Source organism: Prionailurus bengalensis, chromosome A2, assembly GCF_016509475.1.
Source record: "Prionailurus bengalensis isolate Pbe53 chromosome A2, Fcat_Pben_1.1_paternal_pri, whole genome shotgun sequence".
Classification (NCBI taxonomy): Eukaryota; Metazoa; Chordata; class Mammalia; order Carnivora; family Felidae; genus Prionailurus; species Prionailurus bengalensis.
In genome coordinates this window covers 147,480,648-148,057,363 of record NC_057348.1, presented here as the reverse complement: position 1 = coordinate 148,057,363, position 576,716 = coordinate 147,480,648, and the positions used below count along the sequence as shown (strand labels likewise).

At 48.4% G+C, this 576,716-nt stretch overlaps 1 protein-coding gene across 1 annotated transcript; it reads left to right on the top strand.

Moving 5' to 3' along the window:
• Window positions 1–110,174: 110,174 nt before the first annotated feature.
• On the top strand, window positions 110,175–551,173 carry PLXNA4 (plexin A4). The gene is made up of 32 exons (XM_043589543.1): window positions 110,175–110,688; window positions 181,891–183,156; window positions 199,723–199,905; window positions 389,307–389,438; window positions 440,824–440,924; window positions 453,605–453,728; window positions 454,433–454,586; window positions 455,816–455,915; window positions 458,400–458,514; window positions 469,201–469,401; window positions 476,622–476,718; window positions 477,135–477,325; window positions 481,436–481,587; window positions 485,967–486,084; window positions 490,925–491,061; window positions 492,238–492,402; window positions 495,200–495,293; window positions 495,745–495,984; window positions 496,657–496,803; window positions 497,464–497,698; window positions 500,519–500,661; window positions 507,940–508,208; window positions 510,893–510,959; window positions 511,677–511,823; window positions 515,590–515,749; window positions 527,588–527,691; window positions 528,253–528,352; window positions 529,487–529,677; window positions 530,791–530,960; window positions 534,797–535,009; window positions 541,869–542,019; window positions 544,053–551,173. The coding sequence occupies exons 2-32, from the start codon at window positions 181,972–181,974 to the stop codon at window positions 544,146–544,148; spliced, it is 5,682 nt and encodes a 1,893-aa protein (XP_043445478.1). The 5' UTR covers window positions 110,175–110,688; window positions 181,891–181,971; the 3' UTR covers window positions 544,149–551,173.
• Window positions 551,174–576,716: the final 25,543 nt, after the last annotated feature.

Below are 576,716 nucleotides of genomic sequence, written 5' to 3'. Positions count from 1 at the left end.
AAGGTAGATGAGAGATTGCTGGGCATAGTCAATCTACATGTGCGCTTGGTGGTTCATGTTCCTTCTTGGCCTCAACACTCCATCTGCCCAGACTCCTTGGTCTGTCCCTCTGAACCCTTTTCCCTTCATTTCTGTTTTCCTACTATTCACAGACCTGCTACCAACAAGCTAGGAACCAAAACGGCCCCCAAGCCTGAGACCAGCACCTTCTTCAAAGGGAGTCAGGGTCACTGAAGTCTCTTTTCTTTAGAGGAGCCCTTGTCAGGGAGGACTATAAGCCAAGCTGGAGCCCGTCATGAACCCAGGGCCAGTTAACAGGTATTCCCCAAAGACTTTGGCTGAGGATGCCATTTCCCCATGCAAAGCCAGTATGACTGTTGAAAGGCCATCAGTGCTCACTGAGCTACCTATCTAGTCGAGAGGCTGGCAACAGGGATGGGTCTGCACGCTTGCCCAACCCCGCCTGTCAAGAAGGCAGGGAGCCATGGACAGGAGTCAATCTAATGTGCTAGGTGGGGGGTGGGGTGTCAGACCCAGTGTCAAGAGCTGCCTTGATGATACAGTCACAGACTTCAGAGCAGGAAGGAGGGCTCCTTTGATGGCGCACCCCTATGTGCAACGATGACGTCAGGTGTGGTCACAGATGCAGTCTCACTTACTCCTCACAACAGTCCTGTGCAGCAGGTCTGGTCAGCTGTCATGTTTACAGAGGAGGTAAACAAGGCACAAGAATCACTCAGGGGAGCCTTAAAATGTTCACTGCACAAGACAATGTTAAATTTTATTTTTATTTTATTTTATTTTATTTTGTTTTATTTTATTTTATTAATGTGTATTTATTCTTAGAGACAGAGCATGAACCGGGGAGGGGCAGAGAGAGAGGGAGACACAGAATCTGAAACAGGCTCCAGGCTCCGAGCTGTCAGCATAGAGCCCGACCCGGGGCTCGAACCCACGAACTGTGAGATCATGACCTGAGCCTAAGTTGGACGCTTAACCAACTGAGCCACCCATGCACCCCAACAATGTTAAACTTTAAACAACAACAACAACAACAACAACAACAACACTATTTTGGGAATCACCATAACAGAGAATTTCTCCTGAAACAAACTCTAATCAGGCTTCTCTGAGCTCTCTTTTCAACTAGACCCTGACTTTTAAGCTTCCGTGTCTGTCCCTGCATTGTCCAAATTTTAGAAAGAATCCAGCTAAGTCAGTTTAGCCAGAACCACCACCCCAATGTCTGATCACCCTAAAATCTGAACAGATTTCTCATCTCCCACCATCTCCCCCACGTTTTCAACAACATCCTATGTTCACTTTGGCCAGAAGCACTCCTTAGCCTCTGATGTTTCCTCTCAGTAATTTTCCATCCACTGACCCCACTCTGTTCCTGGCTATGAATTCCCACTTTTCCGTATTGTATTTGGAGTTGAACCCAACCTTTCTCCTCCACTGCAACACCCCCCCTCCCCAACTTTCAGTGGTCCCTATGCATATCATATTGTGATAGTTGACCTTACTATTTGTTAAGTAGTGTCATAAACAATTCTTTCTTGAACAACCCCAAGGGAATTACATACCAGTACCTTTAAGGATAGGAGAGGGGAAGGCACCTATAGTCCGGGAAGCCAATTCCAGCATTTATGATCTCCTTGGCCAGTAGGACCTTCCATAAATCTTCAGCCAGCAGGCCCATCACTGCCATTAGGACCACAGAGAGAAGGGAGGCATTTTCTGACCAATTCAAAGCAGCAGTAGCTTTTGTGGACAAATGAAAGGGTAGGTATAAAGCCACAAGGAGACTCCTGGGTGTTTTTTGTGAGGGTGACCTAGGGCCACAAAGAGAGGAAGAAGGAAACAGAGCAATTAGATGACACACTGCTCACCTCTCTTCTTCTACACATCCTTGAATACCCAGTTGGAAAAAGAGATCTAATATTATTTAGACAAGCAAAGAAAAGCAATCTGGGCTTTCGTTACTATTTTTCTCCTTTCCTGAGAGCTTGTGGAGTGGCTGCTGTTAATGGTGGGGGAAAAAAATCACCCAAAGCTCTAAAAAAAAAAAAAAAAACCAAAAACCAAAAACAAAGCACCAAAAAAACCAATGACCCAATGATTGCTCTGGTACCTGCTCCAAGTCTGTCAGGCCAGGGTCTCTTGTAATAAGTCACCTCCGTGGCAACACCAATAGCCAAGGGTGTGTACCAAAGCTCTGGTGAAATGTGGTAGTGGTGACCCCTGTTTCCTGGTCCTCTTGGATCTGGGTACCAAGGTGCAGGAGTCAAAGAGCAGAATGGAAAGGCATAAGCCAAAGAAGCGTGAGGCAAGCAGAGGGCAAGGAGGAGCACATACATTAAAACCTCCATATGCTTAGAATCCAAAATGTTTACAAGGCTGGCTAACAGCAGGAATTGGCAAACTATAGCCCCATGGGCTAAGCATGGTTTTTATATTTTTAAATAGTTGAGAAAAAAAGAGTATTTTGTGACAAGTGAAAATGATATGAAATTCTAATTTTAGTGTCCATAAATAAAGTTTTATTGGAACGCAGCTGGTTGGTCTACATACTGGCTATGGATGCTTTTGCACTGTAGTAGCAGAGTTGAGTGGTGGAAACAGACTGTATGACCCACAAACCCTAAAATATTTATTATCTGGCCCTTCACAGAAAGGTTTTGTTGGCTCCTGGCTAAGCAGGGTTTAAATCCCAGCTATAACACTTACAGATTGTTTCACCTCGGGCTGGTTCTCTAGCCTTTGTAAGCCACAGGTTTCTCATCTATAAAATGGAAATACTAGTAACACCTGCACCTTGGGATTCCTAGGAGGATTTCCCAAGACAGCAGATGTAAAGAAAGCACTTAGCAAAAGACCTGGTGCAGAATGAATGCTTAGTAAAGGTTTGCTATTGTTATTCTGTTTGTTAACCTTCTCAATGAAAAGGGTTTGGACCCTGTGATGGAGATTGCTGGTTTGCCAACCCTATGGATCCTCCCAATATGCTTCTTCAGGAGCTACAGAGGCTAAATGTTTGCTTTTTCAGGCTCCTTTCCATCCAGGAATGGCCACATGATACAATTTGGCCAAAAAGACATAAATGGAAATTTGTTCTGAGTATTCCGGGAAAGCTTTTGTTTTCCTAATAAAAGGGAAGACATGGTTGAACACTGCCACGTCTCCATCTTCTTGCTTTCACTATAGATGTGATATCTGGAGCTGCGGCAGTCATTTTGGGCCCATGAAAGCAATAGTCAATAGAATTACAGAGACCACTTGTCCTGGATCTTAAGCTGCTGAGTCAACTTTCTGTTGTTTGAGAAGCATAGACCCTGATTTGTTTAAACCATTGTGGGTCAGGTTTTCCATGACATGTAATTGAAGATATCTCTAATTGTTCTATCCTTTTGAAAGTTGAGTGGAATGCAGAAGAACCATTTGTCAGAAGGGAGAGCTTCTGAGTAAGGAAATCTGAAGTAACCAGTAGATACAGGGATATAAGCATGTACCTTTCGAGAAATCCGGTTTAGAGACAAAAGACCCACAAAAGAGAGACAGGATTTCAGATCTCTGATCAAGTTCAGCTTTGGTAAAGAGAAATGTCATTGCCAAGGGATAGCAAGGATGTTAAGGAAGATTGTTGCTTTTTTTCAGTAGAGCTGATATGGAAGAACAGGGCCTGTGAGCATTCTTGAAACTGTTAAGAGGGCAAGGAAACTAATTAAAATACATGCAATACATTTAATTAAAATTTATAAACTTCTAGAAAACACAAATATATTATATTCCTCCTTAGAGTAAGTTATCAGTCTGAAGAAAGTCTACACATTGTATCTAAGGAACTCAAAATCAAGACAGCCCCTGGAGGCACGTGGGTTAGAGGTATAGACTAGTGCAGGGAAGGGCAGTCCTTCTCTGAGCTGGCCTTCACCCCCTTAGATTTCTTTCTTTCTTTTTTTTGGGTGGTATATATGCATATATTCATTCTTTTAATTTAAATTTTAACTAGTTAGTAGACAGTGCAATACTGGTTTCAGAAGTAGAATTCAGTGATTCATCATTTACATATAACACCCATTGCTCATCACAAGTGGCCTCCTTAAATACCCATCACCCATCCACCAAAAACAATAAGATACCTAGGAATAAACCCAACTAAAGAGGTAAAAGATTTGTGCTCTGACAACTATAGAAGACTTAAGAAAGAAATTGAAGAAGACACAAAGAAATGGAAAGACATTCCATGCTCAAATGTATATACTACCCACAGCAATCTACACATTTAATGCAATCCCTATCAAAATACCACCGGAATTCTTCACAGAGCTAGATCAAATAATCCTAAACTTTGTGTGGAACCAGGAAAGACCCATAATTGCCAAAGCAATCCTGAAAAAGAAAAATGAAACTGGAGGCATCATGATTCTGGACTTCAAGCTGTGTCACGAAGCTGTAACCACCAAGGCAGTGTGGTACTGGCACAAAAACAGACACATAGATCAATGGAACAGAATAGAAAACCCAGAAATGGACCCACATCTATATGGTCAACTCATCTTTGACAAAGCAGGAAAGAACATCCAATGGGAAAATGACAGTCTCTTCGACAAATGGTGCTGGGAAAATTGGACGTCGACATGCAGAAGAATGAAACTGGACCGCTCTCTAACACCACACACAGAAATAAATTCAAAACGGATGAAACACCCTCTTAGATTTCTAAGAGTGTAAATTGTTTGTGGGAGGGGAGTGTAAGAGAAATGCCTTGATGGAAAGGGAAATAACAAATTCCAGCAATCTTTGCAAGTTGTTGGTTCTCCCTGGGCCAGTCTAGGAAGGCTTTGCCAAGGAGAGGTAATGTGTGTTTGTTATAGAACATTCAAATGATACAGAGAAGTATAAAAAAAGGAAAATCACTCTGAAATCCCCACCTCCATCCCAGGCTGCCACAGTTTCCACGCCTCCCTCTGGGCACATATAGACTTGTAATTACAAGTGTTACGTAAATGAAGTCCCATTATGCTGAACATGCTTTCTTTGTGTTTTCTCCTCTCCCTCCCCACCCCCTCTCTTTTGCATTCTGTTTTTTATGTGTTGAATTTTTCTTGTTGTCGACTGCAGACATGCATCATCCTTTGTGTTGTCCACATCATATTTATTTGAATGGCTCCCTTGGGGATGGAATTATTTGAATAGTGGGAAGGAGTGATCTGGAAGTTGCATGGCTGGAGTTGAAGCATCAGGATGGTGTAGATTAAGTTCTCAATGGGGTTTCCAGTGAAGATGGAGGTTAAGTTGGAGACAAAGAGGCAGGTAAGAAAAAGGTAGAAGTAGTTGATCTGGAAAGAACTGTATAATGTCCCCATCCCCTGTCCCCTCCTTCCCTAGCATAGTGGGAAGCCATCTCATTTCTCTCCTCTGTGAGCTATTAAGGTACCCACTGGCTGGCTGCGTGCCCACCTGCACCTTGGGACAGTCTGGTTCCTGTTCTGTTGGTCCGGTGCCCTGATGGTTATCTGGTTCTATCTGGTCAGAAGTGGGGCACATGCTTCAGTCCCCTGAAAGCCCCAGGAGGCTGCACTGCCAACCAGGAAATGAAGTGGATAAATGATCCTGGCTGGAGAACCAGCTAAGGGGTTTGCTCCAGGAATACCTCCCCAAGTAAGTAGGTCCTTTCAGAAAACCAAATGGTAGCTTAGAAGCTTATTTTATGGACACAGAACCAGAGCCAAAGGTATTATAAAATAATTTCTAGATTCTGTGCTGATTTGACACTTGGATATTCCACCTGACTGGTCTTTGAATTTGTTTTAATTGTTCTTTCTCACTTGTCCTTCAGTCACCTTTTACTCCTTACTGTAATGGTCATCAGAATGGCAGAATGTATTACTCTGCAAGAGTACGGGGTCCGGAGTCTGCCTGGCTACACATCCTGGCTCCATTACCTACCAGCTGTGTGACCTTGGAACAGTTATTTGACTTCTCTGAGCATCTGCTTCTTTATCTGTAAAATGAGACTATCGGTGTTAGTGTACCACACAGGTGCTTTGAGCATGCCTTTATTTTCATGGCCCCCATTCATACTCAAAGGGAGTGTGCATCAGCCTGGTTTCCTACCATCCTCCCCATCAGCATCACTTTTCAGACTCAGGCAATGTGCAGATCATGGCTCGGCCTTCCTCTGTGTAACTGTGCTTCTGGTACTTCTGGTTTAAGGAGCTCAACACAGTGCTTTGGTTTAAATGCTGCCTACAGGCATCATAGGGGGCAGAAGCGAACACAATGTAGTGATTCAGGTCACTTCAGGACTTCATCCCTAGCTCTGCTTAAATATGTTAATGAGAACCAGGAATAAAATTTCAAAACTGGAAGGAGGAGATAGCAAGCAATAGTTAGGGCCAATGAGAGATGGGACCGCAAGCAGATGTGGGTGGGAAAAGAGAGAGACGTCTCTGGAGCACCAGGGGTGGGGGGACGGGGAAGGCGCCGTCCTCCGTCTCTCCAGGTGCCCCACAGAGGCCATGCCAAGCATGAGTCCAGCTGAAAAAGTGAATTCCCAGCCTCGCTGGGTGGGTGATTGAGCTGCTTCCTCCTTTCAAAACTGAATGCTGGGGCGCCTGGGTGGCGCAGTCGGTTAAGCGTCCGACTTCAGCCAGGTCACGATCTCGCGGTCCGTGAGTTCGAGCCCCGCGTCGGGCTCTGGGCTGATGGCTCGGAGCCTGGAGCCTGTTTCCGATTCTGTGTCTCCCTCTCTCTCTGCCCCTCCCCCGTTCATGCTCTGTCTCTCTCTGTCCCAAAAATAAATAAACGTTGAAAAAATATATATATAAAACTGAATGCTGCAGGAAAATGCCCCAGCACCACAGCTCAGGTCCCAGGACCCCGGGGCTGGCTGAGGCCTTGGGTTCGGTAGCTCTTTCTCTTCCCCTCGCATGTTCTGGTGGCCTGACCCAGAGAGCCAAAGGGACTCCGTGTGCACATGCAGAAAGAACAGGCAGAGAATCAAAGCTGGCAGACCCTCTGCCACTCAGCAGCCAGATTTTGACCAAGCGTGGCTTCCTGCCACCCCAGGATGCTTGTTGTGCTCCTAGCTGCCTTCCTTCACTGACTTCCTCTCTCTCTCCTCTTTCCTAAACTGTTTCCTACCCTTGGAGGGAAAAAGGAAAAGCTTCACTTGGAAAAAGAAAAAAAAAAAGCCCCAGTGAATAGGAGTTTTAAGGGACAGATTCAACTCCTGTAAACTTTGAGAAGGACTCTACCAAATTCGGAGGCTGAGAGAAGATCCCCCTGCCCCTCCACTCTGTGGCTTCAGCTCATGCTTTGCCTGGTGGCTTGGGGGAGGGGGAGCACGGAGGTGCCCTTCTTTCCCCTCTTGCTCCCCACTTCTCCATGCCACCCACAGCCAGACCTCAGGTGAGGCCTGGGCTGGGCCGGAGAGCTGGGCAATCTGAACCTCCGGCAGAGCTCACAAAACAGTCTGGCAAAAAGGAACACGAGAGATGCTTCTGCCGAGACTCCTCTCCCATGATCTCATGAGAAACACACTCAGCCGATTTCTGTGCCAAGAATACCATTCAGACATCATGGATGCTGCAAAGATCTGGCATGTTTTAGGGACAGGGTCCCAAGCACGGTGATGGGGGATGAATGGGGCCGAGCCACTGTTTTCCCAGGTGACAGGAACAGCCTGGCCATTCACCACCAGTAGCTTGTCTTGTTTTACACAATGAACTTAATCCACCTCAGAATAGAAAACAAGCATTAAACACAACACTTTATATCCCTCCACACTCTTGTCCATGATTTGTCAATAATTGTATACTTTCTTATACAGTTGTAATCAGTGTGTACACAGTATTTTATGATGCTTTTCCACTTAACATGATTCAGAATGCGCGTTTTCCATGCATCGACGGCCATTTAGGTAGCTGTATGACATCCCATTAAACGGATACCCTTTCGTTTATTTAGCCAAGCTATGTTGCTGGACATTTGGGTTGTTTCCAGTTTGCCACCATTGTAAGTAGAACCCGCAGCAATGTTTTGCGTTGGAACAACGATGATAGAGAGCTGAAACGTTGCTGACTTTATTTTCACTGGCAACCAAATTTAGAGAGAGCCTCAATATTGCTCCTCTCAAATGTGGGAGTAATTAAACAGCTGCCTTGAAGGATGGCTGGATGATTTATAGGCAGCTAGATGTGTTCAGTGGGTTTGTCAGTATCCTGCGGCATTAAGGATACGCTTGTTAATTATCTGTGGTTAATATGATAATTTAGGAAAAACAACACCTATTAAGAGTTCTTCATTAGGCAAAGGCTTCTCATTTTTGAACAAACAAAGCCTCCAAAATTAATGATCTTCACCTCTGATCTGTCACCGGGCAGGGACAGCAAAGAGTCCCATTTCTTTTTAACATTCCCACAGTGCCCTCGGTAAATGAGGCTCCCTCTTGGAAAATCCTTCTAGGCCCTGCCCGTCTTTATGGTTACCTCTTCTTAGAAGCACCAAATTAACCATCTTGGGACTAATTAGTTTTTTCCAGGTGTCTCAATAAACTTTTGCTCTTATCAGCTCAATTGAGAAACTTTTGCCTGCTAATTCCCTGGGACTTAAATGGAGTAAGAAGTAATACTCTTATTTTGTAGATGAGGACACTGAGGTCCGGGGATGGTGAGTGGCTTGCCTGGCGTCCCAGAGCCAGGTAGAAGATGGGCAAGGGGACCCGGGGCTCCCGCCTCCCCACCGAAGTCCTACCCCAGCCTCTACCCTTTCCCTGTGGTGTGCTCTCACTCAGCTGGTTCCATCAGATCAGGACTAAGGAGCTTCTTATTTGTAGGGAAGCATCAAACTTGCTTCAGTCCCCGAGGGTGGGGGCAGTGAGCAGAGAAAAAGGGCATCACATAATGTGATGCCGGAGATAATATCTGGAAGACCCGAGGAGAAATAACCCATCGGCGCGTAACCTCATCTTTATACTTCAATAAGTATTGAATGTAACTCATGGGCGGTATTCAATCACCGCTCCCTGGTGTTACCCAGTCACCCTCCGCTGCCCCATCTTCATATTTCATTTTGGCCCGGACAGGGCAAACTCCATTGTAGCCATCAAGAATAATTTTTATATATGGGGCCTCTGCTGAGCCAGCATCTTGCTGCATACACATTCCCCGTTATCCTATTTGGTGGTGGTGGCAGGGGGGTCAGAAGCCATGGGGTGAATGGGGAGAAAACTTTTCTGAGCAAGAGGCCCCTGTGCAAATCAGCATGGTCCAGCATAGAGGCTCCCTGGCTCTTTCCTTCAGGGTAACACCAGCCCCGGTTTTAGGCAAACACCAAGACAGCTCCCATTGTGTTCCTCTGGAAGAGTCAGGAGGGAAAGGGCATACCACTAATCTCTAGGTATGGGATTTTCATTCATTAGCACATTCACTCTTCAGGATAAACTCAAGAGGCCTATGTTCTAATACTTGTCTAACGGATGGAGTAAGTGATCCTGGAAGAAGTTCAATCCTTGGTTGAGGTCACACCGGGATTAAGTTGCAGACTGGTGGATTTATACTTAGATGCCACTTTCCCGTGGGAGTCTTCCCTCACCCCACACCCTTGCTGACCCTGACATTGTTTGGGATCTCAAGCAGGGGGCGGCGGACAGGACAGGGCAGGTGTCACAGCAGAAGCCACCATGCAGTTAGGCAACTCAGGGTGTATGGAGAGGCGTCGGTACCCCACCAGCACTCGGGGGCTGAGCTCACGGGCTGTCAGGGACAGTGCTAGTTGTGGCCTCTGAGGACAAACAGGATACTCTTTATAAAATTGCCTCCATCTGTGTGTGAGTGCCCACTTCGCCACCTGGGGAGGTCCCTGGGGAAGTCAGAAGAGGGACAGACTGGTTCTGGGTTCAAGTCCCCATTGCTATTTAGCTAAACACGTGGCCCCAGGCAACTACTTAACTTCTTCCAGAGCCTGCTTCCTCTTTGCAGGACTGAGATGATGAACATGTTTGGGCTACCGTCTTTGGGTGGCTGGCAAGATCAAGTCAGATGAGCCAGAAAGTGACTTGGAAACAGAAGCATCATCATTATTACAATCAAATAATGCGAGTGCTGAGACAAATGATTAAATATTGTCTTGCACTCCCTTTTTCTTCCTGACAAGTTTGCCTTCTGCGATTGCAGTAAATAATACTCTTGCCAGGGTTTTCCAAAGTGCAGCCCAGAGATGACCACAGGGAGAGTTGGCCGGAAATGCAGATGGCTGGAGCTACCCCCACACCTGCTGACCCGAAACCTGGGGAGTCAGGAGCCTGGGGAACCTGTGTTTCCAGCTTGCTCCCTGGATGGGATGGTTCTTACACCCAGGTTTTTGCCGTTCTTTTGACTGTACTTGCAGAGCTTTGTTCCTCTTCTTTGGAACTTGGGGAAGAAAGAGGGAAAGGAGCATGTGGGCGTTTGTTTTCATTTGTCTAGTTGTGCAGGTGGCTAGCCAATGTCGAAGGCTTAATTCCGGCCTGGCTCCCTGTTCTACGGAGGTAACAATCCCTTGACCTCTGACTTTTCAGTTTGACAAATCAAAAATGTCAGCCCCAGCTTGGTTCCCCTTTTTAAGTCTGCTAAGCCTCTTCCTGGGGGGTTGGAACGCTGACTTGGGAAAGGCTGATGGGGCCCAGAGGCTTGCTGTGTGATGTTGCCCAGTCCCCTGAGCTCTCTGTTCCTTGGGGCCTCGCCTGCCCCCAGTCAGGAGAGGGATGTGATCCATCAAGTGAGGCTTGGCTGGTTTTGTCTTTAGGGCCTCCTCTCCTGGGCTGCAATGTTAGTTTTCATCACATTTGTACCTTTCTCCTAAAGGTAAAGCTGTATAGCTTGAGGGAGCCCTGTCGTGGGTCAGAAGGCCCTCTCCCAGAATGTGGGAATGGATGAGACTTGCCACTTTCTGAATAGTGTCTGCCCCAAAGTGGACAGTTTGCTGCATCTGGCTTCCTTGCAGTAGGATTCTGCATGACAGAGGGCCTGTTCTCAGATGCGGGCAGTGAGGGTGCAGGGGAGGGCAGGAGGGGCGAGGGTGGAGGTTTGCATTACTAAAGAATGAGCAGGACCTCATTCCAAGGCCAGAGTGATGTGTGTATGTGTATACTTCTGTGTGGGCATAGACCACAGGGAAGCGGCTGGTTGTGCACTGAGTTTTTGATCTAGTGCTTGAACCCAGGACTCAAGGAGGCAAGTACTATGTCAGAGGAAGGAAACAGTGTGGCTGAGAGAGGCCTAGCAGAGGATGAAGGCTGACCCTGCCCCATCCTGGCTGGTGGAGAAAAGACTGGCTCATCCACCCAGCTAAGTTTAAGCCCTTAGTCTCCAGGCGCCCCCCCACTCCTTCCAGAAAGTCCTCATCCCCTGCAGACCGTACTCTGTGTGCTGGCTGCACACAGGCAGCCGTCCCCACTGCCACCCACCCCTCTGCCACGCATCCTCCCCTCCATCTGCAGGCGTTGGGCATGTTTCAAGGCTGCCCTGCAAACTGTGGTCAAAGGAGGGTTGATTTCAGACCTTGCTTCTTTCATCTTCCTCCATGGTTCCATGCCTGTTTCGTCACTCACAATTCTCTTTTCACCCTTGACTGATCAGGCCCTCTCTCTTAATTCTAAAATCTATTTTTTCCTCTCTCCATCCCCCCAGTCTGCCACTGAACTGCATCAGCGTTACTGTCTATTTCTAGATTTCTTTTGCAATTGAGCCTTTTCTTCCTGTCACAGCCTTTCAGGCCTGGTGCCTGGGCCTGTGAATGGTGGCGATTGTCTGTGCCATTCCTTCTCTTGCTTAGACACACCCAGATGGAAGTCCACCTCTAAGAGGCAATGTGGCCTGAGACCCTTGATTTCTTGAGTCTTGGGTTCATCATATGTGAAATTAGATGACCTGATCATCTCTAAGCTCCCCTGTTGCTTTAATATTGGTCAGTTCAGTGGTTCAGGGGACCAGGCTGATGATCAGGCTGATGGTGAATATTCACTCTATCTTGACACATAGGAAGATGTATGTTGTGGTGGCTCCCTCAGGCATTTAACCACCATCCAGTCAATGTGGGCTTAGGAGGTATAAAATATTGGTCTAAACCTGAGAGAAGGCCAAGACAGCAATGACCAAAGACCCAACTGCTGAGGGCGTTAAGTGATTCTTTGATTTATGATCCAAGTGTGTGCTCCCCTACCCTTTGGGGCACTCTTGAATCTCAGAAGTAGACCAGCTTGCCCAAGGTGATGTAGCTTGTTCACTGCAGAGTGGGGACTGGAACTCAGGCCTCAGGTCTGCGAGAATGCTAGTGAGGCACAGCTGGGCCCTGTGCTGTTGGCAGGCTGGACCCACTCGGGGGTTCTTGCTGGCCAATTTGATGGTTTTGAGCAAATTAGAAGAAGCTGTCCCCTTTGAATTGCCCTACCCCTTGTTCACGGCTTGACAAGTCTACATGATGGCCTTGTACAGGATGTCTGCCCAGACCCAGGGCCATCTGCCATTTTATCACTGCCTGAGACAGTCGAGTTCTCTTAATTCCCAGACACCCAGTAGGCCTGAGCTTGCCGTTACCCATGGGATTGTCAGATGGCCCTGTGTATCGTAGAAAGTCTCCCTTCCATGAAGACTTCCAGTTGCTCTTTTTCTGGAGCTCAGCCTTTTATATTCCTTTTTGGAAATTGGTGGGGGTATAAAAACGTACATTTGTCAAATGTGCTCTGGATTCCACCAGTGCTCACATGCAGAACCCATACCAGCCGTTATGCTAGTTGACACATGACTTAGGGTTGCAGGCTTGTTTCTTCCTTGAGTCTTAACTCTCCTGTTAGTGAAGTGCCTCGAGGGACAATAGTTCCCACTTAAAAAAAAACCAACTTCTCAAAATGGTTAGCCCAGAGCTCAACTTCCCAAATGTATTTAACAAATGCTGTTGAATTTGGTTGAGTTCAAGATGATCATCCTCAGAGGAAAGGAGGAAGGATGGCCCATACTTGGCTCTAACTCAAACATCCAAGACCCCACCATTGCCAGGAGAAGATATCTTCCTTCTCCTGCGGGTAATCCTGTGTCTCCCCCTCCTCCTCCCCCCACCCTGGCTCCAACAGTGGTTCTGAATGTCTTCTGGGGAAACAGTTCTTGGTCTTACTGTCAGTGAAAGCAGATAATGTGCTAAAAATTAACGTCTCCAATGTCTGGCCGACTGCTTTCAGGTTTGAAGACATTTTCCTGACAGAAAAGAAGGGAGGTGAACAATGAGGTGGTTTTTCCCTGAAAGTGCTTCAGACAGCAATTGGAAACCACTGGGACTTTCTTTCCTCCTTTGTCCTTTATCTCTACAAACCACTGCAGAATGCTTTTGGTGGGGAGAAGGGGATGAGTGGATGGCCTCCAGGGCTAGTGGAGAAAGGTGGGGTGGGTCGAGGTGTCTCTGTGTGAGTTATGACCAGACCCTTCCTCCTCACGCCTGCTCCGAGGATGTGGGGCACCCTGGTCCCAGGCGGCTCATGGGCTGGCTATAGCGGTACTCCACTTTAGCTGCAGCTTGGAATCCCTGGGAGACGGTGGTGGGCTGGAGCCAGTCCTTAGACGCTATTGTTTGCCTGATCTAGGCCCCAGCGAGCGTATTTACACCATGGAAATTGGCAGATGCTACAAATGAGAACTTCTCCATTTGGAGAGCTGGTTTACTGGCACACCACTGGGTAGAGAAATGGAAATAATTGCGTGTCCAGACTGCACACCCAGAACAATTCAACTACAGTCTTTGTGTACAGAGCTGAGAAATGGAGCTTTCTAAAGCCTCCCAGGTGATTCCAATGTGCAGCCAAAGTTGGAACCACTATCCCAATCTAACATTCCTCTTTTACACAGGACTCGGGATCAAAGAGGTAGCAACTCCTTGCTCTATCCCAACAGCTTACAGGACTCAGTAGCAATTCCTGGACTTTAGAAAAAGCAACCGTTCCTGTGGCGAGAAAAAGGAACTCCAGGTGGCAGAGACTCACGTCTGTGTCATTTTCCCTCTCTTTTGCTGTTCTTTCTTTCACATTGCCCTTTTTCTGCCCCTTCCTGCCAGGGACTGAGATATGCTCCCGAGAAACTGACACTTAAGGTTGTCCTCAGAGTTAGGTCTCTCTGAGGAGACAAGGCCCCTAGAACAGGTAGGAGATGGTAGAGAGAGTCTATGATTGTGTCCCCCCCATGTGAGAGGTGCAGAATTTCCCATAGGAGCAGAGTGGCCCAGGACTGAGCAGAGCTGTCACTAGAGAAAGACCGGATCTTCACTGCAGAGGATCTCAGTATCATTTCCATTCTGCAAAGTCAGAAAAAACACTGGCCTGGGATTTCTCAAGGTTAGGCCTGGGGCCTGCCCTTGAAGACTTGCTGTTCCCTCTGTTGCTGGGCAGCCCCCTTACCACTGGAGAAGACATGGGGGTCCCGCCCCCAAGAGGGAATGAGTAATAAAAATAGTTTGGGAAGTGCTTTCACATGCATGATCTCATTTGAGTTGATGACCTGGGGCTCTTGAATGGAGAGGGAAGTGGGAGACTTGGGAATTCAAATTGCAGCCCCATTGTCTTGGGAAACCCTTTCCGGCAAATAGGAGCCAGCAAATCCCCACCTTGCCGTCCCTCCTTCTCAGGCCAGGAGCATTTAGAACTAATTGAATCACTAGATTAGCTAATGCAGCCTCCATTAAGGCAGGAAGATCCCAGAGGAGAGGCCATTGAAGAGAAGCAGAAAGATCCACACCCAGCCTGACCATTCTCCCAGCCCCCAACACCACCGCCTTAGTCTCAGTAGTCTGAGGAGAGCCCCGTGGACTCCATGGCTGACCCCTTTAGACTTCCTGCGGCTCTAGGATTTATGCCCTCCGCTGATGCCAGTTGTTTATCCTAAGGAGCAAAAAGTTTGTAATAGATGATGATGTGTTATTTCATCCCTGGGTTTTCCTTTAGGGTAAACTCTTCTGGTTTGGGGAAATTGAATCCCAAGGTAAATAGCTGGCCTCCCAAAGTCATGAGGTGGATTGCGGGATGCTCAGGGCCAAACACTCAGGTCTACTAAGTTTCTTTCCACCCAGCGCAGCAACCTGTTCTGGTACAAGGTGGGATGGTGGTGGGATTTGCTCAGTGATTCATCGCATTTACCGGATGTCTACCAGTCCCTGTGCTAACAGCTGGTGGGGAGAAAAGAGTAAGAGAGGCCTTCCTTCAAGGTCCCCGAAGTTGAGGGTTTACTGCGCGCTGACTGCAAAAGGGATACTCGATTCAAACTTGTGGAATTAACGAACAAAGACAAATAGTTCTTTTCTCAATGCTCAAAGTGAACGGCAATCTCCCCAAAACGGGATGGCGATGGATGTTGTTTAATGCTGTGTGTGAACACTAAGATCTTGCCTATTCCCTCTAGAGCCCTTCAGCCGCTTCTTATTCAAACCTGCAGCCTTTCTGCCCTCAAGGCCTCATGTCACACAGCTGGTGCACACGCCCCTGCCACATACAATAAGTAGGCCCCCATCTCTTCTCCCAGCCCCTCCCCCGCTCCAGTGCATCTGTGTGTCCAAGCACTCGGTCTGGGTTTTCAGTCTTCTCTTCCTCCGTTTTCACCTTTCCTGTCTCCTCTGCCCTGGCTCCCCTGCGCTGCTGGGTTTCCAGGAAGAGACAAGCTTGCGGGCAGGAATGGAGTTTTTCCGGGTTTCAGCTCACGATGAATTCCTCTAAAGAGGCCTGATCTTTCTTTTTAAAAGAATAATGCTTTTGTCTCTTTCCACAATAACATTCCGTTATGGAAAAAAATTGTAAAACACGGAAAGTGCACACAAAATGGAAATATTATCTGCTGTTGTCCAAGAATGCTGTTAACATTTGGTGAATTTCTCTCCAAACTTCTCAACACACACACACACACACGCACACACATGCACACACACACAACACGTGTTTGTTAATATATATCTATATACATACATCTATGTATGTGTTTGTGTATACGTTGTATATATTAACAAAAGCAAAACAAAAAGGAGGTCGAACACTGAGAGGTTTTGCTTTCGAAGAAAAGGGTTCAAGAGACAACCACTGCCCAGCGGGTGTTCTCTGTGGTCAAGGTGCCTCTTCCTGAGCCAGATGATATTCCAGCTCCCAGGCATGGGGCAGGTCTGTCCCGGCCAACTCAGTGAAGGCCTGCAGCACCAAGGACCATCGTCCTGATGGGCAGCCTGGGTGGGTGACCCGTCTAGCCCAAGTTAGGCAGACGTAGCCTCAGTTTCCTCATCTGTAAAATGGGGGCATTAATAGCACCCACCTCAAAAGGTTTGTGTTTATATCTGAAAACAGTGCCTGAGACAAACAGCTGGGTGCTGGTAGTTTCTTTGGGATCCCAGGAAGAAGGAGGAGGCAGCAGAGAGAAGGCAGGCCATGGGGTTGGTTCTATGCTGCTGGGGCCTCCTGAGCAGCTTAGTGAAGACTCCCAGAATTGGGAGATTGGGGCCTTTCCTGCCAGCTCCTGTCCCACTGTTTGAGACTTGCCCCCGGGGTGCATAAGCTGCCCTGGGCTCTAGGCTGCTTCCCCTTATTTGCAGATCAAACCCTGTGTGTTCCTGATAGGATGCTGTCAGTAGTGGGGTGGGAGAGTCGGAGCTGAATCTGATTGTTGTTCCACGGCAGCTGAGGCTGAAGTCAGGGGGCCAAGGGTGTGACACGGGCATCCCTTCAGGGCCTAGCATGAGGGGAGGAGAGAAGAGACACAGGCTCTGAGAGACTCACACAAAGCCTCAGGAGACAGGTTTGAAGGCAGTGATTTTCTGAGGTCTCTGACTAGAAGAGAGAAAAGAGCCAGGTGGGGAGGAAAAGGAGAAAGTCTTCACAGGCCGTTCAGCCTCCAGAACTAAAATCAGATTGCACTGGAAAGAAGAGCTCTCCTTCCCTGCTGCCTCCAGAAGCAGCTGGCCCGCCCCCACCCCACACCTCTCTCCCCAGCCTCTCCAAGGAGAAGGCTCACATCAAACATGGCGTGTGGGCCATGGGTGGAGAAGAGGCCCCAGCTCTGGCCTGTGCTGGACTCCTGGCTTTCAGGCAGCAGGTCTTTCCACATAAGGGAGACCCGGCATTCTTGGCATTCCATGGCTTATTGTTGGGGGCAAAGGCATGATTAGTCTCAGACCTATTCAGGGCCTCCGTTTGTTCAGTTCTAAAATGGGCACAAATTCAGAACAAGACCATGACTTGCTAGCCCCGGTGTGGTTGAGCCTGCTCACAGCCTCAGAGCATCTGCGTTTGGTGACATCTTGAACTTGGCACAGTGGGAGTATTCATACCAGGTAAACGGGCAAATGCTACAAATCAGGGCTGTTTTATTTGGAGCACCAGAGGTCCCGGAGTCCCCAGCACGTCACTGTGCTCCGGGTACTTTGTCCATCCCTCGAGGAACTGGTGGCACTTGACCTCCGCATCCAGCCCCTGAGGAAGGAAATGGGTAAAGCCCCCACCCCCCCAACCTTTGTGTTAAGGGGCAGAGGTGAAGCTTGGTGAGCCACTGAGGAATCAGGAAATGGAGTCAAGCTGGGGCCCACTCTTACGCTTTTATGGTAATTTTCACTGTATCTTGAGCCCTGCACTCTCTCAGCCACCAGGACCTCTGTACCCATTTCAGGCATCCACACGGGAGACTCAGTTTTGCGTCTGTGAGACAGGGTAATGACATCCTCAGTTGTCAGTCTGACAGTTTGTTGGGGCTCAACATAAAAGCGAGACAACGTAGGAAAGCATGTTGTGAATGGTGACATCCATTCATGGGTGTGGGGCGATGAGTATTTTGACTGCCGAGCGCTGCCCATCACGGACACAGAAGACACCACGGGGAAATCTCTCTGGATGGAGCCCCTCAGACACTCCGGCGGTTCTGTCTGTTCTCTCTGCACTTTAAATGTATGATTCCCAAACACTTAGCTGCCTTTTACAGACACACGCTGAAATGCCCCCTTGGTCCTTCCCCATCCCTGCAGCCCCCCACCCTCCCTGCCAGGAGCCTGCCTGCCACCAAACTGCCATGCCAGCAATTTTCTCAGCCGCTTAAAAGGCCATCAAGACGGCATCAAACTGCCTGTACATGCTAAACCCAAATGCTTATGGAGCAGAGCCCAGAGTGGGATGCTAAATTGGATTCTATCAAATCAACATCAGCTGCGTGCGAGCCGCTGCTAATGAAAGGCTTCTAATGATGGCGTTCATCGCTGTAAGGAGATGACTAAGCTGGGCATGGGTGGCTGCTGGCCCGGGCCTGGGTGGGAGAGGCCATGGTGTGGGACTGCCCCTGGGTGGATGCTGGCTGGAGGAAGGAGGCAAGGAGCCATGTCCTCCATTCCTAGAATGGGGATGGATGTAGATAAGGCATTCATAGTCTCCTGCCTATTGTACACACAAAAACCTCAGAAACACTGGACCTATCGTGAAGGTAGGTCCAGCCTAGAAATGGAAATAAATTGTACATTCTGATCTGGGAACTACTTTCCCATTGCTCCCTGCCCCCACACTTTTTTGAGCTCCTCAAGCCTGGTGGGGATTACTTAAAGAAGAGAGGAGGGGAGAAGAGCTAGTCTAGGAAGTTGGGGCCTATGGTTTTCTATTCATGCCTCTACCTTCACTGCAGGTCACACGAGCTGCTTCTTCCATATTCTTCTTGGCATGAGTACGAGATCCCTAGTGCTGCTCTAACAGATCACTGCACACTTAGCGGCTTCCAATGACACAAATGTGTTGCCTTATGTTTTTTAAGTGACAAGTCTGACATGGGTCTTGCCAGGCTGAGATCACGGTGTAGGCAGGGCTGCATTCATAACTGGAGACTCTAGAGGAAGATCTGCTCCTTTGCCTTTTCCTACTTCTAGAGGCAGCTTTCCTGCTTTGCTCGGCTCTCGGCCCTTCTTCCATCTTCCAAGCCAACATTCTCGCTTTCTCTGACTATAGCCAGGAGTGGTTCTCTACCTTTAAGGCCTCAATGGTTAGATCAGGTCCACCTGGGTGATCTAGGATAATCTCCTCATCTCAAGGACTTTTAACCTGAATCACATCTACAAAGTCTCTTTCTCCATGTAAGGTGATATATTCACAGGCTCTGGTGGCTAGCACATGGGCATCATTGGGAGAAGGGCATCATTTTTGCCTACCCTGGCAGGCGTAAATTGAAGCCTTGTTCCCCAAATTCCTTTCATTTGGCTGGAATGCCTGTTGACCAGGATGGAGCCAGATGCAATCTGCATTCACAGCCTTAGGCGCTGTGGCCATGAGCAGACAACGCTGTAGAACCCCCGTCTGTGAGCATCACTGCCAAGGTCTGTACCAGATGGGATGGGGGAGAGAGAGGCCTGTGCAATGGGGGCTGCCTTGAGTCTCTGTCCTCAAAATAGTAAGCCAGCGATAGTGCTGCACATTTGTATAGTACTCAGTGGTTTTCAAAATTCTCTCAAAGATATGTCGAAACTGGGTGGTGTGCAGCTGGTTGGACTGGTGGAAATTAGACCCATGTTGCAGAATGAAACACTGGGATTCAAGATGAGTCAGTGATTCCCCCAACATCATTGATGACTTCATGACCAGGATCCAGGACTTTCCATTTGTAGTTCAGGGCTCTGTTCTGCTGGAGGGAGCACCAAGAGATGGTGATGATGACTCAGCTTGGACAAGAGCTTAGTAGGACAGCCAAAGGGCTGCATGAAAGAGCAGGGAATAGGGAACAACATTAGCCTCAAGCTTCCATTACACTTCTCTGTGTTCTGTGCTTCTGGGCACTACCCCAAGATGGGTTTCCATTGCTCCCTTATAGAGAAGGTTCACATACCCCAGTCACATTGTCTTGCTGGGTCCTGTATACTGAAATGACCCACATGTGTTTTCAGGCCACTGGGTAGCTGAGTTTCTAAGGGCTTGTGTTGTGACTGGCCTGGGAGCTGAATCTGGGATCTCAGGCTCATCTTCACTCTCCCCTAAGCAGCTGACTCTTGACCAGCGCTCAAAGGACAGCGTCCTGCACATGGCAGAGGGGACCTTTGTGAACAGGCCCAACCTTGCCACTGAGAACCTTCCTGGTTGGGTCACACTGACCCAGACTGCTTCTGGTAATCATGGAAGTGTGCATGATCACCGGGAAGAAAAGCGTTACTCTTGGCATCTCCTCCAGTGAGGAACCAGCTCCAGCTCTGGTATCACATCTGCAGGATTTTTTTCACAGGTGCACTTGTATTTTAGTTTGTAAGTGTGTACGAGCGCACGTGACTTGCTCACATTTTGGGCACCCTGCCTGCATATATCCCAGCTTCTAGCTATCTTGTACCCCAGACTTACCCTCTATCCTCACCTCTGCCCAGAGAGTGCAGCTGCTCATAACTAAGTGGTCCCAAGGAGCTGTCGGGAGAAGCGGAGAGGAAATTGGCTCTGGAGTCTGGCTGCAGTGGTCTTGAACAAGTTACTTTACTTGTTTGAGTCCTCATTATTTCAACTGTAAAATGGGGCAATAATAGTTGCAACTATTTACTGAGTGCTTATTATATATCATGAACTGGTTTAACTGAAGTTGTATGTAGCTTTTAGACATGGCTTATTTAACTCTTACAATGTCATTGTGATGGTCAATTTTATGTGTCAACTTGGCTAGGCTATGGTGCCCAGTTGTTTGTGAAGGCCAGTCCTACTATTGTCAGTGAAGGTATTTTTAGATGAGATTAACATGTAAATCAGTAGACTGTGAGAAAAGCAGATTATCCTCCATAATATGGGTGGGCCTTATCCATTCAGTTGAAGGCTTAACCTTAGACAAAAGACAGAGATCCACAAAGAGGAGGGTATTCTGCCCCTAGAAAGCCCTGGGACTCAAGTCTGTGATGTCAGTTCCTGACAGAATTTCCAGCCTGCCAGCCTGCCCAGCAGATTTCAGATTTGCCAATCCCGTAGTCACATGAGCAGTTCTTTAAAGTATCTCTGTCTACATATCTGTATCTGTATCTGTATCTGAGAACTTTGACTAATACGGACATAATGAAGCAGGAAATATTGTCATGTCAATGACATAGATGAGTAAATAGGTCAGACTCTTTGCTACCTGTAACATGCTCCTTGACATTTCCCAGCCTCCTGTACATTGAGATTGGTCATGTGACTAGTTATGGCCAATAGTATGTGGGCAGAAGGAAGAATGTCAGAACTGTAACTGCTTTGGAATTCCCCACCCTGTCTTTGCACTTTGGTTGGCCAAATGGAGAAGATCCATTAGATCTTAGAGCCCTCTGAAGAAGAACCACAAGATGTCAGGAGCCTGGTCAGGAGCCTCCAAACCATCCTGTGGAAGACTACCCATGAGACCGGATGGGGCATGAGCAAAAAATAAACTTTTGGTATTAAACCACTGAGATTTTGGAGGAATTCATTGTAACAGATGGCCCCATGCTGACTAATCCACTGTCCAAGATCGCCTGGCCAGCAGGGGCAAAGTCAGGACTCAAAGCCAGGCAGCCTGGCTCGCTTAGCCACTACCCTGCCCTGCACAGAAGGTACCTTGTGGCATTGTTGTGAGGGTAAAACGAGGTGGTGTGCTGTAGGCTCAGAACTGGGTAGGCCCTGCATGCGATGGTTCTAAATATAGCAGGAGTTTTATTTGAGTTAGGGATTTGACGGTGCCTCTTGTAGTTTCATTGTGAACAAAACGGAGTAAGGTGGTAAATGGTGGTTTTCTTACTGGTTGAACAATTGTCCACAAGACGTGTCGACTAATGAACCGATGTCAACCGGAAAGTCCTCAGTGCTGAGTCATGGTAGGCTCATCTGCTTCCTTAAAGAACCATACAACATGTCTGTCTTCTTTGACATGTTATCCTCAGATACATGAAGACATAGGAGGCATGTTTAACAAATTGATAGATGGAGCACAGCTAGATGGGAGAGCTAATATGTTAGATGACAGAGTGAAGATTCAGGAAAAGATGTGGGCAGGCCAGAACAATGGACTGAATCTAACAAGCCAAAAAACGTAGGAGGGATAATCAAGTCTTGCCTTTAGTTCCAAAAGGAACTGAAAGGGGCACCTGGGTGACGCAGTCAGTTAAGCATCCGACTTCTGCTCAGGTCATGATCTCATGGTCCGTGAGTTTGAGCCCCATGTTGGGCTCTGTGCTGATGGCTTAGAGTCTGGAGCCTGCTTTGGATTCTGTGTCTTCCTCTTTCTCGGCCCCTCCCCCGCTCATGCACTTTCTCTCTCTCTCTCTTTCTCTCTCTCTCTCTCTCTCTCTCTCTCATAAGTAAATAAACATTAACAAGAATAAAAAATGAACAGATGGGAGACAGGATGAAGGAGGCTTGACCAATAAGTGGCTCATGTGGTCCTGGGGTTCGCATTGTCTGTTAGCCTGACATGAGTCAAAGGAATGATACAGACTCTTTAAAATGGAGAACACTTTAGGCTGCATTACTAGATGCATCCTGCCCAGACTTCAGTCACTCATGCAACCAGCATATATAGAGTGCTTACTGTATGCTGGGCGTTGTGCTGGGTGCTGGAGATTGAGGGGTGAACCAGACAGATGGATGCTGCCCTCCTGCAGCGGACATTTAGGGATGTAGTTATCCTGAGCTCTCTGCTAATTGCCTTTGACACCTTCCTTCACTTCCTGTATGCAACCACATGGCATAGGGCTTAGAAACCATGCCATGTGAGGAATGGTCCCAAGGAAGTAGGCATGATGAGATTGAGGGAAGCTTAAATAGTATTAAGGGTTGTCCTTGCGAATGAATGCTACGCGTTTCAGAGGGAGAGAGGACCAATGGCTGAGAAAAGATGTGTGGTGTTTGTTGAGCTCTGGGCAAGGCACTGCATGCTCCTTTCATTTCATCCTCCCAGCAGCTCTGTAAGGTAAATAGTATCTCCTCATTTCACAGATGAGGAAACAAAGGCTCAGAGGGGTTCATGTGACCTGGATGTGCTCGTAATGCTGGCAAGTGGTTAAGATAGGATCTGAACCCCTCTGAATTCAAAACCCTGCGCTCTTTCCCGTTCAGCACCCAGATGCAGATTGCACCTTAATTTAAGGTGGATAATTTTGGCAATTATTTTGAAGCCCTGGGAATAGCCCACACCCATTGGGTTTTCCATCATGCCACTGTTTCAGCATGAAGCCGGGCCTGGGACTGGGCTGGGTGTGTTCAGCACAGGTGGTACTGTGTGGCAACAGGGCAGAAGGGAGCACAAGTGGCCACTGGCCCCAGCCCTGCAGCCTTCCCTACGGCAAGCTGATGGCCATGGAACTAGACCTGGCTGAGCAGAGCTGGTGAGAGGCCCAGGGATCTCACAAGTATCTGGGCCCCTTTGTAGGTTCTGGGCTATCCAGCACGTTTCCCTTTTCTCACAGCATCCCCCAGGCCCTGGCCCTTTGGATGTGAGGGTGCAGCTCATTCCTCTGTATGTCCTTGGCTTGACTTTCTGCGCAGCGGGCAGCAGGGAGAGAAGGGGGTTAACCATGGGGCTGGGATGCTGGGGAACGGAGAGTGATGTCAGCCAAGCTGCCCAGCAGAGACAAAAGCCTCTAATTGCTCTTTTCCTTCTTGTGAGAAGGCTGACTCCATAGTTACTGTAATAAAGGCTTGTGGACGGGGAGGAGGCCAACTAATAAGGGAGCCATTGTCCAGTGATGAGGAGAAGTGGGAGATGAGGAACAGCCCAGGGGCCGGGAGAAAGTCCACCAGGTCACCTGACCTGGGCTGGTAAGGAACGGTCAGCAGGGCACCTGTGGTCAAATTGCATGTGAAATGCCTTCAGTGTGGGAGCGGCTGGTCCCCCCACCCTGCCAGTGAGGTGACACTTTCACAGAGGATGCTCTGAGGAACGAAACTGGGCATTGATGGTTTTGTTAATAAGCCAGGATGACTTCCTTCAGGAGACAGATTTTGAGAAGCAATTTGGTTTGCAGGGAATTGCTCTGGATGCTCGGTCACTGTCTTCTCTTTGAATGTGTCATAATTGCTTTTAATTCAGCAGTTCTTCCTGAAACTGCCTTAGAATCAGAGACTCCCAAGAGCAGGAAGATTTGTTCCTCTATCCATAAGAGTTGGGTGTTTTTGTTTTGGTATAATTCACAGAAATGGTTGTCTTTGCCAGGCTACCGTTCCCGAGGCAAGGGTACTCCACCACCCCCTCACTCCCCAGTGGGCCCAAGATCTTGTGGACACAATTACACACCTGTGCACAAGCAACCCTCTCAACCAGCTCACCTGCACACACTCCACATGGAACCCCCACTGAGCCATCTGGCTTCCCCACCCTCACCTTTACCTCCACATCCATTGTTACACCCTCTCTTCTGCCCCTTTAAACCTCACCTCTCGCCCTCTGCAAGAAGGCTTCTTCACCATTCTCTCTGCCCTGAGCCCCCCTCTTCTGGCCCCCGATTTTAGTGCCTACTCAAACACTGCCTTGACATCAGAGCTACCAGTTTTGGTTTGGAGCCTGGTCCTGTTTCCCCTGGATTACAGTCAAGCCAGTGACTCTGCTTCTGTGATTGTCTTATATCTACCACAGTGTTATGGAACTGGACTTCAGAAAGGACTTGCTACCTTGAAGGAAATTGGGTTCTGGTTGGAATCCTCACCAGAAAACTACACTTTTCACTTGGAGTCCTTGAGTGTGTGACAAAACAGGTCGAAACGACTTTATTAAGGCCCCTGGCACTCCAGGACTCAGAGCCATCATAGCAGAGGCAAATGGGGTGTCGGTTCAGGAGGGGAAGCCACCTGAAGACAGAGGAGAGGAGTGTCAGGACATGGGTTCCAGCTGTGTCTCCCAGGGTGAGGTCTGTGAGACAGGGTTCTGTGGCCAGGTGGCTTTGGGCAACAGTGTAAGCCCAGGTCAACAGGTTTGTCCACAATGGGGCTTCTCAGATCCTTTAAAATATGAGTGTGCCTATGGATCTGCAAGAGGCCCATGTAGCACATGCTGCTTTCCACCCTTATGTCACCCTGCAGTCTCTTTTGGGGGAATCATCTCCTGGGAGCTGGCTCACTGTTGGGGAACCCCTTATGTGGCTCCACTTAGGGGAAGGAAGGGTCCACACTCTCACATTAGGTCCAGGCCCTGGAAGACTGAGTGTCTTGGGTACACCCTGTCCCTCCACTGGCCTCCCTGGGTCTCCTCTGGTCATCCTGTCCTGGCTCACACTGGGGTGGACTGTGGGCTCTGCTCCCTTTTGGGTCTGCCTTGTATTCCTGCTCCCCCAGCCTGAAGCCCCTTCCACCTGAAATGTCTTTATCATGTCTCTGGGCTTCTCCAGGCCCATTTTCCCCCACTCTGGCCTGGGTGCTTTAATTTATTCAAACCTCCACATCTCCACATGCTCCTCTCTATTGCTGGCTCCATCCATGTCAGTCTTGCATTATATAAATGTACAAAATGTCTTGGGCTTGAAACAAAGAGGGAGACACCCATTACTCCCTCTGAGTGCACACATTACTATAGGCCTTATGTATTTTTTTCTAACTCTTTGGAACTACAGAGAGCTTTGCAACCATTATCCCAATGGCTCTTTCTTCATTTGGAAGAAGAGAGACCCACAGAAGGCCCAATGGGCTGAGGTAGGGAGGCCTTGGCTGTGATGTTACCAAAGATACCGCCCATGCTGTCATTTCAGAAGATGCCAGCGAAGGTCAGATGATCTGGGTGCTGATCCTAGCTTTGCTGCCAACTACCTGTGTTCTTCCAGTAAGTCCCTTTCTCTCTCTGGCTGTGGCCTCCTCATCTGTGAAGTGAAGGCATTAGACCATGTGGCTCTGAGGTCCCTCTCAGTGCACATGTGCTGTGATATGCCTCCTTATCCCTCCATGACACCAAAAGGGAAAAGAGTTAAAGGCAAGCCAACACACTTGTCAATTTGCATAGCTTTCAAACATATTTTAAAGGTCATGAGGAGCAGATCTATTATACAATGAGTTCATTGTTTGAAATTGTTTTGCCATAATAGGAAACCTTAGGATGCCCAATGCAGAGACTGTTTAAATTCCTTACATTTATATAACAGCTTTATTTCTAATGTGCTGGGGGTACCTTTTCATGTTTGGTCTTCACAGTCTATTTCCAGAAGGTGAGTTGAGGAAAGGGAGAATTCCAGTTTACAAAAAGGGAAATGGAGGCACAGAGAGGCTAACTTCTTTCCCCTAAGTGACCAGTCTGCAAGGTGACGGAGAACGGGAACTTAGACATTATGTTTGCTGAGAATTTCTCTACTAGGATACCCCCCGCCCCTGCCAAGCCATTAGGCCTCACATGGTCAAATGGAACCCATCCTGTTCTCTCCCCAGTCTTTTCTTCCTGTTGGCCACTCCCCCAACTCCAGTGTCATCCAGGCCAGAAGTCTGATAACCATCCTTGTTTCTGTACTGCATCATGACCTGCATCCAGACAAACACCAGCTTACTCCTCTGGGAATTTTCCAAATCTTTCTCCTCTCCCCCTTAAAGGCTGCTGCCCTGGGTCAGACCTCTACCATGTCTCATCCAGACTGGACTTTCCCCATAGCTTCCTAACTGGTGTCTTTGCCCCTGGTCTTCCTCAAATTAATTCTGCAAAAGTTTAAACCTGGCTACATCCCACCTTCCTCCCCCCACCCCCATACAGAGTTTGAAACCCTTTAGTGGCACTGATTATTTATTAGGTAAAATCTATGTTTTCTAGCATACTGTCTGAGAGCTGCTGACTTCACCTTGGACATTTATCTGCACCATACCTTATGTTTTAATAATACTGGGTCAATGGTAATTCTCCAATTGAGCCACACAATTTTTTACCTCAATGATTTTGCTCATGCTGTTTTCTCTGCCTAGAGCAATGAATGCAGTCCTGTTCTTTTCTTGGCTATTTCCTGCCCCTTGTCTTTCAAGACTTAGTTGACATGACACAATGACACCGTTACACACCCCATGGCTGGATTAGGTGCCACTCTTCTTTGTTCACATAATATCCCCTACCTTCCTCCAACATGATGTTTGCGCACCTATCTCCATTAGAAGATTTTAAATTTTTTGAGAGCAGGGACCATGTCTTTTATAGCTTCAGTCCTGCTACTACAAAGCAGAAAAGAGTGTGTGTGGTGGGGGTTTTAGAGAAAACACGATGTTTGCTTTTATTCTCAGAAATTGATGGGAAGCAAAATGCTTAAAGAGGTAGGGTAACCTCATGAAGATGGAATGCTTCTTTGTGCTGATCCCAGGGGTCTTTCCCTAAATGCTTTAGTGACATGCAGATGCTCTGTCAAGGTCAACCAGGTCTGCTCAAGAGTTTCTCTGGTTCTGAGTTCAAGGTTGTGGACTCCACTCCCCAAAGGAGATGTTTACTTGGCTTAGTAAAAATGTCTTTCCCAAAGCCACAAATATTTCCATGACACTGGACAGCCATCTTGGAAATCTGTGTCCTTGACCATGAGAAAAAGCTGGTGAAAGATGATGGAGACATCAAACCCATCCTTTCTACAGTGGAGGACACATATAAAATTCAGTGTCACTGTCTGTTTCCCAGTAATGGTGATGGAGGAAGGGAGACAGAGAGTAAGTACCATTTCAGGGAAGTGTGTGTGTGTGTGTGTGTGTGTGTGTGTGACACACTTGTTTTCCCTGCTGCTCAGGGAGAATGAATCAGTGTTGGGACAGAGTCCAACAGCAGACAAGGTCTACCAGGAGCAGCAATTGGCTTTCCCTCCCACGAGGATACTTCATCTCTGTATATCCATGGGCCTAACAAAGCAATCACTGCCTCCCACTGTTTCAATCTTTTACTCAATCACTTAATTATTTCTCAGGTCTGGGTGGCATGGCCACCACCCCAGTATTAACCCAGAGTATAATTACCCATCGTATTCCTCACCACTGCACCTCCTGTTTAGAGCTCTTAACTGGGCCCAATTTCACCCGTCGTCTTGCTGTGGGCATAAAAAGGACCATGGGCCTCTAATCACTGCCTGGGGCCTTGGAGCAGCCAGCCATAAACTGCAATATCTGCTCATTTCTTCCTCTTCATTCAATTGGCTCCAAATTGCTCTGAATGAATTCTTGGGCTGTAGAAGAAGCTGTGCAGGCTTATTTTCATTAGTGTGGACACTGAGCAGGGAGCGAGGGAGAGAAGAGGAAAAAAGGAGAGAAGACTCTTGCTAGAGTTTTCTACACCCCTGCTCCCATCTCCACCCCCCCCCCCCCCGCCCGCCAGCTCCTCCGCACACAAATCCTCCCTTCTGTGTAGGAAACAGGCCGCTCTGCAGTGCCTGACCTTCTGCTGAGGCCCTGGATCTTATTGGCATAGACCCCTCACTCCCATTACATTTGTGACTTAAGTCTGTGATGGGAAGGATATCCTATACCTGTGCTCCTTTCCAGCAAAGTCATGCGTGAAGGAGGAGATGCTTTATCTGTGTTTTTATCTCTCTCAGAGAAGAGATAGAGGACTTGGTCAGGGGAGACATGGCCCCAGTGTGGTCATCTGAGCAGGACTGCAGGGTCAACTGCATGATGAGCCTAAAACAGTAATCATTTACTTCCCTCCTACCATCGACACTGTCCCCATAGGACCAACTCATCTCGGTACCCTTGGGCTGAAAGAAAGTCTCTGAGGCCAAGGCAACTGGTATCTCTGTCCTGTGTTCTTTCTTGACTTCCTGACTTAACTCTTTTTACAGTCTGGAAGTTCTCAGCGATGTCTGATCAGGATCTTCCTTATATAAGAGAACCCTGTTTCTCTTTTGTTCATCCTTGCCTGGTTGTCTCTGTCTGTAATTCTTTAAACTTGAAGGCAGTTGTGAAAGTCTTATTTCACTTTCCTTGGTCTTCTGTTATCTAGGCCAAATTGTCCTAATCCCAAGAGTCATAGCATCATGTAACTGAAGAGCCAGACAGATTTCCTTTACTCAGTTCTCCTCAGCTTGACTTTACTGCCCTTTATTTATGCATTTGAGGGACTTCCTTTAGATGCTGTCCAATTTCTGTGTAAGACTTTTAAAATGTGGATTGTCAACCTTCTATTTATAATAGCCCACGCAGTTCTGGGGGCTGGGCTGAATACTTAAAGAATGGTTCTTGTTCTCTAAAGCTTTACTTCTAGAGTTGGAGGATGGGCAAACATTCTTTATGGTTTATTTATTTTTTTCTTTTCTTAAGGGCAGGGCAGAGGGATATAGCCTTGGTGGCTCTACAGATTTTCAGAAGCCAGTTCTCCCATCTTAGCTTCATGAAAGAGGGCTTTCCAGAGGAGGTGGGGCTGTGGAAAAGAATACTGGGTTTGTATTCAGGATGCTTGGGTTCTAGGTCCAGTTCTCTTAGGTCTAGCTGGGACAAGTCACTCTACCCTCTAGATCACATGTTTCTGTCTAAGGACTTGGCTCATCTTGCAGATAATAAAAACTAGCCAACTCCAAGCCAGCCTTCCCTAACCAAACTATCCAACAACCGATATTTTCTACTGCCTTTTCTCTCCTAATGTTATGTAGATGATGCATGTAGATACAGGAGCTGGAGTGATTTGAAAAAGGACCAAGACCCTATTTTCTGTGTCTGTAAAAACACTTTCCCATCACCTTCTTTGACATGGTTGGTTGGATGCTTTAATATCTTGGACCTTGATGAGCAGAGTGTCCACTGTGGTAGGCTTATCTCTCTGCCTCCTATCTCTCCTGGGCTCAGCCCAAAGCCTTCAACTCACAGAGAAAATGCAGCTTTTTTTTTTTCCTAGTGATGGAGGCTGAAGTAGGCTTGGAGCCCTGCAGCTTGCCAGATAGCACCAGACAGTGCTGCAAATCTGAAACCTACTCTAGGGGCAAAGGCAGAAGAGACAACACGTTGACTCATGGCTGTTTCCCAGAGCTGTAGATTTCCTAGCAGCTGAGCCAAATCTGTGGTAAGTCAGGAGAAAGGGCTGGCCAGAGAGCTGAGGGTGACATTCCTGTTCTTCACTCCAGTGGAATGTTCTGGGCATAATGGTTCAGGATTCTTAGGGCAAACTTCTTTGTCTGTGTCACCAATTTGATTTGCCTCCCTTTTCCTTTTCCCTTGGAACTTGCTGCCATCTGCCAGCTCCCCACCTCATGGTTGATATTACTAGTGCCAACTTACTTATTGCTTTATGTACCTGATTGCTTCTCTATTAAATGGTCATTATTATTATCCCATCTAACCGAAGAGGATACTGAAGATCAGGAAATGTTAAGTCATTTGACCCAGGTTTCAAAGAGAGCAAATAGCAGAGATAGGACTCAAACTCTAGTTGGTCTGATGCCAACACCACACCTTTGCCACCACAGTGTAGCAAAGATGGGAACCTACATTGCAAGAGACCAAGGATAAATATCCATCCGTCTGTAGGTTCCTGGTATCTAGACTTTGGGCACTCATTGCCTAGCTCAGCCACATACTCAGACTCTCAAAGATGGCTTTCCTTTTAAAGATGTATCCCCATCCTTTCTAGCAAAGCCAAGTGGTCACCGGGAAAGAATTGGAACCACAGATTCTAGAGACCTTGTGTCTAGTTCTGGTTTCAGTGCAACTCACACAATTTGTGACCTTTGACAAGTCAGTTGATCCTTGTCTTTCTACAAAATGGGAATAACATCTCTCCTCTAGCTATAGACTGCATCCCCTTTCTGCATGGCATAGCATAAAGGATCATGGACCTGGAATCAGGCAGGGGGGTTCCAGTTTCAGCTCTGCCACATAACCACCTTGTGACCCTGGGCATCATTTTTAACATTGATAAGATTCAATGTATTCATCTGTAAGATGGGTTTAATAATATTTGCCATGACAATAGGGTTTTGTTTGAATCAAATGAGATAATAGTGCTTTGGAAGAGGAAAAGTCCCACACAAAGGCAAAGTAGGGCTAATGGCCTAGACATGCATAGGAAATTTCATGTGAAAGGCTTTGGGTTCTTTATCATAAAGGATGTATATAAGGTTGTCATCAGAAGCTCCGTGTTTAGCAAGGAAGTGAACATTTTAGGCCTTCCATGGTGCTCAGGGCTCTGTGCTATCATTGTCATCCCCTTCAATGTCTACTGGGATCTGGGAATCAGTGAATCATTAGGACTACCCAAACCCTTATCTAGTTCTTCACCAAGCCATCGTGATAGAGGACTTTTGGGGCAGGACAGAAGAGAGGAGAATAAAGTGAAGAGGATAGGAGCCCTCCAAGTTACTCGTTCTTGGAGATCATGTCCCCACCCTGGTGATCTTCTGAATTCACCAGAAGCAGGCCAAAAACTACAGTGGGAGGACATACTTTATAAAAGGCTTGTTTCAGGGCTGGGTCCTGAACACTGGCTCATGGGTCCTAACTGAGTCATGGGAATCATGGAGACTTTGCACTAGGGTTGACCAACTCTGAGTTAATTCACTGAAGAAAATTTACATGTTGTGGATATTTTATATGGACAAAGAACCAGGCTGAGGACCTGTGCATGGACAGAGTTGCTTTTTAGGCCATTACTAGCATTATGAAGGCCGTGTTGGTACTTGCCTCTGCCTTTGCATTCAGGTGTGTCTAGGCCTGACATATGTCACATGGAGAGATATCTAGGCTATCCTTTAAAATCTTCTGGGAGAAGAGAGTCCAAAATTGCCATAGGCAAGACATACAAGTATTAGCAAATCTAAATCCTGGATTCTTTCTCATATTTAAGAGATATTCTTGGGTGTGCCTGGGTGGCTCAGTTGGTTAAGCATCTGACTCTTGATTTAAACTCAGGTCATGATCTCACAGTTCCTGAGATCAAACCCTGTGTTAGGCTCTGTGCTGATAGCATAGAGCCTGCTTGGGATTCTCTTTCTCCCTCTCTCTGTGCCCCTCTCCCACTCACATGCATGTGCATGCTCTCTCTCTCGCTCTCTCTCTCGCTCTGTCTCTCTCAATAAATAAATAAACATTTTTTTAAAAGATATTCTTGGATTCTCAAGAAGGGGAAAATAGTTTGTTGACCTCTCCTTGAAGATACACTATGCTGATAGCATAGAGCCTGCTTGGGATTCTCTTTCTCCCTCTCTCTGTGCCCCTCTCCCACTCACATGCATGTGCATGCTCTCTCTCTCGCTCTCTCTCTCGCTCTGTCTCTCTCAATAAATAAATAAACATTTTTTTAAAAGATATTCTTGGATTCTCAAGAAGGGGAAAATAGTTTGTTGACCTCTCCTTGAAGATACACTATTCTTGGATTGAAACTTGTTCTCAAGCCTATTAATGTGGAATTTGAGAAACACAACAGATAACATAGGGGAAGGGAAGGAACAATAAAGATAAAATCAGAAAGGGAGACAAACCATAAGAGACTCTTAAATACAGAGAACAAACTGAGGGTTGCTGGAGGAGAGGTGGGGGAGATGGGGTAAATGGGTAATAGGCATTAAGGAGGGCACTTTTGGGGATGAGCACTGGTTGTCATATGTAAGAGATGAATCACTGGGTTTTACTCCTGAAGCCAAAACTACACTGTATGTTAACTGATTTGAATAAAAAAACAGAAACAAAGCAAAAATGGTGGAGAGACTGTAGAGATTTTACCCTACTTGCAACCTAGTAAATTAACCTGTTATTGTTTCAAGTTAGCAGAAGACATGAGATTCCTAGATGAAAGATGAAAGATGTTATTACAGCAAAAGCAGTAGCTGCTTTGTCAACATATTTTTGTTGGCCCTGAGCCCCATTTCCCACAGGGTGGGAATGAAGGTGTCCAGATGACACCTGTACACACAGGAAGTTCCATGGTAGGGGAGGAACCATGAGTTTAGAGAACCCAAATCATTTATAACAGATAGTAAACATGCCTGCCCTTTGCTCTGGAGTGAGACCCTATCTCCATCTTCTAGGGCTGTTTGCTATGTAAATATTCTTGAAAAGGTGGTCTGGAACAAAGGGCACTCTTCACTCTGCTTTTAAGACATGCAAAAATATGAGAGTCCAATGGAGAATTGTCTTCCCAAATTTATCAGTTTTATTTTGTTTAGGTGAGCAAATTCCAGTTTCTTTAACCTTTTGGCTTGGGTTCTGTCTCCCAACCCCTTCATTTGTCACACATTCATTCCTACTCAGGCTCTTACTATCTTTGAATTCTGTGGTTTTCTACCCTCCCGGACAGCCCCGTCTAGACAGACCTGTTACTCTGCTGTAGGGGACTCCCTGGGGACTTCCATGAAGGAAATGTACCTCCTTGTTTAGGGGGGCCCAAGGAAACTGCACCTGGAAGACACATTGCCATCATCTCTTTAGTTCTTCAGTTCCAGAAAGATGAAGACAAATTGCAGGCAATTTAGAGACAAGTAACTTAGGTGATTAGGGGTGATGTCAGGGCAAAAGATGAAAAGAAGTGCATATGCAAGCGTCTGCTCAGAGTGTGCTGAAGAAATTAGAGGAAAATGTGGGAGAAACATCCAGTGCCCCGCTCTGCAAGGCTAACCATGTCTTTCTAGATACAGACCTCTAAGTCTGTTCCTCCCTAGCCTGACCTCTCTATGCACCAGTCTCCTCTTTTTATAAGGCTAGAATGAAAATGGTATATTCTTGTTGGGGATTAAGGGACACAGTTCATGTTAATCACCTAGAGAAGTGCCTGTCACATGGAAGGAGTTTGAGCAGTATATACCATTAAAAGAAAGTTATTTATTTACTTTGAGAGATAGAGCATGTGTGAGTGAGTGGGGGAGGGGAAGATAGAGAGGGAGAGAGAGAATCCCCAGCAGGCTCCATGCTTTCATTGTGGGGCTTCATCCACAAACTGTGAGATCATGACCTGAGCCAAAATCAAGAGTTGGACGCTTAACTGACTGAGCCACCCAGGCGGCCCTGTGTGCCATTTTAATAACAGAAAACTTGAGCAGGAATCTTAGAGAACCTCATACTGAGCATCACAGTCTACAGAGGAGGAAGCTGAAGCTCAGAGGGAAAGGTGACTGATCCATGGGTACAAATCTAGTCACCAGAAGAATAGGGCTAACTATAAGCCAGGTCTCCTGACATCCAACTTGGTGCTATGGGGAGATCAGCTAGTTTTTTGTTGTTTAGTTTCTCAAGCAAAGGTGTGATTTTCTAGACAAAAATTCACCAGAATATTTAAGGTTACTTGTTACATTAGGGTTACTTGCTATTTTAATGTGTTTTAATTGTTAATGTCCACACACTGAGAAAAAGTAATCCCAAGTCTATTTGGTTTCAAGTTTTCCTCTGGAGTTCCTTAAAAGAAGGTAAATGCTTTTATGACAGCTTTTCTGAGACACCACATGACGTCTTCTTTCAAAGGCCTCCTGGTGAGTGTGTCTTTTTTCTCACTTTGGATGTTGACATCGATAGCTAAGTGTATATGGGCTTTTCTTGTGTCGGCCAACTAGGGGCAGCCACAAGTTCCTTATTTTACAAAGTTCTCTTTTAGGGATGGGTGAGAAAATTTATCCCAACTTCCCCAAAATAAATTAAGCTTCCTCTGACAACATAGGTTAAGAGTGCCCATGCTGTTGGTTTCTAAGGAATCACATAGTTTTTTTCTTTTTTTCAACCAAGTTACATTGATGAAGGAATGATCATTTACCTGTCTTACAGTTATCAGTATTAACTGCCAACCAGAGCTTCTGACCTATATAAGACCATGGCTGTCCCACTGTGTTAAAATAATTCTAGGTCATAAGTTGAAACATGTTTTTTTTTGGTTTTGTTTTTTTTTTTAGTGTGTCTGGCGAGGCTTATCTTCAAAAAAAATTTCTGTTGCATACTTGCAAACACTGAAAATAGTCTAAAGATGTCTAATACAAGCAACACGAAGGCCCACCACCACTAACTATAGGATAAAGAAGCAGAAGAGCTTTTAGGAATAATAGAGTCCAACTTCTAACTTTATAGAAGGAACTGAGGCCCAAAGGTTTGATCACTTGTCCAAAGACCCTGGCAGAGACCTGTGGTGGTGGCTCCCAGCCTCATTGATGTCCCTCTTTTCTGGGAATGGCTGAAGTCTAGAGGGAAGCCCCAGGGCCATGTCTGAGCTGTTGTTCTATTCTGGTGGATCCCTGGTTAGACCTCAGAGACAGGTGGCTCTCGATCCTGGCCTAACACTGGGCTTATCTGTCTCTTTTTAAGAGTATGGCTTTCAAAACAGGGTCTAAAAGGTTTTTGAGGTCAAGTCCATGAAGGGAAGCATGGGTGGAAGGAATTCCGTATTCTCCTGATGCTGCATGACTGTAGCCACTCTTGTGCCTTCTCTTTATGTGTCTTGTTCAGCTTTTTCTTCTGTTTCATGAGATACCCCAATGCCCTTCCAGTGACTTCTTCCTAAAAAAAAAAAAAAAGATTATTTAAATTGATTTCTGTTGCTGGCAACCAAAAGAACCTTAATTACAAGAGACACAAGATTAGTAGATAGCAACATTGGTGTTAGAACCCAGATCTCAGGGCTTTTATTCTAATGCTCTTTCTTGTATAGCATGTTGCCACTCAATAGTCTATAAATCCTTGGTATAACTCCTGCTTTGTCCAATAATACTTATTGGACAGTGGAAGTTCTAGGAAAAAAAGAGACTTTTCTGGGAATCCTTACTGAAAGCTCGTTTGGGAAAAGAAATTATGAGTTAGAGAAAATCAAAATCACACATATACCTAAATACTCTATTGCATTAAACTAGAATAATGGATTCAGTTTACTTTAAAATGAGATATAATTATAACACAATCTCTAGATTTACCAAAGCATTAATATACAAAATAGAGAGACATTCTCTGAATTTTGAAATATCTTTCACTGGCATGTTTAATAATACCACTTTGTTTTCTGAGTTCCTGGAGGGATGCAAATCAATGCTCTATAGACAAATGAAGATGCTTCTCTTCAAGGTTGCAAGGAAAAAAAAATAAAATTTCTATTTTACTACTGTCCCTGTTTTATCAATAGAGAAACCAAAGCACTGAGCACAGTTAATTGCTCGAGATCTGCTGAGGGGAGGCAGAGGCGGGGTCAAGGGATGCAGCAGAATGGAAAGTCATGTGTTTTCTGGTCTCAAAGCTTGGGCTTAGCTTGTGAAATGTATTTTGAATGAGAGGAGAAAGGAGGTTTAGTTTGTGTATTATTTATCTTTATTCTCCCAGGGCCTAGCACATAAACAGGTGCCTAATAAGTATCAAAGGGAAGGAAAGAAGAATGGAGGGAGTGAAGGAGGGGAAGATAGGGGGAGGGAGGAAGGAAGAAAGTCTGCATGCCGCCTCATTGGGGGCCATGAAAGGAGTGCTCTGTTGCAAACTGTCCTATGAAGTCCTTCGGATACGTGCGCAGGTGTATTGATGAGCACAAGTTGACAACCCTGTCACCACTGTGGCTGAAATGGGGTCTAATCTGCAGGGAGTGGAGAAGAGATACAGGGCGGGACACACAAAGAGGGTAAAGAGAAATCAAACTAAACCCAAAGAAAAGTAAAGAGATTGATCTTTACTCTGGAGAAATAGTGGTGCAGCATGGGGAGCAAGTGTTGTGGCGCTGCTGAGCTCCTTCCATCCGACTTGCCTTTCAGCCTCCCTCCTGTCCAGGGCGCCGAGTACTCTCCTGTTCTAGATCAAAACCAGCCTCCTGGTGGAGACACTTCCAAAACCGAATAAAACACCAATGCCTTTTTAAAGGGTTACCAAACCCTTTGTGCCTTAACAGTTTTAAACCTTGGCCTACAGGACTGACTTCGTAGTGATGGAATTAAGATCGTCAGCCAGAGGATTGGCAAGGTTTTGTTTGGCGCCTTGAAATGAATCTCACAGAATGACTCTCACTGGCTTCTTCCTGCTTTTCCCCCAGACATCCGTCCCCTTCCTACTTCTTGACTCAGCCCTCCTCCAGACACCTGGGCGTGCCTTGTCATCCATCTGTCCAGTTTCCTGCTGCTTACCACCTGACTGCTGAGCCAGGCTTGAAGGAGTTTTAGAAGCAAACACACACACACACACACACACACACACACACACACACACAGGGGATTGTTTGCTCCATTCAAAGGGGGTGTGTACTGTTCATGCAGCATATAAGGGGCTCCTCTCAGAGTCAGCTGGGCCTGCTCTTGGGATAAGTGGATGGTGCTTAGGGCCCAGTGGGGCATGGCCTCCTTTCTTGAGACATGACTAGTATTTATCAGTGTCAGAGACTCACGGCACAATAGAAAACTTTAGGGAAAAAGAGTTAAGAAGAGCAGCTTGGGGATGGACTGAGGTGGACAGAAGAAGAAGAAAGAGAGGAAAGTGAACAGGATCAGGATGGGGCCATCTGGCCAAAGTGGTTAGATGTCAACAGACACTTGCAGGTGTCCACGAGGGGCGAGGCCACCTAGAAAGGTTCCTATTTTGGTGTTCCAGGAGCAGGCAATTGGGACCCAATGGGAAAACTTGGAATTCCACCGAATATGATGATGGTTGAGGGCAAGCAGTGTAGTTTAAGAGTATGAATAAACCGTGTGTGTGTGTGTGTGTGTGTGTGTGTTTTCCAAACTGATGGGAGGCTAGCCATTGAGACTTTGTTAAAGAGCCCACTATATCAAGAAACTATTATGTTTTTAATAAATCCGTATCAACTTCTGTTCCAGCCATGCCAAATGCTCCTGTAGGACTCTGAAATCAGACACTTTAAAGGCATGTCAGACCAATACTTTCATCTCTTAGTACCTTAGTTTCTCTTCCAGATGAGTATTTTATGGTGGCACCCTCAAGTTTGCTTAGCCATATCATCTATATAGCACAAACAATTCAAACTCCTGCCTCAATAAAATTGTACATCACATTGGATAATGGACTTCCTGGGTCAAAATAGTGAAGGTTAAACCTGTAAATGCCAAGGTTCTGTCTACAGTATGGAAGTAGGCTCCCCTGTGAAGCGCTTTGGTGGTGGTAGTGTGGGGGGTGGTGGTTCCCACTAGACTCGGATCCATTTAAAGCTCTGAGCTAATCTGTTCTGAGATGAAGCGAAGGAGGTTCTTCACAGAGTCGTGAATCTATCTGAAAATTCTCCTTTCTTTAGGCTCTGGGGTGCACGATCCAGGCTGGCGAGCCAGCTGCTGTGTAGTTCCCTGTCCTTCTGGGACAGGGTAGTTTGGCTGCAGCGTGAGTCTCTCTGGCTCTGAGAGGGATCCTGGCATGGGGACCTGAGCAGGGGGGAAGCAGCAGACAGGGGGAGCCCAGCAGGCGAGCCAAGCCCGGAAAAGGCAGTAGCATCTGCCAAGTTGATAAAGAGCACTGTCACTGATCTTGAAATCTAGTGTGGAAGGAGGGAGGGAGCAGAGGGGGAGGGGAGGGCTGGGGTCCCAACAGGGGAGTCAGAGCACTTCTTTTCTGCTGTGATTCCAGGTCTGCCTAGCAGACAGAATCATTCAGAGAAAGGAATTGGGGAGGGGGGAAGAAAATCAATTGTTTTTCATTTGTATTGATTGCCTTCAATGAATCTCTGTGGTAATGTAGTGGGAGGGGAACGGAGGAGGAAGGGTCAGCCTCCAAGGGTGAATGTGTGGCCATCCAGTGTGGCAGCGGGAGGGCCATGAGGCCACAGAGGTCCCTAGGACTGCAACCTGCCCACAGTGTCGCCCAGAGGATGCAGAGGGGACTTCACTGAAGTCTATATATCAGGGGTTAGGAGAAAAACCAGAAGATGCTTGTCTCAATGTTTGGGGTTGGAGTCCTTTCCAGGTGGATTAGATTTTTACCCCCTATTGTAGAAAATGATACACATTAAAACAAAAACAAAAACGGCTACAGGAATGAGTAATATGGTAGAAAAATGCCTAATTGCACCAGAGTATTGTAACCATTTCAGTCCTATCTCTATACATGGTTTATACAGTTGTGGTAGAACTACATGTACTTTAATGTATTTTGCTTTTTTTTCTTCTTTGCTTCTCTGTAAAGTGCATTTTCCACATTATTAAAAGCTCTTTTTTTTAATTAAGTCTACTAATTTATTTTGAGAGGGACAGTGCTCAGGGGGGAGATGCAGAGAGAGGGAAAAGAGAGAATCCCAAGAAGGGTTGGTGCTGTCAGTGCAGAGCAGGATGACATAGGGCTTGATCCCACAAATCGTGAGATCATGACCTGAGCTGAATTCAAGAGTCTGGTGCTTAACCTACTGAGCCACCCAGGTGCCCCTAAAAGCTCCTTCTTTTTAAAATGTTTATTTTTGAGAGAGAGGATGCACATGTGTGCACAGGCATGGGTGTACGTGTGGGGGGGCAGAGACAGAGGGGGACGGAAGATCCCAAGTGGGCTCTACGCTGATAGTGACAAGGGGCTCAAACTCATGAACTGTGAGATCATGACTTGAGCCGAAGTCAGCCACTTAATTGACCGAGCCACCCAGGTGCCCCTTAAAAGCTCTTTCAAGGATGCTTTGAGAAAGACTTTTTTGAGCATAAAATAACAAATGGCCATTATAAAAATTTGGAAACATTTTTAAAAATATGAAAAAGAAAGTAATGACACTCATAATTTCACTGCCCAGAAATGATTCCTCTTGATATTTTAGTATATTTCATTTTAAGCTTTTTTTCCATGCATATAAAGTGTATTTTCCTCCACGATCTTTTGATCATGAAGTATGTGCAGTTTTTTATGTTCTGCTTTTTCATTTATGTTATTACAATTTTTTGAATCATGATTTTTAATGTTTGCATAATATTCCATGGTATATGTGTGCACCAGTCTTTGTTCAACAGATCTGCTACTATTTCCAACGTTTTGAACATGGTGATCGCTATCTTTACATCTGTCCTTAATCTGTCTCTTGGTACCTAGAAAAGAAGATTATTTCTTCTTAGGTGGGCCTGGATTTTTCCCTCAGCTTCAGGTAGGAGCTCCCATTCTCAACCCAGTGAGGCTCTGCCTGTACAAAGCTCCTGACCTGGGTTCAGAACCTGGTGGAAACCTCCTATGGCAGTGGTGGGTCTCCTTCCAACAATCCTCATCTTTTTAAATTAAAACAATTTTTTTTAATGTTATTTATTCTTGACACAGAGAGAGAGAGAAACAGAGAGCATGAGGGTGGGAGGGGCAGAGAGAGAGGGAGACACAGAATCCGAAGCAGGCTCCAGGCTCTGAGCTGTCAGCACAGAGCCCGACACGGGGCTTGAACTCACGAACCATGAGATCCTGACCTGAACCGAAGTTAATTGGCTGACACTTAATCGACTAAGCCACCCAGCCCCTCCCCCCCCAATTTTTTTAATTTAAGTGTTTTTCTAGAGCTTTGCTGTCTAATGTATTAATACGTAGCCACTAGCTATATGTGGCTCTTCAAATTTAAATTAATTAAAATCAAATAAAACTATAAATTCTGTTTCTTGGTCACATCAGCTATATTTCAAGTGCTCAAGAGACACATGGGATGCATGGCTACCATATTGAATAGTAAAGATATAGAACACTACCATGGAAAGTTCTATAGGACAGCACCAGGGAAACCATTATCCTGAGACTCCGGCAGCAAGTGGCAAAGCAGGGGCTACAAGGCTGATGCATCCAGGGAGATCAGGTATTTAGGGGTGAGCAGCTTAAACACACCAGGTAATTGGGAAGGAAAGGGCTTGGAACACAAGATACACACCAACACTCGTGGAAAAAAAAAAAAAAAAAAAGCTACAGCTCCAAGCCATTTACACTCACATTTCAACTGCAGTGCCAGCATCCACATTCAAACTGCTGCCTTCCCAGCCCATGGCGTCAGTCAGCTTTATAGAAAGGCCTCCAGGCTTTCATTACTTTGGAGACAGGCTGGTGGCCACAGAAAATCTTGTTTCAAGCTATGAGTTGTTTGGGAGGCAGATGCTGGACCCCACAGGAGATAGTGTTTAAAGATCCTTCCCAAGTCAGGTCCTTATTTCTTGTCCACTGTAAGACATTAGCTCTGTGGGGAAGACAATGGAGGCATCTCCACACTCTAGGCCGCAGACTGGCCACCAGACTGTAAGTTCCAGAAGGGCAAGAGCAAGGAACAAGCTTGTCTTGTTCAGTGTAGGCGCTCTCTAACGTTTGTTGAAGGAGTGAACAAGCAGCGATTTGACAGCTCCAATTCATCTGATCTTGATCGGTCTCAACATGTTCCCAAAGGACAAATGAATGTATTTTAGGGGAGATTATGAGATTTGGGACTGTTGATGTTTTTCCTCATATTCTTTCCTAATATTAATTTTTTTATTATATAGTATTGAATACATACAGAAATATATGTGGTGTCCATATAATAAAGTAATACATATAGCATGGTAATAAAACACATAATGGTGAATTTACCACCCAAATTATGAAGCAGAGTTTTACTGACACCCTGGATAGTACCTGCATTCTCTCCCCATCCCCACCCCCGGATTGCTCAGCCCTGGGGCCCCACAAAAGTAACACTGTTTTCAATTTTATGTTTACCATTCCCTGGACATTTCTTTTCTTTCTTTTTTAAAATTTATTTATTTGGGGGGCAAAAAGGGGCAGAGAGAGAGGGAGAGAGGGAATCCCAAGCAGTGGGGCATGGGGCTCAGTCCCACAAACTGTGAGATTGTGACCTGAGCTGAAACCCGGAGTCAGACACTTAACCAGCTGAGCCTCCCGGTTGCCCCTGGACTTTTCAAACATAGTCACACCTCCTCATTTGTGTGAATCATTGGACAATATGTTTCATTTTGCTTGCTTTTGAATTTAAAAGACATATTGATTATAGTCCTTGGAGACTTGCTTTGTATGCTACATTTTGTTTTTAAGATTAACCTTGTGGCCATGGGTAGATGTATGACCTTCATTTTTCACTGCTACTTAATATTCCATGTATTCACTCTCTTGCTAATGGACATTTAGGCTATTTCAGGCTTTTGATTTTAACATCATACTTCCAAACATGTTGTCCTTTCCCGACACGTGTATGAAAGAATTTCTCTAGGTTGTATACAATCCCCTGCTGATGGGAAGTGCACTTTTAACTTTCAAGATGTTTTCATATTGTGTCCCCAAAATGAATGCTTTGACTTTTCCTCCCCCAAACAAAATTCCCCTTGCTTCACAGCCTCACCATCACTTGCTGTTCTCAGGTTTTTTATTTTTTGCCAGTCTGGTTTTGTATGGTATTTATCATGCGCCTAATTTGTATTCTCCTGATGACTAATGAGGTTGATCATCTTTTCATACGTGCTTGTTTTTTTGTGTTTCCTCTTTGGTGACATTTTTATTCCTTTCTTTCTCTGTTGGGTTATTGTCTTTTCCTAAATTGACTTGTAAGTATTATATCTGTGTTCTGAATACTAATCCTTTGCTGATTAAATATATTTCAAATGTTTTCTCCCACTTGCCATTTACTTATTTAATGGTATCTTTTGATAACTAAAACTTCTTTTGTATTTATGAACTGAAGTCCTTGATTTTAGAGTAGTCAGTATTTATCAATCCCTTCTTTTTGTTTAAGAAACTTTTTTATCTTGACTTTATAAAAAGACTCACCTATATTACCTTCTTTTTTTAAGCTTATTTATTTGTTTTTGAGAGAGAGAGGAAAGAAGGAGGAGGAGGAGGAGGAGGAGCAGAGAGAGAGGGAGAGAGAGAGGATCCCAAGTAAGATCTGTACTGTCAGCACAGAGCCCGATGTGGGGCTTGAACTCATGAACTATGAGATGATGACCTGAGCCGAAATCAAGAGTCAGGTACTTAACTGACTGAGCCACCCGGAGGCCCCTCTACCTATATTATCTTCTAAATGTTTTAATGTTTGCCCTTTGTATGTAAATTTTCAGCCCACCCAGAATTGATTTTTATATGAGATAAGACTAGGAATTTATATATTTACCTTCTTTGCTTCCTTCCCTTGGATATCCACTTGTCTTGGTACCTTTTATTGTACGTCCCTCCTCTCCCCAGTGACCTGAAATGCCAGTTCTATATCAAGGGCATGGATCTGTATGAGAAATCTTGAAAGCTGGTGAGGTGAGTCCCTCTACTTCACTAGTCCTCCCAGGGAGTGCCTTTCTCTCATTCTCAATGATCTGAGGAAAGGTGGTGCCTGTGCCCTAGGTCATAAACACCAGGGACTTGGAATGCAGACAATTTGCGTGTGAAACTTGCTTGTGAGGGCTGCACCAAGTAGACGAAACCAAAAACCTGTGTCTGTGAGGTCCTCTTTTCAAGGTAGGACATTTTGAAAGTCTTTTAGCCTTGGGCTGTACTTTCAAGATCCTTCTAAGTCTTGAATTCCTAAGACAGATGAGCCATCTGAGTGTTAGAGTTTACTCAAGGACAGGAAAAATATCATCGTTTGGCTTGTAAACCAGATGCACTGGATGTGAATGTCTCAGGAGGGGAGCAGCATGGTCTTAGGATGGCTTGTAGATCGTGATGCTGTGCTGTCATGCATTGGGAGGAGAAAATGAAGCAGAAATACTGTGCCTGAGATACTGAGCAAAGCCTTTTCCTCCATGCCTCTGTTTCTTGGCAAACAGATTCTAAGATGTATCTCCGGACTGTCCCTGATGTAGAAAAATCCAAGGTCAGAGACACATCAAGGGAGGGAAGAATCTATTCACTTATCCATGCAATAACTATTTCTTGAGATTGATAACTATTGAGAACCTACTGTGTTCCAGGCACTATTCTAGGCACTGGAGATAGGGGCCTGAACAAGACAGCCAAGGTGGGGGGAGGCAGGCAGTAAATGAAAAACAAATAAGATAGATGTGGATAACATGTATTTAGAAATGAAAATTGCATGACGCTCAGGGAATTTTTCTTTGAGAAAATATGAATGGTGGGAAGGGGCAGCCATGGGAAGGTCAGGGGGCCCATGCTCTAGTCCTGGACCAGCTGGTGATGCGGTGCTGTTTGGGGGACGTGGAGAGAGACTGGAGAGTGAATAGAAGGAGGACGTGGTATAAGATGAAGGCAAAAGACAGAGAGTGGCCAGATCCTATGAGGACTTGCTTGCCATGGTCAGGAGTTTGGATTTTATTTTAACTGAATGGGAAGCCACTGGAGGGTTTTAAACAGAGAGTGTATGGTTAAGGCTATGGCTTAGAATCACTTAGAAAGTGATTACCTGCCTCAAAAGATGAGGAAACAGATTTGGGGGGCCTCAGGAGACTAAACGGAGACCACTCAGCTAAAAAGCAGCAGAAGCTGTGGAGTGGGGGTCCTAGGCGACGCCATCTTGAAACATGGCACTGCCTCCAGCATCATTCCCTGCCTGTAGGTCCGTCTCCCTGTGAGGCTGGATGCTCATAGCAGGAAGCCCTGAGGGGTTGCTGACCTGTCTGCCAGGAGGGGCTCAAGGCCACAGGAACAGAGCGATTCAAGCTTCAGTGGGTATGGGTTTTGAATGCCTGTGTATATTACACCATTCCTGTCTTTGAGGGTCTGTTTGGATCAGTTGGAATATTTATCAGGAAATTACTCAGTTTTCTGTAGAATTTGGAGTGTGGTTCTCCCAGGTCTGCCGTCTCTAATGCTCCTATTAGAGCATGCGGGTTGTCCTCCCACAGCCTCTGATTTTCCCTGAAAATCCAGCCATCGATGTTTTCCCTTTTCTCTTTGCTAAGATAATACCATAGCCAATAACTTGGTGCCTTAACAGAAGCCTATCAGTGCAGCAGTTGGGCTGAACTGCCAGCACCTCTGCTCCCTTGTCCTGGGGAGGCTAGCATGGGCTCCCATGCTCACAGGCGGGCCTTCACTCACCAGGGGCCTCGCCGTCAGATACCCTGCTGCTGACTATGAGGACCTCCTCAGGAAGCCGTCTGCCCAACTTTCCCTCTTCAGAGCTGTCCATTCTGTTCTTCCGGATGCCCCATCTGTATGAGCCATGGAACCATATGCTTTTGGCTACCTCACTCAGCTTGGCCTTCCCTGTTTTGCTGTCATGCTCTGGGCTCTCTGTGGATTCAGGGTTCTGTCACTGGGCCTATTAACCTCGTCCAGGACAGGAAGCCAGGAGACCTGGGTTCTCATTCCAACTTGCTGTGTGACCCTGCGAAAGCCTGTCGGGATGCGCATCCATAAAATCCAAGGGTTGTCCCAGTGATTCTCAAACTCTTCTTTGGGAGGGAGGAGCGTCTCCCTGTCTGTAGAAGCAATTTGAATTTCATTAAAAAACTATTTTTATAGCTGTAATAGAAAAACACAATGCCAAAATGCATTATATGCCAAATATAACATGTTAATTCGACCAACCAACATGTTAATTCATTTTTGCACATGAATTAACATGTAAGTCTCACAGATTTGTTTAAAATGCAGGCCTGGGCATGGCCACACTCAGGAAACAGGACCAGTGGGTACACTACTGCAGCACATACCCTCCATCCGTCCAGGAGGAGCTCACCAGGCAAGGCTCAGACACGTGTGTTCTAGAAATGCCCCTTATCATACGTAACCTTGTCAGTTATGTGTGGCCGAGTGAACACGTAACACAATGCTTTGTGGTAATGTAGGCTGGGACCGTGTTTTCCTTACTAAACATTTTGTTTTAGAATGATTTTAGATTTGCAGAGAAGTTGCCAAGATAGCACAGAGAGTTCCCGTGTACCTCTCACCCAGCTTCTTGTCATGTTACCCTCCTACATACCCATAGTGCATTGCCAGAACGGGGAAATGAACATTGCTACAAGACTGTTAACCAAATTAGCCTTTATGCAGATTGCACTGGTTCTTCCTCTATAGTCCTTTTTTGTTCTCGGAGCTGGTCCAGGATTCCACATTACATTTGGTTGTCGTGTCTCCTTAGTCTCCAATCTGTGGTAAATTTTCAGTCTTATTTTTCATGCTCTTGACACTTTAGAAGAGTATTATAAGTCTTTTTTTTTCTTTTAAAGAATCTTCCTCAGTTTGGGTCTGTCTGATGTTTTCTCATGATTAGACCGAGGATTTGGGAAGCAAAACCATTTTAATGCACAGGAGTCTTATCCACTAGTAGCCAGATTATTATTTCCTCTTCTTGAGCAGGATTGAGGAAGGACAGACATAGAGGCTGAGAGCGTGAGTGATTCTGCTTCAATTCCCCAAAAGATAGGAAAAGGATTGTGTGGAGGAGGCCCCTCATTAGGAATCTGTGGGAGTATTGTGCAATGTCACTGTGGAGAGTGTGAAGGCAGAGGCAAGCCTGAGAAACAGCTCTTGGTAATGTCCCTGGGACCTTGGCCGTGGCCCCATGGGAAACTGCCAAATTCTATGTTTTATGTCACTGAAAACTTGGTGATAGTTGGATACGGGGAAGGATCTCTGTATCACTCATCTCAATAATTAGGAATTATTTGATATTGTTGGAAATAGAAAGCAAGTCTGATCAGAAGGACGGTCATGATATGTGTGTGTGAAAGTACGTGAGAGCATGTGTATGTGTGTGTGTCGGCAGGTTTATGTGTGAGACAGTGAGAGTGTGAGAGAGTGTGTGTACCTGTGAGTGTGTGTACATGAGTGTAAATGTGTATGTATGATTGTAGGGCTGGCAGTGGGTTGGAAATTGGGGTTGGGAATTGGATTCTTGTCCTATTCTCATTTTATTCGGTAACTACGTCTCACTGTCCTCTATCCGTAAGATGAGGGTAGAAATACCTGCCCCCAGCAACCATTCAGAGTTACTACAAGGAGGAAGTAAATGCGAACCATGGGGAAATAAGTAGTTGGGGCTGGGGAATGTAGCATACTGTGCACCTGTAGGGATGCTATTATCATCAGGAGAGTAAAGGAGTAGGACCTGCCATTATTAGTCAGAGAGGTGAGAACAGGAAGTGAAAGGAGAGTGAGTCTCTAGAAACACAGGCTTGGTTAGACAGTCAAGTCTTAGGTTTTGTACTTGAGTCAGTGTGGTGAATTCCGAGGTCAGGAAAGCATTCTGTGTAGACCCGAGGGGCCACGGACTTTTGCATTCTTGCTCCTTGTATTCCCAATTGCTGGCCAGATTTCCATTTCTAACTGGCACTTGCTGCTGAGGTACAGTATATTATAGACTAATTAAGGCTGTTAATGATAATGGCAATCCAGTAAGTAATCTGTGGTATTACTCTGATCTATCTCTGTCACCCTCCTTTCATCAGGCCATTAAGGTGACAAGCTTCATAGAACACAGTAATCGCCCCTCTGTCAGTCCCGTCTGTACTTTTCTCCGTGGAAGAGCCATGGACTGACTCTCTGGGGCTGGAGCATATGAAGATATCACTAATGGGCCAGACTAACCAGGCTCCTTCTCCATCCAGTGTGTTCCATTCATGAGACTTGGGCACAAGGGAAATCTCTTTTTTATGTTCCCCTCTCCTCCCCTAGTAGTCTTGCAGAGACTGGGACAATGAAATGAGTGCAAAGGAAGCAGATAGCTAAGATCTAGTGCCTGCTCATGGTGTGGACCCTTCATGGCATCCTTGGCAACAGGCAGGTGACACTCAGCTCTGCAAGCTAAGAAACACATAACCGAGAGGGCATCCCAGTCCTCACTGGCCCACAGGCATCAGGGGTGGCCCTAACTCAACAGACTACTGGCTTTCCTGCATCCTCAGGCTCTTAGCTGCTCTGCCCACCTGTTCTTACTTGTGACTCAGGTGAGCACACTCGGTTGGAAGCTGGTTTGGGAAGTGTGAGAGAGGGAAGCAGGCTCTGGGATTTTACCAGAGGAGGTGACTCAGAACAAACCCTCCCCATTGTTCAAAGGCTGAAACTGGGAGCCACAGAAAGGAAGCCTTATCATTAAAAGCCCTAGTATAAAGCACTTCCTTTCATTTTTGGACATTGATTCACTGACAGCTAATTTTGGATGGGGACATGTGTATCATATATTCTTTCAAACCACAAATCACTGCTATCTTTTTCTTCATCATCTTCCTCTTTAAATCTCCCATGAAGGAATCACAGTGACTGGGGACCATCTATTTCCCTGGCACTGAGGCTGAAAGGGGGCCAGGATAACAAATGACCTCTTGGAGCCAAGTAACGTTCTCAGCTGAATTGAGACGCGCTTTTCCAGTGACCCAACCCTTTGATGGTTCAGAGGCAGGAAGCTGCCTGGGTGGCTGAGGGTGGAAGCTGAGGAGGAGCTGCTAGTCTGGAGCATTTTCAGGTGACCAGGAAGGTGGTGCTTCCTCAGAACACAGGCCACCTCACACTCCCATCTCAGCCCAGATCACAGCCAAGTCTGTGGTCTGCTGGTGGGCCAGGAAGGCTCGACAAGATGAAAAGAGTATATCTTGGTGGCAATAATAACATTCTTAAATGATAGTAATTTCTGAATTTTGACCATTGCACTAAGAATCTTATAGTAATCTCACGATACTAATGGATTGTGTATCCTTAGTTTGTAGACCCTCTCGGTGCCCGTGAGAGTATTTAAAAAAAAATTTTTTTAATGTTTATTTTTGAGAGAGAGAGAGCGTGAGTTGGAGACGGGCAGAGAGAGAGGGAGACACAGAATCCAAAGCAGGCTCCAGGCTCTGAGCTGTCAGCACAGAGCCCGATGCGGGGCTGGAACTTGTGAACTGTGAGATCATGACCTGAGCTGAAGTTGGACGCTTAACCAACTGAAGCCCCCCCGGGCGCCCCACCCATGAGAGCATTTTTAACCACAAAAGAATAATTCCAATAAGGGCACGTTTTTTCCCTGACCCTGAGACCAGGCAGCCGTGAGGAGAAGAGAAACTTCTCAGCTTGTTTACACTGCATTTGGGTCGGGGTAGACTCTTAGCTAAGGCCATTTTGTGGGGTGAGAGAGGAGCCAGCAAATCCAGCAACTGGAGTCGAAACACCCTTGGCTGTGTCTAGCATGGTGTTAGGCACTGTGGGGATGCTAAATCTGCACATTAGAGTTCCTGCCTTTGAGGAGTTTTTACTCTTTTCTCAGAGAACATTGCCATGTGAAATGACTGCAAAACAATACCAGACTGATAGAATCCTGGAGAAACCTGAAGGAAGCTGAAGGACTTTCGTCATTGTTTGTTCATGCAAAAGCCTTCCCAAAACAGAGTCCCTAATGAACTGCCCTGATACTTAGAACATCTTTCTTCTTCCTCATCGTCTTCCTCTTCTAGTCTCCTCCTCTTCATCCCTAATAGCTGCTACATTTGTGAGATTCAAGACTTAAAGGATCCCAAGGGGTAGACCACTATAATTCTACGTCCCATCTCTATCCTCGGACACCTAATGCCCTTCTCTGGAGGTAACCAACATTTCTAGCTTCTTGTGTATCTTCCCCAGAATAGTCTAGCCCCTATAAGCAAGTGTAAATTACTTTTTCTTTTTTAAAACACAAATTATACTCACTGTTTTGCATCTAGCACCTAATATGTCTTGGAGATCATGGCATATCGATGGATAAAGAGTTACATCTTTTTTTTTTTTTTTTTTTTTTGTAACTCTAGCAATTTTTGTTTGGGTGGACCATAATTTATTTCACCCCTCGTTGATGAAACATTGAGATTATTTCTAATTATTGCCATGATAAAAATTGAAGCAACAAATGACTGGTGTATACTCGGTTATGTGTCCACGAGACCCAGTGGGCGTCTGCCTACATCTCCATCCTGTAGTCCCGCGTGCCGTCCCTTCCCTGGGCTCTCAGCTCCGAGTCTGTCAGCCAGCTTCGCAGTCCCTCTCTCCAGCCCTGAGGCTGCTGTATGTGCTGCTCCTCCTCCTTGGAATACACCCTTCTCTCCTGCGGACACCGGCTCACCTGCCAGGGCTCAACTTAGGAAGTATTTTCTCAGGGAAGCTCTGTTTATCATCAGAACACTCTGTAATCAATCACTTGATACTGTACAAGGTAGCTCTAAAGTCCTTACATAGTTTGGGAATTTTAATAAATTTACTCCTGTATGTGATATAAACAATCTCTGTACGATGAACCAAGGAGGGAATTTAATCATAATTTACTATATTTAATTACAAAAATGTTGGCTTTCAACATATCTAACATCATTTTAGATACGTTTGGATGTAACCATTCCATATAGCGTAGGCTTTATTACCTAGAAAATTAAAGAAGGAAATTAGAACAAATGACTCATTAAAAATTTTATTGAAATCTGAAGTAAATTCCTTCTTGGTTGCATTTTGCAGCTTATTTATATAGTATATAGAAGTTACTTTATTAAAAACTCAAGCTGCACAAGAACTTTATGGATATCCTAATTAAATTTCTTTTACCATATTTCATCTAACATATACACACTTTTGTCCATATTTAACATTTCTGAAATTGGGATATGTCTTATGATGAATACTGTCTTGCAGTGACGTGGGTCAGGCAACAGTCCTGATGCTGTTATTGTCTGAGCAAGCACAGGCTAGGTCATGGTTGTTTATAACATCATCACTTCAATTGAGCTAGGAGCATTATTGACATTACATTGTTTGAGTTTAATTTACATTTAAAATATCTTCAAAAAGATCACACTCAGATTTGGCTCCGAAACAAACCATGTATGTATAAAGGCAAGGAAACAGAACTGCAGGTTGTCAATTTGATATTAGCAAAGCAAATTTTTATCAATGGGAAGGTCGTATTCATTTAATATATGTTTGCGATGTAACAATCAAATGCTTTACAAGACCGTTATGGGCTTAATTGTGTCCCTCCAATATTCGTATGTTGAAGCTTTACTCCAATAAGACTGCTGTCCTTATGAGAAAAGGAAGAGATACCAGCAGTGTGTACATAGAGGAAAGGCCGTGTGAGGACACAGCAAGAAGATGGTTATCTGCAAGCCAAGGAGAGAGGGCTCAGTAGAAGCCCACTTTGCTATACCTTGATCTTGGACCCGTAGTCTCCAGAATTGTGAGGAAAATAAATTTCTGTTGCTTAAGCCCTTGCATCCATGGTATTTTGTTAAGGCAGCCCTAACAAACTAATACAAAGCCCTAAGAAAGACTCTCATTAGTAGATGAAACTATGTTACATTGTTACTGACGTTAGTGTTGAAGAATTGTCTATCACGGGGCAAGCACGAAAGCTCAACATCCATCTTGCATAATGGGTGTCAATGGCTTGGAAAAGTCTTGGAGACATTAGTGGAGCCTACTTTTAAGAAATGCTGCCTCATCCATCATCTATCCATGGTGCCGTTTTCTACTCTGAGATGAAAAGTGATTCAGGGGAGTTACTCAGAATAATAAGTTTTAGGAATTCTGTAACCACTTTCTTTTGCTTGTATTTCCCTTTTTGGCTGCCTTAAGCACCAAAAAAATGTGTCTAAATGATTCTAAGAGAGTCTTATGTTAAGTATAAATGTTTCAAGTGATAATAAAGTATTATGCTTAATTGGCAGGGTTTCTTTTTCTTTTCTTTCTTTTTTTATAGTTCATTAAATAATGGCGTGTCACAAAGTCAGTGATACCCTGGATTTGATGTGATATGTTGTATGTCTCTATGGGCCGCCATAACAAAATATCACAGACTGGGTGGCTTCAACAACAGAGATTTGTTTTTTCACAGCTCTGGAGGCTAGAAGTTCATGATCTAGGTTTTAGAAAATTCATTTTCTGGTGAGGCCCCTTTTCCAGGCTTGCAGATGGCTACCTTCTTGCTGTGTCCTCATGTGCCCTTTCCTCTATGCATGAGCAGAGAGAGAAAGCTCTATCTCTCTTCCTCTTCTTTTTTTTTTTTTTTTTAATTTTTTTTTTCAACATTTATTTATTTTTGGGACAGAGAGAGACAGAGCATGAACGGGGGAGGGGCAGAGAGAGAGGGAGACACAGAATCGGAGACAGGCTCCAGGCTCTGAGCCATCAGCCCAGAGCCTGACGCGGGGCTCGAACTCACGGGCCGCGAGATCGTGACCTGGCTGAAGTCGGACGCTTAACCGACTGTGCCACCCAGGCGCCCCTCTCTTCCTCTTCTTTAAGGCTTCAACATATGAATTTGTGGGGAGGTGGGCACAATTTATCTACTACATATGGTGATATATATTTATTTTTGTGTAAGTCTTCCCTATCAATTGAAAGATCTCTGAGGCCCAAAGCTTCTTTGACTCGTTAGTTCTATAGTGACCACGTCTTCTTTGATCATCATTGTTCTCCAACACCTAGCATGTCGTCTGGCCCTCAGCAAACGCTCCACAGAAGTTTGTTATCTCACTGACAACTTTTTACGATTCTCTCTAAGAACTGAGCATGTTTCCACTTTGGGAAAGAATGCCAGAGATCTGCCATAGGTGCTTCAGACACTGCATCGAGACCCCTGTCGGTCGTAATCACTGATCATGAAAGAAAGACAGTGAAGTGCTGGCTCATCAGAGCTTGGCAATCCTTAGAAATTCAGCCAAATCCTTTTAAATCACAGATGAGGAAACTGAGCAAAATCCTTACCCAAAGCTAATTAGAGGTAGAGTGGGGGCTGGAGCCATGTCTCCTCCGTAGTACCCTTTTCACTCCACGACTCCGGTCATCAGTCTGGAAATTCACAAATGTCATACAAAACTGGGTACCCTGGCCCTAAGGCTTTTGCAATGTGATGCACGGAAATTTGTCATTTGAAAAATTGCATGCAGTTTTTGTTTTTGTTTTTTTCTAGCTGGAGATGAAAACTTTAATAGTGTTTTTGAGAAGATTAGTCCTTTGTTCTGCAAGACCTCCTGAATGATTCCTCCCCTAGTGTGGTGTAGCCTATCCGTGCTGGGAAACTAGCAGGGGTGGGGGAGCATTGACTCAGTGTCAATGTAAAGCCTGAAAAGATAAACATTCATTTAAGGAACATTTTACTGTTGGTGATTGGGGTAGGGGATTTGGGGAACAGTAGGGATTAAGGAAGAGGCTGAAGGGTGAGCCTTTTATTTTGTTTTCCCTAAGTCTTGCTTTTTCTTATACAAGTAAATGAAGTTATTGTACACACGTGGTCATGATGAGGAGGAGGTGGGGGAGGCTGGGAGTTGTTTTCAAGAAAATGGGACTGGAGAGGCAAAGACCCAAGAGCATGAGGCTTGATCTTCACTTGGGGGTGGAAATGGAAACTGAGGCACAGGCTACCCTGCCACAGGAAGCAAGCACAAAAGGCCTAAGAATAGGAGGAAGCATCACTGCCCTTTCAGAAGCGGAGTCCTGCTCTGGGTGCCCAGCATTGGAGGTTGGATCTCAGCACAGAGGTGCGTTGCTGGTTTCACCATTCCTGGGATAATGTGCAGGGTCCCTAGGACTGGGTTGTGTGCTGCATTCAGTTCTGACCTCATCATCCCCAGAGTGAACTTTGATAAGGACCATGTGCAGCAAAGTTGCTGCCTGGGGACGCCAACCTCGTAGAACACAGAGGAGGGGTGCCTACCAGAACTGGAAAGTGCAGGACACATAGACTCCATTCCGGAGACCTTAGGAATACTTGGCGACTTGGTAAAGATGAGATGTCTTGCTAGTCAAGCAGGCAGATGAAGAGCTATTGCTATTTGCGGGCTGAATGTCAATGAGCATTAGTCCCCGGGGCTGAGACATTCCAGGAACACACACACCAGAGCATCCCTTGTTCCCTTTTAGCTCACAATGCTTCCCTAACATCATTCCTTTATTTATTTCCCTTTCACATTCTCGGGGCAAAAGAGAGAGGAGCCGTGATTGCTCAGTAACCATGGGTACTAATGCCCAGTGTAATCTTTTGTATGAGCTTTATCCAGATAGTCTTATTTAGTCCTAGGCCTAGGCTTGCCATGACAAATGTGATCTGCTCATGACACCTTGGGGCAGGCAGGGAGGTGGACTGGGCTGTGCCTGGCCTGATGCAAGGGCCTGAAAGGGGGGGACTCAGATGCAGTCTAGGTCCAGGTTAGGCCCTGGCCACTCAGGAAGTGTTGCTGTGGATGACAGTTGAGTCCAGCTGACTATGGGGCTCCTGGCAGATTTCAGGACTGAAGAAGGCCAAGGGAACCCCTGCTCTGTATCCTTTTTTGGATTTAGGAGTAGAGATCAAAGTGGAAAACATTATGGGTGGGGCGCAAAGAGACTGAGCCACCTGTCGGCTTCCCATCCCCATTGGGATTGGTTCAGGATCTGAGCAGAGGCTGGGGCAGGGTCAGCAGGTGGGAAGCCCCAGTACTCAGTTTATAGCAGAGGGGAAAGCAGGGGCAGAGGATATGCAGGAAGGTCTGGAACTCATGGTTTTGGGAAGTCCTTTCACTATTTCTATTTATTTGCTTGTTTATGTATTTGCTGCCAGAGTAACTACAATAGAGTGGGGGTGAGGAAACGGAGGTACAAGACAAACCAATGGCCATCCTGCCAACGGTTTCTTACAGATTGGGAAGACAAGCCGGGCTTCTGTCAGCCTTCCAGAATCTTGGGCAGAAGCAGGGGCAGAGGATGAGGGGAAGCTGAAAATAAATCTGGGGGCATCTGTACTAATTTTTTACTCCCGGTTAAAGGGCCCTTCCAGTGTCTTAGAACTTGGTACAGCCTTCCCCTTGTGCAGAGGGTGGAAAATTGCTTCTTGTGCGCCCAAGGCAGCCGAGGAGAGCCTGGTTTGCGTGCAGGGGCCCTGTTCGTGTCCCTTTGTCAATTCCTCCGTGACAGCTGCAGACTCAGAGACCACACTTCAATTATGTACCCAGCAGGTGAGGGGTGCTTGGACAGGGGCCATCACGTTGAGATCAAGGAGGTAATTCATCCGTTTTACACTCAAGGGACCAGAGGAAGGATTGTGCATACAGATTGTAGCCTTGGCCTGAGAGCAGGGGAGAGGAGAGGGAAACAGGGGAGGGAGAGAGAGGAATGGAGAGAGAGGAGGAAGGGAGGGGGAGGGAGATGAGGGCAAGGGGAGCTACGAGCTGAGAGACTGAAGAATGATCAGAAGGCTCTCTGGGAATGAACTTGTAGAACCATCTATCTCTGCATTCTCTCTCACCCATCCCTGTCACTCTGGGCATTTCTGCAAAGGACTGTTTCTGTGTCACACAATACCAAGAAGACTTGAGGCAGAGGCTGCCTGGGAGGGAGTTGGTGTGTGCCTGCGGGCTGCTGGATGGGGCAGAATTTTTCTCACCTCACCACCTCCTGTACCCTTTGGGTTCAGCCAGCCGTGCTTCTGGCAACCTTATTCAAATACGAAAGGTGAGGGCAGGCCTGAATGATTGGGTGCTGGAGGTCGGTTGCTTTTGGGAACGGAATGCATCCAAAGCCGCTGCTTAGCAGAGAAGACTCTGCTCTGTTCAAAGAAGGCCGCCTTCCTGGGGTGCAGGAGAGGGAGGATAGGGTGGCCTTCACATAGAGCCTGACCCACTCAGGCTTTAAGTGAGCCCAGGAGCGCAGCAGCCAGAGCAGGATTTTTGGCAGGTGAGCTGCTGCCCCTGAGCCTGGAATGGCCTTGCTTGAAGCCCAGGTGCACCAGGGGCTTGGTCACTTGCACAGTGACCGTGGGTTGGAGGTGAGGGTGTGGGACAAAAGCCACTGGCTGCAAATTTCTATCTCCCTGAGTGACCCCTTGGGAGGATCTCTAAAGTGCACACATTCCTGGAAAACCCATTCCCCAGAAGCCCCATGCCTAGAACATTGGACTGTAAGGGGATCTTTTCCACCCCATGGACCTGGGATTCCTGGTTGCCCAGCTCCTCAGCTCCCCTCCTGGACTTTGAGAGACCCTGTTCTCCTCTGCAGTGGCCCTGTTTCTCCTGGTCCCCCAACTCCTTGGCCCCTGCACTCACAGAACCCTCTTGGCTCCCAATTTTAGGAGAATGTTTCTGAAGGGCTGTCCCAGCTTTATGGCTGTGAAGCCCCAGTTTGCTTGGGGTTCTCGTGCAAAGTTGAGCCAACCTGGGTCTTAGATCTGAGGCTTTGCACGGTAGAGGTTTGCAGCTCCCATTCTCTGTCCTTATTGCAAGAGATGGTGGCTGCCCTTCCTCACACCCCAGTGCACATCAGGGCTCTTTAAAGGGGATGCCTACTCCCCAAGCTCAGTACTCTGAGTTCCGGTGAAGGACTGCTCCTAACAGAACCTTGGAGACCTCTCCTTTATCCCCCAGCCTCCTGGCGGAGTTGCATCCCATCCTTGATGCCTGCAGATAAATACATGCCATTCTTCTCTTTAAAAGTTGCCAGAAACAGTCATTCAAAGATACTCATTTTCCTATCTCAAGTTCAATAACCTGGCACTCAGAACATTCTTGTGCTGTCAGATGGAAATGCTGGAGGCTTCTAATGCTGCTGCTGTTCGGAATTCTCCTGAGCTGGTGGAGTATTTGGGGCCAGCCTGGCAGAGACCTGGGACAAGGTGCAGCACAGTGGGTACAAAGAGCCAGTCCAGGGGGCTGAGGAATTGTCTAGGTAGTCCTTCTCTGTTGTCCGTGGAAGCTTTCTTAGCAATGACAGCTCACACTGTTTTCTTCTTTTTCCATTGCTGGGAACACATTGTGCCATGTGTTCTAGCTCTTAGTTATCTTGAATCCAGCACTCTGTCTTGTCTTCATACCTGAGGGCATATCATCTCTCCAGCTAACTTACCAGCTCCTGGGACAGGGACCATCTGGCTCTCTGCACACAAATGTACGGTTCAAAGAGCCTATTTGAAGTTCCTCTTCCTCATCATGCACTGTGTTGGCATTGAAAATGCAAAGACCAGTGTGATATGACCTTAGCCCCTAAGGGACAAGCAATGGAAAACATAATTTCAGTGTAGTGCAGTGACCACCATGATCAATGCACGAACGCATATCCATGCGACCCAGCCTGGGTGTGAGGGCAGTGGCCAGGGGAGGATCCCAGCGTGGCTCCCTGAGAAGCTGAGACCTCCATGAGCCCTTAAATGGTAAAGAGGATTACATGGAAAAGCGGGAGGACCATGTAGAAAGAACAGCCTGTGCAAAGTCGCAGAGTTACTTGTCCTGTGATGTAGAGAGAAGTCTACATTTCTGGAGGATTGAGTATAAGGTAGGTTATGCTGTGGGATGGCATGGATGAGTGGGTTCTGTGTGTGTGTGTGTGTGTGTGTGTGTGTGTGTGTGTGTGTCTGTGCCTCTCTGTGTCTGTCTGTTGCCATGGTCAACTAAAGAGATGACAAGGCTTGAGCCAGGGCAGAAGCTGGGGAAACATGAAAAATATCTAGGAGGTAAAATTCTCAGGACCCGAAGTTCCCCTTTACCAGTTCAGTTGCTGAACAAATACTTGATGGCAGTCTCAAATGGAGGAAGAAATAATAAGTACAAGACTGAGAATACCAAGCTCTACTGTTTCTGAATCATCTTGAGCAAATCGTGCTTGTTCCCCTCTGTCCTAGGCAATTAACTGCCTCTTTCATTTTTATACTTTTCATGTCCACAGGCCCCTCAGAACACCAGCCTCACTGACTTGGTTTCTTGCCATCTCCTCACCCGCCTGCCCCACATACTGGCTGCTTTTGGCCCAGGAGTACTTTGGGTTGAAGGGAGCATGGCAGGTCTGGTTAGGATGGAGGGACCCTTGAATAGGACCAGACACAGGCCTTCCTTCCTTGTAATGTCCCCAGGATTGAAGCTGAGAGTCTGTGTCTGTCTGCAATCTACCACACCAAGACGACTAGAGACCCTGCTCTGAGTCCCAAGAAAATGCACCAGGTGAGCTGATCCCTGGCTCCAAATGCTGTAATAGGGACACTGAGGTCCCCATCAGTTTTGACTTGTCTTCAGCAAAATGGAGAAAACAGGGCAGATGTACTGTTTTGCACAAATCTAAATTTATTTAGTTTACATGTCTGCTTTTATCCTGAGATTATCTACTTCCCATTTTGTGGTGCTAACAAGTCATTTTAAAAATGATCTGATAGTGATCATAGGAGTTATTTTTAATGTGCTTATTTGGCAAAACATAAAGTTGGCAACCCTGTGTCGATCTCCCCTTCCCCATATTATCTTGAAATTTTCTTGGCACGTGAAAAGTCAGAGCCTGGGAGCTCTTGACATAGATGTACATTTCTACTTTAGGAGGTAGTGTAATGGGTAAGAGCCTTATGGGGTTTAGGACACACCACCCCGAAATGTGGTGCCTTGGCATCCTGAATACTCATTTCAAACTAAAGAAATTTGAGGAATGGCAGGAAGGACTCTGGCCTTCCCCTGAAGCAGGTCATGGACCTTCATGTGAGAAATGCCCTCCTTATATCTGGAGGAAAAGGAGCATCTTTATCTCCAAAGACCAAGGGACACTGAGAAGAATTTGAAGGGACAGGCCTTGTTAACTTCTCTCCAGTTTACTACCCATAGCTCTTAGCCCTTTTGTCCTATCACGTTTTCCTACGACTTCCCACTCTTCATTGAACCTAGTGTAAAAGCCCTCAGCTATGATGCTTCTTTGGGTCTCCACTTCCTTATGAAGGCCGCTGTGTCACATAAAATTTATATAAAGTAAACTCGTATGCTTTTCTCTTGTTAATCTGTCTTGTTACAGAGACAGCTGTGGTCCTAAGACGGGTAGAGGCACAAAAGATATATTTTTTTCCCGCCCACCAGCCTAACTGTGGAACCAGACAGTCTAGGTTCACACGTGGCTCCAGCATTTACTAGCTGCGTGACTTCTGAGTTTCAGCTTCCTGATCTGTGAAATGGGAAAAATGGAGCACCAACCTTCCAGGGTTGTAAGGATGGAATGAGCTAATATGTGTTCTCTATTATTATTATTACTTCTAAAGATTTCCATTAAATGTGACTTCCTTCACTACCAAGGGCTTTCATTCCAGAAATTCTACCCAAGAAACTTGGGATGTTTTCCCCCAGCAGATTAGTCTTATTCCTTTGCCAGTTAGGGCTTTGATGAGAGGCAGGAGTAGAAAGGAGAAGGTGAGAAGATGCTCTGGAGCTTTTTGCATTTAAAATTACAAGGCCAAAATAGAAGGCTCAGAGAAGAGAACCGAAAGGACTGCAAATAGCTGCCTTATCTTCCTAGAAGCTGGTTAACTTTTTTTGTTTTCTTTTTTTTGTACCACTAGACCTGCCTTTGGCCTTTGGCTACATTGGAAAGTTGAAAAGGTCTGTACTTACCTCAGTAGGAATTTCTCTCTCCTTGTGGTCCTCTTACTCCTAAGAGATAGGCAACTGCTTTTCTACCTATTCACTCTGGGATATTAAAGACTTTCCATGGCACCCCTCCAGGGCCCTTTGCACAGTGAGAGGACAGTGATTCGAGGGAAGAATTTCTGACTTCAGGGAGATTCGCTTAGATGAGGGGATTGTCCCTGCAGTGCTCAAAGTTGAAGCCTCTGTGTTTCTCAATGTAAGGCCAGCCTTGCTTCCGAGATGGCGCTTCTGGGATTGGCTTGGACATGTAACACAGATTTGATCTTGTCAGGAGCTCTAATGAGGGGTGAGTGAGAAGCAGGTCAGAGCATGGCCAGGGGGAGGTTCAACGGTTAAATGCAGAGTAAAGAAACCTCAGTAACAATGCTTATCCAGGGACACAGATACCCTTGGATCTCAGGGAAAATATCAAACATAAGAACATTTGGAAAAGCTCCCAGCCTGTGGTACCACCCAGAACATATTCAGTATGTTCATTCCTCCCTCTAGAACTTGGCTTAGCTAAATGGTCTACTTGATCTGCCATATGCCCCCCTCCCCACTCCCCATCCAAACAAGACCCACCCTTCAAGATCATCCAGTTCAGTTCATTCATCAAACACATGTTAAGTATCTTCTAAGAGCCAAATACTGTGCTCAGTATTGGGGGCACAATAAGAATAAGGGCCGGACCTCTTAAATTGAGGTATATGTCTTATGGAAACTCAAAGCAGTGAGATAAGCATGAAGTCTTTCCCAAAGCATCAGTTTTACTTGAAGATTGGGAAAGGAAAGTAAAGGAAAGCAATTTAAGTGCCAATAATTAAAAATAATACTCATATATTAAAATAAACAGATCTATTATGGAAGAGAGATAAAATTTGAATATATTTAAAAAATAAAACATGAGATTTGAAAGAAATTGCATGCAAGTGGTTGACTTCTTTGGACTGTAGCCCAGAAGTTTGGTAGTACACATGTTAATTCTCTTCTGCTATGAGAAAATCCTGACTGCATGTCATGAGGAGAAATTGAAGGGGTTTAGTTAGGGAAGAGTCATAATAAAGGTTGCAGTTCAGATATATCACTCTCAAGGAATACCTGGTAAGCTTCCAGACCAAACACTTGCATTTCCTTCTACTCCCTCTCTAAAACCCACTACAATAACTATGAAGAGTTAGGAAAAAAAAGGACAAAGTACAGGAGAGGGGGTGACAAAAGGCAGAAGTCTACAAAGTTGTGGAAGCTGAAAAGCAGTGGCAAATGACTTACCAGCATGGAGAAAGCAAAGTGCTATGGGAAGAAACCAAGAAGAAGCAAACTGGTTTGCAGAAAGAACCAGGAATCTGACATAATGGTTTCCTTTGAGGTCCTCTGGTATCGACTGGGACTGCGTGCTATCGAATTGTGTCCCCACCCCTCACCCCCAGATTCACAGGTTGAAGCCCAACCCCCGGTGTGAATGTATTTGGACACAGGGCCTTTAGCAGGTAATTAAACTTAAGTGAGGTCAGAAGGGTGAGGCCCTACTCTGATAAGACTAGAATCCTTATAAGAAGAGACACTGAAGAGAGCTCAGACTCTCCCCACCACCCCTAACCTCACAGCTCTCATGCACACAGAAGGAAGGACATGTGAGGACACAGTAAGAAGGTGGCCGTCCACAAGCCAGGAAGAAAGGTCTCACCAGGAACCTTGATCATGGACTTCCAGCCTTCAGAACTATAAGAAGATATTTTTATTGTGAGAAAATATTTTTGTTGTTTTTTAAAATGTTTATTTTTGAGAGAGAGAGAGAGAGAGAGAGAGAGAGAGAGCAAGCTGGGGAGGGTCAGAGAAAGAAGGAGACACAGAATCTGAAGTAGGCTCCAGGCTTCAAGCTTTCAGCACAGAGCCCAACAGGGGGCTCGAACTCATGAATCATGAGATTGTGACCTGAGCTAAAGTTGGATGCTTAACCAACTGAGCCACCCAGGTGCCCCACATTTTTAGTGTTTAAGCCACCAAGTCTATGGTACTTTTTATGGCAAGTTGAACTAAGATACCCTGTGGTACATCATGAATTTTCAAAATGCTATAGACAAAGAGCTTAAAAGCTGAGAGACACAGAGGGAGAGAAAGGAGGGATGAGGGAGGATGGTATATAAAACAGCAGGAGTCAACATGGTATGGGTCTTCTCATCAACATTAGAAGTTAGAGGACTACAGAGCCATGACTTCAGAATTTTAAGGGAAATTGTTTTTGAACCTAGAATTCCATACCCTGCCAAACTACCTCTATGTATGAGGTATAAAGTATGAAGATACATGATGGTTCATTTTATGTGTCAACTTGAGTGGGCTAAGGGATGCCCAGATAGCTGGCAAGGCATTGTTTCTGGGTGTGTCTGTGAAGGTGTTTCAGATGAGATTAACATTTGAATCCATAGACTGAGTATAGAAGATCTCCCTCACTAATGCTGGTGGGCATTATTCAATCTATTGAGGGCCTGAACAGAACAAAAAGTGGAAGAAGGCTGAATTGTCTCTCTTGAGCTGAGACATCCATATTATGCACCAGGACATCTGCACTCTTAGTTCTTGGGCCTTCTGGTCTGGACTGGAATTATGTTACCAGCTTTGCTGGACTTCCTGCTTGCTGATGGCAGATCATGGGATTTCTCAACCTTCCTTGTATGAGCCAATCTCGCATAATTAACAACCAAACAAACTCCTATTGACTCTATTTTCATAGGGGACACTCACATAAGATAGAATAAATTTTCAGAAATACAAGACTTAAAAAAATCATCTCCTATATACACTTTATTGGGAAGCTACTAGAAAATGTATTCCATAAGGATGAGGATAATTGAGCAGGATTAGAGAGCTTCAGTCCATGTTGGAAAAAGGAGGAGGAGTTTCATTAGGGAAGTCTCCAAGAAGAAAAATATTGAGTGGATTGATTACCAGATGTGTTTAAACATATTGAAAAGAGATATTCTGGAGGAAAGTTTGGAGAGGAAATAGTGTGGGGTACATAAAAAACAAGCAAATAAGAAAACATGGCAATTATTTATTCCAGGGAAAACAAAAACCTGTACAGGGAAAGAAATGTAATCAGTACACTGCATGGATCATCTGTGAAAGATACTATAAAGTCAAAACAACAAAAACAATGAAAATTGTGATATTACAATCTTGGGAAAATGAGGAGGGGGAAGTGTGTGTGTGTGTGTGTGTGTGTGTGTGTGTGTGTGCATGTGTGTAAAAGACCTAACCCTTATCTTCCATGGTAGGATGTCAATACATATCTAACAATCAAAAGCATCAACAAATAGAAACATAAGTAGGTTATTCAGAAATATAAAAGTAAATGCCAGAAGATGATCTGTGATGGGTGGGGAAGGGAATGCCATTCTTCACTGTAAGTCTTAAGTAACATTTGATTTCATAAACTTTGTAGGACTTTGATAAAAGTACAAGTTAAATTTTAAAAAATCATAAATGTCACTTTTGTAGATATTCAGAGATGGAATTGGTGAAGCAATAAATGAAAGCAGAGAAGGAAGTAGAAGCCACTGCAATTATCTGGGTATCACAGGTTGGGTTCCAGCATGCAGGCTGTTTATCAAAGAGGGTCCTTGGTATTGACACCTGTGGAAGGGAAGGGACAGAAGTGGGAGTGGGCAGAGAAATATGCCATGCTGCAACAACAGCCTCTGTGGTTCCATGGGGAGCTCTGGGACTAGAACAGCCCTTCAGAGTTATTCTGGGTTAGGCTGAGATAGATGAGCCTTAGATAAGACAGCTCTCTGCAGCTGAAGCAACTCCTGAGGGGGTTAATAGCTGAAGCCTGGGCACCCGCAGTATTCCGAGGCAACAAGGCCTTCCTGGAAGGGGAATCTGGACTTTGCATGACAGTGTCCACTACTTACCTTCCTACCGAAGGTAAGACATAATGAAGTCTCGAACTAGGTTGTACCAGTGGGAATATGAAGGAGGGAACAGATTTTTGAGGCAATTAGATAATATCTCTCTGACATGCTGATTGATTGCCTACAGTGAGTGAAAGGAAGAAGTGCATTAGGAACATCTGGTATGTCTCCAGGTTTCTTGCTCGTAAGCCTGGGTGGATAGGGATGGTGACTGGGTTCACAGAAAGAGAGTCACTGATATTGGAAAAGGGGTGATGAATTCAGTTTGGGGTAAGCTGAATAGAGTCCTGTGGGGAAGGAGGCCTACAAGAAGCTTCTACCTCAGATCTCTTAATTACAGATGACTTTTATTTTCTGACCTCCACAGTCAAACCCGGAACTATATTTCCTACTATAAGGTAAACTCCATGAGAGCGGGGATTTTTGTCTATATCCCAATACCTAGAGCAAACCCTGGTGGTACTGAGTATATAACACATGTATATATTTTCTATTGATGCAATGTACTGTTCCTATTATTTTGGTACCTGGCCTCTTCATTGAGAGTGCAAGCTTTTTGCTGCCTGATATGACAAATCATTTTACATTCCACAGCACCTAGCATAGTGCTAAGCATAAAGCACACACATACCGATTGCAACTGATTTATGAGTAGCCAGGGGATCTCAGGTCTCTAACTGACAAGACTTCGCACACCCCACTCTGCCTCCAACCTGTTTCTACCTTCCGTGATGTTCTTTCTGGTGCTTGGATGCAGTAGATGCTTTTCCAGATCCATGAAAATAGAATGAAAAGATGGTGCCCAGAGAAAGGGGAAAAACACTGAAATATTGCAGAATTAGCCAGTTTTATTGGAGATCAGCTCAGATTATGTGCATTCGCAGGGATATGGTTTGATTTAAGGCCACAAAAGCCAGAAAAGAAGAATTAGGTATCCCCTGACCACCACACTCTGCTCCTTCAAGCATTGTGCTGGGATAGGGGGTGTTTCTTATTATGTGGTTGTGTAATCCTCAATCTAGGGAGGCTTAATTCAGCACACCCCCTCCACCTGTCCTGGGCTTAAATCATTGGTCTTTACCCCATCAGGGTGTTTAGGTTCTTGCAAATTACCTAGCAGTCATTTCTGAGATGGAAAAGCAAGTAGAGGAGGAATTTGAAGAAGGAAAGAAAAGGAAAGACCTTGAAGACGAAATATACTGCTTTATTGTTAGGGTTCAGTTTTCTGCATTTGAAAATGCACTCATAGCATTGGCTATTCATGGAAAGGAGTTATTTTACCTATATTATACAAGGAGAATAAATTGGGCAACATAGAAGTAGAGTCCCCTGACTTGGGTTCTTTGTTTTCTTTTACAATGGCTTCTATATACACATGCTCATTTCTTATGGTTGCTCATGGACTGACTTAGAGGTAGGTGAATTTCTAAGGGTTTATGGTGAAGGTGACTCTAAGAGAAGGTGGTAGGTTATGGTGAACCTAAATAGGGTAGCCCTTGACAATTTGCTAAAGGGGACTGGTGTTTAACTTTTAGGTCACTATACACCGAACAAGCCACCTGTGAGTTGTGGACCAAATGCATGACCTATACCAGGACCGAGGAATTTTAGTTTCCAGACTCATGCTTCCTTACCAAGGCTGAATAATTCCTGGATGTAACTTCCCATGTGAAATAGGACTTGGAGTTTGAGTTGGTTTCCAGATCATGAAACTAACTTTTCATCCCATACTTTTCATGCCCCTGGAGTTCCCTGGCATGAATATTTAGGACGACTGTTTGATGTGGAGTATAATCTGTCCTCATAGAGCAACGATTGTCCTCCTCAGTGTAAAGAGATAGAATCTGCAGCCATGAGAGCTAATCAGAAGGGTTGTGCTTATGGTCAGAGACTGTAGTCTTTATATGCTTTGCATATTGCTGTGATCCTGCTAAATATTATACTACCATCCCCACCAATGGTTACGGCCATTAAGGTAGGAGAATCTAAGAATGTCAGTGGTGAGGACAGTAGAAGCATCATGGGCACTTGGAGCCAAAGATATGGTTCCAGTCCTGCAACTTCCCTTGACTAATTGTGTGGCATTAAACATGTTACCTAACCTCTCTGAAATTGTTTCCATCAAAAGCATGATAATCACTGTCTTGACTATATCACAGTGGGTTCTGAAAGTGCTTTGTAAATTGTAAAATGCTATGTGGCTAATATGCTGTAACTGCTGCTGATTGCAATGTGAAGACCAAACTTCCTTTCTTCTCTCATTTCTTGGATAGTAAATGCCTACTATGTGCTCCATGCTAAGCCAGGTACTGGGAATACACCAGGCAAAATGCAACCAAGTCTCTGCCCTCATGTCTTTATGGACCATTAAGATTCCTACCTCCAAGAAATGCCATCACCTTTGGAGGGCTGCTGCATGCTTTGGGGGTTGCTTCCCATTAGACCTTTGGATGGTCCACCTGGAGGGGCCTGTAGAGAAGTGCTTTTCAAACTGTGCTCTGGGAGCCCAAGGGTCCCAGGGAGAAATTCACATGGCTGAGGGGCAGAGCAAGGAGGAAAGACTCTAGGTCTCCCTCCCTGCCTTCATCCAGTTTTGCTTCTCTTTTCCTGCTTTGTTTGATTGTGTGAACACTGCTGCTTTGGTGGAAGGAGATGGACAGTCCAGTTTCTTGACCTTTTCTAACTTTTACATTTGACTCATGAGTGAACCTCTTTCTGAGTCTCTTTCCTTCCCTCCCAGTACTGCCTTTATTAAATGTAACCAGGATATGAATACTTTAATCTCAGTTCTTATGTAGAATGGGGGAGGGGCTGGATGGGTGACAAGTTGCCTGGAGGGATGGGTCAATTTCCTTTCATAGCCTTAGGACAACAACCTGCTCAAATAGCTTTGACAGCCACCCTGTTGAGATGGCTTTGCTTCACAGGAAATGCCTAGTGGGACTCTATGTAAGGCAATTTCTCTTTTCTCAGTAGACTGTCAACCTCAACAGGGAACCTGGTAAGCCATGTGGTAGCCTCACCCCTGTCCCCAATCGCATGGATATCATTCTGATAGCAAATGGCATTCTGGGTAGTCTTTGACCACAGATGAAATTATTCTAGACTAGTGTCTAGTGTCTAGACTTTAGTAATTGACCCTGGTAGCTGACAGAGAATTTCCAAGTGAACAGAGTTCCCCAGGCCAAGTGCTGACCAACACCCAGAGTCTCTCCAGTAAGTGGTACTTCAGGCCACCGCGGGAACCAGAAAATGGATGAAATCCCTTTGCTAGCCAAATTGGGAAACATTTAGGATTTGCTGTCTTCAGCTAGCTCCTAATTATTTCGAGATTTTCCAAGATGGAGTATTCCACCCAGGGAGATATCCCTAAATATCTGCGAGGGAACTGTTCCCTGATTTTTTTTAACACCCGGCGGTCATTTTAATGAGTTAATCCTCACTGCATTGTATTAGCATACTTGATGGCTGTTGTAATAAACCCCAAAATGCTCAATCATACTAGAAGTTTATTTCTTTTTTTTTTTTAATTTTTTTTTCAACGTTTATTTATTTTTGGGACAGAGAGAGACAGAGCATGAACGGGGGAGGGGCAGAGAGAGAGGGAGACACAGAGTCGGAAACAGGCTCCAGGCTCCGAGCCATCAGCCCAGAGCCTGACGCGGGGCTCGAACTCACGGGCTGCGAGATCGTGACCTGGCTGAAGTCGGACGCTTAACCGACTGCGCCACCCAGGCGCCCCTAGAAGTTTATTTCTTGTTCACACTAAATCTGAACTAAGTCTTTGGATTGGTGGATATCTCTTTTCCAAGTAGTTATTAAGGACCCAGGCATCTTTCCTCTTGCAGTTCTGGCATCTTCAACGTGTAGCTTCTAGGCTCACCATGCTTATCTGCATCAAGCCTGTGTAGAGGAAAAGAGCATGGAAGGTAGCATGTGGAAAAGTTTTATAGGCCAGCTGGGAAGTGGGACACATCACCACAGTTAAGTTTTCATGTCTAGAACACGGTAACAAGACTGTATCTAACTGCAGAGAGGTCTGGAAATGTAGTCTGACTGTATGTCTTGGAGAAGAGAGTTGGTGGATAGCTAGCCATGTCCGCCACTGCCATCTGCTTAGGTTGTGTCTCCCTCGTTAGCAGGGGGCAAGACATAAAGCAAAGTGAAGACAACTGTAGCAGCCACGAAGCTGACCTCCTACATTCAAAACACGGTGGGGCAAAATAAGGCAACGGTGGGAAACTGTTTTCACTCATCCGGTAGGCCATCATCTTAAAGTTTGATGATGGTGGCAGGCATTTAGGGAGGGGGGTTCTCTCATATAGTGCTTATGGGCAAGTAATCCGATGCAGTCATTTTGGAGAGTTATTTGTGAGTGTTTATGCCCCGTGACCCAGCAATACCATTTCTCACTATCTTTCCGGAGTAACCCTCTCGTATGTATACAGTAAAGCCATAAATAAGATGCCAATTGCAGGCAATGTACATAAACTGAAAGATTACAGACCATCTAAATGTCCAGGAGTAAGGAACTAGATAAGTAAGCTATGGTACACTTGTATTGTGGAATATACCATGAATGGTGAAAAAAATAAGGTAGATTTATGTGGACAAACCTGGTAAAGACTTTTTAAGACCTATTCCAAAAGAAAAAAGCAAGTCACAGAGCAAAAGATCCCATAGTATACCATTTATAGAAATAAAAACAAGAACAAGATAAAACTACAAATGTCACTGTGTACATATACATTTATATGTTAAAGTATAAAGAAAAATCTGGAAGGATGCAAACCAGGGAAAAGTTACCTTGCAGGAGAGGACTGGGTGTGAGGCGATAATCAAGGGGACTTTAGTTTTTATTGTTTGGATTTTAATCTTCATAAAGCATTATTAATGTGCTACTTCTGTAATTAAAAATAAATTAATTAAAATAAAGAAAGTAAAATAAAATAAGAAAAATAAAAAAACCCAAGTATATTGGATTTTGCAAATACAAATAGCAATGTTATTTGTTATGTTTTATTGTTATCTCGGTGTTTTAAGATCATAAACAAAGAAACAAAAACTAAACAAAACAATAAGGACCCCCTGGAGGACCCAAATTCTACTCAGAAGCAGGCTACTTATTCAGGGTCACTTCCAAAATCACAGGAGTTCTTGGGATTAGGACCTCATGCATGCTGAGTGTGTCACTCAATCTTTCAGGAACCCCGCGAGCTAATGTGCCTTTGAGCATGTTTACCAAGAAAAAGAGAATCTCAAGAAAAACCACAAGGGGTGTTGCTGTTGTCCAATAATTTTCTTTTTTTTTTTTAATTTTTAAAATTAAGTTTATTTATTTATTTTGAGAGAGAGAGAGCACAAGCAGGGGAGGGGCAGAGAGGGAAAGACAGAATCCCAAGCAGCCTCCTCACCATCAGTGCAGAGCCCAGTGCGGGGCTTGAACTCATGAACTGTGAGATCATGACTTGGGCTGAGATCAAGAGTCGGACGCTTAACCAACTACGCCACCCAGGCACCCCTGTTGTCCAGTAATTTTCAAATTATGTGCCCATTGCAGCAACAGGTTCCATAGCTAAAATGCCAGAGTTGCTCACACATACCCCTAGAATGTCAGACGCTGGTGGTGCCTGGGTGGCTCAGTCGGTTAAGCATCAGACTTCGACTCAGGTCATGATCTCACAGTTTGTGGGTTCGAGCCCGGCGTCGGGCTCTGTGCTGATAGCTCAGAGCTTGGAGCCTGCTTCGGATTCTGTGTCTCCCTTTCTCTCTCTATCCCTCATCTGCTTACTCTCTGTCTCTCAAAAATGAATAAATGTTAAAAAAAAATGTCAGACACTGGATAAGAACTGAAACAGAGCAGTGAGTAAGACAGACAGTCATTGCCACTTTCTATGTGGAACTTACAGTCTAGAGATACTCTCCTCACTTACAGAAACTATGTAGTTAATGCATAGAATTTGCTCCATTTTCAGTTTTTTCCCATATGCTTTTCCTTTAATTTTTGATATTGCTTGTATATCAGCAAGCACAGACAATGGCCATAAAGATAAACCAGTGGCAAATGGGGATGAACAGAAAAATTCTGTGAATGTTTCATTTGTCAACTAATCTTTTAGGACATGTGTGCCTGGTTGTAATATCATATGACAGTATACATGGTATATTATACTGCATATACTGTCTACCAAAATTGTTGTTTTATGAAATGGAATTAAAAATAAAAACATAAATATCTCATGGAGCTCTACAGAGGACATCATGATTTCGAGGCTGGGAAAGTACCTGAAAACATTTGAAAACCACTGCCATATTCTGCAGGCTTTTGTAGGGCCGTTTATTTTTGCCAGGATTCAAAGCAGAATCCTTGTTAAGAAGGTGTTCTGGGACGTATGCTTCCCTGACATTTTCCCGGTGTTCTGAGTCATCCTCACGCTGAGCCACAGCTTGCCTAGTCACAAGGCAGAGTCCGGGTCACAGAAACATCGCCTAACAAATTTCATTTTCCAAATAATTTGTGTCCTCTTCCCTGCATTTCTTATCCTGCCATGATGTCTGCAGTGATGCTTCTAAAATCTACTTTTCTTTCCTCGCCGCTTCTCTCACGCATGCGGTTACTCCAACACTGTCCCTCCAACTTCAGCCTTCTGCTCCTTTTCTCTCCTCCTCCTCTTTTCCTCACCACTGTGCATCACAGAAAGCCCAAAGCAGCAAAGAGTGAGCCTAGCCTAGAGAGGACTGAAAGAGAGAGACCGGGAAGACCGCGGGGCAGGCAAAGGTAGGCAAAGCCAGAGGGCAGTAGGGAGGGACAGACAGAGGAGGGTTAATAATCACTGTCCTTTCGCATAATTGGCGGTTCGTCCACTTAGTCAACAAATATTTACTAAGTACCTACTAAGTGCCAGAGCGTGGGGGTACCAGTGTAAACAGAAGGAAGTCAACCTGTGTGTTTGTAAGCTTCAACTGGTGGGACACAGAGAAGAGAAAGTAGGCATTTACGGTGCCCTGGACGAGTGCTGTGACCAGCAGTGCAGGACCAATATGGGAGCCCATGGGCCAGGGTGGGGATAGGAGGAGAGGCTTCCAGAAGATGGCTGCATCACACACTAGGGAACCAGAGCTGCTGGTTGTCTGCTCATACCTTTCCTCCTTGTCTTTCTTTAATAATGGCATGTTCAAAATATAGCCGGCACCGTGGCTGCCCAGGTAGAGACTGTATTTTTCCAGCCTTCCTGGCAGCTAAGTTCAGCCATGTGTATGTCTGGTCATACAACTGGAGCACAAGTAATGTGTGTATCTTCTGGTAATGCCCCCGAGATGAAGGGTGTGCTCTCCTTCTCCTATTCCTATTGTGTGGAAAGTGGGCCTAACGGTGGTACCTGGAGCAGCCAGCTTAGACCATGGAGTAGAAGCCCAATGGGAACAGTAGCAGAGGAGAAAGGCAGAATGAATGGGAAACAGTACTGTGCGGCAGTTGCTGGCCAGCCCAAGGCCTGCAGAAAAAGAAAAATTCTGTCCAGTATAAGTTACTGTTACTTCGTCTCAGTTAGGGTAGCTGGACCAATCTATTAAGCCATATGTCCGGTTTAAAAAAGAATTCCGAGTTCCTAATCTCCTCTCCTTAACCACTTGAGATCCCATGCTGTAATTCAGTAGTGGTCCTTGCATCAGCCAATGTGGGAGGCATGGGGGAAATGGGCTGTAAATGTTTTAGATTCGATGGGGAGGTAGCTTCAGTGAAATAGGTACTCTTCCAATTCAATTCCCCTGAAAATTTCTTACAAGACTGAGATCCACTGCCTTAGGAGCCGAAAGAGTAGCCTAAAGGAGGAGGATTTATGTATTTGGTCTGAAATCGAAGTCTTTTCTATTAGGAAGATACAGGGCATGCAGAAACCAGGGCTACAGAGTCATTTTTTACTCTCCGGCTTGGAGGTCTTCAGCCCAGAGTTCAGGGATGGCTTTTGGATGAGGGTGGAAAGCGCCCGTCAACTCCTGCCCAAGGCTGCCCAGGTGGTGCCTACCTGGTCCCCCTTGTTCCCTGCTTTTCCCACCCGCCCTGCCCCACGGCACTCTGGCTGCTGTCAATGCCAAGGAGTGCCCTTTTGTCAGGGTGAGTTGGGAGAGACCAGCCCTCGAAGACAAACCCATGACCGTGATGGCATCTGGTTCTTCACAAAAGGTGTCAGTCAAGATAAATCAGTTTGTGCCGTAGTAAGAAACAATTGCCAGACCTCAAATCCAACATGGCTCGGCAGTGTCTCCTCATCGTAGCCACTTGAGGGACCCTGGATGACCGTCTTATGACACCACATTTGAACATGAGGCTTCAGGCTTGGTTGTGGAACAGAGGGGAGGACATGGAGAATCACGGTTCTTCGTGCTCCCAAGCGGAAGTGACCATTTATTGGACACGCAGGTCACATCGCCGCTCTTACCTTCAAGGACTGGGCCGTGCAATCCTCTTGTGCATCTGGAAGGGAAAGGGGCCTGGAACGTTGCCGAGCAGCAGCAATGCTGGCCACAGAGATCACACTGTGAGAACACTGATGGGTGAGCTCAGTGAGTCTTCAAAGCGGTGTGTGCCCAGGGGGAGCACAAGAGGAGCCACGGGGTGTGGGAAGGATATGGTGGAACTTCCAGCTATATTTACTCTTATCTTCCGCTTTGTAAATTTCTATTTTTTGAGTATGTCTATTATATCTATTATAATGAGTATGTCTATTTATAAGGTGCATAATGTATATGTAGTTTTACATGATTATAATTTATAAGTAAATAAATATGCATATGCTGGGGGTGGATGCTCAAAAAAATTTTATAAATGGGACGAGCAATCAAAAATGTTTGAGGACCACTGAACCAGAGAATAGGACCCAGAGATCCTTAGGTTGTGGGTGTTGAAGGCTCTTTGAAAATAGGGCCTAGAGCCCTTAAGCCTGAGGTGACTCAGTTTCCTTGGCTGTGAAATTTCTACCGTGATTCCCTTTTCAGAAGCTTCCAGGATTGATCCGCCAAAGATCCGTGGAGAGCAGAGGCCCAGACAGGGTAGGGTCAGGTCGAATGCTTTTTTTCCTCTCTTTCCAGTAGCCAGCAAACGCAAGAGCAGTCATGGCGCTTTGCAGGACTGCCAAGAGGCCATGTGCATTCATGACTTGGGTGCACGATGTGCAGTGTGGGTACCCTGGGTGTGCAGTGGCAGTCTGTGGCAGTCGAGAATGCTGCCTCAGTCTGGAGAACCAAGGGAACCTCTGTGTTATCTGCCATTGCTTTCACTCACTCACAAAGTTTCACTCCGGGGGAAGAATGTTCCCAAATCCACCTGGGGTAGAGAGAAAAAGAGTGAGAGAGAGAGAATAAATGCATGTGCATATGTGTATGTGCATGTGCGTGCATATCTGCACACATCGCTAGAAGCTGATATGGACGGAACGTGTCAGTTTTTCTTCCTGTGGCTAAAATAGGGTCTCCTATCTGTGGGACATGAAAAGAAGGGAAGAAAAACCACAGAGGGGGAGACTGGCCCAGGGAGTAAGGGCGCAGGTACCAGTGGGAGAGGTGTGGAGAGAAAGTGTCAGAAGACAGACCTGAAAGTCAACACCAGAAACGACTGTTGTATCCCAAACTATTAGCAGAAGAGGAGACGAAAGCCTGTGATCCGGAGTCCTTGTGGGACTGTCCAGACCAGAGAACTCTGAGGATGGGCAGGAGCAGCCCCAGCCACCGTGTTTCACACTCAGCCATGGGCACAGGCGGCCCCATGTCTCCACAGTCCCAGCTAGGGCAGAGAGGCCAGGAACTCATGTCTATACATAATGCAGCATCATTTTCCCTTAGAGACCTGCCCCACTTCCCCCTCCCTCCCATCTGTGTGAAGGACACCATCAGTTTCCCAGTCATCCAGGCTCAAACCCTCAGCCATCTCCCTAATACCCATTCAAACAGTTGTCAGATCATGGTAAGCTCACCTCTCACGTGGATCCCTTTCACTCCCTCCCTGTGCTTCTCCGCAGGTTAGGAGGAAAAACAAACAAAAACCCAACAACAACAACACCACACTGCATGTTATAAAGCTCTGTACTAATAATATTTCTTAGGACTTCTAAATCTTTAGTTGCATGGAACAGAAACCAGCATTCTAGAAGAGAAGAAAGGGAGGGAGGGAGGGAGGGAGGGAGAGAGAGAGAGAGAGAGAGAGAGAGAGAGAGAGAGAGAGAGAGATTTTAGTTTAAAAGTAAAGGATGTCCCAAGGGCAGTATTTCAGGGGAGGCTCAGAAGAGTCTGGAAAGCTGGAACTTGGAAGCCAGAGGGCCATAGGCACCTTCTCGTAGCCACTAGAACTTGGTCTCTCTCTGCACACCTGCTTCCTTTCTCTGCAGCTCCTCAGTGGGTGGGTGCAAGTCTCTCTCTAGTACCTTAGCACTGCATCTCCCTAGTATTGGTATCTCCTCCATCGAGGAGACTCGAATAAACTGAACTAGTCTCACGTCCCTCGGAATTTACTTCTTTAGCCAATTTGGTGTGGCCAGGCATACAGGTCATTATGTGCGGTCGTGGCTTCTGGAGACACATACCTGTGTCCTCCAGCCTTGCCTCGGTGCTGTCCTTGTGGGGCTCACAGTCATAATCTGTGCTTTTGACCATGCTCCTGCAGTCTTCTGCCTTTGAGCTTTGTTTCGGTAACTTACAGTATGAGAACAGTACTATGCGTGCCTCTTCGAACTTCACCCTCTGTCTACCACGTTCTGTTATTTTCCCAGGGTAAGCCTGCCAAGTCCACAGTGCCTAAGTGCACTGGGCCTGTGGCCACATGTGACGACTGAGCACTTGAAGTGTGACCAGTGCAAATTGAGATGAGCAGAGTCAAATACACACCTGATTCTTAACACCCAGGAAAAAAGAATGTAAATGGCTCCTTAATAATTGTTTATATTGATCATATGTCGGAATGGTAGTATTTGGATATATCAAATTAGATAATGTATATATTAAAGTTAATTTCACCTGCTTCTTTTCACTTTTTTAAATGTGGTTATCAGAAAATTTAACATTACCTGTGTGACCCACATTTCATTTCTGCTGGACAGTGCTGGACTGAACTACCTCTCAGGAAAAACCTGGAAGTTCTTACTCACTGCCTTTATTCAAGCTGTTTCTCCCTCCAGGAAGGTTTCTCCATCTCCCCCCCCCCCAACTCCTACCCATCCTGCAAAACCCCCCTTCAATGCTGTCCTATGAAGCTCCATGCCCACAGACAGAAGTCTGTCCACCTTCAGAACTGTTGAAATTTTTTTTTCTTTTGCTTTTTTACTTTTTTTTTTTTTTTGTATTTTAAAATATACTTTTGGCACATTGTATCTTTAATATAATTATTAGTATGTGTGTGTGTTCTGTATTATATTGTAGGTCCTGTGGCCATGCTTTATTTATTTGTCTCCTCCAGGTTTAGATACTTAATAAGTGCTGATAATGGGCTGGAAATACTAAGTATGTGAAAGAAAATCCTTCCTTGGCTGTGGCATGCTCCAGTGAGGCTTTTGTTCTGATCTGTGTTCCAGTTCTCTCCATTATTCCTTTACCCACTCCCTTACACCCCCTGCACATACACGCTCTCTCACCTCCATTACCATATTCATTCATTCATTCATTCATTCATTCATTCATACATCAAATATTTAATGGCACTTTATCGTGCCAGGTACTGGTGAATACAGGTGAATGAAGAGATATGGTCCCTGCCTCCATTTAGGTTACAGTGTAATGGGGAGAGTGATAACAAAAGTGAATAGATTAGTATATGCTTAAGGAACCGTGAGATGGAGAATTCAGAAGAGGAACCCGTCAGTAGGAGGGCAGGGTGACTTAGATTCTTGGTCAAGCTGAGGCAATGCCATTTAAGCAAAGCCTCAGCAGAGAGCTGAGGAGTCAGCTGTGTGCTGAGTGGGAGGAGGGCCCAGGCAGATGGAATCTGGTGTGGAAAGATCCCTGCGGGGGGAAGAGGAGAGATACCTGAGGCCAGAGGATATTATCTCTGGCCTCAAGAGATATTATCTCTGGCCTCCAAGCTCTGGATGGGCGAGAGGAATCTCTAGGAGGGCAATTTCCTCTCTGTGTTGTGAGTTTACTCTTTGGAACCTTGTGAGCATCAGAGGGTACACATTGGCTCTTCAAATCTCTCCAGATGCTTTTCAATAAAGCATAAATACTAATTCCATTTCTTATCATAATGTCACCCTTAGGTGAACATGTGTAAAATTCATACTCTTTCTGTATGAAAATCATGTGTATAATCTCATTGTAATGCCCTTTTGATATACATCAGTGGTTCTCAGCTGGGCGTGATTTCTGTCCCCCGGGGGACATTTGGCAATGTATGGAGATGTTTTTGGATGTCTCAACTTTAGGGGGCTGATGGTGGTGCTTTTGGCGTCTAGTCGAGAGAGGTCAGAGAGGCTGCAAAACACCTTATAATACACAGGGCAGCAACCCCCCCCCACCCCCCAAAAAAGAATTCTCTGGTTCAAAATATCAATAGTGCCAAGGCTGAGATATCTTGATATATAGTCAGGGTAGACATTCTTTTGATGGATGGAAAGCTGAATCTCTGTGACAGAGACTGCTAGTTGTCCCCTCATATCCAGTGTTTCCTCTGTCCTTAGTGGATGATTCCCAGGGTTTCTGAAGACCACAATGCGCCCAGCCAAAGGGCACTATTTCCCAGTGTCCCATGCAGTTGGGTTTGGCCATGTGACTAAATCCTGGCCACTAAGGTGTCAGCAGAAATGCCTTTGGGGAAAGTTGCTATGAAATGGGGCTGCCATTTCCGTGGCCTGCAATGGTGTCATGGGGACATTTTGCTCTTCTCTTCCTCCTTGCTACCTAGCATGCAGTGTGATGGCAGGAGCTCAAACAGCCATTTAGAATACCAATGATCTAGGGACGCCTGGGTGGCTCAGTCGGTTGAGTGTCCGACTTCGGCTCAGGTCATGATCTCACGGTCCATGAGTTCGAGCCCCGCGTCGGGCTCTGGTGTGGACAGCTCGGAGCCTGGAGCCTGCTTTGGATTCTGTGTCCCCCTTTCTCTCCGCCCCACCCTTGCTTGTGCTCTGTCTCTGTCTTTCAAAAATGAATAAACATAAAATTTTTAGAATACCAATGATCTTGAAGATAGAAGTCACGAAGTGACCTTGAGGTGACCTTGAAGATGATAGCGCACAAAGACAGGAGCCTTGGTCTTGGCTTCATGGAGCCCCTGACTGCCTTCCTGCAGACATCTTTTACATGAACAAGTGAACCTGTGTGTTAAAGTCTCTGCTAGTTTGGGTTACCCATAATATACCTCTGAATTTACTTCCAGCTGAGAGACCGTCACTGAGGAGCCTGAGGTCCACGGCTCTTTCGACCGGGTCTTGGGGACCTCTTTCTCACCCCAGGCACCTGCACTTCTCTCTTGGTACTGGTCTCCTCACATGCTACATTGTCAGCCAGCGTCAGATGCAATTTCACAATTTTTCAAGTTCTGGACCAGGCTCTGCATAAGGGGGGATGAGCGTGTGGCTCATGTTTCAGGATTGTGCCCTGAGATAATGAATTCCCCACCTTCGAGTGTATGTTACTGTGTGGATTTAGTACAGTAGCCTCCCTGCCCTGGGGTCGTTCAAGGAGCCCTTCAGAAGTTGCGAGCAAGTGGGTGCTTAGGCCTGTGCGTGTGCTGTCACTTTAGAAGCCTGAATTCAGTTCTGTGCCGGAGCTTGGATTTGGAAGCACGAAGACATGTTTGCCAAAGGCTGGAGTTTTGATGTGGAGTGGAGGAATAGCTGTTACTTTGTGGGGGAGAAAAACACCTTTCGTTTCTTTAGGGAAAGATAAGTACTGCAACTTTGTGGTTTCTCACTTCTGATCTTCTGGAGAGCAGATGTTCCTTGAGGAATGGCTGGTCCAGAGGCGACATATTTAAGTTCGCAAACACCACACATTTAGATGTTAGACATTTCAGTGTTGCTAAAGAAAACCACCAGATTAAACAGCCAACTTTCCCTCTTGGTTTTTGTCAAAGAGATTTTTTTAAAATTAACTTGGCTGCCGGCAGTGGGATTGGCTCATTTGCCAGTCTCAGGGATAGGGAACAGTGTAGATGTGTGATTGGGGTCGGGGGAGAGGAGTCACGGGAGGAGGTGGGCTGTGGGGTGCCTCGCCTGGAGGGAGAGGGACACTCCTGTGGGCCATGCATACTCAGTCTCCCCCGCCTCCCAAGAGGCAAACCTCTGCTCCTCCAGGAGGCCGTGTCATCATACTGAAGAGGAAAAACACCCCTTTGCCATAAGGGCAGTTACCTCCTGAGAGATGCGCCCTCCAGGGTGGGGGTGGGGAACCAGCAGGGGAAGACAGCCTTAGGTAAATGAGCGGAAAGTATTTCTTTGGATCAGAATGCAAGCTGCCCGGGGTTTAAATGGTGCTCTGTGGGCTGGGTAAATTGCTTCTCTTAGCCTCGTGACCCTCTTATCACTTGTGCAAGCTTTAGCTCTTACAACGTGGGAGGGGCTGGATGTTGGGGGAGGTTGTTGCAGAGAGCCAGGAAGTGGAACTTCATGCAGCTGTATCCTAGCTGTGGTATGGATACGATGAAATACAGCTTTTTATTTTTAGCAGGGGTGGGGAAGCAGGGAGAGTCTTCGGTGTGGGGTTTAAAGAGCTTCTTCTGGAGGATGAGGATGTCAAGGTTAGGGACATTCCCTCCAAACGCCCACGGAAAGCACCACAGGAATCACCAGCAGCGGGGGCGGGCCTGCCACGCGGATAGAAAAGTGCCATCTCCTCTTCTTGGGAGCTCCAAACATCAGTGCCCTGGTGGAGAAACTGAGGCCCTGAGAGTTGCAGTGATTTGTCTGTCATCTCCCAGCAATTCCCTGGGCGGAGCGAGGCCGGCCCGGGTCCTCTGGCACCTAGTTTAAGGGTTTTGTCTGTGTGATTGCTTTGGCTTCATAATATCACTTTCTACTCTGGTACTTGGACATGTTCCATAAGTGCCCTGCTATGTGAAGCTCTTTCTTAAAATAGGAAAAGGATAAACTCATCGGAAGGGCTGGAAGGACCTTGTGAAGAGAGCCGGGCATGATTACAATTCACCCTGGTTCCACTAGTTCAAGCAGACAGATGGTGGATAGAACTGAAGCCAGACAATTTGCACTTACCGAATTAGCACCCGTCTGTTAGTCTGCAGAAATGGGGGAAAAAATGGGCATCTTTCTTCTCGCCATATAAGGTAAATAACAACCAGTGCTCATGGAGCATTGCCCCTAGGATTGCAGAGGCAGTGTTATCCAAGCTGCCCCCCTGTTGGCCACTCACGGGAGGCAGCTCAGAGTGATAGAAAGAACCCAGACTGTGGACCCAGGGAGTCACAGGTTCAAATCCAAGCTGTGGTACTTACTTAGCACGGCTAGCGTGGCCTTGGGCAACTTAACCCCAGAGAGGCTGTTTGCTGACCTATCAAATAGGAATAATAGCTATTAATCTGATGAAGTAAATAAATAAAAGTAATAAGTAAATGAAGTAAATAAATAAAAGTAAATGGGCAGTACCCAGTAGGTCTGCTACAGTGAGAACTCATCAGTGGTGGCTGTCAGCCATACTCCGACCCTGTCTAGCCTTCACCTGCATGGGACAGTGGCCACTGTGGTAGAAGGGACCAAGGAGTGTGGCTGGCCTAGAGCAAATTCCCGCTTGCTCCAGGACATGCATCGCAAACCACGTGTTTGTATTCAGCCTCGAGTAAAGGAAGGATGGGGGTTTTATGCTGCAGGGCTTACAGTCGCATAATGGAATCTCACGTACATACTTTGAGGGGAGCCACTGGCTTTGGAACAGGCAGTTTGTCACTCACCGTGTCTTTTGCCAACCATCGCTGAGTCCATCCAAGCCATGTCAGTCCTGACCCGGTGCGGCGCTCGGGAGACTGGCCCTGCCCTCGAGGAAGTCAGTCTGGGAGGGAAGATAGTTATTCAAACAAACAATTACGACAAACTTTAACAACACTCTAATCATTGTGGTGAACCCTAGCTGGCATGAGAAGGAAGGTGTTGGGAGATCCCTCATGTGGACTCTGAGCTGGACCTTTCGGGAGGACAGGGATTTCTGCAGATTGCCAATGGGGCCCAAGGACAACGTGTGAGCAGGGCCTCCGGGTGTAGCAGGACCAGGCTTCCCCGGGAGCAATGAGCACCATGGGGGTGACGAGTGTCAGGCCCACCTGAGTGTCAGGTGTGGGCTGCTGAGCACGGCCGGGTCCCACCCTGACCCGGAGGGGCTTTAGTCAGGGGAGTGAGTGGCTCCTTCAGGTTTGCATTTTGGGAGGATCTGTTTGGCTGCACTGGGCATAAAGGATCATGAGAGGCAAGAGTGGGGGCAGGAAGACTGGTTTTGGCTATTATAGGAGGGCCTGGACCAAGGCAGTGGCCGAGGGACAGATTTGTGTCACCGTGAGAAGGGAGACGGGGCAGGCCTGGTGATGAACTGGACGTGAGGGATGGACGACAGAAGGCTGCGGATGATTACCTTATTGCTCTCTGGGGCAATTAGAATCTTAGGCCAACTTTCTCTCACGGCACTTTATGTTCTAATACTTACGGTTAGTTTCTCCTTTGCTGTTAGGCTGAGTGTTCCTTGAGTGTGGGGACTTAGGTTTTATTCATTCCACCTGTATCCTTCATGGTACTACAGAATAGGGACCAATTAATGCTATTAATATTAGCATTAATATTTTGATAAAAGAATGAATGAGTATTCTTTCTGCCTTGTACTGCACGTCTCTGGGACCAGAGCTGGGGAGAGGGTCTGTCCGACTTGTTACAGCTCCAGCATGAGGTGTCATAGATGCCTGTCAAACCCCATGGGATGATGATGGTGGTGGTGGTGGTGGTGGTGATAATAATGATGGATAGTGATGATGGTGATAAAGCCATACCGCTCACCTTCCCCTTTCCAGAACACAGTGCTTCTGAGCTTCCTCAGGGAGTGCAGGAGGCCACTTTCATTAACGGGAGCAAAGTCTCCTGATTGGAACTTCTTGGCCAGAAGAAGGCGTGGGCTCAGAGAACATTTCCATTCCAGTGATCGTTGCTCTCACAGCGTGTGAGGGGGCCCGTGAAGGCTCTTCTGTCAAAGGAAGATAAAACTGCAGTCCCCTTAGCCTGGTTACTACACTTCAGAACTATCCATCTCTCCATCTAGAAAATTTCCCCTTGATTCCTCATCTGCTCAGTGCAGATTTCCAGCTGCTATTCTGCTGTGCTTGCTGTTATTCCTGGGAAGGTGAGGGGAGCCCCCAGGGGAAGCAGGAGGAGGTCAAGAACTGCTGGAGGGGGGCAGAGAGGCAGTTTCACCCTAGACGATTTGAACCATCAGAGCAACTTCTCCAGAATTTTGAACTGTGATATATCTTACATGCTCAGAGGGCATGTATCCTGTGGGCATATGCGGGCAGCCTCTGGGAATTGGAAAGCTTGGGGCATAGGAGTTTTTGGCAAACTGAGAATTACCAAAATTCTTGTTTGGGTTAGCCTTGTTAAACTTCTTTTTCAAAGGCCTTGGTCCATTTCCCTTCCTTAAGCTATCTGAACACTAACTACCATTTATTCTTGATTTCCTGATTCAGAAAGCATTTAGGGTCATGATTCAGAATCCCATTCTGAAATGCCAATTTTTATTACACGTATGCACAGATGTGGAAGGCTAGGGGAACTGGGTGAATCTCTTTCCAGAACGCATTCTTGATTTTATTTGGCTAATTTCCACATATCAGCTTGTTTCTTGTGATTTGCTTCTTCTAAAAATTGAAGACAGATAATTCCAAATATATGAGGATTCAAGTTACTTACTGCTTAATGAAAGTTTTACTACCTATCAGATGCTCCCTCCTCCCTATCTTTTCTCAGGCTAAAAGTGAAAAGTGTCCGTGTGAAAAAGGAGTTGGTAGCATAAACTATGCCTAGCTGGGTTGCTAACTCCCTATGTGAATTTGGATATACAGTCAGTTCTGTTATTAACGTTTGTTTTGGAAATGCAAATTTTTTCCAGTGCAATTCAATTGATGCCTTAGGGAACAATTTAACCATAACACGAATTTCACATTTATTTATGTGCCATTTACCATGTGAGAAGCACTAGGTGAGTGCAGAAAGCTGCACACGGCTGAACCAGGAAACCTAACAATGTATAGAACACACATGCCTATGCCTTAGACATCTCCCGGCTCCCGCAGTTCACCAAGTGTGCTGGGAGCCATGCCCATCCACACCTGTGTTTCCAACTCTCTGTTGACTCCATGTCCCAAAAACACAGCTGTAACCTTTCCACTGCCCATTTCTACAAGCAAACACCAAGAGTTTTTCAGGGTAAAGTGCCATTTTTATTGTAGTATTTATTAACTATTTTACATGTATAAAATTGTGCTACTATTTTTATCAGATTCTTCTTTTTTAATTTTTTTTTTTCAACGTTTATTTATTTTTTTGGGGACAGAGAGAGACAGAGCATGAACGGGGGAGGGGCAGAGAGAGAGGGAGACACAGAGTCGGAAACAGGCTCCAGGCTCTGAGCCATCGGCCCAGAGCCCGACGCGGGGCTCAAACTCACGGACCGCGAGAACGTGACCTGGCTGAAGTCGGACGCTTAACCGACTGCGCCACCCAGGCGCCCCAGATTCTTCTTTTTTAAAAAAAATGTGTCATTGATGGAGTTTTTGAGTGTTGTGCTTCTAACCCCATTTTCCCCCATAAGCTCTGTGGGTTTTATCATGTGATTTTGCACATGATGGTGATTTTTAGGAACATATATGTTGTGTTACAGCAAAACTGGCCATAACTTGGGGGGCGGGGGTCTCTGAGCTTCACTGTAACCTTCTAGGAAAGGAAGATGGTATTTATGTTGAAGAGAAGGGACTTTACCAGTTATACAAGTAATATTTGATCTCTTTATTACTTTGATTACTCACCAAAGATACATAACTTATAAAGAACATTTTTAGAAGACTGAGTATATCTTCCAGTTAAAAGAAATGGAAAACCGAACAAAAGTTTAAAATAGATATGTAAGGTGGTATCACTTCAACTTTACTTATGGGGCACCCAAAGCATAGAACACATGTCCTCTCTGTTTTGCATGAGCTTTCTTTGTGAAATATAGGGAGTGTTCAGGGACATACAAGGGGCAGCTTTGGCACCTACTAAGTCCTTCCTATGGAGAATAAATGTATTATATTCACCATCTCACATAATCTTAATATCACATCGTTCCCATATTCTTCAAGTACTTGTTGAACCCCTGCCATGTATCAGGTGCTGATCTGCACGTGGGGTTATATCAGTGAAGAGAATACGTTGCTTATTCCAGGAGCTGAACTTCCAGTGGAGTGAGGTAGGCAGTAAGCCAACAAACCAACGTACTCTTGGCTATAATGTGATAAGTGGAGACTTACCATGTGTGGCTATGGAGAAAGATAGGACAGAGAAAGGAGTGTTTGGGACAGAAGGAACAGAAAGGACAACGGAGGGGGCACCGAGCAGGGAACAAACAGCACTGTCATCCTCATTTCTATGGATGAAGCAACTGAGGTAAAGAAGGAAGGGTCAAGTTGCTCAGAGCTTTCAGTGGGCCAATTGGGAGGAAGGGGGAGGGAAGGAAGAAAAGGTGGAATTTGTACCTTGGTCTGTAGGGAGAGATAGAAAGTAGAGTGAGGACTGTGCTAAATCTAATTTTACTTCAAAGTCTGTTTTCTTTCTATGCCTTTGAGCAGTTTCTACTTTTTGAGCTTGATCTTCCAAAAATATGGCTTCCCTCTCATTACCTCAGTCTTGCTCAAGGACCTGGGAGGTTTCTCTGATGATGACTATATTAGTTTTCTAGAGCTGTGTCTAGCAAACGCTCAATGTGCTTTCCTTTACTCTCACACTACCCTTTTCGTCTGACACTGGATGTGTGGATTTTCTACACATGTGTGTGCTTCTCTCTTGGCCTCCAGTGGTGGTCACCAATCCTTGGCGTTCCTTGGCTTGTAACTGTATCACTCCAATCTGCCTCCCTTTCTTTACATGGTGTTCTTTCTGTGTGTCTCTCTGTGCCAAATTTCCCTTTTCTTGTAAGGATACCAGTCATGTTGGAATAGGGCCCACCCTCATCTTAACTTGATTCCATCTGAAAACACCTTATTTCCAAATAAGGTCACGTTCACAAGTGAGCGCTAGGGTGTTAGGACTTCAACATATCTTTTGGGGTAGACACAATTCAACCTGTTGGCCAAACTAAGTCCCAACTCTCTGTCTGGCTTCCTCTGTCTCCAGAACGTGCTCGGATCTACCAATGTCACCTGCCTACTTCCCAAAAAGCCCTCCACACGTGGTCACACCTCTGGGCCTTTGGCCTTTCCACCATCTGTCATGTTCCCTATCTATTCTCCAGGGCCAAGGGCCAAGGGCCAGGGCCAAGGTCCTGTTCACAAATCCTCTCTGATGATACTGTCACTCCATACTGATACTTAGTCATCTAAGCATCATCTGTGTAGCACACACACACACACACACACACACACACACACACAAAATCAAAGCCTAGCTTGAAGGGTCCTCTTTTAGTGCAGTTAAGAGGTAAAGCACATGGACCTTGGCATGTCACAGCACAGATTTGGGTTTAGCTCTGCCACTTCCTGCGTGACCTTCAATAAATGTTATCCTCTCTGTGCCTCAGCTTTTTCATCAGTAAGATGTGGATAATAATGGTGCCAATCTCATAGATTGTTATGGGAATTAAATGAGATGATTCCTGTGGAGTGCTCAGTGTGGGGACCGCACATTAGCTATTTTTATTGTGAGTACCTGGGGAGCTTGCCTTTTAAAAGCACCCCTTGCTCGGTTGGTGCTGAGGCTGGGCTGCTCTACACCACCAGCTAATGAAGGATAGGCTATCAAGGGCTGGGATAGGAGGAAAGTCCAGGACCATGTAGGCCTGGTCCCAAGAAGTGGCTGCAGCCACTCTGGAAAACAGTGTGGAGGTTCCTCAGAAAATTAAAAATAGACCTATCCTATGACCCAGCAATAGCACTGCTAGGAATTTACCCAAGGGATACAGGAGTACTGATGCATAGGGGCACTTGTACCCCAATGTTTATAGCAGCACTCTCAACAATAGCCAAATTATGGAAAGAGCCTAAATGTCCATCAACTGATGAATGGATAAAGAAATTGTGGTTTATATACACAATGGAGTACTACATGGCAATGAGAAAGAACGAAATATGGCCCTTTGTAGCAATGTGGATGGAACTGGAGAGTGTGATGCTAAGTGAAATAAGCCATACAGAGAAAGACAGATACCATATGTTTTCACTCTTACGTGGATCCTGAGAAACTTAACAGAAATCCATGGGGGAGGGGAAGAAAAAAAAAGAGGTTAGAGTGGGAGAGAGCCAAAGCATAAGAGACTCTTAAAAACTGAGAACAAACTGAGGGTTGATGGGGGGTGGGAGGGCGGGGAGGGTGGGTGATGGGTATTGAGGAGGGCACCTTTTGGGATGAGCACTGGGTGTTGTATGGAAACCAATTTGACAATAAATTTCATATATTGAAAAAAAAAAAAAAGAAGTGGCTGCAGCCAGGCGCAGAGTCTGGTGTAAGCAAGTCATGTCCAGGGGACATGGATGAGAGATGTGGACATCTGCACATGGAAATAGAGGTCTATCATGGTCCCTGCCCTTTGTCCTTGCCATTTGTTCAAATGAACAAATTACTGAATAATGATAAGTTTGGATCAGAATTGTAGGAGGAGACATGTATATGGTGGGGCTCCCAGTAAATAAATATTTCACATAAGGGACTGGGAGAGTGGGGGCAGAATCTGACATCACTCGGCCAGTTCTGTCATTTTATATAACGGTGTAAACTTTTTAGTGTGTAATGATATAAACGGTTTGCTGTCTATTGAATAAGCAACTGTTTGCTAGATTATTAAGACTCTTCTCTATCATATGTGAGAACCAGCCTGAGCTAACTTTGACAAAAAGAAACCAACCGCCAAAAACCCCAAACACCTTATTTTGAAGCACAGGGGTGTGAGTTTCATGTAACCCAAGGGCAGAGATGATCTAGGGGATTGGAATGTCATCTGCATTGTCTCTTTCCTCCTCTTCTGTCTTTCCATTTGAACACTAGTCTCTCCAGCTGCTCTGCCTGGCAGAACACAGAGTCCCCATCAGCTCCTGGACTCATGGGAATGCAGGGTCCTCTATCCAGAGGGAGGCCCATCTCTCTCAGCACACATCCAATGCCAGGTACTCGGGGAAGGGACTCATATTGGCCTGCCTTGGGTTAGGGACCCACCCTGGACCACAGAGAGGTAGGGGAGTCTGTATGCTGGGACTGACCACTGGGATCATGCAGACTGGAGACAAAAGGGGGACTTCTCATAAGAGGGTGGTACACAGTGATGGGCACAGCTGGGCAGATGACTCAATCAGAGCCTAATAGAACCAGATAGTCCGCTATGTACTTTATATGTATAATCTTTTAAATCCTCATTACCACCTTGCAAAGTATGCATTAACCTTCCCAGTACTGGTGTAGAAACTGAGGCTCAGAGTGATCATGTAATTTGCTCAAGGTCATCATTAATATGTAGTGGATTCAGAGTTTTAATTTAGATCTGTGTGAAACCAAGCCTCACAGTTAAGTGATTTGCCCAAGGCCAGAATTAATTGATAGCCAGAGATGGACTAATCTGTGTGATACATTCTAAAAAACACAAAACCACACCCAAGGAAAATGTATCAACAGACAGCAGCCTCACAGCTGGTGGTCTAGTATATTTGATGCCAGTTAGAGATCCCATCTCCCAAGTCCTAATGTAGGCCCTGCCCTCCTACATGCTGGATGAGTTGGGCCCTGGGACACGGGGTCTCTCTCCCTAGCAGAGACTATACTTTCAGCAGTGCTTTCCCGAGCCAAGATGTTTACCTGCAAAGCTGAATCCTATCCTGAAGGTGGTCACAGAATTGGCACATACTGGGGCTGGGCTCCCCAGTTTCTTCCTGCAGCCAAAGCTGGTACCAGAATCCTCTTAGGGAAGGTCAGTGAAGCTTCTACTTGGAAACCCAGACACAATCACCGTCTGGATTATCTGCAACACAAGGCTGCAGAGTAGCTGGGCAGAAGTGTTTTATGGGGGAATAATTCCCAACAAGGGATTCTGGTGACCTTATAAACCAAGAGACTGAAGCAGCTTGGCTTCTGTCTTCCCAGGATGGGATTAATTCCACCTAACTCTCTATAATCCATTTGGTGTTTTTATTTTTCAAGAAAAAGAATACAGATCCCAGGGGTCTGTGCTGTTTCTTTGAGACATTTAAACTACCAATCACATCAGTGTGGGAGCTACTTGAAGGAAGATTGAAACCAGCAAATTCACTACGTGAAGAATAAAAACATGGCGTAGAAAGGAATGAAAAAAAAAATTAATACATTCATTTCAAGGCTAAGAGCTCTTTTCTGGGCCCTTGTGAGGTTTCTTTTATTTTTTATTGATTCATTATAAGTGGTTGATGGGATACACACTGGGAATTTTTGGTTATGGTGGGAGAGATTCTCTTGCTCCATGTTTCTTCTGGTTCATAGAATTGTACCAACACTTCTTGATAAGTTCCGGAAGAAGCTTCTTTCTACTTCTCACTGGCTCCTCCAAGGGTGGAGGGGGATTCCACTGACAGGGGAGATGGTGAGAGTCTGACATTCTTTGTCCATATGTCCCCATGAGGCAGGATCTGCATCAGAGAATGACTTTTTTTTTTTTTTTTTTTTTTTTTTTTTGGTCTCTGGTCTCTTTTGTACTTTCTTCCCTGGCTACGATGGGAGACAGGTCCTTGTTCTGTAGATCCAAACCTCCCCTATGTGTGAGCATGAGGATTGGGACTTGGGAAGAAAGAGTTGGAAGTTTGTCTTGGTCTTGCTTCTAAACCTTGTCCTCTGCTCTTACCAGTAAAAATAACTCTTAATATTTTTATTCCTGTTTAACTTTATATCTCAGCTGATTTTGTCATCAGAGAGGGGACGGCTATCATCAACGGTCCATTTTCATTGAGTGCCACAACCACTAGCCATATTAGTGACCCTGATATTAAGTACTTTTTGTTATAAGGAGTACTAAATTGTGTTTGGAACAATCATTCAGGGAAAGGTTGGCTTTCTGGAAAATGGCTGGAGCAAAGATCAAGGAGGCTGGAGTTAGATGAACTTGGGTTTGAATCCACCTTCCTCCACTTATTAGCAGTTGACCTTGGAAAGTTATTTTAAGTCTCTGACTCTTATATCCCATAGCTTCAAAAGGGGCATAATAAAACCCATTTCAAGGTGTCATTGTGATGATTAATGATAATAGCCAGCAAGCAGTTATTGAGATCTTATGATGTGACCTGCACTGTTCTAAATACCTTGATCATATCAACCTTATGAGGTAAGAACTACTTTACCTCTTTTTTACATGAATCTCAGAGAAATTAGTAATTCACCCAAGATCATATAGTTAGTAACTGTGCCTAACCTTTGCATTATAGTGCCTTTTAACCGAACAAGAGATTCAATAATGTATGTGAATATGCCTGCTACAGCTCATGGCACATATAAAGCTCCTAGTAAATATCATTTTTTTTCTTTTCTTCTCTACTGGTGAGATGACTGGGTCAGAGTCCACTCACTTTTAAGAGCACAAGGCCATTCATACTCCTTTGAACTCCCCTCTTCCATACCAATCCCCAAAGGCAGAGTTTAGCTTGGACTTTGGATTCTTTGCATTATATATCCTGGCCCTGGTATCCAGGAGACATAAACCCTTTTATTGGACCTAGAAGTGCCTATTTCTTTCCTGTAGGATTCTGGGGTCAATCCAGAGCTGATGTTGATGGTGCCCATTGATAATGATTCCACATAAGAAAAAACACTCCTAGAAGCCTTCAGTAATAGCAAAGAGACTGTAAGGACATAGAGAAGCTGATAGCAAGACAGAGGAAACATGGCCATTTGATTTTATAGATTATAGAGCATGTAGGTGTTATCTATGAAGCTTGCTCTAAAGTGTGGAAAGCCATGCTGAGTGTGGACCCTAAACCACAACTCATGTGGGAACAGGTGGAGCAGTACTTTGAGAGTCAAGGTCATCAGCTATGTAGTGGACAAAGTTTTCATCATTTAATTTAAAAAGTTTTTTTTAATGTTTATTTATCCTTGAGAGGCAGGAAGGGGCAGAGAGAGAGAGGGAGATAGAGGATCACTGACAGCAGCGAGCCTAGTGCGGGGCTCGAACCCATGAACCATGAGATCATGACCTGAGCGAGCCAAAGGCAGACACTCAACTAACTGAGCCACCCAGATACCCCTTTCATAGTTTAATGTAATTGTGTTTGATCTTCTTGAAAAGAACTGGGAACCTGATTACCTAGTTAGCCAGAGTCAAGCCTGAGAAAAATCATACCAGAGTCTAAAAATTTGAGGTTTACCTGGAATATTCCCAGACAATCACTGGGGCTGCATATTACTGGGAGTTCACATGGGAAAACTTAAGATTTTCCTGTGTTAAGAACCTTTGGGAGCAGCCTTTTTCTAAAGAGGTAAATTTGGTCAGCAAATTGGGATCTGAGTGAGAATGAGAGATGAGTCTTAGTCTCGGCTACCTCACTGATTTTCCCATGTGTGAAATGAGGACTTTATCATCACCTTCTTTCTTAGGTCTTTGTTGTGTGAGGAAGGACATACTTTAGAAAAGGATCAACATGTAACCAGTGAATCAGCTACTAATTTGATGATATTATCATCAGTTAATATGTTCAGCTACATATGATAGAAGTTCCATCCACCCCAAGAAAAGACCCCAAATAAATTATTGAACAAGATGAGAATTTGTTTTCTTGTCCAAAAGCATTCATCTGGGGCTGCCATAGAGGCTTCCTGGTGCAAGAAACCCAGACTTTTTATCTTATCCCTTTGTCATGTGGGTTCCATTTCCAAGGTCATTTCCTGATCTATTATAACTAACTGAAACTCCAACCATTGTATTCACATTCCAGAAAGCAAGATGAAAAAAGGGGAAGAAGAAAGGCACATCTCCTCCCTTGAAGTACACTTTCTCAAGTTGACCCCACCATTTTCACTTGTATCCCATTGGCTAGAACTTAATCACTTGGTCTTTATTCCAAATGGTTTTGTGCCTAGCTAAGTTTAGTAGTTCTATCACAGGAGAAGAAGAAAAGAATAAGGGATCACTAGGATTACCAATGGTTTCTACAACACTATCAGAAATGTCTTTTTTTTTTTTAATCACAAGTGTCAATTAGATGAGTTCTGGAAGTTCCTTTAGGACGGAGTATGTATATTTCTTTATATTAACTATTCCCTCAGTAAATATTCTCTCAGTCTTTACTGAGACCTCTTATTTATTAGGTAGTATAGTAAGTTCTTTAAGGACTATGAAGTTGGATAAGACATATTATCTGATCTCAAGGTGTTTATAGTTGATTCATTTATTCAATAGACATTTGAGAAAAAGCTTCTGTGTACTAAGCATGTGCTCAGCTCTGGAGATATAAAGTAAAAAAAGAAGTATGGATCTAACCCAAAGAAAGAAGAATGGATGAAATAATAAGTATAATAAAAAGTTTTTAAAAATTGAGTACAAAAAAACATAATAGAAAAGATTAACAAAACCACAAGCTGATTCTTTGATATCATTAGTAAAACAGCTATACCTCTGAAAACACTGATCAAAACAAGAGAGAAGACAAAATAAATAAAATGGAATGAAAAAAGAAGTAACTATTAAACAAAGCAGAGATGAGAATAATCATATTATGAATAGTACTAGATGTAATAATAGATGCAATGGATACATTTTTAGGAAATATAAAATTCCAAAATTAGTGTAAGAAAAAAATTTGAGAATAGAATTAGAGCAGTAAGTATTAAAGAAATTGGAATGGTAACCAATGACCCCTTACCCCCGCCCCCCCAAAATCCAAGCTCAGTTAGTTTTAAGGTTTCACTCTACTGCATTTATAAGGAACAGCATATTTCTACTTATATATATATACAATTCTAGAAACATATATATAATTCTAGAAATATATATACAATTATATATATGCTAGAAAACATCATGAACATGTGACATTATCTATTTATGTAAATAAAAATTCCATGTGCATAAAGATATATATATACACACACTTTATAAGAATACATATAGACAAAAGAGCCTCATTAACTTCATTATAATGGTAGCCAATGATCACGGTAACAAGATTGGGACAGGGGAACAAAGGGAATAAATGAATACAAGAATGAGTGAATGAATGGAGAGAGATCATGCAGGGATAAATGTGTCATGAACTAGGAGTGTGGCTGACTCAATTCTCTGACCTGCGGTCTAGTAGTATAGAAAAGAAGTGATCGAATTGCTGTCATTAGGGCTTACAATTTGGTAAAAGTAGATAGACCTATGTCATTTAAAAAGTGGAATAAAATGATGTAGGTATTTTGGAATAATTCTGGTCATGGTAGGGTGGGGACACAGATCATGGTATAGTGACTTCTCTCTGGATGAGCTTGTAGAGACCACACACCAGTAGAAGAGACCAATGTGGAATAAAGAATGTGATTCAAAGGGGGATAGAGAAAAAAAAATAAAAGTGAGTACTAAAAATAAGTCCAATGGGAATGCAAAGGCAAGGAATGATAACCCAGTCTAGGGCGTAGAAAATGGCCTCTTAATACCTCAGCTGAGCCCACAGAACTGGGCAAATGACCCAGCCAGCCAGCCCGCCAGGGCCGCGTCTAGGTGCAGAATTGGATGCTGATTTGGGCTCCAGACTATCCGCGGAGCCCATGTTAAAACTCTGCACAATCATGCACCGCACAGAATGTGGCCCGTGAGCCAATCAAATGATTAGTAATAAAACATAAACTTGTATCCTGTTGCTTCAACTAGGAGGTGAATTCCTTTAAACCACTTCCCAGTGCTGGTTGTTTGTTGTTGGTTTTTTTTCCCATGACCATGGCATTTAGATTTTGCCTTCAAATTGCAGATATAATGAGATGATTTATCATGGAAAATTATTGCATGATCATCAAAAAGTAATGAAAACTGTCACAGCCTCTCTTCTTAATGGTATTTCTCACTGACCTGCTTCCCCCTACCCTGAAAATGAGCTCTAGGAGTCTCACATGGAGCCAACCAAGGGCTCTGACACTGTTTAATTCACTCAGGCAGTCAACCATAAACACAGTTTTCCGAAGTAAAGACAACTTCTGTAACTTTCTAATTAAATCATAAAAGCCCGTAATTAAAGAGACATAAATCACTTTTACATCTTTGGAATCTTTTGCAGCATTGCACGCATGTTTCCAGCTGTGTTCACTCGGACCTCAGAGGCAATCTGTTCCAGAGAGGGAGGGGACAGCGCTGCTTTCCGGTGGTCCTGGAGCAGTGGCTCGCCAGGACCAAACATTTAGTGGCAGTGCCCTGGTGGAGATGCTGGCATGGAGCCTGCACTTGATGGAGGGGATATGAGAGGACCTCAAACAGGAGCATTCAGTACTGTTTCTCCCTTAACTAAGTCCACTTTCAGTGTTTGGTGGGTCAGGATGGCAGCTGCCTCCAGAGAATAGAGGGACAAGTCAACACCATGAGGGGAAACAATCACATGGTTTGAGACTATAAAACATTCTATGAAACCATCAGCCTGGTTCCTCAAAAAGTCAGTGTCATGGCAGAAAGGAGTTGGAGGACTAGAGTGGATTAAAGGAGTTCAAACAGACGCCAAAACCAAATGCAGCATGTGAACTGTGATTGCATCCTGATTAGAAATAAACACCCAAACTAGGAAAAACCTTCCTTCCTTGGGATGATGGATAAAACTGAGTGTAGACTTGACGTTAGATGATATTATGGAGTTATTAATTAATTTTAGGTTGTGTGATCATGGTACTGCAGTTAAGTAAGCTAATGTTTTATTCTCAGGTGTGCTGAAGGATCTAGAAGTGAAATTTCATGATGTCTACAAATGTGTTGGAATGACAAATATTGGGCATAGGTGGAGGGCATCCATTGGTTCGTGTTAGTAGTTTTAAAACTGTTTATGCATGTATGAAACAATTTTGTACAAAACTTGGGGAAAGAAAGAATGGGTCTCTTAGAGACCTCCCCCCACACGTGGGTCATACATCTGACATGGGAGCAGAACTAGGTTGGACAAGTATAACTGGACAGGTCTTCCTCTCTGCTGTCTGGATGTTGTGAATGCATTTCTTTACAGCTTTTAAAATAACATAGCCAAAACAAAAACTAAAGCAAACACATGAGCTTTGGGAAGGAAGTAGCTCTAGGAGGTAGGTAACAGAATCTTTCGACTGGCTGGATCCACTGGGGAACTCAAGGTGATGATGAAGGTCTGGAATGGGACTGAGTCTGCAGGACCCAAGCCCAGCAAAGATACAAGTATCTGAGTGGAAATGCCACTGGGCTAGACCAAGAAATCTGCAGACTTTCTAGCCACTGGTAAAGTGGCCTTATCCTCCTGGGGCTCAGTGGCTGATGAAGCATGGCAGATGTGTGTGGTATGGAGATGTGTATGGGGCCAGTTAAGGGACTGGCCTGTCCTCATAGCTAGACAAGTAAATGTCCCTGGAATGTCCTTTTCAAAAATCTCAAACATTCCTCTGTGAAAACTGAAAAGGGCTTTAATTTAGAGAGAGGTGGACCTTGGAGATCACCTGGCCTCATGGTTTTCACTTTGTGCTGCCAAGAACTTCTAGGACTCTGGGGACTTTCCAATTTAAGTCAAGACTCAGTCTGAAAGTCACAAACCTGGTCCAGAGCACTTCAGAAGCAGAAGCAATGTGTCAGCTCCCTCTGAAGGTGCTAGAGGAAGGTCTGCTCCAGGCCTCTTTCTTAGCTTTGGTAATTCCTTGACTTGTGGCAGCATGGCTCTGACTATGGGGCATTTTCCCTGTGTGTGTGTGTCTATGCCCAAATTTCTCCCGTAAGGTCACCAGTCATTCTGGAAGAGGGAACCACCCTATTCCAGTGTAACTTCGCCTTAACGAATGACATCTGCAATGGCCCTCTTTCCAATTAAGTTTACATTCAGAGGTATTGGTGGTCAGAACTTTAACATGAATTTTAGAGGAGCACAATTCGACCCATCGCAGTGAGCTATAGGCTCAATAGTCTTGCCTGGTGTGGGCACCCACATCTAGGTCTGGGACTCCTCATTCATTCCTCGAGAGCTCTTTTCATTATTGTAAGCCATCTCCTACGGGGTACCCAGACTAAACAAGGCATCCCCAGCATGCTTTGCTTAGCCCTATTGTGTGAGTCATTTGCCACTTTTGGGGTGCCCATCATTCAACCTCTTTTTATTAGCACCTGATCTTCCTCGTGGGAAGTTTCCTTTAGTGTGACACTTTCTGGACAGAGAGTGCTCGTTTTTCACTCCCAGAACTGAAAGGGCAGAGCCTCTTCCTATCTGCAGTGAGCCTGGATGGATGCACGCCTTGGGTTCAATCTGTCAGTCCCATTCTCCTGGGCCTCATCCCTGGAATGAGCAATACCATGAGGTGGGGGCAACACCCAGACTACCCTGTTCCAGTAGAGTGGCCTTACTGGGCTTCCTCCTGGTCATCTCCAGAACACCCTGGCATCCCATTCCTGTGAGTCCCTGATCTTTTCTAGGAAGTCCCATTTTTGTTTAAGAGAGGCAGAATCCATGTCTGTTATGTACAGACATAAGCTGACCAATACACGAGTCGTCACCGGTTACCTGGAGAGGTGTCACTAAATTCATTTTATTTAAAAAAAAATTTTTTTAACGTTTATTTATTTTTGAGACAGAGAGAGACAGAGCATGAACGGGGGAGGGTCAGAGAGAGAGGGAGACACAGAATCTGAAACAGGCTCTAGGCTCTGAGCCATCAGCACAGAGCCCGACGCAGGGCTTGAACTCACGAACCATGGGATCATGACCTGAGCCGAAGTCGGACACAACCGAATGAGCCACCCAGGCGCCCCAATTCATTTTAATTTAAAATGAATCGAAGCACATCCTGAGACCCAGAAGATGACAAAGTATCATTATGTGGATTTGGTTTGGGATCCAGGTCTGAGCTAGGACCTCCAGCATGTGCTCCGCGGGCCTCACTAACCCAACCTGGGTGGAGCCGGGGTGAGCAGGGCAAGGAGGCGACCGCCAGCCAGCCGCCACATGCTAATCCATATTCCGTGACAGCCCGCGTTGCATGTCAAGTGTGTGGAAAACAGCTTCGCCAGTAGCAGATCACAGGGCCTGACGATTTTATCTTGTTAAAATCGAGCCTACACAAAATAGATAAGCGCTCTATCATCTTCCGGGATTAATCCACATACAGTTTATCTTCTGAGAGGTTTGCCATGGTGGCCATGGTGCCACTGTAAACATAGGTTGGGTGGGTCACTTATTTATTTAATTTGCTTTCAGATGTGTGTGTGTGGGACCTCCCTACACCAAATAGTTTGGGATAATAGCAGCATAAAAGCGAGTGAAATAATATACGTGGTAAACCAAGATCTAAAGTTTTTTGTGTTTTTTTTTCTTTTTTCCTGAAGGAAAATAAAAAGGACATGTATGGCATATATATATATATATATATATATATATATATATATATATATATAAAATGCCTTAGCCTTGCTTTGGTATTTATCTTCCTGTGGCAGCCCCTGATCCGGTCACAATGTGTAATTCCATTAGCATTATCTCTCAATTCATTGGAGGGGGCTTCAGCCCGGACAAGAGCGGCAGAAAAGGCTGCACTGTTCAGGAGGCTTCTTTCTTGTTTCTTCAGCAAGTTTATGCCTTTATCGGCAGCTCGTTTAAAGGGAACTAAAGGGGAGCCGGTCAAATCATTAAGTGAGAATTTAACATGGTTTTTAAAGGCAAATGCAGAAGCTTTTTGAGGGGTGAAAAATGGTTAAAGTAAATAAATGAACGATGCCCGCACTGCTAGCGTAACTGTTGGCAAAGGATGCTATTGAAAGGCCTTGTATTTGTAAAGAAGGTTTTATCTTTGTACATTTGATGAGAAAAGTGATTTTGATCAGATGTCAGGGCTCCTGGGTGTATTCCAGCTGAGCCACTGAGTGACTCTGTGACTGTGTCCCCACTTGCACCCCACTCCCATCTTTGTCTCTTGCCCACCACAGAGGGAAAGCGGGGAAGAAGAAAGAGATGATCTTCTTCCCGAAGCTCCTCGAGCACCTGTAGAGAAGGATGAGGGCAGATGGGAAGGAGATACGGGTACTTCCTGTTTGTCCATGTGAACGGCAGGTGGGGTTCACAGGGAGAAATGAATTGCACAGAAAATCCCCACACCCCATTGGTGTTTTAACCCTCCCCTCTCAGGGGGACCTTTCACTTCGTGTGCCAGCCATGTCCCCTCCCTGGCTTTGCTTCCCCTCTTCCCCTTGTTTACCGTTCACAGAAGTGCCCACCAGCTCTATTCAAAAGATAGACAGCAGGTGGAAAGGGAAGAAGATGCCAGGGGTGGGGAAGCTACATAATAGCGACTCCTGGGAGCTGCTTGTACAGCATGGTGCTTGTAATCCTGTTTTCTGGGAGAGGGATTTGAGGTGCCAAAAAAGCACATGGTGTGCGGCATTTTGACAGTGGAGTTGGGAGCCCTTGGGACAGATGCCTGTCCTTGCCATTAAAAATTGCAAACCTAAAACATCTGAAAGGCAGCCCAGGAGTGAGCCTTTTTCGAGGGTTCAAAGTACATCCAATCTTGTGCTAAGGGCTTCATATACATTATGTTCTTTAAAAAGTGTTTCCAAGCTGGTTTTTTTCCTTAAAAATTGGAACCCTTATCTGTAAATGTTTTGAGCAATCCCAATATCTGTACATTTATTTATTTATAAGTTATATATATATATATACATACACATATATATACACACATATATGCAATTGTTGTGATGTATTATGCATATTATGATACATGAACAACTGTGTGTATTTCTGAAGAATGAGAAAAAGAAATAGAAATAAAAGTTACAATACTTTCTCCTTGAATCTCCACAGAGTCTTGGGGATACGCTGGGTACTCGCAACCCACTCTGACAATTTCTGCTCCTCACAGCCTGCCTGACACGTAGGTGTTGTCACTTCTGTTTTATAGATGAAGAAACCGCGGCTGAGACTGTTTTAGTAATTTGCTCAGGGCTGGGATTGTAACTCATGTCTTCTGATTCCAGATGCAAGATCTTTCCACGACACCGCATCCCTCCCTTCTCTCCTCCTGTCTTCTTGCGGGCCCTAATGAATAGCCCTGCATTCCTATCACCCACTATTCCCTCCTTTTTCTGTTCCAAGGCTCTCCATGTTGATTGAACCTGCAGGGGATGGCTCTGAATCTTGACCAGTCCAAATCAGTGCCAGTGATCCCATTCCCCTTTGCCAGACACTCATTTTCCCAGCTTCCCTTGCAGCTTGGAGTGGCCATGTGACCCAGTTCTGGCCAATCAGACATGCGCAAGTGTTCTGAGAGATTTCACCTGCTGTTAAAAGGGAGAGCCACTATAGAAGAGCGCCCTCCACCCCCCAGCACTTCTTTTCTTCTCTTGGGTCTTAAATATGCTTACGTGAAGGGATGCTTGGAGCTGATTTGGGCCATGGGGAAATGAGTCTCAGGGCAAAAAGCCAGCTTGCTAAGGATGAGACACAGACAAGACAGAAAGAGACTGGCTCCCTGATAACCTCACTGAGCCCCTGCACTATACCAGGAACCACTTACCTCCAGGCTGCTCATGTGAGATATTAAATGTCTTCACTGCTTAAACAGCTAGATGGATATTTTGTTACTTGCAGACAAAGCCTTGATAACTGATGTAGTCTCTGTTCTACAATTTTGGTTAGCATTTTCCATCCTCAATTCGCCATTTTGTCAGTTTCTTCTGCTCCTCAGTCTTCATGTTAACCTTTATGGAACCAGGCTTGATTCATATGGTCCAAGAAGTCACATGACCTAAAGATCTTCAAAGACTAAGCACTATTTTCCTGACTCTTCACTGTTTTGTTTTCCTAATTGTATTACTACGTGTGTGTTTGTGTGTTTATAATGGCTTATTCTAGTTCTTTGCCTGGGACAGTTCTGCCCACATTGGCCCTTTCATGGGTCCCAGAGCTTACCTTCTTTGGAAGTATTATTCTTTTGCTATGACCCACTCCAGGGCCCTGGTACTGGCTGCTTCCACTCCCCACATCTTCACTTACTTGGTTTCTTCTTGTCCTTCCATCCTCAGCTCAGATATTAACACCTCAGAGAAGTCTTTCCTAACCTGTGTGCCTTCACCCCTTACAATACTATGTTCCTTAATCTTCTTCATAAAACTAACCACTACGTTAGATTATCTTGTTCATTCATTCAACTGGTTCATTCTTGCCTCCGTCCTCAGTGCATACTGCCCAAGAGCAGAGACCTCATCTGTCTGGAGTTCCGCTTTATCCCTAGATCCTAGAAGTTGGCACATAGTAGGAGATCAGAATATATTCGTATAACAAATGAATAAAAGGAAGTATGAATGGGAAGCTCCTTTTTATCTATTAGATTGGATGCTGCTTAATTTATGAATCGCTGAACAAAGCCAGTAAGATCTTTAAAATTAAAAAAAAGAAAAGAAAAAAGGAAAGAATGAATGGGTATGAGGTACCTGCTCATCTCAATTCTTGGTTTTGTTCCCCAGGGGAATATTTCAGTATTTATGAAACAGGGGTATTTGAAGCGCTCAGTCACTCTATGCAAGTGCTATATAAATACTGTACCGTCGTGAACTTTCTACAGCTTAAAATCCTAACTTAGAAGACCATATACTAGTGTTGTTATTATTTCCCATTTAGATGAGCCTTATTTTAAAAATGTTGAACCAGCAGAGACACTTCCAATAAAAGAAGGAATAGTTGTAATTATAATGTGGTGCTATGATCAGAATTAAGAATAATTGCTTTCTGAATTGAGTGACGCTCTCTCCCTTACAATTCCACACTACCTGGTGAACACTTTTATCTTAGCATTAATAACATATTAGTGCACTTATTTGTTGATGGTGTTGTTCTCCATTCACCCGAAAACCCCTAAGGGTAGGGACTGTGCCTGAAACAGCTTTGATCCACAGCGCAGTGACATATGGTAGGCATAAATGCTTTTTGAATGGATAATTTTAAACATGATATGAGTTACACAAAGTATCCCCTTGGCACATTTCACTCTCCAATTACAGTGAAATTAAAAAAAAAAAAACCTTTATAGTTCCACAAAAATCTGTAATATCTGTTTTGATCTTTGGAAGATATCCTTATCATTGTTACCATTATCATTTCACCCTTTTTCTCTTAAGATGTATTCTCTCTTTCTGTAGTATTTATGCCTGAATAAGCGTGAAGAGTCAGGAAGGGACGTTATGACCACATGCAAAAGGTGTTGATGAAATCACTGCAGGGAAAAAGATAGGACGCTTTCATTTTCTTTGCGGAAGAAAATGATGTGAGTATCAATGATACTGATCATAATATGGGAGGAAGCATATTAGGAAAGGCAAAGGGACATTTAGGTTGGAAGTTTGGAAGTCCTGCAGAAGGAGCAAACACATTCCTTCACAGAGAGGTGCATTTGATGATGGAATAATTTCCCCCAAGAGAGAGAGAAGAATGCCGTTGTTCAGGTCATTTAAGACAAACAAGAGGATAAAAGAGCAGTCATTATTTATAGTTTGTCCAGTGTCCACAGTATAGGTGGATGTAGGACAAAAGCCTGTTTGGCCCCCAGGTGTACAGTCTATGGGACAAGATGCCATGAATTGACATGGAGCCTGTTACCTGCAGTGTCTCTGAGACACAGGGACCCCTGGCCTGGTTTTTAGGCCTGTAATGGCTGTAGGAAGTTCTTGAGGCTAGAGGTAGGGATAGAACAAAGGACAGAACCCCCCTCAGAGAAGTAGAGGCTGTCTAGTTGAGGAAGGACGGAAGCAATCCGAGCACACAAAAGGAATGACTGAGGACTCAGGGGAGTAAGGATTCGGGGGAAAAAGAGAAAGGGAAAGAATGAAAATTCAGAAAGGTCAATCATATGAGCCTCCACTGGACAGATGATATGGTTCCATATAGGCCTGCACTGGGCAAAGGACAGTATATCTGGTGAATGAGGTACGCAGTACAGAGCAGGGAAGAGGCAGTGTTTAATGTAGCTCTGCGTCTGCTCATTCCCTTCATCCCACTCACTGACTTGACCATATTCCTGACTCCATCCTTGACTTCTCTCCCTGGTGTTGGTCTTGAGTGGGACATAAGTTGGCTTCCCTAGATATTTCCCCCAAAGCATTGAAGTTCAATTCAGTAAACATTGACTGAGTCCATGCAAAGCACATGGTGTGGAGGATACAACAACAAACACGTGACAATTAAAATATCAGACCCTTGAAGACATCAGAGATCATTTCATCCAAACTCCTGTCTTCACCTAAGGATCACCTAGTTCTTCAAGTGACAGAGAACTTACTACCATCCAAGGAAATCTATTCTGTCTTTAGAGAGCTCTATTAGAAAGGTATTCTTTATATTGGACCAAAATATCTCTACATAAGATAAATTTTACTAATTGATCCCACTTTGCTATCTTGAAGTTATATAGAGCTAACGCAGCAACTCTTCCCCTTGACAACCCTTCAAATATTTGGAGGTATCCTATTTCTTTGAGTTTTACTTTCCTGAAGCTGAACATCACCAGTTTCTTTGAATGTTCCAAATATAATAGGGTTTTAAGTCCCTTTGGGGCTTGGTCACTCCGTCTTAAATGTGGTTCAATTTTTCTTAAAGCACAGGGCCTGGAACTGTGTACAAAAGTCTGGGTATGGTTGGCTATCGCAAAGCAGAGCAGGGCTATCACTGCGTTCTTTGGGACTCTGTTCTTTATTAATAAATACAGCTTGTAATTTCATTGACTTTGGCAGCATCTCACACTGGCAACTTATTGCCAACTTTAGCTCATACTTAAAAAAAATGTGGTCACATTTCCTTGATCCGGTATTTACAAAGTTATTTCTATACCCATATATAGGACCTTGTTTGTATTCATATTACATTTCATTTTGTTGAAATTTCCCCATAATTTTAGCACAAAAAATTACTTTTGAATACAGGCCATATATTCTATGTTGCTAAGCTTTGATCATATACTTGTAGCCTGAATAAAACAGGTTCTTCTTGATTCTGCATTAAGATCCATGGCACCTTGATAATAGATCCAAAATAAATGCAAAATCGACCCTTTCAAAGCATAGAAAAATTACAAAGTTCTATACTGATGGTCTTTTGAGGAGGCATCAAAAGAAGGAATTACGTCATACCCTCTGAAAGCCTTTCTAGAAACCCCTCTTTTTGTGACTGATGCTCACGTACCTCAGTCTTCACCATCATCATAGCCTTCCTCGTACCTGGCAGCTCTCGTCCTAACCCCCCACTTCCCTTCCAGGCTGCTGCTTTACTTTTCTCTCATTACCACATCCTTTTTCTTTCTGGAGTATTCCACACATTTTCTTTTTTTCTTTCTCCCTCTGTCCTTCCCTCTTTCCTTCCTTCCTTCCTTCCTTCCTTCCTTCCTTCCTTCCTCCCTCCCTCCCTCCCTCTTTCTTTCTTTCTTTCAATTTTATTTTATTTTATTTTAATTTTTTTTTCCAACGTTTATTTATTTTTTGGGGGGGACAGAGAGAGACAGAGCATGAACGGGGGAGGGGCAGAGAGAGAGGGAGACACAGAATCGGAAACAGGCTCCAGGCTCTGAGCCATCAGCCCAGAGCCTGACGCGGGGCTCGAACTCACGGACCGCGAGATCGTGACCTGGCTGAAGTCGGACGCTTAACCGACTGCGCCACCCAGGCGCCCCACTTTCAATCTTATTTTTAAGTAATCTCCACACTCAACGTAGGGCTTTAACTCACAACCCTGAGATCAAGAGTCGCATGCTCCACTGACTGAGCCAGGCAGGCACCCCTTGTTCCGTGTATTTTCAAATGTTAATCAGCTAAACTTTCCTCACCTCTTCCATTCCTCAGCGTAGTGCCCCAAGTCAACACCAAAATGCCTTACTAAAGCACCAAAACTGCCCAATATGAAGCAAAAGTATCTTTCTCCTTTAGAAAGGAGGAAGATTGTAAATGTATATTTATATTTAATATTCTTCTTTTATTGCAGTCATAGACAAATTTGATGGCCATGTCTCCTATGTCTTTACCCGAGTTGTTAGTAAATCTGTTAAACAGGTTAGTTTGAGGACAGAGCTCTGAGACAGATCCCAAAAAAATCTTCCTGCAGATTGTCTTGATGCATTAATGAGCATCTTTGGGGGTTAACCATTCAGTCAGCTAATCCATTCAGCCTGCATTGCCCCGTGTTATAAGGATTTTATTAAAGAGTCTACTGAGCTCCTTGGTATGATTCAGATATTTTCTTGTGTTTCCTCGATCTAAAAACCTTACTATCTGCTGATTTAGGGAGCAAGAATAGCCTGACAGAGTTTGTTCTTCGAGATCACAGACTGATCACATTCTAAATAATCACGTCTACCTTTTACTGAACGAGTGGTCAACATCTGGGCCAAGCTCATTTGTTTATATTTTTCAGAACTTAACATTATTTTCACCTTTCACAAAACTGGAATGTTATTTGCCTGTTAACCCTTCTTTGTCTCCCCCTGCATAGTTCCTGAGAAGATTAATCACTAGGGAACGTTTACCTGTTAATATCTAAATCACGGCATCGTGGTAACTTTAGCCTGGACCATCTCTGGGTATTAGCTTCCAGGAGTTTACTGATCCCACTGTAGAAGAATATGGCCTTTGACTTGACCTAAAGCTGCTTGTTTTATCCCAGAAAGGATGTTCTGGATCATTCCTGGAATCTCTCTGATCAATTAGGGCCAAATAGAAGTCCCTAGGCCAAGAAGGGCATTGGGTGGTCTTTAGAAGATGAGAGCGGAGGACTCAACCTGTGGGATGTTTACCCCATCGTGCCTGGCAGACAGGATGCCGTGTGACCTTCAAGGCGGCCCACAAAAGAGGAGCAAGATGGCACCGATAGTCGGAAACTGGAACAAAGGCAAGCTTGACTGTGATACAGATGGGGTGGAGGAGTGGCTGGCTGGATTCAAGAAGAGAGAGCGTAGAGGACTAGAGGCGTGATGAAGATGCTTTTAGCAGCAGTGTTTTTTGTTCCTTTTAAAGTCGCTTTTCTAAAAAATGGGGAATGAAATACTTGCACATGGTAAAATGTCAAAAAGAACAAAGGATGTACAGTAAAACAATGAAATATATATCGCTCTAGCTCCCGCTCTGAGGTTTCTGCTGGTAACTTACAAAATGTTCTATGTATATTTAAGCCTATATAGATATATGCATACTATTCTGTAGGTTAACAAATATGCAAATATGTATACAAATACTCTGCGCTTGTTTTTTCAGAGCATAGATAACATAGATTTACTTCATTTGTTTAAGGTTAACACTGGTTCTACTGCATGACTGTACCCTGATTTTAACAGCAGTGCTTTGAGGGGACGAAAATAGAATTGTTGCCAAACACAGAGTGTTAATCTTAAATTTGAAGCCGAGGCAGTAAATGACAGGTGTGAACAAGTTTACAGTTTGGATACCTAAGTAATCTGAGATATATCACTTCAATGACCCTTGCCTCAGTTTACCTAGCAGGGAAGGGAAATCACTTTCCTTCTTGATTCTGGTGTTAGAAAATATGAGTCAAATCCCCTTAAATATAGGACTTGGGAAAAACAGCTACTGGAAAGGGTATATATTAATTTTTTCTTATTATCGAGAGGTGGGGTATGGGCAGAAGGCAGCCCTTACTCTGATTACAGCTACACTAAATTGAGCTGACATTGGTGGTGCGTTTTCTGGGTGTCTGTGAATAGTCAGCTGAGTAATGAAGCAGGACTGATCTGGGCTGACCCACCTTATTCTTGGCGTATTGCTGTCCTGGGGTGCACTGGGAAATGTTTAACAACTGGCTGTCCACGAAAACAAAAGCCCCGGTGTGTGGTTTGATTCCCATGGTGTAAATGTTTCCAGCTGATTGCTGGCTATCGGTACACCGTCACTGAATGCACACTTGGGGAGAGAGGCACACAGTTGGCTCTCCCCCAGCTCTTCAGCACCTGTATACCACGGTGGCCTTGGGGCTCACAAGAACCTCACAAGGACCTCACAAGGGACACTCAGAATTTGTAAAGACTGCAGTCAGCGTAGGTGCACTGGGAGGAAGCCCTTTAAAAACAGGGGAAAGAGAATGGGGCCAGAGGGAGAAAGGAGTCAGGTTTCAGAATCGTGGAGGGAGATGTTAAAGAGGAAAGAGGTCATGACAGGCCCTTGCACCATCTCTGGAAACTCCCAGAGGACGTCCACAGCTCTCTTTCTACTCTGAGTTAGTATGGTCACCTCTGTCCTTCTTATTCTTCTCTATTGCTACTTTCTTCCTTCCCCCTTTCTTCCTCGTGCATGCCTTGGCCTCACTGCCAACCCATAGGCTCTGCTTAGTTTTCCAGAAGCTGCTCAGGGTTGAGGAGATCCTCTGAAGCCCGAGAGAAGATGATGTGACCCAGTCCTCATGGGGCCCTGTGTGGACGGAAAACTGCAGTGTCAGCTTCCAGCCACTTCTTATTTCCAGTCTCTTCTTGCTGTGACAAGAAGAGTCCCTGGACTTCCCTCCTCCCCTGCAGTACAGTAAAGGTCAGGGTCAGGGCTAGGGAACTCTCTTAGCACCATAGGGACTGGTGCTCACACTGAAGTCCCACACAGTCTGACCTCCGAGAGGATCCTGGGAAGGCAGGTGCCAGACAGCCGGTTCAAGAGAGCAGGATCCAGTACCACTTCACTGCTGTATGTCCCCGAGGCTGACTCTCTGGAAGTGACTCCCCCCTGGGACTTCAGGTGAGTGCTTGACTTGAGCGTTCCGTGGGCTGACGGTTTCCAGTGCCCTGGCTGGTTTTTCTCATTTTTACTTAACACGTTGGGATATTCTAAGATGCTTGATGCGAAGAGCTCTGAAGGGAGTCCCTGGCAGGGCACATTTTGGTGCCCAGTCCTGCCCAGTATGGTCACTACCATGCACCAAGCATGGCCTCCTCTGCCCTTCTTCTTCTAAAGCCAAGTGGGCTCAAATAATAAGAGTAAGAGGCTAATGAGGCCAAGGTCAGGGGAAGGATTCCCTCTCTGTAAGTCACTGTATTAGTTATCTATTGCTTCAAAACAGAGCACCTCCAATAACATCTAGTTGCTGCTCCACAATGTCCAGGACCTCAGTCGGAAGACTGAAAGCTGGGATCATCTGAAGACTTGAACAGGGCTAGAGAATCCTCTTCCAAGGGCTCACTCATGGGATGTCAAGTTTTGCCAGGAGTTGGCTGGGAACCTCAGTTCCTTTCTACAAGGCTGCTCAAGGGTCCTCACCACAGGGCAGCTCCCTTGCCCCAATGTGAGTGATGCAAAAGCCCAGGCTGGAAGCTGCCATGTCTCTTGTGACCTAGCTTGGAAATCACATGTGGTCACTCCTGCAGTAAAGTCTTCTTGGTCACCTAAGTCAGCTCCAATTCAGTGTGGGAGGGGACTGCGTGAGGGCATGAGTACCAGATGGCAAGGATCTTTAGGGCCATTTTGGAGGCTGGCTGTCACAGTTATTTAGGCGGTTGTACTCAGGCTACCTGGCAATCATCTTGGAAATGTATGTTACCAGACAAGACTGTTCAACCTATCAGCACAAACCCACCTTCATTGCAAAGGAAAGTGACTTCAGGACTTTCTGTTCTTTGTATCCTAGTCAGAGGGGCCAAGTGACTCACTTAAGCTACTTGGCAAGTGCTGGGAAGAGGCAAGATGGAGCCTTCATGTGGGAGCCATGAATTGCATTTGGTCCGTGAATTCAGGCACACTGTAGGACCTCGTGCCTTCTGGGACTGAAGTGTTTACCTTTTCTTGTTGAGCAAGATAAAGAACTGGCCAGAGCTGGGACTCTGCTATTTTCTGGCAAACGAGGTTAGGTCACATCCCCTCCCCCGCCACCTCACCCTCCATCCTGCTTCTGCGTCCTGTAATTTCTGGTTCCTGCAGTTGAAAATACAAGTTTGTGTGTTAGCCGAGAGAGAAGGAAGAATTGTGGAGAGGGTGTGGTGGATGAAGGGGTCTGGGGAGGTAGGGGAGGAAGAGTTGGACCACGGGAGCTGCTTCAGGGCCCGGATCACCAATACCTGCACAATGTGTGAGTGGGGGTAGGGGAGGCACCCTCCCTACCCTGGTACCAGCTCCCCCCCACCCGCCCCTGCCGTGTAGCCTGGGAAACCACAACAGAGCAGCATGGCCAGTTGTGTCCAGCAGTATAGGTGGGCAGGGGCGATGGGAGTGATGTCCTTCCATCAAATGGCTTATGTAGGCAGTAGACTTTTGTGATGGACCCTATGGAGAAAAACATGATCAGACTGGTTCCTAAGCACAACCACCACGGTTGTGCGTGGGGGGGGGGGGTGTCCTGTGACATAATGAGGGGAGACAGGGAGGGAGTTGTCAGCAGAGGCCAGGTCTGTGTGAGCAGGGGCAGGCTGGGAGCTGCGATTCAGGTGTTAACATCTCTGTATCTTTGCTAGCACCCACAGGCTAGAGAAGCCTGGGACAGTGTGGGTCTACTGACCGTACCCAGCTACCAAGTTCAAGCCACAATTCGGGACTCTGGTGACCCAGGGAGACTTCTCCCTCAGTTCCAAGGGCAGCCATTTCTCTGTCCTCTTTTACTGTTCTATGGCCTGGAGTGTCAAAAATAGAACCGTTGGGTTAGAAGCTTAACCCCTTAGGCATCAGAGGAAAGAATAAGTTTGTTTCAATGGACTGAGAATCTTGAGAACAGCTGTCCTACATCGAAGTGTCAGCTTTCAAGGACGCAGAATTGAAGGTCGCTGGAATGTACAGTGGACATCTGGTGACACATCCAGGAATCAGGGGGTAGTGGGGAGTTGGGGGCCCTTCCTACTGTCTGCATCGCATCCAGGGAGGTGTCACCTGGGAAGGCTCTCCCTTGCCTCCCAGTCTCTGCGCAGTTCGGATAATGTTGATATTTCTACTCTCCTGAAGGTGGCGCCACAATTTAGGTTTTTAAGCTGCTGCCTTCCTGTGGTTTTCATCTAGTGCACTGGGTGCTGTATAAAACCCAGCCATGGGGCCAGCTCTTGGGGGAAAAAATTTCTCTATAGCACCACCAGGCTCTGGTGATTTATTTAACAAGCAAATCTGGCTTTTATCAACTTAAATAGCGGTTCTGTTCCTAGGCTAATAAAATGGTGGTAGCTAAGTGAAGGAAAACTTAAGGATTTCTTCTCCTCTCTCCTATTAAATCTGGCCCTTTTACTCAGCTGTGAGTGATGGGCCAATACTTTTCTCCTCAAGCCCCTCAATAAACCACAACCAAATTGCCACAAAAAGTCTCCTCCTTGGAAGATAGGACGTTATGAAGCAATATGACATTTCACTTCTCCCTCTTGTGGCCATGGGGCCAGGCAATGACGACTGGGTTTCCTCACTGGCCTGGGGTAGAAGGGGTGACTTACAGATCCGATGTCAGTTGGAGAAAGTTTGGGTTCCTCTTTGCCCCTCACCAGCTGGCAGGGGCTGCAGGAGGTATGAGAGGGAGAAGGGTTTGTAACTCATGCAGAAACCCATTTTGAGCTGTTCTAGAACTTGCCCTTCCCAGTGTGTCTATTCATAGAGAAGGGTCAAGACAACAGAGGACTTTCCTGCCCCCCTGTACTGTGCCATTAAAAAAAGGGGGGATATGTCCTTCTGCAAAGCAGTGCTAATTCCTTGGATGTGTATTGCACGTATTCGAGAGTTTCCAAGTGCATGAATAGGTAGCATTTCCTTTGAATGTCACTATCTTTAAGGGGTAAGTGGGGCAGATGAGAACGTGAGATCTCCAAATCATAGCATTCGTGGGTGGCGGTGCCTAGGTCTAGGACCAAGTCTTCTTGCTTCCAGTGTAGAGTCCTACCCATCCTACCCCATCTCACTCTCCAGCTTTGAAAGAAGAAATCCAAGAGGCCATAATAATAATAATAATAATAATATCAAGCCCCACACTGCTGCTAATTTGACCCTTCCTGTTCTCCCTTACAATGGTATTATATAACCACCCATGCAACATAGCTTCCTCCGTGTTACTAACTAGAGGGGAAGGAGGGAGAACATGGTTGGCCATATGGCCCTGTTAATGATGAGAGACTCAGCTGGGGCCACTCACCGTCCCGTGGTTGGGCCAACTTTTTGCCTCCCTTCTTTTCTGTAATTTGGTGGTACTCTTCAGGCACCACATGACATCCGTTTTTCTGAATGAAAATAAGTGACATCATACACTAGGCAGAAGATAAAGAATAATAAATATATTTTATTTGCCACCTCTAAAAAAGGCGTTTGACTTACCATCCATCCATCCATCCATCCATCAGAAATTGACCCTGGGGCTCACCAGCAATATTCACACACACACACACACACACACACACACACAGTGCACAAAGAGGCTACAGGAGGGAAAATCAGTTATATTATAAATACATGTTAGGGGTGCCGGGGTGGCTCAGTCGGTTGAGTGTCTGACTTCGGATCAGGTCATGATCTCACGGTTTGTGGGTTCGAACCCCGCGTTGGGCTCCGTGCTTATAGCTCAGAGCCTGGAGCCTGCTTCAGATTCTGTGTCTCCCTCTCTCTCTGCCCCTCCCCTGCTCGCACTCTGTCTCTGTCTCTTTCTCAAAATAAATAAACATAATTAAAAAATACATGTTAGAATGGCTGAGAATGGAGGCAAAGATGTTTTCTTGCTTCCTCTCGCTTTCAGCATTTTTATGACATACCCTGAAAGCTGAGTGACAAACACATTTGAAAGGCTCGCCTCCTCCCCCACAACCCCACTCTGCCTTTATTGAGCTATATTCCTTAAGTAACCCATTATGGTTTTCCATGGGGTTATCTATCTGTGCTGTCACCTCTGGGAAAGGCTTGTGATGATCCTGTGCAGAAATTTTAGAGCAGAAACCTTAGAGTGGGACCAGGGCCGGTGCGAGGCCAGCCTTACAGGACCCTGAGCCTGAGCACCTCCTTAAATTTTGCATCCTGGGTGCCTCACCCTAGTCTCCGTCCTTCCCAGAGAGACATTTGGCCCTGGGCTTCCTCAGCCTGGATGGAGGTCCAAGGAACAGTGGCATTGAGTTATTTTGTTATGTGTTTCTCCGGACTTCCTAAACTAACCTGATATTGCGGGCTTTATCTAGAGTCTGGGATCCAGGGTTTCTGAGAGGACAGGAGCCAGATCAATGTATTAAGGCACGCTAATGAGATAACTCCTTGCTGCTTTCTGGGCCATGCAGTGCTCAGCAGAGAACCAGAGGCCACAAGGGCTCCACGCTGTCTCCTGGAACAACCTCTATGTCTGGTGTCCTCCTCGCCCCGGCTCTGGCTTGGCTTATCTTTTCATTGAGGCCCCCACCTTTGAGAGCAAAGCTTCAACAAGGTGCTGTCTGGACGGACCTGCCTGACCTGACTATGTTGCCTTGGGGCTGGTAGAGCTGGTCAGCTCCCAGCGCCTTTCAAAGACTCGCCAGTTTACAACTTGGATTTCTGTGAAAATATAACCCCTACAGGAAGGTGTCAGGATTTATGCTGTCGTCCATCACGTCCACCTAATGGGAAGATTCTCAAGAGATGTTTTGATGGGAGGGACAGTAAGGGGCAGGAAGTTGGGCGCTATAGGAAAAGGAAAGTTGAGGAGTCCTGAGAGAGGAGGCCAACAACTCTGGCTCCTTTGGATGGTCCTCAGCGACTGCTGCCCACGTGAGGAGGCACTTAGTGACACAACTGATGGTTCCCTGGGACTATGTTGGGGGTGGGGGGCAGGGCCTTATGCAGAGCTGGTACCTGAGTGTGGGAATCTTTTAGGCTTCTCTTGGTGGGAGGGGGGCACACTCCCCGGAGGATCTAGGCAGAGGTTTCAGAGGTGGTGCTACCCACTTCCTTTCCGCATATTTCCTCTCTGCCAGATGGCTGTCAAAACCACAGCAACGTGATTTCTTTCTTCGGACTTCCGAAACTGCCCTGATGTCGGCATTGTCTGTTCTGTGGTCGATGTTTCTGAGAACAGGAGCCAGGTCAGCCCCTCAATATAAACATGAATAGACGCGTCAGGTTACTGAGTAAGCTCCAGGGCACTCGGCCATTCATGCTGTCTCGCCCGGGCCTCCGTCCTTGGGTGCCGCGGAGGGGTGCTGGGGTTCTGATTAGGGATAGGTGCGTGCGCCTGTGTCAGCTCTGCGCACCTGAGGGTCCCTCCGACCTGCAGCGCCCGCATCCCGAGGAGGCTGAGCGTGTGCCTCCTTCCGAGTGGGCGCCCCGCGCCCGTGTCACCGCGTACCCGTCCCTCTCTGCCCCACATCGCCACCGGCAGGGTCGTTGGGCGCGGGCCGAGGGGACGAGGGGGGTGTCCGCCAACGTCCGTGCGGGGGGGAGCGCCGGCGGGGCGGGCGGCCGCGGGCGCGGAGTGGGGGAGGCGCCCCCTGCCCCCTCTGCCGGCCGCCCTCCGTCGGTCTAGATGTCAGCCGCGAGCTCCGAGCCAGCCGGAGCGAGCCAGAGAGGGAGCGGCGGCGGGCGGCGGGCGGCAGGGGAGGGGAGGAGGCGAGGCGAGGGAGGGAGGCAGGGAAGCAGGGAGGGCGGGAGGGAGGAGAGGAGGACCCAGAGAGCGCCAGGCAGCTGGAGTTTTTGCAGCGCTTGGCCGGGCTTCAATGCACAGCAGCAGCGAGCCGCGGCGGCAGCAGGCAGCCCGGGAGCTCCGGCGGCGGCCGAGCCAGCGGCGGCCCCGCTCCCTGCCCCCTGCAAACTTTGCGAGCAGCCCGCCCGGGGGGCCGGGGGCGCGCCCGGGAGGCCCGGCTCCGCCCGCGGCCGCGCTCTCCGCCGCCGCAGCGCCAGGCGCCGCCGCCGCCACCGCCGCAGCCCCGCGCCTCCCCGGGGAGCAGCCGGCGGCTCCCGCGGCCCCCCAGCCCCGGGCCCTCTGCACCGCCCGGCCGGTCCCCCGGCGGGGGCGGGGGCGGCAGCGGCGCGGCGGGTCGCGGACTGCCGGGGGGCGGCCGCCGCTGCCCAGGGAGGCGCGCAGAGGCGCCGAGAGCGCTCTCCGGCGGGTCCCCCGCGCACTCGCCGCGCCCGGGCAGCGGCCCGACCGGGCGAGCATGGGCGGCGCGGAGTGACGCCGCCGTGCCCGCTTGGCATCAAGGACATTCAGCCCGCGGGGGTGGGGACGAAGGGGGGCAGCCCCGCGTCGCCACCGCAGCCCCAGAGAGCCGCCGCCGCCGCCGCCGCCGCCGCTCCGGCTCCGGGCTAGGTGGAGGAAAGGGGTGCTTGGATTCGATCCACATTCTCCGACCTTTTTGTTGGACATTCCGCCCACCTCGGACGCCGCCGGAGGAGCTGTCAAGCCCCGCGGGCTGTGATTTCGCCCTCCGTTTCCCTTGCCTCCTCCCGGGTTCCCGGTGCCTCGGCGGAGTATTTGCGTTCGGGGCTGGGGCTGGAGGAGGCAGCCACACGCGCGCACACGCACACGTTCAGAGGAGGACGAGAGGCAGCGGCACAGGCACCATCTGCAGTGTCAATGCGGCGCTCCCGCTGAAGGAGGCAAGAGCGGCGCTTCCAGGTAAGGAGCCGGCGGGAGGGCGAGGACAGCGCGGGCGGAGGTACCCGGCTCGGTCCGGGAGTCCTCGGCTGCCCTGGAGCCAGCCCGCTGCACGCACGCACACACACACACATACACACACTCGCGCGCGCGCGCATACACACACACACACACACACACACACACACACACACACACTGGCACACGCCGCGCACACGCACCTGCCCACGTCCCACCTGGACACCCGCGTAGGTGCGGCGCGGCCAGAGCAGGTATTTCCCCCTGTTCTTTCTCCTCTGACGATCCGGACTCACACTTCTCTTACCTAGGACTTTCAGGGTGGGATTCTGCGTATGCCTGCCTCTCCCTCCCACCGGGGTAGGCTGAGGGAGCGATTTTTCAGTTCCCGGCCCCTGGTATTTCTAGCTGGTTTTCAAAACGGGAGAAGTAATGGGAGGTTTGGGGAGACCCGCCCAGCGTCATCTCCGCTCCGTGGCCTTTGGACACCCTGGGATTTTGAAGGGAGACAGACCGACAGATAGATATTCTGACAGATATTTGGAGAGCGTGGTGGCCCAGCGTGCAGGGAGGAGGCCACATAGGCAGATGGGGCTGCAGTTCTGTAGGGCGGTGCATATGGAACAGGCACTGCGTTTCCCCAGTAAGAGGCAGCACAAACGCCTTTCTGAAGCATTGCACTGCTTCCCCGGGAATGCGCCGGGATTCCAGGCAGGAAGGGGCTTCCGCATGGCATTGGGTGTGTGGCTGGTCTAGGGAGAGCATATGGGGGTCAGATCCTCCATAAGAGGTACGACCTATTCACATCTCCAATCTCTCGGCAACAGCAAGCCGCCAGGGCTTAGGGACACAGGTCTTGGGTATCCCTTTCACCTCTCTACTCTTTCCTCTACGCTGTGTGGGAAAGCATGGGGCTGTTTTGCTGTGCCTCTGGCTAACACCTGTCACATGCCTTTGGAGGTGTGTGTCTGAGAAATAGAACTGAAAGGGGGCGGAGGAGGGTGTTGTAGGGAAGGGAGGAAGGTCCCCTCTCTCACGACCACCTCAGTAGTGCCCCCCTGTCAGGAGGCCAGGCATTCTTGGGTTTGCCAGTGTTCCCCAAAGCCAGGTTGCTTTTGACTGTGCAGAACGACTATCCAGAAGCCTGTGGTTCAAGGTTCTATTTCCCTAAAGCCTTTCCTTTCCTTTTCTGCCCAGCTGGAGTTTCACAGGCTGCTCATTTTCAAACTTTTTCTGGAGGAGGTGGGAGGTGGTTGGGGCTCCAAAAGGGCTTTTTTGCAGTTTCCATCGGGGTCAAAGAGCAATTCATTCGGGCTCGGTTGTTGTAGGGAGAAGAATGTGAGGTCCAAGTAAAACATGATTTTGGAGTTGCACGTAAATATAGCAGGGCCCCGAGTTTCTCTAGCTGTCCCTTTTGGGGTAGCTTGTGGGGCAGCCTGGCAAGAAATGGGGTGAACTTGTACCCTTTATATAAGATCATGTGTTCAGAGTGTCCTACAAACTCACCAGTGGGAAAAATATGTTGGGAGTCTTCCAGAGTGCTAGGGGAAAGGAGTCAACATTCTTTGGAACAAGGGGCCTCAGTGTTGGGCACAGGATTCGGTTGATTCTGTAAATCCTGAAGATGGGTGCTGAAATAAAGGGCCCTCTGCGCACCCCCATCTCTGCTATGTTCAAACTTTTTTCGGCTCCTGCAAAGGTCTCTCAGCTAGGCTGGGGAGGAGAGGAGCAGACGCCCCTGGGGGGGAGATTGTATTCCTGCCGTGTGCTGTGTGTAACCGCCCTTTGACTGATTGGAAAGGGTAGATGGACTAAAGCAAAGCTCTCACAATGGGGAGAACCCAGTAGGGGGAAGAAACATTATTTTCTTTTTGAGTGCACACCCAGATACATGCGTGCTTTCTCAAAGGGTCAGTTCAACGCGATCCGCTCGTCCAGAGTGTGATGGCGGGACCCACCTCTGTCCTCCAGGCTGTGGACGAACTGGAACGTTTCCACACGCGTACCCTATGAGTGCGTGGACAGGGAGGTCCCACGTATGCGTAGAGGAACACATGGTTTTCAGAAGAAATAGCCCCAGCAACACTGGATGGCTCCCGGATAAACATTCTCTCACTGGACCTTGATGGGGCTGAAGCATGGTGTACCGAGCTTCCGGAAATGTCTGTGTGTCTTCCACACAGACTTCTGCTCCCTTCCCCGCTTCCCTCTCTATCTTTCCTTCCTCCTGTATTTGCAGCCTTAGGATCCGTCACGTTCATGCAAAGCCAGCAGTCATGCTAGTTATAAGCTAAACATTTTTAAACATGGGTTCAAAAAATCCCCACACTTTTTGCACTTAGAATTAGGTACCGATTTGGTTTCTAGGGCAAAGCAGGCATTAATTAACATCTGTGTAAAGCTGAGTGTACATCATCTAATTTTTTCCTGGCTCTCTCGCTGAGCCCTGGAGCATGGCACGTTGCCTCTCTCAATCTCTCTCTCTCTCTCTCTCTCTCTCTCTCTCTCTTTTTCTCTCTCTCTCTCCCACCCCTCTGTGGACTTCCTTCTAAGTTCTCTAGGGTCTTTGCACTCGCAAGGGAGTCATACTAGAAAAACCCCAATCACGAGTGCTTCTTTTCAGCGGACCCTGGCTGCTGCTAGGCTGTGCCCTAGGGGCTCCTCCGTGAGCGTGGGTTGCCCGCGAGTGCTGTTCCTTCTTGCCCAATCTGGGACTCCCTTGTGGGCTCGCCTCTGTCCTCCCAAGACTTCATCCTGGATGCCCACTGATGCCTGCAAACATTTCCAGAGGCATCTGAGGCCACCAACTTGTTTCCTTTCTCCTCTGCTCCTCTCCATGGCTTCTGCTGCTGCTGTGCCCTGCAGACAGGGAGATCTGCACGGCACAGTCTGCCTGCACTTGGCCTCCGCATCCTTTTAATCACAATGAGGGCTGCTGGGAATTGAGGGGGGGTGCCTTCTAGGGAGGCAGTGGTCCTGAGGTGGGGAAAGAGCTGAGGGGGCGGGGAGATTAACCGCTCTTAGCTCCTAGTTATCACTAGGCTTTGATGCAAAGAAACTGCAGCCAATCTCTCTCCTCCTAGCCAGCTAGGGGGCATTTCTTAGCCGCTTCTCCCCATCCTCACTAGGAGAAGGCACTACACAGACAATGCCACCTCAGAGACCTGTTGGAGTGGCTCCGTGATGGGCGGGGATGGGCGGCAGCCCTACGGAAAACTGGCTCGAGATCCACGCTGGGATTAGTCTGTGTGACAGATGTACCATTCTTTTTTAGGCTCTCCCCTCCTCTTCTCATTTGTGTCGATGTGAAGCTCGGTGGACCCTGGGGTAGTAGAACAGTGCTCATTTCCTTCCCCTGACACCCCGTTCCTCCTTCTGCATCACTCCCTTCCCCGCCCCCCCCCCAAAACTTGCTAATTCACCTCTTAGCTTTGTGCGCACATCCGACAGCCCATTCGCCCTCAAATTTGTGGCACTCCAAGAAATCAATATGACATGAATTTAACGACAGCTGGATGATTAAGTGTTATTTATATTTAAGAGCGGCATTTTAAAAAGACGTCGCGCTAATAAATCAAACGGCTGTTTGGGAGATGCACATGATTAGGGTAATTGCCCTACAGGCCCCATTGTGCAATGCCTGGCCCGTGCAGAGCCCTGCGGACAGTATCTCTTTGGAAGCTACCGGCCCTGCTGCTGCCTACCCTGACCTCCCACATGATCCCCTCCATCCAGACTTACTCTCTCTCGTGCCTCTCTCCTCACTGCGGGCCTGCAGCCTTCCTTGGCAGGAAGGTGGAGTCAGTGGGAACACCGAAGGGGGCTCTGCTGCTAAGTGGTAGGAGATGGGTCTTAAAAGCGAAGGCAGGCAGGAGGTCCTCAATGGCAGAGCAGAGGCCTTGTTCCGCAAGGAGGAGGCTGCTTCTCTGCTTCCTATGAAGCAGCTTGGGAGAAAGGCTGCCTGAGTCCCCGCGAGAGTCTGGGCCGGCTCCCAGACCCTTGTCCTGAGGATCACGCGGCATCAGCCTCCCCAGGGAAGAGGCTGTGTGGACATGAGTATTTGCCCTTGTGAAAGCTAGCAGAATGGAAAGGAATAATAATCAATGGTGATGGCGGTGGCTAATATCTATTCAGCGCGGACTTGGATGGGGCATCATTGTAGTGGTTTACGCAGGTTGGCCCTTATCCTCCATGTAACTACCCAGAGAGCCAGTTACTGTTATTATTCCCATTTCCTGCATGAGGAAGTTGAAAGGCCTGAGGCCAAAGACTTTGTCCAGGATCATACAGTTGGTGGGTGGTGGGGCCACATCTCAAGCCTGAGCAAACTGACCTCCTTCCTTATCACTGCGCTGTCTGCCTCCTTAGGTCTGTAAGGAGCATGTTGTCACCTGGGGAGGTTTGTGGGAGAGTGTGCAGAGGGAGCAGAGGGCATGTAGCTCCTCCCTCGGACATGTCTGTGACCCCAGGTGAATCTGTTTGTTCTTGGAGGCTCGAGTTCCCCATGCATCAAGTGGGGCTGCTTTGTCCTTGACTGTTGGTGGGCTGTGAAATTGCACGGGTCGTTGTAACAGAGTGCTCAGTTCCTGAGGGTGACTCTTGCCTCTTTTGGTAGCTCCCATCTCTCCCTGGGAGAAAGTAAGGAGGAGTGAATGAGTGCAGATCTCATCTCTTCTTTTGATTCTGTGAGGCCCTGAGTCTTGTGCTGGTCGCAATCTAGCTCTCTCCAGCAACGGCTTCAAATTTGCTGGCATTGTGGAAATACCACTCTCTCATTTAATCCTTCAAACCATCCAGCAAGGGAGGGGGGCACTGTTTATTCCCATCTTGATGCTGTAGGGACTGAGGCCCAATGCCCAAGGCTCTAGGACACTACATAGCGGATGGTCTTTTCACTCTTGGGGAAGGATGCTTACAATAGGGACTTGTTGGTTCATTCATTCATTAGCCCTCGGGTTCATTAGTCCCAAAGATTCCCCAGGGAATCTTTGAAAGCCAGGAAAGGAGTCTTTGCCTGTGGGTGTCATGCCACGCTGGACGCCTGGCACATGTAATTGTGGGAGCAGAGGTTCACTGGAGGTTGGTGCCAACGGCTGCGTGTGTGGAAGGTCATCCTGTGCACTCAGTGTGAGTGGAGCACTTGATTAGGAATGACATCCGGATCCTGAGCGGTGGACGCTTGGAAGTCCTGAAGGAACCTGTAGACCTGGCCGGGGGGTGCTGTCCCATCCCAGAGCCAGCCTCAGCTGCCTGACTTGGTGTCTCTGGCCTCAGCATTTTAGGGAATAGCCACAGGTGATACTCTTGTGGTTAGTGGTTTGTTCTTTTTTTCCCTCCAAAGACAAACTTTTATTCTGCACTTCTTTTGGCTTCTCTATGCTGTAAGGTGAGCAGAAGTTTCTGCCAAACCCGAGGTGGCTCCCAGGGGTGCATTTTATCACCTCCCCTCTGGCGCAACAGTGGGAGTGGCCGAAACTGGTGGATGCAGGGTCCTGCTCAGACGTGCAGCAACAGGTGCATGCGAGGTGTTTGGCACCCTCTCTTTGCCGGCCAAGCTTGGCTAGCCCCTCCCGCTCCACAGTGCCTTCTCCATGAACCAGGATTCGCAGCAGCAAATTGGATTTTGGAATGTTTTGTCACTCCAGCACAAAACAGATCACTAGCTAAGAGGATATCACCTCTGCAGTCGATGCACTGAACGTAGACTAGCGGAATCAATTCCGAGGTCTTACAGGGAAGAGTATTTTCATTAGGAAGCATGAGGAGAGGAGCAGTGGAGGAAGAGGGCCCTGGGACTCTAGGAAAGGAAAACCATAGCATTTCAAGGGCTTTCCTGGTCTTCACTCAAGATCAGCTTTACATCTGACATACTCGTTGAACTTGCCTTTTACGAGCACAGCTGGATTTCCCTCATGGTGAGTGGGGTCTAGAGCTAGAGGCTGAACAAACCATTCCTTGGCTTTGGCCCAGAGGGCGAGGAGAAGGAGAGTAAGCAAAGCAGACTTGGCTGATTGTTTCCTTCTCATGGCAGGAGTAGACAGTGAGAGGAGGGCATGTCAGGTCAGCAGCCATCAGGACGTATAATTGAACCAGCCTATGTAGAACGTCAGCTAACCTTGCAGACATAGTTAGGGTTTATTTCCTCCCTCTCCATCTCAGGCTTGCTTCCTGAAGGCAAATTTAAAATAGAGCAGAATTTCCCCAAGTTCATTCTGTGGGAGTGAATGGGTGTTACATACACAAAATGTTCTCATGGCCACAGTTGGAGAAACCCTTAGTGTAAAGAAAAGCTAGGGTTCCTTGTTGCAGAACTTCTCAGAGCCTTCAAACACAACTAACTTGGATTGTGAAACCACAATAAGGAGATGTACTGTGTGGTGGCCCTGGGAATCCACTGAGAAAGGCTGGCCTAAGACAAGCACTTCATTTTTCTATTCTTGACTGAATAAAGGATGGGTTCTACGAGGACAGTTTCAGCAGAGCATTCATTCTATATACACAAAGTACAGGGTTCTAGTGATTAAGTAGATATGAGGGTTTCAAGCAGAATTTTGCCAGATGGGCAGGCAGTCTGATTCCAGGCTCGGTGTTTGCCCCTTGTCCTTCCTAGGCAACAGGGAGGTTCTCAGGCAGGAGTGAGGTCCAGGCAGGTGTATATTTTCTCAGGTTCCTAGACAATTCTGGTGTGTTCCCCCTGGTTAAAAAGCAGTGGTGTTGTGGGGAAAGCTGTGTTTTGGGGAAAAATATGTGTAGACTGTCCCAGATCTGTCACTTACAGCCAAGGGGGCTTGGGAAAAATCCCCTTATGTTTCAGTATCACCACTGATAAAATGAAAGGGTTGGTCTAGCTCAGTGATTTTAAACATTTTAATTTTTTTTAATGTTTATTTATTTTTAAGAGAGAGAGAGAGCGTGCTCAAGTGCACAAGCGGGGGATGGGCAGAGAGAGAGGGGGACACATAATCTGAAGCAGGCTCCGTGCTGTAAGCTGTCAGCACACAGCCCAATGTGGGCCTCGAACTCATGAACCTCAAGACCATGATCTGAGCCGAAGTGGGATGCTTAACCGGCTGAGCCACCCGGGCACCCCAAAACACATTTTAATATGGATGGGGTGGAGCTCTTTATTCAAATGAAGTTCTATATGGGATTCTGACCCACAGCACAGATGGGAGAAGGACTGTTCTGGTCAGAGCTGTGGAGGAGCCCAAAGCCTTGTACTTTCTGTCTGTCTGCCCCTCACCCGCAGTTTTGGCCTGGGCTCTCTAGCAAGCAGAGCCTGAGGCAAAAGCTGACGTGAGAACACTTTCTTGAGAGGTGGAAGCCCAGAGCAGCAAGAATGAAGGAAAAAGGGGGAGAAGTAGGGAAGGAACAGAAACACCAAATGTACAAAGAATCCAAAGAATGTGTTGCCCAGCCAGCCAGAGCTTCCTGAGGAAGCACAGCTGGTGGTTCATTACCTAGACAAGCCTGATGGGAGCATAGCCTCAGAAGAGTCTGGAGGGCAGGCACAGCCAGCATCTGTGCTGGGACCTTGTTGTGAGCTGTGGTTCCTTGGGCACCATTCGCCCCAGGAGGCAGGAACTCCCCCTCACTTTGAGGTTGTGAAATTAGCTCAAACCAGAGCCTCTGTGGTCAGGCCCCTCGGCTGGGGCTTCAGTGGCTCCCCCCACAGTGGACCTGCTGGAGCTTGGCCTTTGCCCTGAAGGAAGAAAGTCTTCGAGAACTTTAAGAATAATGCGAGGCATTCCAGGGGCCAGTGGCAAGTGGCTGAAGGCCAGAATTGGGGGTGAGAGTGGGACTTCAGGAAAGATCTGAGCAGGTATAGAAATTGGGGGTCTGGGATAATGGGTTCTGCATAAGACGCATGGTTCTTCAGAATAGAATCAGATAGTGAGCCAGAGCAAGCTGCTCCAAGAAGGTATCATTCAGCCCCCAAAATTCTTGACTCCATGGCCACAATGGCCAACCACGCTGTGGGTTACCTAGTTAAGCCACATTAAGAATGGGTTCCAGTTAGGGAGTCTAGGTGGCTCAGTGGGTTAAGCGTCCAACTCTTGGTTTCCACTCACGTCATGATCACACGGCTTCGTGGGTTCAAGTTTCACATCAGGCTCTGTGCTGGGAACGAAGAGCCTGCTTGGGATTCTCTCCCTCCCTCTCTTGCTGCCCCTACCCCACTCGTGCTCTCTCTCTCTCTCTCTCTCTCTCTCTCTCTCTCTCTAAATAAGTACATAAATTGAAAAACATTAAAATAAAGAGAATGGGTTCCAGTTAGGCTTCAAGAGGGTTTTCCTAATTTTTAGGCTTTTTAAGCCAAAGGAGTGCCTGCCTTTGATGGTGTATGGATATCTCAGACACTTCTGTCTGCAACGGCTGAGGGGCATGGCTGCTTGGAAGCTGGGGTCAGAGGCAAATGCCCTCTGCCTTTCTCCTGGTTTTAAGAAATATTGTAAGCACTGAAATATAAAACAAAAGGGGGCATTTTTGCATAAAATACTTCCCATAAGTCATGCCTCCAGCCAGTGTCCCTTCCATTTTACATCTCTTGGGCATTGAAGCCCCTCCCCGGTCAGGCGGAGCAAAGGAGCGATGCTTGCCCTATGCTTGTGACCCCTTTCCCCGCTCTCTTCACCATTAGATACTGACCCCCGCCTTTCTTCCCGAAATGCACTTGCCTTTAACTGCTGATTGATGTGAGCAACTCGCTGACTTGGAGACATGTGTCTGCATTAGCATGTCTGCCTGAGATTTCCGGCTCCTGCGGGTCAGGACCAGCCGCTGGTTGAAGTGTGTCTTGTGTGATCAGAACGTAATTCATACTTTGTAATAAAGGTGAGGAAGCTGATGCTGGTGGTAGCGATGATGACCATAGCATTTTATTTTCTTATGTCGGTAGATGAGAGAGACCATTTCTTACTTCTCTTGTGTACTTCGTGCCCAGATTAGGGCCTATCATACTGGAAGCAGTCAATAAATATTTGCTGAGTAAATAGAATTAATAAATGGAGCAGGAGAAGGTGGAGATGAATGGCCTGTAAAGGACAGAAGTAGGGGCATGCGAATCAGCTGCTATGGCAAGTGCTTGCTCTCCGGCAGGGGCAGGGTTGGAGCCACATCAAGGAAGGTAGCTCTTTGAGAGGATAAGATGAACAAAGATGAGTGCAGGCTGAACCCAGCCGTCACCTTAGAGTGTCCTGGGTGATGGTGGTTTGGGGGCAGGTGGTCTGTTGACACTGACCCACATGGAGTTGAGCTCCTGCTTTCCATATAAAACTAAGTGTGGGTTTGGGTGCTGGGAGATCGGGTGGAATAACCAGATTGCATTTCCCAAAGCATTCCAAAGACAAGTCCCTTCATGGAAGAAGCATCCGTGGCCAAGTAAGCCTTGCAAACACCTTATGCTCTGTCTTCCTCTTGGAGATTCAAGACTTACGTTAAAGGCATAGGACGGGCACCTGGGTGGCTCAGTTGGTTAAGTATCCGACTCTTGATTTCGGCTCAGGTCGCGATCTCACAGTTGTGAGATGGAACCCGGCACCGGGCTCTGCACTGTCAATCTGGAACCTGCTTGGGATTCTCTCTCTCCCTCTCTCTATGCCCACCCCAGCTCGTGCACACCCTGTCTGTCTCTCTTACTCTCTCTCTCTCTCAAATAAATAAATAAACATTAAAAAAGGCATAGGAATCCCACTGTAGAGACACCTGTTTATTCTTAGCCAGCCATTTTTCAGCTTGCTTGGTGGTGTGTGTTTAAGCCAATCAACAACTCCTGGAACAAGTGTTGGACAGAAGACATTTTGGTGAAATCGTTTCAAGTGAAAGCTTTCAGGTTTGAGTTTGGTCCGGAGGAGAAGAAACAGGAGAATGAATGTACTGAACTGTTACACAGGGGAACATGTGGGCTCCAACTGCCTTCTTCTGGTCTTTGTCATTTGCCTTTGAGACTCTCAGAAATGGCTGTGAATTGTTATGAGATATTGACAACCATGGTGTCTTCCCATGTACCTTCTCTAAAGGGACCGTTTTAAGGAGTGTGATTGTGGCTCCAACAGGTTTGTGGAAATGTCTCCAACACGTAGCACCTTTTGGTTGCATGTAATAGATCAGGATGAATGTTTGTAAAGTATGTAATGACATTCACCTTCTCAATATTGTTTTTTTCAGCTACATTTATCCAATAAGAGGTTTCAATAGAACTGGCAAACATACACATTCTCATTAACAAAGAGGGCTTGAGTTATTAAGACATACCTTCCTAGATTTTGGGTAGTTGAAACAAAGGATTTTCTCTTGGGGAGGAAACTTTGCTACCCCAGAGAGGCTAAAGTTTTATAATTAGACAAGAAACCCATGGTTTTCATCATTGGGTACTGACCCGGAGAGTGGAGTTAGACATTTCCCATGGGCAGCATTTCAGTGCCCAGTACTCATCTTACATAGGTAATGATGTGTGTGTGTGTGTGTGTGTGTGTGTGTGTGTGTGTGTGTGAGAAAGAGAGAGAGAGAGAGAGAGAGTGAGTTGGGGTGGGAGTGGGCTAACACCCCAGTGGTATTTGGATTTGGTTCACGTGGGGACACAGGCTAGTGACCCACATGCCCAATTATAAGCCCTCGGCCATGCTTTGCCCAAGCACCATGCTCCTTTCCAAAGTGAATAACAGTTGCTAACACACACTTACTAACAAAATTCCCCTGATGCCCATTCATGAAGCATTGCACTGGTGATTCTATCAGCATTAAACTGTTTGGTGACGGAGTTTAGAATTATAGGAATCGGAGAAATGAATTAGCAGTAAATCAAGTCCCAGCTGAGTTCGAACCCAACTGCAGTGAGTTTTAAATTAAAAATATCTTGCTATGATGAAGCAGTTGTAAGTCAAGAACCGGAGCTCTGTCACTCTTGACTTTGGAGAACTGTAGCAGTCACCCTTTGAAAGAAAAACCCTGGCAATGGCTTGTATTGATTCCCAGCCATGCTGGGAAATTGCCACTTCATTTCTTCTTCATAAACTGTTGGCTTTCATTTTTTTTTTTTGAAAAGGAATCCTATTTGCAGGGACCTGGCAGAGCTCTGGGAACAGGGCAGGTGGGAGAGGGCTCCAGCCCAGGGGGCTCATTCATTGCATTCTCTTTGGTCCTTCTCAGGAGGAGCCATGCAGAAGGGGAATCTAGGTCTGCGGGTGTTGTGCGATTTGTTTTCCTGCTCGGACCATATTTGATTCTTCTTTCTGGGGGATCTGTACAGAAAAACAACAAAGAGAACACTTCAAGGAGGCTGCAAGACTGTCATGTTGCAGTGACAATTGCGGTGTAATAGGAAATCATTTATGTAAGTTACGGTGCCCTCTGAATGGAGCTTGTCAGAAATGTGGCTACAGCTTCTCAAGGCCTATTTTTTTTTTCTCCTGCAAAATAATCCCAAGATTTTCATTTTCAGAGCAATTGGAGAAGTATTATGTGCCGACCAGGGAATAGGGAGACCCAGCTTCTAATCCTAGGCCTGCTGAATGTCTTTCAGCAAGTTCCCTCTCTGGGATAGGCCTCAATTTCTCTTCCTTTAAAGCTGGAATAAGCCCTTGCTGTTCCTGACCTGAAGCCCAGGAGGTGAGGATGAACGTGGCCATGCATATTAAAGGACCAGGTGAGCAGCAGAAGATTCTATTTACATGCAAGGTCAGAGAAAATCAAGAAGGAGAGAATGAAGTCTAAGCTCAGGCCTCTCGCCGTTACACTTGTACAAGTTCCTGTGTGCTTGCGGATCTGGTGAAGAGCTGTAATGATGAAAGCAACCTGCAGGGTTCGAAAGGAGAGTGTATGTGGGGGAGCAGGAGACCAGGGGAGGGGATGGTGAGTACAGGAAGACGGAGGCCTAGGTAAGAGGGGAGACCTGATCCTGGCACTGGTAGGTTAGTTCAGGACTTCAGAGAAAGGAAAGGGGTCATGATTTCCCTGGGGTCCTACCTTTCACTTTGCTCCATACAGATATATTTACATATTATAGTTACAGTGCATTTAGTTCCCAGGTGTGCACTTAGTTTCCACGTGTGCACTTAGTTCCCACAGGTATAATATATAATATTATATAGTGCACATATAATATAGTTACATATTATAGTTACTATAATATTTACATATTATAGTTACAGAAGTAGAGGTGAGGTTAAAGAATATTTAACCAACAAATTGATTGGTCAGTTAGTCAATTCAGTCAATATTTATCGAGTGCTTACTATGTGCTAGGCACCAGGTAAGAGCTTGGTTGTACCGAGATGAGATGGTTCCTGCCATTAGGGAGCTCACAGCTTGGCGTGGTCACAGCACCCACATCTATAGATAATTTAAACCCAACGTGGTAAGAAGTGAGATCTGTGTGCACAAAGCCATCCTGAGAATACGTAAGAAGGGGCATCCGTCCACAAAGAAAGGCAGGACGTGGAGAAGGTCTTCTGGAGAAAGATGAGGGTGTTTTGAGGGGTGTGTGGGATTGGAACCTATGAGGAAGAGGTACCCGGTGGGGGAAGCAGCACAGACCAGGCAGGGAGGTGAGCTCACTAGCACCAGCTGCCTGCCGTAGTGCAAGTCAGGCTGGGAAATAGCACAAGATGGAAACACAGGTGGATGCCGGGTCAGGACCAGTGTGCTGCAGGCGGTGGCCAGGCCTTGGGGATTTCCAAGTAAGAGATCAAGATTTGCCTTGTAGAAAGATCACTATGTTGGCAGTGTGAGAAAGGGTTGGAAGTGGGGGGCTATGATAGAAATTCAGAAGGCATGAGAGAGGGCTAATCAAAGGTAGTGGCAGAGGAGGAAAGGACAGATCTGAGAGGCACATAAGAATTTGAGTTGACAGGTGGGCTTATGGCAGTGAAGAGGTAGGGAGCAAGCAGAGGGGGTGTTGGGAGGCCTCATAGGTGGAAGGTGACACATTCACTGAGCTAGAAATTTCTAGACTGAGACTTGGTTGAGGGGAAGTAGTGAGGAAGGGGGCTGTGTTTGTTCTGGACATGATGAATTGGGGTGCATATGGGATTTCAGGTTGAAGGGAGCAGGAGGCCAGCAGACATATGGCCCTGTGTCCCTGGCAGTTTCACCTAAGTGCTTACCATGCTGAGCCCTTCTCAGGTGTACACTTAGTTCACAGGTGTGCACTTAGTTCCCATGTGGGCACTTAATTCCCAGGTGTGCACTTAGTTTCCATGTGTGCACTTAGTTCCCATGTGTGCACTTAGTTCCCACGTGTGCACTTAGTTCTCACGTGTGCACTTAGTTCCCAGGTGTGCACTTAGATCCCACATGTGCGTGCAGTTCCATGGTGCGCACATAGTTCCCAGGTGTGCACATAGTTCCTAGGTGTGAACTTAGTTCCCAGGTGTGCACATAGTTCCCACGTGTGCACTCGGTTCCCAGGTGCACACTTAGTTCCTACGTGTGCATGTAATTCCATGGTGCGCACATAGTTCCCAGGTGTGCACATAGTGTCCAGGTGTGCATGTTGTTCCTAGGTGTACATTTAGTTCGCATGTATGCACTTGGTTCCCATGTGGGCACTTAATTCCCAGGTGTGCACTTAGTTTCCATGTATGCACTTAGTTTCCACATGTGCGTTTAGTTCCCAGGTGTGCACTTAGTTTCCACGTGTGCACTTAGTTCCCACATGTGCACTTAGTTCCCAGGTATGCACTTAGTTCCCACGTGTGCACTTAGTTCCCACATGTGCACATAGTTCCCAGGTGTGCACGTAGTTCCCAGGTGTGCACTTAGATCCCACGTGTGCACTTAGTTCCCATGTATGCACTTAGTTCCCACGTGTGCATGTAGTTCCATGGTGCACACGTACTTCCCAGGTGTGCACTTAGTTCCCAGGTGCGCACATAGTTCCCAGGTGTGCACATAGTTCCCAGGTGTGCACTTAGTTCCCACGTGTGCACTTAATTCCCAGGTGTGTGCTTAGTTCCCAGGTGTGCACTTAGGTCCCACATGTGCACTTAGTTCCTAGGTTTGCACATAGTTCCCAGGTGTGTACTTAGTTCCCAGGTGCGCACTTAGTTCCCATGTGTGCACATAGTTCCCAGATGTGCACTTAGGTCCCACGTGTGCACTTAGTTCCCACGTGTGCACTTAGTTCCTAGGGGCACTTAGTTCCCAGGTGTGCACTTAGGTCCCACATGTGCACTCAGTTCCCAGGTGCACACTTAGTTCTTACATGTGCACATAGTTCCCAGGTGTGCACATAGTTCCCAGGTGTGCATTTAGTTCCCAGGTGTGCACGTAGTTCCCACGTGTGCACATAGTTCCCAGGTGTACACTTAGTTCACACGTGTGCACTTAGTTCCCAGGTGTGCACGTAGTTCCCGGGTGTGCATGTAGTTCCATGGTGCACACGTACTTCCCAGGTGTGCACATAGTTCCTAGGTGTGCACTTAGTTCTCAGGTATGCACTTAGTTCCCACGTGTGCACTTAGTTCCCACGTGTGCACATAGTTCCCAGGTGTGCACGTAGTTCCCGGGTGTGCATGTAGTTCCATGGTGCACACGTACTTCCCAGGTGTGCACATAGTTCCTAGGTGTGCACTTAGTTCCCAGATGCGCACATAGTTCCCAGGTGTGCACTTAGTTCCCACGTGTGCACTTAATTCCCAGGTATGCACATAGTTCCCAGGTGTGCACTTAGGTCCCATATGTGCACTTAGTTCCTAGGTTTGCACATAGTTCCCAGGTGTGTACTTAGTTCCCAGGTGCACACTTAGTTCCCACGTGTGCACATAGCTCCCAGATGTGCACTTAGGTCCCACGTGTGCACTTAGTTCCCATGTGTGCACTTAGTTCCCACGTGTGCACTTAGTTCCCAGGTGTGCACTTAGGTCCCACATGTGCACTTAGTTCCCAGGTGTACACTTAATTCACTTTGGGATCTGGTAGAAGTTGGGTAAGGAAGCAAGAAGACCCACATAGATAGACAGTTTGGCATTCTTCAAGTGGTTTACTTTTCAAATTAAACATACTATCTTGAACCTTTTGTTTGAGAGTGTTCTGAAAACACCCAGATATCCACTTCTCCATGGGAGATCCCCACTATTTTCCAATGGGAAAACAGTGGTACCTGGAGGTTGAGTCCTACACAGAAGATGACTGAGCCAGCTCAGGATAAAGGTAGAGTTTCCATAATAGAGAAACATCAGGCCTTTGTCCTGGACATGAGCTGGTTCCCTTTTTTTGGCATGTGCACCCCATTTTCAATGTGCACACACTCAAAGCAGCATGGTCTGCCGAAATGCGCTCTACCAGGAGCAGAGAGGTAGTGATGAAAATCTTGACCCTGCCCTTTCAAAGTCATGTCTTGTTTTCTAGGTGTAGGAGCCAGTCTGCACATGTCTGGCCTGCAGGTGGGATCTGGCCACTACATAGGTTTTGCTTGGCTTAAAGAATGTTCAAGAAACATTTGTCTTATTTGAATGCTGTTAGGTGTGGCCATCCCTCTCTGGGGAGCCATGGTTTCTACTCCCTGTAGTCACACCTTTGCTTCACACATTTGTGGAGAAGGTAGTTGGATGAAAATACCAGCGGCCTAGTACCTGGTAGATACTCCAGCAGTGTCCCTTGCCCCTCCTTCCAATACGTGGGGGAGAAAGGAGTTAACATATTAGCGTGGAGCACTTTGCATTCTGCAGGGAAGCTTTGTAATTTAGTAACCCTTATTAATCCCAGCAGATGTAGAAGTGGCTGGTGGCAAATCTTGTAGTCTCCCCATGCTAGTGTGTTCATACTATGGAAACTTTAGAAAACGGGCCATTGAGTGTGAGCAGTGAGTGGAGAGAGAAGTATGGAACTCCTTCAAGTCTATGCAGACCTTTCAATCCCTGGTTCCTCTGTGCTGCTGTGGAAAGTCTCCAGGCTTGTGGCGAAGCGGGGGTAGAAGTCCTTAGACAGGGTGAGGTGTCCAACTAGCATGGGAACAGTTTCAATAGGTCCTCCAGAATGAGGAACTCTGAGCGTCCAGCCCCAAAGAGTGTCTTAAACTGCAAATTTGCAGTGCATTTTCAAGTGACGCAATGCGTCTACTCTCTTCTCTGGATTGCTCCTGGGTATCATGGAGCTAATAAAAATGGCTTGTGGGCTCTCTTATGGAGTGGGAGCAGGGACCCCGGGTTGGTATTTTGGAGTTCTAGCCTTTCAAGAGCCCCAAAGAGGTGGTAGGGTTTCTGTACTTCCCTCCGTCATGTCTGTGCACCCAGCTCTCGTGCATTTGGTCAGCTGCACTCAGTATATAATATTTTTACGTGGCTACACTTTCTGTCTCGGGGAACTCAGCAGTTTTTCCCAGTTTATCTGGTGGCAACTTGTTTCCCCAGGAGGGGGCAGAGAGCAGGGCCTGGGGTCCTAAGAAGGGAAGTGATCTAACCGCAGCGATCTGTGGTTAGGACCAAAATAGTGTTGTTGACACTACTCTGTGGCGCGCCCCGTGCATGACTCTGCTGGGGGTGATGTCCAGGACTGGGGAGCTGCCTCAGAGTCTGGCACAAAGGTAGGGAACCCATGCTGTTTTCTGATGCACTACCCTCTTGTATTTCATTGTAGAGACTTCCCACTGACCCACAGGTTATCAGATGTCCTCCAAGGGGCTTCTGGTTCTGTGCTCAGATGAGAAGATCTAAGACAGGTACAGATACTCAAGGTGCTGACCGTGTGCATAGTGTCTAATTGGCTGTTGATGGCCTGGGGCTGGGTGGTGGGGGTGGTAGGAGAGAGTAAGCTTTGCTAAACCCAGGACTGACTTCATGAAGAAGTAGCTGTGACTCATTCTCACCTCTGTTCCTTCTTCCAGGAGTTGATGCTAGCAAGATTCAATGCTTCTTGATGAATACTTAAAGATTAAATATTCTGTAAAAACCCGTCTTTGTATTTATGGTTGTTTTTATTGAGTAAAATGGTATGTTCTTTGCCTGTAGGATTTGAGATGTGGCAGAAGCCCTCTGGCTTTACTTTGGTGATGGCCATGCTTGGCTTGTTTATGAGAGCTCGCGTCAAAAGCTTGAGGGATACCGCATGCCAAATAGAGAAACGTAACTTCTAAAAGTGTCAAGCAACATCTCCTCAGCTCATATTGTTTTTAAAGAATGGCATTTTCATCCCCAGCTTTGTATTTGCAAGTTAAAAAAAAATCTTTAGGCCTGGAAGAGTTTTTACCAGCTGACACATTTTGCAAGCAGCCTTGTTCACCTTCCAGATGTTAGCTAGATCTGAGTATTTTTGTATCAAGACAGTGGCATACCTAGAGACTCTGCAAATTCAGGCTGCCAAGAATTTATTTGTAATATGCGGTTTATTGACTTCTATTTGAAGCATTTATATCTCATGTTCCCACTTAATTGCAAGCACCTTGAAAGCAGGCACCTGTCTTAGACACATATGCAGTTCCCTTTGGACCCAATATTAGGGTGGTTTGATTTTCTTCTCATGATCCCCACATTAAACTTGGTTTTCTAGGGGCATCTGGGTGGCTCAGTCGGTTGAGTGTCCGACTTCGGCTCAGGTCATGGTCTCGCGGTCTGTGAGTTCGAGCCCCGCGTCAGGCTCTGTGCTGAGAGCTCAGGGCCTGGAGCCTGCTTCAGATTCTGTGTTTCCCTCTCTCTCCGACCCTCCCCCATTCATGCTCTGTCTCTCTCTGTCTCAAAAACAAATAAACATTAAAAAAAAATTAAAAAAAACCTTGGTTTTCTAAGCTTAAAACAGAAGTGTTCTAGAATGGCCAGACAGTAGAGGGTATCACACATACTGAAACCACTGAAAATCCACAGGAAGCAGGAAGTAGCTTCATGGGAAAGTCTGGACGCAGTGATGGCTGCATGCAGGCAGATAGTCTTTTATTTAATTGTCATTGCCTATGATTGCAAATGAGCATCTACTAAGTTGGAGTCTTGACCACAGACTTACCATATCGCCTGGGAGACACATAGGAGCAGCTCTTACTTCCTTTCCAAAATGAAAACTTGTCTGACTTCTTGTTGTCTTTGGCCAGAAGGTTCTGAGGTTTTGTAAAGGTGAAAAAATAAAAGTGATAACATCAAAGTGCAATTCAAGGAAAGAAAGATTTTTATTGAGAAGCACAAATGGTTGTCCCTTGGTAGTTGATTGACTGCTTTTAAGTCTTCTGTCCCCCTGGGCCCCCACTCCTTTCATCTTCTATGAAGAAAACTTACCATTTCAGGCTTTTTATCAATTCTCCTTCCACCTCTTGTCTCTGAGCCACACATCTGGGCTTTCCTGGCAAGTTGGGCATCTTTAGAAGGCATGGGAACCACCTCATTTGGGGAGCAATGATGGAGGGCTTTCTCTCTTCATTATTTTCCACATCGATTGAAAGCTCATTGCTGCTCATGGCACATCTAGACCTGCCTCCACATCTGACTTTGGGGTGGTGTGTGGAGAAGGTCAGAGTCTGGAGGAGGTGGGGCAATGAAGCTCAGGGTCGGTTTGTGTGTGTGTCAAGGTTATTGGGCACAGGCTCCCTTAAGCACTCGGGCCAGCCCTGTCCCACGGCTGGTTCATCACTGTTGGGTTTCTACACTCCCAGGCTCACTTCATGTGTATTTTACATGAACTTCTGCCATCTGGAATTTTCTTCATTATTACCTTTCGAAACTTATATTTTGAACATGTTTACCACATTAAATTTCATTTTGGGGTCCAGTTTGGACCCTCTTCTAGCCTGCTCAGATAGTTTTGAACTATCGTCAATGGATAAAGACTTCTTACAATAATACAGCATGACTTCTCTCATACTATCTCATTTGCCCTTCACAAATCTTGGAATTTGTCATCTGCTAATTTGATAAGTGTGACTCTAATCTTTACTCCAATCACTGATAAAAATGTGAAACAACATAGCACCAAGGACAGAACCCTTTAGCATGGCATTTCCTGGAGCGCTTCCCTCATTGGTTTCACACACACACACACACACACACACACACACACACACACACACACAATTTGATTAATCTGCTTTGGGCCCAAGAAGCAGTGGGGCATCCAGGACCCAGCATAGACACTGGAGGCACACAGACCTGGCATCGTAACCTGGCCTACACCAACTTGGCCATTCCCAGTGATCAGATTATTTGGGGCTCAGTTTCTAATGATTACAGGTAGTGAGAGCTATAGGCCTCTCCTCCACAGGCTTCCAAACAAATCAGGTGTCAGACTCAGTTCTACCATATATCAACCTTTGCTCGTAAGCAGACACAGGAGCAGTCACACTACCTGTTCTTGAAGTTCAGTGAAGACCCCACCTTCTGTTTCGGCTAATGTGCCAGGGCTAGTGAGTGCCCTCACACCTGAGGGTAGAGCCCCTGGGCCAGCCCTCTCTGGCCCCAGGGTATAGTACAAATATCATCTTCTGCATGTTCCAGGGAGTAAGAAAGTTTGGGAAGCTCTGACATGACTGTCTTAGTCAGTTTAGGCTGCTGTAACAGAATACATTAGACAGGGCAGCTTAAACAACAAACATTATTTCTCCCAGTTATGGAGACTGGGAGTCCAAGATCAGGGTGCAGCATGGTTAGGTTCTTGGTAAAGACCCACTTCCTGGGGCGCCTGGGTGGCTTAGTCGGTTAAGCCTCTGATTCTCGATTTGGGCTCAGGTCATGGTCTCACGGTTGGTGAGTTAGAACCCCATGTCAGACTCCATGCTGCACGGAGCCTGCTTGGGATTCTGTCTCTCTCCCCCCACCCCTCTCGAAATGTAGAAATAAACTTAAAAAAAATAGACCCTCTTCCTTGTTTACAAACAACTGACTGTCTTCTCGTATCTGAGAGAGAGAGAGAGGAAGAGAGGGATACCTAGTCTCTGTCTCTTTATAAGGACACCAATCCCTTTTTCAAGAAGGCTCCACCTGCATGACCTGATTCCTTTCCAAGGGCCCCATCTCCTAATACCATTATACTGGGCGTGAATTCGGTTGGACACAAACCTTCAGTCCATTTCAATTACTCTGAAATCACTTGTGTTTATTTGCAAGAAGGTTTATTTGAAGCAGCTGCAACAATAATTTGGTTTTAGGTTTCAGTTCACCTTCTAGTGGTATTGGAGTTCAGAATCTTTGGAAAGATGAAACATAGACCCAATGGGAGCCCTAGACCAAGAACAGAGCCAAAAATGCTCTGGGCTTGCCAGATTTTTGTGCCCACAGGGCAGAGATTCCTGGACAGTATTTCTAGCCAATAATTCTATCTTTGACACCACTTAATTTCCCACTGAAAAATTATTTCTAACATCTCTTATGCTCTTTAATAAACCCAGGAGTGCTGGGGCGCCTGGGTGGCGCAGTCGGATAAGCGTCTGACTTCAGCCAGGTCACGATCTCACGGTCCGTGAGTTCGAGCCCCGCGTCAGGCTCTGGGCTGATGGCTCAGAGCCTGGAGCCTGTTTCCGATTCTGTGTCTCCCTCTCTCTCTGCCCCTCCCCCATTCATGCTCTGTCTCTCTCTGTCCCAAAAATAAATAAACGTTGAAAAAAAAATTAAAAAAAAATAAACCCAGGAGTGCTGATGAAGATAGTAGAGTTGAAACACTGGGGTGAACTCTAATGTGAGTCTATCAAAAGCCAGCTTACCAACCCTGGAGTATACCTTTTTGATGACAGCACTTCAGGTGTTGACTAACCATCCTTGGGTGCAAATTAAAACTAACTTACACGCATTCTACCACAAGTATTTTTGGTAAATTACAGACATCATCAAACCCTGGCTTCTTAGCTGTATGACCTTGGGCATGACCTACCTTCTCTGATGTTCCATTTCCTTATCATTAAAAAGGTAAGAGAATACATGACGGGGTTACTATCACAATTAAGTGACATAATGCACACTGCTTGGCACATACTAAATGCTCAATAAATGGAGGCATAATATCATTTAAAATTATGGTCTACTCTTCAGATACCTAAAACTTGGTAGTTATGCTTCTTACCACTGTGCATTAGATTAAAGCTCTTCAATTTTCTTGGTTTATAAATAGTCACATCTGCTTCTAACACTGGGCTTCTGTGGGACTATTGCTTTGAGGTTCTACAAGCAAATGGCAAGACAAGAAGGGAAGGGGCTGGCTTTTTCTCTAAGGATGACTTTTTAAAAAAGATTTAAAAATATATATGGCGGGTTCCTGGATGGCTCAGTTGGTTAAGCATCTGACTCTTGATTTCAGCTCAGGTCACGATCTCACGGTTCGTGAGATTGTGCCCCACATTGGGCTCTGCGCTCTGATAAGACAAGCTGAGCCTGCTTGGGATTCTCATCCTCCTTCTCTCTGCCCCTCCCCTGCTCACACTCTCTCTCACTCTCAAAATAAATAAACTTCGGGAAAAAAAAGAATTGCTTAACTTCTGCCACAAAACCACATACACACACCCACACACACATACACACACCCACACCCACACACCATTAAAATATAGACACAGATGTATTGGGATTCCTTCATTTCTGGAAGATCCAGCACTTGCCTGGAGTTTAGACTTAACAGCTGTATTTATATATCTAATCTGTGCATAATACAGCCATCCTTTTTACCAGTGCACACATGTAAACATACATTGTTTTTATAGGACCTCCACCTATAGCTTAGATAATGTCTTTTTCTTGCCAGGCAATGGTGCTAGTTGGGTTTTTTTTTTTTTTTTTTCTGGTTTACTACCCAGGACCCTGGATTTGTTTTAAGAGGGGAGCAAGTAGAAGGTTCTTGGCTTTAACTCAAGGCAATGACTAACCATTAGCTGGTAGTTATTGCCTGATACCTACTTGATTATCATGTCAAGCTTTGCCGGATGAAGCATTTGCTAATGTTTGCCAGTGACAAAGTCATAAAGCTGACATGGTGTCCACTGGACAACAGAAGAAGGGGTCATGTATGCGTGGCATCGACCACCTGGATATGCTCACCTGCTTCCAGTGGGATATTTATGAAGACAGCCCATCTCGCCTGTCTTCAGTCCCAGGCCTCTGTTTCCTGGCAAGATAGACTTAAATGAGATGGTAAGGGCCTCTGGGATTTTCTCGTAGTTTACACTGTGTGTGTCCCACAATCCAATCCGAGTCCTTTGCCCTGAGGCACTGTGGTTATCCGAACCGGCCCAATTCTTCGAGGCCCTGAACTCAGTAAAATCTCTGCATGCATGATGACCAACTGTTAAGCTTGAGACATTGCATTATTCCCAACAGCACTCTGGCTGAGAAAGGAAGGAACCAGTTGTTGGCTGTGGAGAAAGGTGATTAGCTACCATGGAGGGGACTGGACGCTTGGGGAGTCTGGGAACTTCCGGTGCGTCGGTGTATTTTGGTGACGATGGGGCCTCGGTGAACAGACTTCAGGCCAGCTCTGAATGAGATGGTCCTTCTGCTGCAGGCACAACCACGGAAAGACTTGCTGCTTCTCCCTTGTCTCCTGAAGGAAGGGAGGCTTCTCACTGGCACACTGTCACCCAAGATCCTTGTCACGGCCATCCTCTGTTCTTCAGCCCATCTGCAGTGACCGTAGGCTCTGGAGTTAGAATAGCCTTCACTTCAGATATTCCATGCCATTGACAGACCATGTGTCCTGATATTTTTGGTTGGAAAATGGTTGTTTTATATATATAATAACATGTAAATATGTAATATAATAATATAGTAATACATAATTTTATATATAATATAAATTTGTATTTATATATGTATACATAGATATACATATATACATCTATCTATCTACCTGATTTCCAAAGGGCATCCTTGGACAAAATTGGAAAGTAGTTGGTTTTTCCTAAACACTCCATTCAGAATGAAGGTACTTCCTTTCTGTCTTTCCTTTTCCTTCCTGAGGTAGGGTCTCCAGTTCTATCCACTGTGGTTTGTGTGCCCATGACCCAGGGGCGAGTGAGAACTGGCATTCAGCCCATGCTCTGTTGGCCAAGTCCTGCTGCATCTTTTGCTGGGGACAGGGTTGCCTTTTCTTCCACCAAGATACCTTCTGCCCACCAAGCTTGGCAGGCAAGAGATAACGGCTTCCCCTAATTTTCACCAAGTAGCCTTCTAGACCAGTGGGGACCCTGCTGTTTGTCCCCTCTCGCTTCTTCTGCTTACTACTGTCCTCAGCGTCCCCTTGGCCACAGGGAAGGGGAGGTGATGGAGCAGTTGCACTAAGAAGGGGGTTGTTGGAGGAGAGAGTGTAATGCTTGACCCAGAGAAACAAGATCCAGTGGTAGCGTTTCAGGCATTCGGCGGAGGTGGTGAGATGTTGATTGGCACAGGGAGACTTTTCTAGAACCTCTCAAAGCAGACAGAGAGGCCCCTGAATACCAGCTCTATGTGTCTGTGGTTTGGATTAGGACTGGGGACAGGTATCTCTGGCCCTGCCTTCTGCATTCCGTTTTGTGGATCTGTCAGGAAGCCCTCCCCAAGCCAATGGCTATCACCCTTTGGCTTCTCTGATGGGTCTGGGGAGGTCTGGGGGAACATGGAGATCCTTCCAGCAGTGTTATGGGTCCCCCGGGGCAAAACATCATCAGTATTAATGTGGAAAATAGCTCAAAGGTGGTGGGAGCCACTGTTCCCCCTGTCCCCACACTTCCTTTCATCTGCCTCCTCTCTGTCATTCCAGGAAACGCTGACCTCAGGGTGAACAGATCACAGGCCACACCTGGGGCTGGCAGAAACAGACCTCAGGATGCAAACTCTGCTTCTAGATCATCCGGGTGTGGATGTAGGTGCCAGAGATAGGTATTCAGAGTAGCAGGGTTTCTGTCTGTGAAGTCTACCCAGAGACACTTGCTTGTCCAGGAATTACAATTAAAGAGAACCTCGTTTCCATGGCGTGGGGGCCCTAACGTGCCCCAGAGCACAGGCAGAGCGCTCCATCCAGGGCTAACAAGCCAGTCCCCTCACTCCTGGCAAGACCACCCTCAGGCAGCTTATGGTAGGCTGTGCCAGACCCAGGGCAAGATTTCTGGCTTCTGCTGGTGTCTTAGCTGACATTGGGGAAGGCACTCAGGCTGTTACTCCAGATGTTAATCTCCAGGGAAATGAAGCCACAGGTTCCCTTAGTTCTGAGTTTCTGGGCCCAGGGCTGTGTGTCTCCAGGTGGGGGTATATTGGTATATGGGTGCTGACCTGAGCTCCTGCAGCTGGGGTGGTAGGGGGTGGGGGAGGGGTGGGGTGGGGGTTGCACGTAATCAGATCACCACTTCAGCTGGAAACCTCATACCTGCAAAAGAATTTCTTCTTCTCACCTTCCAGAGCCTTTCTGCTCTGAGATGTGCCACAGGAAATGGGGAGCTGATGGAGGGTGGGCCTGCCCCCTTCCCATCCCCACGGTGGTCTCTAGAGCATCCAGGCCCTTGGCTCCCCAGCGCCCCATCTCCTGGGGCAAAGGTGCTTGTAGCTACTCTTGATGGACCGGGATTTCTGAAGGGGAGTGAACCTCAAACAGACAACTCCCCTTGTGGCTTCTCTCTTAGAGCAAGTATTTGCTGAGAACTACAACAACCCCCCTGGCTTGTTCTTTTCCGGGATTTTAAATAAAGGTCTAGGAGTTAGATCTCCAGCACCAAGGTCCTGGGTAAGTTTGCCAGCTGTGATCTGGACACACGGTCTCTGAATGTTTTTTTCCAGCCCCAATATATATTGTCTCTGCTTGTCACATCAACCCTCACAGGGAGCTTTCCTGTCCAAGACTGGGAGGCGGGACCAGCACTCAGCTTTACCTGCTCTGTCAACGCATCTTGGTTGCATGTGGGGCATTGATTTTACATGTCCCTCGTCAGCAGACCCGCTAATAAGATTCTTTTCCCTCTCTCTCCTCCCCCCCACCCCCTTCAACCTGGCTCGACTCCTGGTCAGACCTTGATTACATGTCTCATTGATTCCATTCAGCTATTTATTAATACGCTAATTAGTATGTTCATTTAAAGGAGAGTGACACCGCTTTTTAAAAATAAACGTACAGAGGTGCAGGTTAATGGAAACTTCTGTTTATTTAACATTGATGTCTGGTGTGAGAGGATTAGTTTTGGATGTTAAAAGGACATAAGGGTTTTTCCAGGGTTTAAATCACTTTCACTGACAGTCACTAACACTCTTTGAAAGGTGACGCCTAGAATCGTATTGCACTTTCCTTCAGTGATCACAGGCACTCAGCTTTTTGGGAAGGGAAACTGTGGGGGAGGAGGGGTCGGCCGAGGGGGTGTGGGGCTGGCTGTACACAGTCTTTCACAGACAGCTTGGATCCATGCGAGGATAGCTGACTGTCATGGTTGAAACGAGTCAGGCACACTCACTATTCTGCCTGTAGGACTGTCTGGAGTTTTGTAATTAAAAGTCTATGATTGGATGAATGTTACTTTTCTATTATAGTCTCGTTCTGTTTGTTCTTGAGTTGCTTGGGAGTGGTGTTTTAATCAGAGTAGGCGAATTCTATCATGGACAACCCCTAAATGTCAGTGGGTTCACACATTGCAGAGTAATATCAGTTAGTATGTGGGGGGAGTTTTTTTCCATGCAGTCATCTAGGAAACTCAGTTTCCTACTGGCACTTCAGCATCTGGTCAGGAGAGGAAGAAAGAGAAAGTTATGTAGCTGGTGTGGGGATCAAGATGTACCCGGGCCCACTGCCTTCCAGCCCAGCAGTACTGGGACTGGTCACTGAGTCTCTCTTTATGTACAGGAGCCAAGGGCACCTGCAGACCAGCTCAGAGGCAAAACAGCCCTGAGAAAGCCCACAGGGCACTGCCAATCCAGGGGAGAGAGCATGTAATGCTACCTACCTTAGATCAAGGAAGACTTTCCTTAACAGGTAATTTCTAAACTTTGTGGACGACAAAAAAGATCTGTAAATTGAAAAGGAAAAAAAAAATAAAGCAAGTAGAAGAGAAATTCGTAAGATCCCAAAGGGAATAGATTTGTGTTTCAGAAGTCTCTAGGGGAACATTTTCCCTTTAGTTGGCTAGGTGCTGGGCTCCTTGCATAGGGACTGAATGGTATCTTTGTTACAGAGAGGAAGACAGTGTAATGTGTCTGGGATGCTGGGAGCTGCTGGGGAGTCATGTTATTATGGGATGCATTGGTTTGGAAAGAGGAGTTTTGAGGAGATTCAGCATTATCTATCTCTCATTGCCCCCAATGTTACAAGAGTGAGTCTTAGCCAAGGGCACCATTATGGTACCTTCTGCTTTTCTCCATTGACCTTGCCCTTCTACCTTTTCCCCAAAGCCCATGGCAGCTTAATGTATAGTTCTGGCATCCTTCATCTCACTTCTGGGTCAGACCACACACACACACTCTGGCATCCCAGTGATATCCTCTCTTAGTAAGAGGAGGTGCCTACGAGACTACCTTATGGGTTAAGTCCACTTGGAAGGTGGCACTGATTGTGAGTTAACTGGGCCCACATGAAGAAGGCAACAAAAATGCACATGGCAGTTTGGCAATGTCTAATAAAATAGTAATTCCTGTTCCCAAGGATATAGTTCAATGAAATAGCAGTACTAATATGCGAGGATGTATGTGCAAGGATGTTTATATGGAATCAATTTTTGCACCAAAAAGAGGAGGGGGCAGGCTAAAGAGAATGCCCATTGACAGGGGAATGGCTGAATAAATTAGGGTACATCCATGCCATGGATTATTATATAGCCATCCCCAAATAAAGTCATAGCTAAACCAGGTGATTTGGAGGGTTTCCATGAGGTATTGTTGAGGGAGAAAAGCATGTGTAATATGACTTTATGTGTGTGTTTGATTCTATGAGTGTGGAGAAACTTGTGGAAAATACTCAGATGTCAACAGTCTCCTGGAGAAGGGAGGTGAATGGGGGACGGATGGGAGAAAGGCAAAATAAAATATGAGTTTAGATTTCTTTTATGCTGTAGGATGTGGGTACCTATAGAAGGGGGTTGGCAAGTGAAGTAACCTAATTTCATTTACTTTTTAGAAAGATCCCAGTCTTGGGGGTGTGGTGGGTGGTGTGGCAGAGGATGACCCTGACTGAGTCGGAGTCCGTAAGGAGGCTAACACTGCAGTCTGCGAGGAGGTGAAGGCATTGGAGTGAAGGAAGGAGAGGAAGGGTCCAGAAGTGGGTCAGATGGTGATGAACAGGTCTTGATGGTAATTAGATGAGGGGCTTGAAGACCCTGTGGGTGATGCTACACCAACAAAAGGAGGGAGCACAGAAGGAGCAGGTATAGAAGCGGAGAGGCTGGGTTTTGATGAGTTGAGTTTGAAGTGCCTGTGGGATGTTGACCAGACACGTGCAGGATGTGGTGTGTGAGTGGCTGGAGGCCAGGGGAGAGGGGACTGAGGGCTAAACTAGAGATGGGATGAGGGGCTTTAGGCAGAGATGTGGTCATTGTAGCCTGATGGGAGTGTGTGATTTATCCGAGCCCTGGGCCAAGGTGGGTTTTGGGGGTTGTGGTGGGCAGAGGAACTGGATTGTCTCCCCCCTCTTCCCAGTAGGTCTCTCAGACAGAAACCTTGGGGGCAAAAGGAGGTGATTGTGTACAGCAGGCCTCAGTGCCTTGTGAATACAAAACAAAATCGTATTTTGGTTAAAATCTAAATTATGATGATTTTTTTAAACCAGCAAGCTGTACTCAGAACTGCTTTAAGTGTTCAGTAATTGCCTCCTGCAGCTCAAGAAGTGCTGACTGACTCCCTGATGTTGTGCTCCCCATGAATCTAAGCTCCCACATCCCTCTCAGCAAGAGGGCAGGCTGTAACTCTGAATTAACTTTACCAATGGGTCCAGGTTAAGGAAGGGAACAGGAGAGTGACATAGAGGGTTACTTACCCTGATTCACAATGCAAGGGCAAGCCCCTGACTTAAGAGGTGACTCATTCCTCATTTCTGGGCATCTGGAAAGGGGGGTGCTCATTCTCATGCTCTGGGCTGGGGGTACTGTAAACTCCAGTTGAACCCCCACATTCCAGCCCTGACTTTCATCTCAGGGAATGTCTGCTCCTTGAGGGGATGCCTCCCTATTGGATACAGGGGTGGAGTATGGCCTTAAGGCACTAACAGAGAAACAAGAGAAGAGCAAGATTGTCTAGCACTAGTGTGATTCCCCAAGTCTGGGTCATTGCCCCAAGCTACACCTGGATCTGGGTTCAGCCTCTCCTCCTGGTAACGGGAGGACCCACTCACCTGTTCTGTCTTCTCCTGCTCCTCCTTTTTCTACCTCATGCTCAAACTGTAACTCACATGTCCCTCCTCAAAAATGAGTGAAGCATTTGAAAATCATTTTAGGAAAAAAATAAATCCCAGCCCCCTCCCCCCACTGCTCAATAAACAATCAAACAAACCTCAAACCAGGGAATATTAAATATGTGGTGGTAACTTAACCCAAATAGTAGTTTGCATAACTGCTGAGGACATCTCTCTGCAGTCAATGTACTTTACCATTTTCTAGAACACCAAAGTGGGTAGTGGTTCAGGCAAATGGCTCTCCCAGAATCAAGAAATCTACCCGCTGGGGTATTTAGTGTCCACTCACTTTTAAAATTTTTCCAGCATCTGTGGTTCCAGGTTTCAAAAATCTTAGGAGAGACCAAGTATAATGAAGTCACTGGGGCTGGGGCCCAGGCATCACGTTTTATAAAGCTCCTCAGGTAATTCTCATGTCCAACCAAGTTCAGAGCCATTTCTAGTGGTTGAACTACACAGCTGTCTGTCTCTGCCTGAGACATCTAGGAGGGAGGGAGTCATTAATACATGGTTTGTGCATGGGGTGATTAGGTTGCATGGGATTCTCCTTTCCTTGGATGTGATGGAGATAGGAGTGAAATTTTATTCATATCAATTAGGAAAAACACATTATTGATTCGGGCCCCATTTCTAGCTTTGGAAAGAGCTAGGTTGGGTATTTATTGGAAAGCACGATAGAATGTTTGGTCTCCGTCTTTGGCGAGAACATGCCCAACTCTGAGTCAGAAGAGGTTTTTCTGGGATAAGAGGTGGGAACAGAACCCAGACTGCCTGGTGTCCATCCAGCTGCAGGCTCTCTCACTGTTCTCAGTATCTCCAGATCGGTGCCCCTTTTCCTGGACGCTCCCTGCCAAGAAAACCCCCAAAGGCATACAAAATGATGGGACATTAAATAAATAAATAAATAAATAAATAAATAAATAAATAAAACCTTACATGTGCTTGATATTGCCCTGGGCTCATCAGCTTATCATAAAAATCCTTTCTCAGTCATCTCGAAGTTAGAATTAAACCCTACTCTGAATTAATTTTGCATTAGGATTTAATTTGATTAAAGACAGGGCTGGGTGAGTCTAGAGCTCCACTTCCTACTATGACAACTAAGGGCTGTTCAATGTGCAGGGCTCTCCAAACCCCTCACAAACCCCACCGGATTTGGGACGTGGCATTCCTAGAAACTCCTTTGAGTCTTTCCAAAGCGAGGCTTTGTCTCTCTTCACTCTGTCCCCATCCGCGGCCCTGGAGTGAAGCCACCAATTCAAAGGGCTCTGTTTGGCTGTGTGTTTTCTTCGGTTTCACGTTTTGTTCGACAGCATTAGATGTGCTCACGCTCAGACTCCCCGGGGCCCGTGTGTGCGTCAATGATGTCTTTCCATCCTAATTTGGTCATGGTGATCTTGGGATCTGTAGTTGTGGCTACAAAGAGAGGTGCTCTCTGGTTTCTTGCCATCCCAGGGCTCATTTGCAAGCTGCTGCCTAAGCCTGAAATAGAGATCAGTCCAAAGAATAGAAATCCAGGCTACCAACAAACTCTCTTGTTATCTGCACCCCTGATCTGATACTCTTGGCAGGTGTCTGTGGGGTCCTGATGGCTTTTACTCCTTCCCTGTCTTCTCTGTGGATCTGGAATGCCTGCCCTTTGGCTCTTGTGCACGGTAGACAAATGAGTCAGAATCTCTGGAACAGCTCTGTCCTTACCAGCTGATTCCAGGAGGAGCCCTATGTAGCTCCCAGGCTCTTCTCTTGACTTCTATCCCCCGCTGCATCCTCAACCATTCATGGAAACCCTGGCAAAGGTACAGAAGGAACTACATCGGCATGGAGGAGATGTTTGTTAAGTGACCTTCAAAGACCTAGAAACTTAAACAGAGATGTAGACATCGGAAGGTTTAAGGAAGCAACATGCTGCAGGCTTAAAGGTAAAGGCTCTGGGATCAGATCTAGAGGCAATTCACATCCTAGGATGTCCTACTTAGGCAAGTTACTGAAGTCTCCCCGAGGCTACTTCTTTATCTATAGAATGGGATGATGATACTTTCCTTACAGGGTTAAGTGAGATGACATATGTCGAGTGCTCAGCACAAATTCCTGGCCCACGACAAACATTGTTAAAGAACGGGCCCTACTACGTCTTCCTTTTGGGAAGAATTTCAGCTTCAAATTATCTCTGCGAGCAGGAATCAGGGAAAATATCAGTGTGGAGCTAGCCTCTTATAATTCAGTTTAATATGTCAGGAGAGGAAGTATTTCAAACATAAATGTATTTTTCAGGCCACTTGTAACAGATTGGCATACTTTTGGCCTTCCTTTCCTTGAATAGTGAAACCAGATGGGCTAGTTTGGCATTTGACTTACATATTTTCATTTTGTGGATCTCATGGGTTGAACTCATGGTTCCCAAGCCCTGCTTATCCTAGGATTCAACGAAGGAGTTTCTGAGAAAGTACAGATTCTCTGGCCTGATCCCAGGCTGCTTGAATCAGAATCTCCAAGAGTGTTGGGAGTGGAGGTGGAGATGGAGAACCTTCTGGAAAAGGTTTCAAGGGGGATCTGGTGATCAGTCAGTTTAGGAAGTCCAAGGAAAGATCACTGTTACTGGTGTCGGTTCACAGGTGGGGGATGAGCTGCAGCCATTCGCACTGATGGTGTTTCTTACCCGCTCAGATCTCCAGTGTATCATTAAAAAATCTCAGTACTCGAGGGATTATCAACACCTGACCCCTTCTGTTCCTGAATCTAAATGACTGTGTCTGGTCCTGAATTAACGGTGGCCCTTTTTGGCCACAGTGACACTACATTGTGGAGATCTTCTCACAAATAGCTTTCGTTGAAATTCTCCTTTCATTTAGGCTTTTACATTTGATACATCCATTGGATTCCTTCTCTTTTACTTCCTCCACCCTGCAGTGCAACATGCTGAACCCACTAGGATGGGCAAAGGAGATTTTAAGGTCAAAACCACCTTATGCAAATCCATGTCAGTGTGGCACCCTCTCTCTCTTCCCTTCCCCTTTCTTGTCTTCGAACCTTCTTGTGAGGACTCTCCCCTGCTGTGACCCTGGGGAGGTGTGATGGAAGAGAAGGGAAGCATGAGACTGTGTGCTTATGGGTGTCCTTCCTTGACCCTTTCTTGCTGCTTGGGTGGAAAGTAGTAACACTCAGGACATGATGCTCAGTGGCTCCTGCTAAAGTTTGAGCAATGGCTCTCTGCTCATCCTATCAGCATGCTTCTATGCGTGTTCTATGCATGTTCCTATGCAGAACATGCTTCTGGAGGGTTTCACTGATGTCTGTTAGATCCACTGCAGGGAGAACAGACTTTAGGAGATACAGAGTTATTTCTTCCTCTTTTTTTTTTTCTTCTCAAGGACAAGTTTTAGATGTTGTGAATGATCATGTTTTAGAATCATCTCGGTTTTGTTTCTTCTATAGATTATGGGCAAGGGAGGCTCAAGTCTATGAGTTTCTAAGGATCTTCAAGGACTTTGACATATGAATTAGGACATCAGTGAGGCATATCCCCTTCTCAGCAGCAAATACCCTGAGCCAGCAGTGGGTGCTCTTGTGATAGGGGTTGTGGAGTCTGCCCCTGGCCTGACAGTGAGCTAGTGAGACTGGATCACCTTGAATGATGATCTTAAGAATGGGATCTCCCTCCCCTTCCCTTGGAGGAGCCAGAGGGCTACCTTAGAGCAGACGACGAGGCCACTGGCTCCTTTTGCATCAGAGGGTTGGCCAATGTTATCCGAGGAGAGGAAGGAGAGAGTCTTTCTAGGCATGGTTGAGAAGCATTCTCCCAAAATTTAGTGATTCTCAAATTGGCCCTAAACCAGTGGTTCTCAAGTATGACTATTAACTGGAAACCCACAGGCCAAAGCACAATTGTGTTTCATTTAGCCCATGGAATGTTTTGCTGTTTGACAGATGAAAATAGAGTGGATTCTGACTTCAGGGCTCAGAGATTGGAGGAGCAAGAGAATAAGCCCCACCAAGGGGATGTCTAATACTTGTCCCCTCCTGGATACTAGATTTCATGTGGTCCTGGAAACATCCATTTCCACATATCCACGTTCAAAACTTTTCTGTAAGTGCCACCATTGTTTTTCATTCCAAAAATTAGCTTTGGGAGTAGGCATGGTCCTGTTCCTGAAGCTGTCACTAGAGGACAAGGCCCCAGGTCTGAGGGTGCGGGGTGACCAGAACATCACAGAGGGAAACTAGACATATGTCTGGCTCAGACAGGTGCACCCTTCTGGAGCACCTTGTCCATTGGGGCAGTTGTTAAAGCAACTGTTGGACTAGCTAGTTAGCAAAGATGACTGACCATTCAGTACTATTCAGTTTCCAGGGTCAATGGGTTACTGGTGGTCCCCTCCCCTGCTCTGACCTCAGTTCTAAATATGTAACATTGTTTCATCAGTCAACAGGAATAGTCTGCGAGGTCCAGACCCACAGGTGTTGGGGAGCTTTGTGGCAGATGATGTCAGCCAATCAGCCAGACCTTTCTGTACCCTGTTATACTTCTTACACCTTCACCCCAATGGATCTTATCCTCATCTTCCTTCTTTGCTTACATAAAACACGGCAAAGTCATATAATATAGCCCTCCCTTTCTGAGGAGTCTGGAAAGGTACCCTCCTTGGGACTGTGTAATGAAAGAGTGAGAAAAACATCAGGTCAATCCATTGCCCTGCTCCCAGGTGGCAAAACGTTTAAGAATTATTTGAAGAGAGGTGATGCCTGGCTTGCTTTCCTCATCCCAGGATCTCAGTTCAACAGCTGCAGTATTGATGCTGGATGATGTCTTCTTTATGCCGGGGACAGTGCCAGGAGCTGGGGTTTGGTGGTGAACTGGCAAACACTGCCATACCCTCCGGGGGCTTGTGGACTATCCCTGGGCCATTGTTGTTTTGGTGGCCTCACTCTGCATCAGTACCCATACCTACTGTCTAGCTTTCATTGGGTTAAACTAAAGCCACCCACAGGAGCCTAAGAAGGGATGGCAGGAGGTGGAGTTCTTTTGGGAGAACTACTAGGAACTTTTTGACCCCAGAGGATACTGGGAGAGTGGCTGGCCCACTCTTGAATTCAGGTCTGAAGTGGGAGAGAGAGGAGTCCTAGGATAGGACAGGAGGAAGAAAGTGCATTTGTTTCCTGCAGATCTTATTGATTCCGTACAGACAATTAATAAAACAGGCAGGAGCAGACAGGTTATGCATGTGTGGTGAGCCTTGCTCGATGTGGCTTGCTGCTCTCCATCTGTAGCACACGTTCAGCTCAGATCAATGCCAAGGGCGGTAATTTATTTATGAAATTATATAGCCCTTCCTCAAGTAACATTTTACTTTTATTTTATTTCATCTCCCAGATCCCCACAGTGAGAGCAGAAGTTATTTCCTCACAGGTAGCTACCTTTTGACACTCATTCATATAAATGGAAGGGAGGATGGGGAAAAATATCTGTAGTACGTGGCAGACATCTGGGCTGAGAAAGACGTGATTATAGTTTAAAGGTTTACATTTCCATTGGATTCAGTCTTTACCTAGAAACCTGGGAAGTTAACCCTAGTGGGCACCTTCTCATCACTCTATGGAACCGATAATGACAGACCTAGGAGTCCCCCAGGATCATCTGTCACATAGTGATGGGATGTGCACCTCTCACCCTCTGCACACTTGAGTCTGTTTCTGTGAGCTGTTTATTTTCATGAAACCTCTTGGCTGTGTTCTGATGCTCCAGGATCTCTAGTTATTAACAAGGGGACCTGGGAGCTTTCCTCTTGCCCCAAGCAAGAATTGTGCTGTCAGCCAATGTCACTTATGGGATCTCTGATACCACAAAATGGGGTGACCTCCTTACCCCCCAAGAGGCTGTTCCACCTGCTTGTCCACGTGCCACTGAGAGTGGATGTATTCCAGGGGCAGGCTCTTCAGTCTCACATGCCGTTCTCTCTCCTCTGGGACGTTTCTGGGCTGCAGAGTGACCACTGTCACTAACTTCCAACTGAAATCTTGTCTTGGAGGTATTTCATGACTAAAAGGAGGATGGGTGTGGTGTGGTGTAGACTCCTTCTTCTCTTTCCCCAAGCCCAAACTTTAATTCCCATCTTTGAGTTTTTCCTGTTCAAAACCTCAGTGTCATCTTTGGCTCTTCCCTCTCCTTCCCTCCACCCCCCACTGTCACTCTCCATAACTGAGTAATCGAATCATTCTACTTTTCTCCTAATTCTGTTCATCGGGTTTTGTCCCCTGAGCCAATTCCTGTCGCTGGCCCCTGGTTTGTGTCCTCACTCACATGATGCCCCTGTGTTTCCCATCTGCCTCTCTTTTGGGTCTCACTGCTATACCCCAGTTCCTGTGTATTTACCTTTTCTCTAAAAGCTTGATAAAGCCTGATAGCTCTCCTTCCTGATTTTGATTTCATGCCCCTCCAATATATTAAGCATGTGCAGCCCAATTCATTTTCCTCAAGGCTAGCTCTCAGGTAACCCCTCCCTTGCTCAAGAATCTTCAATGGCTCCCAATAGATGATTGAACACCGTTCCTTTTTTAGCCTAGGTTATGAAGTTAGAAATATTTTAGAATCAGCCTATATTTGGCTTTATCTTTTACTTCCTCCCTAATATAAATCCAATGTTCGAGTCATGTCATGTATTATTTGTGGGACATTTGTTTCGGAGAATGGCAGACTCGCTAATCCAGACTGACCCACCTATTGAGAAACATTCAGCAAGTGGGAAAGATCTTTTCAGAAGTGTGCTTGAAAACATGTAAAAGCTAGCAAGGTGGTGGGGATTTACAGGGCCAGATTTTGGAAGAAGATGGAAATCAAGAAATAGGTTACCAGAGGAGTGAGACTTTTTTGCTGGTTTCTAAAGAGGCAGATGAAGGTCTAAGAATTGCATTTCACAGCGTTCTGGTGGGTAGGGGACAAAAAAGCTGCAATTCAGAGCCTATCAAGGTTATAGCATTTGGGGATGAAACTATAAGTAAATCAGTTCTTGCAAGTTTTGAAGTCCAACTTTGAGCCATCGGAGCAGCTGAGAGAAATCTCTGTCCCTGAAGTATAATTAATGTTATGCCATATTGTAAGTCAGTCACCTGGCAGAAGCATTAGAACACTTTCTGGAAGAATGTAGTAACATTATCTTAGTCATCAGATTATTCCCACAAACAGATCTTTGAATACAATGTCAAAGCACACGAGCAAACAACTAAACATGAGTAAGAACCAAAAATAGACCTGCAAGTTTTTTGGATACTGCAGGGATCAGGCACTGGCTTTAAAATAACTCACCATTTTCAAGTAGAAATAAGACAAGATTACAAAACCCGGCAGCAAACTAGAAACTATAAACATGACATAGCAGATTTGAAATGTGGACCGAAAAGAAATTCTAGAACTTAAAATATAGCAACTGAAATTAAGAACTCACTGGAGGTATTTTGCAAGAATTTATACACAGCTGAAGAGGTAATTAATGAAGTGGGGGACAGGGCAAAACAATCCATGTGAAATGAGGGATAAAAAATACAAAAAAGGGGCGGGGGTGAGAGACATAGAGGATATCATGAGAAGCTCTTTACCTATTTAATTGGATTTCTACAAAGAAGGAGAGAGAATGGGGAAGAAATATTATTTGAGGAAGTAATGGCCGTGAATTTTCTAAAACTGAAGAAAAATATCAATACACAGATTCAAGGAGGCCTACAAACTCTAAGCAGGATAGATAAAAAGAAATCTACATCCAGACATGTTGTAATACAAATGCAGAAAGTCAAGCAAGTCCCCAATTTCTTTGCATCTGTACGTTCGTGTATACACATTCCCTACTTCTTCAGCTTCACCTGAATAGATGTTACCTATCATCTATCACGCTTTATCCAATAATCTTCCTGTTTTTACCTTCAACCAGATTTATGATTAAAATTATCAATAATAAGTTAATGTCAACAATATTAATCTTACTTTTTGGACTCCTGCTACCATTATGGAACACGTATTTAGTTCTGGCCATTGTTCTTGGCATTCATCATACATGATTTCATTTCATCCTCATAAAACTCAGCAGGAGTTTTTACACAAGAAAAAAAAAAAACCGAGGCCACCCGCCTCTCCTATGAACTTAAATAGGAGCATTTTACCTATTTTGTGCCATTTATACCATTTTTTCTTGAACTACTGTATTTTGTATAGAAAGCCCATCTCATCTAGAAGATGAACTTCATTTTCCTTTTGTGTCTCCTGCTGTGCCTAGGACCTTAGCTTTGCAGGTGCATAGGAGGTGTCCCTTCATTTGTTGAGTAAGTCTTGCACGTGACATGTCCCTGAGATGCCTTAAATGCCTGTGGATCTGTTAAAAGTCTGAGCAGACGCACCAACGGAAGTTGTGAGCCTGTCCCCACACCTTATCATTTCTGCCTGCCTCAGCGGCTCCCATTCACACGTTAAATTGAAAGCAGCGACCGATGCTCTATTTAAAGTGTCCTCGAAAATGGTACTCAAGTGTGGAACACAGCTATTTCACTGACGTGGGCAAGGTATTTATGGAGAGGTTGTTTTTCCTTTGGATAGGGGGGTTTGGAACCAGGAGCCATTATATGACACCTGTGTGGATGTCAAAAGGAAAACAATGGGAAAAAAAACCCAAAAATCTCCTCTACCAGTTACCTCCATCTCTATCAAGACATAATCTCCCCGGTTATTTTCTACATCAAGCCATGTCTCTTCCATCAGCATCCAAAGATCACAGAGTATGACCTCGGGGCAGCAAAGTCGAAGCAGGAATTGTCCAGAGCAGAGAAAATAATCACAGTGGTCGCCATTAGCATTCCAGCAACAGCTCTCTCTGGATTTGTTCTCTACCTCAGCTTGACAGCTTAATGGTTTGCGGAGAAGGAATATTTTAGCACGGCCAGTCTCTCTCTACCTGTTGTGGGGAGGGGGTACCTGGTGAAAGTACTAGGTGAAATCTCTAGAGGAAGGGGGCTGCTATGGGAAAAGAGGTGTTAAGTTAGGGGAAATGGCCAATTTCATCATAGCTGCATGCCATCCCTGCCTCCAGCAAACCCATGATTTGAGTGTGCTTCCATGTCCCGTGGCTAATCTTTCCCTCCCCAGCTCTCTGTCTGGGCACCTTTTCACTTGGGCATCCTTCCAAATAAATCTTTATTGATTTTACTGATTAAACCCACTGCTTGCATTTTTGACAGCCAGGATTTTTTACTTTCTGAACAGCACCTCCCTCACCTGCCCTTAGCAACAAATAATGAATAGCACAAAGTTTTTAAGGCAAGTTCACACTTCTCCTTCTACTGTCTGGACCCAATGTCCATTTCCTGTAAGAGCTTTTGGAGAATATGGGGGGATCCCTAATACCAAAGTGCTGGAAAATGTTTGCCTGGGTCATGGAGGTGCAGACCTAGTGTAGGTTTGTTAGGGAGTGGTTGAAGCTACAGGCTTTAGGCAATTGCATTTGAAGGTGAGGACAGAATGCCTAGACTAATAACTAGCCCTCAAAATATCTAAAGTAGGAGTTCTGGGGACTCCGGCAACAAATATGCCCCATGAAACTTCCGGTACTGCAATGCAGTTGCTGTGATTTGCTTGATGGACTCTCCAGGCAGCCTCTGACATGGTATCCTACTGGATATCTCTGTGCCTCTGGGGCAGTGTTTTTCAATGACATTTTGGGCAGGACAGTTCTTCTGTATGAGGACCATCTTGCACAATGCAAGATGAGCATCCATGACCCTCTGGGTGTTGAACACCAGGAGCACTCAATCAAAAAAAAAAAAAAAAAAGGCTCTAGACAGTTCTAGATCCCCATGGGAAGAAACTGCCCAGATGAGAGCTTCTGCAGGTCTGAGAAGAAGTTTATGGTTGATACCTGTACTTTTTCCTGAGGAGGGGCACTGTTGAGATACCTTTGACAGCTGAGTGGCCTTGGACAAGTCACTTCACAAGCTCTCTCAGCCTTCAAGTTTCTTACGCATTGAATGGTGATAGTAGTAGAACCCATCCCTGAGGTTTGGTAGGAGGATTGATATTAGTGAAACTTTATGAGTGTATACAATGTCCTAGGCAATTTGCTAAGCACATTATATGTGCGATCTCATCCTTATCTTTGCAGCCAACCACCCAATGAAGTAGGATCCATTATTATTCCCATTTTACAGATGATGAAACTGTTTTTAGCCCCATCTCATGGATGCAAAGACTCAAGGTTATGCAGGTAGTTGAACTATAACTTTGGTTAGTTGTTCTCAAACTTCAGCATGTTTCAGAATCTCCTGGAGGGCTTGTTAGAAACCACACATTGCTGAGATCCACTTCCAGAGTTTCTGTTTCAGTAATTAGGGGACAGGCCTGAGGATTTGCATTTCTATAAGTTCCTGGGAGCTCTGGTGCTACAATTCTGGGGACCTCATGTTGAGAGCCACTGACCTAAGTCTTCCAATTTATAACTCCTAATAATCTGCAGTGTGTTATAAGTTGTAAGTAGGCAGGTGGAAAGTATGTCCCCTTCCTCCATGCACACACAGTGCACATCAAGGCATTTTTGTATGTCCTGTGTGGCCTTGGACAGTGCTCAGTCCCTGGGGCAGGGGACAGAGTATTACTTGGATTCTACCTTCGCTGTCAATCTGTGGAGGTTTCATGTGTCCCTTAGCCCTGGATGAAGAGGCAGGTCCTAAGTAGGCACTAATGATGTCCTTGAGCCTTGTAGAATGGAGAGAGAAGGGCAGAATGGGTGACAGGGTGGCAGCCGCCACAGGGAGACAGACAGGGGCAAGGAGCTTGGGAAGTGCTGTAAGATGTGAATTATAATAGGTTCAGAGACCTGTACACAGAAAATGTGAATTTTTTTTATTGTGCCTGTGTTTTCTGTGACTATCAGATTTTTATTCTCATCTGACAATGTCAACTTGTGCAAAGAGGAAATAAGGAAAGAGATTTTTCTTTCCTCCATACTTGGGCCAGGGTGTTGGGTGGGGGGAGCAATGGCTCGCTGTGGTTGGTCATGGTAGTAACAAAGTGTGAGAATCCCAAAGAGAGGTAGACATGGGGTGGGGCAGTCACCAACAGCATCCAGGCTTGCTTGGTCCAGCTGCCCTCCCCATCTGGAGAGCCTTCCAATAACAGTATTGTAACCACCACCCTGTTTATTGATTGATTACTTTGTGCCAGGGCTTATGCTGAGCACTTTAAAATAGTTGTGGGGATGAATCCTATTTCCAATGTGATTTTCTATATAAAGAAAGTAATTTTGGAGATTCAGAAATTTGCTCAGGTTCATGCTGTGAGCAAGTGACAGAGTAAGACCTGGAGCCCAGGGCTGCCTGGAGTAAAGCCCATCCCCTTAACCACTTTGCACCAATGCTCAGTTCCAATGTTGGCTCTTGGGTTGTCAGAATTTGGAAAGACTCTTCCCTCACTGCACAGAGACCATAGTTCCACTCTTCCTGCCTGGAAGGAGGTACCCCCTAAGACTTATGGAGCTGCTCATGTCCCAGGCGTCAGACCAGCCTCTGCCTACGACCCTGCCCATGAACGTGAGTTGGTCAGACGACCTCACAGAGTCTGAGTGTCGCCTCTTTGTGAGCACCAAGGCCCCTCTCCTCTCCTGCGGGATTGCCGTGTGGATGGCCAAGTCCAGGCTCCTGGGAGTAGGTGGTAGTGGTGTCCTCCACCACAGGGGCTGTCACAAGGAGCCTTGGCTCTAGCTGCCACCCCTGGTGTTTGTGAGCCTGTCCACGTGCCTCCTCTTCTGCGTAGGTGGCCGCACTGGGAGTGCTGAGGAAGGGGAAAGTAGGGGATGGGGCTGTCTTGATGTCTTTTCTAGGAGGAATTGAAATGCAAGCAGGTCCAGGGTCAGAGCAGGATCAGTGATGCTCAGCATGCTGTAGGGGAGTTGCTGTGTGCTGGGGATTTTCCCCTCTGCTGGTTTGAGAAATGATCCAGGGCTAGGTGTCCAGGCCCAGCATGTGGGTCATGGTGGCCCCCACTGCCCATGCACTTCCCTGTGAAATTGACAGCTGAAGCTCCTGGCTTGAAGGGCTTGATCCAGATAATGACCCCATTTTTAAACTTTTTAAATTTATTATTTATTATTACTTTTTTAAAATTTCATTTCTATTCTTACCAGAGGTTTCCTGCCATTGTGGATTTGACACCTCACTCTCAGAGGGATTTTGGCTTCTGTTTCTCTCTTCCTTTCTGTGCCCCCTCCTCCCCATCCCTCTTTCCCTGAAGTCCTGTCTCAGGATGTCTGTCCCAAGCTGGGAAATCCCAGCGAAAGCCCTTTAAACAGGTTTTAACTTTTTTTGGAATAGCACTTTGGATGCTGAAAATGATCTCATTCAGGCAGTGAGTAGACCTAGAAGATTAAGACCCCTTCCCAAAAGGCTGGCTTTATTACTTTTGGCTACAAAAGAACCACAAAAGTCTCATCACTAGATCAATAATGACCATAAAAGCGCTCAGGTGTTGAGTTGTCAGTAGGTGATTCATGCTGCTAAGTGCTTCTGTAGGCATCACCTGGTCCAACTTCCTGCCCCACATGGGACTCTATGCATAGCATCGCTGCCAGACGGATGCTTGACCTTGGACTGGGCAGCCTCTCCCACAGCTGGGCTGGCCCCATGGACTCAGGCAGGATGGGAATCTCTGCCCTATGATCTCCACTCACAGGCCCTATTTCTGCCCTTTGGAGTGCTCTAGAAAGGTCACTCTCTCCTCCAGGTGGCAGTCCCCAAGTTTAGTTTAGACATCTCGTCCCTTCAAGATGACCTGGCCCTCCATAGTTGTTTCTTTTCATCTTTTTAATCAGCTTGATGCCTCTGCAGGTAAGGCCAAGGTGGTAGCCTTCCTTTGCAGAAAGCAGAGTCTGAGACACAGAGTGGAGACTCAGTAGTTCATTCTCAAAAGATATGTTTTTCTTCTGAAATACCCCTCTCATGAATATCTCTTTTCCCCCTAACTTCTTGGAAGTAGGACTTTCGACTAGGCCAAGCCAGCCGTCTGTATAAGGCTGCTTCTCCACATTTCGGGTAATGGTCTAGGAGTCCTGGCTGGAAGAGGCAGCTCCTTGCGCTGGCTCTGAGATTACAGCCCCTAGCCTCTCTCAGCAGCTGCCTCCTGCTGGGGTCCTCTGGGCTGATTTGCCCAAGGACTGGATGCCTAATTAGTCTCCAGGCATCTGCAGCCTCAGTGGAGCAGGCTATATTGGGCAGGCCTACTTGGAGCCATAGGCTGCCTGTGCCAGGTGGGGGCCCCACAGGGGCTGTGGGAGGCCTTGTCCGGGAGCCTTCTCCATCTTTCTTCAGCTCTATTCATGTCCTGGGCCATTTGCTGAGCCCTGGACATGGCAGTGGGGTGTGTGCCGCAGCAAAGGTGGGGGCAGGGAGGGTAGTTTAGTCTCTCCCTTCTGAGATCTGCAGCTTCTCCCCAGGCCTGGAGCAAGAGTCAGGATTGGGATAAAACGATAAGGATTAGTCTCTCATAGGGAACAAAAGGAGGAGACACTGAGCTTACCGGAGAGAGCAATATAACATGAGAAGGACTGCGGCAATGATGGCTAACACTGATAGAACAGCTATTTGTGCCCAGCACTGTTGGAAGCATTTACACCTATTAACTCACTTAATCCTCACAAAATCCCCATGGGATATGTGCTATTTAACTCCATTTTATACACAGGGAGCCTGGGGTTCAGAGAGTAACTTGTCCAAGGTCATAATACAGATGCATGCTTTTCTCCAAGTTCGGCACTCCCAATCTCAATGAGGAGCAGAAGAGAGGTGGGGAGCAAAGGTTCTGACCCTGGGATAGAGTCTGGGCTCTGGCCCTGAAAATTGCCTACCCTCTGTGAACTCCAGTTTCCTCCTCTGTCAAAGGGTAGTAGTAAGAGCTCCCTTGTGGTGTTGTGGTGAGGGGTGGTGGTGTAGTAAGATGATGGGGTCAAGTGTACAACCCAGTGCTGGGCATGTGGCAAGGTCTCAGTAATGTGAGAAGGGGAGGAGCCTCGATTCTCAATCACAGAGAAAATATCCTGATGGTGGGGCCTGTGGAGAGGGTCTTGGTCAAGGAATAAAGTAGAGTCTGGGAATGAAGAGACCTGGGTGCTCATTCTCTATGGTATATTTTCCTCTTGACTCCCTTGGGTGAATTGGTGGGACAGTGGGTCATGGCCTACAGGGTGGCTGCCACGGAGGCAAATGAGATGAATAAAGTGCTTGGATAGGAAAGAACCCCTTCCCCTTCCCTCTGGGGCCCCAAGTCTGCAGCTGATGTGAGGTACGGGGTAGGAGGAATGGTGAGTCCCATTAGATGGGCTCAGCCACAAGCGCCTTTACTAGAAGCTGGGTCTTGAGATTCCTGAGAGTGTAATGCCACTTCTTATTCTCCTAGCCAGACCACCGTCCCTCCCCTGCACAGTGAGCCCAGCACAGCCCTTGAAAAAGAGAGGCAATGGGTATAGTCTGCCATGTTGTTGGTATGCATTGCCATCCATTGGGCAATATCTCAAAGTAAATCAGTGCTTAAGAGAAGGTTCTTTATTAATGATGGTAACAATAATAAATCAAGATATGAAAACAGTCTTCCTAATAATTTTGTTTTGGAGAAGAAAGTGATGAGTTGGTGTGGTTGGTTAGTTGGTCCTGTAGCTTCTAATGTAGATGATGAAGAGTTTGTGCTGGCAGGATCACCTCTTCATTTTCATATTGGCCACTGGTTCCTGCATTATCTGTATTATTTTCTATCCATACTCTCCTTATAGGTATCCTTTTTCAGTTTATTTATTTATTTATTTTTAAGACAGACAGCATGAGCAGGGGAGGGGCAGAGAGAGAGGAAGGGAGAGAAAGACCCAAGCAGGCTCCATGCTGCCAACTGTGGAGCCCAATGCGGAGCTCGAACCCATGAACCAAGAGACCATGACCTGAGCTGAAACCAAGAGTCAATTGCCCAACCAACTGAGCCACCTAGGAGCCCCTGTCCTTACAGGTATCTTTTAAGATCACTTACTAATTTTTAAACACACTGGATTATTAAAGTGAAATAATGCAATAAATAATAAATCCCCTTGGTTGGCACAGGTATGCAATAATAACTTGCAAATGCTGATGGGAAGCTAAGGTATGAGGGGACCACGTCAGCCTTTCAGCAACATGAGAACCCTTTGCTGCCCTCAGGACACCACTGTGCCCTGTCGGACATAGGCCTGTCAACAGAGCAACCTGTGGGCAGGCCAGTTCTATATACAGGATATTAGTAGAGCTGTTTTCTTTTTGATATATATATATATATATATATATATATATATATATATATACACATGTTTTTTCTATGTTTTTCTAGTATTTTCTTCCCATATCTCCTGAGATTGGAGACCACAAGGTAAAAGACCTTCTGTGCCAGCCAACCCAGTATCTGTCCACTTGCTCTAAGTCCTAGCTGTTCTTACTCTGGAGACTCTATCCTCCTCCCTTTGCTCTCTCCATGTCCCCTTCCCCCACTGCTGTATCTCCACACACTTGCACACTTGTGTGTGTCTCCATTAGTCCCTAGTAGCCAGGCTTTTGTCTGTGCACTAGGTGTAAACGTGTGGACACTAGGGTAGGGAAGTCTGAGACAGGAGGATCCCCAGGCCATGCTTCTTTCTCCTGGAAGATGAGATGCTCCTCCTTCACTGAGACTCCTACAGCAAGGAGTGAGTCCAATGATAGAAAGAGTTAGGAAGACAGGTGGCCCTATAGCAAGTTAGTTGGAGACCCTGGATTAGGATCAGGGAAGAACTGGAATTGCTGGGGGATCTTACTAGGTATCCCTGTTATAGCCAAGAAGCAGAGAGAAGAAGTATTATATCCTTTCTTCATCTATGCTGATCCATTTTCCATTTCTGTATGAGCTCCTTCTTCCCACTCCTCTTTACCCCTACACGCATGCATCAAGCTGTGGCTTCCTCTTTACTGGCTTTCTCTTGGGGAGCTTGGGTGGCTCAGTTGGTTGATGGCTGACTTCGGCTTAGGTCATGATCTCACGGTTCATGAGTTCAAGCCCTGTGTCAGGATCTGTGCTGACAGCTCGGAGCCTGGAACGTGCTTCAGATTCTGTGTCTCCCTCTCTGTCTGCCCCTCCCCTGCTTGTACTCTGTCTCTCTGTCTCTCAAGAATAAATAAACATTAAAAAAATTTATTGGCCTTTTCTTCTAAATAGTGTTAGCCCTGGGAGTCATCACAGAATGGCCATTTTGTTTCCCAGCCTCCCTTCAACCTTCTCCTCTCCTATCAAAGGAATGTCTCCAGTCTCAATGCATTGCCTGGTGAGTTGCCAAAACAACAAACAAACAAACAAACAAACAAACACTCTTCTCTTTGGAACAACTCCATAGGGGTCTAGTTCTGTAGGCCATGGGCTCAAACCAGACTTCTGGGCCCCCAAGATGAGGACGTGTCCAAGGAGATGGGTTGGTATGGGGTGATGGCACTGAGGCACACGGGAGCAGAGGAAAGGCGAGATGATGAGGGCAGGTGAGGAAGGGAGTGCAGAGCCTGCTGGGCCTGCACCCTGTGTGTGGGAGAAGCCCGAGGACTCCACTGAGTCAGAACTCCCCAACGTGGGTAGGCAGCTGCAGCCTCACAGACTAGCAGAGCAAAAGGAGAACAGAGGCCCACAAGCATCAAATGAGAGAAAAATGGTTTTCTTGTGGAGCCAAGGTTTTTTGTTTTAAGTATGCACAAGGGACTCCTGATGTGGAAGGGAATCTTTGAATTATTGGAAAATGCTTTGGGGATGGAAAACTGGGCTGAGGCTGGTCTCTGTGGATTTGGGGGAACTCTTTGAACAGGGGGTATCTGGAGACCCTTCTCCAAAGCTCAGCGGCTGGTTCACAGGACAACTTAAATCTTTTCATGTTGGAGGCCTTGCACCCATCCAATTCCTGAACTAATATCCTACTCAAGGATTTGGCTAACTTTGATGGGGACTTAGAGCAGTGTGAGGGATGCTGTAGGGTCTGTTTAGGGTCATATGAGACTGATCGTTTCTTCTTCCAAGTCCTATTGGGCACTTACGCTGTGCAGAGTACTGTGCACTGAACTATAAATAAGGAGCATATTTTCAAGTCAGGAGGGTTTATTTAGCAGCAAAGTGAATACAGATGTAAACATTATGGCAAATGCAAAGTAGAAAGTGATCCGCTCTGACATTTGCACACATTGTTTTGGAAAGTTAGGGAAGGAGAGAGATTCCTTTGGCTTGGAGGTTAGGAGGGGTTTGTGATGGTGGTTAAAATGGATTTCCTCATTTATTCCTCACCACCACCTAGAAGGCAGGTCCTATTGTCATTCCCATTTTATAGTTGAGCAAACTGAAGCCTAAAGGGAATAGGTCATTTGTCCAAGGGCAAATTTTCAAGTGTAGAGATAGGGAAGCAAGAAGGAGAAGGGAATCTCAAGCAAATGGAACAACTAGGTGAAGCCATGAAAGCAGGAAAGCACAGGACACGTATGGGCAGTGAAGAGTAGTTCTATTTGAGTGGAAATGATGAAAGCTAGGTGGAGGAGGTCTTTGAGTATAAGGCTAAGTCTGTCCTCCATTCTGTAGGCAATAGTGGGAGAGTGTCATGATCAGATCAGACAAGTGGTTTGGAAAGAGGAGAATCAGAGATGTATAAAGCATTAAGTGTTGACTGTAACAGAACATGTAGGAAGTAATGCACTGTGCCCAGAGGACATTATAAAGAACTATTATCTTGGACAATGCAGGGGAGAAAATTTCTCTTCATTTTGGTAAGAGGCAGCTGATTTCATAGGAATGATGAAAAGTAGTTCATATTCCAATTCCTTCCAACTCCATCTACCCATTTATACATATTCTCCTAACCACTAAACTAGAGCCTACTCATTACTGCTCCACCCTTTTTCTTTCTGCTTACTGGATTTCTTTACAGAAATGCAGTCACTCTAACACCAGTTCATTGGAATGAATTAAACATTCTTTTTAAAAAATGTTTATTTATTTTTTGAGAGAGAGACAGAGTGTGAGCGGGTGAGGGGCAGAGAGAGAGAGGGAGACACAGAATCTGAAATAGGCTCCAGGTACTGAACTGTCAGCACAGAGCCCAATGTGGGGCTCGAACTCACGCACCGCAAGATCATGACCTGAGCCCAGGCTGATGGGCTCTGCAAGATCATAGTTTAACCAACTGAGCCACCCAGGCACTCCTAAACATCTTTTTTTTTTAAGTTTGTTTGTTTGTTTGTTTATTGAGAGAGCAATCACGAGTGGGGGAGGGACAGAGAGAGAGAGGAGAGAAAGAATCCCAAGCAGGTTCCACATTGTCAGCATGGAGCCCGATGTGGGGCTCGATCCCATGAACCATGAGATCATGACCTGAGTAGAAACCAAGAGTCGAACACTTAACCAACTGAGTCACCCAGGTGCCTCTGAACTAAACATCTTTATGTCTTCAGACATGTATTGGCTTTGAGCCACCCAGGTACCCCTGAATTAAACATCTCTTATGGCTTTGGACATTTGTTGGCCTTGAAGGAGGTGGTATGTGAGTGCAAAGTTGGAATATGGAAGCATCTAGATCACTGGGGTACAGGTATTGTACTGTAGTGAAGAGCACTGAACTCAGGTTCTACATAGAGATGACAACTCCTTTGGTGGTGCTAGGATGTGTGATCTTGGATTTTGAGTTCTATACCTGCAAGATGGGGATAAGAATACCTATACTAGTGATGGACATTTGGGCTCTTTCCATACTTTGGCTATTGTTGATAGTGCTGCTATAAATATGGGGGTGCATGTGTCCCTTCGAAACAGCACAACTGTATCCCATGGATAAATGCCTAGTAGTGCAATTTCTGGGTCATAGGGTAGTTCTATTTTTAGTTTTTTGAGGAACGACATCTGTTGTCGCCTGAGTTGTTCATGTTAGCCATTCTGACAGGTGTAAGGTGATAATCTCATTGTGGTTTTGATTTGTATTTCCCGGATGATGAGTGATGTTGAGCATTTTTTCATGTGTCGGTTGGGCATCTGGATGTCTTCTTTGGAGAAGTGTCTATTCATGTCTTTTGCCCGTTTCTTCACTGGATTATGGATGAATGGATAAAAAAGATGTGGTATATATATACAATGGAGTATTACTCGGCAATCAAAAGAATGAAATCTTGCCATTTGCATCTACATGGATGGAACTGGAGGGTATTCTGCTAAGTGAAATTAGTCATAGAAAGACAAAAATCATATGACTTCACTCATATGAGGACTTTAAGAGACAAAACAGATGAACATAAGGGAAGGGAAACAAAAATAATATAAAAACAGGGAGGGGGACAAAACAGAAGAGACTCACAAATATGGAGAACAAACTGAGGATTGCTGGAGGGGGTATGGGAGGGGGGATGGGCTAAATGGGTAAGGGGCACTAAGGAATCTACTCCTGAAATCATTGTTGCACTATTTGCTAACTAATTTGGATGTAAATTTAAAAAAATAAAAAATAAGACAAGTTAAAAAAAATACCTATGCTAGTGAGAAGAATGAGATGGTGGTAAGATAAATGAATGTGTATGTCAGTAGTGCTCCCAAGTGTGGTCAGGCCAGCATCATCAGTGTCACCTGAGAACTTGTTAGAAATGAAAGTGACCAAGTCATGCTCCAGAACCACTGAGCCAGAAACTCAGGGTGGGCTTTCCAGGTGCTTCAGTGCTGCATGGTCAAGTTTGGGACCCAGCATTCAGGCTCATATGTGAACTCTACCTTGGTCTGTAACAGGAGTTCTCAAACCTGATTTTTCTCACAAGCACCTGGAGGCTTTGTTTAAACACAGGTCCCTTAGGTCTGGTGTGGGGCTTGAGAATTTGCATTCTAGAAGTTTCTTAGGTGAAAACCCCTGCTCTGTTACATGCTGACTTCTGTGGCTTTGAACATAAATCCGGCTGTAACTCAGTTTCCTCACCTGTAAAATAAGGATCATAATAGTTTCTACCTAATAGGCTGTTATGAAAAATAAATGAGGTAATTCATATAGAGTGCTTAGCCATTGTACCTCCCTAAACATTCTCCTCGTTATTAATGAATTTGTACATGCTTTACAGACAGAGAGGATCATTGTGAAAGCTGGATCAGAGGACTACAGTGGGTCTACTTAAACATTTCTTTGTTGTAGTAAAATATATAAAACATAAAATTTGCCATTTTAAGTGTACAGTTCAGTGGTATTAATTACATTCACAGTGTTGTGCAAGCATCACCATCATTCAACTCCAGAACTTTGTCATCTTCCCAAACTGAAACTCTACCCATTAAGCAATAACTGGCCCTTTCTCCCTCCTACCAGCCCCTGGTAACTGCCTAATCTACCTTCTGTTTCTCTGAATTTGCATATTCTAGATATTTCACAGGAGTGGAATCATAGAACATTTGTCCTTTGATGTCTGGCTTCCTTCACTTAGCCTAATATTTTGAGGTTCATCCATATTGTAGCATGTATCAAAACTTTCTTTTTTTAAATCAATAAGTCATATTCCACTGTATTGATACACCACATTTTGTTCATCCATTCATCTGTTAATGGATACTTGGGTTGTTTTCACCCATTGGCTCTTGACCACCGGCTAAATGAACATTGGTATACACATATGTGTTTAAGTCCCTGTTTTCAATTCTTTTGGGTATATACCTAGGAGTGTAATTTCCAGATTGTATGGGAATTCTATTTTTAGCTTTTTGAGGAACCACTGAACTGTTTTCCACAGCAACTGCACCATTTTACATTTTCACCAGCAATATTCAGGGGTTCCAATTTCTCCACATCCTTGAAATCATTTGTTATTTTTCATTTAACTATAGCCATCATGGTAAACATGAAGTGGTATCTCATTGTAGTTTTGATTTGCATTTCCATAATGACATCTTGTCGTGTGCTTATTGGTCATTTGTCATTGGTCATCTTCTTCAGAGAAATGTCATTGACCATTGGTCATTGGTCATCTCCTTTGGAGAAATGTCTCATCAAGTCATTTGCCCAATTTTATATTGGGTTCTTTGTTTTTTTGTTGTTGGATTGCAGGACTTCTTTCTGTATTCTAGATACTAGACCCGTACTAGATGTGTGATTTGCAAATATTTTATTCCATTCTATAGGTTGTGTTTTTTAGTCTGTTTTTTAAAATACAGGTTCATTGAGATATAATTGATATGCCATATATTACATCTTTAAAGTATATAATTTAATGAGGTTTGACATATGGAAACAGCTGTGAGATCATCGCCACAATCAAGATAATGAACAAACCTATCACCCCCCAAATTTCCTCATAACCCTTTGTAATTCCTCCTTCCTGCCCTTCCTCTATATGCCTGTTAATAATAATACTCTAAATACCCTGCAGTTGAAACTGAAGTATGATGGGAAGATACCTAATCTGGGACTCAGGAGACCAGACTCCTGGTGCTCTTGCTCTGTTGTTGGTGGATGCAGATTTTCAAACAGCCTGTCCACTTCCCTGGGCTTGCTGTCTGACCTGCACATGACAGGATCCTGCTATCAGTGGTTCTCATCCACCCTGGCTGCATATTAGAATAATCAATTGGGAGACAAATAACCATTGCTTTTTTTTTAAAGCAATGTTTTAATAATTATTTTATAGTTAATTTTTAAAAATTACTGATTTTTGAAAAATACTGATGTCTATCCCCCATCTTTTGAGGGAGAGTTTTTGGGGGTGGGATCTTGGTGTCTATGCTTTTTTCCCCCCAGTTTATTTATTTCTTTTGGGAGTGTGTGTGTGTGTGTGTGTGTGTGTATGTGTGTGCAAGCAGGGTGGGGCAGAGAGAGAGAGAGAGAGAGAGAGAGAGAGAGAGAGAGAGAGAGAGAGAGAGAATCCCAAGTAGGCTCCATGCTGTAAGCGGGAGCCCAGTGTGGGGCTCAGATCCCTCGACTGTGAGATCATGACCTGAGCACAAATCAAGAGTCATACATTTAACTGACTGAGCCACCCAGCTCCCCCTCTGTACTTTTTAAAAACCTCCCCCAGTGATTCTGATGTACAATAAGTTGAGATGATTTTCTTCTTATTCAAAATTCCATGGTTTGTATATCACTTTGTATTTTTCATATTGATTTCCTTTCATGCTCCCCAAAACACCATAAGGTAGGTAAGCAAGATATGGCATTTTTAGAGACAAGGACACATATCTAGACAGTGGGTAATGGACTCGAGTAGATAGATGTAAGGTAAAGACTGCAAGATAGCACGTGTTTTCTGTTATTCCCCTCGATTGCTATTAAATGAGATTATACCAGCATGCAAGTGTTTGACTTTGCCATTGTATCCAGAGATGACCAGATTCTCAGGACTAAATCTCTCTAATTCCTTAGGACATTGATATTTAAGGTAAAATGTCACCTTATTCTTTGCAATCGAGTCTGTTTTTATTTGGTTGATGAAAGAATGGTGATTGCTCTCCTAGACACCCTTCATGGCCTTCACAGTAGCAAGGTATCCAGAGAACACCTGTAACCTGAAGGTGTACTGGGTGAGTCAGTGATATGTGTTCAGATGCTTTCAGCTGTTGGTACTTTCTTCTCTGCTCAGCCATGGTGGACATATCGGCAATGTCTCCCCTCTTTGTCAGAAGTCTGCAACAGTTGACGTCACTGTGAGTGGTGGGCAAGTAAGGACAAGGGGTGCTCTCCTTAACATGAAGTCCCCAGCAGGCTTCTGGTCCAGTGGCCAGGTTTGAGTCTTGTGAATGGTCAAAAATGTATTACTGGCAGAAGGGAAGGAGACCATGACGACTGGTTTAATCCAGTCTCGATTAACCACTGGGGCTGGTAATCACTGCCTGATTCTAATCATGACTGACCCCCTTCTGAGGTAGGGCCCCAGGTGGAGGATGAAACCCTGAATAAATTGGGGAATATACCAGTAGGAAAGAATCAGTGGAGTCAGTTGCCTCACTGGGGGAGCATATAATGGGGACCAGGAGGCTGGTGTTTTTGAGAACCATGTCATCTGTTTCTTGGAGAATTTTGATGGCCAGCTGTCATCTCTTCTTGGAGTGCACTTCCTGTGTAGCCACATAGTCATGTCTGGAGGCTATAACAGCTCTCTCTCTCTCTCTCTCTCTCTCTCTCTCTCTCTCTCTGGTTGGTATGAGATTAAAACCAACAGTTCTTTGCTGTTTTGTTTTGTACTCCAGGCTGACCATCCCGAGTTGGTTAACACCTTCTTTATTCAGACTCTTTAGATTACAGCCTTCTTGAGTTACATTTTTGTCAGAGGAAGAAACTGTGTCACCTGAGTGGGCTTCAATTCCCTGTTCTTTCAGCAATGATTTAGGGACAACTTGCCCCTGTAAGGTGGCTTCTGCAGATATCTAGCGCTTTGTGCAGATGTCTTGTTACTAAATTAACTCTCAGAAGGTCACCTTATCTCCTTGTTCCAGGGACTTCTTTCTATAGCCTCTGTGTTCAGACTCCATCAGCTACCTCTCAGCTCTGTTTGAAGATGTTGATTAGGTCAGGTGGGCGCCTGGATGGAGGTTGACTCTGGCACCTGGGCAGTGTGCTGGCAGGTGGCATGGGGAGTCGGTTTGGGCATATACAAACATGACTGTGATGTGGTCGGGTGTCAATTCAGGTGGGAATGCGGGTCATTGGTTAGTTGCTGCATCGATCTTTCCAGGCTGAGCATTCTGCCTCATTGATTTTCACTGCCGACTGACTCTTGTTCATCTGTTCACTTGGAGATTACTTCATTTCTTTTCAGTTCATTTTTCTGTGCCCATTTGACATTCGGCCACATTGTATTGCCCTTACTTGCTGTAGGTGCTGATCACCCCTTTCCTAGGACAATCTCTGTGACCTTGGCAAAGGCCTCAGTTTCCTTATCTAGATAACTCCTGCCTAAAGAATCTAGAATCTAGGGAGGAAACTGGGTATCTGAGAGAGTAACCCCTGAGAGGTGGTGGTAAGACTCGTTTGTTAGGGAACTATGGCCTTGCTCAGACTTGGCATGGAGGGAGAACCCCCACTTGAGGAGGGTCACAGAGATCCCATGGCCCCAACTCTTAATTCTGTTGCCACTGCCTATAGTTCCAGCCATGCTGGCTCCCAAGAATGGGCTGTATCTTCCTTGTAACCTCAGCCCAAGTATGGATTTATAACTGTCCATTAATATCTAATAGCACAGCTGACATAAAGCTGGACATTTTAACAGGACTTTACTAAGGGTCTGGGGGTAATAAAAGGGAAATAAATAGAGTTACTATAACAAGTCAATAGAGTTACTATAACAATAACAAGTTATGGTTTATTTTGCTTCATCAGTGGATGAAACCCCAGTTTAACACCTATTGTGCCGCCATGGAGCACTGTCCATTTTTGACCCTTAGCTAGAGCCAATAGATCCCTTGATGTTTAGGCATAAAGACTGAGGCCCAAAGGATGGGCGTTCCCTCTCCTACCTGCAAAAAATGTGCCATCAGACCTAGTGACCATCTTACCTGGATGACTTACATCATGAATGTTCACTCTTCATGAGCCTAGCCTTACATGACAGATCAGGACAGAAGAGTCATTGTCCCTAAATAAAACAGCAGCCCCACACGGGCACCAGGAACACCGGCATTATAGGCAGTAAAGAAGTGAGGCATCCAGACAAGGTGCTTAGAATTGAACCAGCCCTTTGTGTGCAAGGGTGACAGGGCCTTTAGGTCTGGGAATAAGTTAGGAATGGATGAAGCAGAAAACCATACTTTGTTTGGATAGACTCATTTTATGCTTCTTCCTTTCTCTGTGTTTATTTTGTTTTCCCGTCGATTTCATGTAATCACAGAGAAAATTATGGCCGGCCTCTCTCAGCTGTACTAAGAGGAACCAGGGGGAGAGGGTTGTAACAGGTGTGCAGTGTTCTGCCAGGAGGTTAAAGGGAGGAGTGCAATGTACCCATGGGGCTCTGGTGATGGTGAACACAGTATGTTTGACAGTGGACCTTCAACAGAAAAGGGAAATCAGGGGACAGGGTCTCAATCACTTGTTCTAGCTGCTTCTCCTAACCTAGAGATTTTCTTAGCAGACCTACATCTTGAAAGCATTTTTTCCTTTTTCACTAAGTGAAGCAAATTAACTTAAATTTCTCAATCTACTTGACAGAAGTTTTATAAAGACTAAGTGAGAAAATAGATGTAAAAGTGTTTTCAGGCAGAGAAGCCAGCATACCAGCATTTCTCAAAGTATGTACCATGGAACAGTGTTCCTAGGGATAGTAATAGGGGTTAAGCAATAAAGGATTCCTTAGTCAAACACATTTGAGAAATCCTGGTTAACAATCCTACAACAGGTATCTTTATCAAAGGACTTCTTGGGATATTTATGTATGTATGTATGTATGTATGTATGTATGTATGTACGTATTTATTTATTTATTTATTTATTTATTTATAATTTTTATTTGTTTTTGAGACAGCAAGCATGGGGGAGGGCCAGAGAGAGATATTTGAAATCCAGAAAAGTATTTTTTGAAGGGGGAATCCTTTTTTTTTTTTTTAAGTTAAAAACTGTCTTACCGCACATGCTTGAGTGTGGGTGAAACTTGAAGACATTTTACTAAGTGAACTAAGCCAGACACACAAAGACAAGTACTGTATGACTCTACTTAGATGAGGTCCCTAAAGTAGTCCAATTCATAGAGAAAGAAAGCAGAAGGGTGGTTTTCAGGGGCTGCAGGGAAGGAGGTTTGGGAAGTTTGCAATTGATGGGGACAGGGTTTCAGCTGGGGAAGATGAAAAGTTCTGGAGATGGATGGTGGGGATGGTTGCACAATAATGTGAATGTAATTAATGCGACTGAAGTATACACTTAAAGTGGTTAAAATAGTAAATTTTATGTAGCATACATATTACCGAATTTTTTTTAAAGTTGATATTACAAAAAATCTTGTCCTCAGTCTGAGTTCTTTTTTTATTTTTTGTTTTTTAATTTATTTTTTTAAATTTACATCCAAGTTAGTTAACATATAGTGTCATAGTAATTTCAGGAATAGAATTTAGTGATTCATCACTTACGTATAACACCCAGTGCTCATCCCAACAGGTGTCCTCCTTAATGCCCCTTACCCATTTAGCCTATACCCCCACACAAAACCCCTCCAGCAATCCTTAGTTTATTCTCTGTATTTAAGAGTCTCTTATGGTTTGTCTCCCTCCCTGTTTTTATATTATTTTTTTCTTCCCTTCCTTTATGTTCATCTGTTTTGTGTCTTAAATTCCACATATGAGTGAAGTCAGATGATACTTGTCTTTCTCTTATTTCGGTTACATTAATATGCTCTAGTATTGATGCAACATCCATGTTGTTGCAAATGGCAAAATTTCATTCTTTTTGATCACTGAGTAATACATTGTTTATATATACCACATCTTCTTTATCCATTCATCAGTCGATGGACATTTGGGCTCTTTCCATGCTTTGACTATTGTTGATAGCGCTGCTATAAACATCCGGGTGCATGTGCCGCTTTAAAACAGCACACCTGTGTCCTTTGGATAAATACCTAGTAGCACAATTGCTGGGTCATAGGGTAGTTCTATTTATTTTTTTGAGGAATCTCCATACTGTTTTCCAGAGTGGCTTCACCAGTTTGCGTTCCCACCCGCAATGCAAAAAGATTCCTCTTTCTCTGCATCCTCGCCAACATCTGTTGTTGCTTGAGTTGTTAATTTTAGCCATTCTCACAGGTATGAGGTGGTATCTCGTTGTAGTTTTAATTTGTATTTCCCCAATGATGAGTGATGTTGAGCATTCTTTCATGTGTCTATTAGCCATCTGGATGTCTTTTCTTAGAAAAGTGTCTGTTCATATCTTTTGCCCATTTCTTCACTGGATTTTTTTTGGGGGGGGGGGTGTTGAGTTTGCTAAATTCTTGATAGATTTTGGATACTAACCCTTTATCTGATATGTCATTTGCAAATATATCCTCCCATTCCACTGGTTGCCTTTTAGTTTTGTTGATTGTTTCCTTTGCTATGCAGAAGCTTTTTATCTTGTTGAGATCCCAATAGTTCATTTTTGCTTTTGTTTCCCTTGCCTCTGGAGACAAGTCAAGTAAGAAGTTGCTGCAGCCGAGGTCAAAGAGGTTGTTGCCTGTTTTCTTCTTTCTGTCTTATGTTTAGGTCTTTCATCCATGTTGAATTTATTTTTATTTATTATTTTTGTTTTATTTTGTAAGAAGGTGGTCCAGATTCATTCTTCTGCATATCCCTGTCCAGTTTTGCCAACACCATTTGCTAAAGAGACTGTAGAATCTATAGATCTGTAATCTGTAGAATCTTCAGAATTTTCCATTGGATATTCTTTCCTGCTTTGTCAAAGATTAGTTGTCCATACATTTGTGGGTCCATTTCTGGGTTCTCTGTTCTGTTCCATTGATCTATATGTATGTTTTTGTGCCAGTACCATACTATCTTGATTACAGCTTTGTAATACAGCTTGAAGTCTGGAATTGTGATGCCTCTGGCTTTGGTTTTCTTTTTCAGGATTGCTTTGACTATTTAGGGTCTTTTCTGGTTCCATACAAATTTTAGGATTGTTTTTTCTAGCTCTGTGAAGAATGCCAGTCTGAGTCCTTTTGATTCAGACTCTGGCCTTTAGACCTTCGCTTGTTTGTGTAACTGAGTGCCCAGGATGCTCTTTATAACTTGAGTGAAGAGAGAGCTCTTTGCTAAGAAATATGTGACTGATGCCAATTATCCCTTGCGAGTTTTACTCTTTTCATATTATTAATTTTCATTGGAAATTTATGAAGTTTACAAATTAGCTTGTACTTCATAAACATTTGTAAGTTTCCTTCAGTAAAAGGGAAAGTTTGATGTGACAGTTCTATCACAAAAAGTAACTGTAAAATGCCAGCCCCTTAAGTGAAATATGTTTTATTTTTTATTGGCATCAACTTCTTCCAGTTGAGGTCATTGATACACCATCTGCATCACCAGGGAACTGTCAGAGCAGAGGGTCCTGATGACTAAGGGCCTTTCTGTAGGTCTAGGTTCAGGTCTTAGCCTCATTTTATATTTCATTATGAAGAATCAGTTTCTCATCTAGGAAATAAGGATACCATTACCATCTTTTTGGGAGTGTTTAAATAAGGTGCCTTGTGCAGACCACACAGCTGGGTTCTGTGTCAACCACTCCTCTCCATGATTCCCTTTCACATCAACCTGGGCAGGACTGGCTCTGCAGATGATCTTGCCCTTGGTGTCCCAAACAGAACTCTTGATTTCTTTGCTCCCCTGCAAAGTTTTCCCATAACAGTAACATGGCACTACTACCCACCCAGTTCAGTTGCTCAAGCCCAAATCAAGGAGGTGTTATGCATTTCCCTTCCTCCCTCCCCTCTCATTTCCATACTCACCAGCAATGCTGTTGGAGCAGGTTCTCTGTTTTCAACACTGGCACCTGATCCTGGCCACTATCACCTCTCAGTGAACTACAGGTCTTCTGTTCCACCCACAAACCATTATCCATCTAGCAGCCAGACTGAGTTTGTCAATGATAAACCTGACCTTGCTTAAAACCTTTTCATGTGGGGGCGCCTGGGTGGCGCAGTCGGTTAAGCGTCCAACTTCAGCCAGGTCACGATCTCGCGGTCTGTGAGTTTGAGCCCCGCGTCAGGCTCTGGGCTGATGGCTCAGAGCCTGGAGCCTGTTTCTGATTCTGTGTCTCCCTCTCTCTCTGCCCCTCCCCCGTTCATGCTCTGTCTCTCTCTGTCCCAAATATAAATAAACGTTGAAAAAAAGTTTAAAAAAACAAAAAACAAAAAACAAAACCTTTTCATGTGAAATTCACATTTCTTCCCATAGCTTTTATTTTTTTAATGTTTATTTATTTTGAGAGAGAGATTGAGTGCAAGCAAGGGAGGGACAGTGAGAGAGGAAGAGAGAGAATCCCAAGCAGGCTTCGCACTGTCAGCACAGGGCTCAACATGGGGCTGAAACTCACAAACCAGGAGATCATGACCTGAGCTGAAACCAAGAGTCAGTCACTTAACCGACTGAGTCACCCAGGTGCCCCTCCCAGAGTTTTAGATGTCCTCTGCCATTTACCCCCTGCCTTCCTCTCTGACCCCATTACTCACACTTCTCTGCTCATCAGTGCCTTCCAGACCCTCAGTCTTCTGCCTTTTTCTTGCTAAGCCTGCCCCTCCTCAGAATTTTTCCCTTCACTTTCCTTTGGCCTAGAATGCCCCTTCCCCAAATCTTGGCATAGCTGACTCCTCTTTGTTATTTATTTAGCTCCTTTGTAAGCATCACCTCAGAGAGACCTCCACTGGTCACTCCAGTTGGGGACTCTGCCCCCTACCCCACAGCTACTCTGTATCAAATGGCCATGCCTTCTATTTTTTAAAGTCTTAACACTATCTGAAAATAATTATGTTTTCTTATTCATTGTCTGTATTCTCCCTATTAAGTGTAAGCTCTGACATCAAAGACTTTTGTCTTACTCATTGTGTACTCTTAGTACCTGGGTTCCTGGTAGGAGCCAAGTAAGTTTTGTTGAACAAATGCATAAATGGACTTGGGTCATCTTCCCTGCTTGGCCATTTCATATCATCCTTTGGCCACCCAGGCTTTGTCCACTTGTGTCATTTCCCTGGGATGAAGGAAAGGGGTCTCGTCTCTCCTTCACATGCAAGATATCGAGGCCTATCAAGATGATGGCACTCCAAAACAGTTCAGTTTTTATATTCCAATAGGCTAGAAGGACTTCCTTCCCTCCCATTTAACAACCACACAGGGTCAGAGGCCTCCTAGACTCACCTGCCCTCCTACTTTTGATATAGAAATGTCAGTGATGACCTCTGATGGGTGACTTTGTGGTTTACAGAGAAGTATTGGATCTGTCAGAAGACTTGAGTTGTAGACATAGGAAGAGCATGGCTTTGGGCAAATTAATGATATTCTCTGAGTCTCTGTGTCCCCATCTGGACATTAACAATCATTGGATAGGGATGGATATATATTTTTGGAGTCATGAGTGTTTATTTCATATGAAGGAGCTTATGGAAGGCAAGGTTTACACACAAATGAGAGGTAGTGGGGGTGGAATCTCAGGCCATGTAAGAGGAGGAGGTGGGTGGAGATGGCAGGCATTTTCCTCTCTGTGGAGCACTTCATGTTTCCGTCCACTGGGCAATGTGCAGAACAGACTCATAAAAGCTATGAGTCTACTTAAAGGCCTCCTGGGTTTTGCAGTGGATTCAACCCTGTATCACACCTTGGATCCATCTCCTGGCCTCTTGTGCCACCAGTGATACAGCTTCTGAGCAGGTCCTGAAAGTGGGTGTCAGCAGTATCCAACATGAATCTTCCTCTGCCTGGCCTTGCCGTGGGCCCTCCACCAATATGCCCCACCTGTATTCTTTCACCTGGAGGAGAAGGGCACAACTAATTCACAGGGGTGCTCTGGGAGGGAACCAGTCCTGTCAGGGGTGAGGGCAAGAGAGCCTGGCATTGATGTTGGGGCAGAGGTTGACTTGTTGAGGACCATGTTCTGTTGCTACTTTATGGTGATGGACACCTTGGAGATTGACATCTGAGGGTCTTCACCATTCTGTGACTTGCTTGTGAAAGGGTGGTGGGATGGGGGTAAAGATTTCCTACTCCTTGCCTTATATGTTTCTGGTATAAATACAGAAGTAGGGTGAGGTCTCAGCAGAGTGGGGCAGGCAGGGGAGAAGGAGTTGGGAGATGGGAATGTGTTCATTACTTTAGAATTGTTGCCAGAAAGCACACATGTCTCCTTAGTCATTTGATTCATAGGTGTGTTCCCAGCAGGTAGGAGGAATAGTATGACTTGGTGGCACAAATCCCCACTGTTGGGGACCCAATACCGTAAAGCACACAGGAATAAGCAGTAGGTGAGCCAAGAACAAGCATCTTAATAGGAATAGCATACTATACTAACATTACTTGATCAATACTAAATACTTCAAAAATTCAATGTTGTCATGGTGATGGGAATTATTTCCAAACTTGAAGATATAAGACCTATTCTGCTACCTCCTTGCTTACTTCCAGGTAGCGGTGTCTGGCCCCAGAACTTTGTTGCAATCTTTCTGAACACTTTTTTTTTTTTAAGGAGCGAATATAGCTCTGTTCAGCTTCCGGCTGCAAGGGAGATTTCTGCCAAGATTTGTGGCACGCAGCTGAAATATGTTTTGTATTTTATGAGCTTTGGCTCATCGTGGAATTAAATAGCACTAATTACATGAATATAGACCAGCAAGGGAGACAACTGTTCACTTCCTGATTTTTCCTGGAATTGAAAAAGAAAGGGAGGAGGTAGAAGGACAATGATGGGACTGGGAAGAGAACCCTCCTACTAGACATTAGATGACAACAGAAGTACTGTCATTTGGCCCAAATGTGCCCCAAATAGGCTGCTCCTTCACAGTGCCACTCTTTGGTGGAAATACTGGCTTCCTTATATGAAGATTGTGTGGGCAGGAAGGGCGGTGGCCCTGATGCGGGCAGCAGTCACAGGGCCTGGGGTCGGTGGGGGGACATTTGGGGAGCCAGGTGCTAACTGGGGGAAATGCTGAGGCCCAAGGATCTGAGAGCAATGGGCTCCCAGCTGGGATCCCCCAGCACCCTGTATTTAGCATCCTTTCCAAACCTCTTAACCTTTTTCAGCTAGAAAAGTCGAGTTAGAGAGTTCACACTTGTCTAAGGAAGGGAATTTTCATTCCTTGTTAACATTTATTTTCTTACTAGTGAAAGGGAAGGAAATGGGCAAAATCACTCTATCACGGATGTAAGTTAAACCCTTGGGTTGGGGTTGGGGGGTGCTTCAGAGTCTAGAGGACTCCTGCTGACTTTTCACTCAACTGTTGTGGGTGGGGATCCCCAGAGGCCAGAAGAAGTGAAGACCCCTCCCTGAAGGGCTAGTTTGCTCACTTGGACCTGGCTCTGTGAGATGGGCCAGAACCCGAGCTGACAAAGTATGCCTCGCTCCAGCCTTCCTTATTACAAGAGAGAAAATGGCTCAAGGCGGGTGATTTAGGGCCACTTGACAGATGAGTGCTCCGCGTTCTCGAAGGGCAGGCAGTGCAATCCGACCGTGGCAGGCTCTCCCAAAGCACTCCACAATTTAGATTTAGGCTGCTAGAAAGCCAGTTTAAGCAAAGATGCAAAGAGCGTCAAGAGAGAAATTTCAATGCCAGCCTTTTGTTTTCCAGTCAACACCCTCCCACCCCCTACCCTGGGTGTTGTAATCGTCACCATTATGTGGTTCTGTGGCACGTGCCATCTGTGGAACCTTCCCAACACAAGTGATGGCCTGTATCCCAGAAGGCCTAAATGCCTTACTCTCACTTCGAAATTTAGCCCAAGAAGGAACTTAGTGATCTCTCTTGCCTTATCACCCTATTTCCCGAAGCACTATTTTACAGATGGAGAAACTAAGGCATTAAGAAAGAAGGGCAGCCACTGAGCAGGACTGTGACCAGTTGGGATTACCATTCCTGACTTCTGTAGCATCCTTGCCATGGTGACTCAGAGAAAGGAGGCTTTTGTGGGTGACTTTGGGTGACACATTAACCATGACCCACTGTGGGCTAAGAAGATCCTGCTTCTTCCCTTGACCATGAGAGGAGAGGAGGGTATGGAAAGGAGGAGCTCATTGGGGTGAAGCCATGTGATATGGTTTTGCTTGCTGCTGCCACACTGGGAGTCCAGGCAGAGGGAATGTCAGGGCTGAGGGAAATGTGGCTGGAAGAGCTGTAGTGAGCCTTGTCTCCAGATGAAAATCAGTCAGCTAAGCAAGCCTTCAACCTGCTTCCCCCCAGGCCACATGTATGTGAATGGCTGCATGGAACATTGACTGTCCCCAGCCTGTGATGGACCCCCAGCCCCATCTCTGTGATCTGAGTGTCCACCCAGATCTTGGAGCAGCAAAAGTGACAGCAAATGCCCTTTTGCTATAGCTTTCGGGTGTCATGAGCACCTTTGCATGATGTCCCTCCATTTCTATACATCCAGAGGGAATAGGAACCCTCAGAATACTGGGAGCCAGCCCCCTGGTTAGGGCATTCCTCATGGGCTGGGCCCAGGGTTGGGGTGGGAGAGAGTGACCACATTGATGCCAAGTCCAGCTGGGGCATCTGACCCTGAATTCCTGGCCAGCCTGTTTCTTTAAATGAGACACTGGAAAGTTTATGATTCTGTCCTCCCAGCCCAGACTGCTATTGAGAATGTTGTGTTTTTAAAGCCTCACAGCCAGACTTGGAGTAAAGAGAGTCATTGCTTAGCGACTCCCCCACCCGGAGCACAGTGCCTGGAATATAAAAGGCTGCTGCGATGTAATAATAAGAGTTCCATCTTGAGCTGCCTGGGCTCGCTGAAGCTCCCACTCAGCTCTGCTGGGAACGGCAGACTTGGCCAGAGAAAGGTGGTTTTGTCCCTGGGGGGCTCCCTCAAGGCCAAGGACAAGGAGGCCTGGGGGAGGGGAAACCATAGATGGGGACCTCAGGGGTCCAGAGACGACCTAATCTCTGAATGGGGGCGGCTCACAGACTCACCCTCCTGCAGAGGCTTCTTCCAGGCTGGTTCCAAAGGCTCTGTCCATGGTAATCACATTTCGCCAGCCCCCTTCAATAAACTGGGAAGTAAGGATTAAGAGAGCCCTGAGCAGCTTGAGCTTGGTGCTGAATTTCCTGGGGACCCGGGCTGGTTGCCTGGAGGCACAGGGACTCTAGGTCTGTGCCTGGCTCCCCATTCCTCTCTCTTCCCCGCCCCTGATGGGGCCTCCAGCCCTTCCCCCAACCACCAATGTCACATTTCTCCTTGTTCAAAAGAACAGAAGCAGAGCAGAGGGAAAACAGACTGGAGGGATTGACTCCTGGGCTCCTGACCTGCCCTAGCTGTTGTTGCATTCTGGTTTTTGCTGGGTTATGGCCACGTTGAACTTTCAGAGTCCTGCATGCACATATGACTGTCCGATGACAGTGCTGTGACCTTCTCTTGGAACGACAGTTGCTTTGACTTGATTTTTCCCCCTAGCGGTAGTAATGGATTGCACTGCAACATTCACACCCTCAGGCACTTTTCCATTTATGAATGTGGCACTCATTTCTGAGATGGTGATGGGGAGGGGGGCAATGAACACATGCTGCACGCACATCACAGGCTTTGGGGACAGCCATTGCATGACTAGACTACAGATGTCACATGTAAATGATTCTTGAGAAAAATAAAATAACAATTCATGGCTCCCACTTAGAGAAACTAAGAGTTTAATGTGAGAAAAGCAGACACACACAAAAATACTTACTGAGGATGTTCTTCTGAGCACATAGATTATAAACTAGAGTAGGAATCTAATAAAGGCATTTGTCCATTTTGCTAATTTGGATCAATGGATGTCTAGTGTTTCTTGAATTAAATAGAAAGGAGACCTGTGCTGTGTCCCCACCCCTCTCTCTGCCCTCAGCTGCACACACATAATGCCTCCCTAATTCCCAAACTTTGGGAGGACCACTGAAGAACATGAAGATTTTTCTTCCTTGTAGGCATTGGCATGGTCATCTTGTACCCATCTAGGCACAGATACTTGAAATCTGGCTTTAGGAACAAGGAGGGGGCTGCTGGCATTTAAAGGGGTCCCCCCCCACCAGGGGCAGCCTTATGTGCTACAAGAATCAGAGCCCCTACAGCACCCAGGCTGGGGTTTGAATCATGGCTCTGATATGCTGGCTCTTTCTGCCTGTGTTAGTCAGGGTTGTGCCTAGAGCTGTCACACAGAAATCTACCATTTCAGAGCCTTGTTCCAGTAAAGGTTTCTTTCCTGCCTTGGTGGATGGGTCCTTCCACCTCTAGGCTCCATAATCCTGTAGAGCCTCAGAATCCTCTTTTTCCAACTGGTGAAAGGCTCTGTAGGGAAGACATATCTATTTCTTAACTGCTTTGGTGCAGAGGTGGAACCATGACAATTCTTCACTATTCACAGGGTCACACCTGGATACTGTGTGAAAATGTAGAGGCTGGGAGAGGTGGCTGGTGGCCCCCTCTTACCAACAACTTCACACAGTCAGCTGCATGGGTGGAGAAGCACACATTTTTGGTGGATCATTAGCTTTCTGTCCTCCAGCCTTGTCTCGACAAGAGATGAATTACATAAAGCGGGGCACTGTAGAGGAGGCTAAGGGAAATGAGTTTCCTGGTTCCTAGCAGGGGCTGGTCAATGGAGCTCTGCAGAACTTACTAGTGACTGGAGATGACCTCAAAGGGGGACAGCTAGAGGGTCCTGTAGGAGACCCTCAGCCACCTGAGGACAGGGGTACTGTCTTCTGCTTTGGAGTGTCTGTACCCCTTGCAGCCAGCTCAGAACGCCTCGCATGGTACATGCTCAATCAACATTCGTTGGCTGAATGAAAGAATGGGTGCTGATTCTAGCAACTATGTCTCCTGCCTCGTCTAAGTTTTCCTCGATGCAAGTTTGTCTTAAGGCCCAGCTCCTTCTCCTCAACAGGGTCTGTGCTAATTTTCTCAGCTGAATAAGTGGTGGTTCTCAAAGTCTAGTTCGTGGACACAGGGCAACTTGTTATGATATTCCAGCTGGTGGACTGACAGTTCTCGTTGTAAATCATGTACGAAAGATGTAGTTTTCCTGATGCATTTGAAGTCATGCTTTAAGCAGATAAAACTGAGTATTATAAGTGGTTCTAAGCCCTAGATTAGAGCAAGGGAAACCCAACATTTTGCGTTTGGTCACTGTTTGAGCTAAGTGGCCCAGCACCAAGATTCATTTTGAACTTCAGCTGTAGGTGATCCCAGCTGCCACTTCATACATACTGCTGTGGAGTAGTCATTCATTCATTCATTCATTCACTCAGCATTCATTTATTTATCCATTCATTCATGTGTTCTCAAACATGGATTACATACCTACCATGTATTAGGCTCTAGTCTTGGACCTGGAGAGGATAGTGGTGAAAAATACATAATTTCTGACTTCTAGGAGCTCATATTTTTGGAGAGGGGACAGCATATATGGGCAAATACAACATAATTTGTAAAGTGTGAGCCTCTGGTGGGAACTGATTCCTGTTTTAACATATCACAGGGGCATCCTATGCATTGCCAGGGTCAGAGCTGGCTTCTTTGAAGATGAGATCCTAGGTGAGGGGGGTTGAAGGGTGGGAATTCGGGGGGTATAAACCACCTATGAAGAAGACACAGAGGAATGGCCAGGTGGAGAACACCCCAAGAGACCTGCCAGCACAGCCCTCTAAGCAAACACCCAGCAGAGAGAGGAGCATTGTGTTTGAATACGAAAGTCAGCACACACATACATGCACACAAACCTTCCCACACCCAAATCTTACCTGAGATAAAGCCCCACTATTTGCAAAATTCTAGATTATCTCTGTGGCCAGTGGGACATGGAGATATCTTTGGCATGCTTTCCTTTTCCTGTGAAAGAATAGTCTAATAGAGAGGATGTGGTAGGAGACACTGTCGTCTTTTGGCTAGAAGGCTGGATTTTTCTGTATATGGGTTAGGATTCTTTCATTAACAAATTCCAGAACCCACACTGGCTTGTGCAAAAGGGAAATTTTGGCTCGTGCAACTGGAAAGTGTAAGCATAGAGCTGGCTTCAGCATGCTTGATCTAGACATCTGTGTGATGTCACCAGGCCCCGAGATCCAGTAGTTTCCAGTGGCTCAGCTCTGCTCTTCTCCGTGCTTTGGCTTCATTCTCTTCAGGCTCCCCTTCCCATCTTTCACCCCCATGGTTATAAGATGGTGCCTGCAGTTCTCAGGCTCACACCTCTCCAAGGTCACATCCATGGAGACCTAGAACTTTTCCCTCAGGCCGTGATCTCTCAGAGATTCTGATCAGACCAGGTAGCCATGCCTGAACCAATCACTGAGACTCCCTGCCCTGCCCTGCCCTGCCCCCTGCCAGCAGCTCTGTGCGGATTGGCCTGGGCCCAAGTCATGTGTTCCCCCTTGAACCAGGGGTGGTGACCACTCCCCCAGAAGCTTTTGGGCTGAAAGAGGGTGAAGAGGTGGGTCCCTAGGGGGTAAGTGAATAGGAGCAAAATAACAGATATCCACTATCTCTAACGGTGTCTTTCAAAACTCTTTTTGATCATGACTGCATTAGTCAGGTTCTTCAAAGAAACAGAATCTGTGTGTGTGTGTGTGTGTGTGTGTGTGTGTGTGTGTGTGTGTGTGTAGAGAGAGAGAGAGAGAGATTTTAAGGAATCCTACAATTATAGAGTTTCCAAGTCTAAAATCTACAGGGGTAGGCCTGCAAACTGGAGACACAGAGGAGAGCCACATAAGCCCACAGACTAGAGACTCAGCAGAAAGCCAAACGCTATCTGCTGGCAGAATTCCCTCTTGCTCAGAGAGACCAGTCTTCAACTAAATAGATGCCCACTTTATAGGGGGGGAGTGTGTATCACCCCAAGTCCCCTGATTTAAATACTAATTTCATCAACAGGGACGCCTGGGTGGCTCAGTCGGTTAGGCATCTGGCTTCAGCTCAGGTCATGATCTCACAGTTCGTGAGTTTCAAGCCTGGAGTTGTGCTCTGTGATGACAGCTGGAGCCTGGAGTCTGCTTTGGATTCTGTGTCTCCCTCTCTCTGCCCCTCCCCCGTTTTCTCTCTGTCTGTCTCTCAAAAATATATAAACATTAAAAATTTTTTAAATATTAATTTCATCTGAAAACATCCTCACAGAGACATCCAGAATAATGTTTTCCTGTGTACCTGGGTACCGTAGCCCAGCCAAGTTGACCTATAAAATTAACCATCTCAGTGACTAACAGGAAGAAATACATTCACACCACATTCAATGCATACATATATATGGCTGAAACAAGAGTCTCACTAAATAGTGGTTACCCTTCCTAAAAGTGGCATAGTCTTATTTTTCTCTTCTACTTTATTTCATAAAAAAGCTCGTGTGACTCACTCAATTGATTTCTGGGTTCACGGTATGTTGTAGAGATGGTCTTTTGAAACATCATCCTAGAATATGTCTTCAGAATGTTCTGTTATCCCATTGCAAAGGTCCTGTGGACAACTGAAGAGCTTTCCAAACCCCAGCATGACTTTGTGTTGCCTCAGCCCAGACCTGACTTGTATCTGCTCATGCCTCAGTTTCCTTATTTATAAAGGAGGCAGACTTACAAATACTTCTTCTACCTAACAGTGAACAATAAATCCAGAACAAGGTAATGTATATGAAAACACTTTGTAAACTCTAAAGTAATTTCGTGAAGTAATTGCTATTTTAAACTAGTCTGTAATAACTTTCCTCTCTTCTACTCAGGAATCTGAGAGGAGGGTGCTATTTCATGAAAATTAGTTTGAGCTCTTCAACACTTGCCACATAAAACAAAGACAGCCCCAATTTCTTTAATCAAAATGATGATCAGCTTCTAAAAATAAGTCCCATCTCCCCTGAGATCATTCAGAATTAAAATCTGATTTCAAAGAAGGGAAATGTGCAGTGTGTTTGGGTTTGATCCAGAGCCTTTTTGTTCCCCAGCTTTCCACTCATTACCCATTATGCTGGTTCAGTGCGGTCTTTGGGGTGATCTTGGGGTGACCCAGTCACATCACTTGCCTTTAATAATCAGAGTTGGGATGAAGGCTCCCTCCAATACTTTGAAAAGCAGCTAATTGATGACCGAGAGAGAAATGATGTGGGTAGGACGTGCCACTGGGGGCAGGGGTTCCTAGGTTGGGTCACCACTTATCAGGACAGATGTCCTGGAATGGAGCCACCCTGGAGACAGAGCAGCCTCAGGCAGTCCTAGGGAGCAGGGGACTGGCAGCTCTGCCCACTTGTGGGTCTGGAGCTTGGGGGGTGCCCTGTGTTTGGGTCACCCCTGCAGTGGTGGTGCCCAGCAGGGTCTCCAGTGAGGCAAGCCAGAGCCCGCACCCTTGCTTGTTCCTTCTCTCTTCCACTTCCCTGTTACTTGTTTTCTAATCAGTCCTTTCGTGGTGTGTAAAAAGGGAGGCTGGTTATTCCCCTCATACGTTATTGTTTTCTGTGGGTTCCCCTCTCTCCAGGCACAATAATTTCACTATCCCTAGATGAGGGTGATAAGTGTTTGAGATGCATAACTGTGTCTCATTTCAGTGTCTAATAGAAGATGGAGAGAGAGCCCTGGCACCTTTCTGCTCAGTAAATTCATAATTACAGGCTTCCTTGCCTTGCTTCTCGCAAACTAGAGAACTGTTGATTGGCGTGTGGGCCCATGAGTGTGTACAGTAAGGCAGGGGGTGTGGCAGGCACACTTCCCTGGTTCCTGGCAGGTTCCAATATGGGAACTGCTGAAAGTTCCCTCCAGAGAGTTGGTGGCTGAGTCCTGACTGGCACCTGCCTGTCTGGAGTGAGGATTACCAGCCTTGCTGGAATTTCATTGTTGCCAGTAATGTTCTGAGAGCTGTGTTAGCCGGGCATATGGCACCCAAGACAAAGGCCAGGGAGCAGGTGCTGAGGTGGGTTCAGACAAAGCTGGAAGACAGGCTGCAGGTGGTAGAAAGAGCACTGGGCTGGGAGTCTGGAGACCTGAGCTCAATGCCATCCCCACCTTCAACTCACTATGTGACCTTCTACAAATCACCTCACCTCTCTGGATCACAGCTTCCTTGTCTTTAAAATCGGGGATCGGAAATCATTAAACTGGATTATCTTTCAGATGAAAAGCTTCTAGATTCTTCTCTGATGTTTGGATTTGCACAGGCAGTTCAAGATGAACCATCCTGAGTCCTCATCACTCGAACTGAGATGGTGCCATCACGTACTATCTCGTTATCATAATCCTAACCCTTTTCATCTCATTTCGTCTTGTCGACAAGAAGAACTATCATTTAATAAGTAAAATGCCGTGTGCCAGGCCAAAGGCCCTGTGCCAGGCACTTTCTGTCATTATCACTTTTTAGAGGTGAATAGTGGTGCCCTCCTGATGGATGTTATCTGCCAGGTTATGCCCTGTGGGTCCCAGGGGCTAGGCTTCCTCCTACAGAGCAGGTGGGGAGGTGTTCCTGGGTGATGTCCTGGGGCTTTTCTGTCTGGGGACTTACATGGATTAGAAAGGGCTTCCAAGTGCTCTATATTCTGGACTCTGGAATTGTGTGTCTCTAGGAACAGTATGGGTTTTATAGGGGTGGAAACCTGGGTTTCAGCCCCAACTCTGCCATTTATTAGCCCCATGCCCTTGCAGACCCTAAGTTTCCTCATCTGAAAAGCAGATGGAACAACCCCAAGCAGAGCAGACAGCTGTACTGATTGGGTGAGGTAGTCAGTGTGCAAGCATGTGCGTGGGGCCCGGGTGCGGCATATGACCCACACATACTGACATTCCTCCTGGCTTCCAGCCCCTCTCTCTGCCGGTCAGAAAGTAAGTCTTGAGTTTCCGCTGGACGTCGGGCATGAGCCCGGCACTCTGGACTCACCAGTGAACTCGGTGGGCCTCCTTGCCCCCACGGAGCCCACAGCCCTCAACCCCAAAGTCAAGTCCTTCTGCAGAGGCTAAATTGAAGCATGGGCCCCTTCTCTGGGAGCATGTGCTCTCTTCCTTTAAGTTTCTCTCCTCAATACCATGAAGTTTTGTCTCCCCCTCGCAGGGATGTCCTGACAAGGCTTGGGGCTCCTCTTTTAGCCCCGTCTCCTACCTGACCCTGTTCTCCAGACAAACATTCCCTGGTGAATATGCCATTTGATATGTTCAGACTTTTGCTACACTGACCCCTCCCCTTCTCTTCTGGCCCCACGTGTCCTCCCCTAGTTCATGGCCTGGCCCAGATGCCATCCCACAGCCTTGTCCTTGCTCTCTTACCCTAAGGTAGAAGTCAGCGTTCCTCATGGGAGCTGCCGTCACATAACCTTTCACTATCTGAATAAGTTAGATTCTGGTGGCATCTACTGGGACCTGACCCCAGCCTTGGCTGTCCTTGGATCCTGCAGCATTTTGCAAATTCTGTGTGTGCCCTGAGCAGACATTTCCCACATGGGGGTGTGAATGAAGGTACTGGACTCACAGGACTGTTCTGGGCTGTGGGTGTGCAAACCATTCTCCTCTCTGATGTTCACTCGAGAAGACGTGTGGCTTTGGTTGGGATCTTAGCTGACGACGTCATGTCTTTGCTTTCTTCTTTCTTCTCTTGATCTTTGTGTAACCTCGCACTCTCCCTGTGGGGTGTTCTCTTGCTTCCTGGTCTACCTCTTCCCACTGCTCCATTATTGAGGACTTGGGTGAGAGAAATTCCACAAAGCTGAGATGCCCCCAAGTAAGATGCAGGCCATTCCTGCCCTGCTTTCTCTCAAACTGGAAGAAATATGAAGCCGTCCTCTTGAATAGAAATGAATAAGACCATTAGGACCAAGAGCTATTTTGTTCCACGGGGAGTTATTTATTTATTTATTGGACCACTTCTTAAACCATTTGTTCTCTCCTTTTAATGAAAACCTCTCAGAGGAGGCCCCAATATGGGAGGTAGCCAAGATCTGCCTCATTAAAATGACATCAGGGCTCAGAGCCGGGCAGTGTACCCGGAGGACCTGGTTGCTGTCGTGGTGCAAAGGGATCCAGGATGTGGTTTTAAAGTTTTGACCTCATGCACTATCTGGCAGTGGGGAGGTGCGAAGGAGAAGTGTCCGCTGCATAGGTGTAGACCTAGAAGACTGGGGCTGTGACCAATGGACCCCAATAAAGGGTTGTTTGGACTATTCTGCTGCATATAAACAGTAGCTGGTGCACATCCCCATCTGTTCCAGGCTGGGGTAAACTGAGATGGGTTAGCAGTTAAGAATGAGAATCCACTGGGGGTGCCTGGGTGGCTCAGTCGGTTAAGCATCTGACTTCAGCTCAGCTCACGATCTCACGATTTTGTGAGTTTGAGCTCCGTGTCAGGCTCTGTGCTGACAGTGCAGAGTCTGCTTGGGATTCTCTCTCTCTCCCTCTCTCTCTGCCCCTCCCCCGCTCATGCTGTCTCTGTCTCTCTCAAAATAAACTTAAAAAAATTAAAAATGGGAACCCACTGTAGACTTGCACACCCAGGTTTGAATCCACTTCTGCTTATAGCTATGCAAGTTGTATAACTTCCCTAAGCTGCAACACGGGGATAAAAGTACTACTTACTTTAAGGGGACTATGAATCAGGGTCCCAGCAGGAGATAGTGCGTGCAAATTCAGTTTCAGTTATTTGTGCAAAGGTCAATATGGGAGCTCTTCACAAAGGTATGGCTCCCTAAGAGCAGAGCAGTATTTGGGGGTAGGAAGAGTGAGGCCCGTTACCTCCTCTAGGACTAAGTGGGGTCAGGCAGGAGGTGGTTCACAGCACCTGGAGACAGAGAGGCAGTGTCTGGAGACACGCCTGGAGCCACTGAGACCTGTGGGTGAGCATGGAGGCCCAGCCCCATCCCCTGTCCCCTCCCCCTCCTGCCAGCCTTCTGCTGATGCTCCCATCTGGCTGTACCTAACCAGGCCTGAAGGCAGGCAGCCCACAGATATAGCGTCCATACAGGCTAGCCTCTGAGGCACAGAGAAGGGTGGGAAATGGATCTGGAGGGGAAGGTAGAAGATACCCAACTCCGAAGGGTTTGTAAGATGAAATGAGATAGTCTCTGGAAGGTGCTGGACAGTGACTGCTATGAAGCCAGGCACTAGATAGCCAATGGCCGTGCTTCATCGTCATCATCATCGCTATTATCATTATTATTAGCATTGTTGTTATTGTTGAAGTTGCCCTCCCGGCCCTGCTGTCACCCAGACCTGGGTGACCCATACATGCATGGGGGCCGAGTCCCATAGCCTCCAGCTTTTCCAGTGCAGTTCTTGGTCTCAGCATGTGCAGAGGGCTTTGAGGGCCCAGCCACACAAGCCCTGTACCATTATTACCCAGTATTACATCCTTCCTTTCCCCCACAGGGAGCCTCCACTCCTGAGTCCTGGCCCTCCGAGGAGGCCCCTGTGCCAAGTGCTACCGTGCCGCGAGGACCCGTTTCTGAAATGAAAGCCATGCCGTGGAATTGGACTTGCCTGCTCTCCCATCTCCTGATGGTGGGGATGGGCTCCTCCACTCTGCTCCCCCGGCAGCCATCCCCAGTGTCCCAGAAACGGTCTTTTGTTACGTTCCGCGGGGAGCCAGCCGAGGGTTTCAATCACTTGGTGGTGGACGAGAGGACAGGGCACATTTATTTGGGGGCCGTCAACCGGATCTACAAGCTCTCCAGTGACCTGAAGGTCTTGGTGACCCACCAGACAGGGCCGGACGAGGACAACCCCAAGTGTTACCCACCCCGCATCGTCCAGACGTGCAATGAGCCCCTGACCACCACCAACAATGTCAACAAGATGCTCCTGATAGACTACAAGGAGAATAGGCTGATTGCCTGTGGGAGCCTGTATCAAGGCATCTGCAAGCTTCTCAGGCTGGAGGACCTCTTCAAGCTGGGGGAGCCTTTTCACAAAAAGGAACACTACCTGTCTGGAGTCAACGAGAGCGGCTCTGTCTTTGGAGTGATCGTCTCCTACAGCAACCTAGATGACAAGCTCTTCATCGCCACAGCAGTGGATGGGAAGCCAGAGTACTTCCCTACCATCTCCAGCCGGAAGCTGACCAAGAACTCAGAGGCGGACGGCATGTTCGCTTACGTCTTCCACGATGAGTTTGTGGCCTCGATGATTAAGATCCCTTCAGACACCTTCACTGTCATCCCTGACTTTGATATCTACTATGTCTATGGCTTCAGCAGTGGCAATTTTGTCTACTTTTTGACGCTTCAGCCTGAGATGGTGTCTCCACCAGGCTCTACCACAAAGGAGCAGGTCTATACATCCAAGCTTGTGAGGCTTTGCAAGGAGGACACCGCCTTCAACTCCTACGTGGAGGTGCCCATTGGCTGTGAGCGCGGCGGGGTGGAGTACCGCTTGCTGCAGGCCGCCTACCTGTCCAAAGCCGGGGCTGTGCTCGCCCGGACCCTCGGAGTCCGTCCAGAGGACGACCTCCTGTTCACTGTCTTCTCCAAGGGCCAGAAACGGAAAATGAAATCCCTGGATGAGTCGGCCCTGTGCATCTTCATCTTGAAGCAGATCAACGATCGCATTAAGGAGCGACTGCAGTCCTGCTACCGGGGTGAGGGCACGCTGGACCTGGCCTGGCTTAAGGTGAAGGACATTCCCTGCAGCAGTGCGGTGAGTCAGGGGAGAGCCTGTGGGCTGGGATGGCATGACGTGGCAGGGGGACACTAGCCTGTGGTTTCCATGGGATGTGAATCACCCATCCCATTTTGCCAATGGGACAAACACATCTCTGGGTCTGACTGGACTCAGATCAGCACCAGCTCAAACATGCTATGGCTATGGCGCTGAGCTTATGAGAGCTGGAGCTAGAGCTGCAAGGTAGATTTCCTATTTGATGCTTTTCTCTATTCTGTATTAGCTCATGGCTCTAGGAGGGCATGCTCAAAATAGGTGGGGATTGTGTCATACAGATGTCACATACACCGGGCATTGTTAAGACAAGACTATTGTGTCCTGTGGTATAAGACACATATCCATCTTTCTTACTGACCATGCCAAAAATCACTTTCCTGGGAACTTAGAATAAAACCATTACCGGGAGTAATGGAGCCAGTCATTCTATACTTGGGATAGATCTAGGGCTTCAGGAGCATCACGTTTTTGTCCCTTGAGGATCCTTAGGAAATGGCTAAATGAGAGCAGTGGTATGGTGGGAGTCCAGGGAACACAGAGGTGAAAACAGAGCTTGCTGAGAAAACTGCATTTATGGGGCACCTGGATGGCTCAGTCGATTAAGTCTCTGACTCTTGGTTTTGGCTCAGGCCATGATCTCATGGTTTGTGAGATCGAGCCCCATGTCAGGCTCCATGCTGACAGTGCAGAGCCTGTTTGGGATTCTCTCTCTCTCTGCCCTTCCCCTGCTCACTCTCTCTCTCAAAATAAATAAACTTAAAAAAAAACTGCATGTATTAAGCATCTTCTGTGTGCACTGTTCCGTGGAAGAGGTATGGCAAGCAGCCTCGGAACCCTACTGAGTGACAGAAGTGCTGAAGGAAACCAGAGAAAGGGGAGAATGAAGGACTAGTTTAGAAGACCTTTAAGGGACACATGCAACATGTGACCCATCCTCCTGCCTCTCCCAACCTAACTCACTCGTGATCCAGGTTGCTATGGCTTGACATCTGTTCATCTTAAAATGGTCCAGTTTTTTCTCATTGTTCCAGTGACTTAGAAGTCTGATTTATGAGCATCTTCTATGCCCTGTGTCCCTCTCCTTCTCCCTCCTTTTTTTTTTCATTCACTTAAAAACCTAGTTTGAGAAAAGTCTATCCTAGAGAGAAGAAAGGAGAATTGACACACAAGTGGAACATGTGTTTGCACGGATGTGATTCTTGACTGCTAGCCCAACTTTGGTGGGATTCCACATTAGTGAAATGTATTTTGATTGATTTAAAAAGTCTAAGTTTCCTTTCATGAAATATTGCTACTTGCCAAACCCATCTCAGAGGGTGCTGGCACCCAGGCAGCTTGTGGGGGGAGGGGCTGTTCTTGCGGGCTCTGGGACTTTGAGGTAGGGGTTGGGGAGATGGAGAAGAAGGAAGGGACTTGGCAAGGTTTGCCTTTGGTGCTCTAACATTTAGGCTCATGCTGTTTTCCACTGGTGAGTTTTCTGGGTAGTTGGGCTGAAACTAAAAGATGCCATTTATTTTAGATATTCTGAGAAGCCTAGTGTCACAAAGGAAATGAGAGAGGCCAGAGAAGGAAGCAACAAGTTGACAATCTTAGCCAGGCCAGAGAGTGGAGGGGACTCCACTGTACCTGCTGAGCCTTAGTGGGTGGCATATCTTTGGGAGCCTTTGGTTTAAGGCAATGGCGGATTCATTCAATAGAGTCAATGAAACAAGACAGGTTTATGACCTGGGGGCCATGGACTTCTCCCAAATGCAGGCTATAAAAGCCAGGTGCTGTACTGTATGTACATATATTACAGCCTCAAGCACAGCTCCCTGGGGAGACGCAGTAGGGAGCCGGCATGGAGAAGGAAGGCCCTTAGAGACCCTCTGATCTGTACCTTCATTCCGAGGCCCAACAAGGTGAATGAATTGCCCAAAGTCACATAGTTTGGGAAGGAATGGCAGACACAGCACTCGAGGAAAATTTCCTTTGCCTCTTGAGGAAAATCACACTTGCACACATGCATGCACACGCATGCACACCTACACATGCATGTGTGCACACATACAATAAATACCCCCACGAGCATGCACACAAGTATGCACACCCTATGTTTGAAAGTGCAAGTCTATGCGGTGTGCTTACCAAACAGCTAGTTCTTTTGAGATCAGATGGGTTGGCTATTTTTTCCATAGATGCTTTTCTGTAGAAAACTGGCTCAGATTCTGTCTTTTCGGGTGATGCTTTTGGGAGTAGACTCAGCTGCAGGGATCAGCCTGGCTGCCCATGGGCAGGTGTTTGCCCCACCCTTGCTCCCTGCCACAATACAAAAAGCAAAGTTCATCATGGAAGTCTGCAGAGCTGCGGGTCCTGAGACCGCATGGTGGCCTTGGAGAGAACAGAGGGACGACAGCTTTGCAAGACAAGCTAATGCCAGGGCTGGGAGTCATGGAGCCAGATAACAAGCTTTTGATTTTTCTTTGGGCTTTAATTAGCCCTTTCAAGTTCGAGGCAAGTTCAGGGCTGAGAGCAGAAAGGAGGAGGCCAGAAACTCCACACCAGGCTGGGCTGTCTCCCCAGCCAGTATAAAAGGCCACACCAGCTTGTAATGTCAAGTATCAGTTTCCTTTGATTCGGCCGACGCTCGGATTACTTTGCTCCAGTCCTCAGGTGCTCGGTACAATTCATTTGGCCCCAGCTCAGACCACACATGCGCCCCGTGCCATCAGCCAGGCCAGGCTCCTGGGCCTCCCCAGGGAGGAGTCCTCGTGGGCACACCACTTGCAAACCCAGCTTGTCCTCCACCTATTCATGTGGCTGTTGGGTTCCTTTCCTCTCTCCCTTTCCTGCCTTGAGGCAATGATGGACTAGATGAATCTAGAGTTCTCTTTTGCCTGTGAGTCCAAGATTCCCTTGAGGCCTGTGAGGTGGGATGGAATCTCGGATGGCCTCTGTCCTGCAGCCTGCCCTTTGTAAGACCACGGTGGAGGGAAGCGTAGGCCCAAGAGATTGACTTTTAAGACTTGTGGTTTGTAGGCTAAGGGATTCCCTTAGCTTCATCATAATTACAATCCATAGAGCTTGAAAAGGTATGATTAGTGGTTCATTTTTTCAATTGAGACATAATTGACATACAACATCATGTTGGTTTCAGATGCACAACATGACAATTGAGTATTTGTATGTATTGCAAAGTGATTGCCACATGACATCCAGTTATCTACACACAGTTACATGGTTTTTTTTTTCTTGTGGTGCCACCTTTTAAGATCTATTCTCTCAGCCACTTTCAAATATACAATGCAGCTTATCAACTATGGTCAATCATGCAGTACATTACATCCCCAGGACTTATTTATTTTATAGCTGGAAGTTTGTACCTCTTGACCAGTGACTCATTTTTATTGTGTTCCTGTTTTCCTAATTCCCTACGGTAGACCACTCATCCCATGGTATTCTTCGGGGTTTTCTGGCCCTTCCCATTTCTTGGGATCCACATTCCTTCCCCTGAACTCAGGCCTCCCGAACTCAGAGCAGGAAGCAATATAAGCCCTGGGGCCTCTGGCCCCCTTATTATGTCCCAGCTGGTATTTTGCCTGTGTGCAGGGAAGACCAGGTGGAGTGGGAAGAAGACATCTGTGTGACTCAGCCTGCCATTCCATGGGGCATTCGTGGTGGGCCACAGCCTGGTGAGCAGAGGGGGAAGGTTTGTATGTGAGGAGGGTTCTCAGTCTGCAGGTCCCCAGAGAGCTCCCCATTGTTTTGATTTTATTCCAGGTGAATCAGGGAAGGGTGGTGGAGTCCACATCAGAGATAAGGGCTGGCAGGCTTGGAGTGGCCTCCTCACGGGGATGTAAATGCACGTCGCAAACACAAATCTCTGAGTGGGTGTTGGGTGTAGAGGCTGGCGAAGCAGCCCAGGTGTTTTCTGGTGCTTGTGGGAGATGGAAGCAGCTTCCCCCTTTGCCTTCTAGGCCATTCTTTTCCTGTGTCCTGGCTTTCCCAGCCTGAATGGGAAGAGGTATCCAAGAACAAATGGTCTGTTGTCTGAAAATTGCTTTACAGGTCTCAGGAGGGCACAGGCAGAAGGAGGGTCCTAGAGGCATCAGCTGGGGGTCCCATTCTATCTTGGGACTCAGCAGACTGAAGACCGACCTGAGTCCCTTTGCTTCTGAGCGTTCAGGAGGGTTAATGCTAATGATGTAATCTCTGTTTCTGCTACTCAGCACGGGATGGTCTCTGTCTTTCCCTTTTGAAGGCTGTCATGTCACCCAGGCTCCCCAAACCCTCTGTCTACAGAGCACAAGATGACTGGCATGAGAAGCCCATTGTCTCTGGCTTCTGTCATGTGCCATGGCCCTAAGCAGGCCAAGGTGACAGTTCCCAGCCCTTTCCTGGGAGCCCTGACACTCCTGACCCAGAGTGGGGCAATGAGGCTGGGGAGTGTGCTGTTGTGGGCCAAAGCTCTTGTGTTCACATGGGCCGAGTGGCCTGGCCTCCCAGATCCCCCAAACAAGCTATCTATGCCTCCTCAACCTTTCTTCAGCCTTCTAGGGTAACCTCATGGAACACTAGCCCTTCCACCTTCGAATTAATTAATGAATCGATAAAACATTTGTCAGGCCCTTGGCTACGTGCTCCCTCCTGGTGGGTGCCAATCATGAAACGACATCGGTCTCCAGGGGCCCAGGATCCCAGGAGGGAGCTGCGCCCCAGCAGGTGATTATGGCCTGTGTGATGGGAACAATGGCTGTGGTCATGGGACAGGTCATTACTCATGCCACTAAGTCTTCCCTGAGTTTGGATCCAATTGAGAAGTGGACATAGGAGTCAGGCAATGTCAGCTTTAGTACTGATAAGGCCATATGGGGCAAAAATCAGCTTTTTAATCTTCCCCTTAAAACTTGAACTTCAAGTGACCTTCCAATACAAAAATGTAGGTGCTCAGGGCAGAAACTATTATCCAGAATCATTGCCTCCCACCGGTCACGTCTCAGTAGTGGGAACAGAGAGTGGTGGCCTCTGGGGTGCCTCAGGAGTTCATCTTGTGCCTGACAGTTTACAGAGGGGTTCATCACCTCCTTTTCTTCTCCCAGCAGTGCAGTAGGATAATAGAAAAGGCAGGCATCCCCTCCAGTCGAGGAGCTGGAGGAACAGAAAAGTCAAGTAGATCCCTCAAGGTCTTATGATTGGTGGACTAGAACCTACATCCTAATTCTCAGCCCAGTGCTTTCCGCACTTGTGCTCAGTGGTGTGCCAGTGGCATCCAGTGTGGGGCAATATGGTGCAGGCACTGTCTGGGCATTGCAGGTCATTTATGATCCTGGGATCTCAGGCTCTAGAACACTGAGTGCCAACGGGACCCTCATTCACTGCAAGAACTAGAAAAGCCTCTCACATTTCCAGAAGTCCCTGGTTGAGAACCATTGCTAAACCACACCTCTCTATAACTCGGGGTTTACCCGCCAGTCCTGCTCCATCCCACAACATTCACAGAGGCACAGGGACTGAGCTTTTGATTTTTAACCCCAAGCTTCGCTTCATGTCTGACAGTGAGGAATAGTGAAGGAGAACCCCGTTCACAGGTGCCCTTGCTTTGACTTGTGTATGCATTGGTTTAGCAGGCACGGCAGCCCTGGGAGGAGACAGGGTCACCCCCTGCCCCTGGACATGGGCTGGCCTCCCGTCCCAGCCTGGATGGTTACTCAGGTTCGTCTGGCGCCTGGGATCGTGAAAGTCCATGAGAGTGAGCATCCGGCATGGTCAGGAGGCCGTCCCAGGCTCCGGGTGCTGGTTTCTGCTAGTTTGCTTAGGGTGTTTTCTTTTCCCAGTCAGCAGGAAGTGCCGCTCTGGCTGGATGGGGTATATCCTGTTGTTCATGGTGCTAGGCAGCTTTCTCTTGCTGCTCAGACCAGGAACTCCTCCTCTTGCCTGCCCCATGCCTCCTTCCTCAGCTCCACTCTATCTCACACACACACACACACACACACACACACACACACACACACACACACTGGGCCCATCAGACATGCTCACCGCACACCACACTCTCACCCAGTGAGAGCTCACATCACACTACTTTCTCATTGGTCCAGGTACCCACCCCTCATGGCCCTTTGACCCAGTACTCCAGACTTCAAATTTGGGATTTGGGAATCTGCCATATTGCAACTGCCACATTGCAAACTTTATAGAATCAAGTTTTCCCTCCCTCCCCTTGACATGGCTTCTGTTCCAGGTATGCAGGTGAGAAGGCCACCCACCTTCCTCTTTTTGGCCAACGGGGTTTGCAATCAAAGTCATATCCCAGCTAAGTACACACGGTCCTTTGGGATACAGGATGGTGGCTGAGCCTTGGGTGGTGTGCTGGGCCAGGTGAAGGGACATGTCCTCCCAGAATGCTCTGGAACCTCTCGAGTCGGCAGGGAGAATGGCAGGACCCAGGAGTCCCACACACAGAATTTTAACAAAGACAGCTGCCAGGAGACCCGAGGAGGCCTTCATCCCTGTCTCTGCTGCTCTCTCTGCTGTGTCCTGCTATCTCACTTGCGCTCATCCCCTGGGGCCCTCTTCCCCCTCCTTCTGTGACACATTCTCCCTCCACCCACACACTACATGGAGCAGCTAATGCGGCAAGATCTCTGTCACGTGCACACACATGCACACACATGTGCCCCATACGGTGTGTTAGTAGCCCAGCCGAAATGGGCATCCGGGTCTCTTGTTCAGTGAGCACGCAGACCAGCCAGGCTCCACGGTCCGCATCTGCATTCTGGGCCTTTCCTTCAACTCCTGTCATCCTCACAGGGTGGTGTCTTGGCTGGGATTCTGAGAATTTGGACCTCTGGGTCTCAGCTAGTCCTCGCTCGTGAGATACCACTGGGCTGGTGATGAAGCTTCCTTTTTGCTTTGAACTATGTGTCTCATCTTCACAAAGGAGGTGAGAAAAATAATATCCCTTTCATAAAGTGTGTTGAGACTCCTAAGGAAAGAGAAATACGTAGACATTAATAAATAATGAGAGTCGTAGAACACTTTTTGTTTGTAAGACGCTTAAAACCTCCACGGCCCCACCTGTATATTCTCCTTTGGTTATAATAACCACCCGATGGGACAGGAAGTAACTTAGTGACATTACTAGGATTTCATACTTGTATTTTTTCTTCACCAGGATCTGCTTTTGAGAGATTTGGGCTCTGCCTAACCCAGATGTCATGTTCCATATCCCAGGCCTGGTGTGTACCCTGTTCATCTTCCCCTGCATCTGGCACATGTTATGAATGCTCAGTTAAGGCATTTGAAAGAGAGGCTACATTCCAAGCCAGACTCTCCCTGCTGTTCCCTTCAGGTGTCCCTCAGCTTTTGCAAGGCAGAGGGGAATGACCACACCTCCGTGCGGGGCGCTTGCTTCTTTTCATTAACAAACTTAGTGGAGAGAAGGGGAAAAGACAACTAAGAGAGTTTTTCACTCAGCCTCTCCATTTACATTCTTTTTTCCCCTGTGGATTGGGCCCCCCATGCTGTCCACGTAGATGGAACGGGATCAGGGGGAGAAGAAAGCCCACATCTTTTCCCGGTCTCGGTGTCATTACTGTGTCTCTGTCAGTGTTCCAAAATATAATGGGATTTGTTTGGCTGATTTATCCCGCATGCAGGCAACATTATCCAGACTCACTCACGAGCCCGAGGAGCAAGAGGGGAAGATGCACGGCAACAAGAGTGGGGCTAATAGAATTTATTCCCACTAACAAGGGAATGACCTACCCCATAATTCAGCCTGGCCAGCGGGGCCGCTGCTTCCCGGCGCCCGCCAGAAAACACACAAACTTAATCATTGTGGCGCGCCCCACTCCAATTACAGCCCTCGTGGCGCAGGGGCTGTCTGCTGCGTTCTGGAAGGGGGTGGGAATGTGGGATTGATGAGCTTCTTTGCCCTTGACAGGTAGCCACCGGGGACCTCTGAAATTAAGGTACAAATGGAGAGAAGCGGTGCCCAACAAGGCTGTGCTTGGTACCATTCCCAACGCTAGGAAGCCTTCCCTGGTATTTCCCACAGGTCCAGTTTGGACTACTGGGCTAGCCCCAGCATGGTGGCCATCTGCAGAGCTGGGCCAGTGGGGTCCTGATTCTCTTGCTTGGCTGGACTATAGCTCTGGCCATGGTACCACGAGCCTGTCTGCTTATCAGAGGATGGAACCCAGGGCTCTCAGCAGCTGAGCTAATGAGGAGAAGGTCATGGGTTCAACCCCCGGGATCCGATCCCTTGTTGGAGCTACTCTTTGCTGGCTGTGCTCAGCAATTCCTAGGAGGGGTATGTTGCTACAGCTCACTGTTGGTTACAGCGAGGCCTACAGAGAGTGTGCTTGGCTTAATGCCTCTCTCCTGGGAAAACAGCTCAAGCTACTGGCATTAGTTTCCTATCAGAAGGATAGCTTATTATGATGATGAGGGAAAGACCACTCAGATACCTGGTGCGATTGGGCACAGACGATCTCAAGCACATGCAGAAATATTAAAATGAGTATGAAAATGAGCATTGCTTTTAGCAAATCATTCCCATTGATCCATAGATAGTTAAGTGCTTTCATGGTTGTTTGCATTGGAAGCCACAAATACACACATAACTCCTAAAACACAATGACCTCTGTCCTCTATTTTAGTACCCACCCTTTTTAGATACTTAGAAATCTGGCACTTGACTCTTGGGATCCTTGGTGTGATTTGTTGGGTTGTCCTTCCAAGCCCGAGATACTTCTCATGAAGCCCCTTCAGTAACAGTCCTGTCTAACCAGGTTGTTGTGACTGTGGTTTGCTGGCTTCCCCTCTCTCGGTCTCCGTATACATTCATTGTCCCTACAATCTCATTGGAAAAGACAATACAGGAATCATTCTGAGATAGCACTTTGTAACGAGGTGGATGGGGCCTCATTCCCTCTTTCCGCTTCCGATGTCTGTGCTCACAGCCAGGGTGAGAGGGCCGGCCTTCACTTGCTGCAAGGCTTTCTCTGGCTCTCAAGAGAGTTCAACCCATGGGGTCAGCATGGGCCACAGGCAGACTTTCAGGGGAGGAGAGGTTAGAACGAAAAGAGAAAGGAAATTTTATGCAGAACTGTAAAGGAATCGGTGGGTCAGGGTCCAACTTGGGGGATTTTTCCTTGTCACAGAAATGAGCACTCGGGCACATGGGACTATTTTATGGAGTAAGAAGCTTTCTGATAAGTAAATCTAAAACCTACCAGAGCCACCTCAAGATGTTTCCACCTCCCTGAGGATTCTCTTTGCTTACCTTCTCCCCCTGCCATCAAAGTCAGAGTCATCTCAAGGGATAGATCCACTGTGGGCATCAGACGCTATTGCATTTATTAACCCCTTAGGGGTCAGTGGTCATATCTGAGCTATGGCCCCCAATAAGTGGGTGATTATTACCTTCCTATACTGCAGGGCTTTACAACTGGAGTCTGTATTTAGACATGAGCTACTTCAGCTTATCTGATCAATATCTCCCTTTAAAAAGAAATCCCACATGTGTAATTCACTGATTCCCTATTTCCAGTGGAAGTCTGCTATGGTCAGCTTTCAGGATGTGTGTGTGTGTGTGTGTGTGTGTGTGTGTGTGTGTGTGTGTTGTAATTAACAGGAAGAATTTAGGGCTGCTGAGCATGAGGAATCTAAAGACCTTTTCTTTTCCACATTAGCAAGGACCTCATGGGCCTTTGATCCTCTTTTTTTCCTAACTTCTATTTCTTTTCAGAACTTCAGCCCTCACTTTCTTTGGGACCAATAGACCCAGGAAAGGAGGAAGCCCTTTTCTGATGACTGGCCAAGGGCCTCCTTCGTAGGGGAGAGTTAGTTGCTTCCACAGGTCCCAGAAAGGCAGAGCACATATCCTGCATGACAGGAGAAGTGGAGGCAGGGGCTCTTCCCTGAGTAGTCTTTGGCCCTGGAATAAGTTCCTTTGGGGTCACCCTATAGCATCCCTGCAGGAAACCCCTACGTAAGATCAGTTTTTGTCCCTCTGGACTGAGGATTTGGAGTTCTGGTACCATTTTCCCATCAACTTACTAGGTCACCGGTGGTGGGGACATTGTCGTTGGACGCTATAGGCCTCAATTTTCCCTTCTGCAAAATGAGGCTGTTGGATTCTAAAATCTTGAGTTATTTTCCTTTTCTGAAATAGCTGATATGTGGAAGAGTGGCCATGCCCTGTGCTGGATGGAGCTCTCTGAACTGAGCCCAGATGTCAGCCCTCCTGCACAACCCTGCTGCTGCCCCAGGTCATTGGTCACCATGCCCTCTGTACCCCCAGCACTGGGTACAAAACTGAGGCAGGGCATGTGTTGCCTTGTCTAGTTGTAGCCCAGGTCTGTCTGTCTCCACTGGGAAAGGGGCAGGGACAGATGAAATGTTTCCATCTTTATATAGTTGAGTCCTCACCTAGGCTTTTATTTAATTGTTCCTTCCTACACGTTCTTAAGCATATTAATAAGTGAAGATCAGTAAGTAGTGTTGTCCTCACTCACCGCCTCAGTTTCCCCTAACAGAAACAGGAGCTCCAATAGCCTACGATACCAAAAGTTTGACGGAAAATGGCCCAACACAAGGCTCTTCAGAGGGTGAGCCTGGGCAAGTCTCTGGCACCTTCTCTCCCTGTGTGATGGTCTGGCCTTCCAGCTCTGTGGCGGGGATTCCGGGGTGCTCAGAACTCCTCTGCATGAGGTTGAGTGCTACTTTTGCATTCAGGAAGGGCAGGAGAGCTGGTGTGCTCCCACATGGAAGGACTCCTCTCTTTGCTGGACCAGGAGCTGCCCACGGAGCAAGGGAGGACCAGGTCTGACTTTGTATTTCCACGCCAACCCAGAGCAACTGGGTCCCTGTTTGGGAGACTTGGCTGTATCTGTCCCTCCCTGCTGGCTCACCTGGTCGGCCTCTTTTGGATCAATTTGGGATATTTGTAAACAGTCGATGCCCGGGGTAAGGGGGGCAGCCTGTGGCTATGGAACAGGCTGTGTCCTAGAGCTGAGCTAATTGGCCCACAGGGGGATGGACCTGGTGACCTTTACCTCATTAGCACCACATTTGGATCACTGAGCTCTGGCCTAGTTCTGACCTTTCCATAATAAGGACTCAATGTGGGGTTTCTGCAAAGGCGGGGCAACCAAGGGCAGGGCCACGACTGTTCCACTTGACTGGGGAGCTGCCAGCAGGAACCAGACTAAGGGCCACGCTAGCCGGGGTGAGAAGTGGTTTCAGGACCAGATCGTGTCCTACCTCACCACCCATGGCCTTCAAAGTGGATTGGCACATGTATCGGGTGACAGTGGTTCTTTATGAATGTGTCACCAGGGCGTGGGGCTTGGGGGCAATGCCAAGGAACTCCTGAGGAGATGCCCTCACTGTGTCCCAGCCCTGACGTCTTCCTCAGCCCTCCTCAGAGTCTCCCCACTGGGGTTCGCCAGCGACCGCTTTGGAGCTCCGTCCCCCGGAGCCTGGGGAGGCTGTTGCAGGAAGGATGCCGGCAGAATAACACCCCCTTTCCACGGAGATGATAGAGCTTTTCAGAGTGCCAGTCTCTCTACAGAGTGGGAGCAATTTCCCTGTAATTGGTAAAGTAACCGTAACTGCTCTGTCATTTGTATGTAGCGACACATAATTGCACGGTAACCTTTGTCGCTATGCGCGAGGGAAGCACAGGAAGCTATTAGATTGTAATTTGGAGTGTCAGCTCTGGCTCTCCACACCACCTCCGCCACCACCGCTGGGGAGGCTGCCGTGGGGCCTCTGCGTCCCGGGGCCAGTAGGGCCTGCTCAGAGTGGCTGTGCTTTCTCTCCCCGGGCCTGGTCTGTGGTGCCCCTGGCAAGGAAGGGGACCTCCATGGCGATGATGCAGGTCCCTGAGTCTCACTTCCAGGGGTCCCGATCCAATAGATCCGGAGGCCATGCAAGAATTTGTGTTTCTTTCTTTCCTTTTTTTTTTAAAGACACAGAGAGAGTACGTGCACATGTGCAGGGGGCAGAGGGAGGGAGAGAGGGAGAGAACCCCAAGCAGATTCCACACCTGGCTGGGAGCTGATCTGGGGCTACGTCTCACCAGCCATGAGATCATGACCTGAGATGAAATCAAGAGTCAGACGCTCAACCAACTGAGCCGCCCCGGTGCCCCAAGAATTTGCATTTCTGATGAATAACGCTAAATGTTCTGTATCTTACACTATTCCTCTGTTCCTTCCTACAGCCTCATAGGCCTCGTAGATCTTTAGGAAGTACCACTTTTGAAATTTCATCTTGATAACATTAGTCTTCTTAGTTGTGATAACACCTCTCTGAGGTAGATACCATGAATTTCCCTAAAAACATGAGCCTCCCAAAGGTTGTCTGAATTGTCTAAGGATGACAAACGATATGAGCTAACATTCCCATAGCACTTAGGGAGCGTCAGACAGTGTTCTACATGCATTAAATCATGTAATCCTTACCACAGCACTAGGAAGTATATACTCATATTATTATCCCCATTATACCAATGATAAGCTGAGACACAGAGAGGGTAAGTGACTTGCCCAAGGTCACACAGCGCTAAGTGGTGGAGCTGGGATTCAAATCTAGACATTCTGATTCTAGTTCCTCAGTGTTAACCACTGTGAAACTCAGGCTTTTATTTGCTCATCCATCCATCCATCCATCCATCCATCAATTTAACATCCATCTTAACCTTCTATGAAGCTAAGGCCACAAAGACACATAAAACATGGTCCTGTGTTTGAGCTCATAGGCCCTGGAGTCCTGTGGATCACAGGTCTTAATTTATAAGCCATGTACCCATGAGGACATTTGTGGAAAGCGAGTTTGAGATCTTCCTGATTGGGGCAGAAGGGTGTGGGCCCTGGCCTGTTCACAGGGTTGCCCAAAGAGACACCACATATATTTTCATGGAACAGATCCTTATTTTTGCCTTGATAAGAATGAAGCTGATCTCTAATAAATAAGCATTATACCAATGGCCAAAGCTCATTTGTGGGCATTTGTGGAGCAGCTGAGGGAGAGGTGTGGCTGGGCTCCTGATTACAGTGGGGTCCAGTCCACTCCTGGCTCCTCTGGCTGCCACTCTAATCTTGCCGTTAATGGGGCCCAGGGGAGGCTCGGCCAGGGCAAGAGCAGGCACTCTCCTCCCCCACTGCCCAGGGTGTTCTGGAATCCACACCAGCCCTCACCTGTCGAAGGCTTTCACCAATTAGCCTTTTCTTCCAAGGCCCACACGGCCCTGGCATCTGCTCCTTACACCTCAGCCTCCCGGGTCTGTGGGCCCTGTGGGGTCCTCCCTCCTCCTCCCCCTGGTGCTCTAATTACCCTGTGGCTGCTCAGACCCAGCATGGTGGTGTCCTTAGAGAGCCTGCTCTGGTCAGGAGCCGTGCTAGGGGCACTCCCTGCAGCCATTCTGTCCCTGTTCTGGGCCGGATTTCCATTAAAAAAAACTAATATGAAATATCACCTTGAATTGACAAAGTGCTTTCCAGTTTACCCAGTGTCTTCACTCCCGTTTTCTCACCTGGCCCTCATGACAGTCCCGTCTTGCTGTATTACAGTCAAGGGGAAGTGAGGCTCAGAGAACAGGAATGCTAAGTTGTATAGTTAGGAAGCAAGCTGCCGTGTGAACCCAAGTCATGTGTTTTTTTTTTTTTTCTGTTATTTTAGTGTTAAAAACCCCCTTCCCGTTGCCCCTGCTTTGAGGAAACAAAGAGCAAGGACCCCTTGTGCCATAGCATCCATGCAGACCTGGGCTGCACCTGGTCAAAGGCCTTGCTCACATCTCTATCACCTGGGGCCCTATGTAGAGGGAGAAACCCATGCAAGGTGGGGGTGTGGGAGAAAGCCATCATTGTCCCTGGAATCCCAATGTCACATTGGGAACTCCAGCTGCAGCCTTGGCCTTCTTGGAGCCTGATGACGACACCCTGAGGTAGGCAGTGTCAGGCACAGGTGAGCTGACCAGCTGCCTCCCTCTCAGGGAGCTGTCACGAGCTGAAGACAGGCAGAGCCCTGGCCACCAGGCTTCCAGGCTGGGCTGTCCTTGCTTCTTCCCAATGAAAACATGTCTCCCTGGACCCCTTGCTGCTCAAGGTGCCAGAGTGGCAGAGACTTGCTGCCTCTGAGCAAGCAATGATTTAATGCTGCAATTGGCCAACTCTTTGTGTAGGTGGTTGTTTATTTATTTGCTTGTGTTTTGCTCAGCCAAGGGGAAGAATGGTATTCAGTTACTGGCCACTCAGAAATGTAATTCTGGGGGCTGAGGAGCCTAAGTCTCCCAGGTCAGTGAGGCACGCGTTTGTGCCAAGGGTGGTGGGAGACTGTCAGACATGGCCTGCCTTGCTCCCTGCCTTAGTTTCTCCTTGTGTGGTGTGACCAACCATTTAGCCTTATCTACTTGGTAAATGGTTCATAATAGGCAAGATATGTTTGCTAATGGCAGAAGTCTCTTTGGCACAGCTTAGAGCCAAGAAACCTGGGGACAAGGGCTCCTTATGAAGCGGAGGCAGGAACATGCAAGGCCATGAGGATTCCCAGCATGCCTTAAGCCTCCCCTGACATGCCTTTCTGGCAGGTCACCCTACCATTATGTCCGGCAGGGAGAAGACACCATCCTCCCTTTATCTGGATTTTTCTTTCTTTGTTTATTTCTATCCCTTTTACCCTCCACCACCTGTCTCCTCCCCCATTTTCTCATTTTAGGAAAGAACCATAAAGATGAGACTAGACCTTGAAAACTTGCTCCTAACTTTGACTTTTTATATTGTTTTTTAGCGGGGAGGAGCTGAGGGTCGTGTTTGGCCTGGGCTATTTGACCAGACCAAGCAAGAAAGGCCAGGGGGGATCAAAGGCATGGAGCAGACATCTGCTCTGCACATGGCTTACCCGGGCCTTCCCCTGCTCTCTCCAGCCCTACCCTGACTGCCCCCATGATAAGAAGTAGGGGAGAGATAAGGGAGAGGTTTTAGATGCTCAGCGTGTTGCCTTTCCTGAGATGGACAATCTTGCTCCCTCCATTCTAGGAGGGAGACAAGGGGTCCCCCAAGTCTCCGGAAAGCTCAGAGTTGGCCACTTTCACATAGCTCTGCTGGCAAGAGCCTGCATGCTGGTTCTCCAGATGCCTTTTCCTTTGGCTGGATTGAAGCCTTTAAAAAAGTGACACCTTGTATTTTATTTCACTCCTTTTTCTGCAAAGTCCAAAGACGTTTACAGGCATGAGCTCTATAGGCTTTATGGAAACCCATCAAAAAGCAGGGGTTGTTTCCTTCATCTTTATAGAGTGGAAAATAAAAGCACAGGAAGACAGAATAGCTCTTCTAAGGCCACACAGTTCTTCTTAGAAGGAGAGAAAATCGGCATAGGTTCCTAGAGCCTCGGAGAGGTCTGTGCCAGACCAGAGCTGTTCGGTGGTGGTGCTGGGGGCCCCTTGCCAGCCACGGCAAGGTCTTCTCCACTTCCCAGTAGGACAGAACCCAACTGTGACCCTGTGCTCATGTGGGGATCTGGGAGCCTGGAATAAAACAGGGCGAGATTCAGCCAAAATGGGCCAAAGGTTTTTCCTGTTGGTTCCCTGGCTCCTGAAACTGTCTGGGATTCAGGAGCAAGAATTGGATCCATGAGTCTCACAGAGTATCTAGGGGATATTCTCTTTAAGGAATGCTAACAGGTGACCCAGTCATTTTTAGGGAATATAATGTTTGGGAAAGGCTAAAGGAATGTTAAACATATTTCTTCTTAAAAAGACTTTTCAGACCTTTCCTATAATCGTTATGAGCCTCCTACATAGTGTTAGAATGTACTGTGTTTCAGTACAAAATAATTTGCCCAAGGAGCCCTGTTTTCATAGAGCATCTTGGGGGGCTTGGCTTCCACAGAAGACACTTTGGCAAATGCTGGTGTAGGTATGACAAGGCCAGGGTTGTCCACCTTCACTGTGGTTTTGAAAAAGGCAGGGCACTTGAGATGGGGCATCATGAGGTACCATTGTGGTTTGTTGAGTTGTTTGTGAGTCTTCCACCTCTCCTATTTCTCTTTCCCCAACTGATTGTCTACACATGCTTCTGTCATGATATTGTCATTCACATGTTAATGTTTCTAGTTCTCTATTCTACACTCTTGAGTCTTCCTCTGTGGTCTGTTCAATAGGAAGGGTAGATGTGGAGGCCATGTTCCCTCTTATTCCTAAGCAGAGCTGCCTGGAGCCCATGCTCATGAGTGCTGGCCCAGTGCTTTCCGATGTGACAGTGATGATGGGCCGTCTAAGTTACCAAGATGGCGCCTGGAGGGGTTGGAGGGGGGGCAGAGAGACCATGGAGGCCAAGAGAGGAAAGAGACTCTAGGGATCTGTATTTTTTTGCCATGGTCCTACCACCTACTTAGGTTGACTGTTAACAGGTCACCTAGTTTCCCTGGAGCTGAGTTTTTCTTGTATAAAAGGATTCTTCTAGCCCTGTAGTTCCCTGACTCAGTATTTCTGCTTATTGCCCTGATGTTTCCTCCTAATTTTTCATTTCTTTCTTTTTTTTCTTTTTTAATTTTCAGCTCTTAACCATTGATGATAATTTCTGTGGCCTGGATATGAATGCCCCCCTGGGCGTGTCTGAGATGGTGCGTGGCATTCCCGTCTTCACGGAGGACAGGGACCGCATGACTTCTGTCATTGCCTACGTCTACAAGAATCACTCTCTGGCCTTCGTGGGCACCAAAAGTGGCAAGCTGAAGAAGGTAGGAATGAGATGCCGTCGTTTTGGTTATTGTGAAGGCAATCTATCCCCGCCGGGATAGACATTATCTCATGCTTTCTTACTACTTTGGGCCTGGTGGGCAAGTGATACAAGTTTGAGCTAAGGAGATATGTTGCTCTTGAAGTCATGAATGACAACCTGCCCCTTCTCTGCCTCAAGGTGGAGGGTTATCGTGGGCATCACAGTGGGTGAATGTGCAGACTTACTTCTTCCCTAGGGCTGGTATGCACGTGGAGGAGTTACCCCAGCCTCACTAGGCCATCCTAAATGGTGTGCTCTGTCCACCTTGGGTTCGTGCGCTAATGCAAAGGCTTTCTAAGGGCTGGGTGACTGGGGAAGGTGGGCAGGGGCGAGGAAGGTACCTTTTCCTCTCGCCTCATCCCTTTTGACTGGTGCATCCATCTGGAATCCATGCAGGGAAACAGATGGGGGGAAATTCAGGACCTGCTAGAGTTGGCGACAGGGCTAAGAGCCAGATCATGGGGTGAGGAAACCGTGGATATTATTGGAGCATAGAAATTGTTTGAGGTGGAGTAGAATGGTGTGATCTGAGACATGAGCCTTTCCTCCTCGTCTTCCAGAAGTTGCTCGCCTGATGTTGGCCCATCAGCAGTTTGGGGGCACCTTTCTATCCAGGACTCTTCTCTCACCTGTTATCCTTCTCAGGCTTCTCATCTCAACGAGTTAGAGCTGGTGCCCTCAAGAGCCCCCTTGATTGGATCAAAAGCCTTCCTAAGACTAAGCAGTATGTCCCGTTTTATGATGACTAGTAGTCTTGTCCCAGGGAAATATTGGTGAACCCACGTGGAGCTCCTGCTTGTTTTATTTAATAGGCTGCCCTTGGAATTCTATGGATATTGTGTGATTTACATCGAGAGAGTGGCACTGCCAGACCTGAGACAGCCTTGAGTTCTGCTTTCTCTTTGCCGAGTTCCTGGGTATTAGCTGGACACGGTCAAGGGGAAGTGCTTTTGGCAAATCTAGAAGACTTTGCCGACTCTCCCATCCTACTGTGTAATGGCCTGGCAATAATTTCTTTCTTTAAATTCTACAACTCTTGGAACAGGCAGCGGGGCTGGTGTGTGAGAGTACGGAGGGGGAGAGCCAGGGGGAGGTGTGTGTGCGTTGGGAGATGTGTGGGGAGTAGTTGCATGGGTAGTATCTGGAAGAGGAAGCCTGTGTTGGTGAAATGCCATAATGCTCCACAAGGATGATGCAGGCGGTGTGCTACTGTCTGGTACTGCCCAAAGAGGTAACCAGGAAATTGTAGTGTATGGCCTTACACGTCTAAACAATGACTAATTCAACCATCATCTACATAGCTTTAAGAACTATATTTCATAGTTCCCTGCCTCTCTGTGAAGAATGTATTAAACACAGTTGAACGTTTTGTTGCTACCTTGGCCTCCTTGTTGTGATTACTGCTTACGCATCGAAATGAAGCTGGTGGACGCCCAAGAAGATGCCGTGTGCAAGGCGTAGATGCGTTGTCCTGGCACGACTCCTGTGTCTTATTGTCACTGCCTCCTGCCTCTTCCTTTAGTGCATATCGTCGCTCGTCACCTCCAGCTGCTGTCAGGAACCCTGGGCAACTCTGGTCTTTCTTCTTCCCTTCATCTGTGGCTTCCAGCTTTCTGTGAGCTGAGTGTCCAATATCCAAACTTGTTGAAATTGTGTCCGCTAAGCCTCAGTATAAACCGAGGAGGGAAGCACCCGAGCTTTGGAGCAGGGGCCTCGAGGGTGTTTCTGTTGGGTGCTCAGATGGTTTCATTCTTTATTATGATTCAGTGAGTTTGGTTTGCTAGAAAAGTGAGTTCTAAATACCAAAGGCATTCCCATATGCAGTTCATACAATGAAATGTCTGTTGACCTGCTCCGCCTGGCCCGATGGGTGAATAAGCACTATTGAGAGTAAAAAATAAGCAAGACAATTTGGGCTGCCTTAACTCTTCTCTCTAGTGAGCCCTGTCTCTGTGCAATGGAGAAGTAACTTACCTCAGTATGCTAAAAGATTCCTGTCCGTTGACCTTCCTACTCGGTGCAGCAAGATCATTTACTTCCTGGCAAGACTGAATAGATCCTGGAGGAGGTTTTTTTTTTTTTCTTTTTTTTTGGTCATTGAGCTGGTCAGAATATGGTGTCCATGAAATAAACATTGATTGAGAGTTCGTGCACATAACAGAACAGTTATTCTCTCTTGGGGGAGAAAAAGAGACATGCTCCCTGGCCATGGCTGCATTGTAAACCCAAGACAGTCAACTTGCAAATATGTGCTGTTGGTCAGCGGGTGGATGGAGGTCAGTGGGGGCTGGCTCTCTGGTGCCCGTGGAAGCCTGGCCCCTGATGGGGAGGTCAGAGTGCAGCAGATCCCCATGACGGTGGCTGAGGATGCCTCTAGGAGTCTGGGCACACAGAGCGCACAGGGACAATCCTTGTGGGGTAGGCTGTAGGCAGATCCTTGCCTTCAGGTGTCCCGGGAGGTCGGCCCAGCCAGCAACGACAGGCATCTGACCAGGAGGCTCGAGACTTTATAAACCTCCGCCGGCATTTCCCATTTTTTACTTTGGGGAGTTTATATAAGAACAGTTCTGTTTCAGCCACCTGGGATGTTCCATTTAATTTCCCGAGCAGTGGTGGGATTGGTGAAGCATAAACATTTGAGAGGTAAAGAGCAGAGAGGGTCATGTGGGGGGAATGAGCCAGTGGTCCTCCTGGGGAAAGCTGGGCCATCGGGGCAGCCAAACTTTCTGCTCCATGAGCTCAGAGTGGCAGACTTTTTAATGGTTTTGCTGGAGCTCAGCTACTGCCGCTGCAGACTCAGCACAGCCGGCCCAGGGGACAGTCGGAGTTGGGAAAGGAAGGCTGGGCCGCCGAGTCTGTTGTTTGAAATAACAAAAAGCAAAACTGGCCAGTTTATTTATTTTTTCTGAACAATAGAATTTCCCACCACCCCTGCTCACTGAGCACTAACCACTCCCCTTTCCTTGCCATGACTCTGTATTGCTTTTCCCAGAGGTTATCAGACCACATTCACCTTTTGGGCAGAGGCCCAGCCATGAAATGCTTTGGGGCTACAGGAGGATTTTGCGGGAAGTTTTGTGAGCTACTGCAACCAGGGGGTGAGAATAATGGAGATCACACTGTAGCCGTAATTACAGAGTTGTCTCCTCCGAGCCCTGTAATAATCTCCTGTGTGTATCAAGGGCTTCACAGGGTTCTTTGCAATATGACAAGGGACTCGAGGTGGGGAGGGTGGGTGGGAGGGCTTGGGGGTTTGCTGTGGGTTTCAGGGTCTGGGAGCTAGACTGTAGCTATCCATAGGCTGCCCTCAAAATTACTGACTTTTCCTTTTGTTTGAAAGGTGTGGGTCCCCATCATTTGCAACCTTGCCTCTGATGACCATAATTTCACTCCTTTAGTGCACACATCACATGAGGCAGAGGGAAAGGAGGTGAGGAAAGTGCCAATTTGGATGTCTTTTATGTTTTCCGGTATGTGAGTGTGTGTGTGTGCGCGTGTGTGTGTGTGTATGTTATGGCTAGTATTGGCAGCTTTTTCATGGTGAGCATTACAGGCAAGTGCTGGTAAGCAATGTGACATATAAATGCTGATATATAAATAGACACCAGGAGGTACCTAGGAACTTAGAAATAACCCACAGACTGTTAAAATTTCACCTGCAGGTAAAAAATCTTAAGGCAAACACCATCCCGATCTGCTTTAGGGTGTCTGTATAAACCTGACAATCTTTGTCCCAAAATGGGGTAATGAGGTCAGTGTGACAAAAATCTCTTTGCTTAAATACTTGGGCTGGAACCCTCTTTCCTTGCCTCTTGCATTCCTACCACTAAGTGATCCTATTTTATGGCTGCTGTTCAGCAGTGAATTACTGCCTGACATTAGTGGGAGAGACTAGTGTTCATTGTGAGCCAAAACATCGTAAACTTCCACTTGACGTGTGATTGCTCCTTTCATTTGGTGAATGCATCGTTCCTGAGTGTTTCGCTAGGTTAAACTACTCACACCTAAGGGGCGGAGTACTTTGTGGATACTGGTTAAGCAGAAGTCTGGCTGGCCCAGCCACTGGCTTGTAGTATGATATGTACCCAGGTGTGTGACATACCAAGCCTTACCAGCCTCTCGTGATAGGAATTGAGTGTGTGTCTGCATGGAATGTCAATAGGAGTCGATGTCACAAAAGAATCATTCTCATTGGGAATCATTATGCACATTAATTTAATCTGCCTAATTTTTTTTTTCTTGACCCTGTTTTGAAATCAGTTTGCTTGTGTTCCATATCCCCTGATCATGGATCAAGAAGGGCAAATAACAGAGGTAGAGTGCGGTAGAGGGAGACCCACCTGGGTCTGTGTCATTCTGACCATAAGTTCTCAGCAATGGATGCTGTGTGTGTGTCTGTGTGTGTGTGTGTGTGTGTGTGTGTGTGTGAGAGTATGTGTGTGCGTGCACGTGATGCTCACATCAAAGAGCAATATCAGATTAGAGATGTATAGCCCCTGCTTTGCAACTTCCTGAATGTGTCTGAGAATTCTTAACATTCACCTGGAAATCTGAATCAACTTTAAAAATAAATTCATGCCATAGAAAGGACTCCCAAGTGGGTGAAGACATCACGAAATCGGATGGAGAGGTAGTGTTACAACTCAAACTTGCCTGGGGACCCTGAGATTAGAGCACAGGTGCAGGTATCTGGTAAAGGACTTGGTCAGTGAGCTCTGCAGAGCTGCTGGCTAGTTTGCATGTGCTTAGGCACTCAAGCAGAAGGGAAAAGAAATATGGAAGAATCAATGCTGGACAATTTCCATTATGGAAAAAGACCATCAAAGCATTTTTGTCTGATTGTTTTGTCATGTTGTTTTTGCTCTTCCCACTGCTGGCTTTGCAAGTATGAAGCCTGTATAGATCTTAAGCCATGGGCTAAGTGGAGAGGAGCTGAGGTTGAAGGAGCTGCAGACAGAAGAGCACCACAGATATTCCAGGAACTATCATGCTCCTTCCCCTGATGTCAGTCATGTCTAAGAGATGGCTGTTCTGTCATTAGTTCTTTAAGCCTGGGGACCAACCTCACCTCATGTCATCTGCCCACCTCTAATCCACCTCTCACCTTTTGCAGTCTCCCCTGCTGCGTTTTAAGTCTTTTTGTGCATGCTGTACCCAGGAGATGTGGACAGCAGCTGAGCTGGTCGATGTCCTCTTGGGCATGTCTTACATTCTTGAGCAATATGAAGTTTTCGCCCAACCATCCATTCTACATAAGTGTGTCCCACTGGCACTCATTTCTTACTCCTTCCTACTTTACACTAGTCTGCCCTTGGGCCCACCCACTGTCTCTGCATGGCCTGGTTGGGGCGGGGGGTTGGGTCTCAAGTGATCGCTCAGAGCAGACCTGAGCAGGCATGGGGGAGGTGTCCTCGTGACAGAGTTCCGGTCTCACCCACTCTCAGAGCAGCTTGACATCTTAAGCTGGGGAAAAGCCTCCCTCTTCTCCTGGCATCCTCTTGAAACACACTTTGAGATCCCCAGAAAATACTACCTCAGGAACATTTGTCATTTTATTTTCCAAATGATCATTAGTAGTGCACATGATTTAAGGAGATAGTCTCAAATGAGCTTTGCCAATTCAAGATTTATTGATACACGTGTGCCACTTTTTTGAATCATATGTGTGTGTATATATATACATTTGTGTAGAATGATCCTGATCATAAATTAAAATGCAAACACGTTAAAATTGAAGAGAGTGCTACAGAAACACCCCAAATCATAGAGCACACTCAGTCAGCTGATGCTCAAATGCCAGACACGCTGGAGGAATTTATCCAGTGACACATGCAATTGAAGTAAAATATTGTGCTTTACAAGAACATATCATTAAAATGAAAACTAGCAGCATATCAGGAGTCTGGCCATGTAACCAAGACAACAAAAATGGAAGAGTATGAAGGACATGGTGTACCAGAGCGAGAGGGGGGAGCAGGGGCGAGAAGAGGAAGGGGCCCCCAGCTGGAAAGGGCCCCTTACTGCTGGGCTCGCATCAGACAGATTCTGCACCAGAGGAGAATAGAACCTTTCTGTCAATACCGATGAGGGCTCTCAGTGAGGGGCAGGACCAGGGAAGGTCTTCATCACCTGAAATCACTGCACTTCCCCAGCCACTTCGATGGGGGGACCGACGCAGGACCCACCAGCCGGAGCTCTGACTGGGAGGTCTGCTTAGAGTCCCTACTTGTTCACAAGTGACTTCTGTGAATGTGGCCACGTGCCTGGCCTCTTGGGAGTGTCACGGTGTTTTTCCCAGCAGCTTTGGCTTCTCGTAGAGGCATCCATGGGACTTTTAAAATAGTTCCCTTGGGGCGCCTGGGTGGCGCAGTCAGTTGAGCGTCCGACTTCAGCCAGGTCACGATCTCGCGGTCCATGAGTTCGAGCCCCGCGTCGGGCTCTGGGCTGATGGCTCGGAGCCTGGAGCCTGTTTCCGATTCTGTGTCTCCCTCTCTCTCTGCCCCTCCCCCGTTCATGCTCTGTCTCTCTCTGTCCCAAAAATAAATAAACGTTGAAAAAAAAATTAAAAAAAAATAAAATAGTTCCCTCAAGCCTGCTGTATTCACTCCACACCTTCTACCCTGCCCCAGGTGACCAAGGGGTATTAGTTAATTGCGGTGTTAACAGATTACCCCAAAACATAAAGGCTTAAACAAAACACGTGTTGTCTCAGTGTCTGTGGTCAGGACACTGTGGTCACGGCGTAGCCGGATGGTTCTGGTTCGGGGTTACTGACAGACGACAGTCAAGGTGTCGGCTGGGGCTGGACGGGGGGAGGATCCACGTCTCAGGTCATTCACGTGGCTGTGGGCAGGTCTCAGGTCCTCACTGGACACAGCACACACCACGTGGGCCTCTCCATGAAGGCTACTAACCCAACATGGCAGCTGAGAGAGAGACAGGAGAGGGTGAGCAACATGAAAGCCCAGGTCTCTTTGAAACCTAATTTCAGAAGCAGCATCCTGTCACCTTTGCTATATTCTATTCCTTAGAGCTACCAGTCATGTGGTCCAGCCCACCCTCAAAAGGAAGGGCTTCCAGCTTCCACAAGGACATGGATATCAGGAGGCAGGGGCCACGGGGACCCTTTTTGAGGCCACTTACCACATAAGGACTCTGTGTCAGAGCCTTGGGGGGCACCTGAGCCAATACTTTTAAACTGTGAGTGATGTGAGAAGGGACACAGCCTGGCTCAGGGACAGCTGTGGCCCGGGCCCTGAATCCTGCTTCTGGCTCCCTAGGGTTTGATTGTACAGATGTGTTCAAGAGTCCGGAGGATGAACAGGAAGAGGCCATGTGGCCTGCCGTGCCCAGGGCCAGAGGGTGAGGGACTGTCCTCAGCAGGAGGCCTGGGAGCTCAGAGAGGCAGTCCCAGGCACTCTACTAATCTTAGGGCAACAGCGATGGTTTAGGATGGTGGGTGAGTGATGTGTCAGGTCTGAGAGCTCTGCATGGCCTTAGAGAATCTGTGCCTCCTGGCTTTGCTAGGAATCACCTACTTCCTTTTTCTTTTTTAAAGTTTTACATATGTATGTATGTATGTATGTATGTATGTATGTATGTATGTATTTAGAGCATGCACAAGCAGGGGAGGGGTAGAGAGAAGAAGAGACAGAATCCCAAGCAGGCCCCTCACCATCAGCGCAGAGCCAGACTCACGAACTGAGAGATCGCAACCTGAGCTGAGATCAAGAGTTGGATGTTTGCTTAACCAACTGTGCCGTGCCCCCCCAGGCAACCCGGGAACCACCTTTCTTTAGGAAAGGGGTCACTTTTGAGGGATGGAGCTGGCAGGAAAGGGGATGGGAAGGGAACCTGAGTGCTTTGCACGGGGGCAGAAGTCCCAGGCACTGTTCTAGGTGATCCACATGCACAATCCTCAGCATTTCCTTTGGGGTACATTCTATGACCTCCGTTTTACACAGGATGCAAGAGATTGAAGAATGCCCCAGAGGTCACATGTTTTGATCTAAGATCTGCCCTTTGATCCATTTATATAGTAATATCATGGACTCTACTGGGGTTGTGCTGTCCTGGGTAAACCTCACCTCCACAACCATGAGTGAAAGTGGTCATCTGGCCTCTTGCACCCGGCCAGTGTGCCTGGTGGCCAGAACCTTCTTTCATTCCCTCTGCCACTACCCTGGCTCGGGGCCCTGTGCTCAAGCCTGAGTGGCTGTAACTGATTTCCCATCTCTAGGTCCCTCCCCTCTGTTAATTCTCCTATAAATGGTACCAGATTCATCTATCCAAAACAACTCCAATCCCGTCTGTTTCCTAGTTAAAAAAAAGAAAAAGAAAAAGAAGAATCACCTCATCCAAGCTTCTGTGGCCCCCGTGCCTGTTGCCCTGCATGTAAATGGCCTGACCATCCTGTCCTGCAGTTCAGCCCTTCAGCCTTGGCCCCTCATGTTTTGAGTCCTCGAACGCCCTGGCTAAATTTAAATACCAAGGAAGAGGCTCCCACCTGAAAAACAATGGGGCTCCCACCTACATGGAAGCTCTCTCTCCTCCATGACTTCCCTCTGGGGGAGCAGTTATGCTGGGCCCCGTCCTGCAGCAGAGTGGGCGGTGGCCTTGGGGAGGGCCGGAGCTTTCTGGGAAGCAGACAGGCTGTGCTTTTCCACTTGCGCTGACCTGCCGCCCAGGACACACTTGGCGTTCCTTTGTCTTTCTTTAGCTTCCCACCAGAATGCTCTCTCCCAACAGCCTGGAGGACAGGGTGTAGTGGTTCTAGAGGATTTTTCCCATTACGTACGGGTCATCCAGGGTCCCTGTCTTTACTCATTTGGAGGATGGCTGCTTCTACATAGATCCCAGAACTGCTTTGCAAGCCCTGTGGAGCTTAGGACCTAATTACACCGTCTCCTTACCACTCCCGGTCATTTGACCACCTCCCCCAACCAGTCCATCCCAGGCTTCTTTTTCTCCCTAAATGCCCATCCCTCCAACCCAGAATTCTTGGCTGTGCCCTCAGCCCTCTCCCCACTGCCCCCTCTCAGCTCTTGCCCATTTCTCCCTGTCGTTATGTAGTATTGTACTTCTGCCAAACAAACATCCACTCACAAACATTTTCTTGTCCAATTCACCCAGGACAACTAGTGAGGCCTGGGACAGCTCAGCCTCCACAGTTCCTTTCTAGATTTGGTGACCTGGAGGACAGTGACTTGAGGGGCACCCTTTACCCCCAAGCCACCCCTTGATGCTCATCACCAGGTGGCATTATCTCTATTGTTCATTGGAGAGCCCAAGGTTCAGGACAGTGAGGAGTGGGAGCCAATCTTCATCATATCCCATGTTGCCAGCATAGCTGGATGGGGACCCAGGTCTACTCTGTTGACCTGCTTTGCTCCCAGTCAGAAAACAGGGCCAAGAAGTGGGTCTGAGAGCAGTGAGTGTTGGCTCAGGGGTCTCCCCCACCCCATAGGCTCTCCCTTCCTTGAGGCCACTCTCAGGCTACTGAAACACTGGCATCCCCAGTGCCTCCCCTGGTCCCGGTTTTTCTGCTTTCCAGAAGACTCTTTCAGAAGCCCCCTCCCCTCCCCTCCACCCAAGGCTCCTGAAGCCTTGGAGGCAAGGAGGGTGGAAGGGAAAGAGAAGAGGAAGGAGAAGACTCTCCCTCCTGCTCTTGCCAGGAGGATGGATTGTCTTTCTGCTCATCTACTCCCATCTCCCCACCAAGATGTGAGCATGCTGGGGTGGGGGCAGCTGAATCAGAGTGTGCCCCCGTGGTTGGACTTGAGAGGCCAGATGATGCTGAAGCCACTGTATGACTTGCTCTCATCACAGCATCTGGAATTTCACCCAAGTGCTACTGCTTTTCAAGTCTTCCCAGTGGGAGGCCCCGATGCCAGTGGGTTTTCAGGTAGAATTATACCCAAGATCCTATGTTTTTGATAGTACGTCTCATGTACTTTATGTTTTCGATAACAGTGAAGATGGTTAGAGAGCTTTGGTTTATTCTTTAAGATCTGTGAGTTTATAAATTCTTTAACTCAGTCTCTCTGCCGGCTCACCAACATTTCCTCCAGTGATCATTCAGCTCTTTCCATTTTCTTCAGCCTACTCCAAAAGATCATAAACATGATTTTCTACCAGAAACAGGACTCCTCTATGGGGACTTCTCACAATGTGTGAGTAGGTTTTTTGAAAACTTGTGTGTAATTATATTTTAAATGCTTCAGATTAGCATACATAGACGATCTTTGTTAATCTTTATGTTCACAGTTGTTTTGGGGCCTTCCCTCAGACATACTGGATGTGGAAGAAGAAAAGACATTTTATACCTCACTTCCAGGGTGAATTTCTTTTAGATCCTATGAGGTTTTTCAGGCAGAATCAGCTTAGGCCTTGGGTAAACCAGAACTTGCACATCATTGACCTTAAGTGCCACCATGGCAGCAGGGAACACTAGATCCCACCATGATCTGGGCAGCATCAGGCCGCATGGATTCCAGCAGTACTATTTCATTGCATCCAATGGAAAAATCGTGGGCTTTGGAGGAAGAGATATGAGCTCATTGAAGGAAACCAATGAGTACTTTTCCAAACGAAAGATCCTTTTCCAAAATGGATACATAATATATCCATTTTCTCAATTTGAGCTGTTATTCAGTGCTGTTTTGATGATGTAGAAATTGCAGGCAATCAGAGATTTCAAAATCTGTAGTCGAGAACATCTTCTGAAGGCAGTTTGCTTATTTTCTTCACGTAAAAGAACAGTTTATTAATATCACTGGATCTTTGTCCTGGTGTGTCTAAACCTTCCCACTTAGACTTCAGGTGCCCCATGCAGTGCTGTCTGAAGGTAACAAATGTATCTGAAGACCGACTGTTGAGGCTTACAGCACATGGATGTGTGAGGAAGTGTATCAGCTAGCTTAGGCTAAGTTATGCTGTGGTAACAAATGGCCCCTGAATTTAAGTAGCTTACCACAGTAAAGGTTATTTCCAGCTCACGTTCATGTGCACCCTGGTTGGGTGGCAGCTGTACTTCACATGATTTATTTGGGACAGAGACTGAAGAGCATCCCTTCTGTCTGGAACATGCCAATCTTCCATCAGAAGGAAAACAGAGATGGTAGAGCTACCTGATGCCTATTCAAGCTGTTTCTTGGAAATCGTACTCATTATTGCCACTCATATTTTATTTTATAAAACCAAAATGAGTGGTGTGGGAAATATAACCATGCCACAGGAAGAGACCTGGTGTGTACATGTGTAGGGAGGAGGCGGGGAGGGGCAGAGAACATTTTGTCAATAACACAGTTTATCATAAAGACTATTCATGTGAATGTCAACATTGAGTCAAAGGAAATATCAGGTTGGTCATCTGTAATGCGCAGGATGTTTCTTGACTTACAGAGTTATGGTCTCTTCTGGCTTAATATTGGAGAAAATGTGTGAGAAATATAGGATATGGCTGATTTCATATCATCACCCCCAGACGTGGTGTTGGATATTTTTTAAAAACTAAATTGTCCATGGGGTGCCTGGGTGGCGCAGTCGGTTAAGCATCCGACTTCAGCCAGGTCACGATCTCGTGGTCCGTGAGTTCAAGCCCCGCGTCAGGCTCTGGGCTGATGGCTCAGAGCCTGGAGCCTGTTTCCAATTCTGTGTCTCCCTCTCTCTCTGCCCCTCCCCCATTCATGCTCTGTCTCTCTCTGTCCCAAAAATAAATAAACGTTGAAAAAAAAATTAAAAAAAAACAAAAACAAAAAAACTAAATTGTCCATAAGCTGGTTTTTTTTTTTTTTTGTGATTTGCTTTTTCTCCAAAAACCAAAACTAGAGTTGTTCAGTTCCTTCTATTAGGCTCTGCATGCTTATATTTCCCTGGATTCAGTTTTCCATAAGACTGAGGGCACTTTTCTACTTAAATACAAAGATCAGATTGTGCTCAACAGTTATCTCTGGGAGGTAATTAAATTGTCCAAATTTATTAGATCATTTCTCTTACCTACTATTAAATGGAGCCTCCCAAATTAATTTTCCCTGAGTAACTTAACCCCCAAAGATCCCCCCACTTTCCCCTCTAAACTCTGCTTTTCTAATTGTGAATTCTGAAATTCATTCTGGATACAAGCAGGACCGCTGGCCTCTAAATTTCATTCCTCTGTGCAATGAATCCAAGCTGGGCATTCTGGCTCCAAAGCTAGCTCCCTACTCACAGCTACCTCATGGACCTCCTTTTCAGGGCTCCCTACTATCCACTGCCCTCTGGAAAAGGCAGAAGAAGTGCAGAGCTGGAATCCTGAGGGGAGGAAGCCATCCTGAAGACTGGTTTGAAAAACATTGATTTTTAGTTCTCAAACTTATTTTGTAGCCTGCCAATTTTTTGGCTGACATGTCTTAAACTTGCATCATATTGATGATGCATGAGAGTCATTGAGCATCCATAACTGAGGAAAATGATATGTATTTTCATGGCTGAGCTGGTGGCAGTGATTGTGAGGGCCTTGGCAATCACAGAAAGCTGATGGAGGAGTTGTCTTTTTGCAAATATACTGGGAGGGGGGTCCTCATATCCTTTCTAAGCTCTCCACCTTCTATTTCCAGGTAGGTAAGACATATACCCACATATGCATGTTTCTGCACGCCCTCCCATATATATACACACATTCATGTCATAAACATGTGCATGCACCTAATCCTCATGTGTACCTGTGCGCACCGAGCATGCTCACTTAGGAGCCAGACCCTTCTCTTTGCACTGAAGCCCGGGGCTGGTCTTCCCGTGTGCCGCCCTCTCTGACTGGGCCCCACCTCCCTCGTGTTCTCTCTGGGAAATTAGCAGCACAGCATCTAATCAGTTTACCTCTGACTCTCCCACTTTGGCTTCAAGATGATGACAGAGTGGAGCTATTTAGCTGTCAAATGTGCTGACTATTGCCCAGATGGACAGCGTCTCAAACATCAGAGTGGGTTCTTTCTCCTCTATGTGTGTGTGTGTGTGTGTGTGTGTGTGTGTGTGTGTGTGTGTGTGGTGGGGTGGGGGGTGGGGTGGGGTAATGAGTCTCCCAGTTGCTTTTTTAAGTGCTTCTTGCATCTGCCTTTCATTTTAATGCCTCCTGCCTGCTGACCTCGCTTCCCAGCAGCCAGCCTAAGTGTGATTCCCATAATTAGCTTAGTGATAATTTAATCTCTCTGCTTTAAATTTGATTGTTTTTGAGAAGCTTGGGTCTGGGGACAGAGGAAAGGGGACCTTTGTGCCTCCCTGGACCTTTGCTTTTGTCTGGACTTTCTCTGTCAGGGGGCAGGAGCCGAGAGGAGTCACTGGGTTGGGGTGGGGGTGGGGATAGTGAGAGAGAGGCCCATGGCATTGTGGGTAGATACTGAACAGGAAGCCAAAAGCTCTCCTTTCACTCCTCCTCTTGTAAAGGGGTTCCCTTTATTTGTCCCCAAACCCCTTCGGAGTATGAAGGCATGTGGGTATGGATATACAAAGCCCTTTAAGATGCTTAGGTGAGGAGCAGCTCAAAAATGGGAAAACAGTATACTTCTTCCATGGTCATGGAAGCCATTTTCTTAAGCCAGAGAAAGGCAAGGAGCAAAAGGAGCCACTGAATGCCACCCTGTTGCTTCCCACACTCATTCCTCAGCATCACGACAGTCTTCATGCCCAAGAGTCTGTATCTGTGGGTTGCCCGTGCCTCTCCATGGTTAGGAACCAGACCTGCATGTTACATGAAGAGTTGGAACTGACATCCAGGAAGGCTCAACTTTGTTGCTGGCAGCACATTTTGGACAAATTGTTTATCCATATTAAATTTCACCTTCTGAGCATTGAGCATATTGATATATGCACTCTCCATCTCTCTTATGAAGAGCTCAGGATAATAGGACTTCACATCTGGAGAGCACTCTTTGATTCACCAGGAGGAAAAAAATAATAAAAATTAAGAAGATGGTGAGGATCATATGACTTTCTGTGCTTAGTAAACTTCTAAGAACAGTCTTCAAAATCCATGGATGTAAACACCCCCGTGAACCCAGGCAAGGAGTGTGAAAGGTCTCCAGAGATGGGAGTCTCTAGGGGAAACCTCAGATGCTCCAAATAGATGCACTAACCAGTCCTTGTGGGGTTTCACTGTGTGTATGTGTGTGTACCTACACACTCAAGATCTCTTTGGCAGAAGTTCAGACGCCCAATGAGGAAGGTGAAAGATAAAACTCAGCTGAGTCACCCTTAGCTACTCACTGAGCTGCTATGACATGTGAGATGCTGTAATGGGTGAATAACCTGGGCAAAGAGGGGGCACAGGCAGGGTACCACTCAGCTCTGAAAAGCTTGGGTTCCCTCCTACCATCTCCTGCAGCCTGGAAACAAGGTCTTTGATTTATGAGCTGACTTTTAATTAAAAGAACAGCAGAAAAGAAATCTCATTTTGCCGCGACAGGATAAATGGTTCACAATCTGAACTAATTTTGTTTCTTCTCCAGATGTCCCAGCACTGCAAGTGTGTGTGTGTGTGTGTGTGTGTGTGTGTGTGTGTGTGTGTGAGTGTGTGTGTGTGATGGGATGCTGGCCCAGTGCTCTGGGTCTGACCCCTCTAATGCTTCTTTGCTCTCAGCACTGACCTTGCCTCCACATTTTGGGTCCTGCTGTGCAGCCCTAACGCCCACTTCCAGGTGTACATCCTTTCCCTGAGTCACGATTTCTCTTTGCAGCTTTCCCCAGCATCTCTCCTTGAAGAGACGCTGTCAGTTCTGTTTGAAGTTGCTTGTAGAACTTTCTTTCCTTCCTTCTTTCAACCATGTTGATGCTTATGTTGCTCTTTGTCAGAAGAGATGTTATTTTGGTGGTCACCCCAAATTCTCAGGATGTTTTTATTTCACTGACAGCCCCTCATGATGCACTTCCCAGGGTGGAATTTACCAGACTCGCAGCCCCTGTTCTCCGGGACTCAATCTGCACTAATATGACTGAATCTGACATGGGAGTAACCCCCACCCCCACCTCATGTGTTTGGATGCAAACTTGGCCTTTCTTATGTGACAACATTTATTTACCATCACTATCCATCACCTTTAGCAATATGATATGGGCTGCTCTTTTCTGCAGTCCCTATGTTCTAGAAATACTGATATTTGCTATTTAGAAGTGTATTTCCTTCTATCTGAGAAGGTATCATGTCTATTCTTAGTATCTTCATCCTTCCCTCTACCAGCGAGGTTTGTCAGGCCCTGTCCACTGGCTGAGGAAGCAGAAACCAAGGGTCCTTATCCCAACCAAAGCACCCTCCTGGTACTACCCTGCTGTGACTTTGGGGCACTATTAGAGAAGCCACTGTGGACGCTTTGTTCAAGAGAATAAGAGAAAATCTGCTCACAGAACATACCGAAAAACCTCAGGGGACCTGGGCAGCAAAACCACCAGCTAAGATAAGCCAGAAAAACAACTGCAGAGCCATGGAGATGAGTCTTGAGCCAATGGCAAGAATTTGGGTTTGCACTTGGTGACAGACTCTCATCCTTCTCTGCTGCTGATTCACTGTGAGGGACAAGGGACAATCACCCCCCCCCTGCCTTTGCAGGGTCTCAGTCTTATTTGCAGTAAACAACAGAGGGAATGAGCTCTAGTCCTCCCCCACCTTCTGTCTGCTGTTGCATTTATAAATACTCAGTCACATAATGTCCTGGTGTCAGCACGGGGGAGGTTCACAGGGACATAAGCCACCACTTCACAGTTAGAATGTTTGCCTGCCACTCACATCAGATGAAGTATGGGTATCTGTGGACTCCCTTAAAGCACCAGCTCATGCAGCCTGATGCCCGCTACCAAGCCCGGCCATCACCTGCACCTGCTTCTTTTTCGTGCGTGGAGGGAAGGACCCCTATACCCTCCACCTATGTTATGGGACCAGTAGTGACGTCCACTTTCCAACCTGTCGAAGTGATGCTTCCCAGAGCCCTGTGAGGCCCTGGGGGCTGTTCTGCCTGATGAGATCACTGGTGTTAAACTTGTCTTTGCTGACAGCCCGGAACCGGGTTCCAGGGTTCCTGGCAGGCTTGGGAGGTAGTCAGCTCAGTGGGGGGTAGTCCCACAGGTGCCCCAGCTCCTGCCACCACGGCTGTCTGTTGAGAGGGACTTCCTTCTCCTCTGACAGTTCTCTCCTCCCCTTTTGGCTTGCCAGCTTCTCTGTTCTGAAGATGTGGTTCTGGGGCATCTCCATGGCTCAATTGGCTAAGCATCCAACTCTTGATTTCTGCTCAGGTCAGGATCTCATGGTTTGTGGGTTTGAGCCCCACATCAGGCTCTGTGCTGATGGCATGGAGCCTGCTTGGGATTCTCTCTCTCTCTGCCCTTCCCTGCTCATGCTCTCTCTGTCTTTCAAAATAAATAAATAAAACTCAAATCAAAACAAATGAATAAAGTGTTTCTGTGCCTGCCACCCTGCCCTGATCCTGGTGACCTAAAGTGCTAGTATAAAGCAAGGTTGGAGAATGCACACGGCATCGCTCAGAAGTGACATGTCACTTCCCTGTTCCTGCATGTGGATGGTTGTCTTGCATCACAAGCACTGGGGTTTTGTGTTGTGCAACTCTGCCTCCAGGTAGGGGCTGAAGGTGGGTACTGGAGCCTGAAAGAGCTCCTCTCCTCCTCACGCTCCTGCATGTCTGTGGTCTGGCATTCTGACAAATGAGTTTGGGACTCGAAGGGTCCCAGAAATTTAGAACAAGACTTGGGAATCCATCATCAGGAACCAGGGCCATTTGAAATGGAAGGAGAGGGCTCTCCTGGCAAGGGAGCTGGGCCAGGGAGCCCCCCACAGAAGCAACAGGTGAGGTAGATGAGCTTCCCTGCTGGGAGGACTCCACCGGGAGCACCATCAGGGAAGTCAGCTGTGGAGGGGTGAGGGGAGCGAGCACCAGGCACCTCGCCAGAGACCAGTAGTGGGTGTATTAGTCTCCTATTGCTGACGTAACAGATTATCACAAACTGACCGACTTAAAACAGCACCGATGATTCTCTTATAGTTCAGTAGGTCAGAAGTCTGAGATGGGTCTCACTGGGCTAAAATCAAGGTACCCGGCAGCTGTATTCCTTTCTGGAGGTTCTCAGGGAGAATCTGTTTCCTTGCCTTTCCAGCTTGCAGAGGTTCATTCCTGGTTCAGGACCCTCTCCCTCCATTTATAAAGCTAGCTATGCTGCATCTCTGGAGACTTTCTTCTGTAGCCTCTGCTGCTTCTAACCACAGCTGGGAAAGGATTTCTGCTCTAAGGACTCATATGAGTAGATTGGGCTCACCTGTGTAATCATCAGCGAAAGCTGAGTCCACTGCGAAGGTCAAAATCACTACTTCATCAGTCAAGGCTGGGGAAGGGAAGAGAGGAAGGTGAGAGAAAAGTGAGCAGCTACTATGTGCTGGGCCCTCTGCTACCCAGCCCTTACATGTGAAAGTCTAGGGCTCTCACGGCAGCCCCACGTGGTAAATGTGTTTGCTACAGTTTTTTCCCCACAAGGACACTGAGATCCAGACCCCAGAACCCACATCCTTGTATTATATTATGTTCCCTCTCCTTTTATGGACATAAAAGATTTTGTATGTGTGTGCCCGTGTGCATTTTAGAGTTAGATTTCGTTTCTTCACCCAAAATCCAGCTTTGTGTAGGGGTGAGGCTGGGCATGTGGAGACTTTGAGGCTCCAGAGAGGAAACCCTTGGTACTAGCATCTTGGGCAGCTTCTGAGCATTCCAGGGCCTGTGTTCTGACCTCAGAGCGCGTGGGCCTTTTCTCTTGCTGCTTGATGAAATCCCAAATCTCTGGACTCTCACCACAAGCTTCTATACTTACAGGACTGATCTCAATTGGGCTTGTGAAAAGGAACAGCTGATGTGTTATATAATTCCCTTTCAAATGTGTGTGTAACAGTATGTGCGTAAATATAGTGTGTGTATGTGTGTGTGGGGGGGGTTGTTCCTGGAAAAGCTGAGGAGGACCTGTTTGCCATTTTTGATGACTTCTTCTAAAGCATTCCTTTGCCTGTCTTCTCATTCCGTTCTCCGTCTCCGACTTTTGAGGGAAGAGGGAGAGAAGTCACAGTGCACAACAGCCATAGAAAGGGACGTTGGGAACATTGTATGGGGTTCTGACCGCCTCTTCCACTTTGTCACCATAAGGCAAAGTCCTCTCCATCTGACCTCGGCTCTTTGGATTGTTGAGATGAGCAATTTTGCCTTCAGGCTTCACTGGGATAGAGTGTGCAAACAAATAATACGATTAGGAAAAGTTATTTGTGTAGAATATGTATGGAGTGTGTATAAACATCAGTTTACAAATAATAAATGGGGACAATTTCCAAATAGAGTCTTCTAAAGATGAATTATATTTTACATTTTCAACAATCCCGTGTGTGTGTGTGTGTGTGTGTGTGTGTGTGTGAGTTAGAACGTTGACGGTGTGAATGTTCCTATGTCCATTGTAATTACTTTAAACTTAACTTAGGCCCATTTGATTCCAGACTAGAGTTTTGTGTGACAGTTTTCCAGAGAATTGAAAACTGGGAGGAGCTCTTGCAGCTGATTGTCACCAGGATTGATCAGGGAGCACACCCAGGTCTATACCCAGGGAACCAGCCAATGAGCCAGCTGGAGTCTGGGTGTGTAAGTGTGTGTGTGAATATGTGAAAGCGGTGTGTAATTACTTCTGATGGTACCTTCTGCATTAGGGGGACAGGTGTTTCATTAAGTTTGAGAGATTTGGAACATGTCAACCATGCCGTGGTGGGATCTTGGCATTCCAAAGTGAGCAAGCAAGGATCCTACTGCCAAGAAGCTGGTTTTCTCAGCAGTGCGGTTATCCAAGGATAGCATATTTCACCACTTGGACACCACTGTCCTGAATGATGAGGTTATTTAAAGTATTAGAAAAACTGAAACAGTGTGCTGCCACACCGCCTGTGGGCATGCTCTTTTGGGCATGGTTCGCTGGGTCCCTGGTTCACTGCTTTTTCATTTCGTGATCTTGGGCAGTTACCTTGCCCTCCCTGTGTGTTAATTTCCCCACTGTCTACTGCAGACCAGAAAATGTGCCAAGGAGCAGCCTTGGCGAGAGCAGCCTGGGAGTGGCTTTCAGAGCCTAGGATCGGTGGCCAAGTTGGCTGAAGTAAGACTGTAACAAGGCCAAGGTCTCTCACGTGCCTTCCCCCCTCCCCAGCAGGGGGACAGCAAGTGACTCTGGCCACTGGCCTCAGGCAGAACCCTGAGCTCTTGCCTCATGGGTCACCTTGGCCTCAAGAGTGTGTGACTGATTCAGCTCTGGAAAAATAATGCAAACTCCATGCGCTCCCCATTATAGGTCAGTGAGCCTCACACCTCTTTTGGCCCCAAGACAAGCCACTCTGCAAAGCTGTGGGGATGACTCCAGGCGGGGGGCGGTGGGGGGTGGGGGTGGTGAGAACTCCTTCTCTTGTTTGGTTGCTTTATGAATCTCAAGGAGAAGAGCGGGCAGGCAGGAAAATCAGGGACCTCAACCCCCTTCCCCACCAATAACTTCTCAGCCTGCCTTCCAGCTTCTCCATGTGTGAAACGAGTCGTGGGCAGGTTTACCTGACAGAGCTGCTTAGAGAATTGCTAATGATTCTGATGGCCAGCTAAGAGTGGTGACAAGGCATATTTCTCTAAGAAGCTAAGACACATATTAGCCAGGTGACTTCCCCCAACAGAAGTCTCCCGCTAGCTGCCCAGAAAGCCAAGAATCTGTGAACAGGCACCTACATCTATGGTCATACTTATTTGGACTTCTTGATAAATGGTTTGGCAACTCAACTTTACTAAAAGAGCACACAGGTAAACTTAGAGATGTTTTAACAATTTAAAGAGGAGGGAAATGGAGGGATCAGGGAAAGGGAAAGATGGGGATTCCGAGATGAGCGAATGCCCCCAGGGGAGGGGCTACACCTAGAGAAGATGGCAGTTGGGGAGCTGTTCACGTCCTGCTGCTACTTTGACCCACACCCACGCGGTTGGAGGAGCTGAACCTGGTGGGGTGCACTGCCAGGGGGGCTTAACCATGCCCTCTCTGGCCAACATTTATCTCATGCTTGCTGAGTGCAGGCACTGCTTGGGTGATAGGCCTCTATTAATTCAGTCCTCCGAACTGCCCTGCAAAGTAGATATGCTTGTGATTGCCAAGAACAGTTGAGGAAACTGAGGCCCAGAGGAGTTAAATAGCTGGTTCAAGACTATGTGATTAAAGCCAGTACAGGGTCTGGGTCTAAGCCCATGCTTGTTGATCTCAGGCTGAGTGTGGTCCCCTGCAATGCCCAAGGGAGGCCTGCAACCTCCCAGAGATGTCAGACCCCAGCCTCTCTTTTGTATCTGTCCCTTGGACTAAAGCAGTTCCCCCAACTTGCATTCTCCTTGCCTTAAGATCTTTGGTGGCCAGGCAGTGATGGATGGCTCTTCCCTGCCTGTTGGGCTGATGGCTTCTTTCTCCCAGGGGGAGACCTGGGTTGCTTACCTCCTGGGTTTCCTGGGTTGAGACCAGGCCCCCTGGTCCATGTGGATACCTAGATTGGCCTGGTGTTGCTCATGTGCTTTCTACTCCCTTAGAAGGGGATACTGTCTGCCTCTAAACTGGTATCTTTGCTTCCCTAGCCTTCTCCTCTTTTTCCAAAAATGTGCATTTCAAAAGAAGCAGATGGGCTTATGGGTGCTCTTCTGGCCCCTCGCTCCTCCCTCTCCACAGGGAGAGGTTTTCTTCTCTTGGTCTTTTTGTTTTCCTTCCTTCCCCTCAAACCTTCTGCCCAACAGCCCTGCCAAATATGTGGTCACACTTTGCTCATTTGGGCCCATGTAGCCTGGGCTGACATGCCTGGTCCCCATGGCCTTGAGAGGAAGAAGGGCTTTTCTGTGCAATAGGACAACCCCTGGTCTGCAGGGACAGCAGCCACAAGTCCAGAGAAATTCTGGGTGGTGTTACTGTTGAACTGCATTTTCCCCGTAATGAAAACATTACCACTATTTGGGTGGGGAAGAGACCTTTAGATGGCTTCACTCCAGTCCAGGGACCAAGGTCCTCTCTCCCTAGACTTTAGTCGTGGTTCTTCAGAGCCTCTAGGGCAAAGATTTTGAAGCTTTTTAGACAGAGAAGTCATTCTCAAATAAAATCCTTACATGGGAGCCAAACATAAAACTGATACAAATCAAGTCAGATTGACGTTGATGGATGGGGCGGGTGGGGGGGTGGGGGGGAGTGTGGGGTGGGGAAGTAGTTTCAGAGCTTCCCTTTCTATCTTCCTAATGTCTCCCCAAGACCCTGGGGTACCCCGTGGAGCTCAGGGAGCCCTATGGAGCACAACTGCTACACATTTGCTTTGTGGGTGGTCTAGACTTAGTCATGACATCATCCCAGTGTATGGACTGTGTGTCCTGTGTTGCTGGGGTGAGGTCTGGGGAATGCGGGGTAGTGTGTATGTAAAGGAATGGAAAGAGGGAGGGGACCTTCCACTGCTTCTCCTTTGCACTCTTACCATAGATGGCCCCTGGGCCTCCTGGGACTGCTTCAGGCCTGGCATGATGGTCCTTAAGTTCTTTCTTTCTTTCTTTCTTTCTTTCTTTCTTTCTTTCTTCTTTTTTAGGGAGAGAGAGACAGAGAGAGCATGTGAGCAGGAGAAAGGGGCAGAGGGAGAGAAAGAGAATCTTAAGCAGGCTCCATGCTCAGTGCAGGACCTGACGCGGGGCTTGATCCCACAAACCTGGGATCATGACCTGAGCTGAAATCAAGAGTCGGACGCTCAACCAACTGAACCAGCCAGGTGCCCCTGGCGCGATTGTCCTTAGAGGGAAGCCAGCCCTCAGGGAATGTGCTGAGTATGATTGTGCATCTTCTCTCTTAGCCAAAAAGCTCAGAGCTATGAAGAAAACAGCTTCTGGCCAGGCCACCTGTGTCTTTAGGACGAGATGTTTCCATCGGAGAAATATCCGTGAAGGTAGCTTCCAGCCCGTGTGCCTGGGTTAGGAACGGTGTCTCCTGGGCTCGTGCAGGAGAACACCTGTGGGACCAGCGTGTTCCTTTAACCGGCTGAACAGGGTTGGGGCCGACTTGGGGCGATTTTCATTTTGGTAATCCGTGATGGCTGTGTTGGCAAAGGTCACCTGCATCACCACCGCCACCAGATACTCAGAGATCTCCTCTAACATTTGAATCACACGTTGCAAATTTGCAAAGCCCTTTCATAGGCTGCCACATTTACATGGCACACCCGCCTGCCAGGTAGGGGCCTTGATCCTCAATGATTCTCCGTTTTATAGATAAGGAATCAGCTTGGAGGGGTTATCTGACTCAAGCAAGGTCACAAAACTAGTTCGTGGCAGGGTGGGCACGTTCCCACCTGACAATCAAGTCTCTGATTCTGAGTCCAATGCCACCTTCGCTTTCCCACAGGTGCTTTCAGCTGTCAGACGTAGCAACTCCGGCTGGGAGAGGAGCAAGGTGCAGGAAGGCCCTTAATTCTAGCGGGTTCTCTGCAGCCCCTTCTAAATCTCCCATGATGCTGCCTGCCTACCCCTCCCTCCTTCCCAGGCTAGGTAGATTGGGGCTCTTCCAGAGCACATTCCCATTGTTATTTTTTGTGCTTCAGCTCCACGTGTACAGCTATTTTTATCCTGTACTAGAAACTATTAAGAGGGGGAGAAATGTTCATTGGTATTATTACAGCAAACTGGGTCCTAGTAACATTGCAATTCAGAGGTAAGCTCTCCGCTCCCCTCCCCTGCCTTTTAGGCGAAGGTAGGGATTTTATTCATTTGGCTGCCAGCCAGCACAGGTTTCCTTGGCTGGTGCGGGGCCCGTGGGGAGAAGTATTCAGGACTCTGACATATATTGGACAGGCTGCTGGGCCTGCACTCCACGGTTAGTTTATGAGGGAAGGATGTGGGGGCGGGTGAGCTGTGATGAAATTGGTTCTGTTTGATCCACCGAAACTAGACTGGAAGGGATAGTGTGTCTGCTCAGGAAGCTCTCCTGGGGTGCAGCTTGCAGGGTCTTTGTGAGAGAATCTGGGGCATTTGTATTCATGGCCCAGCTGAAAGCAAGAGATAGCAGCGCTCACAGTTGTGTCCTCCTAAGCCAGAGTGAAGAATGAACAGATTAGAAAATAATAGCAATGAAGTCAGACAAGTTTCGCTTAACTTCCAGAAGGAGGAAAAGAAATGGGATTCAACGAACAGGCTGTCTGCTGGCTATCTGGGTTCGGATCCTGACAGTTTCCCTTCCCCACCATGTGACCTCAAGCAAATCTCTCATCCTCTCTGACCTCAGTTTGCTCATCTGTAAAATGGGGCTGGTATATTTGCCTCTTGAGGGTGTCGTGAGGATTCAAGCATGTTGCACACGGCATATAGTAAGGATTCTGAAAAGTGAAGCTTTTCTGGTGAGATTTTGCTCATGTGTCTGGAAACTCCTGAGGGAGGCAGCAGGAGATGGAAAATCCAGATTCCAGCCCAGTGGGGTCTGCTGACCGCTTGGACCCAACCCACGGCCCATGATATCTTCCAAAGCCTCTCAGTGCCCTCTTCTCTCCCTTTTCTCAGTTTGATTTTGTGGGACCCTAAAACTTTTTTTTTTTTGTAATGCTTATCGCTTTTTAAAAATTATTGTAGCGATATATATTGTGTGTGGAAAACATAGAAAAAGAATAAATAAGAAAATGACAATCACCTGAAGTCCTATCACTTTCAGAAAATTATGATTGATACTTGAGTGGATTCCATTTCTCTGTCTTTTTTTCTATAGACATGTACTTTAAATATATACAAAGTGAGATAATATAACATATAACATATATATATATATTTTATATCATGTCTTCTTCTTACTTTTTATTGTGAACATATTCCCATGTGATTAAATATCCTTCAGGCTCGATTTCTAAAGACAGCCTAGTGTTTCATAATGTAATCTTTGCTCTTCTGTTCTTTATCTTTAAGGTTTCTGGTTTTCTTTCTCAATGCTTTTTCCTTCCTGTTTCCTTTTTACCTGTTAATTTTGACTTTATGGATTGGATTTGCTCTGCTTTCCCTCCTTCTGGCGGTTTGGGGAGTATTCATCCTACTTAAACTTAATAATGATTACCCTTAAGTTTTTGAAAGCATATTTAAACCCATAAGCATCAAAGTTAAGAATTAAACAGTATGGTTTTATGTCCTTCCCTTCCCCATTTGCCCATTTTTGCTACTATGCTTTAGGTTTTAAGACCCATGCTAATAATTTTTACATTCTGGTCACTTCAATTTCCCTTCATTCCTTTCAAAGATTATTCTAAGTAGTTAGACAGCTTAACCAGCTTATCATTGTTCATGTATCTTTTACCCTGCACATTACCCACTGCCGGGTACCCATTACCCATTACCGGGTTCTTGATTTTGCTTTGTCTCTTGGTGGATCAGCATTCGCCTTTAAAACTTTTTTTTTTTTCTTGGCCAAGAAGGAAATATTTGTAATGTAATTTATTTAGCTCTTGAGTCTCTGAGAGTGTTATTCTGTTGACTTTACATGTAAATGACAACCTGGGTGAGTATTTTTCTTTCCTCAAAGTTCTTGAAATTTCTCCATTGTCTCTGAGCAATGAATGTAGGAGAAAAGCCTGAGACCCATTGGATTTTGATTACTTTTTTTTTTTTTTAATTTTTTTTTTCAACGTTTATTTATTTTTGGGACAGAGAGAGACAGAGCATGAACAGGGGAGGGGCAGAGAGAGAGGGAGACACAGAATCGGAAACAGGCTCCAGGCTCCGAGCCATCAGCCCAGAGCCTGACGCGGGGCTCGAACTCACGGACCGCGAGATCGTGACCTGGCTGAAGTCGGACGCTTACCCGACTGCGCCACCCAGGCGCCCCTGATTACTTTTTTTTAAGAGAGACTGAGAGAGAGAGGGAGAGAGAGCTGGGGAGAGGAGCAGAGGGAGGGAGAGAGAATCTTAAGCAGGTTCCACGACTAAGCGGGGCTCGATCCCATGACCCGGGGTTCATGACCTGAGCCGAAATCAAGAGTTCGCCCTCAACTGTCTGAGCGACCCAGGCGCCCCTGGATTTTGATTCTTTTACAGGTTTTCTTTTCTTTTTACCTGTTTGAAGGTCCTAGTATTTTCTCTAGATATTAAAAAAGTTTATCAGGATATGTGTCCATGTTGATTTAATTTCTTTTGCATTGCATTTAAATATGCTCTTTTAGGGGCGCCTGGGTGGCGCAGTCGGTTGAGCGTCCGACTTCAGCCAGGTCACGATCTCGCGGTCCGTGAGTTCGAGCCCCACGTCAGGCTCTGGGCTGATGGCTCGGAGCCTGGAGCCTGTTGCCGATTCTGTGTCTCCCTTTCTCTCTGCCCCTCCCCGGTTCATGCTCTGTCTCTCTCTGTCCCAAAAATAAATAAATGTTGAAAAAAAATTTTTTTTAAATATGCTCTTTTAATCTGCAGCCTCAAGTTTTCAACTCTGAAAGGATGGTGATGATGATGATGGTGACTATGATCATGATGGTCTCTGCTCTGGGCTGTTCTCTTCTTGAAGGATTCCTTCTCTGCATGGATCAGTCCCCAGGTTTTGTTGTCTAGGCCTCTCTCTTTTCCTCACTGTCATGCAAGTCTTGGGAAAGCTCTCCAAGTGTATCTTTCCATCTTGAACTTAATTTTTTGCAGGACGCTTTTGCCGCTGACTGCTTTCCGTGAGGTTTTAACTTCAACCTTTCACGTAAAGTTCCATGACTCCACATCCTCCCTTTTAGATGAGCTGTGGCGGGCAAGCTAGGGCTGAAGTCTGTGTCTGGTCCCAGCCATTCTTTACATATTGTCTACTGCTTTGGGGAGCCCAGCTGAGGAGTTGCAGAAGAGACCATGTGGCCATCAAAGCAGTTAATATTTACTATCTGGTCTTTCTTTCTTTTTTGTTGAATTTATTTTTGTTTGTTTTATTAATGTTTATTTATTTTTGAAAGAGAGAGACAGAATGGGGGAGGGGCAGAGAGAGAGGGAGACACAGAGTCTGAAGCAGGCTCCAGGCTCTGAGCTGTCAGCACAGAGCCTGATGCGGGGCTTGAACTCATGAACTGCTAGATCATGACCTGAGCCGAAGTCAGACGTTTAGCCCACTGAGCCACCCATGTGCCCCACTACCTGGTCTTTTAAAGGAAAAGTTCATTGACTCTTGCTGTAGATACTATTTAGTCTGATTTTTTTCCCCAGCAAAAGTCCTCTTGAATCTTACTGAAAAACGAGTAAGAAACATTTCCAAATATTCCCTTTCCCTTTTTCATTATGTTAAATCTATCTCATAGGATGATATTTCTTGTGATTCTTTCATCTTTTTATTTTCTGGACCTGTAATATCCCTTTTGCATATTTTTTTTTTCTGTTTGTTCAGCCCTCTGTGGAGAGGTTGTATGGGGAGGTGAGATGGGTCTACCAGAAATCAGTGTGGGCTCCATTCTGAAACATTTAGATTTCCGATACCTTTCTCTCTCTGTCTCTTTTTGTATGTGCGTTTGTGTTTCACTGAAAAGTCAAAGTCACCCTCATAGTGAGTGATATGTGAGATTAGCAGAAGGTGAGATTCATTCTTCCCACTTTATGCAGGAAAAGAAGGAAAGAGAGACACAGAAAGGCTGTGATGAAAGGATCAGAGTTTTGGGTTTAAACCCCGCCTTCTTGCTTTGAAGTCCCTAGTCCCACTTCCCAGCTGATAGCCCCACCTCCAGCTGTCCTGACCTGTCCTGACCTGGTTTCCGTGTGGCAAAACCTTCCCCAGAGTTCTTTGGCAGCTGAGGCTCGGGGAAGGCTGCAACTCTGTCCTTCCGGGGATGAACTGGATGGACCCCCAGGAGGGAGGGGGAGCCACGCAGCCAATGTTTTCCATGCAGCTATTTTTGAAAACATTTGGAGGATTTATGATTTGAATTCGTGTTATGTTGTACCTGAATACACCCATGACCATGAGCGTTCTTGCCATTGGCTTCCATCTGGTAATTCCCACACCTGGACTTTCAGAAGCAGAAGGTGAGAATGTCTACCTGCACGAAGCCCAGTATATTTGCTGCGCTTCTGAGGAAACATAAAATATTGTTTGGATGTGGTTCCCCTTCACTACATATGTTCTCACAGGCTAGCAGGGTGCGTGTGTGTTAAGTGTGCTTGTCCAAGGGGAGAAGGGAAGAGAAGGGGCAGGGCGTGGGCGTGCTTCTTTGCACAAAGGTGAATTTGAAAATCAGGCATTTTCACAGTTTGGTCAACCCCAATTGTCTGCACTTCTGGAAAGGAGATGTGAGGCAGATCATTGAAACCAGCAGATAACTTAACGAATTATTTCTACTTTGTTTTGGGATACTTGGTATTACTTGCAGAGGAGACTGTCAATTCACACTGGCCTGCCAGCCCTCGCCCCTCACAGATTTCCCCTCTGGTCTGGTGTTAAAGCAAGCCCAGATTCTCTGACATGCTGACCGTAGGTCCGAATGTCATTGGGGCAGGGGGTGTGGGAATATGAATTGAAAATGCCCAAGGGGGTGATGCCTGGGTGGCTCAGTTGGTTAAGCGTCTAACTTCAGCTCAGGTCATGATCTCACCGTTCGTGAGTTCCAGCCCCGCTGACAGCTCAGAGCCTGGAGCCTGCTTCGGATTCTGTCTCCCTCTCTCCCTGCCCCTCCCCCGCTCACACTCTGTCTCTCTCTCTCTCTCTCTCTCTCAAAAATAAATAAACAAAAAAATGCCCGAGGAGGATAAGCTCCGCATAAAACCTCAGGACTAGACCTCCACCCATCTTCTTCTCAGGGCGTCGCTAACACCGTTTTGTGCTTCCCCTGAAAGAATCTCACAAAATCAATTTCCTCCAGCCCACTTACTGCTTTTCAGCCTGTCCCAGGTTCTTCTCCGTACGGCCAAGGATATATGATCATCCCATTTCACATTTACTGCCATTCAATTTGCTCCCAGCTTCTCTTGAAGGATAGATTATGACCACAGAGGTTGAATTTCAAATAATAAAGGAAGGTGGGAAAATCTCTTCCCAAACAAAAAATCTTATTGGTGTTGAAAACAATGCCAACGTTATTTAAGTTCTCACCCTGTGCTTCTTCATGCAGTTTTTAAATTATGGGCTCTGTCCCAGAAAACTGTCTGCTCAGGAGAACTTGTCCTCCGAGTCGCTGTCTTTGTTCAGACAGGCAGCCCAGAGGGTCCGAAAGCTTCATGGCCGCGTGGCAGGAGGTAGGCGGCAGCTGTGACGAGCTCTCTGATTTGGTCACGCCGTGTAAATTACATGCCTCACCTGGGCTCACGTAGATGTGTGTATTGACACTTACTAAGTTGCATATTTCAGGGTTGTAATTGCATCCCGTGTCCCCACATTAGAGACGTGAAGGGAAAATGAGGGCTTCACATGTCCCTAGAGATGTGATTATGGTAACAGGCGGACCCTGTTTGCTGTGCTTGTCCCGTTCGACATTTAGCCCGGCTCTCTGCTGCGGGCAGCGTCATGAGTGGATGCGACTGGCGGTGGCATTGCTTCCCACCTTGGGTTCCTTGGGTAACTTTGAGCTGAACTTTCATATTCACATGGGATAGCGTGTTCACCGTTAAGTGTGCACCTTAGTGACTTTTCACCTGCAACCTGTACCCAAGTCAAGAAATGGAACGTTGCCCGTTCCCAGAATACCCCCCGGTGCCCGCTTCGAGTTTCTACTGCCGCCTTCCCAAGGACGGCCACCCTCCTGACTTCTCACGGCGTAGATGAGGTTCTCCAGTTTTTCCATAAGTGGGATCATGCGGCACACACCCTCTTGTGTCTCATTTCTTTTGCTCTGCTTTATGTTTAGGAGACGGATCCCTCTCACCGAAGTAGGTATCGTTTGTTCATTCTTATGGTTGTATAGCATTCCGTTGTGTGACTCTACTAAAATTTGTTCTCCTGTTTTATTGTTGATGAGCATTTGAATGGTTTCCAATCTGTGCCTTTTATGAACGGTGCTATTCTTAATACTCTTGTGTATGTCTTCTGGAGACCACAGATTCAAATTGCTACTGCGAACATACCTAGGAGTGAAATTGCGAGGCCGTTGCGTGCTTTCAGCTTTAGGAGATACTGCCAAATATAGACTATAGATGTTTTTAAAGGGCTTTTTAGTTGTGGGAGGCTGGCTGATATCCTCAGCAGAAAATAACAGGAAGAGGGGGAGCTTTTCTTTTTTCAGACAGGCCAGCGTTGTGGATTTCAGAGGGAAATAGACCTGGCATACTAGTTCAGCAAGTGTTCATTGAGTGTCCACTGTTTTAAGTGGCGGCTATAACAGATTAGCACATAGTTGGTGGCTTAAGACAGCACGAACTTACTCTCCTGCAGCTCTGGAGGTCCACAGGCTCTGGAGGGACATCCATTTCCTTTCCTTTTCCACCTTCTAGAGCTGCACTGGCTCACGCCTCCTCCCTCCATCTTTAAGGCCAGTAATGTAGCATCTTTCAAACCCTCTCTGCCCTGTCTCTGCCTTGCTGTCTCCTCTGTGTAGTAAAGTCTCCCTCCACCACCCTCATACAAGGACACTTGTGATTGCATCTAGGACCCACCCACATTATCCAGGATAATTATCCCATCTCAGCATCCTTAACTTAATCACATCTGTAAAGTCTCTCTTGCTATGTAAGGTAACGCACCTGCTCCAGGGATTAGGGCCCGGATCTCTTTCGGAGCCATTACGAAGCCTACTGTACGGGGAGATACCATCCTCTCTTGATTTGTACCATGTCATCTACAGAACCTGTCTTCATGGAACGTCAGCTTCCTACGTCACAAAATGGCCCAGCTGTTCTGCTATTCCTGATGATTTTTATTGCATCGTGGGGAAAGGTTGATGGAAGGGACCAGAGTAGTGTATTTAAAGGATAGAAGACAAGATTTGTTCCATCAAATTGTAATTTATTTCCAGTGATAATAAAGACTCTTAAGCAGGTAAGAAGAAAACATTAAAATACAAGACGCCATAAGTGCAATGTGGGATCTCAGATTGGATCGTGGAACAGAAAATGGACATAAGTGGAAAAATTGTTGAAGTCCAAATGTAAGTTTATAGTCTAATTAATTTTGTTTTCGGAATTGTACCGTGGTTAGGCAGGATATTGCCATTAGGGGAAACCTGGTAAAGAATATGTAGGAGCTCTCTGTATTATCTTTGCAATTCTTCGATAAATCTAAAATTACTCCAAAATAGAAAGTTTTAAAAAATTCGAGGCATCCACTCAGGTATAGTAGAAAAGCTCAAATTCTACTTGTTCATGTGGTTTAGGAGACAGGGTCCAATGTTGGCAGAATGAATTTCGAAGATCCAAATGGTAAGGATGAGGCTTACCAAATACATAACCATTGAAGTATAAATGGAGATGGGTGGGTGTGAGGCCAATAAGATGATGCATGTTATCTTGGCGGGAACATATGGGTCCTCAGTACCACCCAAGCCCCCCTCCCCACCTCCACCCCACTCCCCCTGCAGGGAAGCTGGAGCTGGGGGCTAAGGGTGCTGCTTGGGTGTGAATGGAGAGAGGCTGGCCTTCAGTCTCTGATTGATTCATCAACTCCTCCTGCCCTCCCCCTCCTCCCTTCCTGGCCCATTGAAGGGCTCAGTGTGTTAAGGGCTCCCCGGTGGCCAGCCAGCTCACAGCTGAGTTGTTATCTTCCCGCACACACTTATCTGGGCACGGTTAGAGCTTCCTAATAAAATTTGTCACTGAATTTAATCCCATCACTGTCCAGACCCGGTGATTAGTCCCTCTGGTTGTTTTGGCTTTTGCTGTGTACCTGCAGCCTCTACCGAGGAAATTGGTAGAGATAGGAGCTCACAGAAAGCTCCTGGCCCTATAGAAAGAGAACACAGAAGAAGCAAGCCAGGACCACGAATCATGCTACAATAATTAGATACAAATGGCTTCGTCTCCCTCCTGCCCTCTAGTCAGCCCCATTTCAGGCCCATGAGGCACAGAAGCACGAGAGGGGGGCTGTCTTCTCTGGTCTGTGCTGTGAGCTGCAGAGGCTGGTCTGATCCCCACACTCTGGGCAACTCCACGTGCCCCCCATGTTCCTCCTTGGTCTCCTGAGATGGGGAGGGGGTGATGGACGGGTCTGGGCAGGGGAGAGGAAGCTTTTAGTCAGCTCACCTGGAGCCGTGCACCCACACCCCGAAACTGGGTGTGGAATTTCTGGGCCTCATTTCCCCTCCCCTCTGCCAGGCCCTGTGGAATGTCCTGGCAGGCTTCTGTGGTTGTATAACTCTCCGTGCAGCTGCATACTTGATGCACAATTTTGAAGCCCAGAAAGAGAGTGAGTGTGGAGAATGCAAACGGGAATTCTCTAAGGGGTGCGTTTACTCAGCAGATATACTATGGGTGCTCCCCACCAGACACGTAGACTGTATCTGGTGTGTGTGTGCATTAGTGCACTGAGAATCGCCATGTCTCCAGGTTTGAATGCAAATATCCCCCCACTGTGTGTGTGGGGGGGGGGGTGGGGTATGTACAAGGGCACACTTTTCCCTGTGCTGATTCTGCTGTGCCACACAGCTGCTACCTGCCTCCCTCTCGTTCCCTCTGCACCATCCTGAGAGTCAGATGCCCCTCCCACTTCCTGAAGGTAAACCTGTTCTCTGTAAATCTGCGTGTTGTCTCAGCTCTGTAGTTCTCCTTTCTCAGCCATTGGGGCTTCATGCTCTGTCTTTGGGCACCTGCCAGAAAGGAGGCAAACACCGGAACGGCAGGAGCAGCGGGTACCTGCCATGCGTGTGCAGACAGAGCCCATGTGAGACTGGAGGCAGCCGGCCCCAAGGCAGACAGCCAGGACTGCCTCTCAGAACTGCCTGTCTCTGAGGTCCTGCTCTCAGTGCAGCTAGGAGGTGGCATCTTTGTCATCTCCAGCCCCTGCCCGGGGCCAAGAGGCACAGAATCTCTGCTGCCGGCTAGAATGAGACCCTGTGGGGGCACCACAGGAGCTGTGGGAGGGTGGACAGCTCACACTGGGGACAGGAAGAGGTCAGTCATAAGAAAGCATCACAGACCAGGTGGCTCAAACAACAGAAATGTATCTATTGTCTCATAGTTCTGGAGGCTGTAGGAGATCAAGGTGTAGGCAGGGTCGGTTCCTTCCGAGGCCTCTCTCGTTGATTTGCAGGTGGCTTTCTTCTCCCCGTGTCTTCACGTGGCCTTCCCTCTGTGTGTTTCTGGGTCCAAATTACCTCTTCTTATAAAGACATCAGCCATATTGGATTAGGGCCACCTCAATGACCTCATTTTAACTTAATTACCTCTTTAAAGATCCTATTTCCAAATACAGTCACATTCTGAGCTGGGGTTAGGATTTCAACACATGAATTTTAGGGACACAGTTCAATGCATAACAAGGATGTCTCTGGCTCCTCTCTGTAGGGGCCATTTCCTAGCTGGCTTCGGGTTAGAGCCAGTGAGCCCCCTCCCCAACCCACAGAACCCTAGCTCTTTCTCCTTCATGAGTGATAAGCCAGTTTTTGGTGTGGTGGCTTACAAATTAACTGCAAAGAAAATGGAGTGGTTTGGGGGGCTATTCTTTGAATAATTTTGGATTATTCAAAATGTAGTGGCACATACAGGAACTTTGTGATCCAAGACAGTAGTTGTGTGGCCTTGACCAAATTACTTCACCTCCCTGAACCAGTCTTTTTTTTTTTAATTTATTTTAAATGTTTTATTTATTTTGGGGAGAGAAAGAGACAGAGTGTGAGCAAGGGTGGGGCAGAGAGAGAGGGAGACACAGAATCCAAAGCATGATCCAGGCTCTGAGCTGTCAGCACAGAGCCTGATACGGGGCTCGAACCCACGAACTGTGAGGTCATGACCTGAGCTGCAGTCGGGCACTCAACCGACTGAGCCACTCAGGCGCCCCTGAACCAGGCGCCCCTGAATTTTATTTTTTTTAATTTACATCCAAATCAGTTAGCATATAGTGAAGCAATGATTTCAGGAGTAGATCCAGTCATTTAAATCTGTGCAATGAGGCTATTGTTGAGGCTTGAGATAATGTGTATGAAATGCTCAAAACTTCTTTGCTTCCTTTACTGTAAGTTATGTTACTGGTGCTCCCACCATTTCTGCATATAGGAAAGTGTGACAGACGCTGAACCCAATGGGCTACTGGCAAATACCCGCTGTCCACACAAAGGAGCTGAAACAACGGATGCTGAGTATGTGGTGCAGACCTAATTCTGCTGTTTCCGAGTGAACCACACTCAAATGTCGTTTCTGCTGATGGTGGGTCAAAGACAAAACCTCTGTGCAGAAATGGTTATTTTTCATTGAAAGCAATGCCTGGTCTCAAGGGGGACTTTTAACACAAAATTTGAAAAAACTCATGCGGGCAAAGGCTGGAAACAAAAAAGGATGGAGTCCCTTTTCCCTACAGGGGTGGCTCTCAGACTTGAACGTGAACCAGATCCAGCTGGGAGGGCTTGTTAAAACACAGATTGCCGGGCACCACCCCCCGGGTTTCTGATTCAGCAGACTCAGGGTGGGGCCTGAGAAGTTGCATTTCTAGAAAGTTCTCAGGAGATGCTGATGCTGCTGGTCCAGGTACCACACTTGGAGAAGCCCTCCTGCACAGGATTAGTCCTGGTTTAGGGTCTGCAGTCTGTTCCTCCAGTCTGTTCTGTCTCTGCTGTTGTCCTGGCTGCCTGATCTGATTTCTCAGCCTTCATTGAGGGGTGGGGGGCAGGTTTGTTGTAACTTCTCCATCCTTTCCCTGACTTACACAGGATTTTCACCTGTTAAGAGACAACTGTTCCTTTGGCCCCTATTCTTCTCTCCTTTTCTCTTTTTTAACCCCTTTTTCCTATTTGGGCCTCCATATATGAAGAGTAGGCCACGGTGTAAAGCTTCCTCACTGATGCCAGCACTGACCCCAATTAGGAGGAGGCAGATGCAAAAACAGCATCTTTCCCATCACTACCCTCATCTTCTGTGCTCCATGTGCCTCTACCCCAACACATCAATTCCCTGGCCCCAATTCCCTAATCACTTTGCCAGAGTAAATAATTGCTGGTGTGTGATGACCCAAGGTCATCGCCAATGGAGGAATGTAATTAGGGCCTTCATTTCCGACCATTTTGGGAGCTGTCTTCCAGCTGACACTTGTTCCTCTGATCCCTTGTGCTAATGTTCATGTCTTCCCTCATCCCCGGCTTTGGAGACCGCAGAGCTGGGGCTGGAATGGAACTGTTCGTGCGCAGCGTCTTTCCCCACAGAAGGGAGAGGGCAGAACATCGTGTTCCAGGGACTGGGAGCTTGGGCCTCCCACCTTTCACGCACACCTCATAACGTGTGAGTGCCCTCTCATGACTATTTCCGGGAGGGACGTGGGACTAGAAACTTGCCCTGTGCCACATCTTTTTGGACTGTCCAGCACCTCATGGCCACCACTGCTTTTTTCAGTGTTAGACCATCTTCCTTTTTCCTTGCCTTTGGAGCCCTGCTTGATTTGTGCTTGGGAGAGATGGGCACGCTCTAAGCTTTCTGGGCTGGGAAGGCCCGAGTACCTCGAAATGTGTTACAGTGGGTGGGGTCCTTCAGTGGGAGGCAGAAGCCTTGCCTTTTATTCCTGCCTATTCCATCTCTTGCTGCTGGTGCCACGATGCCTTGCTGGGAGAGATGATGAAAGATAACTGCATTCCAGGTTCTTCTGGAGATGCTTCTCCTGGTCAAAGCAAGGGAGGAAAACATCTTCTTGCCTTTACTCTAACTCCCAGAGCTAAGGCAAGACTTGAGACAAACTCCATGAGAAGAAAGGGCCAAGACTCTCGTGCGTGTCCTTCCAGCATGCCTTTTGGAATGGGGAGGGGGATGTCCAGAAAGGAAGAGGGCAGTGAGTGATGCCATGTTTTGGTATCTGGTTCTTTCAGCCTCATTTTGGAAGAATGTCAGTTTGAAGACTGAGAGAAACAGATTTAAGAAAAGGAGGCCCATTGGCTGTCATCTCTAGGAAGATCATTGCTACAATAAATTTGCAGGGCCCCACATCCCTGTGCCCATGTGCAGATCCCAGCCTGGTGTGCTCGGTCAGTTCTGCTAAGGAAGCTAAAGGCTGTGAGCCTATTCTTGCTCTCTCTTAAAAGGGCCTGGCCTGGCCTCCCCTTCCTGGAGCCCTCTGGGTCCAGGAACCATGCTGTCCCTTACCTTCTTCTCTTAGAAAACTTTCCACAGACAAGGATGTGTCCTTGATTGCTTGCCCCACTGTTCCCTCCCCACTGGGCACCTCAAGCACAGAAAACAAACAAAATATAAGCCTTTTTTCAGGGGTGGCTGGGTAGCTCAGTCAGTTAAGTGTCTGACTCTTGATTTCAGCTTAGGTCATGATCTTGTGGTTCGTGGGATTGAGCCCCACATCAGGCTCTGTGCTGGTAGCGCAGAAACTACTTGGGATTCTCTCTCTTCCCTCTCCTGATCTCTGTTTCTCTCAAAATAAATGAATAAACTGTAAAAAAAAAAAAGTAAATAAAAAGGTTTTTTTTTTTTTTTTTTTTTTTTTTTCCTTGCTGGAGATCAGTGCAAGAGAGCCCTCTTTGAAACTTTGATTTGGGAATAGGCTTCTATGTTGCTTAATATTTGTTCTCTCCATGTGTATTCCCACATGTTCTAAATTTCCCCAACTGTCTGAGGGCTGGAACTGTCAGTCCTTTTAGACTTTCTGCCACAAACACCTCCTAAGCTGCTCAGCACATCAGTTATTGTTGGGGGATGTGATGTGGACTGGGAAAACAATGGCCGCTGCCTCCAGCTCCATTCCCCTGGTAACCCCCAGAGACCTCAAGGAAGGACAGTGAAAAGGGAGCCCAGAGTAACAGCTGAGCCTGAAGGACCTGAAAGTGGAATCGAGCTGTCCCCTGACTGCTCACTGGGTAAAGACTTCCAGATCTGCATCGATAGGCCTCAGCCGTGAAGGGTGAGCCCTCATCCACCTGCTCTCACTTGCTTTTCTTGCCCATGGTCTCCTGAAGGTTTAGACATTCACCATTGAAAAAGACAAGGGGGGGGCGCCTGGGTGGCGCAGTCAGTTAAGCGTCCAACTTCAGCCAGGTCACGATCTCGAGCCCCGTGTCAGGCTCTGGGCTGATGGCTCAGAGTCTGGAGACTGTTTCCGATTCTGTGTCTCCCTCTCTCTCTGCCCCTCCCCCGTTCATGCTCTGTCTCTCTCTGTCCCAAAAATAAATAAACGTTGAAAAAAAAATTTTTTTAAATAAAAAAAAGAAAAAGACAAGGGGCGGGTGGGTGTTGGTGAGTCGGGACCTACCCTGAGTTAGCAATGAGGACCTTTAGGTGTGTACCACCCATACCTGAAGCATGTGGACACAGAAGGGAATGTAACCTGAGAATTTTCTTCAGGCTTGAGTCATCTCATTTCTGAGGCCTCTAAGCCTTGGGTGGTAGAGTGCCCAAAGATGGGGTCCCTGCCTGGCTTCCTGAGCCATGAAGTGAGAGACCTAGGATCAGACTTACTCACCTGGGCCTCTCTGGTTTTCCAGCTTTCCCAGAGAAGCCCCAGGCCAGAGTGGAACAGAGTCCTTACTCACAGACATGCAGAGATCATCCTGGAATCTCAGAGAGAGAGCTGAGAGGCTGAGAGGTCATGAGTCCAAGGGGACAGCATATCTGCCTCCTTGGCTGTTGGCTCTGGGGCAGGCTGAGCCGGTACCTTCAGCTCCATCAGTGCTGCACTGAGGGGAGAACTGGCCTCTCTGGTCCCCCAATTATCCCTGGTCCCTGCAGCCACCTTGTGAGGACAACTCCTCAGCAACCAGGTGATGGAAGAGTCGGGGAGGGGGAGTGAAGTGAACATGATCACTTGCTGCTGATAGAACAGTAATGAGATTACCGGGCAGTTAGAGCTGCCCCATTAACAGTGGAGTCAGTGTGTCAGAGACACTTAGGGTATTAGCACTCCAGATGTCATCCTGGGACAGACGTAGAGCTGCTCACGTGTCCTACCTGCCTTTGTGGGAAGACCCACCTGCTCTGCAGGAGGAGCACTCCCTTCCCTTTAGAAACCTTGCTGTGTACCCCTAGCTGAGGAGACATAGAAGGCCAGGGTTTTTCTCGGGTGCTTTCTGAGGCCTATGAAAGTTGGTGATGTAGAAGCATTATGTAGAAGCTTCTTTGAGTGCCAGAGAGAACCACAGCCTCCTGGACCTGCATTCTAGTCTCATCTCTCGTAGTCACTTACTGTGTGAGCCTGATCTACTTACACGGCCTCTATGGATGCCAATTTGTTCATCTGTAAAGTGGAGGGATCCTATGGAATAGTCCTCTTCCTTCCAGGAGGAGGGAAGGGATTTGAGATGCAAAATAGGAGCGAGTGTCCAGGAAGGAAATGGACAATGATGTGACTGAGAAGCATTTCATCTGGTGTCCTTAATCTGGAGTCATTTGGCCTGCACTCCACCCCCCCCACCCCCCCACCCCCCCCACCCCCCCGCTGCTGGGCTTTTGGAGAATGATGAACTCTGTGAAATTGTTCATAAAAACAATGGATGAAGGAGCATTTTCCAGAAATTTTGAGAAGATTCTCAGAGAGGTCTTGGCCCTTACAAGTGAACACCCACTGGCATCTTTTTGTGGGAGCAGCCTGGACCTCAGCCACTAGATTGGGAAAAGAGGCTTCCCCTTAGAAGTGGCACCCCACTCAGCAAACTTGGCCTTTCATCCAGCAGATGGAGAGAGGCTTGCTTCTGATTCTAAATGAAGCTGTCAGGGAAGATGGAGAAGCATGACAAGTGGAGGCAGTCACATGTGACAGGGGAGACAGAGAAGTAGAGATTTCTGAAGGAGCTGTGTTTGCCTCCTCACCCCTTTATAGGAGCAGAGCTGGGACCATGAAGAACAGGATGTAATTTCCCTGGGCGCTGGTTTCCCTGAAGTGGATCAACTGTGGATTGAAGTGGATCAGTGAAACACTGATCAGGCAGAAGTTTCGGAGAGATGGCTCCTCCTAGCTTCTAAACCCCATTGAATGTGAACCTGGCAACAATTCTTGGCCTGGATGGACTTTGGGTTGCCCTTATTTGTGGGTGCTCCAGGTGCAAGATTGAACATTGTCAGGGATCAAGTTGCCAGGTTAACTAAGACTCGCAGTATCAAACCACATGGCTCCAAATAAGGGGCCAGAAGCCTGGGAAACTGTGGAGAAGGAAAACAGTCAACTGGACAAAGTGGGAATGAGGTAGAGAGCCATAAGCACAAGCCCAGGTGAAGTTCTAAGGTCAAGCTTATGCCTGAGTATCTATCCATCTGGCAGCTGATTTTCAGCTCATTGGAAAAAAGGGATTTGTAAAGCTTGACCTCTGGTAATAAGCCAGTGGTCTGCCACCAATTCAATTCCATTTAAAGCAATTCAGTGAGCAAACCAAATATTTGTGAATTACCTTTTGTGTCTTCAGTACCTTACCAGGTACTATCAAAGATGTCTAAGAAATAAAAGGCATTATCTCTGCTTTGATGAGCTCATCAGTTAGCTGGAGAGAATAAATGTGTATAGAAGGAATAGCTAGAGAGAACCATGGCTGGGCTATGTGTAAATGTGCATCAAGAATTCAGTGTCTGGTTAAGAGTTCTTTGCTATTCTTATACCTCCAGTTCACGGCTTCTAAGAAATGACAGAATCCAGAGTCCCTTGTGTCTCTTCACCTTTTTCCATTCCAGGCCTGAAAACATGACCAGTGATTGTTTTCCTCAGGGGATAAATAACATATAGGTGCTGAGGGAATGAGGTTGTGCCTGATTAGGAGATGAGGAGGTGTGGCTGTTCGATTAGAGGTTGCTCTTTCCAAGAGATCAAAGAATGTGGTTTCCTTGACTTCCCTCCATCTCTTCCACCTTGCCCATCCTTCCTATGCCTTCTGCCTCTGTCTAAGCTGACCATATGACTGGCCACCCTCTTCAGTAAACCCCTCGTTCTCCAGAGGGGGAAAAAAAAGCCCTGACTTATAGCATATGCCAATCTCTGTGGTGTAAATAGTCCCATTGTGGTGAGCTCACGCTGTTTTAACAACCAGATCACAAAATTCCTAAAAATGTAATAATTAGCTTTCCTGAGGTGGCAACAAGCTGGCTGCAGCCCACCACTATTGGCTCCAGATCACCCTGTTGATCTGAGCATCACTGACCACTTCATGGAGCACTGGGTCCAGATCTTACTGGAAGAGTAGTGGCTTCCATAAAATATGAGCTTAAGCACTCACTGGGCAGTATCCAGTGGGAATATGAAGTTCAGGGAAGAAAATGTAGCTCCATTTAGTACCTCATAATCCAACATAATTATCAGAGACATAAACCGAACATTGAGAGAGAGGGAAGGGGGGGGCGGTTCTGTGTGCTTGTTTGGGTTCTTAAACTTAGGAGAAAAGCCTATCTTTTTGAAATATGCTGTGTGACCTGGACAGAAAAACTGGTTTAGATGACCTCTGAGGATTATTAGAAAACTTTTTTATTAGAAAACTTTCCATTTTTAGAAAACTTATAATTACGTGAAGTCTTCTGATGAATTAAGGGATTAGGGCCCCTCTGTTTGCAAGATGGTAGCCTGGTCACCTTCCAGTCTCTTTCACTGAGCCCATCTTCCTCATACCTTCCAGTCTATTTTGCTCCAGGGTAATCCCCTTCCTCGTCCACAAGAAGTCAAATTACCCCTAGTCCCACTTCACAGGGCTACCTATTTCCTCCAGCTTCCCCTTCCCTCCCCTCCAAGTTGAGAGCCCTGAAGGATTGAGGAGAGCCTACCCATCAACTGGATAACAGGGACTGAGTCTAGGGGGTTATGAGCACCTGCAAACAGGGAAAGAGGGGAAGAGTCCAGTTCAGCTTCTCCAGGTGATGAGCTATCCCATCCTGGGCCCCAGTGGGAGCCTGGCCAGCCAGCTGAAGGTCTCTGAGGGGAAATCAACCAGAAATGTCAGTCAGGCAGTGGAGCGGGACCAGAAAAATCAATGCTGAATTCCAGATGCCAGGAGGGCAGGGGAGGGAGGATGGAAGGATGAAATGAGAGCATTTGTTTGCAATTCTAATATAACAAATCAACAGATCACCAGGCAAAGATGCCTAATGAAAATGCACATGATGGACGCGGGTGGGTGGAGAGAGGAAGGGAGGGAAGGAAAGCCCAGGCACAGGCCTACTGAGGAATTCAGAGGCGTCTGTGTCCACTGTGACCCTGCTACCAAGAGCAAGGGCACCAGGACCAGCTAGCCTGAGGCGGGAGGCCCAAATCTGCCCCTGACCATCATGTGGCCTTGCCCCAGTTACCTTACCTTCCTGTTCCTTCATTTCCTTCTCTGCAAAGGGGGGCCATTAGGAACACCCACCAGATAGGGTTTTCATGAGGATAAAATGAGGTAACTGGGATAGCCAATGCCTGTTGTATGGGAACAGCTATTATTTATTTTCTTATTTAAAACCCTCATCAGGGTGCCTGGTGCATAAAGTTAATGCCCTTCCCCTCCTCGGGGCAAATTGAAAGCTAAAGAAGATGGAGAGGTTGGAGCCCAGATATCACCATCCAGGCCACGTCAAGGCCTTCACCAGGTTTCCTCTCTGGGCCCCTCAAATAAAACCAACAGATCCAGTCTTCTCTAATTCTGCTTTCAAATCACCTTCTATACAACATGGGATAGGTATTTAATAGCACAGGGTCTGGATTTCCTCGTGTGTGACGTCATGGTAACGGTGCCTAGCTTAGCAGGCTATTGCAGGGGTGAAACACAAGGTATTCTGGGAAGGTTTTTTGTTCTTAGCTCACCTTTACTGGTGTGTATGAAGTATAGTCTCTGGTGTGAGTGGGCTATGTGCACTATCTCATTTAACCGTTAACAACCGCAAGGAGTTTGTACTGTTGTTCATTTATGACTCGGGGAGAGTTAGTCTGACTAGTTATGCCCCAGGCCATACCTGCCCGTTCTTAGCCTCAGCCTGGTGGTCGCCCTGCCCTGAGGCCTTCTCTTCCTCCAGCTGAGCTGGTGTGCTTTTCTCAACATGGCACAGAGCTGAGTTGGACCTATTAGGGGGATAGCTCAGTTTTCAGAGCTGGGCGAACAATCCCCTTCATCGAGAAGTACCTGTGAGTTTTTCCCCTGTAATTGTGGCCTTGATTTTTACCAGCTTATCATGTGAGCGTGAGAGACTGTGTCAACCACATCAGAAGGCAGAATCTCTGAGGGAGGACATAAGGAGAGCCCAGCAGGGTTCCCAGTGACAAGGAGAACTTCCTGACATCCTTCGGTACCACCCAGAGCACTCCATCCCGCTGGAGGGGGTGAACAGAATCTCTGAGGAGATCCACAGAATTTTGTTTTCATGCTTCTCTCTTTCTTTCCTTATAGACAGAAAAGTGAGGTACTTAAATGGTCTGACCATGAAATTGGGCAAGATTTTCCAAACCGTATACTTGCCCTCTTTTCACAACCGGGCACGTTGCAGAGCATTTTGGGTGTGAAAGATACCATTATCTACCCAGGAGTGAGTATCACAGTTTTGTAGGGGTGATGTGTGCTATAGAATAAAAGTCTGTGTCCCCCCTCAAAATTCATAAGTTGAAAACCAATCCCTAATGTGATGGTATGTGGACAAGGAGATTTGGGGGAGGTGATTAGGTCATGAGAGTAGAGTGCCCTTATAAAACAGGCCCCACTGAGCTCTCTGGCCCCTTCTTCTTATGAGGACGCAGCACGGAGAGGGCTGTCTATGACCCAGGAGGTGGGCTCTCACCAGTGAATCTGCCGACACCTTGACCTTGGACTTCTCAGCCTCCAGAACTGTGAGAGGGAAAGTTCTATTGTTTATGAGCCATTCATTCTATGGTATTTTGTTACAGTAGCCCAAATGGACTAAGGATGCAATAATTGCTGATTCATCCCCTGGAGATAGGTCATTTGTATACTCTCACCCATGGCAATAGGCAACTAGACGTGTCTGTGTATCTGTGACGTGTGTTCCTTGGACATGCCCCACAGGGGCTCTGTTGAGGGCACATGAGTGGATACTGAGGCAGGCATGCCCACTCAACTATTGTGAAGAGAGGGCTCCAAAAGTTTAAGACAGAAAAATCAGATGGTTTGGGATGTGAGTTACTCCAGAAAAAAAAAAAAACACAAAAACCTCTTCTCATCTGCTTCAGAAATAACAGAAGGAGCAGGGGGCAGATTTGGAATAATCCAAATTAGATGTGGCGAGGTGATTTGGTTGGCCAGATCGGGGATTTAATGAGAACCAAGCTTAAGGAGAAGCCCTTTAATGGGCCTGATGGCGCCAGTGTTCGCTGTGTGGGAGCAGGGATGGTGACTGTCAGGTTCTTCTGCACTTTAGAAAAATGGACTCGCATGAACACTCTACAGGTGGTGGGTAGCACAGCCCTCAAATGTGGGGAAGGCGGAGAACGTGCGTGGCTTAGTGGACTTGGTGCCTACCCACTGGTAGTCATACCCTCACTCAAACCTGACCATCCCTCCCACCCCACACCAGCACGAGCCTTCACAAGATGTGCACCAGGCTGCCTGGGGTTCCTAGAACGTGTATCCCTTGCCACCTGCCGCTCAGGGTGCTCAAAATGCAGCATATGGTCCTCGTTGTCCACAAGGGAGTTAATTCCTGAAAATATATCTGAGTAAAAGGGCATTGCTAAGGAGGGTGAGGTAAGTGTTTGGTTCAATTTCCAAATTGAAGAAGTAAAGTATGTGTGGGAGAGAATTTCAAAATAAAAGTTTCAGGTTCTAGACAAAAAAATAATAACGAGGGCTAAAATTGAGCAAGAGAATGCTCTTAAGTTCACCGAAATGTTTTGGATCTGGCTCAGTTTGTGGGCCGCGCTTTTGGGGAGAAGGGACCGCGTAAGGGGGGTCCCCTGGAATTCACAGAGGAAATGTGTGGCCAGTCGATGCCGGCTTGAGTACACAGAACGATGATAATTGAATGGGTTCATGGTCCTCTCTGCTCATTGATAGGATCAGCCTATTATTGTGTTTCCTGGAACGGAAGCACACATTTTTAAAAAGAAGCGATGCCAGGTTCGTTTTAATTTGAGAGAAGTGCCAATTTAGAAAATGAAGGGGAACCCTGGAGATGCTACATGTTGGTCTTCGGAAATTTTCTCTGCTGAATCCTCCAGTGACAATATTTTCCCTTCAATGTAATGAAGAAAAGATACAGACGTGAGGTTAATTAAGAGGGATGTATCTAAAGGAAGGCTGAGTAGGGAGCAATCCAGGGGGACGTGGCCATGACCACCAGCAGCAGCAGCGTCACCACCCTTGATTCCTATCGACTGAGCACGTGCAGGGAAACAGATCATGGGCCCACTGGCAGCTAGAAATCGACACTAGAAACATCGGGCTGAGAGGGCATGGAAGTCACAGTCATGAAGCCATCAGGCTGTCTTACCATTCAGAGGGAAAAAAATAATATACAGAGTGTCAGTAGAATTGGGTCCTGGGAAGAAAATTGCCCAGTTGATTTGAACTTCAGGTAGCAAGACTCCTCTTTCTGAAGGCTTGGGACTTGACAATGTGCTCACAAGCAGCCCAGGAGATGGGAATGCTCCCCCAAAGAGAATAAGGTGCAAAACAGATGATGCCACTGATTGGATTTGCCTTTGCTGCAGAAAGACAACCACGAGGGGAGGGCTGGCTCTGAGCACCCGTGAAGGAATATCTTCCAGTGAGGTAAAGCTTCCTGCTCCTCCACAGAACTTGGGGGTGCTGAGCCCTGAGAGACACCAAAGGTGTGAAAAGCAGCAGAGAGGTCTGCTGTCCTGGTGGTTCTCCTCGGTGACGAAGCCTGGGGTGGGGGCAGGCGGGTAGCCTGTTGCACAGCTGGAACATCACAGGCTCAGCCGGTTAGAACTAACACTGTTAACAGCCTCTAGGACCCTACTAGCACCACCCTGCCAACATCAGTCAGCCTCGGGCGTAATGTAGGGGTTTGACCTCTCAGGGCCATACCAGACCCAACAATCTAGAAGCTCAAGTCCACCAGATCAGGGCGAGATAAGTCAGAGAGACTCCAAGAAGAAGCCACCCAGAAGAATCCAGAGCATTGCTTCTGGCGCCCTGTTGAATGCCCGTCTTTCATACTAATTTCTAAGCTCCGGATGCCTGGGATTGTTTTTGTTCCACACATGGCTGGTGCTCAGCCCAGTGCCTGGAACACAGTGGGTACTTGGTAAGTGCTTATTAAATGCATAAGATGAGTTTGTAGAGGGAGACTTCTCTGAGCAACAACATTTGGGAGGGCAAAGGTCAGAATCTAAAATAAAAATGCAAAAGAACAGGAATGATCCCATAGAGAAGCAGCAGATTGGAATCCAGAAAGAAAACGTAGGTGGTGGGGAAGTTGCCCATTCGCGAAAAGTAAAAATCTTGAGGCATTCCCAAGAAGCAAGGGGGTGGAAAGGACATCTGTTAAAACTTCTGAAAATGGACTGGGTGCTGGGCGGGGGAGTGCTTCTTTCGATCTTTCCAGGTTTTTAAGCCCTTTGTTTTCTGTTTCTCTGTTTACTTACACGCAGTCGTACGCACAACTGGCAGGCTCCCCTCTCCTGCCGTCATCTGGGACCTCTGTGGTCCTGGGCCCTGAGATCCAGGCTGGTGACTCTGAACGTATTCCTTTCATCTCCAACTCTTTGCTCCTGACTGATAACTTCCTCTGCATTCCTCAGACCTAGATTTGTCCTCACTTTTGTCCCTGGGTCTCCCAGGACAGCCCTGAAGGTCAAGTGTAACCATTTGGGGTCTGGGAGCCTCCTTTCACCTCTGACTCTGACAGAGTGGTGACTTGAGGGCAGGAATGTCACCCTTGATGCTACTTTGTAAAGCAGTTGGCACTCCTCACCCTGAGGGGCCCTCCAAGTGCAGCCTGGTAAGACCTCCGGCCTCATTAAGCCGGGTCTACCTTTGGGAACACCATTCTCTGACATTCAGCCTTTATTGGCCTTGGGCAAGTCATTTGTTGAGAGACCTTTGTTCCCCTGACTGGTGGCCAAGCAATAGGATTATTATTTGACTGAATAGGTATTTTAAATGTGGTACAGTCAGGATATGCATATACGTATATATTTATAATCAGGATAATATAGGCAGGATATATATCTGTATATCTACATAGACATGCTACCGCTCTACAAGCTTGGGATCCCTGGGCCGTGTCCAGTGCTTCTAAGCCTGGGTTCCTCACTTGGGGCTGTCCATGGGAGGTAAGAGATTTCTGTTATTATTCTCAGTTCAGTTCAGTGAGCACATATGGAGGACACACACTAGACCAGGCACTTTGCTGGGCCCTGCAAACCCAGAAAGGTTTAACTGTGGCCTGAGAAACTCCCAGCCCCACTTACAGATCAGTCTTCTAAACCAGTGTAAAGGGAAGCATCTTGTCTAGGACCTCGTAGCAAGCTCAGCGACAAAGCCATGTTTAGATATCCCTTTCAGAATTTGTATGTTGTGCGAGGCAGGTGAGACGCAGTCTCATGGGGCAAAAGCCAGCTTGGGGGATTGTCTGTGACTGATTTGCAAGACATAGGTTCTAGCTCTGTCTCTGATGAAAACTCACCACGTGAATGTGGTTGGGCCATAATGTTGTTTACCCTGGAAGGAACCGTGGGGCCCCTGTTGCTGTGATAGGATTGAAGAAGGTGAGGTTTTGGTACTCCAAGCCTTAGGTTGCTCCATATATAAAATAGAAATAATAATGCTTACCTCCTTTACCTTACATGGATTTTAAGAAATAAACGTGAGAACAGCTGTCAGAATGTTTTGGAAGAATCAGCATATAGCCATCTTGATTCTGCCTCTGGAGGCAAGCGTTGCCCTGCTCACCAGCCTTCTTCGCTCCTCATTCCCTTCTCTATTGAGTGCCCAGTGAAACCCTATAGAGCCCAGCAGGGCTGCCTAAAAAGAGAGTCAGATACAATTTTAAAAACATTCTACTTACGGGCAAAAATCCCATAGCAGCAGTGAGGCCCTGACCCCTGTATAGTTGACTCTTTCCACAAACAAGCGCCTGATAATCACCCTTCATGGTGAAATATTTGATTTATTCTATGGAGGTTCATTGAAGGGCCTTTAAAAAAGGAAGCTGTGTAAAAACATTTGCTAGCAGCTTTAGGGAAAGGGAGGAAGGAGCAGAAAGAATTACGACCACACATCCTTGGAATTGTTATCATATTAAGCCTGTTTCCATGAGTGGATGGATTTTCTGATGCAGTCGGGTATCTTGCCTCTGGACAGTGAAATTGCTATCCTCTGCCACAGAATAAATTACCTGTCAGGCTCTTTTAAGCAGTTTCAGGATGGTTAGTTTGAAGACAGCAGCACACGCTGGGGAAGGCAGGCGGGTCCAGGGTGGGGAGAGTGTACTTTCAAAAGTTACCGTTTGTGTGTCATAGTGTTATTTGCTGTGTCGTGTTGATCTGGTGTGATTTGACAGCTGCGTGTGAGAGGCAGCAGCCTCAAAGAATTGTGAACTGCCCTCCAGGTGTTTACCTGTGCAACACATGTCTGTGCAAGGCAGTGGGGAAGGGAAACCGAGCCTCCCTTTTTAAACACAGGAGTCCTGGCATTTTCCTGCACGATGAAACTCAGAACTTTCATGGTTGCCTCATTGTGGGGAGATGGGAGGATGTAACTGATTCCTAAGAAGTGGCAGCAATGCACAACCCACACGGACCCATGCACATGCACGCACACACACATGCACACACATAGAGTAAGGTTTTCCAATTAGCTAGCCAGAAGCATATTATCCTAATCCCATAAAGCTTCAGAAAGCACCACACTACTCATTCAGCTTTAGGACATTTTCTGAGGCCAGGAACCAGATGCTTCTCACCCTGGTAATCTCCCACTTGGCAGGGCCTGGAGGACCACAGGTAAAAAGGCATCAGTATTAAAACATTTGCTAGTGGCTTTAGGGAAAGGGAAGAGAGAGCAGAAAGAATTACTGCCACGAATTTTGGTTGATCACCTACTGAGTTCAGGGCTTGCCCCTTTCACCAGCGGTTTGCCAGTGTTTGGGTTCCAGAAGCTGAGCAGAAAAGGACCCCCTGTCTCCCACAAACACCTCTACCCAATGTGTCACCTAAGGTGAATAAGGAGTGTAGTCATGCATTGGATATATGCATAAGCATAGGCTGATGCATATGTATGTGTATGTGTATAGATATGTATGTGTATAGATGTGCGTGTGTATGTGTGTGTGTGTGTGTTATGTAGCTAGCCAAGTAAATTACTTATTCATATGTTCTAAAGCATGGATGGTCACACATTCTGAGAGACCTATCTGTAGACAGCCTATATGATCTTCAGAGGCTTCCAGAGATGGCTTCTTTCTAAAGGGCTAGCCTTCAAGATCGCCGAGTCCGAGCAAGGTGGTCCTGCATCTGTGGGCCATGTGTCTGAAGCTCCGGCACCTGCCAGCTGAGCTTCAAGTCACAGGGCAGCTGGATCTGGCAGAGACTATTTTCTGCTTCTCAATTCCCTCCAGGCCAAAGATAAAACGAAAACTGCAGTTTTGAATGATACCTGGGCTGCTGAATGAACCAGAGACGGTTAACATTCTTGCCGATAGTAAAGCATGTTATACGTGGTAATAATTGCAGGTTATAGCTTGCTGCCTGGGATGAAGGGTTTAAAATGGACATTCCAGTTCATCTCAACGCCGGTTGAAGAATTAATATGTCCACGTATTTCAGAGCGTCAAGGCACGTTAAACCTTAGACACCATCCTGTAAAAGCCTTTCAACGACTTGCTGTCCAGCGGTGGCCAGTTGATTTGGGACACAGTTTTTGTTTTGATATGCTGACAATCAGTCATCAGGGAGATTGGGGAAAAAAACCCATTAAACCAAGAATAGAATTGTCGATATTAAGCACATCTAAACCTATACAGAATTGTATTTCTTTAAAGCATCTATTAGATTGTTAGCCAATGCTGGGCATTGGGCTAAGGCAGGCTGATGGTTGGCAAGTGAAAACTATGGGTTACTGCCATGGCTTGACATCGGGGTTTTTGCTTTACCATGACACTATATGACACTTCGAAATATATGTTGGACTGAGGTTGTCTGACTACAGGTATCATTCTATGCTAATACTCATTGTGTGGTCATGAAGTGGGCATTTGCATGTTTGCCTGGGAAACACGAACCATGGCTGAGCTGCAGGTAATAACATCTATCTGACACTCCCCTACTTTTACTGCCTCATTTTAGACCTTTGATGGGGGCTCGAAAATAATAAAATGAATATGTATTGAGCACCTAGTACATGCGAGGCACTGTAGCCAGTGCCTTATCTATGCGTTATATCATAAAAGAAACCCTCTGAAAGAGTTGCTTAATACGACCTACATCTCCTAGATGAGGAAATCAAAGCTCCAAGGGGTCACAATTTAACCAGAATCTGTGGTCTTAACCACTTTTAACCTCAAGTTATTAGGGCATGCTTTTGGCACTGTTTGTATGTTGTGCTGAGACCTTCCCATAGAGTGCACCAAAGCCGTGGCCTCCCCCATGGAAGGTCCCAGGTCAAGAGTGACCCCTTTTCAGGAGGCGAGCATCATGCCCTTACAACCGCGAACACACACGCAGTGTGGCTCCTGCCACCAACCTTTTCCTCACCCCCAGCCTTCCTCTCGCTGAACCCGTGGCTTTGTCTTGGCTCTTGCCTGCTCCCGCTCATGCTCCTTCCCCGCCCCCCCATCTTCACCTCCCTTTCTCCAGGGGACGATGGTCTCCACCTGCCGTGACTGAGTGACCGCCAGCGTCAGGCTGCTCTCCCCCCTCGTCTGGACACCACACAGGGCGGTGGGAGAGACTCTGTTGGTGTGTGCGCATCATCCTGGCTGCAGCCTCTGGGTTCTTCTGTACTTTCAGGTTGTGTGTACTTGGTGGCATGGGCCAGCCCAGGGAGGGAGAGATGGGGGGGGGGGGTTCTCTGTCTGCTTTGCACTGAGTGAGGTGAGAACAGGAGGAGTGGGAAGAGACCAACCAGGGCATGGCGGGCTAAGGATCTCTTGGAGTAAGTATAGATCCGGCAGGGTTTTTTGTTTTTGTTTATTTCCACTCAGATGTAAGCTCTCTTCCCATTCTACACTGTTGCATACAGTCACGTGCAGCACCCGCCCCCCCCCAACTTTCACACATACACCCACACTCCACCAATGATTGCGGTTTCCTTTGTGAGAATGTGTGCGTGTGCACGCACATACCTGCACACACTGTGATCGCATTCCCCCCTGCTAGATTCTGCCCCTCAGAAGTCAACGTCATTAAGCCCTCTAATGATGTGAGCTGGGGACCATGAAGGGGAGAGGCAGCTACTTTCCGGCTGTAGGCAAAGATCTGTACTTTTTCAGGGTTTGGCTTTTATGCTCCATATCCTGACCATTGCGCTTCTGGAGAGTCTCTTTGAAGAGCAAAACAGACATGCCATAGGGACGCCTGGCTGGCTCAGTGGGTAGAGCATGTGACTCTTGATCTCAGGGTTGTGAGTTCAAACCAAAGCTTATGAAAAAAAAAAAAAAACAACTAACCCCCCCTACTGCAAAATAGTCATGCGGTACTAGTTGGTGGGTCACATGACCCGGGTTCTCTTTTCCACAGGGACAGCTAGTAGCTGTTTCATCTGAGGACTCAGGGAAGTGGGAGGAAGGAACTTGGAAGGAATGCTCTTCTGCATCCATGATGTTGGGTCCAAAGTCTAGATGGGCATCATCTCTGAACAAGTAACGCTTGCGTAAGATGGAGCGCTGAGGGGCACTGCGGCCAGGAAGCCCAGTAACATCCAAGCCATGTGGCTTCACATGGTCTTGCAGTGATGGCGCCTGAGTGGCCAACAGTCCAAGTGTCCTCAAGCCCTGAAACTCCCCACTTTTATCTGTGGAGCATGGCAGCTGTGACCTTTTCAGTGACCTATTTATTTATTTTGGTTAATTTCTGTCCTTTGCTGGTTTTAGGCCTCCCCACGTCTCCTGGGTGGTCAGCCATCAACTGAAATTCAGGACCCCAATTTCTCCGTGTAGCAACTTAGGTGGGGGGTTGAATTGAAACATTTCTCTGAGACTCTCCAAGGGCTGGAAATTGGGGGAAAGATCACCTTGTTGGATTGGGCCCTTCTACCCCGCTGGCGACTTTTCCTGTGCCTCCAACAGTGGCCGTGACACTTGCAGCTAGGGTACAGGTGGAGAGCTGGAATTCCTGAAGCCGACTGGCTCAGCCCCCACACCCATAATCTATGGGGCAAGCCTTCCCCTGTGCCCCACTGCCCCGGCTCCAGGATGGCTAAGGCCAAGTGATTATCCCAGACAGCTGCGCGGTGTTCACTGCCATGGCCCTTACCTCATCAGCCCCCTGTTTGTGACTCTAGCTGCTTAAAATATAAACCAGATCCCTCATCCCCCTGGACGGACTCTCTCCAGAGCAGGACGGAGTGCGGCGTGTCATATGTCATCTGATTTGCAGCCTGTTTGGGTGATTGCCAGATGGGCATAGGAGGAGGGAGAGGGTGGCTCTGAGCAAGCAGAGGGGAGCTCAGTTTTCTGGGGACAGAGTCTCCAGGCCAATACCAGACCCAGTGGGTGACTTTGACAAGTTGTTTGCTCCTGAGGCCCCACCTGTGGGTTGCTGGAAAACCTGTAAGTCACCAATCATTTTCTGGGCACTTGAGGAGTCTGGAGTCTGGGTAGGGAGTTGCTGAGCCATAAACCCTCCACTTCAGCGGAACTCTGGAGAACGTCAGTGCAAGTCTTCGCTCCATCTCGGCTCATTGAGAGATGGTCAGAAGCTGCCAGGGCCTGTTCCCGGCTGGGCACCGACCCTGGCCTTTTGTCTTACAGGGGTTAGCCTTTGGCCTGCAGCCTAGAGCTTTTTACAGGAGACGAGAGAGAAGAGAACGTTCCATGGTGTCAGAAAGGAGGAAGAGAGATGTGGACAGTCTCAGGTGACGTGCCCACAGACAGCCACACTGGCATGATGGCCAGGAGCTGTGACATGTCACCCACATGGCCAGGGGCCCCCCTGCAAAGATAAGCATGCCCTGACGTGCCTGCGTGTGCACGCACACACACACACGCACCCCATTCCCACACTTCTGTTTTCTTCCACTTCCCACACACTTCACCCCCATCTTCCTCTCCCCAGCAGACCTCACCCTTCCTGCCCAGGCATATGGGGGCATTCACGGACTGGGGCCGAAGGCTCCATCGGCAGCGCTGATTAGAACAGGCTGCAGTTTGAGCAACTGTAATAAGGAGCGGTTGTCATGGAAACCGGCTCTTGATGTTGTCCAGATTTCAGAATCTCTCCCCTCTCCCCACCTTGGTTATTTTCCTTCCTTCCTTGTTTTTCCCCCGAGGCTACAGCTACACGTTTGGCAGGAGTTTATGGGTCCACAACCGAGGATAAGGACTGTGGATCTCGGCCAGGCTCCGCCATGCGGCCACCCTTCTAAATGAGGATATGGCCCTGTGTGGCCAGGAAACCGGAGGCAGGGTACACGCGCTTCGTGCTACAATCCTAGAGATACAGTCCGGTGTGTCGGATGCCAGAAGTGTAGACGGGTCCTGAGAAGTGCCCTTCACACATGGGTGGGTCGGGAAGCTGAACCTCAGCTCTGCATACTCCCCAGTAGCGCCCCCGGAGCAGAGCAGCTGGGAGGAGGAAGTGGACTTGAACTGTCCATTCTGGGTGAAAAATGAGAGTGGGACCTTGGTCATAGCTGTCTTCAGGGCCGGAAAGGCAGGTGTGCCCAATGTTCCACCTGCACAGGGGACTCATCCTCTAACTACCCTACACCTGCACTAGTCGGGGTCGTGCTCATGCAGCTGAAGGCGGTCAGAGCCCAGCATAGCCTGCCAGTCCGATTCACGGGGCTGTGTGCCTCAGCATCCCTGAATGCAGCAAAGTGGGCATCATGTTCCTTGATCTGCCTGCATCCATCTCCAGGATATTGGGAGGCTAAGAGGACAATAGGTGGCAAGCTGTTTGGAAAGGAGCAAGTCTTATACAAAGGGAAGAAACTGTTGTTGCTGGGAATCTACCGCAAGACAGAGTTGGAAACGGCAGGACATAAGGAGAACCCCAAGCTTACCCTTGTTGTAGAGAACCTGAATTTCTAAGTTGGAGGGTTTTGTTTTCAGTTTTTTGTTTGTTTGTTTGTTTGTTTTTCACTTTCTGGGAGAGAGACCGCAAAGCGCCTACCGCATGTTCGCCCACCTGTCCTCCCTCTTTGCCTCCTGCTGTGACAAGCGGGTACAGGTGTGGCAGAAGATGCCAGCCAGACTGGTCGATGTGGGCTGGGCCCCAGGGACAAACCACGTGACCACCCTCAGTGGCCAGAATATCATGGGACTGGGGGTTGAATGCAAACTGTGACCAAAAAAGAGCACCGAAACTCAATGCTGGGAGCACCAAATCGGACGCCAGTGTGGGAACTGGGGATGGGGGATGGGAGGCAAAAGGAAAATGTCAGGAGCTAAGGAGACATAGGACCAGAAGTTGGGGGGAGGCCACAGGTGGCCGGTGTCCCTGGAGTCAGGTCAGGCTGTGTGGTGGTGGGCGGGCCAGCCCGGGTTAAAGGTCCAGGTTGGAGCCATCACACAGTAATTGCACTAGAAGGTTCTGAACAAGCCTTTGCCCATTGAGTGACACTGGTCATCATCCCTAGGGCCTAGATCTTCAACTGTTCCTTCTGCGTGTCCTTAGACTGGATTCTGTCATTGTCAGACACTTTTATTTCTCATTTTCCTTCCCTGCCTACTCAATGGAGTATAGCAAGGGTATGCAGGGAACTTCCCAATATGGCGGTTCTTTCTAGAAAGTGGGGAGTGGTAGATGAGATGTCGGGAAGGCAAGGGACAGCCCGACTCCTTTCACCGCCTTCTCAGGTTTGGGGTACCACAGGCGGGCACCCCTGTCTGGGGGCCTCTCCTTCCAAGCAGTAAAATGCCTTGCTGTTTGTTAGGAAAATGGTGAAAGATAAGGTGGTGGCCAGCTGATTCTCTGTTCCGAGAACAGAGAGGAGGCTTCAGAGGCAAGCCAGCCGCTCTCTTATTACAGTGCTGTTTGTGCTGTGTCCAAAGGGAAATGAATGCTGGGCATAAAACGCAGAAAAACATCCCACTTAGAACGGTTCTGCCCATGGTCACGTGTTTCCTGTTTCAGGTGTATTTTACTTGTTGTCCTTTACCTCCGGCCACCCGTGTTTAGCACTAACCAGCAAGGTGGGCACCAAAGCCTTTGCTGGTGTTTAGGATGGAACGTGTTGAGGATGGGCCTCGTCTCCTTCGGGGACCCCAAAGGCGTGTCTCTGGCATCACTTTGGTTGTTACGATAAAAGGGTGACGTCAAGCCAGTTGCTGCAGGAACAGATAACATCACAGAGTTGTCAAAGTGACCCATGATTTCGCACTCAAAAAAGACTGATTTTTTTTTTCTCCAACTTTTTACTCTGGTGAGGGGACATCCATAGAAATTTGGGAATTTAAATAAAGCCCCCAAGTTTGCGAAGCCAGCCCGAAGCTTTAATCTTGTCATTATTGTTCCCGTTGCCCATTTAATACCGGCATCAACCAGGATCCGAGAGAATTACAGATGTCAGAGTGACTGGCAGAATGATGTGGTGTGACAGCAGCACCTAGAAGAGGCAGGCTAGCTCTCGCGCATTAGAATTCTTTGCAGAGATACCGTGGGGAAAACACAGGAAACAAGACTCAGAAGGGTTCGAGTTTCAGCAATGCGATTTCTAGGTGTGTGACCTTGGACAATCGCTTCGTCTTTTGGGTTTCATCTGTAGGAGAAGTGAAATGAGCCTACTTCTCAAGGAGAAGGAATTGAGGGAGTATTTGTAAAAAACAAAACAAAACCACGTTTCACATGCTAATTACTATTAACCATACTCGTCTCATGAAGCAATTCTTCACGGCTCCCTTTCTTACCCCTTCCCTCAGTTTTTCCATCTGTTAAATAGAGGCAGTGGCTCGGCACTTCCCCACCCAACCCCCAACATGCACACTTCCTCCCTGTGTCTCTCCCTTGTTCGTGAAGAAGGAAATAATAGATGTGAAAAGCTTCGAGTTCCTTGAAACCAAGAAGTGGGATAAATACCCTATATTGATTATGATGATTATATCTGGGACTAGAAAAATATGATTGCCTGGTTGCCAATAGCAACCAGATGGAAATGCAGGAGTAAGGGGCTGCGCTGGGAACAGAAGCACATTCCTTTTCTTCTTCTTTTTAAAGTCCCCATTCCTGCTCCCCTGGTCTGGCTTTGCTGCTCTTGGGAGATGTGGTCGATTGTAAAATGGGATTTTGGAGGGAGTTGTGGAGTAGGCAGGCTAAGGGTTTCTTTGGGAATGCCACGAGGGGCCGTGGGGCTAGTGGGTCCTCCTTCAGAGATGTTTCCTCTTCAGATACGGAGGTGAGAGAGCCAGCTGGTTGGCAGTGAGGTGGGCAGGCGGCCCCCGGGCCAGGGAAGAGAAGAGCAGCACAGGACTCACAAAGGAGATTGGGGGCCACCTCAGAGTAGGTGAGTAGAGCCCCCCCACAGAGGCCCTCTGGGGAGTGTTCGAGCCACTTGGTTTGAGCCACTTCCCCTCCCAGGTCTGAGGAAGGTGTTGATTAAGAGGAGAGGCCCTAACCTCATCGCAGATGGTGAGCCAGACCTGTCACGTCCCTGAATTCCGGATTCCTGTGCCTTTACGCCAGAAGTCCCAGGTCCTGGGCTACAGTATGTGCTGAACACAGATTATCTCACGTACCCTCATTTAACTGCGGTCCTTGTTTACGGTCACGTGGCCAAGGAGTGGCGACATCAAGATTGGAACTCATGGCTGCCTGCATCCAAAGCCCGTGCTGATCATTTTCCTAGCTGGTCAGAGGATTGACAAGTATCTGACCACTAGCCTTGAGCATGATCCCCGAAGAGAGCCTCTGAGTATTAGAGAGCCCCTGTGCTTGCCACTGGTTGTAAGCTTTGGCTTGAATCCCTCTGCCTTGCCCCTGTGTTCTAAGAAAGAAGGCATCTGACCTCTGGGTCAGGACTTCCTCCCTCCCTCCCACAGTGTTGGGGGCTGTGAGTATTCTGTAGAGCACATTGACTCTCTTGACAAAGGCGCCATGTGGAGCCATACATTTCTTGCTGCTGGCTGCCACTGGCTGACTCTGGGAAGTGACAGGGAGGGCGTGTGTCAGCTTCCAAGGATGTGGCGAGGGCCCCACCATCCAGGGTTTGGAGGGTGAGAAAGGGGGCAAGTGGGAATTGTGGAATTCCCACCCTCCCCGAAAAGAAGCTACTTTGGCTCAAATGTGACCTCTGACCAGGGGACACAATCTGACCGCTGGTTATACAGAAATACCTAGTATTTATCATGGCACTCAAAGAGCAGTTTAACTGATTATGAATTTACCTAGTATAGTAAAGCTATTCTGGTCTAAAAGTAACAATAATAGCTAATGTTTATTGAGCACGCATAAGCACTTCGCATGTATAAGCTCAGCTGAATTTCACCACGGAGTTTGTTGTGAAATTTACTCCATTTTACAGATGGGGAAGTTTGGTCCCAGGGAGGATTGACCGTTTCCAGTAAGTGCTTTAGCTGGACACAGCCTCCAGGCTCAACAGTCATAGCCACTAACCTTTACAGGTCACCCCAGGCCACTCTTGGGCTCCCCCCGCCCACCCAGTGGAGTAGCTCAGTCTGCCTGCTCCTGTCCTGCTTGAGGGTTTCTTTAAATGGACTCCTTTCTCACTCCAGTCCTGATGCCAGATTAATCTTCCTAACCTCATCAGCACCCAACCACCTCTGTTCAGAAAACCCAACCCCTCCCTCCACCCACATAAATTTAAACTCCTTTGTCTGACATTCTGGGCCCAGACAGACAGAAGTCAGCTCTGAGCTCTTAGCACCCATTGTTATTCCTCTAGCTGCATGCATGGATCAGCAAAGCTAAACGACCGATGTTCTCAGTGTTCTCTTATCCTTCTGGCTGGAATGTCTCTTCTCTCTCTCTCTCTCTGCCCCAACTACACATGCCCAAACCCCACCCATTTTGTCAGGCTTGGCTCATCTGGGTCCACTGTCATGGGGCCTTCCTTGGTGTCCCTAACTGGGCACAAATTCTCGTTCCTCTCAACTTCCATAGGATTTGACCTATCTTCCGTATGCCCCTAATCATTTCCCTCTTGCACATACGTTCACTTACTCATTTATCCACCATTTACTGAGCCTCTCCTTGTGTCCCATGCAGTGCTGGGTGCTGGGGGTGAAAGAGGAATAATAGGGCCCAGTCCTCAAGGTAAGAAGGGAATGGAGACTTGGTATCGGTACATATCTGATAGCCTGTGCCCACCTGGCATCTGGCACAGTGCCATAGGAGGCAATCCACACCATACGTTTGCTTTAAATGAATGTAATTGTAGCCCCTGATGCTAAAAGGAGAGGATGTGGGGGAACACGGTGGTAAGCTGGGTTGTGCTGAGGGGAAAGCCTAGGGTTGGTCCTTTATTGCCTTATATGCCAGGAGACCCACTGTCTCCGCGAGAGAGGGCGAATTGGAACCCAATCCCTCTTCCGTTGATTTCTGAAGAGGGATTACTTCCTCGGCTAGGGAGGTCTCTCCTCTACTTGTCCAGTTCACTCATATTTGGCATTGATGTCAAATCACTCTCACAGGGAGATTTCCTGAGGTTTTTGCATGATTGGTGGGGCCTGGCCCACCATGCCAGTGTGGCCCAGCGAAGACTGACCATCAGGACTCTAATGCCAGGCTGAGTCCATGAGTCATGTCTAAGCGGTGTGTGTGAATCAATCGGAGAACCACAGTCTTCTAGCGGCATGTAGAGTAGGTGTTGGCGAACTCTGGTCCACAGCCCAGTTTTGGGCCACCTGTTTTTGTACAGCCTGCAAGCAAACAATGGTTCTGACATTTTTAAATGGTTGGAGGAAAATGTTTTCAAAAGAATAATATTTTGGGGCGCCTGGTTGGCTCAGCCCATTAAACATCCTACTCTTGATTTCGGCTCAAGTCATGATCTCACGGTTCATGGGATTGAGCCCTGCATCAGGCTCTGTGCTGACAGTGCAGAGCCTCCTTGGGATTTTCTCTTTCTACACCTCTCTGCACCCCTCCCCATGCATGCACTCTTTCTCTCTCAAAATAAATACACATTAAAAAAGAATAACATTCCGTGGCATATGAAAATGATACGAAATTCAAACTCCACTGTCCATAAATAAAGTTTCGCTGGAACAGAGCCATGCCCATTTGCTTACATTTGTCTGTGGTTGCTGCATGCTACAACAGCAGCAGTGAGTAGTTGCAACAGAGGGCACATAGCCCACGGGCCTCAATATTTGCTCTCCGGCCCTTTACAGGACAAGTTTGTGAGCCTTGTTGCAGACGACAAAGTTCTTCCTATACTCGTCCTTTCCGATCAAGAGTAAAGGACTTTCGGGGCGCCTGGGTGGCGCAGTCGGGTAAGCGTCCGACTTCAGCCAGGTCACGATCTCGCGGTCCGTGAGTTCGAGCCCCGCGTCAGGCTCTGGGCTGATGGCTCAGAGCCTGGAGCCTGTTTCCGATTCTTGTCTCCCTCTCTCTCTGCCCCTCCCCTGTTCATGCTCTGTCTCTCTCTGTCCCAAAAATAAATAAACGTTGAAAAAAAAAAAAGAATAAAGGACTTCCCAGACCTCTCCCAGTACATAGGGCCGATCGGCTGCTGGGATCAAAGGCTGGTGTTAAGGAGCCTACAAGTGGACAAAGCTTGGGTGGGGGTTTGGAATCCCGAGTTCTATGTGGTTTGGGGCGAGACCTCTTCCATAAGTTTGGGATGCGTGGTCTCTAAGGCCTTACTTCCCTGCAGGTGAGCACAGTTCTCTGGTCTACCTGGTCTGTTCTATAGAATAGTCTGTGCAGCATGAGGATGGCCCTGGGCCCCTTGCAGATTTGTCCTCTGAGGCTTTGGCCTGGCCAGCAGTCTGGACCCAGCCCACTGGACTCAGGAGCACCCCTCACTGCGGGATCCCAGCCCTTGCACCCCGCTGCTTACCAGGAACACCATCTTTTTCTTCGCGTTGATTCCTGTTTGGACTCAGCTCAGCCATTTTTTTTTTTTTTTTTTGAAGCGCCAGAGATCTAGACGGACTGTAATTATGTAATTCTTTCTCGTTATCTTTTCTAATTGTTCTCAGAGCTGTTTCCTAAACTGATTGGAAACAATTGCAGACAGGGAATGGAGCGGGAGGTAGGTGAGGACCTGGAGGCTGGCCAGAGCCAGCCTGTCTGCTGGAGGCCGCGTCTGAGCAGGGTAGGTCCAGGGTGGGGACCGAGAAGAAGCCACCGCTCACAGTTTCTCGTGTCTGGGTGCTGGGGTAGCAAGGAGAAGGACTCATTGAGGTGTTGGGAGCGTTGGTTTAATCATTCACAAATAAATCTCCCTCCTGCTCCAGGCCCCGCAGGCCTGGCTGTTTTCCCTTTCTCTGCTGCCTCTGTGACGTGGGTAGGGCTCCCTGGGGATCCTGCCAGTGGCCAATGGGGAGCAGGGCCCTTTCCTCCTGGCATTGAATTGTTTGTGCGTTCCTGACAGAAAAAAAATAAAATGCAACCTTGAGCCCTGTATCACCCCCAGGAAGCCAGGGAGGGGCCAGTGGAGGGAGAATGTGGGGACGTCCTGCTGATTTGGGCCCGAGTGGGTAAAATGCGGCTGCTGGTATGTGGTCCTTGGGAGAGCAGGAGAGGTGCCACCTTCCTTGGGCCGAGACCAGGCAGGACAAGGCACACAGAGCATGTGAGGGGCACCCGCGGCCATCGCTGTCGCCTTGGGCCTTCTTTGTGGTGTACCTCAGTTTCTCTCTGTGATGACGACACTCTCCCCTCCCCCATTGCTCTTCTCCCCTGCTCTGCAGAAACCATGTGAGTCGGCTTCGAATAAAAGCGCTGAGGTTCTTAGAGAAGACAAGGTGGGACAGGGCAGGGCCGCCTGCCTCCCCTCCCCCTCGCACTTGGTGAGACTCCCCCCCAGGCCCACCATCCACATCATCTCTTTTACCATTCACAGAGCCCCACTCACACGGGGGAGAGTATTGTTCCCATTCTCCTTTTGAGAAAACGTTTGAGAAAGAATTAAATTCAACTCCACCGCTGGTGTGTGACAGGCGCTAGAGAAGGTATTGGGCACAGAGGGCCCTTCTCCAGGGACTTGATGTTCGTTCACAGCAGGCTGGGAGCTGGCATGTGAAGCCAGCATGTGGAGCCCAGAGCTCTTCCCACCAGACCCAGAGCTGCCCGTCGAGGCCGACCCTGGTCAGGCGGGAAGCCGCACTTCTTGCTTGGAGGATTCGGCCCAGGGTCGCTTGCAGTGGGGGTGGGAGGCAGCGGCTGTCCTTCTGGGTTTCTCTCTCTCTCTCTCTGTCTCTCTCTCCTCCTTTCCAGCCCCTGTTCAGAGTGGGGAGTAAAGGGGGAGGATGAGGGGTGCCCATGGAGTGCTGGGGACCCAAAGATCTCTTGCTGTCCCTCAGTCCTCCACCCAGAGCACCCAGGCTCCACGGGCCCTGAGTCCTCTCAGCCCCAGACTTTGTTCCTGCCTCAGGTTGTCTGGGGCATGTTCATTGGGTATCCCGTTTCTTTCTGGGCTTAAGGTCTGGGCTGAGGGGTGGGAAGAGGCTCTTGAGGTGGTTTGTGTTCTGGAAGCTCTTTCCTCTGACCTGACGGAACATACAGGGTGGCAGCTTTCACCAATGGTTGCCCTGCTCTCGGGCTACTTCAGTCACTAGGACGGGCTCTCTTACCACTTTTGTTTTTTCCTTTTTGAGACAGAGAGAGAGAGAGATAGAAGGGAGCGCACAAGTCGGGGAGGGGCAGAGAGGAGAGACAGAATCTAGGGCAGGCTCTGTGCCATCAGTGCAGAGCCCGAGGCGGGGCTTGAACTCACGAAACCACTAGATCATGACCTGAGCCGAGATCAAGAGTCAGGTGCTTAACTGACTGAGCCACCCAGGCATCCCTCTCTTGTCATTGCCTTCATGGGGACATCTAGAGGTCACTGACCATCTCGGGGCAGAGTCCACTCCCATGTCCAATTTCTTGTTTGTTCCAAGGGGATGAACGTGAGTGGCTTCATGTCTGGCCTGTGTGGCCATGGAGTATGTCACCCTGGGGCCACTGCCCTGGGCCAGCGTTTCTCAAACTTTCTTTATTATTATTATTATCATCACCTCTCATTAGGAGAAAAATAAACTAAATGTAAATTCTTCCCAACAAGAAGTGTTAACAATTCGTCGGGTAGGGTTGAGCTTTGGAGGGCCACATACGGACGGTAATATGTAAGATTTTTGTTTGCCCTCTAATTTTCACCCTCTTGGGGATACCATTGCCCACGTTGATGCTGTAGGCTTTCCAGAACGTGTTTCCAAACTGTGCATGATTTCTGTTGTCTCTGGTAACATATAGAAACAAGGGTCTGGTTGAAGAGCACGGTTTCAGACATACAAATTTGGTACTAAATCTTCTACTGGAGTGGATGGCTTCCCATTTCTGGGTCTCACTTTTTCCACTTGTAGAACTCAGGCACCTGCTTCTTGCCCCCTCAACCAACTAGGAGGCCAAGCTAGGGTCAGGCCAGCAGGACCCAGGCCACACATGTGTGCCTCGCATAGGGACACGGGTCAGGGCAAGACAATAGCGTCCTGCTCTTCCCTCAGCCTCTACCCCGCCACCCAGCCAGACACGTGGTCCTCCAGACGGTGGGGGGAGGCCCCATGCTTACCCTCTTGGTAGCTCTTCTCGTGTGTCACGGTGGGGCATTGAAGGGCTGGTGACTGGCTGGTGGCTGGGGTCTTCAGGAAGACTGGGGGACGCTGCAATCTTCCCCTCCTTGGCCTCCTTTTAAGTATCCCTGTCCGCACACAGATGTCCCTCCGGAGGACATCCCTCCGCGCTGCCTTCATCCTAAACAAGGCCCCTCAGAGCCTCGTGCCTGCACTTTATGACATTTCTGTCTCAGGACCCGGGAAATTTGAGGCCGCCAAGCAGGGTGAGCCTGGGCAGCAAGCCGACGGGCCGCCCTGTCAGCCTCAGCGTGAAACGGGCTGAGCAAGTACAGCCCAGAGCCCCAGCCCAGTCGCACACACGATGCACAGTTTAATAGGAGGCACAAATGAGACACAGGCTTCTGGAATTTGGCTTCGGTTCCTCGCTCTTAGTTTCCTCAACTGTTTCTTTCTTCTCTACTTTCCCTCCTGTTCTTCTCTCTTTTGGTTCTTTTTCTGCCTCCTTGCATCATTGCCTGGCTACACGTCTGCCTGCTGCCTGCTTCCCATTCAACCCCTGACCCACCAGGTACAACCTGAGGTGGGATGGAGGGAGGAAAGGTGGGGGAGGAGTGAGCGGAGGCCCACTGATTCCAGTAAATAGAAATTAACCCTTTCCTGGCCTGAGGAGGTCAGCCAGTCATTTCCTTCCCCTTCCCACCAAGGTCATAAAATCCGTTTTCTAACTTTTACCAATTCCCCTGTTAGTACCAGAAACACACAATTAGCTTTAAAAAGTGTCTCCAAGCTGTGGCCAGTTAGAAATTTATGACTTTTTTTTTTTTAAGCTTTCCTTTAAAGTGGCTAATTAGGTGTATTTCTCCAATGGTAATTTTTAAAATGCTAATTGGTCTACACTCTGGAAGGAGGAGAAAAAAACTTCCCCCTTTTATTGTCCTGGCGCTAGGGAGACATAAAAGAGACTGACAAAGCCTGAACAGTGAGAGCAGCCTCCAAGGACAGGGGCCAGGTGCCGGCCCTTTTATGGGTTTGGCAGCCAGGAGGAGGCCAGGGAGTGTGGCTTGCTGGGTTCCAGACAGTTTCCTCCTCCGGGAGGGGATACAGTGCATCTGAAGAGGGCCGCGAGGGTAGGGCAGGGCCAGGCACCGCCCTTGGGGGCAGTGGCGCTCTGACACCAAACCCCTAGGGTGGGCCGGAGAGAATCCTTCACTGTGGCTTCCAAGGAGGATGGGTGGATGGGAGGGGAGGGTGCACGGAGGGCTCGCCCCAGCCAGGACCCTGCTGTAGCACAGAGCTCGACAGTTGCCAAAGCACACGCTGGCAGAACGCGCCATTTGGGGGAGGCTGTTTATTCTAAGGACAATTCCAAATTGAGCCTATGGGGACAGAGTCCATGGTTCTCACACTGGAGGTGGGATGTTGCAAGGAACCCCAGGACAGGAACTCTGCCAGCAGAAGCTCTGGCCTGGGTGGGTGCCACCCACCTCCTGACTTGCCAGACAGGGTGGGGGCTACCCAGGACTTGTGGTCCCCACGGATGGATGGAAAAGGCCTCAGCCTGACTGGGCGTCCTCTAGAGGTGCTGCCTCCCACCCCCTCCCGGCTGGGCAGTCCGCAGCTCCCCAGCTGAGCTCCCTTTTCTGCTCCCTCCACCACAGCCTGTCTCAGGACTTGGGAGTTGGCAGTGGGTTTCTTCGAACTGCCTTTTCTCCAAAAGGAGCTCAGAGACCAGACAAAACACAGCCAAGGAACACCAAGGCAGCCCAGCAGAAGCAGCGTGTGAATCCATAACTCTTGCATTTCCAAGGCGTGAAGTTGGAAGACGGGGGTCAAGTTTACCTCCTTCTTGCAGCTGGGAAGTCCAGAGACCCTGCTGAAGAGGAAGCTTGGGTTGCTTCCCTTCTATTTCTTGCTTGTTCTCCTTGGGACAGCTCAAGTGGAGCAAGCCTCCAAGGGCAGGCTCAGGAGATGGTGCGGGGGCAGTGCAGTCCTGGGACGGGTGTGGGGGGTGCCCTGGGTGCTTCCCAGCCCAGCATGGAGGGGCGGGATGGGGGTGAGCGGTACGTTCTCTTGGAGAGCAGTCACGTTTTCCTCTTGGCCCAGACGCTGGTGGCTCTAGTCCTGCAATCTCCGTGCGTTGCTATGAGAATAATACAATTACGAAGACATAGGACAGGGATAAACAGAAAACATTCTGCAGCAGGGAGAGCGAGGGGGAGGGCCAGTGACAATCAGATATTTTGTTATCGGATCATTTCAGGGAGGAGCAGAATTCTTTAAAACCCTGTGCTATTGCGGAGAGGAGGAGTGATGAGCAATTAAACAAATTACTCCATTTATTTTTCAACATTAGCTTTTATCAGGCATCTCTCACAGTTCACCTCCTCTCTTTGGCTCCATTACCATCTCTAGGAAAGCCAAATGGAAGTGGGACTAGAGTGCAGCCCCAATTCTCTGCAGCCAGTGCCCTGCTCTGCTCATGGACTCAGTGTATCCATCGGTAAATTGGGAGGGGGAAGCCTCCGCATTGTCTCCGTAGCAGCGGGATGGAGCTGTTAGGGTGGGTGGAGCAGGGCCCAAATCTGGGCTCTGCACTTCCTCGCTGGTGAGCCGGGGAGGATCACTTTACCTTGCAAGCTTCAGTCACTTGGGAAAAATCAAATGAAATGTACAAATGGTGCAAAATGGAAATATAGGCTTGATGCAATTGTTACAAAAATGAAAGGAGACGGTGGATGCGAAGAATCTAACACAGCGCTGGGAGGGCGGAGCCCTCCCTAGTGTAGCTTTTACCTTATTACTGACTCTTCTTAGATAATTCCACTGTGTTCACGTGGGAAGCTGAGGAGGATAAACAAAGCTGAGGAGTTAGGTAAAGAATTCTGAGCCACCCCGAGGGGCTGGAGGGGCAGAGATGATAAATGTTCTTAATCTGAACCCACCACATGATCTGTTTTATTCTCCCCGCCTCTCCAAGGCTGATGAGGCCAAGAGGCTTGGCTCCTTTGGCTAAGGGAGGGTCTGCTTGAGGGTTCCACCTTTAGTGGTTCCCCGAGTTGCGGGGCCACTTGGTTCATCCATCTTCTGGGACGTCCAGAATAATTTAACCTTTTGGACCCTGTGTCCGATGGGGTGATAATACCCACTTTACAGTGTTATTATGAGGATTAAGAGGGCTAATGTATGGCCAAAAGCTCCTGGAACAGGGCTGGGGTTTGGAAAGCATTCAGTGAATGCTGCTTCCCTTCCCTCCGCAAACCCAATAACCAATTAATCAGCAACTGGACATTGGACTGTGCACATCACTAATTAGCTTGAGCCATAAAGGAGATGGAAAGGAACAAGAACCAGGCCATTAGATAGGACCAATGTGAATCCATCTCTGAATGGGTTTCTGATGGACAATTAGGACGGCTCCTTACTAATAAGGCTGCCTGGAAGCATGGACACTTCATAGATTCTGGAGGGAGACAAACCTGTTTTTGATCAGCTTTATGATATATCAGCTGTGTGCCTTTGGGCTGAACACATATTCTCTCTGTGCTTCTATTTGTCCACATATGAGGAGGATTAAGTATCATTGTGGATGGAGAACACCACAGGTCCCCAATAAATATGACTTTTCTCCCCTTCCTCCTCTCTCAGTTGGGATCAGTTTGGTCTGCGTAAGGTCCCCGTCGCTCTGCAGTAAAGTCAAAGTCTTTGGATCACATATATGCCCCGCCACACGCGGCAATGAGTGCAGGGGTTACTAGTTTATCGTTGTTCCCTAGCCCCTCAGATGAGGCTTGGCATACGGTGGGGACTCAAAGCATTCAGTGACCAACTGAGTGAATTGGTTCCCAAGGTATCAGCATTTGTCTGTAACCACAGGTGTATGTTGAACAATGACTTCCCTGTGAAAGGCTCAGAGCCCTTTGAAGACATTGCCTCGTTGTGGGGACGATTTTAGAGGCATTATTTGATCTACTTCACAGAAGAGGAGGTCGAGGAACAGAGAAAGACAACGGCTTGCCCAGGTCACAGGGAAGCAGTGGTGTGTATATAACACCTGAGTCCCAGGCCCGACTGTGGGACTTTTTGTAGTAAATCAGTTGGTGTCTCAAAAAAAAGAGGTTCTGGGATTCTCCTGGGGGGATTTCCGGGAATCATTCTAGGAATCGGACTATGACCCTGACACTAATTGCGCTAATAATAATATTTATTATTATTGTTATTGTTATCATTTTGAGCACTATATTCTAAGCTTTGTATTAGACATGTTGTGCCTGTCAGTTCATTTTTACCACAAGTGTTATACTATAAGGCCGATATTTCCATTTTATAGATGAAGCTCTGGTTAAAACCTTTAGCTAATGAAGTGAAAAAGCAGCTAAGATTTAAATTCAGGGGTGCCGTAAATAAAGCCTGCCCCCTCTCCCTGACACCCCACTAACCGAGAGCCAGAGGGTGAGCAGGACTGGGGTGGGGGGTGTTCTGAGGACACAGAGTGGACGAGGAAGTGGATATTGCTAGGGAGAAAGATGAAGAGTTTGCCTTGAACTTTTCATGTGTTAAAATTTGAGAAAGGCCCAGTTATGCCCTCACTTCCTAGGAAATTGGGGGACTCATCTTTTGAAAGTCAGCATTCACTTATTCGTCCGTAAGAAGGAAGGTAATTCTGGCACATGCTGCAACATGGATGCACCTGGAGGTACATCATGCTAAGTGAAATAAGCCAGACACAAAACGACAAATACCGTCTAATTCCACTCCTGTGATACCTAGAGTCGTCAATCCATAGAAACCGAAGCTAGAATGGCGGTTTCCAGGGGCTGCGGGGAAGGAGGAGGGGGAGCTGTTATTTAATGGGTACAGAGTTTCTGTTCTTCAAGGTGAAGAGAGTTCTGGAGATTGGTTGCACAACAATGTGAATGTGCTTAACGCTACCACTTAAAAATGGTGACGGTATAGGTTTGATGTTATGTATGTTTTACTACAATTGTTTAAAAAGTGAGGGTTTTCATTCCTATTCATATACTCAGAAGTGAGGGGCCTTTTGTTGTGCGGGAGCATCTGGGGGGCCACCCAGGACCACGTGATTTGAGGTTAGGTGATGGAGCTGTGATCCGCTAAAGCCCAAGGGTAGTCATGAAGGAGCACTTGGGGATGAGCTCCTGGAGTAGACCGTGTACAAAAAGCCAAGAAAACGCTTGGAAAGAGCACAGTCTCTCTCCCTTTTCACTGGACTAGCAGCTTCTGGAAACTACTGGCTCACAGTCTCATGGAGAAGATAAGCGACACAGATAAGTAACACAGAAAATACTTTTTCTCTGAAGAAACCATTCAGGGAAAACAGGGGCCAGTAATGAAATATGTTATAACTCAGACTAACGCAGAGGCTGTAGGTCAACATGCGCCTGTCCTTGACTTGTGGGTAGCTATGGCGAGCTTGTTGGGACCTGTTGCTAGAACACTTGAAGAAAAGAATTGGCAGCATGCCATAAATATCGGCGACACTGTCTGGGCTGCAGGTTGGCAAACAATGACCTGTAGGCTAAATCTGGGTCACCCCCTGATTTTGTATAGCCTGTGAGCTAAGAATAGTTTTAACATTATTTAATGGTTTAAAAAAATCAAAAGGAGAGTATTTCATGACACATGAAAATTAAATAAAATGTGCCCTTTAGTGTATGTAAGTAAAGTTTTATTGGAACATGGTCACACTGGTTTATGTATTGTCTGTGGCTGCTTTCATGCAGCAATGGCAGAGTTGAATGGTTGTGACAGATAATATGGCCTGCGAAGCTGAAAATATTTCTCATCCGCCCCTTACAGGAAAGTTCATTGACCCCAGTCTAGTCTAGTATTTTTTTCAAACTGTGGGTCACAACCCATAAGTCAGTCGTGAATCAACTTAGTGGAACATGATCAGTATTAAAAATAAGTTAAAAAAAATAGAACAATGGACAGAAAATACAAGCGTACAATCACTTGTTGTAAGGTTAATTTCTCCTTACACATTTTGTTTTCTTTCCTTAAGCTTTTATTTCAGTTAAATGTGAATGTATATACTCACTCATGATGAGCCCTGTCTTTCTTATTTATGGGTCTTGGTGAAAATGTTGGAGAGCTATCGGTCTAGGTGAACCTACGAAATTTACTATTGTTCACTTGGATATATGGGATAAGATTTGGATGCAGGCCTCTCAGTGACCTCCGCTCAGGGGTGCAGTATTCTGTTCCTATAGCCAAGCTCAAGCTAGGTTGATGGGTTCAGGATTCTGTACTATATCCCCCCACCCCTGCCCCAGAGCACAGTTGTCAACAGTGGCCACGATGTGACCCCAGGTAAAGCTGTTCCCTTGTTTCCACCCAGTTTTCTCCCCCTTGAAGAGGAAGGTTTCCTTTACCCCAGAGGGCAAAGAATGAGGAGTGCTCACTCTTGGACAGAAAAAAAAAAAAAAACAAAAAAAACAAAAAAAACAAGCAAGGCCAGGGCCAAGGGTATGTAGCTCCCTTACTGACTCCTTCGATTGACAGCTGATACGCAGTGATGAAGGACAGCTCTTGTGCAAGGTGACAAGAGGCAAGATCTGAGAAGGCTTTGTGTTTACAAACATATTGCCAAAAGTGTCACGGATATAATTGAAAAACATCAATAGTGATCAATGGGAACAAATCACTGGCCCAGCCATTAGAAAGGAACAGAGATTCAGGCATGGAGGAAGTGAAGGGGAAGAATCTATTACTACCCTCCCCCTCCCTCCTTCCTCTTCCCCTCCTTCATTCCCCTCCCCCTCCTGACCTCACCCTGTCCCTTTTCCTTTCCTTCTGCTCCTCTGCCCCCTCATCACTGCCCATTTTTCTTTATGCAGTGGAAGGAAAACCATTGATTTGTGCGAGAGAATTTGCCTTGGTCTTAGAGGCAGAATGAGAATAGGGCTACCTGCTTTCCCCTTCCTCTCTCCCAGCTGTGCCCAGTGTGTCTGTTGAATTTCAAATAGTGAGTCTGTGAACAAGTACATAGCCAAACTTCATATTCTCAAAGCCATTAACTCTAGGCATCCTCCATTAAGGCCTTAAACGACCAAGTAAGAACGGTTGCTGTAATACAATATGCTTTGTCTGAAGCATACTATTCCAGGTCTTAAAAGCTAAGCTGGGTTGGGTCCATCCTGATCCTGAAACTTTTGGAAGGCCAAGGAGGCATCTTCATCAGGAGGCTTTCAACCCTCACATCATGATGGAAAACAGACTGTGGTCTTCTTTAAGTTAGGAGCAACCAATAGGGGAGGATTCCAAGAATTTGTGGTGAATATTATTGTAGTCTGAGAGACCGGTGTAGACATCTGGGAAGGTGAATCTTGTAGGTAGGATGAATGAACCCGGATGGACAGTAAGGAGAAACTTTCTTAAAGTTCAAGTCATTTTAGGACCTTGAGAAAGGGTATGATCTTTCTTTAATAAAATATAATAAAACTGGTAACAGTAGCAAGAGGGTGGCTAGGTGCCACCTACAGGGCTACAGGGGAGTTGGAGAGCCCAGGCATCTTGAGGGCAGGGTTGGCTGGGTGCTTTGACTATGGGTGATCACTAAGAGTCCTTCAATGCCCGGAATCTCCCATGCTAAATTCGCTCAAGAAGTATCAAACACGAAGAACAATGGGTTCAGAGAATTTTACCCAAATAAAACAAATGACCAAGGAAGACAGACTTTCAGAGGATGAATACCAGGCAATTACAGAGAAAGCAGTGTCCCCATAGAACTGAAGGAGATAGATTGGGGACCACAAGAAAGAAAACAGACACCCAAGGACCAAGAAGCAAGTAAATTATCCTTCCTTGGGATGAAACAATAGCAGACTGGGTACGAGCCAGAGTAACAGGTTTAGTGCCAATGGGCTCCCTCCTTCCCTCCTCTCTCACTCTCTGTGTCTCTCTCTCTTTATGTCTCTCACTGTCTCCATCCCTCTGTCTCTGTTTCTCTCTGTCTCTCTATTTATTCTTCCATTATATTGGTTGTTTATTATATATGCCTGGCATTTTCCTGAACATCGGGAGAAAGATTTAAAAGATACAGAATTAAAATCTCTACCCTCGAGGAATTTGTGAGCTAAAGCATTACCTCATTCCTTATCTACTGCACAAAGTCTATATTCTGTCATTTCTCATTCTGTCTCCAAACAGTTTTATCATTTAAATGGCTAAATATGGAATTTGAAGGAACACGATGGAGCAAGGATCTAGAGACAGGTGAAGGAGGAGCCCCAAACCCAAGTGCAGGCCCTCTGTGGAGGGGAGGGAACCAGCTGTTTTAGGTAGCAGAGAAAATAATGCCCAATAATGCCTTCAGACGAGGGGTACCTTCTGCCATCTCATCTCTGGCTGTCAGAGGCTCCCCGACAGCCCCGGTCAGTAAGTGAGATGTCAGGAGGATGGACTGGCCACACACAAGGAGATAGGTAATGATCTTTGAGGCCAGAAGGGAAGAAGGGGTCCTTGTAGAGTGGTCATAAACTTAGCCTAAGAGAGAGTCTGTGGCTTTCTAGTGCAGGCAAAACAGCCATCTGGCAACTTTCCCTTGCAGAGACACAAACCCTTTCTTTGTCCTGATTATCATCTTTAATGTTGGGCTCTGAACTGCACTTGAATTTGTTCCATATTCTGAGACATTTTCCCCTTTGGGTGGTTTGTGGAGAGGCACCTGTGCATGCATGAATAGCAGTGTGTGGGAGGTGGGGATGTGGCACTAGTCTATAAAGTGGTTAAAGGACTCTTTGACAGATGTCATCCATCCAACCAACCAGTCATGGGTTCACTTGAGAAGTATTTACTGACTGCCCACAATATGCCCTAAGCCATACCCTGGGGACAGTAGAGAACAGAATCCTACTTGGCTGCTTTCCAAGCTCCAGGTTTGCCGCCGATCTTTCCAATGGCTGCTCTTTTACAAAGGCCCAACTTCTCATTCTTGGACAGCCTTGTGCCCTCACAAGAAGGGAAGAGACAGCATTAGGGGTAATGACGTTATTGCTCTCAAGCAAAACCTACCTGTTAGGAAGCAGAATAGTATGAGGTTAATGATGGAAATAGCCTCTGGGCACACATCTCAAGAGCAATCAAGAATAAGGACAAATGGGAAGGGCCCAGGGGGACAGGCTGGGTGGGAAGGGAAGAGCCCTGGACTTAACTGACTGTGTGACCCAGGACAAGTGGCTTCCCTAGTGGTCACTGACCTCGATTGTAATGAGAAGGGGTTGGGCCTTCAAATCCTCAAGTCTCTTTCTTCTGTGACATTGGGTGAAGTCTCACTTGTTAATGACGCCAACCGATTGATCTTTGTCTTGCTGCCCTCACTTCCTTCTTGTTGCCCCATTTCTTTTCCTTTCCAGATGCGATCCGCTCACCTGTCATTGCAGTCCTTTTCCTGAAGGGCATTCCCTCTTGCCAATGTCTTGCACGGTCCTCTCACCCAGTGCTATCCAGTAAAACTCTCAGGGATGATGGCAATATTCACATCTGCTCTGGCAGACGCTATGGCAGCCGCGAGCCACATGTGACTACGAAGCCCTTGAAATGGTGGCTAGTGTGACTGAGGCACTGAATCTTAAATTTTATTTAACTTTCACTTGACACCTGTGTCTAGTGACTACCTTACTGCATATCACTAGCCTCTGTTCCCAGCACTCGTGGGCCATTATTGTGTTTGTCTATTTGTTTCTTCTTATGTCCCCGATTAAGAGCTTGCTGTCTGTAGTCTCACTTCCTTAGCTTGAATCTTCGTGGCTACTCACTAGTGCGGGACCTTGAGCAATTTACTTCACTGTTCCAAGCCTCAGTTTCCTTGCCTGTAAACTGAGGGCACTTAATAGTCCTACTTGCTGGGATGGTTGTGAGCATTAACCTGATAATGAAGGTAGAGCGTTTAGCACAGTGGCTGGCACTCTGTAAATGTTAGCTGAGAAGGAGGGGGAAGAGGAGGAGGAGGAAGAGGGGGGATATATGTCCTTCCTTCCTCTTCCGCTAGAGTGAAGTCTTGAGGACTCAGACTATCTAACTTTGAGTTATAACTACTTAGCATATGGAGACAATCCAGTGTCTCCGTGGGCTGACATGGGTGTCCTTTTTATTGGATTCCTATTCTCCCTGCCCAGCTGCCAACTCTCCCCACACCTCTGTGCTCTGTACCGGGCCAGTAACAGCGCCTGCCCACCCTCACACACGTATGTGTGCACACTCCTTCCCAAGCAGTTGGACGTGGGATTTCATTCCTTCAGACACATCTGTGTCTCCTGTCTCTGGCTCTTCCTCTTCTGGGTGATGGGGAGCAGGGTGATGACCCCATTAATTCTAGGCAGGCCCTTGTTACTCTGCAGGTCCCACTCCCTTCAGACCTTGCCTCTGGCCCACCCTATCTCCCAAGTGACACCTCTCAATCCTGCCCCAGGAATCAGGTGTCTAAATAGCAAATGAAAGATTAATGCCAGTGGCCAAGATTGGGGCGTGAATAATTTAAAGGGGAGAATAACAGCCAGCTCTGCTTACCACCGGGGCCGCCTGGGCAGAGGTCAGGGAGGGGATAAGGGCCAACTTCGGGCCAAGGATACAGGTTGTGGATACTAATGAATCGACTGGGAAAGGATTTGCTGTCATTGGCGTTTGGAAGAATTTGTAGTTACAACCAGAAAATGGGTTCTTTGGCATTCTTACTGATACAAACCTTACGGTTTTCATGAGGAGTGTGGGAAGTTTTCCAAGTGGGTGCCATGTTTCCACAGACATTGCAGCACCAGGAACCACCCATCGGATGAATATCCTGAGCCCCCCACGATGAGGACTCCTCACACGAGGGTCTCTGTTCTTATCACCACCTTGAACCTGTTGGGCTATGGGATTCCACATGGCTGGGATATTTGGCGGAATGCTTTGTGGGGATATGGGCTTTGAGGTGAGGAGGGAAAAGCGGCCTAGTGTTTGTGAAACAAGCAGAGTTTTTACAGACAGTGTGGCTCTTGTCCAAGCAGAAAACCTCTGGGTGGATATTTTCCTCTCCTCTCTCTAGCACCTCGGTCACCTCTCTGCTACCCCAGCCTCCTGTTAGGTTTACCGCAGTCTCTCCTTTGATGGTTTGGGGTTTGATAAATATTTTCCCCTCCGGAAGTCTTTAGCAGTGCAGCCAGAAGGTTACATGATGGATTCTCCCCATCACTTAATTGAAGCCATAAAAAATGGAAAGAGAGTTTCCAATAAACCAGACCATTACTCACTGGTGGATAGAGAGGGGATCCCAGAACCAGGCCCTGGGAGGCACAGCTGGGAAGCCCTCCAGCTGACTGTCTATTATGATTATTAATCACAACAGCAACAGGGTTCATCTGCACAGAGCTTCTTAATGAACTTGGACTCATGTCCTTACAAGGTTGTAGCCATTAGAGCAGCCAGGGCCTTTCTATTTTAAATCCCCGAAGGCTTGGTTGACTGGGATGGATGTCCAAGGGGGAGCATTTGTCTGGGTGCTCCCCAAATTATGAGATATGTGTGGTTGTGTGTCGGCCTGAACAATGAAGGGGAAAAAGCCACATCCGCTGTGCCTGGGAGACTCAAGTGTTATTAGGAGTAAGAAAATATGGCTTGTGGCTGGGCGCATGCTGTTGATGCGTGCCAAATTAATGGTTACATGCTGTGTATGGCGCAGTGAGAGTTTTGGCTGGTGGGTGGTTGATAGAGGCGTGGGAGTGAGGCGTGCTCATGGTAATGGGTGTATACACTTTAAAATAGCATCATCTCTATGGGGATTCCATAACATTTGCTTTTCCAGGTAGGTGCTTTATAAGCAGGAAGACCCTGGAATTTGTTGTCCAGACTAGACGAGTCTTGAAGGTAAAAGGGGACACTCCTACCATTTTGCCAGGACCACTCACATAAACCAGGACTATTGCAGGCAACGACAGATGTGTGCTAACTCCACATACAAGCTACCACTGAATTGCTCAGGTGTGTTTTCCATTGAGTTTGACCTCTAGTTGGGTTTATGTTGAGAGTCTGTCAAGAGTTTGAACTTAGAGGCTCGGGCAGAGGGTTGCCTCTGAGGTGGCATGATAATCACTGGCACCTTCCCTGATGGCTGCCACAGGGTGGGAAAAGCAGCCCCTGGACTCTTCCCCGGGCCCATTGCTCTAGCTTCAGAGATGCCCTGGTTGTGTGCTCAGGTCTCCATACCTGAGGGACTCTGACTCCCACTCCAGGAACCCTGTGCGCTCAAGATGGAAAGAGTGGCCAGCAAACCCGTGGGCTGCATACAACCTCACCGTGCTGAGAACGACTGAACTGACCCGACCCAGGGAATCTTAGTTTAGACCACAGGTTTGCTGTGTTATGCCTCCTGGGTCACACTGCAGGGAGCTAGGAGCCAGACTCTGTTCCATTGTGGTTGGGTCTGACTTTGACTTGACCTGGGCCTCAGTTTACCCCTATGTGAAACTCAGGGAAGAGCAGTATCTCCTAACAAGAGTATTAATGTTTGAGACAGCATTTGGGATGAGCTGTGTAAGACAAACACACCTTCTTTTCCTGCTTCCTTCCCTCCTTCTTTTCCAGCTCCTCAACTCTGCAGCTCTATTGTGTATCAGGTGACTTTGCCTCGAAAGACCCCAGACCTCTGTTCCCCAGAGTTCCTCCATATCAGCAATAATTTGCCACCCTGCTGGCAAATCCCTGAGGTTTGGGAGGAAAAGAAAGGGGAGCCTTACCGGAATCTTGGCTGGTGCTTCCCACATGGAGGTCCCTCCCCAATGCCCTGGTTTTCTTTCCAGCTTGCTCTGTGACCCACAGCAGGCAGTGGCTCCCCAGAATAACACCCAGAAGAATTCTGCCCACGCTGCTTTCTGCAGACGCTCTCTTTCCCACCTTCTCCCTGAAAACCAAGAACTCCCCATGCCACAAGCAACTAGATGTAAACAGACGTTAATCCATCTGCAAAACCTCAACATGTCACCTGATCCTTATCAGGGCCTCATAATCGCCTCCAAGAAGATCTTCTTCTATTAAAAAGCAGTTGCCCTCTCTGCTGGTAACACTAATAGATTTTGTGTGATATTTATATCAGACTTTGCTTTCAGCACGTGAGAGGCTGTCCCCTTCCTTCCGCCTGGGTCTCGGCCCTTAGCCTTTGCAGATGTCTCTCACGATTTCAGTTTCCTGCAGGGCCTCTGCTGGCAAGATGCTGAGCTCCATGAGGCCTCTGTCTTGTTGAATGTTGTATCACCAGCACAGAAAGAGCGGTTAGTGTACAAGAGGCATGTGATTTCCTCCATCTGTCCAGTTCATTCATTCATTCATTCATTCATTCAACAAGTGGAGCCAAGGTCTAGAGGGGGAGACAAGACCAAAAAAAGTAATAAAAATAATAATAATGACAAGCAGTTACAAGGACTTTGAAAGAACAAGTAGGGGTTTGAAACAGAGAGTAATCAGGTTTGGGTTCTACCTCAAGTGAAAGGCAGGAATATTCCTCTCTGAGACCTAAAGAATGACAGGGTGTGGTCATGAGAGAGAGCGGAAAGAGAGGGGTCTAAGGAGAGAGCTCCACCCGGGGTCTGGGAAGTGGGGAGAGAGCTGAGCTCCCTTGACAGCCTAGGAAAAATTGTGGATAGAATTTTTTGAAAGGGAGCATTTGTTGGGTTTGGAAAGGTAGGGAGAAGTGGGGACATTTCAGAAATGTCTGGGTGATCAAGGCACTGGGGTATGTGATTGGTGGGTGGAACTTGAGATCTATCCTACTCAAAGCAGAAAGATCTAGAGGATCCAGAGATGAGGCCCCTGGAAAGTCTGTGTATGGAAGCAAAGAGTGAAGGTGATGAAGAACGTAATCTGAATAAGGGATGTTGGGCAGTGGGTCGGATGCCAGAACTTCTGGGTCTCCTTCTCTGCTCACACTTTGATTGACACGCTGTTTGCTTACGTCTTCTGTTCCTCCACGTTTATCAAGATGATGTAGCTCCAAATAGGGCATCTGGACTCATAGAGCTCTTGCTCAGACTGGGGCAGAAGTTGAAATCAGGGCCCACCTAAAACCTCGCAGTAAGTCGACAAGACCCAGATTTCAAAACAGCCATGATTGTAACCATGTCAGCAATGGCCCCTTCTTACCTTCTGGGCTCTTTGGTGTCAGTAAACGGAAACCAGTTTAACTTGAGACAGATTTGGTGGCGAGAGCCAAGCCCGTAAAATGCCCTGCAAAGGCTATGGCCTTGTCAATTAAGCATCAGAACAAGTTGTTGATGAGAAATTTCAGGGCTGAGGCCCAAGCAGGGTGGCGATGTGGCAGCACACAGTCAGATGGGTGGGAGTTGCTTCACGGAACCCAGGCAAGTGTAGCCTTTGTGGAGAGTCACCCAGCTCCAGGAGAACTTGGGCCCCCATCTACAGAGAGGGACATGGGGGAATTGTCTGGACAAGAGGAGCAACTCATTAATTAGAAGTTAAACGTCCTCCTCTCTCTGCCAGATCTGAATACATTCAAGTGAAACCATATGAGCACAACCCCCTTTCTTTCATCCTCTCTCCATTTCTAAACATTTCCTTGCCTTAAACCCTCCTGTGTTCCTTTTTAATTCATGACAGCTAAATCATAGCATGCACAAACATAATTGGGGTGACAGACGAGGCACCAAAACTTTTTCTACAAGACACTGCTGAGGACTGGGCTGTTATCTCCTGGGGCTCATGTCTGAGGTTTTGGCTATCGGTGGAGTCCCTGTCCAGGAAGGATGCTAGCCCACAGGGACAGGCTAGACAGATGGATGGATGGACGGCCAGAAAGAGAAAGACCAGGAGTCCAGGAAGTCCCATCCTCTGGCCCTCCTAATGGTGGTTAGTGAGAGTAGAAAATGGGGGTGGACCTGGGGGTGGGGTGAGTGCTTGGTGGAAGGCAACCCAGCCCCCCTCTCCGTACCTATTTGCCCATCACTGTTGCCATCCCCCAGGCAGTAGAGACAGCTTGGTGATCCAACCCAACACTTGTCCTTATTACTTTTAAAACAACTCTCCCTGCAAGGATTTACTGTCCTAGCTTCTGTCAACCCAGTGGGCTCAGTTCAGGAAGAGGGAGCAGGAGAGGTGAAATTCAACACATTTTTACCACCAAAGGCATGAAGCCTACTGCTGGGTCAAGATCTTGAAGGCTACCTGCTGGGCCAGGCATTAGCCCTTTAGGTGATGGAGCTTAGGGAGGTCCTTGGGGAATCCCCTCCAGGAGAGGGGCTGGGGCAACTGGGAGGTGTTGGAAAGCAGTGGCTTCTTACAAACCAGTGTGGACATATTTCACTATGTAAACTTCCTGGCGTATAACTGGCTGAATATTAAGTCTAGGAGCAAGACGTTGTGAGAAACTTGTGAGAAAGGTGGTGCAGGTCCAAAGGAGAGATACAATTACATGTAAATATACATGTAAATATTCCATCTCAGAAGAGAGCTGAGAGATTCATTCATCCTCTCCTCCTGGGTGGGAAGCTAGTTCAGTATGTAGATTCTCCTCATTTCCCCTCCCTGTGAACTCTGCAGGTGCTGTGGGCTCATCAAGACAGGGACAGACTTAAGGGAACGGCAGGTAATGCTACCGAGGAACTGGAACTCGGAAGCATGACATGCAGCTTGTGAGGAGGTGCCCTCATGCCCAAAACAGACAAAAAAAATCCGTGGAGTTCGGTCAAAGGGAGATGTCTGGGGGCCAGAGCTGTCAGAGGGAGTGTAGGCTGTGGGAACTGTCCTACTCCCAGCGTGGCTCATCCTGCCGCCTGGTCCCAGCCCTGGAGATCAGCGTCGGTGGGGCTGTCAGACGGGGAGACCCAGTGCTGAGGACCCGCCTCCCCCAGCAGCGATTCCCGGCTTCACGGCACAGCTGCCGGCAACCCCCTTCATCTGGGTGTTTGGCTCCAGATGTCTAAGCCCAAGGACACCATGTCAGCACGTTTCTGTGCCGGCTGTGAGAGAGCAGCTGTATCTTCTCGCAGACCCTTCCAAGTCCATCGCTGATCACGATGATTACAGTATTTCATTCGTAAGATGGTTACGCCTCTTGGGCCCCTTTCTGAGATCCCATTCTCAAACACAGGAAGAGGGTATTTCAAGGCACCGAGGGTTAAAGCAGAGTGGGTTTTAGAGGTCATGTGGCCCCACACACTCATTGTGGAGGTGAAGAAGAGGAGTGCAGGGGCGAGTGAGGCCGGCAGAATGGTCACATAATGTCCCTGAGGTCACCTGTAGAGGTGGTGGCAGAGATGTGACTGGCCCTTCCTGTCTATAACACACCTTTTGGTTGAAGTTTTAAAAAAAGTTAAAAGAAAAATTATTCTTTTTTAACCTGGAAAATACAGAAGCATATAGAAGAGAACACATACCCAGAGTGCTACCACCCACACCATTGTTAATATTTCCTTTCAATTTTTTACATTAATTATTTCCCATAGTTAAGATTATCATGTATTTTTTTTCACTTACTAGGCCAGAAAGAAAATCATATGTGTGTGTGTGTGTGTGTGTGTGTGTGTATGATTTTATATGTATATAATCATATGTGTGCGTACATTAATACATACACAGACATATATGATTTTCTTTCTGGCCTATTTAGTGAAACATTATAACTCACGTAATTTCTCCACTTGTTATAAACTCTTCATAAACATAATTTTCAGCATGTACTTAATATTCTATTACGTGAATGTATCATAATTTACTTACCACTCCCATATTGTTTTATGTTTAAGTAACTTCTATTTCTGAAATTATAAATAATGCTAATATGAAAATGATTATGTGGAAAGGTTTGCTTTTCTTTTTTAAAAAAATCCCTGTATTTCAGACTCTATTTCCTTTGGCTGGAGTCCCAGAAGTGGTGTTTCTAGGTCAGAGAGTATAAACACGTTAAGGATTGGCAATCTATTACTAAATTGTTCTCCAAAAGTATTGTTCCAATTTATGTTTCCACTAGAAAGCTATGAAATTTTATTAAATCTTTGTTAATGCAGCAGACAGTCCTCATTTCTGATGTGAAAAATCTCAGTGTTCTAAGTTCAAGTGCGACTGTGTGAACAGAGATTTTGATGTGAATCAACAGTCCCATTGAACATTTTTGAGAATTCAACAAAACCCTGGATCTACTCTAGACAGCAAAGAATTGGCCCCATTTAGCCCAGTTGGCCAGGACCAGGCCCTAAAAGTGATGTCTACACCCCAGACCAGATTAGATGCGCTGACATATCCCAAGGAATACAGATAAAGCAGAGTAGATTGAACTCCGAGGGACCTGCTAGAATGAGGACCTGAGCAATCCTTGTGCTCATGTGTGTGTGTGTGTGTGTACACGGTTATGTGTTATGTGCGTGCGTAGACATGTGCACATGTCCATCTTTCTCAGCCCTGCTGTTCAGAGGTTGTCCGGGTCCTGGGGTGGGTCTCCCAGCAAGGGTCAGGCCATTTCAGCCAGGCTAGGGGAAAAGGCTGGCTGAGCTAATGAGCCCCTGCTCATGCCAGGGCGGTCTGGCAGGCAGGGACCTCAGAACAAATGAGAATGTTAATATCTGTCTCTCCACACCCACAGATGAAGGGCTGTCAGCGTAGATGTTTCTAGAGCCCCCGTTGCCCCTGCAACTCTGGAAGGAACATGAAGATGCTAGACGTGGAGATCCCACTTGGGCTTGTTTTTTTTGTTTCTTTTTTGTTTTTTGTTTTTTGGGGTTTTTTTTGTCTTTAGAGAAGGGGACAATGAGACGGTTGGGTTTTCCCCTCAAAATGATCACCCACTCCATTTTAGTTCCCCTGGGATACCCTCAGCCTCTCCTGCTCATACACTGTGGGTGACCCTTCTCGTTCTTGTTCATGGGGAAGCTGCGGGGGAGGTAGGGACCTGGGAGACAGAGCAGCTGAATCCTGGCCCTGACTCTGGCAATCTGTGTGGCTCCGGGCAAGGAACCAGCCTCCCTGCATCAGGCTCTTCTCCGTGTAAAGTAGGAATCGGGGTTAGCTGAACACTAGGCCTTGGCCTGAAGTTTTATATATTAGTAATATGATTTTTAAAAATCAAGTATGCCTAAATGAGTGACATTTTGGCCAGAAGGGAGCAGCTGCTCTGAATCCAAGAGGCCAGAGGAGTGGCCCCTCCTATAAGTCATGTGTTCAGGAAGCTCCCGGGGGTCATCAAAGAGTGGGAGGGAGAGCTGAGGGTGAAAAATTGGTAGATTAGAAAGGATCTGGGTCCCTATAAGTCCTAAAACTCTCAGAAGTGAGGGGGAAAGGTACCAGATGAGTGACTGCCTGTGCTCTTGGACAGCATCAGTGACTTAACTAAAGCTGCTTCATTCGTGTCCCACGAAGGAGGTACATGAAACACTGTGTGGCAGGCGTGTGCCACCCCTTTCAAGTGAGGCCGCTTATGCATGTGCTGAGAATTAGTCCGGAGTGACAGAGGGAGTGTGGTCTGTGCTGTGGCCCAGGCAGTGGGGAAGACTCTCTCCCCCTGCCCTTTAGTCCTAGGCCCATGTGGTCTGTGCATTTGTCAGGCTATCTGTCCCTCTGCAAAATGGAGTCATTGTGTGGTAGCCTTGGGAAGTCCTTGTCACGTCCCCGCCTCTCAAACAGTGCTTCCCAAACTTAGGGTGCTGCTGAGGCCAGTTAATGGACTGTGACCAACATGTTAAATAATGGACAAGAGTCAGAAAATAGAGTGCATTGCAGGTAGCAAGGGTAAGTCTTGTCTACCTGAACATTTTTTGTTTTATCCTGGGTTGCAATGAGAGTAGGATCTCCTGGGTAGGTCTCGATCAAAGCAGTTAAAACTACTCCACAGGAGATAGGATCTGAGGGAGAAGGACGCCGGGGGCCCTGCATCTATCTTCACAGTGTATATTTCGTGCCACCACGGTAGGTGTGGTGACAGCCAGAAATACCGCCTGGCTGGGGGCCTGGGGGGTGGCCACCCAGCCCCCTGCCTCCTGGCTTTGTGGCCCGGGCTCCTGACTCAGTCGTCTTGCTGTGCCATTGCCCACCCCACCCCCACCCCGCCGGGGGATGACAGATACCTGTTACCAATCCTTTCCAGGCCAGCAGGCAGCTGGGACCCTCCATTTCCCTTTGTCCCTGCTCCTCTGGCCGTTTTCAAGCCCAAGGAGGTTGAATCAAGGAGGAATAAAGTCAGAGAGAAGCGGCTGCTCAACACTTCCTGGTGAGTCCATGCGGCAGGGATAGAGCCCCAGGAGCTGGAGCTTAATAACTAGAAGGGGCTGTACGAACAGCCTCGTCCTGCCCCATCATTTTGCAAGGAATCTGATACTCCGTGGCGTGATGGGCAAGCAGCGAGTAGTGGTCAGTTTAAAACCCAGGTTCTCAAGCAGCAAATCTCATGGACTATTCCTGTGTGCTGCCCCCGTCCTGCTGAAAGCATCATATTTTAGCAAATAGCTTCTGAGAGCTTTGGGGTGAAAACATACATCCCTGAGAAGGGAACGTGAATAACACCCGCACCTGCCCCCCACATGCACCCACCCCCAGCTGCCCCTTCTGTCTTCTCTGGAAACAATCCATCCCGGGATGGTCTCACAGAGCAGGATGGTAGCAGCAGGTCTCAGCTCAAAAAGCAGGACCAGCACTGGGGTAGCCAGAGGGGATGTTGGGGGGGGGGGGACAGCGAGGCCCCTAGTATCCCTCCCTCTGCACTGCTCACACATGGTGCACCCTGCAGCCCCATCGTCTTTCCATACCTCTGGTCTCAGCCATGAGAGAGTGAGAGAGAGAGAGGAGAAGGACAATGAGGAGGAAGAAGGGGAAGAGGAAGGACAGGAAGGAGAAGAGACGAGGAGGAGGAGGAGGAAGAGAAGGAGGAGGGACAGCAAGAACAACAAGCATGGTAATCAGAGTAGCGATCAGAGCCTACACGGGGCACTGATCCAGGCTTGGCGTTGTTCCAAGCCCTTTACATGAATTATCTCAATTAATCTTTATGCCCCTGGGAGGTAGCACCATTGCTATCACCCCCTTTAGCAGTAGACAGCACCAGGCACAGGAAAGTTAAATAATTCATTGTCACACAGCTCGTTAGCATCCCAACCAAGCAGTCTGGCTTGGGGCCCCACTGTTAACCACTGCCCTGTATGCGTGGCCGCCCTGTTGCCCGGTTCGTGGCCAGGTGCAGCCAACAGGGTCTGAGCAGCCTCACTGGCCCTGCAGTGTCCCAGTTCTGTCACGGGTGATGCCTGCTTGGCCCCTCCCAGGCTCAGGGCCTGTAAGCGCTGGATTGCGACAAAGGGTGAATGGAGGCAGGTCCTGCTGCTGTCTTGCTCCGGCCCCTCCTCCACCCCATGAGAGCCAGGGGCAGGCACCTTGTCCCCCATGAGGTTCGATGGTGAAGTTACTGGGGTGAGTCTCCCATAGCTCAGTGGAGAGGAGTCTTTCGAAAGATTTCGGGGGGTGTTTCCCGGAGTTGTGCAGGGCCCTGCGGAGATGTAGTATCATGTACGGCATCAGGTCAGCCCGCTGGAGGGTTATATAAGGTGCGGGTTTCTCGTGGAGCTATTTAGGGTCAGGCCTCCAGGTGAATTCCTCAAGGGGATCTGACTTGTACTGCATCACGGAGGTGTTAAGGGACCCGTGGAAACAAAAGAAGTGAAACAAATCCTTCTCTGCCCACCGCCCACAGAGTCTCGGGCGATTCTCGCTGCTCAGAATTGACAGAGTCAAGTACAGAGCCCTCCCCCAGCCCCACTGTGTGAGCCCCGAGCCTCCCCAAGGCTTCCTGAGTCCAGCCCACAGGGAGGAGAGCGTATCTGCTGCGAACTTACCTGGCTGCCCTGGGAACCATGAAGGCCTCTGCCGGGAAGGGGCAGTGGCCACTGAAAGTCTGCAGTGTGGGTCCAGGTGGCCACCCTCCCCCTCACTCGCTAGCGTCCTGCCCCCCAACGTGGGTGCCTAAACACTCCCTTCCTTCTCTCTCCCATCCCCTGCCTTCCCTTCCCTCAAAGTGACCTACCTTTTAAACTTTGTATTCCTCTGTCATCACTTTCAGTGGGGATGGCAGTGGAGAAGGAGGTTGAAGAGAAAGAAGAAAAAAAGCTGGGAGAGAACAGAAGTCCCCATTTAAACCCAGGCCAGTGTGGGAATCCAGCTGACGCAGCAAGAAAGCAAGATTAGTAAAAAGTGAGAGAGAGATGATTTATGTTTTATGCCTGAGGATACACAGAAGACTTCCTGGTGTCACCCAGGCTGCCCTGAAGTCTGTAGCAGCAATTAGACTGTCCCAAAGCCCCTGGCCCCTACCTGCCTTCTTGGTCTTAGGCTGATGCTTTCGTTTACTCCCGTGTGCACGGGGGCTTCCAGAAGCCTCCCTTCCCTGCCTAATTTGTCTTTCTCAGCTCTCCGCTTTGGGTGAAAACAGGACATGGCTTCCCCAATGGGGTGTCGGGCTAGTGGAAGACGGTGCATGGCCACACCTCAGGGTGCCTGGGTCTGGAGCCTCCATTCCCTTCCTCGGGGCCATATCCACGTGTTCAGGCCTCCAAGCCCAGGGCAGGGACCAGGAAAGACCAACCAGTCTTCCCTCATCTCCCGGCTGAGCACTGTTTCCTGCGGTGTGGGTGTGGAAAGGGAAGTGGGGAGGCTCTTTCTCTCCGGCTTTGAGCCACACAGAGAGCAAGGGCCACGTAGCTGACCAAGGAGGGGCTCAGGGCCAATACTGAGGGGAGAAGACTTCCAGTTTTTGCACATGGACGTAATGGCATCGGGTCAGCTCAGTGGTTTGTGTTTTGTCAATGAGCTCTTCCACACTAGCTCCTTGGATGGTGGGTCAGCGGGTAGGGGTGCTCAGCACGGGAGATGAAGCACCCGGGTCAAGGACACACAGCACGTGGACCAAGCTGGCTGCAGGAGTTCACAGCCAGACCCATCGCGGGCAAGGCGACGGTGCCTTCCTTGAGCATCTGATTGACCCAACAGACTGAGCAGTTTGAGGGCAGCCTGCCCTTTGCTCTGCATGCCATGGGAGGGCCGTGGTGGGTGCTACAAGGGAAGAAAGCAAGCTTTGAGAGGGGCACTGGTGTTTCTGGCAGAGGGCATTCTCTGGAATTAGAAAGGCTAGCCAGCTGCCCCATACCTGCCAGCAGCTGGCATCAGGACACAGACACTCACCTTTGCACATACATTGGACCAATTAATAACAGGCACAAGAAAAAGCAAGGAGAGGCTCTGTAAGCCTTTTAGAACTTGGGCTTGGGCATCCAAACGTTTTTTCCCCACCTTCACAATGGAGCCCCTCCACCTTGCTACAGTGGCCTCTTCTGCCAGATGAGTGCCCCACATTGCTTTCTGTAGATTTATGTGTACCCCTCTACTGTGGGGGTGTCTGTCGTCTATCACTTGTCACTGTTGTCGGCAATGCTGTCTGATGCATCACCTGTTTAATTTTTCCTTTTTAATTTTCTGTGAGCTTAGAAACAGATAATCAAGCTTAGTGTGTAAAGCAAGAAGAATGAGGTGTTGAGCGAGTACTCAAGAGGCCTGCTGAGCCAAGTGCATTAGCTATGGTGCGTAGGTGCTGAGATTTCTATTTTGACCCTTTCCAGATCATTTCTGGCATTTTCTAGTGTTTGGCTGGATTCTAGATGGGGATACCTACGGCCAGATGAGTGCAGGTTGGCCAGAGGTTAGGAGCCACGAGGAGGACAACTTACTTTCGTATTCATCCATGCTGTATTCTGAAGCTTCTCCAAGTTCTCCACGTTTTGGTCACCTGAGAGATGCTAAATGTCTTCTGGAAAATTGTCTTTTTGCTGACAATCGCTCTGGGCAATTTGCAAGGATTTAAAGCTGTTTCAGGCAGTGGAAGGCAGGGGTGGAACCAGTTTATTATTAACCGTTTTGTCCACCCTCACTCCTCAGCCATGTCCAAGTTCAGTCCTCCTCCTTCTCCCTGGTATGACCACACCTTCTCCAAGCCTTTCATCCTTGACCTGCACTGCCCTTTGCCTGCTCCTGCATCGGAGATCCCCCCACTCTGCTGAGTCCTGGCTTGATCCCACTTCTACGTGATGCCTTCCTCCTCCTCCTTTCTTTGATTGCCTGTAACAGTTCAGGTAGCCGTTCATTTATTTATTCAACAGGTACTAATGAAGCCTTTGGTGCCGAAGCATATGCAGATTGCTACCGGATTTCACACGTTTGTAACTTCTCGGCCAGCATCTAGGCTCCTGGAGCCGCACTTCTCAACCTTGCCCGCACATAGGATCACCCAGGTGGCTGTTAGAACTTTGATGGAGAAGGTGCACCCTCCACTCATTAAGCCAGACACCAGCATCCTTTTTTATTTTACTTTTTTTACTTTCTATGTTGAAATTATTAGGGATGTGCATGCAGTTGCAAGAGGTTGCACAGAGAGGTCCCTTGTACCCTCCACTCAAGTTTCCCCCCATGGTCACCTTTTTACATAGCTAGAGTGTAATAGCACAAGTGGAAAGTGGGCACTGGCATAATCCACCAAATTTACCCATTCACATTGTACCAGTTTTATGGGCACTTGCGTGTGCGCGCACATACGTATTTAGTTCTGCACAATTTTATCACACGCATAGATGCATGGAATTACCTTGTGATCACATTGTCTTTCAAAACTCTCGGGTGATCTCAGTGTCTGACGGAGGTTGAGAACCGTCGCTCTGTGAGCCATACCCCGTTGGTAGCCAGCATGCCCCCCCCCCCACCCCCAGTCGATGTTCTCTGTTTCCTTTCTGGTTCGGGAGTTCCTTCTCCACACCTGGCGCACCTGACCCTCTGGGACCTGGCTGGCTCCGCTCACCCTCTCGGCTGCTACCGTTCTCTCTCTCCCTCAGCGCCCGACCCTGACTTGGGACCCATGTGTCAGGTTGCTGGAGTCCTGCTCTGTCCTGCTTGCACAGATAGCTATTTCCAGGGCTTGAGAATGAAATTGAAAATAGACCAAACAATGTGACAGTTTTCTGCTGCTATTTTTTCTTCCATGAACAGAATGTTCAGCATTATTTTTTTTCTCTTTGTGCAGTACTGCAAGTGAGAAATAATCTGATTGGAATGCTGGCTTATGCTGTTTATAAGCTGCACTCACCAGCAAGCTGTGCAGAGGGGACTTTCTCAGGGACTCGGTGGGGGGGAAGGTGTTGGCGAGTCATGGTTTATGGCCACAGCGGGTGCTGATTAGGCTAGGAAGTAAATGCCCACATGCAGTTGGATGCTCCTTCTTGGAGCCTCTCTTTTCCTGGAAGCTTTATGATGCTTTTTCCTGGGAGTGATCAAGGGGTGGCCTGGTCCATGAACAGTGGGGAAGGGGCTGGGAAGGAAGAGCGAGGATGTCTGAGGTTGGGGCACATTTGGCCTCAGACGTTGTCACTGAATAACCTAGGGATAAGATGGGTATCCCTAATCCCCTAAATTTGCTTTCCCAGAGAACCTGGAATTTGAGGCCTGTGGCGGACTGTCTGTAGAAAGCACAGTAGAGTTCGGGGGTTGAGGGCAGTAACTGGAAAATGCTCTCTGGCATCCTGTTGGAGACTCCTTTCCAATCACAAGAGAAGGTACAGGAGAGTTTCATGACTGTCAGTGTCACATGGGACCCTAGAGAAAGTGGAGTCTATTATTTCCTAGGAGACTTGAATCTGAGGACATTCATTCCTTCCCTTATTTAAGAAACATAGGGATCAGCCCCTCTATGCCACGTGTCGAGCTTGGTTCTGGGGACACTAGGCATTTATCTCTGTAGATATGGGTTAATTTAATTTAATTTTTTCTCCTGGGATGGGAGGGTGACCAGGGGTGGTCAAGAGAGGAAGTTGATTATTTTGATTTATACCAATCCACAAATGCCTAGAAGATGTAGGGACAGAACAATCAGATTCTAAAAGTCACCTTCCTTATTCTTCAGGCACTATGGAAGTGTTCTAGATCTTGACCGGGGTGAATGGGTGTGTTTGCTAAAAGCTCATCAAAGTGTACACATCAGATCGATACATTTCACTGTGTGTAAATTTTTCCTTAAAAGAAAAAACTCACTTTCCCGACAGAAATGGAAAACAAGCACAGTTAAGCGAAGAAAACTTTAATCAAGAATAAAACCCTGACTTTGAAATTTCATATCCTAGCTGCATTTTCGTAAACTACACGTTGTGGCCCCAAAGCACAGGCATGCGCCCGTCAGGAGACTTGCTCTATCCCTGGCCTCGGTGTGCCTGCTTCTGCTTCTGGAACATTCCTCCCACACTCCAGTTAGGGCCAAGGTGGTCCTGCTTCCCCCATGAACGCTGTCTCAGTCTCTCCAGTCAGTGTAAGTGACAGTTCCCTTTCCTGTTTCTCCTGCATTGACTGTCTTAATATAATTTGACCCTTTGTTAATCAGTATCTTTCATTTTTATTTACTGAGTAAGTTAGTATGTTGAAAGGGCTTGAAACAGTTCCTGGCACAAAATAAAGGTCAATAAATGGTCATTGTCATTGTTCTAGTTATATTTTACGCTTCGGGACAGTCCCCCCAGGGCCTGTGTCCTGGACTGATGTTCAAACGCAGTGGGGGCTGAATCGTGCTTACTGAATTCTGCACAGATGTGTGTAAACTCCAGGTAACTCGAAATCCATGAATTTGGTGAATCTGACCACACCAGAGGTGACTGAGGAAAATTCTAGAAGAGTCTTCTGCACTGAGATGCAGCACCAACCAGGTGGCATGGGGTAGGAGGGCATGTCAGGATTCTAAAACCTCTTTGGGCCCCACGCTTGAGAGAGAAAAGCCTGGTCTCCAACAGAGCCAAGGGGCAGAAGGTTGTGACCTCAGAGTACCTGGTCTTTGTGGATGGTCTTTTGAGTCTCCCATGGCACCCTGGGGTGGGGTAATGAGATGCCACATGATGACAGCAGCCCTGCTTTTCAAAGTGACACTCAGCAAAAGGGCAGCGTGACAATGACACCTGCTCACGGCCCCGCCCACCTCAAGACTGTGAGGGCTGGGCCACCCCGCTCATTAGGTCGGCATCTGTCCCCACCAGCCTGCCTACAGCTGATGCTCATTAATCCCAAAGCCCTGAGCCTGATGGGCCGAAAGAGGCTGAGCTTTTAGAGCCATTTATGGCAATAGGCTTAGCGAGAGCTGCTAGATTGATTTATAATTGGGCTGAAGGGCCCGCCCTGTGTCCCTGGAGCCCAGGTTCCCAAACTAGGCCAGCCCAGGAGGGTGGTTTTGGCTCACTGGCTTCACGAAGAGTCCCATTGCAGGGATGAGTTTCCTGCCAGATCAGCATGGTGGCCGTGCCACGCAGACAATTCCAGCGCACCCTGGGGCCTCCTGGCTTGGCCCTCCTGGGATGGGAGACTTAACAGAACCTGCCCTGGTGAGGACACGGTCCCCTTGGGAGGGCAGGACGCTCGTCAGGGTCTTCACTGGCCAACTCTGGGATTGGCCTTCTGAACTCAGAGCAGTTTCGCGGGAGAATAACAATAATGAAAACAGCAGCTGATATGTATTGACTCCTTACTATCTCCCTGACATTGAGCAAAGGCTTCAAATGCAGTGTCTCCTTCAGTGAAGCTCAAGAACTGTTATCAAGCCCATTTTGCAGATGAGGAAACTGAGGTACAGAAGGTAAATAACCTGCTTAAAGATACACCTTCCTAGAGGCAGAGCTCAGCTTTGTACTGGGTGGCTGGGCTCAGGGTTTTCGTGCCTTTGCTTTCTGCTGTCCCAGGCATAGGACTTGGAGTTACCAGCCTAAGCAATGAGTCCAATGTGTGTCAGAGATGCTAGGATTCTCCGCAGTGAGATCGGAAGCCCTGGCTGGTGGAAGAGAGCCTGGAAGTCAGGAGACTGAGACCCCGGTTTTATTCCAGCCACCTAGCAGCCATGGGATGCTAGATGCATTACCTCCCTGCTTTGTGCCCTCAGCCCAACAGGCATGCTGCTTTTTTTTTTTAATGTTTATTTATTTTTGAGAGAGAGGGAGAGAGAGAGAGAGAGAGAGCATGTGATCAGGGGAGGGGCAGAGAGAGAGGGAGACACAGAATCCGAAGCAGGCTCCAGGCTCTGAACTGTCTACACGGACCCCAGCATAGGGCTCGAACTCATGAGCTGTGAGATCATGACCTGAACCGAAGTCAGACGCTTAACCAACTGAGCCACCCAGGAGCCCCAGATGCTGTTTTTAAAATAAGGATACCACCCTGCAAGAAATGTGCAAACACTTAGCAAAAAGTTAACAATGACAGCGGTAACGGCCCCTGGCCCAGCAGGAAGGCCCCACCGCTGGAGCACCCACCTGGAGGTGTGACACATTTTAGGTGGTAGAGATGATGGGTGATGCGTCATTCGCCACCGAGGTGAATTCCCAGCCGTCTTCCTTCCTTTCTGGGTGCTGTGGATGTGGCCGGACCTCCAGGAAGCTCATATGCGCTCACCTTGTCTCGGGGTCTTGTCTCGCGCCTGGCATGGGCTCTCACGAGTGTGTGGTGAGGAGTGAGCTCATCTCATCCCTTTCCCCAGATCTTCCCGTCGGCTTCTCTCCACTTCTCCGCGCCTCTCTTTTTCTGCTGGTTCGCGATCATCAAAGACAGCTCTCAGTCTCCAAACTGTGAACCCAACTGTCTCCATTGCTGCAGGTTTCAGAGCAGCCGTGTGACAGTGGCGCTTTTTATGGCAGCAGAAGCTGCTGATGCATAATTCAACAAACAATCCAGAAATGCATCAGAATCCAAATTACTCACATCAGAGGGATCTTGATGTTAAACACGGTCTCTTAAAAACCCACTCCATTCATGCCGGCCCCTGTGCTCTTATCTTCCAGCATTTGTAAAAGTTTGGGGAAGGCTGGGCTGCGGTGGGAAGTTGTAGCCTAAAACGGATGGCTGGGCGTCCCTGTGGAGAATGTGGGTGCTGCGAGGTCCCCAGCCCTTAGCCCCAGGCCAGCTGTGAGAGTGGCAGGTGCCTGGGGCTAGGTTTGGGGGCTGGATTCCCCCAAGTCCCAGGCAGGTGTGGGCCCGGGCTAGCCCTGGAGTCTCCAGTCCTTCTGGCAGGTTACCCCCACACAGAGGCAGGGTCCTCCCTAAAGGAGGCAGCATCCCGATTCACTGTGGAGAGGCTGTGCTGCATAGTGGTTAAGAGCACAGGCTTTGGAAGAAGACTCTGGGGTTCGAAGTCTGGCTCTGGCATTAATCATCTATTTAACCTTGGGCCTGTTTCTTAACCTCTCTGTGCCTTTGTAAAATATGGAAAATAATAGTGCTTATCTTACAGTGCTGTTGTGATAACCAGAGTTAATTTATGTGAGTGCTACATAAACGTGAACTATTGCTGTTATTCTAGAAACTTCCATGGATGTCTAGGGAACCCTTGGGTCTCCCCATCCCTTCCATGGGATCCCCAAATTTCAAAGCACTCTGGTTCTGCCCCAGCAGCACATCAGCTGACACATGACCAGATTTGAACTCTGTAGGCTAGAAGGGCCTGCCTGCCGGCAATACTGTGAAAACAACCTCTTGTCCCCAGCCCACAGTTGCATTCCTCAAATTTATCCTGGTTGGCACTCTTCATAAGGAGGACTCCCTCTGGGGTCTTCTCTCTCATGTTTTTGTTTATTTTTATTTGTTTAATGTTTTTATTTAGTTTTGAGAGAGAGAGACAGAGAGACAGAGCAAGCAGGGAAGGGGAGAGAGAGAGAGGGAGACATAGAATCTGAAGCAGGCTCCAGGCTCTGAGCTGTCAGCACAAAGCCTGATGCGGGGCTCGAACTCACGAGCCATGAGATCGTGACCTGAGCCGAAGTCAGACGCTCAACCGACTGAGCCACCCAGGCGCCCCTCTCTCTCAAGGCTTTAAAATTTTATCTCCTCCCTCATGGGCTTCAGGGTCTAGAGAAGCTTTCAATCTGTCTTGCCCCACCCCCACACTCTCCTCTGTCCCCGGACGGCCACCAAGCAGCCCCTTGTCGTTAGCCATGCCAACTAGCCTCCCTGTCGATTTGTAGCAGACACACCAGTACATTTTCTGAGAGTCTGGAGGGGCTGCTGTGGCTCGTCTGTGCTCAAGTCCAGACCCGAATGCCTAACTGGGTGTTTCTATCTACTACTTCCAGGAGTGGAAAGTGCGGTTATTTGATCAATAGCCCTCGTGGCTATTTATCAGTGGCTCTGGTCTTTACCCATTTGCTGTGGGGCTGCAGGCAGGCACAGCATCGCTTCACTGAGTATGCAGCTGGCCCCACCTGCCCCTGCAAGGCAAGACCAGGTTTACACAAGGTGAGGACCCAGCTCCCTAAAGGCTGAGAATCCCCACAGCTGATCGCAGACTCACTGAGCTGGCAAATCTGAGCCACGGATGACAGCGGAGGACTCTGGCTAAGCAGAGGAAGATTTGTAAGTGAGGAGGAAGGGCAGGAGTCCAGAGGAGAACGGAAATTGTAACAGGTGGACCAGGAGCTTCCTTGCGGCTGGGATCCCAGCATAGAGGCAGCGGGAGCATGTGGAGAAAAGTGTTTCGTGGATCCTCGGGATTTCTTCCTGCGTTCAGTGTGACCCTTATTTTACACCAACTCAGTTTTTTTTAAAAAATATTTTTGAACGTTTATTCATGTTTGAGAGACAGACAGAGAGAGACAGAGCACGAGCGGGGAAGGGGCAGAGAGAGGGAGACACAGAATCTGAAACAGGCTCCAAGCTCTGAGCGGTCAGCACAGAGCCTGACGTGGGGCTCGACCTCACGGACGGCGAGATCGTGACCTGAGCTGAAGTCGGACGCTCAACGGACGGAGACACCCAGGTGCCTTACGCCAACTCAGTTTTAACCCCATGCTGTATGCGATGTGACCTGTAAACTTGTGCTAACTTTAGCGCAGAGAGGTGAGGGAATTTACCTAATGTCACACAGCAGGTTAATGGTGGAGTAAAAGTAAGAACCAGGTGCTTTTCTTTCAAAGCAGTGTATGCTGTCCCGACGGCTAGAATCTCAGACTCAGACAATAGGAACACTTAGGTTCGGAGAGGTGAAGTCACTTGCCCGATGCCACATAGCTCATTCATGGCAGAGTTGGGACTGGAACCCAGTTTTCCTACTTCTTCATCTAGTGTTTGTTCCACTTCCCACCCCTGATCGCTTTTGCTGGTTTGTTCACCTGCTCCCCTCATTAGCTAGGGAGGAGGGGTCCTCCTAGGGACTGGCATCTGCTGGTGCCATCTGCACTGAGATTGGCCTGGGTATCTCCAGGGGGTAGGAGAGAAGCAGCCCTACCGGCTGGGCATCACTTCAGAGGGAAGCCGGCCCATCCCGGGGCTGGGCTGAATGGAAGGGAGGCTTTGCATCGGCACAAACTGATCCCACCCCCTCCGCCCCCCTCCCATGTGTCCTGGGTCTCAGCCAGGGCTTGGAAAAAAATAATAAATTCTGGATGGCTGCTAGCCAGGCAGACACCCAGGTTGTCAGGGGATTGGGGAAGGTCAGACAGGGATGCCAGTTAGCATGAAGAAAAAAAACAGAGGATGGGTGTAAATTTGTGGCCTGTGTCTCAAGAGCTCTGTGCCTGGAATCTGTAATGGGCCTCAGCACAAGTTGGCTGGGGATTCTAGATGATGACACAACCCTCCCTCTGAGTCAAGCCCTGGCTTTACTGCCACACGGAAGATGACATGGGTCAGTGTCCTGGTAGTGCCCTGCCCTCCCAGCTTCTTCCCTGCGGAACTGAACTGACTCTGATCTCCCTGGGCGCCCTCTGTTCCCAAGTGTCGTCAAGCACCTCGTCTGTGGATCAGACAGGCCGCTCTGCTTCCCCTACCAAGTCTGTTCCCTTTTCTGTCTCTCCTTCGAGTCTAAGGGTTGCTAGGACTTCAGGGCTGTGTCTTTCCCCCCTCTGAATCCCCAGCACATAGCAGGTGCTCAATAAATATTTCTCAGACGAATGAATGGCTGAATCGACGAATTAACAACGAAGGAATGCTTAGCTAACAAAATGAGGACCTGAGAGATAAAATGACTGGGGCTTCCAGCAATAGCCCTGTCCAAAGCGGATACGTGGTATAGTTTGGTCTCCACATGTTGGTCTGATATCTAGGCCAGAGGCTCTGATTTCTGGCCCCTTGAGGCTGAAGCCCATCCAATAAAGTACTAAGTGCCAGGTCCTGTCTTAGGTGCTAGGCTGATAATAAGATGAAAGAGATGGCTTCCCTGGCCTCGAGGGGCTCACAGTCTGGTGGGGGAGGACAACACAGAAACCACCCATTATACGGGTATAATCCAGGGTTCACCACCTGCTGTGGGAGCCTGGAAGGGGAGTAAAGAGCCTCCTTAAGAGGGTGGGGCTGGGTGAGGCTCTGGCTGCAGTGGTGTGGAAAGTGTGCTGGCAGAGAAGAGCATGAGCTGGGTCTGGAGGGATAAATGAAACTTTCCAAATGAAAAGTGGGGGGAAGGAGGGGAACACACTTGCAGGAGCATACTGACAGCTTATATGAGGGATTACGATAGCTTTGTTTGGCTGGAGAGGAGTTAGGGGGCTGCTCCCGTGCAAGAAAAGCGCCTTCCACGGACCTGACCACGGGACGTGGGTGCTCAGAGAGTGGCAGAGAGACAGCACATCCCAGGGATGTAGGGCTTTGCAATTGGTCATGTCTTACCTGCGGACTGGCCCCAAGCTCAGCCGGATGCTACTCTACACGCACACCTTGGTTTGAGGCCCCCGGATTGCCACAACCTCCAATGGCAGGGCTCCTCGGACAGTCTAGAGGAGGCTGAATGCTGGCAGTTAACATAAGTAACTGCCGAGCAAGGCAAAACACGACGCTTGGCTTCCCACCTCGCTGTGAAGGGCGCTGAGTTCGACGGTGGCTTCCAGGACCTCTGGGGCACCCGGCCACCCGGCCAGACCATCGGCTCCCCCAGATGAGGCTCTTTCCAGCTTGGAGTATCAAGACTCTGGTCAGCGAGAGACCTGGGAAAGTCGGGGAGTGGTTGCCATGGAAAGATTCAGAGGACGGGTGGGGAATGACAGCTTCCTCTGCACACTGGAGAGTGAACAAGTTATAGGTAATAATAACCAGGTTCATGATTAGATACTGGATGAGGGCTCGTTTGCACTCTTGGTGGCATTCCTTCCTTCTTTCATACTTTCCCTTGTTCGTGGAACAAATATTTATTGAGTGTCCTTTGAGCACAGGGCACATGGACCCTACCCTCAAGGAACTCGTGGTCTAGAAGGAGGACAGAAATATAAGTGATTCCCACAGGCTGTGGTGCATGTCTGTCTCTGCCTGTTGTTTGTGCCCCAGACCCTCTGCATCCTCCATACATTGTAAAGGCCACCTCAGTGGACTCCCTTGCCTCTGACTTCCAGTTGATTTGAACAATAAGAAGTTTGGTAGGAGATTGGGGTGGAAAACAGGGAGTCTGGGAGTTTTATTCCCTCCCTTTCTGTCCTGGGTAGCTTCGGGCTGGTTGCATCCTTTACCTATGAGTATTTCTCTCAAGCTGGTCATGTGATCCTTTCTCCTTTCAATTTCTGGTAACCATTCCCATCCGTTTCTCCCTCAAGTCCAAGGGCAGGAAGGGTCCCCCCACTTTCCCAATCCTGAGATACTGCACTGTCCCATGAGGTTTCCCTTTAGTTCATATTGGGAGTCGGGAAAATAATTGGAACCTATCAGCACGTCATTGCCACTAGCAGAAGATAGACTCGCAAAGGTTCCATGGTTCTCTTCCACATTCCTTGCAAGTCTCATTTGCACCAATACGGAAATGAGAATGGGGAAGCTCAAGTAAGAGAAGAGGAGCGGATTCCCCAGCCCGGATTTTCCCCATCCTTGCCCTGCTGAGGGACATCCCGCCTTGCATTTCCCACGTGTGATCTATCTACCTGATGCCACGCTGGTGCACGGCCACGCACACCTGCTCCTACCGGCATCTGGTGCTCTTCATGCTCCTGGATTAGGACATAATCACCCTTCTGGGTTGATGCTGGGTTTTGGAGAGGAGCAGAAACGACTAGGACATGCTGTCATTGCTTTGCTTCGTTCAGAACGAGAAGGGTGGGGCAAAAGGGAAACGCCCTAAGATCGGTGGTTCTTGGGAGAAATTACTTGAGCTCACTCTCCACCAGCCTTCCTGCTCCACGGTCTTCTCTTTCACTGACTTTTAAGTCTCCAGAAAAGCATTTTCCTTTTTACTGTAGGTATCCTTTCCCGAGATTAAAAGCACAAAAGGAGAAAAGGAAAGCCTTTGCTCCTCTCATACCCAACCAATGAGAGGAAGTAAAAACTAAGTTGAGCTGTCGAGGAATCTCAAAAGTATGCTGAAATGCTGAGGGGCACGGGCATTGCTTAGGAAACACCGAGTAGGGTGTTGCTGGGGAAAAAGGGGGTGAGGACGCACGGGGCAGAGAATTTGGGGTCATGCTATGGCGTGTGTTGGAGCTCACAGTGTCAAAAGGAAAAGTTAGTGAGAGATGTATTTGTACCTGGGTCTTTTCTTTTGAGAATGCTGTCATTTCCAGCCAGAGTTCTGAGAAGGCCATCACCTCTGCTCGGAGATGCTTGTCACTGCTTATGTGATTCCAGTTCCTTTCATAAGTTATAGAACTTGACAAAAAGAAGCCCCACTTTGAAGCATAGAATAATGAAGGCCAGTGCTCCCTAGAATCTCCCTGAACTAGAAGGGATGAGACAAGGGGATTGATCTGATGAGCCCCAAGCTTGAATGGGTCCTGAATCCCACAACCCAAGGTCGACATAATTCCTGTCTTGACCCACCGTTGAAGCCAGTGGGGTCCCAACATGGGCCCTGGGGCCTTTAGAGAAGTAGTTGAGTGAAACTTCTTTTATTCTCCAAAGGACTAGATGGCAGGACCCTTTCATTGGTTAGATGAAAATACATGGATGGTCAGGACCAGAGGAAGTAGGAGGAGACCATTTTTTCTGAGCCAAAATTGAGAATCGGGGGTAAATTCTTATGACAAAATATTGGGTGAGGAAACTGTCACTGGGATGGACTATCTGGGGCCTGGGGTCAGTACAGGTATGTGACCCCCAAATCCTGTATCTTTCTGTGTTATCTTAGGCAGCAACACAAACCAGCTGGGTAACTTTGAGCAAGACATGTGGCCACTGGGGACCTCAGTTCTATGAATTGATATTCTATGAATTGATGATTTGGGGTGAACGAGGAGAGAAGTCCTGTGAGGGTCAGACTGAGGTGATGGTAACAGTCCAGGGGGGCCATGAAGGCACAGGGTGCAACTGGCAAAGGAAGCCCAGGAGTGGCTGCCACCCACTCTGCCCCCAGAGATAGGGGCCTCTCATGAGTCAGTGCCCCTCCCTCATGATTTCCTGGGGCTGGACTAATGGGGCTGTGGCTTCTCTCCTCCCCTGTGTGCAGGTTCAATGTTTAATTAAGGACCGGGGCTGCTCCTCAGTGGGAATTGATTGAAGTAGGTCTGCAGCCCCAGACACAGGCATAGACATGCTGGAGGAGGGGTGCAGAAAGCGGGCCCCAGGGGCTGCCAGCCTCTTTGGCACACTGCCGGAGACAGAGCAGGGCGCAGAGAGCCCTTAATGGCCAAGCACATTAGGAACATGGTTCCGGCTGAGGGCGCAGAGCCCCGGAGAATGATAATCAAACTCCTTGCAGCCAGTCAAGCAGCTAAGCAGACAAGATCTAAATAAACACGCTTCTGTCTCCAGTCGGGCGCCCCCCTCCCTCCTCGGTTGTGGAATCAGGTTGTCTCCTCCAACATCCTGACCTTGGACTCCCCACTGGACCCTGGTGAAGTGCCAGATTTTCCAGCGTCAGATTCACCAACATCCCTCAGCCCTGTGCTCAGTCTTCTGCTCATTTTAGATCTGGCAAGCAGATGCAGTCATTCTCCGCTGGTTTCTGACCCCTAGCTCTGTCCAGCCACAGACGGGCTACGTAGAACCCTCAGCTTTTCTCCTCCACCCGTGCCCAGTTACCTAAGTCCCATGAAATATCTTAGCCTGCAGACTCCACTGAGTTTTCCACCCACTCTCCAACTTAGTCAAGATGCTTCAACATTAAGAATCTCAAGTGTCTTATTCAAAGAGACTTGTAAGGGTAGTAAGGCTTGGATGTGAGGAAAACATTTGTAACCTATCAACGCATGAGTCTGGTCTGCCCCAGTGCTTCTCAAATTCTAATGTGCACTTACACCAGCTGAGGATTTTACGCAAGTGCGGATTCCGATTCAGTAGTTCTGGGGTGGGGAACTAGGATCCTGCACTTCTGGAGAGCTCCTAGGTGATGCAGATGATATTGGCCCTTAAGCCACACTTTGAGGAGCAAAGGTCTTGGCCAGTGTCCTTCAGAATATGGTCTGTGAACTGTTTATTAGTGGTCTGCCGAGTGGTGGGTACAGACACTGAGAGCGAGCACTTGGGAATTTATATAGCAATTCGACATGGCTGCAATATCCTACGGTGTGGTCAGTGAATTTGCATTTTGCATTTTTAAATTTCATTTTTCTAGTGATTTCTTTTTGTGATTTTTGACAAAAGCATCCATCCACAGTGGGTTGGAAATGTGAGAGAATAGCTCTTCAGCACAGATAACAGGAGAAGCAACGGACTGGGTGACTTCTGGCATGCTTCGCCGTCTCTGAGGCTCTCCTGTTCTCGGTAGCTCATGCACAAAAGTGTCTGTTGGGGGGCGACAGCCCCTGGTAGCACGTGATCCCTGCAGAGGACCCCCGGCCAGGTCTTTGGCATGTCCTCACCTCGCCTGTTTTCCACGGGCAGTGTTTTCTTTCCCAGGCAGAATTCTGGGTATTTCGGACAAAGGTTAAACGTGTCAGGGGAGTTCAGCCTCTGATGATGCCAGGAAGTGCCAACTAACGAGAGAGACGGGCAGCCCGAGAGCCTCTGAACACGCAGGCTCGTGGGCATCCACACTGGCACCGAGCAGCCCACTACCCTTGTCCCTAAGCAGGATCTCACTCCACCTTGGCAACCAGCTGCCCCACTTCTGAGAAAGAAAAAGCCAAGCTGTGAAACGGGCCAGTGACAAGGCTTCCAGCCTCACATGCCCACAAGGGAGGGCTGGGTGTTAATGAACCTAAGTGCAGTCACAACAGGAATATGGGGCCAGCTGGAGCCCGCCCATGTTTGACCTGCGGTCATTTGGCAGGCCTGGGACTGCTGGGGGAGTGGTCAGAGACGAAAACACAGTCCGGTCTGCTTCCTGCAGCGGCAGCCTCTGTTGTACTTGGCCCACTGTGGGCTGTCACAAATGCTGGCCAGGACGGCGGGGATGACCCTGCGGGGGCAGGGCAGGCAAGACTCATTTCAGATCTCACCTTCTTTCTCCCATCCCCCAGCCTTGGTGCCTGGTCCAATGTTGGGCAGCTCCCAGGTCCCCTCCATCAGTGCCGTTTCACGGATTGATTTCATATGCTCCCCTATTCTGAGGTAGAGGTAATCCCCTCGGTGATAGAAGCTCTATAGAACATCTCGCCATCTTTACTAAATGCTAATTAGGTTTGAAAATCACAGAGAAAAGGGGTTGATATTGAATAACCATGTGTTGAATGATCTTCTTACATCCTTTGGAAATCAGCCACTCCAGTGTTCAAAAAGGATATGATTTCAGCTAAGCCGGATTTAATTGAGTGGTTAGATTTTTATTTGTGCCTGCGATTTATTAGATGACCCAAAGCTGCTTTACCTTTCAATTTGTATAATTTGTTAATGATGTTCTAGGTTGACCACAGGAGGACTTGTGATTGAGAATGTATGTGTGTGCACACACGTGAGACTTCGTAGAAAAGGCGGTGCTTGCTAAGGTGGGGATTTTGAGTTGTTCTCTTAGGGGTGGGGATGAGCTGACCTAGCCTCATTTTTCCCCGTTGTTGTCTAAGTCAGATACCACCATACATCTTCCTGAGACAGGTGCCTGGGGCTGGGGCTGGCGTCCATGGTCAAGGAACAAAAGCAAAGCTATTTGGTTGATCCAGGGCTTGGACCCATGACCATGGCCTTGTTACGACTACAGCCACTCCACTAAGCCTCTTAACGTATTTTGTGAAACTGAACTTTTGTACACATATTTACTACAAATGAGAAGGGGAAGGGGAAGAAGGGCCTTTATGGCAACATCTGTGTACCACAGTCCAAGTCTGTTAAGACACTAAAAGGATTCATCTTATTTAGCCTCTTCCCTACAGCGGCCCCCTGGCCCCCTACTACAGATGGATCCCGGATTCCTCAGAGTAACAATGGCTCTGGAGATCCTGCTCTCTAGCTATAACCCAACTGAGAAAAACTTCAGAGCTTGTCCAGCATATTGTCTGCTTTGAATGTTGCAAAATGGAAACAGAGAGCCAGCACCTACACAGTATGACAACATTGGTTGTATCCTGCCACCTCATGTCTCTAGGGAAAAAAAGTCTTCTGAGAACACCTCCCTGCCGAGCTCAAGGCTAGAGACTTTGTCTCTCTTCCCTGCCCCAGACACCATGGGTGCTCCCGGACACTGGAGCTCAGGAATGGGCCATGTGCTCACACTTGTATGTTCCAGCCAAATGACGCTCCCATCAGAATACAGTTGTCTATTAGACCTGGTTTCTATCTTTCGTAGTGTGATAGGATAATCTCATGCTCAGTTCCCCACTTCTGCAGCCAGAGTCACCCGGACACGTGTGTGTGTGTGTGTGTGTGTGTGTGTGTGTGTGTGTGTGCGCGCGCGCACAGGGCAGGGCACATGGAGCCCACCTTGTAGTAGCATTAAGTCATTACCTCAGTGCTCAGAACCACAGCATCCCTGCAGTAGGAAAGAAAGAGGAAACTGGAAGCACATACTAAGGCTGATCATATGTGCTAAAGCTCTGTTAGCATCTGGAGCAGGAGAGCACCAGCAGAAATGCTAGGTTGTCTAGTCTCTTTTCTCTAACACTGGGGCCGCAGCTGGGCATGGCCGCATCTCTGGCATGACCAGTAACCAGTACAATTCTGTAATGCTTGGTCAGGAAAATTGGGGAGCAAGGATGTGGCCCGGAAGGTGAGAATACTTGGTGTCATAAGCTCCCATAATTTCTACTAGTTCACTAGGAAAAAAGTGGGGTGAAGAATGCATGAAGGCAAAATGCGAAAGTTAGAGACGGATGCGGTAACCTGATTACTTGGAAACAGTTGAAAATGTTGCGGTTATTCTTCTGCTAAGCACCACCTTTCTCCCCTCCAGCAGATCCCTGTGGGATGCACTGCGGCCTGGTGGTCCAGAGCCCCCTGGCCTGCAGGAGGGGATGGGGTGGCAGGGTCCTTGAGAAGCCCCTTCTGGGTGGTTGCTCCAGAGCTGGGGCTGGAAATGAGTCCCCAGACTAGAGAGTTCATGGAGGGGGGGATCCCCCTCTGTGTCACGCTGTCCGTATCTGGGGGGCAGAGGCTGTGACAGGCCATCTGAGCCTACAGGAGGACAGGTGGACAGAGACTCTGAAGGAGTCAAAAGCAGTATAAACAGTTCTTCAGAAACAAGTCCCAGGAGTTAGATATGAAGCTGACTGCATTTGAAGTGTGGCTCTTGGGAATTCTAACTAGTACAACACTTGGAAAACAATTTGTAAATATTTAACAAGAATATTAAAAACATTCAGGTCCTTTGAACTAGCAATAATTTTTTATAGGAATCAATTTTATGTTTAAAAAAATGGTCCTAATCACCAAGATACATGTTTCAGCATTATTTGGCTAAGTTGGAATTGTTCTGAAGACCTGTTTATAGGGGAATGGCTAGGTAGATTTGAAATATTATGCAACCACTAAAAATTTAGTTTATAAAGGCCAGTATTATAATCAGTTCTTGTGCAGTAAAAATAAGTAAAAATGCACAATTAAAACCTTTTATAATGCATAAAGTAAAAACTAGAAGGAAATCTACCCAAATGCTAACAATAGTCACGCTTGGAAAATGGGATATGATGGGACTCATTTTTTTGATGTATCTACATTTCCCCCAAATTTTCTTTAATGAGTATTTATTGCTTTTATAAGGGAAAAAAATAAAATTAAAAAAAAAGACATTAAATCCTGGAGAGTTTTTAGGTAACATAGAAGTCTGAGAAAAGATACCAACATTCAACCCAAAGATCTGCAGTCAGCCAACCAGTTGACTCCATGGTGAGGAGATCTTTTTCTGAGTAGGTCAATGGTGGCTGGGCCATCGCATGACATGTGCCCTGAGTGGGCCTCAGACAGAGGGCGTGTGAGTGGAGAAATCAGCATAAAGCTTCCCCACTGTTGGGATAAATCCACCAGCCAACTAGAGTTTCTTAAGGGCTTCCTGTGAAGGATGCACCCTGTTTTGAATGAAGGATGGTATAGAAAAAGCAGAAAGGAAAATCGTTGCCCATAAGAACTTGCCTTCTTATCTAGGGAAAAAAACACGACTCAGACACACACAGAAACAGTTCGTGAACACGATGTTCTATAAGTATGTTGTGTGTATATGTATTTGTGTGTGTGTATGTATATATAAATACACGCACACATACATAGGCACACACACACACATGCACACCGCAAACACTCTCTCAAATATATTGGTTGCTCGGACAATACATGATAATTGTGCAATGGAAAATAAGCACTTATTGTACTATGTTAGCAGCATTGTCTTTGAATACAAAGGACAGCATATCATTGCAGATAATTTCGATAGCAATAACAATGATTGCAGACCATGCCAATACTCTCTCTGTTATTAATGAGCTAATGCCTTAGCAATCTCCATTTGCAAAATGCCACACATAGCAATTTAAAATCTTGATCACTTTGACCAAATTGGTGAGGCATGCTTAGGACGAAAGGCTTGTGGAGGCTCTGGAGGCCCTGCCACAGAGATCTCACAATTGGTTCTCCCCTGCGTCTCTCCAGGTGAGTTTGAATGGCTCTCTTGGTTTTCCAGAGGAAGACCCGGAAACTGGAGCAGGCTGGTGCCAGGCGGGAGCCAGCAACAGCATGATTCTTGCTTCGGGGCCGCACTCTTCAGCTGGCCAAATATTACCCAGGCAGGCACAGCAAACAACCTCGAGAGAATCTCACTGGAGCCTGGGACGGCATTGTCCCGACCCCTGAGATTGGCTTTGGTCTCAACTCTCTCTCTCTCTCTCTCTGCTTCTTCTCGTGGCTTCAGGGAACGAAGGAACCTCTCCCATTTGCTTAGTCAGAGACAGCAAATGCAGACAACTTAGAAAGCTCCTGACAGGTCTAGCCTTACATCCTGCAGAGAAAAAAAGACCCCTGGCTTCCTCTTCCCCCTTCTCCCGCATATTTTCTCATCCCTGTGACTTTTTTCTTTTTTTTCCCCCCTCCATACAAGCAAACAGACAGAAGTGTGAATAATTGATTGAGAGATGCTGCAATGACTAACAGTTCTAGTTGGAATCTCTAGCCCGGGAAGCCTGGGGAGGTGCAGAGGGGAGGTTATCTAAATGACAGCCAGGCCCCCCTGCATCCTACCCTGGAGGGTCTACAGGCTGCAAGGGGCTCCACAGAGCCATGTGGCCACCAGGCTGTGTCTGGGCCCTCCACTAGAGGTCTGTGCCCTGGGCGAAAGGTGCAGGATTCTGGAAAGTTCTCCTCTGTTCTTCTCCGACTTGGATCACATCAGACATGGTCTGCATGTTTACCCCAAATGTGTGTGTGTGTGTGTGTGTGTGTGTGTGTGTGTGTGTGTATTTGCGTGTGGAGTAGAATATGGGCTGGCAGTGTAAATTCTTTGCCTTATTAATATTGATGCCAGATGTTACCAGACTGGGTTCTACATAACAGTCATGTCACTTGAAACTTAAATAGTTGCTTTTGAATAAGCATTATCAGATCAAATTTGGGAAATGCTATCTAGCCTCCTCTTTGAGATTCGCTCTTCACTTAAGTTTATTAAAATACCCAAAAGGTCTCGCGGTAAATTCTTGGTTTCCATTTGTCTTCCCCAAACCTATTTGACCATGGGATCACATTTTGGGTCACTTTTTTTTAAACCTCTTGTAGGACACTGTCGCCCCGTACAGGAAAATATTGGTGTGTGTAGCTCTACAGACCTAAATACCTAGAAGAAGACACAGTGAGATTAGAGATGTACGTTTGAATCCTTTTCTACCTCCCAGCAGCTGAGGGACTTCGTAGGAGTCTCTGAGCCTCAGTTTCCTCATCTATACCATAGGAATAAAAACCAACAGTCAACCCCCAGATTGCATGTGCGATTGCATATAATAGCAACTATCACAGTGCTTGGAATGTAGGAGACTCTGTAATCTTGTTAAGAAACTGAATATAACTATAACCCATGGTAAATAAAAGTGTGCCATAGCTGAGCAGAACTGATTCAGATCCTTTGCAGAAACGTGAGCATCCTGCCCAGGAGACTTCCCCACTGTCTTTGGTAACCTGATCTCCTGCCTCGTGCCTAACGCTGTCTGTAGGAAATTCTTCCTGGTATCTCTATTGCCTAGTACCCTGTAGTTCAAACTAACCCCATTCTCCTCTAAGGCCGTGACTCCTGGACATCAGCATCAGCATCACCTGGGAACTTGTTAGACATTCACATTCTGGTCCCAGCCTTACAGAGGCAGGCACTCTGGAGTTGGGGACCAGCCATCAGAATTTCAGCAAGTTCTCCAGGTGATGCGGATGCTCACCAAGGTATGAAAACCACAGCCCTGAAGCACTGTCTACACTGACTTTGCCAAAACCTGTCAAAGCTCACTCCCATGTGGCCCGTCCCCTGAAACTTAAACCTGACCTATGTCCTTTGTAGCCTCCACACAGAGGACGGCTGCCTATTTCTGGGGTTCTTGGAATGTTGGCAGATTTCTTGAAATCAGGGTTATGAAATTCGAGGCTGGCCGTTTTCTGTGCTTAGACAACGGACTAAGGGATGCAGGGCCCCATCACCTCATCTGCTCCCTCCAAGCCTCACTCTGCATCCTGGGCAGGTTCTTGGCTCCACTTATCTACTCCCAGACACCAGGGCAGTTAAACCAACAGCGGAGGAAGAGCAAGCTCTCCAGGGAGAGGGTGGGCTGGGCAGGTCTCCTGGTTGTTACCATGGAGGTTGTCACCGTGCCGCCCTTTCCATGTGACCGCAACGCTGCAAATTCCACAGGCTTCTCTCTTGGGGAAGTTGAGCAATAGGTAACAACTGTCCAGAGGGTTATTTCTTAGGTATTTTGGTTCATTAAAAAGTTGTCTGCAGTTCCCAGAAGCCCCCAGGGGGAAGGACTGCTTCTACTCCTGGAATCCCATATGGGGCCAGTTTCAGCAACGTGCAGTCAATTCTCAAGCCATAAGTGAGTCAGCACCTTTATATTATGTGGTGAGTCGTACCTCAGGGTGCATGTGTTGTGGAGGGGGGAGCTGGCTCCAAGATCCTGTGTGCAAGTAGTAAAGGTCGGGCAAGACCTGAAGGACTTGTCCCGACCTCAAAGGCCTTGAAATCTAAAGATCGATTTTTAGCTTGCATTGCTTGTAAAATTTGTAGAATTAGCATGAAGAACGATACCCCAGATTTCAGGAATCCTGGGATCTAATACTGACTTTGTCACCGATGGTTTGTGATATGAACAACAATGTTTCCTCACTTATTCTTTTATTCTTTCCTCCAGCATTGGATTAATGGTGATTATGTTTCTTGGCACTATGCTGGTCACCTGGGGAAACATCAAAGGGTGAAGCACAGCCCTGTTCTCCAGTAGCCCACGGTCTAAGTAGGGTCCATGGATGTACTCTCGAAGTCCAGTAGGAAGTGGAAGAACAGAGCCATGGATGCTTTGGAGAGAGGAGTGCTTCTCAGACAAAACTTTGAGATGTTGTCTCCATTTCTTCCTCTCCCGCAGTGGTTTTATAAAAGACAGGTTGTATCCATTGAGTCCTAGCTCTCTCTTCCACATCACAGGATCCCAGAGTGAGAAGGGAGAGAAAAAGTTGCCTAGTTGAACCACTCCTTAGATGCTCACACACACCCCCTCCCGCAATATACACCCACCCTTGCCCACATGCAAGAACCCAGCCAAGTTTCTGGATTACAAGCCAACCTATCCTTGAACATCTCCAGTCTTGGGGAACTTTTACCTCACATTTTATGGACATCTGTTACAAATAAGAGAACTAATGGCCACTTCAGAAGTTTTAATATATGTGCTGCTGAAGCGAGCACCATTTCAGAAGTTTTAAACAAGAGGAAAGACACCCATTTCAGAATGGGGTTGGCCGCCATTTTGGTTTAAAGTCGACTAACTCTCTACTAGAGATTTCAGTGGTTCAAAGACAATGAGACATGGGAGGGGATTTTGAATATTCTGAACCATTCTCATTCTCTCTTTCCCTAAACCCAATTTTACAAATGAAGATCTGAGATCTAGAGAGGTAAAATGACTGACCCAAGTTAGTAATTTACCAAGAAACTTCTTGGAATATCTGGTAATTTTTCAGGGAATGCAGAGCTTGTAAGGGTACTGCTCTGGCCTCCTGAAGTCAGGGAAGGTCAGAGTCTGCAGAAATATGCCGCTGAAGGGGAGCAGGCATGGCTCACAGCACACGCTGCGTGCCTCCTCCTCAAACCACCCTGATCTCCAGTGGTTGCTCCATTTGACATTGACCAAACACTTGAGGAATAATCACCCAGAACATACCATGTGCCAGCCATGGACCAGAGGTGGTGAGAACTCTGGATTAAATACTCTTCCTCTTCCTGCTAAAGCAGGTTTTCTTTCTTTTTTTTTTTAAATGTTTATTTATTTATTTTGAGGGTGGGAGGGGCAGAGAGAGAGAGAGAGAGAGAGAGAGAGAGAGAGAGAGAGAGAATTCCAAGCAGGCTCCGCATTGCCAGCACAGAGCCTGACATGGGGCTCCATCTCATGAACCGCGAGATATAACCTGAGCCAAAATCAAGAACTGACGCTTCACCGACCGAGTGACCCAGGTGCCCCCTAAAGTGGGTTTTCGATCCTCAGTGGGAAGAAGAACTAGTTTTTATGGCTGGAGAACACTAGACCTTCAGCACACGAGAGAAAAATCACTTGTGCGTTGTAAGACACCGAGCCATAACAATTAGCGCCCACTTACAGGTCGCGTCGTGACTCGAGAATAACTTAGGCGTTTCTGACAGAAACAAGATAATTGGAGAACTCTGGTGACAGCATAGATGATTTTACCAGAAGCAGGTGATGGTGGGGGCAAGAGATGGAGTCCCCAGGGTGTCCCTCCTGCCTCCTCCCCTCATCGTCAAGAGAATACGGTGCCTCCAGTGGGGCGGTTGCTCCAAAGGCCATGGGCCCTCTCGTGGCCTTCCTCCCTCCTCTTCACACCCGGAAGTACAGCCCTGAAGCCCCAAAGCCACAGGTGATGCGCGGTGAGCCACAGGCGTGGGTGCCACAGGTGAGGAGCAAGCCACATCTTCCACCTCAGGTCCCATCTCCACGTGGAGATGATCATCCCAGCTCTCTGTCTTCTTTTCCTTTTATTCTGAGCCGGAAGAAGCCTGTGTCTGTAAAAGCTCTGTGCTTATCGGAGAAACACATTCTGTAAGTGCCATCCAACGAGAGTCTATAAACAGGAGGCAGAGAGGGCATTCGGCTTGGAAAGATGATCTTTAGGATTGAAATCGCTGGAAACGATTTTGGTACAAAGAGGAGAGAACTTATTTATTTTCGGACCTGGCTTTTTTCCAACTGGGTCCCAGTAAACAAGGCTACTGGGCTGCTGTTTTATAACAAAAGCATTTCATATTCACCGGCCCTTCCTCAATAGCTCTTCCTATAGCCGCGAAAGAGAGAGAGAGAGAGAGAGAGAGAGAGAGAGAGAGAGAGAGATCCTCCCATTGTCTCATAGAGAACATCTGGGGAATACCATGTAGGGTTTTTTTTTCCCTGTGTTTTGTTTTTTACAAAATTCATGAGGCCAGGAGAGGAGTTTTTGCTGGCATTCATGTTTGATGAGGAGAGAGCAAGGCAGGCAAGAGAAGTTTCTCCGTAAGCAAACATAGCCCACAGCGGATTCGGTGCTTCCCGCTGAAAGCAGGAAGGTGATTAACCCTGCTTCCCACCCAAAAGCCGAAGGTTGACCTAGAGGGGGAGAGGCACAAGGAAGCCTAGGTGTGGGTGAGGCCCTGTCGGGTGACAGTCACTTATGTCCTTTCTAGGACATTCACACAGAGACCCCAAGCCCAGACCGAAGTCGAGGGCAGGGCCTGCATGATGAAATTAGCGGCGATGGGCTGCCTCCATTGTGGGATGGAGATGTTAGGAGGCTGGGAGGCTTCTCCTGTCTGAACAGTGATTGATCAGGGCTCCTGAGAAATGGTTATCACTGAGCAAATCACTTCCTGCAAGCAGGATTTCACAGCAGCAATTTTGTTTCCTTACGGTTGCTTCTCACTGAAGGCGCCTTGCCTGACATCACTGTCTCTAGTTACAGAGCTTGAAGGGCCTTCAGAAAAGAAAAGAAGAACCGGAACCGTTTAAAAATGAAGGTATTTGGGAGAACCAAGATGAGTCCGCCTGATTGGGAGGCAGTGGACTAGGGGACCCCAGCCTCGCGCCCCTGCTTGGAGCAGATGCGGGGTCTGGAATGCCTTCCTCCCTCCCCTGTGTCCACACCGGCTTGTGCTCTGCCTCACTGAGCACGGCGTCGTTCTCCCTCTGGCATGTAAACTCGAGGACTTTTCAGCAAACTTTGTATAGCCCCCCGGGTCAATACCGACATGCCCAGTGATGAGTACTAAAGCCCCGCAGATTTCTTCATTCTCTGCCGCCACATCTACATTTCATTCTCATGCATGCAAACACTGGGAGGCAGGTAGCCCTTCCTGTGTTACCAGTGAGGAAACTGAGGCACTGGATGATTCAGGCGTTAGTCTGAGGTCACGTCCATGGAACTGGGATGCGAACCCTACTGTCCACTCTTTTCTATCACATGAGCTGGCAAGAAATAATTGCTCTCAGCCCCTCTTGGTTCCTGTGAATCTTCTTCCTTTCTAAGTTCTATGCAAGGCCCCCCCTACTGTCCACTTTTACTCCAGTGAGTTTAGATTGTGTTTTGTCTCCCCAATAGGCCACGCTGTTTCCCACCTCTCTGATCCAGCCTATCTTGCTTTTCCTGTCTACAGCACCTTTTTTGCCCTTTGACTGTTCTAGGACCTCCTTCTCAGATTAGATGTGACCTCCTCTGGGAAGTCTTCTCTTATCCATTCTCTCTCCTCCTCACCCTCAAAGCAGAACCAGTCACCCCGATTCTGGGACTATTGATACATCCCTTAATGTTTCCATATTTGTGTAGATCACCCTGAATTATGGTTATTTAACCATCTATCTGTTTTTCTTATGGAGCTTTTTGTGAGATCCTGTGGGGCAGGGATTGACATATAACTTTAGGTCCCCAGTGCCACACACTGAAGAATGCACATAGAATTTGTTTTTGATGAAGGGAGTTGAGGGCTGGGGAACCATGCCTATATGGCATGTTCTTGAGCCTACAAAGACTTTTCCACTTCTTGGGGGACAGCCAGACTTCTAGACCCCTCAGAAAGTTGTCTCTGTGAGTTTAGTGACACTGTCCTGAATCCTTCCGGAGGCTGGGCTGGGACGAAGCTGGGAGTGGTTTGAGTCTCTGGAGAATGCTCAAAGGCAAAGACTAAGATGACATGGAGGATGAGTAAGCACCAGTCAACACATTCCAGAAAACTCTCCAGCCTCTCTCTGACCAGGTACCTATGCTACCACAATCCCTCCTGGGCCTCCACCAGGACTCAAGACCCCGGCCAAACTCTCTGCTGTGTAGTGAGGAACACAGACAGGTGGGCCATCAACATTAGAGCCCTGGCCTAAGTGAGTTTGTGACATCCAGCTTGGAAATGGAGGAGGGCAGGAAGGCAGCCCTGCCTCTGTTGGTCTTTACCACACACACTCAGCACACCGTTTATCGGGGCATCTCTCTGGCACCTTGAAAAGGATGGAGAGCTCATCCCAGGGGAGAAATTAACTTGCCATGGCCAGAACTAACTCTTGGCTCTCTACTTACCCCTTCACATATCTTTTTTGTTCCCCTGGAGAAGGCTGGAACGTTGTTGTGGATTTAAGAGTAAGCATGCCTGTTTGAAATGACAAAAAAAATGCGAGATGAAAATGATATGCTCTCTGTCGGTGCAAGCGCTGCCCACAGATTTGCCTAGAAGTGAAAACTGTGTTGCTAGTCACGGCCTTTCTGCTTGTCTTGGGTTTAGGACTCAAGTGCTCAACAACTTGTGTGCCTTTTGCAATAGTGGAAGAAGAGCTCAGAACCAACACTAGTGCCTGTCGAAAACCCTGGGCATGTTCATCTCTACAGGTTTCTGATGGATGCGCTCTGATACCCGCCAGTGACTTCTACTTACGAGCTGTCCTTGTTCACTTTCCCCTCAGCCTCCATTGGCTCGGGCCTAGCATTTCCCAACAGCTTTGCCTTTCACGTCCCGCTTGTCTGGGGAAGGAGTCTGTCATGTGGTATTAGGTGTGGAGGATCAACCTCTCCGAACTGAGAGTGAGACCCCCAGATAGAACTGCCTGCGACAGGAGAGATGAGTTGGTTACAATCCGCAGCTCCTAATGAACGTAGCCATCCAATGCTGATGGGAACATTAAGGACTCAGACATGGATTAAAGCCACAGAGCCTTTCAAATGCGCATGCCCTCTAATAAACCACACGTTGAAACTGGGCAACTTACTCTTTGGTCCTCTCTTAATAAAGACCAGGACAAGCTTCCTGTTTCTCAAAGCAGGAATGCATGGGAGCCAGGCTGCCATCTTCGTCTGGCCCAGGTCAGGGTGAAATGGTTCGAGGTTCTTCTCTGATGTGCCACGTCTGGTGTGTTGCTGGACCGGCTGCTTTGCAATCGATCCCAGCTGCTGGGCAGGAGGGGTGGGGGTGGGGGCCCAGCCACCTGAGCCTCAGGTTGGAATCATCTCTTATATCCCCATTAAACTCTGAGCCCCTACCACATGGGAGAGTTTAAGGGGAAAATGAGATTTTATTAAAGCCAGGGGACCTCCCTGACTGAGCAGAAAGCCTAATAAGAGCCGTAAGGGTTTCTTATCTCGGATGAAAGTTTCCCATTTTCCCAGATTCCTCCCTTTTGTTGCTGCTGTATCGCCCCTCCTCCACCTCCTCACTTCCATGGGTGCCTCATTATTTAAAGCCACCGCTAAAAAGTCAAAAAGCAGTTAGTAGCCAAACCATCCAACAGCTTTTTCTCCCCCTAATGAAGGCCAGAGGTTTTGTGTGTATGTGTTTTATAGTGTGAACACAATGACTTCAAAAGGCTCCTGAGTTTCAGAGCAATAATGTAATATGGATTTCAGGGGGGAAATAAGACAAGCCAGAAAGGTGGATGTGCGTCTGTATCTCCTGCTCTAGGAGGTGTCCGTGACCCAAACAAGCCACGCTGCCAGCTGGTCTCAGCGGCTCACATCAGTGCATCTAGAACTCAGCAGCCTACCCCCAGTCATAGCATCCCAGCATGTAAGGAATGGTCACTTTCCCCCCTCCCTGCCTCTTAACTTGTCCCACAGACCCTGGGGAGGACGTTGCAAGACTGGGCTTGGCCAATGACTGGGTCACCGGTCAGCCGGGACTGGGGATTAGCTCAGCCATGAAGTTCAGCGAGGACAGGGCTTGTCTGCCTGCCTTATAGGCTTCCTCATCACGTCTTCTCTCATACCCTGGCCACTTTCAAAACTCGAGATTGTTGCCCATGCAAAATGGGGATCATGATATTTATCAGCCACATAGCATTGTGAAGATTAAAAAGGATCATGGATTCTGAGCTCTCATTAAAGTGCCTAGTAATAGTAAGTACTCACTAAGTGTTTAGTATTTTATCATAGGCATCGCATTAAAGTGTTTTGTGATTTTGCTGGCAGACACTTGAGAAATCCCAGTTGCCTTAGTGCTTCCCTCCTTTCCATGCCAAGCCCTCTACTGAACCCACAGACATAGACGATTTTCTTTAAGCCTCCCAACCTTCCCTGTTCATAGGTGAGAAAGTTGAGGCCTTGAGAATCAGCTCAAGTCACACCATTGATGAAGGCAGAGCCAAAATTTCATTCGTCAGGTATTTATCCAGTGCCTACTATGTGTCAGGCACTATTCTTTGTAACTTTGATTCTAAGCCTTTGTCTTTCCTACGCATCATGCTGGTTTCCAGTGTGCGAAATGCGGGAAATGGTGAACGACATCTCCTGACCCGGGATGGGCTTAAAGATAGAGAAGACAATGGCTTAGCATAGAGCTTCTGCCCCTGCTTGAGGAAGGGATGGAATAGCTGAGCAGATGTCATTCAGAGGAGCGATCTGCCGTGGGCCTGTGTCACCTCTGTTAGAAGACCAGCACCCCCCCCCCCCCCCCCCCCCGCAGAAAAGGAGCCACTTAGGTATCCAAGACGTCCTCAATGAGGAAGACACTGCTTGAGGAAATATGCACAAACCACATCGTGTGTGTGCAGAGTATGGTGATACAGAACGCTATGCAATTTATTCAGGTGAAATTTAAAAATCAAAATGGCAGAACCACTCAGGGTTATCATCTCTGGCTTAGCTTAGCCATTCCTTTCTGCTTCTTTTTTTATGATTGAAGTATAATTGACATATGTATCCTATTAGTTAAGGTGTACATCATGATGATTGGATATTTTTATACATTTGGAAATGATCCCCCACAGTAAGCCGAGTTACTATCACTGTACAAAGTTATCACAATACTATTGATTATATCACCTATGCTGTGCATTACATCCCCATGCCTTATTTATTTTTAACTGGAAGTTTGTACATCTTAATCCCCTTCACCTATTTCTGCATCTTTTGGATTGGAAAATTTAAGCTCTTTGCTGTCAGGAACTTAAATATTTGCTCAATATCTGGCCCCACATGGTATGCCACGTGAATATAAGTCTTTTTTCCCAAAGCATACTTGTTTGTCTGGTCACTGGAACACTGTGAGTTGATGAATATGAGATAAGAGCAAGGCTGGGGCACAAATAAGACGGGTCTCAATCTAGAGGCAGGCATCAACAATAATTAAACAGAGTAGTGACACAGATAATGAAAAGACTGTATGGTTTTGCAGTTTCTTTTTTCTTTTCTTTTCTTTCTTTTAGAGAGAGAGAGAGAGAGCATGAGGGGAAGGAGGGGGCAAATAGAGAGGGAGAGAGAATCTCAAGCAGGCTCCACACTCAGTGCAGAGTCTGACCCAGGGCTTGATCCCACAACCCTGGGATCATGACCTGAGCCAAAACCAAGAGTTGGACCCTCAACCGACTGAGCCATCCAGGCACCCCAGACTGTGTGGTTTTGATCTGGGAATGCTCAGTAGCAGGCTTTCATACCAGGTTGAATTTCTTACCTTCACAATTAAGTTTCTCCAGGGTTATTTCTCAGCCTGTTTTTGTGGACTAAAGCACTCTTCAGAGACTGGGTGTGTCCTTGACTTTGTGTATGTATTGAGGGTGGGGACAGACTGGGGAGGCCCCAACCTTGGGCTGTGATAAGGGAGCACTGTCCCTGTGCCTGGACCTCTGGCACAGTCTCGCAGCCCCCACCCCATGCCACCCTGCTCTGGGGCTCCCGCCTGAGGCTCACTGCCACTATGGTTTTCCTCATTCGTTCCCTCAGTGCCTTGGCTTTATGAAGCCCTCCAGGTGGGTGAATTCCCCACCCCAGCACTTCCTTCTCAGAACTACGTCCAGAAATAGGCTTTTGTCTGAGAGGTACTGAGCTCTTTGGAGAGAAATTTTCATAAGAAGTGATTCAAGATGCTAGAGGCTATGAAACAGGCAACTGAAAATGGTGGGAACACTCTTTCTTTGAGGGTCCTAGGCAATCCCTGAGGGGCTCCTGGGGTAGTTCTTGGTAAACTTCTTTCTTGTCCACCCAAATGGCTCTGGTCTTCATTTTCCATATCCTTTCCTTCTGTTGTCTTCCCTGCCTCCCTTCTTCCCTCATCTTTGTGCCTATTGCATATATAACATGGAGCCAACTTAAAACTCAGTTCATCATTTCCTTTTTGGCTCCTGTCCCCGTCCCCACCCCCAACTCCTTCTCTGTTCTCACCTGCCTCCTCTCCCCCAAGTCCAGAGGCACATTCATTAGCAGCCAACTCCACCCTTTCTCAACTGCCCCCCCAACCCCCGCCATGTTCTTCTCCTCCAGGATTTCCTTTCCACTCTCCTGTCCTCTCTCCAACTCTGCCTCTGCCCACCAGTGAGGCTATCCACACACAGCCCACACTGCCCACACATTCAGGTGCTCCCACAAACCCAGCACCAGTTCCCACTACCTGTCAGGACATAGCCCCTCCTCACTGGGGACCCTTGGGGCCAAAATTGGCTTTCACATTGGCTGAGACACATTATGCCCTTTGGGGAATATAGTTGTATCTACAGACAGGGGCTGGCCTAGCTTAGTCATAGCACCCAGCGGCTGGAGCAGGCTGGGGAGAAAGGACTCGAACAATGAGTCAACAGAACCCAAGAAAGAAATCTGCTTCCGGCTCCATTGAGTGAATTTGCTACTCACTGACATTTAGTTAGGTTCTCTTATGTTAGTGGTAGGAGAGGAGTAGAAATAGGTAATACACGCCGAGCCCAGGAGAGTTGGCATTGTTAAGTATAGGCAGAGCGAGGCAATTTTACCAGCTAAGTAGAGACGTTTTCTTTAAAAACCTAAATGGACGATTTTATAGAAGTTATTTTCAAGAGTTAAGAATTCTAAATAGGGCCAGGGGAGGGGTGGGGTCATCACCAAAGGCCGAGAGCTGATGTCCTCCAGCGTTGGTTACATCCAAGCTAAGAAACCACGGCCACTCTGTCATGGAGGCCTGTGGGCTCTCGGGGAACCCCACTCCCACTGGCTGCCTTTTACATCCTGGGGTCTTGCGCCAGCGTCTACACCGTCCGGGACAACATCGCAAGGTGTAGACTCTCCGAATCCCAGCAGAACGGCATTTGGGCAGAATGGGTCTGGATTTTTCTCTGCTCAGATTCCCAAACAGGGTTAAGACGGGGAAGGAAGGACACCCAGGTTGACTCTGTCACTTCAACACTAAGCGCTTCGGTTCTCTTGCTGGGGGACCGGTGCTTCAAACTTGCTGTTCCAGGCCACACTGCCTCTACCTCTTTGTACTTACTTCCTGGGGGGCCATAATGGATAGATTAGGCATCAAAATCACTCCTCTGCAGAGAGTCTACAAAATTCTCTCTCTTTGATGAGCTCATTGTTCAAAGCAATGGTTTCAGGGCAGACATGAAGTGCCTGCTTGTCAGCGGAAACTCTGGTGGAGTTTTTCTCTGTCAACAGGGTAGGTGCTTGCTCTTTTTGGTGAATGTTGCATCCACCTGGGGCTCTTCCATCCTTTGCACACAGCCCCCTGGCTTCTCCCATCAGCAGAGCCACGGAGATCGCTGGCCTATGCCCCCTGCAAGGCTCCTCTGGACAGTGGCTGAGGAGTAGGGGTCAGGGACGTGTGCTCCTGTTCTCACCAGGCTCCAGGAGTTCTCTGCTCACCCTGCTCCTGGAAGCTGCTCCTGTCATTTTCGCTGAGAAAGAGAAAGTGCACACAGTACCAGCAAGTGGTCTGGTGCTTTGTCTTAGCAGGTTGCTAGTGCCTGGGTGGCTCTGGGGGCCTGGGAATCAAAGGAGGGGCTTAGGCCACTCAGCTTAGTGCTGTCTTTGCTGCTGATTTTGCCCGAGGGGAAGACAGAAGTTGAAAGGAGCTGCCTTGGTTGAATGGCAGAGAGCTGGGATGCTCTCATCTCCTGTTAAGGGGCCAGGAGAAGCTCTGTGCCTCTCTGAGCAGCTGGGCTCAATCAGGCCCACAGACCCAAGAAGGTAACCCAGATGAGAGGCAGAAATGGAGAGGAAGAGTCAGGGCACGGGGTGGAAATGAGCACTGCCAGGAGAGGCCCTCAGGTCGCACTGAGAGCTGCAGACATTTATAGAGTGGCGTGTGAGGTGAATGCAGATGCCAGTTACAGTGGGATGTGGGTCCCAAGGTCAGTGCTTGAAATCCAATGTCACCACGTGACTCGGGGCTGGCGACTGCAGGTTTCACTCTGGCAACCTTGCTGTTTGGGGGACTGGGCCACAGTCCTTCAGGGCTACACCTGGCTCCTCAGCAGATGTGTGTGTGTGTGAACCCCCCTCAGCCCAGGCCTTGTCTGCAACCGTTGGCTGAGATGGGCACAGTGCCCAGAGCAGAGCAAGGTGTCCTTGAGCGAGGCAGGACAAGCCTCACCTGTGCACAGGTGCTCTGAGCCCACATGGCTGGGTGGGGGCCATGCTGTCATCCCCTTGCCGCTGAGGTTCCAGCCCTGGACCCTTCCATGTGCCAGCTGGAGCAGGGGCAGGGGTGGTAGGAGGGAGCAGGGCCCTGGCTCCTCCTCTGGTCCCCAGGTCAGTGAGGCATTACGCCAGCTGGACCCGGGTTCACACAGCTGCTCCTCTAGATTCAGGACAGGCCCACGGAGCCACTGGCAGGAAGGAGAGTGACAGGAAGCGAGGCCTGTGTGGACGCAGCCCCTTCTCTCCCTCCTCCCCTCCCCTCTACTCTCTCCTCCTGGCACCATATCTCTTTGCTGCTTTCCTTTTCTCTCACACCCTAATGATTGATCAGATACTTTTTGTACATTAACTTAAAAAAATAACTAACTGGAATAGAGTAGGCACAAATGCTCTCATTCTAACTCCTCCTTATTCTGTGTCATCACAGAAGACTCCTTGCTGTGAGCTCTGCCCCTTCCATGATCTCTTTCTTCCATTGGGTCTGGAACATTTGGAGAAGGGTGTCACAGGGGAGGAGGGCTCTGGCCAGCAGACCTGGGTGGGTTCCAGTTCCACTACTCCCTGCCAGGGGACCGAGGGCCAGCCCTTTAGCCTCTGGTTCTTGGCTTTCTTCTGGACCACAAGCCTGAACTGCGGGTCTACTGTGAGCACTCAAATCAGTTGAAGGACAGGGCTCCCAGTGGCCATTCTGTCCCTGCTTATCCCCTTTGTTCACTTCTTCCTCCCCTCTCTGTGCCAGTCCCCAGGGATGCTCATTCTCCAGGGACATGCTGCCTCCATATGTGGTCATGGGTCCCAGCCAAATGGGTCCTCCCTCTAGACCGAGCCATCTGCGATATTCCCTGCACATGGGGGGGTGGGGGGGAGGGGTGGGTCATTGCCGGTGTCCTCCTTCCCCCACAATTTCTTTCCTGTTTCTCCAGCTTCTCTGTGCCTCCCTTCATCCCTCTCCACTTATTCCCGGCAGGCCCCATCTCTCGCCAGTCCACCCTCCATCCTCTCTTCCTGGGACCGCCACCCCTCTTTCTTCTTCCGCATTTCCTTCCTCCCCGCCAACTTGTGCTTGAATCCTTCTTGAGGGCAGTATGGTTCACACCGAAGCCGGCAGCCTGCAGTACCTCTTTGATCATCGTCTGTGGCAGAACCACCAGCCCGGCCTCCTGTGCAATGTCTGGTCCCAGGCAAGGGAGTCTGTGCAGTGTCCAGGGCCTGGCCCCCTGCCACTGACCACACCCGTACGTTTCCACCCCTAAACATAGCCAACCGAGTTCCCGACTTGCTCTCTATCCACGGGTAGAGTGCTATCTTTAGCAAGGGTTTCATTTCTAGGTAAGTTTAGCTGTCTCTTCCTTGGCTTATTTAAAGCTCTCATTTCCGTATCCAGTCAACAAGTCTCAACTGTTTTCCAGTGAATTTTTCCAAGGTGAATGTAAGTGGCCCTTTGTTGGAGTCTCTTTTCTGGAATACCAGCTGTCCATCTCCTTCCCAGATGGTGGCTCCTGATTTCCTGGAAAGCTGGAGGCTGGCTGGAGAAAGAGATACTTCTTATTTAATTCTCTCTCTTTTAGAAGGTAGGAAAACCCGAGGCCTAGGAGGCATAGGGCCTATGTCCCTAAAACACTGGCCTTCTTCATCCAGAAAGTGAGAAAAGAAGCGAGCACTCCTTCTCCAGGTACTGAACCACATCTTGTAGGGCTCTAAGCACAATGAGCAAGGGGTGAAACACACCATTTCCTCCGGGGTCATCCTTGGATTACAGATTTCTTCCAATTTCTCTCAGTGTGAAGCTCCCTGTAACCAGACAGTCATCTTTGAGACAGGTTCACGGCTTCTAACTAATGGAGCTGTTCCTCTTCAGGAGTCGCCAAGCTCCCTGAGAGGTAGGGAGGCACCCAGGGGACTGGGAAGCTGAAGGAAGCTACCTCCTGTGATTAGTGATATGAAAGGAAAGGTGGCAGGACACCCAGCTTTCTTCCTTGCAGAGTGTTCTGCTAACTCATATTTTAAGTTCTCAGAGGAATAGAGTTTCGACAATGTCCTTAGTGATACAGGTTTCTATTTAAGAGGACTTGGCAGAAGAAATATTTCCTTGCTGCCGCCTGTCTCCTCCCTCTGAATCTCCTTCTCCTCTACAGCCTGGGTATCAGCAGTCCTGGCTTTGGGCTCCATTTTTACCCTCTGCCTCATGGAAATGCTCTTTTTTCCTTTCCTGTTACTTGTATCCCATCAGCTATAGTCCCAGAATTGTGGATCCATGAAACTATGGAGCATTCTAGAAATTAATTTATGCAGACCTTCATTTTAGAGATGAGGAAACGGAGTCCCCAAAGGGGGTGTGTGAGGAAGGATAGCCACATAGGTGGGCGTCCGTCAAAAGGGACTCTGGATATGTTCCCCAAGGGGAAGGCTCCACTGGAAAAGATCTAACCTTTGTCACTTACATTGCGCTCTTGTGTGCCAGGCCCCTCACATCGCTCAATGAGGTAAGGCTGGCGTTCTTATTTATCTCCAGTTTACAAATGAGGAAGGTGAGGATTAAGCAAGGTAGTAATTGTAGTAACTCCCTAAATTTACAAACTAGTAAATGTCAGTCCTGCGAGTCAACCTGAGTTGGTCAAATCCCAGAGCCTGCCTGCTTAACCACAGCATTTAACTATGAAGACAGTGAGGAAAAGAAGCCATCTTTCTCCACATCCCCAGAGCAAGAGCACAGAATGGGAATTTTTGGTAGTAAGAAAAATTCCTGCTGGTCTGTGATGATTTTGCTAAGGTCTGTTCTAGGCAGGAATGTGGGCTAAACCCTTCGTGGGTCCTGGTAAGTCCAGTGACTTCTAGACAACTTTATGGAGATGGAAAGAGACCCTCAAGCTAATCGTCACTCCCAGATGCCAATGGCACCCTGGGATGGGACGTGTCCAGGAAGCTCAGCCTCTTAATGGCTATGAGCTGGCATTAAATCGCTGGCCCATCACAGGAGGACAAGAACTCCAAAGCTTTGTACTCTGGCAGGCTGGCTCTGATCTCGCCAGCTGCAAGGCCTTTGTGGAACAAAGAAAGGCAGTAGCATTTCTTTCTTTTTAGCCCATTATTTGAGAGCTGAGTCTCTCTATCAGAATATCCTGTTATTTGCTCCACATGACAAGATCTGAACATAAATATGTCGCAACCAAAATGCTAATGGCTTCCTCCCACCATGGCTGCCCATCCTTCCCCAACCTTCCCTCCCCCTTACCCTTCCCATGCCTGGGTCTGTGTTCCAAGAGGCAGTATGTGAGCATTCCCCCCTGCCAAGGGAAACATTACTGCCAATGAGTGGAATGTGCTTTCCCACTAGTGCGCTGGTCCTGGCCCAGGGACCACATGCCCTCCACATACCAGCGGGTGGCAGGGCGGATGGGATCAAGCTGTTGCTTCTCCGACCTGGTACTCTGCTGGAGCAAGACAGCCTGCCAGCCAAAGCCTGGGCAGCGGCAGCAAGGGAGGGGAATTTGCCACATGCTCTTGGCCAGGCCTGGGCCATACCTGGCCAGCTTCAGCTGGAGTTTCATCAGCCTTTGTTTCCTTGTGATCTTTCAACCTCTCCATAAAGTATTCCACGAAGTATTGAAATGTTAAAAGAGGTAGTGACAGTACAATGGTTCCTCAAAAAATTAAATATAGAATTTCCATATGACCCAGCAATTCTACTTCTGGGTATTACCCAAAAGAATTGCAAGCAGGGACTTAAACAGATCATTTGTATGCCCGTGTTCGTAGAAGCATTATTCACAATGGCCAAAAGGTGGAAACAACCCAAGTGTCCATTAACAGTTGAATAGATACACAAAGTATGGTATATGCAGATAATGGAGTAGTAGTCAGCCTTTAAAAGGAAGGAACTTTGGGTACCTGCTACAACATGGATGTATTAGGGACACATGTTAAGGATATTATATTCAGTGAAATAAGCCAGACACAAAAGGACAAATACTGTGTGATTCCGCTTTTATAAGATACCCAGAGTAGTCAGATTCATATGGATGGAAAGTAAAATGGTGGCAGAAGGGTGGGGAGAATGGGAGGTTAGTTCTTCATGTGTACGGAGTTTCCGGTTGGAAGGATGAAAATGTTCTGGAGATGGATGGTGAGGATTGCAGAGCAGTGTGAATGCACTTAATGCCACTGAACTGTACACTTACAAATTTGTTAAAATGGTCAATTTTATGCTATATAATTTGCCATAATAAAAAAGAAATAACATACTTGAACACGTTTCACAAATTGCAAAGTCAATATACAAATGCCAATTTTCATGCCATTCATATTATTTCCAATGACAGGGCACCTGTGGCTCAGAAAGTTGTCTTTCCTAAGGTCATGGATCATGAGCCTTGGACTCCATATCTGGTGCTGTCTTCAACGTACCAGGGATGGCACATTCATGGCACGTGTACCAGTGCTTTCTTCCACCCCTATGGCAGACACCAGTTAATAGATCACCACGCTGTTTCGGATGAAATTCACACTGGACCTCAGAATCATTCTTAACATAGCCCTCCAGGCAGTTACTACCAATCGGTCAGAGTTATCCAGGCAAGTGGCAGCTTACTTCTCATCCCTGTACTTCTGGCATTTGTATTCGTTTCTTAGTCCAGGTGCCCCATTCCCCTAGGAAGTTTTGAAGATGCAACAGACTGGTGTAGAAGGGCAGGAGCCTTCTGCAGAGAGCAGGGGGGCTAGTTACACAGGTTCCCAGCCCAGAAATGAGTCAAGTGCTTGCCGCTTTGTCTTACATGAGTACTGCCTCCAGCCACCTCGTCAAGATCAGTGTAGCAGCCCTACCACATAGGGGGCACCCCTTCCTACAGGTGGCTCAGCAGAGAGTCCATTCAAGATGGAGATATGAATTGAAGGCCTCTCAATCACCTGTCCCTCCCACCGTGGTCTGACTTGACCATGCGACCAAGACCTGTGTCTCATGCTTTATGTGGGGACCAGGGGAGGGGACAGGATCTGTGACTGAGAGAGGATCTTTGGTGACCTACTGGCCTTTTGAACTCCCTTTTGTTATAAGCTCCTGGTTTCTATTTGTGGGAAGCCTGGACTCAATAGCTGTTCAGACCCTACTTCATTTCCAGTTGAGTTATTGACACAAGTGAAGAAAAGAAAGGAAACAAGATTGGTGTCAATTTCCCTTCTTCTTTTTCTTTCTCTAATGTTCTTCTTTACTTTGAAAGATCAAAAGAGGGCCAAATAGGATTCTTTTTTTTATTTTTTTACACCCTCCCCATCATAATAGAATACAGGAGGGAAAACTCCAGCAAACCAAATTGTTCTCAGACATCTTTTTATTTTTCCTTTCAATAGCTTTGATTTAGGTCCCATGGCTTTAATCAAAGTGTTCAGGGGGCACAGAACTGATTCTGTGAAACGAAGTCCTTGCTGCATTCACTCTTCCTACCCTAACCCTTTCTGCTCCTGTCCCGCTCGCCACATTTGTTATTATTGGTTTTTATTAATGTGGTTGGAAAAAAATATTCTCCCAACAAAGGAGAGAGGACTGGAGAGAAATTTTATTTTCAGAGCTAATAACTGGAAGCTGGCTCAGCCACTCTGCAGCTGACAGACTGTTATCCAAACCCAAGTCCCTTCTCTCCTCCTCTCTCTACTAAATTCATCCGTCACTCTGGGCAAAATAAATAAAAGGCCCCAAAACAAATCAATCCATCCATCATTTTCTGTGAACTCACCAGGCATCTAAGGTGGGCACACGAATGGGTTTCTGTGCTCGAGGCAGTGAGTGCCCACACCAGGCATTGAGGGCCCACGGGGGCCTTTGAAGACGCTGGCTTCCGTCATTGGATGGCACAGTGAATGGCCTCCGTGGTTGCCATCTCTGCCTTCTGCCTGCTTGAGACACTTCCCTCTCTGCCAGCTCCTCCCAGTTTTCCCTGGAAGGTACCCTTTGAGTTTACCTCTAGAGTACAGCAGCAACACACCCCCTGGGGCTCATTATGGCTGACTCTTTGGGCAAGGGGATGGCATCGGCGACCATCCATATAAAGTCCAGTTCCTGGGACAGGCCATCAGGCAGCTCACAGTAATACATTTACTCACCTCTTTGCCCTCTTTAGCATTCGTCCTGCAAACACTTAATGAGCAACTGGGCATGGTTAAGAACAGGGCCAGCCACCGGGGGTACAGGTGAATATGGCAGGTGTGGCTCCTGTCCTCAAGCCACATGCACTCAGTAGACTGACTTAGAGGGGTAGGGGCTAGACAAGGGTGAGTGTGCAGGGCTCTGCATGCTAAAGTCAGCAAAACACTAGGGGCAACACCCACCATCTCCCTCTTCTGGCATACCTCCCTGCCATGTTCTAAGCCGCAGTGTGGACTGAGGCACTGGCCACTCTGCAACACTTCTATAGCAGGTTTGGCTTTCCTCTTCCAAAGCTGCTCATTTTTATATTTTTATTTTTTGGTTGAGAGAGGCACCATTTAATTCTGAGGGCCATTGCTAAGCCTGTCAAGAGTATTCAATGTTCCTACGAAAGAAAGAAATCAGGATTCCCTCCCTGCTCCCCACCACCACTTTTTAGTCCCATCGTCCTGGGAAGTAATTGAGTATCACTGGTCTCCATTTTTAGGATGAATCCTACCTCTGATTTGATATGCACAGTCTTTTACCTTGGAGTTGCAGGGAAGGGGTGATGGCTGGTACCTGGCGGACAGAGCATATTCTCCCAAGCCTTCTTGGAGTTCATTAGGAAGGCCCGAGGGATAGCAGGAAGGCTCGTATCTATTTATAGATGAGGGGCAGGTGCACCTGGAGGTCCTGACCTTGATTTCTCCCATGCCCTCTGAAACCGTGTGGTCCTGAGCAGCCGGCCCGGCAGAAAGGCAAGCTAAGGAGGAAAAGGCACCCATGGTTTGGGGACGTATGTAGCAATGGTCCTGAGAGTTGTAATTTGGCAGGATGAGGGAAGGGATGTTGTGTCTTTAACATCAGGTCCCTAAAGGGAGTATATTTGTTAAACATTATAATTACCCTTCAGCTGCTGAACTCCATGGCAAATGAGAACTCCATAGCAATTGAGAACGATATAGCAATTGAAGCCACACCGAGGCCCATTACTGTTCTCAAATGATGCTTTCATTTAGATAAGGCAGATAATTATACATCTTGATTAGGTCACTGCTCCCAAGGGGATACAGCGGTTTGTTATTTTTTTTCCAGGAGTGCCCCCCTCCCTGTAAATAATGCCATAGAGCTGCAGCCAATCTTCCAACTCTCTTTCCTCTTTTCTCTCCAGATCTAGATAATGAGATCAAGAGACACAGACACAGATGTATATACATACATATGTATACGCAGGCATGGCTCCTTTTTTCTCTCTGGTCTTAGTCCTTAGGGACACTGAGCTGCGTGAGTCTGTGGCCAGGATGGAAGAAGTCAGAAATAATCATAATAATAGTCATAATATCGTCTTAGGTGTGTATATTATCCTTTATTTTACGAAATGTATTTGCATGCATTATTTCTTTTGATCACTGCTGCAATCAAAGCAGACAGAACAGGTATTAGAAGCCTTGATTTTTTTTCTTCAGACCTAGGAGGGAGCTGGACTCAACAACAACAACAACAACAACAACAACAACAACAATAACAACCTTCTGAGTGCCCTCCAGTCCCAAGTTTGAGTCTATTTGTGTTACTGTTTTATAAATGAGAGGACAGAGATTGGAGAGGCCCAGTGGCTTTCTCAGGGCCACTGGCGGGTTAAGATGTTGAGCTGGGTCTAGAGCCCAGACCTTCTGATTCTGATGTTTCTTCCTTTCTCTGATTCTAAACCCTTCAGTAGATTCTTACTGCATTCACAGTAAAACCAAGAGCCCCTTGTGTGACCAGCAAGATCCTGGCTACTCCAGGCCATGCCTTGTTCGACCCCTCCTCCCCTTCACTCTTCAAGCCTCAGCTCACCTGCTCTGTCCCAGAGCGATGCCACCCAGGTGTGCCGACAAGAGCATGCCCACCCGAACTCATTCGAAGTCGTGGTTCCTTTCAGCTTGACATCACAGAATTTACACAATTGTAATTACTTGTAAAAGTAAAAAAGAGGGGCCCCTGAGTGGCTCGGTCAGTTAAGTGGTTCGGCATCCAACTTCAGCTCAGCTTGTGATCTCACGGTTTGTGAGTTCGAGCCCCATGTTAAGATCTCCACTGTCAGCACGGAGCCTGCTTCGGATCCTCTGTCCCCTCTCTGAACCCCCAACTCACTCTCGCTCGCTCTCTCTCTCTCTCTAAAATAAACATAAAAAATTTTTAATTAAAAAAGTAAGTATTAAAAAAAGAAGGAAAGTATGTTTTCATCCCTTTATCTCTAGCACCTACCAGAGCTCCAGTCATATAGTAAGCATCAAGTCCATAGTTGTTGAATGAATGCATGTGTTAAGAAATTAGCTGTGAATAAATAATGGTCTGGATGCTCTGAAATCAGCACACCTGAAGATCCTGTAAGGCTAATTGCTTCCAGAGAATTTAATAAAACACAATCATTCCCTTGCTTAGTTTTGTTCTCCACCAACTCTCCCCCAAATTATTTGGCCAATTGCTACTATATTTAGAGACCCTGCTGCTGTCTCCTTGTATGGGAAAGACGTATTCTTCCCAGAGCGTGCAGGCTGGGGCTTCAGGGCCACTTGTTAATATAAAGGGCATCCCTGTGAGATAATTGAGCTCGAATCCTCCCTGGTTTTCAAATGAGAAACCTGAGTGGCAGATACTCTCTACAGATGACAAACATCTGGGTTAAATTGGAAATGGGGGAAAAAAAGGATTCCTAGATTTCAAAATATCTGGATAATTAAATAAACCTCTCAATCCCCTTCCAGATGGCTGATGCCACATAGATGCAGAAAGACTTTGTTTTGGAATCTAAAACACAAGTTCGTGGTGGCAATGGGATTTGAATCTTGGTCATAAATCGTCATCGCCCCTGAGGTAGCTGTCCTTCCCTCTCTGTGGAGTACCCTTTGTCCAGCAACCTCCTGCTCTCTGGTGTGGGTTTCTCCATAATTCCTTTCCCTGACTCTGGCCTAAGAAAAGCCTGTACTTAACTCCGCCCGGCGCTCAGCCGAGCACTGTTATTTATTTATTAGAGTTGCCTGCAGAGTTCCAAGACCACCAGGCCTACGCGCAAATCTATAAAAACACACAATGCAATTTCCAAACACTGCAGTAAACTCCCCCTGAAGAGTCTGCTGTCATCGAGGATCCCAGACTGAGAAGGTTTGTGTAAAGGCAAAGAGAAGGCCGGCTCTCTACGAATTGAATGCTCAGGGAGATGTGAAGCCCTTAATTCTTTCTTGGGAAACGTTCTGGACCCCCCCACGTGCCTGAGATGAGATGAAATGTCGGAATCTCTGGCTGATCCCCCAACATGCCTGAGATGAAATGTTGAAGGATTCCTGGCAACCTGGGTGGAGAGACAACACAGTGGAGGGCACGTAGTTAGGAGTCTTGTTATCTTAAGACTCCAAACTGGACGTGGACTCGGGACCAGGCTACTGCACAACTCCAAGGGGGCGTCATTTCCAAAGAAGGCATGAATTGTGTCCTCAAGAGTTATTTGACACACTGGCTCTGGGGTTACTCCCATTGGACTGGGACCCTGGGTAAGAGCCACTTTGCTTGAGTCATATACGCCTGACCACCAGGGGAAGGTGAAAACAGCCCTTTGTGGAGGGGATTACAAAGGTGAGAAGGGGGGCAAAGAAGAGAGGGAGGACAGGGGGCAGGCAGGACACAGAACCCTGCACTCAGTACACCGTGACAGGTCACAGGCACACCGACAGCATTCTTGGCTGGGCAGATCTGGCTCATAAGCAGCCTCCTCTGTTGACCCGTGTGTCTTCTGCAGAGATCGTCATTCCCTGGAGCTGCATTAAACACAGGCTAGGGAGTTCTGTTTTTAGATGGAGATGTCTCTGGACAAAAGTAAATTTTGAGGCTTCTAGGTGACCAAAATCCCTTCCCTACCATCCCTGTCCATGTAGACAGTGCATCTCCTGTAAGCAAGGATGATGCCTATTGGGTGAGCGCCCTTGGAAACAGATGGATTCACAAACTCTCCTTGATAATCTTCCCCAATGTTCCTGTCTTCTTTATTCGCTAATGTGAATCCCTCGTGGAGCACTTTTGACTCTCTAACATGTGTTAGATTAAAGAAAAGAAAAGAAAAGAAAAGGCTGGCCACCAACATTCCTATGAGAGCCCCACATAGAGATAAGCAGTTCTAATTCAGTCCTGCCCCTGATGTTTTGTTTGGTTTAGAGCTTTGAAAAGTTCTCTTTGACCTTTAAAAATCCTCATTGCTTGCCTCTGGACTTCTTAGGACTTGCTGAGGATATAGAACCAATATTTCCTGGGCCAGAATAATTATCCAGTCTTTGCTCCTGGGTGATCACTTCCATAATGCTCTCGCCCGGGTCTTACTTCCGTTATGGTCTCGGGCAGCAGTGGACTTAGATCTGTCTTTGCAAAGCAACCAAAACAGCTATGGGTGATAAAGAAAAGAATGGGGCTACTCCCTTGCAGGGGTTTGCCCTTATGCGGTTTTCTTGGTTCAGAGTAGGAATGAGAATATGAGACTATTTAAAATATGAACCTTCTACTTTTGTTTTTTAAAAACAGCATTGACCGAATGCAGGAAGTTCATCTTTAATATCACTGTTTATAAGCTGCTCAGCAATGTTTACCGTGGTTATAATTGGTATCATTAAGCTTAGGTGACATTATTAATGCTGCTGATTAAATTGCTATAAACCCCACTTCACGATTTATACAAACAGCCGAGTCTGAGCTCCCAGCGTTGACACTTGAGTACTGGGAGAGGGAAACAAGCCCATTGGGGGGCACAGTTGGGAAGGAAAATGGAACACCTATCCATCAGGTAGAACTTCTAAGAAGCTCCACCTCAAAATATCTTCACCCACTATTAGTAAAGTGTGTTCTCTTTGTAAAGTGATTCTTTGCAGCATTGGACTTCTTGATTCTGTTTGTGCATGTCAATAAGGGACATCAAATATCTCCCTTCTTGCTCTCCTATCTCTGGATCTCTCCCTGCTCCTCCCTTCAAACCCTGCATCCATCATCTGCTGCCATGCTGGGGTCTTTGTCTGTACCCCAGTCTACCTCTCTACTACTCTACCACTTAACAAGATGAGTACCCCCTCCTTTTAAAATTTGATTTTGTTTTTTTATTGTGGTAAAAAAACACATAACATGAAATCTACCCTATTAACAAATTTATAAGCGTGCAGTACAATGTTAGTAACTAGAAGCACAACGTTGCACAGCAGATCCCAAGAGCATTTTCATCTTGCATGACTGGAACCTCAATACAGCAGCCACCCTCCCCCCAACTTTCCTCCTGCTCCTGGCCCCTGGTGAGCACCCTTCTACTTCCTGCTTCTGCTTTACATATCTCATATAAGAAGAATCATACAGTCTCCGTCCTATGGCTGGTTTATTTTGCTTAGCATAATGTCCTCAGGGTTCACCCATGTTAAAGCATATGACAGGATTTCCTTCTTTTTAATATTCCATATTATGTAAATCCCACCTTTTCTTTTTTTGCCGATATCGAAGTATTTTTATTGAGTTATAATTGACATACAACATTATATTGTTTTCAGGTTTACAAAATAATGGTTCATGGGGGGCCTGGGTGGCTCAGTAGGTTAAGCGGCTTGTGTCCATTTCGGCTCAGGCCATGATCTCATCGTTCATGAGTTCAAGCCCTGTGTCGGGTTCCACATTGACAGTGCAGAGCCTGCTTGAGATTCTCTCTCTCTCCTTCTCTCTCTGCTCCTCCCCTGCTCATTCCCTCTCTCAAAATAAATAAATAAACTTAACAAAATGATAATGGCTCAAATTTGTATATATTGTGAAATAATCACCATGATAGGTCTGGTTATCTTTCATCACCAAACATAGTTACAGCATTTTTTCCCCTTGTGATGAGATCTTTGAAGATTTACTCATTAGCAAGTTTCCAATATACAATGAATATTATTTAGTTGCCATGTTGTACCTTACCATCCCCATGACTTTTTTATTTTCAACTGGAAGTTTGTACCGTTTGTCTCTCTTCACCCATTCTACACCTGACTCTCTTCTCTGTATCTACGAGCGTGTTTTTCTTTAGATTTCACGCGAGTGAGATTGTACAATATTTGTCTTTCTCTGACTTCTTTCACTTAGCATAATGCCCTCGCCATGCATCCGTGTATATAATATACACACACACAAGTCTTTTGCCTCCTTGGCTAAGTTTATTCCTAAGTATTTTATTCTTTTTGATGTTATTATAAGTGGGATTGTTTTCTTATTTGTTTTCCAGATAGATTGCTGCTCGTGTAGAGAAATGCAACTGAATTTTTTATGTTGATTTGTTGTTGATTCTGCAACTTTGCTAAATTCATTTATTAGTTCTAACCCTTTTGGGGGAGTCTTCAGGGGTTTTCTACATAAGAAATCATGTCATCCGCAAATAGAGATAGTTTTACTTCTTCCTTTCTAATTTGAATGCCTTTATTTCTTTTTCTTGCTGAGTTGATCTAGCTGGGACTTCTAGTACTGTGTTGAATAGAAGTGGTGAGAGTAGGTATCCTTGCTTCGTTCTTGATCTTAGAAGAAAAGCTTTCCATTTTTTCCGTATGACATGAGCAGTGGCTTTGTCATATATCAGCCTTTGTTATGTTGAGATAGTTTCCTTCTATTCCTTGTGTGTTGAGTGTTTTTATCATGACAGGGCATTGAATTGTGCCAAATGCTCTTTCTGCATCTTTTGAGATGATTATGGGATTCTTAACCTTCATTCCGCTAATGTGATATATCGCAGTGATACCACACTTGTATCCCAAGGACTAAATCCCACTGGGTCATGGTGTGTGATCTTTTTAATGTGCCGTTGAATTCAGTTTGCTAGTATTTTCTTGAGGATTTTTGCATCTTTACTCATCCAAAGATATTGGTCTCTAGTTTTCTTATAATGTCTTTGTCTGGCGTTGGCATCAGAGTAATGCTGGCTTCAAAAAAAGAGTTTGGAAGTGTTCCCTCCTCTTCGATAGTTTGGAAGAATTTGAGAAGGGTTGACATTAAGTCTTCTTTAAATGTTTGGTAGAATTCTCTGGTGAAGCCATCTGTTCCTGGGCTTTTCTTTATTGGGAGGTTTTTGATGACTGATTCAGTCTCCACACTAGTTCTAGGTCTTTTCAGATTTTCTGTCTTCATGATTGAGTCATAGTAGGTTCTATGTTTCTAGCAATTTATCTTTATCTTCTAGGTGATCCAATTTGTTGATGTACAATCATTCCTGGTAGTCTCTTATGATCCTATGTATTTCTGCGACATCAGTTGTAATGTCTCCTCTTTCATTTTTTATTTTATTTAGTTGAGGTTATTTTCTTAGGCTAAGGGTTTGCCAATTTTGTTGATCTTTTCAAAAAAGTATTTCTTAGTTTCATTGATTTTTGTTCTATTCTTTATTTTGTTTATTTCTGTTCTAATTTTTATTATTTCCTACCTTCTGCTAACTTTGGGCTTGGTTCTAGTTTTTTGGGGTGTAAATTTAGGTGTTTATTTGAAAGCTTACCCCCTCCTTCAGACACTTTTTTCTCTTGGCCTCAGGGGGTCTCTCTCTCTCTCTCTCTCCCCTTCCTCTCTCTCACTTTCCCCTCCTCCTCTCCCTTTTTCTCTCCTTTCCTCTCTCTCCCCCTCCCTCTCCTCCTCCTTCCCTTTTGCTCTATCTGGTTTTGCCTTCTTAGACCTGTCTGCTAGAGTGCCAGGCTCCTTATCCTTGGATCTCTTCTTTTCTCTAACTCACTACCTAGCAGGCCTCATTTACTTCCCTGTCTACAAACACCATGTAGACATTGGTGGCTCCCCAAATCACGTCTCCGGCCTCAAATCTTTTCCTTGAATTCCACGCTGACACCCATATGCTTGTTCAGCATCTCCGCTTGGGAGTCCAATAAACATTTCAGACTTAACATGCCTAACGTCACACCCTTGATTTCTCTGTAAAACCTGACCCTCCTTCCAGTCTCCTCCAGCTAAGTTAAGAGCAACCCCATCGCCTAGACCTGTGGCAATAACCTCCTCACTGGTTTCCTTGCTTCTTCCCCTTCCCCACCCCAAAGTCTATTCTCAGTACGGCACCTGGTGGAGACCCACCAGTGGGGTCATGTTGCTCCAGTGTTCAGCATCTTCCGGTGGCTTCCCAACCCGCTTTGTGGAAAACCCAGGGTTCTTCCAGTGGCTCTGGAGGTCCTTCCCCCGGCGACTTCCTGCTCTCTCCAAGCTCACCTGCCACCATGTTCCCCCCTGGCCCGTAGTCTCCAGCTTGGCCTCCTGGCTATTTCTTCAGCACACTTCAGACTGCCACAGAGTCCCTGCATCTTTGGTTGCCTGTTCTAGGGACTGTCTCTCCCCCATGTCTGCCTAACCAGCTCCCTTCCTCTCTGGAAGTCCCAAAGCCATTTCATCAGAGAAGCCTTCTCTAGCCCCACTTTATTAAGCAACCACACTGTATCTCCAGTGCTGTCTATCCCTCTTTCCTGGGTTTCTTCTCCTTCACAGCACTTACGAACACCTGACACAGGAGTTATTTATCTGCCTGTTTGTGATTGTTTGTCTCCCCAACCTCAACCAGGACATAAACTACATGAAAACAAAGATGTTCTCTTATTTGTTGCTGTATCTCTTGTACCTAGAATGGTGCCAGGCACCTAGTTAGTGCCAGGTAGATGCTAATTGAATGAAGGAAGGAAGGAAGAAAAGAGTCTGCCAAGCACTTGATGGTCTCATTTATCTGAATGTTATATGGAAATGGAGACGATTGGGTGCATTTCTTGCTCATAGCCAGTAATGAAATCTGACGTCAGCTGTCTTGGGGATTTATCAGTTAGGATGTTTCAGTTGCAACTAACAGAGACTGACTCGGGTTATCTTAATCAAAAGGAGAATTTATGGGGAAGGATATCAGGGCCTCCCAGAATGGATGAGTAGCTTGAGGAACAGGTTCGGACGAAGTACAAGAATCAGGGCACTCAGGCATCTGGAAGTGTGACGGGCATCTTTTAGCAGGAACAGTCTGCAGGATGTGCTGTCCCCACTGTGACTCACCACGGCCATCCTGAACAATTTCTAACCATTCTTCCATGTGTGTCATTGCTGGAGATCCAAAGTCTTAGAAGCAAGACTTCATTGACGAACCCAGGGCTCTTATGGCCAGAGGCAGGAAGAGGGAGCATCCAGCCCTTTCTGCCTCCAAAGTGAGGGCACTGGGTCCTGGCTGCCACCAAGACCTCCCTTTAATGGTGGTGGGGGGGGGTGGTACTCCAAAGGAGGGGATGCTTGGGTCCTGGACTACCCCCGCAGTAAGTCCAGTAGAGGAAGGCATGCATTTGCCTGATCTTTTGCAATCATTTTGTTTCAAAGCCACTCAGAGAAGCACCCTAGAAAGGCGCCAGTGCTGACAAGGAACTCAGGCGCCTTCTCCACGCTTTCCTGGGGCTGTCAGCAAGTTGCCTCCCGGGAGGCCTTTGTGGAGCTTCAGACCACTTCTCTGGTTCTCTGCATTTGCCGCATCTGTACGTGCTGGTTGCTAAGCAGAGGGAGGAGCTAGATTGTCTTCCCTTTTGAAGGCAAAGAATCCCTCTCCAAGAGCTTTCCTTGCCCAGACTAATTAGAGCCATCTGCAGAGAAGGGGTGCATTAGGGACACACACATATGTATACAAACAAACACACCCACGGAGCCATGCAATAAGCAGCCTGCCCCTGCGTCCGTAACCTACACATGTTAGTGCTAAACAATGCTGACAATGTATTCTGATAAAAGTTATTTTTATTAAAGACTCTAGCCTACCACCTTCCACCATCTGAATATCCTATTCCTCGATGGGAAAAGCAAAGCTGTAATGGTAGAGCAGCAAAAATGTGAACATAAAGCACTTCAATTCCAGATAACTGAGCCCTAGAAAGATCTTAGACCCCAGTGGGTTTCAAATAAAAACTTGTCCTGCCTTAATTATGAAGTCCATGAGTCCATGATGATACAATACATGTTTGTGGATTTGTGCTCATTCCTGATTTAAACCCCTTGCTATGCATGTATTCAGCACATGCACATGTGCACACACACACACACACATACACACACACACGCACACACATTCTGCCAGTGCCCCCAGCTTGCAGGCGTGCACAGTTCTGGCTGTAATGATTCAGATGCCATTAATCCAATCCCAGCAGGACAGTTGCTCCTTTGATGTTCCCTTGGGGGAACATTCCAGGAGGTCCCCCTCTTACTGATGTGGATCTCTCTGGGGGTCAGTGAGCAATGAGGACATGTGTTGGGGGTAGGGAAGAGAAAACCCCTGGGGCTCAGGCTCCATGAGGGAGACAGATCTGACATGAAAAGAGCACAGACACCAAGGAGGTGCAAAGCGCCCAAGAAGCACAGCAGTCTTGGTGAATGCCTGAGTAAGAGGGCCTTCCCTGCAGAGAACAGAGCAGCAGGTACCCACCCGCGAGGTCAACCAAGGTACTCTCTGTCCTTCTGCCTCAGTTTCTCCCCTTGATTAATGGGGGGGGGTGGCGGTGCAGAACACATGCTTTCTCTGCCTCTGAGATAGAGCCAAGTCATTCATATACTTATTGGCTCAAGTAAGACAGGTGGAGGAAGCTACAAATTGCAGAGCTGAGATCATGCTTGTCTATTTGTCTTTGTTCTTTAATAATGTTTCTCCTCAGTTTCGGGACATTCAATATCCCAAATACACTGCACTTGCCAAACAGATATTTTAAGGTGCGACAATACATATTGGGGGGGAAAGCTTCCTAGCGAATATAAAAAAAAAAGATTCCGTTTGTAAATATCAGATCGACAAGTGACTTTCCCGACATCTATCCGTTACATGGAACTAAGTGCACACACCTGTAATTAAGTAATAATGATAAGATTATAGCAATTGGCATCACACTGATGCTAAGTTTATACTATACAATTAGCCCTTAAACGTGAGTTAATAAGGGCATAAACACATATTTAAGAGTGGATCTAAGAACAACTTAGAAAGTAATCACAAAAAGTATTCTGGGATGGAGCCATAAAATCTAGGCCAATAAATCTCTGCCAACCAACCAGACATTCTGTTATTTGATAAAACTAATAATGCAAAACTTATTGCTATAGCAGAAACGTCATAAAAATGTAGTAAAAATAAACAAGCACATGGCTCTGGCAGAAGAGCTAAAAACAAGTGTGGAAATTGAAGACATCAAAGGAAAGCCAAGAAGCATCTTGGCAAGTGGGAGCAGGCGATGTTCACATATATTAGTGGAAAATCTTAAGGAATTTGGGATTTTTTTTCATGTTTGAGCAATATTTTGGGAAGTGGTATTTCATACATACTTGTCTGTGTACCAAGATATTTCTCTTCCCAACATTATTTTGTAATGTACTTGACTGGTGAGGTCTGTTACTGTTATGATGCCTTTTGGTAGAAATATTTGAAATTTTTCAAGCAAAGGAGAGGCACTAATGTTCTTAAGACGTACACTCACAGTTACCTGCATTGTCTCAATTCTCAAATCAACCCTGGAAGTGGAAGGAAGGGGTGTTGCCATTTTACAAAGGAGTTACAAGGAAGTTGATCACATGGCCCAATGGTAGGCAGGGGTCTGTCTGACTCCAGAAGCCATAGGCTTGGCCACGGGACTAGCGGCTTCATACTCCTAGTCCTCGGCAGAGATTGCAAAGGATAAAAGAAGGAGGTTCCTGTAGAGCACCATTCTGGGTGTTCAGAGCCCAGTGTCTGCTCAGTGAACATTCGTGAATGCTCATCTCCCCATTCCGTGTGTGAACTCCTTTACACCTTTCTTCCACCTCAGACTCAACCACCTGCCCCTGGGGTGCAGCCAAGGACTGACTGGAGGGAGTTATTTCCCAAAGTCTAGCAGTTGTGTTTGGGGCAGGCGATGAGAGGGGATTCGAAGGCCAAGGCCAACAAATCCCCCTCTTCGTCAGCTCCCTGTGAAAAAAACCCATCTTCCACTGTGGCTCAGCCTTTACATCCACAGCTGCCTGGAACCAGAATAGGTGAAGCTGCCTGTCTCTCTCACTCTGTCTCTGGGACTCTACTCCTGCATCAGACAGATGTCTGCTGCCCAGCCTTGGGGGTGCCCACAGCTCTGAGAATGGGAGAGTCAGTGATGGGTGCTCATATTTATGGGAGGGGCCTGCTGGGCCTCTGGGCAGTTTATCAAAGGAGGAAGAGAGAGAGGAGGAAGAGGAGGAGGACAGCTGTGTTTTGGATCTGAATGGGTCACAGGCCCCGTTTGGCTCTCGGAGGGCCGCCAGCAGGGGAAGCGGGAAAGCCGTGAGGAGGACGCCAAGTCTCCCCTGCAGGGGCCTATGCAGCTGAGAGCAGCCTCCTCACCCTCAAATCCAATTAAAGGCCAGTACTATGTCAGTGGAAATGTATGCCAATCCTAATACAGTCTAATAAGCCTTAAAATAGCACTCTGTAAGTGGAAAGCCCTGTGGTTTAATTTGATTCACAGCCTAATAACAGGCTTAATAAGAGGGAATTGGCCCCCTTTTATTTTCCAACTGGTCTCGGCATGCTCTTTTCTTCCCTTCTTTTTTTGCCTCCTCTTTCTCTGGAGCTCTGATGAGTGACAGAACGACGAAGGAGTGAAAGGCAGATGGACACTCCTTTCTTTTCAGAACTTCTGGCTGAAAAGCCCATGGCTCCTGCCACTTGAGGGAAGGTGGTTCTGGCAAGCGGCCGGGACTCTACGTCCTTGGTCCTATGCTTGCCTCACTTCATGCCTGGACAGCCCTGGCTGTTTGCGTTGCTGCCTTCCATCGGCAATGGGGCAGATGGACATGGGGCTCCTCCAGACACATCCTACACACCTGCCTTCTTCCTGGGCCCAGGGTCCTCCCTCCCAGGACAGTAGAGCCAATGGCCATTCTCACATCCACTGCCGGCGGTGATGGGATGGCCAACTATGGGCAAGTCTTAAGAACACGGTCCAGAAATTGATCCAAGGACCTGTTTTATGGAACCTTGGTCCAATTCTCACGAGAATAAAGGATTCCCAAACATTTATTAAGCAGAGTTCAAGGATTTAGTATAGTGTTTCTTTTTTAAACAGGTTTAATGAGCTATAATTCACATTTTACACAATTCACCCATGTAAAGAATACATTTCAGTGGCTTTTAGCATAATTACGGAGATGCGCAACCATCACGGCAGTCGATTTTGCAACATTTTCATTACTCCATAAAGAAACGCCTAACCTTAGCCATCACCCTCCCCGGTCCCCATGCCTCCCGTCCCTAGAAAATCACCAGTGTGCCTTCCATCTCTATAGATTCTCCTGTTCCAGGTATTTCATAAAAACAGAATCAGGGGCGCCTGGGTGGCGCAGTCGGTTAAGCATCCGACTTCAGCCAGGTCACGATCTCGCGGTCCGTGAGTTCGAGCCCCGCGTCGGGCTCTGGGCTGATGGCTCGGAGCCTGGAGCCTGTTTCCGATTCTGTGTCTCCCTCTCTCTCTGCCCCTCCCCCGTTCATGCTCTGTCTCTCTCTGTCCCAAAAATAAATAAACGTTGAAAAAAAAAATTAAAAAAAAAAAAACAGAATCATACACTACGTGGTCCCTTGTGATTGGCTTCTTTCATTCAACATAGTGTTCCCGAGGTTCAGACATGTGGTAGTATGCGTCCACACTTCATTCTTTTTTATGGCTGAGTAATATTCCTTTATATGATTATGGCACATTTTATTTATCCAGCCCTCATGTGATGGTCTTTTGGGATATGTTCGCTTTTTGGCTATTATGAATAATGCTGCTTTCAACATTTGTGTATAAGTTTTTACATCAACATATGTTTTCATTTCTCTTGGACATGTAGCTAGCCCTGAAATCTGGGGATGATACGCTCAATCTATATTGACATTCCCACTGGAAACGTGTGAGAATTGCAGTTTTCCCAGCTCCTCGCCAACACTTGTTATTGTCTGTCTTTCTTCATAGCCATCCTGGTGAACGTGGAGTGATATCTCAGTGTGGTCTTGGTTCACATTTGTCTGGATGGATTTAATACAGTCTTGGTCTGAACGGGTCTGTGAGCTAATCAGCAGTGAGTGACCACTGCAGATCTGAGCTATGGTGATTATGAACCAGATAACCTTGAACAGGTGACTTACTCTTTCTGAACCTCAGCTTCCACCTCTGTGATTTGAGGCTGAGATACCTCCTCAGGCTGCGAAGAAGGAGAGGATCTAGGGGGGAGCAGCCAGCTTGCAGGGCGTAGGCGCACAACACAGGCTCCTTCCCTTCCCCCACTGCCAATACTTCAACCTCTACTTTGATGCTGGTGCAGTGGGAATGATAGTTATATGTGCTCCACCGATCTTACAACAAGGCTGGGAGAAAGACTGTAACTTTAAAAAGAAAAGGAGGATGATGATGGATTGGGATGAGTTGGGACAAAGAAAAAAGGCGTTTGCCACTACAAAGAAATTGGAGTTTTTTGGTTTTGTGGGGTTTTTTTTTAACAAGGAGATGCAAAGGGTTAGGGGTGACATAATAACCATCGTCAATATAAGAGGGGTTATTAAGTGGAGGAGGGTGACCAGCTGTTCCCCATCTCCACGAAGGACATCAGAAGGCAGAATGCATTTAAGCTGTGGGAAGCAGCCTGTAGCCTAGTTATTAGGAAGAGCTCCTTCGCGGTCAGGGTCGTGAAGCGTTGGAATGGGAATTTATCAAATTTCCTGTCCCTGAAGGTCCTTCCCAAATATGATGAACTGCATCCGGGAGCATGAATGAGATGCCCTGAGGGGATTCCTTCCATCACAAAAGTGCTACAGTTCCTGCCAGTGCCCGCCCTTGGCGCGTGCCCCGTGTAAGACCCCCCTCTGCCCACGAGGGAGTGTCTGTCGTGGTGACCTCTCTCCCCCTCCCCCATTTGGGCTGGACCTGGTCGCTCTCCCTGCTCTCCCGAAATGGTGCGGGGGAGTTGTACAATCTCTATTTTAGTAGTGAGTGATGTGCTTTCTATACATAGCCCTGGCTCAGAACTTCTTTGGCAGCTCCCGGGTTGAAAGGTGCCGTGAAGAGAGAGGGAGAAAAAGAACTAAATAACCCTTTTATTTTGGAAAAAAAAAAAAAGTCTTTCAAGAAAAGCTCAAATGTTTGGTCCTTTAATAGAAGGCTCACCGCAGCCATTGTTGTCCGTGGCAGATCTCTCGGGGCTGGAAACCTGGCTAGCTACCTCTGTTTTACAGATGAGCAGACCGGAGTGTGTATTGGGGAAAGCATCACAGGGGGAGTGTCTCAGCCATGGAATGTCGTTCCTGTGAGGATTCCTGTCCTGATCCGTCTGTGGTGGGCGCTGTGGGAGGTTCCCCACCAGTCATTCATTGCACTTTCCTCCCAGAGCACGGTGACCAGAAATGTAAGGAGGGTGGCCTCTACCCCCAAGACTGCAGGTGGGTCCCCCAGGCCTGAGCTAACCAGGGGAATCCTATCTGCCTTGTCTGGCAGGGTTTGATGCAAATAATCCTAAACGAGAAGTGCCCAGAATTTCCCTGGCCCCAGGGTCTGGGGTCTCCCTAACCTGCTTTACCCCGCCCTTACCCTTATTTGGGGGGTTGTGCTTTCTTGCCCCTTGCCTTGGTTGCAGTGTGCCTAGCTATTGATCCCTACAGCCCTGGGAGCCACCAGGAAGGGCCTGGGTAGCCAGAACCCCTGGAGCCATCCGCCTGCCTCTGCGAGCAACCCTCCAGGTTACCTCGGCACACACTGGAAATATGCAGGACTTTGCTGTGTGTGTCATGATGGGGAAATATTTGGGAAACACCGAAGCAGAAGAGAACAGGTTTGGAAAGAGAAGGATCGATGGGCAGTCTCCCATCTACTTGCTCACATGCTGGGATGTGTCTGCTGTGTCCTCAGACTGGACTGCCCTCAAGGCTGTAGGAGAATTGCTAGCGACAGCACTGGCCTACGTGGGTAATGTTATTACCCCGTATTAGCGATTAGGGAACTGAGGCAAAGAGGTTGTGTGGGCGAGGTTATACAGTTAGCAAGTGGTAGGGCCAGAACCCAGGCAATCTGGCTCGTCCACCTCCGTCTTTCCAGCTGACTAGTGGGCAGGTGGAGGAGGCGGGCAGGTGTGCGTCTGACACCTCCTACCCCATAAATCACCCCTCCAGCACCAACCTCAGGAAAAACTGCGAGGCAAATGAAATTTGTCCCTCCTTCCCTTTCAGGGTTCTCCCATGTCTGTCCCAGAAGAGCTGTGTCTGGGAAGGTACCCACATCATGGTGTCCAACTGTCCCCTGTCCGTGCTTCCTTGCAGGGGAAATCTGGCTAAAATGAACATGCCAGGAGCACTGAAGTGCCTCTGAAAAGCAAAGACTGCCTGGACAAGCTGTGAAAGGGGGAGAAGGAGAAAGTGAAGCCAACTGAAGAAACAAGGAGAGCCCTGGGCCAAGGGTTAGAAGCCTGGGATGAGGTCCAGGCTCTGCCTCTATCTGTGTGATCCTCATTGACTGCCTTCCCCTCATCCCCCAGACCTCAGGTGTCGTTTTCAGACACTTCTAGGAGCACACAAGTGCCTGTCCTCCTGGGCAGCCGGCTCAGCACTGGACTCTCAGCCTGCCTCTCCTTCTGTGACCGCCCCATCTCCTCCTGCTTGGCCATCTTGGACAGCTCTTTCTCTGGGCACCAAAATCTCTTCACTGAGCTGGCATTGATTTTGTCATTTCCCAGTCCGTTTCTCAATTTGTTTCTTTCCCTTCCCTCACCCCACTCAGACACTCATCGACAAACACACACATGCACATACAAACAGGTTCATCTTAGGAGAATCCAAACTCCCCAACAGCTACTCCCTCCGTCTGTCCGTGTCTTGTTTAGTTTCCAGGTGATGAAACTGGCCTTGGGCCTGGGTGGTTGTCATGGAGATGCATCCCAGCTTCCCACCCCACATTGGCCCTTGAGCTCTTCCCAGCAACCTTTCTGGGCTAGAAAAGAAAGATCTGACCTTGCCCTCTGTTTCTCCTTTGTGGGGAGGGGCTTCAGCTGTGAGGGCCCGGATGCTGCCTGTCCCAGGTCATGCCACCGGGGAGGGGCAAAGGGCAGGTGAAAAATCCGAAAGCTTTCTATTGGCCTTGTTTGTATTAGCTAATTGTCCCAAGTGACAACCAGAAAAAAAGAAAACGTGGTAACGTCCATGATATTTATATTTTATCATCTTTGCCAAGGTCATCAGAGGAATGTAGTTTATTTCTCTCTGACCCTTCACTTAATGTCATCTTCTTGCTGCTGAGCAAGTCTCACCACCTGCTGATAGCACCATCAAAAATACCTCACCTTTTCATTCAAGGCTCTGAATAATAGACAGCTCATCAATAGTATCTACCTGAGCCTTTGCAAAGGCACGTCCTTCAGGAGCTTAGACTGGTCTGAGTTTCTAGGAAAGTGTGTGTGTGTGTGTGTGTGTGTGTGTGTGTGTGTGTGATTTATCCAGAATTAATCTCTAAGTATCTCAGAGGACTTTGGCCAGTGATCTCCATAATCCTGACCATTTTCAGTAGGAGAGCGGCATCTGCTCCCGCTGTGGTGGGCAGACAGAGGGAAGCTGAAGCACAACGTATAAATGAAGAATGGCATGTCCTTTCATGGAGTCCAACAGGTTGAAATCTAGTGGCTGCAAGGGGAAAACAAAGGTTTCCTGATTGTTCTGTGGTCTTTCCATCGTGTTAGGAAAATAGGCCTACCACAAAAATTGTAGCCACAGGACTTACTTTTACAGAGAGAGGGGTGAAATTAGCCCTGGAGGGGGAATCTGGTAACCTGGGTCTTAGTCCTGCCTCCTCCATTATTGAGTTGGTCAAGTCACATAATATTTCTAAACTGGGGGGATTTTTAAAAATTTTTTTCCTTAAAAGTTGAGTTAAAATACCCACCTTCCTCCCTCTAGGTGATCCAAAGTTGTGAAGATACTTTGAACCTTTCAAGGCATGCTAGAAATGCTAAGTTTAATTAAAGCTATGAGATATCTCATTTGGTGCTTACAACCCGCCTGTGAGGTTTGCATTATTTTGCAAGGCTCAGAGAGATCAAACATCTTACCCGAAGTCACCCAGGTAGCGAGCGGCAGTGTCTGGATCAGGATCCGCTGACTTCAACTTGAAAGCTTTTCATCTGCCCACAGCTGTCTGTCTGTCTAAACCAGCGCAGAGACTCGGATCCAGAGAGAGGGTCACTTCAAGGTCATCCCAACAAACAGCCTGCTGTACCAGCTCTGGAATGATATGCAGCTCCAGTGACCAGGAATTATAGGAGCCTTATGGCTCGTGCAGCAGATGGGGAAAGAGGAGAAAGGGATAGAGTGGGGAGTGGAGGAAAAGTGGAGGAAAGAGGAAGCCATGTGAATTCCCATGCTGGCCTGGAAGAGGGGAGGGTAATGTGCCACGCTGACGTCTTTGAGCCAAGAGAACATGTGTGTCTTTATCTCTGTCCGTACAATTTATGATCCAGCTGGGCCCTTCCGCGAGGCACTGCCAGGAGAGTTACTCTTGGGGCCAAACACTGGAGCCCCTGGGGCCCTGCCAGGAGCGTACTGTAGTCATGGTTATTGGAAGGAAGCTCCTGAATGGGGTGGGCTAGTAGCGCCCAGATTTAGAGGGCACCACTCTGTGGAGTTCCCAGAGCAATTGACTGGCTTGAAGTCATGTTAGAACCACGGATTGTATCATTTCCTTCCCTGTGAGTTGTGACAGATGCTCTTGTTGACCCATCCATTCATTCATTCAACAGAGATTCATGGCAAGCTACATGGTTATTATCATTGTAGTTGAGATATGACATGTCTTTCTGTAGGAGAGCTCAATATACAGGGTACATCTGAGTTTTTCTGCCCTCAAGAGGTAGGCAAGAGACAAATGTTAATGTGGCAAGCACCCATGGATGTACAAATTATTATAGTTCACCATTATCCAAATGGCTCTTTGGAGTTGTTCATTTACTGAGATTAATGATGATATTTTGGAGTGTCGGGTTAGTGGAATAGGTAACCAATGCTGTATATTTACATGTGTTCTGAGAACTCGAATATTAGAGTAACCAGGCCTAATGTGCTGTGAATCTGGACTTTAATGCCTGTGTCTTGTAGATTATTAAACACTCTGCCCATCAATGAATTTCCTACTTTCATACCTACAGGCTTCCCGAAAGCAATTATTTTGAAGATCTAAGATCTAGCCAAATATATGTGTGCATTCATCCATTTGTTCACTTTACCAACATTTGTCAGTGGTCAGTACCTATTCTGTTGAGGAAATATTTATTATGTACAAATTTCCAATGAGAAAGCTGAGATAAGATGCTTCCGAGGACACACTGGATCCACGATGATCCTCATTTCTCTTATTAGAGGAGATTTTCTCCTTGCTATGGCCTGCATTGCTGTGGCTTTAGTTACAGGATCCCTGCGTGCCTTGGAGATATTATTAGCCCCTTGTTCCACTGAAAAGTGAGTTCCTCTCAGCTCTCTCCATCCTTGACACATAATTAAATTGTAATACAGACAGTGACATGACAGTACTTTGAGGGCAGAGGTAGAAATATAAGATGTTTTGATGAACAGCTGTTGGGAATCTGCATCAAACCAGTCACATAGATAATGAAACAACATAAAGGAGAGCAAAGGAAGGAGGAAGCTGAAGAATAACACAGAGAGAAGGGGTGAGGGTGTGGACACCAGCCCTGATTTGCAGGGGTGAGCACACTATTCTGAGTGCAGAAAGTAGGCAAGGCTCATGGTCCTTGCTCTACAGGTTGAGGCTCTAAGTGATCCTTTGTTGCACTAGTCTCCCCTCCCCACAGAGAGGCTCGGTATTCTGAGTGTTTTGTCTTGTGGGATGGGAAGATTCATACTTCAACAGTAGTATTATCAACAGTCCTTTATCATATCATGGCACACACAGGAAATGATCATCTCTGGGGGGCACACTGTGTCTTAGACACTGTTGGTATGCACTCATTCAGGTGACTTGTCTCATGTGTACAAGAGCAGGTGATTTCGAGGAGGCCATCTATTCCCCTTCCTCCAGACAGGAACTGCACTTATGTCATCCTGGTAAGGCACAGTAGTCAAGCTGACAGTGGGTGTTACGGGAGCTATGGGCAGGAGCGAGGGAGGGTGACAGCTGTGGATCCAGGCTGAGTACTTCTTATCAGAGAGGTGGTACCTGCCTGTGCACTTAACCTATTCACTGCTCCCAGGCAAGCCTCAGTTTCCCACTTGCTCTCTTACCAGTGTTTCTCTAAGCCAAGGACTCTGGAAGGATGACCCTTCCCTCTCAAAGGGTGAAAGTTTCAGAAGGACTTTAGGCTCCCTGAAAGAGCAGTGCAATAATGATTATGAAATGGTCCATTTAAAAGGGACTTTCCAGACAGAAAGAAGGGTGGTTGTCAGGGGGGTGGGGCCAGAGAGGACTGGGAGGCTCATATTTCATGGACACGGAATTTCAGTTCTACAAGACAGATGGCTCTGTGGATGGACAGTGGCGATGGGTATAGAACAATGCCGACATATTTAACACTGTTGAACTATGCACTTAAAAAAAATGGTTAAGATGGTATGTGTTACATTATGTAGGTTTTACGATTAATTTTTTTAAAAGGACTTTCCATCAAAAGCATATACCCTATCTACTCTTTGTCATTTCGAAGTAGCTTCCTTTCTTTTTATAGTATTTCTAACCTTAAAAAAAATCTTACTCTGTCAATTGATCCTTAACACTATAACATTGAGTGCTGTTTCTCTTACCCTTTTTCCCAAGAGACATCTGCCAGACCCGGTCACCCTCAGTCCTTACAAACCTCCTAGGGAGGCTCAGCCAGGGTACCTTCTCTTGAAACCAACATGCAAAAGTCAGAGATCAGGGGCAGTGCCTGGGTGGTTCAGTCGGTTGAGCATCCGACTCTTGATTTCAACTTAGGTCATGATCTCATGGTTTGTGGGATTGAACCCTGGATCGGGCTCTGAGTCCGGCTCTGCTTGGGATTCTCTCTCTTCCTCTCTCTGCCCCTCCCCCACTAGTATGCGCACACTCGCGTGCTCTCTCTCTCAAAAATAAATAAAAGCATTAAAAAAAAAGTCAGAGATCACCCCCACTCTGGCCTGTGAGGGGACCAATGGGCAATGCTGGCCTCTCATCTGTACCCACAAACACACCTAAGTCAGTGAAGCAGGAGACAGGACTCTTGCTTTGGGTTGTGCTTTTCAAGTTTTCTATAGCATGATACCTTAAAGCCCAGCTTAACTTATAATAACAACAGCAACAATCACAGAAGCTTCTTATCTTATAGCTAAGATTAATCTGTCTGTAACTCATTATATTCACAGAACCCTTATTTGCCTAAGTATATTACTATGGCTCCTGAATTCTATTGTTATGATCAGCATTGTTATTCATAGGTTTATCCAGTGTTACTATTTTTATTGAGTTGCCTTTTCCCCTCCTTTTCAGTAACGCCTTCAAAGTCCGTGTTTTACTTCCAATCATAAATTCCCCAACAGCAGGAATGATTTTCCCGATGTTACGGGGCAGAGGAAGAGGGAGCCACAGAGCAAGAGTAAACAGTCTCCTCGAGCTCTATCGATGCCACAGGGAAATCCCCTGATGGATTGATCGTTCCTGTCCCATGCATTTACTGAGTATTCACTTTATGCCACTTGCGATGCTGGTGCTTAGGCCGCTCAGATCCAAAAAGATCAAAAATGGGACGGCGGAGTCACCCAGACCTGGGTTTGAATCCCATTTAGATGAGGTACTCTACTTCATCAATAGCTTGTGTGAATGTGGCACAGCTGCCTTCTGTTATCTGTTTCCCTCATTGCATAACAATAGCACCCACTTGCAGACAGAATGCATGTAGCCGTATACACTTCTATTACCTGGCATGTAGTGAATACTCAGTAAACATGAACTATCGTTCTGTCTTCCTTGAGGCACTCATGACCTACAAAAAGAACCTAACCCTGAAATACTCACAACTGTGTTGTGAAGGAATGGGGTAAGGGCCACAGGAGGATGAACCAAAGGGTCAGACGGGCCCAGAGGAGAGGGGGAGGCTGGGGCCCAGGGCGGCCTTGCATGCAGAAGGAGAAACATCGACCCAGGCCCAGAACTGAGAAGGTGTGAGGGTGCCGATGAAGGAGAATCAGGTCTGGCTGAAGTGCAGTCCACACAGCGTGGGGCCTGAGCATGAAGCTAGACGTGTTGATGAGACCATTGGGAAGGGCTTCAATGCCAAGGGATTTAGATTTTCCTGTATTTTAATACCTCTAAGACACACATTTTCCCACACATCTTAACATCTCCAAACTGAACGTATCTTATCATCAATGTGTTGTCCTAGTTAATTGCCATCATTTTTTTCTTTTTCTTTTCTTTTCTTTTTTTTTTTTTTAGTAGTACACAAAATTATAGTGTACTTTGCAATTGGTACCTCAGATTATAGATGAAATATGGTGTGTTAAAGGCCGCAGGACCCAAGGTCTGATTGGAGCAAGTTTCATGTGCTATCGTTTCCTTTCCATTCCGGTAACTTGTTCAGTGCCCCATTGTGCTCACCTGTAATTCAGTGCTGGTACAGGACGCAGTCCTCCCAGCTCTTAGCAGTGGTCGCCTCGGTGGAGCAGCCCTGGCCGGGATCGAGTCTCCACCCGATGTGAACTCTGAGCCACATGTGGAAAATAACAAGCGCAGGCAAAGAGACAAAACGACCAAGAAAAGGCGCGGTATGTTCCGAAGACAATTTACAAACAACACTCAGAAACCTGCTCTCTTGTCCTCCACACACACTCACCCACGTGCCCCTTGAAATGTCCTACAACCTCCTCCCAGACTGCTTCTCGCCGCCTGCACACCACTGCCAGTGGGGTCCGCGGGATGAGTTAAGAGCCCGGGCAGAAAACTGGACTCCAGGGGTGATGCTAGAGAAGAGATCTTTTGCTGTTTTCAATTTCTTGGTTCTTTCGTATGCTTCCCCATCTCTTTTGTTCCCCCATTCTTTATGCCTCTCTTTTCTGCTTCTCTGCACTGAGTAGAGCTGTTCTTGGGGCACAGTAAATCCATGGCTCACCTGTTGTGGGGACAGGGGCAGGGGCAGGGGCAGCAGGCAGACACTGGAGAAGAACTGGGAGGTCCTACCAACTGATGCTGAACTAGCGGAGGCTTATCTACATCTGGTCCACACAGAAGCGCCACCACCTCTTTGGTGGGGGGGAGGGGCTGATTGCCTAGCAACAGTTCCCTCTGCTCTTTGCTCTTTACCCTCCTTCTTCTAGACATCAGGCATCATTCCTTCTCCTTGCTTCCCATCAGACCAGCCTATGAAACTCATTTTTATCCAGCTTTAACTTGAGTAAATAATTGAGAAGTGTTTGATGTGATATTCCTTAGACACTCAGCCTTTAAGTTCAACCAGGCCACTGAGGGCTGTGCATGGAATCCCCCGAGTTCTGAAACTTAGCTGTGCCACAGACTCACTGTGGGACTGGTCAAAAGCAAAGGTTGTGGACAAGACCTAGAGAGTGCAGAAAGCCACTTGGGATCGGTCAGGTCCAGAATCCCACTGTCACCCTTTCCCTGTTATAGCCAGGCAGGGAAGCTGAGTAAGTGTCTAGTCCAGATCTGTATTATCTGTTGTATATAATGTGTATGTTCATTACAGGATCTTTAGTGAAAAACAAGTCTTCATTATTAGGTTCAATGTCTCTGCTAGGTTCTTTCAGTTAAGAATCATTGGAAGATCTGGGACACCTCGATGGCTCCATCGGTTAGGCATCTGACTCTTGATTTCAGCTCAGGTCATGATTTCATGGTTCGTGAATTAAAGTCCTGCGTCAGGCTCTGTGCTGATAGTCCCTCTCTCTCTCAAAAATAAACTCAAAACAATCATTGGAAGTTCTTTTCAGAGCTTTCAAAGGAACTTTCAGTGAGAACCTAGTCTTCCACAGTCTCATCACAATAAATCCTGAATGCAACGTGGTATATAATTCAGCATTTAGACCGAGTGTGGGGGCCTTTTGAGTATTCTCTCCTAACCTAAAATGATGGAAAACTCAGGTCTAATCAGTTCCAATTTCTGTATCCCAGGAGACAGAGAAAAGTTATATTTTTAAAGTTTATTTATTTATACATGAGCAATACATTCCTAATTGCTACTTTTCATGAAGTGGACTGCTTTTTCCTTTTTTTATCAGTGGCTTGCATAGGGTAGACATACAATAAATGTGTGTGAATGGAAGGAATCTCTTGTCCCATGACTTTATTAAAACACTTCTGATGGGATAAAATATGGAAAATTGATCTGTGGGGTACATGATCAAAACCTGAGATTAAGTTGGGGGATTATGTCGTTCAATAAGTTTCATATATGTTTTACCGGAGTTGTGTGGGTGGGAACAAGTCACATTATCTGGTCAGAGTTTTCACTTTCAACATGAGGGGTGGGTTGCAGATCTCTGACTTATTGACCAGCTCTAACGTTCATGATTCCAGGTGTCGATCACTTCCTTTCACTGGTTTATTTCCCAGTTTGTCTTCTGGTCCGTAAAATGACACGGATGCCACTTTCCCTATAGTTACTAGCTGAATAATTTCCTGAACCAGAGTGGACTCCGTGTGAGGTCCTTCTCCTCACTGGGATTCTGGACATTCCGGGAGAACCTGTGTCTCATCACAGAAGGATCTGTGGGCTTCCATTTCATCAGCCATCACATCCCCTGACAGGTGCCTGTCATAGAAAACAGAGATGGGGGTGGGGGTGACTGTGTCATCTTGCTATCAGTGATGTGAGCCATCCTTCCTCCTCCATTTGGCACAGGGGCAGCCGAGTACCCAAATGTCTCTTTAGGATGCTGCTAGGGCCCAGAAGTTTATCTTCTTGGGGAAGAAAAGGACTATTTTCTTGTCCAGAGGACAGGAGCTAAATGCCAGATGAAGGAAGTGGGCGGTTGGGGTCATCAGTTTCCAGTTATTTTTTGAGAGCGGATCCTGTGTCTTGTGTTCAGTACTGAGTCCCCAGAGCCAGACCACCGCCATGCCCCAATATTTACAATGTGGTCACTAAGTAATTATTTGTTGAACGCTGAGTGTTATAAAAACATTCCACGGCTAGACTCCAAAGATATCTAGCTGTCTATAGAACATCCTCCTGTGATTTGGAGGGTGAGGATGTTAATCACTGTGTAAATATCTGGGTAATTACTGCACTAGCCGCATTTCTAAGACAATTTGTCCCCAACCTGGGGTGGAGCAACCCATTCTTCCCAGTTACATTTCATCCAGACTTAATAGTTGGCTGGCTCTGACAACTTCAGGGGTATTCTTTTTTGTGGGCTCTGTTTTCCATAAGAGCATAAAAGGCTGGCATTTGCTGGTGGATTTCAAAACATTCAGGGGTCACAGAGTTTGGGGGTGGGGGGCTCTGATGCGCTGGAGTGACCCTGAGGGATTTGAGTTTGCAAGATTCCTGTGCTGGTGGCAAAAGCCAGCTCTCCTTACTCCAAGCCCAGTGCTCCTTCTTCACAAGGCATCCAGAGCCAACCATCCCACAGTCCTTGCAGAAACTCGAAGTGGTAGGAACTTGACCTCACCACAGTCTGCAGCTGGAAATCTGCGAAGAGGAGACAAAGTCTTAGTGACTTTCAGAGAGGAGCTCACCATCTGAGAGGTGAATGAATAAATACATTTCTACAGTGTAAGCATAACGAGTGTGACGAGCTGCTGTTTTCTCTGACCGCAAGAGGAAATGGACTTAAATCGCTCCAGGAAGGACTTAGGGCAGACAGTCAGGGGAACTTCCTGGCTCTGCGATCTCTGTAAAGACAGACCTGTCAGCTACTGACTCACTCACTGCCGAGGGTGGTTTTCTGTTCTTGCACACCCGTGTTCTTCCAAAGTGCAAAGGAAGCCCCTTTCGTGAACAGGGCTGCCTGGAAGTATGTTAACAAGCAGAGCCTCATTCCCCCTCGGGCTCGTGGGTCTCAGGTTGTGAACTGGGGCGGGCTGCGTCATTCTGCGTCCAGCCAGGCCAGCTGAAGCCTTGGAACTACCTTGGCGGAGTCTTCTTAGCAAGAAGTCAGGAAGACAGTGTTCCAGCTTTTCAGCCTTATTCCTCACAAATGGTCTGAACTCACTACTACTGGGGGTGCAGACATTTCCATGGTGATATTTATGCGAAAAGGGAATTAAGCACATTCTCTCCATATGACCGTCCATTTACACACGTGTGTTGTGCAAGTGTGAATATGTGCATTGCAGGGATATGTGCATGGGTCCAGCTGTGTGTTTTTGCACATGCACCTGAGTATTTGTGTATATAATTGTGTGGGCTTCTATACCCAGGGCACATGTGTGGACACGGGAAATGTGTATGTGTATATGTGTGTGCAAACATGCACATGTGACCCTAGTCCGTTTTTTATTTTCACGTCACCCATAGCTTCTTATATGTACAGGTATCTGCAGCACATTTGCAGATGTCCATGCTATTTTTTGCTCATTTATTCTCCCTGCCTTTATGGGGGAGAAATTGTTAAATGTTGGCAATGCAATAAAGAGAAACTGATTTCAATGGAATGTTCCCTTGCCCTGCAGACACATTGCCACTGCTTTTATGCTGCACATTACACCGTGGTGAAATTTAGTTAATTTTATGGTTTGTTATTACAACAGCAGAGTGGATTGAGAGAGGCAGCTTCTGTTGACTCCATGTCCCAAATTTCCTGGGTGTGATGGGAGTGAGAGCAGGAAACAAAGTCAACCCAGAAGCAAAGTGGCTGCCCTAATTGGCTTTCAACTTCCCTAACAAGAGGAATTAATTGGTCAGCAGAGGCTTGGCTGCTGCCCTCATGGAGTGTATATTTTGATCAGGGAATCAAGACGCATGTTCACGGAAACTGTGAGAAAACAACCAGGGGCTCGACTATTTTGCTGAAAAGCAACACGTTTTGGTGAAAAGAGCTTTGCAGTCTGAATATCCCACACTCAATGTCCAGCTTTGCCAGCTATTGGCTCCCTCTTCTCTAACCCCAACATCTTCCTCTGGAAAGTGGGGATAGTGATGAACTCCCTCTGAGGTTCCTGGGAGGCAAGCGCCTAGAACGTAATGGGTGTTCAGGTGGAACACTTCCTCACTTCCTTCCTCACTTCCTGCCTGGGAAAACCCCTCTGCTCCAGAATATCTCTGGAGTCAAGAGAAAGCCAGAGCAGCGAGGTTTTGAAATCAGACCAAGTACCAAGTGGGAAAGGAATAAGGATACACAAGTGATTGTGCCCATAATGTCTGAACCCACAAATTAGGACACACGGTCTGAAAACTTTGCAAGGTCCATTCTGGAAGATCCGCAACAAAAATCGGTATTGGCTGCATCAGATGCTGATCATTCTGAGTGTGAATGTGACTGAAACCCGTTAGCTCATTGAGATATATGCCATCAGTCACTCTGAATGAGGCAAAGCTATTAACATTCTTATTTATACTACTAATGAAGCTAATTAAATCTTACATCCGAAACAGAGTTGGTGTGGACTAGAATACTTGGAGAGCAGAAGCTGTTTCCACGAGAACATGGCTTTTCTTGTTATTCTTCTCAGCTGGGTCCTTGGATCCCACCACCAATGATAGGACAAGCAGACGACAAAGAATATGTCAGCCCTACTATCATTCCCCCGAGGTCTGGCAGCTTCTTCCCCAGGCTGGGAGACTGTTCATCTCTCTACTAGTCACTCCTTGGTTCCGAGCGTCAGGATCCCAGCAACTTCTATCGGTCCTCCCAAGCATCATGTGCTGGCTGGGGTAGACCCCACTTCCGTCCCAGCATGGGGAGAAGGTTTCGATGGGAGGCGAGTAAACAAAGACTTACAGATTCAGGTGCTTGGGTTAGCTTTTCTTCCTCCACTGATTCAGCCTCTCATCTTAGGGAAGTTTCTTCTTTGGGAAGTTTCCTTGCCTGTCCTGTCTTAGAACTCTGGGCACATGGAAATACCATAAATTTATAGTCTCTGCCGGTTTGGATGAGAGAACAAACAACGATACCTTTGTTTCCTGAGCTGAAATGCATCATTTCATGGATAATGTCAGAGCTCATCATTTTAATATAGAGTGGCCTTGAGCTTTAATGCTCAAAAAAAAAAAAAAAAAAAGGTTTCTATTTTGGCCCAGGAAGCCCCAGAATGAAAGTATTCGAAAACCACCAAACAAGGCTGACTCATTTAAAGACCGTTAATTCACGTGCTGTGGGGCAGTGGGGAGAGGAGGGCAGGGCTTGGGGATGAACACTGAACACCCTCTGGAGGAGAACGCAGGCTTCTGAGTCATAGCACCACAGAATAATTTGATTTGGGTGATTTTAGCTATCACTAAACCAACCCCCTTATGGTAGAAAAGAGAACACTATTCATTTATTGTTCTCCCTCCAGATTCAAAATATTCTTACTGTACATCGTCCCCAGTCCTAACTTTTTTTAAATGTTTATTTATTTTCAGAGAGAGCACGAGCAAGGGAGGGGCAGAAAGAGAGTCCCAAGGAGGGTCCATGTGGTCAGTGCAGAGCCCAGCACAGGGTTTGATCCCACGGACTGTGAGATCATGACCTGAGCCGAGATCAAGAGTCAGACATTTACCTGGCTGCGCCACCCAGGTGCTCCTCCCCAGTCCTAACTTTTCAATAAAGCTTGTGTAAGGTGCTAAAGAGAACTGGTCATTTTTGAAGAACAGGCTTAGGGAATAAGGTATCGTGAGTCACTGAACTACAGATTTGGGGTAAGCAGTGACGACTTTTCAACAGATTAAAAAGCAACACATTGGCCTTCATGATAGCACTAGCTGAATACAATGTATTTTTAAAAATTATTTGGAAGCCGTCAAGATGTTCACAGTGCTTAGAGCAAATGTTAACCTGTCAATGCAAACGTGCAGACATGTGGCTCATAGAAAGATCTGGTAAATAGAACAACAAACATAATGTACGGTATTGAATTTTTTTCCGGGGTGTTTTGTAATCTGGCTTATTTTACAATCAGAAAACTAGACTCTAGTGAGAATCCCCTGTTATATTCCCATGCAATCCTGATGGCCCAGGCACTGGGGAGTGGGGTCTCTGAGGGTGGGTTTGAAGAAATGTCAGAAAGAGCATTTCTCCGGCAGTCCACAATACACATGGATGCGAGAAGGGCTTGAGGACACTCCCTTTCCCTCTTGCTTAACCCACAAAGTCCAGTTCTGATTCTGGCCCTAAGATAACGAGTGGTTTCTAAGTCTTGACTTCCTCACTGCTTGCATTCAGGCCACAGAATCTGAAGTGCCATTTTCTAAAGTACCATAAAACTCCAGAGGACAATTCTTAGCAAAAGATCTACCTCTTTTTAAGCGTAATCACTGTGGGGCCCCTGGGTGGCTCAGTCTGTTAAGCGTCTGACTTCAGCTCAGGGCGTGATCTCCCCATCTATGAGTTCGAGCCCCCCATCGGGCTCTGTGCTGACAGCTCAGAGCCTGGAGTCTGCCTCGGATTCTGTGTCTCCCCCTCTCTCTGCCCCTCCCGTATTCTTGCTCTCTCTCTCTCAAATATCAAAAAGAAACAATTTTTTTTCAAAAAATAAATGTAATCACTGAGACGTCTCTGGGAAAATAATAATAATAAAGACAGAAAGAAAGAAGAAAAAGAAAAAAGACTGCTTTCCACTCTCTGCCACTTAAGTATTTACACCCAGCCACAAGAATGCCATTAAAGGTATGCTACCTAGTGTAAAAAAAAAAAGTTACAGATGTTATAAAATCATCACAATGATCAAATGTAATTTAATTAGTGTACCAACAGTAGCTAAATATGTGTACAAAACACTGCTATGCTCAAAGCACCTTATAAACAGGGAAGAATTAGGTCTTACAGGACCCTGGGGAGGGACTGGAGTTCTTTCCCTGTAGAAGAGAGGAAGAAACAGAGAGGCTGGCCGTGGGAGTGAGTCCTGCGCTGTGCCAACATCTGGCCCTCCTGCAGAGTGCTGCTGTCAGTGCTTATGAGACAAGGCAGGACGGGTGGCATCGCCTTGGACAGTTTGTCACTAGCAAGTCCCCACAGGACTCCTGGGAAGTGGGTAACTGTGCTGATTCTCTTCACTGAAGGGGAGACGCGCTTCCTTCTGACTGCTTTGTTCTTCTCTGGGGACCCCAAGCCTGGACTCTCACCCCTCCAAGCCCAGACACCTCCTTGAGGACACCCCACAGTGGCCACATCCCTCCAGCAGCTGAGGGCCAGGCACAATTAGGCAGCCCGGTGAGCTCCAGCCCACCTGCTCCCCCCATGGGGCTGTTAGCAGCAGGAACCAGCGACGAGTTGGGGGGGAAGCTGGTGCCTTACCTTCCACAGCCTCCCCAGGTGCTCACCCTTGCCTAGGTCACAGTTTCTTGGTGCTCGCTGCTACCTTCCCACCTCTCCGTTTTCCCTCCTCTTCCTCCTTGCTGGGATCCAGGGGAGCACCAGCTCTGGGCTGGGAGCAGGTGCAAGATAGGCAGGAGCTGGGGGAGCCCATTATCACTCTGCACGCACGTTGTCTAATTGGCATCAGGCGGGAATCCTGGCAACAAGATGGTGCTGGAGACTCCCACCCCACAACCCCCGCCCCCACCAGCCACATCCGGAGAAGACTGCTACAGGGGAACAAGTAGACGAGGAAGATATCTGCCCATCCGGCTTTCAAACCACAAAACTGGAAACTGGTAATGCCCTTTGAGGTCATCAAACGCGATGACTTTTAAATTGTGGCATGAGACCCATTAATGTGTCATGAAAGCAATTTAGTGGGTCGTAACCATCATTTTTTAAAAAAGAGAAAATATCATAATGCAGGTCACATATAAATGAGATTTTCCTTCCGTTGTCTGTGAGCATGTGTGTCCTGAGTTGAGATGTACTGGTGATGGCAAGTCTCAGAGAAAAAGCTGGAGAAAGGCGTGGTAGCCCAGTCCCACCTCCTTCTGCACCGACTTCTCTCCAAGCTCCCTGAGCCATTGAGAACCATCCCGTCTGCAAAGATCTCTGTTCAAGTACCTCGGCTCCATTGGCAAGCCTGTCCTGGTTTCATGAACACTCCTCACTTCCACCAAGTTTCCCCTGCTGTCCTGTCTGAATACCAGTCGACACCACCTCTCTTCCTTGGTTATAGAAATCTGACCACCCTTCACGTAATAATCCTTGATTAAATTCTCCCTGTAATGAGTTTAGAAATCCCAGCTCCTCAGGTTAAGAATTGGGCACACTTTCAATAGATAATGTCTCCCCTTGCCACTGTTGTTTGGTTTGTTTTTGTTTTTTTTTTTTTTTTTTTTTTTACCCAATCTCAGCCACCCTTGAGTGAGGCTCTTGCTACAGTTAAATAAGAACTGGGGTGAAAATGTTCTTCCTCCCAAACACAGACGTAAAGACCAGGGGCCACAGAGGACAGTAGCAAGGAGAGAAGTCTCCTGATTTCAGAATGGAGCGGGTCCCAGGAATGGAATGGGCAAAGGCTACATCCAGGAATGGAATGGGAAAAGCCTACGTCCCAGGCACAGTACATCAGCCAAAATCTCAACTTAAATGGCAAGAACGTGCATTCCCTGGCCTGAGGGTCTCAGTTGTTATGGCAAAGAATGGTGATGTCTTTTTACACCTGAGGTGGACACAATGCTTCCATCCGCTCCCTTCATGGGTAGAGAGAGAGAAGAGTCAGGGATTCCAGAGGCTTTCAGAATGCTCCCTTAATGAACAAGTAACTTGTTAGTAAAATGTGAGTGCTTGAAGGAAATTCAGAAAAAATCTGTGCATATTTCATAAAGGATACACATACAGCCTGTTGACGTTCAGTGCTTTGCCCAGGGTCACCCAGAATGCTGTGGCTGAGCAGAGTCTGGAGTCCAGCTCTCAATGCCCAAGCGCCCCTCTACTCTCCCCGGATCCTCAACTGTCACTACTGGGTCTTGTGGCACTCACCACCCCATCTCCTGCAGGACAAGGAGAACAGGACCAATAGTTGTCTCTCCACAGGACCCAACTGCACATCGTTTGAAGCACATGGCTGACTTCAGGCTTGGTCATCACTTCGCCCAACAGTGGTGCTTTGGCCAGCGGGATGGAGAGCTGGTGGCTTGGGACCCCTGAAGGGGAGACGTGGGAAGAGAAAGCCTGAGAGCAATGGCCGTGCATTATTATGATGAGAGAAATACTGTAAACTCGAGGTTATTACCTTTATCATTGTTATTATTAGATTTAATGGCTGAGTGAGCAGTTCGCTTGGCCCCAATAGAAAATTGCTCCTGACAACTCTCCATAACCACGTGATCTGGGGAAAGGCAATGGCAAGAAGTGTTCTCACCTTTGCTGGGGAGTGACATGTGCAGGGCTCAGACACGGATGGCCCGGGTCCCCGTGCAACAGAGCAGAGCATCTAGCTCCTTCTCTGGCCTGTGACTCTAAGCAGGAAGGGGTGGGGTCAGGGAGCAGGGAGGCTGCAGGCCCCAGTGACCCTTGGCAGAGGCGAGCATTCTGTCCTTGACAAAGGTGAGGTGTGTGTGCAGGGGTCGGTAAGGTTCAAGTGGCCAGGGCCAGGAGAGACTCCCATATATATCTTCTTTCCACTCTCAGCTGAGCCCATTAGGAATGTATCTCTGCCTCCCGATTGCTCTTCTGTGCTATTAATTTGCGGTTGTATTAATTCCTGCTGTTATTATACAGCTAGGTGATGCAGAACAAAGCTTCTCATTAACGTGGCCAAGGAGCTGTTGCTGCTGCCAGGGTTGATGCCCCCTCCCCCACTCTGTCCCATCGCAATCTCCACTCTGTCTTGACACAAGCAGAGGCTTGAACCTTGGGAAATGACTGGTGGATCCTGAGACCCAGGCTGCAATTCAGACGCCAAAGGTGACTGGGGAATCTCAGTAAAAGGAGCAGCTTTGCTCTGTCACTGCCCTCGGCTGACCTACCCCTTTATTCAAAAAAATTGGATTATACTCTTAAGCACCGCCTGTAACCCCTTATGACAGGCGTCTTGGACCGCTTTGGTGATGAACAGAGAAGCGTGGCACACCAGGTCATATCCACAAGGTGACTGCCTGGGCCGGTGGTGCTGTGACGCTGAACACATCCCTCTGTTTGAGCCCAGTTGACCCATGACCCAGATCGAATCCAAGCCCAGCTCAGGCGCTCAGCCCCCAACCCACTGTACCATTCACCGAGGGGTCTCTGTGGGGACCACTCACCTCCGCACAAACACAGGCACAATTTGGAACCGGGGAGGTTCCCTTGTGGGACTCCCTGTCATGTCAACTTCTTTACATGTGTACATTTTAAAGCGTGCCTTGAAGAAATACTCAGGACTGCTACTGGGCAGAAGGCAGGTTTTATTTCTAAGAACTGAGGACATTTTCCACCCTTTCTCGTTCCTGTCCCCTCTGCATCATTCACTGGTAAGTGGGTTATATTTCACTCTGAGTGGTGATTCCTGGAAAGCGTGAAAGCTTCATTCTGATGGTTACTCTGCCACTGTGAGGCAATCGATTAAATCCCTGTGGCTGTCTCTGACGCCCCAATGGGATGTGGCCAGCACCGCTATGGCCTCCCCTCCTGCATTCACTTTCTCTCCATCACCCCCCTCAAGCGTTCTCTGCTCAGCCGCACTGAATGCCCCGCTACCACCCAAACACCCCAAACAAGGCGCGTCCTTCCCGCCTCCAGTCTTTGCACATGCTGTTCCTTAAACTGGATTTTTCTCCTTCTTTACTATGGGCAGAATACTCACTCATTCCCTAAGAATCAACCCAGGGCGGGGCCGCCTGGGTGGCTCAGTCGGTTAAGCGTCTGACTTTTGATTTCTGCTCAGGTCATGATCTCATGGTCATGGGATTGAGTCCCACATGGGGGCTGGAGCCTGCTTGGATTCTCTCTCTCTCCCTCTGTCTCCCCCTCTCTCTCTCTGCCCCTCCCCCATTCTCTCTCCCTTTCTCTCTCTCAAAATAAATAAAAATAGCAAATTTTTTAAAAAGAATCAACTGAGGCAAATCTGCTCTGTGACCCCCCCCACCTTACCTCCCAGCGCCCACAGCACCTCCTCGATTGCAGCTATAACCCTGAACACACAATACACAGCTCCCCTTAAAAGAGTCTGGTGTCGTGGATGCTGTGTATCCCCAGTGCCTGGCACAGCACCTGGTCTCTTGTAAGCTCAAAGAGTATCTGTTGAATGAATGAGGGAATCTTCCCTATTTTGTAAATAGAAAATTTTTATCACAGGACTCAGAGCGACTGGGTCTAGGTCACCAAATATAGATATAGGGGCGGTGGGACTAGAACTTGGGGACCCTCCCTCCACTCCAGGCAGGTGGCACCTCCATTCATCTGTCAGTATCCTCGAATTTCCAGAGTGGGTCCAGAGGCCAAGAGCCAACCCATTTTTATCTCCGTGTCCTGTGATCCCTTGAGAATGGCTTGGTGCACAGGGATTCAGATTGTCATTATTTCGGTAATTAAAAACAACCCGTGAAGCTGGAGGCCCATGATGCAAACAAGGAAAAGCAGCTGGAATTGGCTCCAGACTCTGTGGCGATGCTGCCACAAGTAAGGGTTGTGCTTAACTGATTTTCTCTGGTTTCCATCAAGGCAGGGTGTGACAGACACGGGATCCTGGGGACGTGGGGCCATAGCAGGAGGACAGGCTGGCGGAGGGATGAGCACCCTTGAGCAGAATCTTGTGGGGACACAAACTGGAGGAGCTCACCAACCATCTCCTTGTGGCAAAGGGAAACACAAACAAAAAGACAGAAAAATACACCGAGAGTCAGGGGCGCCTGGGGGGCTCAGTCGGTTAATCATCTGACTCTTGATTTCCGTTCAGGTCATGATCTCATAGTTCGTGAGTTCGAGCCCACATGGAGCTCCACGCTGACAGTGCAGAGCCCGCTTGGGATTCTCTCTCTGTCTACCCCTCCCCTGCTGCACTCCCTCTCCCTTTCTGTCTCTGTCTCTCTCTCAACAGAAACCAATAAACTTAGAAAAATACACTGAGAGTCAGAGAGTCAGGCATGGGGTGAAAGAATAATGATGGTTGTTCCCAAAGAGCAAGGGAGACTCCAGAATGGGTCTGGGGTAAGTGCTGGAAGGGTAAGGTTGGAGCTGGATTCCAGGGACAGACTCAATTTTTAGGGCATTTCGACTTTGCCTAGAGGTTTCCTGAACGGGTTGACAGTAGGGTATGCTTTGAGCAGAAGTTCTCAGACTTGGGTGTGCATCAGAATCTCCTGGGGGGCTTGTTAGAACACACATGGCTGGGTCCACCCCTAGAGTTTCTGATTCTGGTCTGGAGTGGGTCTGCAAACTTGCCTTTTGAACAAAGCAAGGGACGCCGATGCTGCTGGCCCCAGGACCAACCCCTGAGAACTACAGCGAGCCACCCCTGGAAACGGGATCGTGCGAATCTCTTGGCCGGCTGTGGCATTCTGCACGGTTGGGTTCTGAGTAAAGACAGCCTGTCCTCATCTGCCACAGTTTCCCCCCCCTTAGAGGTGCCACAAGCATGACCTAAAACAACGCATGTAGTGGTGCTGATGACTCTTGTCTGCGTCAGCTAGCAGGGTCAGCTCGAGACGGTCAGCGAGGTGTCCCTAGCGAAGCCCGGTTCTGATTCATGCTCTCCTCCCCGCCCCCCCACCTGAGAATGATTCTCATAAGAATGGGCAGTTGGGGGGCGCCTGGGTGGCTCAGTCGGTTGAGCGTCCGACTTCGGCTCGGGTCACGATCTCACGGCTCGTGGGTTCGAGCCCCGCGTCGGGCTCTGTGCTGACGGCTCAGAGCCTGGAGCCTGCTTTGGATTCCGTGTCTCCCTCTCTCTCTGCCCCTAACCCACTCGCATTCTGTCTCTGTCTCTCTCAAAAATAAATAAACATCAAAAAAATTAAATAAAAAGAACGGGCAGTTGGTGGCCCAGAAGAGAGTGTGAGCACCTCTCCACAGGCCGTTCCTGGGTGGAAACTGCACCCAGTGGAGGGGCACCCCCTCCATGAAAAGCCACCCCCCATTCAGGGCTGTGCCCTCCACCCCCAGGCATCAGGAACCCTCCTTCTCAGTGAGATGCAGAAGTGAAGGGGTTGATTTTCCTAAAAGCAGGCTCACGGCCGCCCCTCCCAACAACAGGTGCTGCCGGCAGCTGATCGGAGGGTAGAAGTGCTGTATTTATCCCACACGCCAGGCAGTTGGTTCAGCGCTGAGGCCGCTGCCCAGTAACACAGCCTGTAGTGCTGACTCCAGCATCCACTTCCTGTTTTTTAATTTCTTAAGTGTTTTTATTTCGTTTTGAGAGAGGGAGGCAAGCAAAGGAGGGGCAGAGAAAGAGGGAGACACAGAATCCGAAGCGGGCTCCAGGCTCCGAGCTGTCAGCACAGAGCCTGATGCGGGGCTCGAACCCATGAACCGTGAGATCATGACCCGAGCCGAAGTCGGACGTTTAACCGACTGAGCCACCCAGGCGCCCCTCCAGCATACACTTCTTAACGCCTGCTCTCTCTGCTTCGCGAGCTGTCTCCCCCAACCCCCAGCCCTCCTCTACCCAGCCCAGCCTCAGGGAGCCACTCACTTATGTCCTGCTTGCCCAGAGAATGCCAGGAGTACAAAGTGAGGGGCCTTTTTATGGGGCCCGGATGGTCCACACTGGGTGAGCCGTGGAGGCTCAGGTTGGTGGTGCATGTGAAGTGACGTGGGTGACAGGGCAGGGACGAGTGCTTGTGAGGCACGCGTGGCAGATATCTGGGAACGTGGAGGCCGTCTCCTACAAGTGGACTCATAAGGTCTTCCCGAGAGCACCTTCCCCTGAGGGCTGTGGAGGGGAGCTCTTCCTTTCTGGTATGTTCTTCCTGCTGCTGTGGCGCTGGGGACTCCTGGGTGGTGCGCAGTGTTCTGGATTTTGCCAGCCTCCCCCAGTCCCTGGGAATTCTGCAGGGCCGATCCGGGCCGATCCAGGCAGAGGGCACACCCTCTCTTGTTCTTCATCCCCGTTTGGCTCCCATCGCATCCTACGGAATTTTTACCCTTCACGTGCTCTGAGGCCAGGGCTCTGTTGAACTTTATGGCTTCTGGTAATAATCTCTCCCAGAGTCGAGACCCCCTGCCCTCTGGTCCTTTCACACCACCCACTGGACCAGAGGTAGGAGGTGTGGGGCAGGGTTAGGCGGCTGCCCCCCGTGTTGCCCGTGCTCAAGCATCTTGCACAAAATGCTCCTTTTGTCCAGCCCTCCCCCAAACCTAGAAGCCTCAGTGACGTCGCGATGGAGACTCGGTGGGGAGGAAGGGGTGGGGGGAGGGTGTCATGGGCCAAGAGGATCAGAAATGCAGCTGAGGAGGTGGCTCAAAATAGCTCATGGAGAACAGGCTTCTGCTTGACAGGCTGACAAGGATGTGCCTGGAGCCAAACACTCCTCTTTGAATGCTCTGTCTCCTTCTAATTATGGATCTGTCAGGAGGAAGGGAAGCCAGTGACCGCCGGACCCCAGTGACCCTTCACTTAACTTGGAGACGGAGAAGAGAAGCTCAACCCCCATTAGCAAGGCCAGACACCTCACTGGGAAGACATCTGCCCACCCCCATTCCTTCCGTGGGGACCAGAAGTTCTTTTTGCCCAATCCACTGGCTTCCTTCCAGATGGATAAGAGAGGTCACCTGTGTCCCCAAGCAGGGACAGGTCTCTCTGATCTTAGAGCCTAATAGGAAGAGTGAGGACCACCTCATCCAACAGGTGGATGAGGAGTCTGGTCCACAGAGGACTTGCTCGAAAGTTGTCTGCCATCAGGGACTGACTTCGCATCCCTTCTTTATAAGGTGTTGACTTTTATATGAAAATCCTTTTTAATTTAGCACAATTTGATGACTAAGTCATACAGTTAAGACTGTATCTTCTTCACACAGAGCATTCACTCCTGTGTCCTGAGGATTTAGAGAATAGCAAGCCTTCAGTGCATGTTCTTGAACGAGTGGCCGACGCTGATGTTACCAGGATGACCAGCGGAATGCATTCAGAGAGGGCCCTACTTTCTAGGCCAGCAGGCTGTAGATCTTTTTCTGGACTAATTTACCACTTCAGAAGGTTTAGAGGTAGAGGTGGGGATGGGGGTGGTCAATAGATTTTGATAATTAGCAATTATAATCTTCCTTGGATCTCTCTCTCTCTCTATGTGTGTGTGTGTGTGTGTGTGTGTGTGTGTGTGTGTGTATTTATACAACTGACTTATCTCTTGACACTTCCAACCCTAGACTGCAGCCTTGTCTTGGAGTGACAAACTATGGGATGCTCTAGGCATGAGCAGACCCCGGGGGCCACCCTTGGGTGGTGGATGGTGTGGGGTCAGGGTTTGGGCCCGCAAGGCTGTTCCCCTCCCTCCCTCCTTCCTTCTTTCACTCTGTCCTCACTCCCTTCCAGCCACAAAACTTATCAAGTCCCCACTTTGTGCCAAGCTCCGGGCACAGATGCTGGAGGAACAGTAGGGAATAAGACCAACATGGTCCCTGCCTTCAGTAAGTTTATATTCTAGCAGGGGAAGTGAGCAGCTTTAGTTTCAGGTTGCATTGTAAAGAAAAATTAAACTGGGCAAGAGAATGGTGACCTGTCAGAGGGATGGGAGCCATTAGAATCGGAAGTATGAGGGAAGGCCTCTCCGAGGAGAGATGATGTGCGAGTAAAGGAGTTGCAAGAAGTCAGGGAGAAGCTGCCTGTGCATCCCAAGAGGATAGAGTGGTCCTGAGGCCAAGGCCAAGTTGGGGGGGCATAGCAGGAAGGTGAGAAAGATGAAAATGAAGAGAAGGGGTAGGTGGAACGTAGGCCATGGGAATGCCTGGGACTCATTAGTCGAGGGCTTCCAGGCATCTGACTCCGGGATTTACTGTCTGGGTTCTGCACAGAAACAGAACCAATAAGAGGTACAGACAGATGATAGATAGATGGGTGGATAGATCGATAGATAGAGATTTATGATAAGGAATTAGCTCACATAATTACGGAGGCTGAAAAGTCCCAAGGTCTGTGGGCAGCAACCTGGAAACCCAAAAGAGCCAATGGTGTAGATTTCCATCCATATCTGAGTCTGAAGGTGGAAGAGTGATGTCCCAGCTTGAACACAGGCAGAGAGAATTCTCTTATTTGGCCTTTTTGTTCTACTCAGACCTTCACCAGATCAGGGGTGGCCCACCCACGCTGGAGAAGGCAATCTGCTTTACTCAGTCTACCCATTCAATGTTAATCTCACCCAGAAATACCCTCACAATGTTTAACCAAATATCTGGGCACCCCGTGGCCCAGTCAAGTTGACACATAAAACTAACCATCACATAAGGTGACTCGATTCAAGGCCTGTGGAAGAAAAGAGAGACTGGGTGGGGTCAGGGAGGGCTGCTGTGTCCGAGAGGCCAGCTTCTGTGGCACCCACTGCTTTTCTGGCCCTGAGGGCTCTGCACACCCGTGCCCACCCCTCCCCTTTTACAAGACCGTCCCTAACTTCCGCAATGCCCTGCTAGGCTCCCTTGTACTCATCTCCTAGGTCTGCTGTAACAAAGTGCCACAAGGTGGATGGCTCAAAAGAGCAAACGTGTATTGTCTCGCAGCTTTGGGGGCTAGAAGTCAAAAACCAAGGTGTCCACAGGGTCCTGCTCCCTCTGAGACTGGGTAGCGCCCTCCTTGCCTCTTCTGAGCTCCTCATGGCAGCCGTCCATCCTTGGTGCCCCATGGCTTGCCTCTGCATCACTCTGATCTATATCACATGGCGTCTTCCGCTTTTATAAGGACCTAGTAATACTGGAGTAAGGCCCGCATGAATAACGTCATCTTCTCATGATCACATCTGCACAGCCCATACTTCCAAATAAAGCCACCTTCATCGGTACTAAGGGTTAGGATTTCAACATAGCTTTGGGGCAGGGACACAATTCAACCCATGACACTTGTTTTCCTGAGCTTCCCACAGGAGCCAGAGACACATCCAGAGCGGTCTTGAGGATTAAAATTTCGAAAGTTCCCCTGCCATCGTTCAGTTACCCACAAACCCACTGACTATCGCTGGCCAGGTACTCCAAAGGTTCCTTTGAAGCTCTGAGGCAGCCTTGCTCATACCTCAAATCCAGGAGAAGTTTTAGGCACTCTGGAAACTAACTCTAAGAAATTGGGTGGTTAAACTGGAAACGCAGAGTGAGTGTCTCTTTCTTCTCCCGCACTAAGCTAAGAGTTACCCCGAAGAACGACCCTTCTGAGGAACCACAGAAGTGAAAGTGGCTGGGGGCGGGTGTCTCAGCTTCTGTGAGAGTATTGTGGGCAGTTTGCCAGTCAGAGGACCCCGTCCGAATTCCAGCTGGGGAAGAGAAGGCTGCTGTCCTGTTTTGTTCTCTATGAAGGACTTCCGATTCTTGATTTTAATCTTCCCCAAGGGCACGAGAAAGGCTCGTGAGTTTGAATCTGATTCCTGTCACCCGTCACCCAACACTCATTCACCTTTCCAGGAATCTGTAATGCTTATGTTTGGGTAGAATTCGGTTCTCATCCATTTTCCAGTGCCCCTGCCACCCTGCAGCATCCAGACAAAAATCCTGCCGGAATGAATGCTGGGTTTAGGCGTCTCTTCCATTAGCCCGAGGGAAAGGCAGTTTAATCTGCAAAATTACTTTAAAGTTATCAGGAGGCCTCTCCAATTCTGAACATTTTTAATAGCCAACACTCATTCCTTTCCCAATGCAAAGAAGAAATTTATTCTGGCCAGCTTATCCCAAGTAAATCTTGGGTATCTCAGCTTTACACTTTAACGAGAAACAAGCACTTTATAATAACCGCTCAGATTAAACTCCAACGTACTTTCAAACCATTAACCTGGAAGGAATTGTAACGATAAATTAAACATATTAATGAAGCTGTACTACAAGCTCAGAATTTGTTAGGTAAATTGTAGCATTATTAACAACCAACTTGACTTATCACAATCTATCATTGGAGGGAAATGAACTAAAACAGTGATTACATGACACAAAACCCCGCCAGAATAAATGGAAACAGAAATGATTGTTAACAGCAAATGAAAATCTGCCGGGACATTTTCATGTGAGTGTCAAACCCGGCAGATCTTTAAAATTTCTCTTTTTCTCCTTTCCCCTCCTCTCCCATCGCCTCCGTCCCTCTCACTCTCCTCTTGGGAGGATCTGAGAGCCTGGTTTGGGGTTTACCGGTTGACATACTTGTCTTCAGTTCTGTGTGCACTTTGCAGAGAGAGCCTGGTTTCTGCACACAGCGTAAATCTCTCCGGGCACTTGTCACCTGTTGTTTGCCTGTCTCTGTCCCTGCGTGGCTCTTGGCTGGCTACAGCCCCACTGCATCTCAGTCTTCAGGCAGATGTTGTTATTATTTGTGTCTGAATCAGTTTGCACCCTTGTAGGGGCGCAGAATCTTCTGCTTGGAGGAACCTCAGAGATACAGAGGGCCTCACTTCCATGTGAGGGAGCGAAGGCACAGAAGGTGGCCTGTCTTTCTTAACAGCCACCCAGATAATGAAGTGGCAAAAAATGGAAGTTACAAGTCTCCCAAAAGTGACATGCCCGTACATGAGACCTCAAGTTTCTCAATCCTGGGCTCAGAGCTTTTGGCAGAACTTGGTCCCAGTTCTGAGGGTGGTCTATGCTCTAGGGGGCTCAGCCTGGCCACCACCACCCATGGCCCAGGGGAGTCCCTGGTGCACTGAGCCCCTGCACAGCCGAGCACCTGCCTTGACCAAGGATCTGGCAGACCTTCTTTGGAGGGTCTGCCTAGAACTGTCCTGGGAGATTGCAAGAGGACCAGGTCAGGCCTCTGGGTTGGGGGGTTTGGTGTTGACAGTTTTGCTTTTACTGCCTCATCATAGTCCTTGGGGATCCTAATGCCTAACTCCTCAGATCGCTGTGAGGACCGGATGGTACACTTCACAAAACCACAACGTAAGCAAACGGCACGGTGCATTGGTCACGATTGTTGGCATGTCAACACACCCTGTCGTCACATTGTCTGAAGAACTAAGCACAAAGCAGTTATTCCCACCATCGGCCCCTCCCCCACCACCACCATAGGTAAACTAATGAGGAGGGAAAATGTTGAGATGTAGGGCAGGGGGGAGAGGGGAAGAGCAGGTCATCTGGGGAAGGAAAGCAGGTGTAAGGGGAGGAGACTCTTGTGTTGTCTCCCTGCAGCGAGTCTCAGCCAACTTAGCCAGGCTGGCAGGAGCCTGCAAAGCCAGTGGGTAAAGAAGACAGGTCCTGGACTCTTGAGCCAGGAGGGTGGAGGCACCCAGAGAGGGTTGTGGAAACCACAGGGCTGGGATCCTGGAACCTCCTGATGATACGCCTTGACCCTTCAGCCTCATGTTCCCACCAGGGCATCTGTCTGTTGGGTTTCATGAATCAGTCACTAGCTCTCAGCAATGTACACATACAGATGATTTACAGCCAGGTTGGGGGGAGGCGGGAGGGAAGACAGGCTGGACAAGGTGAACTCACGGGATCACAGCTCAGTGGCCACCTGAGTTATGAGTCTCTCCTTCCATAGATCTCTTCCCTCCATGAATTTCCATTATGTCACCCAGCGTACTCCATTGATGCCAGAGGAGAATTCACTGATATAAATGTGCCCCCCCTTCCCAACCTTTGTGTTTCCGATCTTAAGGCCCCACCGGACTACACTGTCTAGTGGATCAATTGTCCTGTTTAAAGTCTGAACAGATCTGTAAGTCACAGGAAGTTGAACCCCAGGATAGTGATATCTATACCTGGGTTTGTGACATTTCTTCTTCCTGAGGGTCTCTGGCCATTTGGAAGAGTGACCCAATGATCTAAATCCCTAAAGAAAATAAGTCACCATAGTTTTGACAATGCACATGGTGCATGATGGGCTTAAGAAGGGAGGAGTATTTTAAACCGAATGAACAATAGTGGCAGAGTGGTCAACTCCTAAGCGGCCAGCCACTGTTCGGGGTTGGAGGCTGGGGAGGTTGAGATCAGATCAGAGCTGTGTCTGGTTTGATGCTCAGCCATGCCACCTTTTTTGTTGTGTCACAGAATTTGGCAACAGCCTCTTGCATTCTGACGCTCCATCTTGGAGAATCGAATTGAATAAGGCAGCCCTCTTAGGGAATTGGAACTCAAGCCTTTGTCTATTTGGTTTCCAGACTCAATGCAAATTGTGTCTTAGACCAGAGTGCCTGCATGCAAAGATTTCCAGATTTCTCTGCCATATTCCTTTTGCAAACCCTTTTCCTCACCATATTCATTTTGATTGCATTTTTTCTCACTATGACTCTACTATAATTGTGCCCAATTTAGCAATTGGGAGAAAGAGGCGTGGAAACTGGAGGGTAATTTGCCCAGACATCAAAACAGTTGGCTAGATAGACAAATATGCCAGCTTCTGCTTGTTGCCTCCTTCTCCTGGGTGTGGAGCTGTAGCGTTCTCTACACTTCCTCCTTCCCGTATTTGGCTTCCCTTCCTTCCCCATGCTCAGCTGGGGAGTCCCTCCAGGGGCTTGCAACTGGGCTAGGAGGTAGATCACCTGCACACAGGCCTTTCCAATACCCACGCCTTCGCTCTCTCCCAAGTGCTTTCTGCTCCTCCCCACCCCCAACCCACAAAAATATCTTTAAAATTTTGTCTTGAACGTTCACCAGACTCCAACACATGTCCCCCAGGGCTCCCTCCTGCCAGTCTATCTGCCTTCCTGCAGGTCTGTCTGCCAGTGCATGCCGGCTAGCAAACACACATGGTGCACCAAAACTTCAGCGTTGCTTTGAACAAGCCCTACCAGGGGATCAGAAATGTGGAGAGCAGATGTCAGAGGTGACCCACCGTCTGCCGTTTATGGGAGTTGCTCATTCTCCAGGTCGGGCAATGTGTACGGAGACTGTCACCGCCAGTGCAGTGAGCATCCAAGAGGTTGTCACTGGTACCTCTCTGGGAATTGGACCGTGATTTTGAAAAACTAAAATAAAAAAGCTTGCCTAGAACACAGACATGCTAGGGTAAACTAGATTTTACGTTCATGCAGATCCTGGGTCTGACATCCTTGCCTTCAGCAGCCTGGCAGATAGAAAAATAACAGTGTGTTTTGCGTGTGATCAAAGTTAAGTAAACCAACCCCTGCCAAGCTCTTCTCTTTGTCAAAAGAAAGAGAGGGACGGAGGTGAGGGCATCATAAGTGTGTGGGAGGGGGCGGCAGGAGAACCAGGTGAGGAGAGAAAAATGCTGGCTAGTGAGTGTGCAATGAGTTGATGTGCTGGCATCTGACACCCTCTCCAGGCTAGAGATGGGGCAGAGTGGCTGGGCGCTGGCATTGCCAGGGACGGGAGGGCAGAAGAACAAGAGCATTTCGGGCAACAAGTGGTTATCAGCCAGTGGCTCCTCTCCCTGGGGACACCCTTGTGCCCCCTCTACTGAAGCAATCATTCCCAGCCTTCAGTGAATTTCACGATTGCCTCGAGGGCTTCTTCTATCCAGATTGCTGGCCGCACCCTCAGAGTTTCTCAGCCAGTAGGTCTGCCGTGAGGCTGGAGAAATGTACATTTCTAACAAGTTCCCAGATGCCGCTGGTCAGAGGCCCACGCTCTCAGAACCACGGTGCCAGGGAAGTCAAGAAGCCGACTTGCTTTAGACGCTTCTCATCCAGGAAGGCACAGGGGGCTATGTATTAACTGGGCTTTCATACTGTGTCCACCAGAAGAAATGTTTTTATTCATATGAAGTATGTAGAGAGGCACTAACCCCCTAAAGCTGCTCTCTTTTTTCAATCATAAGGTAAAACATGACAGCAGTGCCTTTAGCGTGTGGGTGTGATAGGCTGAATTGTATGTTTCCCTCCCCCCCGCCCCTCACCCAAAGAAATGTTGAAGTCCCAACCTCTGGTGCAGGTGACTGTGACCTTATTTGGAAACAGAGTCTTTGCAGAGGTAACGAAGTTATTTAGATGTAATCCGAGTCATGCTGGATTAGGGTGGGTTCTCAATCCGACATCTGGTGGCTTTATAAGAGAACAGAGTGAGAGATTTGGACTTAGACACAGGGAAGAATGCCCTGTGAAGACAGAGGCAGAGGTTGGCTTTATTCTGCCACAGCCAAGGAAAGCCAAGGATTGCTAGCAACCACCGGAAGCTCGGACAAAGCAATGAGAAATTCTTCCCTAGAGCCTTCAGAGAGAACATGACCCTGCCAGCACCTTGGTCTCAGGCTTCTAACCTCCAGAACTATGAGAGAATAAATGTGTTGTTTTAGGCCACTCAGCTTGTGGTATTTTGTTATGGCGGCCCTGGCAACCTTATGCATGGGAGCTTCAGAGTTTGACTGTGTTATCTTAGGAGCAACCAGCACGACCACTTTGGGTGGGTTTTGTGTCTGCTGACTTTCAGGGAGATACCCTATACCAAATACATCCACGTTCGGCTTTGGGCGGCTTGACTGTGGAGCCTTGCCTGGAGGACACCCAGGAGTGGAAGCTTTTCCCAGGCAATCGGATGGGATAGCAGGGAAATGGGAGAAGGAAGGGGTGTGCCCTCCCCGACCCTGCACAATGCCTGCAGAACCCCATAACCACTGAGGTGGGGGAGGGTGCTAGGCGTTTCAGGGGTTCACACAGAATGAAAGAAAGGCTAGGGTGACAGCAAGTTGGAGAAAGCCTCCTGGAAGAGCCGGAAGTCAATGATCTTAGAGCACCAGGAGATTAGCATAAGGAAAAAGAAGTGGTCTCTGAGGAATGCAAAGCTTGAACAACGTCATGGCAGAGGAGTACGGCGATGACGTGTTTGAAGAGCAGGAACCAGGTGGCGAAGAGGAGAAGTTGCACAAGGCCTGAGAGCAGATGGTCGTATGAAGGCCTCCTCACCACACCTGGGATGTCATAGTTCCCTGTTTCTCAATTTGGGGCTCCCTGGCCACTGCATGGGAATCACCAGTGGTGCTTATTGGGAATGCAAGTTCCTGGGCTCCACCTCGGCCATGCTGAGAGTGAGAATCCCAGTGAAAGGGCCTGGGAAGCTGTGTTCTCACCAACTCCGAAGGTAGATGGTCTACCCATGAAGTCTGAAACCACTGCTGCAGATGCTTCATCAACGCTAATAGGCTTACCCCTTGCTAGATAAAATTAGGGGAAATTCAGAAGAACAGAAGAGAGAGGGAAAGGAGAAGAGGGGGTTTCTGGAGAGTTTTAGGATAGCCCTTCCCCAGTCGTCTTGCTCAGGACCTCTGTGTGGGCCACGCCGGCTTCCCAGTGCACACACCTTCCCTCCCACAGTTGGACCACAGCCGACTGGTGCGGTTCAGGGCTAGTAGACTGGAATCACCGGCCCGTCGCAGCTCTGCCACCTACTGGTAGTAGGGGGAGATGCAGAACTCAACGCGGAGTTCCCGCTGATGAAAGAGCAGTTTCCGAAAACACACACACACACACACACACACACACACACTCACACACTCACTCACCCACGCAAGCGTGCGCACACGGACACCACCCACCAGGGCCCACTGGCCCTGCGAAGCCGCAGCAGCAGCTGTTGGTTCACCTGTTGCCACAAGTACAGATGCATTAGATTTCTCAGTTCAGGGACTGATGAGATCGGAGGCGGGGGAGGGGGTAGGAAAAAGGAAAGCAAAGCGCAGAATGGTCACCAGAGGCTCTGAAAAGATCTCTTCCTCCTTCCTGTTTTCCATGAAGAACACAGGAGGTAAGGATGATAGTGAGAGTTGTGAAAAGTGCCCTCTGTGGGGGAGGGGTGGGGGGGAGGCAAATGTAAGCCCTGAGGTCCTCCTGGCTCCCAGCCCTAGGGGCAGGGAGCAGGGAGAGGGGGGTGTGAGCAGCCCGCCCCCCCTCAGCTGGGCTCTCCTGCACCCAGGGCACATGAGCACAGACTGATCTTATGTCCTTCCCCTGAAGCATACTGCTGGCCAGTATTGTGGTCTCGTCTGCCTCAGTTTCCCCGTCGTAGCCTCTGCCTCATGACTACCTGCACTGCAGGCCCACTTGTTTGGGGTGAACTTCTGTCCTTGCCTTGTCTCATGCGGTGATCTTACGTCAAAACTGCTGGGGGTTGAGTTTCATTGACCAGGTTACCTTCAGTCTTTGGGAAAACAGTCAACAGATCACAGCCATTCTCAGGAGTCACAGATACTTAACACTTGTGGAGAATGCTCTCTGGCCTGCAAACTCTGCCCGCCAGTCTGACGGTTTCTTGTTCTCCCTCCCTGCCCTTGGCTCTCTTCCTTCCCCTCTCTGAAGCTGCTTGGCTGGCTGTAACCTGAGCCAGCTGAGGGAGGGAGCAGCCTGGGAGGGTCTCTGAAGTGGGTGTCCAGGCAATGAGCTCTGGCCTTTGCTGGTGGTGCCCTACTTTGCTCTTGCCGTGCATGACTTGGTCATTGTGAAACCACTGTGGCTTGGCAAGGGCAAGCAAGTGGACACTGAATGCCACAAAGCATACACAATCAGGGCAAGCTTTGTCTCAGGCCAGTAAATCAAATCCAGCCCGACCCAACACATTCCAACGCCACACAACACAACACGATGCAATCCAATCTAACCAATGCAACCCAGTCCAACCCAACCCATCCCAACCCAATATAACACAACACACCAAAATAAAACCAGCAGGCAGTCTTATAGCACCTTATTTACTCACCTCACTCTGCATCGATAGAACTGGGGAGGTAGGAGACTGGGGAGTGGATTTTCCTGGTCATATTCCATCCCTTATTTATAGGATGGTTAACAACAAGGGAATGTCGAGGCGGCATGGTGAGAGCAGCAGGTTCAGGAGTGAAGAGAGCGGTGCCATGAATTTGGATATTCACTTAACATCTAGGATTTTGTTCTGCATCTGTTGGCGTGCTGGGGCCTAAAGACATGTTACTAACCTGGCTCACCACACTGTGAGGATACACTGAAACAATGGACCCAAAAACTCTTTTTCAAAGTTTAAAGGTTTAAGCTATTGTTAGCTGAGTAACTGCTTTATAGACAAGTTAAACCTATGTTTTCAAATCTTAGCCTAGAGGCCTTTAAGAGCTGGGGTTTCTACCCCACAGTGACTCAGTCGAGGAAGGCTAAAATAAAAAGCTGTCACTTACTCCACCATTTTTTCCCATGACTCCAAATTGGTTGATTCCATTTATTCTTTTTAATTTTTTTAAAAATTTTTTTTAACGTTTGTTTATTTTTGAGACAGAGAGAGACAGAGCATGAACAGGGGAGAGGCAGAGAGAGAGGGAGACACAGAATCTGAAACAGGCTCCAGGCTCTGAGCTGTCAGCACAGAGCCCGACGCAGGGCTCGAACTCACGGACCGTGAGATCATGACCTGAGCCAAAGTCGGACGTTTAACCGACCGAGCCACCCAGGCGCCCCGGTTGATTCCATTTATTAAAGAACATATCAAGGATTTCCAAAACTTCAGTTAGAAAGCTTGCCTTGAAGAAATGTGTTATTCCCTTAACGCTCACACAGAGGACCCAAACACAAGAAGTTGGCTACGACAGAACTGAGAGAATGTGGATTATTCTACATAATCCACCTCCGACACAAGGTAGGGAGCCTCTTGGTGGTGTAGTATTTTGTGTTTTTGGTGCTTGAGACAGTAAGTAGATTCTCACCTTTGTTGAAGGGATAAAAATGCTCACCTTCAAGGGTCTTCTTGTAGGTTCTCCAAATTGGGAAAGTAGAGTATGGGTGATTATCCCCTCTTATAAAAGTCAGATTCTACCAGTTCCCGCCTCTGAAACATACACTTCCGCCTTGGCTTGCGGCATCAAGCCCAGTGCTTGGAAGAGCATTCAGGGGTCTCTTGTACCTGCCTCAAAACTACCACCCCAGGCTTCCTGCTCACCTGTCCCTCTGAAGTCATCTGTCCTGGCCATAGCTGGCCAGTCCCCACTGCACACACATGACACCGTCTTCCATCCCCACCTGCTCATGCCAGCCAGTCCCAGGACACGTTCCTCCTTATAGCTCCTTCCGTGTGAATCATATACCTCCTTTAAAATTCAGCTCAAAGCACCACAATTCTGCGCAATGCTAACATTCTTTCCTTCTCGTGGCCACACACAGCCTGTTATCTCTGTACTTCCCTCAGGAGGAGCTGGGTGTGGGCGATAGGACATGTTGGCAGAGATCGGGTAGAAAATTCTCAACTTACCACCTGTTGGCTGTATCTGACTTCAGGTATGTCATTCAACCCCTCAAGTCTTGGTTTATTTACACCTACGATGTGAATAAAAATAACTCTCTCCCTTATTTCATCAGAATTGTAGCTCATTTATTAAATCAACAAGTGTTTATTGCAGACCTACTAAGTGTGGTGTGGATTAAATTAGATAATAGATATGAAACTGCTTTCTAAATTGTGTTTTGTATCTGAGTTGTTTTAGACAAGAAACCTTTGAGGGTAGAAAGTAGCCAAATTCCCTTTGAATCCTTCGATTCAAAGATTGTATCTTCTGTGGCAACAGTTGACTGTGTAAACAGTAGGTGCTCAGTTAGTGTCCAACCATGGCACAAACTAGAGAAAACAGGACTCCCAGAGATTGCGCACAGTGGCCGATGGAAGAGCCCACAGGATCCTCTGTCTCCTTGGCCTCAGTCACAGAAATATCTCCCCTGCTCCCAGACCCTCCGACCAGCTCATCTCAGTCGCCAAATGAAAAAGGCAGGGAGAGAAAACCATAGAGGAAGAGCATAGGTTTCCATTGGATAAACAAAATGCTTGGGAGAGTGAAGAATAGATTATTGTTAATTATCTGACGCCCTTATTTATGTAGTGTCTGTGATAATAATAATAATAAAAACTCTCTGGAGTACTTGCAGCCCATTGGAGGCTGAGGAAATAATTACCTGCTTAGAAATCTGGGAGGAAATTAAGTGACGTGAGACAGTTTTGTTGCTGGCTTCTTTTTGTCTACCTTTCACTAGTGCAACACGACAAGCTGACATGAGCAGAGTCCTCTGGGCTGAAGAGGAACAAAGAAGTGTTTCCATCCTGCTTTTCCCTGGTCTACCTTGAGGGACAGGAAATAAAGCTCGCTGCCTAATGAATGCAGCTACAGGTCAAGCCAGTGGACTTCATGCTACAGACCAGGGATGTAGGGACATTCTGATCTAGAGCCCAGGGCCTTGTGAGGAGGAGGGGGGGGGGGGGTCAGTGGGGCTTGTCTTGGAACCTGGAGAGTAATGGCTTGTACAATCTCCTTCTCCCTTCCCGAGATTTCTTGACGCTCAGTTCTTCCATCTTTCCCCTCCCCTCAAGCCATTGCCTCCATGTCCCCTCCTTGCTAACTGGGGCGAAAGTTGGAAGGCCCCAAGAAACAGAAGGGAACAGTGACCCCTGGTGGTTGGTGCTGGCATGAGGCCCACCAAAGGTAACCAAGGGAAAAGATCTATGAGGAGGAAGGGCCCAAACGCAGGTTCCATGCTTAGAGTCAGCCCTCAGAGTATACTTCACTTTGTTTTAAGTCTTAGGTCAGTAAGGCACATAAGCGCTGAGTTGTTGGTGGTTTTTGTTTGTTTGTTTGTTTGTTTGTTTGTTTGTTTTCATAATGATACATAAATTAGGGTTTTGAAAATGACATAGGATTTGGAGAGGAGTTCCAGAACCAGCCCCTAAGCAAAATTTTGGTGGAAAAGGAGACTTCTCTTTAGTTCTTCAAAAATGCCACCACTTCTCCAACCTGAACCATCCTGGTTTCTGTCGTCCCCTCCATTAATCTTTCGCCAGGCACCCCCATTCTCTTCTGTCGTGGAAGAACTGTAGCTAACGAAAGCCCATATCTAGCCTATATAATCGTGTAACCTGGACCAGAGAGTGCACCTAAACCCGCCATTTTGTTGATGGTACCTAGAGAGACAGGCAACCTCTTCTAGATCAGGGCCTTTCTCTTTACCCCACTCCACCCCACCCCAAAGGTCAGCTTCCTCTTCCTCATCAGAATATTTGTATCTTAAAAGATGCTTAACCCAAACAAAAGTGCCTCAAATGCTGGAATTCGAAGATGGCAATGACTGTGTGGAGAAGATATCTTTTGTGCCTTCCTCAAAGTGACTCCCTATTCATTTGTAAGTTTATGTAAGTTAAGGCATGGAGCCTACTTAAGCTGCTGGGCTGGGAAACGGGAGAATGTTCTCATTTCTCAACTGAGTGAGCCCTCTGTGGTTGTTCAGAGGCAACCTGAAGGGAAGTGGAAAAACGTGACTTTGTGTTCTTCTCTTTCACCACTGACTTGCCAAGCTGTGTTCTTAATCCATGAACTGTGCCAGACCTGATCTCAGAGAGAAGGTGAGAGGTACAGCGGTCTAAATTCTGGCTCTGGAAAATGTCATTGTGTCGCGATTTCACAGTCCACCTCTAGCATGGCAGTGGCCAATGGCAAGTCCTTAGCAACCACTTTCTACCTAAGCACCAGTCCTGAATCTCCAAAGGCAATCAGACACCATCAACTGGCCGCGCCATCATTATCTCACATTCAGCAGATCTCAGACTCCCTTTTCAGCTTGCCACCCACACCAGTTCTCCAACCCAACTTGCCCTTGGTCCCATCGGTCCCTTGGTCATCCAGACATGACAGTTCAGAGTTGTCACTGATCTTCAAGCTCCATCACCTTCTACCTTCCTTCTTTTCCTCAATTCCCACTGCCTGGAGGCTAGACCACAGTCTTTTACTGTCACTCCATTTCTGGTCTCTCCCATTCACACCACCTAATATAAAACCTATGTTCCAGGACCACGCAGTTTCCTACAGCAAAAAAAGGCTTGTAAAGGAGAGTTATTTCTGTATGATCCCAGACTGCCACCATTCATCACATTTGATCCCTTAAGATATCCTCAGAATACATTAAATAATACTTCAACTAATTTCATCCATAAGACTTTGAGTAACCATTATTAACTTAATAGTGACTCTGGACTTGAAGAAAAATGATAGGGATACAAGGGCATATTCCTGGAGTGGAATGTGATAAGCAGAGGGGGGTGCATGGAGTTCAAGGACCATCCCCACCCATATTCGGGAGGCCAGCTCCACCTTCAGACCATCAAGAAAGCACGAGTGTTACTCATCCTATTATGAATCTCAGTGTCAATATGGACAGGAGACCAAGCCTCTCTCCCTTACCCGTGATGCAACCACGAAACATGAGTGAGAAGAGAAGGGTCTTGGAGTACCCTATGGACCTCCTGTGATAATAACTGAAAAATTTAGATGAGCAGTGATGATGACGGTGTGCTAAATGCTTTTCATCTACTGACTCGTTAATTCTTCCTGTCAGCCAAATGTGGTCGGTGCAATTATTCCTCGTATTTTACAAACGAGGACACTAGGGGTTGGAGAAGTTGACTCATTTCCCAGGAGTCTCATAGCTAGGTCATGGCAGAGCTGGGTTTGGAGCCCACGTTAATGGCCTGGGGAACCCATGTGCTTACTCACTACATAATTTCTTGGCCAAGCCTGGAAAGCAACGTCCTGACAGAGTAAGTGTTGGCCAAATAAAGAAAGGAACCTAATATTAGTAATACGTTACTGTAACATTAGTATATTATACTAACATACTGATTCTTAATGTTGATATTCCAACCAGTGGCTTTCCTGCTCTAGTGGTTACCTCCCACTAGGTCTAGGTTTCCACATCTGAGCATGAGGAGAGACGGTTCCCACAAGAGCAAGGATGGTTGCTGTGGGTTTTGCGCAGCGCCTCAGAGTTGTGAGATCAATAGTTTAATTGCTGTGAAACATGGGCCTTGGTGATGCTGTATAAATAATTGTAATAACTGTGGCCAGTGACGGAGAGGATGGTTTTCCAATATCTTATTTTAAAATGCATTTCTCTGCAATTAACTCCACAAGCTTCTGGCAGAATGAGTATCCGGTATAGGCACTGTTTTTCTTTTTTCTTCAAGACCCTTCAGCTCTGATACCTCATGCTTTTTCCAGACTCTCCCTCACTGGGATCAAAGTTCACCCATCTGACTCGAGGAGAGTGTCTTTAGGCCCCTCAGCGGAGGGTGGGGGCGGCTTAAAGCAGAGTCTCTGTGGTTTTCCTAGGATGAAGGGTGGTCAAAAGACCCTTTGTGATAATCACAGCCAAACTCCCCCTGGCCCTGGGGCCCCTCAGCTTTCTGCATCTGTGAATTCCAGCGCTGTCTGGTGATGTCATCCCCGGACAGGGACGCCCTTCTCCACTCCAGAATTCTAAGCCCCAGGAAGGCTGTTCCCCACAGTGTCTTTGGGAGCGGATTTTCTGACTGCAAACCATTCACATGCCTCACCCAGGCCTCATGAATTCCTGGGTTCTCATTTGAAATAGTTCCAAGTGTTTCTTTCTCAGAGTAGCTGCTAGGAAGAAAGAAAGAGAGAAAGAGAGAAAGAGAGAAAGAAAGAAAGAAAGAAAGAAAGAAAGAAAGAAAGAAAGAAAGAAAAGAAAAGAAAAGAAAAGAAAAGAAAAGAAAAGAAAAGAAAAGAAAAGAAAAGAAAAGAAAAGAAAAGAAAATGTGGGCAGTGGCTGCAGGGGAGATGTGTGGGAATAGAGACAGGGCGAAATAAGTAACACTTGGTGATCAGTGAGACAGTACTGAGCAAAGTCCATTCCTCAGAAAAGATCCAGATAGTTTTTGCTGGACAATAATGAACCCTGTCACTATGGTGCACGGCAATACCTACTTTTTTGTCAGTTAAGCAAACTTAAACTCCAGTATAGGGTTCTACTCCCTGGCTTTGTGACCTTGGGTTAGATGAGTAAGACACAGCCCTGCTCTCAAGAAGCACACAGGCAAGTAGAAAGCCGGGTACACACACAAGACCCCGTGTTGTGATGTGTCACAAGTGCCCTGATCAAGGCACGCGGGTAAGTGCTTCTAAGGTACCTGCAGGAGATATCAAGTCTATCCTGGGAGACGGTGGGGGAAATTTTTGGAGAGAGTGAAGCTGAGCTGGGTCTTGAGTAAACACCAAATGTATCCCACACTTACTTCTGACCCTTATTTTGTCCATACAAAAAAAAATTCCTAGATAACCCAGGAGCTGGGGTTACTTCAAAATTTTGCTATAGATCCCAAGTGAGCAAAATTTGACTCTCTGCCTAGTTCAGGACTTTGTAAGTTTACTGACATTTGAAAGGAACCCTTAGCCATTCAGCCAGAAGCCAGATGGTGTCACTGTGACCAAAGTCCTTCCCGAGGTGGGGGGTGGGGGGGGGTGCCATGTGGTCTGCAGGGTGAGCGGCTGATGCCCCATCCTTGACTGAGGAATTGTGTTCACCTTCTGGGAAACCAGCACCTTGGTACTTTGCACTAGTAAACATAGGCTGTTCCCAGCCTCACAAAAATACACACAGGTGTCCTTGGATGGTGCCCCTCGAAAGGGCTGATGCCCCAACAGCTTGATGAGGCTGCAGGGAAAGAACCCAGAGCAGAGCTCATCAGAGAGAGCAGATGTCGAGGTGATAAGCACTTGTCTGACGCTCCCTGGGTTATTTATTTGTCAAGGAAATTGCCAAACTGTGCCTAGGGGCTAAGCGGCAGTCCCGTGGCTTCATGCAGACAGCTCTGAACAGTCTGACAAGTGGGAACCAGAGAGGGCTGGCTGCTGCCACCGCCCTTAGCGTTAGAAACGGCACTGATGGTCCTTGTAAGGGCAGGACATCAAAGAGATGTACGCTTGGGAGAATCTCTGAGGAGCTGGGGCGCTGGATCTTTTTTCCATTGTGAATAGAACTCATGCATCCTTTTGTTAATTTGCCAAACTTCTATTAAGCAACTCTGGTGTTCACAAAGCTCTTGGGGTCCTTTCTAGAGGTCTGTGCTCTGCTGCATTAGCATCATCTTCATCTGCCTCCTAACGGACCGTGCACAACTCCATGCTGCCTAGACTACTTTCTATGTACTGGACACTTGAGTCAGAGCGCTTCACAATCCGCCTGATGAAGTCCTGGCGGCAGCCTTGAGCTTGGAATTCTGAGCCCAATATTTCAGATGAGGACACTAACTCAATCCTCAAGTTCTGCCTGACGTCACAAATGTTAATAAGAGGCAGAATCAGGAGGCCGGCCCGGCTGGCTACGCAGCCGCGCGCATAAGCCCGATGCCGCAGACCTGCCCTCAAGGTGCCGACTCTCGTGGCTAAAGCCGACACCCTGGAAGCGTGGGAGCAAATCGGGAGAGACTTCCACGTGGGCCGAGGCACGAGGCAGCTTCAGTGGCTGCACGGGCACCTTGGGTGACGTGACACGAGACAATCAGAGCGGGGCGGGTATTAATGAGAGAGCTTTTTGGCCGAGTGTCTCGCGCCAGGTTCCGAGGGGCACCTGGGGTGGTTGAAAGGCAGCAGGGAGGAAACCGGAGGAAGAAAGCAGGTGAGGGAAATGGTGTGAACAGGAGTGTGAGTGGACTGATCCCGTTCCTGGAGGGAACCTGCCTGGCAGGAGGCTCAAGGCTGTACTGAGGAGTGAGGGGATGCTGCACCTACACCTGCTTTGCCTGGGCAGTGCCACGTGGTTGCTGGGTGAGGAGGAGGATGGACGGGGTGGTCCCTGGAGTGAGCGAGGGGTATGGGGGAGGCCTGGGGCGCAGACCTGGGCTCTGCTCTAGGGTGCCCATGGCAGAATATAGAGGATGGTCTGAAGACGGAAATGGCTGGCTGAGGATGAGAAAAATAACTAGGAGACCCGAAGGGTGGGGGGCTGCCTCCGAGCTGGGAGAAAACTGGACAAAGCCTACAGCCTTCATTCAGCCACCACTTGATTCTTGAGTCTCTACTCTGTGACCAGGCCCTGTGCTGGAAGCTTCTGTCCTCTGAGCCAGGAGCCAGCTGGTTAGGACCCCTGAAGATCCTGGAGGCCCTGCCACAGCTCATGCAAGAGTCCATCCATCTCCAGGCTCCGCTCTACTTCCGTTCTCCCTGGGTGCTCCAGCTGGACAGGGGTTTCTTCTCGTTCCGGCACAGCTGCGTGAAGCACCTGCTGGGTCCCACTCCGGAGGAGCTAGGTTTCCAGCAGGAGAGGATTGCTGACTGCACACCAGCCTCTTGCTGTCATGATGCACCTCTGTGCATTAACCCCTTTGTGACTGCAACCGTTGGGGGAGTGCAGAAGAGAGGGGATGGCCCCTTATTTGGCAGGGGACACATGGAGCTCAGAGACTGTGTGGGAGGACAGGGTGAAGAGTGATTTGTCTCTCATAAAAGAGGCAGGAGGGGAGTGTGGATGAAGAATCAGGAGCACTGATTCTGGGTCCAGGACTCTGTCCCTGACACTATATGCGGCATGGCTTCATCTCTGGGAAACTGGATGCTTCTCAGCATCCTGCCAGCTCTGACTCTGCCTCCTGCCTGCGATGGGTCCTCAGAGATGCCTCTGCTGTCTGTGAGGCCAGGCTGTGGTACTCCACTTCCCCTCCTGTGGCTTGCCCAAGCCATAGGCATGAAGCTGCTTTCTTCTTTCTCCATAAAGTCGCTGGCTTTCTGAATCACACCAAAGTGGAGACAGGCTCAGGGTTTCCCAGACAATCCCCCAGCTTCAGGACAGCCGTGTGAAGGTGTGTGCCTCCATGTTGGCAGAATGCCTGTCTGAACATTCCATCTATGTGCACAGACCCTTCTCCACCCAGTTTCCTATCTTCTGTCCAGCAATGCCTCCTTTCTTATCTGCCTCAGGTGGCCCAGAGTGGAGCCATAGGTCCTCTTCTGATTCTAGCGCCTAGGTGACCTTGTCGGATGCTGGAGTCTGATCTGTGGGCCACATCTGATCTCTCTACAGCTCACACGATCGCTACTCCCACTGGGGATGAGTGGGAGTCACGGGATCAATTCATTTGAATTGCCTCCATAGTGATCATGGCTAACTTTTATGGAAACTTAACTGTTACCCCTTTCTCTGTGCTAAGTGTTCTACACGCTTGCGACATGATCAGACTCCCACAATACGAATAACGATATCTGTTTGACATCTGAGGGAAGTGATACTCAAAGTTTGGCAGATTTATCTACGGCCACAGAGGTCCTGAGTGGCAGAGGTGGGGTTCCCGTTGTCTGCTCCTGGGCTTACCCCCATGCTCTTCTGCCTGCAGCCCCATCTCAGGAGCCAGAGGACTCGGGTCTTTTGTAACGTGGATGAGACCACGGTGCATCTGCCAAGCACCGGAACCTGCCGATGTGTGTAAAGCACATGGCGTGGCTCGTGGCAGACGGTGAATCAACTCTCTATTCATCCTGTTTTTCCAGGAGTGGGTGCAGTCTGTCCGGTTCCTTTGTGGCCAGAGGCATGCGGGAAGTAGCCAACCAGGCTTTGGGGTACAGGCTACTCAAACGAGTGGTGACTCTGGGGTTACACTCTGCATGACCTACCCGGGCTTCAAACCTGTAACTTGCCCCATGCTCTTTGGAAGGGTGGGTCTCTGGAGGGGAGCAGCAAGAGAGGCTGGTTTTAAATATTTTACATTTGAGATGTGCTGGTTTGAGCCTTTTTCTGGCACTTCCTTGATATCCTCCATGCTGACCTTCCTTTTTATTCCCTCTCTCCTAGACTTGTTCTTTGTGTCAGCACCCAAACAGGTCGGGGGAGGGACGGAGGCCACTGTTCCCAATTTTCTCTGTTTGGGGCAGTGCAAGGCGACACGTCCTAATGGCAAGCTAGAAATCATCATTCAGTTTCATGAGTGTGTGTTGACAGACCCAAAGGGACCCATTTTCCCGACAGCGTTCGGTAACACGGCACGGGATTCACGCATGCACGGGGCCTAATTAATTACTGTTTACACTCCTGCAGTTCCCTTTGCATCCTTTTCCTCCTGGCTGGAATCAGGAAATCAAACCAAAGCGCCCTCATTGTACTCTTCTGGGGCAGCTGAAACTGTGTGAACACGGAAGCAGGGTCTAAGCCCACATTCCGAGCCCTGGGAATGGAGGCAGGAGGGTGGCTACAGCAAGAGTCCACTCTGTGGAGAGCCAGGGCACTGCCGGCCCGCTGGGGTCTGGGCTGCACAGCTCCGGCTTCTCTCCCGTGGCTGAATCTCCCAGTGAGAACACCCCCGCCTGTCTGGGTTCCTTGCTCCTTGCTGGAGCTCTGCATGGTGAGGACAACTTGAGGTGTTGATGAGTAGTCGGAGCATTTCCATCCATTCATTTATTCAACCAGAATCTATCGAGCGCCTACTATGTGGTGGGGCTCAAGGGTTTGGGATGCGTCCACCAACCACAAAAGATAAAGACCTTTCCTTTTTGGAGTTTACATTCTAGCAAGGGAGACCAACGATAACACAATAGATGAGGAAGTCCCAGAGTAGGCGAGAAGCTTGCAAGTGCCGTGGGAAAAAGAAAAGTGAATCCAGGAAAGGGGGTGGAAGCTCCAGAGAGGGAGGGGGAGGTTTTAGAGTGAGAGCCCTGGGGGCCCCGGGACGTTAGGAGTCAAGTTCTGTCTGCAGGTGGCCCGGGTTTGGGGCCAGAGGAATATTGACAGTGAGTGCCTGGGGCCCGAGGGAGCTACCCTTGGCAGAGGGTAGACTTGCGGCCCTTGAGTGTGACTGGAATCTGGAGGTCATGGTGTTCACCGCCCTACAAGCCAGGGAACTCTTCCATGGGCACAGGGAGACGTGGTAGGGGCCCCTTTCCCTGGACAGCTTTACCCCTGCAACCAGCAAGTCACCGTGATGCTTAGACCTGATGTGGGTGTCTGTCTTCCTGCAGGCCCCATACACCCTTCCCGGGCCCTCCCCATCCGTGCAGGGGCTGAATCACCTGCCTTCCGTCCCTTTGTCGTACACTTATAAAGGGGAAGTTCTCGAGGCTGTGTGGGAGTTGAGACAGGAGACAGAGAGATCATGTGTGTGTTGGAGTGTGGGTGTATGCCCAATGGTTGCAACTGTAGCAATTGAGGCCCAGAGTTAGTTTCTCAGGTCATTCATTCATTCCATCATTCATTCATTCCATCATTCATTCATTCATTCATTCATTCAACAAAGGAATGCTTACTGTGCCTGATGCTGGCACTCTAGGGCTCTTCAGCCTGTGTGGCAAAATGCCAAGTGACAGTGACCAGGTGACATCACTCAGAGCCTTGGGGGGCCAACTGAATTAACTGTATGAATAAGATCCAAAAGGCTCGTTATTTTCCTCCTGAGAGACACCGTGGCCCTTCAGTGTCCCAGGAAAGTGGATCCTGGTCACTTATTCCCCACCAAGTGTTCTTCCTGCTGTTTCTGCCTCAGTGGGAGACAGGTCGAGGCCAGCACAGGGAGCCAGGACAGCTACAAGAGCCAAAGCTGTGTGCTTTAGGCTCTTGAGGGGAGCAGAGCCTGAATCCCTCACCTCTTCCTTGGCCACACCGCCTGCCCACTCTGGTTTACAGCCCACCTGCCCCGACACAGGCTCCATTTTGCAAACTGACTCCTCTATGGGTACTTGTACAGGAGTCCCTTGAGATCCTGGGTACTTTGGAGACTTGCCTGAAAGGGACACAGGCCTAACTCCGGCTCTGGCATTGCCTGAATGTGGGGCGTACCTCTCTATAAGCCCTGCCCCACTAAGTCTGTGAAGGAGGCCTGGCCATGCGGCCACCCACATCACTGGGTTTCCCACTTACCTTCGTGTTTAGGTCTGAGCGTCTAGGTGGAAATTCAGTGTCCTGGGGACGTCTGTCCTAGGCTTTCCTCAGCCCCAACCCCACCTCTCTAGTTCCAGTTCCAATTGCAGGCCTGCCAGAGGAGACCCCACCCTCTCCTTCTTGGAGCTGGGCCCAGCCCGGAAATCTGGCAGTATAGACCTTGACCAGGAAGTTTAGGGCAAGTGAGAATGGAAAGAGGGGATCCAGGGGGTGGCCTGCATCTTTAAAGACGAATAGCACTGTTTGCTCATTAGGGGGATTATTCCAAGCAAGAAGGCAGCCAGAACGGTCTAGTGCAAGCATCTGCCTGCTACTGGGAGACGGTATTTATTGTTCAATCCTTCAATGGATGTAAATAAACAGCCCGGCCCAGATAATGTTCCAATAAACAAACAAGCAGCTGCCAGGAGCTCCCCGGATGGCTGACCTTTGCAGAGGCCACCCTGCTGATGTTTTAATAGCGCTCTGCCTGGCAATGCAGACACTCACCGTGCCAGGGAGGAGGAGAGGTGGCAGCGGACTGGCAGAAGGGCTGGAGGGAAAGAGGGCCTCGCCTAGGAATATCCCCGGGCTGCAGATAGAGCGGGAAGGGCAGGCTGGGGACGCCTGTGCACCTAGAGTAGGTGTGCCCATGCATGCTTTCCGGCTGTGTGGGCCTGTCCCTGGTCGGCCACACGGAAGGGACGGTGCAGGGCGTCCTAGACGCTGTGATGGAGGTTCCTGTGTGGTCCAGGCAGGACCGGTGTTCAATCATTTGGTCCTAGTGTGGCCCCACCCATCGTTGCTTCTCTCATCTTTATTGAAGAATATTTGACAAATGAAAATTGTATACATCTAAAGTGTATGACTTGATGTTGTGATATATATACATACATTGTGAAATAGTGGGTACAATTGAGCTAATTACTATATCCGTCACCTCACACAGTTGCCCTTTCTTTCTTTGTGTGTATGGTGTGTGAGGAAAACACCTGGCAAATTTCAAGTATACCCTATGGTCACATTGCTGCATATTAGATCTTTAGAATTTATTCATCCTGTATAACTGAAACTTCGTATTCCTTGACCAACATCTCCCCATTCACCTGCTCCCCAGCCTCTGGCAACCACCCCTCTACTCTCTGCTTCTGAGTTTGACTATTTTAGATTCCACATATAAGTGAGATCGCCAAATATTTCTCTTTCTGTATCTAGCTTATCTCACTTAGCATGATGCCCTCCAGGTTTCTCTATGTTGTTACAAATGGCAGGATATGCATGTATGTATGTGTATATGTATGTATGTGTATATGTATGTGCGTATACACATGCATCATGTGTATGTATGTATGTGTATATTATATATATAATACATACACACTGTATCTATGTGATATATAGATCACATTTTCTTTATTCAGTTGTCAACAGACATTGCGATTACTTGATTGTTTGGCTATTGTGAATAACTCACAGTTGTTAAATATTGAAAGTCTTCCCTGTGATTGGTAGCTAGCTGTGCCCCCAGGACCCTGAGCGCCCACACCATCTCAGCCACCCTTTGCCCCCAACAGTATTGCCTGGTGCAGCTGGGAGCTTCTGAGATCCTGCCCCTGCAAGCATGTCTTCTGACTGCTTGGTTTTCCCTCAGCAGTTCTTAAATGTTTTGACCGTCACCCAGGGTACAGGGGGTTCCTGACATGCAAGAGGTGTGCCCAGAGTGCCTGTTGCCTGAATGTGGAAAGAGGCATGGCTGCATCAAACGAGCTTGCTGAGCGCTAGACTGGACCAGAACCGAGCACCCACAGCTGCATGTTGTAACTTGCTTGGGCTGATGGGGCCCACACAGTTCGTTGGAGCTTACAACTCGTGAGCTCCAGAAAAGCGAAGACAGTTAGGCACATGCATCTTGCTATAAATTGAAGGTCCCGGGAGACACAAGGGCATTGTAGCAGGGGAAGGAAGTGAGCAAGATCTCAACTGAAGGCACCTCCAGAAGGATGGTCAGCAGCCAAATTATTAACAACACTGCTTGGAGAGTGTAGATCAGAACACAGGGGTGACAGTAATCTAGAGGTGTGCCATCCAATATGATAGTCACTGGTCACACGTAGCTATAAAGTACCTGAAATATGGCTGGTCCATTCTAAGGTTTGCTTGTAAGTATAAAATATATACACATCAGGTTTTCAAAGGTTTAGCACAAGGAAACAAATGTCAATTTTTCACTTACAGTTTTTTATACTGTATACACGTGAAAATAATAATATTTGGGGCACATTGGGTCAGATAAAGTAGATTATTAAAACTAATTATAATTCATTAATTAATTTTACCTGTTTCTTTTTTTATGTTTATGTATTTTTGAGAGAGAGAGCAGGGAGAGGCAGAGAAAGAGGCAGAAAGAGAATCCCAAGCAGGCTCTGTGCTTGTCAGCACAGAGTCCAATGCAGGGATCAAACCCACGGACTGTGAGATCATAACCTGAACCCAAATCAAGAGTCTGATGCTCAACTGACTGAGCCACCCAGATGCCCCTACCTGTTTCTTTTTTAATGTACCCACTAGTAGAAAATTTAAAATTGCGCATGTGACCCACACTTATGACTGGCATTATATTTCTTTGGGGCAGCACTGGTCGGAAGAACGTTCTGTTGGGTCTTTGGTGAGACCTGAAGGGACACCACGCCCTACCACAGAGAACACACTTACACCCTCAGCCTCCTCAGGACAGTGCTGCGTGAAGACAACCACATTTTCCCCCTCCGACCCCCTTTTTCGTATTTTTACTCTGACTTCCCTTGGCCAACATGAATATATCTTTATAAAATCTGTTAGTACCACTAATTGTGCTACTCCAGGTCAATCTTCCTATGGACCTACGAGACTTTGTCTCCTAGGGTGGCTTTTAAATAAATCTGGTATTACCCACTATGTGTTTTATTAGTCAAACTTTCGAGAGTTGGGGGTGCCATGTTGGTAGCCCACATGCTCCCTTGAGCCTCTCTTGGGGCTGGGCTGATAATTCCTGGTTACACTCTAGTCAGTGGCTAGGTCTCCTGGGAAGAAGGAACAGAGGCCTATGAACACCCTCTGTTGTAGCATTTGCCACTTGGCCTTATTTGTGTGATAGCTGAGCACTTCAGGAGGTCTCCTGGAGGGCAGGACGAAGACACCCCTTTCTTCTCCAAACGCTAGCTCGGAGCCTAGAACACAGTGGCATTCCATAAAGGCACTTTGGATGATGATGAATGAATGTGGAATGTCGCTCTGTCAAGGGACGTGTAGGGTTAGGATGTGATTTTCTCTTCGGTGTTAGCCTCAAAGAATAACATCTTCTAAACACCCAAATTTACATTAGCAGCGTCTTTACATTTTAAAAAAATGTACTTTTTTTTAAAAAAAAGTCTACTTTCTCACTGCTTAGGTGATCCACAAGTATCATCTGCATTGTGTAAAATAATAAATCTTATTTGTCCTGATGTGTACAATAATAAATCCTGTTTGTTCTTGGCTGTCACCTCACAAACTTCAGGTGGCCCTTGAATTGCTGACTGAACCACAGCCACTGGCCAACGCATCTCCTTTGATCTCAGCTATGTCTTTGTGGCCTGAGGCATCTTTCCAAGGCTGTTCTCGCAGGCATCTGGATTATGTTTCTACCTTATCAAGAGTGAAATGGACGTGATATTCTGTATTCAAGTGAACTTGGCCAGGAGAATGGCTTCTGTTTGTCTGTTTTCCCCTGAAATCCTATTTGAATGCTCCTTGAATGTTGCTGGCCATGGGACTGTCACAGAGGATCTAGAACAGTGAATGATGACACTAAGCTCTCCTTTCTTGGTCCTGCCTCTCACTTTGAGTATTCCTTGGTCTCATTCTGATCAGTCCACGGTCCCATTGGTAGAATGTAGCTTGTTTTTCCCATAGGGAATTAATCATTTATGTAGTAACTACTTATTTTTTTCCCATCTTTTATAATTACCAAATACAAGTTGTATGTATTTAAGATATACAACTTGATATACGGATGTATTGTGAAATACTTGGCACAATCAAGTTAATTAACATATCTATCGCTTCACATAGTTACTGTTTCCTTGTGTGTGTGTGTGTGTGTGTGAGATCAGAACACTTAAGATCTACCTTCTTAGCAAATTTCAAATATACAATTCAGTGTTATTAACTATAGTCAATTGCTGTATTAGATTTTCAGAACTTACTCATCTTATTACTGAAACATTGTGCCACTTGACCAAGATCTCCCCATCTTCCCCAACCCCCAGTCCCCCGGCAACTGCCATTCCATTCCAGTCTTTGCTTCTATGAGTCTGACTATTTTAAATTCCACATGGAAATGAGATCATGCAGTATTTGTCTTTTTGTGTCTGACATATTTCATATAGCATAATGTTCTCCAGGTTCATCCATCTTACTGCAAATGGCAGGATTTTCTTTCTTTTTTAAGGCTTTACATATATGTACATATACATATACATATACATATACATATAATATGATTATATATACACATATATATGTTTTGTGTATATATATAGTAAATATATATGTATATGCATATGTATATGTGTATGTGTGTGTAGATATAGATATAGATACATATGATCTTTCCTTATCCTTTCATCCATCTATGGATATTTAGATTGTTCTCACATCTTGGCTATTGTAAATAATGCTACATTGAGCATAGGAGTGCAGTTATCTCTTTAAGATACTGATTTTGTTTCCTTTGGATAAATACCCAGGAGTAGGACTGCTTGATCGTAAGTAGTTCTATTTTTAATTTTTGAGGACCCTCATACTGTTTTCCATAGTGACTGCACCAATTTACATTTTTAAATGTTTATTTATTTATTTTTGATAAAGAGAGAGAAAGAGAGAATGCATCAGGGAGGGGCAGAGATAGGGAGAGAGAATCCCAAGCTGGGTCCACACTGTTAGCACAGAGCTGGATTTCATGAACCATGAGATCATGACCTGAAATGAAATCAAGAATTGGATGCTCAACCACTGACTAAACCATCCAGGGCCCCCCCCCCCAATCTACATTTTCATCAACAGCAAGCAAGAGTATTCTTTCTCCACGCTCTCGCTGACACTCCTCAGGAACTACTTGTTAGTACCAGCCATGTCCTGGGTGCTGTGCTGGGTGGGGCTACAATGCTGAGTCTCTGTGCCCATGAGACACGCAATCCCAGGCCTTTTGCACATGTGCAGCTCCCCTCCCCAGACTTTGCTGAGGATGCCCCATCTTTCTGTAGTCGCTCTCCATCATTGGCCTTCTTGCTATCCCAAAGGGCTTAGAATCATCTCCCTAGTTTCCTGCTCCCTCCTTGAGACCACTTATACAAAATATTAAATAAAACAAGTCATAACACCAGTGCTTGAAAAGTCCCCCAGTGCCTACTTCTCCATGCAGAAACGGGTCTTTTTCTGTCTCGAAGTCAGTTCTCTCTCCTTGGTCAAACTGCCCAAAGTCCCACAGAGACTCATTATTTTTAAATACCTTTTCATGTGGAACCTTGTCAAAGGCTTTTGGAAAAATCTAAATCGCTAAGAGGCAAGCACTGAGCTAGGAATCAGGAGACCTGAGTTCTAGACCCAACTGTCACTGGTTTTATCACTCAACTTTGGGCAATGCATAAGACAGCTCCAACCTCAGTTTCTTCATCAGTAAAATGAGGATTATTATGCTAGTGGTCAACATCATAAAAATCTTATAACCAATGTTATTTAAGAATGCTGTGCAAGGTATAAAACACAAATGTAAAGGATCATTATTTGAAAATTCATGACAGCATCTTCTTCACTCATGTGCATGATTCTCTCCCAAAAGAACTGTAGTGGATACAGAGATGGTTCCTCCAGCACTCTAAGGGTGCTGTTTGTTTAATACCAACTGCTTTCATTTCTTGAAGGGATGCAGGTTTATATAGCTGAAAGAACCTGGTTCAACATGCACTGGTGTGGTATGTAAACACAAGGAGGCACGGACAGAATCAGTCAGACCTTGGTATGGGTCAAGGCCATGCTGTTCGCTAGATGTGTGACCATGAACAACTTACTAAACCTCTCTGTACCTCACCTGTAATTGGGACACTATCAATGCACAGAGTTCTGTGGTTTAAATGAGAAGCTAATATATGTAGAAAGGCTGGCATGAGCCCTGGCACACACTAGCCACCCAGTTATTTGCAGTTCTTGTTGCTATTGTTTGTGGGAGACCAAGGGAGCCCACAACTGGGTCATCCTACCTCAATTTTATGATTATCCATCACTCAGCAAATCCTACCACAAACTCCTTTTATCCAAGATCTGTGTGAGATTCTTTCAGCAGGGAGATGAACGAATGCTTTCCTTTCTGTTTTCTGAGATAAGTAGTGGACTGGGGAGATGTATGAGGAGAGGGAGCCCTGCCTTTCCAGTTACTGATTTCCCACCCAGGTGGAGGGTGGAAGGGGGTATCATAACCCCAACCTCCCTCCCTGGGGAAGGCTCATGAAAACTTGCCCTAGGTACTCCCTGGTCCACCCCCTCTGTCCCTGCCCCAGCTCACCTGGCTTCCTCTGATGTCTACCTATAACCAGCCTGTCACCTTGCTCTAAAGAGCAGGGAGTGGGGGACCAATGATAAAGAAGATTGATCAGACACTGAATCCAATTTCCCTTGGGGATTAGACCATGGGCACTGGATGGGACTCATATCTAGCAGCATTCCCTAGGGGAGCCTACTCCTGCCGGCAGCCTGAGGGGGCTGGAGACAAGCCAGGGTGCTCAGTATCACTCTTGTCATTCTTGTGCTGCTGCACCAGAGTTGACTCACAGCTGGGGATGAAGCCTGGCTGGGCTGGGGGCCAAGGCCATCGCCACGCGGTCAGACTTGGGTGGTAATCCCAATTGGTTTTGCATGAACTCTCATTTCATTCAGATTAAGGAAAGACCTGGCCAGGATGGACATCTGGTGGTGTGGGGGTGGGTACAGAAGCAGGAGGGCTATTGGAATCTGAGGCATTTTGATTTTCAGAGCTAAAAGTATTTTCTTTAACTCCTTTATCAGTTTTGGTTTTATTTTTGTTCTCATGAACTTAATGGGAAATCTGCAAAGAGGAGGTTTAACTTCATTGATTTATTTCTCCATTTTTAAAATAAATGTTTGTCAAGCTCAAGTATTTCAGCATCAAAATTAGGAACGGCTAGTGAAAACCGCTGGAATTGTGTAGACCAGAGACAGACGCTGACCTCAGCGCCCTGCCTTTATTTGGGTGGCACCCCCCAGGGAGTAAACATGAGAGCCATCAAGGAACAAGGTCTCATGTAATCGATGATAGGAAAAGCATGGACTTCAGAGTGGAACTGGATTCTCATTCTGTCTCCAGATTTTAGATCTCAGGCTAATTGTTTCATGTACCTCTGCCTCATTTTCCTCATCTCTTATATCAGTATATCATGTAGGACTTTTGACGTTGTGAAAGCCCTTTTGTTCCTTTAACGATAAGGAAATAACTTGAGTAACTAGAAAGTCCTGACATGGGGCAGGCTTTGGGGTCATTTTGTGCCTCGGGGATGTCACCAAAGACCAATTTTTTTCCATCTCTGTACCTTCCCTGGTTTCAACTCCTCCCTTTATTACAAGACGGCTGCCCACAGTTCTGGGAGCTAGCTGTTTCTTTGACCCTTTTGAGGATGAGGAGAAATTCTCTGTTCTCTGATCACAAAACACTGTCTTGCCCTGCTTTGCTCTGAGTGCACATGTTGATTGGCTTGGGCCTGTTTTCTTTCAATCACTGTGGCAACAGAATGAGATTAAACTGATTTGCTTGTGCCCATCAGGGAGCACCCCCAGGAAGCAGGGGGTGGGTCCAATCTTGCCCAAAAGGTGAGAGAGGGCGGAATGGATGCTAGAGGGGCCATGCAAGTCAGGACAAATGACCACTAAGCCCACAGGATTGAGAGGATTACACCAATAAGGAATTATGTGCAAAACCATTTCTCAGTGCCTGATGTGTAGGAAGGGCTTAAAAATAGTGCTTAAGAGGAAAGCAAACAAACAGAGCCTGGAACGAACCTAAAATCAAACACATAAATCACAAAATAACCTAGTGTCAAAATTCGGTGAATTCAAAAGAAACGAGAAGCAGCAGACTTTCAGATGAATTGATGTCATCAGTTGACATTACTGTGGTTTTTCCCTTCTGTAATTTGGTTCCCCTGAATAACTTCTCTTCTCCTTGATCTCATGAAAGGTTAAAAATTAAAAGTAAGAGGACATTATGGGAATATATGGAATATAATTATTCTTTAGTTTTGTTATTGAAATCTCTAAAATTACATTGCAGGTACCTTACAGAGTCATATACAAATGGTATCTAATCAAGTTAGGTGACCCCATAGCTACTGCCTCTCCCTGTCTCCCTCCACTGTTCCCCTCCCCTTCCCATGTTCCCTTGGTCCCAACTCAGGTGAGTAAGTAGCATTATTAGGGCTGGGCAGTGATTGTGTTGAATCCATGAGCCCAGACTTTTGACGATTCTGATGCTGGAGACCTGGGCCAGCACCCAGGGTCGGATGAGCATCATGTGGGGTTGGGAAGTCCCTGTCTTTCTAGATTTGTCCTCCACTATGGGGGATGTGAGCAGAAGTCTCTCCTGGTTGTCTCCACATTGTCTAAGCAGTTCTAGGAAGTCCTGTGGATGGCCCAGGGGTAATCTACTATGCTAAGTGTTCTCGGAAGTTTGGAGATGACTCATGCCCAATACGCATTTTCCTGGAATACTCATGTCCCCTTCTTTGGGGACATAAATAGAACCTCTAGGGCCTACATCTACTCTAAAGCTTGAAGCATAAGCCAATGGTATAATCGCCAGAAGTAGCCCACTCAATGTGAAACTGCTGGGGTTGGCTCCTTGCCTGGTTCCCCTCAACAGTATGGCAATGATAGCTGGGTAGCAGTTTCAAAGAATCAGCCCACATCCTTACACCCAATTTATTTCCTGAGCACAAATGTAGCAAATAATATTGCCTTTCTATTACATGATGGCACTGATCTGTGGCAGTTTCAGTTACCCATTATTCGCCCAATCCCCAGCTCCCACTCCCTAATACCAACCCCATCCTCTTCTCCAAAGATGTACAAGCCAGGCCTCAAAGACTTAAGTCTGAGGCAGAGGTAGCCAGAGAGGATAACACCGGAGAGGTAGCCAGAGAGGATAACATGCTTTGTGGAGCCCAGTTTGGTCTCCCTGCCTTCCCTTCTCTTTGCCATTCCCAGCAGGAAGCCCATGGGGGGCTTCTATCACTCAGGCTCCTCAGAGCCTGGCCTCTGGGCACTGTGGAGGCAGAGCTCACTGCCTCTCCCTTAGCTGTTGGGAGGGTCTCTGGACTGTAGCTTGACTTATAGGATCTGAACTCACATCATCTCTCCTTTTCCTCTTCTCCACAGATCCGGGTAGATGGGCCCAGGGGCAGTGCCCTCCAGTATGAGACTGTGCAGGTGGTAGACCCCGGCCCAGTCCTCCGGGATATGGCCTTCTCCAAGGACCACGAGCAACTCTACATCATGTCAGAAAGGCAGGTAAGGCTCTTGGGCTCTGTTAGACATTAGTCTTGCAGCTAAATGCTAGCCTGTGGCTCAGTAGAAACCTACAGGAGGCCAGCTGCAGAGGGGATTTGATTTATTTGGCTCAGTGTGTATCCTTTTGGTTAGCTGCCTGGGGACTGAGGCTGAGTACACTGAAACAGGGGATGAAACATTTAAAATATCAAAATATCTGGGAGTCTAGAACAAATCCACTAACTTCAAAGTGATGGTGAGTATAGATTCAGGGCCAGCATTTACTCTCTTTTGAAGAAACATGGTACAGGTACCCAAGTTTTTTGTCTAGATTTCCTTACACAAAGTACAATCTACTACCAAAGTCAGCTTCCTGGACCCTGGAGGTCTATGGTGGGCAAGGATTTGCTGTCCAAAAATCTTGGTTGAGGGAGCATCATAGAACAATCAAATGGATGGAGATTCAAAAAACAGGGTCTGTGTGTATGAGGTGAGATGATATAGCTGGTGTCCTGAGCCTTCCTGTGTATACCTATAACTCTAACATGAAGTTCCAGCAAATTCCATGAGGCCAAGCCAGGAAGAACAGAGGGTGCAGACATTACTGTTAACTGACATTGAGTAGCAAGTAGCAAAGCTGGGATTGTTTCTGGAATTCAGCTGAGTACTATGTAAGTTCTTCAAGGGTCCTTGAGCTTATACAAGGACTGATAACGTCTGCAGCAGGCAGAAGTATAAATAGCACCTTGAAAATTCCATATATTTAAGAGTATATCCTGGAGTGCACAGCCCAGTGTTCCACCCCGCAAGACACACCCACCTCAAGAGTGGATTAGCACTGCCATACCTCGTCTCTTTCATCTCTATGTAGGATGGGTCATTCCCAGGAGCTGTCCCTCCAGTCCATGAATATGTATGTGACAAAGGCAGCAGCCATGAGGGGCAGATCCCATCTCTTTATTCATCTTCATTAGCAAGGCCTGAACTCCCCAGAGGACCTTGCCGACAGAGTCTGGATTGTTCTGCCTGTCCCCTCTCTGCACAGTGCAGGAGATGAATACTACATTATGCCACCCACAGGGCTTGTGCATTATGCCTTGGCAGCCCACAGCAGCTCCACCCTCCCCAAGAGCTTGATGACATCTTCTCTTGGTGTGGGACTCCCCACTCATCCACACTGGGACCCATTGTGGTGCCCTCATCGAGACTGCCGTAGCTTGGGAACTGTCTGGTGTGGGGCTCACAGAAGAACATTTTACCCCAGGAGCCAGGACAGGGTATGAGGCTGCTCCTTTGCCTTCATTCCTTGCTCTTTTCCGATGGGGCCCACACTCCCTACTCCCTGCCTACCTTTGAGGCCCTAGACGTTGATGGGAAGCAGCTTTCCTTGAGTCCCTCAGAAAAGACTCAATACCTCTACAAGGCATTAAGTATTTCAGGATTTCTTGCCTTAATGTAAAAACCAGGATTCCTGAAACTAGAACTTTGAGAACTTCCAAAGATGGAAAATATATGCTGTGTGGAGCCTCCTCTGATAACTGAGTTGGGATTCTGAGCTCCTTCTCCTCTCCCATTCTGCTTCCCTGAGAGCACAATCAGTGGTTAGTACCTACCCAAGCATGGAGAATAAGGTGCACTGAGAGCTCTGGATTATAGAAAAGAAAGGAAACAAGAATGGATGGGGCCAGGGCATTCATCCATTCTGGGACTGCTCCTCACAGAGATGGAGGGCAGCCTGCCATCAAAATAAAATCCCAGATGGCACGACACTGGTATCCAGTGGGTTTGCACATTCTTTGTGGACAGTGGTAGCATAGCACAGTTAAGCGCGTAGGCTTTGGTGTCATAAATTCTGAGCATGAACCTTAGCTCCACCATTTACTAAGTATGATCTCAGGTAAGTTCCTTAACCTCCGTAAGACTCAGTGTTCTCAACCATTGTATGGAAGTTAATAATAACATCCAATAGTGTTCCAAGAATCAAACGATGTAACATGCATAACAAACATGAACCAAGCCTGGCGTGGAGTAAGGGCTTGATAAATGGAGGCTCTTATTTTTATGACATTGCAACAGAAGCGTTGTGCTCCACATTGCAACAGAAGACATTGTGGCTGTGTTTGAAGTCAGGCATGGGGTGGCATCAAGATCCTGGGTGATCTATCAGGTATAGAGCATAGGAGTTCAGGTCAAGGCCAAGGTGGGTAGGGAACAGGGATTCAGTCCCAGTGGAAAGCCCATCAAGGACCCAGAGCCTGCTTTGAGGGCATGTACCAAGTAGAGTTCGGGGCAAGAGCAGCCTGGTAAATACACTGGGGACCCTCCAGCCTCTGTCTGCTGGCGGGTTGGTCTCAGCCACATTGTGTCAGGACACCTGAGTCTACAGGTTAGTCTGTATACGCTCAGCAATGATGTCTGCTCTGCCTGGAGGGCCCTTCCCTTTCTCATCTGGGTAATTCTGACTCGTTTCTCAAAACCTAGCACTGCTGTCATGCTCCACAATCGGTGATTGCTCACTTGTGGTTAGACACCTCTTTGGTAGCTCTTCTCATACTGGGCTTTCTCTCCTTGTCTTTCTCTCTTACCAGACTTTCAGCAGCTTGAGGGCAGCCCTGTGTCTTCTTTGTGTGTCTAAACCTCACCGAATAGGCCCTTGAAAATTATTTGATGAGTTAATTAACTAATTAATTATTTATTGAATCCCCACTGTCATCATTGACCCGGAACTGGAAAAGAGAAGGACTGGAGTGCCTGGGTAGCTCAGTGGATGAAGTGTCTGACTTCGGCGCTCAGGTCATGATTTCATGGTTCATGGGTTCGTGCCCCGCATTGGGCTCTGTGCTGACAGCTCAGAGCCTGGAGCCTGCTTTGGATTCTGCTTTGGATTCTGTGTCTCCCTCTCTCTCTCTCTCTGCCCCTCCCCTGCTCATGCTCTGTCTCGCTCTCCTTCAAAAATAATAAACATTAAAAAAAAATTTTAGTGGGGCGCCTGGGTGGCTCAGTCGGTTGAGCATCCGACTTCAGCTCAGGTCATGATCTCACAGTCCATGAGTTCCAGCCCCGCATCAGGCTCTGTGCTGATGGCTCAGAGCCTGGAGCCTGTTTCAGATTCTGTGTCTCCCTCTCTCTCTGACCCTCCCCCGTTCATGCTCTGTCTCTCTCTGTCTCAAAAATAAATAAACATTAAAAAATTTTTAAAAAATTTTTAGAGAAAAGAGAAGGACTGATACAAATTATTTATTATTTATTTATTGCTTAATTCCCAAGTTCAAACTTACGTATATAATTAAAAGACTACACTTCAGCCAAAGAAAGTATCTCCCAAATTTCCACCATCTGTTTATCACTGCCATAACTCCTGCCCTGTCCTGAACTAATTTTTACCTTATGTTTTTATTTAAGTAAACATACTGTTTAAACCTAAAAGCCTAGGGCACCTGGGTGGCACATCCCATTCTTGACTTTGGTTTTCATTATGATCTCACATTTCATGGGTTCGAACCCCACATCAATCTCTGGGCTGACAGTGCAGAATCTGCTTGGGATTCTCTCTCTCTCTCCCTGTCTCTCTGCTCCTCCCCTACTCATGTGCGTGCTCTCTCTCTCAAAATAAATAAATAGAGAGCTTTTAAAAAAAGATTATAAAAACCTAAGTAACCTACTTTAGCCATCTCTTAAATAGTAGTATTGTAGATCTGATGTGCTAGACATATATAATATACTGAATTTCAATATTGTGACTTATAATAAGAAACATATATTTGGTCTTCATCCCTATTTCTGGCACTGAGTTCTCCAGGACCTTTGGGGTATCCTGAGTGAATAGAGCAATGGGAGAATCTTTTGTTGTAATATTTGGTCTCTTGCCCTCAGTTTCTGAAATCTTTGGGATCCGTAAAAGTGGAAGGGGTGTCTTGTTATTCACAATAAGCCCCTTTCAACCACAACTGAATTTATGTTAATTGAGTGACTTTTGGAAATCTCCTAAAGATGGAGGGGGTGGCTGGTTGTCAGGGGAGCCAGTCATCATGTGATTAGAGGGTTGGAAAAGGTAAGGATGGTATAAGAGTAGAAGTAGAGAATGGAGTGTGTGTGTGTGTGTGTGTGTGTGTGTATACAAATACTATATAAGTCCTGCTCTGAGACCATAGACAAGTTACTAACTCTCTCACTACCTCATTTATTCATTCAATATTAAATATTGAGCACCTACTATGAGTCGGCACTTTCTAGATACTAGAGATTCAGTGGGGAACAGGATAGACAAAATCCCTGCCCTGACAGTGCTTATATTTTAGGTAGAGAGACAGACAATGAATGAGTAAATGAATAAATGATGTATGTTAGGTAATGGCGAATACAATGAAAAATTTAACAGACTCGGTGGGAAGGCAGTGGTTTCCAGGAACATGATGGGGAATGCTCCTTTAAGGAAGGTTGTCAGGGAGGTGCCAAGAAGGGAACTTTCGAGCAGAGAGAAGGATAAAGTGAAGGGCAGGAGGCGACTGGGGATCAGTCGTCATCCAGGCAGAAGGAACAGCTGGCACAAAGGTTGTGAGAGGGGAACACGACTTGGTGTTTCTGGGGATGCAGACGGGCTTCTCTGGAATGGGATGCACTGGGAGAGCGGCTGCACCTCAATTTGTGACCTGTGAAATGGGGAATGTAATAAAGGGCAGTGATCTCCTAGGGCGCCGATGAAGACTAAATGAGATAACGCCTGTAGGAAGAGCTTGGCTCAGCATCTAGAAGTGAGCGCATACCCAACCTATTATGATTATTTGCAAGTTGAATAATTCTAAGTGAGGATATTGCTTCTGCTGTTGGGAGTATGTGACTTCCTCTTTATTTCTCACCTCAAATGGCTTTCACTTTCCATATAAATTTCTCCTTGGAGTGTGGCAGTGAGTGTCCGCTGGGTGTGTTCACAGGGTGTGCGTGTGTGTGTGCACACACATGCATGTCTGCTCCCATGTCTGTCCCCATCTGCGTGTCTCCCATCAATCTCCTTCTTGCTTTGTACATGTCTGTGTGTGTATATGGTGTGTATTTATACGACTCTAGTACCCCCGAGGGAACGTCTATGCACACTGAAACTGTTGTGATAAAAACCTGCCAAAGCTATGGCAGGGATGTGAGAAAAAATGTCAGCGAGGCAGATCGATGAAGAGATGTGGTGGCAGAGCTGGGCTGTCCTCAGGTACCCTGGAACAGCCCCCCGCCAGGAAAGAAGCAGCTGTCCCCCATGCAAGGCAAGTCTCTTCTTTGAAAGGCTCCAGAACAAGTGGCAGATTCAGCGTCCCAGCCATTTCACACACCAGCTCTTCCCTGCCTGAAAGCCAGAGGCCTCAAACGTGTGTTTCTGCATGGGAGATACACTTTGGTTGTGTCTGGGCCAAAGCCATCTTTCATGGCGTCCTTTGTTTTACCGACTCCTGTTGATAGTGGGTCTGCTTCCAGGTGCCTGGGGACACTCACATGACTTGGTGACACTCACAGTGCTGGCTGTGATCCAAGATAGGATGCCTGTGGGGGCCAAGGAGGTGGGTCATGCAGGTGGGTCCACCTGCTACTTGGAGTTACTAGGAAGGCGGGACCAGGTGGGGTAGCTCTACTTGGTTGCTTCCGGCATAATCCAGGGGTCAAGTAGTGAGCGCCATCTTGTTTTATAACGTATTACCTAGGCCTGAGTCATCCATTCACTCAGCAAATATTCACTAAGCATCTGCCGTGAGCCAGGTGCTAGCCTTGGCATTGGGGCTACAGCAGTAAATAAACAGGTAAACCACCTTGACTGCAGGGGCTTGCAGTTTTAGCAAGAGGACAGAGCAAAGAAGCAATCAACATACCAGATAAATCACACAGTAGGTTAGGGGGAAAAGGATATGGAGAGGGATAAATGGGATCTGGAGACTTAGTCAAAGCAAAAGAGTTGCCATTTTAATTTTTTTTTTAATGTTTATCGATTTTTGAGAGAATGAGAGGCAGAGAGTGCAAGAGCAGGGAAGGAGCAGAGAGAGGGGGAGACACAGAATCCGAAGCAGGCTCCAGGCTCTGAGCTGTCAGCACAGAGCCTGATGTGGGGTTTGAACCCATGAACCACCAGCTCATGACCTGAGCCAAAGTTGGATGCTTAACTGACTGAGCCATCCAGGTGCCCCAAGAGTTGCCATTTTAAACAGAGTGGTCAGAGAAGTCTTCCCAGAGAGGCATAGGTGTAAAAGGGGGTGAATGGGGACCTGTTGACCTATCCCCTTCCTTGTTCTTCATGTTTCTTTACAAGCTCTTCACTCAGGGTTGTGAAACAGAGCTGGTCAAGTATGCCTGTTGGGAGGAAATTGGTGAGAGGGTCCCTTTGTGGTTGGGATGTTTACCATGTTGAGTCTTTCACGGGCAAGTTTGGTTCAAAGGGAAGGCGATACTGTGCTCCCAGACAGGCTCAAGCCACTTGGGGCCAGAACCTCTAACTGGATGGTGCCTCTGCTGGCCCCTTGTGTGATGAGGGGCCACTACTGCTTCTCTGTGCCTCAGTGTCCCTCCCCTCTCCAGCCTGCCTCCCAGGGGTGTTCAGAGGACAGCCAATGAGAATTCTGACAATCTTGGATGTCTGCAGACACCCATCTCATATAAGGTGAAGCTGCGAAGATAGTTTCTGCCGCCACTAGGCTCCCGTAAGAGAGATTCTGACTCTCGGCACCAGGTGCAGGGCCCGTCTCTCATGAGGTGCATTTGCGGTGGGTGACACGGCCGTCTGGCGTCATTCCTCCGGCCCTTGCAGGGGACTGAGCTGATGCTGCAGCTCGTGTCTGGATGGCTGACACTGTAACAAGCCCATTTGGACGTTTGCTCCTGGCATCCAGACCAGGCTGTTCTGATGGCTCCTGGGAGAGAGAACTTGAAGCACCGACCTGAGAGTGAGTGACAGGAAACGGAGCCACCTCAGACACTCGGAAAAAGAGGAAGCCTGTTGCGGTGTTTTACCCAATTTCACTCAGAAGGAAGCCTTCCCGCTCGTCTGGAGCTGATCCCGAAGGTCCCAGCGTGTCATTGCTGAGATGCTCCCACCTCTCACCTCCTTCTCAATGAAGGCAGAACATCTCCATTTTACTGTCGTGGAACCGGGGGGACGACTTCCTGCCCCAGCTTCCCACACTCACTAGGTGCCGAGAGCCTGGCTTCTCCCTTGCATCATGAAACCCCAGAACTGGAAAAGCCCTCGAGGCTTATTGGGTCCTCCCCCTCCTACTGCCTTATCCCAGTGCAGCTGAGGAGCCCACTGACACCCAGAGAAGTTAATGGCTTGTCCAGTGTCACACAGCAGGTTAGCCAAGGAGCCAAGTTAGAATCCAACTCCATTTCTCTCGCGGTGTCTTCTCCAGCCCCTCCTTGAGGGACATGGGGCTCTCTGTGGGGGCCAGGGACACGCTTCCCCTTCTGCCCTTGCCAGCCGAAAGTTATATACCCTACTCCTCAGGTGTCAAAACAAGCCTAAGAGGGCAAAAGAGCTTACTGAGGGTGGAGGGCTGAATGGGGCAGCGGGGGCGATGGCAGGAAGTCAGAGGTGCCTTGGCTTATTCGTCCTTGCTTCCAGCCTGATACAGGTTGGGACAAGAGCTTCCTTGCAACATTTATTCTAGAGCATCTTGGGGCACATGGGACCCCAGACACAGTCAGCCCATCCCATAGAGGGAGTAGGCAGGGGAGTCCCCTCCTCTTCCGACAGACATGCTTCTAAGTGGTCACTCGTGTAGGCACAAAGTCTTGAACTCCTGAATATGATTGAGTTTAGTAACCTCCCCAAGAGGAAACATGACAGTGGCCTGACGTTTCCCAGACGGGGTGAGTGGAAGGCAGTGCTGGATGGAGACCACAGGGTGGTCACAAATTAAGCCATGAACTCGGGCTTTCGTCCTGGTCCTTTGCTCTCACCAGGTCTGCCACTGGAGCAAATCACTCATGCACTTTGTGCTTTAATTCCTTCATGTGTAGAATGCAAATGATAATAACTACCTTTCAGGGCTTTTAGGATTAAAGGTAATAATGTGAAGTGGCTAGCATGCAGTAGGCTTTCAGCAAGTTGTGGGAGTTATCTCCACCGTTATCATCATTATTATTAGCAATACTCTTAGAGAACGTATTGTCGCCAGGGAAAGGGACGCTTGGACAAACCACTTTGGTCATTAAAGGCCAGTTCAGCTCTGGGCACCAGCTTCCCAGGACGCCCTGGCACAGCCGCCCCTGTCCATTTTGAAGTCCCCCGGACGATACTAAAGCTGACCGTTCCCTTTACACCTGCTGGTGCTGCCCTCCAGGAGACTGAAGGGCCAGGAGACCATGGTCCCCCACCCCAGTCAACAGAGCTGTGCAGCCTCTCTGGGGAGCTGGGTGGGTTTTCCTCTGTACTCTACTTCTGCTCGGGGGAAGGAACTTTAATGTGTTTGAGTCCAGTCCACTGGACTTGAGGTTATCATGCACTGGGCACCTGGAATCGCTTCCGGCTCCTCATCTGTCCGGACTTGCAGGGCAGAGGAGAATGGCCTGTTCCCCTTCTCTCTGCCCAGAACAGCAGAAGAGCTAGTATGTAAGGGTAGGGCAGCAGGGAGAGGGTGGAGTGGGAGGAAAGACTAGGCAATCCAAGGAGCAGGTGATTAGGGAAAAGCTTTGGCAGCTCCTAATTCTGAGCTCCATTAAGCATCTGTCTCCGGCAATTGCCCTGACAGTCCTATCTCCTCTCCACTCGGTGCCTGCATCCCAAGACTTTTGGGGCACTTCAAGTGCCATTTTAAAGACAACCACCTGTAATATTCCACTTAGCAGCGTATGTGAGGAGACTCTAACAGTGTGGGCAAACAGGGCCAGGGGCTCCATCTCTGCCACTCCAGTTCCTTCCTCCCACCATGTGTGTTTATCGAGTGCCCACTACGTGCCCACCCAGCGCAGGCGTAGATGCTGTGCAGACTAGAAAAGAGCAGAAGGAAGTCGTTGTTCTGGGAGCCTCTGTTAGGGCTGAGGTGGGAGCAAACTCCAGCTTGCAGGACATTGAAACAAAAGTGGTTCTACTGTGAGGATTGCCCTGGAAACCCAGCTTTCTTGTATAGTCAGGGCTTGGGTGGGGTAGAAAACAGGATGTCAGCCTGAAGGGCACATTCTCCTGGTGCATTTGGGTAGGTATCATGAGGACTCTGGTCTAGAGGCCAGAGATCTTGGGTTGTTTCCCAAGACAGTTCTCAATTCTTCAGGCACCAGTCAGCTGCCATCTCCTCTTACGTAGGGTGGGTGTGGACGGAAGCTGACTCCTACCATCGTAGCCCTCTGCTCTGTCCTCTAGGGATGGCATCTGAATGGAAGTGGTTCTGGTCGGTGAGACTGATGGACTTGTGCTTGAGTCCCACAGAAAGAGAGGCTGGGAATATCGGATACTTAAGTGAACTGCGTACTCACTTTGAATATTGATGGGACATTTTCAAAAGTAAATAGATGCATGTTAATTTGTGCCATTGTTCAAGATGACTAGTTGGCATTAGTGATGCCACATGACTTTACCAAATACAGTATAAGTATGAAAGGAGAAATTACAAATGGCAGAATTCTATCCAATCTGAGTCTCTTAAGTGCATTTCAAATATTTTGCATAGACAATGGAGACATGAATTTGAAACTGACTCAAAGGTGATGCCATTGTTCTAAGGAAATGCATCATAGTTAAGGGGAGACTATCTGGATATTTATTTAAAGTTATGCACAATAGCAAAGGGGTGGAGAAGCAAGTGTGAAAATCGGTGTGTCCTCTTTAGAAAGGATTTCGAGGGGCGCCTGGGCGGCTCAGTCGGTTAAGCTTCCACTCAGGTCATGATCTCATGGTCTGTGAGTTCGAGCCCCGCGTTGGGCTCTGTGCTTCGGATTCTGTGTCTCCCTCTCTCTCTGCCCCTCCCCCACTCACACTCTGTCTCTGTCTCTCAAAAATGAATAAATATTAAGAAAGAAAGAAAGAAAGAAAGAAAGAAAGAAAGAAAGAAAAAGAAAAATGATTTCGAGCTCATGCTAATATTTCTCTAGTTTATCTGCTGAATGACTTGAACGTGGTTCAGAGCAGCAGCTGGAACCACCCTTGTTTTGGGTCCTAGCTCTGCCACTTGCTACCTAGAGGACCGTGGGCAAGTTATTTAATCTCTGGATACTTCCGGTTTCTTAACAGTAACACTTGCTAGTGCCCACTGCCTGGGTGGTTGAGAGTAAATGAGAAAGCATATATAAAATTTTTAGTGCAGTGCCTGGCACATAACGAGGGCTCAATAAATCTTAGCTTTCATCTTTACTATTTTCAGTATGCTGGTCTAGTAGGATGGTGTCTCCATTTTATTTTTTAAAATCCCACCCATAATATTTTTACTTCCAATCCTTCATAAACTCACATCTGTCTCCTCCGAGGCATATCAGGACCCTGGTTTTTGGTGCCCAGAGCAGCAGAGAGCAGAGCAGTCCGCCTCCCTTGACCATACTTCCCAGTCCGCTGAATCCCCAGGTTCCAAGGGTCTCTCACATGTAGCTGTGGTTATTGACTGTGCCCAGTTCACTTCTTGAGACACTGCCTCCGGCAGGGGTCACTGCTCACACCAGCATGTACCTGCTGGATAAGAGGAAAGGCCCCTCAAGGGAAAGTCCTACTGCCCTGAAGCCACGTTAGTCTGCAAGGCTTGCAGAGACATGCTACTCTCATTAAGATGAGGGCATCTCAGGACACAAGCAATACACACATGAAGCGTGACATGTAAACGACGCCTCCCACCTGTCCCTCTGCCTTGTTACCGCTTTAAGCATCAATTAGTCCAGGATTTCCCAAATTTTCTTCTCAGAACCAAAGTTTTGCAGGATTTTTTTTTTTTTTTTTTTTTGGTCAAATACATTTGGAGAAATCTGAGTTAAGTAGATATCTTAGAACATTTGGTGTGCTAATTAGTATTATGACTCTCCAAGCTGGGGGGGAGGGTGGCGAATTTAGGAGGTAGTGTCGCCCAATCTCACGTGATCACAGAACTCACTTTACCAGGAGCACCCAGAGCTGTTAGCGGAGTTCTGGATCCTTCACTGGAAAGACTTCATTTTGATCTTTCCCAGGGTTTTCTCTCCCTGCTCACTGGTGATCTCGCTGGCTCTAGGCCTGGCTGTGGTCTCCCTTCTTTTGTGCTCCTCTCTCTCCAGGCACAAGCTGAATTCTCTGTCTCAATTCTCCTGAGTTTAGGAAAGGAAGTTTCTTTGGATCCGAGTCTCAAGTTTACATCTGGATGTCGGGCTGTTCTTTTTCCCTTTCAGCTCACTGACCTCTGGCTTCCTGGTGCTCACTTGAATTCCCAAGACTGTCCCTCCTCTGTCCTAGGTGCCTGGAGCCCTCTTCAGCTCTGAGCTTAGCCTCAACTTTAATCTACATAACTCATTGTCCTTCTCTGAAAGCCACCAATTTTGTTAAAATTATTAAACTCCTGCCTCTTACCTACTGTTGCCATTCAAAGTTATACATTTGAGATTAATGGAATTAATGTATTACATCATTTCACATCTGCTCAGATGGTTCTTAATTTAGGGGCCACTGTTCATGCTCAGGTATTTATTACTCTGTCTTCAACAATTAAATAAATGTTAATGACCCAATATACCCTCAACTCACATGACTTAGAGAAGGCAATTCATTTATTTGTTTATTATTGTTTTGCTCCAGAATACCACAGACCAAACTCTAAAACATTGAGTGCCCTTTTTGCTTCTCTAGCGTAGGGGTGTTTAAGCACACTTTGATGCTGAGTTCCCACTGAAGGCAATGAATGAGCCAATGGAGTCTAGCAAGAAACTATTAGAACTTCTTTTTTTTTTTTTTCTATTTAAAACAAGAAATTAGGCTTTACTCATGTTTACTATACAGTCAATACTGGATATTGTTTCCCTGCCTTGGTCTGTATGTCAGGCATTCACATGTCAGGAAGTCGTGGAGGTACGTGGGAGTCCCACATCTCCCAGTGGTAATACTAGTGTTCTTACTGGACGGTTCAGATTCAGTATATTACAATAAGTTTGTAATTTATGTCCAACTGATATTATCAATATTGTAAAAACAATCCTCGAAATAGAATCTTTACAATAACTTTGCAATGAGACGGAAATGACCATGAAGATGTTTTTGTACCACCCAGAGGTTTGCTGGTTATGGAAACATAATTAAACATTTTTCCTTTAAAAGAACCAATATGTCCCACAGTTGCCGATCTTTCAGTTCTGACAAGCAGCTGTCAGGAGTATGTCACTTTGCCGGTAACTTCAAATAAATTACACACATCATCTGCCCCCTCAAGATAATGGTAATACATTAACAAAGAGAAAGTAATCACTTTTAGGAAGAATTTACAGCATGGGGAGACCATTTTGAAAGAAAAAAAAAAAGAATGTTTGGAAATATTTTCATCTTTATGTGATTTTGTTGTTGGTAATGAGTAGGTGTGACACTTTAAAAACTTTTATCTAAAAACTTTTAAAACTTGGAAACAGAATCTTCTACTCGCCTAAAACTCTTCAAGGAAGAGTTTTAGAGAGTTTTGACCTGTTTTTAAAAAATACATAAAAATTCAGCACCTTTCGATTAGTTGAAGGAATAGCTGATTGACATCAGAGAAGATGGAAATCTACCAGGTGAATTTCAACAACAGTCTTCGCATAATTGGTGCATGAGACCCAAGAAAAGTATCTTGATTTAGTCAGCATAGCCAACAATGCTCTTTTTGCATTTCTGTGTCTATGAGGTGTCTTTTTCCATTATGACAGCTACGAAAGCAAAGTTTCAAAATAAATTGAACTCTAGACCTCAGAATCCCACATCACTAAGTGCTCAAAAAGATTTTCACAAATAATAAAGCCAATCCCAACACACCAGTCCCATCATTTTTCATAATAATTTTCTTGATGAGAGTAGAATGTTTCATATCATCCATTAATAAAATAAAGTAAAAATTAAGATGTTATTTTGCCTTTATCTCATATCTTTATTTCTTAACCTTGTGTATAGTTGATAATGCATTAACATCAGTAAGTAGAACATGTATATTCTTTATAAATAAATATGTGTATTATTAGTGCATGCTCAAAAAAACTTTACTATTGGGTATGCAATCAATACTCTTTAGTATGTAAATTTGCAGATGCATCATAAATTAATCTCATTCGATCTCTGATCTTCACTTTCATGTTACCTTTAAAACTACCTCCTCTGTACCCAAGAGTTTGTTGTTCAGACCCAGCTCAGAAATCCTTAGGGCCCTTGTACATTGGCACATCGGTGTGGGTGGTGCCAGTATGGGCAGCTTCTTTATCCTTGGGTAATTTACCCAGTGTCTTCTAGATTTTTCTTTAGATCCCTGAACAGCAGACAGAACATTCTCTCTGGAAGGGATGGTAAGGAATTTGAGATGGTACTGAGAGATAAGACAATCTCTAGACAAGCAGATAGCAAGATTGTGGCCATGGCCATACAAGCTGGCAGGGAATATTTTTGTGGTAAATATGGCCAAAACGACTGTGGGTTTTGAGAACAGTTTGGATAGGCATAAATCTGTCAGTCTAGAGTTAGCCTTTGCTCATTATATCCCCCATTTTCCATTCATTTTTCCTTTGTCCCATTCTCTTCTTTCTCCCATTTTCTGGTATTACTCTCACCTTCCTCCTTTTTATCTCAGTCTCTTGTCTTACTCTTCTCTGTACCCACCTTCCATTTTCCCAGTCTCTCAGGTGGGAGGGAGATCTGGAATGGGGTCAGGCCTGTGTTTTTTAAACTGCCGGTCATGACACATTAGTGGGTCGAGAAATCAATTTAGTGGGTCACAAAATCAATTTAAAGGGTCATGACCAGAATTTTTTTTTAAATGGAACAGAATAAAATCGAACAGAACAGTGTCCATCAAGCATAGTAAGGATAAGTACTATTTGTGAAACTATATATGTGCATTTATGTGTGCCCAGGGTTGCAATGTAAGATATCTCTTGCAGTGAGTCATGGTCAAAGTGAAAGCCACTGGTCTAGGGAATAACATTTTGCATGTACCGGCAATAAGTTTACTTAAGCTTTGGGCATCCAACTCACATTTCAAGCAGTACTGATGACATCATCTGACCCAATGCTGGTTTTTATTCAAGTGATTTCTCAATTTCAACAACTTGGCCTCAACAGTTATTTGTTGACAGTTTAGTGTGGCAGCTGTGGAGTAGTGGATAAGGCATCGGATGCAGAGTAAGGTCAGCTGGAATCAAGTTCTTGGCTCGCAAGATCTTGAATTCTAAGTCTTAGTTTTCCCACTTGTGGACCATCAATGCATTCCAACCTGTTATTTCATTAAGTACCCATGAAAATAAATGTATTTCCACAGCTCATTGGGATGATGGAGGTCCCCTCATAACTAGAGGGGACCAGGCTCTTGGGGTGCAGTCCTCTCCAGGTATTTCCCAGCTACTCTAAAGGCTAACAAGACCAAGATGGTAGCACACCTATGGCTAATCCATGGCGACACAGCACATGTACCAGTAGGGAAGCACTGTCCAGATGACCGTAATGTACGATGTTGGCCTAGAAATTGTCCCCGCAGCTCTGTGTGTACTCCCCATGCTGGGAACATACAAAGATGACAAGACACCTGTGCCCTCGTGGAGCTTACTATTTAGTGGTTGTGTTGACCACTTGCAGTTTGCAAAGACACACTGGGTGGTACAGGGCCGGCTCAGTCATGATTAGCTTTTCTTTGCAGTGGCCTCTCCTTGTCTAAAGCCCTGGCACTCGAAGTTTCTTTTCTCTCTGTGGGGACTGAACACAGCCCCTAAACTGCCTTCCAATCCTGATACTTCTTAGTTATAGATGTAAACCTGAGTCAGGTCAAGATGAGAGGGCAGACTCCAGTGGCTCTCCAAATGCCAAACTCTGCTGCATTCACCATGTGCACCGAAGGGAATAAAACTAATTACTACCTTCCTAAAGAGCTGAGCATGGGTGGATACGCCCTTGAAAATGGCCAGCAGAAATGCTTCTTGCAAACTGTTCTCCCCATGCAGCTGCCTGCAAGTCTCTTTGCTACAGCCTTTGCTGCCCAAGGACCCCTTCCTCGGGCCATTAGCGAAGAGGCTGGTCGTTATTAACTAGCTGGCATTGACTGATGACACTAAGCCTTTTTTTGGCCTTGTGTGGGCTGGTGGCAGGCGCTTAGTTGACCCCTGGAATTTGGAGTTTATTCTGCCATGAAAACAAAGAAATAAATTAGAGGAATGAACAGAAGCCCATATGGTTGGACAGTAGTTAGAGACAGCTCAACAGCCTCAGCTGATCCCCTCCCCAAGTGTCACCAGAAGACTCCTTCCGCCATGGCTCTCCCTCCCAGATTCATTAGCCTGTCGAGGCTAATGAAATGAGGGAGAGATTCCTGTTGTCGTTGTTGGGGTGTGTGTGTGTGTGTTTGTGTGTGTGTGTGTGTGTGTGTTTTCCCCTGGAGTCTGGTACCGTGGAAAGAGAAGGTGTCTGCACAACAACTTGCATACTGAAGAAGATTTAGAACTCCCAGTTTCATGTAAAGGACTCATTCTTTAAAATATGCTTCTATAATAGATTGTATGTTGCGAGTACCACAGAAATCTTTCTGCACAGAAAATAACTCTTGAGGTGCCCAGCTGGCTCCTGTTAGAGCGTGCAACTCTTGATCTCAGGGTTGTGAGTTTGAGCCCCATGTTGGGTAGAGAGATTATTTAAAAATAAAATCTTTTGTTAAAAAAGAAAATAACTCAACATGTTCTGCAGTTTTTTACTTTGTTGGTCATAGTTGATGTATTTTTTAAAGTGAGATGCACTTGTTATTAAATGGTCTCCTTTCAATTTAATTCAACAAACACTTATTGTTGACCTACTCAAGGGGTTGACCAACTATAATACAAATCTGATGGACCCACAGTTTTTGTAAATAAAGTTTTATTGGAACCCAGTCACACCCATTCATTTACATATGGTCTATGGCTGATTTTGACCACAACGGTGAAGTGGAGTAGTAGAGACAGGCAATATGGCCTTTGCAAAGTCTGAAATAGAAACTATCCAGCCTTGGGGCGCCTGGGTGGCGCAGTCGGTTAAGCGTCCGACTTCAGCCAGGTCACGATCTCGCGGTCCGGGAGTTCGAGCCCCGCGTCAGGCTCTGGGCGGATGGCTCGGAGCCTGGAGCCTGTTTCCGATTCTGTGTCTCCCTCTCTCTCTGCCCCTCCCCTGTTCATGCTCTGTCTCTCTCTGTCCCAAAAATAAATAAAAAAACATTGAAAAAAAAAATAAAAAAAAAAAAAAAGAAACTATCCAGCCTTGTATAGAAAACAAGGTGGTTTCTCTTGGTGTATGTATTAAACCTCAAGGTCAGGAAACAAAGGGATGGGTACAAAAGAAGGTTCGGGAAGGATCCTTGTCCTTAGGGAGGTTACATGTTCATGAGGGGAGAAGGATCTTTTTTTTATTATTATTTTTAATGTTTATTTGTTTCTGAGAGAGAGAGAGAGAGACAGAATGTAAGTGGGGGAGGGGCAGAGAGAGAGGCAGACACAGAATCCGAAGCAGGCAACAGGCTTGAGCTGTCAGCACAGAGCCCAACGCAGGGCTCGAACCTGCGAACTGCAAGATCATGACCTGAGCCGAAGTTGGACACTTAACTGACTGAGTCACGCAGGCCCACCGAGGGGAGAAGGATCTTTAAAGCTTAAACAGCCATGAGCTGCCTGTTTTCTGCTCAGTCACACATGTGTGTCCCAACCCTTGGGTCTCTGCTTCTGTCCTACTATCTGTCCAGGATGCCCTATGACTCATGTCACTAGGGTTATCGTGTGCATCCTTCAAGCATCCTCACTCACAACCACTGGAGTGTGAGCTCCTCCTTAGGTTTGTCTTGGCAACCTCAGGAGGGCGGCATGGTGATTTGGACCATGCAGACGCTCGATAAGCATTTGGTGTAATTAAATGAATCCTCCCACTATTTGGGGGAAGATGAAAGACACATAAAATGACTTTCTCTTCACCAATTTTTTTTTAAATCACAAATAGAGGTCAGACCCATGAGATCAGTCTCCCTACATATTCCCTCAGGTGAAGACCTTGGATTTGGCTTTAAGCCAAGTGCCAAGGGTCCCCCAAATAACTAAACCATTTTGGTAATTGTCTTCTAAGCCAGTCACTGTTTTTGGAGGACATTTGTACATTTTTATCTCATAGATAAAAAGGGGGCCAAATAACTCATCCGTCTCCTGCTTTCCCACTAAAATCTCCTAAATCCCACTATACAAAAGGACATTTTTTAAAAATCAAAATGAGAACAATAATTTTATGTGACAGGATTATTTATATGGCTGTTCTCCCCATGATGAATCCATCTAGGGGCGCAGCACCTACCCCAGATGCCAATTCATAAATCAGGAAATGCTATTACCCACTGGCCATAAAAACAGAGCCCACCCCAATGCAGAGCACTCATTTCAGAAGTGGCTGCCCCATTTCAGGATAGAAATGAGTTCAGAAAATCCACCTGGCTGTCCAGAGAGTGAAGAAATGTCTTTTACTTGATAAATAATCAGTCTTTCTTTCCTCTCAATCCCTTTTCCCCTAGAAATATGTAGAATTAATGGCACAGATATATGCCATTCCACAGAAAAAAATAATAACAGGGCTAACTAGATTGAAATGAGGCAAAGGGCAAGAGTGAGAATGGCAGGAAGCCTGCAGATTTCCTGAGAAACCTTTCTTATTAGCTTAAAGGCAGCTCAAGAATAAACAGCTTAGAGAAAATTTAGTGGGAGTCCTCCTTTCTGGGCAGTCCTCCTGCAGGCACCCATTAAGGACAGGCAGAGAGCCAAGGAAAAGTGTCGGGAAGGGGAGAGTCGTTGCCAAAAAAAGCCGAGAGTAAAACAGGGTAAGCTGAAGTCTTTGGAATTGTCTGTGGTTCCTCCAATGTGGTTGTGTACTTCGTTTTTATTTCAGCAGATATAGGTTGGAATGCGGAGAGGACATAGAGAGAGTTAAAGGAAAGAGAAGAAGGGAAGGGGGACAATGAGAAGTAAGGTGGCAGGAAAAAGTCTTCTGGGGGGGGGGTATGGTCACAGTCACTTGGCAATAGTGAAGATCCAGCTGTAGACAAAACAGATGACACCCATGCATTTATGTAGCTTTGTGCTAGGGGGATGGACAAGAAACAAGCCAGCAAATAAATAACCAAGATAATTTCTTCTGGTGCTAAGTGCTGTAAGAGATGGACAGAGTCAGTCACACAGCAGAAGGGGCAGGTTTGGTCTATAAGGCTTGGGAAGCTCTTTCTGAATAATGACAATAATGAGCTGCCTACTGAATATCTATGAGGTAGACATTCTAGACAGAGGAAACAGCAAGCGGCAAGACCCTGAGGTAGGAAGCAATTGGCATATTCAAATAACAGAAGGATAGTCACCATGAGAGAGAAGACAGGAGCAAATGTGGACCCACACTGGGGCTCCTGGGTGGCTCAGTTGGTGAAGTGTCTGACTTGGGCTCAGGTCATGATCTCACGGTTCCTGAGTTCAAGGCCACATCCAGCTCCACACTGACTGCAGAGCCTGCTTGGGATTTTCTCTCTCTCCCTCTCCCTCTCTGTCCCCCTCCCCTACTTGCTCGCTCTCTCCCTCTCGCTCTCAAACATACATACATACAAAATAAACTTTAAAAAAGTTTTAGAAAAATGTGGGCCCACACTGATGTGCAGGAGGTAATTTGGGGAGTCTCCAACAGTGCTAGAGTAGTGCCAGGTCGAGATATTGGTGATTCATGTTTTGTCTAATTTATCCAGTATAATAACAGTCAGGGAGCCATGGGGGGAAAAAAAGGTGAGGGCCCTTGTGCTTTTATTTTATTTTATTTTATTTTATTTTATTTTATTTTATTTTATTTTATTGCCTGTACTGGGCTTTATTTTGAACATCTCAGTCTACAAGTACCCCCTAGTACAGGAGAGAGATGCTCCTTGAGAAAACAGCAACAATGAGAGCTAAGTTACATACTGCTTACTGTTACCTTGGCAGAGTTTGAGGGTTTTTTGTGTTTCTACACATACTTTACGCCAATGTCAATGTCTTGGTTTTGATTTATAGTTGTGTAAGGTGTAGCCATTGGGGGAAACTGGCCAAAGAGTACCTGGGACCCTCTCTGTACTATCCTTTCAATTTCCCATGAATTTATAATTATTTCAAAATAAAATGATTTTTTTTAATTTTTTTTTCAACGTTTTTTATTTATTTTGGGACAGAGAGAGACAGAGCATGAACGGGGGAGGGGCAGAGAGAGAGGGAGACACAGAATCGGAAACAGGCTCCAGGCTCCGAGCCATCAGCCCAGAGCCCGACGCGGGGCTCAAACTCCCGGACCGCGAGATCGTGACCTGGCTGAAGTCGGACGCTTAACCGACTGCGCCACCCAGGCGCCCCCAAAATAAAATGATTTTTAAAAATAAAAATTTTTTTTGATGTAGAAAGAGGAAAAGCCTTTTAAATTGCACTACAATAATAATTGTTCCAGAGAATTATCTGCCATTGGATATAAAAATCAGTGGGCAAAGGTTTGAGGAAAAATGGGATATTTTCAGTCTCAAAGTATTTCCTCCAAGATATTTGTTAACTACAAAGGGAAAAATAGTAACTTTACAGTGGAGAAACCACCTTAGCCAAGTGATTGAGGTTAACATCATCCATAACAAGACATATCATTATCATGAACCCCTTGATAAGATGCACTGAGAAGGAGACAATGTTACTTCTATGATATTCTTGCCAAAAATGCACAACCTCATTCTAATTATGTGAGAATCTCAGACAAACCCCAGATGAAAGGCATTCTACAAAGTGACTGGTATTCATGAAAAGTGTCAAAATCAAGAAGATAAGGGAAGATTGTTACAAATTAGAGGTGACAAAGGAGATATAATAACTAGGTGGAATGCGGGATCCTGGAACAGATAGGAAATTAAGTAGAACTGGGGACATTAGAATAAAGCCTAGACTTTAGCAAACTGCATTGTACCAATGTTAATTTCTCAGTTTCCATAATTGTAACATAGTTACCTATGCTTTTAACATGATGGAACCCTGGGGGAAGGCCTATGGGACTCTCTACTATTTGTGCAACCTTTTCGTAAGTCTAAAGTTAGTTCAAAATAAACCCTTCTTAAAGTTGCAAACAAAAACCTACACAATGTTGCAATCGCTCTTACAGTCCTGACATAATTTCCATCACCCCAAAAAGTTCTTTCATGTTCCTTGGCACTGGATATTCCCCCACTACTCCAGCTCCTGGAAATCACTGACCTTCCTTCTGTCACAATAGTCCTTCCTTTTCTAGAATTTCAGATGAATGGAATCATATAATATGTAGTCTTTGTATCTGGCTTCTTTTACTCAGCACAGTGCTTTTAAATTACAGCCATGCTTAGCTCCTTTTTATTTGCTGAGTAGTATTCTATGACATAATCGTACCTCACTTTGCTCATTCACCATTGAACGATATTTGAGATGCTTCTGGTGATTATAAATAAAGCTCCTATAAACTCCTATTAAATCTTTTGCCCTTAAAAAAACAGATTGTTTGGGGCGCCTGGGTGGTGCAGTCGGTTGAGCGTCCGACTTCAGCCAGGTCACGATCTCGCGGTCCGTGAGTTCGAGCCCCGCGTCAGACTCTGGGCTGATGGCTCAGAGCCTGGAGCCTGTTTCCGATTCTGTGTCTCCCTCTCTCTCTGCCCCTCCCCCGTTCATGCTCTGTCTCTCTCTGTCCCAAAAATAAATAAACGTTGAAAAAAACAGATTGTTTGTTTCCTTATTGTTGAGTTTTAAGAATGATTTGTAGATTCTGAAACCCCTTTGTCAGATATATGATTTGTAAATATTTTCTCCTGGTCCATGGCAAGTTTGGGGCCCATCTTACAGAATAGGAAATGGAGACACAGACAGGTTAAACACCCTCCCCAAGATCACACAGTTTATGAGGGTGAAGACAAGATTAAACCTCGAGTCTATGCTCCTAGCCACTCCCCAGTGCTGCCTCTACAGACAGCCACTGTTCCAGGTAGACACATGGATAATCAGCATTATCAGGGGTACTTCTGGTGGACCTTTTCCACCTGAGGAAGCTTCACGTAACCCTGGAACAGCTACTGGGAATCTTATAAGTGGGACCAGCTAGAGGCCCTGACATTTTTACGTGGGGAACTCTGCTACAGAACATTTATTTATAAAAGGAGGACATGCTTTGGCAGCCTTCTGGATTCCATAAAAATGGTCAATCATTGATTAAATTATTTTTAACTACATATAACAATCACTTCTTCAGAAAATAAAATATCAACTCTTGATTTCTAATGATAGCCATGCCCTGGGTTTATTTTAGCCTCCTCTACCTAACTTCTTTGGAGTTTGGTTTGACAGACCCAGTCAGATAGTTCTTCCAGTGTTCAGAAAGGCAGAGCCCATCACACACATCTGCAGAGGATGCAGAAGACTAAGGATTTTTCTGTAACTGGAGTTTCCTCAGGTGGGATTTTGGACTCCAATTTCTGCTTAAAATCCCTTTCTTCTTCTTAGATCTAGAACCTGTCTCTTCTTGTTTTGAACCCTTGTGGCTAGGTGCTATCTAGAACTATAAAATTCTCCCAATTTTATATTTAGAAAAACTATACTAGGGCGTCATAGTAAGGCATGGCCATAAAGAGGAAACATATCCACGGGGTCCTGGGCTCCTGGTCAGGGCCACAGTCATCAGCTTCCCTGGAGGCAGGTGCCTCTAAATCTGCATTACCATGCAGCATGAGAGTACCCTTAGTGGGTACCTGTGCTTAGTGGAAAACGAAGTATAGATTCTGTTACTCATCAATATAACTTTCTGCACATCTCAGAATCAAGACCTCAGGTGGAAGGAAACGTTGAAAATTAAACATTTGAGTTGAGTCATCAAAGCTGCATATAATTCTCAAGACTCGAATATGGTGTTAAGATTCTGGAGCAAAGTGACGGGAGGTGTGTGTGTGTGTGTGTGTGTGTGCGCGTGCGCGTGCACATGTATGTTCAAAAACAATAAGGCATGAATTAAAGAATTTCAGGTATGACCTTAGTGTATTGTATTTTCCACTAACTTTGAGTTCCAATGCTGCTCCTTTCAATAATTCCAGAAACACACACATCACTTAGAGCAGACCATGTCTGCTTCATGAAGATGTAGACTCTATGGGATGATCTTACACCCTTCTATTGGTTGTACAACTTGTCTACTTTATTATCACTCCATGTAGGCAAATTCATTCATTTGATCATTTACTTGCCAAGAATTTGATGAGTACCTACCCAGTATTGGTACTGTCCTAGGCAAGACAGTTATAGAATTAAATAAATCATATCCCTTCCTTCAAGGAGTTCAAGTGATCTTGAAAGCCAGCATGTAAATACATGAATGCAATCCAATGAGATAAGTGTGACAACAGAAGTGACTAGATTGTAGAGCAGTAGCACAGAGAAGGAAGTAATAGAAGAAGCACCTGAAGGAGGCCACATATGAGTCAGGTTTCAAAGATGAATAGGAGTTTACTGAGAGAACCAGAGAGGAAAGGAACATTCCAGGCAGAAGGGACAGCATTGCAAAGTCGAAGCAAACTTGAACATTATGCTGTCTTAAAGGAAGCTATAAGCAAGTTAATGTCATTGGAACATAAATTGAGATGGGGTATTGGTGAAGGCTGAGGAGTTGGACAGGGGTGAGATCATACAGCTTGCTAAGTGCCAGACCAAAAAAAGAAAGAAAGAAAAAGCTTGGATTTTAATCCATAAACAATGGATTCATTGACATGATTTAAGCAGGGGCAAGACAATGACAGACTTGAATGTCAAACAGATCATTCTGGTAACAATATGGTGAGCGAATTAAAAAATGGGAAATCCATTTTTTTTTTTTGGACTAGGGATAGCCAAGTGAGAAATTTTTGCTATCACTGTGTCAGGTACTTATTTAATTTAATCTTCACAGCAGTGCTACAAAGTAGATATTTTTATTTCCATTTTACAGATGGGAAATTGAGAGGTGTGTAATTTACCTGAGGTCACCCAGCTGGTAAGGGGTAAAATTGTGATTATGATAGTTCCATCAGAATTTAAAGTTTCACAAAGGTGTAGATTTAAGGGATATTTGGGAGGGAATAGCCTTTGCGATACAGTGTGTAGGGGAATGTAGAGGAGATAAAGAGGTTCAAGATGATTCTGGAGTTCTCAGTCAGTAGAAGTTAGTTGCATGATGATGTCATGGACTCAGATAAGAAATAAGAAATGCAAAGGGAAGCCTTTCCAAACTCTTATATGTTCCCCCTCCTTGTAAAAAGTGCCATCCACCCGTGCTCTGAATCCTACCCTCTTTAAACATACAAAGGATTTTCCATCCAGTTTTTCATCTTCTATTTCTTCCTGGTATTTGTTGTTGTACCTCCATCTTCACTCAAACCCAAGTTTTGTTTTTCTCTTTTTAACGACAGCCTCATTTCCTTCCTTCACCACCAATACTTTGAGTTTGTGGTTTACAGTTTCTACTTTCACTTTTTCACCTCTAAATCTTTCCTCAACCCTCTGGAATATGATTTCCCCAATGAAACTACTCTATTAAAAAGGTAGCCTGTGACTCCCCATGGTCTCTGTTCAGTTCTCACCCTTTTTAACCTCTGCTTGATGGTTGCATCCATCATTTCATGGCAATGATGTTGACCTTTAACTTGGCTTCTTTATGCACTGTACAACTCTGATCATCAGAAATTAAAATATATTCTTTCGCCATTTAAAAAAGGAAGTTCAGAAATATAATTTTATGCCAAATAGAAACTTCAGTCTCTGAAAGCATTTCTATCATAGCTTTCCTAAATAAACCAACATCCAAGATGTCATTGTGGGGACATTGTGAGATAGACTTCTCTTTCTTTTTCCCCTAAGTGAACAAACTTCCCCTTCTTCCTTTTTTATTTCTTTGATATCTTTGGTAGAAGTGTAAAATTTTATTGTGATGGTCTTGATTTTAGACACCAAAATGAGTAACCAAGTGTATCAATGAAGATGGGATAGAAGTGTTAATTCATATCATGGCAGACTTCAAATGATGAAAGTAGTTCAATGTTTCAGCACCAGAATTTGAGGACAGCTCCCCCCCCCACACTGTAAATGATCCTGCCTGGATATCAGGTTTCTTAACAGTACCAATTTCCTGAATTTTTATATAGGTTTGGACATATTCAGAGTCAAATATTGCAGTTAAAACCCTCTCTGCTTTCATCCCTATATCCTAAAAATTGGAGCAACTTCTTTGGTGAGCAGGAGCAGACCATCAAAATGCCATTCTCTCTCTAAGTGTTTGGTTGACAAGTCCATCTAAATTTTAAGTGACAACCTCTACTCTCTGCATTTATGAGGATGCACTGCCTTTCACCCTAATGAAACTGCCAAGTAATTTTGGAACCATGAGGGAAAGTCTGGCTCTAGCCCCCAGGGGATATATTGAATAACTTGGTTCTTGCTGACCTCAATCGGTCTATAATTTCTAGACGTTAGTAGCTATCATCTGAATCTGTCCTTCTCTCCCAGTTCTATTTGGAAACCATCCCCATGGTACATTTAACTTAAGGAGTCACAGGCACAGCAATTACTGATGAAAGAAATTCACGTGTGGCAGCTCCCTCCATACATGGTATGGAAATTAACAAGCATTTATTTTATGGCAAGATGATAACAAAACTGTAGGTAGAGATAAGTCCTCATTTCTCTGTATGTATGTATCTCTTTACATGTAGTATTTTTTGTCCAAATAATCATTTAGGAAGATGAGTCCAGCTCTTAGAAAACCTAAGGGTGAGCAGAATGGATTTCTGAGCCATGCTGGTATTCTCAATTATTCCTGTCAACCCCTCAAGCACGTTTCTTTGTCATTCCCATTAAAGGTGTGGGCCTCAGCACTGACTTTCCATAATGTGCTAAGGGCAGCTTCTGCTACCCTCTGCAGGTCCCCCTATTTGCCTTATTCCTTTCTCTTTCTAGTGATAGAAATATCAGACGTCCCAGTATTGTGTCCCTGTGTGTCCAAACCTGGCAGCATCTCAGGGGAGAGGACAACAAGATAAAGCCAATCTCTCAGGAAAAAATAAAAATAAAATAAAACCATTAAAGAGACATGTTGTTTTTGGAAAGGCAGCAGTTGGCAGAAAAATGCCCTTGGGAGGGGGCAAAAAAAATTGTCAGAGTCACATCACTGGGTCACCTTTTTGCTGTTTCTACATCAGGACTGTATCTGTACCTTTGGATCTCCCTGGCTTTTCCAGACACGTTATAACCTGTCGTCAGAACACTATCCAGTTCTGAAGCAGAGCTGATGTGGTGTTCCACTCTGCTCTGGGCCTCAGCAGCAGAGTCTCTGCACTCCTTCCCCATCTCTAATGTTTGTTCACCAGTGAGCACATCTGGAAACATTCCAAAAATTAAGAACATAAGCTAATAGAATAATAATACCCTGTTTTTATGTAGCACCTTGCTTGGAGGTATGCCAAATCCTCTACCAACTGCATGTCGTCCAGATCCACCCCCAGCCCCACCCCCACTGCCAGCTCTTAGTGCAGAGCTACTGCCCCTTGCTGTAAGCACAGACAGCTTAGAATCAATAGGGGCAACTCAGGAAAGGGGACATGACACTCCTCTATCCCACATCACATACTTACCAGCCAGGCCAGCAATTAATGTACCAGAAACCTGCCTCAGTTGACCAAGAAAGCAACAGACAACATCCAAGTGAAGAATGCTGACATCTGTGTTTCCACCACGTCTGGCAACCTGCTTCCTCCTGGAGGTACCCACTGTCTGTCCTGTCCATTGGGAGTGGCTTATGCCTTGGGCACCTGCACTTTGCATATGAGGCAAAAGCATGGACTTTTAGCTACTTCTCTTAGCAGACTATGAGGTGTTCCCCTAGCCACCAAGTAAATAAGTCCTGTGCCCCTCCCACTAGTCACACTTGCTTTGCTTACAGTAATTTTTCATAAGTATTTAATGACCATATCAGTAATCCATACATAGTTTCAAACTCATGATGAATCTGATGAGGATAAAAGAACAGATAACAGAGAGTGAGCTAGGAGCCAGTATTGTATTTGGGATTGAAGGAAGTGAAGCAAAGGGGTAAATGGTCATTATGGTCTCCTGATTGGTGCTCTGGGTATCTCTCTCTCACACTTGTGAGGAGCTTGTGACAAGCATGGAGTAGCTCTACCTGCAAAAAGAGACTATCCTGTATATTGCCCTGTGTAATATATTCTTTTGCCAAAAGACCAGGGCAACCATCAACAGGTTAGGAAGTTCTGTGCCAGCCATATTATATCTCAAGACCCCACAAACCATGGAATGGCACTAGAGGCTGGCAAGTTCATAAATTATCCTCCCACTGGATTGCATTTTTAATCAGGGTGTGCACCATGATCACTAATGGCCCTTGCTTACAGGATGAAGCCCCAGTATTTATCTTGTTTTAATTATATTAGAAAGCAGTGATATTCAATTAACCAACTAATCAAGTAAGCCAATCAATACTGGTCCTGGCAGGATCCTCCATAGCCCAGCTCATTGTTCTGGGTGGTAGTCCATGCTTTAGAGTCAGATGGAGTTAACTCTTGATGGCCAGGGTCATGCTACTGAGAAGTAGGCAGGAGCAAGGAAACCAGGATTCAGCTTTCAGACATGGGCAGAACCCCTACAGATTCTTTCCTTTGCCTGATTATAATGGAGATTTGCAGCAGTCTCCTTTAGGTTAAGGTGTTATTTGTTCTACAATGTATGTATTGTTTTCCAAGTACATGTAGGAGACATTTTTCCCATCATGTGGATTGGAGATATGAAATCCCCATATCCTATAAAAATCCAATGGCAGAGCTCTAAATATTGAGTGGATCTGATCATGAGATGACAGCATGAAGTAACCTGTGATGTTCCCAAGTCCCAAAGACTGTCCAATGGTTACTAACTATGTGAAGTAGTCTTAACAGCAGGTGCACCAACCTGGAAAGCCTCCACCAGGACCACTTTAGGTATGTGTGTCTATATTTGTGAACAGCTGGGAGACACAGTGAGTCAAGAGCAGAGCTGGTCCCAGGGTGAAGGCTCAGTGAGCAGGCACACCCTTTTCTCCATTCACATGTCCAGGGACACATGGCTTTGTGACTGTGTGGTTGTCCAAGGCTAGGGAGTGGTTGCTGCCCAGAGAGGAAAGTGCATCCCTTTGGCTATACTCATGCTCCTTTAACTTTCACCCAGCTCCTCCTACAGACACACACGGACCTAAATGTTCATGTACCAAGCCCGCTTCTCAAGGTCAACCAATGACTGAAATTCAAGGAGCAGTGCCCAGTCATCCCATTATTTTTTCTGACTTGTGGGGCAAGAACCAGGGTAGAATTTTCCCTGGATGCTCCCTACTTGGGTGGTTTTGTTATTCTTGGGCCCCAAGCTCCATGATGGTTTCAGGAATCCCCACCCTTTGCAAAGCTGAGGATCTCAACTGGAACCTCTGAAAATGGTCTACACCTAGTTGAGGATGGCGTTGGAAAAGGATAAATGTCCAGAGAAGACGAGACAGTGGGTTCCAGGATACTCATCTCATTAGCTCACAACTGCCCACACACAAGTTTAATCGCTTTGCGGACCAGTCAGATCATCCTAAAAAGGGAAATAAGTCTGTTTGATGACTGCAGACTACACCCTAGTAATGCCTTTTCAAATGCATCAAAGTTCCTAAGGCAGCCTTGGAAGGAAAGTAGGAATCATTTGGTACAATCAGAAAGCCAATGCTTTTATGCAGAAGAACACCACATTGCCAGTTGGAGGAATCATCCAAGTACTCAAGTTCTTGCGCCTCTGTGGACTGTTGACTCCCTGCTGCTTCAGGTGGGCTAAGAATTAAAACCTGATTCCCTGTATGTGGCTGTCTGAGCCTAAATGAGTGTAAGGGAAGGTGAGACATTTCACACAGAGATACATTAAAAGGGAAAGAATCTTAAGACTGCTGTTCATTTCCAAACATTTGATGAGTTTCCATTCATTAAGAGTTTTGTAGGCTTGTTAATTTAATAAGAGCAAACGGGGCCCTAATGTCAGACAACAATCAGTAATTTGAAGGGGGTGAAAAAGAATAAGAAGTAAAACAGTCATTACCTAGCACAATGTTTAATCAAAAGACACCAGGAACTTTCAACTTCACAGTAATGTTTTCAAAGGTTGGAGATTTTCAAATGTACAGTCTTTGACTCTGGCAGGCAGGCTGGAAAAATGGACATAGTTGTGATAATTGGCTGTGATGAAATTTAAACGTTCAACCCCAACCCTCTCCCCACATGTGTACAAATGCCCACACTAAACCTTCTCTCTTTCTCTTGAGCTATTCAGTTCGAGTTTCAGCCCAATACTTCAGGAAGCAGGGCTTTATCATTGCATGTGAGGCCTGCTGAGCCCTGCACTCATATTAAGTGACGATGTTCTTGACTTTGAACCATTCAAGACCTCCTCTTCTTCTAATGAATTTTTCTGTATTTTCACCTCATCATTTCCATGCTATAGTTAGGACCTCTGTGCTTTTGCATTTACCCTGCTCTTCACTTTTCACAGGTGTGAGTATGTGATATGTAGGTTTCCTGCTCTGGCTGCCTGCCTTTTGATGGTTGCCTGGGATATTAGAGCCTGTGTGAGTGGCCTGGCAGGGTCACAGTGCACAACACTTGCAGCTGTGCCCTATCCTCTTCTTTGAGGAACGTCAGTTCACATTTTTTATCTGCTAGGGCCTGGGCCTGAGTACCCTTGCGTCATCTATACAAGACCTCTAGGTTGGGAGTCAGAGATCTGTATCTGCCTAGGGAGGACAGCATGGATCTCATCTGCCCTATTCTTCTTTGCCCAAGACTGAAAATGACCCTAATCCTAGCTTATTGCTCTTTTCCTGCCATCTGATCCTTTCTACATAGCACCCTGCATATTGCCACCCAATCCTTTTTTTTTTTTTAATATTTATTTATTTTTGAGAGAGAGAGACAGCGTGCGAGCATGGGAGGAGCAGAGAGGAAGACACAGAATCTGAAGCAGGTTCCAGGCTCCAAGCTGTCAGCACAGAGCCCGATGTGGAGCTCAAACTCACAAACCATGAGATTATGACCTCAGCCGAAGCTGGATGCTTAACCGATTCAGCTACCCAGGCACCCCTGCTGCCCAATTCTTTTTCTTTTTTTTAAGAGAGTTCAGCTCTCATAATTTTTTTTAGTGTTTATTTATTTTTGAAAGAGAGAGACAGAGCACAAGCAGGGGAGGGGCAGAGAGAGAGGAAGACACAGAATCCGAGGCAGGCTCTGGACACTGAGCCGTCAGCACAGAGCCCGATATGAGGCTTGAACCCATGAACCGGGAGATCATGACCTGAGCTGCAGTTGGACACTTAACTGACTGAGCCACCCAGGTGCCCACCCCCCCCAACTACACAATTCTTAATTGTTTAATTTATCATGCCATTTGACCATCCAAGAATGAATAATATTTCAAAGGCCTCTCTTTGACTTTTAAGATTTCTTCTTGCCTGACCTGACTGATTATAGCACAGTACATAGCCTGGGATAGAAACCCCACAAGTGCTTGGTAATTGATAAGCAGAATATTATTTTAAGTATATGGAATCGACTCATCTACTTGACCCAGTGCTTTAGAATGGTTTTGAACCCTGGAGAGTCAGGCCAGACTGAATCAGGCAGGACTTAGCTGAGACCAAGGCGCAATTCAGAATTACCACCCAGGATTTCCCGGATTTATGAACCTAATACATAACCTAAGTTCCTCCAGGGCTCTTTCCACTATACCAAACTATCTCCTGCTGCCCCTGCTGGTTGCCTTTCATATCCATTGTTTTAAACATGATGAAAAGCTTGCTATTACATCTACTTCTGGGATCTAGTTGCTCTAGGGGCATCAAAAAGGGACAGACTAGAGGCACCTGGGTGGCTCAGTTGGTTAAGCATCCGACTCTTGATTTCAGCTCAGGTCATGATCTCATGGCTTGTGAGATTGAGCCCCACGTCATGTGGAGCCTGCTTGGGATTCTCTCTCTCCCTCTCTCTCTGCCTCTCTCAATCTCTCTCTCTCTCTCTCTCTCTCTCTCTCTCTCTCTCTCTTTCCCTCAAAATAAATAAATCAACTTAAGAAACTGGACAGACTAGGTATTTTTTTCTGCAGCCAATTGGTGCCCAAGGAGCAGATGGCAGTAGCTCAGGGGCATCAGGAACCTGGTGGTGTGGGTGACATTAGAAACCATCCTCCTTATGTACAGAGAAGCAGTAGAAGGAGTCCAAAAGCGAGCATTGCGTATGTTATGTGTCCCTGATAACCAGCCCTGAGAGAGGGCATATGTTGCCCTTTGGCAGAAGAAATGAATGAGCTCCAAGTCAAGGAGGAGGTCAGGATCAAGTTATTTTGCTGCTGCCCCCAAAGCCTCATACCAGACAGTCACCCCACAATAATCTCTGGGCTCTGTGGCTGCATCTGCCTAAAGATAGAAGCAATTTTAGTACCCAAAGCAGAGAAAGCAGAGGGAGCAAACTCCAGGGGACAGGGTTCTGATGGGATATAGATTCCTTAATAACAATTACCACGAGCACCAGAGCTTTCAATTTAATTAAACCAATTCTTCAGCGTGGGGATCCATGCCTGGGCTTAGTTGCTTTTTCTTCCTCTTTCTTTTTTGTTCTTTCTTTTTCATAATGTGCTTGCCTCCTCGGTGTTGTATCTCAGTGTACCAGGATATCTGAAATGACGAGTGGATGAAAAAAGAAAAATGATTTCTCTTCTGGAGCCTTAATGGAAGGTAGCAAAAGAACTGAATCGAGAAGTTAATAGTTACTATCATTTATGCTCCCTGGAAAGCCTGATCCAGGAGAACTCTAAATTATCTTTGCTAATGGGACAGGGGAAGCAAATGAAATGATGTCATGGTTCTGTTTAGCACCTGACATCTCCAGCGTCCTTCCCACAGGATATCTCACTGAACATGCCCAGCAGCTCTCAGAGTCCCTATTATCTTACATAACAGATGATAAAGGTCAAATGGCTTCTCAAAAGTCACACAACCAGTGGCATGGTGGCACAGTTGGTCCCAAGCCCATGTCTTTTGATTTTAATTTTTTAAATGTTTATTTATTTTTGAAAGAGAGACAAAGTTCGAGCAGGGGAGGGGCAGAGAGAGAGAGGGAGACCCAGAATCTGAAGCAGGCTCCAGGCTCTGAGCTGTCAGCACAGAGCCCAACGTGGGGCTCGAACCCACGAACCGTGAAATCAGGACCTGAGCCGAAGTCGGACATTTAACCGACTGAGCCGACCAGGCGCCCCAAAGGTCTTTTGATGTTAAATCCAATGCTTCTGCAATGACTCCATAAACATTTCTCATTTGGTGTGTCACTTTTAATTGTCCCTCCCACAAAATCAATGCAAGCAAATGGCCAATTTGATAGGTCGTGTTATCTCCTTTCTGTCTTCAAGGAAGGGATGCCGATGAGTCATAAAATGTGCCAAAGCAGACCTACTGCATGAAGTGCTGTCATAACAACCAAGGCAGGGATTACTATCCCCGTTTTACAGTGGAGAAACAGGCTCAGAGATATTAAGGAACTTGCACACGTCTAGTGAGTAGCACGTAGAGCTGGCCAGCCTGCTCACTGACGACGTGCTGCCTGGCTGCTGGCTTGGCCAGTTCAAAATGCTGTCCAGGCCCACTTGCTGGTAACCCTGTGCCAGGATGGCAGTGAATTTACATGACTGGAACACATTCTGAAAGCCGCTTGTGGCCCCTGCCCCACCGGTGGTGGGGCAGCCATATCGGCTTCCCTTCCACACAAGCTTCCCTGTTTTCCATCTCTGCTAACTAGATTTTGGGGACAGAGGGCAGGGGAGAAGTTCAGCCTCTCTCTCCCATCTGGACGTACCATCTTCACCAATGCTCTCGTGCAGGCTGTGCGAACAGAAGTCTCAGGGTTTAGTTCTGTGCTTTACCAGAAGCACACTGAGGGCTTTCCATGAGCTGCTCCCAGGAAGAAAGTGAGGCTTTGGTCTCACTGCTGCAAGGAATTGGTTCCAAGAGCAAATCGCTGCTTGTTAGCTGCCTACCCTACTCCGTCCAAGCCCCGGGCTGTAGTGCCACACGGATGTGTATGAACTTGAACCCTTGACTTTAGCCAGGGGTTCACGGATGACAAGTGACCTCTAGGGCCCAGCAGCACCCTGATGCTTTAAGCCCCCTTACACCCAGTACCTTTTATCTTCCTCTCTAGGTATGTCATTGAGCTCATGCCAGGATGCGGTCTCTCCCTTGCCCCCAGATGCCCATCTGAAACTGATGCTTCCAGTCTCCTAGAGCACATAAGGAATAACTCTAACAGCAATAGTAATTGATCAGTTAATTAATTTAAAAGACTCATGGCCCTGGGAACCTTATTTATGTATAACACTGTGCTGTCTCTCCCTGTTTGTCTGTGTCAGTGGCTCTTTTAGACCCCCAGACAAGGAGCCATTTCAAAGGACAGTTCTACTCCCCCATTATGCAGCCTCCCCTCATCCCTGGGAAGAGGGGGGAAGGCCCATCAGGGTCTCCTGTCAAGGGGTCAGCTAGAAATCAAGTTACAACCAGCACGACGTGTTTCAGAGCATCTTGGTTCCCATGCATCAGCTCAAGGAATCATTAATAATCCACAGCCTAATGACGGAGATGAATATTGGAGCAGGGGGGACAGCCTCGGTGCAGTGAGGCAGAGGGAGAGAGTGACTTATTAGCCCTGCTCCAGGTGTAACCTTCTCCCCACAACCAAGCCAGGGCCAGGATGATTTATTAGTACAGTAAACGGATTTTTATAATTAAAATTGATTTTTGGTTTCAGCCTGGTCTGAAAGGACCTGGTCAAGTTCAAGAGGGGAGAGGGGGGCAATCTAGGGAAAGAAAGGGAAATGTGCTCTCAATTTCCCATATGTCTTAGATTATTAGAGCAGGAAGAACCTCTCATTTTACAGGTGAGGAAACAGCAGCCCTGGGAGGTTGACATCTTTGGCCAGCCTCACATGGTGAGATAAGGCACAGCTGGGATTCAACCTGGGTCCCCTGAGTCTCCTGGATCCCTGATACACTCATTTCCCTAGGACTATGTGTGTACGTGTTCATAGAACCACAGTATACTGTGATGTAGGTTGTTCACTGCACAAGGATAGCTAACCAAGGGGATTCTCGGGGCTGAAATCCAGCCATGTCTTGTGTGCTAGGGCAGGGCTGATGCTACCCAGAGGATGTGTTGAGGGGCCATTTGAGACTGTTTTCTTTAGTGGTCAGCTCTTGGCCAGCCAGAAGCTGCCTCGGTCATCTGGGGCTGTGCCCACTTGATCCTCACCTCACAGCCCAGTGCCTGGAGGCTACATTGGGCTATTTATTTTAAAACCCGAGGGCTCTGCCGTAGATGGTGGAGACACCCTGGGCTACTGTGCGTCCAGTCCAGGGCAGGTCACCACACAGGACACTGGGAGCAGCAGAAGCTAACCTCAAGGTGGTGTTAGTGTGTCTGCATACTCAGGAACACGCAAACTGGGCACATCTAGAAGACATGACTGCTGTTGCTGGCATTACCGCGTGTGCATGCTGCTCTTGACCACGCCCTCCGGGGAAGGCCCAGTTGAGAGAAAGAAGGTGGATCCCATGTCCACATCAAAGTCCATGCAGCAGACTTCTGTTCCAGCCCATCCCAGGGCAGTACAGGCCCAGGACTCTGCGTCCTTGCCCATCGCTGGCTCTCCACGCCAGGTCCCTCATCCTGTGCTGCTTCCCAGTGACTCTGGTGGCTGATCATTTTTTACTGTCTCCATAGTTCTGCCTTTTCGAGAATGCCGTGTGGTTTTAATAATTATGTAGCCTTTTCAGATTGGCTCCTTTCACTTAGTAAAAATACATTTAAGCTTCCTCCCTGTCTTTTCATGGCTTGATAACTCATTTCCTTTCAGCGTTAAACAATATCTTGTTGTCTGGTTCTATCACATTTTATTTATCCATTCACCTCCTGAAGGACATCTTGCTTGCTTCCAAGCATTGACGATTATGAATAGGGCTGCTATACTCATCCATGTGCAAGAATAGTTTGTTTCTCATCCACCTAGCTGGGTACCGCCCACCATAGGGAAAAGACCCAAGACTCAGATGCACAAAGACTTCAGGGAGTCCAGACTGGCGGAAAGACGCCTCATCGCACAGGTGTCCAACCCACACCTCGCGCTCAGAAAGGGCTCAGTGTCTGTCTGCTAGTGATGGAGGAGGGGCCTCTTTAGAAGGCTAAGTGACTAAGAAATGTAAAGAATGCCCTCGGTCCTTTGTTTCTGCAATTATGAGTAGACTACCATGGTGCACGAGCAGTAAACTAGGGCACCAGTACAGATAAGCACAGTTTACTTCTGCATCAAACTATTTCCTAAGTCACAACGGATTACATTTAATGGTGTGCGTAATCCTTATCATTTGTCCTTCGCATTGGGTGTAACTGGCAAACATGTTGCATAAATGGCTGTGGTGAGTACTCGTAGCCAATAAAAGCCTGGATTCAGAGGCCTGAAGGTCTCATCCAATGCGGGGATTCTTTGCTCCTTGTGTTAGGTTTGAGCAGCCAAGTCAGGCTTTCACAGCAACCTGTCTCTCCTCCCCATGTATTCCTGGAGCTGTGGTCTTGCGTGGGTGTGGCTACTCTTTCCAAGCATCACGAAAAGTCTAAGCTTTAGACACATGCTGTCACGTATGTGAGGGGAGACTGGTCACAGGGGACAAGGAAGAGGAGATGGGAGAATGAGGGGAAAAGCCTATTTGGAAGGTGGAGGCAGTGGTGGGGAAGGGACCCCCTCCTGGGGTCGTGGGGACCAGGAGACTCTCACTCCCATCCCCTGTTTCCCAGGAAGGAGCCTTCAGCCGCTACCAGGAGGGACAGCTCATTCAGGCTGAAGTGTGAATCTGTGACCCTGCCAGGCCATTTCTGATAAAAAGTAAAAGGGAGAAGACAAGGGAAGATCCAACTGCAGGGAGGGAGGCACTGCCCAGGCAGGAAGAGGGACCCCCCACCCCCCATGTATCTGCACCTACTTCGTTCTGCCTCCAGCCCTCCCTTTTCAGACACAGATGCCCTTTGATTTGCACCATCCCTAAACTCCCTTTGCTCCTTGAAGGACCAGAGGACAGAGAAGCCCTGGTGTTGGGGAGACCCTGTCGAGGTTTTGCTGAGTCTAAGTGAATAGGACGCCGGGCCAGGCCTCTTGCAGAGACTCCATGGGACCTCTGTCGGGAAGCTTTCTCATCATCTTTTCTGCCTTAAATGCCCACCTCTCCAACTGCACCCTCCATCCCCAAGTCATGGACTTACTGAGGCTTGTCCTGGCAAGGAAGCCTTTGGGTGTCTATGGTTTTGCTGGGTCCTCCCTCTATTTAGGAAGCTGAGTTGACAGGAGGAACTGAACAGCACAGAAGGGCAGGGTGGACCCTCCCAGACTTCCCCTTCCTCAGAGAGGCTGCAGGGTCAGCACAGGTGGCAAGATCACCCAGGCCAACGAAAACCCGTCCACGGTACCCCTCAGGTCCAAGGCCACAGCCGAGCAACTGAGAGCAAATCTGGGTCAGAACAAGCCACGCACGGGAGCGCCTGGGTGGCTCAGTCGGACTCTTGGTTTTGGCTCAGGTCATGATCTCGCAGTTTTGTGAGTTCAAGCCCCGCCTCAGGCTCCACGCTGGTGGTGCAAAGCCTGCTTGGAGTTCTCTGTCTCTCTCTGTCTCTCTCTCTGTCTCTGTCTCTCTCTCTCTCTCTCTCTCTCTCCCCGCCCCTCTCCCACCCACACAGTCTCTGTCTCTCTCAAAGTAAAATAAATAAAAACTTTAAAAAATTATTAAAAAAAAAAAAGACAAGCCACCCACCCACTTCCGGCATGCGAGCGCTGTGAAATTCAAGTTAGCCCAGGCTTCTGGCCAACCTATGGGCCCAGGCTGCTCCTTGTCTTGAGACCAGACCCCTGAGCCCCAAGACAGGATGTGGATTCACTACTGAGCCCTAGGTAGCAGCGCCCCAGGACATAGGCAGGCTCTGAAGTCTGCAGCCCCCAGAGCCAGTGAAACAATTCCATAATTGGTAAAGTCTCTGGAGGTTAGGTATACCATCCCCTTCCTGCTCCTCCCAGGGTGACACTGTGCCATGCCGAGTGATAGTCTCGGGTCCTGCCCTGCGTGAGATGATAAAGCCATATTTGGAGATGAGAATCATGGGTGTTGAGGTAGACCTTGCCATGGAAACATGCTGGCCAAGGAGCAATTCTAAGGGATGTTTAAATGGGACCTCTCCAACCCAATTCTGCCTTCATCAATTTCCATGACGTTTGGATCCGGCTTAGGCAGCTACTGCTCTTTGCTGGGGACTTTTAGGTTCTTGGCCCCAGGCAAGAGAGGGGATTCCAGTGGAGAAAGGAGGCTACGCCAGCCGTGGAGCAGTTATAGGTCATAGGTTCTGAGTCCTGTGTCAGAGTCCTGGCTCTGCCCCTCACTGGCTGTGTGCCCGTGAGTAAGTCACTTAACCTCCTCCAGCCGATGACCTCATCTGTAAAATGGAGGCTGTGCTTCCCGGCCTGGCTTCCTCACAGGGTTGGGGGGGGGGGGTGCGGGGGAGGTCACACGTAATCATGCCTGTGAAATTGCTTTGTAAATTGCGAAGCCAAGTACGGCAGCCAGTATCATTGTTATGCCTGCTCTGCCTGTCTCTGTCCTCAGAGCCTCTGACCTTCTGCATCTCTCAGACTCCAAGGCAGAAATACATCAGCCTTAGACCCCAACTCCTCTGCCACTGTGCCTAAGGCCAGCCTATCATCAGGGTCATCAGTGGGGGCCGAGGGGAGAAGCACTGTGCTTTAAGAAAATATAGATGCCTGGCTCCTGGAAATTCTGATTTTGCTGGTCTGAAGTTGGCCTGGACATCAGCGTTTTCTAAAAGCATTACAGTTAGGTTTTAGTTAAAAGCTCCACTAGGTTTAGGGGCGCCTGGGTGGCTCAGTCTGCTAAGCGTCCAACTTCAGCTCAGGTCACGATCTTGCTGTTCATGAGTTCGGGCCCCGCGTCAGGCTGTGTGCTGACAGCTCAGAGCCTGGAGCCTGCTTCAGATTCTGTGTCTCCTTCTCTCTCCGCCCCTCCCCACTCACACTCTGTGTCTCTCTCTCACTCTCAAAACTAAATAAACATTAAAAAATATTTTTTTAAAAGACAGCTCCGCTAGGTTTGGAACCCCTTAGCCTAGACCCCACTTCCCTGCCTTTCCCCTCCTCCCTGGCACCTCCCATGTACCCTGATTCTCCCCTTGGCTTGCAGAGGCTCCCTGAGGGTGGTCCACACTCAGCAAGTGGTGGCATGGGGAGCCGGAGAGGGGAGTCCTACACCCCACACCACCCCCTCACGTGCCCCAGACACTGGTCCAGCTCAAGCTCTGTTTACGGCAGCATCCCAGGCAGGCTTAATGGAGTAGAAAAGCTTCTTCAAATGAATGCCACTTATGGCATGCTACCTGCCCTAAATTGTCACAATTTGTTTCCTTGCTGCTGCCTCAGTCCTGCATCCCGCAGGTTTGTTTGCAAACTCAGCAAACGCCCCGTGTTTAATCGTGTCTGGAGGCTGCCTCCTCACATCCCTGTCACAGCAGGGTCTGCTGGACTCTGTGCCAACGCCACCACGCTGAGCCTCGCTGCCCGACCCTGGCCTGCCAGACATGCCGTGCCAACCAACGTACCCACGTGCCGGCACACAGCGTGGCCTCTTGTGTTTGGCCGGGAGCCAGCATGATTTCCTGTCCCGGACCCACAGCCAACTTTTGATTATGCCTGTTCACAGAGGTCAGGGGAGAAGCGGAATAAATTAAGGCCGCAGATAACCCTGACCTCATTTCATCTAATAGCTGGAGCGGCTCCCTAGCTTCACCTAACTTTCCCCGGTGCTGTGGGCAATAAAACAAATTCACTGGGGTTTCCTCCTCTTTCTGCCCTCAGCTTGCTGTTCAAAAGCCCAGGAAAGGCTATCAGAAAAGCTGGAGAAGGGGAAGGGGAAGCAGGGAAGTGGCTGGAAAGTTCTTAGCTGGCTGTGGGGCCAAGCCCCCCTTCCTAGGGCCAGGAATGTGGGTCTGGGGACCAGAGGGGTTCACTGGGTGGGGTTGACTGGTCAGGAATAAGATCATGAGGTCCCACTGAGAGTCCCCTCAAGCCCTAACTCCTTGTCCAGCACCACTTATAAGGTAAACAAATGGCAGAAACGTTCAGCTGTCCCAGGGACATACCTGGAAACCTTCAAGGTTGAACTTTTCATTTAGGGGAATGCTATCTGCCCCCGAGGAGAAGCAAACCAAAAACGTGGACCAGCCATGGTTGTCATCCCTGTAGTGACAGCTGCCACGTGTTTGGTGAGGATGTCCAGGAGCCGTGTGCAGTATTTTACAGGTATTATAGTATTTAGTTTGCATAACCTTTTGGAGGCTGGGGAATGTTAAATGCCTGCGCAAGCTAATAAGTGGCAGAGCTGGAGTCTGAATGCAACCCCTGAGATCACCAAGCCCAGGTCCCAACAGCCACACCGCCTGGCTCCCCAGTGAACTTCCCTCCCCCCTGTGGGTTCTACACACCCAGATCCTTCTCCCAGGCCCTCTGTCTGCCGATCGTACCTGTCATATGTAACGAAATTTTGGTATTGGGGGCTGTCTGTTGCTGTAACAGAGACTTGAGTGGACAGAGAAGGAGTGGCTGAGGCTCCTAGCCTCCCCGACCCCAGGCCTTCCCACACACGTCCACGGAAAATGGGTACACGCTAGCCAACAGCAGACGCCTCCTCCCCCCGACCCCCACCCCAGGGCCAGCAATCCTTTCTCCCTGAGTCCCCATCTAAAGATAGCCCTGACCAGCCGCTTTTCATCTGTTTCAAGCCTTAGCCCAATGTCGATCGGATTCCCCAGCTGATGTGCAGTGGATGAGTTACCACTACCACACCCCTCACCCCTCAAGGATGAACCTCCTAATGGAAACCAAATGACCCACAGCTACAGTGCTATGGGGTCAGCTCCTGGCAGATGGATGCAGGAGGCCCCACCTTACCTCCTCAGCTTTGCTGCCTGGACACACGAAGGCTGGTGTGGCGTGGCTGGGCTGCCCGGTATAGCGTGGTCCCACTTAGAGAAAGGCAAGAATGGGCATTGTCCTCTCACATCTGCAGAGCTAGTGCAGAATGCCCTCGGGGCATCATCTCTTAATGAGGAAAACACATTTGCCCATGCGGACCCATGTCCAAGGACACTCAGACATTAGAGGACTATCTTCCTCTTTCCCCAGCAGTAGGCAGGGCCCCTGACCCCACAGGGGGTCTCTCATAGGTCCGGGAGAGTTCTTCGGCTGCCTTGAGGCAGGAGGTGAGGGCAGAGGAAGAGGATCTAGGTTCCTTTGGGGCACCTGTGGCCTCTGTCGCCTCCTTCTTAAGCCAGCAGCACCTGACTGCCTGAGATGCTGGGGCCTAGAAGGCCCCTGAGGTATATCAATTTCCTTTCATTTGGGCCCCATGATTTTTCCCAGGGTCAGACTCCTTTTTGAAGGAAGATGTTGGCCCACTATCCAAAGGAGCCTCCTGCCCAGACAGGAAGGTCTGCAAGGAAAGTTGTGTTTATTTGCAAACATGCTCCCATGGCCCTGAACACTCCCGCCCACCGCCGTGTGCAAATGCCGCACCTGTTACCAGGCACACACGTGTAGGCACACACCCTCAGGCTGCCGTGCACCCATTCACACCAGTGTACCATTCACACACAACCACTCCTTAGTTTGAGCAGTCAGATCATTGCTGGGGACGCTGGCCAGCAGTGCCCTTGACAGAAGGCAGTTGGAGGGAAGGGTTGGGTGCTGGTGGAGAAGGGAGTGACTGCCCGGTCTGCCCTGCCGCTTCCCACAAAGAGTCATGCCAGAGAGCCAGAGGGCCTCGGCATATGTCTCAGAACTCACTTGGCTCAGCTGCAGGGGCCTGGATAGAGGTGTCGCCGTGCCAGCCCCTCCCCCTCCCTCTTCTTGGCTGCTGAAACAGAGGCCTCCGTTGAGCAGGCTGGGCTTAGGAAACTCACACCAGCAGGTCCCCAGTCCCAGCTCAGATGGGACCGTGGCCTCTGTAGCCTCCGTCAGCAGCGCCTGGTGAAAGATGGCTGGAATGGGAGCGCTTTGATCCCCAAGAAAAAGGCTCCTTCCCACCTGTTGGGCTTGGGGGTAGGGAGGGAGGCTCCCAGTCCCCAGTGGTATGGGTCCCAGAGGCTCTGCCTCTTCTTTCAGCCCTGACCTTGAAGCTAGGTCAAGAGCAGACATCTTGGGCAGGAGTCTGTATCAGAATAGGGTCTCAACAGAATAGTGTTGGTAGCCATGTGGCTTTGGACAGACCCTACAACAACTGAGCTTCCTCTGAAAAATGAGGGGGCTGGCAGCTGGATTGTTCCCAGGGTCCCTTCCAGCTTATTAACTCTGTGCATGCCAGAGCATTCCTCCCATCCTGGGTACCTTCCCTCCAGCATGGTGACGGGGCGGCTCTCAGGGTAACATGTGGGTGCAGCCACCAGTCTCCTCTGTCAAATGCACTGAACTGACCTGCCTGGGAAAACTCACGCCTTGCAATACCGCAGCTCTAGAAGTCCTGCCTCCCGGGGCACCTGGGTGGCTCAGTCGGTTAAACATCCAGCTCTTGATTCCGGCACAGGTCACGATCTCACAGTTTTGTGATTTCAAGTCCTGCATCAGGCTCTGTGCTGACAGTGCAGATCCTGCTTGGGATTCTCACTCTTTCTCTCTCTGCCCCTCCCCCACTCACACTGTCTCTCTCTCTCTCTCTCTCTCTCTATATATATATATATATATATATACTAAAAAAAAAAATAGAGCATCGTGTGAATGTGAGCATAATAGTCCAGAGAGGGGAGAGAAGTTGACCTTTAAGAGATGAACTTGTGGCAATACTCCCGAAATTATGGGTTTTGGGGTAGAGCCATGATGGTCAGATCAGTTAATTCCATAGGGTTCTTGGAACATGAGCTCAACAGGAACCAAATTCATTCATTCATGTGACCCTTTACCCTCTTGCTTACGGATTCTTGTTTGCTGTGCCTGAGCTGGGCACGAGGTGTGGAAAGATGAAGAGAGAGGACTTCACAACACCCCTCAGGGGAGCCTTTTATCTGGGAGAGATGCTGGAACAACAGACTAAGTTGTTACTGGCATTGGACTAACACATTCCTATGTATCCTCCCAATTAATCCTTGCAGCAGCCCTTCAGGGTGCTTCGTTGTCCTCAGATGAGGAAAGGGATGCTCGGAGAAGATGAGCTGTTCAAGTCACACAGGAAGGGGCAGATCCAGGATTCACACCCCTATCTATCTTTCCTCCAAATCTCTGCTTCTCATGAAGCACTGAGATAAAGCTATTCCAAACTCCCTTTTTTCTCTCCAACCACATTGGAAGGAGCCAGGAAGTCTCCCTGGAGGAGGAAGGCTGCACTAAGATCTACTACAGGTCTCCCTAGGGCTGCTACTCCATGATGGGCCTCTTTGCCCTCCGGAGGGGCCCTCAGCCCCTCGACTTAGCCAACCTTTCCTGGCTTCCAGCAAGAAGCCTGCTATACTGGGAAACCTTCAACCTGAGAACCGGGGTTCAGTGGAGGTACCGGAGGTTTTTCAATCCCCAGGGCCGGCAGCAGGGGAGTCGGTGTGTTGGAGCCTGATGGCAGGCTGCTGACCCTGCTTCATTTCAATTTCTGCCTTTGCCACTGCCCTGCTGTGTGACCTTGGCCAAGCTGCTCAGCCTCTCTGGGTTGTGGCTCTTCCATCTGTGCACCTGAGACGGGGATGGCTCTCTCGCTTGGTGAGGGGTCTGGTTAATAACAAACACTGGCCACTGTGGTGTGGCCCACACGGGGAGGCGGAGGACAGGGTGATTTCTGGAGGCTCTGCAGAAATCACGCTGAGAGCTCCTCGCCCAGCTACTGCCGTTTGCTAATGAGGAACAGCATATGTTGATGATTCCGGCGTCAACACTCGCTCCTTGGCTGTCCGAGTTCCCAGAGCAAACTGGCTTCCTATTAGGCATTTATACTTATTAATAGCAGCAAATTGCAGCCCTCCACAACATCTGCTACTTTTCATTTGCAAGAGCTTCCCAGACCATTTGTATTAGTAGTATTTTGCGACCGGTTCTCCTAGGCAGAGTAGGCCTGGGTCCCCCTATCTAGAAATCAGTCAGGGGAGGTTTAACGAGAGAAAGGATTTGTTCAGGGTTATCCAGACACCCAGAATGGATTAGAGCTCGGACCTTCAGCTCCCAAGCCTCGTGTTCTGAGGCTGTTGCCCTTGTTCTTGACGTTGCCCTCGACGACCTTGACCCCAGAACTCCTGCCTACAGGCAGGTGGGGACAATGCTGACAGCCAGGGCTGCTGCCCTTGACCCTGTGCATGAGTCTGCTATCGGGGGAGACCCCTGCTGGATTAACCCCATGGTGAGAGCAATAAGCAGGAGAACCTGCAAAGTTCAAGGCAACCCATTCCTGAGGGGCTTTTATTGCTGCTGAGCAGATAAAACCATCTCCTGGCACTAGGGCAGCCAGGAGGCCAGCATGGGGGGTCCTTTGAGCATCTGTGCTCCGGGCTGGCTGTCCACACATGAAGAACCACATTCTCTTTCCAGAGCCTTTTCTGGTACTTTGCCCAGGGGCTGGGCCTCCCTGAGATCTATAGATCTATGGTCCTAGAATTAGGAGAGCTTGGTCAGCATGGAATATACTGGGAAGATTCATTTATGATGTTAGACCCAGCTTTTAAAAGAAAGTAGAGTGGCATCTGGATGGCTCAGTCAGTTAGGCGTCTGACTTTGGCTCAGGTCATGATCTCACAGTTCATGGGTTCAAGCCCTGTGTCGGGCTCTGTACTGACAGCTCAGAGCCTGGAGCCTGCTTCAGATTCTGTGCCTCCCTCTCTCTCTGCCCCTCCCCTGCTTGCACTCTGTCTCTTTCTCAACAATAAATAAACAATTAAAAAAATAAAAAGAGGGGCGCCTGGGTGGCGCAGTCGGTTAAGCATCCGACTTCAGCCAGGTCACGATCTCACGGTCCGTGAGTTCGAGCCCCGCATCAGGCTCTGGGCTGATGGCTCGGAGCCTGGAGCCTGTTTCCGAGTCTATGTCTCCCTCTCTCTCTGCCCCTCCCCTGTTCATGCTCTGTCTCTCTCTGTCCCAAAAATAAATAAAAAACGTTGAAAAAAAATTAAAAAAAAAAAAAAATTTTAAAAAAAAATAAATAAATAAATAAAAAGAGAAGAAAGTAGAAAGTACCACACTGCAACCTTTCCCTCCTCCATTTAACCTCTCCCCTCTACCTGTCACAGGACCTTTATACCCTAATGTGACTTTATGGCCAGCATCTGTGTATCAGTTAGCTATTTCCATAAAAGAGCTGTGTAACAAACCACCTCCAAAGTCAGTAGCAGATAATAATAAGCATTAACTTCCATAACCTGCACATCCATTGCATGTCAACTGATCTGGGCTAAGCTTGGCTGGGTGGTTCTGGCTCAAGCTTCTGCACCAGCTGGGCTTGTCTTCTGTCTGTGGGTTGGGCTCAGGTCTGCTCCACACGGGTTCATTTGGCTGAAGGAGAAGCAGCTACATGGGAATCTCTTTTCATGGCCATGACAGAAACGCGAGAGGGCAAGGCCAACCACAGAGGCACATCTCAAGCCTTTGCCTTGTGCTTGTTGTCATCCCATTGACCAAATCAGGTCCTGAGACCAAGCCCAAGGACAAGGGCCTGGAAGTACACTCTATCTCTCCATTCACCGTGAGGCCAGGTAGGTAGGGCCCCGGGGATGTAGGAGGCTACTTCAGGGGAGTGAAGAGTTGGGACTCATGACACGATCTGCCATAGCCTGTGACCAGCCTCCTGGCCTCAGCCTCTCTGACCAGCCTGCCAAGGTCAGACATAACTGCCATCTCTGAGCAAAGAGGATGTGAGTGACTGTGTTCCAGGCACCTGGCATGACCTGAAATAAACACAGCTTCCTGAGCCAGCGTCCAGCCACCACAGGTTCAAGCCTTGGCAGTGAGGGGGTCAGAGGTCATCACGGGAGACAAGAGCTCTTATGCAGCCCTGGCATGGCCCCAAGTCAGTAGAAGTGAGGTGTGGAAAGGCAGCCAGAGGCCACTAAAGGAAAGAAAGGGCCCTGGAGAGGTTTGGAGGGGCGCCCCAAGACCACGATGCTGAGATCCATATGGATTACCGAGTTACTGATGTTCTGGAAAAGGACTGGCTTTTCCCAGCTCTACTTCCTTTGCTCAGAGACAGGAGGACAGGACGGGGATGGATGGGACAGCACCAGGGACGACAGGCACCAGGCACAGTCCCTGCACAGCTTGATAGCTCTGCAGCAGCCCTTCAGAGTTTCTTAATGGGTCCTCTTGCATCTTTTTTCCCCTTTTTTGACAATTTTGAAGGAAACTGGGTACTTAAGGAGCCTCTCGGACATTTAAATTAACCCCCACCATCAGACTCAGCATAGGCACGGCAGCATTGGCATCCAATTATAAGAGGAGAGACGGAGGAATAACTCACATTTCGACGAGAGTGTCAAATATTTAAAGAAATGAGAGCTATGCACAGAGATGGTAGGCTGTGTCTATGGAACGTGTCTGAATGCAATCCACAGAGCAGCAGGCTCCCTTTGGGACGCTCACAGCAACAGGCGGAGTGGGACTCGGCTGCCAGAAGAAAGCATCTTCCCGATATCAGGGAAACCAAGCAGAGTCTAGACAGTCGGGGGCCAGGACTCAAGAAAACTCCCCCAGCTGCCTTGAGCACACCCAGGGCCTGGCCGCTCCAGGCGGTGGGCTCTCTTGGTCAGAGTACAGAAGCTTGTCAAGGTCAAGGCCATGAGCTGAAGTCCTGTGTGGGCTCCTTCACTCTGTCTCAGTCAGTCCTTATCTTTCTATCCCAGGCCACTGTTTTAATACATGCACGGCTTTGTTCTTGGGGCCGGACAGGTGAGAGAATAGAGATGATGATTCTATTTACAGTATTTAAAACCCAGACGAAGCTACGCTCTATGATTTAGGGAAGTTTACCTTGGGGCAAAAGGGCGAAGAAAACCAATGTGAGTGTCAGAAAGGTAATGGGGGGGGGGGGGGGAGAGGAATAGAGGAAGACAGAGATAGATACCAGCACACAGGTTTCCTGCTCATAATGGCGACTAAAAAGTGCCAAAGTAGAGGCAAAGCAGTAACCGGAGTATCTTATAAAATCAGAGACCATTTGACCTCACAAGACCAATTTGAATTCCGAGACCCTGCCCCGTGCCTCTTGGATGAGGTGGGAGGTGAGAAAGGGTTCTGGGTAGAACAAAGCTATGACATTATTTTTGCAAATCAGGAAATGGAGGCCCAGAGCTTGCGAATGACAGATCAAAGTTACATCACAGTCCATGATAAGAGATACTCATCCAAAACCCTTTTGTCCATGTGAGATTAAATTGAAACGGGTAACATGCCAATCTTTGCACGCAAGGATCTCAGAATATTTTATACACATGAATTTATTAGTCTAATCAGAAATAGTTGTCTTTTTGCGTCTGGCGTATTTCACTTAACACGATGTTTTCAAGGTTCATCCGTGTTGTGGCATGTGTCAGAATTGCCTTTTTTTGAAAAGCTGAATATTATAATAGTCCCTCCTTATCCACAGGGGATATGTTCCAAGACCCCTTGGTGGATGACTGAAACCATGGATCATACAAAACCCTAGATATCCTGTTTTTTTGCTACATATACATACCTATGATAAACTTTATAAGTTAGGCACAGTGAGAGATTAACAACCATAATGAATAGTAAAATAGGACAATTCTAATAATATAGCATAATAAAAGTTATGCGAATGTGGTCTCTCTGTCCCCCAAATTTCTTATTGTACTCTACGTCTTGTGATGATGTGACATGATAAAATGCCTACATGATGAGATGCAGTGAGGTGAATGACGTAGCTGTGACATAGCTGTTGACCTTCTGATCATACATCAGAAAAGGAGATCATCTGCCTCCAGACTGCGGTTGACTGTGGGTCACTGAAACCGCGGATGGGGGGGTGGGGGCAGGGGGCCAACTGTATTCCTTTGTCGATCTATACCACACTCATTTTATCCATTCGTCTGTTGGCTTGCTTTGGCTATGGGTTGCTCTGGGTTGCTTTCCCCCTTTTGGCTATTGTGAATAATGTTGTTATGAACATGGGTCGATAAATATCTGTTTGAGTCACTGCCTCCAGTTTTCTGGGGTGTGTACCCAAAAGAGCAACGACTAGATCGTATGGCAATTTTATGTGTAGATTTTTGAGGAACCACTACTATGCTGCCCCACAGGACTTTGCACAAACCCAGTGGCATATGCAAAGACGACCCTGTGCCGGCCCTGTCCGAACCCCTCTGCCTGAGGAGCCCCCCGCTCTCCCCCAGCACTGCATAGGCACACACAGAGGTTCTGCAAGGTGGTGGGGCTCCTGTCTTTAGAAGCAGTGAGGGAGCTCATGCAGACACATCAATCAACACCTCTCCTGGAGTCCAGTGACCAGGGGACAAACCTCAATCTTTTGTGGTGTCTGAGACCATCCATCACTAGGATGGCTTGGGTCACATCGCCATCTGATTTGTTCTCCAAGCGGAAGCCCCCCTCCATGACTTTCTTTTCTCACCTCTTCCTGTGGTCTGAATTCCCTCACTCAGTTAATTAGCATGCCTGGCACTGTAGCTTAAGACTTTAATCAGCGTGGGGTGGTTTTAATTAATCGTGTGGCTCTGCATCTGGAGTGGTTTGTGTTCCAGGGTCAGAAGAGGAGCCGACGATGGGGGAAGGGAGAGGCGGCTTTGTTTGGTGTAAGGTGTGGGCGGAGAATCTGGGGACTTGGGGGGAAAGAATCGCAATGCCACGGTGCTCGGAAGCCACCTGGGCACCCGTACAGCTTCCTAGCAAGGTGCGGAAGGCAACCTGAGCCATGAGGGTATAGAATCGCACCAAGATAAAATGATGGATAATCCGTCTCGTTTTCAGAAGTGACCTCAAGTGTCAGAAAGTTTTCTGATGCTTTCCAGAATTACCCATGGGGTGGGGAGTGAGGCAAAGCAGTCGTATAGATGGGGAGATGTAGAGTCAGTCTGGAAAGGGTTGGCTGTTCTGGGGAATGCTGCCGAAAAATGGGCCTTTGAAGGTTTCCCAGGACCGACCTTCCTTGGGAAAGGCGAGGTGAGTGACACCTACCTCTCAGGTAATGGTAACCTTTTTGCCTGGTCTATAGCATCCGCACTTTAGAAAGAATGGGGGGGAAGAAAACGAGATAAAGCTCAGGAGAGTAATCAAAAATGACTGAGTGTCGGGGCGCCTGGGTGGCGCAGTCGGGTAAGCGTCCGACTTCAGCCAGGTCACGATCTCGCGGTCCGTGAGTTCGAGCCCTGCGTCGGGCTCTGGGCTGATGGCTCAGAGCCTGGAGCCTGTTTCCGATTCTGTGTCTCCCTCTCTCTCTGACCCTCCCCCATTCATGCTCTGTCTCTCTCTGTCCCCCAAAAAATGAATAAACGTTGAAAAAAAAAATTAAAAAAAAAAAAAAATGACTGAGTGTATACATAGAAAGATCCTAAAAGAAAAGGTCGAGAGAAGCTGGGTCTCATGATAACTGCCTAGGAAGGACTTATGCCCCTGTCCCACAGGGATCTATCTAGATGAAAAGCAGAGAAAAAGACAAGTCTGTTACAGTATCTGGTAAAAGCACTGAATAAGTCCAGGAAGCAGGGCTGCCCCGGAGTTTCATCCCAGATGAAGCGATGGCTGCTGGTTAGGGGCAGACAGCACAGTTCAAGGAGGAAACGGTAATATCAAGGTGCTAAAGAAGAAAAATTCCTCCCAGCCTACTATACTCCTGGTGGAGTTCGTGGGTCCAGGGAAACCTGCTGGAGCAGTTTCCTGTGGTGTGGTAGAGAGGTAATGTGTCAGTGCAACGAAGAACGAGACATTAAGGACAAAGATGACAATAATAACCGTCACTTATAATGTCCTTGTGTGTTTACAAAGCAACTTCACACCTATCAGGTGATCTGTGCTCTGGGAAATCCCGTGAATTCGGGAGGTGCAGGGAGATTTTTATCTCCGTGTTTAAAGACGAGGGAAAATGAGACCCAGAGGGAGAGGAGGACCTCATTGCTGGTAAGTGGTGGAGTCAGGATTTGAATCTCACTCTGTGGGCTCCTACACTCTTTCCAACCAAACTAAAATCACTCTCATTTAGAATGGGGAGAGGAAGGAGTTTATAATTCTAGGTATTGGCGTTATTAAACACCAGTTGCAAGATATTTTTAGAAATCTGAATGCAAAGCCTTTTGAGAACATCAGGTTCGCCAAGCAGCTGGCATACCCCCAGAGCCCCATGGCCCATCCATCTAAGACAGATTATAGAACATGTCAATGGGAGAAACTGGGGAGGATATTAATTAAGTTTAGACCAAGAAAATGCTTTTGATTGAACAAGCCATGATTTTCTCCTTAAGCCCATGCAAAATATGGAGTGCTAGACAAGCATCTGGAACACATGAAAACATTATTATGTACTTGTGTTACCAACTTTCACCATCTATGGCCCCTTTTATTACTTTTTCCCCTCTAGGCATCATGTTTTCAAAGATTTTTGCCTGCTAAACAAGCTGCATTTATTAAGTAATAATATATTTCCTATTCTTAATGTGGGACATACATCACTGAGTATGCACACAAAAAAGAAAGCAGCAACAATCCAATTTCCATTACGCTTTGGGAAATATTGAAAATAGCGTGAGGACCTTATTACCACTCATGGATTCCGGGGAGTCCAGGTACTCTGGGCTGGGAACCCCTATTTATATGCTTACATGAACAGCATGTCTGTGCCCACTTAAGGGATGAGGAGAGACATTAAAGAGGCAATAGGAATAGGGTAAGTTCCTGGCTAGGTGTAGAGCCTGCAGGGTAATTTGTACGAAATTGATTGTCAGAATTAATTGCAAGAATGGGAAGGTTGCATGTAGGCAGAGCTCAGGCGTGGCCCCTGCAGCTTACATGAGCAGTAATAACGGGAAAGATAAAATCCCACGAGTGCCAAAAGATGTCTGAGAGGGCCACAAAGGCCAAGGGCAAAGCTAGAAGAATGGGAGGAGGAGCCCAACAGGTAACTAGGAAGAAGTAAAAATGTAGCACACGGTCGGTAAGATGGCTCAGCGGGCACCTGAGGAAACAAAACAAGAAGGTATATAAAGGGAGTAAGTAAATGAAGGTGGAAAGGGAAGAGCGATCATATGGGGTTTGGTTTAATTATTAATTAATTCCAAAAGACAGTCTTGAGACTAATTGAGCAGACCCTGGTGCCAATTGGCCTGTGCGTGAGCTACAAGTAGCCCCTGCCAAGTGTACATCATTTTAGGGAGTCAGATGCCCGTGCAGCAGCAGGGGATGCAGCCTGTGCATTTGCCTACGAAACACGGAGGCTCGGTCAGGTCGGTGTGGTTTGTACTTCTTGGTGCCTGTTGTCTGATGGCGAAAAACTAAAAAGGGGTGGCCACATCAAATTCTCTTAGCACAAGCTGAAAAATTAGGTAAGAAGTCTTCCGCTGAGATAAAAAGGTGCCCCAAATAGAAAAGGATGATTAAAAAAAAACCTTTTTGTGAGGAAGAAACTGGCAAACTAGAGAATAAAGACCAAGGCTATTGAAAGAAAATTAAAATTCATTTGATCCTGGGTATCGTGATTAAGTACCTCCTATGTACCAGGCCCTGAGAAGTCATGTAAAAAGACATCCAGGCGAAGCTACATTGGAGAACAAAGAAATGCAAAAGATCTTTCCGAGCGTGCAGGCAATGGAAGCAATTGGGCTAGGCAGAAACGTCACGTGGAGCATTTTACATTAATAAGTGGCTGGCAAAAGTGAGTGGAAGGTTCTGGGGTTGGAGAGGAAGCCTCCAGTCATGAAAAGGGTGTGAGCAGGAGGAGAGGTAGCAAAGGCTGTTCTATGAAGGCGCCAGAATGAAACACCTTTAGAGCCAGTTGGGCAACAGCATGAGAAAGAGAGAGGGCAGGTTAACAGCTACAAGGTGAGGTCAAAGGCATGGAGAACAAGAACGAGAAGAGTCTTGGATTTGGCTTGTGTGCTCTCTGGGACCGCACAGATGATGAAACAAAAGGAGGGGAACCAAGAAGAAGGCAGAACACTGTATGGAAAGAAAGAAAGAAAGAAAGAAAGAAAGAAAGAAAGAAAGAAAGAAAGAAAGAAAGAAAGAGGAAGGAAGGAAGGAAGGAAGGAAGAAGGAAGGAAGAAAGGAAGAAAGAAAAGAGGGAGGGAGGGAGGAAGGAAGGAAGGAAGGAAGGAAAGGGAAAAAGAAAAAGAGAGAAAGAAAGAGAAAAAGAAAAAGAAAGAGAGAAAGAGAGAAAGAAAAAGAGAGAGGGAAAGAAAGAAAGAAAGAAAGAAAAGAAAGAAAGAAAGAAAGAAAGAAAGAAAGAAAGAAAAAGGAAGGAAGGAAAACAAGAATGAAGAAAGAATAAACATTTGGGTTTATTATATTAATAATAATATTAATATTATAAGTCAGTAGGTCATGGATTGGATGTTTGTAGAGATATTTTGGGGTTTTGACAGTGGGAAAGTTTTTTTTTTTTTGACAGTGGGAAAGTTTAAATACGTCTATATAAATATCTTTCATAACAATTTATGTGAACTCTAAGGAGGTTGTTTTCAAAGACTCCCAAGAGAATCACAGGTGGCTGTCTCCCCTGGATGCTTATGTGGCCACCTGCTCAAATACTATTTGGGGGTGCCTGGGTGGCTCGGTAAGTTAAGCATCTGACTTTAGCTCACGTCATGATCTGGCAGTTTGTGAGTTCAAGCCCCACATCAGGCTCTACACTGACAGTGAGGACCCTGCTTGGGATTCTCTCTCTCTCTCTCTCTCTCTCTCTCTCTCTCTCCCCACCTCTTCCACTTGTGTGTCCTCTTTCTCTCTCTCTCTCAAAATAAATAAAATTTTTTTTTTTAAGATCCCTTCTGGTTCTGGAGCTCTGGAGCTCTTCACATTCCTGCAATGATTTAGGTGATATATCTCATAGAATAGTGTCTCTTCCTGGTGAACGCTGGGTGTTCTGCAAAATCCTAATCACCCTTTTCTTGTCCTCCTGTCCTAGCTCACTAGAGTCCCTGTGGAGTCCTGTGGTCAGTATCGGAGCTGCAGTGAGTGCCTTGGCTCTGGTGATCCCCACTGCGGCTGGTGTGTGCTCCACAACACGTGAGTACCTGAGTACCACTGGGCAGCTTCCTCCTGCCTCCTACTTCCCCACCCCACCCCCCACCCTTGCCCTCCCATAATTCTCTTCCTCCTCGCCTTCCCTGTCACCAATCTCCTTCTCTTTGATCTCTCTTCTCTCCCTGCCTTTTCTTACTCTGCCTTTTTTGTATCCTTTGCAAATCCTATCCCCTTCTTTTGTTCTGACTTCACTTTAAATTGCCAAATTCCCATAAGAAATATATGCAAATATCAGCTTGGGAATGATGATGAGTTAGGATATGGAATCACAAGGGCAGTAACATTCTAGAGGGCTGGAGGGAGGTTCCTGGGTATTTCTGACTATGGCTGTGGACTGATGTTCCAGGACTGAACACCAGGAAAAAGGCACTGATTGGACTTTTTTCTCAAGGCTCACGTAAGCCACAAAATCATGTGTGAGATACACACTCTCCATTTAGTGATTCAACGTCCACATAACACTCTTCAATATCCACCCCCCAAAAAAACTTCTGGTATTTGAGGGGTATATTTTGAGTGTGTAGCACCCAAAGACCCTCCCTCTGCTGTCCATGCACTCATCTGGCTGTCAGGGGACCCTGGGCCTGGGGTCACTAGGCCAGTGAAGCCCCGTCCAAGCGCTGGGTGCTCTCCCTATGTTCCCCTTAGTGCTGGTTCCACGGTATTCTCTAGAAGCCAGGAGAAGGCAATAGTATATACAATGGAGGTAAATGGTGGTCTGATAAGTGATCTGAGGACTGGGATACAGGGTATAGACAACCAACCCAGACACATGGAGGGAACTAAAGGCACTTCTTTGGAGATCCAAAGACCCTTAGCATTGCTGACCGGAGAAGCCAAAAATAGTTGGGCCCCACTCGGAGGGAATTTGATCCCAGTTAAACTACTGTTGCTGGAACCCCAGACTTCTAGTCAACACTTGAAACAGACATGTTGCGTGTTGGACACAAGTGTTATACGTTAAGGAGAAAGGCTTTAGTCTTCCTGCGAAGACTCTGAACTATGTGTGACCAACGACAATTTCTGGTCATTTTCAGCTGTGAGAAGGTGGGGGGTGGGCAGGATCTTGTTTGCAGGAATGCTGGCTCAGAATTTAGGAATGCTTCTGAAAGTGAGAAATGTCCTCTTAGGTGTACATCCTCTCCAAGGGAGTGGTCACCTTCCCATCCCTGGGGAACAGGCTCATGCATAATGAGTCCTTGTGCTCTTTGAGGGAAGGTCTGAAATCCCTCATGTGTATTACGGTGGGAAAAACGGAGACCCACTGACCCACATAACTGAGAGATGACTGGAAACTGGGGGTGGGAACGTACTCAAATGTGTGTATGGTAACAGAGAGTAGCAGAGTCCAAGAGGCGCCGGCATAACAGAACAGGGGAGATTGCATTCAGAATTCAGATCAGCTCTGATCAGCACAGAGGAGTTGCCCAAATGGTACTTTGCAAGGCAGAAGGGAAGTCATTTCCTTTTTCCCCCACAATGAGTCCTCTCAGAAAGAGACCGTGTTCCAGACCCATTGGTTCCTTTGGGGCCTAGGCCAGCTGGCTTTCTTCTCAGCCAAGGGTGGCTCAGCTGCTCCTGGCGTGGGGTGCTCACACCTGGCTTCCTTCAAGGACAAATCAGGAAAGCCAGCCCCTCTTGGACACCCTATGCCTGGGGGAGCCAAAGACAGGTCTCCATGTCAGCTTTGATCCTACCTAGAGAGACTGACCCACCCCACATAGCGCTAAGCCCTATGAGGAAGAGGGACCCGGAGGCTCTGAGAAGGAAGCAGAGAGACTGTGAGTACCCCTGTATCCCATCCCCAGAGCTGAGCCAAACAGGAAGAAGAAGAGGAGGGGCCAGAAATTACTTCCTGTATGGCCTCAGTTTCTCCTTCAGAAACATAGTACCTGCCTCCTGTCAAGTGGCAGAAAACAGGGGTGAACTGGGGCCAAGGAGAAATCTGGACAGTTCATGAAGGAGCCCATCAGTCTGCACTGGGAAGCCAGCAGCTCTATGCTCAGTGAATGTGGCCTAAAGAAAACAGCCATGGGCATGAACTTTGGGAATCTGCCACCAAGGCCAAATTCCACATCGCCCAGCTGTGCAGCAATCTGGGGCAGCCCAGCTCATCTGTGAATTAGAGATGGCAGTGCCGGTCTCACCCACCTCACCAGGTCACCGGAGAATGAGATGAGATCCCGTTGGCGAAAGCATGCCATGCACTGTGGAATGCTATGCAATGTAAGGCGGGGGTTGGGGCAGGAATCGTGACGCAGCTGGGAAAGGACTGAGAGCCCCTGGGTGTGGGCGCCCTGCCGCTTATGATTTCGGTCAGCCCCCATTGATTGTCCAGATGGCTCCACTTAAATTGCATCCTTCCCTTCCCATGGGCATCCCAGCCTCAAACCGCCTTCCTCTGAGTGCTAGATGCTCCTGCTGGATCCCCCTCACCTCTGTTAACCTGGCATCCCGTCTTCCTTTGAAGTTTACATATCTTATTCGTATGTGTCGTGTGAGAACAGCCCTTACTAGGCACACGTTCTCAGAAAGCAGGGGAAGGGCTTTCTCTGTGCTGCTCAGCACTGAGCGGCGGCGGCTGCTGCTGCTGCTGGAGCTGCTGGCAGCTCTTCCTTTTGCCCAAAATGCCACGGTGAGAACAGGCGTGGGAGAGCCAGGAGGGACCTAGAAGGACGACGGGGATGGAAATCACTGAAGTCTACTTCTCACTCTTTGTAAAAGTGCTATGGGGGGTTGGAAAGTATAGGCAGCTCCCATTACTCATGGTGGTTCTGTTCTGTAAGTCACCACAAACACCAAATCAGAGAATACCGATCCATAGCTCCTGGGGTGGTTCCCGGGTCTGGGTTCCTATGAGCCTCTGGTCACAGCATGTCTGTCAACCAGTCAGTACATAACTGTGTTCTGTTTTAAAAACATTTGCGGTGGGGGCGGTGGGGGGGAGCGCCTGGGTGGCTCAGTGGGTTAAGCATCTGACTCTTGGTTTCAGCTCAGGTCACAATCTCACGGTTCGTGGGTTCGAGCCCCGCATGGGGCTCTGTGCTGACGGCACGGAACGTGCTTGGGATTCTGTTTCCCTCTCTCTCTGCTCCTCCCCCGTCTGTACTCTGTATAAACAATGTTTATTTATTTATTTTTGAGAGAGAGAGAGACAGAGACAGAGATAGAGTATGAGTGGGGGAGGAGCAGAGAGAGAGGGAGACACAGAATCCAACACAGAATCATGGGGCTTGAACTTGTGAACCATGAGATCATGACCTAAGCCAAAGTTGGATGCTTAGCCGACTGAGCCACCCAGGTGCCCCAGTGCGTCTCTGTGTTAGGCCACCTTATTTAATAGAAATTGTTTCATTAACACGGAATTCACGGCCAATAGCACCACATGTCTTGCCTGAACGCAGCTTATCTAGCACACGTGTTTTCCCCATAAGGCATATCATGGTCTTCTCATGCTTAAGAGCCCTAGACAGCACTTCAGCACAACACTTGGGGGCCATTTTAAAGGGTGAAGTCACCAAGAAAATGCACAAAAATGCGAAACAAAATGTGGCACTAAATAGACCATGAAAAGGACATGTGTTTATAGTATGAGCTGAAACAAGAAGGCAGAGTATCCCTACCTTGTCCAGCCTCTGATGGAAATGTGTGCATGTGACCACTCCAGTTTTTCTCCACTCTGCTCATGTCCAGGAATGACCACAAAGGTGCCATAAGTATCAGTGTGGGGATTTTAAAGAAATGTCAGCAAGTAGGTGAATTTACAAAAATAGAATCCACAACTAATGAGGCTCAGTCGTAATTTGGCATCCTTGTTTATGAAGAGGAAACAATACCTTCTCGTGGTTGTGGCAAGTGGATGAAATTAGGTAATAAAGGACGTTGTAGGTCAAGGTGATGTTCTCTGAAATCTTGAGCCTCCTGATGCTGGGGCCAGTGCATGATTGCCAGTGCATGGTCAATCTCAACTCCTCTGGGAGGATACAGCTCATGAGCACCCCCAGGTCAAGACTGCCTTCCAGCCTGCCCACCATGACACTCCCTCCCAGGGTTAATGACCAAGGAGAAGCTCTGGTCCACATGGCTGGATGAAGAAGAGAAGGTTCCTGGATTTTCTAAGATGCTATAAATCAGAATATAATGTTAAATATAGAGAGAGTGAGATAAGCAGATCGTAAGCATACAGTTTGAACAGGTTTGACAAATGGGAAGGCCCAGGTAATCCACACTCCCATCAAGATACACAAAATGTCCTTCATCCAGAAAGTTCTCTCATGCTCCTTCCCATTCTTTCCAGTGGACTTTTCTTCCGAGTTGCTTAAGTTCAGGTTGAAGCCAGACACTATTTCTTCTGATACACTCTCCATTTCATTTTATTTTTATGTATTTAATTTAATTTTAATTGTATTTATTTTATTTCTATTTTTATTTTTTATTTTATTTCCTTCCTTTCATTTTAAATAGATGCCAGCCAGACATTCATGGTTGGGAGAGATGCATGAGGATGCGGCCAGAGAAAGCTGGAGCAGGCAGATCAGAGCAGAAAGTGGCAGAGGACCAGAGGGAGCCCGCGGATGCTTCCCCTGGGGCCCCTCTGTTTGCCAGGCAGGGAGCGTGGTGACAAATGCAGGGGGTTTTATCATGCATGGGGTGTCATGCCCCCGTAGCCCTTGTCCATACACCTTTCACACTGGCCCTGCTCCCTTGGTGCCAGGCACTGTGCTAAGCTCAGGAGATCCAGGGGGACTACGTTAGACTGGCTCTGCCCTGAAGCTTCATGGGAACTGGGGCCCTTGGGCCAGGGAAGGGATGGGGGCTGCAGACTGCACTGGAATCAGTGCATTTGGTAGGGCCGCATCATGGGCAAGCCCCTGTGCTAAGTGCTCCAGGGCCCAGCAAGACTGACCCTAAGGAAACCAGGGCAAAAGAGCATCAGGAAGAGGGTTCCTTTGAGTATCAAGACATGCCATTTTTCTGTCACTTTTGCCAACTTTTTATGGTTGTAAGAAGTAGGAGGGTGGGAACTTGGTAGCAAGCGAGCAGCAGAAGCTGTGTGTGTATGTGCGTGTGTGTGTGTGTGTGTGTGTGTGTGTGACAGAGAGAGAGAGAGAGAGAGAGAGAGAGAGAGAGAGAAATGGAGGGGAAGAAACAAGGAACAGAAGGAGAGAGCATAAGAGAGAGAGTGAATAGTCTAAGGGCAGGGCCCCTATAACAGGTGGCTCAGGTGGCTGAAAGGGTCCTTTCTACCAGCAAGGGCACAGGTGGGGTGCAGACTGAACAGGCTTAAGAAACGCTTGTGTAATTGAAGCCTCCCTCCTGTTACTCACTCTTGATTGTCTCAAAGCACGGGCCTGCCAACCCAGTAGCACAGAGCATCGCCCCTTTGTCCTCTCATACGGTCCCTGACCCAGCCTGCAGGCTTGCTGGTTTCCAATGGCAACGACAGTTTCAACAAGCTGGGTTTTTGTTTGTCTGTGAATCTTGAGCTTGTATTCCCAGGGCATTTACCTTGGGCCTGACCCTACCTATTCCGACTTGGGGGAAGGTAAAGGAAAGCCTCCAGCCCAGCCTCACCTGTCTTGGGCCTAGAACATTCCCTCCAACCAGGCTTGGCATGTCCCCAGGCCTCCCTCCCATCTTCCCCCGACCAGGCCCAGGCTGAGAAGCCGATCTCAGTCTCAGCGGGTAACGGGATCCCATGGCAGACCCAGCCACATCGATTGGCCCAGACGTTACCTTTCAGAAGAAGGTTCATCAGCGTCACTCCTGGGAGGCTCATGCAACCCAAGACATCAACAGGGGAAAGACAAGACCAGCTTTGCCCACGTCTCTCTTGCCCCCTGGTGTCCCCACCTCTTTGCAGATTTCTTCTGTTGGAAGAATGCCCACCCTTCGATGCTTGGCCCAGATTACTGCTCAGTATCCACTCCTTTTCTTCTCTGTATCATTTCTGCCTAGATGGAGAAAGGGAAAGGGAAGGAGAGGAAAAGTACTGGCACCCAGAGCAGAAGGGAGGGGTTAGAGTGACGTGCCCTCACTGTGCCTGGAGGTCACCCTGATTGCACTGACTGCGGAAGCAGAGGCAGTGGGTCAGACCCCACGGCCTCCTCCCTGGTCCCCGGCCCTTCCTGTCCTCTCCAAGACCAGAAAGCTCTGGCTGAGCAGCCAGAACAAACCCACCACTGGAAAGTTTCCCTGCCTTGAGCAACTCCAACCAGCTACACCATGTAGGCAGTGATCAGGGACCTCGGTCTTCACTGGTCCCTGAGAAAATGCACAGTTTGTCCCATAGCCATGGCCAAGTGTCCCCTTAATGGAGCATAAATGGATTCTAAACAGGTAAGTCCTTCCTCGCTGCCTTTTCGTATATCCCATAGCCTGGTTTCATTTTCTCCTTAAGCTGTATCGAAGGACTACCTAATACCAACCTGCTAAGGCACCGGTGTCTCTGAGAGCCGTTTGCAGGATGCCCACCCACTCGTGAGGAATTGTTAGAATCACTTCTGCCCAGCAACCTTTGCAGTCTATACTCTGGTCTTCCCTCTTTGCCAAAAAGTTTTCAGCCTCTGGTCCAGAGGGAAGAATCCCAGACTAGATATTGGTACAATCGAGTTTTTCCATTGGTGTCCCAGCAGATACATAGTATGAGTTAAGGAATATTGCTTTTTCCTCTCCCAACTACTGCCTCCCCACCCCCACCCACATACATGTGTATAACACATGCTTTCATGACCAAAGGATGTTCAGTCAGCACTGCCATCAGCTCATAGGAATTAGGAAAGTCCTGTGGTCCATATGATCTCGGGGTGCCCCTCCCAGTCTAATGACTTGACTTTCTGGGGACAGCCTGAGGGGCTGGGCTGCCTCTGAGGTTGAAGTGCAGATGTGCACAGCCATATACCAGCATTCACACATTCTAGCCACGTGTGTCCAGCCATGTCACCCTGGCCTCATGGTGTGGAGAGTGGCCCAGCTCACACAGAGCAGAGTGCTGCCCAGCACCTGACTTGGTGACATTAAAGAAAGCTCCAGGCTGTTGGGTAATGTGTGGTGTGCAAGCTGATCAAATCAACCAGAGTAACTGGTCAGTGCGTCTCAAGTAACATACAGCAGCCCCCTTGTTACTGACTGGATTGAGGGGACAGTGGACCAGGCTGCTACACCTTGCCTTTGCTTTTTCCTCCTCCTCCTCCTCCTCCTCCTCCTCCTCCTCCTCCTCCTCCTTCTCCTCTTTCTCCTCCTCCTCCTCCTCCTCCTTCTCCTCCTCCTCCTCCTCCTCCTTCTCCTCTTTCTCCTCCTTCTCCTCCTCCTCCTCCTCCTCCTTCTTTTTCTCTCTCTCTCTCCTTCTCCTGCCCTCTGTCCCTCTCCCTCCCCCCAATCCTACTCTTCTCTCCACCTCAACTTTCCTAACCTCCCCTCACCCTCAATAGAAATAAGTAGGTCCCAACAGTACCGATGAAGAGAGAGACCATCCCTGCTTCCCCCTCCAGTTGGGCACCTGCTAAATATAATTCTCTTCTCAGAAACGTAAATTCTCTTCTTAGAAAAGGGACATCCCCTTTTTTGTGTGTTCAATATATCATTTGTTTGAAGACGGGCTGAAAGGAAGGCGAGATAAGACTCCCAACTGGGACCCAGGGCAGAGCTCAGCCCCTCTGTGCAGCCTATGGTGGTGGGCCAGGACCATGTGGGCCACATAAGCCCACAATGGCTCTTGGGCCTCCTCTGGACTCTGAACCTGCTGGTGCCGTTAAGTCCTGTGCCTTCCTCCTGTTTTGGCAAGTGAGACCCAGGAGGCGTGGTACCCCACATCTGCTGCTTAGGTTGGCTTTGGAGCCTTAGAGAAGGCAAAGGGCGGTGAGTACAGTTGCCAGTTCAGCAGCTGATGGCAAAGGGGACATTTCTAAGAACAGCCTAAATCCTTAGGTCAAGACCATGGTGTTAATCACCAGATCCTAGAATTGTGACACTGCAGGGATCACCTGATCCACACCCTTTGTGTAAGAAACCTCTTGCACACTCATCTGCCTGGAAAGGGTCCCTTCATTCTGTAACTCACCTTCCTCTAGGCTGCACAGATGTGTCTTCCCACTTCTGTGGGCTTTCCTAAAGAGGGCAAGGCCAACGGTATTGGCAAACCCAGTTTCTTCCCTCATCAGGGTTCCCAGATGTGGATACAGTGACCTAAGAGCCCCTGCTAGTAAGCATTCCTCTTAACTTTTCTGGAAAGCTCATTTGGGAAACCCTAACCCCATCTCAGTTTTTTCAACCTCCTCATGTTCTAAACCCAGCTCCCCTCAAGGGTGCACTTAAGCCCAAGCCATGACCAATGCGAGATGTTTAAGGATGGGGGAGGGGGTCAGCTGTGGAGAGAAGTCAGGAGACATTCTGCGAGGCAAAGCGGGTGGGCCCCTGCTGGAGGGCCAGGGGACAGACCAGCACCTACCCCCCAAACTGGAGACTCACCCAGACCCCACCTCACCCAGACCCCACCAGCCCCAGTTCCAAATTGAAATTTGCTCACCCAGTTGGTGGCACTGGACGTTAATATTTCTATCGCTGTCCTTAGGAATTAATTTCTAAAGAACTTAATCACCACCTCTTCCCTCTCCCTCACCCCCTTCCTTTCTCTGTTCTTCTCTTTTCCAATTTTCCACTTGGCTGGGAATTCTCCAGCAGCAAAAGTTCAGGCTTAGGGGAGGGCGGAGGTGGCTGCTTCATTAGAGAGGATAATCTCATTGGAACCACTGGCTTGAATAATAACCCCTCCAAGGGCCAGACCTCTGTCCCCATGGCCTTTCAGCACCTCTGAACTGGGGCTGGAGGGCCCAACTGCAGAGAAAGTGGAATGCGGAAGGGGCGTAAGACGAAGTTAGTAGAGCCAGACTCCAATTCTGGGGGCCTGAGCTGTCTTCTCGGGGGCCCGCTTCCTGCTGACCACATGCAGATCTGTGTTGTGAAAGGGCGTGGTGATGGCAGCCCCATGGATGACTGTCTGAAGACTCCAAGTCACCTAGCATGCGCTTTTTGAGTCCTGCCTGGCAAACAGATGAAGCAGGTCCTTCCTCCAGCTCCAGGGTCCTCCCACAGTGGAGTTGAAGGAAATGCCACAGGAAGTACCTGGAGCCCTTTTGAAAGAAACAAGCCACCACCCCGTGACCCCCAAAAGTCATGACTTAATCCTTTGCACACTTCCCAACTCTTGCCTGGGCTAATGAGAAATCACAGTCCTGGAAGAGTAGGAGGCCATTACCCTGACATTCCCCATAAGGACTCCGAAGGAATCCATCCTTCCCCCTCCATTACCCTCTCACATCTAAGGTCAGCTGTCTGTGTTTTGGGGCATTTGCAGCCTCCGCCCTCATGGGCCCTGAGGGGTAGTAGAAATGTCAAAACATCCCTGACACTGACCTTAAACTTGACTTTCCACTAACAGAGCTGAGTACTCAATACCCTTTGACAGCTACTGAGAAAGCAGAACTCCAAGCGAGCCAGACCACTCTTTCCCTCTTTCCTCCCTCCTGGTCTCTGGGGCTCCCCATCCCTCATTAGGAGGAAAACTGCTGGAGCCATCTCTGTCTTTTTGTCTCTGGTTTGCCCCATGGGCCAGTCTGGAAAATCTGTGCTTCTGTGTCAGCTGTGGTTTAGAGAGCTTGCATGAGGAAGGCGGAGCATTGATGGGGTCACAGTGCTAGTGGACGTGTACTGATGGCTTATTGCGTACGAGCTATGCCCTGTTCTAAATGTTTTACATGCATAACTTCATTGAATTCTCCATAATAACCCTATTTGTTAGATACTGTTTTGTCCCCAATTTGTAGAAGAGAACACTGAGGCACGAAGAGGTTAAGTTATTTCCCCAAGATTACACAGTTAGATGGGATGTTTGAAATTATAAGCTACAGGTGGCTTCCCTGGTAAGACCTAAATTGGGGGTCAGGGGGATAACGAGTGTGTGGTTTTGGGGCTCTCAAATTTGGGGAGCCATGGCAGGATGCAGCCACACCGACGTTGGAAGCAGCAAACCGTGCAGGTGTGCCTCATCTTGAGACCCCCCCCCCCCAACCAAGTACCTTTGTACACCTGCAAGAGAAGTAAAGTCCTCTCTTCTCCATCTGAGTCTGTATTTAGTAACTCCAGGTAAGGTTTGGCCTGGGTGTAGGTTCATTTTTCTCCCTTCATAATTTGATCAAAGACATTTTTCAGACCTACTGATTGCTGTTGGAAATACGAACTTCAAAGTTGGGGAGTCAGTGAATAATTTAAGCCTGTACCAGCTCTCTGGGTCTGCTGTTAATGGGAGTAATAACACTATTAATAGCGATGTCAGTGCAGACACCCTGGAAAAGTCCATAACATTAGCTTAATGGCTGGAGGTAATGAAGTCCTCACAGAGGAGCTAGCCTGGTAAATTAACTTCCAAGACTTTTAGGCAGACGCCCTTGTTGCCATGGTCGGCTAGAGCAGGCAGGGAGTGCCAGGGAGGTGACCACATTCATGTCTGACCCTTCACTCTTGGGTTTCCTAGAAGGATCCTGGAGAATTCACAAGTTGCAATAATATTCAAAGTGCTTCCCAGTGGCAGGCAAGAAGAAAAAAAAAGTGATTAGCTTATAGAGACAAAGCTTGAAGGGAAATTTTGAAATTGCCTTAAGCAACATGAATCGAACATCAAGATGGCAGGGAAATGGGTTTAGTCTGCAGCAAGAGGGGGTCTGTCCTTCCCTCCTCAGTCTCGAAGCTTCAGGGAGGTACAGCACGGCAGAGGCTCCAGGGTTCATCTGTGTTCAAATAGTGGCTCTCTCTGTTGAGCTGGTGACCTTGGGCAAGTTACCTACCCTTCCTGCAGTTTCCTGGTCTATAAAATGGGTTTTTATTTTTTAATTTTTTTTTTATTTTTTTTTCAACGTTTATTTATTTTTGGGACAGAGAGAGACAGAGCATGAACGGGGGAGGGGCAGAGAGAGAGGGAGACACAGAATCGGAAACAGGCTCCAGGCTCTGAGCCATCAGCCCAGAGCCTGATGCGGGGCTCGAACTCACGGACTGCGAGATCGTGACCTGAGCTGAAGTCGGACGCTTAACCGACTGCGCCACCCAGGCGCCCCTAAAATGGGTTTTTAAATGGTACCTGCCTTGCGGCATTGTTGGGAGACTCTTTGACATAAACCGCAAGCCTCTTACCAGGGAGCCCAAGAAACGCTCAGTGACTAGTAGCCATGATTGTATTACTTAGAATTGTTTTTCACTTTCACGTTACATGTCCAATTTACTCTGCACTCATCATTTTTGTCCCTGCGTCTCCCCTTCTTCCTTTAGTCCATGCCTTCAGTGACTTCTTCATTTGCTAAGTTCTCCCCCCAGACTCGCCACTGTTAAGCCGTCCCTCCCACAGAAGCCAAAGCTGTCTTCCTTCCCTGTGGCATTCTTCCTGATGACTCAGGCACCATCTCCCTGCTGCCCCAGCTTACCTCAGCTTGTCCCTCTAAGGACCCTGCTTTCCCTTACCCCGCAGCAGAATCAGGAGTCCACAGCTTCCAGATCATGGCCGCTCAGCAAAGGTCCACATTCACATGGCTTATCGGATCTGCATTAAAAGCCTGTTCCCCAAAGCTCAGATACCTCCATGCGGTGAACTCCCACTGTAAGGCAAGGATGCCCTGGCCCTGGCGGAGAGTTTAAGCACCTTCCCCCATGTGGGGTGTGCACATTTGGGTGAAGGTACATGATTCTCATGTGCATGTTTCACAAGCTCCATCAGTGAAGACTGTAAGATCCCAGATCACCCTGGATGTAGTCTACCCGTGACGCAGTGTACTTTGAACAACACAGGACGCTAAGCAATAATAGCAAACCTTCTCTAACGGTAACCCTGGGCCAGGGAGCTGGGATTCCCATCCAAGGCGGTCTGGCTCCAAAGCATGCTTTGAACTGCTACACTCGGCTCTTTTGATCCTTCCTTCCCTCCCTCCCACCCACCTACATTTGTCCTCTGGCTGCTGGACATGAGGTATACAGGGGAATAAGTCAGGCATCATTTCTTCTTTTGAGCTCACACCTGGTAGGAGAGGCTGCACTTAACCCAATAATTATAATATAATCAAAGACTTTCTAGACTATAGGAAACCCCCAAATGCTCTGAACTCTGCCTCAGGTGGTAGCAGGGAGAGATTGCAGATGCACAATGGTTGAACCACATCTGGAGGGTAGGTAGAAGCTGGACAGGGGAAGTGTGGGAAGAAGGTGGTCCAGAGAGAAGTGGCCAGCACAAGGCAAGGAAATCGGAAAGAGTATTTTGTTTATCGGGTGAGAGTAAGTCTCAGTTTGCCTAAGAGGGGAGGAGAGTTACAGGGCTGAGGATGGATGGGGAGGTAGAATAGCAGGACTTTGCAGCTCTTTATGTTAATGAGGAGTAGGTGAGGGGTCTTTAGGATGACCCCCAAGTTTCTGCACTTGGCAACAAGTGATTAGAATAACCATCTTTTTCACATTCAGGCACGGTGGGGGAGGAACAGGCTGGAGGAAGGAGGCAAAGAGGGCAGTTCTGGACACATCGAGTTTGAACATGTCCTGGGAGCCACTGGCAGTGCCTGACCCCCGTGCCAGCCCCTCACTGGAGCGAGTGGCCTTCTCCTAAGTCACTCATTGTTCGTCCCTCCCAGGTGCACCCGGAAGGAGCGCTGTGAGAGGTCCAGAGAGCCCCGCAGGTTTGCCTCTGAGATGAAGCAGTGTGTCCGGCTGACTGTCCATCCCAGCAACATCTCTGTGTCCCAGTACAATGTCCTGGTAAGGGCAGTGGGATCCGGGTCCAGGGTCCTGGGAGAACCCTCTCCCCACCAAAGCCCCGCAACGTCCTTAAGAACTGGGCCAAGCCTGACCAGCAAAGCTGCTCGAGAGCAGCTTTAAAGAATGTGTCCCTGGAGATGGAAGAGGGGGACACGCACAGGAATACTGGGGCAAGGCCCTCTGCATAATGGATGGAAAGATAGGGGAAAGTGTGACAGCAAAAATGATTGAATGGGTGACCAAGAGAGGGAGGACGATGAGAACTATATCTTTGTCTGCAAGATGGGAAGGATTCATGTGCAGAGGAAGAAAGGGGCAGGATATCGCCCATGTTCAAGCACTGGGCACTTGGCGGTTGGTTTGCCGTTTTTCCAAAACAGGGGATGATGGAAGAGGAGCTTGGCCAGCAGTACCTCAGTCCTGCCCGCCTTTCTTTCTACAAACAAATCCCCTAAGCCCTCCCATTTGCTGGGCCAAATCCATTCATATGTAACGAAGTCTCCTCTGTGTCTGTCTCTTTACCTCCCACCACCTCTGGTCTTGTGATCAATCGCGGCTTTCTTTATGTTAATATCACCTCCAGTTTTCTCTCTTTTCTTTCTCTCTGATCTCTCTTGCTATCCCTCTTTCTCCTTTTATTACATACCCTTCCGTGCCCCACTTCACTCTCTTCCTCTCTCTCCCCTTGCCGGGGCTGTTCGCAGCTGGTCCTAGAGACATACAATGTCCCGGAGCTGTCAGCTGGAGTCAACTGCACCTTTGAGGACCTGTCAGAGATGGATGGGCTGGTGGTAGGCAATCAGATCCAGTGCTACTCCCCAGCAGCCAAGGAGGTGCCCCGAATAATCACAGAGAATGGTGAGTGTTCCCCAGAGGCAAAGCTGGGTGGCATGTCTTTCCTCCTGGCCTGATGAGAACTCAAGACAGGCGTGGGGGGTGGGGGGCCGCGGAGGAAGCCCAACTGGCAGGGGAGAGTCAGAGGAAGGGGGTGCTTTGGTGGGTATGATACAGAACAGGAGGATGAAGTGTCTTTTTGCTGCTCTCAGAAATGACTGTTGAAACCAGGTGAGCATCCTCGAGTCGGCCTCATCCTAGGTAGGAGCAGCTGCAGAGAGCATGGAGAGAGGCAAGGCCACAGCATCAGAATGTGCCAGCTGAGTTTAGAGATTGTCCTGGAGCAGGAGAGGGTGGTGTGGAGGGGCAATGCGGGAGGGGCAGCTGGTCAGAAGCATGGCCGGGGGGTGCCTATGTCAGGGCTCTTATGGCTCTGTCCCCTGCCTGAACTGCTGGGTCACTGATCTCAAACCACTGCCTCCCATCCTCACCCTGCCCTGCCTTCCCAGAGCTGCACGTTCATGGCTAGCTGCACTGGGAGGAACAGGGGTGGACAGAGGCCCAACGCCAGTGAGGGACAGGCCCAGCCTGGGCAGATTGATTCCATGTTGGCCCTCCCATTTGGGCTTGTCACATTTGTTCTGAGCTGATTGATTAATGAGGCTCTCGGGGAAGGCACAGAACAAGGCTGGAAGTGGGGGCCTGGGGTCAGGGCTGTGAATTAAACATAGGCTTCCAGCTCCTCCCTGGCGCCAGCTGAGGGTTCCAGGGACACCCGCCTGAATGGAGCTCTGAGCCCACCAGAGGAGGGGGTGTAAGACCAGGGTGTCTCCTTACCGAGATGGGGAAGGAAGTCGTGTGTGCACATACATGCACATACATGCAAAATCTCTTGCGTGGCTTGTGGCAATGTTACAAAGCGTCTACATGTTTGTCCTGGTAGCTAATCAATGTGTATGTTTATAATTCTGTGAGTCTGGTGTGGACACCATGCATGCAAGCCTGTCAGGGTATGTGCACATGAGAGCTGGTGAGCAGATGAGGGGTGGGTGCCAGGAACACAGTGTGGAAGGAAGAATAGACCAGAAGCACCCTCTGCAGATGTTCTCAGGGCTGTCCTGGGACTGGACCCCCCTGAATCAGAGTCCTGTTAGGGGAGCGGCTCCCCTTTCCCAGTGCACATCACTCTCAGTAGGACCCTCACATGGGATCCTGGCCTTTTCCCTGACCTCGTGGTTGGCTCTGCCCCCCAGGGGACCACCATGTCGTCCAGCTGCAGCTCAAGTCGAAGGAGACGGGCATGACCTTTGCCAGCACCAGCTTTGTCTTCTACAACTGCAGTGTCCACAATTCGTAAGTGCCTCCCAGCCTCACTCAACTCCCTGTTCCTGGGGTCCGTGATCATCCAGCGATAGAAGATGCTGGCACTGTTTGCAAGAAGCCCTATAAGGAGGAGGATGAAACAGACCCCTTCCGTGGCACCCACAGGGTTAATAGGAAAATCAGAGCTGGAATGAGAAGAGTAAGAACTTGTAGGGTGGGGATCTCCAAATCCCTGACCTATACATCTCTGGCATCAATCTGCCTCGCCTGATTCAGTTCCCACCATCTGTTGAGGAGGAGGGTGTCCCTCACCTGAACAACAGAGCAGCTAGCACCCTGGGTGAGAGGAGGGGTGTCAGGAGGGAGAGAAGCCCCACGTATGTCCAGGCCAGGGCAGGTGGTCCAGCAAAACCTTGAATGCTCAGCTCTCCCCAGTGCCCTGAGGGCTGCTGGGTCAGGACTCAGGCTGTGGAGAGTCAGAGCAGGGCAGAAAGGTCCATGCTGGCGGGCTCTGGCCTGGGAAGTCTTACTCCGGCTCTAGCTCTGGCCCTGGCCCTGTTTGACTGAATCGTCCATTTCCCAAGGGAAGGCACAGAGGACAGAGTCTCGGGCTCTCGAGTCAGACCAGCCAGAAACTTAACCATTCTGTGTCCCAGTGTCCTCTGTCAGTGGGGAAATAATAGTCCTCCTTCCAGGACTGTCACCCACATATTCCACCTCTGACATGGCAAGGGCACTTCCAGGCAGAGCTGTGGTTGGCTGGGACACCCCTGGTTGCTGTCCCTGCACATCAACCCAGCTTGGCCCACAAGACACCTGTGAAGACTAGAAGAGCCATTACAAGCACAGCAGTTAGAGCCACTGTCCAGGCGCTGCTCGTGTTTTTGCTGTTATTTTATTATTATTTCCTCTGTAAAATGATGGAGTTGGACCAGACTGAGAAGGTACAAGCCTTCTTTTTTTTTTTTTTATGATAGAAACCTTTCTCCAGCCAGAATTAGATGTGGAAGCCCAATATTCAAGACAGATGAAAGTAGGAGCTACTCTGGTTGAGGGTTGAGGGCTTCTGGAACCCCTCTGTCTTGGAATCCCATACATCTCCTCATCTCCAAAGAAGCTCCATGGAGCCCCCAGGGTTCCATAGAGCACAGTTTGAAAACCACAAAGCCCTGCTTGTTTTAAAACGCTATCCTGTTTTCCTCTCCCTGTGGGACAAGCTAGTTAACATAACCCAAGACATTTTGGGACTTTAGGCCAGTGGAATGTTAGTCTACCTATCTGGTTATGGCAGCTGTGAATCCAGAGCTTGGCTCTCTATGGGGCTCCCAATAAGAGGTAGTCAGGCCTCCCAGCCAAAAACAAGTTGCCTCAATGCCAGAATTCTCTTCCCGCTTCTTGTCATGGAGCTGCCCGTGGCTTTACCATTTGGTGGCCTGATCCCTCGCTCCCCTTTTGCCCCTCTAGGAAAGCAGAGTGTAGACAGATGAAATCATGTGTGAAGTTCCCATGCAGTCCACAAAGTAATTTTAAGCATCTACTTTGTGCAGGGCAATGTGTCACTCATTAGACAGGAAGGATCAACAATTAATAAGACTCAAAGACTCAGTCTCTGCTTCCCAGAGTCGTGGCCTTGTGGACGTGTCCAGTGAATGAACTGGACAGTGAATAAGTAAAATATGGTACAACAAGGCCAGTACTGCCCCAGAGACATAAACAAAGTGATTAATGGGAAAAGGGCCCAGTGTGACCAACTCTCTGTTGGTCAAAGCAGGAAGAGGAGATGGCCAGGTGAACGAAGGGAAAGCGGTACTCCAGGTAGGAGGACAGCGTGGGGAGAGCATAGCCTGTTCGTGGCAGAAATGCCAAATACATGTGGAGACAGTGGACCTGGACATCCTGAGGGGCTTAGACTGCATGGCAAGGCATTTGGGTTTTGCCCTCTTGAAGATGGGAACCATGCTGGGTTTTTAGACAGGAAGGAGCTCTTCTAAAGTTGTCTTTGTGTCTTGGGGGTGAAGTGTGAAGCGGGGTCGCCAACTGTACAGGGACCCACTGCACTGAGAGAGAAGCCTCAGGACCTTCCTCTGCCCAGGTGGGACCATGTGAGTCCCTGACAGTGAGACCCTAGAGTCAATTTGAATTAAAAGTCAGTTTCTTTCTTTTCACTAACTTATATGGGCCCTCTGAATGAAACCCCCTACTTCAGACCTCATTGCCCCCCAATTCAACAGAAGAGGTCAGCGTCCTGTGGAGATGGAGAGTGGTTGATTAGGCCCTTAAAGATTAAGGTTTTCAACCACCTGAGTTGGGGGTGGGGGGAGGCCACAAATTCTGGGCATCCTGAGAAATTGGTGCAAAAAGGGTCAGATTTGTATCAGATTTGCCCTTCATGAGGGTTTGAAGGTGATTTCTCTTAGCATTAAAAGATATTTTACTAGACCCGGGAGTCATAGGCCCTCTGCTTTGGGTTCACCCAGGTTCTGTGATTTGTGCCTCTTCCTCCTCTGTGCCCAGGTGCCTGTCCTGTGTTGAGAGCCCATACCGCTGCCACTGGTGTAAATACCGGCACGTCTGTACCCATGACCCCAAGACTTGTTCCTTCCAGGAAGGCCGAGTGAAGCTGCCTGAGGTAGGTCCTGGCAGCTAGAGTGGTGAGTGCTGCTTGCTCTGAGCATGGGGCACAGAGGGCAGGCCTTCCCTTAAGAAGAGAAAACAGGCAAATCCCACGGGACACCTGCTTCTGCCCCAACCACAACTCTTAAGGGACCACTTCATGAAAGCAGAAAACAAGCAAAGCTCTGTGCTGGGGCTGGTGGGCTCTGAGTCAGTCCTGGAGGCTGAGCTACAGGCAAAGGTACATTCCAGGTCACTCCAACCATGAAGACCCTCCACATGCCAGGTGAGTTCTAGAACAGTTCCAGACAGATGTGTGTATGTGATTGAAATAATTGTAAGTCCACAGCAAGACTCTCTATAGACTCCTTGGCTGTCCCTTGGAGCACTGTCCACAGAGCATATCTGAGATCAAATAGGACAAGTTGGGTCAAAGGGAGAGAGAAACAAGAAAGAAAGAATGGTCAACTTACCAACCAGAGTCGTGGTTCTCAAAGTGTGATGCCCAAACTAGGGCATCAGCATCACCTGTGAATTTGTTGGAAACTCAGAGTCAAGCACTCCACCCCAGACCAACTGGACAAGAAAGTCTGGGGGTCGGCTCAGTACTTGGTGATTCTGCTGCACAGTCCCATTTGGGCATCACTAAAGTTGGCTTCATGGTGAAGAAGCTGTGTTTTTATTCTCTCCTAATCTTTATTCTCATCCTTGAACATTATTCATCACTCTAATAGAAATACTCTATGCCTCTGCCGTTGCCTTTCTTAGGCTGTAAGTTTGTGGGCAAGCACCTTAAAGATAATGGGTGTAAAATTACTTTGGAGAAGTCCTGCTATTGTCCAACCATTATGGTGCTTGTGTGACTCCAACTTTCAGGCCAGTAGGACTGAACAGAGTGATTGCCTTAGAATGTTGTTATTTAGACTAGAAAGATATTTATGTATATACAGTGTTGGTTAGACCCCACTCAATGTAGAGCTGCCAGCCTGGCCCATGCTCTCTTGGCCAACACTGGACTCGGACAGTTTCCAACATCTTCACCCCCTTCTCCAGCCTTGGGTGTACCTTCCAGCCCCCTTCGCATACCCACACATGTGCCATGACCATGTGGCAAACCCCACGGCTTTGAGAGCATTGTCCTGGGACAGGAAGCAGAAAAGCTGTTTAGGGTACAGGAGGGGAATGGGGAGCACAGAGGCTCATCCCAGTGCCCCTGTCCCAGACTTCTACCCCCAGGGGTTTGGCCAAACCTTTAATGGCAGGAGGGAAGCTGTCTTGTCTCTGAGACTGACAGGTCAGGGTGATGTACGCTCTACTACCAACACCTGTGGCACGGGGCTCTGCTAAAGGGAAAATGACTGGACTCTGCCTGGCATTGAGAAAGTCCGAGCTCCAAATCATATTTTCCCAGGCCCTGATGACTGAGCAGGAGTTCTACAGGTAGAGAGTGAACAGACCAATTCATTTTAGAGGTAAAGGCAAGGAATGGTGAGGTTGTCAGGGGGAGGGGATGATCCCAGTTGAGAGGGAAGACACGAAGAGCAAACAAGAAAGAAACAAGAGAGGAACAAAGAAGAGAAAGAAGAGGCTGTGGCAGTCTCCGAACATAAAGCTCTCTCCCTCTATGATGGGGTCTGTCTCTGGCTAGCAATGGCTACTCTGGATCATAATCGAGAAGAGACCCACACTTAGATTGCCCTTTTATGGGGAGAAGGAGGAAAGAGAATACATGTTGGCTTTCAAAAGGAACGTGAAGCTAATGTGTATGTGTCAGTTCTGTTCTTTAAGAGAAAATGGATCTAAAGCTCGTAGGACAGACATGGGTTTGACAGCCGAGGGGCGCACCACTGAATGAAGACCCTGATAAAAGGTTATACAGTTTCCTCAACCCTGAGCCTTTATCTTGGGGCATGCAGTCAGGAGAAGAAGGTCTGCTTCACCCACCAAGACCAGGGGCTGAGGGCACAGGAAGAAACCTCTTTCTTTGGTTGGGAACCTGCAAATGACTTGATGGGAACAGAAACGAAGAGGTTTTCAGCATCTCTCCGGCTTCCCGGACCGGTGTATCTGGCAGAGGTTTCATGTGGGGAGAGGCCCAAGGATAAAATAGATGAAAGCAGAAACAATTGAGCGATCTGGTGGATTTCAAAGACGCCTAATCATTTAATTACCTTGAAGGAGGTTTTCAAATTTCTGCTTTTTCTTTCTTGTTTGCTCCTCTTGTCCCAAGTTTGTCTTTAAATACATAAAAGCAGCTTGCATCTGCCGCTCAGAAGGAGGAAAAAAGAACTAGAAGAGAATTAAACAAGAGCCCACCATGTTTCCCAGTGCAGTTCAGAGATCCCTACAGAAGAACGCTGTCTTTAAGCGCCCAGATTGCCAGCCAGGCACAACCCCCCATCTACCTCTGGGGCTGAGAAGCCTGCCAGAGAGTCACAGCACCTCATAGGACGTGGTTCCGGAGCCCCTAAGAAAGGAAAAGGCCTGAAGGAGCTTGGCCAATGGAGCATGGTGATGAAGTAACCTACCACAGCCACCCTCAGACACTCTCCATTTCACCCAAGCTGTGTTATGGTGAGCCTGGCAGACCACTGCAGCCAAAGGCCCCCATGCCTCCCTTATTACATCACCGAGTGGAAGCAACTTTTGCTCCTCTTTTGGATGTTTCTTTATCCTAAGAAAAGGAAGCTCTGAGGGCGTGTTTCTGGTCCAAGTTTGGAGGTTGCCTTCTACCCACCTCAATATGAGGGCCATTTTGAGTATAATGTAGTGGAGAAGCTGGAGTTGACCACTTGACGATGGGCGTTGTAGCAGCAGCATCCTGGGAAATGTACCGAAGGGAAAAGAAGTGATAAATATTTGTGGACTATTGACTGATCCAGCTATTTGGGTCAGTGGAAGGAGGTCATTGTGCTCAGAGCTTAAAAGGAAAGCCCCTGGCTTCTAATGGAAATAAGGTGATTTTTTTTTTTAATGTCGTTGTTTTGTTTTCTATGTTTTAGTCCCTGGGAAGAGCTATAGCAAGAATAAGAGGTAACAAAGAAAATTACACATTTGAAAGGTGATGTTATAGAAGCTTCCAGACACAAGTGTCCCCTCTCCCTGCCAGGGGAAGAGCTAATTCATAGCATGGTACCTGAAGCTTCGCTGCGGGTCAACATTTGTCCTACATTACCCAGTTCCTGAGCATTTCCCATATGCAGGGCATTGTGAGAGGTTTCGAGGTGTGTTAGAGATCTGTAGTCTACATTGAGAGATTAGTAAAATGGGACCATTGGTCTACATGATCTTTTAGGTTCTTTAATTGTAACTGGAAATAAGCCGGAAAGCACCAAGGAGGAGTCCATGCCTAAGAAGTGGTCTTACAGGATGAAGTTAAGTCCAGGCTGTGGTCTCCTTGTTGTACCTACCAGGGGACTCCCCCTCAGCCTCAGGGGACATCCAGGCCCAGACCCATCCCCACAGGATGAGAGTGAGGCCCAGGCCCAGAGATTCTTCTGGAAGTCCTTGGGTTTTCATTTCCTTTCAACCTTTGAGTGTGGGGACACAGACAGGGCCTTTTTGTTAGCCAAGAGGGAGTCTGCCAGGTGGCTCTTCGGCTCTCCAGCACCATCTTTTATCCCCAGGAAGGCTTTCATCCATGCGTCTTCCAGTTTCAACACTGGCTTTGTTGACTGTCACCAGGGATGTTGAATTACCTCTTTTTTTTCCCCCTGAACAAAGAGTGCATTCAGGTGAAGTTATTGGTCTGGAACAGAGAACTGGTCGGTCATTGTTGTTATTATATTAATGGCAAGTATTCTAGCATAATTACAATTATTAGAAACAGAATGCCCAATAAACGTATGTTGTTTACAGTAACTATATTCCGGTTACAAGGAATGATATTGTTTCAACTAATGATGGCATTGGGATAACAAGGCTGGGTCTTTAGATCAACTGCCAGATCCTACATACCAAAAAGAAAAGAGACAGGAAGTCAAGGAAAGCAGAAGTAGGGTGAGTCTTCCTGTGCTCAGCCCTTCTCCCAAAGTCGGGACAGACTTCTTGCTTCCCAGTGGAATGGCCTTTCCCAAGGCAGCCATTAACCTGGCCGTGACCCCATGTCTACTAGGCGGGAAGGGCCTCTGGTCCCTGAGTGGCTCTGGAATCCCCAGGCTCTGCCATAGCCTCCCCTGAACCCCCATCAGGCCCACACACTTAATAACAGTGATCCATAGGAAACAAAGGTGAACTTTCATGGAAAAACAAATCCACTGACAAGAATTTATCCTCCATAGACTATTGTACTGTTATTCCTCATCTAAACTGGGATGCAAAGTCAGCTGCAGCTGAAGCTGTTCCCTAGGAGCCAGACCAGATGGGCTTTGCTAGGAAGGCCCACGGTGCACAGGCTCAGAGAGAAAGTTCCTGTAGGCCCTCCCTCTTCTTGAAGTTCAACCAGCATGTACTCCAGAGAGCAGGTGTAAGATCAGAAGAGGCAAAATGAATTCTGTCTGATTTCTGAAGCAGTGCTCGTAAGGTTCTCCTAACATCCCCTACTGACACCCCGAACATGAAGCTGTGGACAGATGGGTATTGTAAAATCTGCTGAACCCAATTGTCAGTCCTCTCCAAGACCGAAGTGTTGGCAGGGTGAGGATGGTCCTAGCCCCTGGACTGCTGTTTGCCCCTCGTGCTGAAATAAACCCCATGTCCTGAGACAGGGCAGGCCAAGGGCATTTACCTGCTGTTGGACTCTGGAGAGAAATTGGGCCATCTACCTTATAAGTGATTCTGGCAAGAGGAGCCATTCCTGGGGCCCAACCCAAGGGATGAAAACCATCCTTGCCATGCCCTTCACCTTCCTTTGAGAAAACAAAGCCAAAGGCAGCTAAAGAACTTGCTTCCAATCCATGCACCACCCCCACCCCAGGTATTCCATTACTGGGTTGCCGTTTCTCCAGACAATTGCACTTTCCATCAATCTCGTCTGCCCCACCACCCCCCTTGAGGTTATGGGTATTTCCTTTCTGTATTATTACTTTGCTCTCCCCATAAACCAGCCCATCGTAGATCACGCTAATGGCATTATAAACTTGGGGAACAGCAAGAAAATATATGGTGCGTTACATTTTTGTATTGGGCATCATGGGTCTGAGAAGGTGAGTGTAAATTTGGGGGGTTGGCTGGGGCTAGGGCTGGCTTCTTTGGAATTGATGGGGGCTGAGGCGACAGTTGTGGCGAGTGATGCCCCGCAAATCACTTATTCCTTAGCTGCCCCTGCCCTGCACTCCCCCCAGAGCTTCACATTTCCCCAATCTTGCTGTAACAACTAGGAGAATTAGAGCCCTCATCTTGTACACACACGGGGGGCTGTAAATCCACAAGCCTACCACCTGCCTCCCCAGGCAGCACCAGCCCTAAGGGCAGTCTTTCTTTTCTCTCTCAGCTCAGCAGCGTGCTTTATGTCCTTGTTCAATTATTTAAATATGCAATGAAACCTCTGTATAAAGCAGCCACTGACATGCTGGACATGGTAGATAGAAAGGCATCTTTGTGCTTTCATACTTTGGCTTGATGTTCCTGCTCCCTGCCATTAGCATTGCTATCTTTACTTCCGTGTCCATTTCCCTGAAAACCAAAACGTGTGTGGGGCTGGACAGTCGACCTGGAGCCCACCGGAGCCACCTCCTAAAAGCCAAGACACTGAAGATTTTCTTTCACTTCACGCCACGGCCACTCTCAGCCCTCAGTTCTTACAACTGTAGAATGTAGCCACAAGCAAAACAGCCTCCAGGGGAATCTGGTTCTTGAATGTATGCATTTGTCTCCAAATAATCTTGTTAAATGCAGGTGCTCTCCACCTCCAAGAGCTCGCCCTTTCCATTTATAGTTCAGAGAAATCTCTTCCTTGAAAAAAGAAGAAGAAGAGGAAGAAGAAGAAGAAGAAGAAGAAGAAGAAAAATATTATGTTTTTGAGGAATTCTGTATGGGGGCTAGATAATCATCTGGGGACAAAAATCAGTAAGATGATCTGGTGAAAATATTTTGTTCCTTGTCATTGTGGGAACTGAACGAGGTCATGGGTGTCCTTGGTTCTTTTACCATGAATGTGGCCGTGATCGTATGTGTTGGCTGTGAAACAAGATAGCAAACAGGAAAGCGCGTGGAAGGTGATGGAGGTGGCGAAATGTGCACTGGATTGAATCCTTGAATCCCTTGTACCGTGTTGACTAGAATCATAACAGCATCACACACTGCCTGCCAGAGCCACACCGCCTGTATGACTGTACCAGGTTGCAATGCGCCAGTTATTAAAATATTAAAATACTTCCCTACTGATAGGTAAATGGCCGCTTCCAGAAGGCTCCCCCTCCAGCCCCTCCAGTGTTCATTCAGCTGTTCGATACTTTGAATACCACACTTCCACCTGGTTGAGCAGGCATTGTTATCCCAGTCTAGAGATGGGAAAACTGAGCTTCAGCAAGGCTATAAAATGATATGTCATAGTTCATCTATTGGGTTAATAATAGAACTAGGACCATAAAATTCACTGGATCCAAACCAGCTTCTCTATTCCGTGGCCAAGGAGACCCAGAGGGTTTGAGGGGGACTTGTCCAAGGCCACGTAATTGGTTGGCAGAGGTCCCATCACAGAGCATATGGAACACGCAGCTATAGGATGTCACCTTCCAGAAGAGGGAACTGCTGTTAGAGAGCAGTGGATGGACCCGGGGCCTCTGTACCTGTCCCCCTGTGTTTGGGGCACTTAGAGCTGTTGGAGTTGCCAGGCTCTGAAGCCCAGAAGGGGTGGGAAGAGCCGGACAGTGGGAGCTGATGGGGTGTTTATGGAAAAGCACACAGAGGTAGTAGCAGGGGAGATGGATCCTTTGGAAGTGAGGTAGGAGAAGGGAGTAGATGAGGGACAAGGTGCGACCTGAGCTGGTCAGGCAGTAGATGAGGAAAGAACAAACATTTGTGGAATGTTTGCTGTCTCTGTGTCAGGCACTTTATATGTGGTAGTTCATGGAACACCTCCCCACCAAAAACCCTTTGGAGGAGGAGCTTTTAGTCCCCACTTTCAGTTAAGCCAAGCAATGACTAGAGCCCTTGCAAGATTCTGAAACTAGCAGGAAGAAGATAGCCTTGCATTCAGAGATCAGTGGCTCCCCAGCCAGGTTCTTCCGGTTAAGGACTCTCAGAGGTGATTGTCTGAGCCCCAGGCTGCCCTGGAGGTGCTGGGAAGTCAGGTCTGGAGACACGGTCAGAGAAACAGGGAGGTTTCCCTGCACCTTCCCACGAGCAAGAGGTGGTTTTGTACCTGAGATCTCAGCGTGAGGCAGGTCAGGATCTGAGGAGCTGGGATGGGAGGAAGGGGCAGTGTGGTGGCAATGGTCCCTTCATGCCTTGCTGCCTAGAGAAAAATTGCCATTTTACATCTCAATTAGGAGGGACACTGGGGTCAATCGGCAGTACCACCAGAGGAAAATGGGCCCAGCCCAGCCCTGGGCCTCTCCAATTATTATTAATGAACTTACTCTCAGACCTGCCAACCTTTTTATATGCAAACTAGGCCTTTATGGGGCCACTGGCAATCAGGACTCATTAAAGAACGTGTGCCAAGCCTCAGAGAGAATCTTCCAGAGGAAGAGAGGCTTATGCTTCTACCCACATCCTATCACACCCACTAGAAGCAGCCCAGCCGGAGGCCAAGTCCCAGCCCCCACAGGAGGGTGTTGCAGCTCCCCTGTCCTGCTATGCTCGGGGAGATCCTTCCGGACCCGCCACCCCATCCTGAGGGGGTCCCGGCCCACCAGTAGGAACTTGCCTCTTTCATTAAGGGTAGGAAAGATAGTGGGTTGGCATTCAACTTCAGCTGCCAGCATGTCTGCTGATACTGAGCCATTATTTGTCCTCTCCCTGACTTGATTTCCCCTTTGCAAAGTAGAAGGGATCCATTAGGTTGGTCCAGAGGACTCTCAGATTCGAGCCACTTTCTGAACATCGTTCAAGGGCAGCAACATTTTGCTGTAGGAGGTGGAAGTGAGAGATCCAGGACTTCTCTTACTCCAAATGCAACCATATGCAGACGTGGATGCAGCAGGAGGGAAGGTCAGGCTTGTGCTTGCTTTAGGGAGAGGAGAGCCGCCCAGGGCCTCAGGTAAAGGGAGGAGCGGAGTCAGGACCCTCTGGCTAGGAACTCCCTGCTTTTCGTGGATCTTCTCTCTTGATCCTCCGCCATCACACACCGCCTGCCCCAGTCCTGAGCTTCATCCTAGTCACTATATCATTCCTGTCTTCTACGTGTCCTGTGTTCTCATCTTGCTGGGGCGGGGGACACAGAATGGAGCTTCTAAGACTCTCTCCGTGTGGGACCTCCAGGCCCCTGGAGACCGTGCACTTTAGAGCCTTAGGGCCACATGCCAGGTTCACTGCTCTGCTCCTTCTCCCCTCCTGCTGGCCTGCCTCCTGCTGTTCCTCTGTGTTTTCGATTTTTAATCATGGAAAAATACACACATAAAACTTACCATCTTAGCCAGTTTTAAGTGCAGATCTGTGGCATTAAGTACATTCACGCCGTTGTGCAACCATCCCCACCATCCGTCTCTGGAACATTTTCACCTTCCCCAACCGAACGAAACTCTGTCCCCCTGAAACACTAACTCCCCATTTCCCCTCCCCCAGAAAGCACCATTCTGTCCTTATGACTTTGATTATTCTAGGTGCTTCATATGAGTGGAATCATGTGATATCTGTCCTATTGTGACTGGTTTATTTCACTTAGTATAACATTTTCAAGATTCACACCTGTTGTGTGTTAAAATTTGCTTCCTTTTGGGGGGGCCTGGGTGGCTGAGTTCGGTGAGCATCTGACTCTTGATTTCGACTCAGGTCATGATCGCAGGGTCATGGGATCGAGCCCCGTGTCGGGCTCCACGCTGATTGTGGAACCTGCTTAAGATTCTCTTTCTCCCTCTGCCCCTCTCCCCTCCTAGCAAGTGCTCTCTCTCTCCTCCAAATAATAATAATAATAAAATTTTTTCTTCCTTTTAAGATGGAATCCTATTCCATTGTAAGTATATATGACATGTTGTTTATCCATTCATCCACTCATGGACACTTGAGCTACTTCCACCTTTTGGCTGTTGTGAATAATGTTACTACAAACATGAGTGAGCGAGCATCTGTTCTAGTCTCCGCTCTCAACTCTTTTGGGTATATATCCAGAAGTGGGCTTGCCTGATCTGCTGCTCCCCTCCTACCTGCCTTTTAAAATAAAGGTATGGGCAGCCTGAAGGAGAGAGGGGGTTAGTTTCATGGGCCTGGGACACTTGCTCCTCTCTGGTCAGACTCCATGGTAATCAAGAAGGACAGAGGTGAGACCACCCCAAATCATGGAATCAGGACTGGTAAGAGCTGAATGGGTGCTTGGAGCCCATCGGATCGAGAGATAAGGAAGTTGAGTCTCCAAGTGGGGATGTGATGTATTCAGGGTTCCATAGCTGTCCAGAAGCTCAGGAGGCACTAGAGTGTGGGTCTTCTCCCTCCTAGTTTTCAGTGACAGAAGGGGTTCGTGTTTGCCTTCAGACCCAGGAGGGACAGCTGCCAGTTGCCTGATTGCCTGCAACCCCTCCAGTCTGCTGTTCTGCCTCAACCTCCTTTCTGCCTCAGTCTGCTGAGGAGGAGTGCTGGGGTCAGGAGCCAGCAGCCTCTGCTGAGGGCAGCATCCTCAGGAAGGATGTGTATACCGTGCTTTGAAGCCATCTGTCTCAGCATGCCCCGAACAGTGCCACAGCAGTAGTCTGGGGGATGGTCTGTCTGGGGGACCCAGGCCCTGCTTGTGTCCTCGCTCCTGCCCATGCCGATCAGGCCTGGCATACTGACTCTCTTCTACTCGGCTCCTCAGAATCCAGCCACATGCCAGCCCCCACCTCTGCAAAGAGGACAGAACACCCACACTCCGTATTTGACCCATTCCCTGCCTCCCAGCCCTTCTTGGACAGAGCTGATTGCCTCAGGGAAAAGGGCCCAGTCATTTCCTCCCTCCCCCCAAGGCCCAACAGACCCCACTCAGCCTGAGGAATGAGTGTGTTCATTGCTAGCATCCCAGGGGTTCTCCCTGTGTATCTTCTCTGAGGGGCATTTCCTTGGGGTCAGGCCAACCTCAGAGGGCAGTCAGAAGCTTCTGGATCTTAAAAGGCCTCTGGGCCTCATTCCAGAACATTCCCAATTGCCAGACTCAGCCACGTATGGAAGACCCTCCTGGCCCCCCCCTGCTGTGGTCCAGACTCACATTCCAGAGCTGGGGCCCACAGCTCACTTGTGGAGGGTCTCTCTGTCCCAACTCTTGGCAGCCTAGGACTGAAGCCCGAAGTGTGACCCGGGACACCCAGCAGCTGAGTGTGTCTCCGCTAGGGTTGGAGGGGTGCTGGGAAGAGGCAACCAGGAGTGTCAGAGTCTGGAGGGCATTAAATTGAAAACTGAAGAGGGCAGGAGACAACCTCAGTGAGAAGTGGCCTCCAGGAGGTGACTGTAGAGTCTGGGATTTCTCGGACCATTCCCTCCCACACAGAGGCTGAGGATGGGCCCCAGTGCCTTGAACCTTCTGTGGGTGTGTCCGAGGGAGGGTGGAACAGGGCAAACATCGGGGCTGTGTCCGGAGAGACCCCTGCACCTTTGGCTTCCCGCTCCCCGGCCTGAGCTGTGCTGTCTGTTCCAGGACTGCCCCCAGCTGCTGCGAGTGGACAAGATCCTGGTACCCGTGGAGGTGATCAAGCCAATCACTCTCAAGGCCAAGAACCTTCCCCAGCCACAGTCTGGGCAGCGCGGGTATGAATGCATCCTCAACATCCAGGGCAGCGAGCAGAGGGTGCCCGCCCTACGCTTCAACAGCTCCAGCGTGCAGTGCCAGAACACCTCTGTGAGTGCCCCTAGCCCTGCCTCTCCCGGGCCGCCTGAGCCCCCCTCGTGTACCCCCAAATCAGCTCAGCTCTGCAGGGTTTCCCCAAACACCCACAAAATGAGCTCCCTGCCTCACTGCTTCCCCTACCCTTGCTTGCCCGGCCCAGCCTCTTACGCCCACCCCAGCAGAGTACTAGGCTCTGAGGTCTGTCTGCCCATGGTTATGGTAAAGAGGGTCCTCTGTCAAAGGCAGGGGCCGTGGTGGCAGGGGATTATGGACCAGCCATGGGGCTGCTGAGTGCTGTCCGTGGGCAGAGAGAGGTGTTTGCATGGTGTGTTCGGCTCTGGGAACATCTGTGTCCATCCTCCTTCCAGAGACCAGCTCTGGAGTCCCTGGGCCCTGTCCTCCCACCGGGGCTGACCCGGGGGCCTCATCTGAGCCGGCAGAGGCCCGCTGCTCCCTTCGTATCTGCACAGAGGCCATTTCCCAGCAAGACAGACCCAACACCTGCAAAGGGAGCAGTGGAACAGGATGGAGCTAGCCAGGGGGGTGCTGCTTGGATCAGCACAAACCTGCCCGGGGCTTAGAACATCCACATCAAGCCCATGCCCGACCAAAGACAGGTCAGCAGCCCCGGCATCACCTTTCCTGCGTGGCTGCTCCCCTGCCGACCGTGTGGTCTCCCCAGCCACTGCTCTGTTCTCTCTCTCATCCTCTTTCTGGGCCACCTCTATGCACCCAGACCGCTCAGAGACAAACATTAGGCTTATAGACTCATAACATGTTCAAGCTGTAGGAAACCTTAATATTCTTCCTCACTGTGCGAATGAAAACCTGGAGGCCCAGAAGCAGGGGCAGGTCTAGATTCGTGGGGCTGAAACTTACACAATCTGGGGGACCCTCTTTTATGAATAAAATGTAATAAATACAAAATTTGATATATAGGCAGGCCTGAGAAGGGGCTGAAGTTCCATGCGCCTCAGGGTAACCCACCCTGGCCAAGAAAAAGTTCAAAATGTCTAAGGTCACATGGCTAGGCAGGGGCGGGGCTGGGCCTGGATTCAGGGTCTCCTATGTCACACTGCCTCCCATTCATCCTTCATGTTGCTGCGGGGTGCTTATATGTGGTGACTGTATTTAGGGATGTGATATGGGACCAGGAGAGTCCTGAACAAAGCAGCTCACGGAAAAACTCTACGCATAAGTGGAGGTCAGAGAGGCCCACATGCTTGCCCAAGGTCGCTCAGCATTACAGGGACTGAACTGGTAATTAATGTCCCAACCCCTGAAACCCCAGATGTGTCCCCACAGCTCCCACAGGTACATCTCCCTCCTGTCCTGGTGGCCAGGCTGTTTGGCAGATTTCTGCAGCATTCCAGATTAAACCCACAAGCAAATGGGATATTAAACACCTCCTGTTTCCTCATAAATCCTGAAGCCAACCAGACCAGCCCCAAGGGTTTGGCTCAAGTGATTCTCCCCTAAATAAGCAAGTTCCTGTGGGAAGAAAAAGCCTGAGCTCCACATGTGAGTCAGCAGAAGGCAGATAGGGGTTTAAACGACGTAGAAAAGTCTGTTTCATCAGAGATACTGCCCCAGGGAACCTGGCCCAAGAGGGAGGACAGAGTCTGTGGCCTCTGATGATGGAGAGCCCTTGTTCCCCAGACACAAGACTGGGCCTCATGGCCCCGGGCTTCATCTGGCTCAGTTAAACAGACGAGGGCACCCCCTATAGCAGCCTGAGTTCATCCTATAAACTCCTTGGTCAGAACTCAGTGCCTCGGGACCCACTGCCTTTCTACGAATGGCCCTCAGCACTCCTGAGCCAGGCCTGACTCACTGAACGAGCCCCCTAGGGGTCACGTTGCCCTGACTGTGGGGGCAAAGTTGGAGCCTCCTGAGAACACAGAATGGAGCCCAGCATCCCTGACAGGTGGGGTGGGTCCCTCGTCTGGGGTGCCTCCACAGGGTGCCTCTCCTAACATCCTAGTCAGTACCATAGGGACAAGGGGGAGGTGCTGCTGGACATCTGCTTGTCTGACGTTGAATCCTGGGGATTGACAAAATCTGACGGTCACACACAGCTCCTTACTTGGGGATTTCACGATTTGGAAGCCTGATGCCCCAGGACACAACGGTCAAATCTGCTTTCAGCCCTGAGAGGCCCCAGGCCCCCCATAGGGGTCTTGCCCAGCTGGCTGGCTTCCTGAGTGCAGGGGCTCAGGCAAGTTCAGATCCACTTCCAGGAGACTTCTAGTATCAGCAGGACCACAGTAGAAACATGACATTGGGGCTGGAGGCCTGTGGCCCCAGGCTCTGACCACCAACGAGAGGACATGATTCCCAGGCTCCCTGCACATCCCCCTGCCGTCCCTGCAGGACCCTGAACTCTGGCCCTTGGAGCTAGGAATCTGTCTGAGGTCTCCCACTTGCCATGGGCTGGTTTACAGTATCTTACTAAGGTTGCTGCTCCCAAAACAGCTCAGCCTCTCTTATTTCAACACGCTCATGAGGAAGGTGATGGGGAAGTTTGTTTCTGTACCATTTTAAAGTCTTAGAATGTGAGGAGACAAGAGGTATACCCCACAAAGGGTAGATTCTAGGAAAAGTTCCCTGTATCTACCAGAACTTGCTGGAATATCATGCACTTCAGGAGGGCTCAGCCCTGGCTCTTCCCAGGAGCCTCTTTTTCAAGGATCTCAGTTTAAATGCTGTCCTTGGCCAGGATACCACTTGCCATCAAGTGACGTCCTTAAAAAACTTTGGGGTCATGATCAGCCGCAAGCCTCTGTTACCAGTTATAGAGGACAACATATTACCAGAGCAGGAATAGACTTGAGAGGGTGTCTGCTTGTGATCTGTAACAGAGGGGAATCTCTGCAGCCCAGAGAGGGCATGTGACCAGCCCCAGGTCACACAGCAAGTAAATAGCAAATTCAGAAGTTCAACCCAGCTTCATAACACACACCCCCACCAATCAAAGGTTGGGCAAAAAATAGCAACTGAGTGCTTTATACCCAGCCTTGGTGCTATCCTTGGGAACAAGGTCTGATGTGCCTCAGACAGGACTGTGGGAGGAGTTTTGTTGTTTCACTTCTTCAATCCCTGAGCTTTCTGGAATGGAGGGGGGGCCACTGGAGAAATCCACAAAACCCCCGAGTTTGTGATGACAGAGGAAGAGGGGTGACAGAGATCTCAGAGGAAAGCAGAGAAGGAAAAGAGACACAGGAAAACTCCACATGGGTGGGATACTAGGCTGGGTGGGCAGGCAGGTCGTCTCCAGGCCACATTTTGGGGACAGGCCCTGGGCCATCGCTGGAGCCCTCGGTGCGGGGGAGGGGGGGCAGCAGTGGCTGTAGGAGGAAAACAGGGCAGCTCACAGGCAGCAATTGGAGGGAGGAACAACTGTGGGTATTCTTGGCCTCCTTTAGACCAAGGCTCCAGGGAAATGACAAGTGCTTCTAATAATAGTGCCCAGTCCCCGCCTCTCAGGCACCAGCAATCACAGGAGCAAGGGGGCCGCAGGGGGCAGCCAGCTCCATCCCCCCCCCCCCCAGCCTCCACCAACCCACAGCAGCGGCCCATCTCCTAGCCGTGTCCCAGTTTACTAGGTGCAGAACAAGGATGGGGAGGTAACTTGGCCCCCTCCCTGCTCTACTGGAACACAGCTGGGAAGGGGTCTGCTGAGCCATCGGGGGTCCTGGGGATGGTCTCGGAGGATACACAAGCTTCTTCCGTTGTTCAGATCTGTCCGCCTGAATGGTAGAATTTTCCAGCACAACATCTCAGAGCTCAGAACAGGGAATGGTTAGTGGAAAGAATGTCCAAATTAAATAGGTCTTGTCTTTGCTTGACAAGGTAGAGGCTCACCCTTTCCCGAGGTAATGAACAACATCATCCCCTAGCTGGGCTGTGATGTGCCAGACCTTGATTGAGACACTTAACCTCCTGGCCCCTGAGAGCCTGAAACATTCTCCCCTTAGTTCTGGGTTTTGTGCAGATTAACTGCCCGCTGATTGCGGAGAGCTATATAAATGCTAAATGAAGCAGAGGTGGGGGTTCCTGGGGGATGGGAGCCAGTGGTCCAGGCTCCCCAGCTGTCGGCCCCCTCCTGCTGCGGGACGCAGGTCATGGGGAAAAAACTTCCAGGAATGACAGTGACCTCCCTAGAGAGGGAGGAGGTGGTGGGGAGCACCAGGGGTTAATGGCTTCTATAATATTTCATAGTCAAGATCCCAGGGATGGGCGATAAAAAGATAAAGCAATGCCAAGCATATTTGATCCTTGAAGTCTTTTATTTTCAATTTTCCTTGAAAATTAAATGCGTGCAAACACACACATGCACTCCAAAACACATAAGCATGCTCATGTGCGTTCATCCCATATGTACCAAGAGTCTGGTGCATAAACACTCAATAAATGCCTGCTATTATTACTTCACATAAACACAAACACAGGGAACACAAGCATATTTTTGGACGGCATCCCCAAATGTATATGCGTAGACTAAACACACAGTCATATTTGAGTGCTCATTCCTTGTGACAGGCACTGTGCTCAGCGCATTGGATGGTTATCTTGAACCCTCAAAAGAGTCCTGTTGGGTCTGCACTGTTCATAATTCCCACGTCACAGATGGGGAAACTGAGACTTACATCATTTCCTCACATTCACACAGGCGGTCACTGCAGAACCCCTCTGTTGCGGTATGTGCCGTATGTGTGTGCATGCGTGTGTGAACACGCAGGTAACATAGATTTGTGCTGTGAGCTCTTCTCAAGTCAGCTGCATGTGAATACGTGTGTGCACACAAACACACATGCATACGTATGCAGAATCTCTGGGGGATTTCCGGGCCTTTCTGAGAGAGGCCTGAATGTTCTATTGATCTTTGGTTGATGGGACCCCTGGTCACCACCTACTGCTTCCACATTGAATCCTGGCCAGACCCAGGCCTGAGAAGCAGGAGCCAGGCTTGGATCCTGACTTAGGCACCACCAGCATCCCTCCTGGAGGTAGAGGCAGAACAGCCTCAAGCCAGCCCTTAGCACCTTCCCTTAGCAGTCTTCCTGCATTGGGGCCTTGGAGGAGGGAGATGGAAACAGGGATGGGAAGGAGAGGAAGTGGAGCTTGGCTAGGGGAGGGAGTGGGAGGGAGATCTGGAAAAGTCTGTCCCTCTCCCCTTCCCTCCCTCCTCTCCCCCGCCCTGTCTCTTGCTCCTGCAACATCTCTCCACCCTCAGGCCGCTGTCCCCTGCTTCTAGCAGACCACAGGGAGTGTGAGTGGTGAGTCTGTAACTCCCCGAAGTACTGGAGTCACAGAGTTGCCTGTTTGAAATGCATTCCCATCTTCCAATCCAGCAGGTGTAGGGAGAGGCCCTGGGATCTGTGGTTAGGCCCCCTGAGTGATTCTGAAGACTGTGGCCCAAAGACCACCCTGAGAACCACCAGTCTAGAGAGGAAGCGGTTTTGTGAGAAAGCTCGGGATGCCTTAGAAGGACTCAGTCTGACCCAGAAGCAAAGAACATCATCTCTGGGGAGTTGATCAGCTGCACTACAGGGCAAAGGGCTTATGAGTCACCAGCTGAGCTGAGCGATCATGAAAGTCCCTGTGGTTGTTTCTTCAGGGCTGGGGAGCTTTGCTTTATTCTACGGCTTGAGCCCAGACCCTGGTGTCGTGGGTCACAAGGGAGATTCTATGAGAGAGTGGATGGTACAAGCAAACCACCACCACTGTGGGGCAAACACTGAATGTGGCTCCCTGGTCTGGGCACGTGTCTCCAGGGAGTTAGTGAAAAATTTGGGAGTGCTAGGGTAGAGCCTGAAGAAGGCTAGACAACCATCCCACTGATGTTGTGTTTGAGGATAGTGTCATGATGTATTCACACTGGAGCACATTCTCAGCAATAACTCAGGAATTTAGGGCGATTTCCCAGGTTAGGATTGTAACATCTCCTCTAGAAGTCTCTATGGATAGGCTCCAGAGGCAGAGGCACCATCTCAAGCCCTGAGACCCTTCACAGGCTGTGCGTTCCCAAGGTTCTGTAGCCTCTTAGTGAGAAGCTAGCTGCTCACTTGCTCTGGGGAGGGGGCACCAGCTACCTCCATAATATCCATCAACACCCCCACGCCCCAGCCCCTCCAAACTTCAACTGAGTTGAAAGAGCCTTTGGCTCTGCAAACATCACTTCCGGCCAGGTCTCTTGGACTGAGCCCCTCTAGCAAATTGCCAGCTCTCAGCCCCTCCTCTTCAGAAAACCTGTCTCTGTTCCATTCCTCCATTCACCCCCTGTGGAGGGCAGAGTCTGGTGGAATGATGAGAAAATCACCAGGTACAGATTGGAAATGCTGCCCTGGGCAGGGTCTGATTCCCTGCCACCTACCTCCTTCTCTGGGGATTGAGAAGTATCTGCTGTCAGAAGGCAGATGTGGGGGAGCTGGCACTCCCTGTTCCCTCCCTGCCCTGCCCCAGCACTCAGTCCCAAGGATGAGACCCAGCCAGGTGGGGCACTGACTCCGAAGAGAGCTGGGCAGGGACCCTGTCCAGGTCTAGAGGTAGCTCCCGCATGGGCAGCCACAGAGCTGGGGCCTGGCCTCTCTGAGCCAGTGCATGCCTTTGGAGTCTTGACCCAAATTCCCAGGTTTGGTCCCTAGGGTGTCCACAGGATTTCCCACCTCACCTCTAAGCCACATCCAGCTCTCCTGACTCCTAACCTCCATCAGCTCAGCCCCTGAAGAGTACGGCCCCTTCATTTCTAGTGCCTGCACCCACTACCCCTGCCTGGAAATTGATCAGCCCTCTCTAGGTCTTTGATAAAGCACCCACCCCCTCTGACCTTGTCCTAGGAATTAACATTCCCAAGTTGAATCAAGGGCCTGGTGGGGCCTAATGACAAGGTTCCCCTGGACAGTGAGGGAGGAAGATGGGAAGCGACAGCTGGTGTGAGCAAGCGTCCGTGGAAGAGGGTTGGGTAGCTCTGCTCTAATCTGCTCTGTGAATCCATATTCTAAATGCATGTCCCATCCAGGCCTGGCCCCTCCCCTGCCTTAGTATCCTGCCCCCCTCTGCCCTACCCTGTTCCCCGAACCATGCTTCCCCACACATGCCCTCAAACACAGGCACAGTCACAGCAGGTCCTTAGCCCCAAGCACCTCGCGGGCTCCAGGCCAAAGAGCTGGCTCTCCCTAGAAATTTCTGTAACCCAACTTTTTTCTTTCCTACCCCCAACCTGCCTGCAGTATTCCTATGAAGGGATGGAGATCAACAATCTGCCTGTGGAGTTGACAGTTGTGTGGAACGGGCACTTCAACATCGACAACCCAGCTCAGAACAAAGGTGTGGAAGGTGGACCCCAGGGGCAGGGAGATAGGGCAGAGGGAGGGGGAGGCCCTGCATTCGAGGGCACACATTATTCCATCCCTGCCCCAGTGGTGACCCTCTCCCTCTGGCTTGGAGCCTGCCCTCTATGCCTGTGCACTGCTCCGTGACCTCTCGGGTGCAGGGCCACCATGGGCAGGGGTCCTGGGTGTGGCGGAGTGAGCAGGACCGGCCACAAGAGCCCTGATGATTCTGGAGGGAGACCCACTTCTGATTAAGTTTCGCTGCCTGGGGCCCAAGTTCTCTTTTGCTCTTCTCTGTGTCCGAATGGCTAAAGGGACACGGCTGCTTGGGTCTCATCATCCGAGGCTGGGACTGCACTCCTTGTCCACAGTCCCATCCCCTCCCGCTTCCCCTCTGCCCTTCGCCCACAGTTCACCTCTATAAATGCGGAGCCATGCGGGAGAGCTGCGGGCTGTGCCTGAAGGCGGACCCGGACTTCCAGTGCGGCTGGTGCCAGAGTCAGGGCCAGTGCACCCTGAGGCAGCACTGCCCCGTTCACGAGAGCCCGTGGTTGGAGCTGTCGGGTGCAAACAGCAGGTGCACCAACCCCCGCATCACAGAGGTAAGCCATGGTCCTCTGGGCCGCTCCGGGTGGCCGAGCCGTGCCCTGCCATGGCCTGGGGCCTCACCAGCCATGCCCCACCGTCGTGTCAGCCACCCCAGTGATTACCAGGGCAGGCTGAGGGCATCCTCGTTTTCCTGCCCGGCTTCTGCAGAAGCTGTGGGTTTGGTCCAGGGGTGTCTCCCTTATCAAGGAAGGTTGAAAACAGAGAAGGGCTCCACTGTCCTGTTGGAGTCTCCATGTTAACAGTATCAAAAATGACTAAGTCCTGGCCACCCTCCCTTTGTCTCTCAGAATCTGGGTGATGAGGCTGTTAAGCTCCATCGGGGACAACCTCACCGATCATTCAGCCATGAGCAGAGGGTGCATGGGGTTCCAGGGCACAGAGCCCAGCCCTCGGGAGGTGGAGAAGGTGGAAACGGTGAGACCTTGGGACTCACTCAAAGCAAGACCTAAGCCGGTAGATGGCAGAAATGGATTTGCAGCACAGTTCAGGGGACATAGGCCATGGAGCAAAGACCAGTGAGAGGCAGGGAAGAGCTAAACGTGCCGAGAACAGGGCTTGCATCCCAGCTCTGCCAGCCAGTTGCTGGGTATCCCGGGGCTAATTTATCACTACCTTCGTGCCTCAGCTTCCTCACGTGTGCAAGGGGTCTAAGGTTCCATCTCACAGAGGAGTCACAAGGATTGTCTGAGATCTGAACCATGCAAAATGCTGGTTCTGTGCCCAGCCCACAGGGGTCTCACCATCCTCCTCTTCGTCCATCATCAACATTGTTAAAGCTGTTGCCATCCATGTCTACACCGAGGGGTTCACTGCCCCTGGGGTTTATTTAGGCCACTGGTGTCTTCATCTCCCCACTCTCCACTCCTGGCAGAGAGACCCCTCAGGCATCACCTCCCACCGTGTTCCCCTGGTACAATAAAGAAGGGGCGTGCATGTCTCAACAGCACGACCCTCTGGGCCTCTAGCACAGCGTTTGTACATTATAGGTACTCAACGCCCCCTTGCTCTAGTGGCTGCTGATTTTAACAACAAAGCAGAGAGGGGCAGAGAAAAACACAGGAAAGGGAGTTCTGTCTCGCCTCCATACATAGTAAGGATAGACAGGTATGTGGCTCTGTGCAGAGTTTCACAAACACACACGTATCCAATAGCCTGACCGTGGCAGTTACCATAATAGGCCAGATGTTGGTGTGGTCCTTCACAGTTTGCGAAGCAGTTTCCTGTCCCTTGCTTTGTCCGTGCTCACAGCAACCCCCCCACATGGTTTCTGGGGCTACCACCACACAGTACCGCAGACGGAGGGGCTTCAGAGACAGAAATTTGCTATCTCTCAGTTCTGGAGGCTGGAAGTTGAGACCCAGAAGTGGGCAGGACCGGTCCTTCGGAGGGCTGTGCGGGAGGACCTGCCCCAGCCTCTCTCCTGGCTTTTCTCCCTGAATTTTTCTCATTGTCTTTCTGCGTGTCTCTGTCCAAATTCCCTCTTCATATGGGGACACCCACCAGTCATGCTGGATTAGAACCCACCCTAATGACCTCATTTCAACTTGATTACCTCTAGAAAGACCTTTTCTCCGAATAAGGCCATGTTTGGAGGTACTGAGCATTTGGACTTCCACAGGTGGATTTGGAGAGGACACATTTCAAGTTATAATGCTTGCCAAAGCCAGGGTTATCAGCCCCCTTTCCCAGATACAAAGAGTAATGCCCAGAGATGCTAATGCCCTCACACCAAAGCATAAATCAAACAGTCCCTGAATCCCTGGTCTCTGGATTCTTAGATTAGCGCTCTCTCTCATCACAAAGGCAAGACACCCATAGAGATACTCCCTCACCCCTCCACTCACAAGCTGTGCACACCTACAAGGGATGGACAAAGGCAGGTAGGGAGCTTGACCTTTGCGAGTGCACAACCTCCTCCAGCATAGTGGCCCCACGGTGGTGGCCCTCTGTATGTGCCCCCCCACTTCAGTCCCTTTGTCCTCCACGTTCCTGGTTTTCCAGACACGGGGAGTCTCCCTCAGACTCTACTTCAGTCTCCTGCATGGGTAGGAATCTCAACAGCAGTTCTCGAGTTGGGGCAAAACACATGCATTTAACCTGGGGAAGGAGGGCACCTGAGCCCTACGTGCCCCAGTCCCCCTCCTTTACAACTTCCCCCACCCGCAGAGCCTTTAACGCAGAACCACCCCCAGGGGCCACCACACGTGACTGCTAACCGTGTGTCTGCAGCAAACAGTACGACTTGCTTCCTTCTTGGCCTGAGACCAAGAAAATCACAGGGAGGAGATGGCAAATTAAACAAATCTCCCTGTGACGGAGGCTATTTACTGGCTCCATACTGGCGTCAGCCCTCCGGGGAGCCCGGGGAACCAAGGACTGGGCCAGAGATAAAGCTCCTTTTTCAGGACAACACGCCAGGGCTGGAATATCATGAAGCCACTCCTGCCAGGTGCCAGTGGGGCTTTGGGGACTGGCTGGACAGGCATTTGAGAACATACCCTCCGCCTTCCAGCCCTCCCTATATCTGCCCGCCTCCCTCTCACAGAAACGGCCCCTGCCTCCGAGGGATCTGTCTTTCCACTACAGTGGGAACATGCATTTGAAAACCCTCACACTCACGTGCATGCTCACTCGTGCACATGTGCACGCATGGGTAAGAAGCAGGAAATATCTTAACTCGTAGGTGAACAGACTTCCCCAGCAAAGCCGCCCCTCCAGCCTGGTTTCTCTCGCCCTCCTCCCGGGTGGAGCCACCAGTTGTGGCCCTTGGGGGTGGAGAGAGTGGGAAACATTAAGAGGTGGGCCGTCTGGGCTCCTTCAGTTGCGATCCCATTGGTGTTGTCCAATATCCAGTTGCTGGTGTTCAGAGACACCAGGAATGGGAAATGTGCCCTTCTCTGGTCTTTCAAATGCCAGGAGAGGCTGGCACAGAATGTCTTCTGCCACTAGGGTCACTGCTGCGGGATGTCATAATTAGATCGCATGAACTGTATGGGGCACCTACCTCAAAGCAGGCCCTTGGTTGTTGGTTCCCAGCGTCTCAGTCATGGGTTTTTAACACCAATGGTGACATCTTGGAAGGAAAAGCCAGTCATTTTGGCCAGTATATGAGGGTAAAGTCTAAATTAATCCCATCTCTGGTAGAAACCAAGCCAGACAATGAAGGCAAAGGGCTTGTGACAAATGCTCTTCTTTTTTTTTATTTTTTTTTATTTTAAAAAAAAATCTTTTTTTTCAACGTTTATTTATTTTTTGGGACAGAGAGAGACAGAGCATGAACGGGGGAGGGGCAGAGAGAGAGGGAGACACAGAATCGGAAACAGGCTCCAGGCTCTGAGCCATCAGCCCAGAGCCCGACGCGGGGCTCGAACTCACGGACCGCGAGATCGTGACCTGGCTGAAGTCGGACGCCCAACCGACTGCGCCACCCAGGCGCCCCGACAAATGCTCTTCTAAATCCAGGAAGATGCTTGGGTAGTTGTGGTTTTCAGCCCAATGACAACTTGAGAGATAAATATAGTGCCATCACTGAGAAGTCCATGGGAAGTAAGACACCATCCCTGAGCTCAGAGACACAGGATCTGAAGGATGAGGAATCAGACACCAGTGACTGTTACCATGACAGTGGTACATGTCGGTGGAGAGAGAGGGGACAACTGCTTATGGGGAAGTGACATTTGAGAAGGATCTTGAAAACTTGCTGGTTTGCCATAGCGTGGAGGGCAGTGGGCATCAAGAGGGTTGTTCATTTTCCTTCAGAATGAAACAACACAAGCAAATGCCGGGAGGCTTTATTCCGTGATTTTCTATGAATCACCCGAGAACGGTGTATATCATGTTCCATCCCCTCATCTCTTCCACAAAATAGGAAGGCGAATGAGGGGATTTGAACACTGTTCCTAATACCACACCCAAACACGGACTTCTCTACCCGAAGTTCCTGCCATTAAGCGTCCCAGACCTGGGTGCCCTTGTGGACAGCGGCCCAACTCGGGGAATGGGGCAGAGATGGGGAAGAGCCAGAAGCCTCTCCTTGCCCCACCAGCAAGTGGGTAATGGCTCTCTCTCGGTGCCTGTCAAATTACCGCGCTTCCTCCCTCCAGATAATCCCAGTCACGGGTCCTCGGGAAGGGGGCACCAAGGTCACCATCCGAGGGGAGAACCTGGGTCTGGAATTCCGGGACATCGCCTCCCATGTGAAGGTGGCCGGTGTGGAGTGCAGCCCTTTAGTGGATGGCTACATCCCTGCAGAACAGTAAGTGGAAGCCACACGAGACGGCTCTCTCTTGTTGTTGACCCCCCTTCCCTGGCCAACAATTGACAGCCAATGGCAAAAGGTGCTAGAGACCCTTGGGGTGGGGGGAGTAGAATGCCCCTAATATTCTAGTGTACTCCCCACCCCTGAACTAGCTAGCTACCATGTTGGCAAGTGTAGAAAGGGGAGGAGGACATGGGGCTGGGAGGGAAGAGAAAAGTGATCACTACCTCCTTGGGGTGTGACTGTGGGTAGTGGTGAGACAAAGCAAAATGAAACTCTGCAAGAGAAGTGTGAGTTCAGTTCCCGACCCCCTGCAGTCCCTAACTCCTCGCTCATGTCCTCCAATTATGAAAGAAGCTAAACCTCTGGTCCTTTCTGTGGAGACTGAAAATGAAACCCCACACCCACTCTCTGGCCTGTGGGCATTTTGGATTGTTTTTGTCTCCGTGCAGTTTGCTGGTGCCTGGAGTGGGTCATTCCATGATTGACCTTTACCTCCCAATCCACCTGTTAGAGGACGTTTGTGAGTCATGTATCATTGCCTTGGGAATAAGTAAGCACAGTTCTCCAGCCCAGCAGACTCTCCCATGAAATGTTTACCAGCACGATAGAATCTATCTTCTATGCCATCTTGCTGCCCCTCCCAGAGTGACACCTTACCACCTGTCCTGTGTGCGTGAGTTACTGACCCTTTGCAGGTCTCCCCTGGGTATGTCAGTGCGGTTTACCTGTCAGCTTGCTGGTCTTGCGCAGGTTTCGTGATTCTGGAACCATCAGTACCACCATCCTCACTTCCTCCTGATTTCCCTCCAGATCTTCCTAAAGCGCTCTTAGTAGATGCTATGATAGAAGGATCTATTCTTTTTTTTTTTCCAACGTTTATTTATTTTTGGGACACAGAGAGACAGAGCATGAACGGGGGAGGGGCAGAGAGAGAGGGAGACACAGAATCGGAAACAGGCTCCAGGCTCCGAGCCGTCAGCCCAGAGCCCGACGCGGGGCTCGAACTCCCGGACCGCGAGATCGTGACCTGGCTGAAGTCGGACGCTCAACCGACTGCGCCACCCAGGCGCCCCAGAAGGATCTATTCTTGATAGAACTCACCTCATGGCCCGTCACTGCTTATTTGCCCAAAGATCTTTCTGTGGCTCTTTCAACTTTCTGAGTCCTTCCTAGAACAAAACCAAAAGCAAGCTGCTACTGATATATTGTGATTTGGGGAACTTTAAAGTGCCCTCCTCTGGACCTGCAAAGCCAGACAGAAAATATATTACTATAAAGTCACATGATTGAAATCTTGTGGTACTAGTTAGATCAGTGGAATAAGACAGAATACCCAGGAAAAGAATCCTGATACATAAAAAGTCAGCGATGTGATCAAGGTGACGTTTCAAATCAGCAAGGGAAGCAAAGATCATTCAATAAGTGGTCCTCATTAACTCCCTGAAAGAAATATACGCCAGACTCTTATTTCACATTATACGCCAAAATAAATTCCAGACGGATTAATGAATTAAGTGACAAAAATAAATCTGTGGAATGACTAGAAGAAAATGCAGGTGAGAATTTATTTGATTTCAAATAAGGGAAGTATAACTGTGCTAAGCGTAACAGCAAAAGAAAAAAATTATAAAGAAAAAGATCAGGGGATTGGAGTATATAAAACTTAAAATTTGTTCATCAAAAATGAAAGAAAAATATTAATGATAAACTGGGACTATTGTTATAACCAATTAGAGTTAATACATGCCTTTTCTTAACATACAAAGAGGTTCCATTAAAAAAAAAAAGTAAATATCAGAAAATGAGCAAAGAGCATGACTGTGCAATTCACAAAGTAGACAAAGAACCAAAAGCCATATAAAAAAGTTAAAATCATTAGTAATCAATGCAATGAAAATTAAAATAATGGGGAACAATTTTTAAAAATCAATGTCCAGTGCAGATGAGAAGCAGGAGAAATAACATATTCATACATTCATATTGAGAATGTAAATTGGGACAAATTTCGTGGAAAGAAATTTTGAAGTGTGGATTGAAAGTCTTAAGTCTGGTCATAATATTTCTAGAACTTTACTTAAATAACCAGAATGCACAAATATTTATTTGCAAGAATACTTATTTTGGCCTTATTTTTAACAGTGGAAATTTGGAAGCAATTTGTGTATTTTAAAATAGGGAATTAAGCAATCCCATCAATTATTGTCCATGCACAGGCAGGTAACTATATAGCCATGAAATCTGATCTTACAGAAGAATCATGACCAGGTGTATACTCAAGGTGTATTAGTGAGAACATCATTTACCAAGCAGACTCGAGTTTCTAATTAATTCTATAAAAGATAAAGAAGACTGAAAACGTGTACGTCAAAATGCTGACAGCAGATACTTCTGGATGGTTGAAATGGGGTGGGAGGAGGTATATGTACGGCAAGTGTTTTCATATACTTTCTATCTTTTCTTTACACTGGACGTGTGCCAGGTATGCTATCTGGACAGAAAGGCTTATCTTTTTACTGGACTCTCACCCAGAAGTTCTTTCTAAGACAGACACAGAACCTGGAAGCCACAAAGTAAGAGAAGAAGCAGTTTTTACCACAGATACTTTTAAATGCTAGTGGAGCAAAAGACATTACACACAAAGTTGAAAGACAGATGACAGGCTAAGAGAGAATAATTGCAATACTTACTACAGACAAAAGTTAATACTGCTCATTCAGAAGCTCCCACAAAAAGACAATCCATTAGCAATATAAGGAGACAGCTTCAGACAAATCAAAGGAAAGGCTGTCTAAGATTTTTTACAGCCACACACACATGCTTGAAACTATCTACATGACTGGTAATCAGGGAAATAACAATGAAAACAAAAAAGGAGATCTTTTTTCCCTATTACATTGGAAAAACCGTCAAAGGATTGATAATATCTAGCTTTGGAAAAAGAGTGAAAGAATCTCCCTCTGTTGCTTTTGACAGAAGTGCAAATTGGTAACAACCCTTTTGGACCATTATTTTCTTCTACCTATCAAACATTAAATGCCTAAACAACGACCCCGCAAGCTCCCTCCTCAGAGATTTATTCTAATAAATGTGCAATGCTTCGGGACGTATGTGTAAAAAGTTGGTTCATTTTGCAGGGTTATGTGGAGTAGGAGAAAAATCAGGATAAGTTAAATGTACATCAGGAGGAGGATAGTTAAATAAATAATGGTGCAGCCATAGTATGAAGTGCAATGAAGCTGTCAGGAAGAATACAGGAGGGCTGTGCCTGACACGAGGCAAATCCACGCTGTGTCTCTGAGTAGCACGAGACGAGCTTGGAACAGTGGAGAGCCATGTTTCACTTTTATTTTAAAAATCCTGTGTGTGTTTATATTTGTATGTTTGTATATAATTGTTCATGTGTATGTACATAACACTTATGTTTATGTGTGTGTGTGATATCACACATTATACACACACACACACACACACACGTGTGTGTGTATATTTGCAAATATATATATTCGGGCAAGTTGCCTAACTTTTTCTGTGCCTCAGTTTCTTCATTTGTAAAATAGAGATCCTAATTATATATTGATCTTGTGTGTGTGTGTGTGTGTGTGTGTGTATACACACACACTATATGTGTTTGCATAGGTCTAGAGAAAGGTCTATGAGGATATACACATATACACCAAGCTTTTATGAGAGATTAGGAGTGAAAAAGGGACATTTAATTTTACTGTCGCACTTCTGTTCTTGAGGGGTATGAACAAATTTTGTAATTAAAACAATGAGCATTTTTAAAAGGGACAAATGTGTGACTCTCCTCCATCCTTCCCCCTCCCCCCAAGCACGAGTCTCTCCATCCAGCCAAGTGGCCAGCTGGCACCAAGGGGGCAGAAAATACTCCACTGAGGCAGTCCATGCAGTGGGAATGAAGTGCCCCTGTGTGAGGGTCTGAAAATTTTAATTAAGTCTGCTCCAGGGTCCCTGTCTGACATGCTGTGAGCCCTTGGGAAGGTCACTACCTCTCTGGGCCACGCCAACGGTGTTCCCTGTGCTATTTGGCTGAAACATTTCCCACCCTCTGATTCACAATTCAGTGGACAATTCCTGAACGAGGGAGTGGGTGTCTAGGGTCAGGACACAGGGACCCTCCCCTAGGCTCCTCACTTTCCTAGGGTCTCCAAGGAGACCCCTGTAGGTTGTATTTCCTCATTTCCTGAGAACCAAAGGGGAGCCTTGCAAGGAAGAATCGGGTGTCTTTCCCCTCCTCCTCCCCTGGCCACCCCTGAGATCCTACTGCAGAGAAAAGGCCTGGGTAGGTATGGGGCCCAGGGGTCACATCTGGGAGTACTGTGACCACAGGGTCTGTCCTCTCCTCTCTGCAGGATCGTTTGTGAGATGGGGGAGGCCAAGCCGAGCCAGCACGCAGGCTTCGTGGAGATCTGTGTGGCCGTGTGTCGGCCCGAGTTCATGGCCCGGTCCTCACAACTCTATTACTTCATGGTGAGTCCCATCCTTCGGTGACCTGACCAGCACAGGTTACAGACCTCGTGACCATGGTTGTTGCCCGGCTAGATCTCTGTGGGCAGACTCCAGGCTGCTTGTGGGAGTCTGTCTGGCAGTGTGAGAGCACAGCCCTCTAAATCTGAAAGCCTGGGTCCCAATCCAAACCTGCGGTGGCTGGCCCGGCCCCAGGGAAGCTGCTGTGGCTCCCAGGCCCAGGGCCCCCAGCTGGCCCAGTGGCAGCGTGGCCAGGCTGGGGTTTGAGCCCTGGCTCTGCTGCCTACTCACTGGGCAAACTTGGGTGAGTTCTTTAACCTTCCTGTGCCTCAGTGTCTTCATTTCTAAAACGGGGGTGATAATACTTACATCTACCCCATGGTATTGTTGTGAAAATTACACAAAATGGCTGTGTCACCTCTCTCATTTCTTGTACGGGTTCTGTGGCAGCCGGTGTTTCTACTATGGCCTGCCCTCTCCTTGTACACAGTCACCCTGTCATTTCTATCCCAGAACCCACATTCATTCTGCCTTCCCCCTCACCAGCACCCCGTCCCATGACCTCCTTAACCCCACCCCAATCCCCACCTCACCTGCACCCCTACCCCACCTTCCTTTCCCAGGGCTTGTCTCCAGACCTCACCCTGACCTCCACATCCCCTCCAGCCAGGACCCTCCCTGGCCCTGCAGAGGCGGCCCCTGGGGAGGGGCTCTGCGGGCTTGGGGCTCTCGGGACCTCTCAGCCTTGTCATGTCCGGCAGGTGTGCGGGAGGCATGGGCGTCTCTGTTGCCTCTCACGCTGCCTCATTTTCAAAGTTTTGCCATCCAGTTGATTCTCGGGTTAATGACGGCCGTGATGGGGTAGTTTCCTCATGATTCTAAGCTGCTTTTGGAAGCTGGAAGCCTGAAGTGATGGATGGGCATCAAATGCTCCAGAACAGTCCAGGGGAGCCCACTTTCCACCCTCTGCCCCTTCCTCCCTCCTCTTTCATCTGCCTCCCTCCCCCTCCTCCTTCTTTCTCCCTTCAGCTGACAACTCTTTGGCACCACCTGGCAGGATCCTTCTCATGAAATTGTTTGATAAATATTTGCTTAATTGGTTGAATTTCATAATTTAATTCGGTGGCCCCGGCTTGTGGGGGTTACAGTGATGACCCAGACCGGGCACAGCCCATCCCTTGGGGGCCTGAGGTCTAGAAGGAGAGGTATGGCGTACGTGCAGATGGGAATGGAGACGTGTGCATCAGACGCCCCTCCAGCCGGCGCCCGTGCTCTCTGCTCCCCCTCTACTCCTGAAAACCTCTCCTCCTTCTAAACACAGTTGGCTCTCACTGCACACGCAGGAGCTCACGTAGAAGAACACGCATGTGTAATGGATGGGTTTAATGGATGCGTAGGTTTACCTGGCTCTTTAGGATCTGTACCCCCACCTTCTTCTGAAAGGATTTGAGGAAGTTGCCAAGGGAAACCCAACACACGTGAAGGCAATCAGCAATAAATGTGTGTGTGTGTGTGTGTGTGTATGTGTGTGTATGGAGAGAGGGCATCTATACCATACGTTATCTGTATGTATATACCCAGAAGTTGTTAATCCAGCAGAGTCGAGATACTGAGAGGGAGACTCAGACAACTGAGGCAGAGACGGAGACAGCGCTCCCCAAGTGTTTAGAGGTGTGGCATGGATGCCAAACTTGGGCACAAAATCCAGCTCGGAAATTACCTGGCCAAAGCAAGCGCTGGTCAGCCAGTCACCTGCCCTGCAGTTTGTTTTATGTATTGTTTATTTTTTAGAGGGAGAGAGAAAGAGAGGGCGCAAGTGAGCGAGGGGCAGAGAGAGAGAAGGAGAGAGAGAGACAGAGAGGGGGAGAGAATCCTCAATCCTCCAAGCCCTGCTTGTGAGCCACTCCACACCTTCTCCGAATACCCAGCCCACAGCACCCATGGAAACTGGCTTACTGGGGATTCCGTGGCATCTGCCTGCATGACACTCCGTGTTGCCTCTTGGAGCCCCTGCTCCCTCTGTCAGACCAGTAAGTCTTTGGAGATGAAGCCCCTACTGTTTATTTCTTTGTTAGCCCCCATGGTCCTTAGACAGTTCTAAACCTTCCTACATGTTGGACTCTCCCAAGGAGCTTCAAACAAAATGCTCCAGAGCCCCCCTGAGCTAAATCACACACTACAGGTGGGGCACAAAACTCTCCGGGAGATTCCAACTCAGCCCAGCCTGAGGGCCACTGGCCTAGGAGAAACAATGTTTGTAGAACAGCTGCTGTGTGCCCGTTGATATCCGGTTCCAGGCTTAATTCTTACAAGGAGCCTATGTTGTCAACATTCAAAAGCCCCTTCGGCTCTCAGGTAAGGTCAGTCTTGCCTGCATGACAGTTTCTGCCCCAGAGCAGGATGTGGTTAGATGCAGGGCATCAAGGTGAGGGTTCATGGAAGAAACTGGATGGAAAGGCAGGATAGGATGTTCCGTGTGGATCTCGAGTAGTGGGAAGCTGTTCCTGGCATAAGATAGGAGTGCACCTAAAGATGGAAAAAGAAGGGAGGGAGAAGGAAGGGGGTTGATGGCAAGGGAAGGGGTTGGGACAGAAAGAGAAGTCAGTAAACAAAAGAGCTGTTGCCACAAGGCAAGAATGCACCGGCCCAGTGGGGCCCTGGGACTTGGCGGTTTGTGAAGGACTGTGCTGATGCCACGTGTCCACTGGGGAAGATGTTCAGGGAGGGGAATGTTGCTGGGGAGCTCGGTCTCCTCCCCCGTCCCTCCTGTGCATTTAAGGGCCCAGTCATTGAGGCTACCCCCAGAACTCCTCAGGGTCCAGGGAGGGAATGAGGGGCAGAGGTTCGCATGAGTCTCAACTGAGAGGTGGGAAGAGACAGAGTGACCCTCTCTCCAGCATCTCGGAGCCCTCATAGCCTCCCCACACAGCTAGGCAGCTTGCAGGTGGCCCTACTTGGGCCCCACAGAGAAGCCCATGACTCCTCTGGGGTCCTGGGACAGCTTGGGAACCCCTTCCCAGGGGTCCTCTGGAGACATGGGGCACGCGGGGGAGCCTCTTCTTCAGGGATGCCTCTCAGGACCTGGGGCATGCTGGGGAGCCCCCTTCCCTGTGCTGAGATTGGGAGTAAGGTTTGAGTCTGATTCAGTTTCCCTCCACAAATCAGGCCAGACTCCGATGTGTGGGTTTATTCACCCAAAAGCCAAAACCCGACCGCCAAGGCCAAGGGATCAGCATCCTTGGTCTCGTCACCCGTTCTGTCCCTAGAGATCTCCACGGAGGGAATCTTTCCCTTCCCTACCTCCATCCAGGAGCCAAGTGAAGGGGTGGCAAGTAATACAGAATTTGATTTCCCGTGCAAACCCGCCGTGAAATATTTATGAAGCATGGCTTGAATAATTAATAGTTTCTCACAACTTTAAAACATGTCTCAGTATCATCCACTCCTCACCCCCGCCCCCAGCCCGCCACTGCAGAGCCAACAAGGATTACTCCCTTCCACCCCTTCTAGAACCCCACCCACAGGCTGCCAGAGAGCCTCTTCTTCCCACGTTGCTGCCACCCCCATCTGTCTTAACCTGCCTGTTTTTTTACTTTATCTCCAGGCCCCCCCTTGCCTCGCACAGACAGCGCCCTCTTTCCCTTCCAGACAGTGGGACAAAGGCACCATGTGGGGGAGGTGACTGCAAGTTACAGAACCGGAAAACCGGCAGGCCCCTTTGAGATAACTATGTTTTGATCCAGCTCCCTGATTTTGTGATCAGAGAGGTTACATGGTTTGTCCAGAGTCCCACAGCATGATCTGGGCAGAGCTGTTCTCCACTCTTTCCACAGCCTCACCCCACCTGTGTCCCAGTCTCCATTTGAGCCAGCTGCAGCTCCAGAAGGAGGGGTTCCTTAGCATTGTGGGTGCCAGGGGCTCGGGATCTGCAGGGACCCGGTGGGCAGATGGGCCCCGCGTGTGGGGCGGACACTGGGCGGTGGGCAAGTGTCCCCACGGGCCCCCCATCCCCCACATACCTGCCAGCCTCACTGGGGCTTCTCCCCTCCTCCCGAGGTGTTAGTGAGGCCTCTCCTGGGGAGGTCGCCTGCGGGCTGGGAGCCCAGTAGGTTCAACTTTTGGTGCAGAATTCTTTAAGGGGCAGGGGAGAGCGAAATCTTCATTTAAATGCAGATACGGGCTTCTCACCTGGGACTGAGGAAAGTTTTTTTCCATTAAAATGCTAATGAAAGAGCAGAGCACAACTCCAAATCCTCAGCCCACAGGTGCCCCCTCCCCATCCTCACTCCATCCCTGACCCTTCTTCACTCCTCCCCCTGGGTTTCCCTGGGGCCCTCACCACCCATCGCTCAGGCCTCTGAGCGTTTGGACAGCTCTCTTAACAGGCCCGTGGAAGGAACAAGTCACCTTCCCAAAAGCACCCAAGACTGGAGAGGTGTTGGAGAACCAGAGCTCTGGAGTCAGATCTCAGATGTGCCACTTTTTAGCTGTGTGACCTCGGGAACTTTACTTAACATCTCTGGTTTTTTTCTGTAAAATAGGTAATAATACCCACCTTGTAGAATTGACTGAGCAAATAAATTATATAGAGATGGATGAAGATATAAAGCGTGCCAGTTAAAACGTCAGCACATAGCAGCTGTTACTACTGTTACGAATAGAGAGGTGTAAGCTCTCAGGGTCCAGAACGTCGCTTTCCCACACAAGCTCAATAAAATCTTCATGGGCTCTTTGGGAGGCCACCGTTACTGAGGATTCCAGAAGGCAGCTCAGGGGAGCGGGGTGCTGCCTCTCTTCAGACCCTGCCCCAGTTGTGTCTCAGGCCAGATCCTTTCCTGCACAGACGCTGACTCTCTCGGACCTGAAGCCCAAACGGGGGCCCATGTCGGGGGGCACCCAAGTGACCATCACGGGCACCAACCTGAACGCGGGCAGCAATGTGGTGGTGATGTTCGGGAAGCAGCCTTGCCTCTTCCACAGGTAACTCAGCTCAAGGCAGGCCTCAGGGGCCCACAGCCCAGTGGGTGGGGCCGGTGGGGGCAGCCTCAGGGCAGCAGACGACCAGGGCTAACCTCCTAGAAGTGCCTTCTCTTCCCTGAGAAAGTGGCCTTTCTCTTTGAGGGAGGATTTGATGGGCAGAACTGGCTGTGGATGTTTTTGCCTCAGTCTGGAGAACTGCCAGGCACCCCATTCATGCTGCTGCCCACCATTTAGCCTTTGTGCCACTATACCAACCGCTGTACAGAACCCTTGGGTTCCGCAGGACTCCCTGGGGAATCTAGAGCCCCTGCCTGCAGGCTAGCCTCTCTTCAGCTGCTGCAGAGCCAGCCAGGCCTGCTGAAATCTGCTAGGGGCCCCTACCCCAGCTGGCTGAGGTTCAACCTCCAAGGGCAGCCGACTTTCTCCCCACTGATTCCACCATCCAGGCCCAAAAGGGCACACCTTCTGTAAGCCAGGAGCCTGGGGTATAGGAGGGAGGTGGGAGGTTCGTCTGATGCAGGACTCAGATTTGGTGGGGACGTGACATTCCGCAGGAGAGGTTGTCCTGGGACAGAACTCTGCTGAGGGCTGTGACAGATCTGAAGTCAGGCCAGTGATCAAGAAAAAACTGTTCTGACACTTGCTAAAATGGTAAGGAAGAGTTCACTCAGGATTATTGCAATAGGCGTCAAGAGTATCACACGGGGGAAGGAAAGAAATCAGGTTTGACTCCAAATACGGCAAAGACATGGGGGGATTTATAGCCAAGCAGCATAGTGAGGGGGTCAGTGATGGCAAATTACTAAGATGAATAGGAATAGGGAGATTCTTGCTAAATGGACTTAACAGGATTCTTGCCCAAGGCAGCCCAGGGTACTCAGGTATCAACTGGAGGGGGGTCGGGAGTTTTGACTTAGCAGGATTCTTGCTAAAAATGGGGCTTGACAGGCCCAGGACAGGGCCCAAGGATAAGGCCTTGTTGAAAAGAGGGCTCAGAGGAACCTGTCTACCGTTGGGTCAAGTCTTTGCAGTAGTGCCTAGAGCTTTATATCTGAGGCAGCGCTGACTTATTGCCTCTGAGGAGCCTGACGAACAGGGAGGGGTGGGAGGGCCCTGACCCGGACCCCTGTCCCCATCAACACCCGGAGCCCAGCTCCATGTCTGCCCTCCCTGCAGACGCTCTCCGTCCTACATCGTCTGCAACACCACATCCTCAGATGAGGTGCTAGAAATGAAGGTGATGGTGCAAGTGGACAAGGCCAGCATCCACCAGGACCTGTTCTTCCAGTATGTGGAGGACCCCACCATCGTGCGGATCGAGCCAGAGTGGAGCATAGTCAGGTAGGGGCAGCCCTGACCTCAATTTTCCTTCCTCAGCTCTCAAGAGCCAAGGACAGTTCTGGGGCCCAGTTCTGCTTTGAGGACTGATGAGTCGGGGTTGACTCAGAGCACCCCCCAAATCAGACCTTCCTCCCAGGGTGCCCTCCTTCCACCGAGAACACCTCTGAATGGGACCCGGCCCCTGAGGCCAAGCTCTGACCGGCAAGAGCCCGTGACCCCTAATCTGAGCATTGGTGGGTACACCCGGAGGAAATGATCCCGTCATAGTGACTGCTGAGGGGGTGCCAGTCCTCTTCCCCGGAACCTCCCTTCTGCCAAATATGGGTGATAATTCCAATCCTGCTGAGGGATGCAGGAGAAAGAGATCAGATCCAACTTCTTCTTGGCCTGCTCTTGAACAAAAACGTGCCCTGACCACCAGGGTGCAATTCAGATGTCTGTCCTCTGGGCTTCTGTAGCATCCTGCCATTCCTCTGTCCTGCTCTGTCATGACCCTGAGTTGTCTGCTTGCTTCGACCTTCCCTCTATTGCAAACTCCTCAAGGGCAGGGAGTAGGTCTTGTTCCCTGCTCTTTTCCCGGGGGCCCAAAACAAGTATAGAGAGCGCATGTCCTAGGAGGGAGCCAGGTATGTGCTGTTACAGCAACACCCTCTAAGGCCACCTCTCACTCAGCCATTCGCAAGCTGAATTGTACCAGCTGCGTAACTTCCCGGCCTCCCCTCTGGAGAGATTCCCAGGGGTCTTTGGAAACTCCAGGATCCCTAGGGACCCTCCCAGTCCCCGCTTGGTGGGGCTGTGGAGTGTGGCATCTCCCTTCAGGGTGTGTATCCCCTGGGGGATACATTGTAATGGGAAGGCAATGCTAAGGGCATCCTGACACCAAGGGCCCTGCTGACCATTGGGAAACTGCTGGGTCAGGGGCTGAGGTGGAATGGAACAGGCCTTGGGGTCAGAAGGAGTGGGCTCAGCCCAGCTCTGCTTCTAACCAGCCAAAATAACCAATCACCTTAAAGGTTACTTGACTTCTCTGGGCTCATGGTTTCTCCTCCATCAGCTCCCTCCTGGGGCACTGGGAGGGGTAAGCAGAACGCATATGCACAGTGCAGTGCCTGGCCCAGCTCTCTCCCACTGCCCCTCACCCAGTCCTTAGCCCTCCGCACCGTGGGCTTCAGTTCTAGAGGACATCTGGCATCAGGGAAAGGGGGAACGCATAGAGATGTGGTCTCCCTGGCTGAAGCGGGGGTCAAGGACAAGTCCAGTACAGAGAACAATCTTTTAAACTGGGGTTGAGCAAACTCCAACCTGGGGGCCAGATCTGGCCATCTGCCTCCTTTTATAAATAAAGTTTTATTGGAACACAGCCATGCTCATTCATATATGTTTTGTCTGTAGCTGCTTTCTCAACACAACAGCAGAGATGAGTAATTGCAACAGACCATATGGCCTGGGAAGCCTAAAATATTTACTCTCTGGCCCTTTCCAGAAAAGTTTGCCACCCCCCGCCTTACAGCCACGAAAGGCAGCCTTTGCTGAGATCAGATGTGGTTGTCCTCAGCAGTTACCCCCTAAGACCCAAACTTTATAAGCTTTAGCCATGATTTTAAAGTAGATGAATATGAGGCACAAAGAGGGGGGGAAATAGTCTGTAGAAAGCTATTCTGGGATTTGCCCCCCGAGGCCCCGGGAATCTAGGAAGTTGGTGTAGCCCTTTGCCTAGACAAACTCTACAGCTCCCTAAGGAATTCACAGTCTGGGTTAATTCAGCTCTTCCTCATGTCATTGTCACAGAAGTAGAGGTGTTGTCCTTCCTGGCGCTCAGTAGTGGACCCTGAGTCACGTTCATAACCAGAGGGAGGTTGGAGGTTTGGGGCCTGCCAGCCGGCCCTAGAGGTTTTGCTGCAGTGAACAAATTCTCCGATGGGGTGGGGCTCTGCAGAGTGAGGCTTCAGACTGCTCCCAAGAGTCTGGGCTACTAAGGATCAGTGATGGGGGGGGGGGCGGGGGGGCGGGTCCGTTGGTAAACGCGTGTTGAATTGGTGATGGAGAAGATTGGGAGATGGCCAGATAGCAGAATCCCTTTGTGGAACACCGCCATGGGCAGAAGAGCCTGTCTGGGTTTTACAGGAATCTCCCAGCATGCATGTGCACGTGTGTGTAGGCGCATGCTTGTGTGTGTGTGCACGTGTTGGGGGGAGGGAGAGGGAGCGGGAGGGGCAGGTGGAGGGCGAGAGGAAGCCAGGGAATAACTGGGAGGGCAGAGATGAGCAGATGCATAGAGAGGTAGAAATGAATGTGGGTGACAGAGATTCTTTATTCGCCAAGCTTGTAACTGTTGCGGATGAAATTGTAGTAATTTCTGGGGAGGAGACAGTGCTCAGACCCTGGAGGGTCTGGTGGGGGGCGTCTTGGAGCAAGGCTCTCATTAGGCCAAGGCTAGTGTGAAAATCTCCCTGAGATCGGTGGGGGCTGGGGCAGACACACCAGGGGCTGCGGAGAAACATCTGGCTCCAGTCAGGAGGCTTCAGAGCCTCCACGGGTGTCCAAGCTCTCGATGAGCCCAGTGCTGGACAGCCGCAGACATCTGGTTATCACTGTCGTCCCCTTGGCTGCTGAGAGCTCATCCTTATCATTATTCAGTCAGTTTGTCATCATTGTCCCTGTGAACATTATCACGCCTCCTGGCTATCATTGTCTTTAATGTCAGAGCTCAGCCTGATTGATCATCATCATCATCTTCAAGTGCCTTTGCTATTCCTATCCCCGTGTTGACACGCCTCCTCCTTTCTTCCCCGGGCAGTGGAAACACACCCATCGCCGTATGGGGGACTCACCTGGACCTCATACAGAATCCCCAGATCCGTGCCAAGCATGGAGGGAAGGAGCACATCAATGTGAGTCCAGGGTGGGCAGGGAACACGGGCAGGGAGCATGAGCACCACTCAACATGTCCTGATGGGACCCAGACACCCTGGAGCACTGGGACGATGGGATGAGGGAGCAGACATGAGGGCATTTTCATACCTTGGGTACAGGCACGGAAGAGCAGTCACTTCTGGGGGTTCTGGGGTTTCATATCCTCATTCCTCCACCTTTCAGACCTCCGGTGCTGCCCCTTAGCTTAGAGATCCCCTAGTCACTGCCACACCCGCTGTGGACAAAGCAGATCTAGATGTCACTGCAGAGTCTACTGCTTGAGGGCCCAGGTTGTGTGGTCGTGGCTGCGGAGGGGTGGCGGCCCAGGTCAGCACCATGCTGTTTGATGGCACTGGGGGGACCCTGGTGGGTGTGTTGGGGCTCTATGGGTTCAGGCACTGCATAAGTCCCCCTTTCTGGCTCCTCCAGCTCTGTGAGGTCCTGAACGCCACTGAGATGACCTGCCAGGCTCCAGCCCTCGCTCTGGGGCCCGACCACCAGTCTGACCTGACCGAGAGGCCTGAGGAGTTTGGCTTCATCCTGGACAACGTCCAGTCCCTGCTAATCCTCAACAAGACCAACTTCACCTACTATCCCAACCCCGTGTTTGAGGCCTTCGGGCCCTCAGGAGTCCTGGAGCTCAAGCCTGGCACTCCCATCATCCTGAAGGTAGAGTGAGGTGGTGGGCGGGAGGTGGGAAGCCGGGAGGCTGCTGCATGGAATGGGGATGCTTTTCAAGTGCCAGAGAAAGGCCAGAAGTCATGGGCTCTGGCCCAATTTCATGACTGCTGTCCCTAGCAGAGGTTGTGTTATAGTCCAGAGCGTGGAAAACACTGCCTCCGAGTTTGTATTGGGAGGCGAACTCTCTTTACAGGCTGTAGAGACCTGATCGGGGCAGCTGGACCCATCCTGGCCATCTGCCTCCCAGGCTTCCTGTGTTCCCCGAGTCCAGGACCTGGGAGGTCAAAGGCGCACACTGCTTCCTCCCGTGTAGCCCTTTGCAAACCACAGCATAGGGTTTCTTTGGAGCATGGGTAGCAAATTAATTTTAACTCCTGTGACAATTTCAATCAATTGGTACCGATTGACTGTAGCTCTGTGTTGAGAGGGATTCTGAGGTTGCACTCGGATGAGCTCAAAAGAGTGCCCCGATCACTGACTCCCCACCGAGGAAAGGGGAATGGCAGTGTATGTGTCACAAAGCTTTTGGACTTGTTGTGGAAGGTGGCCTCTCCACCAGCTCGCCAGCAGAATGGGACCTCTGGGCGGGAGACGTGGCAGCCAGCCAGGAGCTATGATGCTGACTCTGGGGTGGGAACCGAGGCTCTCCTGTCCCTCCAGGGCAAGAACCTGATCCCACCGGTGGCTGGGGGTAATGTGAAGCTGAACTACACCGTGCTGGTTGGGGAGAAGCCGTGCACGGTGACGGTGTCGGATGTGCAGCTGCTCTGCGAGTCCCCCAACCTCATCGGCAGGCACAAAGTGATGGTGAGGCCGACGGGGCCCCGATCTGGATGGGGCGGGCACTTAGGGATGCGAGAGTGTGAGCGGACCGGCTCCATGCTGGGCTGCCAGGGCTTTCCGGGAGGCGATTCTGGCCCGCTCGGAACTTCCTTCGTGGCCACCCATCACCCCTTGTTCCTTCTCTCTGTCATGCTTCCCACCTCCTTCTTGTGCATTGTCATTCTTTCCTGACGCTGGTGCTACAATAAAGACCATGCAAAACAGCTCTAGGGATGTGCTGCATGGCCTGTTACAGGCTAGAGACCCTTCCAGGAGAGCACCGTTGTTGGCCCCAGGAGGGCCATAATATGCTCTGCCTCAGTCTTCCAATCCTTATGATGGGATGAATCTCAGGGAGCGGTCATTGAAGACGGGTCAGACTTCTTTAGGTCCCAGTCGTGGGCTGTTTCCTTATGAAGATGGACGACATTAGTCCTGGCTGAGGGAATTTGCAGCTTCCCGTCTGCGGGGGTGGCCTGCTCTGAGCCATCCGGACCCATCCCCAGGCCCCCACACACCGTCTCCTCTATTCCGACCCGCGACGGTTTTCCTCCCTCGAGCCCTTTCCTTCATCCTGCCCCGGGGCTGCTTCCCCGGGGTGCTCCGCGCCCGCTCCCAGCTTCCTCTCGCGTGCTGTGCCCCCAGGCCCGAGTCGGTGGCATGGAGTACTCCCCGGGGATGGTGTACGTGGCCCCGGACAGCCCGCTCAGCCTGCCCGCCATCGTCAGCATCGCCGTGGCAGGCGGCCTCCTGGTCATCTTCATCGTAGCCGTCCTCATCGCCTACAAACGCAAGTCCCGCGAAAGTGACCTCACGCTGAAGCGGCTGCAGATGCAAATGGACAACCTGGAGTCGCGTGTGGCCCTGGAGTGCAAAGAAGGTACTGGAGGACCGGGGACCATCCCCCCGCCCTGAGTCTGTGCGCGTGCGCCTCACACAGGGCAGCGGGCTGGGCACCTGCAGGCCGCACTGGGGGCCGGGTGTCTAACTCTGCTCTCCGAGCCTGTATCCAGACAGATCTGTTATCCCAGCAGACCCACCCCTTCCCGGGCGAGGCCGCCCTCCCCTCCCTCCAGGTGCCCCCTTCCCCTCTTTCCCCAGGTCAGGCTGGGATCATCCTAAGCTCCGTGAGAGCAGTTTCCAGCTCAGAATCCTGGCCGCCGGGGTTTTATGCTCTCCTCTTGGGGACACCTTGAGGTGTCTTGACATGACACATTCAGCAACCTGCAGCTCCCTTCCTTGAGGAGGAAGGTACGGCTGTAGGGCTGATTTGAGATGTAGATGGAAGAGGGTTTCCCAGCCTGTATGTTTAAAAATTACCAACACCGCCATGATGTGAAATCAGCTGCGCTAAATCCAAGAAGGAAATTTAGGAGTCAGACTCTTGTCGCCTGCCAGATATCATGATATCATTTCGTGAGTCACCCTGGGAGGGTCTGAGTGGATTCTTTGCCGTGGATTTATTCTCCGAGCCAATCCGGCCTGTACCTGGGGCTCTCCCGTCCCCACTAGGGAAGCCGCAGCTCCCTCTGATGGGGAAGTGGGCCCATCCCGTCCCCTCAGTACATCCTTAGCTGTCAACACTGGCATCTGCCTTGTGGGACTGTTAATTACTGCCTTTTATTATATTTACGCTGCTTAATTTTTTTCTCCGCAATGTACTCTTCCCTCTAATTAGGTGTAGTGATTAGAATCTCTTTTATGTGTGGCAGGCACGAGGCTTTGAATGTTGGAGGCGCTTAGTGACTTGAAGGAAAGCTGCAGACAGATTAAAAAACCACCCCCCTCCTTCTCCTCTCCGCCAGCTGAGCACCCCCAACGGGGAGCGGGCAATGTGAAGCCAGGTTCCTCTCAGAAAGTTCTGGAGAGGGAGGAATTAGCAGTCAGGGAGTCCAGCCGAAGAGGGTCAGCGGAGGCGCCAGGAGAGGGCCTTGGCTTCTGGCTCGGGAGAGAGCTCTCCTGCGTGAGTGAGACGAGGGAGGTGTAGAGCAAAGTACACGGAGATTCGCCACGGAAGTATTCGTCGGGGTGCCCAGAGCTGGCTCTGGAACATGTAAGGGGCAGCTTGGGTTCGGGGAGGGTGACTCCCCAAAGACTTGAGAGTAAGCCGGGACGTCACCCACACGCAAACCCAGGCCCTGCGCTGGCCTGGCCTCTTGACACATAAACACACACACGCGTGCTTACACGGCCACAGCTACTCACTGACACGCACACACACCCAGACGGTCACTCACGCACTCGCACACACACTCACTAATGCCCACGCACACATTGCACACATTCCCACAAACACACACGCGTTCCTCACTCAGGACATACATGAATGTTCACCAGTGCTTTCGGTGACAGCACGTGCCAGACGTCTTACCGAGTCCTCCTCCTGCACACGTGTGCACACACACTGGTGTGAGTTCTACTTGGAGGCGTTACAGTTGCTCTGCCTTCGGAGTCATTCGCCTTGGCAGGGCCCCCCCCCCCACCCCGTGTCAGTGTGACCAGGGGTGCGGATAGAGAGCAGTGCAGGGGAGGTCTGGAGCAGCCTCTCCAGGGGCCCGGGTGGGGTCCTCACGATTCTGTCAAATGAGAAGCAAATGAGAAGTCTCGAGGCCTGGAGACCCAAGGTCTGTGGGCCCAAGTTGGCACTGTGGGGTGCAGTGGGGCCCCCGTCCACAGTGCCTGGGGCAGCCGTGTTGTGTTTGTGTCGTGTGATCAGTAGAGCCCACAGAATACTGTTTTCCCATTCTTGTGTTTATGGAAATCGTAAGAAGTATCGTTTCGTCGGTGCCCACTGGCTGTGTTAATCCACGCTGGTTGTGTGTGAACGTGCGTGTGTCTCACGCATGCATGCACGCGAGTACGTGTGCGTGTGCTCTGGAGGAAGATGGAGCAGGGGGACATTTCTGACGGCCATCCCGGGGCAGAGGGTGGCCTGGGAGGAGGGCTGTGCTCAGGACAGAGTGTGGCCGCAGCTTTGGCGCTGTGTGACCACCTGGGCTGTGTGCTAGACTTCCTTGGGGGCCGGAAGGAAGGGCGTCTTGCAGCTCCATGACCATCTGGAGGCCTGAGCTGCCTCCACAGACAGCAGTGCCCACATGCAGACCATAATTCACTGTGGAGTGGCATCACCTTGAGGAAGGAACGACAAAGATACACCCTGCATATCTATCCAGAAGGAATACAGTAATGTGGCAGAGCCTTCGTCTTGGCTCCATTGGATGGTTTGTGGTTTGAAGGCTCCAGTGAGCTGTGTGGCCCAGAACTAGGACTGCAGAAGAAATTGTTTTTCACTTTTATAAGAAAGCCCACTATAAAACACAGAATTAGGAATAGACCCTCCACCACTGGAACCTCCCCCTCCCTCCCCCATCCTTTGACATCCCCCCTACCCCCCCCCAGCATATTCTGTAAACCAAAACCATTCAGGCCCCAGCAGCAGGACAAATCTATGGACAGCCACCCCCACCCATGCTTTGGAAGGGATTTGGCCCAAGACAAGCCTCCTCGTGACACATTCTATCTCTCCTTCCTATATCATTCTCCCCAGCTACTTAAAACATCCCATGTTATTCCTGCACACCTGCAGCCTATTGCCCGTGTGGGCCTAGGTGAGGGTTCCTAAAGGCCTGGGTGAGGGTTCTGAGCCTCAGACTCGGGGCCCACCCCAGCCAGCAGTCTCACGGGCTTCCCTTTGTACCAGCTTTTGCCGAGCTGCAGACGGACATCCATGAGCTGACCAGTGACCTGGACGGAGCTGGGATCCCCTTCCTGGATTACAGAACGTACACCATGCGGGTGCTGTTCCCAGGGATTGAAGACCATCCTGTGCTCCGAGACCTCGAGGTGAGAAGTAGGACCCGTAACCAAGCCTTCCCCATCAAGGTGCTAGTGCAGAGAAAGGTGTCGGTGACCTGCAAATGCAGCCACCTCATCGGGAGGTGAGAAAGCTGAGGCCAGGGAGGGGATGTGACTTGCCCAGGGCTTCCCCCTTCCCCCCCTCCGCTTGTCAACGGCAGCCAGCCCGTCCCTCGGGAGGAAATGGGGCCGAGCCAGGGAGCCATCTGAGCAGAGATGGGAGTAGATTTGGGTTCTAGGGGTCATGGAGCCCTTGAGAATTGAATGGAAGTTGAAGAAAAACTGTACATATACACAAAAACAACACATCTGGCAGCTAATGTAACGCGCTCACGGACTCCTGTTTAGGAAACTCCCATGATGTAAGGGATTTCACCACATAGTTGGTGCTCAATAAATACATGTGGAAAAAATAAGTGATGTGCTGGGAAGGGGGGGGTGGAAGCGTGAATGATAAGAATATAACTGTCTTTTGTACCAGCAGGACCTCATCTTTTGAACATTTTATCACTTCCTGTCTAGCATAGTATCTGGCTTATGCATATATTCATACTGTGCTTTGTTCCGAAAGGGATTTCGGATGACTTATCAAGATAAATACCAGAGAAAAGTGAAAAATATAAATGAGGAAACCAGGGCAAAATAATAATCGTAAGGCATAATCGCTGTTAGCGGGCTGCCAACTAAGCTCCCGGTCCAGTTGTAAGTACTTCATACGTGTGTGCGGATTTACTATCTCACAAGCAGTCGGAAGAAGTCGCGCTTCTTTGAGAGGCAGCAAAACTAAAGGCACAGAGAACTCCGGGGCCATGCAGCTGGGAGGGGGTGGCACCAGGATTTGAGTCCTGCAGTTAGACTTCAGGGTCTGTGCTCCCCATGATGAGTCTTTGCACGTCACTGTCGTGCCTTCGGGCTCTGGATACTTATTAGGACGGATCAAAACTCTCCAGGCAAAGCAACAGTAGAGATTAAGGCTAATTCCAAGATTTATGTCGTGCATAACATAACAACAGACGCCTCGCTCGGGGGTCGCACGGGTTTGCAGGTACCGACCCCTGCGGGAACGTCTACACGGTTGTTCAAGGGGGTGGAGACGCTGTGCATCTCGACAGAAAACACAGCAAGTCCCCAGGGACTTTGGGGCCCATATGCATTTCTCCATAATTGTTGAATAAATTGTGTGCCTGTGTGTGTGTGTGTGCATGTGTGCACACTTCTTGGTCTCACCCTTTTTTCTAAATGAATATTATCTTGTTTATTCATGTGTTTACTTGTTTACAGTTCATATCTCTGTAACCCCCTCCCCCCACACAGGCTGCATTCGAGCAATAACCGTGTTTATTTTATAGACGTTAATACCAGAACACCAGGTGGCACCAATTTGGTGAATGAAAGAAGTCACTCTATAGCCTAAGACATATAAAATCCACAATTGTTTATGAAATTAAAGCACCATGCCTATGAGTTGACATTTTAAAAGGATGTAGGTCTTAGATCTAGCAAAATAAAGTATTATAGTTGACATATGGCTCTGGTAAGTTAACAAATAATTGTTTAAAAATATCATTTGGGGGCGCCTGGGTGGCTTAGTTGGTTGAGCATCTGATTCTTTTTTTTTTTAATCCAAGTTAGTTAACATGTAGTGTAATGATGATTTCAGGAATAGAATTTAGTGATTCATTACTTATATACAACACTCAGTGCTCATCCCAACAAGCGCCCTCCGTAATGCCCATCGCCATTGAGCCCTCCCCCCACCCAACACCCCACCAGCCGCCCTCAGTGTGTTCTCTGTATTTCTTATTGTTTGTCTCCCTCTCTGTGTTTATCTTATTTTTGCTTCCCTTCCCTTATGTTCATCTATTGTGTTTCTTAAATTCTGCATATGAGTGAAATCATACGATATCTGTCCTTCTCTGCCTTGGTCTCACTCTTCATGCCTATGCCCCTCTCTCATTCTCATTCACTTTTCTCTTACATTTATGCTTTTTCCAGCCTCATTTTTCACCTGCTTCAAACTACTAGGGTGTTACTCCATGGAAGAGTACACACTTTCCACATGCATTTGCATCTCCAGGGATTCTCAGACTCTCAAGCCTGGCTTGGCATGAGTTTAACACACAGACTAGGGCAGTACGTTCCCAAGGACTGCCCGAGGTGGTGGCAGGAGAGTTATATGGCTCCTTCTCCTACAGGAACGCATGGGCAGTTGTGCAGGTTGAACACTGCAGTGCTCCAGATGGCATCATTCATATGCAGCACCTTTGGGGTTGTTCAGTGCCCAACCTGCTTCACTGTCTACAGCAGCCCTGTGTACCTAGGACCAGAATACAAATGATTCCCTCTCATTGCCCTTCCTAACTGTACCAAGTCTCTCGCTGAAAGCTGTTGGAGTCCCTAGCTGCCCTGCCGGGCTGTAACCACCTGAGATGCTCTCTGGGTAGATACCCCGCCCCCGGCCGGGGCGGTTCCGACGGCCCCAGTATAAATCACATCACACCCTACCACGGCCTTATTCCTCACCTGGCACGTGAAAGTCTCCCCTCCAACCTGAGTCTTCTCTCTTCTTTGCCTTTATCATGAGGACAGACTCGCAGCTCCCACCCTCCTGCTCACGAAGGAGTTACAGCCACCTGCACCAACTTCCTGAGTGGGAGCCCACACAGGACGGCTCACTGTCACGTACACTCTGCTTCACACAGGGCACGTGGCTCTTCTTTGTTTGAGTGGTGGTAAAATAAGCGTAACATGCAGTTTGCTATTTCAACCATTTTTTACATGTTCGGGGCCATTAAGTACGTTCCCACTGTGGTCCAGCCATCCCCACCATCCATCTCCAGGATGTTCTCATTGTCCCCACTAAACACTAACTTCCCATTTGCCCTCCCTCAGAAACCCCCATTCGATTTTCTGTCTCTATGAACTTGACTGCTCAGCGTCCCTCGTGTAAGTGGAAACACACAGGATTTGTCCTTTGGGGACCGGTTTATTTCATTTAGCAGAATGTTGTCAAGGTTCATCCATATTGTAGCATGTGGTAGAATTTCTTTTCTTTTTAAGGCTGAACAATAGTCCGTTGTGTGTGTAGACCACATTTTGTTTATCCGTCCATCTGTCAGTAGACACAAGGGTCACTTCCACCTTTTGTCTGTTGTGAATAATGCAGCTAAGAACGTGGGTATACAAGTACCTGCTGGAGCTCCCGCCCCTGGTCTTTTGGGTATGTGCTCAGAACATACGACTCTTCATTTCTGTTAAACTCACTAATTAATTGACAGAAGTCAACTTTTACCATCCCACATTAGCCTGGGGCCATATGAGATCCGGCATCCTAGGCAAGACCCTGGGATCTTGCCCGGATTATTCTGATTTGCTTCCAGCCCCGCCTTGCCACCGAAATAGTTTCTCCCTGTTGGCTTTCCTAGTATGGAAATATTCCCAGGGAAGCCACTGATAATCTAAAGCGATGTTTCCTGACCTTTCCAGCCACTGGAATCGGTGCCCACTGATTGGGCATGAGCGGCAGATGTGTGTGAAGGAGGAGTTATCCTCCGGCTCTATCTGTCCTGGACTTAGCCCTGGGTGAAGGGATGGCCTGTGGTTAGGGGGCTGCCCAGGCACTGGGGACACACCAATCCTTTAAAGACAGAGAGCAAACAGTAACCACACACCCCGTTTTCAACCTATCCTTGTCTCCTAAACTCTAACCTGTTGGGTTACAATTAAAATTTACTATCCGGTTTTTAACTCACAAGCTTCAACTAAACTGTCGAACCATCTGGTGAATAAAGAAAGTCTTGTTTCAGAGTGACATTTGCTTAGGGAGCTGGTTGGGGGGAGGTGGCAAGTTACAAAGGGGAATTGTGCCGAATACTCTTCTTCACCGAGACACTTCACCTCTATCGCCCCCTTCATCAAGTGGGGAGAAAATTCCTACCTTCTCCACCCCCCAGACACTGGGCTGATGCATTCGATGTCTTAGAAACTCCTGGGCAAGAGGGATGGGTGAAAAGCAGCCAGTGGAAGAGGAGAGGCAGGTAATAAAACTGCCGTTAAGTGCACACTGTGTGTGCCAAGCACTTTACATACATTATCTTATTTAATGCTCATAAAACATTATGACATGGGCACTCATATTCTCATTTTACAGACGAGGCAATAGAGCCCAGAGGTGACAGGGCTTTCCTCCATGTGTGAGTCAGTGAGTCTTTCTGATTCCAAAAACCCATGCTGCTGACGGGGTTCACCCCACAGCTGGCTTTGCTAACCCTTCCTCCCCAAGGGCCTCAGTCCTTGGTGCCCCGGAGGCGTGTGCAGCCAAGGCAAGAAGTCCAGAGCACGCCCTCTCCCCAGACCTGCCCTCTGGCCAGCCCTGTGCCGTCTTCCTCCTGGTGCCAGACCCGGACGTGGCTCCCCTGCCCTCGATGGCCAACCTGAGTTGCCAGGAGGCCCTGCGTGGGAGGCTGCAGGGGAGACTCAGGGCTGTCTCTCGGTCACCTCCTAGGCCCAGGGGGAGGACTAGGTGTGGTGAAGGACGGGCAGATGGATGGGGACTCGGGAGCCAAACAAGCTTGGGTTTGGAAGTCTAGCACCATCCCGCACCAGCTGGCTGGCCTTAGGAAGCCCGCGGTACCTTCTCTGAGAGGCTCTCTCAAGTCTCTCTCAAGAGGACACCCAAGAGTCTCTCTCAAGAGGACACCCTCACCCTTGCGAGGTCCTTAAAGGCTTAGATGGAGCCATGATCGCAGTGTGCCAGCACCGTGCATTGCACGTGCTGGGTGCCTCGGAAGTGGCATTATCTATCAGCAGTAGAACGAGTTGTGGGCATGTTGCTCCAGCGGGGCGGGACGGGGGAGCGGTGGGTAGGGATTGAAGGACAGAGGAGGTAAAACGTGCACACGTGTGTTGGAGGCCGTCACAGGGCGAGGAGGGAGGTCGGCAGGACACAGACGGCTGGGTAGATTGAGGCCAGGCTGATGGCAAGGTGAGGCTGTCTCATACCCTTGTCTTTTTCCCTTGTCAGCCCCTGTGGAGAGGGGAACTGGGGATCCGGGCAGGATGCCAGCTGAGATCGGGCCCACCTTGGGGAATGAGGAGTTTGCCAAGGACAGCTGGGCCGAGAGCCGGGACAAGCGGGGCCCCGGCTCTGGCGAGTTCCCATCTCTCTCCTGAGTACCGCCTTCCCACATGGCCTTCCGGAGGGGCCTCCTGCTGACCATCCAAGGGCAGGCAAGGGCCTGCCCCGTCTCTGCCTCCTCCAGGGCCTTGCCTCGAGCCTGGGACACAGGGGAGCTCAGGCAGTGAGCGGCGTGAACATTCCGGCTCTGTGCCTGCCACCTCCTTGGACCTTGGGCACACAGAGTTTCTCCGCTGCCTGCATCTTCCCCAGTTTAAAACTTCTGGACTAGAGTGGGATGCAGTTGCTACCATTCGGGAAAGGTGACTGTGTGTCAGGCCCTGCACTGCCAAGGTTTTCACGCACCTTCTTCTTCAGGGCTCACGCCAGCCCCCTGAGATGGCAGGATGCATTGCTGGCTGCCTGGGTGCCGTCCCGGCTCTGACACTCCTGTGTCTTGGGATCCCGGGAAAGTTCCTCACTGTCACGAGGCCCTGGGATATTAACAGTACCCAGCTCATAGGGGGTCATGTGGAATAAATGGGTCAACATTTCTCAAGCATGTAGAGCCGTGCTCAGCAAAGTACGGTCTACAGACGCATTAGCTGGAGTACCTTCGTTTCGCTGTTGGAGGAATGGAGCCTTCTCAGGGTCCCCGACTAGTCTATGGCTGTGACAGTGAACCCAAGCTTGACCCTCCCCGAAACTGCTGGCTTCACTGCTGCCCACAGGACGCTCCTTCTCCAAGACCCCCGCAGGGGGAGGGGGGCACAACCCTCCACACGGCACCTCGTTTGAATGTCCCTGCTCCTCCCGTGCCCCACTCCACGACACGGGTGCCCTGCTCTGTTCTCCGAGGGCTTCACCTTGAGGGCAGAGGCTGCACTTTATTTGTTAAGCAACCTTCTTGCTATAATGAAAGAACACCTACAGAGCAAGGCACACGTTGTCGGGACACAGCCCAGTGCATTTTCCCTGAGTGAACACAGCCAGCAGGCCAGCACGCAGATCAGGAAGCTGAACCCTACCAGCCCTCCACAAATGTCCCCGAGTGCCCCGTTCCAGTCACCGCCACCCCCGAGAATAACCATTTTCCTGCCACCGTTGTTTTCTTATGAATCTTTATGTAAATGGTACTACACGGTACGCCCTCTTCTTCCTGACTTTTTTTCATTCCATTGTCTGCAAGATGCATCCGTGCTACCGTGAGTGGTAGAAAGCCCTTCACTGCCAGTGGTAGAAAGCCCCTCACTGCCGTGGTCGTGTGGCTTCCCGCTGGGCGAATGCCCGCACTTCCTGGAGCCCCTCGCTGTTGCCGGGCACCCGGCTGATTCCAGTCTGGGGCCCTGACACGCAGAGCTGTGGGGCCCGCCTGGTGCATCTCAGAGATGCGTTCTCCAGTTCTCCATGCCTCCTCGCCCAGTGGCTGGCTGCTGTGAGCTGGGTAGACCCTGCCCCCCCTGCCGGCCTCTGCCGGTGGACAGAGGACGCGGGCAGGAAGATGAGACCTCCTTCCCCGTCTTCCTCCCGTTTCCCTGGGTGCGGCAGGGTCTCAGAGGAGTCTCTGAGAAAACATCAGATGCTAGGGTCTGTGGGGCTTAATCTTCTTTCTTTAGGTGAATCACCTTGGGGCCCCAGAGAAGTTGCGGGACCTGCCAGAGGTCCCACGGGGTGGCGGAGTCAGAGCCTGTGTGGACCCTGGAAGTCCTGACTCTGAGGCCACTGGTCTGTCAACAGGATCCCCGTGGCCAGAGAAGGGTCAGCATGAGGACAGGTGGAGGCTCAGGTGTGACGACCCCTCCGGGAGGCCCCCGGGGGCTGTCCGTAATGCTCATGCGCCCTGGCGCAGGGCCCCCCACCCGCCCTGTGCTGCCGTCAGGGACGAGCTCGCGCTCAGCAGCGGACTCAGATCCCAGCGTGGCCATTATCACTCAGGGTGCCTTCTCTCTGTGCCTCACTGATTCACCTCCAAACAAGAGGCAGTGAGCCGCACGTGGGTTAAGGAAATAGGTGGCACGGTGCCCAGGGCCAGACGAGGGCAGGGTCCACAGCGTGCGGCACCCACCCCGTGGGGAGGCCCCTGGGCCCGGCTGGCCTCCGCCTCACGTTGGCGGTCGGCAGTCAGGACTCCCCCGGGGGCTCCTCCGCAGGTCCCGGGCTACCGGCAGGAGCGCGTGGAGAAGGGCCTGAAGCTCTTTGCCCAGCTCATCAACAACAAGGTGTTCCTGCTGTCCTTCATCCGCACCCTGGAGTCCCAGCGAAGCTTTTCCATGCGCGACCGCGGCAACGTGGCCTCGCTCATCATGACGGTGCTGCAGAGCAAGCTGGAGTACGCAACCGACGTGCTGAAGCAGCTGCTGGCCGACCTCATCGACAAGAACCTGGAGAGCAAGAACCACCCCAAGCTGCTGCTCAGGAGGTGAGGGCCGGGCCGGGCGGGCGGCAGGGGGCGGAGGTCGGAGAGGGCCCCTGCCCAGCCCAGCCCGCTTGGCCTGGATCTCGTGCCTTCTGGGGAGAGGGGGGCAGAGCTCCCAGGAGGAGCGGCCAAGTCCCGCCAAGTTAGGAACCAACCTGCCCAGAGACCAGGGCGCACCCCATGCCCTTTTGGAAGAACCCGTCCACCCCGGCCCGTCCACTTGCCCTGCTGCTTCTCTTTCACCCTCTAATTCCGCTCTGCCTTCTTCTCTCTCCGTCCTTACCCTTCCCTGGTTACAGCCCTTTCTACCGGAGTTCTTCCCTCGTGGAATCTTCAGAGGTCACTTGCCCAGCCCCCGGCCTTATCTAAATCAGAACATGAGTTAGGAGAGATACCCCAGGGCCTCTCTGGGGACCATCCTCACCATCTTAAGACTGGAAACTTTAGGGGCGCCTGGGTGGCTCAGTCGGCCAAGTGTCCGACTCTTGATTTTGGTTCAGGTCATGAGCTCATGGCTCATGAGTTGGAGCCCTGCGTCGGGCTCAGCGAGAGCAGTGCGGAGCCTGCTTGGGATCTTCTCTCCTTCTCTCTCTGTGTCTCCCCTGCTCGCTCTCTCTCTCTCTGTCTCTCTCAAAATAAATAAGTAGACGTTAAAAAAGATTGGAAACTTTGGCCCTGGCCCCTCTCACTGCTGTGAGCACCACAGCAGCGAAGCCACTGGGAGCTTCTCGCTAACACAGAATCTCAGGGCCCAGCCGCCTGGATCAAAATCTGTATTCTAACGAGAACCCTAGGTGATCTGAAGGCACAGCGAAACCCGAGAAGCACCGGTCTGGCCTGCGTTCGAATGAAAGCCCTTCAGTGGCCCCTTGCCTGATGCAATGCACCAGGTGTTTCCTGGCACCGGCTGGGGACTCTGCACGGGTCCAGGTGCACCACGGCACACTGCTGGACGCCTCATCCTTGACACTGTGGAGACCTGAATGGTCACATGTGACCGCAGAAGCCATATCCTGTGGCTTCGGCTTTATGGCAAATAGAGGTTCTCTGACTCCATCCATGCGGCGTTTCACGTTTTCCTCCTGCTGGAAGGCCATTTCCCCTCTAGGCTGTTAGCGCGGTGTCTTTAGCCTTTCTGTGGACAAAGCTGGGAAACTCCCACATCAGGCCTTTGCGTCCAGCCCTCTGCCTGGACCGCCCCAGGGGCCGTCTGCCTCTGCCTGTCCTCTGCCTCCGTCCTGGGTGTCTGGGTCTGAGGCAGGGCCCCCTGCTTGGTCCAGTGGCTACATTTGGCTTCCAGAAGTGTCTCCTTCAGGCTTTTTCCTGGGGCCGTGGGCATTCGCCTGCACAGCTGCAAAAGGTTGCTACATTTCGGAGCAATCAGACAGCTTTGGAAACAGCAAGGTAGATCATTTTGATTTTTGTTTTACTTCCACCACGCAGCCACCCACCGGCATAATTCTAGGGTTGCCACTGCCTGCCAGAGCTCCCACCGACAATTTCCCCGCGTGGCCTGGCTCTGTATCCGTGCGTCTCCACCTCTTGTTTTCCACTCGCTCCCCCCCAGATGCCCTCTCTCCTTCTGCCCTCCTCCGTCTCCCTTTCTTTTCCTTGCCCTTGGCTGGGCCCCTCATTTCAACAGTCTTGCGCTTCTCTTCTTAGTTTCATTTGTGTGCTGGCAGCTGCCTCAGGATCGTACTTATCCGTATCTTCTGCCAAGCGCAACTTTCCAAGCCTATCCACACATACCCGAACGGGCCCGTGTCTCCATGGAGGAGGCCACGAGCTTAGCGCAAGTTCGAATGGCGTTTGTTTCCTCCAAACGGGTGCAACCAGAAGTGTCTTGGGGCCATAACAAGGCCGCAGCGTCCTTCCCTTCCAAAGTAAAAGAAGGGAGCTTGGGTAGCAGCACAAAGGGTGCGAGCTAGACTCAAGAAGGCACTTCCTGCCGTTGCAAATGAAGCACTAGCGAGGTTCCAGGGGAAGTTCCAAAGTAATTTGAAACAGGACAATGTTGGCATCTCTTGGGATGAGCTAGGTATTAGCTCTAGGCGTCTTTAGCTTTAGGGGATGGGGTCCGTGTGATCCATCTGGTTTTTGTCCCACGACCCGCTTCTCCCGCTGCCTTCCTTTCTATCCCCTGCCAAATTAGTATCTCCCCGGGTTTCTTATTCTTCTCTTCCCCACCCATAGGAAATTATAAAGTTCTCTACGCTTGCACTGTCTGAGGTTACAGCTACAAGCTACACGTGACCTTGCAAATGTAAATTGATCACAGGTCAAGAAAATGTAAAATTCGGCTCTTCAGATGCACTAGCTGCATTTCGAGTGCTCAGTGGACACGTGTGGCAGGCAGGGGGCTACCACGCCGGACAGGACAGTGTTTTCCTCCTCGCGGAAAGTGCCGACGGGCAGCTGGTCTAGCGCGTTCCCTCCAAACGTGCACCAGGGAGCCTGGCACCAGAATGTCATCTCCTGGCTTCGCGGGCAAAGCTTGTCCTATCATTACGGGGTGTCTAGGAGGCTATGGAATCCAAACGTTCTTTAGCACCTCAAGATGGGGCCCAAAAGCCGCAAGCAGCAGAATCAGTGCGGAGTTGTTCCCTTGCCTTCCCAGTCCTTGGGGGTCTGACCAGCTGCTTCTGTCTTTGTCTCGCTCCATCGGTTCCCTTGGTGACTGGTGACAGGACTGAGTCGGTGGCTGAGAAGATGTTGACCAATTGGTTCACTTTTCTGCTCTACAAGTTCCTCAAGGTATGATTGGATGTGGGGGTATCTCTGGGGGTACCCCCCTACCAGAGCCCGCATGCCCCCAAGCCCACATTCCCCACGGCCTGGCTCGTAGGACCCCACCAAGAAATGCGGTCCCCCTCAGCACTGTCACTAGCCCGGAGGCGGCAGACTCCTGACCATCTCAGGAGACAGAGTGTCTGTCAGCCCTTGCATGAGAGATACCATCCCCTGTCCCCCAGGCCGCTTTCTTCAGAGCCGTGAGAGCATCCTGTGTGAGCCCTAAAGCCAAGTTCCCCTTGTGAGCCCAAAACATTTCACCCCTTATTTCCTTATTTTCCCTCTTCCTCCCATCCTACCTCTCCCAGCCCTCAGGCCCATAAGGGTTCCAGGCTGGTACCTTGCAAGGCACGCTGCCCGTGTGGCTGGGAGGTGGAAAATCCGTTCCCCTCCAATTATTACCTGTTTTCTAAGGCTTTGGCACCACCAGGGACTGACCTCTGTCTCATGATGGGCAGGGGTGGGGTGGGGTGGGGAGGAGGAACAGAGAAGGGACAGGAGAAGACAGGTGGTCGAGAGAGCTGAGAGAAACGCCCATCTGAAGGGGGAGTTGGCACCAGAGAGGAGGACCGGGAGCAGGAGAGAAACGAGACAGAGGAGTGGAGAGCGGCCCTGTCCAGAGAAACGGGCTCCGGGGGGCCGGTCCGGCGTCCGCCCAGCACGGCTCTTCTCTGTGTCCAGGAGTGCGCTGGGGAGCCCCTCTTCTCGCTGTTCTGTGCCATCAAGCAGCAGATGGAGAAGGGGCCCATCGATGCCATCACAGGAGAGGCCCGCTACTCCCTGAGTGAGGACAAGCTCATCCGCCAACAGATCGACTACAAAACCCTGGTAAGCCGGCCTCAACGCCGCTGCCCATGCCCCTGGACAGGGGGCTCTGGTCCCACACAGCCCCTGCCCAGCAGAGGGGATGGCTGAGGTGCTGGCGAGCCATCTGTCCTTACCTGCCGCACAGGCCCAGCCAAGCGTCCCACCTGTGCCCGTCACCCCCAGGCTCCCTCAGTTACCGCCACACCAGGGCAGCTGGATTTGGGGGCCAGTCGCTCAGGCACAGCTCAGCCACACTTCAGCAAAGACTAGTGTGGTTCCAGGCCAGTGCACTGAACGTGGGGTCCCAAGCCCTTGCCAACAGCTGGCTGGCTGATTCCCCAGAACAAACTCCTCATCAGGAATCCCAGCGTGGAGAGCGAAGGTTCCATGCAGAGCAGGTGGAGGCCAAAGGAGAGGAAACCGGAAAGAGTTCCTTATGTTTCAGAAGCCCAGCTCTGCCTACAGTCTAAGTGCAAATACGCCCATGACCCGAGCTACAGACCACAAGGCCGGGATAGACTAGTGGTTAAGGCGCTTGTCCAGGGAATGTAGGGGTTCCCTCTGTCAAGGTTAGACCCCCTCTTCTAATAGCAGCTGTCACCCTAGGAGGCAGCCGAGCTCAGCATGTAGGAGCATGAGGTCTGGATTAGAGCCCTGACTCTGCTTCTGACCAGCTGGCTGATTTGGGGCAGATCCCTCAATCTCTCGGAGTTTGGGTTTCTTTATCTGGAAAAAAAAAATGGAGGATAACACTAGAACTGATTTACCCAGGGATAACAACCGTGCATACCTCCCAAAGTTGTCCAGAGGATGGGGTGTGGTGAGGAGCACAGGGCAGGGAGCCCACTCTTTCCCGCCATGCCTGTCCAGCAGGCTGCCACTGTCCCTCCCAGCAGGGCGGGCACTCACACAGCTCTGGGCTCTTGTGTATGGAGGTGTGATCTCCCACCCGGGCTCCTCTAGGAAAGGGGTGGGGGGGGGGTGGGAAAGGAAGGAGGTAGAACGTAAGATCACAGATAAGCGCTGCAGGTGAAGCATGGGTGGCCTCAAGACCGGTGGACAGACAAAAGGATTTAAATGCACTTACGGGGAGATGAGACCCATGCAGGCTGGGCCGGCACAGGGCAGAGTCGGGCAGGAGCAGTGAGCCCAGGGCGAATCCCAGACCCCATGGCCAGTGGGGAGACAACCCCTTCTGGCTGGGAATGATGCACCTGTCCCCCTCCATCTTCAGAGGGCCGGCGAGGCGGGGAGGCACCCAGTGGGCATCTTGACAGACCTGCTGGGATGGGCCCCACTGGGGAAACTTCAGAGGAGCAGCGTGTGACCGAAGGCTTGGCTTCCTTGAGTCACATTCTGCTTCAGAGGAGAGAGTTAGAGGCTCTGATTAAAATGAGAAGGGGCAGGGGGGGAAACCTTCCCAAAATAGAGACCCCAATAGATTTTTTAATGAGCTAGAAGTACCATTGAAATGTCTCCGGCCTGATCTCCCCCGACCCCTTCCTTTCCCGTCCCATCCGTGGTTCCCCAATACTGAATCCAGCACCGTGAGCTGCAGTGATGCTCTGTCCCCAGATCACAGCATCCTTCCTTCCAGAGGCCCCGGCTACTGTTCACACGCCAGCCTGGTTTCAGACGATGTCAGGAACTAGGAGTGGGTCAGGGGAGCGCAGCCATCAAGTGGAGAGACCTGGGGAAGAGGCGCCGTGTGGGAAGGGGGAGGAAATTGCAATTGTTTTGCCGGGGGAAGAAAGGGCTGCAGGGAGACAGGCTGCTACCGCAGGCCTATGAAAGGAACTCCCAACAGGCAGAAGGGGAACAGCCCCTGGCTGGCAAGAAGGAAAAGGAAGCAAGCGTAGGAGACAAGACAAGACAAGACAGCCGCAGACAGGGCTGCCCCGGGCCGGAGCCACCGAGATGAAGGGGTCAGATAAAAAGAGGGGAAGTCGTGGGATTCAGCAGTGCCGGAAGAGCCCTGGGCAGTTTGGGCCAACTGCTGCTGTCCTTGTCCTGGTCAGGAGGGGTACCACAAAGGAGACAGGTGCTGAGAGGCTCAGGGCTGCATCACGTTCTAGTTAGGTGCCCTCAGAGGTATTGAGTGATTAATTAGCTGGATACTAGAACTTGGGCTTGCGTGTTCTAGGGCCCTGCTGCTGGGAGTGGCTATTGCATCACCCAGGAGACTGCTAGGTGCTGGGTGCTCACCCGGGAGCTTGCTAGGTGCTAGACCACTGGATGCTTCCCTGCCACAGTGCAGAATCGCAGGCCCCACCCCAGACCTCCAGAGTCAGAATCTGCATTCTAACAAAACCCCTGAGTGATCCTATTCACATTAAAACACCAGAAGTACTGAGTTAGCAGGGAAAAAACCTCAGGCCCCGTTTGCTCAGAAACTAGCCAAGGGGCATAAGGAATCGGTGTTCTGGGTGGAGCTGTGGCGTGGCCGGTGGCCAGGCAGCCCTGTCCCTCAGTACTTCCTCTTCTTCTCCAGATGCCCCGATGCATCCCACGGGGTTCTCCTAGGGCCACCATGAACCCCTGGGGCAAGTAGAAACGTCAGAAGGGCATACTCTGGGGTGGGGCAGCCTCTGCCTCGAGGTTCTAGTGGGAGGAAACCCAGAAAAGGCTGCGTTGCTCCTGGAGGAGGAGGCTGAGTCCAGAGCACAGGACGGCAGGGGCAGCCAGGGCAGCACCAGGTGGCAGGCTGTGCCCAGCCATGGAGGGGACAGTGAGGGTCCGGGAAAGCTTTAGAGCGAAGGGCTGGGAGAGGGCTCAGAAGGGACCCATGGTCCAGAATTCCTTCCACCATTGTTTTCATTTTAGGACACGTTGAGGGTGAGAATCTGGATTTATAGATTTAGGAGGGTTTTTTTTTTCCTTCTTAATGGAAGAAGCATGTTCCTGTTTGAGCTCACAGCAGTCTGGCTGCTAATAAAAGGCAGGCGTCCAGGGGCCAGGGTTCTGATTGCAGCCACATGGAGCAGAAGGGGGTGGGGGAGGAAGCTGTCGTCTGAGTCTGCAGACATGTGACATCTGAGATCCGAGGTGGCAGGGGTGCAGGGAAACATCAGGGAGGGGGCATAGGGGGCTCAGGCGGCAGGGGCAGAGGGAGGGTATGGGAGCCCGGCGTGCCAGGCCGCCTAGTCCACCCGCGCCCCATGGCACCCACCCCACCCCACTGTGGCCGTCCCCCCCCCCCAGCATCCTGCACAGCCCCATCCACGTAGACAGAGTCCTCTCTGAGAACAGCAAGGAACGAGAAGCCTTGGGAAAGAGCCCAGAACTTTTTAAAGGAAAAAAAAATACAGCTTGCTGCTTTAAGAAGAGCCTGAATTTTTCTGACTAGTTCCAGAAGGAGACTTTGAGGCCCTGGGCCAGGGTGACCACTTTCCCTTAACACAAGTTTGTGGGTTCAGAGCCAGGAAGGGATCTCAAGTGGTTTGAACCTGCACCTTTTTATTTTTAAAGAGCCCATTAAGCTTCTTATAGATTCTCCAACCTCCAGTCAGCCCAAGACCGTCACAAAAATCGAAGCTTATGAAATCTCTTGAGCAAGGAGCCAGATTCGCATGAGTGCGTGTACATTGAGAGGGAGTGACCGGGAGGATGGACCCACACACGTGGAAGGGGAGAGTTCAGAGGGCAACGGGCCGGGTGTGCTGCTGACACAGTGCCGTGTACGTGGGAGAGAGAGCGAGTGGGGGTGTGTGTGGTGGTCTGAGGATGCCCCTGGGACTCAGCTCTTCCTGCTGCCCTCCCCCACGCACCTCTGCTCCCCCTTCACCAGGTGCTGAGCTGTGTCAACCCAGACAATGCCAACAGCCCCGAGGTCCCAGTAAAGATCCTCAACTGCGACACCATTACTCAGGTCAAGGAGAAGATTCTGGATGCCATCTTCAAGAATGTGCCCTGCTCCCACCGGCCCAAGGCTGCAGACATGGACCTGGGTGAGTAGGCTGCCCACCCAGGACTGTCCTGGGACTGGTCAGAAGTACCTCCTACAGACCAGGGGGGCCAGGAGGCAGGGGGGCAGGCACCCCTCCGTGTCTGCTCAGTGAGTAATAGGCACACAGGGGACTGCCACCTGCTGGCAGCCCCACTGCCTCTGGTGTCCCATCGGCAGTGAAGGGGACGCAAGCTGAGTCTGTGTGGTCCAAGCTCCTGCCACCACCGTCATTAGCCCCCCCGGGCCCTTCCCTTCCCCTCTGTTCTGTGCGTGTTGTTTTTGCTGACTACCTAAGGCAGGAGGGATCTGGGTCAGTGATGGAGGATGGAGAAAAAGAAGAGAGGAAAATGAGAGGTGACAGCCTGCTGGGGAGCCGGATGACATTTTATTTGAATGTTCCATGAATAGATCGCATAGCCTACATAAACAAGGGCATGCCAGTTTGGGCCAGCTGTACTGAGATCCAGTTACGGCTCGCCTGGGTGTTGAATGAGATATTGTCCTGGGGAGACCCTAGTGGGGAGCTCCAGGCTCCAAAGGGGCCAGGACTGAAGAGAGGCAGTTTGGCCTCGTGGCTCATTCTCACACCCGGATTGGAGTCCTGACGCTGCTAAGTTGTAGCTGTGTGACCTTGGTCAAGTCACTTAACCTTTCTGTATCTTAGTGTCTTTACCTGTAAAATGGAGATAATAACAGTGCCCGCCTCACTGTAAGAAAGAAATTAGATGGTGCTTGTAAAAGCCTCTTAATGCAGTGCCTGGCCCATAGAACCCACTCAGTTAGTACTCGCTGTTGTTACTGCGGATCATGAGAATAACACCAGTAAGGAAGTGCTGTGTGTCTGTTGATCCCGGGCATGGAGAGAAAGGCGTTTATGTGTATGTGCTTATGTCTGGAGATTTGTGGCAACGTGGGGGTAGGAGGGCCTCCAGGGGCCCCTATTCCATCCATCTGGCCTCTAAGCTGCCTTCAGTTAAGCCATCCAACACAGATGGGCATCTATGCTATTTTCTAAAATCCAAAGGGACTTTTCAGCTCCTCCTGCTGTGCCTGAAGACTCAGGGTCAGGAAGTGCCGCTCACTCACCTCAACCCTTTCTGCTTCGTTTAACCCCACCTCCTCTTGCTTGGCTCTCGGCGGGATGTGTTCTGCCCCACGCCCAGGGCTCTGACACCCAGGGAGAGACATTGGGCGAGCACGTGGTCCCCTTCCCTTGAGAGGTGTCTCTGTGCATGCTGCTCTCACGGGAGAGAGTCGGTGGTGGTGACGTGTGTGCAAGCGTGTCCACGCGTGCGTCCCAGGGCACTGGGCACTCCAGTCGGAGTGAACACGTGTGTCTGCGTGCGGGTGACTCTGCTGCCGTGAAGATCCCACAGCCTGACGTAGGGAAGGGGCTCCCGCTACGGGACCAGTGGGAGGGAAACTGACTCCCGTGTTCCCCACCCTCAAACACCTAAGTGGGTGGCTCCATAATGGGTTTCTTGGGGAGAGTTGCGTTCACCCGGGATGCCAGGTAGCACCCACCACTCCTTTTGTTGATTTATGGAAGCCCCATCAGAGAGCTTATCTGTGCTTCTCGGTGTCCTTATCTGCACAGTGGGCGGGAGGGTGACCCTGACATCATGGGGCCAAGAGCAGGAGCTGTTGTAAGAACCTTCACGCCAGAAGGTGAGTTCGGAAAGGTGGTGTTAGAACACAGGAAGAGCTCTTGTGAGCAGGTGCATATAGGACTGTTGCTTCTCACGCTTGGGAAGGGGTGACTCCTCGGGAGGGAGAGCAGCAGGTGGCTTCGTAAGCCTCCACCTGAAGCACTGAGACAGAGTTTTTGCTCCGGAACTCCTCTCTTCCTTACCAGAACAGGGCAGATGGGTGGTAAAGAACACTACCTCCTGTGGTGGTTCAAACACTTAGTAGATTTCAGGAAGGGCGGGAGCCAACGTTCTCCAGTGTCCTCTCCACCCCAAGCTCAGGGGACAGCGGCTGGAAGCAGATTCAGGGGCCACACCTTCTGCACCTGCTTGATTTCCTGGAGGGAGGAATCCAGTTTCACAGTTCAGGATCTCTCTCCCTCCCTGGAATCTGCACTGCCCCCCGCCCCAGCTTGGGAGGGGAAGGGGCCGCTTCTTAGCCTTAGAAAATTGCTCCCCTAAAAGGCCTGGAGATGCAAATGCCAGGCAAAGCAGAGCATTAATGAATAGATATAAAGCATCCGGCAGCCATCGCGGTGAACCATTTGGAGCGAAAGTGACAGCCTCAGAGCACCTGTGGCTCCTCCCACGCCCCCAAGGCGGAAGGACCTTGCAGCAAAGCAGCCAAGACTGCCCCCCGGGGTGCACATTCTCAAGCAACAAGCTGCTTCCCAGAAGGGGCGGGGTCTCCTGTGACTCACCGCCCACCACGGCTGCCCACGTTTCAGGTCCCAGGACAACAAAGAGGGCACCCCTCCCATGGGAGCTGCTGCTGGGAAGGACCCAGGAGCTACCCTGGAGGGATGAGGCCTCCGACAGCAGGGACAGACAAGGGGGAAAGCCAAAGAAGTGGGGACCTCAGGCGGTTCGAGCCTCAGGGCCCCATCTCCCTGGGGGAGGAGCCTCTTGCTGGACTCCTCATAAAGGCCCCCTGTGGTGGGTGCTTTTCTGAGGAAGGTCCTTTTTTCTATGAGATCCAGGGCTTGGAGCCGCCCCCAAAGCTCTGGCCTTCTTTCTCCCAAAGCCACATTGCATAACAAGGAAATGGGGCCTCCTCAGAGATCCAGATGCTTTTTCCACATGATTCACCTCAGCCTCATGCCCCCAAGGAGAGTTTTTCCGCATCATGTAGGTGATGGTGCTTGAAACGCCTAAAAGCAATTTACAAATGTAAGGCGTGATTACTATCAAAAATTAATTTATGCCAAAGGGACATAACACATAGGCACGGAGAGGACTCAGACCCATGCTCTAGACAGAGGCAAGATAGCCAAGCATTCTCCTTTCATCCCCCTCCCCACCCCCCGCCCCCGCAACCCCCATAGGAGGGCATTGGGCCAAGACTTCCTTCCCCCTCCCGATGCCAGCCAGCCCCTGGCAAAGCAGGGACACCTGTCTAAGAACAGCTCAGAAGGGGACAAAGACATTTTAAGCCACCCCTGTCACTGTCCTAAGTAAATCCAGCCCCAAACACCTCCTCCTGCCTTTCATCATCACCCCTGGCCTGGCCCCTCATTCCAGACACTTCCATCCACTGCTCCTCAGACTGAAGTTCTCTCACCTCCCCACCCTACCCCCATCCACCCTTTCCCTAGACCTTTCCAGGTGTTAAGCAACCAAGATGGGGAATGTATTAGGGTTCTCCAGAGAAAGAGAACCAATAGAATGTGCACAGAGAGAGAGGTTTGTTTTAAGGAATGACTCGCGTGATTATGGAGTCTTAGTCCGTTTGGCCTGCTATAACGTGATACCATGGACTGCATGGCTTATGAAGAGCAGAGATTTCTTTCTCACAGCTCTGGAGTCTGGGAAGTCCAAGATCAAAGTGCTGACAGGTTTGGGTCTGGTGAAGATCACTTCCTGGTTCATCGGTGATGCCTTCTTAGTGTGTCCTCACATGGCAGAAGGAACAGGAGAGCTCTCTGGGGTCCCTTTGACAAGGGCACTGATTCCATTCATGGGTCTCCACCTTCATGGCCTTTTATTTGACATAGAACCCACCTCCAAATCCCATCGCATTGGGGGCTAGGATTTCAACATGGTAATTTTGGTGGGACTCAACCATTCAGTCTATAGCAAGGGGGCTGGCAAGTCCAATGTCTGCAAGGCCGGCTGGCAGGCCGGAGACGCGGCGAAGAACCCACCCTGCAGTTCAAGTCCAAAGGCCTTCTGGCAGCCTTCCTTCTTGCTCACAGGAGGTCAGTCCTTTCTTGTCTTCAGGCCTTCAGCCCAGTGGATGAGGCCCACCTACCTTATGGAGGGCAATTCACCTTACTCAAAGCCCACCGATTCAAGTGTTAATCTCATCTAAAACAATTCACAGAAACTTCCAGAATAACGTCTGACCACATAACTGGATGCCTAGGCCCAGCCAGCTTGACACATAAAATTAACCATCACAGGAGTCAAAATGAAGGACAGGAAGGCCTGCTTTCATTTCCGTCTGTTGGAATCTAGGGAAGGAAGGAAGGAAAGATACCACAGGGCAGGGGTCTGGGGCCGTGCTGGGGCAGCTACAACTTCCGGAGCTCTCAAAGCACAGTGGCAACGGTACCCCACTCTGTTACACACGAGGCTGTCCTCACCACGTTTATGTCCCTTTCCACCCCTGGGGCACTAAACTCTTCCACAAATGTATCAGAAGAGCCTAACTTGGGGCACGCTCTGTGCCAGGCATGGGATGTAGCAGTGTGAGCAGGATGATTTCCTCATTTCTTCACACAGGACACCCCTCCCTCTGAGCCGTGGGACTTTGTCTCAGTAAAACGAAAATCGTTGGTGCCGTTCTGTTCCACGGCACGGGACAACCCGCCACTCAGAGGCACAATGCCTGGGCCCTGGTCACACAGCAGGAAGGTGGAGAGAACACCCATTTCCTCCCTGTACACTCACCCCGTGGACCTTGACCTCCAGAGATTCCTCTGGTTTCATGCAAATGCTCTCTCATAGCCCCCAACTCTGGAATGCTCTGCCACCCCCTCTGTCTTGCCGTTCAAGGTTCAAGTCATGCTGTAAGGATATATATATTTTTTCAAACGAGTAATTCCTGCATGCAATAAAAAGATACACTATCTTCTGAATGAAATATAAAGAGTTCACAGCAGCTGTCTCCCCAGTTTGCATTTTCCGCTGCAGCTGATAGGAAGGACAGATAAAGATAATGGGATTTTTTTTTTTTCCTTTCTTCTTTCACCTCCCTCTCTCCCTGGAAGGTGGAAGTGTAACAAATTGGATTGTGAGTGTGTCTGTCCTTTGTGCTTGGAGCCGGGACCAGGGCACCGGGCTGCCAGGCAGGAGCTGCGAGGGAGAGGTCAGAGCCACCAGCTCTGTCTTGGTGCCGTGCGCCGTGCATATGAACCCCGGGCCCCTTCTCCTCCTCCCCAGTGCCCACCACCTGCCTTCTCCACTCTTCTCTGACCTTGCACACCACAGCCCCGCTGGACGGCCACCGGAGCCTCTGTGTCCCATACTCCAGAATGTCCATTAAGCCCTAGCTCCTGTGTCCTAAACTGAGTAGCAGAGCACAGCCTCCTTCTGTCTTCAGCTCTCCAGACTTCCCCCAGACAGCAACAACTCGCCAGTGCAGGGCACTTCACAGTTTGCAGAGACCTAGTACCTTAAATGCAGACGGCAAGTTCTACCTGAGAATTTCCTCTACTTCTTCTTCTTTTTTTTTTTTAATGTTTATTTATTTTGAGACAGAGAGAGAGCACGCGCATGCAAGCAGGGTAGGGGCAGAGAGAAAGGGAGAGAGAGAATCCCAAGCAGGCTCCATGCTATCAGCGCAGAGCCCAAAACGAGACCCGCTCTCACGAACCGTGACATCAGGATCTGAGTTGAAATCAAGAGTGGGGTGCTCAACCGACTGAGCCACCCAGGCGCCCTGGGAATTTCTTCTTTTAAGCACCTCTTGTTGTAGTTTGGTTATTTTATATTTTAGAACTTGCTCTCACAATAAATAAAATACTTCCTTTTTTTTTTTTTTTTTTAAACAAAACATAGTTAGACAGTACCTCCTCCCGTGCCTGGGTCAATTTCCCAACCTTGTTTGCAGTGACACTCTGATCCTGTCATGGCCCCTCCCCGTTCTGCTTTGACGCACGTTCCCTACCCTGCTGAGTTGCTGGAAGTTGAGGGTCCCAGGGTCCCCTGCCAGGTGTCTCCTTGGGGTTCACCGGTCAACAGGTGTGCAGCAGAACCCACGTCTCCTCCAGCCCTCTGCTCAGGGTCCTGTCTTTGGGGGCAGAGCAGGCGCTGTGCAGGTTGGCTGTGCTCCTGGTGAGAGCCTGCTCCCCGTGCCCCCAAGGGGAGACAAGGTGGCCTGGGATGGCAGCTCAGGCATCCACCGGGAAGGTCCCCTGTGGATCAGGAGGGCTGGCTCAGCCAGTTCTGATGAGTCTGCCTCTTCCCCTGCCCATCTGGGTCAGCCTTTCTCAAAGCTTCTGTGATAGATCTGAGGAGAGGTGCTGATAAGAAGAATGGAAAGGGGGGGGCAAGCCTTGAGCCCCCACCCTAAAGTAAAATGAAGTGCATGCATGAATGTGTGTGTGCATACATCTATGAGTGTGTGAGTGTGTGCACGCGTGTGTATGTGTGCCCGTGCACACACGTGCACACACACACAAGGGAAAGAGCTTGTGCAGGTTTGTGCTCTACGTAGGGTGTGTCCCTCAACATAGCACCTGCTGGGAGGCAGGGGAACCTCCAGGAGCCAGTCCAGTGATGTGCTTGGGGCCAGTGCCTCCTTCCAGGGATTTCCTGCACCAGAATCCCTCCCTCATCTATGCCCCAGCTTCCAGCTATTCCCTCAGCCACCTTCTCAAAACTTGGGGGACATGCTGTGGTGCTCCCATCTCCTCTTCCCTGAGAATTTCCAAGCACTGTGTGATCTATCTCCTGAACACCCCCTACGTCTGTACCCCAGTCCCTACTGCTTAGCTCGGGCACTCACCATCCACCTTGGCCAAGGGCAGCCATCCTTGGTGGGGCTTCCTACCTCCATGTCCTTCAAGAGCTCCCCCCTTCTCATCCACCCCGTCTCCCTGCCCTGGAGCTCACCCCCAGATGCCTTAGCCTGGCTTGCCCCACTTTCTTACCCCACTTCTGCCTTGCACATGGCTCTCCAGCCTCCCAGCCTCTCCTTTCCACTGCCTCCCACACTGACACACATCTACGGGTCCCCAGAAGCATCACATAAGTGGCATCTTCGGACCAGAGCACCCGTCCTCCTGGCCGCCCAGCCCTCAGCCCAACAACCATCCCTGGACACCCCCCCCCAGACGCTGCTCATTCTCCCCCCTACCCCCCACCCTGATCCCAGGGCCCCTGATTCGTCCTGCTTCCTCACAGCCTTCCCCTAGAGAGCCCTTCGGGAGCCAGGGCTTCAGTCTGATGAAGCGTCATGTTGTGCTAGCACAGGACCTGGCACGCTGTGGGCACTGAGCAGACGGTGCTGGAGTGGGTGAGTGTGAATGGGGCTCTGAGGTTTCCTGGATCTGGATTTTCAGCACGGGGGCCGCAGGAGATGCGTCTTCCTAGATGTGCTGGTCCAGAGCGTGCCCTGTCTCAAGATTCTCTGGGGCCATCTCTGAGCTCAGTGTCTCCCATCATTTGGTGTCTGGAGGTATTTTCTGGTCCCTCCCTGTGCCCCAAGGGCAGGCAAAGCTGTGTGGAGGCTACGCACTCACCCGGAGGATGCTGGCCATTGGCCCAGCTGTCCCATCACCCCTCAGCTATTCTAACAGGGCCACCTCATACATACATAGCAAGGTGTGGACACAAAAGAGAGATATTTTTAGCACTGTTTTTGTAGGCAAGACAGAAGGAGCCTATCTGGTGAAGAGAGTGCTGGACTTGGGATTGAGAGGCCTGGTTCTATTGATTTGCATTACCATCATTAACACGGAGCGTGTGTCGAATATACAACAATACACAGGGCGCAAAATGAGATACGTCCTCGTTCAGGGGCCTCCTGAGGATGACCTAGCCAGCCACACGCTGCCAAGGGCACGAGGCCGCTGTCCTTCAGATCTGAAGGTGGCAGGCCTGCCTTACCCTCAACTGGTGCAGCCTACCCTTGGGTTCCTCGCTGCTGGGCGAGGACGGTATTTCCGGAAGCCAGCTATGGCCTGCGAAGGGTGAGCACTCTGAGATGGGGAGAAGCCAGCAGCTTTGGCCTTTGACCTTGTCCCTTCCTGGTTCTGGCATGACTCCGTAGAGCTCCAGTTCCTGCCTCTGTTGAGACAAGGTCACGAAGCTATGCCAGAGCACTCCAGAAAGCCGAGCCCATGTCTGCTCTCCTGATTTTCTGGAGACATTCCGTGATGAGTCTGGGAAGAAAAGAGAGACCATGGCTGATGTGGATGAGGGATTTCAGGAAAGGAAGGAAAGTGTAACACAGAAGCAGAAATGTGTTCAGGCCAGCAGGTAAAACTAAGGACTCCGGCCAAGAAGAGTGAGTTTCAGGAATGAGTTCCCAGGTTAGCCCAGGTTAAATTACTCGGCACCGGGCAATCGCCCTGCCTTCCTGCTGCACTCGAGTCCCCGCCTCCGCTGGGGGTCAGCTTGGCCGGCTCCCCATGGCCTGGGTCTTTCTTGTAGCCCAGGGCTGGAGTTGCCAAAACCAGGCTCCCTCCTCCCTGGGTTTCCATCCATTAGGACTGATTTGGGGGCGGGACAGAGAAGTTCACTGTTTTATCTTCCTTCTATTTCAGCGGGATGGAAAGCAAATCCAAGTTTTCTCTTTTTTTTTTTTTAAGTTTATTTTTATTTATCTTTGAGAGAGAAAGAGAGAGTGAGTGGGGGAGGGGCAGAGAGCGAGGAGACAGAATCCCGAGCAGGCTCTGTGCTGTCAGCACAGAGCCCGATGCGGGGTTCGAACTCACAAACCGTGAGATCACAACCTGAGTTGGACGCTTAACCGATTGAGCCACTCAGGTGGCCCACCTCCCCCGGTTTTTCTGTGTAAGAGGTAACGAGAAGAAACAGGTTCAAGAGATCTAAAAAGCAGGGCTAAGTGCTCCCCTTGATTCCAGCTCACCGTCCTCATGTTGGTACTTGGGGGAATATCCATAACTTTTTGAGATAACTGCTAAAAGACTTGGTTTTATGGACAGAAAGCTGCTGGGGCCTGAGGGACACTGCCTTCTCGGGTTCGTAGAGCTCCCACGTCTAGAGAACACGCAGGGCACGCACGAGGGCTCCTCTCATGTCACTGTATCCAGATGACCTAGTCCAGTGTCCTGCCCAGAGAAGGAGCCCAGTTAGTGCCCGTGGAAGAGAACTCAGCTGGTTATCAGAAGGAGCAGTGGCCTGGGGATAAGGACTTCTGCATCTGTCTTCCCAACCTGTTTCTCTAATTTCCTGGTCATAACACTGGAAGAATGAGTGGCAATAATTTGAGACAACTTTCCTTCTGGCACTGGCTATGCCTGGCTGTGTTTCTGAAGATTTCAGATCAACCTTTGACCCAGGTTGCTAAGAGAGTAGTTCACGGTTCCCCTTTAACTGCAACTCACTGCCCACTGTGAGCACCAACACAGAGGCAGAAAATTCTTTTGTACTGCCTAGAAAATAGGCCATCATCACTCACTCGCTCATTCTTCTCCTTCCTTCCTTCATTCATTCACTTATTCATTATTCTTTTAATAAATACTCATCAAGTACGTACTGTGTCCCTGGTGCTGGGCCAGCACTGCTGGTAGACATTTAGCAACGTCAAATTTTTGTACTCCCAAGGACAGGCCATCATTCCTTGACTGCCCTGGGGGAAGCATAGCCATACTCTGCCCTACTTTTTTTCAGTTGGGGACACAGATACAGACTGATTTTCATTTGCTTACATAATTATTGGACATGACTCAGAAACAAGGCTGCCGAGTACAGCTGCACAGGCTGCGCACTGCACAATTTCAAGGGGAGTTGTGCAACCGGGAAGCGTTCCATCGGGCTCCAGAATCAGTCACCAGCTCTCATGGCTTAGTCCACCAGGCTGTGTGGCTTGTTCAGATCCTACTGAGATGTGCTACAACTCCATCAGCAAACAATGCCAGGGTAGCTGCTAAACCAGAAAGCTGGTCCCCATCTAGTCCTGGCAAGCCCACAGCCACTTCAGTGGAGGAGACCTTCCTCTCCCTTAGGAGAAGCCAGTGGACCTAATATCCCAGCCAGTGGACCTAATATCCAGAGTCCTCCCCTCCTTCTCCCCCAATCCCTGTGTGGGAGAATGCAGAACACTGTCTTCCGTGCCCCCAAGCTGTCTCTGTACTGTTCCCGCCATGCAGCCTCTGACTTAATAGCCCTGGAGCTATTCACCAGGCAAGCAGGAGAGACCCCAGAGGCTCTGTCTTTTGGGACTGGGGTAGAGCATGCCACTGCCATATTCCTTAGCCCCAGGCTGGGCTTCACCAAGAGTCGGACTGCACCACGTATCAACTGGCTGACCAGCTGCCAGATGCTCTACTTCGTGTTCCCCACCACTCAAAAATGCGTGCATCCGCACAAACCCACATAAAATGAAAAACAAAAACAAAAAAAAACACAACCAACAACACACTGCCCTCGAGGTGCCTCAGTGGGGCATTTCCCCTTTAGTCTATCACCCTACCTGCCCCGAGGCTCTAATCCTTGCGCTCAACTCCAGCCATGCCTTCCACGGCACTAAGTGATAGGCAGTGCCCAGGGACCTTCACTCCAGTGAACAGGCACCATTATCCTCATGCTCTCATTCCTCGGGCGGCCTGATGCTACATGAAGCTTTAAACCAGGCAGCAGACAAGCCCACGACCTCGAGCAGGGACTGGGGTTTTACGAGCATCTCTGCTGCCCCTCAGGGCAGGCAGCTCTCTTTCTGGCCCTGTCTTTCATCCACAGCACTGGTCATGCCAAGTGCACAAGGCAGGGAGGAATCGGTGCCCTCTGCACCGCAGATGTGGCCAGTCATGGGCCCACAGCTCAGCCTTGACCGGAGGGGACAGCGGGGCTGGGGGTGGGGTCTGAATCGGGTCTCTGTAAGCCATAGGAGAATCCACAGCGGGGTCAGGCAGGGATGTCAGGTGACTCCAGCACCCGACTGTGCTCCGTGAATCCCAGGGCTCTTGCACGCTTCAGAAGTACTGGCGTCTGTGCGGCGTTGAGCGGGGTCGTGATTGCCTGGAAGCCAGATTCGTGGCTTCCTGGCTGGAACACATGTTGCATTTGAATTTAAAAGGCCGTTTTTTCCTCTCTGGTGTGTGTATGTGAACATACGTGCGTGTGTGGGTGTGCACGTGCCCCTGCACTGGAGAGCTGGCGTGCGCCTGGGTCTCCGTGCGCGCACATTTCAAGACTGGAATGTGCACTCCTTCGTCTGCATGTGATTTGTACCATGGGTGGTGATGGCAGTTTGGTTGATGGGAAACAATCCCCTGCTTCCCCGTGCGGGAGCCATCAGAGAGCCTGTGTGTCGGTGGTGTCTGGGCCCCCGAGGAGAACGTATGGATAGAAGTATATACCTAAAGCATCAAATAATGAGGTGTTGGATAGATCACCAAGACGCAGGTATTCACATTAAGTCCGTGGGGGTGGGGCTGGTCCTGGGCACGAGAATGGCTTTTGCTGATCCCTCCACGTGCATTTACCCGGCCTCCCTGCCAAGGGTGTGACCTACCTCCTCCCAGCTTTCGGGTGCAGGACACAGCCCTGCAACAGGACCAGGGTGCACAGAGACTGAACCTGCAGCCTCTCCTTAGCTCTGAGACCTTGCAATCGAGCAAATGAGCCTGTGGCGGTGATGATGCCACCTGGCATTTACTTAGCGTTCTTAAATGCTTTGACTTGCCTCATTCACTCAGCCAGTTTTTATAAGCACTGCTCACGGATGTGGCCGCTCGCAGTGGACAGGTGAGCAGGGGAGGACAGGGGATGTCATCCCACTTGTGGTACACAGTGCGTTGGGATGAGAACCGGGGCTGGGACCCAGGGCGCCTCTGCACTGAGAGCTTCTGCACCCCTCCTCAGGGAGTGTCTCGTAACACCTGTTGGTCCACGGATGCACCCTGGAGATCATGCATCGTAGTTGCCCGCACAGGGGTCCTTGGGAGCACCGCAGGGAGCTGTCCTTGGGAGCACAGGGGCCCGAGGGCCTCTCTGAGATGCATCTGCTTTCCCTACAGAGTGGCGACAAGGAAGCGGGGCGAGGATGATCCTACAGGATGAAGACATCACCACCAAGATTGAGAATGACTGGAAGAGACTGAACACGCTGGCCCATTACCAGGTGGGGTGACTGCACAGGAGGGATGGGGCTGGTTACCTGCCGTTCCCTCAGAGTCTCAGTCCTTGAAGGATAGGGTCACCTTGAGGCCGGACACCAAGCCCTGCAGCCACCTCTCCACCGGCACTTCTGATCCCTTAGCGACCCAGGGAAACTTGGTGTCCGTCAGCCAGGAAACCCTGACCTCTTTGGAGATGGGATGCCAACATGCGTGCTTCTGGCAGGGTGTGCTTCCAGCGGGGTGTGGGCAAGTCCCCAAGAAAAGGCCTTTCTTGGATGATCCCTGGGGCATAAGGCCGGGTGCTCTCCCAGGGAAGCATCGGGATGGAGGGTGCTGGTGAGACGCTCTTGCCAGAGTTGCTCTAAGAGTTAGCCACGGCGTAGGATGCTATTCAGCATTCAGGTCTGTCTTGTTTCATCGAAGAAAGCCGACTGCCTCCAAAGCCCCCCCTGTTCTTGGTGAGGCACTGATTGCCCCTGAGATCCAAGTAAATTCCTGTTGTCCTTATTTCCTCAGGTGGCAGAGTTTCTGTGCCCAGTCTCTTGTAAGCCTTTTCCTTGTAGGTGCCAGATGGCTCTGTGGTGGCTTTAGTGTCCAAGCAGGTGACAGCCTACAATGCCGTGAACAACTCCACAGTCTCCAGGACCTCGGCAAGTAAATATGGTGAGTTCTGCCAATCGTCCTGGGGAGGAGAGGATGCCCGAGCTTGTTGGGGTGATCGTCACATTAACAGCACCGCTGAACAGCACTGGACCCCCAGACAGGGAGGGGGAGAGGGAGGCGGGCAGGCGGACCACGGCTGGGGAGAGCCTGAATGGGGAGGAGTCTCCTCGTTCTGGAACTCTGGTGCAGGAACAGGACCTTCAGCCTTGAAAACAAGAAGAAAATCTAACCTTCACGAGCACCTCACAGTCTACGACACGGTGCTTTCACTTTTGCGGTCTTCATTATCGCACGTCATGTTCGTGACAATCAACGAATTAAATAATTATTATTTCCCCCTATTATGCAGATTAGCAAATTATAACTCAGATGCTCAGAAGCTACACAACACGTAAAGGTCACACGGTTATGAAGCGGCTGAGGGAAGGTGCAGACCCAGGGCTCCAGCTCCGGGATGCGGGGTGGGGAGAAGATGCTGGGTCCGGGCCGGGGGCCCCCGGTGCAGCCCTGTTCTGCCTCCACCTGTGTGCTTTGGGGCCAGCTGCCTGACCGCCGTAAGACCTGGTTCTCTTACCAGCAAAACTGGAGAGGAAAAAATGACCAATTCCCCAGGATCACTGTGAAAAATCAGTAGTAAACACACAGTGGTGCCCGCACACAGTAGGACCTTTTCTGCTCCACACTCATTTCGCCACAGCCCACAGCAAGCCAGTGGGAAGATCTGGCCCGGGCCAGAGGGGAGGATGCAGGTAAGCAGGTGACAAGGTGATCACTCGGCTGCTCCACGGCATTAAGGGAAACACAGCACACGTCCTGAGACATCACCTCAGAACCCTTACCAGGAAAAGTGTAACGACGGACAGGCTGATAGTCTTACAAATTGAATAATTAAGGGCTGGAGAGATGCAGGTACAGGAGGGGGAGGAATCTCAGCGGGGCAGAGTAGCCGCGGAGGGTTTCCCAGACGTGGCGGGAAAAGCATCCCACTCGCGGGGAATGGACCGACGCAAGGCAGGCAGCCAGCAGCACCCGCAGATTGCAGGCAGGATCAGACGGTATTGGCCACGGCCGGAATGGGGGGCGTGTGATGGGTCATGGAAGGGCCTCACACACGCGGGGTCATTGCCTTGGCAGAAAACATGATCCGATACACCGGCAGTCCTGACAGCCTCCGCTCGCGCACACCCATGATCACCCCCGACCTGGAGAGCGGAGTCAAGATGTGGCATCTGGTGAAGAACCACGAGCACGGGGACCAGAAGGAGGGCGACCGGGGGAGCAAGATGGTGTCTGAAATCTATCTGACGCGTCTGCTGGCCACGAAGGTATGGGGCTTCAGACGGGCTTCGGGGCATGTGTGGGGTGTGGGAAGGAGAGTCATCGGCCCACAGAAATGCCAAGCTGGCGGATGCCTAGCATCTGTGCTCGCCCCACCCGTTATCCACTCAGCCCCAGTGCTCTTTCCCAGCACCGAAACTCAGAATCCTCAACCTCGCGCTTCAGGCAAGCCCCACGCGTGCATCGGTGTGCAGCCCGAAGCACTGCTTCCATCCTGCTCTGTGCCCCGTTCCCAAATATGGAGACACTAGCCACATCTGTTCATGTTCTTCTGTCATGCCTGTGAGAGAATGCCTCCTTCTCAAGGGTGTCACATACAACCCCTAGTGAGGCAAAGTGGGGCTCCATCAGTGACTTTCCAGGCACCATTTCTTCTTTTTCTTAATGTTTTTATTTATTTTTGAGACAGAGAGAGACAGAGCATGAGCGGGAGAGGGGCAGAGAGAGAGGGAGACACAGAACCCGAAGCAGGCTCCGGGCTCCGAGCCATCAGCCCAGAGCCCGACACGGGGCTCGAACTCACGGACCGTGAGATCGTGACCTGAGCCGAAGTCGGACGCTCAACCGACCGAGCCACCCAGGCGCCCTTCCAGGCACCATTTCTGATCCCGGTTCTGGGAACATTGTGTGCCTGCGCTCAGCCCTTCAACTTGCGAGGCTGGCCTCCGCTCTGAGCTCTGCAGAGCTGACTGTGTAACTGCTCATCAGCCAGCGTGAATGATGCCCAAACAAAACCAGCAGATTGTGTTTGTCTGCTCCGACCGAGTGAGTTGTTCGTTAGCATTTGTGAAAAGTGCTAAAATAACACCACCAAAGGGTGTTAAACCAACCCATGTTGTTGGCAGAGGAAGGCTCGCTTAGGTCCAGTCATCAGCATTATATCTATTTTCCACGTGCACGGGAAATTTAAAGCTGTTGGAGGAAGGTGAAGACTGTAGGAGACTTGATGCAGGCACTTGCCCGGCCTCCGCTCTCCCCCTCCCCAGCAGGCCACGCACCCTGCCCTCCCTGCCCCTCTCCTGGTCTGCCGGGCAGATCTGAGACCCTGTCCTGAGGGCTCCCTGGGTGGAGCTGTGTTCTGAACCAGTCCCCCTCCGCAGGGCACGCTGCAGAAGTTCGTGGACGACCTGTTCGAGACCATCTTCAGCACGGCGCACCGGGGCTCGGCCCTGCCCCTGGCCATCAAGTACATGTTCGACTTCCTGGACGAACAGGCGGACAAACACGGCATCCACGACCCGCACGTCCGCCACACCTGGAAGAGCAACTGGTGAGGGAGGCCACCGCCCCCGCTTCCTCCGCAGGGACCCGGAGCAGGCCCTGCGTCTGGGCCTCCCTGCCCTCTCCTACTGCGTCCGCGCTGGCTTCCTCTCTCACTTCCCTCCACCCAAAGCATCCTTGTTTCCTATCCATCAGTCGAGCAGGTTGCAGACACTTATTGAACCAAGTAAGTGAGCGAAAACTTAACACGCCAAATGTCGCCACCAGACCCCTGTCACACCCAGAGTATGCCCGACACTGTGCCTGGTGTGTGCACACACGGTCAGGCATGGCCACCGCCCTCGGTGGGCTGACAGGCGTGGGTAAGAGACAGGCAGGTGGCTGTTGGGACAGGGAGGCCGAAGATGCACGCATGCAACCAATTCTAGAGCCAGCACCTCAAGCACGGTTGTGACCTGAGAGTCGTCTAGGTGAACAAAAGGTGTTTCCGTTCTATTCGAGAAGCAAGGGTCTTCCCTTCTGCCAGACTCGTCTTCCCAACTCCCTTTGGGGACGAGACCTTCCCGTACCTGCTTTGTCCTTCTTTGAGGAAGCAGGACTCTCTGAGCCCTGACACCCTAGATGTCTCCACTATGGTTCCTGTGTCCTTGAACATAGGCCCTCCTGTCCCTTCGTGGGTGTATACTCTGTGTTTCCATTTGCGGCTGCAAGGTCAGACATCAGTATTCAGCACTTGGTGTGGAACCTCGCACAAAGCCGTGGCTCGATAAATATTGATGAAGATGTAGGACCAAGGTGGTCTCTATCTGAGGGCTCTGTCTCAGGCCAGGCCGGCTTGTATTTGGTCCCATGAGTTCCAGAATTGCCTCCCTGGAGCTTTTCGACAGTCCCTGTCCCAGGTTGTTCTTCCCCAGAACATTCTTCCAAGGCAGCACAAGCCTGCTGCCCAGCACCTGCGGCCGACAGCCGGGACGGGCCCGGCTCTAGGGCTCGGCCAGGCACCCCGGCAGCCAGCCTGGAGCCCCAGACCAAACACGGATCACGGCAGGAGTCAGAAGTGGCACTAAAACCTCACTTAACGTCATCTGCTCTGGCTTCTCCTCTCTTTCGCCTGAAGAGTAGTGCGATCTCTGCTGAAACTGGAAATGCGGGCAGGAACAGAGGTTTGGACCATAGCACTAAAGAGTTGGGTTTACGCCCCCATTAATTCTGGGTGAGAGATCTTGCACTGCCGAGTTCCTGCACCCTTTCTGAAATAAGACGGTTAGACTCCGGATTCCTCAGGGGCACGGGGTGGAGGCTCTTCCCTGCTGAAGGCCTGCCAGCCTGGTCTGGGTAAGAGTGCTTTGAATTCTGCCCATCCTCTTAGCGCGGCTCTGCAAAGCCGTTCCGTGGGCCATGTCCCTGACCTACCCAGTCTGCTTCTCTCTGCCAGTCAGTCTTCCTACTCCCCACCTCATCCGAATGTTAGCAGACTCCACAACACAAAGAATGCTCTGCCCAGCCCAGCTCTTGGGCCTGGCTGTGGAGGGCTGGTATTTCCAAAACACTCAAACACCCCTACATGCCCTTGTAGCCCCTTACCAGCAGACCACCTGAAATGGTATCTAAATCATTCGTTTTCAGCCCATACTTTGGCTGGGGTGAGCACCGCACCCCCCCCCCACTGCCGCCCTCCAAGGATGCCATAATGCCCTTGGCGTGGGGCCAACCTTCCCTTCACACCAGCTCCTCCCAGTACTCTGGTGTCATCACAAGGAACCCCAGGGCAGTCGTCCGCAGTACCCGGCTCGAGTTCTCTCACCCAAGGACATGTGCCCCCTGACCCTGCTCACTGCCCAGGCAAGAAGCAGTTCGTCTGGGAATTATGAGATCTGCATCATGACTTAGAGTTCATCGTCCCTGAGTAAAAAAAAAAAGATGATTTCTTGATTCCTGGCCAGAGTTGCAACTCCCCTTCTCCCCACCCGTTTCCTCCACGTTCCCCTACCTTTTCTCTTTGAAATAAACCTCCTGCTCATTTAGCCTGAGTGGCTGCAATCAACCAGAGATTAGTGCCACCACCAATGTTAATAATATGCTAATATTTCATTAGGCAGGAGCCTCGGTGTGGTGCCCCGGTGCCCCCGTTTGATTTGCCTGTCAGCACAAGTGGCGTAAGCAAGGGAAATGACTATGTAGCAGATATTAGACTCCCCGAGACCGTCTTCTGGATGAGACGCCCAGAAACAGGAAGGTGTGGACAGACCCCATGGGCGGAGCAGCCTGGAGTCCATGCAGGGCTCTGACCCCAGCTGTCACGGTCTCCCCTGGGCAGCTATGATGACCCTGACTTTCACCGTCTGTTGCAACTTTCTGTGTCACCCCCTTATTTCCTAGTCCCTATTTCAAAGGACGAAACAAGTGCCACTTAACGTTGTCAGATCTCAGTGCTGCCTGAGATCTGACAGTCCTGTGCTGCACATTTTGTAGGAACGTAGTACTTGCTGGTCGATCGGCAGTCTTGAATATGAGGTCTTACTGTAGTTTAGCATCTGTTGTATGGAGGTACCGGCCACTGGGAGATGCAACAAATAGAAATGTATTGTACTCGCCAGATTGAAGTAATTCAAAGCGCTGAAGTTTCAAGAGGCGAGTCAAACAAATAGGAACGCTGTAACTATTACCAACAGTGAGAACAGCTACCAAAGCAATAAAACTTCAGGGCAGAAGGCAGGAGGTGAGGAGGAGGTGGGGGGGGGGGCAGAGGGAGGGAAGCAAGCGATCCCTTGCTTGGTGCCATCCCGCTTCCTTACCTGCATCTCAGTAGGCCGGATGGAAGCCACAGGATGCGAGAGCCGGCAGAGTGTGGCCAAAGGGGACAGGGGACAGGTCTCTCCCAACCTCCCTTTCTGGCAACAGAGAGTGTGACTTGTGTTTATCAGACCACACTGAAGTTTTTCTCCTCTTTGGCTTGGTTTAGGTGACTCCTCTCCTGTTTCCTCCAGGTTACTCCAGCTAAGGAATGCATCTGTGTCTTTAAAACTCAGACCATCTAGTGTCTTTCCCTCCGTGAAGACTTTCTGAACACTTCCCTCTGCATAGACTCGGTGACGCCTCCCTGTGTCCCACATCAGACCCTGCCTGTCCTTGGGTTCCAGCACTGATAGCTCTCAGAGCACATACTTGGTGGCAGGCCTGACTCCCCCACGAACCCACCAGAAAGCTGGCTTCTTGAGGGCAGAGGATGTATCCCCAGTTGTTAGCGTAGTGCCTGGTATGCAGTAGGCGCTCAGTGTAAGAAAGAGGGAGGGGAACACAAGGGGACAGATGAAGGGCTGTGAATGTGGGTTTCTAAGCATGCCGGCTCAGGGAGGAGAAATTAGTTAGCTACACTTCAACTACTCAGCCCCAGTGCCTTCACTGCGTAGGGTCAAACTGTACTGTCAGGCAGGGAGGAAGGATGTGCTCTCTTCCGGGTCATACCGTGGATGGCAGAGAATAAGATACAAAGCCTGTATTCCAGGCTATTCTTTAAGGTTTACCGATTGGATGTGCATTATATCCAGCATAGGGGGTGGACAGTGGAATAGAGTCAGAAACTCCACTTTATAGCACCCACACTGGCCGCCTCTGAGCCCAAGCCTTGTGCTGCCAGGGAAGGTTGTAGTCCTGCAGTCTTCAGGCTGGGCATCCAGCCCTCCCCAGTGCCCATCAACATTTTAGCCGTGGGTGGAGTAGTCAGCCTTGCTGGTCCTCAGTTTCCTGGCAGGTATGTTAGTGGCATAGGCTTTGCTTTTAAGAACAATCGGTTCTCAGCCTTTTCTCTTTCCCCAGAGAACTCTCCAGGCCACACCACACCCCCTGCCCTCTCTTCCTGACCATCTGCCTCTTCCCTCCACACAGCCTACCCCTGCGGTTTTGGGTCAACATGATCAAGAACCCTCAGTTTGTGTTCGACATCCATAAGAACAGCATCACGGACGCCTGCCTCTCCGTGGTGGCCCAGACCTTCATGGACTCCTGCTCCACATCAGAGCACCGACTGGGCAAGGACTCCCCTTCCAACAAGCTGCTCTATGCCAAGGACATCCCCAGCTACAAGAACTGGGTGGAGAGGTGAGTGCTGGGCCCGGGAGCCAAGGTAGGACCCCTTGCTGAGCAGGCAACTGCCCTTGATTTGGGGTCCCCTCCCCTCCAAAATGGGCTGGTGCTTACAGACGGGTCATTCACGGAGCCCGATCCTGCAATTGGCAATACCCACACCCCCACGTCCCCAGTGGTATTGTCAACTGAAATAAGACCCCAGGGAACCTGGCTGGACATAGCCTCTGTGCTCGGCTTCCCTGCAAGGAGGGTCCCAGATCTTAATGGCCGAAACGCCTTCAGGACCAGGAAGGAAATCCAGTTCCTGCTCTAACCCCCACCAAAACAAAACAGAACAAACAAACAAACAAACAAATGCTCAAGGAAGCAAATAACATCTTGGCACAGGAAGTCTGGAGTCTACCCATCTGTCGCTGTCTATCCAGTAAGCCTCTCTCCACATTCTGTGGGGATGTCGTTCTCATTCTGACACTTCTGACTGCCCCAGACCCTTGACCTTCACAAGATGAGCTCTTGATGCCCTGTGCCCTGCAGTGCTTTCTCAGCCATTGTAGCCATGACCTTAACCATGGTCTCACACATTGTCCTGTGACTGGAGGGCCAGTTGTAAGCTGGGGAGCCCGTCTTCATGCAAAGTTAACTCATGGTAAAGAACGTTAATGGTGTGTCTGGGCCAATCGGCTCCAGGTAGCAAACACCTGAGCTAGGCAACCAGCCAAAGCCTTATTTATTTATTCATCACCGTAGTCCTGTGTCCAAGAGGATAGGATTAGAACCTCATTTTCTGCCCATGGAAGCGAAGAAATATACATTCAGAAAGGCCAAGATGAGAGGTGATCCCCAAACTCAACTAACCCCTACTTTTGTACCATCAGTGATGCTTCTAGCTGGGGCCTCTGCCAACCTCTGTGGTGCCTCTTTGTGAATTCAACAAGGTGCCCTTTCCTACCGGAGGATATAATTCCAAGCCAGGGTGCATGGTTTGTTGAATGATGGACTGGTTGTCAGCCCAAGCTCCTTTGTGCAGTGAACAGCCTGCACAACTCCACAGGGCAGTCCTGATTTTAGAGTCCCTTTCTCTCATTACCATGAAGCTCAGATTTGGTGCCTTTATTAAGAGTAAAAGATGCCAGAAATTGTTCTTGACTTAGTAACTGAAGACAAAATGAACAGTATCATTTCACCCATGGGAAAGAGTCTCCATCTTCATACTTGAAAATTGCCTTCCTTTGTAAAGAGGGACTAAGAGGGGCACCTGGGTGGCGCAGTCGATTAAGCATCCGACTTCAGCCAGGTCACGATCTCGCGGTCCGTGAGTTCGAGCCCCGCGTCAGGCTCTGGGCTGATGGCTCGGAGCCTGGAGCCTGTTTCCGATTCTGTGTCTCCCTCTCTCTCTGCCCCTCCCCCGTTCATGCTCTGTCTCTCTCTGTCCCAAAAATTAAAAAAAAAAAAAAAAAAAACGTTGAAAAAAAAAAAAGAAAAAAAGAGGGACTAAGAGAGAGTGGAGTCTTGGCCACCTCAGCAACATAGTTCTGCTAGAAAGCATTGAGTTTTGTTTTTCCTCTCCCCTCTGTTCTTTGATATCCTCCCTACCCCTTCCTGCTGATGCATGGGCTGGGCATCAGTCTTGGCCGTCAGAGAGAGAGAGCTCTCGTGTCCTTGTATCTCTTGATGTCTGAGTCACTAGGAGAGGCTCTCAGCTCCCTCCACATAAATGGTGGCCCGTTCTTCTGACAACAGAGCTGCCAGGAACAAGCCCTCCTCTGTGGTCACTGGCCCTTCAGCAAAGATAGGAGAAAGGCGGCAGTGGGGCTCTGGTTATCTCAGCACGGGTCACGGCGCTAGGACCTCAGGCGGGAAGCGAGGAAGCAGGGGTGTGGAGGGCTGGAGGCGTTTATGAAACACCTGCAGAGAGGACCCTCCCCAGGACACGGCTAGCTAGTCAGAGGTGAGAATAACGCGTGCGCGGGGCTAACGGTCTTCCTTCCGCCTGGCGCTAAATGAAATTTGTGCCACGCAGCTGCTACAGGTCATGAGTAACCCCAGTCCATTTGGTTATTTTTAGGAGTGGCTTGATGGTTTCCATTCCTTATCCCGCCAGTTTCTTAGCAACAGGTGGTACTCTAGGGAGAGTCATCTCTCACTAGCTTGAGATCCCACCCAACCCCTTTCTCCTCTCATTCTGGGATGAAGTACAGGGACGGAGGGATCGGGAGACACAGCGTGAGCAGGTCTGGAGATCAAGTCTAGAGTGCTTCTTCACTTGGTGACGGATGGATGAACTCCACTGTCACTCGCGAGGAGCCTGGCCTCCGAGGTTGTCTGCCTGCCAGAAGGTGAAGTCGAGCAGCACAGAACTCGCTCGGGGTGCACAGCAAGCCTGGTCTCCCACCTTGGCCCACCACAGGCACCGGCAGCATGCAGTTCAGAGGAACAACGGTAGAACCCAGCCTCTCATGGCCGGTGCTTACCCACAATGCTATTGGCTGGCAGCGCCCACTGCACACTCCCAGTCTTTACCGCTTCTGTCCAAGTATGCAGGCTTTTGCTTATGGCCACATCTAGAGAAAGGGCAAAGGACCTCCTGGCCCCCGGTAGCCATCTTAAAGATGCTACACTTCTTAAAGAGCTACACTCTTTAGATGGCCCCCGGTAGCCATCTTAAACCGCTACACTCCTCTTAAAGAGTCACCGCGAACAGTGTGTCATGACCAGTTATGTTTCCTATTTCATTAGCAGTAGAAGTAAAATTTGCATGTCGGGGGGGGGGGTGATTTCCTCTCTGCTTAAATTGGAGGAGGCTCAAGGTTATTCCTGTGGCCGCGTTAGCCTTTCTCGCCTGCCCTCAAGGCTTTGCAGGTAGGGCTGAGGGGAGCGGAATCGCAGCCGACCCGCTCAGAACCAGACTGGGGTGTGCCACACATTTCAGGGCCATCTGTCACATGTGTCACAGTGTGAAAAAGGTTAAGAATTTTGAATATTTAAAAATGCCTCTTAGGAAGCCATCCATTCAAAACATAAAACGGTGACAGTTCACCCTGGGAGCAATACCAGAGGTGAAGTATAGATATTTCATTAACTTATTCATCAGTCCATGGGTCAAACATTTACGGTCTCCATCAGAAGCGTATGGGGCACTCGGGATATATTACACTTGATCCTTCCCTTGTGGCTCTCGTGGTCAAGGAGGACACACAGACAGGCCCTTGGCAAACCCCATGGAGCTGTGATCATGCGGCTGGGGGAGTGAGAGCCTGATTCTGCTGGGCCTGGAGAGGTCCGTGAGAGGTTCTCAGAGATGAAGATTTCTGTGCGGGGCCTTCAGGCTCTAGATGTTTCTCATATCTACACCTTCATCCTCGAGGTGTTTGGAGGGATGACAAAACTTTGTTCTTCTAAGAGTTCAGGGCATTAGAGACCACCTTCTTGATCACTGGAACCATCCAAAGGCAGAGATGAGACACCCACCATCACTCACTGGGCCCATCCCCTAGAAACCCACAGACAGACCGCTACAGATGGGCCGACAGCGAGACATTCAGCATTCCAGGGCCCTGTCCTTTATGACAGTTCCCCAACGACCCATAAGGGTACTGGCATCCCATCTGATGTGAACAAACTCAGCAAAGAAAGCTGAGTAGGGCCAGTGGTGGGACCCAGACCTTGTCAGCAGGCCGGACCTTGGCCAGCTGGGAGCGGGGGGTGGTCTTGGGGGACTTTCCAAGCGTCAGTCCCTTTTGAAGAGGCTCACTTGCAGGCAGAAATCCCACGGGAGGAAGTTCAAGTACAGGAGCCCAGGCTGACCTCTCCCTTCCTCACTGCACAACCTGCTGATAAGAATACTTGTTTGAAGCTCATGAATATGGGGCATAATTGCATTCTTCACAATCAATAAGCCTTCTCAGTGGCGGAGCCCGGCGCAAAGGCCAGCCCAGTGGGAGCTGAGAAGGAAGCAATTGCCCACACAGCCGGGGAATCCAGGGCAAGGTCATTACTGGGCTCAAGGGGTGCCGGCAAGGCCAGGGAGAGAGGTGGGGCACAGCCCTGGATGGAAGCGAAGAGAGGTCAAGGCAGGGTCACATGCCTTGTTGGGTGGATGGTCCCGGCTAGCACCAGGCAGGGCTGGGGTCAAGACCCAGGCAGAGTGTTAGCCAGACCACGAACGCCACACTCATCTGGGAAATCGAGCTGTCCGGGGCCACTCAGCTCAGCTGTTCAGTACTTGCTGAAGATGAAGACATGTGGTTGGTCCATTCAGGGGCTAGTGCGTGGCCTCAGATGTGCACTGCTCCAATCCAGTGGCCTCCGCATGTAGGCAACAGAGGAGAGACTGGGCCACTCTGTGCAGAAAGGACCTCACTGTTAGAATAATGCAAAGCCATCCGGGTGGCTCACCACCCATTTCTTCAGGTGAGAAGGTCGGAGCCCCTGCCCTCGCCCCACTCCGCTCCCAACCCTTCCCTCCCTCTCTTTCTCACACACAGACACATTTGTAAATATTCTCTTTGGAGAAATGGACTGGGCTTCTGGCACACACCAAGGCAAGCCACGTTAAAGGGACAGAGTGTTGGGCGTCTGCTGTTTGCGGTGGAGACAGTGGTCCCTAACTTGGACCCACAGGAGGCAGTTCAGGGTGCAGGGTGCAGGACAGACCATCCATCTACCTGTGAGAAGTATCAGAAATGGCAGGAGTCTTTGCTTCTGAAGACAGTCACGTCCTGTCAGTGAGGACCTGGGTTTTTCATCCCGGTCAGTCTCTCTGACCATCTACTGGTGACAGAATATAACTGTCGGGAGGAAGCTCTGGACCCAGGCAGGTTAGCAGAGATGCGCCTGGTTGCTGGCCGTGGAGAAGCCAGGGAGGTCCTCTGTTCATGGTTTTCCCCAAAATGACCTGATGACATAGCCCTTGACCCCACAAACACATGTACCTCAGCAAGTGTGAAGAGACAATGGTGCATAGCTCCTTAGGAGGGGCAGGGGTGGGAACCGTCACTGAAACCCCTAGGTCTCCACCATAAAATGGAGCATTGGCATTTATTGCCTTCCAGAAATAGTGCCAATGAATCGAGTCTCTCGCTGGAACGTTTATACCTGGAATGTCATTAAATCACCCAGAACCCTGAGGAATCTGAGGATGTTTAGGGGGTGGACCGCAGGTCTGGAAGAGAGTGGGCTCATCTGGGATGGAGTGAAGGAACCAAATTGCACCAGGACAGGGAACGGAGGGCACTGAATGTGAGAAGCGGTGGGGGGCGGGGGGGGGGGTGGGGAGCCACCCACACTAGACAAAGGTTGTGAAGGATGAAGTCCAGGTGAGGCAGGGGGCAGGCCGGCCTCCTCTGAGGCCGCAGGCTCCTCTGAGAAAGGTCATTCCATTACACTCTTGTCCCCAGGCCCAGACCTCCCGCCAAAATGCAATCAGCTCAACAAAGCAGTTGGCGAGCGTGTCTGTGTGTGGCTGGCTTTCTGAGGTCAGAGGAGGCCCCCTCCGACCGGCTCCCTCCCTTGCCAGCGCGCTCTGCTTTCATCTCCCTCCCTCTGCCTCCCTCGGAAGGTTTCCAGAATGAACGACGGGTCTGCGGTCACAGCAAGGCCGTGGCTTGGGGCAGGGTGGCCATCACCGCCCTCACTGGCCCAGGAATGCTCTGGCAGCAGATTGAACTGTCATCCCACTGCGAGCCTCTGAGCGTGATGGCTCGAGGAACACAAGAGTGCCACGTGTGCTGGGCTGTCCCTGAACTCCTCGGCCTGGACTGGGGGAGGTGGAGGTGTGGGCATGGCAGAGGATCTATGGATTCATGGTCTCGGTGCACTGAGGGATTCGGGCCAGGGTGAGACTGTACCAGAGCCCCCGAAGATGCCACTACACTTGTCTGGTCAAGCCCAGTTCTGGGACTGCCCAGGGCCTGTCATTGGTACCTGCACCTACACAGCTCGCCAGTGCCCCACGTGCCTCAGCCTGGTCCCTGCAACCCCCCCCACCCCCACCCCACCGGTGGTCCCATCACCCTCCTCTGTTCTAGATGCTCAGGCTTGCTTTCACCGGCTCCGAAGCCGTAAGCATTCAGCTGCAGGCCGAGCTGAGATGACCGAGACTCCTGGGTGCTCCCCCGCTGCCCTGATGGCTCCCTGCTTTTGTAGGTTCCTGGCCCCTTTTATGTGGCCCACAGTGAGCAGGCAGCTGGGGAGGGGGGTATAGCTGTCTCTGGGGGGCACCGGGGCCCTTCTCTTCCTCATTAGGAAGCCGCACCACTCCCCTCTGGCGGAGAGGTTGGGGTTTGCCGCATAAAATGTCAAATTGCAGAAATTAAAAATGTAAATGCTGGCATCTAATTAGCCCGTTGACAGCAGCACACAGCTGCAAGTGACAGTGACTGATTGCCTTCTGCCAGCCTCTCTCCCCAAGCAGCCCCCGGCCCCGCCCTTCTCCCGGGTAACCCCCCCAGAGAGGGGAGGGCATCGAGGCAGAGCAACTGCTTCGAAGAGCCTTTGGGCACGTGGGGGGGGGGGCAGCCCTTGCGTCTGTGGGAGGAGGTGTCAGAAGGACACCAGAGACACACTGGACCACACTTTGGTGGCCGGGAGCAAGGCCCATGCAGGAGACGGCTCCTCCGTAGTCCTGCTTCCACCCCAGTTCACCCTCTGCCCAGGTCTGGGCCACATCCCTTCCCTCTGCGCCCCCTGCATCCAGAGCTGTAGAGGGGCTCTCCGGGGCCAGCCCCTGAAGCGCACGCGGGAGAGAGCCCACCAGGTCCCCAGGGGATCACGCACAGGCATCCGCTGGCCCCAGTGCTGGGAGGATCCATCTGTCCTCGACTCTTGCATGCACGGCTCCAGCTCCTTTCTTCCGCACTCCCTTCGCTGGTAGGTATTACTCGGACATCGGGAAGATGCCGGCCATCAGCGACCAGGACATGAACGCATACCTGGCCGAGCAGTCCCGGATGCACATGAATGAGTTCAACGCCATGAGCGCACTCTCGGAGATCTTCTCCTACGTGGGCAAGTACAGCGAGGAGGTGAGCCCACCCTGCCCGGCGCCTGCTGGGAAGGACAGGGAAGCTACGGAAAAATCCCCGCCTGTGGCAATCTCCATGCACAAGAGCACGGGAACCCCAGACCACGCTCTGTGTCTGCTGGGGAAGCTGTCTGTCGCCCTGGATTTGGGGGCTCTGTGCCACAGATGGGGATCGTAGGAATGCCCCATTCTGTAAATTCCGCATCAGTCCTGTTCTCAGATACTTAAAGTGTCTGTTTCTTTCCTTTTCTTTTTAAAATTCTTATTTCTTCCCTGCTTGTCCCTCCTTTTATTTTTCCCTTTTCGCTCTCTGATCTAATCCTCTTTAAACAAGCAGTTTCCCACTCTCGTGGCAGGCTGAATGGTATGGTATGGTATGGTATGGTATGGTGGGACAGGACAGGACAGGGCGGGATAGGACAGGACAGACCAGATACAGAGCAGAGTGGAATGGCATCTATTTTACTTGCTGTGTTCCCCAGGTGGAAAACCTCACCTGGGGTCATTGCCACTGCAGACGCGGCCTTCTTCCTGGCCAGTACAGAGGTGCTTCCAGATTTCTTAGTCATGCAGGCTTAGCCCAAGTGGGTTCAGAATCCAGGCTCCCTCTGTCTGAGCAGCAGCATAACCACCTTCTCCTTGAGCAGAAGGTAGTAACAGGAGGTAAAGCCAGTGCCCCCCTTCTCTGCCTCCTCTCTATCTCGTCACTGAGAGAGGGTCTAGGAACCCCAGGCTAAGGAGGGAGCCCCAGCAGGCCACGGGCAGCATAGTGCTGTGAACGCCAAGTGCAGGGGAAGCCAGCCGTGAGTCCCTTAGGGGAGGGACCGGGACTGCAGGCCATTGCTGGTCTGTGGCAAAGTTTTCACCTGTCCGTGGCCATGTGAGAGAAGTAAGGACGATGCGGAGTGTGTTAGGGTGGGCGTGTAACGGCCTCATCTTGGAAGGACTGCTCTTTAGTCTACAAGGACACTCATCTGCTCGTGGTATGAAAATGTCCCATCCTCGTGAAATGCTGGTGCCAGTAACTGGCAGTTCTTGGCCAGCTGAGAAGTTGGCAATTCCATCTTGGTCTCCCCCATTAAAACTGCATTAAGTGGGCCAAGAAATCCAAGGCTCTAGGAGTCTCCCTTCGAGCCTTCACCCTCCTCCGCCTCCCTGCCCCTCAGCCCCAGCACCGGCACAGGCATGCCTGTTTGTCTCACGCACCCCTTGTGGAGCAGACTTTGTGGGAAGGGCACACGCGTGTGTTCTGTGACTCTGTCCTCTGCACTGGAGCAGCCCACGCGGGGACCAATAGTTCCCCCATTTTACAGATGAGGCAGTGAGGGTTCAGAGAGGTGACATGTTTTGCCCCAGATCACCTCGCTAGAAACTCGTTATTCAATCCCGTATCTCCTGAGTCTGAGTCATATTCTAACACATTTTCCATCGTGCTCCACAGTTGCTCACCGTCACTCAACCAACCATCTGATCTCAGAAAAGGCTTTGGCAGACTTTGTCATGAGGTGCTGATGACCAGGAAAGCTTGAGATAGGGCTCTTTGAAGGATATTTGTTTGATAATGCACAGTAAAGCCAAACGACTTTCTAAATGTGGGACGTGGGGCTTCGTGAGGCTGATAAGGAAGATATTCCTTTTTTTGGATGAAGGGTGGGATTTCTTAATATCTGTGAGGTCCCATTCCCCAGAGACACAGGGCACCGGACTTTACAGGGGTCACTTGTTAACCTGCAGGTCACTGGCGCATCTTTGCACAGGTGTCTTCGGCCCACTGCCAGCTGTCTTCCGTGGACAGTGAAGTGCACACATTTATTCAGACATGCTGATGTAGGTGCTGACACCCTGAGCTCACTGACACAGGGCTACCCACACACTGCACCCCGCGCCCGCGTTAGCCAGGCTGCCTGCTGACCCAGCAATGTTCCGTGTGCATCTGCACATACACATGGCTTCCCAAGCCTGACCGCACCCGCCCTAAGAACGCGAACGTGAACGCACAGACTCGTAACCCCCCTGTTCTTGGCCCTTCAACAGATCCTCGGACCTCTGGACCATGACGACCAGTGTGGGAAGCAGAAACTGGCCTACAAACTAGAACAAGTCATAACCCTCATGAGCTTAGACAGCTGAGAACCGTCCTTCCAGGGCCCCTGGGGGGAGGGACACACCAAGCCGTGCCTCAGTCTAGATTATCATCTTTACCAAGTGCAAGTTCCGACTGGCGTCAGCAGCATCCCTGAGCAGCGCTGTCTCTCTCTCCGCCTCTTTGCGTCTCTCCCTTCTCCCTGCATCCCTTCTCTCTCAGTTGCTCTGCCAACACGACCGAACCACACCGCCACCCCTCAGTTAGTCCAGGATGGCCAGGCTCAGGCGAGGGGCCCAGCCAGAAGATACCAGAGGGGCTCTCTTTACCGGGTGAGCCCAGGCGTCAGCAGCGGGGCCCGAAAGATGGCCGAGGAGCCACGGAGAGAGGACGTTCCTGTGCTGCTGCTTCCCCCCTCGCACGCTGGGCCGGACCTTGGTCTAGGGAAGAGGCAATGAGCTCAGTATTATCTTCACTGGGAAGACATCACCTGGCTCTCTCCCTTCTCACATTTCCACCTCCAGGGGGTCCGTCCGTGTGTGGCTCTGTTGTAACTGTGAGAAAGGCCACAGCTCCTGCATGGCCAGAGTGGGGGCAGGGGTGAGGAGCTGGGAGGTGCTTTTCAAGCTGCCTCTCACTTGTTGTGTTGGTGTCCCGAGGCTTCCTTGTCCCCTTCCGGTCTTCTTGGAGCCCTTCCCAGTGCTCCTAGGGACCTGTCTGTCCCATCTCCTCCCCTGTCTGTGGAAAGCCAGACAGGAGAAACAGCAGTTACCTTCCACGATGGAGAGCCTCCAGACCTTCTGGTCTGGCTCAAAGGGGCAGAAACATAACATGGAGGGGGAGAAAGGGAAAGAGAGTTGCATCCACCCTGGAAGCAGAATTTGTTGTTTTTCATTCACCCCCCCCCCCCAAGTGCAAGTGAAGCACTCCCGTGGTCATGGGTCTAATCGATTGCCAGATCTTCGATGCTGTCCAGAGAAAGCACCTGCATCCTCCTTGGTTGGCGCTCATCAAGGGTCAATGTAAAATGCAGAGTACATCCAGGAGATTCTACCTCCAGCCGCCTTTATGGCTCCGTCCTCACCACCCTTCCTGAGAACTCTAGAGAATGCTGGGGCAGAGAGCCGAGCCCCCGCCCCCCTGCAGAGCCTGGTGCCATTGCTATGCAGATGACTTTGTCATTCCACTGTCCAGACCTCCTTGGCAATGACTCCTTCAACATCCTCTGTCTCCTCAGTCACTGCCCTTCCTCACCTCCTCCCCAGTCATTATGGAAAGAATCACACTCAAGCACAGCCTCATGGAGACAAACCAAAATGCCAGCCAAACTCAGCCCCCAGCTTGCCATGTCCGGGACGGACCGAGAACTCTAGCTGAAGGACGTGGCCAGCAGCGACAGAAGAGATATACAATGGACCTCAGCCCTGGCGTCTGTTTCTCCATCTGTCCCTCCATCTCTGGATGGATCATTTCAGCTTGTCAGGCAAATGTGTGCTGAGACATGGGTGAGCAGGGGCTGTGGTAAGAGACGGTCTAACAGAGGGTCATGGAAACCTTAATCCTGAAGGGACCTTAGATGCCATCTGACCCAGTTTCCCACCATAAACAAGATTCTCTCCTGGCAGCCTTGGTGGCTAGTTGTACACCACTCTGGGAGACGAGAAGCATCATCTAAGGTGCGGTTATGGGTGAGGGTTCCAGTCTTGCCTTCACTCCCCGAGCATCAGACGTTATTCCCTGCAATCCACTCAAAATGAGCCCCCATTGGAAAGAGGAAGGAACCGCTCCATTTCCAGCAAAGTCTATGGAGCACCCTGTACTTTTAAGAACGCTAGCCCCTTTGGGTCTGAATATGTGTGCATGTGTGAGTGTGTGTGTGTGTGTGTGTGTGCACGCGTGGGTGTGTCTGCCCCAGAAGTAGGCAGAGAGCTCAGAAGGATTCCTTGTCCTATGTAGGGGACTGTGAAGTGATTCCCTTCTCCACCCTTGCTCATTCATTGCAGCTTCAGGACATTTCAACGCTAGCTTTCCATGCTGAGCACGGGTGGACAGGAGAGCCACCTGTCTGTAGGAAACCAGGGTGGTCACTGGCCGAAAGCGGCCTGAACTTGACTAGAGGCTGGGTGGAGGTGACCCACAGCAGGGCATCATGTGGCGTCAAGGAGGACAAATGGGGACAAGACGCAAGTAGCCTAACAACAGGAAGGGGAGGACGGGGATGAGACACACGCCAAGGGGGAAAAATAACCAAAGGTTTGGCAGATAAAGTGCCAGGTGAGGAGCGTGGGATTTCTACCCTTGACCATTTTATTTCCTCCCAAGAAGCCACGGGCCCTGGCCGGAAAGCAAGCACGTGGGAGGCAGGCGGAGGAGGCTCCACGGCCACTGAGATGTATTTGCACACATGAGGGGTTGGGGAGGTGAGAGACACAAACCTATTTAATAGATCTGCTGAATGCAAGCGAGTGTATGTGTGAGCGCATGTATGAGTGAGTGTGTTTGATTTATTTTTTAAGTTTTGCACAGTTAGAAAAAAATGAACAGGCAGACAAGAAGACTGTTATCATGGTTCTGCTGAAGCTTTTATTTTTTACCGGATTATTATTATTGTTGTTATTGTTCCTTTGTCGGTACAGAACTTCCCCCCCTGACCCCCGCCATGTTTTGTCACAAGAGAAACTTCAAAACCCTCAGAGAAACCTCAATGTCAGGGAAGAAAGAGGAGAGGACAGTCTCCCGGCTCTCCTCCTTTCTCCCAGAAGAGGGTTTGAGGACAGATTTTACCTTGTTGGCGGGGGGCAGGTGTGGGTCGCTGCTGGTGTTTTGTTTGCCGAAGCCTCTGCAGCCTGCTCGGGCTGGAGAGAGAGGATAGACTCACCCAGAGCTGCAACCTGTCTTGCCCACAAAAATTCTCTTTCCTTTCGCTGTTTGTTTTCCATTTCTTCCGTTTGGATTCGTGGTGCATGTGTGATACGTTTCAAAGTACAGACAAGGCAGCATTGTCAAAAAGCTGTCCTTGCCTCCCCCATGTTCTTTCCAGAACTCCCCTTGGGATCCCCGATCTCCTCCTGGCAGGCCAGAGACCCCGAGAGCTGCCCGGGGGGACATGTGGGCCAGCACACCGCAGAGAAGGGAGCTGGGCAGACTGGTCCGGCGGAAGGGAGCCCCCTCGAGGCCTCCCCCCCCCCCCACCCCGTGACAGTGAATTTCCAGGGTCATAACTCTGTTTAAGGTGGAATCTTTAACTCCTTGAGTCCCAGGCAGAGAGGAAGGGAGACAAGGCCCATCTCCTCTCACCTCTCCCTTCAGCCACCTCCTGCACCCTCCACCCCTGAGATGGTGCTGGGAGATCCCACAGTCAGAATAACTGACAGGTGGGGATTTTGAATGTAGAAGGGAGATGGGCTGAAGGCTGGTAGTGGTAGGAGGTGGGAGCTTGGTGGGGTCCCGAACTGAAAAGGATGGATGGATAGAAGCTGAGAAAGACAGCTGCAGGCAGGTCACTCCTCTCGCGGGGCATGAGTCTCCCCACGTGTGGGCTTTGCCATCCTTTGTCCTTCCACGGAAGGAGAGACCCCCACATCTCTCGGTAACTGCAGGCGGTGCCACTAAGTGAAGTTGGCTATGGTGTCAGTTAATTCCTCAGGAAAATATTTTTTTCTTGCCTTCTTTCGATGTGGTCTGAATTTGGGGACCGAGGACAACCTGAGTGTTCACAGGCCAAAGTAGGCTCACACCCCCAGGGCGCCCTAGACCCTCCCTCTCGGGAGCTGGTGGGCTGGCGGGTCAGGCCCCGGATGCTTGAGCAGGGCTACGGTCGAGAGAGAAGTCATTTTCAGTAATCCCAAAATGAAGCAGACTGTCCAGGACTGTGCCAGGCAGAAACGGGAATCGCCGACAGGTAAGGTCGCTGACCTGGTCCGCTCGGGCCCCCGTCTCACCCCGCCCCCTGCCAGGCCTGGGCTAATGTCGAGGTACTGTCCCAGCACCCCACTTCCCCCTGCCCGAGGTCCTTGTGCTCATGTCCCTCTTGCATGTCTGGCTTCTGAGGGTGTCCCTCCCCTGCAGAGGGGAGTGTGTCCCCTCATCCCCTCACCTGCAGTCTCTGCCCCAAGGCCATGCATCCACTCTTACCCGGAGCCTCTGACCTCACAGCCCAGCACCCCTTCCCCTGCACCACCCTGGGGAGGCCCTAGGCCCCTCACACCCTTTTGACAATGCCTCCATGAGTAGTTGGGGGTCTGGCCCTGGGGACCCCCAGCAGAGGAGCCACAATGATTTCCCAAGCACCCTCCAGTCCAAGAGGCAAGTCCTGCTGATGTTTCCAGAGCCCTTAACCTGTTAAGATGGGGCTCGCTTTGACCTAATAGGCAAAACCCTATTTTCCATCTGTCTCCGTTCTTAGGAATAAGGGGACACTGCCTTTGGTTTCATAGGATGTAAAGTCAAATACTTAACCTAGCGAAGGTTAAGCTTAATTATTCATCAAGAACAAACTTTCCCACCTCTCACAGAGCAAGGAGGGAGGGGAAGAGGCAGGGAGGCCCAGAGACACCCCTTCCCTGGCCCTTCCAGGAATGGGCCACCCCAACAGGCAGTCCCAGCGAGAGTCTGAAAGGCCTCCAAAAGGCATTCCTGGGAAAGACTAACCCCCAGGCACCAGAGTCCCCAAGAGAAGACCCTACCCTGGGCGGATCCTGGCTCCTTCGTGGCCTTTCTCCTTGCTCCTAGTTCACATCAAGGCCCTCCTGTCAGCCCCCCATGCCTCCAGTCAGCTCCCAGGACAGGTGACAGAGGGCCCTTGACCCCTCAGCCCCTCCTTGTTTCTTTATTCTGTATGCGGGCTGTTTATTTGGGGTTGAGGTTATTTTTCGTCTGTATATGTTAAGCGTTTGAGATTAAGGAGGGAGCCCAGGTGTGGATGTAAAGTCCAAATTTCTGGAAGGAAGAAACAAGACTCTTCACCTGTGACTTGCAGGGATGAAGACAGCCACAGGGCTGGGGGTGGGAGGGGCTCCCCGTTGTTAGAAAATGGATCCAAATAGTTCCCAGATGTGGACACGCCAGTCCTGGGGAAGCTGATACTCTTGGTGCTTCCCCTGCACCTCTGATAGCTGGGGCCTGCAATGCTACCCCTCCTCCACCTGCCTCCTGCCACCTCACCCCTACAGGTGTGGCAAACGAGAGCCTTTAAGGAGCAGGAAGCTGAGGTATGGCCACAGGTGACATTGGAGAGGCAGCTCCAGAGGCTGGGACACCATGAGCCTCTGAGAGTAGGGGGCCCTCCGCTGGAAAACTTATAAAGAACATTCCTCCCATTCAGAAAGGAGTCTCTGTAGTAAAAATTTCAGACTTTCAAAAGCGACCTTTTTTTTTAACTACAAATCTTTGCTCCCCGATAAAAATTGTGGGGTTTGTGTTTAGTAGGGGGGAGTATCCAACTTTATAAAATAGGATTTTTTTGGTTGTAGAAGTAATCATACTCATTAGAGTCTCAAATTCCTTGAGTAGACTGGTGACAACCCCCAAAGCAAAGCTAAATGAAACAAAAGCCCTAATAAATGAAAAGAGGTGTCTGTATTGGCAGAGATAGTGAGGCGGGTGGGGGGCTCTGTGCCCTCAGCTGGGTGCACCCCACCTTCCCTTCTCCTCACCCCCTTTCGCTTTGTCCAGTCTTGGCTCTCTGGGCTGCCCCTCGTGTGGCTGAGTCCCGTGCGGTTCCCATCAGCTTCCCTCAAACCGTAGGGACACCCTGTTAAGGATCGGTCATGGAGGGATGAAGTCCCCTCCCCTGAGAATGCAAATGCCCATGGCAAATAGGCACGGTCTACGAAGCTCATCTTCCACCATTTTTTTTTTAATCTGGAATTAGAACATCTTTTGTTAGTATCTTTGATCTTATGACTCAAGCACATTTTGGAAGGGCTCCCTTCCAAGAGTGGAATTCAAAACAGAGGATATGGCTAAAGAGCAACACAAAGGACGCTTAATAAAGTGAGACCGTGTACCAAACAGGACTGCTGGAGGCAAGTCAAGCCCACGACCAAGATGGGATACGTGTCTCGTGTGTTCTCCTTCCTTCTCCCTTCCCTGATGTTCTCCCCAGCTGTTGGCTCGTTCAACCTTCCGTTCTTTAAAAAGAAAAGCTAGTTTACCTCAAAGAATCTTGTTTCCATTTGGAAACCAATGACTTTGTGTTCTAGAGTAGATGACCCTCCCCTCCATCACTCCTTGCCTGGGTCTGGTGTGCTTGAGGCCTGAGGTCCTTGCTTAGTCGTGTGATGGCTACGTTGACCAAGAACAAGAGCCCCAGGCCCCGAGATAGACAGGAAGGGTTGGGTGCAGCTGGCCTCCTCCCCACCTTAGCTGGTAAGGACCAGCCTATCTCTGCCAGCAGGGTCCTGCCAAGTCACCATTGTAACCAGCAACTCCAGGGTACCACCAACAGAGAACGGCTCCATGAGCCGAGGTGCAGGGGAAGCGGAGTCTGGCCTGGTCACACAACCCAGAGTCAAGTCAAATACTAGAGGGAAGAGGAGAACAGGAAAGAATGAATGGGTGGTTTGAGGAACAGGCAGAGGCCTTTGAGTCTCAGAGAGAGGCTGCTGAAGGAGGTAGGGCGGGTCATTCCTGCTCCAGTCACCCCCTTCCAGCCCCGCCCCACCTCTGTTTCCATAAAGCTCCCACCTTGAACACTGACCCTTTGTTAGAACAAAGCAAAACATATCTTTAGACAACAGTGTTACAGTGAGCCTCAAAGATAGGTGGATGAAATCTTTTAGAGGAAGAGGGTCTTCTGGTTTTGATTTAAAAAAAAAAAAAAGAGTATCCTAGCAAGATTTAAAAAAAAAAAAAAAGATTTAAAAAGTAAAGTTTTTAAAAAGGAAACCTATGCTATTTAAATTGGAGCCCAGTTGTAACTTGGTAAAGGCAAGCTTCTGTACCTTTGTTATAATTAATTGTATACCTGTGTATGTAAATATAAGGCATTCCTATTTTGCAGTTCAGAACAAAAAAAAAAAAACCTATTTGTAATATAGAATAAAGTTTATTAAAAAATAATAAAAATGCAGTTTGGGATTTGGGTCTTTCTTCATGTGTCTGGCTGGAAGGGGGGAGAGGGGAAAGCTGGCCATAAATAGGCCTCCATGGTGCACAGATATGGAAGCGTCCCTCTCCAGCTCCATGATGTCTAAACTCAACCACCAGAGCTCAATTCTTCCACTTAAGGCTCTGGCTTCGGTTACAAAGCAGCTGTCTCTGGAGGTGATAGTCCTCCCAGCGAAGGAGAGCAAGCATGCTTCCGGCCAGTGCTGTCGGCACACATCACTTCCACACGAAGCCGGATCGGCCTCTGAATCCTTCCCAACACAGCCCTCCAGGCACGCACGACTGACCCGCTAGATAGAGTTGGTGCCGGAGAGAACACGAGTTGCCATCCCTGCTTTAAGTCTTCTTAAGCCAACTACACCTCAGCATACGTGATTGTATCAGTCTCTCTGTCCCCGAGCGTTCTGATAGAGGGTAGAAATCCTGACCCCAGTTGTGCCCCTAGTGTAGAAGTGGGACAGGGGGAGAAAGAGAATGGGAGGCGTGGCGGTGGGGGCAGGGAGCAGGGAAGAGGCGGCCGTCTGCCCCCCCCCCCCCCCCACGTCCCTCTGTGGTCCAGGCTGGCGTCCGGGTGGCAGCGCGAGGGGGAAAGGGAAGCGCAAGCAGACGGGGCGGTGTGGGCCCCAGTCTGGGCCCGGGGACTCTGTGTCCTCTGCTGTATGTTCAACTGGCCGCCCTCGGGCAGATGCTTTTGCCTCTCTGAGCCTCACCCAGGTCAGCAGACAGAGAAGGTTGAGCTCCACGTCTCCACCCTTCTTACCATTCAAGGTGAAAACCAGAGAAGAGAACAGGAAGAGGATGAGGAAGGAAAGGAAACATGGAAGGGGGGAGAGTAAGTGAGGAGGAGAGGTGGGAGAAGACAGACCCTAAGCGCTCAACAGCAAATCCTGCCCTCCCCCGTCTCCCTGCTGCCCCTGCGCCCCCGCCCCTGCAGCCCCTCAGCTCCTCCAGCCTTCAAAGCGGAGCCCCCAGAGTGTGAGGGCGGGAAGTTCACCAACAGGGGACCTCTGACTTGGTGCCAAGTCCGCAAGTCCTGGCTTGCCTCACAGAACTCTCCCACCTTCCAGAAGAGACCCCCTCCTGAGGTAAGAGGGAGCTGCTAAGGGGCCAGCACAGCTCCACAGTGAGACCAAAACACTATCACCTCTGGGAGACACCTCCTATAGCCGGCGACCAATGACGGGCACCTTCAACCTGGGGACCATGAGGGAACAGATGACAGCTAGGAGGGAGAGCGGGAATTAGCGACCCCAAGACCAGCCCAGACTGCGCGGATTGAGACCGGAGTGGTGGTTTATGTCTCTTTCGGTAGGTCCAACTGACGAGGAAAGCGTATTTCTCCCCTTTCCTACATCATGGGGCAGGCTGTGGCAGGGACGATGGTTTAGTGTGAAAGTTCCAATCAGATTCCACACACGATCAAGTTCCTGCCACGTCCGCAGACTCCTTTACCTGTATGACCTCATACTTTATCACAAGCAACCACCATGACCTTGAGCAGACCGCTTCTCCGTGATTTGGTTTCCTTATCCATGACCTGAAGACACTTCTAGCTGTTCTATGAAACCCAGGAGATGGGGCAGGGTGGGGGGGAAGGCCGATTTAGATAACAAAAGTGAAAAAAGACCCTGAGCGCCACGAAGGGTCACACGTGCGTGCATGCGGTATTGTTATTCGTCATAAAAATGATACCGTACAAACAAAAGAGTGGATCCAGCCTGGGGCCTCAATAACAAATTGAGAATAGATGCCGTATTCCTCGGCTCAGGCTGCTGTAACAGAATACCAGCCTGGGGGGCTTAAACCACAGGCATTTTTCTTCTCACAGTTTCGAAGGCTGGAAGTCCAAGATTAACGTGCCGGGATTGGTTTCTAGTGAGACCTCTCTCTCAGGCTTGCACAGAACTACCCTCTGTGTCCTCACATAGCCTTTCGTCATGTGTGCATGGAGAGAGGTCTCGGCTGTCTCTTTTCATCAGGTTAGGGCCCCACTCTGTGGCGTCCCTTAACCTTAATTACCTCCCTAGAGGCCCCACCCCAAAATTCAGTCACATTGAGGGTTAGGGCTGAATTGGGGGGAGGGGGGACACAATTCATTCTGTAACAGTGCCTTATTGATTCATTGCCAAAAAGTAAGTATCTAACATCTTATGAAAAAGGATATGTATGTACTTTGATTGTTAGACTGTAAGACTGTTGAAGGCAGAGGCCATATCAACCGAATGTATGTTACCCAAGCTTAGCAAGCATCCAGCACAGAGCGAGTGTTCAGTAAATCACGAATGGGTGGCGGGAGGAACGCAGGCAGTGGGACTGGCAGAAAGCAGTCGGCCACAAAGTTGGTCACTTGGTCGTCTCCCCACCCAACTACTATGCCACTATTACTTTCCACATCAGGCCACATCCTCTCCCATGAATATTTTCTCTCTAGGAAACGAATTCCTTGCCTTGCAGCCAGCGGCTTATCTTTTGCAGGTGTAGGGAGCCAGGCGCTGTGGTCAAGCACTCTCCCGGGGTTGGTAGGGCTGCTGTTGGCCCGAGCAGAATAAGTGGAGGCAGGGGCAGGTCACTTGCACCCCAATCACTTTCTCCAAACCTGTCCTGCTTTCCTTACAACAAAACTCATACCCTGAACACTGCCCCCAAGCCTGCAGGGCTACAGGGAGTATGTGCTAAAGGTGAGGCAGGTGTACGAGGCTGGGCTGTGCATAGGTGATAGGACTGTGTCACGGTTCAGCAATAGCCGCCCTCCCTCCCTGAGTGAGCCTGACGGCTTCCCACCCCCTTCACGGCAGGCTGGCCAAGTCACTTGCTCTGGGCCATGGCACATGAGCACTCATGATATGCTACCTGCGGTGCTCCATCAGCCTGGACCGTGAGGACGATGACAACATAGAGCCGAGATACTCGATGACTGTGCTGGTCATGTAGCATGAGTGGAAAATACACCTTTGCTGTTTTAAGTCGTTGAGGTGGGAAGGATATTTGTTACCACAGCATGACAGACGATCCTGACTGCCACACCAGAAATTTAACCTGACCAGTAGGTAGCCCCTTAGTTGATAGCTGATATATGAAATCTCACCATCCACCTATAGAGAATTATTCTTTTGACCTAAGTCTGTTGTTTTTTTTTTTTTTTCAAGACGTTGTTAGCTATTTATACTCAATGTGACTTACTGTGTGGAAATTCCTAATTTTCCTGAGCTGGGTTTTTGGGCAGGCGGGAGAAGAAGGGGAAGACTCAGAAAATGAAAGAGCAAATCTATAGAGAACAGCGAAAAGGCAGTGGAGGGGAGGGAGGCTAGCGGGAGAGAGAAATGAGGAGGATTAAGACGATCCGGAAGGACAGCCTTCGGCCAGCTCTGTGCCAGAAACTGCCTGGTGCTCACCCAGCCGCCTGCAGTGGTGAAGGGTTTTCAGCCTCAGGTAGAGGTCACAGCACTCACACCCCACACTGCCCTACGAAGCTGTATTTGCCATCTAGGGATGAATCCAACCAAGGTCGTTTTAAAGCACAACGTATGGTTTTCTATATACGGTAAAACCTTGCACCGCAAGTAACTTGTTCTGCGAGTGTCCCGCAACAGAGCAAGCCTTTCTGATCAATTTTAACTTGATGAACAAGTGACGTCTTGCCATAGGAGTAGTACATGACGTCAAACGCCACATGATCACAACTGAGCCAATGGTTCTGGAAATTCGCTTTGAAATACAAGTGCTTTGGATCACAAGCATGTTTCCGGAATGAATTACGCTCAGAAACCAAGGTTTTACTGTACTTGGATTTTCAACAATGGTCCACTTCCAGGAAAGCAGGGAACTTGTCCTCACTACGAGGCACAGACCATGTTGTCAACACAAGTCCCACTCAAGATGGCAAGCCACCCTTAGGAGGCCACAAAGAACAATGTCTCACGATGCCTAGAAAGGCCCATCCACACACAGATGCTGGCTTTCCTCAGCAGCACCTACCGCTGCCTGGTACTAAGGCCTGGTGGCCCCTCTAAAATGCAGGCAGGGGAGCAACTCGTGCCCCCAACCGAAGAGGGCCATTCTTGCCCTTGCTCCACATTGGAGCACACACCGGGACCACTGCTTCCCCATCTCCCAAGTCCCCAGCCATTTCCTAAGCCTGCCTAACTCTAATGGGCAAGGGCAGGACCTGGGGGGACAGGAAGCAGAGGGATCATACAGGGGAAGCTGGCCAGTCACCAGGGATGCCTCCACCCCATTCACCTGGAGCACATCCTGTTGCCTGCACTAAAAGGACCAGAACCCCCCCCCCCACCCCCGGCCCCGACCTTGAGTGCCAGCCTCCATTGCCCCTAACTCCACACTGATTCTCATTCTTTCTTCTTCTGTAGTTTGCCTCTGCAGGTGACACAGGCTAATATGCCACGAACTCAGAACTGGGTGAGCACACCCGTCCACACTGCTGTGACGTCAATCCCCTTCCTAATCCCCCCCTTTGCAGCCTGCACACCGTCTCTACCTAGAGTAATGGTGAGACACTGCCCACCCGTGTCCAGCCGTGTTACCCTGCGTGAATTCCTAACCGGCTCCACATCCTGGTCTCATCTGTAAGGATGAGAAAAAAATAACACCTTCCTCCCAGAAGATCAAGTGAGGCAAGGATTACAAAGCTCTCAGAGCAAGCCCTGACATCATCTCACAAGTTTTTAGTGGATGGTAGTTTTTCCGGTACCGAGTGACACCCTTCTTGAGGAAAAGCCCACAGGTTCTCCCTCTGGCCCCAGCTTCTGGGACAGCATATGGTGGTCACTCTAAAAACGTTTGTGAAATAAATGAACAGAGAGGGTCGAGTCAGCGCCAGGATGTTGCAAATGCCCAAATCCTGAAATGCAAGCCGAGATAAAAGCTTCGCAATAAAGTATAGACATGAATAATTAAAAATGGTAAGTGCCTGTGGTTCCCACAAAAGCAGAGCTTGAGACAGGGGCTTGCGAGCAGGTGGCTTATTTGGGGAAAGTGGTCCTGAGAAACAGAAGTGGAGGTCGGGGGAGGAGGACAAGCCAGTGCAATGCTGTGTCACCAAGCCTGTCCCCGCCGTGGGCAGCAAGACTCTGTCTCGCTGGGCACCCTCAGAACAGAACGTGTCCGCTGGCTCCCATTCCCCGCTGCTCAGAGGCCGCCAGAGGGGCCGTTTATCCCCGCGGACTCCTAGATCTGCATCTGGAAGAATGGCTACGCGGGTCCCCCCAGTGACTCCAGGGACGGGAGCAGAGGGGCGCTCACGAAGAATGCTGGGTGGATGCAGCGTCCGTCCCTAACGCAGGTGCGGTCTGGCTACCTTGCAAGCCACCTCGTTGCTGTGGCAACAGCTGGGGTTGAAAGGTGGGTCAAGAGCGTACAAGGTGGAGCACGAGGAAGTCCCCAGCACCATACAGAGCCCTTTAAAGCCCTTAATAATTCTACAAAGGCAAGATTAAAGTCATTTCGAAAAGTATTTTCTCCGTAAGGGCCCTCGCTTTTCTTCCACCTCTTCGCTTTTCTATTAATTCCATCACCAGCTACAGGCCTTGCCTTTGTGCCTCCTTTCCATTATTCACCACAAAACCAAGTTTTATTCCACCTCGAAAGTTGTCACATGTGTGAGACAGGGAAAGAGCCTCCAAGCAACAGGAGACCCGATGGGATGTCGGATGTGAGGGTTGGACTCGCCCGCTGGCTCTGTGACTCATCAAACTCGCAGGTGACTTTTCAGAGGGACTTGTTGCTAATTTAACCTTCCCGGCACCTTCCGCCTTGCTCCTGTGTGTTACACAATTAGCACCTTATCCCCGATGGCTGCAGCTCTAATTGCCTGTAATGTGACACTCAGCACCTTATTTTCAGAGATCAACGCTGATACGTACCTGATAATTTTATTCCCTAAAAATTTTACCTTCTTTTCTACTTCCTCATCTCAATGCATAGACCAGGTGTTACATTTCTTTTATTCTGGGTTGAACACTGGATACATAGTAATAAGATAAGTGCCCACTGTTTTCTCTAAAATAAAAAAAAAAAGCCGCAAGATTGAGTACATCAAGAAGCACGTGTAATGAAACCAAACTGATCCTGAAGATGAGGGTTCAAAATGACCAAAGTCTTCTGTATTCTATAAAAAAAAAATCGACTTGGGGTGCCTGTGTGGCTCAGTTGGTTAAGCGTCCAACTTGGGCTCAGGTCATGATCTCATGGTTCGTGAGTTCGAGCCCCGTGTTGGGCTCTGTGCTGACAGCTCAGAGCCTGTAACCTGCTTCCAATTCTGTGTCTTCTTCTCTCTCTGCCCCTCCCTCCCTCCCTCCCTCCCTCCCTCATGCTCTGTCTCTCTCTCTCTCAAAAATAAATAAACATTAAAAATAATAAAATAAAATATAACGACTTTAAGAAAGGTAGTGCTAAGGGGTGCCTGGGTGGCTCAGTTGGATGACAACTTTGGCTCAGGTCATGGTCTCGTAGTTCGTGGGTTCAAGCCCCACCTCAGGCTCTCTGCTGTCAGCACTGAGCCTACCTCAGATCCTCTCTCCCCTCTTTCTGTCCCTCCCCCACTTGTGCGCACATGCTCTCTCTCTCTCAAAAATAAAATACTTTATGGGAATGCAGGTGCAGCCACTCTGGAAAACAGTATGGAGGTTCCTCAAAAAACTAAAAATAGAACTACCCTACGACCCAGCAATTGCACTACTAGGTATTTATCCAAGGGATACAGGTATGCTGTTTTGAAGGGGCACATGCACCCCCAAGTTTATAGCAGCACTATCAACAATAGCCAAAGTATTGAAAGAGCCCAAATGTCCATCGATTGATGAATGGATAAAGAAGATGTGGTATACACACACACACACACACAATGGAGTATTACTCGGCAATCAAAAAGAATGAAATCTTGCCATTTGCAACTATGTAGATGGAACTGGAGGGTGTTAGGCTAAGTGGAATTAGTCAGAGAAAGACAAAAATCATATGACTTCCCTCGTATGAGGACTTTGAGAGACAAAACAGATGAACATAAGGGAAGGGAAACAAAAATAATATAAAACCAGGGAGGGGGACAAAACACAAGAGACTCTTAAATATGGAGAACAAACTGAGGGTTATTGGAGGGGTTGGGGGAGGGGGGATGGGCTAAATGGGGAAGGGGCACTAAGGAATCTACTCCTGAAATCATTGTTCCACTATATGCTAACTAATTTGGATGTAAATTGAAAAAAAATAAAAAATAAAACAAGTTAAAAAAATAAAATATTTTAAAAACAGAAAGAAAGGTAGTACTGATAAGATGCTTGGAGTAGAGAAGAGAATACAAGAGTTGGTTGGGGCTGTAACCCTGATTCAATGCCCGATGACAAAGGGTCACCCCTTTCCAGGCCACAAAGACCTACTCAGAGAGATGATTTCATAAAATGAAATGATTTTTTAAAAAGTGAAATTATTCACTCAATTCTCAGGATCCAGCCATATGTAGTAGCTGCCATTACTATGCCCATTTTATAGATGAGTACACTGAGGCTCACAGCAATAGCTACTCCAGTCCCTAAAACAGGAACAGAGCTGACATGTGAGCCTAGGTTTCTCTGCCTCTAAAGCTTATGCTTTTAGCTATTGTGCTGTGGTATAGCAAACATTAAAGTCTCTCTCCCATCAATGGGTTGACTGATTTTCACCACAGCACCGGAAATACAGAGGACGTTGTGAGAAAATGAGCAAAGATGGGTATTGGATTGCAATTGTGAAATAAAGCAGGGCGGGAAGAATAGAACTTGAATGGGAATTTAACTGACAGATGTAGGGACTGCCATTCACAGGGATGAGACACCGGCAGGCCTCCTGGCAGGATGCACAATAATTACAGAGGAATCGGGCCTAACTCTCCAACACCATACTCAACCGTGTGTGTGTGTGTGTGTGTGTGTGTGTGTGTGACTTTCGACAAGTTGATTTACGTCTGTCCCTACGCCTTACTCCCTTCATCGGTGAAATGGAAGTCATTTGTGAGAAAGTTGTGAGAATTAAGAGTGATTATGTGCACAACGTCCGACACGAAGTAACCCCACCTCAGGAAAAGTAGTTGTTGTTTAACCTGCATCACTGACTTGCCATTGAAGCCTGCTTCCGGAACTCTCTCAACCTTTTTGTTTTACCCTGATTGTGACAGAGGCTGCAGCTAAAGCCAGGGCAGGGTAGGCATATTGACAGCCACCCCCTCCTCCTCCCGCGGCACATCTTCTCAGCTGGAGGAGGGTCACTGCCGCCTCCCTCAGCAAATGATCTGCTCTCCTCTGTGCGCTCTTCAGCAGCCCTGCTGTGTGTTTGCTCCCTGATGAGAGGCTGGTGGTCGCCATCTTGTAAAAGGGCCAACTGCAGACGTGGCCCAGACAAAGGGAGAAGCGGGGCACCCTCATGCCGCTCCACCTCATCCGGTGAGAGATCCAGAGTCCTTGCTCTGTGGTCCCTAAGCCCCTTGCGGAATGTCACTGCCCACCCCCCAGAACCCCTTCCATCTGGTGTTGGGCCTTGTAGTGCTGCAGCTGGCCTCTTTGGTCTCTGTTCCTTGGAACTCACTTTGACAGCATCTCGAACACTGAGGCCCAGCTGCCAGCACCCAGTGCAGCCAGCCCCTCATATTCCTCAGGGGGCCTAAGGGGCCTGCGTGAGGCCTCCGCCAAGGGAACCTCCCATCGCTGACACCCTGACTGGGGCCCGGAGTAAGAGCTCGGGCCGGGCTGGACGAAAGCACAGGCCCCAGTGAGTTATGAGGCTGTAATTCCACCAAGGGCTTCTGGAGAAATCGTAAACTCACGTCCTACGTCTCCCGTCCCCCTGGCCCCTTTTTTTTCCCCCAGAGTGATTTATGACCCTATAATTATGAGGCAGGACTGCTTCTTATTTCATATAATCCAAATATTGTCCTAAGGCAATACGGGTCCTTCCTTCTCTTGGCTTTGAACTTCCTGCCTCAGTGCTCAAGAGTGGCAACAGCGCCGTCTAGTGGCCGGAGACCTTGGGGGGGGCTCCTGGGTGGAATCCCAAGCCGCACCCTTTCTGCCACTTTGTGTAAGTGCTGCTTTGAGCTGGCATGCTCTGAGATGGCATGTGGAAACCCACATCACACCTGAAACCCCGAATGGGTGTGAAGGGCCTCACCAGGGGGTTCAGAGACGTGCAGATGTGGCCCGGAGGGACTTACCAAGCGTTAATTTCCATGGTTCCACAGACTCAGTTGACAAGCATCTAGTGAGCCCTAGTTTATGTGGCGCTTGCTAGCGATCCAGTGATCTCCAAGCCCAGCCTTCTCTCTGTGGCTGGGTCCTGGCCCTTCAGATGCCTTCAAGTACTAAAGACTGTGTGTCAATTTTCTACCCTGGCCCCAGGCCTTCCTGGCCCGGTACACACGCTCGGGCCAATGGAAGGTACCGTTACCTGACGTCATAGTTTATGCTTGTGCCTTTATCATCTGTGTCTCCCATTAGAATACTAGCTTCATGAAGGCAAGCACTTTCTCGGGTTGGCTTCTGCTCTATCTCCAGCATCTGGAACAGTGCCTGGCCCCGAGCAAGCACTCGAAACATGTCTGTCGAGTGAATGAATGAAGGCATGAGCAAGTGAACGAATCCGCGAGGTGGCTGTCTGGTCGGCAGCACTGACCCCGATCAGCGATGGTGAAACTGAGGCTTGCCTCAAGTCTTAACCCCAAGCCTGAGCAGTAGCTGGTACAGGAACCTTCCTGCCATCTTTCCCTTATTGCCAGTTCTGCTTGGGGTGTGGAGCCCCACAGTGGGTGGCATCATCGTAGAGGGAAGAGGGTGACTCTCCTGGAGCTGGCACAGGTTCAGGGCCAGAGTGGGACACCTGAAGGGTAGCAATCCATCCTGCCAGCTGTGCTGAACGCCTCTTAGCTGCCTCAGTGTCCTTCACAGAAAGCTGCAGTGGGTGATGTGCCGTCACCGGATCCCCAGGTATCTGCCCCTGGGACGGAGACAAGAACAAACAGCTGCAGCTGTGCCGAACGGTGGCCACGCTCTCCGGCCCAGACCCCTCCCCACCCACCTTCTGACTTCCTTCTGCCTGTGCCTGCTTTTCCCCTTTAAGATCTGCTCGTGTTCTCCACGGTGGTGGCTGGTAACTATGGAAACTTCAATTAGGCTGTTTTGCTCAGTGTCTCTAAAAATTGCCAAGTGCAGGCAGCAGCAGCCCCTGACTTACCAGGGACCCAACCTGAGCTCTTCCATATGTTTTGTTAGGACACGCCCTCTGAGCATTTAAGAAAATACTCCTCAAGCCACCTGTGACGGAAGGCCAGTTTCTCTTTGTAAACATTTCCAATTCATCACCGTCCTATGCTTCTCTAAAATACGAGAACAAATCAGAAAAATGAAATTTAAACCAAAAAAAGACATACAACAAACAAGCCCCAATAATATAACATAAATTCAATAGGCCCGAGAGTACTAGAATAGCTATAGAAGCTTCTCAGTGCCTGCTCTCAATTTCCATGCTATATTACCACGGGTGAGTATCAGTTTGTGGCGAGACTCAGTAACAGACCACACTTCGAATAGCCCTGACCTGGAACCCCAGGGAGACGCAGGATGCCACCCAGGGTCTCCCCTAATCCAAGGGCATCTCTGACCGAGCCTGCTGACCCAGTCCTGCTTTGGCCTGCCCTCCGGCATGCCTCAGGCTGGAGGGTGGAGGGTGGGGCTTCGCAGGGGAACACCATGGAAACCTCTGCACCTGAACTAGAACAAATGCAAGACGGAAGCAGCTGCCATGCCAGGAAGTGCCCAGAATCCTGGGCTTGATCATCCCGTCACCCTGAATCCCTGGATTCCAGCAGGGGATCTGATGGCACAGGCCAGGGGTCACTCAGAGGGGCTCTGACCGAGTTTGCCCTGCCCTGGGTTACACCAGATACCCCACCACTTTCCCCACGCCTTCTACAGGTACAGTGATTGCTGTTTGCATGACCTGGGTGAGCATCCAACATTTTTCTGCCTGGCCCCTGAGCCCCTTTCCTCTTTTAAAAAATTAAGGTGCACTCTTTGTAAGTAATTACACAAATATTGAGCATAGCTCTATGAATTGTTGCACACGTATACCAACGAGATGAAGATATAGAACACATCCAGAACGTGCTCTCATGCCTGTTCCTAGTAGATACTAACTTTCTCCATCCCCTAATTAATTACTATTCTGATCTTTATCATCATAAACTAGTTTTACATTAACTTCATATAAATGAGGTCAAACAGTGTATACTCTTTTTTTTTTTAACTTCTTTCACTCAGTATAACGTCTGTGAATTCATCCATGCTGTGGCCTGGTATCTGGTTCTTTCTTACTGCAGTATTGTATTCCATCGCTGCTGTGAATGTTCTTGTATGACTTTTGGGGGGCACACACATTTCATTGCTTTCAGATGAATATCTACATTGCTGGACCACAGAACAGGCTATGTTTAGGTTTTAAGCAGATACCGCCAAATTGTTTTCCAAAGTAATTGAGGAAATTCATACTTCCGTCAGAAGTGTCTGAGAATTCAGGTCCCTCTAGCCATTCACAAGACTTGATTCTGCTGTTCTTTTCATGTTTGCCATTCTGGTGGGTAATAATGGTGTCTCAATGTGGTTCTAACTGCACTCCCCGGATGAATAATAATGTTGATGACCTTTTCATATGATCACTGGCCATCAGGATATCCTCTTTTGTAAAGTAGCTGTTAATTCTTTTGCCCTTAAAAAAAATCAGATTCTTGGGGCACCTGGGTGGTTCAGTCGGTTGAGTGTCTGACTTTGGCTCAGGTCATAATCTCAGGGTTCGTGAGTTCAAACCCCACATCCAGCTCGCCGTTATCAGCACAGAGCCTGCTTTGGATCCTTTTCCCCCCTCTCTCTCTCTGCCGTTCCCCTGCTTCCGCTCTCTTTCAAAAATAAATCAACATTAAAAAAAATCAGATTCATTTTTTGTAATGTTTATTTCTTTTGAAAGAGAGTGTTAGCAGAGGAGGGGCAGAGAGAGAGGGAGAGAGAGAGAACACCAAGCAGGCTCCTCACTGTCAGCAAAAACCCCAACTCAGGGCTCAGTCCCATGAACCATGAGATCATGACCTGAGCCGAAACCAAGAATCGGATGCTTAACCAACTGAGCCACCCAGACCCCAAAACCAGATTCTTTATTGGAGGTACTCTGGGTATCTTCTTTTAGTCCATGGCTTCATGGCTTACCTATTCACTTTCTAAGAGATTTTTTCTGATGGCAAAAAACAAGGTCTTATTTTAATGTAGTCCACTGTATCACTCTGCTCTTTTATGGTTAGTATTCCCGTGTGCTGTTTGAGAAAGTTTTGCACATCCCCCAAGGTCATGAACAGTTGTTTGTTGCCCTTTGTTTTCTCCTAGAAACTTTGCTGTTTTATTTTTCACATTTCGATCTACGATCTACCAACTATTAATTTTTGTGTATGGTGCTAAGGCAGAGGACAAAGCTCATTTTTTCTCTACAGATATCTAATTGTTCCAGTACCACTTATTGAGAAAAGGCGTCTTTTCCCCACTGATTTTCAGTGGAGCCTTTGTTGTAAATCTTGTGACTGAATATGTGTGGGTCTATTTCTGGATTCTCTATTCTGTCCCATTGATCTATTTGTCTCTCCTGCACCAAGAGCACACTGTCTTAATTGTTACAGCACTATGGTAACTCTCAAAAGCTCTTCTTCCACCTCTCCGTCAGGGTTTTACAATCTCTAGTGTAGCAGTCTCACACATCTTTTGTTGAGTTTATTACTTGCTATTTGATATTTTTGATGCTACTGTAAATAGCTTTTTGTGTGTGTGTGGTAAGAAACACGTAACAAAATCTACTACCTTAAACATTTTCAAGGGTACAGGACATACCCTTGTGTGTTAACTCCGTGCAGGTCGTGCAACAGATCTCTAGGACTTTTTCATCTCACACAACTGAACCTGTAAACTCATTGAACAGCACCCGTTTCCCCCTCTCCCCAGCGCCCCCCACTTTCTACTTTCTGTTTCTGTATATTTGACTACCCTGGGTTCCTCACCAGTGGAATCATACAGTATTTGTCCTTTTGTGACTGGCTTATTTTGCTTAGTATAATGCCCCCAAGTTCATCCATACTGTGGTGTGTAACATTACAATAATATTAACAATATATATAATTGTATTAACAATACAATAATATTCAAATGCATGTATATACCTCATTTTCTTTACCCATTCATCCATCAATAGACATTTAGGTACTTCCACATCTTGCCTATTGTGAACACTGCCGCAATGAACTTGGGTGTGAAAATATCTCTGATATCCTGTTTCCAGTTCTTTTGGATATATATATACCGAGAAGTGGGATTGCTGGATCACATGGCAATTCTATTTTTAATTTTTTGAGGAACCTCCATACTGACTTCCATAACAGCTGTACCGTTTTACATTCCTTGTAAGTAGCATTGAAAAAATCTTATTGTCCAATTGTCTGTTGCTATAGCATCAAGAAATGCAACTGATATTTTTGTATACTGACCTTGTATACACTGATCCTTGCTAAATCCAGTTGCTAATTTCAATAGTTTGTAGGTTCTTTCGGATTGTTTATGCATACAATTACTACATCTGTGAATGAAGAGTTTTGCTTGCTCATTTTCAACATTTACGTCTTTTGTTTCTTTGCCTTGCCTTACGGAGCTAATGAAAACCTCCTGCACAGTATTGATCAGGTGATAGTGTACATCATTATCCCTCCCTAAGTTTAAGGAGTCTCCCACCTCATGAGCCTTGCTGGGAAGCAGAGTCCCCCTCCCCTCTAGAAGCCACAATGCCAGATGCTTCCTCTCTCAGCTTCTTGTGCAACCAGGGCATAAGGAACAGAACGCACACTCAGGGTTCAGGAGAGAGGCTACCAAACGGACAGCCTGTAGTAATGTGGGCGGAGCTAAGGAGCCCATAAAGGGTCCAGGCAATCAGAGACCCACAACAGTAGGAAACTGGCCTGGAAGGGGCAAGGTGAGGAGGTGGTGGAATGCTGCCTGAGGCTGCCACGCGGGCAGAGCTAAATCCGAAAGAGATGCGCCTACAGCCACAACTGCTGTGCTCAAGTCAGAGGGAGTAACTAGGGGTAGAAATGCCCAGACTTCTCTTTCTGCTCATCCTTCAGTCTCCTACTGGTGGCTGCCAAATGGAAACCTGATAGCAAGGGAGTCTATCAGGAGCAGTGGAGCAGTCCCTGGATATTCAACCCTGGGACAAGAAACTACCAGAAAAGGGTGGAGCATAAATGGGGTGGGAAGAAGGGTGATGACAAGAGCTGACACAGGCAGGAACGTATGGCCTAAGCTGACCCAGTCAGATGCATCCTTCCCAGGCCATGAATCAGAAGCTGGTGATGCTAAGAAACACAGGATAGCAAGAGGGATAGCAGCAGAGTCCAGAAGCAGGGATGCAGTGTCACTGGGGCAAGCTGAGACATCTGCCGCGACAATTCTGTGAGCTGCCTAATATCGGTTCAACAACTTCCTCTTCTAAGCTAGCCAGAATTAACTTAGTGGCAGCTAAGAACCTCGCTGAAGCCCGTCCCAGTGATGGCAACTTATCTCCACGCCTAAAAGATCTTAAAAGCGTCACATTCTAGCACCTGATTCAGTCAACAAATATTTCCTGAGTACTCCTCATGATCCCAGCCTAGGCTGGACATGCGCTGAGATACCTCCAGTAGAACTCAGTGCAGTAAGCACATGTGGGGTGAGAAGTAGAAGCTGCATTTTAGGGACAGGGAAGGCCACAGGCTAAAAATGGAAATCTCGAACAGAAATTTCACTTAACATTTTTTTTTGAGATAGATTACATAATTTTACTAACGAATACATAAAATGTTTTTATATTGAAACAATCATGCATCTTACGGAGTTGAACACAAAATTCACTGGGTCTCTCAAAACAAAGCATATGCCTTCAAAGAAATTCCAAGCATACAGTGGTCCGCTCTTTGATATAAAATGTCAGGAAAACCCATACTGGGGTCTCTGATTCCCGTGCCCATGATGTGGAACATCAGATTGCTTTGGGGGCCTGGGGTCACTTTCAAAGTACTCTTGATATAAAGAAAAGTTGATTATAATCTAGGCATTAGGATTTAGATATGAGTGCTATGTCTGAAATGGAAGAGCATGACCGACTTTTATTAATATATTTTTAAATGTTTGTTTATTTTTGAGAGAGAGAGAGAGAGAGAGAGAGCGCGCGCTAGTGGGGGAGGGGCAGAGAGAGGGAGACAGAGGACTAGAGCAGGATCTGTGCTGACAGCAGAGAGCCTGACGCAGGGCTCAAACCCATGAGCTGTGAGATCATGACCTCAGCCAAAGTTGGACGCTTAACCAACTGAGCCTCCAAGGCGCCCCTATTAATGTATTTTAAAAGGTTTGGTGAGGGTCTCATGCCCTTAAATGGTGGTAGATGCTACCAGTTTGACAGTCCCCTTTGGTTGTTGCCTATGAGACAACCCTCACTTGGCCCCTGTATTAGTCGGGGTTCTCCAAACAGAATAGGATATATAAAGACTGATTACAAGGAAATGACTCACATGAGTATAGAGGCTAAGAAGTTCCAAGAACATAGTGGGCAAGCTGGAGACCCAGGAGAACTGATGGTGTAAGTTCAAGTCCAAACACCAGCAGGCTTGAGACCCAAGAAAGACAGTGTTCCGTGTAATTCTGAAGACAGGAAAAGACCAGTGTCTTAGCTCAATCAGTCAGACAAGCAAGAGTTCCTTCTTACTCAGCCTTTATTTTCTATTCAGGTCTTCAGGTGATTGGGTGGGGCCCCCGACAGGAGGGAGGGCAGTCTGCTTGACTCAGCCAATGGATTCCAAAGTCAGTCTCACTCAGAAATACCCTCATCCTCACAAACACACCTGGCATAAGGCTTGACCAAATGTCTGGGCACCCTGTGGCCCAGTCAAGGTGACACATAAACTTAGCCAAGACAGCACCATCCAGAAGTCCCAGTGGTCCCCTGGAGAGGCAGCAGGACCCACAGCTAGTGTAGGTTCCCTTCGATGCACTCACCAAGACCCCTCATGGGAGTGCTGTTTCTCCCCTGGTCGCATGAGGCCAAAGCTTCCATGAGGACTATGGACTTCTATGACGGACTACCTTTCCACCATCAAGGTGCAGGCTAGGGGACCAACCTGTCCTGGTCTGCCTGTGGCTTTCCGGGTGATAGCACTGAAAGTCTCATGTCCTGGATTTCTTAGGGGACCAGGAGGCCTGGCCACACTAATCCAGCCTCCCCTTGGAGTGGTGAGAAGCTTCAAACCTTCACACCCCATCTGGGCTAGGAATCTTCATTGTCTTCCTCCTTGGTCTAGGGAGGATGGGTGGGAACATTAAAGCTTGCTTTCATTTGACCTCCACCAGGTTAATCACACGGTCTAAAGCCCAGCCATATAGAGAACAGAGAAGATGCTTTTAGTCCCACATTTAGATCTAAGAAATTAGTTCTTAATCAAATGAGCACTATCAATGAGGCAATGTGCTCCCCAGCCCCTGCCTGTCCTCCCCAAGGACAGAGCTGGTTCAGGGCTTGCTGGGCTGGAAGTCACCTGGTCACTGTTCCCCAGGATCCTCTTGAGGGCTACTGATTCTTGGGATCTCTTTTGTGCTTCTGAAAACGCTCTCACAGTGGCATCTGCTTTATGGATTCTTTCCAACCAAACGCAGCCCTGAACAGGAGTTGAGTTTTGATATCCTCATCAAAGAGTACTTAGTCTGTGCAAAGGAGCTTCAGGGCCATGCAGTGTGAATCAGAAAAAAACTTGCCCCCTGACCTCCCTGGGAGTTCCCCCCAACCCCCAAGCCAATAATACTACCAGAAACACACAGACGGGGCTCTGAACAAAGAAGGGAAACAAGAGTGAGAGAGAGTGAGAGACAGAGCAAGGTGATGGGGTTTTGTTTCCCTTTCTCTCCTTGGACAATTCGGGGCCATTATGTTTTTGCTGTTGGTTTTCATGTTTTCACAAATGGGACATTGTCTGCTTGCACTCAGAGGCTCTGTCAGCAATGGGAAAACAGAACCTCTGTTTCTGGCAGAAATGACCCGGCCTCACATAGGTCTGGTAAGCCCACAGGGATGAGCTTAGGGGAGCTGGGGGTATGACCTGAGAGGAGATCCCCATGTTCTGCTGAGATAGGACAGCACCTCCCTCCTGCCCCTGACCTTTGCCACACTTTGGGGGTGATATAACTGATTATTAATTATTGTTATTGCTGTCACAGGGAAGACATGTACATGACACTCAAGTCAAGAAGCACAAAAGGGCGTCCACCCTATTCACGTTCCCCGGCCATCAGCTCCCTTCCCCGGAGGCAGACACTGCCCCTGTCTATCTCGTCCTTGTCCAGGAACAGCCCACACGTACTTTGTGCTGCACTTATGCAGTTTGATGTTTGCAGGAGACACTGGCTCGAACTCAGGAAACAGGGCTGTAAGGATCCAAAGCTGGTTTGGGTACGTGTCAGAGCTCCGGAAGCAGGGGTTTTGAGGGCAATGGGGGGTATTTTCTCAAAGGAAAGACAGTGCCATGTGAGAAGAGAGATAAGCAAGAGCAGAAAGGAAAGGAAGAGAGGCTGTCCTGTATCAGAGTGCACATCTCCCCACTCTTCCAAGTCCGAGGTCCAAGTTATAAGCACTCTGCTGCTCCTCGGGGCTCCGCCTCGACTTGGCTAGTGGTTCCTGGAAGCCATCCTTCCGTGGGCTCAGACCGGGACCTCCTCTCCCGCATCCAGGGCTCTCCCACCACGGGGCCGGAGCGCTCACTAGTTTCCACCACGCTCCTGGAAACCTTGGGATTACCTGCAAGTTACTTCTTTTTCTTAAAAAAAAAAAAATCATTGTATAGACTAGACTCTCTTCCCACACAATTACATTGAAAGGCTCACTCTGCCTTCTGGAACCAAGATGACAGCGTGCATGGGCGGGCTGGAGGTGGAAGGGAGATACAAAATGAAGCCAACTTTCCAATCATGGATTTGTGAGAGCAAGGGGACATTTGGGGGACAAGGTCAGTGGGAGCGGCAGCTGCCTGGCCCTTGTCACGGGAAGGTGGGGCTTGCAAGACGGGGCACGAGAAGCGCACGTGGTGGGTGGGCTGCTTCAGACCAGCCGTGCCCTGCTGTCAGCCCCGGGTAGCCTCCTAGCAAACACCTAGAGGCAGCCACAAAAGGCAGTCTTGCTCCCAACGCTACTTCCCAAGGGCTCCCCAGGGAGGAACGAGAGTTTTAGGAGGAGGCCATGCCACAGAGTCCGGGTCTCCTGGGCCTTCACACTAAATGCAAGAGCTTCACCATTCTGGGCACAGAGCAGGAGTCCAGACCATAGGAGGCCGGTCCCTGCCCTTCAGAGGTCCCAGTATAACTTGACCAGACCACAAACGGGGTGAGAGTCAAACAGATGACTTACCCACACTTTGATGGCAGCAGAAAGAAATGCTACAAGACAGTCCATGATTCATTGCTAAATGGGGCAGTAAAAGTGTAATTGCCACAGGGGCTCCATGGACGGAGCAAAGAGCAAAGGGTTTCCAGAGGAGTTGGGACTTGAGCTGCGCCTCGGAGGGTGGTAAGTTGCAAACAGGAGAGAGAAAGTGATTCAGCCCCGTCAGAGAGAGTCAGAAGTCACCCCTGAGCTCAGGGGACCTGTTCCCTGTCCACCCACGGACACTCAGGCCCTGATACCTGGGAGAAGTCAAGACCCTGACCAAGTTCAACAGCCGAGGCAAGTCAGGTTGTACGACTTCAAGTTCTTGTGTTGGCCCCAATTACGCCTCCCAGAGCCTTTCTCCCTTTCACACGTTACGCCCCGTCACGTACGCTCTGCAGGAGCCCGAGAAACAGTGGCAGGCAGGCCGCCATCCTGGAGGCGGTGGCAGGAGAGAGTGTCAGCAAAGCCCTACTATGAGTGTCTACTCCTCTCTGCCTTCTGCTGGCACCTCAGCCCCGCATCTTCTCACTTGCCTTCAGCTAAGTGGCATAAACTGCTTTTGCTGCTCCTTTTTTCCCCCTTCTTGTGTCCCCTCACCTTCAGGGAGAAAGAAAGAGCTAAAGACACAGAAGAAAATTGCCACTAATGTTCCCTCCTCTCCCTCCATTAGAGTTAGCGCTTATAAATATTGAAGAGCTAAGCTCCGCCAACCCCTGTGAGTACCATTGTCTGGTGGCTGTTCCCTCCCCCTCCTCGTCTCCCAGGGCAACCCTCCTGGGAGGTGGAGGAGGGACCGGAGGGACCCACTCTGGGAAAGCCAGGGAGGCCTGCTGGAGCTGCCCTGCCCCGTGAGCTGGGCCACACATGGGGGCCCGAAGGTCTCCTCCTACTGGGGCAGCTGCGAGCCTGGAGGAGGAGTGGTGGAGAAAGGCTGCAGAGAAGACGAGGACAGGGTCAGGGAGCTGGGGTTCTCCAGAGGACACTGGGAAACAGGTTACTAAAATCAAACGGCCCTGGTAGAAAGAAAAAAACAAAACTCACACAAAGGCACCCACTCCTCCAACGGGCTCCTGGGCGAGATCCTGAGCTGAGAGGCAGGACTCAGGAGGTTCTGGTGAGCTCTGGAACACCCAGTAATGGGGGCTCCCACCTGCCTTACTCATAGACCCCGACAGGGAGGCCAGAGAAGGAGGGACCCTGCTGGTAGAGAAGGGATGGGGGTGAGCAGGTTCCTGGAAGCGAGACCCAGGCAGCCCCCACATGCCTCTCTCCAGTTGACAGAACTTCCCAGTCCTTCATTCTTGCAGTCAGGATTTCCTGCTCCAAACACACAATCCCTTTCCCAGGCCCTCTCCTGGGGTGCTCCCAAGCCTGGCTGTGGGCCCTCCAGACGGTAGCACATCCTTTGAGGGCAGGTGTGGGGCTGTCAGGAGATGTTCTGTACACTAATAAATCAGGGGGCCCGGCCAAGGCTTGTGCCCACATTAGCTTAGCATGGATTACCATATAAATTGGATTTTACTGCCATTTCCAGTTTCCCCTTCCTAATTTACCTTTTCTACTTCCTTCTGCCCTAGTGAACCTCTCTCTGGAAAGTCTTCTGTTTCCAAGGGGAGAGAAACCCTTGCTGTCTGGACTCCAGGCCCTCTGGGTCTGCCCCAGCCAGCCAGAAATCTTTTCCCACCCATCTGATCCAATATGGTGCCGTCTCTGGATTGTGCCTACAGACTGGCTCTGAGTTAGCCTGATCTGTCATTCTCGAGGCCTTTGTATTTTCTAAAGTACACCTACAGCCTGTTTTGGCATTGCCCAGCTTTCCAGCTCGGATAGTGTTCTGGGAGCAAACCACAGGGGTTCGGGTGCTTTGCCCTACACAGACTCAGGTTTCCTTGACTCAGGAACGATCAGTGGGCAGAAGGATTTTTGCCACCCTTATCACCTCAGCCTCTCCAGCACCAAGCTGTCTCATTGCAGCAACTAGCTACAGACCATCTCTGCTCCGAGTGGCAAATCACAAGTGGAGACTGGCCCCAAAAGAAAAATGAACAAGAAATGCAATATAAGGAACGCAGGGCTCTGATGATTCCCGTTCAATGCCTTGTCTTTTCCAGGCTGCCAGGGACTTTTGTCTTCTCACCAAAAGATTGAAAACTGTCACTCTGACTAAGGCCCACAGTTCGACTCCTAGAAGAAGCAAGGAGAGGCCTGGCCCATCGCCCACCATCTATCTACCCCTTTCCGATTCCATCAGCTATAAGATGCTGAACGGGAGTCGGGGGAATTCCCACGGAGGGAACTTCAGCCCCGATCAAAAGAACGTCGGGCTCCCAAACCAGTAGCTTTTTATCTTGCTCACTATTTGACAGCCAAATCAATCCTCCTTTTGTTTTTTGTTTTGTTTTTTTTTTTTTTGCAACAGTTTTTGTTCTCACTCTGATCAGCTCACAGCTGGTGGAGAGAGATGCTTTTCTCCTAAGGCCACTTCCACACTCTTAATTTGTGTTTCTTAGGAAAAGGAGGAGAGGACCCTAACTGCTTGTGGTCATTCTGTCTTGGCTTCAGGATTTCCGCTGGTCTGGTCTCAGGGAAGCCACTAACAAAAAGATCTCTAGAAACTGAACAGTTAATATGCTCCGTGAGAGATTCACCTGAAAACAATGCAGGCAAAGAAAGGAACTGGAGAGAAGAAACGTTAACTAAGCGTGTAGCACGTGCGAAGTATTGGGGGAGGCAATTAACATATAATAGGAATATCATTCATTAACATGTCAGTTTACCACCTCTTGCCCCACCGCCCCTGGCCATCCAGACTTGCTTCTGCTTATGCCCCCAGCCCTAGCCCTCTGCATACTCATAAGCGGAGACATTTCCAGCAAGATTCTTCTGATGTAATTGGGAGAGTGGGTAAGTAGAAAAAAAAAAGAGGCTAGAGGCAGGGAGTAACAGGAGGGTTTGGCCAGAAAGGCTAAGACCATATACATCACTTTAAAAACAACAACTAAAACAGACTAAGAAAGCCAGAGCGAAAAAAGTCAAAAGGTACATGGCTCAAGAGAAGGTTTGGGCGGGTGCCTGGGCGGCTCAGCCAGTTAAGTGTCTGATGTCAGCTCAGGTCATGATCTTGTGGTTCACGAGTTCAAGCCCCACATCAGGCTTCGGATTCTGTGTCTCCCTCTCTCTCTACCCCTCCTCTGGCTCCCACTCTGTCTTTCTCTCACTCTCAAAAATAAATACACACTAAAAAAAATTTTAAAGAAAAGAAGATTTGGGAGATTAGCATGTAGCCTCTGGAGAAGTACAGATAGAAGAGAAGAGGCAAATGAGGAAGAGCTCTCAAGAGTTACTATGGGCTTGGGCTTGTATTCTCCTTAACGTTCCTCAAGGGGTGCCTGTGAAGTTTGGAATTCCTTTTAAACTGCCCTTTGGCTAATGTTTGTCTGTACTTCTTTAAATGCAATTCTATACAAAGACTGGGCTCTGAGGGTTCACAAGATTTATTCAGGTTACATATCAAGACCCCTTTTGAACCTACGGCACAAAATTTCACTGCACCTCAAATTACAAACTGTATCTTAGACTCAAAACAAGAGCGGCGAGGACAACTTCTCCCAGGCTACTCAGTTACTGAAGTCACCCTGAAAAGGGAGGGAGCGGGTCGAGTATTAGAGCGGCAGAGTATTGCCTTGAATGGGTCTAGACTGATCGGGCATTGACATTCTCTCACTGCTCAAAAATGATTTGAGTATCTTAGGAAAGTCGGTTTATTAGGGTTGGGATAAAGAGGAATCGCTCAGCTTTGTAAGACTTTTTTCTCTCTCTCTCTTTTTTCTTTCTTCCCCCCACTTTTTTTTTTTTTTTGGCATTTTGATTCAGTGATCTCACATAATGGCACATGAAACATCCTTTTCCAAATCCTCCATTCTCCTGCAAATTGCAATGCTGGCTTGCTCATCACCTCCCTGATTTCTCTGACTTTGAGGTTGCAGTGAATGAGCCATATGGGGCCTTAGGATTTATTTTGGGTGCGGATACCGTTATCCCTTAAGGAGATGAAGACGCAGTATTGTCTTTCGAGTCTACTCTTGGTACCTAATTCTTTAAAATAAAATTGTAGCATCTGACTCTTTTGAATCCAGGAAAGCCAAGATAATTGTGAATTTAAAACAATTCTAGCTATTTTATACAAAATGAAAGAAAAAAAAAAGAACTTCTCTTTTACCTCAGGTTGCCCCATCTTATTTTGTCCCACCATTTTTTATGAAAAATAGTCACCCATAATGCAAAGATGATACATTTCTACAGTGAACACAATATACCCACTAACTAAATTCGTCCATTAACATTTTACTAGACTTGCGCTGTCGTGTTTCTCTGTCCATCTATCCATCCATCAACCCATCTTATTTTTTTTTATTTTACCATTTATCTTTATTTTTTATTGAAGTGTAATTGACATATAAGAATGTGTAAGTTTAAGGTATAGAACATATTGATGCATCTATATATTACAACCTGATGACCCCACTGGCATTAGCTAGCCACTGCTATCACTTCGCATAATTATCATTTCTTTTTTGTGGTGAGAACAGTTAAGACCTATCTCTTAGCAACTTTGAAGTTTATGACACAGTATCGTTGACGGTCATCACATTAAATCTCCAGGACTGGTTTGTCTACCGGTTCCCAGTGTACCCCTTCGAACAACAGATGCCCAACTCCTCCGTGCCCAGCCTCTGGTAGCCATCATTCTACTTGCCGTTTCTATGACTTCAGCTTCTTCATATTCCATGTATAAGTGACATCCTATAGTATTGGTCTTTGCCTCATCTCAACATAATGTCCTCAAGAATTTCCTTCCTTCCCATGGTTGAATAATATTCTGTTGCATGTACATATCACATCCTCTTTATCCATCCAACTGTGATAGGCAGTTGGCTTGTTTCCATATCTTGACTGTTGTGAATAATGTTACACTGAACATGGGAATGCAGATACCGGTTTGATATCCCGGTTTCATTTCCTTTGGATAAATACTCACTGGTAGAGTTGTTGGATCACATACTAATTCCGTTTTTTAATTTTTTGAGGAAATTCCGTACTGTTTTCCATAGTGGCTAAACTAACGTACCTTCCCACCAACGGAGATCCAAGGAGCCAAGAGTGCCCAAGGGAGAAAGGAGGGTCTGACGGGAAAACTGGAGAGCCACATGCAGAAAGATGAAGTTGGACCCCTAGCTCAGACCACTCCCAAAAATTAACTTGAGATCGATTAAAAACTTAAACATAAGACCTGATGCTATAAATCTTATTTTGCACGAGGAACCACAGAATAAATTCTCTAAGTTATCTTATTTGTGGTGCATTGCACATGTCAGTACAATTCTCCCTAAATACTTCAACATGGGTGTCATTAACTAGATGTAAGGATTTGTTACAGATTTCTTTTATTTTTAGATAAAATTTATACACAATGAAATGCACAAATCTTAGGTGTACTTCTGCTAAGCTGGGATAAGTGAGTGCATTATTTGTTGTAACTTAAATCCTAATCAATACATAGTAGAATTTTGCCATCACCCCAGAAAATTTTCCAATGCCTTTGCTCATCAATTCCATCACTCCTGCTCTCCAGAGCAACAGCCATTATGAATTTTTGCTGCCATAGATCAACTTAGTCTATTCTAGAACTTCATAGAAATAGAACCATACAGTATACTCCATCCCATTTTACTTGCAAAATAAAGTAACCTCTAGCCCCCTGCAGTAGAGCAAATACTGGGGCATTTTCTCCTCGCATGGTTTTAGAAAACAGGGAGTCTGCTTGTTCCCCATAAAGACCAGAGTTCTGTGGGTCATCAGTCCTCATGTTGGATGCATGCTACCTATAGGCTCGAGTGGGTTAGCTGAACCGTCCAGAACAGGCAAAGCCAGTGAAAACATAGGATATCTGTGGTTTTAATGAGCTCTGTGATGGGTTCCTGTAGCCTTCCACTCATCTGTAGGAAATATTTCAGGAAGCTTCATTAGCATTGAGATCTTCCTGAGCTTCAAGGGACTACGTGGTCTTGCTCAAGGTTGGAAGTCAGGGTGCACAAAACACTTGGCATCATATAAACCCAGCCTGGGTCCTCATTTGCTTCATCCCTTTGACCCAGAGGGTTGCAGGCATCACATCTTGGGTTCTTGGTCCTAGAATCAGCACTGCGAGGGCCCTGCGGACCTTGCCATAGGGGAGAAACGTCTTGTTTTCCTTGTGCTCTCTACAGGAGGGAGCAGCCAAAGGAAGGAGCTGTCTGCATTGCCTGTGGTGTAAGACCACCCGCCAGCACAGAATAGGAAGCCGAGGGAAGTAAACAAACCAAATTCTGAAATGCGTTCATCAGTGCAATCTGTCCTCTGAACGCTTTTGCATCGAGGGATGGTTGAGACGCAACCAAGCGGAAGGACCTAATCAGCTGGCCTCAATGACAGCATTAAGGAGGGGAGGAGAGGCATCCAGACAGCAGTATCACCCCCCCCCCCCCGACTCAGCAGGGCAGGATGCTGTGCCTCCAGTGCAGTGGGCTATCTGCTTTAGACAGTCACATTGCTTCCCTGCACATGGGAGGTTTTCCCTCATCACTACTGCCCTGAGTGTAGGCACTGTGCTCCTATGTGCCTAGTGCTGAACCCAGGGGTGGCACAAATGGGAATCACGGTGGTGATGGTGGTGGTGATGTAAAGGGACGATTCTTTGGAAGCTCCTATGCCCATATCTCAGGGGTGGGTGAGACTGGGCACTAACAGAATTCTGCAGAGCCGACCGAGACAACAATGTTAGTCCACATGGTCAATGGAATGGGGGAGGAAGAGGGGTTGCCTCTCCTTCGCAAGGCTAATTGAAACTCGCCTGATGTTCATAAACGTTAAGACCCAGATCCTGCCTTGATAGGGCCGCAGCTGCAGAGACTTCTAAAGAGAGGAGTCCACAGGTTCAGAGTTTCTGGTTTGGACCTAATAAG

What these genes read in the sequence shown, in the direction of transcription:
- PLXNA4 (XM_043589543.1), top strand. Translation starts at nt 181,972, where the DNA reads ATGAAAGCCATGCCGTGGAATTGGACTTGCCTGCTCTCCCATCTCCTG. An exon ending in GGCTACATCCCTGCAGAACA is followed by an intron (nt 481,588 to 485,966) that starts GTAAGTGGAAGC and finishes TCCTCTCTGCAG; the next exon opens with GATCGTTTGTGAGATGGGGG. An exon ending in CCAGAGTGGAGCATAGTCAG is followed by an intron (nt 492,403 to 495,199) that starts GTAGGGGCAGCC and finishes TTCCCCGGGCAG; the next exon opens with TGGAAACACACCCATCGCCG.